This window comes from Schistocerca serialis, chromosome 11 (assembly GCF_023864345.2).
Source record: "Schistocerca serialis cubense isolate TAMUIC-IGC-003099 chromosome 11, iqSchSeri2.2, whole genome shotgun sequence".
Taxonomy (NCBI): Eukaryota; Metazoa; Arthropoda; class Insecta; order Orthoptera; family Acrididae; genus Schistocerca; species Schistocerca serialis.
In genome coordinates this window covers 148,150,588-148,692,535 of record NC_064648.1, presented here as the reverse complement: position 1 = coordinate 148,692,535, position 541,948 = coordinate 148,150,588, and the positions used below count along the sequence as shown (strand labels likewise).

At 42.2% G+C, this 541,948-nt stretch overlaps 3 protein-coding genes and 1 non-coding gene across 9 annotated transcripts; 2 read left to right on the top strand and 2 right to left on the bottom strand.

Moving 5' to 3' along the window:
- Positions 1-30,300: 30,300 nt before the first annotated feature.
- Positions 30,301-130,708, bottom strand: LOC126426788 (ATP-binding cassette sub-family F member 2). Of its 2 annotated transcripts, none has more exons than XM_050088784.1 (12): positions 130,597-130,708; positions 127,204-127,445; positions 123,706-123,912; positions 123,456-123,580; positions 107,645-107,976; positions 100,202-100,304; positions 94,583-94,678; positions 84,891-85,070; positions 74,551-74,691; positions 65,151-65,342; positions 45,437-45,640; positions 30,301-32,363 (listed from the first exon to the last, which is right to left on the bottom strand). In XM_050088784.1, exons 2-12 carry the CDS (start codon positions 127,406-127,408, stop codon positions 32,232-32,234), a joined length of 1,917 nt encoding a protein of 638 aa, XP_049944741.1. In that variant the 5' UTR covers positions 127,409-127,445; positions 130,597-130,708; the 3' UTR covers positions 30,301-32,231. The 2 variants fall into 2 exon arrangements, with proteins under 2 accessions (XP_049944741.1, XP_049944740.1); XM_050088783.1 differs by lacking the exon at positions 130,597-130,708 and adding an exon at positions 130,353-130,371.
- Positions 130,709-231,709: 101,001 nt separating this feature from the next.
- On the bottom strand, positions 231,710-308,013 carry LOC126427392 (transmembrane protein 98-like). 4 transcript variants are annotated; one of them, XM_050089743.1, is made up of 6 exons: positions 307,919-308,013; positions 307,572-307,822; positions 300,697-300,870; positions 272,689-272,992; positions 248,917-249,180; positions 231,710-240,877 (listed from the first exon to the last, which is right to left on the bottom strand). In XM_050089743.1, the coding sequence occupies exons 2-6, from the start codon at positions 307,595-307,597 to the stop codon at positions 240,779-240,781; spliced, it is 867 nt and encodes a 288-aa protein (XP_049945700.1). In that variant the 5' UTR covers positions 307,598-307,822; positions 307,919-308,013; the 3' UTR covers positions 231,710-240,778. The 4 variants fall into 4 exon arrangements, with proteins under 4 accessions (XP_049945700.1, XP_049945701.1, XP_049945702.1 ...); XM_050089744.1 differs by having other exon boundaries at positions 307,572-307,720; positions 307,919-307,990; XM_050089745.1 differs by having other exon boundaries at positions 307,572-307,638; positions 307,919-307,979.
- A 79-nt stretch (positions 308,014-308,092) lies between these two features.
- Positions 308,093-495,390, top strand: LOC126427003 (exosome component 10). 2 transcript variants are annotated; one of them, XM_050089155.1, is made up of 18 exons: positions 308,093-308,301; positions 329,477-329,610; positions 347,684-347,795; positions 358,774-358,887; positions 369,552-369,748; positions 376,771-376,960; positions 380,011-380,154; positions 390,567-390,757; positions 400,478-400,634; positions 410,773-410,921; positions 414,247-414,409; positions 425,516-425,746; positions 427,829-427,999; positions 451,688-451,861; positions 455,352-455,529; positions 471,804-471,979; positions 483,826-484,110; positions 495,192-495,390. In XM_050089155.1, exons 1-18 carry the CDS (start codon positions 308,158-308,160, stop codon positions 495,264-495,266), a joined length of 2,985 nt encoding a protein of 994 aa, XP_049945112.1. In that variant the 5' UTR covers positions 308,093-308,157; the 3' UTR covers positions 495,267-495,390. The 2 variants fall into 2 exon arrangements, with proteins under 2 accessions (XP_049945112.1, XP_049945111.1); XM_050089154.1 differs by having other exon boundaries at positions 471,801-471,979.
- Trnat-ugu (transfer RNA threonine (anticodon UGU)) lies at positions 494,454-494,528 on the top strand. Its single transcript has one exon. It is a non-coding gene; the product is annotated as a tRNA-Thr (tRNA).
- Positions 495,391-541,948: the final 46,558 nt, after the last annotated feature.

Sequence of the window (541,948 nt, the reverse complement as noted above, 5' to 3'; positions counted from 1 at the left end):
ATATTTGCGGTAAGGCAACTGCAGGAAAGGCACTATGAGTATGGGAAGGACTTAATCATGGCCTTTTTAGATATTGAGAAGGCGTATGACAGTATCTATAGGGACAATCTCTGGGATGTGCTGAATGCAAAAGGGATAGATGAAGAGATAACACGAAAAGTCAGAAAAATGTATGAGGGAAGTGAGAGTTGTGTAAAAGTGGGGAGGGAACGTACTGCATGGTTCAAGCTGGAAAATGGGCTGCGACAGGGAAGTGCACTTTCGCCTTTATTGTTTATTATTGTTATGGATGAAATCTACAGCAAGTATCAGATGCAATTGGAGATCATAAAATGAAAGCAGTGATTTTTGCCGATGACCTGATGTTATGGGGAAATTGCGAGAAGGAGGTGCAAGAGCAGTTAGATGTATGGGAGGCAATGGCAGCACAATATGGAATGCATTTCTCTGCAAAGAAAAGTGAAATAATTGTCACAACAAGGAAGAAGAATAGGCCAAATGTGGATATAACTTGTGGAGGGGAAAAACTACAAGTGGTAGAGAACTTCAAGTACCTGGGAAGTATGATTGAAAGTAAGGGGGGAAACGCAATTGAAATAAATGAAAGGTGCAGAAAAGCAGGGCAGTTCTTCAAATGCATTAGGGGGCTTATTTGGAGCAAGGAGGTGCCACAGAAATCCAAGGGAATTATATACCGAACCTACTTTGTCCCCATATTGGTATACGGAAGTGAGACATGGGTAATGCACAAAAGCGACAAAAGTAGAATACAAGCTAGTGAAATGAAGTTCCAGAGGAGCAGGTTGAGTGTAACAAGACGAGACAGATTGCGAAATGTGTATGTGAGGGAGAGACTAAAGGAGGAACCAGTACAGGACAGGATAGAAAAATCAAGACTGCAGTGGTATGGACACATGAAGAGAATGGATGAGGGAAGAATTCCAAAGAGGATGTTTGATCTGCAACTGGAGGGGAAGAGGCCCAGGGGAAGACCAAGAGATAGATGGGTGAAGGGAGTGAAGGAATGTGTGACGAGAAGAGGAGAGAACTGGACAAAGGTGGAAGAGGGGGAATGGTGGAAAGACAGAACACGATGGAGAGGCTTGTGTTCCCGACAGACCCAGCCAGTGGCTGGAAACTGTCCAAGATGATGATGAATGAAGTTACACACAGTAACTCAAAATTATGCTGCCAATCCCTTCAGTTTACTGCTGTGTTATCAAAGCACGTTCAGAGAATGTCTTTGAAGAAACTCTTTATATTTATTGCCAAGAATTTGATGTTAGTTTGAAGCATCTTACTTCCAGCATCACACACACACACACACACACACACACACACACACACACACAGCACACACACACACACACACACATTTCTCTCTCTCTCTCTCTCTCTCTCTCTCTCTCTCTCTCTCTCTCTCTCACACACACACACACACACACACACACACTTTTCTCCACGCCCCCTTTCCTGGTGCTACACATTCAGAAATTCTTCCATGCCATAGGATTAGCTATGAAGCAGACAGGATTGCAGATTGTGTTTGAAGTTACTTTTGTTATCCACTAAATTCTTTGCATCACTTGGTATTTTTGTGGCAGAATACCTCACTCCTTTTTTGTGCCATGTTAAAGCTGAATGATGAATAGTGTGTCATTTCTTCTAGCATTATACAGTATTTTTGATTGTTGCTGTTGGTTCCAAAGTGTGATGGGATGTTGGTAACAAATTTCACAAAGCAATAAATGCACTAGGAGGCAGTTGCTGTTTGAACATCTGCTTACCCAGGTTTCTAGAGCAGATACCTCAAACTCTCCCTATAACACACTTCTGTGCAACAAACACTTCTTTGCTCAGTGACAAGTTACACCAGAATACAAAGCTGTAGGATATATGTTTTGACATTTTCACCTCCAAAATTTGGTATTATCTGTTACTTCTGCACAGTAGTCACTCTAATCTTGTAACTGATTATCTCCTACATACTTATGGAATGTATAGGCCAACTATATAATTTTATTTATATGTTGTTTAAAAGTTTTCTGTGGGAGACATGTCACGATGTATGTAGAGCCCTCTATTGGTTAAGTTCTTACGATCGGTGTGCGCCTACATAACGTCCTGGCGGCCGACCCAACAGAAGGTGCTGATCATTGATCTGTCATTTTTCAGCTGTCATATAGACATTTTATCTTTCATAAGTAATTTATAGGTTGCCACAGGAAATGTATTATGCTATATTAATTGTTGACCGTAAATGCACCATAAAAAAAGGGTCGGACCTACACTCTTCATATATTTTCTTTTAATAATTTTACATGGGTAACTGCATTCATCTTTTAATGTATCACAATTGGTTTCTATGATAGTCATCAATTTTAATAAGTCTTCTACATGCATTTTATGTAATGTGCTTTTATCAGATTATGTTTTTGCCTAAATTATCACTACATATAAGCAAGCCCACAGTAGCGACATCTAGGGAGGGTGTAGGCAAACAGGTTTCTGGATGCTACTGTACCTCAGTAGCTAGTTGGCAATAATCACTATGTGGACGATGTTGCCTATTCTACACCAAAGTTTAAATCTATGTGACGATGCTATGCTGATTATATTTATATGTTTTGACGATGCCATTACGGCCGTATCACTTTAGGACATGATGTAAAAAAGGTACGTTATACCATATTTTATCTGAACATGTCCCTGGTGTATGACAGTATATTGTGATACATATTGCTGTTTTATTAAAAGATGCACTGCTCACTAGATGTATATATTTATATATTTTAGATCTGAAGATGGTCATTACAGACTGACACCATGCAATAGTTGCATATTGTTCATGTGTGCTATTAAGTGATTGCTAAAGTGTTGCCCGCATCTCGTGGTCGTGCGGTAGCGTTCTCGCTTCCCACGCCCGGGTTCCCGGGTTCGATTCCCGGCGGGGTCAGGGATTTTCTCTGCCTCGTGATGGCTGGGTGTTGTGTGCTGTCCTTAGGTTAGTTAGGTTTAAGTAGTTCTAAGTTCTAGGGGACTTATGACCACAGCAGTTGAGTCCCATAGTGCTCAGAGCCATTTTTGCTAAAGTGTTCATTTCTATCTCCACTTGGATGCGAACTTGACCCTAATGTAAATACAATTTTTGACATTTACTTTCTTTAGAATATTTCAGAAAGATTGCCTCATCATCAGTTCCTTACCCCATAAAGCTTAAATGTATTAAAATTCACCACATACAAAGATACATATCAAAAGATATTAACAAGAAAAATCTCCCAGTAATTAAACTGTATAGTAATGACATTTAAAGGCACTAACACATTCATTTTCATTGGATTTAAAACATAAAACAATATGTCAAACTTATTATGAAATGTCAGTTTTCAACTGTAACTTTTTTATGTAATGGTCCCAAGAATGATTTGTAAATATTTGAATGTTAATAATGAACCATGGACCTTGCTGTCGGTGCAGAGGCTTGCGTGCCTCAGCGATACAGATGGCCGTACCGTAGGTGCAACCACAACGGAGGGGTATCTGTTGAGAGGCCAGACAAACATGTGGTTCCTGAAGAGGGGCAGCAGCCTTTTCAGTAGTTGCAGGGGCAACAGTCTGGATGATTGACTGATCTGGCCTCGTAACATTAACCAAAACGGCCTTGCTGTGATGGTACTGCGAACGGCTGAAGGCAAGGGGAAACTACAGCCGTAATTTTTCCCGAGGACATGCAGCTTTACTGTATGATTAAATGATGATGGTGTCCTCTTGGGTAAAATATTCCGGAGGTAAAATAGTCCCCCATTCGGATCTCCGGGCGGGGACTACTCAAGGGAACGTCATTATCAGGAGAAAGAAAACTGACATTCTACGGATCGGAGCATGGAATGTCAGATCCCTTAATCGGGCAGGTAGGTTAGAAAATTTAAAAAGGGAAATGGATAGGTTAAAGTTAGATATAGTGGGGATTAGTGAAGTTCAGTGGCGGGAGGAACAAGACTTTAGGTCAGGTGATTACAGGGTTGTAAATACAAAATCAAATAGGGGTAATGCAGGAGTAGGTTTAATAATGAATAAAAAATAGGAGTGCGGGTTAGCTACTACAAACAGCATAGTGAACGCATTATTGTGGCCAAAATAGACACAAAGCCCATGCCTACTACAGTAGTACAAGTTTATATGCCAACTAGCTCTGCAGATGATGAAGAAATTGAATAAATGTATGACGAGATAAAAGAAATTATTCAGGTACTGAAGGGAGATGAAAATTTAATAGTCATGGGTGACTGGAATTCGTCAGTCGGAAAAGGGAGAGAAGGAAACATAGTAGGTGAATATGGATTGGGGGGAAGAAATGAAAAAGGAAGCCGCCTTGTAGAATTTTGCACAGAGCATAACTTAATCATAGCTAACACTTGGTTCAAGAATCATAAAAGAAGGTTGTATACCTGGAAGAATCCTGGAGATACTAAAAGGTATCAGATAGATTATATGTTGGTAAGACAGAGATTTAGGAACCAGGTTTTAAATTGTAAGACATTTCCAGGGGCAGATGTGGATTCTGACCACAATCTATTGGTTATGAACTGCAGATTGAAACTGAAGAAACTGCAAAAAGGTGGGAATTTAAGGAGATGGGACCTGGATAAACTGAAAGAACCAGAGGTTGTAGAGAGTTTCAGTGAGAGCATAAGGGAACAATTGACAGGAATGGGGGAAAGAAATACAGTAGAAGAAGAATGGGTAGCTCTGAGGGATGAAGTAGTGAAGGCAGCAGACGATCAAGTAGGTAAAAAGGCGAGGGCTAATAGAAATCCTTGGGTAACAGAAGAAATATTGAATTTAATTGATGAAAGGAGAAAATATAAAAATGCAGTGAATGAAGCAGGCAAAAAGGAATACAAACGTCTCAAAAATGAGATCAACAGGAAGTGCAAAATGGCTAAGCAGGGATGGCCAGAGGACAAATGTAAGGATATAGAGGCTTGTCTCACTAGGGGTAAGATAGATACTGCCTACAGGAAAATTAAAGAGACCTTTGGAGAGAAGAGAACCACTTGTATGAATATCAAGAGCTCAGATGGCAACCCAGTTCTAAGCAAAGAAGGGAAGGCAGAAAGGTGGAAGGAGTATATAGAGGGTTTATACAAGGGCGATGTACTTGAGGACAATATTATGGAAATGGAAGAGGATGTAGACGAAGACAAAATGGGAGATAAGATACTGCGTGAAGAGTTTGACTGAGCACTGAAAGACCTGAGTCGAAACAAGGCCCCGGGAGTAGACAACATTCCATTAGACTACTGATGGCCTTGGGAGAGCCAGTCATGACAAAACTCTACCATCTGGTGAGCAAGATGTATGAGACAGGCAAAATACCCTCAGACTTCAAGAAGAATATAATAATTCCAATCCCAAAGAAAGCAGGTGTTGACAGATGTGAAAATTACCGAACTATCAGTTTAATAAGTCACAGCTGCAAAATACTAACGCGAATTCTTTACAGATGAATGGAAAAACTGGTAGAAGCGGACATTGGGGAAGATCAGTTTGGATTCCGTAGAAATGTTGGAACACGTGAGGCAATACTAACCTTACGACTTATCTTAGAAGAAAGATTAAGAAAAGGCAAACCTACGTTTCTAGCATTTGTAGACTTAGAGAAAGCTTTTGACAATGTTAACTGGAATACTCTCTTTCAAATTCTGAAGGTGGTAGGGGTAAAATACCGGGAGCGAAAGGCTATTTACAATTTGTACAGAAACCAGATGGCAGTTATAAGAGTCGAGGGGCATGAAAGGGAAGCAGTAGTTGGGAAAGGAGTGAGACAGTGTTGTAGCCTCTCCCCGATGTTATTCAATCTGTATATTGAGCAAGCAGTAAAGGAAACAAAAGAAAAATCCGGAGTAGGTATTAAAATTCATGGAGAAGAAGTAAAAATTTTGAGGTTTGCCAAATGAGACACTTAAAGTAGTAAAGGAGTTTTGCTATTTAGGGAGTAAAATAACTGATGACGGTCGAAGTAGAGAGGATATAAAATGTAGACTGGCAATGGCAAGTAAATCGTTTCTGAAGAAGAGAAATTTGTTAACATCGAGTATAGATTTAAGTGTCAGCAAGTCGTTTCTGAAAGTATTTGTATGGAGTGTAGCCATGTATGGAAGTGAAACATGGACGATAACTAGTTTGGACAAGAAGAGAATAGAGGCTTTCGAAATGTGGTGCTACAGAAGAATGCTGAAGATAAGGTGGGTAGACCACATAACTAATGAGGAGGTATTGAATAGGATTGGGGAGAAGAGAAGTTTGTGGCACAAATTGACTAGAAGAAGGGATCGGTTGGTAGGACATGTTTTGAGGCATCGAGGGATCACAAATTTAGCATTGGAGGGCAGCGTGGAGGGTAAAAATAGTAGAGGGAGACCAAGAGATGCATACACTAAGCAGATTCAGAAGGATGTAGGCTGCAGTAGGTACTGGGAGATGAAGAAGATTGCACAGGATAGAGTAGCATGGAGAGCTGCATCAAAGCAGTCTCAGGACTGAAGACCACAACAACAATAAGTTACAAAGAGTGCCATGCCAGAGAGCATACAGATTCAGTTAAGCTGAGAGCAGTCTTGGTAGGAAGTGTTTAGCTAGTCTTCTGAGAGTTCATTTTGGGTTTTGGGCAATTTTGTTTAAAAATTAATAATGTAGGGAAGATAGATTGCTACTTACCATAAAGATACCACACTAAGCTGCAGACAGGCTCAATTAAAAGGCTACAGCCTTTGTTGGATACGGAGAAACGCACACCATTCATTCACACAAGCAACCATGTCTCACGCACGCATGATTACCAACTCCAGCAACTAAACATGCCGGGCTGTTTCCTCACCCGGGGCACCACATGTAATGTGCTGGAACATGTCCTTATTAATTAGTGCCACTTAAAGTTCACGTCAAAACCAGATGTACCGGTATTAAAACACTTCCTCACCCAGTAGATAGTGCGCAGTGTTCTCGACCTACCTTGCTTTGTTTATTCAATATTGTCTTCCCGGTAGCTGCGTCCATCTCACCTAAATCACACTGAAATTAAGAAGTCAGGATCCTAGGTGAAGTTTCCCAAAATCAAAAGTCAAGATCGTATTCATTGTTGAACATTTATGCCAACCACAGTGCGATTTATTTGTTATCACTCGCACACACAATATTCATGTGACCAGGCCTCTTACACTTAATCGTCACAATAGGTAGGTCAAAAACTTCCAGTCTTTAACAAACTTCACAATTACAATTACCGAAAAATTAACAAACTTGCCGCACTTTTGCTCCAAGAGAATCTGACCGAGAACTAACTAGAGCTGCACCAGCTCGGACCTTATATAGACGAGCGCTTGAATATTTGACTATTTCTGTTAATACAATATAGTTTATAATTTCCCAGGATTAAAATGATCCTTTCTAACTGGTTTTGAAGTTAACTATTGGGTTTTATTATTTAAATAACATGAGTGAGCTGAATCAATTTAAATACGCAGAACTAACTTGTGCATCTGCCGTGGAAATTCCTGACTTATAACCATGGCAGCCCTTTTGAACAATAATTTTTACATATTCAAATTTACTTAATTCTTAATTAATGCACTTAACAAAGTTGAGACTGGAGTCATTTTACGTAGAAAAATAAAGGTAGCAAAAGTATCAAAACAGATCTCGGAATTATTTAGCAGTTTGGTCACAATTGGCACTGAAAGTCATACAGGCTACAGATTTTAAGTCTTAATATCTATTTAACGAACAGACTTTAGGTTAATTTAAACACTTTGCTGGAATCAGTAAAATTTAGGCTTTCTTTTGGATGCAGTCTTATAGCTGAATTTGATCTATTAGCTCACTCGAATTTTACTTAATATGTATTGCACAATATACGTCATTGTCCATAACTGTTAATAGTATGCATTTCCAATAAAACTGATTAGCTCATTACTTTCAGAATAGATATTAGAATGTACTGAAATAATAGATTTTACCAGGGGAATTTTATTTAAACTATTTCTGAATTCTGTACTATGAGGCTGAAGGCCACAGAATCTGTAGTCGGAATCTGAGTAGTGAAACCTCAGAAGATGTTCTCCGCAGTTGAGAACGAAACGTCAGGGAGAAGAAATTCTACAGATCGACCACGGCAACTTAGCCCGGAAGAGTTTACTGATAAAGACGCCGGCCGTGAAAGCCTACATGGAATGAGTAAAATAAAAGTTCATTGCTTAGCTAAGTTACTGAAGGACTGTAAAACCAAAACTGGATAGCAGTGGGCAACCCTGCTTCGTTACACAGCTCAGACCAGAATGCAGCTATCACATGGAATGGTAGCAGAAAACTATAGGGGGTGAGGAAGGAGAATGGGAAGAAGGGATAGCAATGTATGGGAGGGCCAAGAAAGGATTGCTCTCTGGCAGAATTGCAGGGACTAGATTGCCAACAGGTGCAGCTTAGGAGGCTGTGCGAGGTGGAGAAAATGGAGCAAAATACAAGAGAAACAGGGAAAGATGGGCAGTTGTATTGGCAGAGATTGGCACACAAAGAGTCTAGGAGAGGGGATGAGGTGATAGGACAGAGGGAAATGTTGGCAGAGTGTGTGTGGACAGTATGTTACCTTGTGTTGAGTCCAAGGTAATTATGGCAGCGGAGTAAGTGTTCTAAGGACAACTCCCATCTGCATAGTTCAGAAAAGCTGGTGGTGGAGGATCCAGGTGGCTCGGGTATCAAAACAGTGACTGAAACCAAGGATGTCGTGTTCCGCTTCATGTTGTGCCACAGGATGGTGTACTTTGATCTCAGTCGCAGTTTTGCAGTAGCTGTTCATCCTGGTGGACAGCTAATTGGTCGTCAGATCAATATAAAAAGATGTGCAACAATTGTAGCAGAGCTGGTAAATGACATGGCTGCTTTCAAAGGTGGCCCAGCCCCTGATAAGTTAGGATAAACCTGTGGCAGGACTGGAATATGAAGTGCTGAGTGGGTGGACTGTGCAAGTCTTGCACCTGGGTCTTCTGTAGGGATGTGATCTTTGTGACAAGCGGTTGGGATTGGGAATGGCATAGGGATGGACTAGGATGTTATGGATGTTGGATGGGTGATGGAACACCACTTTAGGAGGGGCATTCCAGACAGTACCTCCATAAGTTATCCAACCTGCTGGCATCCTACTGGCTTGGGGCACCACTTTACAATCCCTATCCTATCCAGCGTGTTCCTCCTTATCCACCCCTCATAGCATCTAAACCCTGCCTAGCTGACATTTTCAACTTGCCACATCCCTCAAAACTCCCTACCAACTCTACACCAAATGCAGAGCCAAAACATTCCCATAACACTGCTGTTAATCTTTCCACCAAAACCCTCAGCTCCACAGAAGTTTCAATCCTGTTCAAAGTCCCCACCTTTAGACCCACACCCAAATTTAACCATGCTCTACCTGTCAAAGACCTACTCTTCTTCTCCTGATCTGTGCAATGGAAACTGCCATCGCTGCAAATCCCTCCAACCGAGACCAACCTAATTCCAACATTGAATTCTACCTCTCGCAGTTCATACCACCATCCGACCATGATCCTGCCCCACCCCTCCCACCTTACCAACTACTGACCACCTTCCAGGAATTCCTCACCTCCAACTTAGCCTCACCATCCTTCTGCAAGTCCCTTCCTCAGAACACCAACCTTTCAGCAGAAGAAAGAATAGCCATACACAATCTCAAAACTAATCCTGACCTAATCATCCTATCTGCATACAACAGTTCCACCAAGTTGAAATAAATCACAGTGACTACTTTGTGTCGGACTTCCACCAAGTATCTGATTCCCCCAAATGTAAAAACTGTCAAAATGATCCCATTCCAGAAGTACAACACAGTTTCCAGTCCCTGCTTAAAGCCTTAGGCCCTTCCCAGAAACTCTCCCTGAATCCATTCCCTCCTCACCCAAATGACACCATGCATACCCTCCTTCTACATGCTCTCCAACAGCTAAAAGCCTACAATTCTGAATGCCCCATTGTGGCTGGATATTGTGGACCCTGAAAGAATTTCAGCTCTCAGCGACCAACACTTCCATCGACTTGCCCATAATCTAGTCTCCCATGTCAAAGATACCAACCAACCACTTCCTTCACCAACTCTCCACCATCCCCACTCCTTACCTCCAAGATCTTACTCATCACTATTGACACCACCTCCCTATACACCAATATCCCTCATACCCATGGTCTTACCGCTATTGAACACTAACTTTCCCAATGTCCTTCAGACTCTAAATCCACTACCGCACACACCTCACTGACTTTACCCTTACTAACAACTACTTCTCCTTTGAAGGGAAGGTATACGAACAATCTGTGGCACAGCCAAGAACACCTGCACGGTACCCTCCCATGCCAACCTGTTTATGGGCCATCTAGAGGAGACCTTCCTAGGCTTCCAAAACACCAAACATCTGACCTGGTTTGGGTTCATTGATGATATCTTCGTGATCTGGACTCAGGGCAGTGATACCCTATCCTTATTCCTTCACAACCTTAACACCTTTCCCCCATATGCTTCACCTGGTTCTCCTCAACCCAACATGCCACCTTCCTAGACATTGACCTCCTCCTCTCTGAAGGCTCCATCCACATCTCTTTAAACCCACCAACAATACCTGCATTCCTTTCACACCAAAATATCCCTCCTGTACAGCCTGGCTACCTGGGGATGGCATATCTGCAGTGACAAGAACTCCATTGCCCAGTATGCTGAGGGTCTCACCAAGGCCTTTGAAGACAGGCACTATCCCCCGATCCAGTCTGATCTCCTGTGCCATTTCCCCTCACATCCCCAATCCTCCCACCATCCCAAAGAACCAGCCACTATGGAGTGGCCCTTTTGTCACCCAAAACCACCTTGTACTGGAACAATTGAACCACATCCTGTGGATGGCTTTCATTACCTACAATTGTGCCCTGAAATGAGGGACATCCTCCCCCAGATCGTTCACATCCTTTCTAAAGTGGTGTTTCATGCCCAGCCAACCTCCACAACATCCCAGTCCATCGCTATGCTACTCTCAATCCCAATCCCTTGCCACAAGGATCATATCACTGTGGAGGACCCAGATGCAAGACCTGCACAGTTCACTAACCCAGGATTTCCTATTCCAGTCCTATCAGACATTTATCCTACCCCATCATGGGCCAGGGCACCTGTGAAAGTAGCCATGCCGTTTACCAGTTCCGTTGAAATCACTGTACAGCTTTTTATATTTGTATGACTACCAACTAGCTGTCCACCAGGATGAACGGACAACACCAAACTCTGGCTGAGAGCAAAGTAGACTGCCCTGTGGCAAAACATGCAGTTGAACATAATATCCTTGATTACAATGGCTGCCTCACTACCGGAGCCTTTTGGATCCCCCTCCCCTCCACCAGCAGATTCTCTGATCTGAGAGATTGGAGTAACCCTTACAACACATTCTCCACTCCCATGACTATCCTGGCCTCAGGCTATGGTAACATACTGTCCCTAAACCTGCCACCCAGCAGTTTCCTCCTCCCCATTCCCCTCTTCTACACTCTTTGTTTGCCACCACTGCCAACACAACCACCCATCTTCCCCCTGTCCTCTCCTTTTTCCCTTGGTGTTCCCCACCTCCCTAGCCCACAAACTGACGCTGCACGCGTTGGCATTCTACTCCATGCAAATTCTGCCAGACAGTACTCATCTCTTCCCCTTTCCTTGTCCTTCTCCTTATGACATGATAGATGCATTCTGGCTTGAGCTGCCAGAATCAATGGTCATATGTGTGTGAAGTGAGCTTGCTTTTGTGAATGAATGGTGTGTGTGTGTTTTTCTCTTTTTTCCAATGAAGGCTGTAACTGAAAGTTTATGTGTAAGTATCTTTTGTCTGTATCTTAGTGTTTTACCTGAATGGTAAATAGAAACGTATTTTTTTCTGTCTTGTTGATATTCCTACCTGGAGTTTCCTTTGTTTAAAAACTGGAATATATAAATCAATGAAGTCAGTGTAACATGTAACAGAAAATTGTCATCAAGATTCTCCATTTATTTGGAGTAATAAACAAAATGAGCAATGAAATCAGGTGTTAGATTATTGTATTCAAAAATGAATCTTGGAAACAGTAAAATGGTCAGGCAATTTGCAGTACTGACACTAATGTATTGTGTTTTAACTGAACTCTGCAACAGTCCATCTGCACAGAACCAGTTAGTAGTAATTTTCAATTCTCTTTGCAGACTTTGAGGACATGTTCCTAACATTAAAACAAGAAATAAAAAATCCTCATAAACATGGGCTCTATGGTGCACGTCTTAAGAGCCATGAGCACTTGGTCATCTTCATTACCGTGAAACGCATCCCTTATATTGAGCAAGTGCTCATCGTTCTTAGGATATGCATTTTGGAGCCCATTTTTACTGGATTTCTTTTTTCTTATTTTGCTCTATACTACTTCCACCCAAAATATGGAAAGCAAAGAGCTTCCAGTAGAATAGACGTGTTTCACACCATTGAAAATGAACAAGTGCTTATAGCAATTAAGGTATGCATTTTGGAACTCATGTTTACCAACATTTTCTTCTTGTTTTGGTGTAAGGAACTTGTCCTCAAAGTTGGTAAAGTGAATTTAGTTACTCCCTGTCTGTAGCAAGAGCAACTGTAGACCCAATATTGAGCCCTGTGGTACACCTTTGGTGACTGTTCCCACTCTTAAGATGGCATTTGTTTGCACATACTCGGCGAGTTTGTTAATAATTATCAGTAGTGTTTTCTCATAATCCTCAGTTCTGCTATTCCAAATGACCCTAAGATATTACAAATCTAGTTTCAAATCATTGTTTCAATTATTTTAGTACAGTTATAGTTATTATTATTTACACAGACTGACCAAAACGATTTAAGACCAGTTTTATTCCTGGTGTACAAGTGACATCAGCACCATATTATGCTGGCAACTTGCAATAATAACTGAAAACAACAGATGTGCATTTAGCCAGCCAGTTGCAAGCATGCTGTGTTACAACGTGGATTCAGGCTGTAGTGTGTCAATATTGTTATGTAACAAATTACAATGGAACAACATATCTCAACTGAGTGTTCAAAACATCCACCAGAAGATATTGAAGAGGAGAAAAGTGCATGCAAAGATTGCCCCACGCACCTCAAGCTCTGAAAAAAAACAAGACATGGACACTTGCTGTGATGTGACTAAAAAGCAAAAAGGGGCACAATTTTTTTTCTAGAAAATATCATCACATATATCAAGATTTGGTATTATCAATATGAATCTACCACAAAATGATAAAGTGCAGAAATTCACACAAAGGGTCAACGCTTTTGCAATATAAGCCATTCAAGCTGGTGTGACGAAAAGTTTGTTCAACGTTCCAAAAGGAGGACTTCTCTGACTGTTTCGCATGGTAGTATGATAATTCTATGCCCTGTTGTCTAGTGGGAGGTAACTATGTAAACACCTGAAGCATTCAAACCACCTTAACTTTTCTCAATCACATATATTATTTCTCAATCCCTATTTTCCAATATAATGGAAGGAAACATTCCACGTGGGAAAAATTATATATAAAAACAAAGATGAGGTGACTTACCGAACAAAAGCGCTGGCAGGTCGATAGACACACAAACAAACACAAACATACACACAAAATTCAAGCTTTCGCAACAAACTGTTGCCTCATCAGGAAAGAGGGAAGGAGAGGGGAAGACGAAAGGAAGTGGGTTTTAAGGGAGAGGGTAAGGAGTCATTCCAATCCCGGGAGCGGAAAGACTTACCTTAGGGGGAAAAAAGGACAGGTATACACTCGCACACACGCACATATCCATTCACACATACAGACACAAGCAGACATATATGTCCCGGGATTGGAATGACTCCTTACCCTCTCCCTTAAAACCCACTTCCTTTCGTCTTCCCCTCTCCTTCCCTCTTTCCTGATGAGGCAACAGTTTGTTGCGAAAGCTTGAATTTTGTGTGTATGTTTGTGTTTGTTTGTGTGTCTATCGACCTGCCAGCCCTTTATCCCTATTTTCCAACACGTACCAATCATAGTGGGACGAATCAGATATTGTTAGAAAGGTTTTTTTAACCAGCTTCTGACATTGCACACTGATTTTGTGGCAAAACTTACTTTTTGCAGAAAATTTTAAAATAAAAAAAAGACTTAATTCTCATAGGCAAAAGGGCGTCAAGGATGCCCAGCTTCACATGTGTACAGGGGGAATATTAATAAAACTGACAAACTACAGGGGCGTATTCCTTACTAGAAGTGGACAAAAAAAAAAAGGTCCTATGAACATGTGTTAGAATGGATGGTGTATGTGCGTGCAACTACACACATCAAAAAAAAATTTTGCGTCACCTCGGTTCCGAGACTTCTGGAACCTGTATAGAAAACTGGATTAGAGATCAACATAAACATCATTTCTGCCATTTTTATTGGTCATGAAAACCATACATTCCTTGTTGTACCACCATACAGCCAGACGTTCAGAGGTGGTGGTCCAGATTGCTGTGTACACACCGGTACCTCTAATGCCCAGTAGCATGTCCTCCCTACATTGATGCATGCCTGTATTCGTCATGGCATACTATCCACAAATTCATCAAGGCACTGATGGTCCAGATTTTCCCACTCCCCAATGGCGATTCGGCTTAGATCTCTCAGAAGGGTTGGTGGGTCACATCATCCATAAACAGCCCTTTTCAATCTATCCCACGCATGTTCAAGAGGGTTCATGTCTGGATAACATGCTGGCCACTCTAGTCGAACAGTGTCATTATTCTGAAGAAAGTCATTCAGAAGATGTGCACGATGAGGGCGTAAATTGTCTGTCGTCCATGAAGACGAATGCCTCGCCAATATGCTGCTGATACGGTTGCATTATCGGTTGGCATTCTCGTATTGTACAGCCGTTACGGCGCCTTCCGTGACCACCAGCAGCATACGTCAGCCCCACATAATACCACCCCAAAACAGCGAGGAACCTCCACCTTGCCGCACTTGCTGGACAGTGTGTCTAAGGCATTCAGTCTGACCGGGTTGCCTCCAAACGTGTCTCCAACAATTGTCTGGTTGACGGCATATGCAACACTCATCAGAGAAGAGAAAGTGATGCCAATCCTAAGTGGTCCATTCGGCATGTTCCCGGGCCTATCTGTACCACCTTGCATGGTGTCGTGGTTGCAAAGATGGACCTCGCCATGTACGTCGGGAGTGAAGTTGTGCATCACGCAGCCTACTGCGCACAGTTTGAGTCATAACAGTGTGTGCTGTGGCTGCACGAAAAGCGTTATTCAACATGTTGGCATTGCTATCAGGATTCCTCCAAGCCATAATCCGTAGGTAGCTGTTATCCACTGCAGTAGTAGCCTTGGGTGGCTGAGCGAAGCATGTCATCGACAGTTCCCGTCTCTCTGTATCTCCTCCACGTCCGGACAACATCGCTTTGGTTCACTCTGAGACACCTGGACACTTCCCTCGTTGAGAGCCTTTCCTAGTACAAAGTAACAATGTGGACGCGATCAAACCGCGGTATTGATTGTCTAGGCATGGATGAACTACAGACAACACGAGCCGTGTACCTCCTTCCTGGTGGAATGACTGGAACTGATTGGCTGTAGGACCCCCTCTGTCTAATAGGCGCTGCTGATGCATGATTGTTTACATCTTTGGGTGGGTTCAATGACATCTGTGAACAGTAAAAGGGACTGTGTCTGTGATACAATATGCACAGTCAACATCTATCTTCACGAGTTCTGGGAATCGGGCTGACGCAAAACATTTTTTGATGTGTGTATAACAAATTATCCAGGAATACAGTGCAGAGCTGGATCATATCCATATCAGGACAGATGATCATTATGCAGTTTGATGGTGCCATTTCTGATGACAGAAATCCCATTATTGTGATGGTCCTGTGCAAAAAAACTCTGATAAAATCCTTCCCATAGAGGGAAATCCACTGCTGATAATCCTTGTACTCATTGCAGATTATAGGAAGAGTAGCAGTTGTCATGCAGGATACACATAATCATACTTTGGTTTACATCATGTTGGCGGGCCACTTGCCTGGAGCTTGTACTAGGGTCCGTCTCAATATCCTGTACAACCCAGTTCTCCAAATCTGGTGTATGCAGTCCACTGCCTCCCTGCACATTCGTCTGTCTGGTAGCACCCCTGATCACACAAATACCCAAAAAGGTCTCGAAATGACGTTTGTCTGTGAGAGTACACGCTTTTGGTTTAGCTGTGCTGCATCTTGACCATTTCCATCTGCTTGGCCGTACACATACATCATCTCAGCTTGTTCCTGACACAAATGCCAGACCATTCTACTGCTTCTATTACACTGCATAACTCACACAGCCAGCAACATGAGGAGCACACGGAACGTGCCCAGAGAACTTTCGTCAGCGCCGCCTCCCGTGGCAACGATGCAGCTCTGGACACATGTTCATGCGACCTTTAATCCTCCATTTCCAGTCAGGAATCTGTCACCGCAGTTTGTCAGTTTTATTGATGTTTACCGTGTTTTTTATGAAGCTAACCTATTAATTACAAATAAGAGACTACTTTTTCATATTATCTTCTTACAAATACCATTTGATTTGTGTTTTAAAGTACTAATTAACTGGATAATTTGTATACAGCAATGTCATAGATAATTATCTCTACCTGTCATACAAGTTCACTTTTCTAAATGAATATACTCTCCAAAACAATGTACTTGTTGTCATTGTTGCCTTGAGTTGCGATTTACCTGTTGCTACTATGGTCTAATGTGCTTACTGAAACTGAAAATGTTTGTTTAGTGAAAGTTATAGGTTCTGAGACCCTACGGACAGTCCCTGATGTCTGCCTGTCGTACAAGCTGGGACAAATATTCCGAATGCAAAACATTTTTTAGACACTTGGAAATGTATTAACAAGGATGTGTCATAAATTCATGATTATTCTTTCACATCATTTGTTTCATTTTTAAAGGTGTTCTATCTTCATTTGCACAACTGCCCTTATCCGATTGACTACACTTATTCCAAATACTGTCATTATTTAAAACTATAAAACTGCAAAAGTTTTGTATGGGTCCCCTGGTTTTTTATTAATCCAGCCTTGAAACTTTTTGGACTGATGGGGTATAATTATGTTAAGTAAAACATAACACAAAAGTTCTGTTACATTTAAATCACTGCTCTAATGAAGAGAGGTCCTGAATGCCGATCTGATCTGATCGGCTTAAATATACTTCGAACTTTCCATGAAGAATTTAAGGAAAGACTCAAATATCTCACATTGTGAGAAAGGCCTCAGGCTCCCCCCCCCCCCCCCCCCCCCCTCCCCAAATTTCTGTGGCTCAGCCCTCCATCATCCAGAATCTGTAGATCCCTTGTTCTCTGTTGCTAGCAGTATAGAATACTGGGACCTGTTATCGACCACCACACGTTTCACATGTCGCCCTTTCAATGGGCTAAGCGTCATCTCTGCACCCACAGCCTCCTGTCTTCATCTCCATGTATGAAGAACATCCCAGCTCATTGATCATATCTCCAAAAAGGGTGTCCTCAGTAATCCATTTTCGTACCTACAAACTTGCCATCAGAAATGTTTTGTAAAAGACTATTGTGTCTAAGTGCTCGACAATTTTTGCTTTTCACTGACCCGTAACTTTCAGTAGTTCTTTCTTCTCTCCTATTTCTTGTAGAAACATCTCATTTGCTTTTCTGCGAGTTTATTTTAATTCGCCTCCAGAGCCGTGTTTCCACAGCTTTGAGGCGAGCTTTCTTCTGCTTTTCTAATGCCCAGGTTTCACGTCCATATGTCAGGACACTATACTCTTCAGCCATCTTTTCTTGGTATGGAAGCCCTTATGCTTGTTAATCAGAAGGTTCTTATTTTTGAAGGTGCTCTCACGTACTGCTAGTCTTCTCTCAGTTTCCTCAAGATTCCTATTGTTTTCCTCTACATTGCTACTGAGATACCAGAATTCAGCTATTCCCTAGTTTCTCACTGCCTATTCTTAGTCTTACCTTCACCACCTTTCTTGTCTGTAAACATGACTTTTGTAATTTTTTTTTTTATTTAGTTTTTTTTTTTCTGGGTCCGCCACTACTGTAATGTCATCAGTAAATCAGTGTACAGGTTGTTTCTGAAAGAATATATGTATTTCTAACACAAGATATTTATTAAAGTGCGAGACATACAGCTATGAAACTTTGTACACACACTTAAGAATCCGTCAAGTTCATATTATAGACGTTCAATATGTCCTCCACCAGTGACACAAGCAGTATTGTATCAATAATCGGACTGAACCATGGCACAGTGATTGATAGCTTTGACAACATAATACTACGTAAGATGTATAACTATTCTGTTTGGAAGGCCCTGTATCTGAATACCATTAAATTTAATTCCAGCTGGTTTTTACTTTTTTGTTGTTATTGCCTCCATGATGAACACGTTAAGTAAGGCATGCCAATCTTCCACGCCCTTCTGATTTTTTACTTTTCTTTTCCTAATATCCAGTTCAGTAGTTTGAATTTTGTATCTTCTCAAAATTCAGTCACCTGTCCTTTCGCTCAGGTCATACTTTGAATTGCTTTAAATAACAACTTCCAATAAAACATAGCAATTGCCTTTTCTGGATCAATAAGTGATATATATGTTTTTCTGTTTAGTTGTAATCTTTCCAAAATTTGATGTAGAACCAATACTGCATACCTGGTTCCTTTTCCTGTAATGAAACCAAATTGATCATTTTCATTTTAATCCTCCCTATCGATTGATGGTAATATTCTTGCTGTGTGAGGCAGGAGGATTAGTATCCTATAATTTGTACAGTCTTATGAATTTGCCATCTTCTAGTTGGGATGGCATGGCTCGAGACTACCAAGAGCATTTCTTGTGAAGCTTAACCTGTGAGACATGGGAATGTATGTTCTGTCTCAACGTCATGATTCTGTGGCACACTTGTGGGGAATGGGTCAAAAATTAAGTTTGGGCTTCTCTTCACAGAGCATGGCATACGAACAATCTGGTAAGCCTGCAACGCAAGACATACAAGAAAAATTTACTCATTTCATTTGAGATGTAGCATTAGGGATTGGTGTCAGTAGAAGAGACCTGTACTAAAGTCAATACTTGTAGTGCACATTAATAGCTGTGAACAGGGAATTGTGGGCCTAAGAATATTTCATGTGTGTCACAGAAAATAAACTGCAACATCACGTTTGTTCCTGGCATTTTAGTTTTGAAAGCCAAAAGACAATGGACTCTATTTGCTGTTTGAAGAACTACGAAATATTTTCTGGCAGTCCAGTATTTAGTAGTAGTAGTAGTTACTGGTCTGAGAAAGAGCAGTAGCAGTAATATTTCACTCACTTTATAGGGATGAAAGATTTTTTTATAGTTAGTCACAATAGTGGCTGTACAAAAGGATTTAAACAGTACATCTGTTATCTTAGTAGTAGCCTTAAGTAGTTAGCTCCTTACTTACCTCTGCTCTGTCTTTGTCTACACTTTGTAAAAATTTTATTCAGGCAGCACATATTCCATGTTTGGAATTTTTTCGGTGACAAATAGCTATATATTTTCTCAGTAATTGTAGTATGAACTTCAGAATAAAATTCAATCAATTACATTTATATTTTTATTTGGGTTTAGTGGTTTCAACCGATTAATGTCACCTTCAGAAGCTTCATATTACTGGCTTGAAAAAATTAATCTGTGACCGTAAGCTTAGTATATGTTTAACAGATGTCGTTATCTTCTTCACAGAAGCTTAATGCCATGATAAGTCAAAAAATGTATATCACATACATGTATATTTTTGGCCATGTCATGGCATTATACTTCTATGAAGAAGATAATGACATTTGATAAAAAAAAACTAAGGTCATGATCACAGATTAATCTGTTGAAACCAGTAAAATTAAAAAAATCTGATTAATGAATTTTACTCTGTAACAAATATCAATGTTGATAACAGAATAGGTCACAGATCAAATGGCTCTAAGCACTATGGGAATTAACATCTGAGGTCATCAGTCCCCTAGACTTGGAACTACTTAAACCTAACCAACTTAAGGACATCACACACATCCGTGCCCAAGGCAGGATGCGAATCTCCGACCGTAGCAGCAGTGCAGTTCCAGACTGAAGCGCCTAGAACCGCTCGGCCACAGCGGCCGGCAGGTCACAGATCATATAGATGCTGTAACATTTACACTGATCAGCCAGAACATTACAACCACCAACTTGCAATTGGTATAAACCTGTCCATGCAATAGCAGTGTCACCTGGCAAGGAATTATACAAGTACACTACTGGCCATTAAAATTTCTACACATGAAGATGACGTGCTACAGATGTGAAATTTAACCGACAGGAAGAAGATTCTGTGATATGCAAATGATTAGCTTTTCAGAGTGTTCACACAAGGTTGGCTCCAGTGGCGACACCTACAACTTGCTGACATGAGGAAAGTTTCCAACCGATGTCTCATACACAAACAGCAGTGGACCGGTGTTGCCTGGTGAAACGTTGTTTTGATGCCTCGTGTAAGGAGGAGAAATGCATACCTTCACATTTCCGACTTTGATAAAGGCAGGATTATAGCCTATCAAGATTGCGGTTTATCGTATCGCGACACTGCTGCTCGCGTTGGTCGAGATCCAATGACTGTTAGCAGAATATGGAATCGGTGGGTTCAGGAGGGTAATACGGAACGCCGCGCTGGATCCCAACGGCCTCGTATCACTAGCAGTCGAGATGACAGGCATCTCATCCGCACTGCTGTAACGGATCGTGCAGCCACGTCTTGATCCCTGAGTCAACAGATGGGGATGTTTGCAAGACAGCAACCATCTGCACGAAGAGTTCGACGACATTTGCAGCAGCATGAACCATCAGCTCAAAGACCGTGGCTGCGGTTACCCTTGACGCTGCATCACAGACAGGAGTGCCTGCGATAGTGTACTCGACGACGAACCTGGGTGCACGAATGGCAAAACGTCACTTTTTCGGATGAATCCAGGTTCTGTTTACAGCAGCATGATGGTCGCATCCATGTTTGGCGACATCGCGATGAACGCACATTGGAAGCGTCTATTCGTCATCGCCATACTGGCGTATCACCTGGCGTGATGGTATGGGGCGCTATTGGTTACACGCCTCCATCACCTCTTGTTCGCATTGATGGCACTTTGAATAGTGGACGTTACATTTCAAATGTGTTACAACCCGTGGCTCTACCCTTCATTCGATCCCTGCGAAACCCTACATTTCAGCAGAATAATGCACAACCGCATATTGCAGATCCTGTACGGACCTTTCTGGATACAGAAAATGTTCGACTGCTGCCCTGGCCAGCACATTCTCCATATCTCTCACCAATTGAAAACGTGTGGTCAATGGTGGCCGAGCAACTGGCTTGTCACAATACGCCAGTCACTACTCTTGATGAACTGTGGTATCATGTTGAAGCTGCATGAGCAGCTGTATCTGTACACGCCATCCAAGCTCTGACTCAATGCCCAGGCATATCAAGGCCGTTATTACGGCCAGAGGTGGTTGTTCTGGGTACGGATTTCTCAGGATCTATCCACCAAAATTGCGTGAAAATGTAATCACTTGTCAGTTCTAGAATAATATATTTGTTTAATGAATACCTGTTTATGATCTGCATTTCTTCTTGGTGTAGCAACTTTAACGGCCAGTAGTGTAGCTAGCGACACACACACACACACACACACACACACACACACACACACACACACACAGCGCGTGTAGTATCACTGAGCATGCTGTCCATAAGCAGAATGGGGAAGCCGCATGATCTGAGCTTGACCAAGAGCAGCCTGTGATGGACCAACTTGGCACGAGCATTTCAGAAATTGCAAGATGTTTGGGTGTTGGAGGAGTGCTGTGGTATCTTCAGTGAAACCAAGGCGAAACCTAGTAAAGACATTGCAGGATTGGGCGGCCACTCCTCATTACAGGTGCTGGACGGCATACACTGGGCAGACTGGTAACAACAGGACAGGGGCAGACTGTGGCGGAACTTACATTAGTCTTTTATGCTGGGCAGAGTACAATTGTGTCTGAACAGATAGTGCACTGAACACTTCTAATAATGGGCATCCGCAGCCAATGACCCTCGCACGTGCCAATGTTAACACCACAACATTGGCAGCTACGACTGAAATAGGCACATAACCATCGGCACAGCATTGTGTGGTCTGACGAATCCTGATACCGTCATACCAATGGGAGGGCACGAATTCTTTGTCTTCCAGAGCAACAGCTCCTCAATAATTGTACTGCAGGATGGAGACAAGCCAGCAGCAGCACCATTATGCTCCCGGGAAAATTCATGTGGGCACCAGTTGGTCCAGTGGGGCTCATGCAGAGGCATCATGATGGGCAAGTATTGTACATTGTTTGCTCACCACATATACCCATTCACGACTATCACGTTTCCCAATGGCAGTGGTATTTTTCAACAAGATAACGGGCCGTGTCACATGGCTAGGAACATGATCACGTCCGTCAACAGAGTGAGTCAAGGAGCACAGTAGCAAGTTCCAGTTGATGTGCTGGTGCTCCAACTTGCCTGATTTCAACTCAATCGAACCCATGTGGGATGCGATTGAATGTGGCATCAGAGCTCATCCCCCCTCCTAGGATTTACAGGAATTAGGTGACTCGTGCATGCAGATGTGGTGTCAGTTCCCTCCAGTAACATACCAAGGCCTCATTGCTTCCATGCCACGATGCATCGCCACTTATCTGTGCCGAAGGTGGACATAACGGCTACCTTACAAGTGGTTATAATGTTCTGGCTAATCAGTATATTTTCATGTGAAAATGAAACACTCCATCAAATGAAATATAGCTTTATGCCATCATCCATTTTAGGAGTGCAGGAAATATTCAGACACTTAACATTTCTTTCAGTAGCACGTTGTCAAATTCTCCAGGTAACATCAATTGGAGGTATCTGGAAACTTAAAAAGAGTTCTGTGAGAAAGGAAAGCCAATATCAACAGCTGTGCAAGGATGAATTACTGTGACAGTGTAAACACACAAAGTAATTTGAAAATTCAAACCAACTTTACAGAACACGGACAAAAACACAGTGTAGCATTCACTGTGTCACGCTGATTACCATCTTAAAGTGCGTATTTTTTCTTCTTTGCAGAAGTTGTTTTGGAGCATCTATTATTGATTACATCAGTTTCAATGTCTCCACTGCCAATATTTTGCCCAGTCTTCTTGAAATGGCTAGATCATGTGTGCATGCTTTCAGCGCAGCATTCTGAAATGTCCCAGAAGTTTTCAACGAGTGTAAATCGGGAGATTTAACAGTGCAGACTGGACCATCCTCTTGTTCTTATAGCTCTTCTGACCATTTTATAATTATTTTTTTTATTTACTGGATGTAGTAGTAGTAGTAGTAGTAGTATGAATATCACATGTACGATTGTTACACAGATGAACTATTTTCTTTCTCAAGTGGAGAATCTTTAAGTTTTATAGGTCACAGTATCATTTTGCAAGTACTGATCCTTATTACCCAATTGGTTTACCATGAAATATTTTTAGTAAGTAAATCTCAATTTAAGTATCTGTAGAAACAGGTGGATACAGAATTTGGAGCAAGCTAATAAGCAGTTCTGACAAACATATTTCATCTACCCATCGTGCCTCTCTTCTCAGCAAGCATCTTGCTTTCTGCTAGAACTTTCTATTTCAAATGTAATTTGTAATCAAATGTTTTATCATACAGAATGTTCCACACTTACCTGGTCCCCATTTCCAACATTGTTTTGCAGTCCAATTTTTTCTTATAAAAATGCCCACTTTCAGTGCAAAATCTCAGTAAATTTGATTTAGAGAATTTCATGTTTTAGCCAATTTTGTCACGACCTGGTAATCACTGTTTTTGGTTGCATAGTACAGGGTGTGCCACATAAATCAGTACAACTCTCACACAACATTCAGGTGACAATGAACTACCTCAAAAGAACATACAATAGTGACATCACAAAAATGTGCGCGCTTATAAGAGATGCTGGAAGTGGTGGCCATGGACATTTTGAGACAGTTACCACTTCAAAAGCAATATGACCATAAGTGATAGCTGGTGGTCGAGAGGTAGTATTTTTACTCTTATCTGGGAAACCATGTATTTATAGCTTAGTACTTAATTATATCATTCCTTTTCCTTTCCTGTCCTTACACCAGATTGCTCCTTGGGTCAGTAATTTTGTGTCCACTAATTTTGCTAACTTTCCTGTTATGAAATAAAATTAACCAAGGATTCCGAATTTTTCTTGTACACATTTTTATAAGTGGTCATGCTAAACAATACTTCACTCCAAGGTCTGAATTTATTTTGTTGACACCTACAATCAACTTACCTGTGCAACTATTCATCCGACAGTCCTGCATCACTTACCAACTTGTTAAAATCTAAGTGTAATGTTATTTGATATTCCTTTGAGTCAATTAGGATTAAGTAATGACCTGTTAGGGATGTTTGAAAAGAAACAAGGTGCATGCTGGAAAATGAAACCGCTGAGGTGATTGTAATGCTGGCATCTGTGGAAGATGGGCTGGCCAATACAAGAACACTGAGGCCTCAAAGCTGCGCTAGACAGAGACAGGTGCGCACATCCCCGTAACAAGAGTGAGCACGTGCACACGTATATCGCCCATAGCACTCGGCAGTGCTGAAAATGAAAAATGGAAGCTTCAAAAGAAGAGGACACAGGTTTAGTGCATTCCTTCTCAGCAGAATGACTGCAGGGAACACAAATTCATCGAACAATGACGATTGTATGGAGAGCACCACAGGCTTGTTGCAGTCCTGGCGCTCAATCCGATGTTGGGCCTAGGGCTGCCACTGTAACTCAGTCTTCAATTACTGTATTTACTCGAATCTAAGCCGCACCTGAAAAATGAGACTCAAAACCAAGGAAAAAAAACTTTCCCGAATCTAAGCCGCACCTGAAATATGAGACTCGAAATTCAAGGGGAGAGAAAAGATTTAGGCCACATCTTCAAATCAAAACAAAGTTGGTCCAATGTAATATGAGACAATTTAGGTCGAATGAATGACGATACAGCTACAGTAGTTTGCTTTGAGTTGTAACCTTAGCAGTTAAGCTTTACCAGGTAGCCATTGCTGTGCGTCAGGCGCTCCGTCCGTATTTATATGGGTACCCTTCCTTTTTCACGTGCTTCGTCTTGTTTGACTTGATTGCTTATTTTTCTTTGATCTGATAAGTGCCGTTTTCTTTGTTATAGGTGTTTTTACGTCACTCTAAGCAGGAAATGCGTTACTGTACTGTGTCATGCATTGTTTGTCGCATTCTGATAGTGCGTGTTTACGGCCTGTCGCCACTCGCTAACGCCGCTTACAATTAAAAAAAATAAATAAAACAGAGAGAGAGAGAGAGAGAGAGAGAGAGAGAGAGAGAGAGAGAGAGAGAGAGAGAGGAAGGGAGGGAGGAATTGTCTCATTAGCGAAACAATGGCAAGAGACTGCTATTTGTTGTTACGTACACTGCTGCTTTCTTTGATAATGATCAACAAGAACCAAATAATACACTGTGTATGATCGAAGATGTTCTGAACGAGAGTTAAGCGAAAATTTTTCTTCGTTTGAAAACCTTTGCAGGCACCTCTTTACATTCTGCACAGAAATTAGAGTGATCTTAGATTTCAAAATCTAGTCAATTGCTGTGCTTCATTTCTGACTGTATCACTTTTAGGCACAAGAGTAATACGAATATAAACATGACACGATATGTATATTCTTCCGCGTTTGCTGTTGTCTCTCTAGTTTCGTAGTTTATTAGGCAGACAGGATTTAAATGAGATAGCAGCAAACACGAAACAATACCTGACAAAATGTTTATATTCGTATTATTCTTATGGTGAAGAGAATACTGCATGTGACTCATAATTCATAGAAGTTCCTATTAGCAACCATCTCTTCTCACAGGTAGGAAAAAATTCAGAACGTAGAGTTGGCCATATGGACAAACATCCCAAACAGTCTTGGCAGTCTGATTTTCGTAGTACATTGCCGTGTGGCTAGGGCCTCCCGTCGGGTAGACCGTTCGCCTGGTGCAAGTCTTTCGAGTTGACGCCACTTCAGCGACTTGCATGTCGATGGGGATGAAATGATGATGAAAGACACACAACACCCAGTCATCACGAAGCAGAGAAAATCCCTGGCCCTGCCAGGAATCGAACCCGGGACCCCGTGCGCGGGAAGCGAGAACACTACTGCAAGACCACGGGCTGCGGACCGTAGTACATTGAAATGCTGCTACATTCGAAGATGAACAATGCGGAATTTGTACTCACTTTGTTGGATAATGTATGAAAATTCAGTGGTCGAAACTCGGGGCGCAGAAAAAAAAGCTCATCTTCCACTTTTTTTTTTTAAATTTATTTACTGAGGCAGAGGATTTGCAGCCAGTAGTTATCTTTGTGCCTACAAAGCATGCCGGTGTAGCGCTACATATATTCGACGGCATAAATTAGTTGTGGCGGCACCCACCAACATTTTTCAGAACTTCCGCTTGCTTTGCACTCAATTCTAAGCCGCAAGAGGTTTTTTGGATTACAAAAACCTGAAAAAAGCGCGGCTTAGATTCGAGTAAATACGGTAGAGCATCCAGCTGTTGGACAATGATACAGGTAGTGCCGTGTGGTACTCCAGATCGTGCATCACCCGTCACTGACGTCCATCATCCCTAGACGCACTCTAGCCATTCATGGGCGCACTCTGTACATCCTTTCCATTCTTCAAAAAAATTTCCATGCCCTGGAACCCTTCTCCTTTCAGGAAATGCACTACACCCCTTTGCTCTTCTTCTGAAGCCTCTGTTCCACTGTGCAGTGCTCACTGACATCACGTGGGTGTAAACCAGTGCTCTGTAGCAGTGAGTTTGAGGCCTCAGCACTCCTATAGGGAGTACACCTCTTTCTGTGGGCAACGGCATTAAGATTTCTTCAGTGGGTTTCATTTTACAGCCTCCAGATAATTTCTTTTTTAATTACTCCGATAATTAACCCACCTCTGTGGCCGAGGTGGTTAACGCCTGCTTGTGCAGGGGCACTCGACCCGAGCGTAAGCTGGTTCGAATCCTGGTGGTGGAAAAAAATTTCGCTGCCAGTATTTGGCTGGCAAGGGAAGGAGAAGTGGTGGCATAAAGTTCCTGATTACCAAACTCTGTACCAATGCTCTGGTTTAAATATCAAACCTCTTTACAGTGAGTCATGAAGGGAGGGCATGCGAGACTTGATGGCGATCAGTCTGGCCGATGGGGACTTTAAGCTTGGCAGCCTCGTTGTTGCTATTCATGACAAATAGGCTGTATGCCAGCACTGGCACTGGATTGCACCCCCTCCTTTCTCCCATCATCGTCACCCAACACAAACACTACATTTACCCCCCCCCCCCCCCACACACACACACACACACACACACACACACACACACACACACACAGAGAGAGAGAGAGAGAGAGAGAGAGAGAGAGAGAGAGAGAGAGAGAGAGAGAGAGAGTTATTACAAACAGTGTGTAATGGAGCATGTGTAAAAAAATATATATATATATATTATCATTATCTTACAATCGCATCCATAATGAAATGTATCATCAGTCAGCTAAATGATTCCCAACAAACGTCCTATTACGATGCAATTAACTTTGCGATTAATTACGAATGTGCATGCTGGCATATAAATTTTATATATTGGAGCAACTATGGTACTAAGTTTGAAGATGAAATTGTTCAGGAAATATGTTGGCACTATTAAGATGTATGAATTTTAAACACTGACCTGTGATGTGTAACTTTACAAATTCATTAGTGAAACCTGTTTGTCATCTTTTTGAGAGCAATAAATGTGAAAATATTTCAAGTTAACCTGCACAGTGTTGTGTCCATCATTCAAAAACCTGGTCACTAAACAGACAGTTTCAGGAAGAGTGACAATAAGAGCAGCTACAGAAGCCCAGAAAAAACATGTCAGTGCTCTCTTAACTGAAGTCCCCTCAGCTGTTTTTGGAGTATTGTACAGGAAGCATATTGTAGAATTCTTTAAACACGAGGAGTACACAGCAAGTGCATAATCTGATTTCTCAGGTACTTCATTCTGTGGAAGAAGAGTCAAAATAAGGGAATACATGTCTGCTTATCTGTAGTCAACAGTTTCCGAGAGGGGGAAGAAGAAGAAGAAGAAGAAGAAGAAGAAAATTCAAAGTTTTCAACATAATTTAGATGCCTTTTAGCACACAATAATCTTAGCCAAAATGGTTGCACTGTGACTAGGGTCACAGTCCCTCACTTCTGCACCCCATATTTGAAACCCAATTGCTTTCATTTATTTTATCTTATGTTTTCATTTATGTACTCACGTCTCTAGGAGGCTACTACACAAATATTCCTTTTCAAGTTCTGGGATATAACGGCATTACGTTAAAAGTAAAATTACAGCCGAGTTTCACAATGTCATACATTTACTATATGTGTGCATGGTATTTTCAGGGGTTACAATATTTTTAAATTTTCTTATTCTTACATTTCTTTCATATACCGATTACATTAATTCTTATATTTTATTCTTCGGGAATATTAGGTGCATTCCCTCAGATGAAACCAATCATAGAAAAAGTGGAAAGATAGAAATGCTGAACATCACAAGCATTGCACGAAAGCAGGCTTTCAACAGTGACATTTGTTTGTGCAAATCCCACTTGGAAAAGAACTGTCATTAACACTGCTGATCAGTTTACACAATAATTTCACGGTAGACCATGCATAATGAACACTTTTTTGAAGAAGTGCACACTACACGAATTTCACTGAAAACAGACAGTCAGCAGATAAAAAAAGGACAAAATTATTTCAGCATACAATGGACAATGTTCATGTAGTAATGTCCTACAGATATGAGTAGATAAATAAATTACAAAAGAAAAAATAATAATCAGGTTTCAAACACGGGGCTTTAAAGTCCGAAGCCACAATGCTAGCCACAGTGCTTCGACTTCAGTTCTACTATTTACTTGCTAAAAGCCACTTAAAGTACATAGAAAACTGTACAGATATTTTCTCTGAAACAGTCAAGTATCTACGGATAAGCCAAGACACATTTTGACCCCTCTTCCATTGATCAGTTTTTCTGGGAAGTTGGGTTCCGGTACTTGTCATGTTTTCCTCGTGCGCACGCTACCTTGTGTTGTGAGGTAAAGGGTACTTCATATGCCACCGTTTCCAACCCAAACAAAGGTTTTTCACATTCATTTATGTTTGCCTTTGACGTATAAATATGCCATGTTGACCACTTTGCCTTCAACGAAACGTGAGTCTCCGTTTCCGTAATGAATTATATTATTTTTTACTGACCATAAAATACAGACTTGGTAAAGCACAGCTCTCAAGTCATTTCCCTCTGGCAAGTGCTGCCCCCTCTGATTCAACATCTGTCGCACCGTCCCACCCTTGCCGCAGCCTATTACTCACTTGTTTGCACTGCATGAAGATTTCTTTGCTTCAATTCTGTTGTTCAGAATAAAAAGATTCAATATTTTTTTTATAAAAAATGTACCGAGAGAATTGGTGTCTTTCAAAAACAATGGGCAGTTTTTACTGATAATTCACCACCCACAGCCTGCGGGAAAAATGGCTGCAGTGGTCAAATAAGAAAAAAATGAAGTTAACTGTTTAACTTTATGGTGAATCAGTAAGTATGTGTGTGTCAGACATGCCAGGATGATGTTCACAATGAAAGCTATTGCAGAAGTTGTCAAGGACAAGTTAAATAAATCTGCCTGTATATTTAAATATTTCATTAATTATGTAATAGTTTTACACATGTAATGAAGCCAAAAATTAAAATTTCAATAGTTTAGGTTTTGAGACTTCCACATATAAGGAGTATGTAGGCTCACAACCCAATATGACTGACAAGTCATCTCTACAATTGACTGGCGTGGCTATGGTGCTAACATGACGGCATCACACAAGTTGGGTCGGGGGGCAAAGCACTGACCTGAGAAGAATAGCTCATGAATTTTTATTTTCCATACCTAATACGATAGAAACTTCATATTTCACACAAGCTCTTTCTCTCCCTCCATTTAGTAGAAGCTACCAGAGTGATAAAAAGGTGAGCTAAAAGTGTGTATCAGGAAAAAACAAGACTCTAGCAATGTCCAGATTTTTATTACATTCAGCCAATGTCATGTGGGACGAGTACAAATGTGTTTCCACAAAAATCGGTAACAACTTTTAACAACCAGGAACAGAAACCAAACACACTTCATCAGATACACGGGCTCAAAGTAACAGAGCTTTTTCCAAAAAGACGGCACATGCAATTAACTTCACTAATTTTAACAATAATGTGTGCCGGTAACCTTATTTCCTACCCAGAGCCAGTGTGTCGTGTGTCAGCTATATCACAGGACTGCCGCAGCAGCTAGTTAAGCCTAAATTACAGCTATTTCCAAAAATTAAAACAAAAAAAAGAACACAAGTACCTACTGCACAGGTGACAATTCAAAAGTCCCACAAATTACAAAAAGTTCTAAAAATAGCTTCAATTCTTCACAGACATTTCCGAAACATACGGTTCGTGCACGATTAACATACGTATTGCCGCCGATTATTTTCATTGCTAAAATTTGACGATAATATTCCTAGAGAGAACGAGAAATAGTGAATAAATAATACCTTAGAAAATTTATAATACCCTAGACAGTTTGTAATAAGATACCTACGAGATTTATACTTTTTTTTTCCCTTTACAATGATGGGCACCCCGACAGCATAGGAAAAATTCTTATTTCTCTCTGGCCCGCAGTTCAATATGCCGACAGCTGTAGTGGGTGAAGAACTCTAAACTTATTTCACATTTCCTTCTGCAGCAATCCATCAGCCAAGTCTGATGCTTTGTACCAATTTTCAAATATGCAATGTGCATCGTTACAGTAATTTCTCCGATACACAACTCTAGTACGATACTATCGGTGAAGATAAGAACAACTGTGCGACACGTCGGTCCTCTTAACAGTTGACACCCAACTAACCTACCCAGTATTCCTCTCGGCTAACACCTCAAAATAAACACACTGTCCCTCACACCTAAAAATCAGTTTGCATCTATTCTCAACTGTTTGTCCACATCCTGTCACTTGTTTGAGGGGATGGCTGAAAATTAGAACACGTCAAATTAGGCAGTTGTACAAGACTGAAATTAGACTGAGGCAGATACAAAATGCGTCAGTACTTCTTAGCTGACAACACGTGTCTCTTCCCTTGCTTTCTTCTAACACCTTGTAGAATAGCAACGGAAAGAGGGAGCTGGTGTCGCCAATTTCCAGTGGTCGTTATCAGAAGTGACGTGCCACTTGCTTTCTGCATTTTCAAGATGGAAGTAGCCATTCACATATATGCCACGAGGTGCAAAACAATAACCGCAACACCGGCATAACTGTTATTCAACTGTCCCCCCACTGTCCTTTGATTTTACTTTGCACATACCTGCTTTCTTATGACAACCAAATTTTTTGTCAGGAAGCATCACTCTCACACCTCAAAAATAATCTCAAATGATATCAGCAGCAGGCACACTGCACTTTACTAGAAGGTGTCAGTTAGCAGCACATGTGGGCGAGTAGACACGAGGTGCCCGTCATATCCCAACCATCTATTCCTTGAAAAGAGTCACCTCCACATTTGAAACTGACCCGAAATTACAGTTAGTAAACCAGTGAATGTGAAGGGAGTGAAAGATGGAGGGAGAGAATACCGACAGCAAGTACTTCGCTAAGAACAGGTCAAACCGAACCCTACAAAACGATCCTGCATACACCGAACGATCGTCACTGTTTGTAGCAGTGTGGCACATTCACTGCAACAGTTGCTCCTATAACCCAAGTTCTTTCTTACTGCTCGGAAAGTGAAAATAAAAACTAGAGATTACGACAAGTATTTTGTCGAAATCGAGAGAGAAAGAAAATGAACGACCTCGACACACGAGAGAGGAGGCCGAGAGAGAGATATAGTGGAGTATGTGTGTCGGTCGAATTTTCCTGCAGTGTCGTCAATTCATCGTCCCGCCTAGCGTGCCCGCTCATCACTTGAAGAGCTTCTTGTTGTTGGCCTTGTCTTTGAGAATCTTCGCCTTGAGGTGCTCCTTGTAAGTGTGGATGCCTCCCTGCCATTTTGTCACCGTGCCATTCTCACACACCCAGATCTCCTCCGCCACCTGAAACATAGGACATCATTATGATAACCTGTGAAAACTCTAATTGACTTGCACACGCACACCAAAGCAAAGCAAGCATACAAGAAGCAAAAGAGGCAGCAAGCTGCAACATTTCTGAGAAAAGAATGACAACCCACCAGAAGACCGAGGGAATAAATTATTAGTGCTACTGAGTGTTTATATAGACCTGTGCTTCCCCAATCTAGATTTAAGCAAGGTACAGCTGTGTGCTGAATGAAATTTCATGGACATAATGAAGATGGACACAATAACATACAACCAGGAAGATGGTAAAAGATGGAGCAGACAGAGTCAGCAAGCCTTAACCCAATGACTGTTCTGGACATACTAACAGATGTCGCTGCTACTGTCCCCGGGTGCCCTGCACATGTTTATGCACACCTTCGAGCCTTCCATCAGGTGCTCTAAATGCACGTACATGCCCTCCCTCGCCAACGTGTTTCTGCTTCCGACATGTTAATGCAGCCAGCCACTCTGGTCTCTGCGTGCTCTGAATGAGTTAATACCTGAGGCACTTAAGTCAGGTACAACGTCCTAGTAGCCACATTTCTGCCCCGAGTGCTCTGCACCTTTCAGTCATTTGGCCTGTGGCATCTGATGCTGTGATCTTATTTGTGTTGCCATTTTCATCCTCAATTTTGACAGCGAAAATGGCATGCTCTTTTGGTTGTATGCAGGAAGGAATCATTAAGACAGTGACAGGCAATTATAGTTGGATAAAACGAACTATACTACTGTAACAACAAAAACAATCTATTATTGACAAAATTATTTAATTGTATGAATATAATAGAAAGAAACATTCCACGCAAGAAAAATTATCTAAAAACAATGATGATGTGACTTACCATACGAAAGCACTGGCAGGTCGATAGACACACAAACAAACACAATCATACACACAAAATTCTAGCTTTCGCAACCAACGGTTGCTTCATCAGGAAAGAGGGAAGGAGAGGGAAAGACGAAAGGATGTGGGTTTTAAGGGAGAGGGTAAGGAGTCATTCCAATCCCGGGAGCGGAAAGACTTACCTTAGGGGGAAAAAAGGACAGGTATACACTTGCGCGCACACACACACCCATATCCAACCACACATACACAGACACGGTTGGATATGGGTGTTTTTTTTTTTTTTTTTTTTTTTTTTTGTTTGTGGTTTTAGGGCGCAAAACTTCTATGGTCATTAGCGCCCAGCCCGTGACATAGAAAACAGGAAATAAACGAAATTTAAAATCAGCAGCAATGGGAACAAAGTCATAAAATATGAGAAACTAAAGGCAGAAGGAATGCTTAAAAATCCACTATAGAAAGGGGTTGGTTGTCCCCCAAAAAAAAGCTTCAAATGACTGACGTCATTTCACTGTCACTAATAAACTGTAGAACGCGGTCAGCGGAGCGCGTGTCATCTGCTAAAATCGACGATAGATCAGGCGATAGCTGTAGACGGGAGCGTAACGGATTAAAATAGGGGCAGTCAATTAAAAGGTGTCTGACCGTCCACAGCTGAGAGCAGTGGGGACAGAGTGGGGGAGGATCACCGCTTAAAAGATGTCGATGACTAAAAAGACAGTGCCCTATCCGGAGTCGAGCTAAAATTACCTCCTCCCGACGACGCGTTCGGGAGGAAGAGGTCCAAGCGCAAGGAACGGCTTTCACTTCCCGCAATTTATTGTGGGGAAGTGTTGACCAATGCGCATGCCATAAATGAGCAGCTTGGCGACATAAAACGCTCCGTAGATCGGTAAACGGAAGAGACTGAATAGCTGGCCGAGGAAGAGAGACTGCAGCCTTGGCCGCTATATCGGCCGCCTCATTTCCACAGATACCAGCGTGTCCCGGGAGCCAGAGGAACGCCACTGAGACGCCCCCCAGGTGGAGCAAGCGCAGACAGTCCTGAATCCGGTGGACCAGAGGGTGCACAGGGTAAAGAGCTTGGAGACTTAGGAGAGAGCTGAGAGAATCTGAGCAGATTACGTACTGTATCCGCTGATGGCGGCGGATGTAGTGGACAGCCTGGAGAACAGCGTAAAGCTCCGCAGTATAAACCGAACACTGGTCGGGAAGCCGAAAGTGATTTGGGGTGTCGCCAACAATATAGGCACTCCCTACACCTAACGATGTTTTCGAGCCGTCGGTGTAAATAAATGTGGCTTCCGTCATTTGTGCACATAGAGCAGCAAATGCCCGACGGTAAACAAGTGTAGGGGTACCATCCTTGGGAAATTGACATAGGTCTCTGAGCAAGTTGATCCGGGGACGGAGCCAAGGCGGTGCTGTACCCCAAGTTGTCAAGAAGGTTTTAGGAAAGCGGAAGGAAAGAGAATGGAGCAGTTGACGGAAGCGGACTCCCGGGGGTAGTAGGGAGGAGGAGCGGCCTGCATACCCGACATCAAAGGAGGCGTCGAAAAAAAGGTCATGCGCTGGATTAGCAGGCATGGAAGACAGATGGCTAGCATAACGACTCAGAAGGACTGCCCGCCGATTGGACAGCGGAGGTTCAGCAGTCTCAGCATAAAGGCTTTCCACAGGGCTGGTGTAAAAAGCTCCAGATACTAAACGTAATCCACGGTGGTGGATAGAGTCGAGACGCCGAAGAATAGACGGCCGAGCAGAGGAGTAGACTATGCTTCCATAATCCAATTTCGAGCGCACTAAGGCGCGATAGAGGCGGAGAAGGACCACTCGGTCCGCTCCCCAAGAGGTACCATTCAGGACACGGAGGGCGTTAAGCGAACGCAGACAGCGAGCCGAAAGATAGGAAACGTGGGAGGACCAGCACAGTTTTCTGTCAAACATAAGACCCAAGAATTTAGCGACGTCGGAAAACGGAAGGTTGACAGGACCTAGATGTAAGGAGGGCGGAAGAAACTCCTTACGTCGCCAAAAATTTATACAAACGGTCTTACTGGGTGAGAAACGGAAGCCGGTTTCGATGCTCCACGAGTGGAGGCGATCGAGACATCCTTGAAGACGTCTTTCAAGAAGGCTGGTCCGTTGAGAGCTGTAGTAGATCGCAAAATCGTCCACAAAGAGGGAGCCCGAGACATCAGGAAGGAGACAATCCATAATTGGATTAATGGCGATGGCAAACAGTACAACACTCAGCACGGAGCCCTGGGGTACCCCGTTTTCTTGGGAGAAAGTACGGGAGAGAGTAGTGTTCACCCGCACCCTAAATGTGCGCTCTGCCATAAATTCGCGAAGAAAAAGGGGCAGCCGGCCTCTAAAGCCCCAAGAGAACAGTGTGCGGAGGATGCCTGTCCTCCAACAGGTATCGTACGCTCTCTCCAGATCAAAAAATATTGCTACCGTTTGGCGTTTCCGGAGAAAATTGTTCATGATATAAGTGGAGAGAGCAACAAGATGGTCAACAGCAGAACGATGCTTTCGGAATCCGCATTGGGCTGGTGTTAAAAGACTGCGGGACTCCAGCCACCAAGCTAAACGGTAATTCACCATACGCTCCAAAACCTTACAGACACTACTCGTGAGAGAAATGGGGCGATAGCTAGAGGGGAGATGTTTGTCCTTTCCAGGTTTCGGAACGGGAACGACAATAGCTTCCCGCCATCGCCTGGGAAAGGTACTGTCGGTCCAAATTCGATTATAAAGGCGAAGGAGGTAACGCAGGCTATGGGTTGATAAATGCAGCAACATTTGGACATGGATACCATCCGGTCCTGGGGCGGAGGAGCGAGAAGAAGAGAGTGCATGTTGGAGTTCGCGCATGGAGAAAACAGTATTGTAGCTTTCGCGATTGTGAGAGGAGAAAGCAAGATGTCGCACTTCCGCTGCACGTTTCTTCGGGAGAAACGCTGGCGGGTAATTTGAAGAGCTCGAAATCTCAGCAAAGTGCTGACCCAATGAGTTAGAAATTGCGACGGGGTCCACTAAGGTATCATGCGCGACAGTGAGCCCAGAGACCGGGGAGAAACTAGGCGCGCCTGAGAACCGTCGAAGCCGACTCCAAACTTCCGAGGAGGGAGTGAAGGTGTTAAATGAGCTAATAAAGTATTTCCAGCTTGCCTTCTTGCTATCGCGGATGACGCGACGGCATCGCGCACGGAGCTGCTTATATCGGATACAGTTGGCCAAAGTTGGATGGTGACGGAAAATGCGAAGAGCACGTCGCCGCTCACGTATTGCGTCACGGCATGCCTCGTTCCACCAAGGAACTGGAGGGCGCCGGGGCAATTCGGAGGTGCGTGGTATTGAACGTTCCGCAGCTGTGAGAATAACGTCGGTAAAATGTGTGACCTCATCGTCGACGCTGGGAAAGCGACGGTCATCGAATGTCGCTAGAGACGAAAAAAGTGTCCAATCGGCTTGGGCAAACTTCCAGCGTCGCGGGCGCATATATGGCAGTTGAGGCTGCAGTCGAAGAACACATGGAAAGTGGTCACTCGAGTGTGTATCATCAAGGGCGAACCATTCGAAGCGCCGAGCTAGCTGAACAGTACCGACCGCAAGGTCCAAATGAGATAAATTTGCCGTGGAGGCAGACAAAAATGTGGGGACCCCAGTGTTGAGGCAGACTAGATCCGCTTGGTGGAAGACGTCTAGCAATAGTGAGCCACGTGGACAAGGATGTGGAGATCCCCAAAGCGGGTGGTGGGCATTGAAGTCCCCAACCAGCAAATAGGGGGGTGGAAGCTGATCAAGAAGATGAAGGAGATCAGCTCGTGCCATTGGTGTAGACGATGGAATGTATACCGTACAAAGAGAGAACGTGTATCCAGAAAGGGAAAGACGGACGGCGACAGCTTGGAAGGAAGTGTTTAAGGGGATTGGGTGATAATGGAGAGTATCATGGAGCAGAATCATGAGTCCTCCATGGGCTGGAGTGCCTTCAACAGAGGGGAGGTCATATCGGACGGACTGAAAATGAGGGAGAACAAAGCGGTCATGGGGACGCAGCTTTGTTTCCTGAAGACAGAAGATGACCGGCGAGTAGGATCGTAAGAGGATCGACAATTCCTCCCGATTGGCGCGAATGCCGCGGATATTCCAGTGGATAATGGACATAGGGTGAACAGAAAATGGAGGAACGTGACCAAGGGTGCTGTCAACTCAACGACTGCTCAGAGCTTGCGACCGACAGCATGGAATTGCATTCAGTCGAAGGCAGAAGATCCTGATCCATAGGTTGGTCAGGAGCAGCTCCTGCCACCAACGATCGGCCAGTTGACCGGCCACCAGCAGTGCGCCTCGGCGACACAGAAGATGGCCGAGGGCGATTTCCGCCAGGTGGTGCTGTAGATGGGACACGCCTTGGCGGAGAAGGAGAGGAACTGTGTTTCTTCGTAGCCTTCTTAGAAGTATGATGTTTAGATGAAGGAGGAACCGATGGTTGTGAAGTTGCGGTACGTAAAAACTCTTCACGAGAATGCTCCTTTTTCGAAGACTTGGCGTCTGACTTTTGGGCTCGAGATTTAACAGAACCCGACGAAGGGTGAGCCATAGAGTGGGCAGGCGAAAGGGGTGAGGTTGAACGGGCGATCTTTGCGCTGGCCGATCTGACGACCGTGGTACTAAAGGTGAAGTCGCAAGTCTGCGTGGCCGCCTCCTTTGTTGGTCGAGGAGAAGCAAGGACAGCGCTGTATTTACCTTTCTGAGGCACGGTGGGCTGTCGACTGGCGAGTAACTTTCGAGCAGCAAAGGTCGACACCTTTTCCTTCACTCTTATTTCCTGGATGAGCTTTTCATCCTTAAAAACGGGGCAATCTCGAGAAGAGGCAGCGTGGTCACCCATACAGTTGATGCAGCGAGGGGATGGAGGTGGACAAGCACCCTCATGGGCATCCTTGCCACAAGTAACACATTTGGCCGGATTGGAACAGGACTGGCTGGTATGATTGAACCGCTGACATCGATAGCAACGCGTAGGGTTTGGGACATAAGGGCGAACGGAAATTATCTCATAGCCTGCTTTGATTTTTGATGGGAGTTGAACTTTGTCAAATGTCAAGAAGACAGTGCGGGTTGGAATGATGTTCGAATCAACCCTTTTCATAACCCGATGAACAGCTGTGACGCCCTGGTCAGACAGGTAATGCTGAATTTCTTCGTCAGACAATCCATCGAGGGAGCGCGTATAAACGACTCCACGCGAGGAATTTAAGGTACGGTGCGGTTCCACCCGGACAGGGAAGGTGTGGAGCAGAGAAGTACGCAGCAATTTTTGAGCCTGGAGGGCACTGTGTGTTTCTAACAACAGGGTGCCGTTCCGTAATCTGGAACAAGACTTTACAGGACCCGCAATTGCGTCGACACCTTTCTGTATAATGAAAGGGTTGACCGTGGAAAAGTCGTGACCTTCGTCAGACCGAGAAACAACAAGGAACTGTGGCAACGATGGAAGAACAGTCTGTGGCTGAGACTCAGTGAACTTACGTTTGTGAGCAGACATAGTGGAAGGTGAGGAAACCATTGCGGAAGAATCCCCCATGATTACCGGCGTCTCCGATGGCGCGCTCCTCCCTTGTGGGGGCCCTCACCGAGGGCACACCCGCCTTAGGTGATTGTTCACACCTCAGGTCACACCTCCCGACAAACGGACGGAGGGACCAATCGGCACTTTCGGAAGGTATCAGCTCGGGTAATCACCCCTCCCTGGGCCTGGCCGTTACCAGGGGGTACGTACGTGTCCTACCTGTCTACCCGGGGCGGGGAATTACGCGTTACCCCGTCACCGGCTACGCATGGAAGTGCGTGGGTCGGCCTTCAGACACGCACAGGGAGGAAGAAAGAGAAAGGGAAAGGAAAGAAGAGGGGGTCTCAAACGCCGCAGCGGAGAAAAGGGTAAAGAGAAGAGGTAAGGAAAGGAGAAGGACAAAGGAAGGAAGAAGACATACAAGCAAGGAAGAAGAAGAATGCGGTACATTGACAAGCGTCCGTCTCCGGACGTAGGCGCAAACCATACTCCCAGAGGGGGAGAAAGTGAAGGAAAGAGCCAGAGGTGAGGGGGGGGGTGAAGACAGGGGATGGGGAAGGACGCGGAAAGGGAAGGTATGCAGCCCGGAAAGGAAGGAAGGGCACATTAGCTCGGGGCCCCGTGCTCGCTACGCACGTATCCACAAAAGAGTTGTGGATCCCCTGGGGGGGGGATATGGGTGTGTGCGCGAGTGTATACCTTTCCTTTTTTCCTCCTAAGGTTAGTCTTTCCACTCCCGGGACTGGAATGACTCCTTACCCTCTCCCTTAAAACCCACATCCTTTCGTCTTTCCCTGTCCTTCCCTCTTTCCTGATGAAGCAACCGTTGGTTGCGAAAGCTAGAATTTTGTGTGTATGATTGTGTTTGTTTGTGTGTCTATCGACCTGCCAGCGCTTTCATATGGTAAGTCACATCATCTCTGTTTTTAGATATAAATTATTTAATTGGATACATAAAAAATCTACTCATCAAACAGTGGCAAAAAGACTGTTGTAACTGGCAAACTTGCGGAGCCAGTGGCTCCTCCTTCAGGCAGAAGGGTTGAAGGGGAAGGAAGAAGGGTGAAGGAAAAGGACTGGAAATGTCTAGGAAAAGGGGTAGATTTCGGGAAAGTCACCCAGAACCACAGGTCAAGGGAAACTTACTGTACAGGATGAGAAGGAAAGACAATCAGTCTTTCCTTCTCATCCCATATGGCGAGTCTCCGTTGTCCCGTGGTTCCTGGTAACTTTCCCGAAATCTACCCCTTTCCCTAGACCTCTCCAGTTGTCCTCGTAAAGACCATTGCCATAGTGTTGCTGGAAAGCTAATTGGCAAGCTGGTATCATTACATGTAGCAATAATGAAATCTAAAGGTTCTAAATAAACGCAAGATCTCAATACGACCTGAAATAATTAAAACATTTAATTACTTAGCAATTGCATTGTGTGACACAACAAACAAACAAATTTCAACTAAAGCCGAGTACATCACATAGACTACCATAAATATTACTGTCTTCAATGCCATAGGATTCTTTTTTAACAAGGTACTAAATGCTATTAAAAGATGTATAGCAGATTCTCACTAATCCGGCCATTCCTTGCACATAATGGGTGCGAAATTATTGAGAATATCTGAAATTTAGTTTAAAAACATATGGACTACAATTTACTGAATTTAAAGGTACAGTTACTTTCATAGAAAACTTAAGCCTCTGAACATGTACATATGCAATAGGTTCACTCATTATGAAAAATATCACAATTACTTAGTTGTTGCAATGATGATACCCGACAGCAGCATGCTTATCACGCGTCTGTTTTACAAACTTTACATTGGTGCTATATCTGGCTCTACATGACTACTCCGCAAATCACACTTAAGTGCCTGAAGAAGGGCTCATTGAACCAACTTAACACAAATTCTCTATTGTTTCATTCTCTAACAGCGGAAGAAACAAACATCTTTCCGTGCAAGATCTTATTTTATCATGTCTATCATTTCTCCATATGTAGGTCAGCATCAACAAAATATTTTCACATTCGGAGGAGAAAGTTGGTGACTATTATTCCATGAGAAGATCCCATCACAATGAAAAATGACTGTTTTAATGATGTATACTGCAACTCTCTTATGTCCGTGACATACTCTCCCCTATTTCTTGATACTACAAAACATGCTGCCCTTCTTTGACCTTTGTCAATGTACTATATTAATCCTATTTGATAAGGATCCCACAGCAGTAACAAAAGAAAAAGAAAGAAAAATGACAGACAAGCCTAGGGTAGGCAGTCACTTGGGTACACCTGTTGCATTGTGTCAATTCTTTCCCTTGCCTCCATCTGTAGCAGCAGATAACGCTTTGCACAGACCGGAAGCCAGCCCCACAACACCCTTGATGGTCACTTCAGCTGGGGGGAAAACTTAAAGACAGCCTCGTCGTCGTCGTCGTCGTCGTCTTGTGGCAGCCCATTTAGTAAGAGGAGTGCTACTGCATTGTTACCCAAGCTGCAGCATTGAGGTGATTCTATAGACTATAGGAGTACAAAGGCAGTTGCCAGATGCCCAGTTCGTCCTCTGGTATCAGCAATTTGGATACAGGGGAAGTGCAGTTTGTGCCAGGACTACCAGGCTGATTTATTACTATTCTACCCCTGGGCATTTTGAAACTCCTTCGCCACCAAGCACACCATTGGAGCAGTTTTTGCACGCTGCCAAACAAAGGTTGTAAGCCACCCACAGTCCACCTCGTCCAAACCCTCCTCGATTAAGAGGTATTAGATCATTGCTTCAGCATCTTCTAATGCTCTGCCAATAAAATGCAGTCTGATTCACCATCCCCACATTTTCTATCTATTCTTTCCAATTTACATTTTTCACAATAGTAATTCCTAGGTATTTGGCTGAATTTACAGCTATTGGACATTATTGATTTATTGTATAACAGAAGTTTAATGGATTGCTCTTAGTGCTTATGTAGATGACCTCACACTTCATTATTTAAGGCAAATTGCCAATTTTCGCACCATACAGATATCCTATTGTTTTGCAATTTGTTTTGATCTTCTGATGACTTTACTGTTGACAAATGTCAGCATCATCTGCATAAACAACTTAAGATGGCTGCTCACATTGTCTCCTAAATCGTTTATCTAGATAAGGAACAGCAGGGAACCTATAATACTACACTGGGGAAAGCCAGAAATCACTTCTGTTCTACTCGATGACTTTCCGTCATGTATCTGATAGCTACATAATTCTCTCCAGGAAGACTGCAGCTTCAGCACCTTCAACCTGAGAAGGCTCCATTCTCTTTCTTCCTATGTCCTCTTCTTCATTGCTTTCACCATTACTTTACTGCATGCTTTTGATTATTTCTTCACCTGTTAAAAGTTTGCTCTCTCTCACGGTGTTCCTTATTCAGACAGTTACCAACATCATCCTCATCAATTTCTCCTCCTGGAAGATTCTGAAGATGTCAATGTACTAACTGGCAGCAATTTATTTCGAATTGACTGGCTCATCATTACTGATCAGTACTGACTACAGCTCTTCAACAATGTATGGCCACACTTTTCTCCAGCTCCTTTTCATGGTACCGTTCTCCCCTTTATCTCAATCTTCTGCTATTTGGAAAATGTCACTTAACTGCTTTCCACACCTTCAACATAGCACCAATACAACCTTTTTCACATTCATTCACCAAGGAGACACGTTCACATCAATAATAACATTTAATTGATTCCAAAATTCCCTGATTTATGGGCCAAGTCACAGTTTTCACACTGAGTGGAAGAAAGAATACTTTCATAACAACGGACTTTAGATCACATCAAAAGAATGATTCGGAGCAATATTAATTACAATGACAGCTTTCAGTTGAAGCTTTTTCTTCTTTAATTCCTTTCAGAGTGGGTCCAAATATCTCACAGAGCCACGAAGAGGATATTTCTCTGCCGATTCTCACTTTCTTCTGAGCACAATATTGCAATGATAGTGTATTTATGTTTCTGTGTTGAAAACAATGAGGATGTTGGTATTTCCCATTAACCATGAGCAGCAGTTTATTACTCCCATTTGCATTACAACATGCCATTAATATCACGTGTTTCTGTTGTTTTCCTTCTCATTCTTGGCAGCTAATATTTTTGAAAGAAGCATCTTTTACAAGAGTCAGACTTCATCAGCATTGTACAAAGCATCATCGTCCTCCATTACCTCTTATCTTCTTTACAAACTAACAATGTGGGAAATGATAGATTGCTATTTACCGTAAAGATGACACATTAAGCCGCAGAAAGGAACAATTAAAAGGCACTTACACAAAGCTCTCAGTCACACCTTTGTAAGGAAGAGAGAAACTCACACCTTTCATTCACACAGGGAAGCACACATCACAAACACGACAATTCCAGTGTGAGCATGAGGTGTGCTTGCTTGTGTGAATGAATGGTGTGTGTGTGTGTGTGTGTGTGTGTGTGTGTGTTCTTTCTTCTGATTACAGTTGTGGCCAGAAGCTTTATGCACGTGTCTTAATTGTGTCATCTTTACTGAATGTAGCAATCTATCTTTTCCTTCAGTGGAGATATTCCAACCTCGCGTTTCCCTCCTTTACAAGCTCTTCTGCATCTTTCAGCATTATCTTCTGACAAGTGTCTGCAGTCAAATGCTGTGTCTTTTTCCAGTGCGATAGCCAACCCTCATGTGCTGCAAGCAAGTTACTCTTGCCAAGATGCTTATTAAATGCAACTGCGTTTTGTTTAATTATTGGACCACTGACTGCAATTCCTTTACTGTGTTGTATGAGCCTCATATAAACAGACAGATTCAGTTCTTCATTCTCACTTTCACATGACCTTCCATTTTCCCCCAACTCATTTCCTGCACAGTCGATCATCGTCCTTTTTTTTATGTCATAAATAATAGTTAGTCAGCAACAATGGCTTTCTGTGAAGGTCAGTTCAATTTATTCAAAATTTTGGGTTTCTGCTTTACATCTTGCATAATGGGTTTCCTTTTGGAGGCCATGATACTGAACTGTATAGAGAAAGCCACAATTTCAAATAGTTGCAGCATTGTTTAACAACGTAATTAACTAATGCAACATCTCTAAGTCGAAGTATTCAATACATTCTCCAGAACATTTTGACGAATGGAGAAGTGTGTGGAAAATTTGTCTGGCGCACCTTGACTACCAAATAAAAACAGTGGTGCAGTTAGACTAAAATGCAGGAAAAAAAACGGACAATTCGTTTCTTGGGGGGCGGGGGTGCAAAATCATCGCAGGTGATGAGACTTACCAGTATGATGCTAAAAAAGGAGGGAGGGGGGGAAGCACAGTGCAGAAATATGCACAAAGGGGCAAAATGCTTTGATGACAATTGATATTCCAGCCAAAGTGACAAGCGAGTTGATCATCATCCCAAAGAAAAACTTTTCTGAATGTCTGACATGGCTGCATTAATGTTCTGTGCATTTTACTGAAGTGGGGCAGACTATGCAGAACACATGAAGCATTAAAACAAACATCTCAGTGTTTCTCCTCTTCTTTTTCCTGTGTCTTTGTCCTGCAGTGGCACAGCGTTGCCACGGTTATGAATGGATTTGGCATGGTTAATTTAAGGTGTGGGCAGATGTTCTGCCTACTCGCCCATTGGCTTAAACAGCCGGCTCACAGACAGAAGTTTCAGGTTTGTTATTACACTGCCGGCTGTGTGATGGGCTGAGCAGTCTTAGTTTCTTCTTAATATTTCTTCTCTGTTAACAGATGGCATGACATGTTATATGGAAATGAAGTCCCATACTTCTTGACAGAGCGTAGGGGAATGATGCGGGAGATGCACACCGCCTTACTAGACAAGGTCTTAATGGAGGTGGTTTGCTGTTGCCTTCCTCTGACCATAATGGGGATGAATGATGATGGAAACGCCACCACAACACCCAGTCATCTCGGGGGATGTGGAAAGCCCTGACGCCGCCGGAACTCAAACCCAGGACCCCATGCTCGGCAAGCGAGAACGCTACTGTTAGACCACGAGCGGCAGAGGACATGTTCTATACCATTGGAAAAATAAGACACCTATCTATTTAGTGGTGCATAACACACTATTTCTTTCGATATTTTGTGAGTTAGTAAGCAACTGTTTTCAGGATTTGTTAGGTTTATCCTCCCAACCCCATCAAGAAAACACCCTCCAGAAATTGTGAAGTGTGCAAAGCGGAGGAGGAGAAAAGCAATATACAGTTTGAGTGTGAGAAATGTCTACTGGTGTTCCACATGCCTGTATTTTTCAAGTATGCCACACCATCCAAAACTTCTAAAACAGTATTGTCTTCTCTACTTATGACAGATTTATGAAGAATTCCTATCAAAAAATTATGCAATTTTGAGAAAAAGTGTAAGACAAAATACACTGATTTTCATAAATTTAAATAGTAAATACAGAGTTACTATGGGGGAAAATTATTAGTAAGTGTGTTGCACAATACCACTCTCAAATGTACAGTACACATTAATATCAGAAAGGATAATAGCATTTTACAGTTTAACAACATTAACAACCCACAGCATATTTTTACACATTCAGGTGACAAGCAGGACAGATAGGATGGTGGAAGTGGGGCAAGAACTGACCTGCGAGATGAGTCTGAAGTCGTGGCTGACCAGCACCATGCCGCCCTCGAAATCGTTGATGGCATCCGCGAGTGCGTCGATGGTCTCCATGTCGAGGTGGTTCGTCGGCTCATCCAGTAGAAGCAGGTGCGGCGCCTGCCATGCCAGGAATGCGAACACCACACGGCACCGCTGCCCGTCTGACAGCTGCCGGATGGGGCACACCTGCCGACAGACACCCCACCAGTGATAGCCTCTACTACACTGCAGAGCCCAAAGCACATACTACTGGCTACAGCACTCTGAAAAAGTTGTATACTCTTAACAGTGTAAAGGAGGAAACGGCATTATGTCTCACGCTATTTGTCATCGTCAATGTGCACCCCTGTATTTTAGTCATTTTTAATACCTTTTGTTTCATTTCATATTCCACTTTTTGTACCCAATCTTTTTGTACAACCACCGGCTAAACGAGTCCCACACTGGCAGACCGTAGTCCGATGGTAGTATGAATTCTGTACATGGATGCAGCACAGTCCAGCATTCCTTCACTGACCGATTGGGAGGTGCAGGAGGAGGACCGCATGACTACTCTCCCATCTGTTGGCAAACTGCAGCTTCTAACTGAGGTCAGTGAAGCAAAGCAAACACTTTAACTCCACTTTCTAATGCTCTTTTACTAAGATAAACCGAGTAGAACTGCCCCAATTTAATACTCGTACCACTGAAAACATGAATGAAATACAGTATAACCCCGCTTTTAAATTACCGGAATTAATGTTTTCCCACCGTTTAAGACTTTTGTCGGTCCCGTCAAATTCCCTATGCCCACAATGTTATTGTACACCTGATTTTGCGTCAACATACTTATAATTTTCCCACGATTTACACATTACGAAAAAATGTTTGTGGAGAAAATATGATGCTGGCGTAATGTTGGCTGTCCAGTAGTGTTTACAAATATTAAGTGAAGTTTTTTGACACCAAGGCACTCTATTCAATGGATTTGAATGGCTAAACGAGTAAAAGTTTTAACAATTGCTGCCGTATCTCCCGTTGCCACCTAGCTCTATGTGGCATGGTGGCCAATGGGAGTAACTAGGTTCGTTCGAATGGAGATATCATGACCAATCATAACCATTTCCATACTGTCTCTACTGCGCAAATGCAGTTTTGTGATTGTTCTGATCATCTTGACATCTTTGTCGAACCATATTTCGCGTGTCTCGGCGTATGGCCACGTGGAGCGCTAGTTGACACAGTCGTTCACTTTGTGTTGCTCAATGTTTTTAGTGTAAACACAGTGCCTGTTTCGTACTGTACTAATGCTGAGCAAAATGTGTTTCGAGAATTTGTTGTCAAGTGCAGTATTTATGTATGTATTTTTTGTGATGTCACACAAACAAACGAAATACTTATTTTCATAGTTGCACTTGACAACCAGAAAAATTTCTCAAAAGCGTCTGCTAAGCATGAAAAAATACGTAACTAGTGCAGTATTTCATTATTTAAATAATGAATGACAGATACAGGCTTTCCAAAAACATCGATTATGACGTTTGAAAGTAAGTCAGAACATTTCCACTTCCCAGACAGTTATAAATTCCAGTTACATCAGTGGTTTTTATTAGATAGATAGTAAACCTTTATTAGATAATAAAGTCCCGGACAGGTTTTGATGCCTGTTATGTAGATACATCATACATAAAGTGCAACGGGATTTCCTGAACTTAACTTTTACAGCTGAAAACTGTATTTCCCACATTTTACATTTTCGCACGTTTTACACCATTATTTTATTTTTTTTTAAGTCCCTTGAAAAGGTGTAAAAGCAGGGTTTCACTGTAAGTATTAGTGTCAATGAAATTGAGAAACATCTGAAATTGTTAAAACTGAACAAAGCTCCAGGGTCTGATGGAATCTGTCAGATTCTATACTGAATATGCGACTGGGTTATCCCCTCTTCTAACTGTAATCTATCATAGATCCATAAAAAAAATAAATGCCCAATTCTTGAAAAAACACACAGCTCACACCCATCTACAAGAAGGGGAGTACAAGTGATCCACAAAACTACCATCAAATATCTCTGACACTGATTTGTTGTATAATATTATAACATATTGCGACCTCAAACGTAATGAGTTATCTTTAACAAAATGCGCTCTTCAGCACCCCTGTCAGCATGGATTCTGAAAAACATCAAGCACGTGAAACGCAACTCGCACTTTTCTCACATGGCATACTGAAAGCCTTAGATCAGGACCGGCCAAACGCTGCACAGTGTGCAGACGTGTGGAAGTGGTGCACATGTGCACACGTGTGCGACAGCGACATCTGTTATTAGACACGTGTCCTAAATGAACGGCGGCGGCTCCACTTCCATGTTTATGTGGTACAAGCAAGAGCGCAACATACCCAGTCTCGTTTACCCATGGTAACCGAAACCTTAACAGAAGTACTGAGAAAAGGCAGGTACTGTGGAAAAGCAAAGGACGGGAGATCTATGTTCTCAGTCGTTTAAAAATTACTGGGAACTGCAATTCTTTTTTGTAGCCATTGGTGAAAACTCACAGTGTTTGCTATGCCGCCGAATAATAGGCGGCCAGTGTAAGTTTTCAATTGAAAGACACTACAATACATATCACAAAGACGAGTGTAGTGTACTCAACAGTGAAGAACGGCAAGCAAAATTAAATGTCCGTAAGAAAATGGGTGAGACACATCAACTCGATTATCATTTCTCATGACCAATGAGAAACGTGTTTCGATTTATTCCTTTCATAATTAAAAGTTATTGTTTACTAACTGTGCATTATTGCCTCATTCTGCTCCATGTTACATTATTACACTCCTGGAAATTGAAATAAGAACACCGTGAATTCATTGTCCCAGGAAGGGGAAACTTTATTGACACATTCCTGGGGTCAGATACATCACATGATCACACTGACAGAACCACAGGCACATAGACACAGGCAACAGAGCATGCACAATGTCGGCACTAGTACAGTGTATATCCACCTTTCGCAGCAATGCAGGCTGCTATTCTCCCATGGAGACGATCGTAGAGATGCTGGATGTAGTCCTGTGGAACGGCTTGCCACGCCATTTCCACCTGGCGCCTCAGTTGGACCAGCGTTCGTGCTGGACGTGCAGACCGCGTGAGACGACGCTTCATCCAGTCCCAAACATGCTCAATGGGGGACAGATCCGGAGATCTTGCTGGCCAGGGTAGTTGACTTACACCTTCTAGAGCACGTTAGGTGGCACGGGATACATGCGGACGTGCATTGTCCTGTTGGAACAGCAAGTTCCCTTGCCGGTCTAGGAATGGTAGAACGATGGGTTCGATGACGGTTTGGATGTACCGTGCACTATTCAGTGTCCCCTCGACGATCACCAGTGGTGTACGGCCAGTGTAGGAGATCGCTCCCCACACCATGATGCCGGTTGTTGGCCCTGTGTGCCTCGGTCGTATGCAGTCCTGATTGTGGCGCTCACCTGCACGGCGCCAAACACGCATACGACCATCATTGGCACCAAGGCAGAAGCGACTCTCATCGCTGAAGACGACACGTCTCCATTCGTCCCTCCATTCACGCCTGTCGCGACACCACTGGAGGCGGGCTGCACGATGTTGGGGCGTGAGCGGAAGACGGCCTAACGGTGTGCGCGACCGTAGCCCAGCTTCATGGAGACGGTTGCGAATGGTCCTCGCCGATACCCCAGGAGCAACAGTGTCCCTAATTTGCTGGGAAGTGGCGGTGCGGTCCCCTACGGCACTGCGTAGGATCCTACGGTCTTGGCGTGCATCCGTGCGTCGCTGCGGTCCGGTCCCAGGTCGACGGGCACGTGCACCTTCCGCCGACCACTGGCGACAACATCGATGTACTGTGGAGACCTCACGCCCCACGTGTTGAGCAATTCGGCGGTACGTTCACCCGGCCTCCCGCATGCCCACTATACGCCCTCGCTCAAAGTCCGTCAACTGCACATACGGTTCACGTCCACGCTGTCGCGGCATGCTACCAGTGTTAAAGACTGCGATGGAGCTCCGTATGCCACGGCAAACTGGCTGACACTGTCGGCGGCGGTGCACAAATGCTGCGCAGCTAGCGCCATTCGACGGCCAACACAGCGGTTCCTGGTGTGTCCGCTGTGCCGTGCGTGTGATCATTGCTTGTACAGCCCTCTCGCAGTGTCCGGAGCAAGTATGGTGGGTCTGACACACCGGTGTCAATGTGTTCTTTTTTCCATTTCCAGGAGTGTATCAGGAAAGTTGGTCATTAAACCGATTGTTCCAATGTATACTTACATTTAGGGTTCTTTTTTTAATGTGTGAAGGGGTACGCTCAGCTGAAGTCGATAAAACATAACATTCATCTAATTGTCGGTTATTATGGAGATTTCAGGCGGAACTGATGAAAGATATAGCAGTAATGGTATTGAAATAACAGGTGATCATCGAGAGGTCTGCGGTTACCATTCTGTTCAGAGGTCAGTGAGACAGAAATTGTGTGGGTGCAACTGAGGGCACCGAGAATTAGTTATAGGAAACCTTGCATTAGTTTAATGTTATTTGAAATCATGAATAAGGCTCGTTGGAAGTCGCTGACTGCTCCCTTTCTTAAATACTAGATCAGAAACATTACGCGTATGCACGTGCCGTCAGTCAAGCTGCCTTAATAAAAACCCACGGTTGTTAACTGTGTTACTTGTCTTACTGGATTAAACTGGTAACTTAAAAGTAGACGTCTCAATGAATAGACTATGACAGTATTTTAAATGTTTTAATACGCGAAATACCTTCCCACGGTTGGCTTGCAAGCTGTGGAAAGAGCACTAGAATGTGCCGGTACAGAGTATCCCAGCAAGTGGATAAAGCGACATCTGTGCGTAGAAACATGCACTACATGAACGCCGACGGCACCGGCGTGCAGGCTGTGACCCGGAAGTTGCATATGTGCAGGAGCACCGCACGCGTGCAGAATTTATGGCCGGTCCTGCCTTAGATCGAAGCAGTAAGGTAGACATAGTATTTCTCCACTTCTGAAAAGCATCTGACTCAGTACCACACCTACACTTATTGTCAAAAATAATATTATACAGGGTATCAAGTAAAATTTGTGACTGGACTGAGGATGTTTGGTGGCGAGGACACAATAAGTTGTCTCAGATGGAGGGTCATTGGCAGATGTAGAAGTAGCTTCGGATGTGCCCCATGGAAATATGGTGGGACCCTTGCTGTTCGTGTTGTATATTAATGACCTTGTATACAATAGTAACCTCAGGTATTTTGCAGATAGTGCAGTTACCTATAATGAAGTACTATCTGAAAGAAGAAGCATAAATATTCAGTCAGATCTTGGTAAGATTTTAAAGTGGTGCACAGACTAAACTTGCTTTAAATTTTCAACAATGTAAATTTGTGCACTTCACAAAATGAAAAAAAAACTTAGTGGCCTATGACTGTAGTATCAATGAGTCACTATTGGAATCAGCCATCTCTTACAAATACCTGGATGTAACATTGTAGGGATAAGAAATGGAAGCTCACGAAGGTTCAGTCACTGGTAAAGTGGGTGGTAGACTTCAGTTTATTGGTATAATACTGGGGACGTGCACACAGTCTACAAAAAAGATTGCTTACAAAACACTCACGCAATCAGTTCTAGAATGGGGAACTCGCATCAAGTAGGACTAATTGGAGATATTGAACGCATACAGAGAAGGGCAGCTCGAATGGTCGCGGGTTTGTTTGATCTGTGGGGAAAGTGTTAGAGGTGCTGAAGGAACTGAACTGGCAAACTCTACTAAGGTAAACGTAAAATATCCCAAGCAAATCAGCTAACAAATTTTCAAGATCCTGCTTTACATGATGACTCTGGGAACATACAATACCCTATGTATCGCTCATATAGAGGATATGAAGATAAGATTAGAATAATTACAGCATGCACAGAGGCATTCAATCATTCTTAATGCGCTCCATACCTAAATGGAATGGGAAGAAACCCCAATAACTAGTACAATGTGGTGTACCTCTGCCATGCACTTCATGTTTGTTTCCAGAGTACAGATATAGATGTGGAAGTAGGCCCCCCCCCCCCACACCCCCCCACACCCCCCACACACACCCACACACACCCACACACACACACACACACACACACACACACACACACACACACACATTGCTTCTACTCTATGCCAGGCAGCTTCAGGCCTTCTGCTTTCAATTATTCCGATTAGCCTGAAACATCGCTGTTCCTTTTGAGTAGCTTAATGTTCACCATAAGATCCCATTTCCTAGGATAGTGACACTCACTGTAACTCTTATCTCCCTGGAGGCTTCCCAACAATCGGTATGTGGAATAAAGGCAGAATTTTGTGCACCGTATTTACAAATTCCAATCATTTTGGTGCGACAACCAACTCCAACCTGTCCACAACTCACTGACCATGCCATACAGCATACCATTGCTTGAAAGGTAGCACCGAACACAATTTTTTCCGTACTCTAGCAGCAGATGTACCTCGTGCCATGCAGATCCAACTGTGTCCGGTTGGGACTCAAACCCAGAATCTTTCAGCGAAAGCTTAAAGTTGTTTAGGCATCACCAGTGGATTGTGTAATTCCAGCTTGAGTCCCAGTCAGCCACACAGCTGTGGTATGCCAGGAAAATTAACGAACTTCCGATACTGCACGCTCTATCAAAGATGAGATTTTCTGTGGAACATTCGACACTGAGGTCATTAGAGAGAGCACAAGCTCAGATTGCATGAGGGATAGGGAAGAAAATTGGTCGTGCCATTTCAAAAAAACCATCCTGGCATCTGCCAGCAGCAATTTAGAAAAATCATGGGAAACATAAATCTGGATGGCTGGACGCAGGTTTGAACCGTCTTCATCCTAAATTCTCTGTTCCGAGTGCATGCAGCCGATGAGAGGGGCGTGCCGACATCCGTGCAGCAGAAGTGGGCAGGCAAATGGTCAAACCTCAGACACACGCATCTGTAGTGCTTATTGCATCTCGGCAGATTGTGTGCACTACAAAACACAGTGTATGGTATCTCTCACTTCTGACAGTGTGAAGCAGTAGAAATTTTACAGATGAGGCATAATTTGGGAACAAAACACTCTACAGACCTCATATGTTTGCTCAGAATACAGAGTTTGAGAAGGTCCGTAAACAAGTAGGAAAGCAGTCGTATGCAGATTAAGAGTATAGGACAGAATGTCTGCAATACTGGTGATCTTATTAGAGACAACAAAAGTGTGACAGTATCTGGAATTCCTTCTCAGAAAGAAGCTGCAACAACCATTCAGCCACGTCGCAGAACAACTTTATCACCGCCAAGAGCACTCTGGGTGGGTCGTCAAATTTTGCCTGAACATAGAGGTCCAAATATCTGCAGCTAAAGTGGATGCATTTTTTGAATCTCGTGACCTGTGACAGAACTATATATACATATATACACCTGAATCTAAATGAGTCAGCAAAGTGTGGAAAAGTAAGAGTGACAACACCAGTGAAAATTGATGCTCAATTGCCAGCTGATTAGGTGCTCGAAAGAATCACGTTACCGATGAGGCGTTTCTCAGATTCAGTTTTTTTGAACGAGAGTCACACCGTTGACTTTAGACTCACTCATTGCAGCACATGACTGAATCAAAAATTATGACAAGGGCCCTTTCCCCATACTGCACCCCCTCTCTATGTAGAAATTTGAAGAACTGAGGGAGGCACCTACAACAGTGTAGCTGTAGGGAACCAAAGTAAATTATTTGTTTTTATTATTTTATTTAAAATGCTTAGTTATTAGCACCACTGTTCCTAATAACTGCTTGTGTTTCTCGAAAAGGAAGGAGTTTCATTGAACATACCTTTGTTATAAATACCTGTACCACACTTGAGAATGAACTATTGATAGTGGATAGGCTGGTGTAAGTGCCTGACATTATTGTGTAACTGTTTGTGCTTTTTGCAAGTTGTGATACTGCTAAAAAATAACAAGTTAATGGGATTAATATGAACAGTAAGAGGACAAACATTAGAAGAACTTTCAGTAGTATCACAACTTTCAGAAAGCCACAAACAGTTACGAGACAGTGTCACGAACTTAACAAACTGTGAATAGTGGATAGGCTTGTTTTTATCAAGTATGGTGCAAGCCCTTGTAACAAAGTTAACTTACTCATGAAACTCCTTACTCTTAGAGTGACAAAGAAATACGTCTGTGCGCACTGAAATTGATCTACTCTTGACCTCATGATCCCTATTATTTAAAGCTGGTTCTCTTAACTTTGTAAACAGGCTGTAAGTGTATTGCCATATCGCTGGCTTAGTTGTGGAGTTTCTCTGTCTAGTCGATCGCTGGACACGGAACTGTTATGTTGTGTAGTGTGTAGCTCTGCATATGAGAGGCATTGTTAGTACGGAAGTTGAAGTGTTTCTACAAGTGCTATTACAGTAAAGTGATAAAATAAGTATATGATTCAGAGGGAAGTGCATCAAGAAGTAGTTTAAAAATGAGCAGTGCTGCTGATAACGTATTTGTGTATCCTCTCGTTGCGTGTAGTACCGTACTGTATCAATCATCTGCGGTCTCCCAGAATGAACTGATGTGAATCAGTAAAAATTAGTTACCATAAAAGAGTGCAGTCAATTGCCAGTGTCTTGTAGCAAGCGTGAGAACGTGCGTTTGGTCATCGCTTTCCGCATTATCAACAATCACCCGTGCCGCAACGGTTACGTGCACCCTCATACAAGTGAGAACTGAAAAATTAACTTTACGAACAGAGCTATATCATTACTAGTGTAAAGGAGGACTGGCACCAAATATCTGTGTACGCGTGACGAGCGTAAGAACTTTCGTGCACTCATTCGGCTTTCGCATCATCAACAATCATCTGCACCATCATCAACAATCATCTGCGCCGTGTTCGGTTACACGTATGCTCGTCCGAATGATATTGTGGACTGTTAATCATCCATTAATTGGGATAACACTTCTGAATTAGAATGTAAACAGGGAAACCTGTGATTGTCTTTAATAGTCTCAGAAAATAGTTGTTCATACCAGACGTAGAACAGTGTCGTGTTTTGATGTTGAATGGCTCCCCTAACTCACTTGCGTATTTCGATAGATAATTTTAGGCAAGCCAGCAGCAGTGTGGAGCAGAACAATACGACCACCGCAGGATTACCAGTTATGTGGTGTGGACAGGGAGCACAGTCGAAACAACGAACAGTTTAAAGGTACCACCCCACCCATCTGTACTCTAGGGCATGTTACAAGGCCTTCTCCAGAAAGCTCAGGTGGCTGCCAGTTAAAGTTTCCTCAGAATCTTTGTGACACATTCCCTAGCTTCATACAAACCCATGACCATTCGTGCTGCTCTTCTCTGTATATGTTCAATATCCCCTATTAGCTCTATGTGGTATGGATCCCCTGCACACTAGCAATATTCTAGGGCAGCTCACATGAGAGATTTGTAAGCATTTTCATTTATAGATTGACTATATTTTGATACTATCCCACCAATGAACTGAAATCCACTTTTTTCCCCACCTATGACTCAGCCTACATGGTCATTTCAGATTTCTGCGAATCATTACACGAGTATTTGTACAAGTTGTCCGATTGCATTTGTGACTTACTGGGAGGCCATAGCAAGGAACAAAAACAAGTAAAAAATGTCATGTAAAGATGGACTCTAAAATGGTTACCTTAAAAGCCATGAGCACTTGTTCAGTAGAAGATGCACAGTTTATAGCCCACATTCATATGCCTCTGTTCAAATGTTCATTCGTCTCATATCCCCGAATACTGACCATTCCTCCTAGGACACCCTGCCTATATGATGTGTGTTCAAAAAGTTCTCAGCCTCACTCAGAATCACAGCACTATTCATGTACTTTTTTACGGCTTACATCGGTATACGTGTTAGTAAATGGCGTGTGCAACTGCAAGTCATTTCAGGCCGAAGTTGACTAGGCAGTCTTTCCAAGGAATTGTGTGCACGGTGTTGAAAATTGAAGAACTCTAGTGTCATGCAATATTTAAATTCATAAACGAAGGATTAACACCAACAGAAATTCATTTGTGGCTCATAAATGTGTATGGCACCTCTTCACCTTCAATTTGCACCCTGAAGAAATGGGCTACCGAGTTTAAACTTGGCCGTGAAAGTATACGAGATAGTCCAGCAAACGACGTCCAAAAATTGCACATTGGAAATCATCGACAAAGCACACAATGCGATTTTAGAAGATCGGTGTATAAAGGTGCACGAAATTGCTATTGCTCTAAAGACATCAAAGGAAGATATCACACCTTGCACTGGGAACTGAGCACATGAAAGGTTTGTGCAAGATGGGTCCTGCATGTGCTCACTGCAAATAAACTGCATTCACACAATAATTGCAAAGAAATGCTTAGTGCTTTTTTTTCAAAAAAAAAAAAAAAAAGACAGAAGTGACTTTTTATGTTGATACACGACAGCAGATTAAACTTGGATTCATCCCACACACCTGAATCTGAAGAGCAGTCTACACAGTAGTTAGAAGGCAGTCCTTCAGCTCCAAAGAAGACAAGAACAGTGGCATCAGCTGGAAAGATCACCGTGTCGGTGTTTCGGGATGCAAAAGGGATTTTGTTGTCTTATTATATTGAAGAAGTTAGAACCACAATTGGAGAATACTACTCTCAACTTCTAATGAAACTGGATGCAAGTTTAAGCTTTATAATGAGTAACATTTGCAGATTCCGGAACGTGATCCGCTATTCATATGCAGGCAAGTTCTTAGTTTTCTCTATTACTGTACATGCTACAATACCTTTAACACAAGGCCAGACTTGGCATTAGGATTCCTGGGATTTACAAAATCTCATGTGATTGCAAAAGCACTTACATTAGTCAGTCCATCTGCACTGTTTCAGATTGCTGTGCAGAATACCAGTGGCACATTAAAAAAATAAATAAATAAATAAATAAATAAAAATCAAGAATTTGAGGAATCTACAGTTGCTGAGCACAGCCTCACAAACAAATGTACAATATTGAAGAGTCTGTAGAAATAAAACTGTGTGAGAAAATGTTCAACAATGATGGCAGAAATGATCTTAGCAGTGTGTGAAAGCGAGTTCTCAAGGCAGGAAAGAGCCAGAGACAAATGTCTCAATGTTTACCGTATTTACTCGAATCTAAGCTGCACTTTTTATCCGGTTTTTGTAATCCAAAAATCCACCTGCAGCTTAGAATCGAGTGCAAAGTAAGCGGAAGTTCTGAAAAATGTTGGTAGGTGCCGCCACAACTAAGTTCTGCCGTCGAATATAAGTAGCGCTATACAGGCTTGCTTTGCATGCACAAAGATAAATACTGGCACCAAAACCTCTGCGTCAGTAAATAAATTAAAAAAAAAAGATGGAAGATGAGCTTTTTTCTCCGCCCCGAGTTTCAACCACTGCGTTTTCATACATCATCCGACGAAGTAAATACAAATTCCGTATTTTTCATCTTCGAATGTAGCAGCATTTCAATGTACTACGAAAATCCGACTGGCAGGACTGTTTGGGACGTTTGTCAATATGGTCAACTCTACGTTCTGAATTTTTTCCCACCTGTGAGAAGAGATGGTTGCTAATAGGAACTTTTATGTATTGTGAATCACATGCAGTATTCTCTTCACCATAAGAATAATACGAATATAAACCTTTTGCCAAGTATTCTTTCGTGTTTGCTGCTATCTCTTTTAGATCCTGCCTGCCTAATAAACTACGAAACTTTAGTGAGACAACAGCAAACGCGGAAGAATATACATATCATGTCATGTTTATATTCGTATTATTCTTATGCCTAATAGTGGTACAGACAGAAATGAAGCACGGCAATTGACTAGATTTTTAAATCTAAGATGACTAATTTCTGTGCAGAATGTAATGTACTAAAGAGGCGCCTGCAAAGATTTTCAAACGGAGAAAAATTTTTGCTAAACTCTCGTTCAGAACATCATCTATCATATGCAGTCTATTATTTGGTTCTTGTTGATCATTATCGAAGAAAGCAGCAGTGTAAGTAACAACAAATAGCTGTCTCTTGCCATTGTTTCGCTAATGAGACGATTCCTTTCTTTTGTTTTTTAATTGTAAGCGGCGGTAGCGTGCACAAAAGCAAGCCATGCCGTGAGCGGCGACAGGTCGTAAACACAAAAAAATGGTTCAAATGGCTCAGAGCACTATGGGACTGAACATCTGAGGTCATCAGTCCCCTAGACCTACTTAAATCTAACTAACCTAAGGACATCACACACATCCATGCCCGAGGCAAGATTCGAACCTGCGGCCGGTGCGGTCGCGCGGTTCCGGACTGAAGCGCCTAGAACCGCTAGGCCACACCGTCCGGCTTGTAAAAACGCATTATCAGAATGCGACAAACAATGCACGACACAGTACAGTAATGCATTTTCAGCTTAGAGTGACGTAAACACCTAAAACAAAGAGAATGGCACTTATCAGATCAAAGAAAAATAAGCAATCAATTCAAACCAGACAAAGCACGTGAAAAAGGAAGGGTATCCGTATAAACACGGACGGAGCGGCTGACGCATAGCAATGGCTACCTGGTGAAGCTTAACTGCTAAGCTTACGACTCGAACCGAACTACTGTAGCTGTATTTTAATTCATTCGACCTAAATTGTCTTTCATATTACAATGGACCAACTTTGTTTCGATTTGGAGGTGCGGCCTAAAACTTTTCTCTCCCCTTTAATTTCGAGTCTGAAATTTCAGGTGCGGCTTAGATTCGGGAAAATTTTTTTTCCTTGATTTCGAGTCTCATTTTTCAGGTGCGTCTTAGATTCGAGTAAATACGGTAAGCTATGGCAGGAGCGGTGGCACCTCCAGCGCAGACTCCGACACTACCTGCAACAGCATGACATAACTACTGACCAATCAGAAGCCACCTTTGGGTTATATAAGGCCACAACAGCAGCAGATTCAACAGTCAGTTGCTCCTGACGGAGACAATAAGATAATCATTGAAAGCTCAAGGATTTGCCCTGAACTGACATAGCAAGAAGTCAGAGAATGTCTTATATACTATGTCAGGGCTTCCCAACCTGTGGTCCGCGAACCCCTTAGGGGTCCGCCGGCTCTTTCTACGGGGGTCCGTGGCCACCTTTCACCAAATAGTGTAAAATAATGAGTAAAATTATTGAATAAAAATGTGATTATCAAATTCATCACTAATTTTTTTTCGTGTAAAAAGCATGTGTACTTCTACTTCAGGTTGTATCCCCCAAGCAGCCTTTGTGGTTCGTAAGTGAGAACGTATACACAGTTTAGTGCCGGAGAATGCGGCTTCTCTGATCGACTGTTTAGCAACAATACGGGGGTCGTTTGTGCTCTGGCTCACGGCGCTAGATGCGCTGAAACCTTTTACGCATGCGCGGAGCGAGCTTTGTCGACCAATCGCAGCGCTTGCTGGCACGTATGTGGCCCCAGGCAACATTAAATGTTAAACTTGCCTTGTCAGTGCACTACCTGTTTCATAAGCCGATTTTTGACCAGTTTATTACTTCTGACAAGGATCGGTGGCTGAAGTCAGGGTCATTGAAGAAGGCTGCAGTTTCTCCAACGCCTTCACAACAAGGGAAGTTTCCAGTTGAAATGAATGAGGAGGCAGGACGACCAAAGGAAGACTTTATGTACATTTGAACATTTTTCTTCGGATTTCACGAAAAACCACACACACACACACACACACACACACACACACACACACACACACACACACACACAGACACGCCTGTTACGAAATATGCATGCTCCTTACATAACAGTAGCCAAATAGTGGAAGTGAACAGACCGTAAGTGACAGCTTGTCAACAGCGAAGAGTTTGGACATGACGTTGATTGCTCTTGGAAGAAGACAGCTCGATCGTGTGAAATTTCAATTACGAAGTAATTTTAATCAGGCTATAGTGTGTTGAATAAAGGGAGTAAATCCACTAGTAAGTGTCTGGATACAGTGAGAATTCCAATTGGATCGTTAATTTCAAGTTGTTTTCATTCATCGCTAAACCAAAAACTATTGATACTCCTCGGGGCAGGGGGGGTATTGGTCGTCATTGGGAACATGGCACTTGCATTAAGAAGCTTTCAGTTCCCATGGGCTTCGCTCTGAAATTTGAAGTTACTGTGCTTTTGACTGACTAGGGGTCCGCCAGCTGAAAAGGTTGGGAAGCCCTGCACTATGTGATCAAAAGTATCCGGACATCTGGCTGAAAACGACTTACAAGTTCATGGCGCCCTCCATAGGTATTGCTGGAATTCAGTATGGCATTGACCCACCCATAGCCTTTATGACAGCTTCCACTCTCGCAGACATACATTCAATCAGGTGCTGGAAGGTTTCTTGGAGAATGGCAGCCCATTCTTCATGGAGAGCTACACTGAGGAGAGGTATCTATGTCCGTTGGTGAGACCTGGCACGAATTCGGCATTCCAAAACATATAAAGGTTTTCTACAGGATTCAGGTCAGGACTCTGTGCAGGCCACTCCATTACAGGGATATTACTGTCATGTAACCACTCTGCCACAGCCGTGCATTATGAACTGGTGTTCGATCGTGTTGAAAGATGAAATCGCCATCCCCGAATTGGTCTTCAACAGTGGGAAGCAAGAAGATGCTTAAAGCACCAGTGTAGGTCTTTCATGTGATAGTGCCATGAAAAACACAACCACACCATCACACCACCGCCTCCGAATTTTACTGTTGGCACTACACACGCTGGCAGATGATGTTGACCGATCGTTCGCCATACCCACATTCTGCCATTGGATCGATACATTGTGTACTGTGATTCACTCTTCCACATAATACTTTCGTCCAATGTTCACACTCCTCACACCAAGCAAGGCGCCGTTTGGCATTTAACGGCACGATGTGTGGCTTATGAGCAGATGCTCGACCATGAAATCGATGTTTTCTCATCTCGGGCCTAACTGTCATAGTACTTGCAATGGATCCTGATGCAGTTTGGAATTCCTGCGTGATGGTACAGACAGATATCTGCCTATTACACATTATGACCCTCTTAAACTATCGGTGGTCACTGTCAGTCAACAGACGAGGTCGGCCTGTACGGTTTTGTGCTGTACATGTCCTTTCACCTTTCCGCTTCACTATCATATCAGTAACAGTGGACCTAGGGATGTTTAGGAGTGCAGAAATATTGTGTAAAGACATAAGACAAGTGACACCCAATCACCTGACCCTGTTCAAAGTCAGCGAGTTCTGCGGAGTGACCCATTCTCATGATGTCTAGTGACTACTGAGGTCGCTGATATGGAGTATCTGGCAGTAGGTGGAAGCACAATGTACCTAATATGAAAAACTTATGTTTATGGAGGTGTCCAGATACACGTAGTGTACAACAGTGCTGTTGTGAAAGACTGTTATCGTATTACGCATCTATTTGAAAAATGCCTAGGCTGTTACACTTTATTTACATAACATGTGGTGACAACTTTCAATTTAATCCCTTTACGTCATTCATCACATCCATCTCTCTGGTCTACAATTAGTACCAGCGCATGCACATGCACCAGTGCTACAAATATTGGTAGTAACACTGTCCGCTTCCCGTCTGAGTGATGTCATGTAAACACTGATATTTCAATCTGTTTGCTTCTAGAATTAACATAGAGTTAGCAATCTGCAACATTTATAACAGAAATTTTTTACTTGATTAAACTGCTCAATGGCACTTTATAAAGGATTTTAGTTACTTTGTAGATGGTAAAAAAATTCATTTACAGTGCCCACGACTTTTGCACAGCATGCTGCTGTTGGTAACTGTTTGTGTGATAAACTATGGGAAGTGCACACGACAATCTGATGTGTCCAAGTTGTGTAGCCTATCGTGTTGCTCATAAGTAATTTCCCAAGATTTGTACATGAAGTTAGCTAGCGTTTTGTTTCGCTCGCAGCAATTTAAACTGAACTATAAAGATGCCAGCCTAACTACAAGCCTGAAAATTTTTACATAGTTGGGTAAAAGAAAGTCAAATGTTTGTGACAACCAAGATAATAAGACTGAATGATTACGTTGGTTTGAGATACAGTTGCAACTGTTGCAACCATGTGAATGCATTCGACGTATGCATTCTCCCAGTTTCTGTAGTTTGCGACTGAGTGTAAGCTGTTTGATTTGCGGCCAATGGTCGGTTGTAACCAGTTTTTCCTGATCAGAGCAAATTCTTGTGACTGGCTCCAAAGCCTTTAATAAGCCTGCTCCAAAGATGTGCATGTGCAGAGCTGTGTGTGTTGAGTCTAATAGCATTCTAATTGAAAATATGAAGTTCTAGGTTCCTGCTAGTCTTGTAAAGAAACTGTATATCTCAAACTTGTGGAAAATTGAATACACCCTAGTGTAATTTTATTACCTTGCGGGATTTTTCTGTAGAAATATGTTGGCTATATAAAGCCTGGGGTATCAAAAGCAAAAGGATCACACTATCCTTTAATTTCACTTTGAAAATGAATAAATTTTTCTGTTGCCTACAAGGATCCGATCACAAGAGCAGATAATTGGGAGTCACATACCACACTCATTGCTATAAATGACACGTGCACACTAAAATGGCTCTCTTTAGAGGGAAGGTGGCATAAGTAGAAATAAGCATGCTATGCTATTAGACATACATTGGCGAAATTAAGCTGCATATGTATACCAGATTCTTAACCAGTGGACACATTGCAGCCACTCCCTAACAACTAAACCAATGATAAATTTTCTTCAAATTGGATAATTTCCGGTATTTTTAATGTTTGGGCACTTAACAAGCCTCTGTTTATTAACTATTGTACTAATTCTCAACAACGTATTGCCAATCAACAACAAACTTCGAGTTACCAAAACCAATGAGACAAGCTGATCAAATTTTTTCATCATACACAAGTAATCACAATGTAAAAGAAAACAATATGTGGGTGAGGAAAATGGTGTTGGGAACAATTGAGAATGTCTTCAGTTAACATGTTCAATTATTGACAACATAATGTGAATGGACAGACAAAAAATCTACTCACCACATGACAGCAGGAAAAAGGTTTTAACTTTTACAAGCTTTTGGAACCAGTGGCTCCTCCTCCCGGCAGAACAGTTGAAGGGGAAGGAGACAGGTGAAGGGAAAGGACTGGGGAGATTTAGGGAAAGGGATAAAGTTCAGAAAAGTCACCTAGAACCCAGGGTCAGGGTAGACTTACCGGACTGTGCGTCTTCCTTCACCTGGGGTTCTGGGTGACTTTTCTGAACTGTACCTGTTTCTCTCTAGTCGTTTTCCATCACCCCTTTTCCTTCCCCTTCAATTCTTCTGCCAGGACGAGGAGGAGCAGCCACTGACTCCAAAAGCTTGTAAAAGTTAAACCTTTTTGCGTTCGTGTTCTCCTGTTGCCGCTTGGTGAAGAGATTTTTTTTATCTATCCATTTATGTTATTCAGTTAACATTTTATTTAAATGGATAGATAAAAAAAATCTATTCGCCAAGCAGTGGAAGAAAACACATCTACAAGACTGTTGTAATTGGCAAGCTTTCGGAGTCAGTGGCTCCTTCAGGCAGGAGGATTGAAGAGGAAGGAAAAAGGGTGAAGGAGAAAGACTGGAGAGGTCTTACCCCTTTTCCTAGACCTCTCCAGTCTTTTTCCTTCACCCTTCTTCCTTCCTCTTCAATGCTTCTGCTTGAAGCAGCCACTGACTCTGAAAGCTTGCCAATTACAACAGTCTTATGTGTGTTTTCTGCTGGAACTTAGTGAGTAATTTTTTTATCCAGCCAATTAAATAATTTATATCTAACAACAAAGATTCTGTAACTTACCAAACGAAAGCATTGGTACATTGATAGAGACAATAAAAAACACAAACAAACACAAATTTCAAGCTTTCACAACACACGGTTGCTTCATCAGGAAAGAGGGAAGGAGAGGGAAAGACAAAAGGGAGAGGGTAAGGAGTCATTCCAATCCTGGGAGCAGAAAGACTTACCTTGGAGGGAAAAAGGGACAGGTATACACTCGCTTCTTTTACACACAATTTATAAAACAATTGAGAACATCGAATTCACAACATCTGCTGCAGACAAGAAGAAGAATACTGTGAAGAATAATGCTGCTACTGCACTTGTCGATGGACCATGTATTTTCTGTGCGCTAAGTCCCCCGCTGGCGCGCTGCCAAGATGACGTCGGGCGGCCTTATCGGCGCGGGGTGAAAGGTCAAATGCTCAGTGTGCTGATGTGACATGCTGTTACATACTCTATGCCGAAAGATATGTATGTATGTATGTCCGGTTCTCAGCTACGCTACAGATCACTATTTATGAAAATACAAAGTACAGTCTCCAACAAACTTTACATATTCACATACTCCTTTACCTTTAATCCAAATAAATACAGACTCATTTACAGATATTTTTCTCTTATTACGAGTATACAATGACAATGCAGAAGGTGACATATATACAGATTTACCAAAGTCTTTATTTGCAAGTTCTCCAATATGATAGGTACGGTAGGCTATAATGTCTCTGTCTACAAAACTTTCAAGGCCAGGCACGTTAGGAACTCCTGTACCGCCTCGTACAATTGCTACTGTAAGCCAACCATTACCATGTGTAAAAGAATTGTTAATGTCAATACTAAAATTAAGTCTACATCCACAGAAAATACATGGTCCATCGACAAGTGCAGTAGCAGCAGTATTCTTCTTCTTGTCTGCAGCAGATGTTGTGAATTCGATGTTCTCAATTGTTTTATAAATTGAGTGTCTGGAACGACGTCGATATCTTCTGTATGGCATCGACAAATGCAGCACACTGAGCATTTGACCTTTGACCCCGCGCCGATAAGGCCGCCCGACGTCATCTTGGCAGCGCGCCAGCTGGGGACTTAGCGCACAGCTTCTATAAAAGCGAGCGAGCACCGCGCACCGGATCACTCGCGCTGCTGCTGCTGCACAGGCAACTGCATTGAACGCTGCCAAGATGCCATACAGAAGATATCGTCGTCGTTCCAGACACACAATTTACAAAACAATTGAGAACATCGAATTCACTACATCTGCTGCAGACAAGAAGAAGAATACTGTGAAGAACACTGCTGCTACTGCACTTGTCGATTGACCATGTGTTTTCTGTGGTTGTAGACTTAACTTCAGCATTGACATTAACGATTCTTTTACACATGGTAATGGTTGGCTTACAGTAGCTATTGTACGAGGTGGTACTGGAGTTCCTAACGTGCCTGGCCTTGAAAGTTTTGTAGACAGAGACATTATAGCCTACCGTACCTATCATATTGGAGAACTTGCTAATAAAGACTTTGGTAAATCTGTCTATCTGTCCCTTTCCCCATTGTCATTGTATACGCACACACACACACACACACACACACACACACACACACACACACACATCCGCACATATACAGACACAAGCAGACACATGGGATGTTGTTGGTAGTCACATAACGCAGATCACGTATGTGGTAACTAATAGAATATACCATTTTTTTTTCAACAATAGTACGTTAAGTTATTCAATGAAAATGGTGTAGCAGTTCTGGAATTTAAGACAGTTAAAACAAGGTCTGAAGTCGTCTGAGAGAACAGACACTCTAGAGTAAATAAGGTCGTTATCACAGCACAGTGCCACGTTAGCACCTACCTGCTGGCGGCCGGTGAGGCCGTAGCGGCCAATGATCTTGCGCATCTCTTCCTTCTCCTTTACCTCGGGGAAGGAGCGCATCATGTACTCGAGTGGAGACAGGTCCAGGTCCAGCAGCTCGTGCAAGTGCTGGTGGTAGCGTGCGATGCGCAGGTGAGAGTTCTTGCGGATCATGCCCTCCGTTGGGATCAGCTGCAACACGCACCTTCAATTAATACTACCACCGTAATAAGACGCAGAACATACGACAGGAAATATAGCCAAATGTCCAAACTTATGGAAGGTTAGTAATACTCTAACTACAAGAAGAATGAAGTTCACAGTGTAACGTTTTCTCGCACACTGGCTGCTGCGCAGACTAAGCTGTAGGGAATGTCACAAGCAGTTAACAACAAGCAAAGGGCAGTCGAATGAAAAATCTGCGAGGTCAAGAAAGGGGTGGAGGGTCGGAGTGTAAGACAAACGGCTTAAATATGGAAAATTGTGTGAATGAAAGATACAGTTATGCCCATCCGTTCTTTGAATGTGCCGTTCAGGATGTCTGGAGAGGGCAAGAGATTGCAGGATGTGCAAAAGGCAGACAGGAAGAGCTGACCGAGAACAAGGACGATGGACGGCATGTCTGATAACCCTGCCAAAATGGGGATGTGAAGATGAAAGAGAAAAGCAAGGGAGGCGGATGTACGGAGGCAGACTGTAGAGGAGGCAATGCTGCAAATGCTGAAAAAGAAGAACAAGTAGAAAATGGAAAGACCACTCTCCAGCTACAATACGAAAGGATACCTTTCTGTGTTGAGACACTTTAACAGCGTAAATGATAAATGAAACCGTCCGCTGCCGACAGGTGGTGTTGACATACCTTGATGGGGACAGCTGAAAATGTGTGCCCCGACTCTGACTAATCCCGGAACTCCTGCTTACATGGCAGATGCTTCTATTCATCTCGGCCACTGAGGACACAGATGAATAGTGCAACTGCAGGGACTTATCCCTTGCACGCTTCCTGTGAGACCCACATTCCCAACTGTCCACAATCTACAAACGTAATGTTCCTAATAGATACTTTGCCCATCCACTCATTACTTGCACCCACTTGCGTAAGAGTTCGGGGAAAGCAATATCTTAATCATTTTAGGGGCGACTTTTGTTCTGCTGCTACCTGTGTTTGTTGATATGTACCTTATTTTCATCCAAGGGGCCAGAGTGCAACCTGCACTGCACACTGTTCAGCCAATTTACCTCCTTAGGAAGGAACTGTGCAGAACACTTACTTAGTGTGCTTTGGTGCAACGCATTACTTTGATAAAATCATGTTTTTTTAGTGTCTACCTAATTGACACACAAGGGTCACAACAGCTGAAAGTATTTTTTTAAGTACTAAAATAGTTTAAAATTGCTAACTATTTGGATGTACAGTAGAGCGTCGATTATCCGAACGTCGGTCAACCGAACAACCGCTTAACCGAACCGTGTACTCGCTCGCACCTGTTACTCTCCCACCCTACCGTCCATCATCCCCCTCACTCCCAAACCATGTTTCCCACAGTAGTCGCCGCACTGGGCCACCGCTGGTGGAACATTGCTTCTAATGGGGCCTTCACAAGGCGCTGCTGACCGGCCAAGCCGCCAGTCGCTGTGTTTCAACAATCAGCACACTTCTGTCGGCTTGGCTCTGGCAGTAGAAGTAGCGCCAGTATCAAAGCTGTTCACAGCAACAGCTGCGCCAGCTTCGCGCACTTTGAAGGATTGTGCACCCCCAAGAAGAGCTTCTCACGGTGCAGACAGTCACCTTCTGTTTACTGTTACGACCACTTGTGTGCTGCTGCGTGAAGAAGTGAAATTGACGATACACAATGCTTAAACGTAAACATGTTGTCCTTTCTATGAGGGACAAGTACGAGATTATTACTATATATTCCTACTGAAGTTGCCTTTGTATGTTACTTTGTAATACTAAAAGAGATGCCTGTTTTTATGACTAAATTTACTGTACAGTACTTCTTTTTGGCAAATAAACATGTACAGTTCGATTATCCGAACAAACCAGTTTTCCGAACACCCATGTTCCCCAATTACTTCGGATAATCGACGCTCTACTGTATGCACAAAAATTTCTCTGTTCACTTGCCGCATCACATTCGGATAAAATTCCAAGTTTTTGAAGATATTCGCCATTATCTTCGTCGGTGCCTGAAACTGACTTATGAGCTGGCAAGGTTACCTGTTTTATAACCTCAGAATGGCATCCAATTTGCTGGATAACGTCAATGTCATGATGGTGCGAACAGAGGTCCCGCTCTCTACATCCGCAGATTTTCCTTGCACTCTTCATCTAGTGCATCTTGTAGTGACACCCATCACATCAGGCAATCAACTGCAGGAAGTATTCCTCCGTGTTTCTCTGTCGAGTGCACGCTTCCATGTATTGCCAAGTGTATAGCCTGTGTCTCTCTTGAAGTTGTTTTCACACAATTTCAACACAGCTTCTCTGATCACAGAGTCCCAATAGTTTGAAGCGTGAACTATTATTTTCATTTGTTCAAAAAATGATCTTTTGCTGTCTTCTGCCACTGCTAATTTATCTGAATATTTGTATTTAAGGTGATGATGTTCAATGCAACAATCGGCAACTGTCCCTATAAACTGGTCCACGTAACTCTTGCCACACTCACAAGCAATGTTATCAATTCACGGCACTCTCAGGTTGAGATTATCTTTAATGGTTTGCAACATTTCTTTACTTTTTCTGAGTGCCCAGATGACTGGTCCGATTCCTTGCCTGTTTAGGACTCTTCCTATCTGGCTAGTTGTTATACCGCAGAATGGAAGCTGCGCTGTGTTGGTCATCTGCTTGTTTGAATGGAGTCGTGTCTTCTCAACAGTGTTTATCTAAGCTCAGGAAAGAATACCCATTTCTTCTGTACACCATCTTCAGATGCTGTATCTCAGAACCTACGTGGTCCACATCCAAAATAGTTCTGCTCTGTGTACTAAGCTGTACAGCATAGCTCTCTTCTGAGCTGGCTAGTGAAAGCTATGCCCATTGAGATACAGATCTGTATATGTCTGTTTTCCGTATACAGATTTCCGTTCGACCAAGACACCTAAGAAGGGTAACTCCCATTCTTCCCCATATTCACTGTAAATCTTATATTGGGATATATACTATTCAAATGGCCAACGAAGTGCTGCAGAGCCTCATTGTCATGCAACCAGATTAAAAATGTATCATCAAAATATCTAAAGACGCAAGATGGCTGGAAGGGAGCACTCTTCAACAGTCGTCCTTCAAAATATTCGGTGAGAAAGTTAGGTATGGCTGGTGACAATGACGAACTCATGATTGCACCATCAGTCATTTCATAACAATTTCCACCAAACAATAAGTACATGGGCATCAAAGTGTGGCAAAATAATTTCAGAATTTCTGGGGAGAAATGAATGCCCAACAGTTTTCACGCATCTGCCACCGGTACCTTTGTAAACAGGGAGACCACGTCCAAGGCTAACCATGACTTCACCTGAACTATTGGGACTCAGATCACAAAAGCTGTTTAAATTAGACTGTAAAAACAACTTCATTAGAGACACTGGCTCTGCACTTAGCAATGCATAGAAGCATGCACTTGACAGGAAAAAACATAGGGGAATGCTGCTCGCAGTTCACCACCTCACGTGATGGGTGGTGCTGCAAGCAACGCTAGATAGAGAATGCAAGCAAATTCTACAGATGAAGAGCACACCACCGCTGTACGTGCCATTACGACGATGACATAATCCAGCCAATCAGATGCTGTTCTGGACGTATAAGAGAGGGTACCTTGCCAGCTCACGACAGTCAGTTTTAGTCCCCAACAAATATTATGATGGTGGATATCATCTAAACATTGAAATTTTATCAAAATTTGACACAGCAAGTGAATAATGAAATTTTTATGCAAAGACTCTGCCGTGAAAAACTCTGTAGCCATATTTGGAAGTACGAGGGCAGGTCAATAAGTAATGCAACATTTTTTTTCTCGGCCAATTTTGGTTGAAAAAACCGGAAATTTCTTGTGGAATATTTTCAAATATTCCCGCTTCGTCTCGTATAGTTTCATTGACTTCCGACAGGTGGCAGCGCTGTACGGAGCTGTTGAAATGGCGTCTGTAATGGATGTGCATTGCAAACAACGGGCAGTGATCGAGTTTCTTTTGGCGGAAAACCAGGGCATCTCAGATATTCATAGGCGCTTGCAGAATGTCTACGGTGATCTGGCAGTGGACAAAAGCACGGTGAGTCGTTGGGCAAAGCGTGTGTCATCATCGCCGCAAGGTCAAGCAAGACTGTCTGATCTCCCGCGTGCGGGCCGGCCGTGCACAGCTGTGACTCCTGCAATGGAGGAGCGTGCGAACACACTCGTTCGAGATGATCGATGGATCACCATCAAACAACTCAGTGCTCAACTTGACATCTCTGTCGGTGGTGCTGTCACAATTGTTCACCAGTTGGGATATTCAGAGGTTTGTTCCCGCTGGGTCCCTCCTTGTCTAACCGAACACCATAAAGAGCAAAGGAGAACCATCTGTGCGGAATTGCTTGCTCGTCATGTGGCTGAGGGTGACAATTTCTTCTCAAAGATTGTTACAGGCGATGAAACATGGGTTCATCACTTCGAACCTGAAACAAAACGGCAATCAATGGAGTGGCGCCACACCCACTCCCCTACCGAGAAAAAGTTTAAAGCCATACCCTCAGCCGGTAAAGTCATGGTTACAGTCTTCTGGGATGCTGAAGGGGTTATTCTGTTCGATGTCCTTCCCCACGGTCAAACGATCAACTCTGAAGTGTATTGTGCTACTCTTCAGAAATTGAAGAAACGACTTCAGCGTGTTCGTAGGCACAAAAATCTGAACGAACTTCTCCTTCTTCATGACAACGCAAGACCTCACACAAGTCTTCGCAACCGAGAGGAGCTCACAAAACTTCAGTGGACTGTTCTTCCTCATGCACCCTACAGCCCCGATCTCGCACCGTCGGATTTCCATATGTTTGGCCCAATGAAGGACGCAATCCGTGGGAGGCACTACGCGGATAATGAAGTTATTAATGCAGTACGACGTTGACTCCGACATCGACCAGTGGAATGGTACCGTGCAGGCATACAGGCCCTCATTTCAAGGTGGCATAAGGCCGTAGCATTGAATGGAGATTACGTTGAAAAATAGTGTTGTGTAGCTAAAAGATTGGGGAATAACCTGGTGTATTTCAATGCTGAATAAAACAACCCCTGTTTCAGAAAAAAAATGTGTTGCATTACTCATTGAACTGCCCTCGTACTATTACTGTTTGTGCAAACGAACTGGTACAGACGAATGCCACATGTCTTTGAGGTGGAACAATAGCAGCAGCTTTACTGCAGTTCATGGGACCTGCCAGCTCAGCAGTTATCCTGTGCTGCACCAAATGTGCCATCGAATAGAAGGGCACGCCATGATAATGGAGCTGATGTCACGGAACACAGACTGTGCTTAGTTAGCCGTCATATTAATTGCTAATGTAAAAAAAACTAATGTAATACCACAATGAATGTACGACGACAAACAGTACGTGAAGTGTTACCTTTCTGTAACAAAAGGACCAATATAATGGTGTTTCAGAAGAACTGTTTTCTAATATTTAGTAGAAAGTTGAAAATATATCAAAGTTTACAGATTGCTGCAGTGGTGAAGAAGTCCACACTATTGCAAACTACAGGGCTTGTTTGAACAGTGTTTATAGATGTAGCAGCTCGAAAGTTAAGGATAACAGCACTCCAAATCTGAACATCAGCATTCCCCGAGCTAGATTAACACTACAGTGCACATTTTTTAGGTGATACACTACGTTACCCTGAAATTTCAAGTTGCTAGGCCTAAAAAAGTGTGTAAAACTTAAGGACGAAAGTAACTTTAGCATGATGTGTTACTGCCAAGTAAACTTTAACCATACCAACAAAGAATTGCTACACTACAGGTGGTGACAAAGAAGCACACAACAAGAAAAACTGAAATGATACTAATTTGAAGCCAATAATTGCACTGACTGCAATTTATGATGGTTCCTTGGACATAAGGAGAGGTGGGACATGATTCTTAATAGGCTGTGTGATCAACATGATGGGCAATGCACACTCTGCAAGGTACTCCCAGTCTGAGCAGAAGGCCGGTAAGGAGTTCCATTCCTCCGCGAGCATGATTGATAACTGCTGGATGGTCACTTGTACAGGTGGATATGCTGCAATACATCTCCCCAACACACCTCACATGTGCGCGATGGGATTTCAGTTTGGGGAACAGGCACACCAGGCTATTCGCCGAATATCCTCTCGTTCCGTGAGCTCTCCCCAACCTGCACCATTCCACGCGGTCGCACATTGTCACCCCTAAAAATAAACTCCGGACTGAAGCTTCCCAGAAAAGACGCACATGGGGAAGGAGTACTGTTTCACACGAACACAGACCAGTGGTTGTACCATCTTCGGAGTTTTGGAGGTCAGTACACCCACACTACATTATGCCTCCCAGCAACCTAACACCAAGACCTCCAAAACGATTGTGTTCGACTGTGTTCCTGGGAGCATTACGAACCCTCATACAGAGCACGGTGGTTCCACAAAACACACCTGGGAACACCGTCAAACAGGACAGTTTTGGTGTTCCGTTTGTTGTGATGTGGCGGGACATAATGTTGCGTTGGCATACTGGGCTCCAAAACTTTGAACACTGTACGGTCCATTCACCAGATAACATAACTGTGACACTGAACTCTTTCCCTACAAATCTCTTTTTGGGGGCACATCCGGACCCTACTTCATTTTTATGGGGGGAACTGTGCAGGTGGAGCAGCTCTCTGAACGAGAGGATATTCCGTGAATGAACTGGCCCGCCCATTCCCTCCAATTCCAATCGCATGAAGCACATGTGAGATATGTTGAGATGTTGGGGAGACAAATTGCAATACCTCCACTTCCACCAACGACCACACACCAGTTAACAGCGCAGGTCGAGGAATGAAATGCCCTAACGCCCTACCACATGAACTTCTTACTAACTTTGTGGCCAGCGTGGGAGCATGTTGCAGAGCACACACTGCCCACCACGATGATCACACATACCACTGAGAACCGTGCCCCACATTTTATTATGTACAGGGGAACATCATAAATCGTGGTGACTTCAATGACATTATTCTCTGAATTAAAGTGTCATTTCTGCTTGTCTCCCTTCATATTCCTTTCTGTTACCTTCTGTACTATTCTGTAGCAGTTCTTTCTATGTACAGTCCATGTTTCATTGAGCTGTGTTTATTCACAGACACCATAAGGAAGTTACTTTCATCCTTAAGTTTTGTTCACCAGTGTATTTTACATTTGGGAATGATACACAATGTGTTGCTCGTTAACATTTTGAAACTCCTTCCTAACAAGGGAACCTCCCCATCGCACCGCCCTCACATTTAGTTATAACTTGGCACAGTGGATAGGCCTTGAAAAACTGAACACAGATAAATCGAGAAAACAGGAAGAAGTGTAGTGGAGTGTAGCCATGTATGGAAGTGAAACCTGGACGATAAATAGTTTGGACAAGAAGAGAATAGAAGCTTTCGAAATGTGGTGCTACAGAAGAATGCTGAACATTAGATGGGTAGATCACATAACTAATGAGGAAGTATTGAATAGGATTGGGGAGAAGAGAAGTTTGTGGCACAACTTGACCAGAAGAAGGGATCAGTTGGTAGGACATGTTCTGAGGCATCAAGGGATCACCAATTTAGTATTGGAGGGCAGCGTGGAGGGTAAAAACCGTAGGGGGAGACCACGAGATGAATACACTAAGCAGATTGGATGTGGGTTGCAGTAGGTACTGGGAGATGATGAAGCTTGTACAGGATAGAGTAGCATGGAGAGCTGCATCAAACCAGTCTCAGGACTGAACAACAACAACAACAACAACAACAACAACAGGAAGAAGTTGTCTGGAACTATGAAAAAAATAAGCAAAATATACAAACTGAGTAGTCTGTGCACAAGATAGGCAACATCAAGGATAGTGTGAGCTCAGGAACACCGTGGTCCCGTGGTTGGCGTGAGCAGCTGCGAAACGAGAGGTCCTTGGTTCAAGTCTTCCCTCGAGTGAAAAGTTTAATTTTTTATTTTCAGACAATTATCAAAGTTCAGGCACTCACACATAATCAACTTCGCTCTCCAAAATTCCAGGACATGTTCAGATTTGTTTGGACATATGCAGGATTTGACAGTCTACACGCGGAAAAATTTGAAAACGTTAAAAACATATGTTTTGACAGAGCACAGGGAAAACTGTGCGACTGAAACTGTTCCATTCATTTGTTGCAGTTTGTGTGACAAACTCTTATGTTTTCATCACTTTTTGGGAGTGATTATCACATCCACAAGAAAACCTAAATCGCGCAAGGTAGAAGAATCTTTTTACCCATTCGCCAAGTGTGCAAGTTAGGTGGGTCGACAACATATTCCTGTCATGTGACGCACATGCCGTCACCAGTGTCGTAAAGAATATATCAGACGTGTTTTCCTGTGGAGGAATCGGTTGACCTATGACCTTGCGATCAAATGTTTTCGGTTCCCATTGGAGAGGCACGTCCTTTCGTCTACTAATTGCACGGTATTGCGGTGCGGTCACAAAACACAGACACTAAACTTATTACAGTGAACAGAGACTTCAATGAACGAACGGACAGATCATAACTTTGTGAAAATAAAGAAAGTAAACTTTTCACTAAGGGAAGACTTGAACCAATGACCTCTCGTTCCGCAGCTGCTCACGCTAACCACGGGACCATGGCACTGCTGAGCTCACACTCACCTTGATGTTGCCTATCTTGTGCACAGACTACTCAGTTTGTATATTTTGCTTATTTTTTCATAGTTCCACACAACTTCTTCCTGTTTTCTCGATTGATCTGTGTTCAGTTTTTCAAGGCCTATCCACTGTGCCAACTTATAACTAAATCTGAGGGGGGGTGCGATGGGGAGGTTCCCTTGTAAGCAAGCACGTTTGTTACACAATGTGTTCCTCTAAATTCTGTACGTCTAGACCCAAGTGTTTTGCCCAGATGCAGATTTGGAAAAAACTGATTCTCCCTATCACCCCCTTAGGGATTAAACTTAAAACAGCTTTTTTCCTAGCAGATGCCTGCATCACACAAAGTACGTTAATGTTTTTGTTTCTGAGATTAGTAGTTTAGTCGTCATGTTACGTCAATCAGTTTCTTATATACACTGGAAAGTGATCAACATATCCAAAAGAGCTTTCCAGCACAGCCCTTAAACTGCAACAAACCCCCCCCCCCCCCTCTCTCTCTCTCTCTCTCTCTCTCTCTCTCTCACCAGCTACTCACATCCCCATACAGCAGCTTCAGCAGTGTACTCTTGCCGGCTCCATTGGGGCCCACCAGGGCCAGCCTCGTGTCCAGGTCGATTCCAAACTCCAAGTTCTTGTAGATCCAAGGCCCCGTGTCCGTATACCGGAAGCTCACATTCTAGAATTGTGAAGAAAGCAGTGCATTAAAAAAAATGTGTGGCACAAAGTAATTTAACTGGTAATGTGCTCTGGTGACACTTCAAACTCAAATATGGAGTTATTTACACAAATGTACAATCAAAAGAGTCACCAACTGCATGCTGTTGTGTTACAAATAGTGTTGGAAACACTGTTGCTTTTCCAGCCGAGGGACGTCAGCAGGGTGTCTAAAGATTTTCAGAGGGTCAAATCGATGGCCTTTTCGTGACTTTTTTACTACCTCAAGTTATGTTCATGACTTCTCGAAAATGTGTGTGGTACAATGACAAAAACACTTATGAACCTGAAAGACTGAAATTAAAGTTGGCTGTAAAACTTCTTATATCACAAACTGTATGTCAGCATGAGTAATTTAACGTTGTATGACTTGCAGTATACCATTCATCAAATGCTATAAAAACAAACTCTCACATAGGATAGGGTATGAATACTTTCAGATATCTTTATCATCACATCAATTAAAATACAAACTGTTTTAACATTGTAAATGTGACAAAAATTTACAACTATCCTTAAGACAATATTACAATTTTAAATGTACAAAATTTATGTCAAATGTTATTAAGTTGTTTAGCTGAACTCGAAATTTCAACATCTATAACTTCAGGTGCTGCTTCTGCCTTTTCTATGATCACTCTTTTTTTATTTTTGAGCTCTTATTTCTTCAACTGTTTCTTTTACGATTGGGCCCTTCATTTCCATACTTTCCTTTTTTAAGGATTCTAGTATTCTTGATGAAGCATTCTTCACAGCTAGTATTAATGATTTTGTGTGTCAACATCAGTTGTTTCTCACTATTAAGTAAATTGAGTAAGTTTTATTGCATTGTAAGCATTTCTTTCTGCAAGAGCTGTATCTTCTTGTAAGATTTCACTGAAACTTTACTGTTAACAGAAAAGCCTCTTTCAACTGTGGCATTTCCAACTTCTGCACGAACTTTAAGTTATGGTTTGCACTTTCCAGTAAATTCATCAGAAAGTGATCAAGTTTGTCCTTAGGATTGAATTGTTTCAGCTGATAAGTTTACTACATAATCAGGAAGGAAATAATTACAATCTATGAAGCATTTTATGTAAATTAAAATAATACATTTTTGAAAATATAATATAATTGGACAGACAAAGAAACTACTCATCAAGAGGTGGCAACCCCCCCCCCCCCCCCAACTATCCACAAAAGAGTCCACTCTGCTCTTATTAGCTCGTGTACAATGTTTAGTCAGTAACTCTGTTTTGTATATTACCCTATCTACCACCTTTAAGCTCACAGGTTTTCAAATCTCATCTGCTGTAATGCCAAACAAATCAATCTTTTCTTCTCATCACTCCCTATAAGCTCCCCTAACCAGGGGGGTTCCGGGCAACTTTTGCAAATTTCCTAAACCTCGCCAGTCCTTTTTATTAACCTCTTTTCATTCCTATTCAATCCTCCTGCTAGAAGGTGCCACTGGTTCTGAAAGCTTGTGAATTTCAGTATCTTTATGTGTGTGTTCTGCCATCACTTGGTGAGTAGATTTTTTTATGTATCCAATTGCACTATATGAAACATTTTGGTACCATACAATTAGCGAACTGTATACAGTACTTTTTCCAATTTTTGTAGTTGTTATTCTTATAAAACATCACACTGTAAAATGTCTATTTCCGTAATACTTTAGTAACTTCCTGTAACTCCATAATTAAGGTGATAAGGCTATAACAATTACGGACAATCTGTAATAGTTGACAGCCATGGTGCTCTACTGTAATAATGAAATACATCGGGATGTAAAATCACTGTAATCAAACTTCGAGTTGAGGAACTGGTTCAGTTCTCACCTGACTTTCTAAAAGGACTACTGTATGTCACAGCATAGAGTCATTGCATCAGCTCTGGTTTAGGAAACATTCTGCATACAGAGTGATTTTACTCAATGGGCACTACTGAAGGAAACGATCACAGACGATTTAAGAAGAAAAGGACATATGAACAGATCACAATTTGTTAATGATGAAGAGTATGCTGAAGTTTAACAGAATAATCAGGAAGAATCAATGCACAAAGAAGTGGGATACAGATGTATTAAGGAAGTTCTCTGAGGCAACGGATACTGTGCTAATGAAAAACTCAGTAGGCAGTTCAGTTGAAGAGGAATGGACATTTCCATGAAGTGCAATCACAGAACTTCGAAAGTAAAATATTGGTACAAGGTAGGTAACTGCAAAGAAACCATGGATAACTGAAAAATATTTAATGCTGGAAGTATAAAAATGTGCAAGGATATTCAGGAAAACAGAAATACAAGTCACTTAGGAACAAAATATATATGAAGTGCAGGTAAGCTATGGCAAAATGGCTATATGAAAAATGTGAGGAAGTCAAAATAGAAATGATTTTCAGAAGGACTGAGTCAGTATATTAAAGTCTGTGAAATTAAAAGCAAGGGCGGTAACATTAGGATTGCGATTAGAATTCTTCTGTTAAATGCAGAGGGGAGAGTGGATACATGGCAAGAGAACACTGAGGGCCTCTGAGTGGAAGCGCTTGTCTGATGACATGACAGAAGAATAAACAGAAGATGATCTAGAAGAGACAGGGGATCCAACATTAGAATCAGAATTTAGAAAAGCTTTGGAAGACTTAAAATTAAATAAGAAGGGATAGATAACATTACTTCAGAATTTCTAAAATCATTGGGGAAGTGGCAACAAAACTATTATCCAGATTGAATGTTATGAGACTGGCTATACATTGCCAGACTTTCAGAAGAACATCATCCACCCAACTCCCAAGGTTGCAAGAGGTGACAAGTGTGGCAATTACCACACCTTCAGTTTAACAACGCACATCCAAGTTACTGACAAGAATAATATGTACAGAAGAATGGAAAGATAACTGACCTCTTTTAGATGAGAATCAGTTTGATTTTAGGAAAAGTAAATACACCAGAGAGGCAGTTCTGATGTAGCAGTTGATAATGGAAGCAAGATTGAAGAAAAATCAAGACACATTCATAGGATTTGCTGACTTGGAAAAGGCATTTGACAATGTAAAACAGTGCAAGCTGTTTGAAATCATGAGAGGAGTAAGGGTAAGTTATAGGAAAAGATGGGTAATATACAATATGCTCAAGAACCAAGAAAGAACAGTAAGACTGGAAGATCAAGAACAAAGCGCACAGATTAAAAAGGGTGTAAGACAGGGATGGAATCTTTCGTGGCTTCTGTTCAGTCCGTACACTGGAGAAGCAATGATGGAAATAAAAGAAAGGTGAAGAGTGGAATCAAAATTCTACACACATAAAAAAAAAAGTTTTTCATCACACCAGTTCCCACAACTCCTTAAGATAGATGTTGACTGTGGATATTGTATCACAGACACGATCCATTTGACTGTTCAGAGGGGTCACTAAACCCACCCAAAGATGTAAACAACAATGCATGAGCAGCGCCTATTAGACAGAGGTGGTCCGACAACCTATCAGTTCCACTCATCCCACCAGGAAGGAGGTACATGGCTCATGTTGTCTGTAGATCAACCATGCCTAGACAGTCAATACCACAGTTTGATTGCGTCTGCATAGTTACTCTGTGCCAGAAAGGACTCAACAATAGAAGTGTCCAGGCATCTCAGAGTGAACCAAAGTAGTGATGTTCGGACATGGAGGAGATAGAGAGAGACAGGAACAGACGACGACATGCCTCGCTCAGGCCGCCCCAGGGCCACTACTGCAGTGGATGGCCGCTATCTGTGGAATATGGCTCGGAGGAACCTTGACAGCAATGCCACCATGTTGAATAATGCTTTTCATGCAGCCACAGGATGTCGTGTTATGACTCAAACTGTGCGCAACAGGCTGCATGATGCACAACTTCACTCCTGACGTCCACAGCAAGGCCCATCTTTACAACCACAACACCATGCAGCGCGGCACAGATGGACTAAACAACATGCTGAGTGGACTGCTCAGGATTGGCATAATGTTCTCTTCACACATGAGTGTTGCACATGCCTTCAACCAGACAATCGTTGGAGACGTGTTTGGAGGCAACCCAGTCAGGCTGAACATCTTAGACACTGTCCAGCGAGTGCAGCAGGGTGAAGGTTTCCTGCTGTTTGGAGGTGGCATTATGTGGGGCCAACATACACCACTGGTGGCCACAGAAGGCATTCTAACGGCTGTACGATACGTGAATGCCATCCTCCAACCGATAGTGCAACCCTAATCGGCAGCATATTGGCAAGGCATTCGTCTTCGTGGACAACAATTCACACCCCCATCATGCACATCTTGTGAATGACTTCTTTCAGGATAACGACATCGCTCGACTACAGTGGCCAGCATGTTCTCCAGACATGAACCCTATCAAACATGGCTGGGCCAGACTGAAAAGGGCTGTTTATGGGCGATGTGACCCACCAACCACCCTGAGGGATCTACGCCAAATTGCCATTGAGGAGTGGGACCAACAGTGCCTTGATGAACTTGTGGATAGTATGCCACGACGAATACAGGCATGCATCAATGCAAGAGGACATGCTACTGGGTATAAGAGGTACCGATGTGTACAGCAATCTGGACCACCACCTCTGACGGTAATACAACATTAAATGTGTGGTTGTCATGAGCAATAAGTTTGGAACTAATGTTTATACTGATCTCTCTTACAGTTTTCTATACCTGTTCTGGAACTCTCAGAACTGAGGTGATGCAAAACTTTTGATGTGTGTAGATGCAAGGGTATCAATAATGATTATTCACTGATGACATTGGTATCTTCAGTGAAAGTGAAGAAAAATTACAGGTTCTGCTGAATGGAATAAACAGTCCAATGAGAACAGAATAGAGAATAAACTGAAGAAAGACTAAAGTAATGAGAAGTAGCAGAATTGAGAACAATGAGAAACTTAACATTAGGACTGGTGATCACGAAGTAGATGAATTTATGTAATTATGCTACCTAGACAGCAAATTAACCTGTAACAGAGCAAGGATGACATAAAAAGCAGCGTAGCGCTAGCAAAAAGGGGCTTCCTGGCCACGAGAAGTCTACTAGTATCCAAATTATGTCTTAATCTGGAGGAGGAAATTTCTGTGAATGTATGTATGGAAAACTGCATTGCATAACAGTGAGACATGGGGCATGGGAAAACCAGACCAGAAGAGAATCTAAGTATATTAGATGTGATGCTACAGAATGTTGAAAATTAGGTGGAATGATAAGGAAAGGAATATATGGAAAATACTGGCAAGGAGAAGGGAAACGACTATAGGGCATTTGTTAACACATCAGGGAATATCTTCCATGGTACTAGAGGGATCTGCAGAGGGTAAAGACTGTGGAGGAAAACAGAATGGAATACATCCAGCAAATAATTGAGGACATACGTTGCAATTGCTGATGCGAGATGAAAAGGTTGGCACAGGTTAGGAATTTGTGGCAGGTCTGTCAGAAGACTGAATGACTTTAAACAGAAGAAGAAGAAAATTCAGAGGTAGTACATCCACTTAAAGGCGAAGATAAAGGCTCTGTGACAGTAGCTTTCAATTATCAAAAGCACATATGAGAAGGGATCGGTTGGTAGGACATGTTCTGAGGCATCATCATCAAGGGATCACCAATTTAGTATTGGAGGGCAGCGTGGATAGTAAAACTCGTAGAGGGAGACCAAGAGATGAACACACTAAATGGATTCAGAAGGATGTAGGTTGCAGTAGGTACTGGGAGATGAAGAAGCTTGCACAGGATAGAGTAGCACGGAGAGCTGCATCAAACCAGTCTCAGGACTGAAGACGACGACAACAACAACAACATATGAGAACAGAGCAGGCAGATAGGAAAGTTTTGCCTGTACTAGTGTTTCAGCTAGACACTGAAGCTCCATCCATATGTACTGCCAAAGGCTCATCTTGCAACTGTGGAGGCAGGGTCACCTATAGGGAGGACAGATGAGCCTCACCAGAGAGACATTGTTGAAGGGTTACCAGTCCCATGAGGCAGTTGGCAAATTTCCTTGCCCACACAAAGAGAACAAACTGTTGCCAATGCTTGCAGTTAACCATAGTGTAGGGATTCTCCGTAGCGCAAAAATAGATGTCTTGGAGGTGAGCAGTACCACCTCTCATAAAGACAGCCTCATCTGCGAGCGGGACGGGCGATGTATCCCAGCACAGTGACTGCCCGGGTGATGAACCCACGACCAAAGATTCACTGTGGAGACGAGTCTGGACGTACTGAGGTCAGTAAGCATTATGATATAGATAGTGACAGTTGTCTCAGAGGATGTTTCACACAGTTGTCTGGGCTACCTTGCACTGGCACCTACTTGGTGCCGATTCGAGGATCACTGCCAAAGATCTTTTACCTCCTCTTTGAAGTGGGTGTACCTCCCTAAGAACACATTTCCAGCCATATTAGCCCAATCAACGAGACCAAAAAAATTTGGAGGGGGAGGAAAAAATCATGCAGTTGCAAATTTTCATACAGCAGTACGAGGAATTGTCATGAACAACATACTAAAAATTCTGAGCAATGGAGTGTGTGTTGCTGCAGGGTGGTGGTGGTGTTTGAAGGTGACTGTGTTTTTATCCAGTAACTCAAACTGGAACTTCCACCAACAATGCTTCCCAGTAATAAATTAAACTACATTAACTTTACAACAAGAAAGAAGCGATTCATTATTCTCTAGAGGACTAAGTTAACAATTTGAAAGGAATGGAAAATAACAGATGATTAAAAATATTATTTTAACTGTATAAAATTAGCATTTATTTTTAAATGAAGTGGGTTAAAAACAGATACTAATGTGTGAACCGTGTCAGACTGCAGTAGAGCCATATTAACACCCACTGGCTTATAAAGCTGGCTCACAGCAGGTTGCCAGTTTTAAGTTTATTATTATATTGCTGGCTGTGAGACAGGCCAAGCAGCTATACCTTTTTCTTCATGTTTCTTTTTCTCTATTAGGTGATAGCATGAAATTTACATACCATTGGAAATCTAAGAAATCAATCTGTTTAGTGGTGTATAAGACAACATTTCTTTCAATATTTCGTGAGTTAGAAGCAATCATTCTCAGGTTTTGTTAGATTTATCCCCCCCCCCCCCCCCCCCAAATTCCATTAAGAAAGCACCCTCCATAAATTATGTAGTGTGCAAAGCCAGGAATAAGAGAAGTGATACACAGTAAGAGTGTGAGAAATGTCAAGTGGCACTGCATATGGCTGTATTTTTTCAGGTATTCCATGCCAATAAAAACTTCTGAAACAGTTATCTTCATTCCTCATCACTTCAACAAATAGAAAGGTGTTGCAGGGTGCTCTCTCGCTATCCATTAAACAATCAGTCCACCTACATGGATAGGTTTCAGGTTATCTGCCCTTTCACTCTGCAATTTTAGATACTCGTTTAGCCAACAAAAGCAGCATTAATAAAAGTTCGACTGAATACCTGCCATGCAAAGGCCACCTAACTCCAGCCCAGGGGCACTAGCTGGAAGTTAGTTAAACTATTGAGTGCTCAGGATTCTTGCACGACTCATTGGGGGTGGGGTGGGGTGGGGGGGGGGGGGGGGGGGGAACGGCTACCAAGTCTGTATTTAATATCCCAACATCTATTATGAAATGTTACCGACTGCCTGTAACAAGTTCACACCCAAAAGATACTTAGTCTGACTCAATATTTTGAACATCCTAGACAGTCACTGACTCGCAACCACTTGCAAGTTAAAACATTTAGTCGTTCAGTAGGCGTCTTGAGAAGTGCTCACCATAATGTCTCATTATCTGCACAAAACGTGCCACACAGAGTTTATGGATGACATGAAATTTTCACACGTGAATATCGCCTAAAAATAAATCACTGACAAGGCTACATTCTCACAAAATACTGAATACTGTACTCTCTCTTCATCAACCACGAGACCTGATCTAACGCCTGAATTTCTTCATTTTGGTACAAATTTGATCAGAACGATTTAACATGTTTACCAAAAGACTGCTTCTGAGCAACTAGAAGTCAATATAGATCTGAGGCACAAAGCCCTACTCAAACATGTGGGAAATGCTGAATTCCTACTGGATAGTATGTTAAGCAGCTTATCAGATCATCTCTAGCACTTCTATACCCGCAATATTTCTAATGTCAGCCAATATGATAACCACAAGCAATACAAACTAGAAATTTCGTAATTCCAAAACTAAATAAAATTTAATGAGAACAAAATACGATTCCTTTCCACAAAATAAATTACTGACAGATTTAATTGAAGCCTCTTCTGCTGCCTTTTACAAAATCAAACTCACTCTGACATAGGTCACAAATTCCCTTATGGAACAACACCACTCTCACGCATACATTTACATAGTTTTAATACAATATTACATTCTCACTTTAAGTATGTCCTCTATTCGCCCTGTCAATCCCTCCAAAATACTCACACAACCAAAACATGAAACGTCCTGGCAGATTAAAACTGTGTGCGGGACCAAGACTCGAACTCGGGACCTTTGCCTTTCGTGGGCAAGTGCCGTTGCCAGAGAAAGGCAAAGGTCCCGAGTTCGAGTCTCGGTCCGACACACAGTTTTAATCCGCCAGGACGTTTCATATCAGCGCACACTCCACTGCAGAGTGAAAATCTCATTCTGGGAACCAAAATAGTAATGTTCCATTAATTACATCAGAAAACTGTGGTAATGAGACTAAAGAAAATACCAGAAAATTAGATTATATGAACCTACCCTCTTGGTTGTAGTTTGAATTGATACTATAGATGAATAATTTACATTCTCTACCTCAGTTTTACAATGCCAGCACAGTTGTGTGTTTTAGGAAAAAATTTGTATCTCAGGAAGTATTGAAATTGCTGATTTGAAATGTTATCACTATGAGTTATCCATAGAAATTGGTATACTAAGTATGAAAGAGATTGATTAATACTTAATAGCACTTCTTCAGATTCATGGAGTGTTAAGTGTAACATATTGCACGTAGCATTCACCAAGTACATGGCTCACTCAGTCCAGCAGCCAGCACCAGCTGTCCCAGCACGAGAACCAAAATCTCCTCTCCTCCCGTATTCACAGCAAGCTACGCTTTCAGTGTAAGGTAACAATTCACAATATTTTGCTACGCTACAATAGTAAGGATGGATTTACAAAGAATTCTCCCTCCTAGCATTGTACAAAAATTAAACAATGGAAACTCCAGATGCATATAAAAATGTAGGAAAATATACATTGCTACTTAGTGTAAAGATAACACATTAAGTCACAGATGGGCACAAGTAAAAGGCATTTACACACAAACTTTCAGTCACAGCCTTTATCAGAAAGAGAAATGCACACCATGCATACACACAAGCAAACCCACCCCATGAACACGAACACCCACTGCAGCAGCTTGGGCCAGAATACACTTGCTTGTGCGAATGAATGGTGTGTGTTGTTCTGTCAGATGAAAGCTGTGACTGAAAGCTTATGTGTGTCTCTTACTTGTGCCCATCTGCAACATAATGTGTTCTCTTTACAGTTAATAGCCATCTTTTCCTACATTGTTGATACAGCACAAACATTTCTGACTACACAATTTTCTTCCCTCAATTTTCCTTCGCTGACTGGACTGCGTCCATAAGACAGTTTTTGCTCCCTATTTTCCCAGTGATTGCTTCCTGGCCTTTGCCTCGACTTAGCAAAATCATCCTGTACACATACGTACTGTCACTTAAATAAACAGCAGATCTATATTGAATATTTTAAAAAGATATCTGAGACAACTATTTAGTCATTAATAAATAACTACACTTTACTTTGATGTAAAATAAAATGTTGGAATTTTTAAGACTAACGCAAAAGTAATCAGCATAAAACATACTCTAAGTTACATGTCCAGAGAACATAACCTGCAAATGTCATCACTGAAAAAAGTAAACAAGTGGCATCTTCTCAGAGTTGCTAAAAAACCCATTTTATTTTTGGGTAAAGCAATATAAACATTCTAAAAGTCATTCATATTCGGCATTGCCATGTAAAAAATCTACTATATAGATAAACTTGCTGTACAGGGTACGTACCTACAAAGCCTGATGCCGTTGCAATCATCTAACTGTTGAAGGTCTGTTTGAACGTTTGTACAAAGTAACATCACAGTAGGGAGGCATCACGACCCCACACTCACTCACCTGTACCATGATGACCGGTGGCGGGATGCTGCCGCAGGACGGAAAGTAGAAGTGCACCGTCTTATCAGTCGTGACACGCTCCGTCAGCCCCTGTGCCACCATCTTGGCCAGCGTCTTCTCCTTCGACTGCGCCTGCCGGGCCAGCTTGGCACTGCCGTGACCGAACCTCGCGATGTAGTTCTGAAAATAGCGTCGTGCACTCTGTCACACCAGATGACTGCAAAAGCGAATCACTGTACTGGCAGTGCCACCAATAATCCAGTCTGAACTCTCCCAGTTTTATTTAGTACTAGTGAACCCGGAAATGCTTCGAAACTGCTAAATATGCATGGAAACTGCATATACATCCTGAATTTCTAGCGCCCTCTCTCTGCCCGCATTCTCGTCCACACCCCCACTCCCTCTCCCCTATATGTTTCCTCCTCCACCTATTCTTTGTGCATAACCAATCCTCCCATCCACCTCTTCCTACCCCCTCTCTATGGCCGTTTCCATCTGACCGTATAGTACAGTACTGTGTAAAAATGTGAAGTAAATCAATGAAGATCTTTTCAAGATTTTTGATAACGTTATTTCTCTTTCATATATTACATAAAGGCCTTTACATATGTCTGCCTGCGGATGGATTTGTGCGGATGGATTTGTGTGTATTCCTGTCCTTTTTTCCCCCTAAAGTAAGTCTTTCCGCTCCCGGGATTGGAATGACTCCTTACCCTCTCCCTTAAAACCCATATCCTTTCGTCTTTCCCTCTCCTTCCCTCTTTCCTGATGAAGCAACCGTGGGTTGCGAAAGCTTGAAATTTTGTGTGTGTGTGTGTGTGTGTGTGTGTGTGTGTGTGTGTGTGTGTGTCTAGAGGCTGAAAGCTTACTTTCGGACACACACACACACACACACACACACACACACACAGAGACAGAGAGAGAGAGAGAGAGAGAGAGAGAGAGAGAGAGAGACTGGCTGCTGACACCAGACTGCAAACAGGACCGCATGCTGGGAGAAGCAATGGAGTGGTGAGGGCAAGGGAGGAGGCTGGGGCACAGAAGGGGATGGTTGGGAGGGTAAGAGTGGGGAATGGTAAAGTGCAGCTGCAGGAAGTGTACAGGGATGAGGTGGAAAGAGGGTAGGGCAACTAGGTGTAGTCAGGAGGTTAGATGGATGGCAGGGGGGAGACGGGGGGGGGGGGGGGGGGGGTTATGGAAAAAGGAGAGAAGTAGAAAGACTGGGTGCAATGGTGGATTACAGAGATGTGTAGTGCTGGAATGGGAAAAGGGAAGGGGGTGGATTGGTAAAAGCAAAGACTAACGACAGTTGAGACCACGAGGGCACAGGCCATTTAGATCCTTTCCACCAACACCAGCTTTTCTGAAGTGCACTGGTGGGAAATCTCCCTGCAATATAGCCTTCGTTCCTGTAATCCTTCTGACCTCAACATATGAAATATTGACAAACTCTTGTAAAATTACAGCGAGAACTTTCAGAGATGATATTAAACAGTTCCACAAGAGCTCTATGCCCAGATAAGTTTACAGTGCAGGAGCCTTAGGAAAGACCAATGTCTTCTCAAAACCTCCACATATCTCGTATACAAATTATCTGGTTGTCAAGTGCAGTAGCACAATGCAAGAGATGCAGAATAACACATATTCAACACCACACAAAATACTTTGTACACTTTTGCACTTGACAATGAGTAGAATTTCTCAAAACGCATCATGCTAACCATGAACAAATATGTAACTAGTGCAGTATTTCAATATTTAAATAATGAATTACAGCTGCAGGCTTTCAAAAACATCGATTATGATGTATGAAATTGTGTCAAACATTCCTACTGCCCAGAGAGTTATCAGTTCCAGTTACATCAGCAGTTTTTATTACATAATAAACCTTTATTAGATAAACAAGTACCTGACAAGTATTTTGATGTCTGTTATGTAAATGTATCATACATAAAAGGCGAGAATACAAGGGGGTATCCTATACGCAACTTTTACAGCTTAAAATGTTATTTTGCACATTTTACATTTTCCTGTGTTTTACACCATTTTTCTGAAGTGCCTTGAAAAGTGTAAAAACACAGTTTCACTGTATTATTATTATTATTTCTTTCTTCTCTCAGACATTATGTCTGGTCAGAAATGGAAAGTGACGTGGACCTTGATCAAGCGTGACTTCCTTTTAACTGTACGGTATATGTTATATTGCATTTAGGAACTTTCGGGTAATTGAACACTGTATATATTGCCTTTTCTTAGCCATGTGTTGGATGCGTCTTGATCGATGTGTGGCTGTGTTAGATGATACGGGTGCTTGCCATGAAGTGTTTTCTTTTTCCAATTTACTTTCTTTGTATATGTTGATGTTATGTGATCTAAAGGGTTGTAGAAGTGGTTAAGAAATTGCAGTGGTGTAGCTGATGTATTTATACAAGTGATTGCTTTGTGTATTTTGCTAGTTTCTGCGCGTTCTAGAAAGAATTTTCTTAAATTGTCTACCCGTCCATAATGTAGGTTTTTTATGTCGATAAATCCCCTTCCTCCTCCCTTTCTGCCTAATGGGAATCTTTCTGTTGCTGAATGTATGTTTTGTATTCTATATTTGTGGCATTATGATCGTGTAAGTGTATTGAGTGCTTCTAGGTCTGTGTTACTCCATTTCACTACTCCAAATGAGTAGGTCAATATTGGTATAGCGTAAGTATTTATAGCTTTTGTCTTGTTTCTTGCTGTCAATTCTGTTTTCAGTATTTTTGTTAGTCTTTGTCTATAATTTTCTTTTAGTTCTTTTTTAATATTTGTATTATCTATTACTATTTTTTGTCTGTATCCTAGATATTTATAGGCATCTGTTTTTTTCCATCGCTTCTATGCAGTCGCTGTGGTTATCCAATATGTAATCTTCCTGTTTAGTGTGTTTTCCCTTGCCTATGCTATTTTTCTTACATTTGTCTGTTCCAAAAGCCATATTTATAACATTGCTGAATACTTCTGTTATCTTTAGTAATTGGTTGAGTTGTTGATTTGTTGCTGCCAGTAGTTTTAGATCATCCATGTATAGCAAATGTGTGATTTTGTGTGGGTATGTTCCAGTAATATTGTATCCATAATTTGTATTATTTAGCATGTTGGATAGTGGGTTCAGAGCAAGGCAGAACCAGAAAGGACTTAATGAGTCTCCTTGGTATATTCCACGCTTAATCTGTATTGGCTGTGATGTGATATTATTTGAATGTGTTTGGATATTAAGGGTGGTTTTCCAATTTTTCATTACTATGTTTAGGAAATGTTTCAATTTAGGATCTACTTTGTATATTTCCAATATTTGTAGTAACCATGAGTGGGGTACACTATCAAAAGCTTTTTGGTAATCAATCTATGCGTAGTGTAGGGACGTTTGTTTACTTTTAGCTTGATATGTCCCCCTGCATCTATTATCAGTTGCTCTTTATATCCTCGCGCTCCTTTGCAACAGCCTTTTTGTTCTTCATTTATTATTTTGTTCTGTGTTGTATGTGCCATTAATTTCTGTGTAATGACTGAAGTAAATATTTTGTATATTGTTGGTAGGCATGTTATGGGGCGATATTTTGCTGGGTTTGCTTTGTCTGTTTGATCTTTAGGTTTCAGATAAGTTATTCCATGTGTAAGTGTATCAGGGAATGTGTATGGGTCTGCAATGTAACTGTTAAATAATAATAATAATAATAATAATAATTCTTTCTTTTCTCAGACGTTATGTCTGGTCAAAAATGGAAAGTGACGCGGACCTTGATCAAGCGTGACTTCCTTTGAATTTTTTATTATTATTATAATTATTATTATTACTATTATCCTGAGGGAGGGGAACAAGAAAAAGAGACCACGAGGGTAGCCTTTCTAACATATGCAGGACCTATATTTGCTAAGATCAGCAGAATACTGAAAAAGCTCAATATCAAGAGAGTGTTCTGCCACCAAACAAGATCAGGGCACTTCTTGGAACGATTAAGGATGATCTGGGATTGAGAAAACCTGGTATCTACCACATACCACGTGAATGCAGTACGTCTTACATTGGCCAGACCACCAGGACCTTGGACATAAGATGTAAAGAGCATCAAAGGCGTACCAGGCTACAACAAGCCACTAAATCGGCAATAGCAGAACACTGCTTGGAACTTGAGCACACCATGAATTATGATAAAACCAGGATCTTATCTCAGACCGCCAAATTTTGGGATAGCGTCATCATCACTGAATCGTTCAAAATCCAGATGACAGAGAACTTGATAAACAGGGAAGCTGGATACTAACCCAGCACGGCGTGGAACTCGGCTTTGGACCTATTACAACAACACCAACAACAGAAGAAAACAAGACCAGGAGAATGGCAGGGGCACCGGAGAAAGTCTGAACGGTCACCAACAGCAGACGCAGCCTGTCGATGGTGCGAGGAAAGCATATGGCGGGCACCAACCTAGTAGGGAATGCCATAAAATGGCCACCACCGGGGAAAACAGCGGATGCGGGCACAGATGGAAGGCAGAACATCAGGTGACGAACTGACACGTTCACAGCGGGAGCGGACGGCGTAGGAAACGCCGGACACCATCCAAACATAAATACAGGACACAGTCAGCCTGTCGTTCAGTCACAGGAAGCACCTGATGAAGACACCAAGGTACGACGTTGAAATACTGTGTTAGAAAAACGCAACCACTGGCAGTACACCCTATTCAACGAGATGTCACAAAACTGCCAGGAAAGTCTAAGAAATTACATTGCAAGACTCTATGGGGAGGAAATGTGCAAGAAGATGAAGTTACTGGAAAAGTTATGACAGCACAAAGAGAGGATGGTGAGCGCACTCATTTTCCTATTTAGGTGCATAGAAGACGTGACACTGTTTTTGCCAAAATTAAACACCATATAACATGTAAGGCTGCTAACAGAATTGAGCATCACGCCAGTATGGCCATGGTAAGGGAAAGGATCCGTGATATGTGGCATAGAGTGGATGTCACCTCCAGGGATCTGCTTTGACTACACTTGGACTTGGCAAACAACTTAGCACCAGAGGACTGGAACAGGGTGGACAGTACGTCATGGTCGCTGGCGGCATGCATTATACACAATGCTACAGCTCGACAACTGGCAAAATTTGAGCGTAGGAATAAAAAAGTGCAACAGGCACATGATACTCTCAAGGTGGTAAATTTGCATGGTCGCTCATTAGAAGATTCCACCTTAAAAGTACTCAGAAGGGGCCTCAACTTTGCAGTCACTATTAGAGACTTGCCAATTTCCAGTTAGAGACTTGCCAATTTCCAGTTTCATTAGCTCTGTGGAGCAAGTGGTCAACACACTACCATCGAGCGTTCCAAAAGAGATTCGGAGAGAGACGTGCAGGGCGCTCACCAAAGCCAGACCACCCAAAAGAAACATTTCAAGACATGAGAGGATGGCCTCAAGAGTTTGCAGGAAGATGACAGAGTAGTGGTGTTACCGGCAGACAAGGTGAATTCTACTGTTGTACTGTTGAAGACTGACTATGACCAGAAGATCAGCCAACTTTTAGAGGACCCTGCTTACAGTCCACTAGAGAACGACCCCATCGATAGAGTGGACAGGAAAACCAGAGCTCTGCTCAAGGAAACAGGATGGTCTGAGAAGGTTGTCGAGCAACTAAAAGCTAAGACAACGCTACCACTTAGATTACATGGATTGTCCAAGGTCCATAAAGAGGGTATACCGTTGCGTCCTATTGTGAGCAATATTGGTGCAGCCACCTATCCTACAGCCACCCACCTTAAGATGATGATAGCACCGTATATGGGAAAGTGTGTCCACCACATCCGCAACTCATCAGACTTCGTAGAACGTCTCAAAAACAAAGACATCATGGTCAGCTTCGATGTTGTGTCTCCATTCACTAGGATACAACTTCAGGAGACACTTGATTTAATCAGTGAAAAATCTGGTGGAGCTGTGTTGGACCTTTTCAAGCGTATCTTAACATCGACCTACTTCCTATGTGGAGACCAATTTTATGAACAGACTGAAGGAGTGGTGATGGGTAGTCCATTATCTCCGGTAGTGGCAAATCTGTTTATGAAGAGATTCGAGGATGAGGCACTTACGACCGCTGCCTACAAGCCGACCTCTTTCTTTAGGTACATTGATGACACATTTGTCATCTGGCCACATGGTGGGGAAAAACTGTGAGAGTTTCTTGACCATCTGAACTCTAGACACCCCAGCATTAAGTTCACAATGTAGCTAGAAAATAATAGTCAACTTCCTTTCCTGGATGTTCTGATGAAAATGAAGACAGATGGTACATTAGGCTATAGTGTGTATAGAAAACCTACACACACCGACTCATAACTACAAGCAGACAGCTGCCATCATCCGGAACAGAAGAATGGGGTTCCGAGAACTCTTGTTCACCGAGCCAAAACACTGTTCGAATCAGACAGCTTGGCTGCAGAGTTAGAACACCTACAGCAAGTGTTCACAGGCAATGGATACTCATCAGGGGACATCCACAAGGTGCTACATCCTCCAGACAACCTGATACTGAGGGAGGGGAACAAGAAGGAGATGCCAGGAGGGTAGCTTTATACCATATGCAAGGCCTATATCTGCTAAGATCAGCAGAATACTGAAAAAACACAATATCAAGAGTGTGTTCAGCCCACCAAACAAGATCAGGGCACTTCTTGGAACAGTTAAGCATGACCTGGGGGTTGAGAAAACCTGGTATCTACCACATACATGTGAATGCGGTATGTCTTACATTGGCCAGGACCTTGGACATAAGATGTAAAGAGCACCAAAGGCATACCAGGCTACAACAAGCCACTAAATCGGCAATAGCAGAACACTGCTTGGAACTTGAGCACACCATGAATTATGATAAAACCAGGATCTTATCTCAGACCCCCAAATTTTGGTATAGTGTCATCACTGAATCGATCGAAAGCAAGATGACAGAACTTGATAAACCGTGAAGCTGGGTACCACCTCAGCACGGCATGGAACCCAGCTTCGGACCTCTTACAAAAAGAATGGAAGAAAATACATGACCAGGAGAATGACAGGGGCACTGGAGAAAGTCAGAACAGTCTCCAACAGCAAACGCAGCCTGTCGACAGTGCGAGGAACGTGTCTGACAGGGGCCAACCTAATATGGAATGCCATGAAACAGTCGCCACCGGGGAAACAGCAGAAGCAGGCACGGATGGAAGACAGAACAGCTGGTGACAAACCAATACGGTCACGCTGGAGAAAGTCGGAATGGTCACCAACAGCAAACAGCCTGTCGACAGTGCTAGGAACGCACCTGGTGGGCGGAACATCCGGCGACCAACCAACATTGTAGTGGTGTGAGCGGATGGCGTAGGGAATGCCAGACACCATCCAGACAAATACAGGAGACAGTCAGCCTGTCATTCAGTCACAGGAAGCACCTGATGAAGACGCCGAAGTACGGCGTCGAAATATTTTGTTAGAAAAATGTAGACCACCAGCAGTCCATCCAATTCAACGAGATGGCACGCTGATTTTTATCCACAACAACAACAACAACAACAACAACAACAACAACTTGGCATGAGGTCAATGTAAAATGAATACATTTTAATTTTGGGAAATGTATCACGATGTTCAGAACCCGACTGGTGAGTGAGTCATCAATGATTTCGTACATATTTATGGTTTTAGGAATTTGTGTTTGCAAGTAAAATAGTGTTACTGCATTGGCTGGGCGTTAACGTTAGCATAGTTTTCAGTCAGGGTTGATACAGAGGAAAGAGACAAGAACAGTAATCCGAGAGTAGTGGGATCGAGTCCATATCTGGAAACATTTCTTTTTCTTATTTTCGATTTTTATGTTGCTTTGGAATTAGTGTCCACAGAGAAGAAATAAAAACTCTGAGGTTTGCCCATATCATCATCATCATCATCATCATCATCATCATCATCATCATAGAGACAGCAAAGGGCTTGAAAGAGCAGTTGAATGGAATGGACATTGTTATGAAAGGAGCATATAAGATGAACATCAACAAAAGCGAAGAAAGTATTATGGAATGTACCAGAATTAAATCGGGTGATGCTGGGGAATAAGATTACAAAACAAAACACTAAGTTGTAGATGAGTTTTGGGCAACAAAATAAATGAAAATAGTCAAAGTGGAAAGGATATAAAATGCAGACTGGCAAGAGCAAGAAAGGCGTTTCTGAAGAAGAGCAATTTGTTAAAATCAAGTGCAGATGTAAGTGTCAGGAAGTCTTTTCAGCAATGTATAGAAGTGAAACATGGACGATACAGAGTTTAGACAAGAAGACAGTAGAAGCTTTTGAAATGTAATGCTACAGAAAAGTGCTAAAGATTAGATGGGTAGATCACATAACTAATGGGGTAGTGCTGATCAGTATTGGGAAGACAAGAAATCTGTGGAACAACTTGGTCAAAAGAAGGGATCTGTTGATAAGACACATTCTGAGAGCATTAAATGATCAATTTATTACTCAAGGAGGGTGGGTGAGGTAAAAATCTTAGACAGAGAAGAAGAGATTTATACAGTGAGCAGGTTCAGATTTATATAGGCTGCAGTAGTTATTTGGGTGTGATGAGGCTTGCACAGGATACATTAGCATGAAGAGCTGCATCAAACAGCCTTTGGACTAAAGACCACAAGACCACAACAACCAGGTTCCTTACACAGCAGAAAACCAAAATAATGCTCAATATATAGTATTTATTAATATTTTCATAAAAGGCTTGAAAACTAAAGAGCAACAAAACTTTGGAATTGCAAATAAATTTCCAGGGAGGGATTGTAAGGCATACATGAGAACTTACATAAAATTACAGACTTATTATTTTGTAGTTTTTAGTAGTGCTGGTGTGATATTCACTATAAAAAGTAAGGCAAAGTCTTCTTGGCAACTTTCACACTTCATATAACACTGCATTTTTACAATTACTTGGTGGTTTTACAGTTTCTATAGAAAATCAAATTGTTTACATTCATCAGAGATTCTCCATCGCACAGTGCTGCAGCAAATCATGTGCAACACATTTCTTCCAATGGCAATGGAATGGAATGTATTTTGAAGCAGTCTTCTCGGGGTGTGATATATATATATCTCTCTCTCTCTCTCTCTCTCTCTCTCTCTCTCTCTCACACGCACACGCACGTCAAATTATTGAATGAAACTGTTTTGAAGTGTCCCAGATTCTGATGAAGTAACATTCCTACATTTTGCCCAGTACTCGCCCACCAACTTTTTGTTTGCTTTTTGTTTTTACACCTTTTATGGCAATATTAATAATAGTGAGCATTATTTTGGTTTATTTACAATGTACGTAACACATTAATGTAAAAATTGAAAATAAAGTTTCTGCATAAGGTCCCAATCCCACACTCTTCAGCTTACCATTCTGTCCTCTCTCCACGGTGACAACCATTGCCTTGAAACCATGTTATCACAAAAAACTCCCGCATCACCCACCCTGCGACAAAACAATATTTTTCCCAACTGGTTGGCCATAGAACTTCCACTTCTGTCCGAGCCCTATGTAAACCATAAATCTGGACGCTACTGGTGACGGGTAGGTGAGGTCCCATGACTAGTAGAGACTACTACGGGACACACCAGAATGTTGCCAATGGCACCTGTCGTACAATTTTCTGGGGACATACCTTCATGTGGGCGATCTGGTCCTGCTCCCAGTTGTACTGCTTCATCTGGTTCTCCAACAGCTCCAGCCTCGTCCGCACAAACGCGTCGTAGTTCCCCTGAAAACAGAGAGGAACAACAGGATTGGTCCAAGAAACTGCAGAGCCACTGCACCAACTACCAGTCTCACGGCTGTCTACACTATTGTGCTGTCCTCCGGCCCACCGCTACACCTGCAGTCCAACACAACCTCTTTGCCTTTACATACGATTGCCTGTGTCTGTATATGTGCGGATGGATATGTGTGTGTGTGTGTGTGTGTGTGTGTGTGTGTGTGTGTGTGTGTGTGTGTGTGTGTCACTATCAACATACCAACGCTTTCGTTTGGTAAGTTACATCACCCTTGTTTTTAGATGTATTTTTCCCACGTGAAATCTACATCTACATCTACATCTATACTCCGCGAGCCACCTTACAGTGTGTGGCGGAGGGTACTTATTGTACCACTATCTGATCCCCCCTTCCCTGTTCCATTCACGAATTGTGCGTGGGAAGAACGACTGCTTGTAAGTCTCCGTATTTGCTCTAATTTCTCGGATCTTTTCGTTGTGATCATTACGCGAGATATATGTGGGCGGTAGTAATATGTTGCCCATCTCTTCCCGGAATGTGCTCAATCGTAATTTCGATAATAAACCTCTCCGTATTGCGTAACGCCTTTCTTGAAGTGTCCGCCACTGGAGCTTGTTCAGCATCTCCGTTACGCTCTCGCGCTGACTAAATGTCCCCATGACGAATCGCGCTGCTTTTCGCTGGATCATGTCTATCTCTTCTATTAATCCAACCTGGTAAGGGTCCCATACTGATGAGCAATACTCAAGAATCGGACGAACAAGCGTTTTGTAAGCTACTTCTTTCGTCGATGAGTCACATTTTCTTAGAATTCTTCCTATGAATCTCAACCTGGCGCCTGCTTTTCCCACTATTTGTTTTATGTGATCATTCCACTTCAGATCGCTCCGGATAGTAACTCCTAAGTATTTTACGGTCGTTACCGCTTCCAATGATTTACCACCTATGGCATAATCGTACTGGAATGGATTTCTGCCCCTATGTATGCGCATTATATTACATTTATCTACGTTTAGGGAAAGCTGCCAGCTGTCGCACCATGCAGTAATCCTCTGCAGGTCCTCCTGGAGTACGTACGAGTCTTCTGATGTTGCTACTTTCTTGCAGACAACCGTGTCATCTGCAAATAGCCTCACGGAGCTACCGACGTTGTCAACTAAGTCATTTATGTATATTGTAAACAATAAAGGTCCTATCACGCTTCCCTGCGGTACTCCCGAAATTACCTCTACATCTGCAGATTTTGAACCGTTAAGAATGACATGTTGTGTTCTTTCTTCTAGGAAATCCTGAATCCAATCACAAACCTGGTCCGATATTCCGTAAGCTCGTATTTTTTTCACTAAACGTAAGTGCGGAACCGTATCAAATGCCTTCCTGAAGTCCAGGAATACGGCATCAATCTGCTCGCCAGTGTCTACGGCACTGTGAATTTCTTGGGCAAATAGGGCGAGCTGAGTTTCACATGATCTCTGTTTGCGGAATCCATGTTGGTTATGATGAAGGAGATTTGTATTATCTAAGAACGTCATAATACGAGAACACAAAACATGTTCCATTATTCTACAACAGATTGACGTAAGCGAAATAGGCCTATAATTATTCGCATCTGATTTATGACCCTTCTTGAAAATGGGAACGACCTGCGCTTTCTTCCAGTCGCTAGGTACTTTACGTTCTTCCAGCGATCTACGATAAATTGCTGATAGAAAGGGGGCAAGTTCTTTAGCATAATCACTGTAGAATCTTAAGGGTATCTCGTCTGGTCCGGATGCTTTTCCGCTACTAAGTGATAGCAGTTGTTTTTCAATTCCGATATCGTTTATTTCAATATTTTCCATTTTGGCGTCCGTGCGACGGCTGAAGTCAGGGACCGTGTTACGATTTTCCGCAGTGAAACAGTTTCGGAACACTGAATTCAGTATTTCTGCCTTTCTTCGGTCGTCCTCTGTTTCGGTGCCATCGTGGTCAACGAGTGACTGAATAGGGGATTTAGATCCGCTTACCGATTTTACATATGACCAAAACTTTTTAGGGTTCTTGTTTAGATTGTTTGCCAATGTTTTATGTTCGAATTCGTTGAATGCTTCTCTCATTGCTCTCTTTACGCTCTTTTTCGCTTCGTTCAGCTTTTCCTTATCAGCTATGATTCGACTACTCTTAAACCTATGATGAAGCTTTCTTTGTTTCCGTAGTACCTTTCGTACATGATTGTTATACCACGGTGGATCTTTCCCCTCGCTTTGGACCTTAGTCGGTACGAACTTATCTAAGGCGTACTGGACGATGTTTCTGAATTTTTTCCATTTTTGTTCCACATCCTCTTCCTCAGAAATGAACGTTTGATGGTGGTCACTCAGATATTCTGCGATTTGTGCCCTATCACTCTTGTTACGCAAATATATTTTCCTTCCTTTCTTGGCATTTCTTATTACACTTGTAGTCATTGATGCAACCACTGACTTATGATCACTGATACCCTCTTCTACATTCACGGAGTCGAAAAGTTCCGGTCTATTTGTTGCTATGAGGTCTAAAACGTTAGCTTCACGAGTTGGTTCTCTAACTATCTGCTCGAAGTAATTCTCGGACAAGGCAGTCAGGATAATGTCACAAGAGTCTCTGTCCCTGGCTCCAGTTCTGATTGTGTGACTATCCCATTCTATACCTGGTAGATTGAAGTCTCCCCCTATTACAATAGTATGATCACGAAACTTCTTCACGACGTTCTGCAGGTTCTCTTTGAGGCGCTCAACTACTACGGTTGCTGATGCAGGTGGTCTATAGAAGCATCCGACTGTATCTGACCCACCTTTGATACTTAACTTAACCCAGATTATTTCACATTCACATTCGCTAATAACTTCACTGGATATTATTGAATTCTTTACTGCTATAAATACTCCTCCACCATTGGCGTTTATCCTATCCTTGCGGTATATATTCCATTCTGTGTCTAGGATTTCGTTACTGTTCACTTCCGGTTTTAACCAACTTTCCGTTCCTAATACTATATGCGCACTATTTCCTTCAATAAGAGATACTAATTCAGGAACCTTGCCCTGGATACTCCTGCAGTTTACCAATATTACGTTGACTTTTCCTGTTTTTGGTCTCTGAGGACGGACGTTCTTTATCAACGATGATAATGTCCTCTCCGGTAAGCCGTCAGGTATTTTATCGTTTCGCCCAAGGGGGGGTCCCTCTAACCTAAAAAACCCCCGTGTGCACGCCACACGTACTCTGCTACCCTAGTAGCTGCTTCCGGTGTGTAGTGCACGCCTGACCTGTCTAGGGCGGCCCTACAGTTCTCCACCCAATAACGGAGGTCGATGAATTTGCAACCATTATAGTCGCAGAGTCGTCTGAGCCTCTGGTTTAGACCCTCCACACGGCTCCAAACCAGAGGACCGCGATCGACTCTGGGCACTATGCTGCAGATATTAAGCTCAGCTTGCACTCCGCGTGCGATGCTGGTTGTCTTCACCAAATCAGCCAGCCGCCGGAAGGAACCAAGGATGGCCTCAGAACCCAAGCGGCAGACGTCATTCGTTCCGACATGTGCTACTATCTGCAGCCGGTCACACCCAGTGCGTTCAATAGCTGCCGGAAGGGCCTCCTACACATTACGGACGAGACCCCCCGGCAAGCACACCGAGTTCACACTGGCATTCTTCCCCAACCTACCCGCTATTTTCCTAAGGGGCTCCATAAGCCGCCTAACGTTGGAGCTCCCTATAACTAATAGGCCCGCCCTCTGTGACTGTCGGGACCTTGCCGGAGAATCGGCCACTGGCCCAACAGGCGAGGCATCCTGTGGTGGCTCGGAAACGATGTCATCACCACTAGGAAGCACCCCGTACCTGTTGGAAAGGGGTAAGGCAGCTGCCACGCGGCCAGATCCCACCTTCGCCTTTCGGCCAGGCACGCGCGAGCCCACCACTGTCCGCCATTCACCCTGGAGTGATGGCTGACCGGTAAGATGCTCACTGCCGGAAGACGCAGCGACATCAGGGGTTCCATGTGATTCCAAGGCCACCGAAGTAGGCATACGTCTCACCACAGTTGCCCCAACGCCACTACGAGCCGACGCCTGCGCCTCGAGCTCGATGAGCCTAACAGACAAAGCCTCCACCTGCCCCCGAAGAGTGGCCAATTCTCCTTGCGTCCGCTCACAACAACCACAGTCCCTACACATGACTATGTTTACCCTACTCTATACGGTGACAAATTCCCAAGATAATCTTCTGATGAGCTACTCTGATAATCAAGAAACACTCACTGAAATACGAGACGCGAAAACTACGCTAGGTTTTCCCAGAAAAACTATTTAAAAGCTAAGCGCAGCAAATAAGTACAAAAACGCTTTATACAAACAGTACTCGCTGCTGCTGGTGCTCTCGCTCTGGCTGTCACAAGACAACTGCTGATTCAAGTGACTAGTGGCTAACGGCCGCGAAACAAACAAAAGACGGTTTTAGGGCGCTTTCTGTTCTAAACGATCAAGAAAACACTAAGAAATCTAACACGAAAACTACGTAAAGTTTTATCAAGAACTGTTAGTTACTATGCAGAGCAAATAAACACAAATAGAATCCCTTCCTTAGTGGAAGGTCGTAAACAAAATGCAAAATAAACGCTTTATACAAACAGTACTCGCTGCTGCTGGTGCTCTCGCTCTGGCTGTCACAATATATATTAGTCCCTCCATCACTAAACAACCTACACCATTTTTGCACATTTCCATCATTCATTATTCCTGCACCATGAACCTGAACCAGTGAATTTCAGCAGGATGATCTAGTTTCGCATTTAAGAACCTAATTACTGAGTGTGCTTCACAATCGGCAGGACTGCTGATCGACACAGCGACAAATGAAGTAGTATAACCAACACCGGCAGAGATGTGAAATGTAATGGTGGTGTAGTTAGAGACTGGCCAAGAGTGGCCGACCGTGGATGGACATCACCTGACAGGACACACTGTTTTTGCATTAAAAATGATCCTCTTATTTAGAATGTAACTAAGCTTAACGACAATGAAATCCACAACAGAAACATTTTTCTTTACTTATTTTATCAGTGGTACTGAAGAGGTTAAAGTAGTTCTGTCCAGATACACTACACCTTTTCTCTACCTCCAGTGCGAGCTCAGGAGACAATGAAGATTGTGAGACCACTCACAATCCACTTTCCACTCACAAATCAGCCCCGAGAGCTCTGCGTTAAGATTAACAGATCACAGACAGAGAAGAACGTCTGCAACTCATCATAAGTGACTGGTAAAGGAGACATCCACAATCTGCCCTCACCCCATCTGAGAGTCCCGACACGTCAGCAGCAGTCAGTATCCGAATGGTACAGCGAACACTCTAAACAGTATCCATCCTGCGAGTGCCTGGAGGAGTACATCCAGTACGGCACATATTCGGACATACTTGTGTCTCGGGCCCCACTACAGTGAGTCAAATGAGTCTGAATACATGCAGTGAAAAAAGAAAACTACTCACCGTGTAATACTTTAATTTCTTCTTGTCTAAGTGGATGATGTTGGTACACACACCATTCAGGAAGTCTTGAGAGTGCGAGATTATCACCAGGATTCGCTTGTACCTGTAAAAAGTGATACACACATACATCAGGACTTTCAGTTACACATCTCTCATTAACATTTGTAAAAAAAATTAACTTTAATAAAGAAGGAAGGAGGGTGGAGCACAAGGCATAGATGGACCCGACAGGGCACGGTGCAACACCTGCTACAGTTGGCGGGATGAGAACGTCCACGCAGTCTTAAGACCAACCACTGTGGCATTCACTTCAATCTACACTCCTGGAAATGGAAAAAAGAACACATTGACACCGGTGTGTCAGACCCACCATACTTGCTCCGGACACTGCGAGAGGGCTGTACAAGGAATGATCACATGCACGGCACAGCGGACACACCAGGAACCGTGGTGTTGGCCGTCGAATGGCGCTAGCTGCGCAGCATTTGTGAACTGCCGCCGTCAGTGTCAGCCAGTTTGCCGTGGCATACGGAGCTCCATCGCAGTCTTTAACACTGGTAGCATGCCGCGACAGCGTGGACGTGAACCGTATGTGCAGTTGACGGACTTTGAGCGAGGGCGTATAGTGGGCATGCGGGAGGCCGGGTGGACGTACCGCCGAATTGCTCAACACGTGGGGCGTGAGGTCTCCACAGTACATCGATGTTGTCGCCAATGGTCGGCGGAAGGTGCACGTGCCCGTCGACCTGGGACCGGACCGCAGCGACGCACGGATGCACGCCAAGACCGTAGGATCCTACGCAGTGCCGTAGGGGACCGCACCGCCACTTCCCAGCAAATTAGGGACACTGTTGCTCCTGGGGTATCGGCGAGGACCATTCGCAAACGTCTCCATGAAGCTGGACTACGGTCCCGCACACCGTTAGGCCGTCTTCCGCTCACGCCCCAACATCGTGCAGCCCGCCTCCAGTGGTGTCGCGACAGGCGTGAATGGAGGGACGAATGGAGACGTGTCGTCTTCAGCGATGAGAGTCGCTTCTGCCTTGGTGCCAATGATGGTCGTATGCGTGTTTGGCGCCGTGCAGGTGAGCGCCACAATCAGGACTGCATACGACCGAGGCACACAGGGCCAACACCCGGCATCATGGTGTGGGGAGCGATCTCCTACACTGGCCGTACACCACTGGTGATCGTCGAGGGGGCACTGAATAGTGCACGGTACATCCAAACCGTCATCGAACCCATCGTTCTACCATTCCTAGACCGGCAAGGGAACTTGCTGTTCCAACAGGACAATGCACGTCCGCATGTATCCCGTGCCACCCAACGTGCTCTAGAAGGTGTAAGTCAACTACCCTGGCCAGCAAGATCTCCGGATCTGTTCCCCATTGAGCATGTTTGGGACTGGATGAAGCGTCGTCTCACGCGGTCTGCACGTCCAGCACGAACGCTGGTCCAACTAAGGCGCCAGGTGGAAATGGCATGGCAAGCCGTTCCACAGGACTACATCCAGCATCTCTACGATCGTCTCCATGGGAGAATAGCAGCCTGCATTGCTGCGAAAGGTGGATATACACTGTACTAGTGCCGACATTGTGCATGCTCTGTTGCCTGTGTCTATGTGCCTGTGGTTCTGTCAGTGTGATCATGTGATGTATCTGACCCCAGGAATTGTCAATAAAGTTTCCACTTCCTGGGACAATGAATTCACGGTGTTCTTATTTCAATTTCCAGGAGTGTATTTGGGGAAACCTACAAACATATTACTGTGAATTGTACAAAAATTGTGTAAATGACGGTGCCAAGGCAGGGGTTTGGATTCCAGTTGTTCCAATGGAAACCACTGTCTTAACCAATTTACCACATTCCTCAGTAAATACGAGTTCCGTGGAAGAAGTGAGGGAAAGTCACATTGAAATAAACCTCACCACTAAATGTAAATGGTAGCATGTTACAACTTGTCTGGCAGAGACATAAATTTAAGCCAACCACATAAGCTGGAGTCTGCCCACAGATTTTGAGGAATATAAACATTTACACAACAAAAATGACTCTGTATTTTATTCGACAATACCTACAATTTACACTGGTATTGTGACCTTCAGTGCACACACTGGTTGATACATCTCCCCATACTAGTCTACCTGCACAGGCCCCTATATCTCTTAGCATATGTGCTGCAGCTCACACCCACCTGAACCTGCTTACTGTGATCAAACATTGGGCTCCCTCTACAATTTTTACACCTCACTTCCCTCCACTACCGAACTAACTTTTCCTTATGTTTCTTTTATCCCCAGTTTCAATCAGTACCTCCTCATTGGTTACATCAGCAGTCTCTTGTAGTATCACATTTCAAAGAATTCTACTCTCTCTTTATGTCACAACCGTTTACCATCCACACTTCACTTCTGTAGAAGGCTACATGTGGGTGTCAGTACTGCCTCTCTTTGGAACCCGAATCCAGCTTCCCAGACGTTAGCTTGTTACAGTTTTCCCTTTCTTCTGAAAACAATTTCAGTCAGTATTTTTGTAGCTATAATTTCTTAAAGTCATGCTTCCCTATTACATCTGTCTGCATCTTTCTTTGGAAGTGGAATTATTATTTTCTTTTTGAAGTTCAATAGTATTTCCCTCATATCACGTATCTTGCAAACTGCGTGAAGTAGTTTTGTCATAGTAAGCTCTTGAATGATGTCAGTAATTACTCCAAGGGCCTAATTTTCACTTTCACCTTTCAGGGCTCTGTCAAATTTTTGTAGTATCAAATCTCCCCTCTCATCTTCATCAACCTACATAATATTGAAATTACAATGAAATCCAGACCTTTAGCTGCTTACAGGCATTGTTAAAAATCAATGGGGACAACTGAAAATGTGTGCCCTGACCGGGACTCTAACCTAGGATCTCCTGCTTACATGGAGGACACACTATCTGACTGAGCCAGCAAGGACACAGAGGATACTGCGACTGCAGGGACTTACCTCTGGCATGCTCCCCCTGAGACCCACACTTCCAACTTACTATCCACACACTACATTAGTAGTGCCCCTGCCCACAATACTTATTACCCACGGCAGTCAATCTACTGATTCCCATAGGAGTTAGGGCAATATGAGTGCACCTGCACCGAAAAAGATCATTGGCCAGTAAGCCAGACGTGTCCGAAAGGACAGATACCATCTTCATATTTACATAACATTGGATTCATGTATGTTTCCTTTTTACAGGCCCTCCATACAGTCCCTCCAGCTTTCAGTTTTCACTTCTTCACTCAGTACTACACTGTGATCCAAGCTCTCGATATTCGTACAGCTCCTTTTCTTTTCTCCAAAGTTCTCTCTAATTTTCCTACACGAGTCACTGAGGCGAAACTAGTGCTGTACCTTTGTAAGAGGTATGGAGGTAAGCGATGTGCCCAGTTCACTATTATCAGTGCCATGTCGTCATAACGTGCCTGTGCTTAACACGCACAGGATTGCACCATAATTGAAGAGTGGAATCAAAAATTCATCAGTGTATGCTTAAGTACATTAATGTTAATGTTGCAAAGTCTCAGGATGATCAAATGAATAAGTTAAGTAAAAGGCAAACCTACGTTTCTAGCATTTGTAGACTTAGAGAAAGCTTTTGACAATGTTGACTGGAATACTCTCTTTCAAATTCTAAAGGTGGCAGGGGTAAAACACAGGGAGTGAAAGGCTATTTACAATTTGTACAGAAACCAGATGGCAGTTATAAGAGTCGAGGGACATGAAAGGGAAGCAGTGGTTGGGAAGAGAGTAAGACAGGGTTGTAGCCTCTCCCCGATGTTGTTCAATCTGTATATTGAGCAAGCAGTAAAGGAAACAAAAGAAAAATTCGGAGTAGGTATTAAAATTCAGGGAGAAGAAATAAAAACTTTGAGGTTCGCCGATGACATTGTAATTCTGTCAGAGACAGCAAAGGACTTGGAAGAGCAGCTGAATGGAATGGACAGTGTCTTGAAAGGAGGATATAAGATGAACATCGACAAAAGCAAAACAAGGATAATGGAATGTAGTCTAATTAAGTCGGGTGATGCTGAGGGAATTAGATTAGGAAATGAGGCACTTAAAGTAGTAAAGGAGTTTTGCTATTTGGGGAGCAAAATAACTGATGATGGTCGAAGTAGAGAGGATATAAAATGTAGGCTGGCAATGGCAAGGAAAGCGTTTCTGAAGAAGAGAAATTTGTTAACATCGAGTATAGATTTAAGTGTCAGGAAGTCGTTTCTAAAAGTATTTGTATGGAGTGTAGCCATGTATGGAAGTGAAACGTGGACGGTAAATAGTTTGGACAAGAAGAGAATAGAAGCTTTTGAAATGTGGTGCTACAGAAGAATGCTGAAGATTAGATGGGTAGATCACATAACTAATGAGGAAGTATTGAATAGGATTGGGGAGAAGAGAAGTTTGTGGCACAACTTGACCAGAAGAAGGGATCGGTTGGTAGGACATGTTCTGAGGCATCAAGGGATCACCAATTTAGTATTGGAGGGCAGCACGGAGGGTAAAAATCGTAGAGGGAGACCAAGAGATGAATACACTAAGCAGATTCAGAAGGATGTAGGTTGCAGTAGGTACTGGGAGATGAAAAAGCTTGCAGAGGATAGAGTAGCATGGAGAGCTGCATCAAACCAGTCTCAGGACTGAAGACCACAACAACAACAAGCAAAATATGAGTTTAAGAAAAATATAATGGTGCTGAATAATTAAACTACAAAGCTAAAAACTGATCAGAACACAGGGTGTATACATGGACAAGGAAAAAAAAAAAATCCCAGATTTTTCTCAGATGTCCCAGTTAAAAAACACACTTTTTCCCAGGTGAAAATACACTTTTTCCGTGTTAGGGGGTGACAGAATACTTTCTCTCTGAACCATAAAATTTAGAAACCCTTCGAATGGTTCAGATTTTATACACCTGTGTAGAACTTCCCGGCACTTCAGGGAACGAACTCTGCGCATGCACGAATCTGGCAGCTTGGACTCGCCAGAAGAATTTTTCCAGCTGTGTGTGACTGCTTGTTGATACTGCCGATACAGCTAACAGCCGTACTTCAAATAGCCATAAGCAGGAGCAGGTTCTGCTCATACGCGAATCAACTGTCAACGCACACGAGCCCGCTGGCAACTGCTCAAACGAATCTAGTGCAAACCGCTGTGACCTCACAGTAAACGGAAGCAGTTTTTTGTTATTAAATATTGCATAGTCTTCGTCCTAAAGCCTTCGACACATTTTGGTGTTGGCAGGCGCTTCGTGTGCACTGTCGTTTGTTGTTGGAAACGGCGCATTTCCTTTGCAACTTAAGTTTATTTTAGTTTTCTTTCCCTTGTTCATGTTTTATTGCTGCAGTATTATTCTGCAGTAGTGGGCCAAAGTAAAATTATTTGTTAGAGCATCATTTCTTACCAGTCAGAACTACAAAATTTTTAACTGAAAACTAAAACAATGAAAACTTCCCAGAATACTAAAAAAAAACCCAAGTTCTTCCCGGTTTTCTCCCGGATGAAAAAATTCCCGGGATTTTCCCAGATCTCCTGCTTGTCCCGGGTCGTATACATCCTGGAATATGAAATTGTACGTCACAAAAGTTACAAGCCCTAACTTGTTCAGAGCAGTATTTTGGTTAAAATCTGCATTTTTCAAAAAAATGCAAGCTGCTAAATATTTGACTCAGAAAGCTGAAAATTCTTAAGAAGCACCAGTAAAAACATTAAATGTGTGACATCCACCAGGGTGAACTGTTGGAGGGTATGATTCCATGGAGCTTAACATACATCGTAATACAGATTATTTCACGAAGTCGATCTCACAGCTACGGACCTCTCCTCGTCAGTGCTGCTCAATTGTTACTTCAGGTTTTCAACATAATTTAATTTCTGCATAACATATCTAATAGTAATTCATAATCAGAGACAGACTGGCACTACTGTAACACATTCTTCACTGGAGGGAAACCACAATTTGTCATTTCCCCACAGTTTGTAAATGTCTTGGAAGGTCTAAAGCCCAAATACATAGGTGGAAGGCGAATATCATTCTTGAAACACAAAATACTACTAGGCCTCTTCCCTGAGGTGAATGTGAAACCAGAATCTGAACATAAAATTACATACTTTACTACTGTCAAAAATACTATAGTCACTAGCCTATATATCAAAATTTTGTGAGTTAACTTTAATAACAATGGTCCTAAATATTAAAATTTCATAATATAAAGTGGATACATTAGTTTTTCATAGGAAATATATAATTTTGAGACTATTTAAAACAAGTCAACCATATGATATTTGTGGTCTCCCTATAACTTCTATTTTCGCAAACATCTACTTTTCTCAGAATTTTGTGTCTGTGCTTTACGTGCTTACAGTTGTCAGTGACTTTATATTTTTCCAAGTGTTAATTACAATTTTTAATAGCACATCCTCAGTGTTATGGATGCAGCAGCATCCATAATGGTATGATGATATGCCGGAAACCAGCTAAAAACAGTAACACTTGCAAAAACATCTACGAATAACCGAGGTGGAAAAGGAAGACTACCTAAAACAATGAGCATGCCAGTCTGGCATATATATGTGCTTCTTAGAAGGAAATCTCAATATTCAGGGATGTGACAATCATTTTAAGCAAAAAAATTCATATGGCCTATGTCCTACTCCCAATCGCTTCTGAAATACAATATGCGTGCTGGTAGTAAACTACGTTGCATAATTTCCAGAATGTGTTGCTGTTCCTGCACAGGTTGTTGAACTAAAGTTTCAGAAGAAAAATGGGAACTTGGAGGAAGAACTGTCACAGAATGTGCTGAAAACTCTAGTAAATACTTTATAACCAGGATTTCGATGTGTCGGAAAGTGCAGCTGACAATTCCACAGCAGTAGGAGCACTAATGTCGCAAACTTACATGCATATTCTTTGTTAGCGTAGATGTGTGGCACTTTAGTGAACACATGTACAAATACAGTTAACTGACGCTTCTCTCTAGTACAATCCCAATCCCTAGAGCACAACGTGACTTGCAACTCACCATAGACAACTGTGTATTGAACAGGCTAGTTTAATAACAGAAAGGCAGTCCACGCAAAGAGCTTTACAGCAACTATCTAGGTTGGGCTACAATATATCATCAAAGAGGTTGGGTGGGTACGGCGCGTTATCTACACACCACTAGGCCAAAAACAAATGTAGATTACTGTCCTAGTTTTGAACACCATTTGGAATAGGGTGCAAGTCCAAAGGAAGTTTTTTCCTTCTCATGAGTGTTCTCATATCTCTGAATACTGACCATTCCTCCTGGGGCACACAGGTATAATACGAAAAGCACAACTGAGAGGAAACAACTTGAGAACCGGCTCATAATAAACGAACAGTCTCGTCTGCTTCTAGTGACAGAGCCCACACCCCCGCACTACTCACGACTTGAGTTCCTCCTCGAGCCAGACGCAGGCGTCCAAGTCAAGGTGGTTGGTCGGCTCGTCCAGCAGTAGCAGGTGCGGCGTCACGTACAGAGCGCGGGCCAGTGCGATGCGCATGCGCCAGCCTCCACTGAAGTCGCGCGTGCGCTTCCGCTGCATGTCGGGCGAGAAGCCGAGACCGTGCAGGATCCAGGCAGCACGCGCCTCCGCCGTGTCAGCCGACAGGTCGTCCAGCCGCTCGTACACGTCCAGCAGCTGTTCCTGCGACTCGTCGTCCTCGCACGACACCAGTGACTCTGCCAGCTTCTCCAGGCGGATGCGCTCCTCGTCCACCTGCCGGCGGCAGACAGTTTGATGCCTGTGCTTGCTGGCAGTGTCAGACAGTGAGGTGCAATACTTACACTTGCTACAGTCAAACTCCTACCATAAATACTTTCTTTTTCTTTTCTCTGTTCCTTATGTAATACATACATTGTGTATATGGGATGTTAAAAATGTGTTCCACATTTTGAGAGGTGGTAGTCTGGACCAAAACAAGATGAAAATGTCTGGAAACATGGGCCGTGAAATGGGTACCTTAGAAGTACAAGCACATTTTCATCTTTGCTACTGTGAAACTCATCTTTTTTCTATTAGGTTGTTGCACAAGTTCATAGCATCTTTGTTTTGCACATTGGTATTCGAGTTGCTTTGAGTTTGTTTACTGAAAGACATAATTTTCATTTGTAGTTCACTGTTGCTATTTGATTTTACATACTGCCACCTGGAAAAAAAAGCAAGTGGCATTATGGACACCAGAAAGTGGAGTGCCAAGCGGAGGAATCAAAATAATTCTGACTTATTTTTCTGAACGAGTTCAACAAATGGGTGACAGAGGCAGCCTGGAACATTTGGACCACGTATGGAGTCAAACATTTTTTGTGTCTGCGAGAAGAACGAAGGATGTTAGACAGAACATCTACCCCAGAATGCCCACTTAATTACAAACCCCATGAAGAGAGTCACAATGTTCAAATTTACGCAGTTAAACGAGTCGCGACTTGACCCTGTCTGAATTGGATGACACAGAAGCAGTAATGCCCAGGAGAAATGGGGCTATTGAAATGCTGTCCAATGCAATGAGTGAAGTCGCCAGCAGTCAGTCTCCTCCTCATCACATCCAGTAAGTCTCCACTGAGCCAATGTTCTGGGCTACTTTTCTGTCTCTCTCCCCATTTTCTAAGCCATGCCTAACAAAATATTATATCAATATCTCTAACAAAATGTCATTTTTTGTAATGCTAGTGCCCAAACAGTGTAAAGGAAATTCTCTCTCTCTCTCTCTCTCTCTCTCTCTCTCTCTCTCTCTCTCTCTCTCTCCCCCCCCCCCCACCCCCACCCCCCCCCCCCAAAAAAAAAAAAAAAAAAAAAAAAAAAAAAAAAAATCAAAATTTTCACTACAGCACTGAGTAACACAGCCAATGTCTCAAATAATCTGTATATTGGGAACCTAAATTTGGACTGATCTTCACCAAAAATCTCAGAAATTACTCTCCTTCCTGGCTTAAAAGACAGTTAATGGTCCCTTTACCACCATAGTTCTCTCTTCTTTGACATGCATATCTTCCGCAGTTCACTTTAGTCACAACCCCCCTGCACCAGCGCCTTCCTCCCCCCACACCTTCCCCATCTACAAAGACCACCTCTCCTCCACACCTCCCCCACCTACACATACCTCTAAACCATCTGATCTTTCTGAACCAATGAAACTATTTGGTTCCAGATGGCTTTTCAAGTCTCAAACGCGATGATGCATGCAGGCAAACTGCAGCTACAAATGAAAATGTATTCAAATCCCAGCCTTTTACAAATTTTAATTCATTGCTTCAGTTTGCATATATACGTAACAGATGTCCGAGATTTGAGAACGTCTCTGGAACCAAATAGCTTCATTTGGTCAAAGCACCTACGCCTGCATTTCAGGCAGGATTATCCATTTCATATGATGCCAAGATGCTATTCCAACATAGTTGGAGAGCCTCTACAAAGCTGTTCGAGTTTAAGGGGAAAACCAAGTGCACTGAGGAGTGAAAGGGAATTTGGCTTGAAGATGGAGGTGTGCTAGGGTAGTCTGTGCAGTTGTGCAAAGCTACTGTGCCAGGGTGGTGTACTGGTTAGCACATCTGAAAATTGGAAATTTGTGGTAAGGTCTTATGGGACCAAACTGCTCAGTCACTAAGCCTACACACTACTTAATCTACCTTTAACTAACTTACACTATGGACAACACACACACAACCCGTGTCCAAGGGAGGACTCGAACCTCTGACAGAGGGGAGCCACACAGACTGTGACAAGGCACCTCAGACCGTGTGGCTACCCCGCCCGGCAGCACATCTGCCAACTGTACAGGACACCCAGGTTCGAATCTTGGCTTTGGTACAAATTTTCATTCTTCACTTGAGTCTTCATATAAACTTATTTCTGAACAGTTACTCTGTCACTCCCATCTTCTGTCATTATCCATTCTGTTTCTAATGGCATTAAACACAGCTTCAAAAGTGCTAAACCAATTTAATTTCACTATTATTACCAATGTTTGTTTTTAAACAATGGAGACTCATGGAGGTAATATCAACAATGTAGGAAAAGACAGATTGCTACTTACTGTAAAGACACATCAAGTTGCAGACAGGAACAATTAAAAGACACTTACATAAAACTTTCAGCCACAACCTTCATCAGTAAACACACACACACACACACACACACACACACACACACACACACACACACACACACAGCAGCATCTTTGGCCGGAAATGCTGGAGGTGTGTGTGTGTGTGTGTGTGTGTGTGTGTGTGTGTGTGTGTGTGTGTGTCAGTCTGACAATACCCAAGCATTTATGACTGCATGCTGTAGCTGCAGGTATTTCTGCAGATCTCAGTAAATTTCCTTTTTTGTAGTTGTCAGATGTATATTTTATTAATATCATTGATCTTCAAAAGCCCACCAAGATCTCCTGAACTACTGCATATGCTACAAACCACTGGGACTTCTTTCTCTGGTTTACACCACAGTTGCTGTAGTTGTATTTTCATAAAGTACAAATACCTGCCAAGTTGTACTAGCTATTTCTCACCAATTCTGCAATCAGCTGGAACAGCAATGTCAATCATTTACTGTTCACCCTTCTCCACAGCTGTGATGCCTGGTGTAATGTGTTCCAGCATTCAATCTGTCCAAAGTTTTGATTATCACAATAATTTGGAAAATTCATTTTCTAAAACTTTCCCTGGCTCTTTGTACCACTAATTTCTTGCCAGCAGCAGATGGTAATTGTGGCCTAGTTCCACTGTATCATTTGTGGCACATCAGTGTGCTGTACTTCTAAATTGGTCTGAGGAATCCTTTTGGAACAGCAGAAGACATGATAAATTATTTCATCAGCTTCTTCACACTTCGGATCTTTTGCCAATTTTTTGATTATTCTGGATTTGATGGCATTCATTCCGATAGCTTGGTCTTCTGCACAGAAAGAATCATTCCAGTTTTCTTCTTCAGTGTTCCACTGGTCAGCCAAGATTGGGTCTTTTCCTTACTATTTTTTGCCTCCGATCTTCTCCTGCAACGCTTTATTGCACAAGCTGACAGTCCAGCACTGAACTACAGCTTTCTGGCATTGATTCATAATTTGCTGTACCTTCAGAAGCTTTCTGTTGTTGGCTTCAATCAGGGCTAATTCTTTGCCATTATTATTATTATTATTATTATTATTTCTTTACTTTCTCAGACGTTAAGTCAGGTTAAAAATGGAAAGTGACGCAGACCTTGATCAAGCGTCACTTCCTTTTAACTGTACGGTATGTGTTATATTGCATTTAGGAACTTTCAGGTAATTGAACATGTATCAATAATTACAGATTTCTGTAGTTTTATATATAAGTTTGGATGTAGCTGTATTGCATTGATGTACTGGTGGATATTGTGTGGTATGACTCCTGTATTTGATAGTATAATTGGTATAATGTCAACTTTATCCTGATGCCACATGTCCTTGACTTCCTCAGCCAGTTTGATGTATTTTTCAATTTTTTCTCCTGTTTTCTTTTGTATATTTGTTGTATTGGGCATGGATATTTAGATTAGTTGTGTTAATTTCTTCTTTTTATTGGTGAGTATGATGTCAGGTTTGTTATGTGGTGTTGTTTTATCTGTTATAATGGTTCTGTTCCAGTATAATTTCTATTCATCATTCTCCAGTACATTTTGTGGTGCATACTTGTATGTGAGAACGTGCTGTTTTATAAGTTTATGTTGTACGGCAAGCTGTTGACATATTATTTTTGCTACAATGTCATGTCTTCTGGGGTATTCTGTATTTGCTAGTATGTACATCCGCTTGTGATGTGCTCTACTGTTTCTATTTGTTGTTTGCAAAGTCTGCATTTATCTGTTGTGGTATTGTAATATCTGGTGTTTATTGTTTGACCCTGTATTGCAATCATGAATCTTTCCGTCTCACTGTATATATTACCTTTTCTTAGCCATGTGTTGGATGCGTCTTGATCGATGTGTGGCTGTGTTAGATGATACGGGTGCTTGCCATGTTTAGGAACTGTATCAATTTAGGATCTACTTTGTATATTTCCAATATTTGTAGTAACCATGAGTGGGGTACACTATCAAAAGCTTTTTGGTAATCAATGTATGCGTAGTGTAGCGACCTTTGTTTAGTTTTAGCTTGGCATGTCACCTCTGCATCTATTATCAGTTGCTCTTTACATCCTCGTGCTCCTTTGCAACAGCCTTTTTGTTCTTCATTTATAATTTTGTTCTATGTTGTATGTGTCACTAATTTCTGTGTAATAGTAAAGTCAATATTTTGTATATTATTATTATTATTATTTCCTTCACTTTCTCAGGCGTTAAGTCCGGTTAAAAATGGAGTGACACGGACCTTGATCAAGCGTCACTTCCTTTTAACTGTACGGTATGTGTTATATTGCATTTAGGAACTTTCGGGTAATTGAACATGTATCAATAATTACGGATTTCTGTAGCTGTATATATATGTTTGGATGTAGCTGTATTGCATTGATGTACTGGTGGATATTGTGTGGTATGACTCCTGTAGTTGAAAGTATAATTGGTATAATGTCAACTTTATCCTGATGCCACATGTCCTTGACTTCCTCAGCCAGTTGGATGTATTTTTCAATTTTTTCTCCTGTTTTCTTCTGTATATTTGCTGTATTGGGTATGGATATTTCAATTAGTTGTGTTAATTTCTTCTTTTTATTGGTGAGTATGATGTCAGGTTTGTTATGTGGCGTTGTTTTATCTGTTATAATGGTTCTGTTCCAGTATAATTTGTATTCATCATTCTCCAGTACATTTTGTGGTGTATACTTGTATGTAGGAACGTGTTGTTTTAAAAGTTTATGTTGTAAGGCAAGCTGTTGATGTATTATTTTTGCGACTTTGTCATGTCTTCTGGGGTATTCTGTATTTGCTAGTATTGTACATCCGCTTGTGATGTGATCTACTGTTTCTATTTGTTGTTTGCAAAGTCTGCATTTATCTGTTGTGGTATTGGTATCTTTAATAATATGCTTGCTGTAATATCTGGTGTTTATTGTTTGATCCTGTATTGCAATCATGAATCCTTCTGTCTCACTGTATATATTGCCTCTTCTTAGCCATGTGTTGGATGCGTCTTGATCGATGTGTGGCTGTGTTAGATGATACGGGGTGCTTGCCATGTAGTGTTTTCTTTTTCCAATTTACTTTCTTTGTATCTGTTGATGTTATGTGATCTAAAGGGTTGTAGAGGTGGTTATGAAATTGTAGTGGTGTAGCCGATGTATTTATGTGGGTGATTGCTTTGTGTATTTTGCTAGTTTCTGCTCGTTCTAGAAAGAATTTTCTTAAATTGTCTACCTGTCCATAATGTAGGTTTTTTATGTCGATAAATCCCCTTCCTCCCTCCTTTCTGCTTAATGTGAATCTTTCTGTTGCTGAATGTATGTGATGTATTCTATATTTGTGGCATTGTGATCGTGTAAGTGTATTGAGTGCTTCTAGGTCTGTGTTACTCCATTTCACTGCTCCAAATGAGTAGGTCAATATTGGTATAGCATAGGTATTTATAGCTTTTGTCTTGTTTCTTGCTGTCAATTCTGTTTTCAGTATTTTTGTTAGTCTTTGTCTATATTTTTCTTTTAGCTCTTCCTTAATATTTCTATCATCTATTCCTATTTTTTGTCTGTATCCTAGATATTTATAGGCATCTGTTTTTTCCATAGCTTCTATGCAGTCGCTGTGGTTATCCAATATGTAATCTTCTTGTTTAGTGTGTTTTCTCTTGACTATGCTATTTTTCTTACATTTGTCTGTTCCAGAAGCCATATTTATATCATTGCTAAATACTTCTGTTATCTTTAGTAATTGGTTGAGTTGTTGATTTGTTGCTGCCAGTAGTTTTAGATCATCCATGTATAGCAAATGTGTGATTTTGTGTGGGTATGTTCCAGTAATATTGTAACCATAATTTGTATTATTTAGCATGTTGGATAGTGGGTTCAGAGCAAGGCAGAACCAGAAAGGACTTAATGAATCTCCTTGGTATATTCCACGCTTAATCTGTATTGGCTGTGATGTGATATTATTTGAATTTGTTTGGATATTAAGTGTAGTTTTCCAGTTTTTCATTACTATGTTTAGGAACTGTATCAATTTAGGATCTACTTTATATATTTCCAATATTTGTAGTAACCATGAGTGGGGTACACTATCAAAAGCTTTTTGGTAATCAATGTATGCGTAGTGTAGCGACCTTTGTTTAGTTTTAGCTTGATATGTCACCTCTGCATCTATTATCAGTTGCTCTTTACATCCTCGTGCTCCTTTGCAACAGCCTTTTTGTTCTTCATTTATAATTTTGTTCTGTGTTGTATGTGTCACTAGTTTCTGTTTAATGACTGAAGTTAATATTTTGTATATTGTTGGTAGGCATGTTATGGGGCGATATTTAGCTGGGTTCGCTGTGTCTGCTTGATCTTTAGGTTTCAGATAAGTTATTCCATGTGTAAGTGTATCAGGGAATGTGTATGGGTCTGCAATGTAACTGTTAAATAATTTAGTTAGATGTGAATGTGTTGAGGTGAACTTCTTTAACCAGAAATTTGCTATTTTATCATTTCCAGGGGCTTTCCAATTGTGAGTAGAATTAATTGCTTGGGTGACTTCATGTTGCAAAATTGTCACTTCAGGCATTTGTGGTATCATCTTTTATGTGTCTGTTTCCGCTTGTATCCACCGTGCATGCCTGTTATGTTGTACCGGGTTTGACCATATGTTGCTCCAGAAGTGTTCCATGTCTGTTATGTTTGGTGGATTGTTTATTTCAATGTGTGTGTTATCTATTGTCTGGTAAAATTTCTTTTGGTTTGTGTTGAATGTTTGGTTTTGTTTCCTTCTATTTTCACTTTTTTTGTATCTTCTGAGTCGTTTGGCGAATGCTTGTAATTTCTGCTTCTTTTCGTCTAATTGCTCTGTCGCTTCTTGTTGTGAGATTTTACCTAACCTTTTTCGTTTTTTTCCCGAGATTTCATTTCTTATAAATTGTGTTAGCTGTCCGATGTCTTTCTCAGTTTTTCTATTTTGATCTGTAGCCTGTGTTGCCATGTTGGTTTTGTGGGTTTCTTCTGTGTGTTGGTTTGTTCTGATCTCTGCCTAGTGTGTATATTTAGTGTAGTGAGTGCTCCTATATATACCAGTAGTTTTAACTCTTCCATAGTTGTGTTTTCATTTATTTTGTTGTGTATGATTGTGTTGATAGTTTTTATTGTTGTTTCGACTTGTGGGTTATTTGGTGGTCTATGCAAGAATGGTCTAATGTCTGTATTTGTGTCTTTGTATTCTATATATGTTAGCTGAAATTTTTCTTCTATATCTAATATCTGTGTCACTTTGAGTTCTATTTGTGCTTGTTCTGGTGGCTGCCTTAAGATTTCGTTTTCCTCTGATTGTTTAATTGGTGCGTGTTGTTCTTTGTTTGTTTGCTCTGGGATGTTTGAGTCCATTACTGTATTTTCTTCTACTTCTGATTGCACATTATTTTGTTCCAGTATTTGTTGTACTTGTTGTTTGATGTTATCTAATTCTGACTGGGGTATCCTGTTATTTTTTATTATTACACGGATCTGATCAGCTAGTCGTTGTTCTGTTAAAAATTTTAATTCTGGGTATCTGGTAATAAATGTTGTGTATACTTGTGATCTGTATCCAGTTGTGTTGGTTCCTAGGTTTGTTGCTTGGTAATAACAGAACATGAGGTGTCGATTAACTTCATCTGACCATCTCATCCTCTGTCTTTGTTTCCTTCTAGGGTGGTTGCAGGAAGCATATCCTGCAAAACACCTCTATTCAGATTTAAATCATTTTCCAGTTGGCTAGCAGTGTCGTTACCATTGTGGGCGGGCATAGGGTTCAAGCGTCGTCCCCGACCATGACGGCGCTTGTCCGAGGCTTCTTTAGTTCTGTCCTGAACCAAGTAATCACACTAAAAGGGGGGTTAGCCCTATTAGTGGTTTGTTCTTTTCGTCGCCTTTTACGACTGGCAGAACATACCGGAGGCCTATTCTTTTCCCGGGCCTCCACGGGGTTTATTATTATTATTATTATTAGCATTAGTGAATTTTTATCACCACCACAATATCTCAGATCTACATAACTGAACCACAAGTACATGTAGAAACTGAGAACTTTTTAAAATCCCAATTTTTTAAAGAACTGAACTTCCATGTACAAAACAGCTTCAAATATCTGATTACTTTACAAATGATTTAACGTGTTTAATACTTGACATTAAGCATGAAAGCGAGAAACAGCTTAGTAAATGTTTTGAATTGAGATGCTGAAAAAGTGTTATCATTATGTAACACTGGATGAATATGAACTGGTTAATTTGTGCTATATTTTACGCCTAGCTAGTTTTTCATGCATCTTAATGTTTATCATGTCCCATCTCCTGAACTGTGTCTTACAATGGCACATTCAGTGATATATGAAGATACTGTCTGGAAAGTGTGGTGCCAATGAAGTTACTAGTAAGGGAGGAATAAATTAAAATATTATGCCTGATGCTCAAGTTTTATTGCACTAACAGTTAAAATGTACTGAACAATAAACTTTTTTCCTTCCAACATTTTGTAGGGTGTGTCAGACAAAGATTTGCGAAGGTTTGAAAATACAAATAAAGTTTGTCAGAAGTTGCTAAGTGCTCTCATTCTAAAATATTGGATGAATACTGTTCAAGTTATTCGCATACCACGAGTTACACTGCCACAAGACAATTACACCATTTCTAACAGTAATACTTGTCTTATTGTGTTAAACTTTTAACATAAATCATCTCCTCTCTTCACAATTAGATTACAACTGAATATTTAATTTTTAAATTAGATCAACAATTACACAAAATATCAAAATTCGAAACTGTTGTTTCGCATAGCCCCAGGACCAACCTGAATAAGGTCTGAAGGCCCTAATCTGATCGGGCTGAATAAAACAGTTAATTAAAACTGTGAAATGAATTGACTATACCTGTACTTTCTTGCAGCCTCAGATTGTCCGTGTACCTACAGACACTACTGGAATACTTACAAGAAAAAAGAAGAACTTCAATTTACAATCTATTACAATGTGGATCGTTACGTCATTTGTCAGAACCAAAAAATGCCAACAGAGCTGTAAATTTCCAAATATATTGCACGAGTGTCCAAAATCAAATGCACACCAAACAAACACAAGGCTACTGACAAAGGAGCTACACCAACTAGGAAACACACCACTAACGTCAGTCATCATGCCCCACTTTGCAGAAACCGTCCAAGTCCTCTGGCTGGGCACCATAACAGCTTGTCATTCACTTCCACAAAAGTATGCAGGACCGGGAATCTGTCCGCACTCTCCTTCCTCCACCCCTCTGCCACATTCTCGAGACACTGACCGGTAAAAACAGCTGCTGACCCATCTGCCTAAGGTATCTGGGCCCTCTGACACTGCACAGTGTCCTCTCGTCGTATACACAACTCGATAAACAGATCGGAGTGGTCCTGGTCCATCATTCGACTGACTGCCTGTCAGGCCTCCGACTCCATCTAGCTGACTGTGAATACCAACAAACAGCTGCTGGTGCACGTAATAGCACGTGCACAACCGTTGTCCGAGATCTGCCGACATGCGAACTCCGTACAGTTTACAGTTTCTGGGTCGGGCCAGCTGTCCCAACAAATCTCAGCACGTATGATCTGAACTGAATTTAGCTTAAAACAAGTTCAAATTCTTTTGGTGGGACACGTGTACTGTACAAACCTCAGCAAGTAACACAATTTAGTTCCAGTTCCTCTACAACAATTTCTTAAATAGAACACTACAATGGTCAGTGTAAAAAAAGTGAGCAGACAGCAGAATTATTTTGTGTAACTCTCTCTTCTTCTGTATTATTTAGTATGCAAATTTCAGTGTGACGTTGCCTTGGCACAATATCTGCTGTTTCACACGAGAAAGGGGTGCCGGGGAGAGAGAACGAACTCCGTGCTCTGTACTCAGCCTGTCCTTCCTCTCCCACTTCTTATGAGTCACCAGAGAAGAAAGCTGCACTCCATGATAACATTGACAGGATGTGGAAATGCTTGCAGAGCCAAGTGAGGAAAAGGGTAATAGAATAGATTGCTACCATTTAGTGGGGATTTTGAATCATAGACAGGCAACAAAAAAAGACTGCTAACCAAGTACACTTTTGGCCACAAAGGCCAGACTGCAAGCAATAGCAAATGATGTGACAAGCAATCTGGGTGGTGGTAGGTGAGGAGGAGGCTGAGGTGGTGAGGGTGAAGGGATAGCAGGTTAGGTGTGGAGGATGGTATTGGACAGATAGTAAGACAGCTAGATGCAGTCAGGAAAATGGGGGGGGGGGGGTAAAAAGGCTGTGGGTGCACTGGTGGAATATATGGCTGTGTAGTACTGGAGTGGGAGTACGGAAGAGGATATGTGAGTGAAGGACAGGGAGAGCCCAAGGTTGAGGCAAGGAGGGCAACGGGAAAAAAAAGATATACTGCAGAGAGAGTACCTACCTGCACAAGTCAAAAAAGCTGGTATCTGTAGGAGGGATCCAGGTGGCACTAGGCTGTGAAGTACTCAGTAAAACGAAGGTTCTATTGGGCAGCGTGCTCGGCAACTGAGTGGTCCCGCTGTTTCTCAGCCACAGTTTGTCAGTAATTGTGCACACAAAGAATGCAACACAGTGGTTGCAGCTTAGGTTGTAGATAACTCTACTGCTTTCACAGGTAACCCTGCCTTGATGGGAATGCAATGTTTGTGGTAAGATGTACGGGACAGGTCATGCATCTCGGTTCACTACAGGGATATGAGCCATGAGGCAAGGGGATGGGAACACGTGTCGAGTAGAGATGGAGTAGGGATGGAAGAGGGTACTGTGTAGGTTTGGCGGGCAGCAGAATACCGCAGTGGGAGGCCCGGAAAGGATAGTGGGTAGGTCATTCTTCATTTCACAGCACAATGAGGTGTAGTCAACACCCTGTCATAGAATGTGATTCAGTTGCTCCAGTCCAGGATAGTATCGAGTCATGGGGGGAATGTTCCTCTGTAGTCGGACGGCGAGGCTTTGGGAGGCGGTGGGTGACTGGAGAAAGAAAACACAAGAGATCTGTTTGCATATAAGGTTGGGAGGATAATTTCCGACTGTGAAAGCCTCAGTGAGATTTTCGGTATATTTTGAGTGGAACTGCTCAACACCACAGATGCGACAGCCACAGGTGGCTATGTTGTACAGGAGAGCTTCTCGGTACGGAATAGGTGGCAGCTGTCGAAGTGGAGGTATTGCTGGTGGTTGGTAGGTTTGATTCGGACAGAGATACTGATGTAGCCTTCTTTGAGGTGTAGGTAAACATTGAGGAAGGTGGATTGTTGGGGTAAAGATAACCAGGTCATGTGAACGGGCGATCAGGTGCGGATGTTCTAGAGGAATGTGGATAGGGTGTCCTCACCCTCAATCCAGATCACGAACATGCTATCAATGAATCTGAACCAGATGGGGGGTTTGGGATTCTGGGTGGTTATGAAGAATTCCTCTAGATTGCCACAAATATGTTGGCACAGGATGGTGACATGCGGGTGCCCACTGCTGCACCACAGATTTGTTTGTAGGCGATGCCTTCAAATATGAAGTAGCTGTGGGTGAAGATATAGCTGATCACCATGAACAGGAAGGAGGCTGTGGGTTTGGAATTCATTGGGCACCGGAAAACTTAGTGTTACATAGCAGCAAGGCTATGGGCATTGGGGTGTCAGTGTAAAGGGAGGTGGCATCAATAGTGGCAAGCAGGCATTGTGTGGTAAAGGAACCAATCCTGGATTTTCTGTCGTCTGAAAAAGGGCTATAGTGCAGACACCAAAAGGAATAACTACTGTTGTTGACAGGTACAGACATAGGGACCTCAAAATATTTTCATGAATAACAAATTTGTCAGTCACTTACCTTCTACCCCTGGGAAGAATGTTAGTGCTTTAATTTAAACAATTTAGCTGTCAATGAATACTTTCAAAATGTAACACCACTCTGGTAACTGAGGGCGTCTGACTGAAATTGTGGTTTGTGGATACTGTACTCTACAGATATTACTTTTTAGTTTTGCGAAATGAACAATTTTACATTTCTGAACATTTAAAGCAAGATGCCAATCATTGTACTACTTTGAAATGTCATTAGATCCAACATACTGGTGCATCTTTTTTCAGATAGAACTTTGTTATATACAACCACATTAGCTGCAGAAAGTGTGATATCAATATTAATATTATCTGAGAGGGCACTAAGGAACGCTGTAAACAAACAAACAAACAAACAAACAAACTTTTTATGGAATTTGCTATTTGCTTTCCACTGGTTTGTCAAACAAGCGTGCAGATATTCAACCCAAGTCTGGCAAGTTTAACCTGACTTTTGAAACAGCTCTCACGCTGTGCATATCATGAGGGTAAAATTTTGAGACTAGTCAGAATGGCTATCAATGTAGGCTTCTTGCACTAACTTTAGCACTGTATATAGAGAAGAAAAGGTAAACAACAGGTTGGTGCAGGGAATAAATGACATTGAGATATAAATATATCCACCAAATTCTGTCAACAGAATGTTACATTCAGAACCAGGTGATTAGACTAACTGGCACCAAATTATGTTCCTAGAATGAAATTTTCACTCTACAGCGGAGTATGCACTGATATGAAACCTCCTGCAGATTAAAACTGTGTGCCGGACCGAGACTCGAACTCGGGACCTTTGCCTTTCGCGCGCAAGTGCTCTACCAACTAAGCTACCCAAGCACGACTCACGCCCCGTCCTCACAGCTTTACTTCTGCCAGCACCTCGTCTCCTACCTTCCAAACTTTACAGAAGCTCTCCTGCGAACCTTGCACAACTAGCACTCCTGAAAGAGGAGAGCTTCTGTAAAGTTTGGAAGGTAGGAGACGAGGTGCTGGCAGAAGTAAAGCTGTGAGGACAGGGCGCGAGTCGTGCTTGGGTAGCTCAGTCGGTAGAGCACTTGCCCGCGAAAGGCAAAGGCCCCGAGTTCGAGTCTCGATCCGGCACACAGTTTTAATCTGCCAGGAAGTTTCACCAAATTATGTTGATCAGAACTTGTTTGCAAAATATTTTACCACTCAGATTTGCACAACTATTTTTTGACGTTAATGTACCATTTCATTCTGTCACCTATGACATCAGTGATCAAAGAGTTTCCATTTGAAGGCCATACAGTCCAGAATCAGTATGCCAATTGGGCAAAATCGCCGTGAGCATTGAAGTAATCATCCCACTGACACCAGGTTGAAGATACTCTTAGCAAAACACCATGTCCTACTCCATGAAGAAGTCAACTGCCTGATGCACATTCTCGTTTGACAACATCACCGACCCTTCAATGCCTTTTTTTAAGGGACCAAATGTGTGATAATCACAAAGGGATACAGGACTGTAGGGTCAGTGCTTGAATGTCCTCTACTCAACATTTTTTTTGGATATTTGTTGTAAGTTCCTATAGGACCAAACTGCTGAGGTCACTGGCCCCTAGGCTTCACACTACTTAATCTAACGTAAACTAACTTACGCTAAGGACAACATACACAGCCATGCCCAAAGGATGACGTGACCCTCCGACGGGAGCAGCTGCGTGAACTGTGGCAAGGGGCCTCAGACCGGGGAGCGTAGCCATGCGGCCCCCTACTCGAGTTGGTGTAACTCATGCATTTCAAAATTTGCAATATGGGATTGTGAGTTATCAGGAAGCAGCAGCAAGCAAGCTGCCCTATACACATTCTTCATACTTCAACAAATGCCTATCAGTGTTTCTCCTTTGGCAGCCACGGATAGGACAACAGCGCAGAGGTCCTGTTTGAATGCATTTGGTAGTAAACGTCTTTGCATTTACCGCACCCACGTAAGAGACACTATTGTCTCACTAATCCCTTACCTACGTGTCAGTGCTTCTGAGTGACACTACTTTGCATACATGCTGTAGCATCGTCAAACAGAAAATTTTTGATTGTTCATTACATTGTATGCTTTAATACATATTTCAATGCAATGTTCCAATTAATTTAACAAATGAAGAAATCAATGATACTGTCATGCAAAGAATATTCATTTTCTTCTCAATATCTTCCCGTATAATACATGGCTGCGAAAGATGCAACCCACTACCACTGCGGAAATTGCCAGTAATCTTGGTTTTATCCACGTAATCTTTTGATTGTACTTTCCACAATTGCAGAAACTGTTGATCAGTGAGACACAGTGTAATGAAAACTCACTTTATGTGCAGCGAGATTTAACAGAATTTCTGAGAAAGTCTTATCCCCCACACCTCTGTCCCAACTGACAAAGAAGAGTCAGGACTTCTAAGTGATATTATTAATAGTCGAGAGGTCACTATCAAGCTGAATGTCGTGTGGGAAGTTTCTGTACTCTTGTGACTGACATGAGCAGGGCTGGACACACTGCGCTCGCAACATGGGACAATGGACGGACGGTCAACTTCCCGTTGCGACACTTGCCATTTAGACAATTGTTCCGTTCCGTTAAGGAGATACATTGTGGACCCTAGATCCTTGCAGCTCATGACAATCCCACTGTCACAACAGAAAATGCAGTTCTGTTTGGCTAACAGACAGCTACCAGATGAGATAGACAAAACTATTGAGAACAATGGTAATATCTGATTCTAAGTTGGATGTAACAAGCAATGAACAGTAATAATGGAAGTACTATACATGTGTGTTGTAGGAGGAGATGCACTGAGTTCACTGAACAGTAGTTGGCATTCATACCTGGTACAACCAACTTCAAGGATAGAGTCAGACCGAATATCCCATTTAAGGTCCTCCGAGCTGTGGTTGCAAACCAAGCAGTCTCCATGTACTGACAATGGCAACTGCAAGACATTTCTTCCTAACATACCCGTTTACAACATAGTAATGTAATACTGCCTATGAAACACTGCATTCCGACATCGACACAAACCATTTCGCACATTGTGTCAATCTGGACGTCAATCGAAATTTCTCTCAATCAGATTAGTGTTCCACAAATACAATTATTCCCACAAATACAATTACATACTGCAGAGCTGGAGAAGTTTGGCAAGCTGTATGATCCTTTACAGCACCTTAATGGGCAACAACTGCAAGGGCCCTGACATACCTAAAGCTAAAGCCCTACAGCAAGTGCAGCCAATGTAGGCCATACATACCTCCATGACACATTGCAGAGCTGTCTTGTCCGACGCCGGCATCTCACGTGTTAGGTGGAAGATGTCTATGTGTTCTGGAATGGGCACCTCCCGATTCCCCAGCACGGACAATAGTGTCGACTTCCCTGAAACCCAATACCAGACATGGTCTAGCATCTACACCATACTTTTTGCCTCACATTCCCTCCATCCACTGACTCATAATCCTGTCCATGCATACAACACACAGACAGAGCCTCTAGGCACTCACCACAGCCATTAAGCCCCAGCAGACCGTAGCGGCGTCCACAGTTCAACTCCAGTACAGAGTCTTGCAGCAGCTCGTGGCCATGGAACGAGATGGACAGGTTGTCAATCTTGATGTCACGTGACCGAGGATGCACCGCCAGACTGCCCGTGCACGCCCGCGCCTCCGCATTCAGCCGCGCATCTGCCTCCAGCTTCATGCACAGTGCCTCTGCGATGAGATGTTTGTTCAGTTTGCTTTTAATATTTTTTCCATCAAACTCTGACATTTATTTACATATTTACTGTCATTTGGAAAATACTGTATGGTCAGATATTCACCCCCCCACCCCCCCCCCCCCACACACACACACAGTGTGAACCAGAAGTACATTAACATTTGAAAATTCAGTACTCGCCAAAAAGTGTAAGTAGAGAGGTAAAAATTGACACACTTGCTTGAAATGACTCGGGGATTTTATTGAAACCAAAAGAAAGTACACAAATGTCCAATGCTTCATGTAATACGAAATCAATAATTAGCACAGCAACTTATTTTTAGCAAAGATGATGATCTTTATAATACATGTTCACCGTATAGGCCATCACTCATCAACAGAACCTGTAGTTCAGGTACAGTGTTGTCAACAGCACTGTACAGCATATCTGTAGGTACGTTGAGAAATTGGCATCAGATCCCTAATGAGGTCAGACAATCACAGTTGACTTGACTTCAGGTAACACCACAACCAATAACCATAAGGACTGAGGTCTGGGGAACTGGGAGGCCAACCATGACAGAAGTTGCAGCTCAGCACACAATCCTCACCAAACCAATGTGTGCAAGAGATGTTTCACATGTGTACCAATATGGGATAGAGCATCATGCATAAAAGTCGTACCTTCCAGCAGGTTTCTATCAGCCAGGCAAAGGATATTGTAACTATTAGCAGCATACCTCACAACACTCACGCTGGCAGTTCGAAAAACAGCACCCTGCACTTCCTCTACGTAAAAGTGTCCGACCACAACTGATGTGATTAATCCACACCACAGCATGACGGTCTCTTCACGCAATGGGGTTACCATGACAGTTCTAGAATTTTTGGTAGCCCAAATTCTGCTGACACATCCTTCGAGTGTAACATGGTCTTCATCAGTCCACAAGAATTGGTCAAATGTGTGGGATCTGTATGAAATACAACTGACAGGGGATACTTAACATATACAGAGAAGCGCAGCATGAATGGTCATGGGTTTGTTTGATCTGTGGCAGAATGTCACAGAGAGAATGAAGAAATTGAACTGGTAGACTCTTTAAGATGGACATAAACTATCCTAAGAAAGTCAATTAATGAAGTTTCAAGAACCAGCTTTAAATGATTAAACTAGGAATATATTACAATCCCATACGTATCGCTCACATAGAGATCATGAGGATAAGGACAATCATTCTTCCTGCACTTCATACCTGAATGTAACAGAAAGAAAACATAATTGGTACAATGGGACAGAATTGTTGCCCTGGTGGCAACACATTAGGGGGTTAAACTCATGGCTGCATACCACAATCAAACTAACTTGGTAAATATTTAAGACATTTAACATTAAATTTAGTTCAGTAATAGACGCAGTCACTGAGAAAAACAGAAGTCATTTCTGGTGTTCTCCGAGGAAATGTTAGAGGCCTTACGCTGTTCCTTCTGTATATAAACAGATTTAGGAGGGAATCTGAGCAGCCATCCTAGGTTGTTTGCAGATGATGCTGTCTTATCTACTAAAGTCATCAAAACCATTTGAAAAACAATTTAGATATCTGTGTGGTATGGAAATTGGCAACTGTCCCTAAATAATGAAAAGTGTGAGGTCAAACACGTGGCTAAAAAATCCATTAAAACTTCAGTCACACAATAAATCAAACCTAAAGACCATAAATTCAACTAAGTAGCTAGGAATTACAATTATGAACATCTTAAATTGGAAAGAACACACACAATGTTGTGCAGGAGGCAAACCAAAGACTTGTTTTATTGGCATAACACTTAGAAGCTGCAACAGATCTACTAAACCAACTGCCTACACTACACTTACCTATCCAGTTTTGGAATACGGCTGTGTGATGTGGGACCCATACAGGTAAGATGAACACAGTAAATTGATAAGTTCAAAAAAGGGCAGTATGTTTTTGTATTATCAAGAAAGAGGGGGGGGGGATACAGACCTGATACAGGATTTGAGGTGGACATAATTGAAACAAAGGTGTATCTCAGTATCTCATTGCAGCGGGATCTTCTCATTAAATTTCAATCACCAGCTTTTTCCTCCAAATGTGAAAATATTTTGTTGATGACAACCTACGTAGGGTGGAACGACCATCATAATAAAATAATGGAAATATATACGTGTGTTTTTCCACACGTTGTTAAAGAGTGGACTAACAGAATTGTTGTGAAGGCGGTTCGACGAACACACTGCCAGGCACTTAAGTGTGATTTGCAGAATAGCCATGTAGATACAGGTGAGCCCACTCTGTGTTGACAGGAAGACTGCTGCCAATGTTAGAATGCAAGCTCCACCTTAACCAACGTCGAAATGAAAGACTTTTGTCGCCTCTCTTATGTGATGTACAAAAATAGTAGACTACACATTTCCACCCCCATATGATAAATCACATAATGGAGATTCCTTCAATCCCATTCAGAATGGGTGGGCTGGTTTGCTACAATTTTAGTGCTGGTGCCTTACAGTCATGATGAACTGCCTGTTTCAATAACAAGTATTTGAACTGTGTACATAATGTTACTTTAGTTCGCAACCGCCAGCGATGTGCCCCTTTTCAGATCTCAGCCCAGTCCAACTGTGCCTGCTAACTGTTTCTTGATTTTTCACAGATTAAGCTTACCATTTTTAGAGGACATCAGTTATTTGGGATTTCACCTATGCTAGGACGTCCATATCAATTTTATTAAAAATAAGTTTAGGAAAAATCCTGGGACAATTAAGAAAAAAATTGTATTGACAAAATTAAATTTACACTGACATTTACATTTGGGTCATGCACTCAGATGATCCCAAGTGACTTTAAAATTAGTCTGCTGCACTGTCACCATACTTTTCACAATGATGCATTTTATCAAGGAGTGTATTTTACTTCGAACTTAGTGCGATGTATTTTGTTTTAACAAAATGCATAATGTCAGACCACCAAATTGCAAGGTTTCATTACACAATGTGCACTCAACAGTTTCTCCACTGCCAGTGATAAAAGTGAACTCAGTTTTTTGTATTCCTCTCAAAATTACACTTTTGTTTTGGCATAATGAAACAATGAAAATTTGTACTACCAACCAGCAGAACATTACCAATAAATAAAGACTGTACAGTAAGTGGTTCAAATGGCATTTTCCAGCATATATATTCACGCAATTCACAGTATGTTTCACCTAAGGTGTACAAAATATTTTAGCCAAATGGAATCACAAAAATCTACGAAAATCAGAAACAGCTCCAGCCATCCACTCACCTTCTGCACTTATCTCCCGGTCACCATTCTCAGTGGCGATGCCATTGGCCTCTGCGGGCGGAGTAGTTTCCTTGTCCTTGTCGCCAGCTGCCGCACCGTTCTCCACGGCCTGCGCCTTGCTCTGCTGCGGCTTGCGGCCTGACTGCCGTGCCTTGGCCGCCTCCTTCTTTCGCTGCTGCTCTCTCTTCTTTGCGTCAGATGGCATGTTGGTGGCTGTGTTGACTGCTGGACGCTACTGTTACCTGCCAGGAGAGCAGGATGTCAGGCAGCGGTTATAGCAATGGCTGCACCCACAGCTAAAGTGCATCTCAGCTAATTCTTGTATTGTGTGCTGACACTGGATGTATCCAATTGGGTGTCAATATGGCAACTGACAAGAATTGCTGTACCTAATGTTTTATTTTGGTGGAAAATACAAATTCATTACATCCGTTATCGATACGGAGAACACCAGAATAAGTTTTGTTGATCTGATTATTGTTGTATTTATTATGTTAAGGGCTAGACGAGATGACATACCGATCTGCAGCAAAGCCAGGTCTAGGTTTGGTTAGGTGGACTGTGACACCTTGCTTTTAAGTTAGCAGAGCCAATGATCTCAACACATAAAGAGGATTGTTTTAATGGACTGCGTTTAGCATAGCCTAAAATATATGACTGTCATTGCAATAACTTATTTGTATTTTCTATTTCCCATTTTGTCAGTAATGCCGATGCATTTAAATTCTCACGTAGTAAGACAAAACACTACCTAAATTTGTTTCTAAACCCCAGAAAATTACAGAAAAGCATACTCAATGGCTACCGATTCATGATTCGTCGTATCCAGATTATATCATTCATCCACAAGTTATCAACATCAACATGCAACACAACAGCAACAGGCACCATAACTGCACTATTACCACTTGTAGTGACTGACAATAATTTAGCTGATTTCTTGTAACACTTTTTGTCGAAACACCATTTGCGTGTCTTTTAACAGCAAAAATTACTGCTATAAAAAATAAAAGCTGTGTTAGCATGTTAGGAAATACTAAATCTTCCTACATTTGTCTACTTTGAGATGTGAAGCCATCATAATGGCAAACATGAATGACTTGCTGAAAACCAATAGTCATAAAATAGGCAACATAGCAAGAATTGCAGGACCTATCATGACATCGCATTTGATGGCTTTGTTAACTTAATTGAGTTATTACCTTCCAGCCCAATTAGGCTTTGGGCTACAATACAGAACAGCTTGTCAGCACAACCTGCTTTCCAAATGTTACATGGAACAAAATTAATATTGTCATCAGATTTCTGCTTAGCTATTTGCACACAGATGATATAACATGCCCATCAACATTACATTATGGGTCAAAGTAGAAGTTAGGTGTAGGTACTGCAAATCCAATTTTGAATCAGACCATTAAGTTAACCTCTTCAGTACATAACTCTGAATGCTGATTTACAAATTAACAGTTAATGAGTCTGGTTGAAAGCAATAGTCGGCCTAATGGATGTCAGGTTGACCCCTGATGGGATATATGACAACATATGTGCATATACACAGACAGAAAAGAATACTGCACAATATTTATCTGCTTCTATTCCAATTCCCCCCCCCCCCCCCCCCCCCAACAGTTGTTGTGACAAACCAACCGCAGGGCCTGATATCTTGTTTGGGTTGGAAAGAGACTGCTCCGTTGAGAACTGGCGAATGCAAAGAATGTGATGTATTGAGAGTAAGTGTACTTCTCAATGGAGCACACTGGATGCCAAAACATTGTTTATCTCTGCTATTTTAATCATGTCATAGGTGAAACTACATCTGGTGTTGCTAGATTCAGTATTTGCCACACCACAGTTGGTGAATACGTGTAGTGTGTTTCATTGTAAGTTGTCCTCGCCCCCAAAGTCACACTAGACCTACTTCAATGTAGTATTGAGGGTAAAAATTAAGCAAATGTCTGAATACTGCAATCAAATACTCAGCACAGGGTCAGCTGTAACATTTTTAGTATTAAAACTATTTTAGCAAATCCAAACAATGGTTTTAACTTGTGTTGCTCTTAACAGGCATGATGAAAATAGATGGTGGTTGAGGAGAGAGTGCCTCTTCACAGCTCATCTGACACACCAAACCATCTGTCACTATTAGTTACAAAGTCTAATTCCTCAAAAAAGACAAAAATGTGTTTTGAAATGATAAATTAGGTTGGGTAACTAAATGAACAAGTGTGGGAAAAAAATAGCATTATTACACAATGCTCCTTGAACCTCCAAAACAAAAATACTATCAAAATACTGAGTGGAGTTTAGTATAAATACAGAAAGCTACCATAAAACAATAATAAAAATGATTATTTATAGCTAATGGAATAGTACAGTATTTGGAAATAAATACATTGGTATGTTAAAAAAATCATTATCACAAGCTTCATGCATTTTACGCAAGTAAACAAAGCATCTTTGAGTTTACTAATGTGACCAACCAATGTACGACCAAGTGGCACATAGTTAACAGGACTTGATAAGAGTCTGACTTATACAGAAATAAAGGCAACATTTAAATGAAGGCTCTGTCATGCCTTCTTTTAATTTATAGCTTACATCTAAATTACACTATCTGATCGATAAAAAGAAGTAACGAGAAGAACCATTTATAAAATTTCCGAGAACTGCAGTAAACTGAAAAACAAGACTTGACATTGTGGCTAATTAAAAAAAAAAATAATAATCTGCATCTCTCCAAAAGTAAGTTTATACTTTTCTTTATGGAGATGACATACTACTTTCTCATTCTCAGTGACGAAACGGTACCGATAAAAGCAAGCCATTCTTCAATGCCTTCAAATTCCGTGTAGTATGCATTATCTCGTCTAGCTCCGAAAAGACTGCCAACAGCGCCAAAAAAACTATCAGTTTAACGGTACTCCAACCAGCAAGTCAAGCGTATTTCAAAGCAGGAGTCGCGTTAGAGTAAAAGCAATAAGAACCATTCCTACGATTCTAGATACGTTTCTTAAAACCAAACACACGTCACGCCAAAACTTCGGAGAATTTCAACGTCAGAATACAAATTTCGTTTTCTGAGATGAAACGACAGCCACTGCGAGGCGTAAGAAAACGGTAGTATTGACGGGAAACAATGATGCACTCACAAGGTATCGCAACAAATCTTCCAGCAATACATTCAGGTCATCAACTGCTCTACTGCTTCATTTCCACAAACCTCGTTCCACGGAAATTCACGATGACAAACTCGAGCCACGACAAAAGCGTAACAAAAGCCAGCAACCCAGACGTCAAAGCTCTTTTGGATTAATTTTGCACCACACTGCACACATGCAGAATTACCTCAGTTCATCATATCCTTTCATGCATACAATATAACTGATAGCTTACTCGATAGATCTTCACTAGCAATATTCTTCACGTGCACGAAACCATAAAACAAATTTGGACAACACTTTTACCGAAAGAGGACTCTGGCAGCTTCCGTGCGCCGGCAGTGCAAATACATCTATGGAATTAATACCAACCTTAAATACTCAATACAAGTGATCTATCACGTTCTAAAAAAGAACGAGGAACATCTATTTCTACAATTTTCCTCATGCACAGCGAATGTGAGGATGGTCGCATAGCATTTGACACCTGGAAAAAAATTATTCAATTCGGGAGAGTGTCAGTTAGAGCCGACTTGAGTTGACGGCAGTGGGTGTATCGAATTCGAAACCAAACCTGATATCCAATTATCCATAGTCGAGTATGTTCGTGACTCGTGGGCCTAGAAAAGTAGGAATGTAGGAAAGAGGTGGCGTCTTTTCCAGTTTTGCGTAGTGATTGTGGTGGTTTTCTTGCTCCTTGCCACAGAAACGTGAAAAAGCTGTATCTACATTCTACAAACGTCCAAGGCGAACTAAAGAGTAGTCCATTTTCACAAACTTAAGCATTCATATAACTTGGTTATGCACGTTACTACTCATACATTTAGGACTAAGGACTCCAGTAACTTTCACTCTCTCCTCAGTCGTTTACAACACAAACAATAGTCTCATCGAATTTCCTGTTGACATCAGCTTAGGAGGAAAATTATAAATTTTAAGAACGTAAAAGTGGAAGTCGAACACCGCCCTTGAACAGATTGTAGAGTAGAACGAAATCTAAAAATATTTGTAATTTGTAAATGCTGGACCGTAATGCAAGACCTGCCTTCGGGTTCTAGTGCATAACTTTTTGTTGCAGCTGTATTAATTTGATACCGCAGCGTGTTAAATAACATTGTCGTTGGTTACTTTCACAGAGTAGATTTTCGATAATTTTGAGATTTTTGTAAATACCGAAGTTTTGTAGTACAGTTATTGCCGTTGGAGACTGACATTGCATTTGTGTGCAACACATTAAGTAGCTACACTACCATTCTTCTTCTTCTTTGTTAAAAATATTACATGAAGGAACATTTAAAAAGATCTTATGAGGAAACAATGTAGCAGTTTGTAAGTTCTTTTAGGTACGCATACTGGTGAAAACTTAAAACTGGAAAAACCATATAGTGGACCTGCGAATACATGAAGGTTCAGCTACTTTTTGCCATAAGAATAACTGCCAACTTTGAGATTATAGAAGTCAGTACATTAACATATTTTGCATATTTGCATCCACTGATACCTTATGGAATAATATTCCAGAGTAAGTCTTCACTTAGACAAAAGTATTCATTGAACAGACAACAGTAATTGGAATTATGTATGAAGTTTACTTGTGTGCATCTTACAGGTATCCTTTTAGCAGCTGGCAGTATTAACCACAGCCTCACACTACATTTATTTACATTTAAAATTTATCAACAGTCCATCTGAGTATGAGAGTAGGGGAGATATTCACAAGTTCAGCACTAGAAACAAAACTGATCTGCATTATCACTTTGGCACAGAATGGGGTGAAATTGGAGCTATAAAACTCTTTGTCGGTTACTCAGTTAAATGACCAACAGATAGCATCTATGTTTTCAAATACAGATTAAAGATATTTCTACAAAACAAGTCATATAGGACAGAGGGATTATTGAACGGAAATAATTGGTCATTTATACTGAAAATAACCCTGTAAATGGCTGTCTCTTAGCCATACAATATTTTTTTTTTTATAAATATATGTCCTATGTTTGTTAATTTGACACACTTCAGATCATAACATTTATTGTATGAAGTGCACAACAAACTAACTACTTCAAATAAAAAATGTGCCGACAAAGATTTTCATCAGCTTGAAAGTCCGATGAATCCTTGCAAACCCACATTTTGGAGGAATCGATGTCAGGGTGGAAAACATGATCCAAGAATTGAATTCATGCAGAAGTGTATAAATTTCAAACCTGAATGTTTTATTTTGTGTGTGTGTGGGGGGGGGGGGGGGGGGGGGGGGGAAATAAAGTGAGTTGTACAACAACATATTTATTGCACATTTTTTGTAAAATTGTAAAAGACGTACTTCGTGCTTATGTCTATTTCAGAAACTTCACATTTCTGTCTCTGCTACTGCTGTGTTCTGAAACCCTTTACCCAGAAAGCAACATACTGCATCTAGTGTGCCTCTAAAGTGTCCAGTTCATGACACTCAGCAGCCAAATTTACTTTCCCCCTTGTGGGCTCCTTGTATTTGAAAAGCTGTTACTTATGTACAAACCCTACTTGTAAAGCTTCACACAGGACAGGAGCAGACTCAGTTGTAGTCAACTGTCACAACACATCCAGCCTGTCCACAGTTTCTCCTTTATCACCTATCTTATCTCTCTGGCATTAACTGAAATGCCTTTTAATCCCTTTGTCTTTTCTCACTACTGTTATCTGATGGTGACATTTCCACAGCTCCTTTACTATTTAGAATCTTCCCTATGCTCAAGATGAACTGTACATCGCCACATCACTGCCTGCACTTCAGATAACCACATGCCTTACATAGGCCATGTTATCACTCCCCACTGTATTTAAGTCTCAAAATATATTAGTGATTCATAATAGAAGCAAAAACTACATTGTCACGAACTGAGATTGATTAATCATGAAATACTTCTAGATAAGTTCAAATACTGTGGTATGAATGGGACAGTGTTCAGGTGGTTTAAATGATACCTAACTGGAAGGGTGCAGAAAGTTGAAATAAGCAGTTCACATAATATGCAAAAAACTGGTGATTTCTCAAACTGAGGATCAACCAAGAATGGGGTGCCGGAAGGTTCGTTCTTGGGTCCTCTGCTGTTCTTAATATATATCAATGACTTGCCATTCTATATTCACGAAGATGCAAAGCTGGTACTTTTTGCCGATGATACAAGTGTAGCTATCACACCCAACAGACAAGAATTACCTAGTGAAATTGTAAACAATGTTTTTCAGAAAATCATTAAGTGATTCTCTGCAAATGGGCTCTCATTAATCTTTGACAAAACACAGTATATACAGTTCCACACAGTAAATGGAATGATACAATTAATAAATATAGACTTTGATCAGAAATTGGTAGCTAAGGTAGAATAGTCAAAATTTATAGGTGCATGCATTGATGAGGGGTTGAACTGGAAAAAACACACTGAGGATCTGCTGAAACTTTTGAGTTCAGCTACTTATGCTATTAGGGTCATTGCAAATTTTGGCAATATACATCTCAGTAAATTTGCTTACCATGCCTATTTTCATTCTCTGCTTTCGTATGGCATATTCTGGGGTAACTCATCATTGAGTAAAAGAGTGTTCTTTGCACAAAAGCATGTAATCAGAATAATTGCTGGAGCTCATCTGAGATCATCCTGCAGACACTTATTTAAAGAGCTAGAGATCTTCACTGTAGCCTCACAATATATATACTCACTTATGAAATTTGTTATTAACAATCCGAATGAATTCAAAAGTAATAGCAGTGTACATGGCTACAACACTGGGAGAAAGGATGAATTTCACTACTCAAGGTTAAATCTAACTTTGGGGCAGAAGGGGGTAAATTATGCTGCCACAAAAGTCTTTGGTCACTTACCTAATAGCATCAAAAGCCTGACAGATAACTCCTTCTACTCATTAGATGAATTTTTGGATATAGTATGTGGGTAATTTCCTCAACCCCCACAAAAAAATAAAATAAAATTATTAAGTGTCATGTAATATTTTGTGTAATGCAATATCTTGTATAGACAACTTTTATTAACCTGACACGTTCCACATCAGTACAAAGTGTCGTATTCATGTTCTATGGAACAAGTACTAATCTAAACATACCCAGAACACCCCTCTCCACCTACAATGATGGGAAGGAAGTGTATTTTTGTTTGGTACCTGGGCACACAGATACTAAGAGAAACAAAATGGCAGATGTAGCAGTCAAAGATGTGTGTCACAATGATTAGACAGTTCAATGTGCCATCCCCCTACATGCCGTGGTGGAGGAGGAGGAGAAGAAGAAGATTAACGTCCCATCGAAAACAAAGTCATTAGAGACAGAGCACAAGCTCAGGTTGGGGAAGGAAATTGGCCGTGCCCTTTGAGAAAAACTATCCCAGCATTTGCCTGAAGTGACTTAGAAAACCTAAATCAGGATGGCTAGATTTGGGTGTGAATGGTCATCATCTTGAATGTGAGTCCAGTGTGCTAACCACTGCACCACCTCGCTCAGGTGTCCTACGTGCTGTCACCTCGCTGTTGACGTACAGAGTTATGCGCAGATGGGAAGAAGAGTACGAGGTGCATTCAAGTTCTAAGGCCTCCGATTTTTTTTCTAATTAACTACTCACCCGAAATTGATGAAACTGGCGTTACTTCTCGACATAATCGCCCTGCAGACATACACATTTTTCACAACGCTGACGCCATGATTCCATGGCAGCGGCGAAGGCTTCTTTAGGAGTCTGTTTTGACCACTGGAAAATCGCTGAGGCAATAGCAGCACGGCTCGTGAATGTGCGGCCACGGAGAGTGTCTTTCATTGTTGGAAAAAGCCAAACGGCACTAGGAGCCAGGTCAGGTGAGTAGGGAGCTTGGGGAATCACTTCAAAGTTGTTATCACGAAGAAAGTGATACGTAACGTTAGCTCGATGTGCGGGTGCGTTGTCTTGGTGAAACAGCACACGTGCAGCCCTTCCCGGACGTTTTTGTTGCAGTGCAGGAAGGAATTTGTTCTTTAAAACATTTTCGTAGGATGCACCTGTTACCGTAGTGCCCTTTGGAACGCAATGGGTAAGGATTACGCCCTCGCCGTCCCAGAACATGGACACCATTTTTTCAGCACTGGCAGTTACCCGAAATTTTTTTGGTGGTGGTGAATCTGTGTGCTTCCATTGAGCTGACTGGCGCTTTGTTTCTGGATTGAAAAATGACATCCAAGTCACATCCATTGTCACAACCGATGAAAAGAAAGTCCCACTCATGCTGTCGTTGTGCGTCAACATTGCTCGGCAAAGTGCCACACGGGCAGCCATGTGGTCGTCCGTCTGCATTCGTGGCACCCACCTGGATGACACTTTTCGAATTTTCAGGTCGTCATGCAGGATTGTGTTCACAGAACCCACAGAAATGCCAACTCTGGAGGCGATCTGTTCAACAGTCATTCGGCGATCCCCCAAAACAATTCTCTCCACTTTCTCGATCGTGTCGTCAGACCGGCTTGTGCGAGCCCGAGGTTGTTTCGGTTTGTTGTCACACGATGTTCTGCCTTTGTTAAACTGTCGCACCCACGAACGCACTTTCGACACATCCATAACTCCATCACCACATGTCTCCTTCAACTGTCGATGAATTTCAATTGGTTTCACACCACGCAAATTCAGAAAACGAATGATTGCACGCTGTTCGAGTAAGGAAAACGTCGCCATTTTAAATATTTAAAAGAGTTCTCATTCTCGCCGCTGGCGGTAAAATTCCATCTGCCGTACAGTGCTGCCATCTCTGGGACGTATTGACAATGAACGCGGCCTCATTTTAAAACAATGCGCGTGTTTCTATCTCTTTCCAGTCCGGAGAAAAAAAATCGGAGGCCTTAGAACATGAATGCACCTCGTAGTGTGATGTTACTATAGACTAGTTCCTAATATTCTAACCACTATGCAACATAATATCTATTTCTTACAGTTCAAATGATATAAACATGCTTATATTTTATGCTCAATGAAATATGAACAGTCCAAATGGGTGGTGCATCTCAGGATATTTAACCTGATATATGGTCATTGTACTGGAGTTCATACTGAGAACGGGATAAATATTTTAGGTCCATTCAGCTTACTATGTGGATTAGGGAACAGATACATCTTTATATTTTGCATTACATTTTGACTACACGAAGTGGCATAGATGGTGCATGACAAAATCTCTGATTAACAATGATGCCCAGTGGACCAGCCCTCATTTTTATATACCCTTTTAGACAATTCTTACACTAATAACAAAAAGAGGGTCAGTGTTGGAAGTAGAAATCTCTGTTTCTGTTGCAAATCAATTTCAATCATTGTGTGACCATCATCAGTGCTAGTATTAAAGCCAAGTGGACTCATAAATACAGTTGCAATATCTGGCAATATCAGTGAAGCATACTTGTCAGGCCAAAGCTGCAAATGCAGATGGGCTAGCTGCTTCCAAGCTGTAAGGCAGTCTTGGTGCAGATAACTCATGATGGAGTCCCCATTTTTTATTTTTTATATATATATATATATATATATATATATATATATATATATATATATATATATATATATATAAAAATATATATATATAAAAAGTACATTTTTAAATTTACATTTTTTTAAATATTACAATTAAAGGTTACTACATCAAATCGATTTAACATAGTCACAAAGTAGTTTCAAATACACTTATCAGTTTTAGACATGCAATTCAGCCAAATTACAATGTTACTACAGAAATTTACATCAATATATAAAATAAATAATGAATTTATTAGTTTCCTTCATTACATAAAGACAAAATTAGATTCAATGTTCTACAAAGGAAATTAGATCTTTCTGTTAGCATAAACAGAAGTTCTTGTCTTCAGACTGAAAGTACTTTTTGATAATTTTGTTGACATGTTTTAGGCTGCATTATTCAACAAACTATTTTAATTACTTATAAAATTAAAGACTTAACATTATGTACATTTATTTTAGAGATTAACAGCAGCAGTTCAGATGTTATCTCAGGTATTTTTGACTAATACACAAAAATGAGTGATATTGTATCATTTCATTACATGTTAATTACAACAGAATACTTTAATTTCTGACATTCTTACCAGCTGACCAAATTCTGTAAATTAGATGTGCTGATGTTCCATAGATATTTATATTTTATATCGTCCACAAGGTAGAGAGTACTGGTTTCAACATTGTCCTGACATTATAATTAGCCTGTTAATTGAAATCTGGTGTTTACTTGTCCTAAATGAACTATCAATCAGTGCAATGTGTTTCGAAAACTGGTTGGTTATGTATCGGTGGCTGCTAGCGACAGTCAAGAAACTACACCCATGCAGATAGGATGAGATCCTTCTAACTTGTCTTCACACAGGACACAGCTCTGTGATGTACAGCTTCTTGTTCCAGCAATAGGGCCCTCAATGTGTGTGGTGTACAGGTCTCAGTGCACCACATTTTAGTAGAATGTATTTTACACACACAAAAAAAGTGTTGTGTCACCTTGGTTCTGTAACTTATACAGAAAATTTGAATAGAGATCAACATAAACATCATTTCCGCCCTAATTACTGCTCATGAAATCGACACATTGCATGTTTTACCACCATACAGCAAGACCTTCAGAGGTGGTGGTCCAAATTGCTGTACACACCAGTACCCCTAATACCCAGTAGCATGTCTTCTTGCATTGATGCATGCTTGTATTCATTGTGGCATACTATCCACAAGTTCATCAAGGCATTTCGTCCAGATTGTTCAACTCCTCAATGGCGATTCGGCGTAGATTGGTCTGGGTGGTTGGTGGGTCACGTCGTCCATAAACAGCCCTTTTCAATCTATGCCAGGCATGTTCGATAGGGTTCATGTCTGGTAAACAAGCTGGCCTCTCTAGTCGAGCGATGTCGTTGTCCTGAAAGAAGTCATTCACAAGATGTGCACAATGCGGACATGAATTGTCATCCGTGAAGACAAATACCTCGCCAATTTGCTGCCGATATGTTTGCACTATTGGTCGGAGGATGGCATTCGAGTAATGTACATCCGTTACGGTGCCTTCCATGACCACCAGCGGCATATGTCGGCCCCACATAATGCCACCCCAAAACAGTGGGGAATCTCCACCTTGCTGCACTCGCTGGACGGTGTGTGTAAGGCATTCAGCCTGACTGGGTTGCCTCCAAACACGTCTCCGACGATTGTCTGGTTGAAGGTATATGTGATGCTTGTCAGTGAAGAGAACGTGATGCCTATCCTGAGCGATCCGTTCTGCATGTTGGTGGGCCCATCTGTACTGCACTGCGTGGTGTCGTGGTTGCAAAGATGGATCTCGCCATGGAGTGAATTTGCGCATCATGCAGCCTAATGCGCACAGTTTGAATCATAACACGACATCCGGTGGCTGCATGAGAAGTATTATTCAACATGGTGGTGTTGCTGTCAGTGTTCTTCCGAGCCGAGCCATAATCTGTAGGTAGCAGTCATGCACTGCGATAGTAGCCCTTGGGCGGGCTGAGAGAGGCATGTCATCGACAGTTCCTGTCTCTCTGTATCTCCTCCATGTCAGAACATCACTTTTGTTCACTCCGAGATGCCTGGACATTTCCCTTGTTGAGAGCCCTTTCTGGCACGAAGTAACAATGCAGATGCGATCAAACTGCGGTATTGACTGTCTAGGCATTTTGAACTACAGACAACATGAGCCGTGTAGCTCCTTCCTGGTGGAATGACTGGAACTGATTAGCTGTTGGACCCACATTGTGTAATAGGTGCTGCTCATCCATGGGTGTTTACGTCTTTGGGCGGGTTTAGTGACATCTCTGAACAGTCAAAGGGACTGTGTCTGTGATACAGTATCCACAGTCAATGCCTACTTTCAGGAGTTCTGATGTAGCGGGACTTTGAATTTCGCCGTACTACACTCGTTCCCTCAGATATGAATTACACCGTCGCAGCGGTATTGACGCTCGACGGCAGAGAAAATACTAAAATTGTAACTCTTTTTTTTGTTTTTCTATCCATCTATTGTCTCTCAAGAGTGGAAGCTTAATTCAGACGTAAAAAACTTATTAGCTAGTCTTGATCTGATTAAGACGGAAAAACTTATTAATGTGTAGACATATTGTGGAAGTTGTTATGAAATTCGGAGGATGGAAGTAGCAACGTAAAATAAATTGCATTCAGTATCAAGATGATTTTAATTTGTATAAATTAGTGCTTCCTGGACAATTGCAAGATTTCGGAGCAGACTTTTCACGCAGAAATGAAGTAGGAGATTTTTGAAGACCTGGACGCCGCACGAAAGAAGACATGTTAACATGGTAAAGGATGAACTCTTATCTACGCCATTTCCCCCTGTCAGCTACATTTTGTTATTCTCTGTTCTTTTTCAATAATTTTTGTAGTGGAAATTGGTTTAACTTTTGCTCAGAAACGCCACAAGGACCACCCCAACCATAGCTTTTCTGTAATACGAAGTCCGATTTGCATTTCATTCTTTCCCTTTTTCATGGTCATTAATGATTTTAAAACCCCTTTTTTATTCGCCATTTCTTCCCATATTTTCAACCTTTTCTTTTCTTCTCTTTTTCTTTTTTATTAACCGCTATACTGCGAACCAGGGTGATGCAAAACGTTTTGCGTGTATTTTCAACAAGAGGGCAACAGCTAGTTTACTTTAACATTTGCACTGTATTTGAACTGACAATGACACAATTGTGGAATGAGTTTTCACGGTTGTGTGAAATGTCCGATCCGTTCCCTAGAATTGTGGGCAGAACTTTTTAATGTGTTGTTCAGGGTATCTGGCCCCTCGCTGTGTTTTATAAGTGACCAGCCAGCCAGATATACCCGTGTAATTACTTTAGCCTCCCCCTTCTACTACTTTTGTTTTAATGGAAAATCCATGTAGGAATATCAGGAATATAGGAAAAGATTAATTACTACTTATCATAAAGAAGACATGTTAAGTTGCAGGCAGGTATAATGAAAAGATACTTACACACAGCTTTTGGCCACATCCTTCATCAGCAAAAGAGGAACAGAGAAACACACACTATTCATAAACAAAAGCAAGCACATCTCGTGCACACATGACCGCCAGCTCCAGCAGCTCGGGCCAGAATGCATCTGTCACATGAGATGGCAGTAGGAGTCTGGAGGGGGCACAGAAGCGGATGGTATAGTAATGTGTGGGGGGACAGGAACACTATCTGGCAGAGTGTACACGGACTAGAATGTCAACAGGTGCGACATCAGGAGGTTGTGGGGCAGGGAGGTGGTGATAAAGGAGAGGAGCAGGGGAAGATGGACAGGTGCGTGAACAGAGGGCAGCAAACAAAGAGGCTGGGAGACAAGAACAGGGAGGAGACGATAGGACATAGAGGATGGAAACTGTCGGATGGAGGGTGTGGGGACAGTATGTAGATCGACCACAGGATGATTACAGGAGTAGAGAAAGTGTTGTAAGGATAACTGCCATCTGTGCACTTCAGAAAAGGTGGTGGTGGATGGAAGGATCCAGATGACTCGGGTAGAGAAGCAGCCATTGAAATCGAGCACGTTATGCTCAGCTGCATGTTGTACCGCAGTGTGGTCGACTTTTCTCTCGGCCACAGTTCGGTAGTGGCCACTCGTGCAGGTGGACGGTTGGTTGGTAGTCATATCAATATAGAAAGCTATGCAATGGTTGCAGCAGAGCTGGTAAATGACATGGCTGCTTTCACAAGTGGCTTGGCCCCTGATGTGGTAGGATGAACCTGTGACAGGCCTGGAGTAGGAAGTGCTATGTGGGTGGATTGAGCAGGTCTTGCACCTGAGTCTTCCACATGGATATGATCCTTGTGGAAAGGGGTTTGGATTGGGAGTAGCATAGGGATGGACGAGCAGGTTGTATGGATGACAGAACACCACTTTGTGAGGGGTGGGAAGGATCTCGGGTAGGATGTCCTTCATTTCAGGGCACAGCGATAGGTAATCAAAGCCCTGGCAAAGGATGTGGTTCAGTTCTTCCAGTCTGGGTTGGTAGTGTGTGATGAGGGGGGCACTCTTTTGTGGCTGGTTCTTGGGGGTGGTGTGAGGATGTGAGGTGTAAGGAGAAATGGCAAGGGAGATCTGTTTGCAGACTAGTCTGGGGGTGGTGCCTGTCTGCGAAGGCCTCGATGAGACTGGGCAGGGGAGTTCCTGTCACTGCAGATACGCCATCCATTGGTGGCCAGGCTGGACAGGAGGGATTTTTTGGTGGGAAAGGAATGACGGCTGTTGAAATGCAGGTAGCATTGGTTGGTTTATTGTGGGCAGAGGTGCAGGTGGAGGTATCAGAGGCGAGGAGCTCAACACCTAGGAAGGTGGCGCGCTGGGTTGTGGAGGACTGGGTGAAGTGAATGGAAGAGAAGCTGTTGAGATTGTGAGGGAATGAAGATAGTGTGTTGTGGCGCTGAGTCCATATCGTGAAGATATCATCAATGAACCTGAACCAGACTAAGGGTATGGTGTTTTGGGAGGCTAGGAAGGTCTGGGCCAGATGGCCCATGAACATGTTGGCATAGGAAATATTCAACATATCTCTTACTCTTTCTTTAAGCCTAATGCTAGCTAAGCCAAATGCAGTAGGCCTACGTATGATGAAAATATTTATTTCTATAACATTCAACTTCTAGGTTCCACTTAAATGATAAATGTTATTGCACACAGTTCGTTACTCAATAAAAACAGGGACAGTTATATGTCCTGAATGATTGTCTTGGGACACCAGGACATTATGTGAAAACTGGGACTGTCCCATCAAAACTGGGACGTCTGTTCATCCTAACCCTGTCAAACTCATGTGCACAGTCTTATGAGATGTTTCCTATGTTGAAAAGTCTTCTAGAGAAAAAGTTGTTGTATATTTATGGAACAATATGCGAAGGCTGTTGTAGAAGAAAATCTTCTTATTCATTTACCAGAGCTTCATATCATTTTGAAGATTCTGATTCCAGCAAGACTCAAGATTGCAACAGCGGTGTAGCCTGACAGATCTGCACCATCGTTGGCAAAACACAAATTCAGAACTATGAAAGTTGACAAATTCAACCAGAAGTCAAATAAGGAACATTACAAAGGATGATTAGAACCTCACTGTTGAATTCCTGTAAATCAGTCTCTCTCTCTCTCTCTCTCTCTCTCTCTGATTAAGGGGAGGTTTACTATCTTTGGCCAGAAAAAAAGCATGTTCTTTGGGAATTTTTTTCTCGGGATGTGTTATAGATATCAATGTCAAATTTGGTCAAAATGTTTGTTGATATTTCCTCTACAAATTCGAATTTTTTTGACCGTAAATGAAGAGCAAAGGCGGAAGTGCCATCGAAACGAAACAAAATTTCGATGTAGACCACGCGCGGTATGTCACAGGTCAGCCGGCTTGTCTGAAATCGAAACTGAGTCGACGTTAGCGAAGTATATAAGATTCTTTAGGAGTTGTACCTCTCTGAAGTTATTTGGACCATAGGAAACAAAATGGCGGCCATTTGAAAAAAAAAAAAGATTTTTTTCACTGGTTTTTCGACTTTGTCGGCCAAGTAAAAATATTTATAGTTGATGGATCGGAATGAAAGTGGTACAACTCCTAGACAATGTAGTTAGCATCATCAGAAACAAAGAATCATGCCAATTGGTTCAGTAGATTTGAAGTTGCCATACCACGCGATAAAAACAAATCATTTTGAGAAAAAAGCATTTGAAGTTTTGACTACATATAAATGCAATATTATGCAACTTACATTCAATCTGCTATTCCGGGTCCATAAACTAGTCCTTCCTCTTCCTCACAGAGGGCATTATGCTCAATCTGGCCCATCCTGCACTGCTCCAGAACCGCTCGAATGGCTGGTGAAAAGCAGTTTTTGGCCTCTTGAATCCGGTGGTCATCCGAATGCTTGGTAAAACTGCATCAAATAGAGTCCCAGGGTGAGGTCCTTCGTTTTCATGGTCTTCAGAATTGATGAATACCCTTCATTGAAGCTGCTCACTGCTAGGAAAGTCACATCTCCACAGTCTTCACACCAGAATGCAAATGCTTGGGGGATAACTTCCAAACACACGCGTTCAAACTTTCATTTGAATTTTGTGTGTTTCCTCAATTTTTTGAACCAACAGATAGTAAACCTCCCATTTACATAACCCGTTAACATAGCCACAATTTGATACCCAAAAGTAATATCCATGCAGCCTCTTCCTTCTTGCGGAGATCTGTGGTCTTGTTCAGAGTTTTTTTTTTTTTTTTAAAGAAGCTGCTTGAAGGTATAAGCACCGGTACAAGAACTCGTCCTCTGGAAGGGCCTCATAGATCGTATGAATCACTTTTTGAACTTCTTTGGAGAGCTGCTGGTCATGTTGATATTTGTCCAGATGTCCAGTAGCCTCTGCAATGCGCCACTTGCACCAACTAGTTTCCCCAGCCGGACAATTTTGGTGTTGTGGGTGGTCATCCGTCGAACATTTGTGGAAATACGTTGCCCAAATTGCCTTCTTCATCTGTTCCACCTAATTGGAATGCTCTCAGATTGCCAAGCCGTAGGACGTCGTAATCTCCTTGATCACTTTATCAGTTTTAGTCATGGGCAAGCACATAGAATAATTTTTCATGGCTACAGAGCCAAAATTCCCGAAAAAAACTGGTGCGTGGAAAAGGCCGATTTCAGGCAGGTGCATTTTTTTGTTCAACCACGAATAACAAACATTTCCGTTCCGTATTCAGAAAAACCGTTTCAGGGGTGGATTCTAAACACTTTTATGGACCCAAAAATGCAGTTAAAAAAAAAAAAAAAGATTTTTTGAACCAAAAGATAGTAAACCTCCACTTAACATAGCCACAATTTGAGTCCCAGAAGTAATATCCAAGCAGGCTCTTCCTTCTTGTGGAGATCTGTAGTCTGGTTCAGAGTTTTTTTACGAAGCTGCCTGAAGGTATAAGATAAGAAACTGGGAAACCTTGAAAACCAAAACTAATCGAAGCAAGAAGGTGACTAATCACTGCACACTCAAGATGTCAAGAGATCAAAAAGTTTGTAAATGAGACAAATTGTGGGTAATCTTCTGGGAGTATACTTTCTTGGAACTATGTTGGTTTGGGGGAATATATATGTAGGTATGTACTGTGAATGCCATAAGGCACCTACAATTCTTGCATTATTTGTCTACCACAAAGGGTTTCACTGTATTCTATTAAAAGAAAATTGAGAATGTGGTTGTAGAAAATCCCTTGCCAATGGGTGGGCTACCTGGCCAGTCCAGGGGGTGTTGGTATTGTTAATTTTAAAATATTTTTATTTCAAATTTTGTTTTCAGTAATCCAGTACCGACTCTTGTGGCCCAATGCCAAGTAGAATCTTAGGACATCTTCTGAGCTCAAACATAATGAGATACCTTGAAAATAATGATCTCCTCAATGCCAAGCAGCATTAATTCCAAAAACATTGATCACGTGAAACCCAACTTGAGTACTGAAAGCTTTGGATCAAGGGAGTCAGGTAGATGCAGTATTTCTTGACTTTCTAAAAACATTTGACTCGGTACCACATCTAAATGTATTGTCAAAAGTATGATCAAATGGGGTTTCAAGTGAAATTTGTGTCTGGATTGAGGACTTTTTACAAGGGGGATGCAGCATGTTATCTGGGCTGGAGGCTCATCATCAGACATAGGAGTAACTTTGAGTGTGCTCCAGGGAAATGTTTCGGGATCTCTGTTGTTCACATTGTATATTAATGACTGTGCAGATGATATTAATACTAACCTCAGCCTTTTCATAGATGATGCAGTGATCTACGAGGGCTATCCACAAAGTACATTACGTTTTGGAATTAAAAATAAATAAAGTATTGGAAATTTTTTTTGTTATATACAGATGAAAGCCACACTTAAGTACTACTTTTCTACATAGTTGCCATTTAAATTAAGGCACTTATCGTAGCGATGGACGAGCTCGGAAATTCCTTTGTCATAAAATTCGGCCCCCTGCGCCTTCAACCACGTGGCTACCTCTTCTGGAAGCTGTGCGTCGTCATCAAAACGCTGCACAGCCAACCACTTCTTCATTGCTGGGAATAAGTGTAAGTCGCTCGGTGCCAGGTCGGGACTGTACGGCGGATGAGGAAACAACTCCCATTTAAAAGATTCGAGAACTTCCAGAGTGGCATTTGCCTTGTGGGCCCGGGCGTTGTCGTGAATCAGCAAGATCTTTGAGCCCAACTTCCCCTGTGCTTGTTTTGTATTGCTCTTCTGAGGTTGTGCAGAGTTTGGCAATACCTTTGAGAGTTTATTGTAGTGCCTCTTTCCAGGAAATCCACAAAAATCACACCTTTTCTGTCCCAAAAGACAGTCATTACGTGGTTGAAGGCGCAGGCGGCCGAATTTTACGACGAAGGAATTTCCAAGCTCGTCCATCGCTATGATAAGTGCCTTAATTTAAATGGCAACTATGTAGAAAAGTAGTATTTAAGTGTGGCTTTCATCTGTATATAATAAAAAAAAATCCAATACTTTATTAATTTTTAATTCCAAAACGTAATGTACTTTGTGGATAGCCCTCGTATAATGATGTACTGTGTGAAAGCAGCTGCATAAATACCCAGTCAGATCATGCTAAGATTTCCAAGTGCTGCAAAGATTGGGAACTTGCTTTAAATGTTCAGTACTCTAAAATTGTGCACTTCACAAAACAAACAAAAATGTAGTATCCTTTGACTATAATATCAATGAGTCACTGTTGGAATCAGCCAACTCTACTAACACCTGGGTGTAACACTTTGCAGGGATATAACATGGAACGATCACAAAGGCTCAGTTGTGGGTAAAGCAGGTGGTAGACTCCATTTCATTGGTGAAATACTGGGGAAGTGCAATCTCAAGTAAATCCATAAAAATCTTCAAGATTTTTGGTAACATTTCCCCTTTATATGTTACATATATATTCATATATGTAATACATGTATAGCCTATGTGTATCTGAATGTTCATTAGAGTATTGTGTAAAAATTGGAAGTAAATTAGTCAAGAATTTTTCGAGATTTGTGGTAACAATGCTTCCCCCTTTATATATTGCGTATATATGTATGTATGACAAAAATCAATCAAAAGAATCAATACGCAAAGAAGTGGGATACGGAAGTACTAAGGAATGACGAGATATGCTTGAAGTTCTCAAAGGCTATAGATACAGCAATAAAGAATAGCTCAGTAGGCAGTATAGTTGAAGAGGAATGGACATCTCTAAAAAGGGCAATCACAAAAGTTGGAAAGAAAAACATAGATCCAAAGAAGGTAACAGAAGAAGTACTTCAGTTGATTGACGAAAGAAGAAAGTACAAAAATGTTTGGGGAAATTCAGGAATACAGAAATACGAGTCACTGAACAATGAAATAAAAAGGAAGTGCAGGAATGCTAAGATGAAATGGCTGCATGAAAAATGTGAAGAATTTGAAAAAGAAATTATTGTCGGAAGGACTAACTCAGCATTTAGGGAAGTCAAAACAACCTCTGGTGAAATTAAAAGCAAGTGTGGTAACATTAAGAGTGCAACAGAAGTTCTGAGGAGACAGTGGATAGGTTGAAAGATACATTGAAGGCCTCTATGAGGGGGAAGATTTGTCTGATGTGATAGAAGAAGAAACAGGAGTCAATTTAGAATAGACAGGGAATCCAGTATTAGAATCAGAATTTAAGAGAGGTGTGGGGGACTTAAAATCAAATCAGTCAGAAGGGATAGATAACATTCCACAAGCATTTCTGAAATCATTGGAGAAGTGGCAACAAAATGACTACTCACGATGGTATGTAGGATGTATGAGTCTGGTGACATATATCAGACTTTCTGAAAAATATCATCCAAACAATTCCAAAGACTGCAAGGGCTGACAAGTGTGAGAATTATCGCACAACCAGCTTAACAGCTCATGCATCAAAGTTACTTACAAGAATAATATACAGGAAAATTGAGAGGAAAACTGAGGCTGTGTTAGGTGATGAACAGTTTAGCTTTGTTGTTGTTGTTGTTGTGGTCTTCAGTCCTGAGACTGGTTTGATGCAGCTCTCCATGCTACTCTATCCTGTGCAAACTTCTTCATCTCCCAGTACCTACTGCAACCTACATCCTTCTGAATCTGCTTAGTGTATTCATATCTTGGTCTCCCTCTACGATTTTTACCCTCCACGCTGCCCTCCAATGCTAAATTTGTGATCCCTTGATGCCTCAAAACATGTCCTACAAACCGATCCCTTCTTCTAGTCAAGTTGTGCCACAAACTTCTCCTCTCCCCAATCCTATTCAATACCTCCTCATTAGTTACGTGATCTACCCACCTTATCTTCAGCATTCTTCTGTGGCACCACATTTCGAAAGCTTCTATTCTCTTCTTGTCCAAACTGGTTATCGTCCATGTTTCACTTCCATACATGGCTACACTCCATACAAATACTTTCAGAAATGACTTCCTGACACTTAAATCTATACTCGATGTTAACAAATTTCTCTTCTTGAGAAACGCTTTCCTTGCCATTGCCAGTCTACATTTTATATCCTCTCTACTTCGACCATCATAAGTTATTTTACTCCCTAAATAGCAAAACTCCTTTACTACTTTAAGTGTCTCATTTCCTAATCTAATCCCCTCAGCATCACCCGATTTAATTTGACTACATTCCATTATCCTCGTTTTGCTTTTGTTGATGTTCATCTTATATCCTCCTTTCAAGACACTATCCATTCCGTTCAACTGCTCTTCCAAGTCCTTTGCTGTCTCTGACAGAATTACAATGTCATCGGCGAACCTCAAAGTTTTTACTTCTTCTCCTTGAATTTTAATACCTACTCCGAATTTTTCTTTTGTTACCTTTACTGCTTGCTCAATATACAGATTGAATAACATCGGGGAGAGGCTACAACCCTGTCTCACTCCTTTCCCAACCACTGCTTCCCTTTCATGCCCCTCGACTCTTATAACTGCCATCTGGTTTCTGTACAAATTGTAAATAGCCTTTCGCTCCCTGTATTTTACCCCTGCCACCTTCAGAATTTGAAAGAGAGTATTCCAGTTAACGTTGTCAAAAGCTTTCTCTAAGTCTACAAATGCTAGAAACGTAGGTTTGCCTTTCCTTAATCTTTCTTCTAAGATAAGTCGTAAGGTTAGTATTGCCTCACGTGTTCCAACATTTCTACGGAATCCAAACTGATCTTCCCCGAGGTCCGCTTCTACCAGTTTTTCCATTTGTCTGTAAAGAATTCGCGTTAGTATTTTGCAGCTGTGACTTATTAAACTGATAGTTCGGTAATTTTCACATCTGTCAACACCTGCTTTCTTTGGGATTGGAATTATTATATTCTTCTTAAAGTCTGTGGGTATTTCGCCTGTCTCATACATCTTGCTCACCAGATGGTAGAGTTTTGTCATGACTGGCTCTCTCAAGGCCATCAGTAGTTCTAATGGAATGTTGTCTACTCCCGGGGCCTTGTTTCGACTCAGGTCTTTCAGTGCTCTGTCAAACTCTTCACGCAGTATCTTATCTCCCATTTCATCTTCATCTACTTCCTCTTCCATTTCCATAATATTGTCCTCAAGTATATCGCCCTTGTATAAACCCTCTATATACTCCTTCCACCTTTCTGCCTTCCCTTCTTTGCTTAGAACTGGGTTGCCATCTGAGCTCTTGATATTCATACAAGTGGTTCTCTTTAATTTTTCTGTAGGCAATATCTATCCTACCCCTAGTGAGACAAGCCTCTACATCCTTACATTTGTCCTCTAGCCATCCCTGCTTAGCCATTTTGCACTTCCTGTCGATCTCATTTTTGAGATGTTTGTATTCCTTTTTGCCTGCTTCACTTACTACATTTTTGTATTTTCTCCTTTTATCAATTAAATTCAGTATCTCTTCTGTTACCCAAGGATTCCTAGTAGCCCTCGTCTTTTTACTTCTTGATCCTCTGCTGCCTTCACTACTTCATCCTTCAGAGCTACCCATTCTTCTTCTACTGTATTTCTTTCCCCCATTCCTGTCAATTGTTCCCTTATGCTCTCCCTGAAACTCTCTACAACCTCTGGTTCTTTAAGTTTATCCAGGTCCCATCTACTTAAATTCCCACCTTTTTGCAGTTTGGCTTTAGGAGAGGTAATAACACCAGAGGAGCAATTCTGAAGCTGTGATTTATAATGGAAGCAAGACTATAGAAAAATCAAGAAAGGTCCATAGGATTTGTTGACATGGAAAAAGCATTTGACAATGTAAAATGGTGCAAGATGTTCGACAGGGATGTAGTCTTTCACCCCTACTGTTCAGTCTATACATTGGAAGAAGCAATGATGGAAATAAAAGAAAAGTTCAGCAGTGGAATTACAATTCAAGGTGAAAGGATATCAATGGTACAATTCATTGATGACATTGTTATCCTGAGTGAAAGTGAAGAAGAATTACAGGATCTCCTGAATGGAATTAACAGTCTAATGATTACAGAATATGGACTGAGAGTAAATTGAAGGAAGACAGAAGTAATGAGAAGTCGCAGAAATGAGAATGAGAAAGTTAACATTGGGACTGATGGTCACGAGGTAGATGAAGTTAAGGAATTCTACTACCTGGGCAGCAAAATAACCAATGTCAGATGGAGCAAGGACATCAGAGGCAGACTAGCACTGGCAAAAAGGGCATTCTGGACTGAGAGAAGTCTATTAGTATCAAACACGGGCCTTAATTTGAGGAAGAAATTTCTGAGGATGTACATTTGGAGCACAGCATTGTATGGTAGTGAAACATGGACTGTGGGAAACCCGGAACAGAAGAGAATCGAAGTATTTTAGATGTGGTGCTACAGGTGAATGCTGAAAATTGGGTGGACTGATAAGGTAAGAAATATGTGGAAAACACTGACAAGAAGAAGGAGCGGGATGATTGCACATCTCTTATGACATCAGGCAATGACTTCCATGGTACTAGAGGGAGATGTAGAGATCAAAAACTGTACAGAGATTGGATATCTCCACCAAATAATTGAGGACATAGGTTGCAAGTGCTACTCTGATATACACCTACAACATGCTGACATAGGAAAGTTTCCAACTGATTTCTCGTACACTTCCATGGTACTAGAGGGAGTTGTAGACATCAAAAACTGTACAGAGATTGGATATCTCCACCAAATAATTGAGGACATAGGTTGTAAGTGCTACTTTGATATACACCTACAACGTGCTGACATAGGAAAGTTTCCAACTGATTTCTTGTACACAAACAGCAGTTGACCGGCGTTGCATCGTGAAACGTTGTTGTAATGCCTCGTGTAAGGAGGAGAAATGCGTACCATCACGTTTCCGACTTTGATAAAGGTCGGATTGTAGCGTATTTCGATTACGGTTTATCATATCGCGACATTGCTGCTCACATTGGTCGAGATCCAATGACTGTTAGCAGAATGTGGAATCGGTGGGTTTCAGGAGGGTAATAAGGAACTCCGTGCTGGGTCCCAATGGCCTCGTATCACTAGCAGTCGAAATGACAGGCATCTTATCTGCATGGCTGTAACAGATTGTACAGCCACATCTTGAACCCTGAGTCAACAGATGGGGACGTTTGCAAGACAACAACCATCTGCACAAACAGTTCGATGACGTTTGCAGCAGCATGGACTACACGTCTCAATCACCCCTTGTTCGCATTGACGGCACTTTGAACAGTGGACGTTACATTTCAGATGTGTTACGACCCGTGGCTCTATCTTCATTTGATCCCTGCGAAACCCTACATTTCAGCAGGATAATGCACGACGGCATGTTGCAGGTCCTGTACGGGCCTTTCTGGATACAGAAAATGTTCCACTGCTGCCCTGGCCAGCACATTCTCCAGATCTCTCACCAATTGAAAACATCTGGTCAATGGTGGCTGAGCAAATGGCTCGTCACAATATACCAGTCACTACTGGTGATGAACTGTGGTATCGTGTTGAAGCTGCATGGGCAGCTGTACCTGCAATCCAAGCTCTGTTTGACTCAATGCCCAGGCGTATCAAGGCCGTTATTACAGCCAGAGGTGGTTGTTCTGGGTACTGATTTCTCAGGATCTATGCACCCAAATTGTGTGAAAATGTAATCACATGTCAGTTCTAGTATAATATATTTGTCCAATGAATGCCCGTTTATCATCTGCATTTCTTCTTGGTGTAGCAATTTTAATGGCCAGTGGTGTGTGTCTCTCTCTGCTTACATCTGCCTGAACGCTTGTTAGAGTATCATATAAAAATTTGAAGTAAATTAGTCAATAAATTTTTGAGATATGTGGTGACTATACGTCCCTTTATTTTTTTTTATAACTCCCAAACTGATTTTTTGTTATGAAAAGATTTTTTTTTATTTCATTTCTTTTTCAAAGCAAAAATACCATTACTGTGCACAATTACAAACACAATTAAAAAAAGCAAATCAATCGTCATTTTCTCAAGTAATGATCTTTAACAATTCATTTTAATTTCCAACTTTTTTTGGTGGATTTTCCAAAAATTTTCTTACATACAAATCTTGACCTGATAATTAGAAATATAACAAAGACAAGAATTAGCCAAATCTGTCGACCCATTCCTAATTGATGATATTTCATACATGTGGCAACTGATGTTAATTTCTGACTTTTCTGTTGGATTTATCTAAAAATTTTCTTCCGTACAAACTTTGTCCTAACACAAACAAAACAAGCAACAAAACTGGGCAAGCCATTCTCAGGTGATGATATTTCATACTAATGGCAGTTGACTTTATTTCTAATTATTTGTCTTGGATAGCCACACTCTTGAATTTATTACTCTACACCTCTACAGCAGAATATAAATAATGGAAGGAGAAAAGTTAACAACTCTTCAACATCTACAGTCATACTCTGCAAACCACTGTGGATCACATGGCGGAGGGTATGTACTGTTGTACCAGTTACTAGGGTCTCTTTGCTTTCCCATATGGAGCGTGGGAAGAATGACTCCTTAAACACTATTATGGGAGAAGGATGTTATGTCCTAAAATAATTACTCATGGAATCGATTGATTGAGTTTACAATGCAAGGTCAAATTTATTTATCAAAGTGCAGATTAGTGACCTCAAGTATAAATAGAATACTTAGTACAAAGTAATGACTGCAGGTTAAAATAAGAATGACTAATGGGGTAAAGCCACCAAAAATTGAATTGCTGCAGCAAAATCTCATGAAAAAACAGTCCTCAGCCTTTAATTTCCATGATATAGCTTCTGGTAATGAAAGACAACAGGATGTTAAGACAAGAATCTTTAAAAACAACAAATACAAAATCGAAAATTATTACTTTTATAGAACTATAATACAGTCATCTCGATTTATCCACTTTATCAAGCAAACCGTTATTGTGAAACCCACTGGTGTTATGATCCAGGTTAGAAGCCCGTAAAAGAATACCCTTCGTTCAAATCTATAATGAGTACAAAATGCTGCTTCCCTTCTGTTGCAGCATGCCAAAACCACTGCCACTATCCTGTCCAGTTATTCAGCTGCATAGAATGTGTATATAGCGCATTTTCCTTTTACAGAAGCAGCATTACATGGAGTTCATCGGCACAGACCATGCCTTTATATACATAGGACTTAGACAGTGGTTTCATTAACCTGTAACAGATGTATGTTATGCACTGGAAACAACATCATTTCATCAGTTTAACAAATAATATACAAGCACCTGTAATGAGATAAATAGTGTCAGACTGCTACCAAAACTATTAAAGAAACACCACTCTGTTACTTCGGTTCCCTACAAGGATGCCTTTGGGATTCCTTTTAAAACACTATTGACACATTGCGATGGACTGACCGCTATTAAATTTAGCACCTTGTCTCTGAAGCACAAATTGTACGTGACAGTTTACAAGAGATAGGCCGTGACAACAGCAGTGAACAGTTCTAATAGGCTACTTCAGTAAACTCTCACCAGAGCCACAGTACAATCATACTTCAATTCAAACGCCCGCTTCCTACGCACTTACATTGGAACAAAATGAAGCTATTACATTTTCTGATCAATCATTGATACCTATGCAGTAACACCCTCGGCCCACCAGCCACAGTGTGCCTGCCACACTTCTAGCTTGCCACACTCCGGACAACCACCACTGTGAAATAACGCCTCCTGTGACCCGGTAGAAATAATTAAAATGACTCCTTACCCTCTCCCTTAAAACCCACTTCCTTTTGTCTTTCCCTCTCCTTCCCTCTTTCCTGATGAGGCAACAGTTTGTTGCGAAAGCTTGAATTTTGTGTGTATGTACAGGGTGTTTCAAAAATGACCGGTATATTTGAAACGGCAATAAAAACTAAACGAGCAGCGATAGAAATACACCGTTTGTTGCAATATGCTTGGGACAACAGTACATTTTCAGGCAGACAAACTTTCGAAATTACAGTAGTTACAATTTTCAACAACAGATGGCGCTGCGGTCTGGGAAACTCTATAGTACGATATTTTCCACATATCCACCATGCGTAGCAATAATATGGCATAGTCTCTGAATGAAATTACCCGAAACCTTTGACAACGTGTCTGGCGGAATGGCTTCACATGCAGATGAGATGTACTGCTTCAGCTGTTCAATTGTTTCTGGATTCTGGCGGTCCAACTGGTCTTTCAAGTGTCCCCACAGAAAGAAGTCACAGGGGTTCATGTCTGGCGAATAGGGAGGCCAATCCACGGCGCCTCCTGTATGTTTCGGATAGCCCAAAGCAATCACACGATCATCAAAATATTCATTCAGGAAATTAAAGACGTTGGCCGTGCGATGCGGCCGGGCACCATCTTGCATAAACCATGAGGTGTTCGCAGTGTCGTCTAAGGCAGTTTGTACCACCACAAATTCACGAAGGATGTCCAGATAGCGTGATGCAGTAATCGTTTCGGATCTGAAAAATGGACCAATGATTCCTTTGGAAGAAATCGTGGCCCAGACCAGTACTTTTTGAGGATGCAGGGACGATGGGACTGCAACATGGGGCTTTTCGGTTCCCCATATGCGCCAGTTCTGTTTATTGACGAAGCCGTCCAGGTAAAAATAAGCTTCGTCAGTAAACCAAATGCTGCCTACATGCATATCGCCGTCATCAATCCTGTGCACTATATCGTTAGCGAATGTCCCTCGTGCAGCAATGGTAGCGGCGCTGAGGGGTTGCCGCATTTGAATTTTGTACCGATAGAGGTGTAAACTCTGGCGCATGAGACGATACGTGGACGTTGGCGTCATTTGGACCGCAGCTGCAACACGGCGAACGGAAACCCGAGTCCGCTGTTGGATCACCTGCTGCACTAGCTGCGCGTTGCCCTCTGTGGTTGCCATACGCGGTCGCCCTACCTTTCCAGCACGTTCATCCGTCACGTTCTCAGTCCGTTGAAATTTTTCAAACAGATCCTTTATTGTATCGCTTTTCGGTCCTTTGGTTACATTAAACCTCCATTGAAAACGTCGTCTTGTGGCAACAACACTGTGTTCTAGGCGGTGGAATTCCAACACCAGAAAAATCCTCTGTTCTAAGGAATAAACCACGTTGTCTACAGCACACTTGCACGTTGTGAACAGCACACGCTTACAGCAGAAAGACGACATACAGAATGGCGCACCCACAGACTGCGTTGTCTTCTATATCTTTCACATCACTTGCAGCGCCATCTGTTGTTGAAAATTGTAACTACTGTAATTTCGAAAGTTTGTCTGCCTGAAAATGTACTGTTGTCCCAAGCATATTGCAACAAACGGTGTATTTCTATCGCTGCTCATTTAGTTTTTATTGCCGTTTCAAATATACCGGTCATTTTTTAAACACCCTGTATGTGTCTGTTTGTGTTTCTATCGACCTGCCAGCGCTTTCATATGGTAAGTCACATCATCTTTGTTTTTAAATATGGAAGATATATTTTGTGTTAACTGCAGTGATCATGTAATGCTGATTGTCTGAGTGTTAATGCAAAGCTTACTGTGATCGGCACAGCATTAACATCTCTGTTACTACTGTAAATTATGATGCATGACCGATTTTGTGCTCCCTATTGTTCTAGCGCCTTTCTGTTAGTCTCTCGGACTATCAGATTCTATCTTGTCAGACATTTTAGTTCTAGTGAGTTCTATTTCTTAATATTGTAATTACTCCTTGTGTCTTATGACATATCATGCATCACGATTACTGTGATATTATTATTTTCCACGATGATTTCCTCTGCTGATGAGCATTCTAATTTCTAAACAGGACTAAACTTTGCAAACGATAACTAATTTTCACGTAAGTTGGCATATGCCATTGTGTTTTCCTTGCAAAAGATGTCTGCCATGAAACATGTAAATGTACAAAACAATTTTGTAAATAATAATCTGAATTATTGTAAAATAAAAATGGGATGGTTTTCACAAAATTATTTATTAGTTAGATTTCCAGAGTCTCAGATATTCTATATTTCATCGTTAGTCAACCCCACTTCTGGTCACTAATAAGAAAAGATATTTTTCTTAGCAAAGTTTTTATCCTGCTCTTTAAAAGCTAGCCGGTATACCAGCCCAAAAAAAAAAGGCCATTGAATGACTTCTTCCAGAACTTCTCTACAGAAATTACAAAAGGTAAATTTCATGTTACTAACTTAACTTATAAAAGTTACTATTTACTGTCAATAGAAGTCATCTCAATTATAAAATATTCTCTCTATTTAACATTCTTTCAAGTAAAATATAAATAGTAAGTTATATTTTACCACCCCCCTCTCAGCTGACCACCGTGCCAGAGAGCCTGCCAGAACTTCCCAGCCTACAAGATAGGTCATTGCCCCTCGATGTGACTATCGACAAGTACCAACATGGCACAACACCTCCGTGTGTGCTGCGATTAGTCCGATTTTATCTTTGTGGTCCCTGCAGGTACAATACATAGGTAACTGTAGTATATTCCTAGAGTCCTCACTTAAAGCTGGTTCTCGAAACTTTGTAAGAAGGCTTTCTCAGGATAGTTTATGTCTATCTCCAAGTATCTGCCAGTTCAGTTTCTTCACCATCTATGTTGACTCTCCCACAGGCCAAACAAACCCACAGACATATACATTCAGTATCTCCTGTTAGTCATATCTGGCACCCGCCAAGACACCTGCGTATGTTAATGCACCTCTTCTCAGACTCAGGAAGACGAATCTGTCCCGGATCGAGTCTGACTAGCCGGATAACGAGGAGGGGTGGTGAGGTGGCCAGTCTGGATGTGGTTTTTAGGTGGTTTCATATATCCGACTTTGTAAATACTGTATCAGTGTTCAAGTCCCACTTCAGATGAACTCTACAGAAACGTGTAGAAAATATTTTCATACTTTCACATGAGATTTACTCTGTACACAGATTCCATCCTGGGAGGGTGAATAAGAGACTGATGACCATAGGTATTTAGCTTAAACCTGTAATTATCATTATCAACATCCAATTTGATATGGGTCCCACACTTTTGAGTCATATTCTGGTGTGGGTTGCATGAGTGTTTTGTAAGCAGTCGCCTCTTTCACTGACTGCACTTACCGGTAACCTATTAATGAACTAAAGCTATCAATGAACCAAAGTTTGCCACCTACTTTACCTACAACTAGGCCCTTGTGATCACTCCATTTCATATCCCCACAAATTACTAGGGTCACTCCAAAAGAAATGCACACTACTTTTTTTAAAATCCATCTTTTATTCTACATGTTTGAAAGTTTTACAGTGTGTAGACACATCCTTTAGGAACAATATTTTCATTTTTCCACATAATTTCCATCCCTCTCAACTGCCTTACGCCATCTTGGAACCAGTGCCTGATTACGCGTACGGTAAAATTCTGGACCAATCTGTTGGAGCCACTGTTTGGTGCACAAGGGAGTCATCTTCTTCAAACATTGTTCCATGAAGAGTCTCTTTCAGTTTCCCAAGGAGATGATAGTCACATGGAGCCTGGTCAGGACTGTAAGGCAGGTGTTTCAGTGTTGTCCATCCGAGTTTTGTGATCGCTTCCATGGTTTTTTGACTGACATGTGACTGTGCATTGTCGTGCAACAGCAAAACATCCTGCTTTTGCCGATGTGGTCAAACATGACTCAGTCTAGCTTGAAGTTTCTTCAGTGTTGCCACATATGCATCAGAATTTATGGTGGTTCCGCTTGGCATGAGGTCCACAAGCAAGAGTCCTTTGGAATCAAAAAACACCGTAGCCATAACTTTTCCAGCAGGAGGTGTGGTTTTGAATCTTTTTCTCTGGGGTGAATTTGCATGATGCCACTCCATTGATTGCCTCTTCATCTCTGGTGAAAAATGATGGAGCCATGTTTCATGACCCGTCACAATTCTTCCAAGAAATTCATCTCCACCATTCTCGTACTGTTCCAAAAGTTCACTGCATACTGTTTTTCTTGTTTCTTTGTGAGCCACTGTCAAAATCCTGGGAACCCACTTGGCACAAACCTTTTTTAACGCCAACACTTTCAGTATTCTGCAAACACTTCCTTCCCCTATCCCAACGTAGTGTGAAAATTCGTTCACTGTGATGCGTCTGTCAGCAGTCACCAATTCGTTAACTCTCTGCACATTGTCTGGAGTGTGTGCAGTACGAGGCCTGCCGCTGCGAGGACAATGCTCAATACTGCCGTGCCCGCTTTCATCATGTAACCTTCTTGCCCACCGACTAATTGTACTGCGATCGACAGCAGCATCTCCGTTCACCTTTTTCAACCTCTTGTGGATGTTTCCCACTGTCTCGGTTTCACAGCACAGGATTTCTATGACAGCACGTTGCTTCTGACGAACGTCAAGTGTAGCAGCCATCTCGAAGACATACTGTGACAGCGCCACTCACAGGAACAGGTTGACTAAGTTTGAAAACAAGTGGGAAGGATGTATCTACACACTGTAAAACTTTCAGACATGCAGTATGAAAACTGTACTTTTACAAAAATAGTGTGCATTTCTTTTGGAGTGACCCTTGTATTACACCCAGGTATTTGTGTGAGTTGATTGATTATGATTGTGACTCATTGATGCTGTATAAGGGGCAGTCTAATGAAAATGAGGCCGATGGAAAAAAGGGAGTGAACTGTTTATTATTTCAAACACAAAGGAATTGCAGATGAGAAGCATACTAGGGTAGTCTGTGCAGTTGCAATGACCACTGTGTCCACATATGGCTTAGTGGTCAGAGCATGTGCTTAGAAAGAAGGAGACCCTAGTACCAATTCTGGCCTGACACAAATTTTCAACTTTTCCCGTTGATTTAAATCAGTGCCCACTCAGAGCCAATGTCTGCAGTTCCGATGTGTCTTAATTCATAGTGGGTGCTGCATCAAAATAGTGTCTGTTCTTTTGGATATGTGTGAAAGAACAGACAGCACTTATATACAGGGTGAACATTAATAAAACCTACAAACTGCAGGGTTGGAATCCTGAGTGGAAATGTAGGATAAAAGGTCCCATGAACATGTGTCTGGATATGCATTGTTTCCGTGGTAGATAGCGCTGACGAATGGCAGTTCCTGTGACCACGTGCCATGTGTTCTTTGCATGTTACAGGCTGTGTGAGTGGTGCAGCATGCTGTAACCAGCACAATGGTCCAGTATTCATGTTGGAGAACAAGCCGAGATGGCCATTGTGTACGGCCAAGCAGGTGGAAACAGTCAAGGGGGAGCATGGCTATACCAAAACAAGTATCCTCATAGATACTAACCACATCACACAACATATCAAACTGTATTGGCCGTCTGTGTGATCACGGGTCCTTTCATACAGATGAGTAGGCAGACAGTGTGTACTCCAGAATTGGAGGACTGTGCTGCCTCTTGACCATTTTCATGTGCTTGACCACACACAAACACCATCTCAGCTTGTTCCGGACATGAGTACCAGACCATTCTACTGCTTATAGAATGCTGCATCAATCGTACAGCCTGCAAGACAAAAGGGACACACGGTACATGCTCAGAGAAGCTGTCATTCGTCAGCATCATCTACCCTGGTAACGATGCATTTCCGGACACATGTTGAAAGGACCTTTTATCCTCCATTTCCACTCAGGAATCCATCCCTGCAGTTTGTCAGTTTGATCAATGTTCTTCCTGTATAATTAAGATGTAGATGGTCAATGATCTCTTCAGTGCAGATGCACACCGGCTCAAACTAGTGGTCTACTACCAAAGAAATAGCTTGCAGATCACTCGTGCAACCCATCCTACAATATTGCTGAAGTGTGTGGAATCTCTACTAAACAGGACTGACAGGGGATACTGAATGTATAGTGAGAAGGGCAGCGCAAATGGTCACAGATTTGGTAATCCCTGAGAGAGTGTCACAGAGATACTGAAGGAACTGAATTAGAAGACTCTTGAGGATAGAAGTTAAGAATACTGAGAAAGTCTATTAACAAAGTTTCAAGAATTGACTTTAAATGATTACTCTAGGGACATACTACAACCCCTTACGTATTGCTCTCACAGGGATCATGAGGGTAAGATAAGAATAATTACGGCACGCACATAGGCATTCAAACAATCATTCCTCCTGTGCTCCATCGTGAATGGAACAGAAAGAAAAACTGGTACAATGGGACGTACACTCTACCGCGCACCTCACGGTGGTTTTCAGAGTATACATGTAGTTGTAGAATCTGAAGGGAATCTGCAAAATGCTGCGAGTAATGAGGATAATGGGCAAGGGGCACTACACTAGTAGTGTGTGGATGAGCTGCGAATTTGGGTCTGACGGGAGGCATACTAGGGTAGCCTGTTACGCTGTGAAGACCACTGCGCCCAGATGGCGTAGTGGTTGGAGCATCTTAGTAAGCAGGAGACCTGGGCTTGAATCCCAGTCTGACACAAATTTTCAACTTTCCCCAATGACTTAAATCAATGCCCACTCACAGCTAATGTCTGCAATTCCTTTATGTCTTAATTGATAGTGGCTGCTGGGTCAAAATGGCATCTGCTCATCTGGACCTTTCCAAAAGAACAGACACCACATATATATTATTTCAAAAGTACAGGGTGTTTCAAAAATGACCGGTATATTTGAAACGGCAATAAAAACTAAATGAGCGGCGATAGAAATACACCGTTTGTTGCAATATGCTTGGGACAACAGTACATTTTCAGGCAGACAAACTTTCGAAATTACAGTAGTTACAATTTTCAACAACACATGGCGCTGCGGTCTGGGAAACACTATAGTACGATATTTTCCACATATCCACCATACGTAGCAATAATATGGCGTAGTCTCTGAATGAAATTACCCGAAACCTTTGACAACGTGTCTGGCGGAATGGCTTCACATGCGGATGAGATGTACTGCTTCAGCTGTTCAATTGTTTCTGGATTCTGGCGGTACACCTGGTCTTTCAAGTGTCCCCACAGAAAGAAGTCACAGGGGTTCATGTCTGGCGAATAGGGAGGCCAATCCACGCCGCCTCCTGTATGTTTCGGATAGCCCAAAGCAATCACACGATCGTCGAAATATTCATTCAGGAAATTAAAGACGTCAGCCGTGCGATGTGGCCGGGCACCATCTTGCATAAACCACGAGGCGTTTGCAGTGTCGTCTAAGGCAGTTTGTACCGCCACAAATTCACGAAGAATGTCCAGATAGCGTGATGCAGTAATCGTTTCGGATCTGAAAAATGGGCCAATGATTCCTTTGGAAGAAATGGCGGCCCAGACCAGTACTTTTTGAGGATGCAGGGACGATGGGACTGCAACATGGGGCTTTTCGGTTCCCCATATGCGCCAGTTCTGTTTATTGACGAAGCCGTCCAGGTAAAAATAAGCTTCGTCAGTAAACCAAATGCTGCCCACATGCATATCGCCGTCATCAATCCTGTGCACTATATCATTAGCGAATGTCTCTCGTGCAGCAATGGTAGCGGCGCTGAGGGGTTGCCGCGTTTGAATTTTGTACGGATAGAGGTGTAAACTCTGGCACATGAGACGATACGTGGACGTTGGCGTCATTTGGACCGCAGCTGCAACACGGCGAACGGAAACCCGAGGCCGCTGTTGGATCACCTGCTGCACTAGCTGCGCGTTGCCCTCTGTGGTTGCCATACGCGGTCGCCCTACCTTTCCAGCATGTTCATCCGTCACATTCCCAGTCCGTTGAAATTTTTCAAACAGATCCTTTATTGTATCGCTTTTCGGTCCTTTGGTTACATTAAACCTCCGTTGAAAACTTAGGCTTGTTGCAACAACACTGTGTTCTAGGCGGTGGAATTCCAACACCAGAAAAATCCTCTGTTATAAGGAATAAACCATGTTGTCTACAGCACACTTGCACGTTGTGAACAGCACACGCTTACAGCAGAAAGACGACGTACAGAATGGCGCACCCACAGACTGCGTTGTCTTCTATATCTTTCACATCACTTGCAGCGCCATCTGTTGTTGAAAATTGTAACTGCTGTAATTTCGAAAGTTTGTCCGCCTGAAAATGTACTGTTGTCCCAAGCATATTGCAACAAACGGTGTATTTCTATCACTGCTCGTTTAGTTTTTATTGCCGTTTCAAATATACCGGTCATTTTTGAAACACCCTGTAATTGCCATAACTGTTATATTTATCCTTTTGTGAAACAAGATGGTCAATGCCTTCATGGCAAAATGTTTGCAATTGCCGACAGAACCGTGATTGTACCCGGCATATTGACGGCCACAAATGTCTTTCTTCAGGGCTCCAGAAATATGGAAATTGCACGGGGGAGAGATCGGCACTGTACAGAGAATGTGTAAGGGCTTCCCAGTGAAACTTCTGCAGTTGAAACGAGCTTGGCAACATGTCGGTGAGCGTAATCCGTCAACAGAATGATGCCATACATCGACACTCCTGGCCATTCAGAGCTGATGGCGTGCTTCAATTTTTGCACTGTGTCCACATACCACAGAGCGTTAATTGAGGTGCCGTGTTCCAGAAGTCAGTGTGCAGTGGTGCAGTGGTGCAGTGGGCCCTTGCGGTCAAAAGTCCTCATGACTTTCCTGGAGTTGGTGTGCATGGCTTTGCATATTGTATTTGGGGGGGGGGGGGGGGGGGGGGGGAATCCACCACTTCCCCTGTCAGCACCAACATTTGCTTTCTGGCTCAAAATTGTGATACCATGTTTCACACCCTACAACAGTCTACATCTACATCTACATTTATACTCCGCAAGCCACCCAACGGTGTGTGGCGGAGGGCACTTTACGTGCCACTGTCATTACCTCCCTTTCCTGTTCCAGTCGCGTATGGTTCGTGGGAAGAACGACTGTCTGAAAGCCTTTGTGCGCGCTCGAATCTCTCTAATTTTACATTTGTGATCTCCTCGGGAGGTATAAGTAGGGGGAAGCAATATATTCGATACCTCATCCAGAAACGCACCCTCTCGAAACCTGCCGAGCAAGCTACACCACGATGCAGAGCGCCTCTCTTGCAGAGTCTGCCACTTGAGTTTATTAAACATCTCCGTAACGCTATCACGCTTACCAAATAACCCTGTGACGAAACGCGCCGCTCTTCTTTGGATCTTCTCTATCTCCTCCGTCAGACCGATCTGGTACGGATCCCACACTGATGAGCAATACTCAAGTATAGGTCGAACGAGTGTTTTGTAAGCCACCTCCTTTGTTGATGGACTACATTTTCTAAGCACTCTCCCAATGAATCTCAACCTGGTACCCGCCTTACCAACAATTAATTTTATATCATCATTCCACTTCAAATCGTTCCGCACGCATACTCCCAGATATTTTACAGAAGTAACTGCTACCAGTGTTTGTTCCGCTATCATATAATCATACAATAAAGGATCCTTCTTTCTATGTATTTGCAATACATTACATTTGTCTATGTTAAGGGTCAGTTGCCACTCCCTGCACCAAGTGCCTATCCGCTGCAGATCTTCCTGCATTTCACTACAATTTTCTAATGCTGCAACTTCTCTGTATACTACAGCATCATCCGTGAAAAGCCGCATGGAACTTCCGACACTATCTACCAGGTCATTTATATATATTGTGAAAAGCAATGGTCCCAAAACACTCCCCTGTGGCACGCCAGAGGTTACTTTAACGTCTGTAGACGTCTCTCCATTGATAACAACATGCTGTGTTCTGTTTGCTCTGGCTCTGAGCACTATAGGACTTAACATCTATGGTCTGTTTGCTAAAAACTCTTCAATCCAGCCACACAGCTGGTCTGATATTCCGTAGGCTCTTACTTTGTTTATCAGGCGACAGTGCGGAACTGTATCGAACGCCTTCCGGAAGTCAATAAAAATAGCATCCACCTGGGAGCCTGTATCTAATATTTTCTGGGTCTCATGAACAAATAAAGCGAGTTGGGTCTCACACGATCGCTGTTTCTGGAATCCATGTTGATTCCTACATAGTAGATTTTGGGTTTCCAAAAATGACATGATACTCGAGCAAAAAACATGTTCTAAAATTCTACAACACATCGACGTCAGAGATATAGGTCTATAGTTTTGCGCATCTGCTCGACGACCCTTCTTGAAGACTGGGACTATCTGTGCTCTTTTCCAATCATTTGGAACCCTCCGTTCCTCTAGAGACTTGCGGTACACGGCTGTTAGAAGGGGGGCAGGACAGGAAATGATATTCTTCATCATGATACTGTTTGACGTGCTGCAGTCATGTCAAAATTCTTGTCAGCTTTTACTCCTTTGTCAGGCTGTGGGGAATCCATTGTGCACAAATTCCCTGGAACTTCAGACGCTCCATCATGATGGTGTGAGCAGCACCGTGGCTGATGCCCAACGTGAGCTGGACGTCTTACACTATCCACCATTTATCATTTGTATGGCAGCATTCACCTCAGCAGCGATAGAAGGGGTAATTACATGACAGACCTGTCGTGGCTGTGTGCTGTCTGTCAGTGACACTCAATCTTCTCGAAATCATTTATCCCAGGTGCCAAACTGTATTTGCCATAGTGGCAGACATTGAGACAGAAATTTCACTTCCTGACAAACTCATTCCACAGTCAAAAACTTTATCACACCTCATTGTTCCTCTTTGACAGCCTCCATAGTGTAGTCAGGTGCACACATAACTCGCTGATCTCGCTTTGAGCACACCTTACAGGCAAACGGCACAGCAGTCAACGACTGGATGTTCCTTCTGGATTGCCAATACAGGGCACTTCTATACACACACCTACCTGTGTTACCAATGTATGTGCCATGCTCGTGTATAGTCTGTATCATTTTCATTTTACTGATCCTTATAGTTTTATGAGCTGCACTTTTCTTCATTTATAAACATTTAAAGCAAATTGCCAATCTTTGCAACACTTTGATACATTATCAAGGCTTGACTGAATATTTATGCCCTTTTTTCAATAGTACTTCATTATACAGGGTGTCCCAGCTATCTTGTCCACCCAAAATATCTCTGGAACAATAACAGCTATTGGAAAACGACTTTCACCGGTATCAATGTAGGGCTGGGGCAACAGGATGGCAGCAGACCGTTTAATTTGTTTCGGACCTCTGAATAATTATGGAAGTGTGATTATGCATGTCAATCACATCACGATTACAGGCAGCATGGGGTTCACGCCTGAGCCTCAGGACGTGCGCTAGCAGCGCATGTCGGGTGTTTCAAGCGTCAACTTCGCGTCTTAATATCTTGGGATGTAATGGGAATATTCCGATGCAATCAACGCCATTGTGTATGTGCTTTGTCATGCTATGGATTGCTGAAGAAAAAATATAGGAGGTCCATTTAAAAAAAACATAAGTTTGTGTTAAAAAACACATATGCTTTCGTTTTAAAATGTTTCCAAATATGTACATTCATGGGCCCCAGCCCCACATTGATACTGGTGAAAGTCGTTTTCCAATAGCTGTTATTGTTCCAGAGATATTTTGGGTGGACAAGATAGCTGGGACACCCTGTATATAATTGCATCTTATGTGTAGCATCATGACTATTAATACTGTCTAAGAGATCATTAATAAACGTGAACACCCAGGTTCGCAACACACTTCTTTGAGGCACCTAAAGGCTGTTTCTACTTCTGTCCACATCCCTCCATCGAAGATAGCCTGCTGCATTCCTTCTGACAAAACCTTAGTCCATTCAAAAATTTTATCTTATGCCCCATATCATACTTACATTGATGAGAGTATATTTGAGGTGTGTAGTGGCTGACACGCTCACATATAAACCTGAAAATGTTGCTGAGCTTTCGGAGGATGCTCTTTGTCCTGGTACAGGATAAACATACACCAGTGTGACAGTATTTTCCTGGCTAACTACGCTGTAGTGGCACTGCAGCGTGACTCCAGGTTTAATTTCTGTTGATGATATTGCCCTGTATCACTGATGAAAAAGACTGCTGTTTACTTGCTTGGTGAACTAGGAGTAGAGGGGGAGAACTTTTCACGTTAGTCCCAAAAAAATCTCAGACACACTTAAGAGAAAAGAAGAAAGGTACATTTAAGAAGACCGAGGGAAACAGACTATGTACTCCCTTTGTCAGAAAAGTTCCAGGACAGAGTTTTTAAAAAATAGAAAATTGCACTTACCAAGTAATGATCCTAACTCCTGTCAAAGTAGTCCCCTTTGCTATTTATACACAGGTGCCAAAGTTTCTTGAGGTCTCGGAGGCAAGCAGGGAAATTTTCAACTGTGTGCTTGTCAGATCGTTTGTCACAGCCTGTTGGTTGTCTACAGTATCTTGATGGGGCTTTCCTTTCAATTGCCTTTTCTCTCACAGAAACAAGAAAAATTTGCAGCATGAGACAACGGGCGAATATGGTGGATGTGGGATGGCAACAACAGAATGTCTTGCCAGATACTCAGTGACAGAGAAAGCAGTATGGGGTCTTGCATTTCATGCGGTGAGAAGCAGTCCAGAGAATGCCACAAATCAAGGTGGTGATGTTGAATTGCTTGTGCAAATGTTTTGAGACTTCAATGTAAAGAGTTTGGTTTACTGTGTGACCTGAAGGAATACACTCATAGTGAACTAATAATAATAATAATAATGGCGTGTGACGAAGGCTTCCCGTCGGGTAGACCGTTCGTCGGGTGCAAATCATTCGATTTGACGCCACTTCGGTGACTTGCACGTCGATGGGGATGAAATGACGATGATTAGGACAACACAACACCCAGTCCCTGAGCGGAGAAAATCTCCGACCCAGCCGGGAATTGAACCCGGGCCCTTAGGATTGACAGTCCGTCGCACTGATCACTCAGCTACCGGGGGCTGACATAGTGAACTAATCCTTTACCATCAAAGAGCATGCTCAACATTGTCTTTGTTAGTAAAGGTTGTCGTTTGACATTTTTCGGGCTGGTGATCGAGGACTCCACCATTCAGCAGTTTGACACTTCGTATGAGGGTCATACTGGTAGCACCAACTTTCATCCTCAGCAATGATCTTTGACAGAAATGTGGGATCACATCTGGCTCTGTCCAGTAGTTCAACAGAAGTTTTTTTGTCTTTCTCCTTTCTGTTTGTCTGTTATAAGGTGAGGAATGAGTTTTGTATTCTGTTTCCCTAAATCTTCATGTAATGTCTTACGACACCCATCATGATTCAAATTGAGTTGTTCTGATCTGCCTGCACAAGTACATGATGGTCTCCTTGCAATAACTGCCTTGCACACTCCACATTTTCATTGGTACGAGCTGTAGGTGAGCGACCAGCTCTGGGATAATCTTGCACTACATCTCTGCCTCCACAAAACGTTTTTTGTCACTCGAAAACTTGACTTCTTGAAAGTGCCTTATCTGCACACGCTCACTTAATCGCTGTCCACATTTCACTAGAGATTTTGCCAAGCTTAATGCAGAACTTAATGTTCACTGTTTGCTCACAAGCAACATCCATTGTGTCGCCGTAATTAATGTGCCGAGAACCCAGACAGTGTATTGCTAAGCACAGTTCTGCCAACTAGTGAGTCTGCGTGGAAACGTAGCCCAGGTCATTTCGATGACTTACACATACCAGGTAACATAAAACAACATTTGTTTCTTTCAGTATTGCAAACTCAGAAATAAAAAGACTTTTCTGACAAAGAGATTATATCTAAAGCGAAAATGCCACTTGTGTACACCTCTGACTCTGAGTGGTCAGCGTAGCTGACTATCGTGCAGTGTTCCAGTACTTATAGGGATCTTTTGTGAGTGGATGGGCCAGAATAATGTGCCCTCAGCCTAGTGAGACCAACCGAGCTGTTACTCGACCGAGTAATAGCGGTTTCAATGTCGAGAAACCTGACAAAAGCTGGGATAGCTATGTGCTGACCACAAGGCCCTCGATACCACACCCAATGATGGCCATTGGCAGAGGATGACAATGCGGTTTAGCATATGTGTTACGTATGACAAGGAAAAATAATCCTGACAAAGTAGTAAAGTAGTATTAGGTATGGAGTAAGTCACGAAACACATATGGTACATGGGCATTTTGTTTCACATTTGTGCAGAGTCAAATGGAGATGTGTGTGGTTCAAGTAACTGCCAAGACGCAATAGTGAGTAAATGTCTTCACCTAGTGTGGGCAGGGCCTTTTGTGCTTTGATGTCATGGCTTTGCATTGTCTTGACTGTTGAGGGGCAGACACCTGCTCCGAGAAAGTAAACAGCAATGAACAAAGGAGAGTCTAAAATCAAATGTCACTTACTTCTTGTCAAGCCTTTGAGGTGGATGTTATATTTAAGTTATATTGTATTTGCTCCAAGTTATGAAGTAGCTGTGATCTGTACACCCATTGAAACAAATGATGAAATGTTGATTTAATTTCATAATTACAGTAGATACCATTTCTCCTTCCACCAATACTAGCAGCAAAGAAGAAGAGTTGGCAGTCGTTCCAGGGCTACGCACCGTTCTACAGAGATACTGCTTTTCAGGACCTTCACATTAAGAAGATAATTAACAGTGACCAAGATATATTAAAGGTAAATTAACATGATACATCAAATGGCAGATCAAATGTGAGTGTTCTCACTCAGCTCCAAACACATAAGAAGAGGGTAAAAAGCATTTAAATTGATTGTGACTGATGCCAGAATGCAGAACATTTTTTTTTTTTTTTTTTTTTTTTTTTTAATCCCAGTCACAGATTAGGCCTCAGGCCTGTTCTGCCTGGCTGACTGCTGCCGAGAAGGCAGTATGAGGAGCAACCTGTGATCGTATAATGAGTCCAGGGCTATGCACCATTCACATAAAGCACCATTCCACATAAAGACGGTGACCAAGATATATTGAAGGTAAATTAACACGTGATATATCAGATGACAGATCAAATGTGAATATTCTGACTCAGCTCCAAAGATATAAGAAGAGTGTAAAAATCATTTCAATTGATCGTGACTGATGCCAAAATGCAGAACTTCTTCTTTTTAAATACCACTCACAGATTAAGCCTCAGGACTGTTCCGACTGGCTGACTGCTGCCAAGAAAGTGGTTATTGTCTACATCTACATCTACATCTACATTTATACTCCGCAAGTCACCCAACGGTGTGTGGCGGATGGCACTTTACGTGCCGCTGTCATTACCTCCCTTTCCTGTTCGAGTCGCGTATGGTTCGTGGGAAGAACGACTGCCGGAAAGCCTCCATGTGCCCTCGAATCTCTCTAATTTTACATTCGTGATCTCCTCGGGAGGTATAAGTAGGGCTAAGCAATGTATTCGATACCTCATCCAGAAACGCACCCTCTCGAAACCTGGACAGCAAGCTACACTGCAATGGAGAGTGCCTCTCTTGCATAGTCTGCCACTTGAGTTTGCTAAACATCTCCGTAACGCTATCACGCTTACCAAATAACCCTGTGACGAAACGCGCCACTCTTCTTTGGATCTTCTCTATCTCCTCTGTCAACGCGACCTGGTACGGATCCCACACTGACGAGCAATACTCAAATATAGGTTGAATGAGTGTTTTGTAAGCCACCTCCTTTGTTGATGGACTACATTTTCTAAGGACTCTTCCAACGAATCTCAACCTGTCACCCGCCTTACCAACAATTAATTTTATATGATAATTCCACTTCAAATCGTTCCGTACGCATACTCCCAGATATGTTACAGAAGTAACTGCTACCAGTGTTTGTTCCGCTATCATATAATCATACAATAAAGGATCCTTCTTTCTATGTATTCGCAATACATTACATTTGTCTATGTTAAGGGTCAGTTGCCACTCCCTGCACCAAGTGCCTATCCGCTGCAGATCTTCCTGCATTTTGCTGGGATGTGTCATTAGCATACTGCCAATCCCTCCACCTGCTGTCGCCAGTAAATCAATCCTGGTGTTGCCGCTGCTTCTTTATTCGAGCAGCTCCTCGTTTGGCCTCATGAGGGCTGACTGTGTGCTGTACCAGTCCTCACTACCTGAGGCAAAAATCTAAGGAGGTATCAGGAATCAAATCTGGACCTTTTACATCCAACATAGCAATGACAATCATTAAAAAAAATTAACAAGATTCAAATAATTTATTTTTACTGTAGCTACATTTAGCACCTATCTTTAACCCTTGAGATGGCGCACATAGTTACAAAGTGCGCCAGCCACAAATAATGTAGTCTTGTACCATTCCATTGTTGTTTTGCAATTGTGAGCACATACCTATTCCTTAATTATTGTTTCAGCTAACACAGTTGTTAGCTGTGTTGTCATACATCCAAATGAGCAGCTGTGATATAAAATAAACAATGAGCTAAATGACAAACACTTTATGATCCGTGCAAGAAGGTGACCCAGATTGCGAGCTAGCAGTAAAATCCCACAATGAGACAGTTGTCTACAAAATAATTAGTGATTAAATAAGTAGTTGACTTGGATCTGATGTAACTGCTCTGTTTAATGCTTTGATTGGGTCATTACTGTGCAAAGTCACTTGTACACAGCAACAGAGTAATATGATGAAAGTTTATTTTTTTACTGTTTAATTAAATAATGCTTCAGCTCATGTGATGTAAGATTATCATATTGTTGAATTAAACTGAGATTAAACGGTGATTTTGCTCATGGATGTTTATCTTGGCAACATAAAGAAGCTATTGTTTACATGTTTATTATTCTTTACATGTGTGTGTGCCCACTCGAGGGTTAAATTCTCCTTAAAAGCAAAGCAATATTATAGAAAAACAATTTATCATTTGTAATGTTTTGTGTGCCTCACTGCTTTTTTTCTTTAACTAATTTGTGCCTGATTTTATTCTGAAAAGGCTCAGTAATGTATGTAAATACCGTAAATGTAAATGTGATTCAAAAAGTACTTGGAGTGAAGTGAAGCACAGCTGGACAACAAGAAACTCCTCAGCGCGCAATCCCCGCAACAATAGTATTAGAGAATCTTTCAGTGTGGACTCTAAAAAAAAAGACAATCGATTTATTAATAAAAAAAGAGGACTATTGATCTGTATCTTGTGGAAAGAGGACGTGTTGCTAGGCCGTCGCTCAGAACGTATTGTTACATTTACTGAAAATTGATATTTTAGTGATTAAACCAAGTGAAGTATGTGTAAGCGTTGCCAAAAATTTATGTATACAAATTTTCTGGAAGTGAAGAATAGAAATATCTTGTTTTTGGAAAAGGAGATAAACTTCATTGTCATTGCCGTCTATCAATCGACAGAACTGTAAGAGTACAAAGTTCACTAAAATACAGGAAAAGAAATGCATTCTCTTCAGTTTTCATTCAATAAGTAACAACCTCTCATAATTTCTTAGTTACAGTAATTGGATTATGTTATTGTACAATAGTATGGTGCTGAACTCCACAGACCAATTTTGATGTAGCAGGACGTGTAGTTTGAATGAAGTTTGTGTGCCTAGCAATCTCCTTTTCTCACAAAAAGCAGATTGCTGTTCGATCTTTCGTACTTACAACAGTGGTCCCTTAGGTATGAAAAGCCTCGAAAACTTGGGCTCAAAGCTATCCACAATATGGCCAAGTAACTAACAGAGTCATATTTTAAACCCTAAAGAACAATAACTTCCTCCAAATTGCAATACGTCAACAACTGGTGCAGAAACTGATCATTCAAGGAGGCAGCAACCAAAATCCATGTACCAGTTATGACTTAAAGTAAAAATCTCAATCAAAAATCAATCTCTCTCTCTCTCTCCAAACACATATATGAATATTCATATTATTATGAAAAAAAGGTCATTTTATACATTCACAAAAGCTCAAAGAAATGTACACTGCCTACACTGAAAAAGTTGCAACTCACACTTCAGTTTTCGTCCACTGGAACTATTTAAATGGACATTTTAACAGCTGTACACAATTTGTAAATGAATGATAATATTAATGCAACTTCTCTGACAATAACTTAAAAAGAGAAGAATGGCAACTGAAGATTAAAATCTGGCAGTGTGTGCCACATCTTTAGGTAATTACCACATGTCTTTCATATTCTTGTTGAAAACTAAGGTTTATCTTTCTCCTTCTTCTGAATAATTACTATACACAGGCAAGACAACTTGTCACAAGTCAAATCATAGTTTACTGTGTGAAGTTTCTTTTAGAAACATAAACATACACTTTTATCATCATTATTTTTAAAAATGGCATTCATTCTCTCACAGAAACCTATTAAGAGCCATTCAAAGGAAGAATATGTCTTTAAGTCATGAAAACTTTAACAAACAGACTGAGTTTATAGATGGGCCAGTCACATTAACGTGACCACTGATTGTGTTCAGTATCAACATGCAAAAGCCACTCACAGGCAGCCAGTAGCAGCACTAGCTGTGGAGGGCATACAAAGTTGGAGGGACACAGAAAACAGCGCAGTTGTCGTAATGCAGAAATGGACTAATTTATCAGTCGTTAAAAAGGGCGGATGCTTTTCCAAAATGGCTAAGTTTGTAAACTGTTCACATGCCAGCACAGTTAAAGTATGCCTCACAAGCTCCAGCTCGTGAAGTGTCCACTATCAAGTAATTTTAATCAGACTATAGCTTTAAAAGTATAGAGAATTTTATTCTCTACAAAACTCTGTAACTGAAGAATAAGCAATATCTTCAAAATAGCTCTTGTACACGGTGTACAACTCTGCTTCCACCATTTGCCGATAGGTGGCAACAGTGGTAAGTAACGGTCAAAAGAAACAGATCAGACGTCAGGCAGTTAGCTTGGACCTCGGTCAACATAACCTCATTCAAACATTAGTCGATTTGTGTCTGCATCATAAAGTTGTTCTTGATTGAAAATGTCAGTTTACGAGCCTAATTCTCGTCATTTGCGGGAGGTGTTGCTGTTTTGCTTCAGTATGAAGAAAACAGTGGCTGAGTCCCATTGAATGCTCTCAAATACCTATGGTAAGGATGCTATTCGTGAAAGAACATGTCATGAGTGGTTTCAATACTTCAAGAATGATAATTTTAACATTGTAGACTGGCATAGTGATGGAAGAGAGAATGTTTTCGAAGATGTAGCGTTGGAGACATTGCTGAGTGAAGACTCACATAAAACTCATGAAGAATTGGCACAATTAGTGGGAGTGACACAGCAAACAATTTCAAAACGTCTCAAGGCTATGGGCACGATTCAGAAAGAAGGAGCCTGGGTGCTGTGTGAGCTGAAGCCAAGAGACGTTGAACGGTGTTTGTGTGTTTGTGAACAGTTGCTTCAGAGGCAAAAATGGAAGGGATTTCTGCATTGCATTATGACCAGGGATGAAAAATGGGTTAATTATGATAACCCTAAATGCAAAAAATTATGGGGCTATCCCAGCCATGCTTCCACATCGACAGCCGAGCCGAATATTTACAGCTCCAAGATCATGCTCTGCACTCGGTGGGACCAGCTTGGCATCGTGTACTATGAGATATTAAAACCAAGTGAAACAATCACAGGTGCTCGTTACTGAACAAAATTAATGCATTTGAGCAGAGCATTAAAAGACAAACGGCCGCAATACAGCGAGAGGCACAATAAAGTGATTTTGCAGCACAATGCTCGACCACATGTTGCAAAAGAGGTCAAAACATACTTGGAAATGTTAAAATGGGAAGTCCTACCCCACCCGCCATATTCTCCAGACATTGCTCCCTCTGTCACCTGTTTAGATCAATGGCGCATGGCCTGGCTGACCAACACTTCTGATCTCATGAAGAAGTCACAAATTGGATCAATTCGTGGATCGCTTCAAAAGACGAACAATTTTTTCGACGTGAGATTCGTACACTGCCCGAAAGATGGGAGAAAGTAGTGGCGAGCAATGGAAAATCAGTTTGAATGATACATGTGTAACCAATTAGTTTCATTAAAGCCTCAAATATTGGGCAAAATGGCAGAAGCAAAGTTGTAAACTTTGTACAACACCAGGCGAACTACAGCACCAGGTTTGGATGGAATCTCAGTTCAGTTTTACCAAAATTAAGCATTGGCCTCTTATTTAGATTGCATTTATCATGAATCTCTCACCCAGCACAATGTCCCAAGCGCCTGGGAAAAAGCACAGGTGGCTACTCTATACAAGAAGGGTAAAGGAATAGACCTGCAAAATTACAGACAAATATCCATAACACTGGTTTGGTGCAGAGTACGTGAACATATGCTCAGTTCAAATATAATACATAATATATCCACAAACCAGCACAAATTTAGAAAGTACTGCTCTTGCAAAAAACAGCTTGCCCTTCACTCACATGATATCCTACAAATCATGTGTGAAGGGCAACAGGCACATTTGATATTCTCAGATTGCCAAAATGGCTTTGACACGGAGTGGTGTAACTTGGGTTATCTGTGAGAATGACCTATGTTACACTGAGGATGCTCACACTGGCAAAATATGGTCATCTCTCTTATAAACATTTTATGTAGCAGAATAAAATCCACTGTACATGTCCTGAGCTGTGATCTGTGCAGACAATATGTATGCAGTGACGTAACACAGAAGGTATAAGATGCGACATGGAGAGTGCAGTAGCACTTGCTGGATGTGGATGTTTATGCCTTGGCGATGTCTCTTGAAGGCGACAAAACAGGCATGCTGCAATGTAAATGCTCAAGACAAATGAAGAGTGTACACTAATGGCACTTAAAATTGTACACCAAGAAGAAATGCAGATGATAAACGGGTATTCATTGGACAAATATATTATACTAGAACTGACATGTGATTACATTTTCACGCAGTTTGGGTGCATAGGTCCTGAGAAATCAGTGCCCAGAACAACCACCTCTGGCCGTAATAACGGCCTTGATATGCTTGGGCACTGAGTCAAACAGAGCTTGGATGGCATGCACAGGTGCAGCTGCCCATGCAGCTTCAACACGATACCACAGTTCATCACGAGTAGTGACTGGCGTGTTGTGATGAGTCAGTTGCTCGGCCACCATTGACCAGATGTTTTCAATTGATGAGAGATTTGGAGAATGGGCTGGCCGGGGCAGCACTTAAACATTTTCTGTATCCAGAAAGGCCCGTACATGACCTGCAACATGCGGTCGTGCATTATCCTGCTGAAACGTAGGGTTTCGCAGGGATCGAATGAAGGGTAGAGTGACACGTCGTAACACATTTGAAATGTAATGTCCACTGTTCAAAGTGCCGTCAATGTGAACAAGAGGTGGCCGAGACGTGTAACCACTGGCACCCCATACCATCATGCCAGGTGATACGCCAGTATGGTGATGACAAATACACGCTTCCAATGTGCGTTCACCGCGATGTCACCAAACACTGATGCGACCATCCTGATGCTGTAAACAGAACCTGGATTCATCCGAAAAAATGACATTTTGCCATTCGTGCACCCAGGCTCGTTGTCGAGTACACCATCGCAGGCGCTCCTGTCTGTGATGCAGCATCAAGGGTAACCACAGCCATGGTTTCCGAGCTGATAGTACATGCTGCTGCAAATGTCATTGAACTGTTCGTGCAGATGGTTGTTGTCTTGCAAACGTCCCCATGTGTTGCCTCAGGGATCGAGACGTGGCTGCACAATCCGTTACAGCCGTGCGAATAAGATGCCTGTCATCTCCACTGCCAGTGATACGAGGCCGTTGGGATCCAGCATGGCATTCCGCATTACCCTCCTGAACCCACCGATTCCATATTCTACTAACAGTCATTGGATCTCAACTAACGCAAGCAGCAATGTCAAGGTACGATAAACCGCAATCGCGATAGGCTACAATCTGACCCTTATTAAAGTCGGAAACGTGATGGTACTCATTTCTCCTCCTTACATGAGGCATCACAACAACATCAGTAAACACTTCCAGGCTAAGTTGCCGTGGTCGATCTGTAGAACTTCTTCTCCCTGACATTTCGTTCTCAACTACAGAGAACATCTTCCGAGGTGAGTCGACAACTGGCTGCTAGAGCTGGGGCCGCCGCTTATATGGAGATCGTAGAGGGCGCCACCGCAACTTAGCCCGGAAGTGTTTACTGATGAAGACGCTGGCTGTGAAAGCCTACATGGGATGATTCATCACAACAACATTTCAGGAGGCAACGCCAGTCAACTGTTGTTTTTGTATGAGAAATCGGTTGGAAACTTTCCTCATGTCAGCATGTTGTAGGTGTCCCAACGGTGCCAACCTTGTGTGAATGCTCTGAAAAGCTAATCATTTGCATATCACAGCATCTTCTTCCTGTCGGTTAAATTTCGCATCTGTAGCATGTCATCTTCATAGTGTATCAATTTTAATGGTCAGTAGTGTAAAACTTAGACCTTGAGTCAAGTCTGATGTGATCATATGTATCGATCCATGTGTTTGAATTTGTAAGTTACTGTTATTTGGATCTCTCTTCATAACTGATGTAAGTACTTGAAACAATGCAGAAGATTATTGCTGAAGATGTGTTCATCATTCAGTAGCTGGGTGTAGTGAGACACACTCTTACAGCATCACCCTGCCTGGAGACGAAGTCAAGGAGAATAAGTTTGCACATAGCTGTGGTATAGAGTAGCCAGACCATGAGAACAAAACAAAAAAGGCAATAATATTGGAAGGAGGACAATCAAAGCGTCACTTCATACTGACAAATGTGCCATGCAGCATTCCTTACTCATGGTGTTACAGCCAAGCCTCAGCAAACACACATGGGAGGAAACCCCGTAAAAGTGCCCCACTGCAGATGGTCAACAAATGTAAAAGGAAACAGAGTAGGTTGCCAGAAATATGTATGACTCAAAGTCTTCTTTAGTCATACAACCAACAACTACATTGTTCTTGAGGACGAGTGTTTGCCTGAGACAAGGATATCGTCAGGAGTGCCCCAGGGAAGTGTGATAGGACCGCTATTATTTTCAATACACTTAAACAATCTGGTGGGCTGTGTGGGCAGCAATCTGCCAGTGTCTGCTGATGATGCTGTGGTGTATGGTAAGGTATCCAAGTTGTACGACTGTAGGAGGATACAATATGACTTAGACAAAATTACTAGTTGGTGTGATGAATGGCAGCTGGCTTTCAGTGTGGAAAAATGTAAGATAATGTGAATGAGTTGGAAACACAAACTTGTGATGTTCAGATACAGCATTACAGCATGTTCCACAATGAATATATGGGTTTTAAGGCTTAGCAGCATTTATTACATCCAACTTACAATTATACATAATACATCAAATGAAAGTTTTGATTACAGGTATTCAATGTGAACATTATTTTTCACACATCGAGTTGAAAGGCGAGCTCTGTCCAACACTTGATCAGTGTAAATGATAATTAATTGAAACCCTCAGCTGCCAACAGGTGTTGTTGATATAGCTCGATGGGCACAGCTGAAAATGTGTGCTCCGACCGGGACTCGAACCTGGGATTTCCTGCTTACATGGCAGATGCTCTATCCATCTGAACCACCGAGGACACAGATGAATAGTGTGACTGCAGAGACTTATCCCGTGCACACTCCCATGAGACCAACATTCCCAGCTGTCCACAATCTACATACGTAATGTTCCTAATAGATATCTGTCCATCCACTCATTACTTGTGCCCGCTAAGGTGACGATTCCCGTAACAGTTCGGGCAACCTGTCCTCATTCGCAGTGTGTCTGGAGTAATTGTTTAACAATGCTGTTTCTGAAGTCGAGTAGATCAGCTGGTAGTGGAGGCACATACACATGATCTGTTACTGCAAACTGTAAGGACAGTGTTGTAAGCATATCCTTAAAAGTCTCCACAGAGACGTCGCTGGAATTGCTAATTCATTTCTAGCCTTCCGAACTGATTCCCTGAGGTATGTGTGAAAGATTCTCACTCATAAAACTTGTTCCTTCAGTCACTCTTGCTCATTCCCTACTCTTCCCTTTGCACACAGGAATGCTAACGAAAGTATGTGAGTTGCTCTTTAGTTAGGTGTATTATTTATAACTGTAAGTTGAATGTAACAAATACTGCAAAGCCTTAAAACCTGTATATTCATTTTGGAACACCCTATAGTTGTGCCCTGCTTGACACAGTCACTTTGTTTGAATATCTAGGTATAACATTGCAGACTGATATGAAATGGAATGAGCAGTAAGGATTATGGTAAGGAAGGTGAAAGGCAGACTTCGGTTTATTAGGAAAATTTTTGAGAGTGGACCATCTGTAAAGGAGATTGCATACAGGACACTACTGTGACCCATTCTCGAGTGCTGTTCCAATGTTTGGGATCTCCACAAGGTCAGATTAAAGGAAGACACTGAAGCAACTCAGAGGTGGGCTGCTAGAGTTGTTAGTGCTAGGTTTGAACAAAATGCTTTGAGAACTCAAGTCGGAATCCCTGGAGGGAAAGTGATGTTCTTCTCAAGGAGCACTACCGAGAAAATTTAGAGGCCCGGTGTTTGAAGTTAACTGCAGAACGATTCTACTGCTTCGAACATACATTCTGCATAAGGATAACAGAGATAAGATAAGATTAGTTAGAGCTTCTATGGAGGCATAGAGATAGTCATGTCTTTCTCGCTTTACTTGCATGTGGCTCATGAAAGAAATGATGGTATAGGGTACCCTCCACCACACACCATATGTTGGTTTGCAGAGTGCACATGTAGATCTATAACACTATATGTGTTGTCACTTTATGGACCTTTAAGAGGAGATTTGACTAGTTGAAGCACACACAGAGCCATTTAAGTAGGCATTCTTCCGACATTCTGTACGAGACTGGAATGGGAAGATGTGACAACAGCATTGTGATATGATACACAGTGGCATGCAGAGTATTCATGAAAAATGATTACAAATAGATCTCAATGTGTGGACTGCCACACACGTAGTGGTGAATGTTTCACAGCTGGACCAAAGCACTGGGTGTGAGGCTTTGCTGTTGCCGCTGACAGCCTCGCGGTAGTCGATGTGTTGAGGATTGTCCCAGGTTTTAATATTCTAGTAGAAACACAATCATAGCTAGCAGAATTATTTTTACTGATATGATGAGTTCTGTAATCTCCTTAGGTATTGTATTACAAGGGAGGATCAGAAAATAGCTCACAATAATTTTCTTCTCCACTGGTATTGCAGCTGGAATGTTGAAGTTTCATGATAATATAGTTTGAAGTTTGCACTGCAGAAGGTTATTTTATTTTTGTGTGCAGGCTCTAGTGACAAGAGCCTGAACTATGAATCAAACATGGCACACACATTACTGTTGTCCACTTGTGAAGAACAGCGAAGTGTAGTTTGATATTTGTGGGCCAAAGGGCATAAACCGAGTGAAATTTACAAGGACATGTGTGGTGTGTATGGAGATGACTGTATGGAGTGTTGTATTGTCTCCAGGTGGCGTGCGTTCTTCCAAGAGGGCCATGTGAACCTTAGTGATTCCCCACGCTCTGGGTGGCTGGTAACAGCTGCAGCCCCACAGAATGTCTAAAGCGCTGAGGTAGGAATTTTGAACAGTAAGGATGTGCAGCTGCAAACCTTATCACAGCAGTTCAATATTTCCTATGGTGTGGTGAACAATATTGTTTGTGACACATTGAAATTATGGAAGTTAGTGCTCATTGGGTGCCTAAGAACCCGACAAACAATCACAATGGCCAGCGAATAATAACAAGCTCAGGTCACTTAATGCATTACATCGCAGAAGGGCACACCTTTCTGAAAGGAATCATCACTGGCGATGAGTTGCAGGTGTACCACTATACACCTGAAACTGAGCAGCCCTCTTATGGAATGGAAACATTCTTGTTCTCCAGAACAAAAAAATTTCAGTGTGACTCAGTCTTATAGGAAAGTGCTTGTGACAGTATTCTGGTATATGCATGGTGTGTTATTGGTGGACTCTGCTGAACATGGGACCACTGTGAATGCTGCAGCCTATGTTAAAACTTTGCATAAGTTTGGTCATGCCCTTCATGACAAATGCCACAACATTAATGCAGACAATGTCAAACTTCTTTGTGACAATGCTCGCCCCTATTTTGCTGCCCTGTTCATGAGAAAGTCGCCAAATTTGGATGGGAGATGCTCCAGCATCCCCCATACAGTCCGGACTTTGCACCATTTTACTTCCATCAGTTTGGTCCTCCAAGGAAATTCCTGATCGGCCAATGCTTTGCGACAGATCTGGAAGTGAAATTGACAGTTCACACACGGCAATATTCCAACTGAATGGACTTCAATGGACAAGGCATATTGGAACTGGTACCACAATGAGAAATGTGTCGAGAATATTAGTGACTGTATAGAAAAGTAGGTAAAGGATGTAAGTTCATTTGTAATTTTTTTGTTTTGTTACCTATTAAACTTTTTGACAGTAAAATTATTGTTACTTTACAATCTTCCCTTGTATTTAAATTAATGTCTATTGGTGGTGGTACATCCAATGTCTGCGCAAGTGCATCTAATGCATCTGTGTTTGGTTGTCGGTTGTTTATTGCTGGGTGCAAAGTTTGCAGTCACTGAACAAAAGTAATCAGTGAATTTGGTGGCCAATGATTTGAGTGTGTCACCATTTCTGCCAGAGTTGTTTTCTGGAAGCTGACTTTCATATGCAGACTATTTATGTTTATTTCTCATTTAATTATGTGCCAAACAGTTTTTTCTGTATTCCTTGAGTGTTTTATTTTTTGAGCTGAGTAAACGAGTTTCACTTTTTTAATGAAAGAGCGAAGGATTCTACGGTACGAGAGGTAATGGATCTACAACTCTCCGCTACTGCTCATCCTCTGAATTATGCAGAGCTCTCTCTTCCTACCATGATATAGTTTAATCCCAGCAGTTATCCCCCCTTGTTTTGCATCTTTTCAGTTCTGCCTCTGTTTGTTTTAGTGGGAAATGATTGTGGTAAGAATATGTTTAAGAAAGAATTAAATGTTTCATCAACTTTGCTTTATAAATTTCTCCTTAGACATTTATTGAATTACTGACTATGATCTTGCAGTACAATACTTCACTGCTATGGTGTATAAGTAATTAGTCAATAAATTTTATTGTGAACATTTGACGACCACAGTCAGATAAACCACCGACTATTGGTTTTAAAGCTAAATCATTGCAGACTGGTGCGTTTAAAAACAAATTGTCAGTAGCCAGTGTTTTTCTTCTGGAGAAAAACGTGCCAGTACTCACAGAGGAGGTGTTCTTCCATCAACTTCCACAATTTTAACATACCCTCTGATGTACACTCAACTCTTATAGACTGTTTCTTGCTTTTGTTATCAGCTGCAGAATGGTGGCCTTAAAGCAGCCTTGAATATACACATTTTTTAGGTTTGAACTGAGTGATAAGAGGGCCTACCATCGTCACGAACAACAGTGTAGAATTTGTCCGTACAAGTTTAGATGACCTATGTGAACTAATTGTAAGAGTCCTTTGATAGAAACACATTTCACATTTGCTTGAAGATATAGCAATTACATGCAAAGTGTGCCTATGAGGGAGTTTATTTTCTTGAAGCCGTTCACATAAACCACAAATTGCTTCTCTTTCATTTGAGTGAAATTTGCAGGCTAGCTTCATACCATGGGCTTCACCAAATCTCAGATGATTCTGAGGATCATAAGGAATAAAATTGGAAATTTCATTCATGAAGATAGAGCTATCTACTGGGATATTTACAATACATTTTGCTTTAAATAAAGCAAGGCTTTGTAAAACATAAGAAAAAAGGAGCCAAAACTGCATACTGCCAAGAACCAAGCACTGTCAATACCTATTGCACAATGTCCTTAAATCCACTTGACAATTTCTTCTGGGGAAAATAATACATAAATGAAAATCAACCACTGTAGGAAATTAGTGTTAAATTCTGCAAAACAATGATTCTTCCAGTTGAGCCAGTGTAAGCTTACTAAAGCTGTTTCTAACTGCTTTACGAATTTTAGCATACCTCCTCATTACCTGTAGGGTGCCAGTACAAGAAGCTTCTACATTTTCTGATCCACTTCTGTGGGACAGCATTCAAAAAGCTGTTCAACACATTATTCATTAACCTGAATGACTTGCTACATAAATACACTTTTTTCATATGCTGTATTGTCACTCCCCGTTTCTTTTTATTGGTTCTATGGTGGTATGATAAAAGTTGGATCTATCAAGATGAAAGCAGTCAATTTCAATTATTTCCTTACGACACTGTGATATGCACAAGAAATATGTTGCAATTCCGGGAGAAGTTCATCTTTTTTATCTGTAAGGCCTCTTATACAATAGAACCTTCATAATTCAAGGTAACTGGGATGGTGCAGAACTCATATTTGGAAACACTTGAATTACACAAAGAATAACAATTTTAGAAACCTTTTATTTAAAAGCAGATTCAGAGCAGGATGTTCACGGCATTATTACAATAAACAAAGTTATTTTATCAGTTAACATATTACTTAGAGTTTGTTTTAGAAATAATGTTCTAGTAGAAACAAAAGCGCTGGCAGGTCGATAGACACACAAACAAACACAAACATACACACAAAATTCAAGCTTTCGCAACAAACTGTTGCCTCATCAGGAAAGAGGGAAGGAGAGGGGAAGACGAAAGGAAGTGGGTTTTAAGGGAGAGGGTAAGGAGTCATTCCAATCCCGGGAGCGGAAAATGTGCGTGTGTATACCTGTCCGTTTTTTCCCCCTAAGGTAAGTCTTTCTGCTCCCGGGATTGGAATGACTCCTTACCCTCTCCCTTAAAACCCACTTCCTTTCGTCTTCCCCTCTCCTTCCCTCTTTCCTGATGAGGCAACAGTTTGTTGCGAAAGCTTGAATTTTGTGTGTATGTTTGTGTTTGTTTGTGTGTCTATCGACCTGCCAGCGCTTTTGTTCGGTAAGTCACCTCATCTTTGTTTTTATTTATAATTTTTCCCACGTGGAATGTTTCCTTCCATTATATTGTTCTAGTAGAAACTTAAACAAGGTGGTTTAAACACATACACTGACCAGCCACACCATTATGACCACCTATGTAATAGCCAATATGTCCACCTTTAGCAAGGATAACAGTGGCAAACCATTGTGGCATGGAACAATGAGACCTTGGTAGGTTGCTGGAGGTATTTGGCACTGCATATGCTCACACATCACATAATTCCTGTAAATTCCTGCAAGAGGAGTGATGAGCTCTGACACCACAGTCAATCACATTGTGGTGTGGTGGGTCGTTAATAATAATAATAATAAATCATCAGTAATAGGAAATATTAGAATATTGCTTGCTGTCTTTTACAAGAGCATGGAAACTATTTCTGTGGTCAGCCAGAAAGCAATGGAGAACATAATGACCATAGTTCCTAGTCTGTAACTCCACATTCTTGTCCAATCCACTGAAAGAAATGTTTCTGTTCTCTATTTACTCTACGGGGTCAGGAACTATGATTATAAATGAAGATTCTGAGTGCTGTTTAATAGACATATTTGATAACTTTTCACATGCACATCATCATAGTATTTGTGATGTTAATACTAATAATAAATCTCTCTAAGCTACACAGCACTATGAGCAGTTTAGAGGTGACCTCTATGGCAAGTTCCCATTAGATGCTCTTTCTCCCTGACATCTGATAATCAAAATAATTTCTCACCACCAAAAATAAGTATCACCACTTGTCATGTGAATTTGTTAACATTACAGGTGACACACTAACAGTTACTTTTGCAAAATCTAAGTGATCCAGGACAGTGTACAGTCCTTGCGAGTTCACTTTCTGGTATTACTGATAATAAGCATTCTGTAACAGCCAGCCTCTGACATCATCCGAGGCAGTGTGTACTCCGGTGTTTGACTGACGTAGATTGTATGGTAGCTGGGTGTGAAGTCAAGTCTTGCCTCTCGGGCCGTATCTATATACAGGCGCAGTGGACGGCCAAGGGAACACCTGCTGTCATCCGCTCTATGCTCCTGGTAGTAGCCTCTAAACGGCTGCTTTCTTGGACGCATAATATTTTATAACACTGTTGTGTATTAATTCAGAACCTTCTTAATTTTTGAATGAATGTAATTAAGATGGCTATAGTCACAGAAAAAGATTTAGCTCATCTATGTATAAACTTTGCCATCTAGAATTTTTAGAACAGAACCGACAGTAGAACATGACCTCTCAACTACAACTTTAAGAGACCTTGTATTGTTTTTTATTAACATCAATGTCTTGAAACTTGTTATAACTCTATTATTTAATATGTTTCATCATGTGCTGTAATCAGAACTTTCTAGCATTGTATTGTATTGGATGTTAACCGGGGACCCAGAAACGATGGAGAGGCTCCGACCCCGCCGCAGCTGCAGTGGTCCACAACCCCACGACGACTACCGCAGCTCACTTCACCCCTCCACCACCCCACATCGAACCCAGGGTTATTGTGCGGTTCGGCCCCTGGTGGACCCTCCCAGGGAATGTCTCACACCAGATGAGTGTAACCCCTATGTTTGCGTGGTAGAGTAATGGTGGTGTACGCGTTCGTGGAGAACTTGTTTGTGCAGCAGTCGCCGACATAGTGTAACTGATGTGGAATAAGGGGAACCAGCCTGCATTCGCCGAAGGCAGATGGAAAACCACCTAAAAACCACCCACAGACTAGCCAGTTCACTGGACCTCCACACAAATCCACCAGGTGGATTTGTGCTGGGGACCAGGCACTCCTTCCCGCCCGGAAAGCCGTGCGTTAGACCACACGGCCAACCGGGCGGGCTTCTAGCATTAATATAACAGATACGTAACTTAATATACTATAAATAAGGACGTTTTGTTCCAAATTTAGTTTTCAGTGAATTACTCGAAAACTATTGGAGGTAGCTCGTTGGGGTCAGGTAATTACTATTTTTATGTTGAACTGAAGCTTCATACAAATTTTCTTTTTTATAAGTCTAATATTTAGTGCCTTCAGTTTTTCTTAAAAACGTGGATTCTGACCAAAATATTGCTTTAATCACGTCGAGACTTGTACAAGTTAATTTTGACATACATCTGCACATTATGACCAATTTTTGGGTTCATAGCTTTATTATTTAGTGCCACTTATTTTTTTCTTAAAACGATGTATTTAGGGAAAGACATTCATCTGATAAATCTGAGATTTGACAGTTTAAACATTAATACACTGAAGCATATATTGGCAAAGTTTGGAAAACCAACCTTAATTTTTAATTTCATTCATAAATTATGGTGCAATACTTGTGTGCTACACACAGACCCATTGTGGTGATGTGATGCTACTAGCAGTGACCTGGGTTAAGTCCCGGCACACTCGCTCACCTCTGTATCTCTCAAATTATACAGCACTTGTTTCGCCATGTCCCCAGTGTGTTCAATCTGGTTGAGATCTGGCGAGCTGGGGGGAGAGTACATCAATTGGAATTTTCCACTGTGTTCCTTGAACTGCTGCCTCCCTGGTCTGGTGACACGGTGCATTATCTTGTTGAAAAAGTCCTTGCCATCGGGAAACGTGATCGTTATGAAGGGTGTATGTGCTCTGCAACCACTGTACAATACTCCTTGGCTGTCATGCCTTGCATGAGCTCTAATGGACCCTTTGATGCCCATGTGAATGTTCCCCAAAACATAATGGAGTTGCCACTAGCTTGTCTCCATCCCGCAGTACAAGTGTCAAGGAGCTGTTCCCGTGGAAGCCGAAGGATCCACACCCTCCCATCGGCATATCATTGAATTCTCTGCTGCTGTGCCAATATTCTGTACACATGGTCACATGCCCATTTCAGTTGTAGTTGCCGATGTCACGGTGTTAACACTGGTACACGCAGGGCTATCAGCTGTCGGCTGTCAGCTGCAGTGGCTCATCGTTAGGAGTGTTCAGTGCACTGCGTGTTCAGACACACTCGTACTCTGGTCAGCATTAGTCTGATGTTAGTTCTGCCACAGTTTGCTGCTTGTCCTATTTTACCAGTCTTCCCAACCCCCAATGTCTGACATCTGATATGAGGGGTGGCTGCCCAACCCCATGATGTCTGGGTGTGGTTTCACCTCGGTTTCCCCACATGTTGAAGACACTGGCCACAGCATTCCTTGAACAGCCAACAAGTCGTGCAGTTTCTGAAATGCTCATGCTGAGCTTCCAGGCCGCTCTTGGACAAAGTCAGATAGATTGCGTGCCTTCCCCCCTTCTACACCGGGACAGTCACTCACTGATACTGCGTGCACCGTGCATGTATCTGACTAGCAGTCATTCCTCACCAGGTGACACTGCTGTCACCTGGATGGGTTTATATTGACAGTATGTCCGTGGGCATAGTGTCTGGTTGACCAGTGTATGAACTGCATAAACTACTGTGAACTATTCCTACTGTACATATTTTAGTTTTGGAAAAAATAATCAATAGTTTTTTTGCTTGTGTGAATTACATGTGTTATTAACAGTTTAGGAATTAAGAAAAGTGGCAATTTACGATCTTCAGATTCATTGCTGGAATCTAGGATCATTACTCCATCTTTTGATTTCTTATAACCTGGAGCAGAAGCTTCATTTCTACCTGCTGTCATTTTAGCTGGAATCATTCTATAATTTAGTCCTACTTCATCACAATTATAAACTTGTCCTAGTGACAGATTTTCCTGATTTACTACATTTTTTAATTTATATAAATTAAAAAATGTAGTAAATCAGGATATATATATATATATATATATATATATATATAAAAAGAAAGATGATGAAACTTACCAAACAAAAGCGCTGGCAGGTCGATAGACACACAAACAAACACAAACATACACACAAAATTCAAGCTTTCGCAACAAACTGTTGCCTCATCAGGAAAGAGGGAAGGAGAAGGAAAGACAAAAGGATATGGGTTTTAAGGGAGAGGGTAAGGAGTCATTCCAATCCCGGGAGCGGAAAGACTTACCTTAGGGGGAAAAAAGGACAGGTATACACTCGCACACACACACATATCCATCCACACATACACAGACACAAGCAGACATTTGTAAAGGCAAAGAGTTTGGGCAGAGATCACGTGGAATGTTTCCCTCTATTATATATATATATATATATATATATATATATATATATATATATATATATATATATATATATATATGGATCACTTTGACAGTTTTGCTGTCATTACAGATTTTGAGCTGCTGCATCCCGTATCTTCTCTTCCATGTATCGAGCCTGCCAGAAGAACTCTCTCCTTTTTCTAATTCTCTTTGAAATAAAAGTGTCTTCTCCTGAATCATAAGACCACTTGTTGGACTTCCCTTACCTCACTGTTGAATAAACCGGTCTTTTCATGATCTAATGTTTTTCACAGTTTTATGATCAGTGAACTCTGAAGTCTTTTTAGAAAAAGAACAAGATGTTTTGCTAGAATACCACTGCTCTAGCTTGGTTCTGTTTCACCACCAGACATCTACTGTTACTTTTCCTGCACTCAACACTGCTGTTAATTTTTTATAGTCTCCCAACTGTCCAGTCTTTACTTCTGTCTGCAGACAAACAAATTTTCGCTTCTGTTTCAAAGAGTCAGCACTCATATTGGCAAATTGTGGCAGAAGCAATAATAAATACATAACATCACACGATTAAACATACACAACACACTGAGCTTGAGCAGACACTGGCTGACTGGTGGTGGGTGAAACGATAATAGCGGACGTGACTGTATGTGCTAATCGTGCCCCATTCCTACGAATTTTTAATGTTGTCTGTGATCTGCATAATTCAACTAAATGCTTATGGATTACAATTATGAAAAACTTAAAATGGAAAGAACACATAGAAAATGTGAGAAAGGCGAACCAAAGACTGTGTTTTATTGGCATAACCCTTAGAAAATGAAACCGAGCAACTAAAGAGACTGCCTACACCATGCTTGTCTGTCCTGCTTTGGAGTCTTGCTAAGCAGTGTGTGACCCTTACCAGATAGGGTTAATGGAGTACATTGAGAAAGTTCAAAGGAGGGCAGGATATTTTTTATTGTCGAAAAATAGGGGAGAGAGTATCATGGACATGTTATAGGATTTGGGGTGGACATTATTAACCCTTGATCAGGTGCACCATTTTTCGTAACAGGATTGGGCATGTGGCACACTTCGTATATGTGTAAAGAATAGCTGTCTTTATGTTACCAAGGTAAACACTTACGAAGAAGATTACAGTTTAACCTTAGTTTGATTAAACAATTATAAAATAAACTAACCTTATATGAGCTAAATCACTGTTTATTTAAACAATAAAAAAATAAACCTTTCATCGTCTCACTGTGTTGCTGTGCACAAGTATTACCCCACAGTAATGACCCACTCAAAGCCTTAAATAGCACAGCTGCATCAGATCACTGCCAACTGCTTATTTGATTACTAATTATCTAGTAGATAACTGCTTCATTATGGGACCATGCCACTAGCTCAGAATCTGGGTCATTTTCTTGAACAGACTGTAAATTGTTTCTCATCTAGACTGCTCTTTATTTTATATTACTGCTGCTCACTTGGACATATGACGACTTAACTTATTTCAGCATTAGCTGAAACAATAATGAAGTGATAAGTATGATCACGCAAGTGTCAAACAACAATGAGATGGTACAAAGCAATGTTGTTTGTGATTGGTGCACTTTATACACAGGTGTGCCCGCTTGAAGGTTAAAACAAAGGCGTTTCTTGTTGTGGCAGGATCTTCTCATGAAATTTAAATCACCATCCTTCCCCTCCAAATGTGAAAATGTTGTGTTGATGCTGACCTAATAAGTAATGCAACACATTTTTTTTCTGAAACAGGGGTTGTTTTATTCAGCATTGAAATACACCAGGTTATTCCCCAATCTTTTAGCTACACAACACTATTTTTCAACATAATCTCCATTCAATGCTACGGCCTTACGCCACCTTGAAATGAGGGCCTGTATGCCTGCACGGTACCATTCCACTGGTCGATGTCGGAGCCAACGTCGTACTGCATCAATAACTTCTTCATCATCCGCGTAGTGCCTCCCACGGATTGCGTCCTTCATTGGGCCAAACATATGGAAATCCGACGGTGCAAGATTGGGGCTGTAGGGTGCATGAGGAAGAACAGTCCACTGAAGTTTTGTGAGCTCCTCTCGGGTGCGAAGACTTGTGTGAGGTCTTGCGTTGTCATGAAGAAGGAGAAGTTTGTTCAGATTTTTGTGCCTACGAACACACTGAAGTCGTTTCATCAATTTCTGAAGAGTAGCACAATACACTTCAGAGTTGATCGTTTGACCATGTGGAAGGACATCGAACAGAATAACCCCTTCAGCATCCCAGAAGACTGTAACCATGACTTCACCGGCTGAGGGTATGGCTTTAAACTTTTTCTTGGTAGAGGAGTGGGTGTGGCGCCTCTCCATTGATTGCCGTTTTGTTTCAGGTTCGAAGTGATGAACCCATGTTTCATCGCCTGTAACAATCTTTGACAAGAAATTGTCACCCTCAGCCACATGACGAGCAAGCAATTCCGCACAGATGGTTCTCCTTTGCTCTTTATGGTGTTCGGTTAGACAACGAGGGACCCAGCAGGAACAAACCTTTGAATATCCCAACCGGTGAACAATTGTGACAGCACTACCAACAGAGATGTCAAGTTGAGCACTGAGTTGTTTGATGGTGATCCGTCGATCATCTCGAACGAGTGTGTTCGCACGCTCCTCCATTGCAGGAGTCACAGCTGTGCACGGCCGGCCCGCACGCGGGAGATCAGACAGTCTCGCTTGACCTTGTGGCGATGGTGACACACGCTTTGCCCAACGACTCACCGTGCTTTTGTCCACTGCCAGATCACCGTAGACATTCTGCAAGCGCCTATGAATATCTGAGATGCCCTGGTTTTCCGCCAAAAGAAACTCGATCACTGCCCGTTGTTTGCAACGCACATCCGTTACAGACGCCATTTTAACAGCTCCGTACAGCGCGGCCACCTGTCGGAAGTCAATGAAACTATACGAGACGAAGCGGGAATGTTTGAAAATATTCCACAAGAAATTTCCGGTTTTTTCAACCAAAATTGGCCGAGGAAAGAAATGTGTTGCATTACTTATTGAACTGCCCTCGTACATAGGGAGAAATGATCATCAATATAAAATAAGATAAATCAAAGCTCGCACAGAAGGATATAGGAGTTCACTTTTTCTGTGTGCCGTTAGAGAGTAGGATAACAGAGAATTATTGTGCAGGTGGTTCAATGACCCCTCTACAAGGCACATAAGTGTGACTTGCGGAGTATTGATGTAGATGTAGATATTGATATATTTTCATTTTTTTAACATAGTAGTCATCTGCCATCCACCTCAGATTAGATGGAGGCTCAAATTACCAAGGTTTTACTTTATTCTGATTAAAGACACTAAATGAATTTTCTTTAATATGCTTGGCTTTGTTTAGATTTCAGTATTTTATTGTACCAGTAGTTGTTTTAACCGTAATTAAATTTATTCTGCAGCTGACAGTATGCAATGAATTTGCTTTAAAAAGCCTTAGTGAACACAATGCAAATCACTGAGGGGGGCTACTGCTTCAGTCAGTTTGGATGATGGTGGTAACTCACCACGTAAACAGCCTATTACCAGAATCACTCAGAGGCAAACCGCGCTGTGTGTGAAGCAACTGACAGAGGGGCCATGTATCAGACCGCTCTCTCCTAGAGACTTTCCAATCTCAACATTAAGAGGTTCCACACAATGCTTCATCCAGGGCTTATCATATCACTCAAAGAGTGACATGATCTTTACACTGGTGTGAGGAGCATTCTCAGTAACGTGCCTGATGTCATCCTCAGTTGTGTAAGAGCCCAAACTGTAAACTACATCCACTACTATTAATTAGTGCACTTTCTTCTTTTCATGATCCTTCCTTAAAGTGCCTGAGGATGCATTTATGTTACTATCTCTCTATTGCTTCTTTTTCCAAAACTGAAATATGTAGAGGAGAAACAGTTGTACACTAGTTTATGCGACACATATGTGCTAACACTACCTTATTTGAGTTTCTACTAAAACATTATTTCAAAAACAAACACTAAGTAAATCTTAACTCTTCTGGGTCCCAATTACCCCAAATTACCAAGGTTTCACTGTACCACGAGCCTCATAAATAAAAAAGCAGATTTCTTGTGAATATTGGAATGTCACATGAAAATAACTGAAACTGACTGGTTTCATCTTCATGGATCCAACTTTTACCACACTGCTGTAGAATCAGTAAAAAGGAATGGGAGTGACAATACAGTACATGCAAAAAGTGTATTTATGCCTCATGCCACTCAGGTTAAAGAATAATGTGTTGAACAGCTTTCTGACCCAGCATTGATGAAACAAGCTCACTGAGTCAGACCAGCACATTTTATTTATTTATTTAACCTGCTCTGATTACAACCATCAGGCCATCTCTTACATAGGACGAGGGTTTCACACATGTGGTTCTGTTTTTTACATCATCACAACTAGTATTTAAATGGTTTGAGTGTCTATAGTGACTATGAAGTAAGTAAATACTGACTATCAACCATACAGGAAAAGGGAGACTGCTACTTTCAGCAAAGATGACACTGTCTTCTCAGAGTGGGAAAATATTTTGCTGGCACCCACCTACATAGGGAGAAATGATGATTATAATAAATAAAATAAGAGAAATCAGAGCTCACATGGAAAGATTTCACTATTTGTTTTTGTGTGTGCTGTTCAAGAGTGAAACAGCGGAGAAGCAGCTTAAAGGTGTTTCAGTGAACCCTCTACCAGACACTTAATTGTGAACTGCAGAGTAATCATGCAGATGTAGATGTAGATCATGTGTCTGGGGAAAATTGATCACACTGAGTTAAGGTTCTGTATCCCACAACTCAGAAAGAGAGGACATATGAAACGAATCATTGGGGGAAGTGCTAACGGAACTATTGTTCATGTTGGTGTGTAGAAGCCAACTTATGAATTTTCCCTTGTGTGAGACCACCTGTACAAAACTGTATGTTGATTTAAAGTTCCCTGTTCACATATTTTACTGTTCATGAAGTTTCTTCTGCATAATCTTTCATTGACTGTATCAACACCTATTTGTATTGTGATGTATTGTGAAATTTCAAACACTCGCTAGTGCTGCAATAAACTAGTATCGTTATCATCAATGCTAGGCTTAGACTAAATTGTGCTCTTTCAAAATTTTTAAGGAGAGTAGGCCTATCCTTGTTCAAAATAATCTTTCTCTAGTTTCAAACAATGGAAAATTCAGGATGGAATGTAACAATATTATGGAATGGCAGTGTGGCTTCAGCTGCCAGAGGCTGCAGTCATATGTGTGTGTGTGTGTGTGTGTGTGTGCTTGTGTGTGTGTGTGTGAGAGACAGAGTTCCAATTCTGAAAAAAGTATCTGCAGCTCAGTTTCTCTAATTTCATTGTATAATTATGTGGGAAATAAGTTAATCTGAGAATTTTCGCACACTTACAAAACTATGTTTTCGTAAGTTCGTGGTATGAGTCTTTTGGCTACATAATTTAATTTATAGCAAATCAGCATTTGTGGTTCACATTTCAGCCTAGGTATACATCATCCCTTCAGTCACTATTTTTTCTTCACCAATGAAAGAAATTATTTTTGCATTTTTCTTGATCAAATGATTTATCTCAACATGTTTTCTGAAAAAAAAAAAGAATTGTGTCACTACCTGTACATATAAATAAAGAATTGGGTCAACAACTTCTTGGTACAGAAATGATTAGTACGTCATTCAAGTGACAAAATTTATTGCAACAGGTTATTTAACATGAAATTTTACAAAACAATTCTTATTTTTGTTCAAACAAAGTGTTACGTGACATTAGGAACACTGAACTCGGCTTTGCCAGTGCATTTTTCTAATTTGCATCTTTGCTCTCTCCCTGCAATGTAATGTGACGAGTGAGAAAACCTGTCAATATGACATCTGAAACTGGCCTCATCTCCCTCTGCGATGTTTTTACCACATCCGATGTGGGCTTTTCATCTTCAAACTCATCCTCAGTCAATCATGGACATCCTCTTTTCCTTGAAGTGCATTTGTTATCCTCCTCCATTAGCATTAAAGCTTCAGCTACCTGATTTCTGAACTTCAGCAGATCCATTTTCTCTTTACATCCTTTTCTTTTGGACACAGACCTCTCTGGTATTGTAGCCATGAGTTGCATATGAAAAATTACTTTTACAGGCCACTTCTTAGTTTTCATGAGTATTCTGTACAGGGAGATGAAAAAATCCATTTTGTCAACACTGCCCATAAATGAAAAGTATTTCTTTATGCTTGTAAGCTGCACTCCACATCTTTACTCTATCGATGATGTCTGCACCAATCAATGAGGAAGTGAGTGTGACAGCACTATTCTTGAGCTGGCAAATGACAGAGAGATCTTCTTCTGTTGTCACACAAACATCAACAGATCCTCTTCCATTCTCCTTCATTTCAGGCTTGGATGTCAGTGGGCACTTTTGTAACCGGTTAGCTCTGATGGTCCAAATGGAAAAGATCTTCTTTCTCAACAATTCACACACCAATGACATAGATGTAAAATCATTATCAAAATTTAGTTTGTGGCCACAGCCTTATGGAATGTGTTCACTCAGTCGCACCACCACCACCAAGGCTTAGGTGCTTGTGCTCACTTCAAATTTCCATACTTTTGCCGTGATATATTTCAAAATCATATACAAAAATGTCCAAGCAACATGAATGCAAGTCATCACAATGGTGTCAAATGACAACAACCAGATTTGAAGAAAATGTAGCTAACAGCGTAACAAAAAAACATTCACCAAAATAAAACACACACACAAAATAACCTTACCTTTAAGAAAATTGTAACACATATGTCTTCTATAAATCTTCCATAGGCTCAAAACAGAAAGCAAAAATGTGAAGCATGTTCCACACACTACAGCACACGTAACACAGCATGAAAAACATTTGACTGTTGACTTCCCTATTCAAAGGAGACGAAAGCACTCCATGTGGCACATGGCTCTACTAGATTGTTGTCTGTCATCCACCACCAGCGTGACGAAATGCAGACATTCTGTGTTTCCAATCTGCAGTTGGTAAAACATGATGGTGTCAGTTGGCAACACGATGAACGAAAGGAATAAATGTGCATTTTTGAGAGTTTCTGGAAGCTACCATTGTCCTTTGCATAATCTACGAGCAATTTGTAGCAAATCGAGGTTTGTGATTTAGTAACTGTAGCAGGTTTTCTAAGTAACATTTTATGTTACATCTAGTTTACCCTTCAAGAGTAGTAGTCTCATATATTACCTGCATTTATCACAAATTAAATCAGTTTTTGAGTTTTCTAAGAACTAAAATTAACATCAAAATGTTTTAGGAAACTAGTAATTTCTACCACAGGTTTTTGTGTTGCCTTAACACAAATCTCGTTTCGTGTATCTGCTTCAGTTCTTATAGGGAATTAGCAACTTTTTTGCTCAACAGATTAAAATATAATGAATGGCCTTAATTTAAAGTTTTTAAAAAATACACTGCATCAGCCTAATTGCAGTCCCACTGTGAACGCTGTTCTCCAACATGGGATGAATTGGTTGATGTTCATAGCAGCTGGAAATTGGAAATTGTCACGACTACTGTCAAACTATTAGCAGCTGCTGCAAATTGATGTGTTGGAAGAGCTCCTGATAATCGTGTACCTTTGATATCGGTATCAGAGATACCTCAAGTACTATATGCAGATGGTATCTGTTCTTTCAGACATGTCCAAAAGAACAGATACCATCGGTGACCGAGCAGCTCTCTACAATAAAATGATAATTAAATCAAGACCATAATCTGAATAAAATGATAATTAAATCAAGACTCTGAGCTGAATAAAATGATAATTAAATCAAGACCCTAAGCTGCCGAAAGGCATTGATATACATCAACGGGGACAGTTGAAAATGTGTACCCCCGACCGGGACTTGAACCCGAGATCTCCTGCTTACATGGCAGATGCTCTATCCATCTGAGCCACCGAGGGCACAGAGGATAGTGTGACTGCAGGGGTTTATCCCTTGCACGCTCCCCGTGAGACCTACATTCCCAACTTAATGTCCACACACTACATTCGTAGTCCCCTGCTTTTTACACTCATTACTCACAGCAGGCAATCTTACCGAGTCCCGTAAGAGTTCAGGCAATTCGTGTGCATCCAGTACAGAAGAAGGTCAGTGGCCGGTTAGATGGTATCTGTTCTTTCGGATGTGTCCGAAACAACAGATACCATCGGTGACCGTGCAGGTCTCTAGGATGAACTGTCGCCGTTGCTGTATATCAATGCCTGATGGCAGCTTAGGGTCTTGATTTAATTATCATTTCACCTCAACTGCTATACTCTCCTGTGGCTCCAGTCTCCTCTGCAGAACCTACACAATCTGTCATTAACCATCCTACTGACCGTGAGTGGCATGTCAGTGGTAGATCTAGGCACCCGTCCGCAGCTCGTGGTCGTGCGGTAGCGTTCTCGCTTCACGCGCCCGGGTTCCTGGGTTCGATTCCTGGCGGGGCCTCATGATGATTGGGTGTTGTGTGATGTCCTTAGGTTAGTTAGGTTTAAGTAGTTCTAAGTTCTAGGGGACTGATGACCATACGAGGTGTGGCTAGAAAAAAACCGGACTAGTACTGGTGAAACAATAAAACGAATGCAATAAGGCTGAAAGTCGCGTGGCCTGTCACGTAACTCTCGCTCCGCCTACTGCTCGAGTTTCATCTGCCTCCTGCACTCAGTCTGCCCATGGCGTCTGTTTTAAGTAGTTGACATTTTGTCTGTGCGTCGGAAAATGTTGAGTGTACAGAAAGAACAGCGTGTTAACATCAAATTTTGTTTCAAACTAGGAAAATCTGCAAGTGAAACGTTTGTAATGTTACAACAAGTGTACGGCGATGATTGTTTATCGCGAACACAAGTGTTTGAGTGGTTTAAACGATTTAAAGATGGCCGTGAAGACACCAGTGATGACAATCGCACTGGCAGACCATTGTCAGCAAAAACTGATGCAAACATTGAAAAAATCGGTAAACTTGTTCGACAAGATCGCTGTTTAACAATCAGAGCAGTGTCTGAGTTAACAGGAGTTGACAAGGAAAGTGTTAGGTAGATTCTTCATGAAAGTTTCAACATGAACAAAGTGTGTTCAAAAATGGTTCCAAAGTGTCTCACAATTGAACAGAAGGAACGCCGAAGAATGATTTGTTCTGACATCCTGGAAAACATTGAAAGTGATCCCACCTTCTTACAAAATCGATGCATTGGAAAACTCCTGGTTCTCCACGACAAAAAAAAGCACGAATGTCACAATCGAAATTCAAGGCAATGATGATTGTTTTTTTTGACATCAAAGGGATTGTGCACATTGATTGGGTACCAGAGGGACAAACAGTGAATCAGCATTACTACATTAGCGTCCTGGCTACCCTACGTGAGCGAGTACGGAGAAAACGGAACGATTTGTGGAGAAAAAAGTCATGGATCCTTCACCAAGACAATGCCCCAGCTCACAGTGCGTTGTCAGTGAAGACGTTTTTGGCAAAACACAACATTCCCATCTTAGATCATCCACCCTACTCACCTGATTTGGCCCCCTGTGACTTTTTTCTTTTCCCTAAAGTCATGTCAGCTTTGAAAGGAACTAGATTTGAGACTGTTGAAGCAGTAAAAGAAAAATCGACGGAAGTAACATATGGACTTACCGAAAATGATCTGCAGCATTGCTATGAACAGTGGAAAATTCGTATGGAGCGGTGTAGAGACCGAGGAGGAGAGTACATTGAAGGAGATAACATGAAATTGTAAATAATTGTTAATAAATGTTTTTTCCAGCATCAGTCCGGTTTTTTTCTAGCCGCACCTCGTAGATGTTAAGTCCCATAGTGCTCAGAGCCATTTGAACCATTTGAATCTAGGCATTCAGCAAAGGGTGGACAGAGACCAGAGAGGACTCAGGGTGATGTGCTGATCCCCTAACTAATAATTCTGAGGTGCTCTCTCTCGCTGAAACTGTGTCAGTGGGACTCACTTCACCTGTTTTGAGGAAACTTGTTTTGTCTGGTGTCAAGGGAAGGCAAATGCAAAAGGGTAGGGGTCTATTAACCATCGGCAGTTCTAATGAGTGGTGATTGATGGTACCCCTTAGGGAAATGGCAGCAAGGACACCGAGTGCACTCAGTGCTTTTGCCTGGGGACTCATTCAGCATGTTGAAGAGGCTGTTCCAGCAGCCATTGAGGGAACATGATGCAACCACCTGCAGATTGTGGTGCACATTGGAACAAATGATGCCTGTTGTCTGAAGTCATTCTTGGGTCATTCTAGCAACTGGCAGAGAAGGTTGAGAAGATCAGCCTCGCAGATAGAGTTTCAATGAATCTCACAAATTGTAGCATTGTGCCCAGAAACGATCATGGTCCTTTGGTTCCGAATCAAGCAGAAGGACTGAATTGGAGACTTCGAAGGTTCTGTGACAAGCTAGGCTGTGACTCCCGAGACTTGAGCCATAGGGTTGAAAACTGTAGGATCCCCCTAAATAGATCAGGCATGCACTATACTTCAGAGGCTGCTACTCAGGTAGCTGACTGTGTGTGGCGTGCACACGAGAGCTTTTTGGATTAGGTGACCCTCCATCCAATCCAGGTAATGATAACTGTAAGAAACCCAGAATTATCATTGTACGATTGAAATAAATGCCTCCCACAGATGAGAGTACTAATATACTTAGTTAGAAGCACTCATGAAAAGCAGTGAAGCTCACATAATAACCGGGTACAGAAAGCTGGTTGAAACCTGAAATTGATAGTAGTGAGATTTTTGGAGAAAATTTAAGTATATATCAAAAGGACAGGCAAATGTATTTGTTACAGTATACAAAAAACTCAAATCCACTGAGACAGAAATTGAAGTTGCATGTGAGATTGTTTGGGCTAAACTCAGTATAGTCACAAAGCTAAACAACAAAGTTAACAGTAAAATAAAAGCAGAAAGCACACAACCACAAACAACAACACAACAGAACCAAACACAAACACACAGTCCCATAACAACTACACAGGAGAGTCTGAAAAAGATGAAAGAAAACACAAGATGGTACACAAAGACATACAAACACACACTCATACATAAAATCACCAAAATTTTCAAAAGACAGGGAATAAATATAGCATACACAACAGGCAATGCTATACAAAAATAGACCCCAAAACTAACTGACAAAAAACAGAGAAATATACCAGAAAGAAGGTATATATCAACTACAGTGTAACACTTGTAAAGGCAGATACAGAGGACAAACAGATAGAACATTTGATGTCAGATACAAAGAACACATTAGAGCCTGGAAATATAGGACAAACCTCTCCACATTTGCTGAACACCTAAGCAAACATGACCACAAACCATCCACTAGGGGAGGAGACATGAAAATAATTAGAATCAACAATAAAAACACTTCCAAACTCTGCAAGAAAATTACCACATACAGGAAACCAAAGCAGAAAGGAAAACACTGTTGAATATCAAGTACATAAGCCAAACAAGTCATTGCTTACACTAAAATAGATAAAGTAATAGAATGACACTCCCAAAGAGGATTAATATAATAAACCATCCAATATAATAACAATAATAATACCACCCAACATCTTTACACTCACTATCCACGAACCTCTCCACAGAACATTGAAGCGAAAAGTCAAATCAGCTGTCACCTAAGCTTTCAACCACTCACTAACAGCTAGTGCATTCATATTCAACATCCTATAACTGAAACCACTAACCCCCCCTCCCTCCACCCCCTCCCTCTACCCCAACACACCCACCCACCCAAAAAAACACACTCTATAGCTTGCTCTCTCGCTCATAAGCACACACAATATACACAGCATGAATAGAAGTTGGTTTTGAACATATACATTGTTAGTTAGCAACAAGCAGGTAAACACACCAAAGAGGAGGAAACATGTAATGAAATTGCAATATCTAGATTGTTAAAAGCACTATGTCCAAAGAAATAGTTATATCGAGCAGCAAAAGAACAGTAGTACACCACAAAATAAGGAGAAATATGGTGAACAGCATGAAAAATGTCAGAACTCAAAATTGTGCTTATATGTCAGTAATAAGGCAGCAGTGCGACCACCAGAACAGATGAGAGGAAACACAGATCACAGCAAATCATAAGTAATTACTTTTTTACACAAAAAAATGTGATGTGAACTGTTTCATAATCTAATAATAACAAAACTGTATCATTATAGATACCACTGAAGATGTCTTAGAACAAGAAAAAGGTGAAATGAGTCTGGGAAAAAATAAATCAAGTGGCACCAGGAAAAGGCGGTTTTATTTACAAAAAAGTATAATATACAGTACGTACAAGAGTCAAGAGGGAACAATATGAGTGGAAGACCAAGAATTAAGTGCTCAGATTAAAAAGTGTGTAAGATAGGAGTGGAATCTTTCAGCTCTTCAGTTCAATCTACACATCAAAGAAGAAGTTATGGAAATAAAAAAAGAGGTTTATGAGTGGAATTATAATTCAGGGTCAAAGAATATCAGTAGCAAGATTCATAGATGACATTACTATTTTAAATGAAAGTGAACAAAAATTACATGATCTGCTGAAGAGAATGAACAGTCTAATGAGTAAACAATATAGATTGAGAGTAAATCAAAGAAAGACGAAAGTAATGAGTAGTTGCAGAAATGAGAACAGCGAGAAACTTAACACGAGGAACGGTGATCACAAAGTATGTGAAGTTATGGAATTCTGTAACCTAGGCAGCAAAAGAACCTATGACAGATGGAGCATGGAGGACATAAAATGCAGACTAGCACTGGCAAAAAGGGCATTCCTGGTCAAGAGAAGTCTACTAGTATCAAACATAGGTCTTAATTTTTGAAAATTTACATTTGGAGCACAGCATTGTATAATAGTGAAACATGGACTGTGGGAGGAAAATGGAAAAGAAGAGAATTGCAACATTGGAAATGTGGTGCTACAGAAGAATGTTGAAAATTAGGAGAACTACTAAGGTATGGAGTGAGGAAGTTCTCTGGAAAATTGGAGAGGAAATGAATATATGGGAAACACTGACAAGAAATTGTCTTGAGCAGCTAGCTCGGCAGCCCACACATAATGGAAATATCTTAGACCTTGTAGCTACAAATAGGCTGGATCTTGTCGACAATGTCAGTATAGAAACAGGGATTAGTGATCATCATGTCATTATAGCAAGTATGATTGCAAAAGTTAATAAAACATTCAAGAAGGCTAGGAGAGTGTTTCTGCTAGATAAAACAGATAAGAAGTTATTGGTGCCTCACTTAGACAGTGAACTGGCATCATTGAGTTCCAGTAAGATGGATGCAGAGGAATTATGGGCAAAGTTTAAGCAGGTTGTAAATCATGGTCTGGAGAGTTATGTGCCTAGTAAGTGGATTTGATTTAATAATGAAATTCAGCAGATGCTGAGGTAGCAGAGATGTTGGCCTCTTGGTTCAAAAGGGAACACACAAATGACAACAAGCGAAGGTTAGTAGAGATTGCTGTGTCTGTGAAAAGATCTATGTGTGAAGCATACAACAACAACCACCGCCACACCTCAGCAAAAGATCTGGCAGACAACCTGAGAAAAATCTGGTATTACGTAAAATCACTAAGTGGGTCTTCCATTCAGTCCCTTGTTGGCCAGTCTGCTGTGGCAGTTGAAGATAGCAAAATGAAAGCTGAAGTTTTAAACTGCACATAAAAGAAATCATTCATACAGGAGAATTGTACAAATATACCTTCATTTGATCATTGGATAGCCTCCCATATGGACAACACAGTAATAAGCATACCTGGCATAGAGAAACAACTGAAAGATTTGAAAGCAAATAAATCACCAGGTCTGGTTGGAACCCCAGTTCAATTTTACAAAGACTACTCTATGGCATTGGCCCCTTACCTAGCTTGCATTTATCATTAATCTCTTCCCCAGCACAAAGTCCCAAGCGACTGGAAAAAAGCACAGGTGACTCCACTATATAAGAAGGGTAAAAGAACAGACCCACAAAATTACAGACCAATATCCCTAACCTCTGTTTGCTGCAGATCCTTGAATATATTCTCAGTTTGAATATAATAAGCTGCTTTCTTGAGACTGAGAAGTTTATGTTCATGAATCAGCACTGTTTTAGAAATCATCACTCATGCGAAACTCAGTTTGCCCTTTTCTCACATTGTTGTTGTTGTTGTTGTGGTCTTCAGTCCTGAGACTGGTTTGATGCAGCTCTCCATGCTACTCTATCCTGTGCAAGCTTCTTCATCTCCCAGTACCTACTGCAACCTACATCCTTCTGAATCTGCTTAGTGTATTCATCTCTTGGTCCCCCCCCTATGATTTTTACCCTCCACGCTGCCCTCCAATACTAAATTGGTGATCCGTTGATGCCTCAGAACATGTCCTACCAACCGATCCCTTCTTCTGGTCAATTTGTGCCACAAACTTCTCTTCTCCCCAATCCTATTCAATACTTCCTCATTAGTTATGTGATCTACCCATCTAATATTCAGCATTCTTCTGTAGCACCACATTTCAAAAGCTTCTATTCTCTTCTTGTCCAAACTATTTATCATCCATGTTTCACTTCCATACATGGCTACACTCCATACAAATACTTTCAGAAACGACGTCCTGACACTTAAATCTATACTCGATGTTAACAAATTTCTCTTCTTCAGAAACGCTTTTCTTGCCATTGCCAGTCTACATTTTTACATCCTCTCTACTTCGACCATCATCAGTTATTTTGGTCCCAAAATAGCAAAACTCCTTTACTACTTTCAGTGTCTCATTTCCTAATCTAATACCCTCAACATCACCCAACTTAATTCGACTACATTCCATTATCCTCATTTTGCTTTTGTTGATGTTCATCTTATATCCTCCCTTCAAGATACCATCCATTCCGTTCAACTGCTCTTCCAAGTCCTTTGCTGTCTCTGACAGAATTACAATGTCATCAGCGAACCTCAAAGTTTTTATTTCTTCTCCGTGGATTTTAATACCTACTCCGAATTTTTCTTTTGTTTCCTTTACTGCTTGCTCAATATACAGGTTGAATAACATCGTGGAGAGGCTACAACCCTGTCTTACTCCCTTCCCAACCACTGCTTCCCTTTCATGTCCCTCCACTCTTATAACTGCCATCTGGTTTCTGTACAAATTGTAAATAGCCTTTCGCTCCCTGTATTTTACCCCTGCCACCTTTAGAATTTGAAAGAGAGTATTCCAGTCAACATTGTCAAAAGCTATCTCTAAGTCTACAAATGCTAGAAACGTAGGTTTGCCTTTCCTTAATCTTTCTTCTAAGATAAGTCGTAAGGTCAGTATTGCCTCACGTGTTCCAGTATTTCTACGGAATCCAAACTGATCTTCCCCGAGGTCGGCTTCTACAAGTTTTTCCATTCGTCTGTAAAGAATTCGTGTTAGTATTTTGCAGCTGTGGATTATTAAACTGATTGTTTGGTAATTTTCACATCTGTCAACACCTGCTTTCTTTGGGATTGGAATTATTATATTCTTCTTGAAGTCTGAGGGTATTTCGCCTGTTTCATACATCCTGCTCACCAGGTGGTAGAGTTTTGTCAGGACTGGCTCTCCCAAGGCCGTCAGTAGTTCCAATGGAATGTTGTCTACTGCGGGGGCCTTGTTTCGACTCAGGTGTTTCAGTGCTCTGTCAAACTCTTCACGCAGTATCGTATCTCCCATTTCATCTTCATCTACATCCTCTTCCATTTCCATAATATTGTCCTCAAGTACATCGCCCTTGTATAGACCCTCTATATACTCCTTCCACCTTTCTGCTTTCCCTTCTTTGCTTAGAACTGGGTTTCCATCTGAGCTCTTGATATTCATACAAGTCGTTCTCTTATCTCCAAAGGTCTCTTTAATTTTCCTGTAGGCAGTATCCATCTTACCCCTAGTGAGATAAGCCTCTACATCCTTACATTTGTCCTCTAGCCATCCCTGCTTATCCATTTTGCACTTCCTGTCGATCTCATTTTTGAGACGTTTGTATTCCTTTTTGCCTGCTTCATTTACTGCATTTTTATATTTTCTCCTTTCTCCTTTTCTCACATGATATACTGCAAACAATGGATGGAGGGCAACAGGCAGATTCCATATTTCTAGATGTCCTGAAAGTATTTGACATGGTGTCCCACTGCAGGCTGTTAACAAAGATACGAACACGTGGAATATGTTCAGAGATATGAGAGTGACTCAAAGACTTCTTAAGTAACAGAACCCAGTATTTTGTCGCTGACAGCGAATGATCATCTGAGACAAGGGTATCATCAGGAATGCCCCAGGGAAGTGTGATAGAACCACTGTTGTTCTCTGTATACATAAATGATTTGGCGGGCTGGGTGGGCAGCAATCTGCAGTTGTTTTCTGATGATGCTGTGGTGTATGGTTAGGTGTTGAAGTTGACTGTAGGAAGATACAACGTGGCATAGACAAAATTTCCAGTTGGTGTCTTGAATGGCAGCTAGCCCTAACCGTGAGAAAATGTTAGTTAATGTGTATGATTAACCCTGTAATATTCAGATTTAGCATTACTAGTGTCCTGCTTGATACAGTCAAGTCATTTAAATATCTGGGAGTAACGTTGCAAAGCAATATGAGGTGGAATGAGTGTGTGAGACCTGTGGTAGGAAACGTGAATTGTCAGCTTTGGATTATTGGGAGAATTTTAGAAAAGAATGGTTTACCTGTAAAGGATACCACATACAGGAAGCTGTTGTGACCTATTCTTGAGTACTGCTTGTGTGTTTTGGATCCATACCAGATTGGATTGAAGAAAGACATCGAAGCAATTCAGAGGCGGGCTGCTAGATTTCTTACTGGAAGGTTCAAACAATTTGTGTTATGGAGATGCTTTGGGAACTCAAATTGGTATCCCTGGAGGGAAGGGACATTTTTTTTTGAAAAACACTATTCAGAAAATTTAGAGAACTGACATTTGAAGTTGACTGCCGAACGATTCTACTGCTGCCAACGTACAATGTGAGTAAGGACCATGAAGATAAGACTGAGAAATTAGGGTTCATATGAAGGCACAGAGATAGTTGTTTTTCCCTTGCTCTATACCTTGCAACAGAAAAAATATGACAAGTATTGGTACAGGGTATCCTCCACCATGTGCCTTACATTGGCTTACGAAGTTCTATGTAGATGTAGGTGTAAGAAAAAGGGACAGGATGGTGGAACATATTTTAAGAGATAATGCAATAACATGTATAGTACTAGAGGGTGCTATAGAGGGTAAAAGCTGCAGAGGAAGACAGAAATTGATGTATATTCAGCAAATAATTGAGGACATAGTTTGCAAGTGCTACTCTGAGATGAAGAGTTTGGTACACAAGAGGAATTCATGGCAGGCCACACCAAAAAGAGCAAGTGGTGCGCACCATTTTGAATGTTTCAATGTCAGAGGCTCTGCTGACGATACTGAAAGGATAACAAAAGCAACTCGATCTGGTTACAAGTTTTACCTTGATGGCACCAATATACTGTATTGTCCTAATGAACTCTGTAACACTATTTCCTATACATACTTCAGCTGGTAAATTGATTAAACACAAACAATGTTTACTGAATACAGACAAAACTGTGTATATAAATTTTCATCCACCACATACAGTTTCATCGAGGATAAATGATATCAGATTTGAAAATGTGTTTATACACCTAGAGGCGACCAATAAATTCCTCAGTGTGTGCATGGAGGACAACACATTGGTACAACACCCTCTGGATGGGCATACAATAAAAAAGTTAGTAAACAGACTGAGCAATTTGTGCTATGTATTTACATCTATATCTACATGATTATTCCACAACTCAAATTTCAGTGTGTGGGAAAGGATTCATTGAACCACCTTCCAGCTATTTCTTTACTGATCCACTCTTGAACAGCATGCAAGAAGAATGAACACTTAAATCTTTCCATGCAAGTTCTCATTTATCTTGTTTTATTATGATGATCATTCCTCCCTATGTAGGTGGGTACCAACAGAATATTTTCACTCTCTGATGAGATAGTTAGTTGGTGATTGCAACTTCATGAAAAGATCTTGCTGCAATGAAAAATGCTTTAGTTTTAATGATTGCCACCCCGACTCATTTATCATACCTGTGATGCTCTCTCACCTATTTCGTAATACTACAAAATGAGCTTCCCTTCTTTGGACTAGCTGGGAAGACTCCCAGTATGCACAGTGGTACTCTAGCAGAGGATGAACAAGCATAATGTAGGCAGTCTCTTTGGTTGACCTGTTGCATCCTCTAAGTGTTCTGCCAATAAAACACAGTCTTTGTTTTGTGATCCCAATAATATTATCTACACGATTGCTCCAGTTTCGTTTTTTCATTATTCTAATTCCTAGGTATTTACATGAATTGATAGCCTTTAGACTTGTGTGATTCTTTCTGTAGCCAAAATTTAACAGATTTCTTTCAGTACTCATGTGGATGACTTCACACTTTTCATTACTTAAAGTCAATTGTCACTTTTTGCACCATAAAGATATCTTGTCTAAATCAGTTCACAATTTTTTTTGACTTTACGAGACAGCAAATGACAGCATCATCTGTGAGCAATCAAAGAGGGCTGCTCAGAAAGTCTCCTAAAATGTTTATGTAGATCAGGAACAGCCAAGGGCTTATAACACTTCCTTGGGGAATGCCAGATACCACTTCTGTCTTACTTGATGACTTTTTGTGAGTTACTATGAACTGTGACCTCTCTGACAAGAAACCATGAATCCAGTCATACAACTGAGACGTTACTCTGTAGGTATGCAACTTGATTAGAAGTTAGCTTGAGAGAATGGTGTCAAAAGCCTTCTGGAAATCCAAAAATATGATATCAATTTGACAACCCCTGTTGATAGGTCTCATTACTTTGTGAGAATAAAAAGATGGTTGTGTTTCACAAGAATGATATTTTTTTAAACTGTGTTTGCTGTTTGTCAATAACTCATTTTCTTCATGGTAGTTCATAATGTTTGACAACAGTGTATGTTGCAGAATCTTAGTACAAGTTGACATTAGTGATTTGGGTCTGTAATTCAGTGGATTACTCCTATTTCCCTTCTTGGGTATTGGTGTGACTTGTGCAACTTTCTAGTCTTTAAGTACGGATCTTTCTACAAGTGTGCAGTTGTGTATGACTGCTGAGTATGTAGCTATTGTATCAATATATTCTGAAAGGAATCTAATTGGTATTATACTATCTGGACCAGAAGACTTGCCTTTATTAAGCCATTTCAGCTGCTTTGCTACACCGAAGATATCTACATGTGGCAGTTGTTCTCGATTCAAATTCTGGAATATTTACTTCCTCTTCTTTGGTGAAGGAATTTGAGAAAACTACATTTAGGAACTCTCCTTTAGTGGCACTGTCATCTGTAACATCACTGTTGTTATTGTGCAGTGAAGGTATTGACTGCGTCTTGCTACTGATGTACTTTAAATATGACCAGAATCACTTTGAGTTTTCTGTCAGATTTTGAGACAGAACTTCATTGTGGAAACTATTAAAAGCATCTCACATTGAATATCATGCTGAATTTTGAGCTTCTGTAAAACTTCACTCACCTTAGGTATTTTGCATTCTTTTAAATTTGTCATGCTTGTTTTGTTGCTTCTTCAACAATGTTCTGACCTGTTTTGTACACCAGGAGGGAGCTTTACCATCTCTTACTAATTTATTTGGCATATGTCTTTCAATTTTTCATACTATTTCTTTGAATTCTAAATCACATCTGGCCTTCACTTACATAGTCAGTTCAGATGAAGTGGAGACTGCATCTTATATTAATTTGTTTAAATATGGCTACAGTGGCCAACTTATTCAGAGAAAAACAATGTTGTTACAAAGAGTTATTACACAAGTATTACTGTTACGATTTTCCAGAATTTCAGCAAATTCTAGGAGTACCAGACTGCAGACTGCCAATTATGTTCCAGCATTGACACAGCTAAATGTTGAGTCCCATGGTGCTCAGAGCCAGCCATTGACACAGCTAACATTTTTATCCTCTGTCAAAAGTATTGCTTCTTCAACAGTGTTTAGACCTGTTTCATGTAGTATGAGGGAGCTGTACCATCTCTTACTAACTTATTTGATATATGTCTCTCAATTGTTCATACTATTTCTTTGAATTCTAAACCACATCTAGTCTAGACTTACATAGTCAGATTGGAAGAAGTGAAGTCTGCATCTTCGGTAGGTGTGAAGTGCATTTTTATCCACTTTGCATTTATTTTTTGGTGCATCTCTTGGAAAAATTTTGTGCAAAATATAGGCAAACAGTGTCAAAATCATGTAAAAAACAGAAATGGGGCACAGGAATTTTATTGGAGTTGGCAAATGGATACAAGTCACATCTATACCATGACTAGACCAAAGAACACTAAAAGACAATTGTTTCTTTTGTAACATAGAGACTAGTGTCTTTATTGTGATCCTCCGGCCACAGAAGCACCAGCAGCAACAACAGCAGCAGCAACTGAACCAACAACAACAGTAGCAGCAGCAACAAAACCATCAACAACAGTTGCAGCAACACAACACTGCCTAAGGAGGAGTCAAAGACAAGGTAAATCTACATCATTAAATAAGGATTTTTTATGGCTTCAGACAAAGAAATGGAAAAGATTGTGACAAATTAGCAAGAAAATTTGCAGATAAGTCACAAATACTATGGAAAAAGCAGCACATTACCAGGTAATGACAAAAGAAAAAATACTTGCAAAACAGTCAGGATAATGAGTCAGAATATTCAATGCCTCAGAAACAAAGTACTAGATCTAGAAGTAGCTTTAAATAATCTTGCTGATGTCTCTTGTATTTGTTTATCTGAACACTGGTGCAAGGCTAGTGAATTAAGTCTCATAAATATAAGCAAGTTTAATTTAGCAACACATTATTGCCGAAGTGTTTTTAAAAATGGTGGGGTATGCATTTACTCTAGAGTAGGACTGCAGTTCAAAGTGAAAACAGAATTGGACTACCTAAATATAGAAAAACATTTTGAATCATGTGCCATAGAGTTAAAAACTGAGGAGAAGAGTGAAAAACTAGTTGTCATTACAGTATATAGATCTCCACTGGGTGACAAAAACATATTCTTCAAAAAAATAGAAGCAGCATTAAACACCTTTTATAGTAATGAAGTGAAATTATTTTTTTATGTGGAGATTTTAATATTAACCTGTTAATTGAAAGTGATGAAAAAAGACAGCTTTTGAGTATACTCAGCAGCTTCCACATGAAACCACTCTTTACAGATGCCACCAGAATAACAGAACTGTCATCTTCTCTTATAGACAATATTTTCTCAAATATGGAGAATGGTATCACTGAGCCACTAAACGTAAACTTAGGTCTTTCGGATCACAATACACTATTAACATACATAAATTACTCTATCCCCAAGGCAGTAAATTATAAGTGGGGATACAAAAGGCACTTCTATACAGAAAAAGTAAATAGTTTCATCCAGTTGTTAGCTAATGAAACCTGGGAAGATGTCTTTGCACAAACAACAACCGAGGAATCTTTCAATGCTTTTTCTAGTACATTCATGTCCCTATTTGAGATGTGTTTCCCAAAAAAGCTCACAAAGATCAAAGTCATGCCTAGGAACACAAGCCAGTGGATAACACCTGCTATTAGAGTATCTAGTCAAACACTAAAACATATCAGTCAACTCAAAAAAGATAACAAAGATGAACACTTCACAGATTATGTTAAGACATACAAGAAAATTTACAGGAAGGTGATCAAAAAAGCCAAGACAATGCACAATGACAGTGTAATTGCTCGGTCAGCAAACTAAATCAAAAGCTATATGGAATGTAGTAAAAAAAGAAATAGGCACAAGCAAAAATATTAGAAATCCAGAGGACTTTGTTTTAAAAGATGATCAAGGTGTGCTAGTCAGAAATCGTACTCTAGCAAATTACATTAATGACTACTTCATAAATAGTCCCATCAATCTGCATAAAAATTGTTCTAAGATTAGTAGAACATCAATCCCAAAAGAACAAAGTGTTAATTCATTATTGTTACCTCCCACAAACAAATTGGAAGTTAATCGAATAATAAAAACAATGAAGAATAAAATGTCCTCAGGGATTGACGAGATACCTTGCTCAGTCATGATGAGATGTGCTAGTGTTATATCAGACCCACTCTCACACATCATAAACATATCATTTTCAGAAGGTGTCTTTCCACAACGATTAAAAATTGCAAAAGTAAAACCATTGTATAAAAAGGGCAATATACATGAAGTGGGAAACTATAGACCAATAGCTTTATTATCGGTATTTTCAAAAGTAATAGAGACAGTCATGAAAAACATAATTACAAATTACCTCGAGAAATTCAATCTATTGTCTGTAAACCAACATGGCTTTCGCAGAGGAATGAGTACAGAGTCAGCCATCACCCAATTCATTGAAAATATTGTAACGGGGGTAGATAAGAACAACAGTACAATAGGAATAAATTTGGACCTCTCAAAGGCATTCGATACTGTCCAACATCATATCCTGCTAGACAAATTAGAATATGTCGGTATACGAGGAGTAGCTAAAAAGTGGTTTCAGTCATATCTCCATAATAGGAAACAGGTAGTAGAAATTGCAACAACAAACAGTAAAAACCAAAGTATTGTTTACAGATCGGATATTCAGACTGTGCCAATAGGGGTACCACAGGGGAGTGTTCTAGGACCTCTCCTATTTCTTCTTTACATAAATGATATCAAGATTCCAGTAAATGGTACTCATATAACCCTGTTTGCGGATGACACAAACATTGTAGTAACTGACATAAACCGGGTATTGCCAACATCTGCAACCAGAGTTATAGAATATTTGCAAAATTGGTTTGAAGTGAACAAATTAACCATAAATATCTCTAAAACTAATTATATCCATTACAGGAAAGCAAAGTCACACTCTGATCTAGATCTTAGAATACAAAATAAGGAAATTGTGAGAGTTGCTACCACAAAATTCTTAGGTGTACATATAGATGAAAATTTAGACTGGAAATCCCATATCCTGTATCTCTCGCATAAGTTAAGCTCTGCTTGCTTTGCTTTACGCGTTATTAGCTTTGTATGTAGTAGGGAATGTAGCAGAGCTGTTTACTTTGCTTATATACATTCTGCTATTACCTATGGCCTCATCTTCTGGGGTCATAGTAAGAAAAATCTCAAAACCATCTTCACTCTACAAAAACGAGCTGTTAGAATAATTACCAACAGTTCAAGGCTAACTCCTTCAAAGCAATTATTTAAACAGCTGAATATTCTACCTCTACCATGCCTCTATATACAGAAAAGCGTAATTAATGTAAAACGAAATATTAACAATTTCCAATCCAACTCGGATCTACATACTTACAACACAAGAAAGTGCAATGACATTCATATAAAAAGAGTTAACAAGGCTTTGGCGCAGAAACAAACAAACATACAAGGAAGCAGATTGTATAACAAACTACCGGTAAAGATAAAAGAAATAAAAAAATTGTCTTCATTTAAAGAAGCAGTATTCATATTTTTAATGACCAACTGCTATTATAGTGTAAAAGAATACCTGGAATAGCTTCATACTAACAATTATAGTGATGTACTCTGTGCCAATAGTAATTTTTATCTGACTGTTGCTATGATCTAAATAAATAATATGTACAAAAGTGCTAGAATTGTATGTGTTATATCTAAATGTCAACTGTGTATTCCATGTAAAAAGTCTTTCTCATACATCAATGTAAATAATCAAAGTTGTACATGCTATTTCAATGTGGTCTGATGTTATGTAGTCCACTATGCATATCTGTATTTTGTATAGTATTGTTCACCCTATATGTGTGTATATATATACTATGTATTTTTCGACGAAATCCATGCAATGTAAATTGTCTCTGGATGAATAAACTACTACTACTACTACTACTACTATTGTGCTTTGTCTCTTACCACTGTGAGAATTGTAATATCTGGATGGTCTTATTTGCTCAGTTGATAAAATGTCTGTACTGATGGAAATTATGTATTTGTTATCTATTAAATAAGGATGTTTGTTCAAGTGATATGTGATTTTATTTAAGTAAAAATTAACACCCTCTCTCTGAGCATTTGTGGAATTAATTTTCACACAGAGACTTTCATTGTTGCCAGCCATTACTGCATGGATTATTAATTTGTTAAAATACAGCCACAGTGGCCAGGTTATTCAGAGAAAAACTATACTGTGACAAAGAGTTATTACACAAGTACTACTGTTAAGATTTTGCAGAATTTCAGCAAATTTTAGGTGCACCAGACTGCAGATTGCCGATAATGTTCCAGCACTGACAGAGCTAACACTTTTATCTTCTATCAAAAGTATTAAATGTTCTCTTTTGGTTTAAGCAAAAGCACAGAAACATTAGGAACGTGTACCGTGACTTGTACTAGAGACAATAAACCTTTCAGTTCTACGAAGTCAGTGTCTCCTTTCAAATTCTTTTCATATCTATTAGAACTAACTGAGTGTGAAGATTTCTAATGGCAAGTGTAACGATTTTTATAGGTCATGTCCCGGTAGTCCCATTTTTAGTCTTCAGGTGGAGTACGATGCTCACTCTAAGCTGGGCACCATAAACATTGGTCCAATCACAGTGGTTATATCAACACAGCTGGTTTTTGAGAGCAACGTGGCTGAGATGGATGCGAATAACAAATTAGGCATCTTACAGTCCTCAGGTGTAACCTCTCTCAACACAGTACTGTATTGTATTGTATTGTATTTTTTATTGGTCCTGTTGTCTACATAGCAGCTTATGCATAAGACATTGGACAAGTCAAGTTATAAATATACAGGCTGAAAGTCATTACAAGGCATACATATTTAAGGTTACAATAATACACTTTACACGTAAGTATTTATATAACACATTTCATAAATTTAAATATTGTTCAATGGAGTAAAAGCAGTGATGCTGTACATATGACTTAAGAGATTTTCCAAATGTATTGCCCTCAGTGATAGCTTTTATGTTTTCAGGAAGTTTGTTATAAAGCTTAACTCCCATGTGAAAAGTACCTTTTTGGCACAGTGCTGTGCTGATTCGAGTCATATGTAAGTTTCTGTTTTGTCTGGTAAAGTGCTCATGTATATCACAGTTTTTTTGCAGTCTCTGGTCCTTGCCTATTACATTTAATTTAAAGAACAAAAGGGTTTCCATAATGTATACACACGGTAATGGAGGAACACCAGATTTCTTAAACAGGGTTTTACAAGAGTCTCTAGGCTTGCACCCAAACAAGATTCTAATGGCCCTTTTTTGTAGTTTAAAAGTGCTATTAGCTGTTTTAGAGTTCCCCCAGAAGGTGACCCCATATCTAAGACGAGAATGAAAGTATGCATGATATGCATTCAATACTGTTTTCTCACTATAGCATGATTTTAATGAACAAAGAAGGTAACATGTTTTGCTCAGTTCTGCATTGAGATATTCAATATGCTTATTCCATCTGATGTTACTCTGCAGCCAAAGTCCTAAAAATTTGGTTTCAGTATTGTTACCAACTGGTTCATCATTCATGGAGACTGATGGGATAAACATGTCCTTGTCAGGAACACTGTGGAATTTTAGAGCAATGGTTTTCTTACTGTTTATTACAAGCTGATTACTCTGTGCCCAGCTGCTAAGTTGTTTCGTGACCATGTTTACTGTCTGCTGTAACTGTTCATTGTCGTCTCCTTTTAGTAGAATGGTGGTGTCATCTGCAAATATGATTGTTTTGTGTTCATCAAGATTTAAGCTTAGATCATTTATGTACAGAAGAAACAGAAGGGGTCCCAATACTGATCCTTGGGGTTTCCCCAGAAGGTGACCCTTGGGGTACACCATATTTAATTTGTTTATAGTCAGATAAGTGATTAGATACAATTTTTAGTTCAATATTTGTGTGCTTGATACACACTGCCTGCATACGATTAGTCAGGAAGGAACTGATCCACTTGTTGGACAGACCTCGAATACCATATCTTTCTAGCTTTGATAGCAGAATTTTATGGTCCACCATGTCAAAAGCTTTTCACAAGTCAATAAAGACTCCTATTGTTTCCAGTTTTTTGTCCATCAGGTTTAGGATGGAACTGATGCACTCATAGACAGCAGTTGTCGTTGACCTCTTGTTTCTGAATCCATGTTGTTCATTACATAGGATGCTGTTTTTGTTTCTCATACATAACTTTTCCAGTACTTTAGAGATGCACGAGGAAATTGTGATGGGTCTGTAGTTATTTACATTGTCTTTGTCCCCTTTTTTATATACAGGAATAACTTTTGATGTTTTCAACACATCGGGGAAAGTGCCTGCCTGAAGTGAGCAGTCACTTCAATTAGGTTTGATGCACTCTTCTTTAACATTGTTGCAGGTATACCATCAATACCTGCCGATTTGGAATTTTTTAGTTCTTTTATTGCTTTAGCTACATTTTTCAAAAGGACAATGCTTGTCCACACACAACATGTGTCCCTATGAATTTTCTACCTTATGATGAGGTATCCTGTGGCCAGTAAGGTTCCCAGATCAGTCCTGATGGATCGTATGTTGGACCAAGTCAGACGCCATCTCCATCCCAGCACCAGCGGAACAATAGTGAGGAACAGTTACAGCAGGTGTGTACCAGCTAGCTTAAGGAGGCATTCAGTAGTGCTAAATTAATAGGTGTCAGCTCACTTGGTAGAGCATGTTTCACCAGACACGGACTGCACTTGAATAGTAGAGGGAAGTGCATGTTAGGAAAGTTGATAAGCGAAGCAATTACAAAGAAAATCCAAAAAGGCAGTCAGTGAACTGGGGTGGTATGAACTGTATCTGCTACTGAACCAACAGCAACAACCACTTCAACAGACCGTATCAGAACAGCAGATACAACCCCATCAGCTGCCAAGAGGAAGAATAGTGCTCCCACTAGTTCATCTACCAGAAACAGGGATGTGAGTATCTGCAGTGAAGATTTTTATGAACTATCATGCCCCAGCCAGTGCCTCCAAAAGTGTAAATACAGATGCATTACATTCTTTACTTCTTTCAACAAATGTGCAGGCAGCCAACCCTTCTGTGACACACTGCACAAAACAAAGTATCTCCCTGTACTCACACAGGATCAATGACCACCAAAATAATGTTCAGAGATGTACTTCAGATATAGAGACAAATACCTCCCAGAGGAAACCAGGCAGAGGCAATCTACTCACTTTTCTACAAACTAGTATATATTGCACGGATGCACGCCAAGACCGTAGGATCCTACGCTGTGCCGTAGGGGACCGCACCGCCACTTCCCAGCAAATTAGGGACACTGTTGCTCCTGGGGTATCGGCGAGGACCATTCGCAACCGTCTCCATGAAGCTGGGCTACGGTCCCGCACACCGTTAGGCCGTCTTCCGCTCACGCCCCAACATCGTGCAGCCCGCCTCCAGTGGTGTCGCGACAGGCGTGAATGGAGGGACGAATGGAGACGTGTCGTCTTCAGCGATGAGAGTCGCTTCTGCCTTGGTGCCAATGAAGGTCGTATGCGTGTTTGGCGCCGTGCAGGTGAGTGCCACAATCAGGACTGCATACGACCGAGGCACACAGGGCCAACACCCGGCATCATGGTGTGGGGAGCGATCTCCTACACTGTCCGTACACCACTGGTGATCGTCGAGGGGACACTGAATAGTGCACGGTACATCCAAACCGTCATCGAACCCATCGTTCTACCATTCCTAGACCGGCAAGGGAACGTGCTGTTCCAACAGGACAATGCACGTCCGCATGTATCCCGTGCCACCCAACGTGCTCTAGAAGGTGTAAGTCAACTACCCTGGCCAGCAAGATCTCCGGATCTGTCCCCCATTGAGCATGTTTGGGACTGGATGAAGCGTCGTCTCACGCGGTCTGCACGTCCAGCACGAACGCTGGTCCAACTGAGGCGCCAGGTGGAAATGGCATGGCAAGCCGTTCCACAGGACTACATCCAGCATCTCTACGATCGTCTCCATGGGAGAATAGCAGCCTGCATTGCTGCGAAAGGTGGATATACACTGTACTAGTGCCGACATTGTGCATGCTCTGTTGCCTGTGTCTATGTGCCTGTGGTTCTGTCAGTGTGATCATGTGATGTATCTGACCCCAGGAATGTGTCAATAAAGTTTCCCCTTCCTGGGACAATGAATTCATGGTGTTCTTATTTCAATTTCCAGGAGTGTATATCTTATCAACTATCGACCATTTGTCTTGGTGGGTCGAGGCTGTTCCTCTCCCTAACATTACTGCTGAGATGGTAGCCAAGCCTTTCATTGGCTCGTGGATAGCTTGTTTCGGGTGCCCGACCACTATCACCATTGATCAGGGTCGACAGTTCGAATCCTCCCTTTTCACCATCCTCTGCAATATCTGCGGTATTAAAAAAATAACTACCACCTATCACCCACAAAGCAATGGGTTGGTGGAGAGATGGCACCGCACCCTCAAGACGGCCCTTCGATGCCTTGATTGTCTCTGGTCGGAAGCTCTGTGGGTCCTACTTGGTCTACGCTCGACCTATAAACCTGAACTACAGAGGACTATATCCAAATTTGTTTTCGATGAGAATCCTGTCCTACCGGGGGAACTTATTCTTTCCCAGGTTAGTGAGGATCTTCCCGCTCACCAGATTTCGTTAGCCGGATGCTCACGCATTTTCAACAAACGTGTTTGCATCCGTCAATCACCGCCCGAGACTTATGTTCCCACCTCACTCTCCGACTGCTCCCACGTCATTCTGCGTGTTGATGCGGTTAGGCAGCCTCTTCCATCTCCTTATCTTGGCCCCTAAAAGGTCCTGCGGCACGGGGACACGAATTTTGATATCATGATTAAAAACTGCACACAGACAGTTTCTCTGCATTGCCTGAAACTGGCTTTCGTCGACCCTGATGGTCTCACACTGCCGCAGTCGGACTCTGCAGACGATCCACTCTTGATCGAGAACGAAGACGTGCTCCCATCAACCTCACCGCACACCTCTTCCACTGAAGACTGTTCGTCACCATTCGCTGTTTTCCTGACCTAGCCCTCTGTTTCATCCTGCGCAGGTTTCGCACCCCCACCTCCAACATCGAAGACACACACACCTACTATCGGTTTGTTCTGCAGCGTGCTGTCACACCGAGTGAACGACATTTCTATAGCGACGTTCGACGACTGAGTGCTCATTCTTTTGACTGATACTGAGGTCCCGCCATTGGACGGTCCCTTACACGTCAACATTGCACACAACCTCACACTCCCACGCGAGTGTGACCGAGCATCTCTACGTGCTTTCATTTCTACGTAAGGCTTGATCCACTTAAGGGCCACACATTCCTCCACCACGCCGTCGACCGCCCCGCCCGCTTACTCCCGTGCCAGCCGCCGTCTCATCCAGCCACGGTGGCTGACTGACTACGAAGTGGACATGCCTCTCGATGCTCCTGCCTGCACAACCCACCTCGTTCAAGATGAAAGTACCTGTGGTGTGCCTGCCTACACGCACGATTTCCACTGGTGTCGATGCCCGCACACCATCACCCTTGGACATCTGTAGTACTCCGTACTGAGGGGAGGGGGGGGGGGGCATCATAGGTGGAAACTGGAAACTTAATATCTGTGGACTCTAAGTGCTCTGTTGAGCCTCCATCTTAACTTTACTTGAGTCAGTTCTTTGTTATACTTCATTCTGTATGGACGCAATGCGAAGTGTAAATACAGGGTTATTACAAATGATTGAAGCGATTTCACAGCTCTACAATAACTTTATTATTTGAGATATTTTCACAATGCTTTGCACACACATACAAAAACTCAAAAAGTTTTTCTAGGCATTCACAAATGTTCGATATGTGCCCCTTTAGTGATTCAGCAGACATCAAGCCGATAATCAAGTTCCTCCCACACTCGCCGCAGCGTGTCCCCATCAATGAGTTCGAAAGCATCATTGATGCGAGCTCGCAGTTCTGGCACGTTTCTTGGTAGGGGAGGTTTAAACACTGAATCTTTCACATAACCCCACTGAAAGAAATTGCATGGGGTTAAGTCGGGAGAGCATGGAGGCCATGACATGAATTGCTGATCATGATCTCCACCACGACCGATCCATTGGTTTTCCAATCTCCTGTTTAAGAAATTCTGAACATCATGATGGAAGTGCGGTGGAGCACCATCCTGTTGAAAGATGAAGTCGGCGCTGTCGGTCTCCAGTTGTGGCATGAGTCAATTTTCCAGCATGTCCAGATACATGTGTCCTGTAACGTTTTTTTCGCAGAAGAAAAAGGGGCCGTAAACTTTAAACCGCGAGATTGCACAAAACAAGTTAACTTTTGGTGAATTGCGAATTTGCTGCACGAATGCGTGAGGATTCTCTACAGCCCAGATTCGGACATTGTGTCTGTTCACTTCACCATTAAGAAAAAATGTTGCTTCATCACTGAAAACAAGTTTCGCACTGAACACATCCTCTACCATGAGCTGTTGCAACCGCGCCGAAAATTCAAAGCGTTTGACTTTGTCATCGAGTGTCAGGGCTTGTAGCAATTGTAAACGGTAAGGCTTCTACTTTAGCCTTTTCCGTAAGATTTTCCAAACCGTCGGCAGTGGTACGTTTAGCTCCCTGCTTGCTTTATTCGTAGACTTCCGCGGGCTATGCGTGAAACTTGCCCGCACGCATTCAACCGTTTCTTCGCTCACTGCAGGCCGACCCATTGATTTCCCCTTACAGAGGCATCCAGAAGCTTTAAACTGCGCATACCATCGCCGAATGGAGTTAGCAGTTGGTGGATCTTTGTTGAACTTCGTCCTGAAGTGTCGTTGCACTGTTATGACTGACTGATGTGAGTGCATTTCAAGCACGACACACGCTTTCTCGGCTCCTGTCGCCATTTTGTCTCACTGCGCTCTCGAGCGCTCTGGCAGCAGAAACCTGAAGTGCGGCTTCAGCCGAACAAAACTTTGATAGTTTTTCTACGTATCTGTAGTGTGTCGTGACCATATGTCAATGAGTGGAGGTACAGTGAATTTTTGAAATCGCTTCAATCATTTGTAATAGCCCTGTATATACGAGCTACGACAGATATGGGAATTAAGTTTTCTATATCACGATTACCGATCCCATTCCCATAGCTCTATTAGAAAACATGTTAGCAAACCAGCCCTGAATTAATTCCAAAGAAATTAACTGTTTCATCAAAAGTATTGTTTGTGTAACTATATTTGTTAATATCATGATTTAAACAAATAATTCGGCCTAACCCTTGTAGTAAAAGAAACTGTTAGAAAGAATCAATATTCGATGTATTCAGTTAATCGTATGAAGTTAGTTTTCATTGTAATTTCTGTAAATTTAACTTTGAACACTGTGTAGTTTCAGTACCTATTATTGTGTGATATATAAAGGCCTGATTTTTGGTCATGAAACAGTCAGTCCACGCCAGAGTTTCAGGCGAGAAACCTGTGCTGGTTAGAACAAGAATGCTTGAACTTAACAGTGTAATAACTGTTAAACAATTAAGCCATGTGTAAAAACAATGACAGTGACTGTTCCCATATGTAGCTGATTATTCTTCAAGAACTGAACGTTGTGGTTAGGTTTTACTGTTCGTAGATGTTCAACAGTAAATTATCTTAGCAGTGTGTGGATGGTTTGCCTGCTAACTATTAATGAGGCTTATAAAAATTTAAAAAAATCATGCACTGGCCGTATAACTGTGTATTATTAGGGGTTTGTGCAAAGTGAACATTAAAGTACTGCAAAATGTAACTGTCCATCTATCGGCTATATCATTTAAAGTAGTCAGTGTTGGAAACCACAACCCAGTTTTCAGCCAGTACGTCGACACCGAGGACAACAAATGAAGAAATAAAAGCAGGAGGAACCGTCAAAACTGGTTAACCTGGGATCAAGTACAAGAACGCTGGAGCTGGAATTTTTGTCAAAGACAGAGTAAAATTTACCAGAATTGATTTATCTAAATATTGCGTAGAACTAGATGGGGAGTTTAGTTGTGTAAAAACTACAGATGGAAAACGTAATTGTATTTAGTCTGTATGGGTCTCCAGATGGAGATATACATTTCTTTATTTAAAAATGTCAGTTAATAGTTTTAAAAAATCTTGAAGAACAAGTCAAGAATTACTGTATGTGGTGATTTTGACACAGAAATGGCAAATGTAGAAGAACAATTCACAATGACATTTCCAAATAAGCTATGATCATTGGACCTACATTGTAAAAATAACTATGCGATACATACAAAAGCCTGCATAGAAAATATTATAGTGAATTTCCATGGGGAAGACTTCACAGTCAGACTTGCAGGAGAAGCACAAGCAGATAATGAGTCTTTACTTCTCACGCTATATAAGAGGCAACTAATTGAAAGTGAAGAACCTAAAGTGCTACTATTAAGAGGGCAAAAGGAAGAGTACGTAAGAGTGTTTATTAGGAGACTAGGTAGAGCAAACTGGGACTTTGTATATTATTGCCAATCGGGAAAAAGGGGAACAGAAATGGCCTTTGATAACTTTTTAAAGAAATATATAGATTGAGCAAATTTACAGGTTCCTCTCTTAAATGCAAATCTATAAGCTCTTCATTAAAAAACTGGCTGGAAATGGCCACCAATGAATGCAAGGTAGCATGGCAAATAATAAAATATGGGGACACACCAAAATGCACACAAGCATCTCTGCTAGATTCCAAGAAGTTAAATCACTATTTTTAAACTCGGTTAAAGAACTAGGAAACAATATCAATGCAACAAGTTTGCAGCAATGGACCTGTTTGGAGCCCCACTGTCACGTCACCAGGTATTTCAATGAAGAAGTATCACATCTGCTGTATCATAAAAGCTGTTTTCAAATTTTGTAAGTATGGAGTGCTATTGGTTGTTGACTTAACATCATTTAAAATATAATACAGTCAGTCTCTCCACCATTACCTTTTATTTTTAATAAATGTGTAGAATTTAGAGTATTTCCAGAATCATTCAAGGTATCAAAAGCTATTCCAGTTTATAAAAAAAGGGTACAAACAACATCTCCAAAGCTACAGAGCAGTCTTAATTGTGCCAATATTTTCAAAGATATTTGAGGCACTGCTACGCACACAAATAAGCAGCTACTTTGAAGAACACAATCTCTTATGTAACAACCAGTTTCGTTTTTGTAAGGGAAGAAACACAACAGCAGCAACAGTGGATCAGACTTTAACAGCATTTGAAGAGAAAAATGTGGTCCCACTGCTATTCTGTGACCTAAGAAAAGCATTTGATTGCAGTCCTGCTAACATACTAACAAGGAAGATGGTGTTTTATGGTGTACATGCAAGCACGTTAGCTGTGATGCATTCTTATTTAAGCGACAGAAAACAGTTTGTCTCATCCAGAAATGTAGATTCCTCCTTCACGGAAATTGCCATTCACCCTGTGGAAATGTACAGCAAAATGACTGAGATGCATTTGACTTGTGGCATGGCCAACTGCAATGGATGAGAAGCCATGTGACTGTACCATGAAAAATATCCAGGTAGGACGGTTCTGTGCCACATATTCGCCACCCTGCATCGCCGATTGTGCAAAACCAGCTCGTTACATGTGCACAAGCCGTATGCTGGCTGTTAACAAGCAACAATGATAGTTGTGCCGGAAGAAAGCGTTCTTGAAAGGATGCAATGTACACCATCAACAAGCACACAAGGCATATTGTGCGCCACTGATACACCCCAACCCTCCATCTGCTGCAGCGTACACACCAAAGGACTGCATCTGTTTCAGTTCCAATGCATCCAAGGCACTGCAACTGTGGGACCACAACAAGCACATTGAATTTGCGTCATGATTTCCGCAAGAATCCACTTCAGATGAAGATTCGCAGCTTCAACAATGAGGCTGCATTCTCACTCAAGGGCACGATGAACATTCACAAACCGCATACGTGGGCACATGTGAACCCACGTGCTACATATGCGTATGTCTCAGAATGCAAATTTACCTTTAATGAGTGGGCTGGCACCATTGGATATTATTAAGTTGGACCGTACATTCTCCCACACTAACTTGTCGGTCTCACTTATCGTGTATTCCTGCGAGAGATTGTGCCGGACATGCTGCATGCTGTGCCACCTATTAATCAACACATTCAATTAAAGCATGATGGAGCCCCCCTAAATTTCAGTAGACAAGTGAGAGCACATCTGTAGGCAGCCTTTCCCGGCTGCTGGACTGGTCACCCGATCTGTCCCCAATAGATTTTTTCCTGTGGAGGTATTTGAAGGGCCTTGTGTACAAAACACCTGCTACATCGCCAGAGGGCCTAGTCGGCAGGATTGTTGTGGCAGCAGGATGTCTTCAACATACAACAGGTATCTTTGAGAGAGTGCATACCATTCAGTGCGGTGTTATTTGGTGTGTCTCAATACACCTGGATAAAACCTTGAGCACCTCCTGTAGTGGGTGTTCATTTGTAGCATGTGACTAACTGCAACGACATTTGGTAACCCTGGATGGCCTTTGCGAGCCCCAGTTACTATGTGATTACTAATCCTTGTTGTATGCCTGATGTGTCGTGTCAGTTTGTAAACTTTTTTTAAAAACCCTGTACAGTCTTGTCTTTACTCAAGTGGATAGTTACATGTGTTAACATGCTGCTTCCAGGATTTGAACAGATCCAATCCACCTGGTGGATTAATGATGAGGGATGCCGGCCAGCCTGAATGTGTTTTATATGTGGTTTTCTACGTCCAATTAGGCCGGCCTGGTCCCCAACATTTGCCTCAGTTGCATGATTTGCAAACATTTAATAAACATTCACATACTTCACACTACGCACAGACAGATTAGGTACATACGAGGTGTGACTGAAAACTTTTAAGAATGGATCGGCTACTGCTTACTGGTTTGGTGGGCAGGTACACAGAGGATGGGGAGTGAGTCATTGTCTTGTCCTTGAATACCCTCTGACAAGAAACTGCATTTCCTTCATTCAATTCGTTGTGGCAGCTGGTTGAGAGCAGGTCTGACTCGCCGGATTCTGTCTGCATGAAAATCGACATAAAAACGAAACAATGAGTTTGTGTGAAATTTTGTTTTAAAACGGGGAAATTAGCTTCTGAGACTTATGAACTATTAAAAGCAGCTTTTGGGGATAATTGTATGAGCCAGTCAATTGTTTTCGTCTGGTTCAACAGATTTAAAAATGGCCACGAATCATTTGAAGATGAACCACGGTACGGTCGTCCTTCCACCTCAGAAATGAGTGAAAATGTTGTGGAAGTTTGGGACTTAGTGTGCTCTGATCGTAGACTTACAATTAGGGAGATTGCTGATGAACTTAATTTAAGTTTCTATGCAGTTCAGTCAGTTTTAACTGAAGATCTGAACATGCGTCAAGTGTCCGCAACATTCATTCCAAAAGTGTTGTCAAGTGACCAGAGACAATACCAACTTGAAGTGTGCCAAGAACTAATTAATCGGACTAAAAATCACCCAAATTTGTTAAATAGGGTAATTACAGTTGACAAATCGTGGGCATATTGATATGATCCTGAAACCAAAGTGCAGTCTTAGCAGTGGAAGTCTCCAGGTTCATCACGACCAAATAAAGCACAGCAAAGTCAGTCGAAGGTAAAGACAATGTTGGTGATTTTTTTTCAATTCTACTGGTATTGTGCAGACAATTAACCAGGAATACTACAAATGTGTCCTTGAGCGTTTGCACGAAAAGGTGCAGAAAAAAAGGCATGCATTGTGGAAAGACAGGAGTTGGTTGCTACACCATGACAATGCTCCGGCTCATTGTGCCTTCTCCATTGTAGACTTTTTTTACTAAATTCAAAATTCCTGTGCTTCCACAACTGCCATGTTCCACTGATTTGCCCGTGTGGACTTCTAGCTGTTTCCTAAGCTGAAATTTTCAATGAAAGGGAGGCGATTTGACTCGATTAAAGACACCCAGGCAAATATACAGTGTGTCCTTAACACACTTCAGGCAAAAAATTTCCAGGTATGTTTCCAAAAGTGGAAATACTGTTGGAGTAGGTGTGTTCAGTCAGAAGGGGACTATTTTGAAGGAGATGCATCACAGTAGCATGTAAGTACAAAGATTGTACAATTAATTGTTCCAGTCACACCTCATATATCCCCTCACAGGGAGGGGGAGGGGTGGCAACGAGGTGATGACACAGCCGACCCTTACAATTAACCCTGCCAAATCAGTTCCTAAACGTGCTGACCCCAGCACAGATGTGGGACAAAGGAAAAAGATAAGGAAGATGACAGCCTTGTCTTCATTCAATAATAATCAGCTGGCGTTTCACCAAATTATTCTGCAGTGGCTGGTGTCATTAGTAATTACTGTTATTCCTGTACTTAGTGATTATTGAGCAGGATATTTGTAAAATCGCCAAAAATTATTGGTAGCCCCTTTCTGCTACAGATTCTGAGATCATTAATAAAAATTACAAAGAGAAATGGACAGTATGTTGGCTGCTGTGGAATGCCTTGTTTGAAATTTTTTCACTGGATTATAGAGTTTCCCCATTTTGTGATTACCCCTCCTTGTTTACCACCACCACCACCACCACCTATTACTATTGTCTTGTAGATAGGAACCAAACCAGTCATTACATGTGCTCCTAATCCCATAACTTGGCATTTACTGTAGTAGCAGAATTCATGGCCTATAAGATCAAGTGCCATGGTGAGATGGATGAATATTCCTGAAGTTAGCTTCTTCATATTAATAGCAGAATATATTTAATTTAAGAATGGGTATAGGACCCCATTAATACACATTCCCCTCCTGAAACCAAATTGTTGCTGACTATACAGGGTGCACGTTAATAAAACCAATGAACTGCAGGGACAGATTCCTAACTGGAAATGAAGGAAAAAAGGCTATATTAACATGTGTCCAGAAATGGAGAGTCTGCGTGTAGTGACAACAAATTGTCCCGGAACAGTACATCACACCCACGTCACAACAGATGTTCAACCTGGCCTCCATGGGACGCAATGCACACGTTTACATGTCGCACCATGGATTGCTGCATGCTTTCACACGTTCCAGCCTCTTCTCCAAATAGCATCACAGACATTGTGAACACACTGTTGAAGTGTCTGTATGCCAGGAACTGGTTCTGCTGAACTCCCAGAAGTAAAAATCCAAGGGATTTGTGTGCTTAACTAGCATGCCATACTACAGGGCCTCCGTTTCCTATCCAGCATCCGACGAAGATGATGTTCAGGTGATGGTTAAACTGTAATGTGGAAATGGGGTGGTGCTCCGTCATGCAGAAACCACAAAACCTGTCGTACTGCCAAAGCCACATTTTGAAGTAGCCCAGGCAAAGTATTCCGCACGAAGTACAGGCACATTCTACGATTGAGGCATTGTGGAATAATAACGTTGTTGCCAAGAATCCCTATCCACACATTGACGCTGGACTGGTGTTGATGGAAGGCCTCAACCATTCCTTGAGGATTATCTGTAGCCCACAGATGACGATTATGCAAGTTAATGATGCCAGTTCTGGTAAAGAGGACTGATGTTTGGAAACCCATAATTGTGGCTGTCTGGTGCCAAAACCATTGACAAAATCCTTCCCTTAATAGGGAAAACTGCTGCTGATAATCCTTGAACTTGTTGCAGGTGACAAGGATAATAGCAGTTATCATGCAGGATATACATAATTGTACTGTGGTTTACACCATGTTGACAGGCCATTCGCCTGCTTTGGTACAGCTGTGCTACCTATCGACAGTTTCCATCTGCTTCACTATCTTGGCTTGTTCTCGACATGAAAACCTGGCCACTCTGCCGTTTTCAGTACGCTGGATCAATCACGCAGCCTGCAACACACAACACGTGGTCAGAGGAGCTTTCATTTGTCAGAGCCATCTACTGTAGCAACAACGCATTTCTGGACACATGTTCATAGGGCCTTTTTTCTTCCATTTCCTGTCAGGAATTTATCTCTGCAGTTTGTTGGTTTTATTAATGTTCACTCCGAATAGTAAGCAGATTTTTTTCAGGGAAATTTTTTCCCCAGTCACACATTTTCTCCATGACCTCTGAAGGACTTGGTATGATACAGGCCTATAATTATTTACACCCATTTTATTGCCTTTTTAAACACTGGAATAATTTTTGATATTTTGAAAGCATTACAAAATTGCACAGTTTGAAATGAAAATTTAATTATACCACACAATTGAGAAGACGTTATGTGGCAGATATGTTTTAATATGCAGTCGTATCTAACACCAAAGCCTCTTGGGTGTGAATCTGGTTTCTGCTTTGTAATACTCCCAACTTCAGCTGGGGTTGCCGCAGTCAGCAACACTCTTTTTTTTTTTTAATCCTCACTGTGATGCTGCAGGGGTGTTAACTGAGAAAGAGGACATGTCAACAATGTTTGTAAAACTAGTGTTCAACAGTCTGCATATAGTCCTGTGATTTATTATTTCAGCTTCTGCATGTTTAATATATGTTAATCATTTCTGGATTTTCTCCCAATTGTATTATTTCCTTGTTGCTTCTATATATCTTCACTATCTTAACAAAATTGTCCAGTGGCCCAGGCTAATGTTTTTTGTGATCAGGCATGTTTCCATTTGATGCATGGCATAAGGCTAGCTGGGAAACTGTGGACTGAAAGCCATCCTCAACATTGCGCAGCAGCTGTTTGGTGAGGGTTTGGGATACATTCCATGAATTGACATACCTGGACAGGCTGGTTCCAGCCTCTCCTGAAGAAATGAGATCAAATTGCCAAATAACAATATAGCAGACAGAGGTGGAACTGTCCTATTTGTTCTTGAGCTGCTCTGACATCAATACATTTTTTTCCCTTTATTTGATCCTGTGTTGTGTATAGCACTTGTAAAAATCGTAATGTGATTTAAAGGTTCTTTTTAATGTTAGCTTTAGTTTTCCTGTTGATGTTATTTGTTGTATTTTATGTCTGCATGTTGTATGGCAACAAGCTCACTGTACATTGGATCGGCAAGTGCTGAGGTTTAACTGTTGAGATTACAAGATGGGCTCTTCTGTAAATTTAAAACTTATTGTATGCAATAAAAGTGAAGGTATCTGTTGGAAGTAATCGTTACAGTACATGTTACACCTCATACAAATTGTTGTGCTGTTATGATATTGGCCTACAAGGCTCGAATAATTTGGTACATACGAGAATCTGTATATTTGTACATATTTTTGTTTCTGTATTTTTTTATGGTGGCTATAAACAGGGCCACATTTGTGTAAAGATCCTCATGTATGATGGTTCTTATACATGGTGGTCCGTTGATAGTGACCAGGCCAAACATCTCATGAAATAAGCATCAAACAAAAAAACTACAAAGATCGAAATTTGTCTAGCTAGAAGGGGGAAACCAGAGAGCGCTATGGTTGGCCCGCTAGATGGTGCTGCCATACGTCAAACAGATATCAACTGCTTTTTTTAAAACAGGAACCCCCATTTTTGTTACATATTCGTGTAGTACATAAAGCAATATGAATGTTTTAGTTGGACCACTTTTTTCGCTTTGTGATAGATGGCGCTGCAATAGTCACAAACGTTTAAGTACGTGATATCACTTAACATTCCGCCAGTGCCGACGGTATTTGCTTCGTGATACATTACCCATGTTAAAATGGACCGTTTACCAATTGCAGAAAAGATCGATATCGTGTTGATGTATGGCTATTGTGACCAAAATGCCTAACGGGCGTGTGCTATGTATGCTGCTCGGTATCCTGGATGACATCATCCAAGTGTCCGGACTGTTCGCCGGATAGTTACGTTATTTAAGGAAACAGGAAGTGTTCAGCCCCATATGAAACGTCAACCACGACCTGCAACAAATGATGATGCCCAAGTAGGCGTTTTAGCTGCTGTCGCGGCTAATCCGCACATCAGTAGCAGACAAATCGCGCGAGAATCGGGAATCTCAAAAACGTCGGTGTTGAGAATGCTACATCAACACCGATTGCACCCGTACCAGATTTCAATGCAGCAGGAATTGCATGACGACAACTCTGAAGGTTATGTACAGTTCTGCCACTGGGCACAAGAGAAATTACAGAATGATGACAGATTTTTTGCATGCTTTCTATTTAGTGATGAAGCGTCATTCACCAACATCAGTAACGTAAACCGGCATAATATGCACTATTGGGCAACGGAAAATCCACGATGGCTGCGACAAGTGGAACATCAGCGGCATTACGGGAGGAAGGATAATTGGCCCCCCATTTTATCGATGGCAATCTAAATGGTGCAATGTATGCTGATTTCCTATGTAACGTCGTACCAATGTTACTACAAGATGATTCACTGCATGACAGAATGGCGATGTACTTCCAACATGATGGATGTCCGGCACATAGATCGCATGCGGTTGAAGCGGTATTGAATAGCATATTTCATGACAGGTGGATTGGTCATAAAAGCACCATACCATGGCCCGCACGTTCACCGGATCTGAGGTCCCCGGATTTCTTTCTGTGGGGAAAGTTGAAGGATATTTGCTATCGTGATCCACCGACAACGCCTGACAATGTGCGTCAGTGCATTGTCAATGCATGTGCGAACATTACAGAAGGCGAACTACTTGCTGTTGAGAGGAATTTCATTACATGTATTTCCAAATGTATTGAGGTCGATGGACATAGTTTCAAGCTTTATTGCATTAATGTGGTATTTACAGGTAATCATGCTGTAACAGCATGCATTCCCAGAAATGATAAGTTCACAAAGGTACATGTATCACATTGGAACAACCGAAATAAAATGTTCAAATGTACCTATGTTCTGTATTTTAATTTTAAAACCCTACCAATTACCAACTGTTTGTCTAAAATTGTGAGCCATATGTTTGTGATTATTATGGCACCATCTATAACAAAGCGAAAAAAGTGGTCCAACTAAAACATTCATATTTCTTTATGTACTACAAGAATATGTAATAAAAAATGTGGGTTCCTATTTTTAAAAAATGCAGTTGATATCCGTTTGACGTATGGCAGTGCCATCTAGTGGGCCAACCATAGCGCCATCTGGTTTCCCCCTTCAAGCTAAACACGTTTCATTCTTTGTAGTTTTTTCATTTGACACTTATTTCATGAGATATTTAGCCCGGTCACGATCAATGGACTACCCTGTATATTTTAGCACTGAAGACGGTCATACAGTGACCGAAATCGAACTGTAAAATAAAGGATTTCAACATTTACGATCAATGCTACCATTTATCCAAAGTATATTGATATATGCAACAGTTACACAAAATAGCTAAATTCTTATTCAAGCAGGAATTCGTAAACCTTTATTATTCAAGATGTAATTTCTTGATTACTGATGACAACAGAAAAAGAAAGATTCACAATGAATGTGTGGAGTTGATACTTGCATTGACCAAAAAGCTGTTTGTTCATAAACCGATACAAGTAATTTAAAAGCCGCCCCCCCCCCCCCCCCTCCTCCGTTTATCCATAAACATTTTACTTTCTCCAAAAACTTCCGATTTTAAAAGTTATTTGTAGTCAAAAGTTCTCACTTTCCAGAATATTTTAATCTTAAATGATCGTTGTTTCCAAAATTCAGTACAATATTTTTGCAGCCTTTTGCTCTTTCAATCAAATAACTTGTTAGATTGGTAATTATTCAGTTTCGCAAATTTCATTTTTTTATAGTAAATTTCACTAAATATCTATAAAATAGTACTTATAATTTAGTCTTTTTCTGATAACACAGCACACATTTCAGCTTTCTATTTTGCTTATTATAATTTAATTTGGTGTCCTCTGATTTTGCTGTTTTAGATTAATTATTAATATGTAAAACTAAATTTTGATTTTTGCTCTCACATTCATCAGTAAGTAGGCATGCAAGACAATGTGTGTTTTAACCCATAGCTCGCGCTCATTTTGTCAACATCATACAACCAGATTTAAAGTCAGTCGGCAGCAGTTATCCAAAATGTGATCATCATTAGCAGTCAGCCCTTACTTAGCTGTTGAAATATAAACTTCCCAGAGAATCAGATGTACGTTCACATTGATATGCAACTGGCACTGAAGTCAGCCGGTGTCTTATAAGCACATAAAAAACTGTGTGTCCTTATTAGCCATCACCAAAAAAATTAGTCAAATATTTAATGAAATAACTTATGTCAAAGTAAGACGTAAAACAGATTTGAGAAATATTTGACATACCTCATTTTCTGCAGGATTCTAAGCACATCCAAAGGCACATTAAATGTTTCTATAGTCTATTTTATTTATTTCATTTGAACGAATAATTTCATAAAACACCGACTCCTCCAAATGGGAAATGAAAATAATAATAATAATAATAATGTCATTCCTGTAATTTGTCTGCTAAGGAGGTGCAGCTTTCTCTGGTTGAACAGACACACTGTCCCGTGCCAGGCTGGCTTTGTCTGCTCAAAGAACAGACCAAGATTGCAGTTTTCTTATAAATTGTTGCTAGCCCATAATTTTATAATGTGCAGCAGCAGAAAACAGGGGGATAAATCTGCTAATGTCACACGTTATAACCAATTTCTGCCACACTAACAGGAGTTGCAATGGATTTCGTGTTTTTGTGTCTTTCAAACATTTATTTTATTGTTGACCTTTTTTTTATGTACTGATGTCATACAAGGACTTGCGACTTTGCCTATGAAGTTTCTTCCGCGACACACATGAAGTATCTATAAGTAAAAGATTACTTAGGTTTTACAATATCTGGATAAAGAAATGCTTCCACAGAGCGTAAATGATTGATGGAAAATCTCTTTCTTGCTGAAAATTGTTTGAACAGTAAAAGTGTCAGATCTATTGAAGAAAAAAAGTTTTGGATATTCTTGGGCACTTAGAAAGGAGACAACAATAAAGTTAAAAGGTGCTTTATCCTGCATTTTAAATATATTTTTTAAAATGTTTGTATGTACATATTTTCTCAAGCTAATAAATTTTGGCGTTTTGACAAATTTTGATAATTCTCTTATGTTTTTTTTTCAGTTCTCAGCACGGTGGGGTATTAGCCACATGACCTTTGTCAAGAATAACCACTGTGAATATTGTTTCAGTTATTTATAAACTTAATATGTGAGGTTGGTTTGAAAAGTTCTTGGAATCACCACGAGAGGTCAGTGTTAGCACAATGAGTTGTTCACATGATATTCATTGGACTGTTGCCTGTAAACATGTGCCACGTCAGTGCTCTTGGAAGAAAGCTGTGGTGGTGACGTGGCTCTGTTGTTGTTCCCGTGTAGTGATTTGCGAAGATGGGGGAAAAAAAGGATTTGAGCAGCAATTAAGTACTTCGTAAAGAAAGGTATATAAGCAAAGAGCATTCATGCCAATTTCCAGAATACACTGACGGACTCTGCTCCTTCATATTCAAATGTTGCCAAGAGGACAAACGAATTTAAATTTTGCTGGGAGAGCTTAGATGATGTTCTGCGGAGTGGTCGGCCAAAACGTGTCACTGCTACAGAAATCATTGCAAAAGGGCACAAAATGGTCACAGAGGATTGCCAATTGAAAGTGTGTGAAATTGCTCACACTTGCCAGATGTCATCTGAAAGGGTTATCACATTTTAACTGAAGAATTAGAAATGAAAAAATTATCTGCGAGATGGGTGCTGTGACTCTTGATGCTGGATCAAAAATGCACAGGAATGGACATATTGGAACAATGTTTGGCCTGTTTTAGGAGAAATGAACAAGATTTTTTTGGTGCTGGTTTGTAACCACAGGTGAAACTTGTGTGCACTACTATATCCCAGAGACAAACGACAGTCAAAGCAGTGGAAACAAGCTGATTCTCTAGCACCAAAGAAAGCAAAGACAATTCCTTTGGTGGGAAAGTTCATGGCATCAGTATTCTGGGATGCAAAGGGGATTCTGTTTGTATATTATCTCCCACTCGACAAAAAATTACAAACTGCAACAAAAGATATGTGAAAAAAGGCCAGGTTTAGCAAGGAAGAAAGTCATCTACCATCAATAAAATGCGCGCCCGCACATGTGACATTGCCATGGTAAAATTACACGAACTAAGGTATTAATTGTTGCCACACCCGCCTTATTCCCCTGATATGGCTCTGTCAAGACTTCCATCTCTTCCCAAAACTGAAAATTTTTCTTGGTGGATGAATATTCACTCCAAATGAAGAATTGATAGCCAAAGTTGACAACTATTTTGCAGGCCTGGAGGAAACTCATTTTCGAAATGGGTCCAAGGCACTGGAACATCATTGAACCAAGTGCATTAATCTACTAGGAGACTACCTTGAAAAATAAAAAAAAGTTTCAGTGATGTAAGTACTTTTTTTCTATTCCATTCCGAGAACTTCTCAAACCACCCTCTTATTACGACTTTTTGTAAGGAGGAGGATTACCTTCACTGTTCAGTATAGAAAATCAGACAGCATTGAGAACATGCACAATTTTGATGTTGAAACGTAAAATGATGCGATCATTTGCGACAAGCGGGTCTCCATACACTGTGAATGCTGAAGCAGACTCACTCGATGTGAGTTGTTGAATAACAATGTGAAAATAAAGTAACTCGCAGAAAGGAGCTTTACAAGTAATGCATGCTGGCACGTATGAAAACCATGAGGCATTCAGGAATGACTTGTGCAAACTGAGCAATTGACACAGAAAGCTGACATTAGTTAACTTTTGGAGCAGCTATCAAAAGGGATGAGGTCACCTAGCCAATATGGCTCCACTTATCTATTCTTTATCAGGACAGCTGCTAAAAATAGTCTTTCATTTGAAACCAGTGTGGCGTGAGAAATAATAGCTTATACTTGGGCGACAGCTGTCTGGAGATATTTTTATTCACACAGTTTATTTAAACATCCTATTAAACAAGCAATGGCTAAGTTTCTGGTGGAGATGACATCAGTCCAAAAACCACAGTCTCCAAACTGTTTGTACAGGGGAAGTTACTTTGTACAACAGAATTATTGTTTAATGTATATGGTGGAGCTTTATTGTCTTTCATTACACTGATAGGTATCCAAGAAACCTTCTAACTTTAACACAGATCATAAACATGTTTATCTCTGAAAATAATTTCCATTTGTTGAATACATTACGTCCTATACCTTGTTACTAAGATCAATAACATATGTAAGTTGCATACAGTTACGCAACAGTAACATGAATAAAATACAGACATGTAGCCAAGGTTACATTCCAATGTCAACATCTCATCTCACTACATATATTGTGATAATATATAATATATATAATAATACTTATTATAGCAATAATAATAAGTTACAACATGTTAGTATAATACAGGTTACATATATTATAATAATAATAATAGTAACAACAACAACAACAATTATACAATGCAAATACAACAGTAATGCCAATAAATGTGCAACTCATGCAAATAAAAAAACCTGTGTACATAAACAAATTTTGTTTTGTTATTTGTTAATACTACAAATATGTAAATACATCATTTTCATTAAATGCACAGTAGTGGATTGTTCAAAATAAAAATTGAAAAGACATATTGGCCCTCTACATGCATCACACTTGTACAAGAAAGTGAGCACTGTCAACTCGACTTTAACATGCGGTGTGATAGGCAACAGAGTCGGCATAATTTCACCTCGTCGAGTGTGTGTGAAAATATTTTGGAACAATTTTACAGTCAGTCAACATACGGCGATGTTTATTGTGTGTTCGAGGAAGACCAAGGGGAAAACAGAAAGAATAAACATTACACAAAAAAGTGAGAATGGCGACATTCTATATATACTGCTTGATGCGAGTCAAAAGCAGCAACTGTGTACATCTACATGTTGCAAGAACAATGAGGGAGTATCTGCAGCACGGAGAAGCAGAGGGCAATAATAATAATAAAAATGCAATGCATACAAACTTAAAACTGGATATGTAAAAGAAACTTCCTTTTATATTTAATAATACTAATAATATTTAAGTACGTACACCATTTTCATTAAATCCACAAGGGTGGGTTTTATAAAACAAGATTTTAAAATACATGCTGCCTCCCAAATGTACCTGGACTGCCGAGCATACTATAGGGGAAGGCGGGTTTCTCACCCTGACTTTAGCATGTGGCACAACAGGCAATAGCAACGGCACAATTCTTCCAGTTTCACTTCTTTGTGTGTGTGTAAAAAATTTAGGGACAATTGTAATATCTGTGCACATATGGTGATGCGTATCATGTGTTAGTGGAAGACCAAAGGAAGACATAAAGAAACACCAGACACACAAGTGAGGCTGGTTGCATCCTACCCATATCATTCGATGTGAGTCAGAAGCTGGAACTGTATACAGCCATGTCAGAAGAGGGAAGGGGGACAACTGAAGCACGTGGAAGCAGAGGGCAAGGTCAAAGTATCCAACCTCCCTCTCCCTCTCTGCACAGCATTCAGAAGCAGAGAGAGAGAGAGAGAGAGAGAGAGAGAGAGAGAGCCCTCAATAAATGGGGGAAGACAGCACCTCCAAAATGTGGCTGTGGAGCCGAAAACAAACAACCCAATGTAAAGTGGAAGAACTTCCAGACTGAATTATGAGGGTAACTGAATTTCTTGCAGTGTCTGATGAGGCAGTGGAGTCTAGCTGTTGCTCAAGTGTTAAATTGTAACCAAGTTCAGTATGTAATAGGAAAACTATGTTAGCTTTATTGCTGTACCAATATAACAATGGCAAGCAATGAAGACCTCATGACTTCATCTGTATGTGAAAATCTTGAGATTCCAGTAACTCCACTGTCAGAGAGAGATTTGAAAGAACATGGATTTTTCTAATCTGCCAACATCCAGATTTCTACTACAGTATACAGTTACACATGTGCTAACATTGTCTGTATTACTTTATGTATTTTTTAACAAACCATTTTTCTTCCTCCAGTAAAATTTAACAAAATGGAGTTACGAGGTTTTCATTGCCTGCCATCAATGTTTTTATTAGAATGTACACCATATGACAAATTACAGACGGAAAAGTCCAAGACTTAATCTTCTGTTCTGTCAGAGGATGTTTCACGTTTTACCCCTAGCAATGGTTTGCCTTTGTGAACTGGCTAAGTAAATCATTTGAAAGGTGGAAGGAAGGCAAGGGTGTACCTGCTACAGCAGGACCGCAGCTAGGAAAGAACTACAGCGTTCAAAGCAATCTTCAACCTGATGACATTCAAGTTGATGACAGTCTCACTACACATACAAGGGACAATTAGTAATGAAAGAGAAAAACTGATTAAAAATGAAACAGTTTATGGGAGGAGTTTTGTACATTAATAATTTTAGGCTGGTATCACTACGACGAGCTAAAAACAGTTGAAGGATAAAAACTTGTTTGTTTATAACTTGTTTGTTTATAACTTCGATATTGCACGGTGTGTCTTCTTGAAGTTTTCACAGTAGTCTAACAACATTCAGTAATTGAATTTTTGCTTTCCGAAGGTGAAAATCTGGCTAAAATCTTTTCTTGGACGATTTTACAGTACAATGAATGTTGTACAAACTATGGATATACTTATAAAGTGCGGAGCAGTTAAAAAATGATTTAACCTCAATGACTGATGAGCAACATCCTGGCTGGTCAGTTGAAGTATCAACCCCCTTCACTCGAAAGTTGCATTGATGACATTATTCGAGAAGACCAAAGTATTAGAGTTGAACGTATAGCAAAGACAGTTCCAATAAGTGTTGGCACAGTTCATAACCTTGTCAGAAACAAGCTCAATTACAGCAAAACAAGCACAAGATGGCTCCAAAAAGAGTTAATCCCAAAACACGAGGAAACAAGACTTAAAGTGTGTACAGACTCGATAGAATGCTATGGAAGGGAAGGTGACTGATTTCTAAACGAGATTTTTAATGTGTGATGAAACTTGGGTTCACTCGAGGAGGCATTATGTGGAAAAAAGTTCAGCAACAACGATGTGGTCAAAACATTTGTGGAATGTGGCTCAAACAACAAGACAGACTTCTTTGCAACAGGTGCAAAAAATAACTAGTTCATTGCCGGGACTAGTGTATTAATATTGGTGGGGATTATGTTGAGAAGTACTAAAAGTCTTATTTTGTACAAACATACAGCTTCTTTTTTATAATAATATGGCTCTTTAATTATTTAATTCCCTCCTAATTGAGTTAATGCAAAACCCTTCTTTTTTTGTGGTCTTGTAGCTATGATGTGGGTAGGAATTTCTTTACAGACTGATTATGAAACGATATGTTAATTTTGTGGAAACACCTGAAATATTTGTGACCGTAGACTCATCCAGCATATACTATTGGTGAAAAGTCCTCAGGTTTCCAGGCAGATGGCAGCATTAAATTATCGCGACATTTCGAAGAATGTCATACTTGTCACCTTTGGCTCCTGGGGTTGCAAATCTTTGCAGAGAACACTGAGGAGGTGGCCCTTCAAACTACCTACCAAAAACCCGAGCACTACTTCTGATATGTTGACAATGTTTTTGTGGTGCGGGAGCATGGCAAGTTTCATTCTCTATGGAAAAAGAGGAGAATGGTTGTCTCCCTTTCTTGACATGCTAATCAACAGGAAGGCAGATGGCACACTAGGTCATGGAGCATATAAGAAGATGACCCATGCAGACCTTTACCCATACACAACAAGGTGCTACCATCCAGCATTATGGCAGATTGTACTGACCACAGTTGTACATAGAATGCAGGTCATGTGTGATAAACGAAGCTTCCCAGCCGAAGGCAGTATTTCACAAATATGGGTTCAGAGAAGCACAGATTAGTAGCGCAGTTGATAAAAGATGAAGCAAACTGGGAAGAGGAGAAAGAAGAGAAGATACTCACTTTACTTCATAACTTGGGGGCCTCTCTCGGTGCAACCTAAAAACTGTCTTATGACCACTGCGTAAGATGAAAGAGTGCTTTGGCTCTGTGGAAGACCCACTATAGCTGAATGTGGCTGGGGTATACAACATCTCTTGTGAATGTGGCCACCAATACATTGGACAAACGGTCTGTATCTCGTTTCAAAATATTAATTGGAACACCAACATCATGTAAATAGCAATTAGTTATCCAAACATTTATTATTGTGTGTTTACCAGTGTTTTAAAGAATGGTTTGTTTACTGTTTGTTTAATGTTGAGTGTACAGGTTAGTCATGATGTGGTCCAGTGATTGTCTATGGATGTAGTATGTGGCAGGAAACAGTTGCCAGGAGAAGTCCGCGATAGTACTGTCAAGAACATCCCTGCATGTTATTCTATTGAAATACTATTAATTTTGTAATTAAATAAGTAGAGTCTGTATTGAGACTATGTATCAAGATTATGATGAAGTATTAACTAACTGTACATGAAGTTTGGTTTTGGAAGTGGTCTGCAATTGTATGCTAACATGATTTCACTGACTCAAATAAATCTGCTAGAGAGAAAAAGTTATTGGAAACATTTGAATTGGAATAGTTATTTAACCTTACTGGAAACATCTGAATTGGAATACTCATTTAATCTCTTAATTTCCTGTACGGACATTAAGATATTCGAGATTTACAGTATGTGGAATTTTCGTAACGTAATGACAGTCAGTGCAATAGCATCTTTGGCAAAGGTAAATTCTGACTGGAGTGATTTCCTCTGTGATTTTGATGTTACCAGTTTTTCAAGTTACAAAAGATCTTGATATTCTCTTCCTACTGGTATAAACAAGCTGCATCAGAATAAATGTTAAGAGGAATATACATATTCAAATTATATTATGTAACAAGAGAAAGGCAAAAGACTTTTCGGTGAATTGTGGTATTGTTATTGGCGAAATGGTCATCAGCTTAAAAGAAAGCTATATATAGAGCCTCATCAATTGCAACATAACGAAAATTCACTACCCAATTTAGTGGCAACACTACAAGGCCTGTATCACTAGTTCACAAAGAAAAATCAGTGACAGCAAAGTACACCACACAGGAAGGCCACACTTTTGACTTAGCATTATAAGGGAATCCGTGGAAACAAGGATTCACAATAATCCAGGCAATAGCGACAAATGATACCAACTTAGTTTGGCACAAAATCCTGCATTAGCGACTATATGACAAGAACTTACTCAGCACACAAGACATATTCAGAATGCCAAAGAGGGCACACCGCTAGTGTAAATATTCTGACATCTGCATATCTTGACACCTCGGTATGAGATGGTGATTATGGTAATCTTTGAAATGTTGTGCTATTTTAACACTGTCTCCCGGGTGGAAACCTGAGACTTTTTCTCAAACTGAAATATTATAAGTTACAAGAAACTTAGTATCTTTCCAAGATATTCCTCTGTCTGTGAGGCAAGCAGACACGGAACTCCGAAACATGTGCCCTATGCAGAGGGAGAATCCTTCAGGGAAGTACACTGAGGAAGCAGCCAATTCTCATTTGTGAGACATTGCAGGACATACCGAGGTAAAGATGGTTTAAATCTGACAGTTTCATAAAAGAGCTATTGACAGTAAGTCTCACAGTGACGTTTGCCTTCTGTAGCAATGATCTGAGAACACCAGCAAAGTTGCTGGCAGCCGAATCTGACGTACTCTGTTCAAATACGGGCGATGAAACATTTTCATCATCAGAATTCGAACAGAAAGGAGGAAAAAGGCAGTCACATTCAGTTCCTGACCACCATATCACATGCCGCACTGCCCGAAGAGCAAGGCCATGTAACGCTGAACTACACATGCATTCGTTACACTCGCCTACACCACAGGATAAATTTGAAACAATACAAGAGATTCACATTCTGCAAGAAAACATTTCACTGTCCACGAAAAAGGAAACGCTTCCCACCCGGATGGCTGAATGACACCTCTCAGGCCTCTGTGCTGGCAATGCCTCTAGGCTTCACAGAAAAATTGGAGAGGAGCTACTTGCTACTTGCACAACTCTGCTGCGAACTACCGATTAATCTTCGAAACTATTTATCATTTCTGCCCATTTTGCTAAGGAGATTTTTCTATATGTGAAGAACAATAACACTGTATTAAGGACAGAATGTGTGAGCTCTGGTGTTGTACAATTTGACACTGCCATGCTTTCTGTGAAGCCAGCACGAGTGCTGCAATGTGGAGGCGTCGCCCGCCCGCCGAGGAGTTGTCCGTGTGCCCTGGCTAACCTGCTCTCGAATTACTGTATGTTTCCCACCCGGCAACAGGCAACGCATTCTTTTTGTAACAAAAATAATTTTGAATATATGCTCAAAACTTCAAACTGCTATATTGCTTCAGACACAGAATTGAAAAACTGTATGGGGATTGGCAGCTTCCTAGCAACAGAAGAATATTACAAATTTATACCACAGACTAATGTACTCCACAAAAATACACAGTTCTCAAACAGCATGATACACAATTCATTATTATTAGAGTATGTAAAGTAAGTGAAAAATACTCTAAAAATATACATATATTTCTACAAATATTTAATTACATCATTTACAAAATAAAGGAATGCCTCCTGCAGTCTTTTGGAGAGATTAGGAAACTGACAAGACCATTTTATTATAAACCATTGCTCATACAGGAAACCACATATAATTCCCTTCATCCTAAAGATACATCTGCTGTTTACATTAACTAATTTTCAAATTACTAGCAGAGAGATGGACAGAAAATGGGCAGAATGTGCATTTTCCTCTCCCAACAATGCAGACTGTTGCGCACATTATCTCTTGTTAATCGAGGTACTTTTTTAATACCAACTTTTGCAACACACTCAAGCAGTGAACAGTTTGTGCGTAAGTAACCAGGCACAAGCCATAAATATTAGTTACATAGATGAGGTCTTCTGTCTTTGAACAAAGCACTAAATTTTGTCTCTCTCTAAAAAAATCACACGAACACTCTAGAATTTTTGGATAGTGGTCCAACTGGCAACAGAAGGCCAGGGTATCACGTAGGGGCCTCCATAAACTCTTACTAATCTGTCTTTCCATGTTACAAACTCTTTCAGTTTGCTCTTACAATATATCCCATTTCATTTGCTATCCCTGCATTCATCATTATTGTTAATAATAATATGTGGACACTAGTGCCAAAGGACTGAAACAGAGGTGATTTAATACATTTACTTACATATGGAGCAATTTGTGTCATCAACAACCCATTTGTATAAAAAAATATGTATTGCAAAAGAGAGATCTGAGTTCTATAATAGCATGTGAAGAGTAAACAGCATCCACTGCCTTCAGAACTAATTCTAATATGAATAAAATACACATTCTGCAGGCAGTAAAAATATAATCACTGCTCGTTAGTCCTCATCCAGTCCTCGCCATGGCAAAGTCAAAGAACATTCCAAAGGTAAACTGATTGTGAACAACAGTGCACAGCTTACAGCAAAGTGTCTGTAAAAATAAAATCTGCCAAAACATGCAACCCAATCAATTAATTTTCATCAAAGATAAATGAAGACAGTTAATTGTAAACAGATATCCAACATTTGCATATCATACATTTATTAAAGAACTAAATATGCAGCAATTGTATCAATTACACGTGTGACAGCGAGAAAATGTAGTTCACATTTCAATCATCCTCCAACTAGCAGAAAATTCATTTTTGACAACACACAGACTGCCACATATTTTCTTCCTTATTCACCATTTGCACACGAAAAAATAACAAAGCTGACTACCTGACAGTAAATGTTTCAAATGTACTCTTTCCATTGAATGTTGTGCATATATATCAATATCATTCATTCACTATGTCTGTGGTCTTCTGAACCAGTATACTGCATGAGCAATCTTTTAAATCTAAATAACTATGCTAATGGAAGACGGTGGATCAATTAGTTACATAAGTACATGACACAACACCACACCTTCACCAACCCGAACACTGCCTGCTGACAGAAGAGTATGCCTGTGCCACCTGATGGCAGAACCGTGCAAAAAACCTCCATCCCACTCTCGTCACCAGGCACTGATGTACAAAACGTAACAAGGTTATTCCTACTAACTACACCAGTTTCTCACTTTTATCTCCCACATGCAGAAATAATTACATCATCTATGATGTTTTATATCAACATCTCCAACAACAACATTAAATTAGTACAAGCAATATGTATGTAGGATCACCCCCTCCCCCCTACCTTCCCAGAAACACATATGAAATGCTAAAATCTAAGAAACAGATTCTGAAAATAAGTTTATGCTTAGATATATTATCAAAAGAGTTGATATATACAAAACAGTATACATATAGCAAAAATACGACTGTTACATTGAAACAGTCATGGTGTAAGTAATATATTTAAATTTTGTTTTTGTATATAACAAAATTTAACATGTAAATGTACATCGGATTAAAAAGTAATTAATTACTGTGATTCTGGGTGTTTAGAAGTACTGTAGAGAGAAAAAAAGTCTTTGAGTCTAAACATGATTCCATATAAGAGTTTTGTGGAAGTGAAAGTAGGAAATGAAAACTTTTAAAGCACATTTCATTTCAGGAAGCCACTGTAGTCAGGATTACAGATTAAACAGAGTGTACAAAATATATAGTCACACAAATATATTGTTTATATATCAAATATGGGCAGGTTAAGTATCTATGCCTCATTTTCATTTTCTGCTACAGACGGTCTCAGAGATTCTTCACTCAAAAGGAGCTCTAAATAAATTCTGCCTCAATAAAACTGTAGAACCTCCAAAACACAGTCAGAGCTCTTCATTAGGCACTAGAGTTGTAGACATATTCAATTTTGTGCAGCAGTGAGAGACTGCACCGAGATTCTGTTTTTGGGCAAGTGTCTGGATAAAACAGCTCCCACCTTACGTGGAGTGCGCACAGGAAAAGGATATTTTGGGGAAAAGAGAGAATGCTGTAGAGGTGGTGAAGCGGCCCTACAGAGGGGTGGTGGACGGTGGTGCCGGCGGGCCCGTGCCCATCACACTCTGTATGCGAACTGCGGCCTCCTGGGACAGCGCCGCCTCGCGCAGTACCTGGAAAAAACACATGTGTGGCAGAACTTAGCGCAACAGATTACCACAGGGTCACAGCCCAGAACAGCGGAGTCACGACTGACAAGTTTTAAACTTGGCAATGAAGATAAAATAATTTGTTATTTACCCACAAAAAGCAGGATTTTGAATAAACATTTGGGAGCTTAAGTGAAATCAATTCCTGTTCAGTGCTATTTGCCTTAATAGCTTACAGTGAAAAATATATGCAGAATATACAGGGTGCATGGCAACATGACTTTCTGATATCAAAACACAATAAAATCCATTTTATGAATTGAGGGGGTAACATAACACTTTGCTTAAAACTTCTGGGCTGATAGGCCGTGGTAGAAGTATAAAACTCTCCCCTGACGTTTCATCTCCAACTGCAGCAGACATCCTTGGAGGTACAGCAGCGAACAGTTCGCTGCTGTATCTCCGAGGATGTCTCCTGCAGTCGGAGACGAAACGTCAGGGGAGAGTTTTATACTTCGACCACGGCCTATCGGCCCGGAAGTTTTAACTGAAGACAATACCGACTGTGAAAGCCTACATTTGATAACACTTTGGGTGAAGTGATGTGTTATTCCCTCCATCTCTCTAACCGACAAAAGAAAGTTGTGACTGTGAACAAGCATTTTGTTATTTTAGTAATTAAGCGTTTCTTTTGGGCCACATACTGTGCAAGAAATTTTGTTTCTTTTGTGCTTGCCAAGAGAGTGAAAATGGATACAGCATATCCGCCAGGCAGGGCTGATGGGCATCTGGATTCCTGCACACAGAGACAGCTGCTCATCACAAAAATGCCACCCCACCTCGGAGATTCACTGCAGACCACAGAACTTCGACACGCATGACAATGGTCGTGACGTCATTCATCGAGGGAGACTCTTAGGAGACAGACCGAGCTAAATGACAGAGGCAAATATGTACTGTGAGCTTCATTAAAGCTTTGCTGTCGTAAAATCTAACACGAAATGTAATAAAGTAGGTGAAATACATATGCGATAAAGAAGTTGCAGGTGAATTTATTTTGTAGTGACTACTGTACGAGCTTTTCAGCTGGGATGGACTTGGCATCTTCGAGAATGGAGTTGTTGCCTCAAGACAGAGCAACATGATCCAATCAAACAGTTAATACAGATAAGTAATGGTGATCACAAACACTCGAGTCCACTTCATACGACACCTGAACAACGGTAAGTGCATTACTTTCCAGAATCAGAAGTTTTGATTTTTTTTTAATAATACAGGTATGAATCTAATGGTTTGTTTTATAATTTTGAAAATCTATCAGGTAGGTGGTGCCCCCCATTGGCCAGGTGTGGCTACATAACTTCCTTGTTTGACACGGGCACCATTCAGGCAGTTGTAGCAGGGCGGGAGCAGTCTCATTTGACAGATGACAGGGTTGTCCTCTTGCAGGTCAGTCACCATCACACACTGGAACAGTAAGAAGTGTGCATTTGCCACCGAGGTCTATTTTTCGAATGGACAATCTGTGATCGCAAGGAAGCGCACCTTCCGAAATCACCTCAATGTAGCCCTGTTAGGCCATGTCCCAAACTGGAAATCAATTATTACACGGGTTACTACATTCGAGTACGGCAAGACAAAGAACTGCGGTCCCTCGTCTTGTCAGATCATGTGAGAACACTGAGGCAATGAGCTCCAATCTTGCAATCCTCATGGTGTTCTGCATGCAGACATCATCTGCCCCCGGACTTTCCTGTCACTCACTGAGCCGAATTCTTCACGCTGCCCTTCATTACCATCCGTACAGGTTGGCGATTATGAAGGAACTCTCCAAATGTGACTTCAGTTCTTGGAAGAATGAATGTGAGGCACTTCTCAAAAATGTTCATGAGGATGCTTCTCGTGCTGGAGTTGGCAGTCGCGTGTGTGTGTGTGTGCGTGAGCGCGCGCGCGAGAGCGCGTGCGCTGAAAGCTATAAGTGAGTGTCTTTTAATTGTGCCTGTCTGCAACTTGGTGTGGCTTCATTGCAGTAAATAGCAATGTCTTTTCCTACGTTGTTGATATTCCTACCTAAAGTTTCCACTGTTTGGTTAAATGAAGGAGAATATGTTAAGAGATGGTTCAGACTACATAAACACAATGGAAGAGGTGAAAAATGAATTCATAGTTCCACCAATTACTAGATCAAAATTTTACAATTCAAAGAACAACAAAATGACTGTAACAGATTAACATTCCCGCTGACTTACTGATGAATGCTGGAGATCAGGTGAAAGAACTATACAAATTTGTGTCTTGAAGGTTTGTAATCTTTGATGATGACTGAAAAACACATTTACATCATACTTCTATAGAATATGACCAATCCTGTCAGAAATGCTACCTGTGTATCGCAAATAGGCTGTAGACTTTGGTGGATTAAATTATTAGGTGACCTCGCATACAGAGATGGAGGTTTTTGGTTAAATTCTACAGACAATCCTGCTCCTTCCTTGGGCAACCAACAGAGGGACAGAGTTAATGTTACCTCACTCATTGGTTATTTATATTCTCAACTGATAACTTCTGACTCTGGTCGTCTCTTGTTGTGTGGAGGTACTAACACCTACTCTGTGTGTGTGTGTGTGTGTGTGTGTGTGTGTGTGTGTGGGGGGGGGGGGGGGGGGGTGCGCGCGCGCTGTCTTTTCCACATGTGATCTGCATATCAAGGCTTGCTTTAAATTTCCTTGCACAGTGTTGAAAATGACAGGGTACGCACTTGTCAAAATACTGGCGATTATTGAATTATGTTCTGTGTATCATGCGAAACTTAACACGTAACTGCACTGCTTTGCAGATGTGGAAAGCAAAGTTGAAACTTTTGTTTCCTTGCTGTCCTTGAAGTTGAACACTGTAAACTGCCTTGCAGATGGGCAGTGTTGCTTTATGAGGGTAACTGAAAAGAATCTGCCACTAAGAAGTGCTACAGAGCCCACAATGTAGCAAGATGTGTTGTTCTGTGTAACAATGTCGGTCTGATATACAATTCTTTCTTCTGATGGTAACTGTTAATCACAGCAAGTAAGAACACGCAAAAGTAAGAAAAATATTTAGCACTTGTATAGCCCTTGGAGAGTGTACAGTTCAGCTCATATTCCTGCTACTAATGTGCAATTACTACAGGAATCAATTCTGTTTGCGAATGTGCACAAGTGCAATGCTTCTATCCACACTCACACAATAACAAATCCGTGTTTCCTTCAGTATGCTTCCTTCTAGTTTCTCGTGGTAGTTAAAATGTTGTAATGGAGCCATTCTCGTATTTTGAAAATGGTCAATGTAAAGTGAGGTCTTATGAAGAATTTACAGCCCTAGAATATCTGTCTGACATTGAAGATGGGTCGGATTTTGTCAGTCTGGATGATAATCTTTTTATAACTGTAAATGATCTGACATCTGCAGAAAGTGATAGCAAGCCTGTGACTATTATGATGAGAATATGTGATTCAAATAATTATTTGGAGGATGATGAACTTCTTGTTGACATCCTGGTAGTACAAGCTTCTGAAACAGACCCAAATATACAGAAAAATTGAACAATTTGGAAAATGCAAAGTGCTTCATTTGTAAAATGAGTATTTTAGATTAAAAGGAAACACCACACTACCCCAATCAATGCTAGAGTTCTCTAAACCATATCAGTTTTTTAATTTTTTTACTGACAAATTAAAGGAAAAACTGCAGATGAAGCTAATCTTTACAGCAGATTAGATAATAAACTAAATATTAGATCATCTGGAAATACTGTTATTTGCCTTGTATGCAGAATTCCAAGAGACCAGAATTCTACAAGATCCATTTTGACAGAAATTATACCTCTATTGATCCAGTTGTATACCTATTCAAGATAAAGATTCTGTATGCAGGAATGACCCAAAGTAATGGAAGACCAAACTATAAATTTCAAAATAAACAAGAGTTGAAGAAAGAGTACTTGGGTATTCTGAGTAATACATTAATACCATTGACAAACTGGACATTTCCTCTGTTTTGAATAGAGACAACAGCATTATCTGATTTCTGTCTACTTTTGCGAGTAAGCTGCAAAAAATCTGAAGGGAAAAGATTGACTAAAAGAAGAGAGACTGCAGAATGGTACCATGTCCTATTTATTAGATAGCAACATTGGCAGATACCACGGAAATAGTAGATTCACGTGGTGGTATTTACAGTTATTTTTCCATCTGATTGGTATAATTGCAATAAGTTCATGGATTCTCAACAGAAGGATAATTACTGAGGAAAGAGCAGCAGCGTTGCTAATGAACCTGAAGAACTGAACTGACTCAAACATTCTGCCAGATTGGCCCAAGAGCAAAAAAGTGAGGTAGACCAGCTAACACAGATCAATAGAGATCAACAGGCTTACATATAAGGAATCATCATTACTTGCAAAGGATGTAAGGTCAGATGCCTTTAATGATCGAACAGTGTGGAATGAGAACAAAACAATGTGCAAATGCCCAAACTGCAAATGCTATACCACAGTGAGAAGCGTTAAGTAAACTTACGTTCAAATAAAGACAAAAACTACTTTCCTACTCTCCATAGTACACTATGTGATCAAAAGTATCCAGACACCCCCCAAAACATACATTTTCATATTAGGTGCACTGTGCTGCCACCTACTGCCAGGTACTCCATATCAGCGACCTCAGTAGTCATTAGACATCGTGAGAGAGCAGAATGGGGCGCTCCGTGGAACTCGCGGACTTCGACCGTGGTCAGGTGACTGGGTGTCACTTGCGTCATACATCTGTATGTGAGATTTCCACACTCCTAAACATCCCTAGGTCCAACATTTCTGATGTGATAGTGAAGTGGAAATGTGAAGGGACACGTACAGCACAAAAGCGTACAGACCAACCTGGTCTGTTGACTGACAGAGACTGCCGACAGTTGAAGAGGGTCGTAATGTGTAATAGGCAGACATCTATCCAGACCATCACACAGGAATTCCAAACTGCATCAGGATCCACTGCAAGTACTATGACAGTTAGGCGGGAGGTGAGAAAACTTGGATTTCATGGTCGAGCGGCTGCTCACAAGCCACACATCAAGCCAGTAAATGCCAAATGACGCCTCGCTTGGTGTAAGGAACGTAAACATTGGACAATTGAACGGTGGAAAAATGTTGTGTGGAGTGACAAATCACGGTACACAATATGGCGATCCGATGGCAGGGTGCGGGTACGGCAAATGGCTAGTGAATGTCATCTGCCAGCATGTGTAGTGCCAACAGTAAAACTCAGAGGCGGTGGTGTAATGTTGTGGTCATACTTTTCATGGAGGGGCTTGCACCCCTTGTTGTTTTGCGTGGCACTATCACAACACAGGTCTACATTGATGTTTTACACATCTTCTTGCTTCCCACTGCTGAAGAGCCATTCGGGGATGGAGATTGCATCTTTCAATGTGATTGAGCACCTGTTCATAACGCACGGCCTGTGGCGGAGTGGTTACACGACAATAGCATCCCTGTAATGGATTGGTCTGCACAGAGTCCTGACCTGAATCCTATAGAACACCTTTGGGATGTTTTGGAATGCCGCCTTTGTGCCAGGCCTCACCGAGAGACATCAATATCTCTCCTCAGTGCAGCACTCTGTGAAGAATGGGCTGCTATTCCCAAAGAAACCTTCCAGCACCTGACTGGAGCTGTCATCAAGGCTAAGGGTGGGCCAACACCATACTGAATTCCAGCATTACCGATGGAGGGTGCCACGAACTTCTACGTCATTTTCAGCCAGGTGTCTGGATAATTTTGATCACATAGTGTAGACGAATGGAAATACTAGTTGAAGCCGACCTCGGGGAAGATAAATTTTGGATTCTGTAGCAATGTTGGAACGCGTGAGACAATACTACAACTTATCTTAGAAGATAGATTAAGGAAAGGCAAACCTACGTTTCTAGCATTTGTAAACTTAGAGAAAGCTTTTGACAATGTTGACTGGAATACTCTCTTTCAAATTCTAAAAGTGTCAGTGGTCAAATACAGGGAGCAAAAGGCTATTCACAATTTTGTACAGGAACAAAATGGTAGTTATAGGTGTCGAGGGGAATGAAAGGGAATCAGTGGTTGGAAAGGGAGCGAGACAGGGTTCTTGCCTATCTCCGATGTTATTCAATCTGTATATTGAGCAAGCAGTACAGGAAACAAAAGAAAAATCCAGAGTAGGAATTAAAATCTATGAAGAACAAATAAAACCTTTGAGGTTTGCTGATGACATTGTAATTCTGTTAGAGACAGCAAAGGATCTGGAAAAGCACTTGGATGGGATGGGCAGCGTCTTGAAAGGAGGATATAAGATGAACATCAACAAAAGCAAAATGGGGATAATGGAATGTAGTCGAATTAAATTGGGTGATGCTGAGTGAATTAGATTAGGAAATGAGACGCTTAAAGTAGTAAGCAAGTTTTGCTATTTGGGGAGCAAAGTAACTGATGATGGTCAAAGTAGAGAGGATATAAAATGTAGACTGGCAATGGCAAGGAAAGCGTTTCTGAAGAAGAAAAATTTGTTAACATCGAGTATAGATTTAAGTGTCAGGAAGTCGTTTCTGAAAGTATTTGTATGGAGTAGCCACATATGGAAGTGAAACACAGACAATAAATACTTCAGGCAAGAAGAGAATAGAAGCTTTCAAAATTTGGTGCTACAGAAGAATGCTGAATATTAGATGGGTAGATCATGGAATTAATGAGGAGGTACTGAATAAAATGGGGAGAAAAGAAATTTGTGGTACAATTTGATTAAAAGAAGGGATCATTTGATAGAAACATTCTGAGGCATCAAGGGATCACTAATTTAGTACTGGAGGGCAGCGTGGAGAGTAAAAATCGTAGAGGGAGACCAAGAGATGAATACACTAAGCAGATTCAGAAGGATGCAGGTTGCAGTAGTTACTTGGAGATGAGGAAGCTTGCACAGGACAGAGCAGCATGGAGAGCTGTATCAAACCAATCTCTGGACTGAAGTCTGCCCCGTCAGCGTGGCGGAATGCCACGCCAAGGGGCCTGGGTTCGATTCCCAGCTGGGGCAGGAGATTTTGCCCGCTCAGGTACTGGGTGTTGTGTTGTCCTCATCATCATTTTATAACCATCTCCGAAGCGCAAGTCACCCAATGTGGTGTCGAATGCAGTAAGTACATGCCCTCGGTGGCCGAACTTCCCCGAATGGGGGACTCCTGGCCCACAATGCTGTACACTCATTTCCATTTCTGGACCAAAGACCACAACACAAATATTACTGATGTTTAAAACTTTACCATCACTGAGATGACAAACTGATAAAATGTTTTTACCCAATTATTAGTAAAAAACTATAAAAAGACAACCTGTATACCCCACACCAAACAAATACAAAAAATACCAGTTATTCAGAACTAAAATACAGATGTCGAGCAAATGAGTCACCTGATTTTGATGGAATGCCAATTTGATTTTACAAAGAGTGTTCTATGGCACTGCCCCCTTACTTAGTTCATATTTATCATGAATCTCTCATCCAGCACAAAGTTCCAAGTGACTGGAAAGAAAAGCAGGTGACTCCTGTATATAAGAAGAGTAAAAGAACGGACCTGCAAAATTACAGACCAGTACCCCTCCTTCAATTTCCTGCAGTATCTTTGAACATATTCTCAGTTTCAATATAATAAACTTTTTTGAGACTTCATGTGCATCAATCAGCGTGGTTTTAGAAAGCATAGCTGGTGAGGAACACAGGTTTCCCTTTACTCACATGACATACTGTGAACTATGGACGAGGGGCAGCTGTTCTTGATTCAAATTCTGGAATATTTACTTTGTCTTCTGTAGTGAAGGAATTTTGGAAGGCCGTGTTTAGTAACTCTGCTTTGGTAGCACTGTCGGCAGATAGTATTTCCATTGCTATTGCACAGAGAAGCACAGACTGTGCCCCACCACTAGCATACTAAACATATGTCCAGTCATACTGTGGCAGCCACTGCGCTCCCGCAGCTGCCCCCAGTACAGGCCTACACCTCTCCCCACTACTCACCAGGAGGTGCAGGTCGATGTCGCCCAACGCCTGCGCCAGCCAGCTGGGAGTCGCCGTCCCGCCCGTATCTACTCCGCCCCCGGCCGCCGCCTTCCTCTTGCGCCGCCCCGGCACCCCCGCACCGCCACCCGCCGTCACCAACAGCGCCAGGTGCGTTACCACGAGGGCGAGTGCAGCCGCACGTGCCTCCAGCAGGCGTGCGTCGATCGGCGGGTAAACAGCACGCACCACGTCGTCCACCCGCGGAGAGATACGACGTGCCACCTGCCAGCAGAAGCTGTGTAGTAAATGCCGGCAAATTGACAGATTAAATCGCATGCAACAGCTGAGAAATGCCACAATTACCACATCTAACAACAGAAAAACCAGGATGGATGAGGAACGTCCTATCCGCTATCCTCCCCACCCCTCACATAATGGTATTCTCCTGCCACACAAATCTATATAATGTTGTTGTTGTCTTCAGTCTTGAGACTGGTTTGATGCAGCTCTCCATGCTACTCTATCCTGTGCAAGCTCCTTCATCTCCCAGTACCTACTGCAACCTACATCCTTCTGAATCTGCTTAGCGTATTCATTTCTTGGTCTCCCTCTACAATTTTTACCCTCCACGCTGCCCTCCAGTACTAAAGTGGTGATCCCTCGATGCTTCAGAACATGTTCTACCAACCGATCCCTTCTTCTAGTCAAGTTGTGCCACAAACCTCTCTTCTCCCCAATTCTATTCAATACCTCCTCATTAGTTATGTGATCTACCCATCTAATCTTCAGCATTCTTCTGTAGCATCACATTTTGAAAGTTTCTATTCTCTTCTTGTCTAAACTATTTATCGTCCACGTTTCGCTTCCGTACATGGCTACACTCCATACGAATACTTTCAGAACGACTTCCTGACACTTAAATCTATACTCGACGTTGACAAATTTCTCTTCTTCAGAAACGCTTTCCTTGCCATTGCCAGTCTACATTTTATATCCTCTCTACTTCGACCATCATCATCCGTTATTTTGCTCCCCAAATAGCAAAACTCCTTTACTACTTTAAGTGTCTCATTTCCTAATCTAATTCCCTCAGCATCACCCGACGTAATTCGACTACATCCCATTATCCTCGTTTTGCTTTTGTTGATGTTCATCTTATGTCCTCCTTTCAAGACGCTGTCCATTCCATTCAACTACTCTTCCAAGTCCTTTGCTGTCTCTGACAGAATTACAATGTCATCGGCAAACCTCAAAGTTTTTATTTCTTCTCCATGGATTTTAATACCTACTCCGAATTTTTCTTTTGTTTCCTTTACTGCTTGCTCAATATACAGATTGAATAGCACCGGGGAGAGGCTACAACCCTGTCTCACTCCCTTCCCAAACACTGCTTCCCTTTCCTGTCCCTTAATTCTTATAACTGCCATCTGATTTCTGTACAAATTGTAAATAGTCTTTTGCTCCCTGTATTTCACCCCTGCCACCTTCAGAATTTGAAAGAGAGTACTCCAGTTAACATTGTCAAAAGCTTTCTCCAAGCCTACAAATGCTAGAAATGTAGGTTTGCCTTTCCCTAATCTTTCTTCGAAGATAAGTTGTAGGGTCAGTATTGCTTCACGTGTTCCAACATTTCTACGGAATCCAAACTGATCTTCCCCGAGGTCGGCTTCTACCAGTTTTTCCATTCGTCTGTAAAGAATTTGCGTTAGTATTTTGCAGCTATGACTTATTAAACTGATAGTTCGGTAATTTTCACATCTGTCTTCACCTGCTTTCTTTGGGATTGGAATTATTATATTCTTCTTGAAGTCTGAGGATATTTTGCCTGTCTCATATATCTTGCTCACCAGATGGTAGAGTTTTGTCAGAACTGGCTCTCCCAAGGCTGTCAGTAGTACTAATGGAATGTTGTCTACTCCCGGGGCCTTGTTTCGAATCAGGTCTTTCAGTGCTCTGTCAAACTCTTCACGCAGTATCTTATCTCCCATTTCGTCTTTGTCTACATCCTCTTCCATTTCCATAATATTGTCCTCAAGTACATGGCCCTTGTATAGACCCTCTATATACTCCTTCCACCTTTCTGCATTCCCTTCTTTGCTTAGAACTGGGTTTCCATCTGAGCTCATGATATTCATACAAGCGGTTCTCTTTTCTCCAAAGGTCTCTTTAATTTTCCTGTAGGCAGTATCTATCTTACCCCTTGTGAGATAAGCCTCTACATCCTTAGATTTGACCTCTAGCCATCCCTGCTTAGCCATTTTGCACTTCCTGTCGATCTCATTTTTGAGACGTTTGTATTCCTTTTTGCCTGCTTCATTTACTGCATTTTTATATTTTTTCCTTTCATCAATTAAGTTGAATATTTTTTCTGTTACCCAAGGATTTCTAGTAGCCCTCATCTTTTTACCTACTTCATCCTCTGCTGCGTTCACTACTTCATCTTTCAAAGCTACCCATTCTTCTTCTACTGTATTTCTTTCCCCCATTCCTGTCAATTGTTCCCTTACACTCTCCCTGGAACTCTGTACAACCTCTGGTTTAGTCAGTTTATCCAGGTCCCATCTCCTTAAATTCCCACCTTTTTGCAGTTTCTTCAGTTTTAATCTACAGTTCATAACCAATAGATTGTGGTCAGAGTCCACATGTGCCACTGGAAATGTCTTACAATTTAAAACCGGGTTCCTAAATCTCTGTCTTACCGTTATATAACATGTCTAAAACCTGTCCGTATCTCCAGGCTTCTTCCATGTATACAACCTTCTTTTATGTTTCTGGAACTAAGTGTTAGCTACGATTAAGTTGTGCTCTGTGCAAAATTCTACCAGGCGGCTTCCTCTTTCGTTTCTTCCGCCCAATCCATATGCACCTACTACATTTCCTTCTCTCCCTTTTCCTACTACCGAATTCCAGTCACCCATGACTACTAAATTTTAGTCTCCCTTCACTATCAGAATAATTTCTTTTATCTCATCATACATTTCTTCAATTTCTTCGTCATCTGCAGAGCTAGTTGGCATATAAACTTGTACTACTGTAGTAGGCATGGGCTTTGTGTCTATCTTGGTCACAATAATGTGTTCACTATGCTGTTTGTAGTAGCTTACCCGCACTCCTATTTTTTTATTCATTATTAAACCTACTCCAGCATTACCCCTATTTGATTTTGTATTTATAACCCTGTATTCACCTGACCAAAATTCTTGTTCCTCCTGCCACCGAACTTCACTAATTCCCACTATATCTAACTTCAACCTATCCATTTCCCTTTTTAAATTTTCTAACCTAACTGCCCGATTAAGGGCTCTGACATTCCACACTCCAATCCATAGAAAGCCAGTTTTTCTTTTCCTCCTGATAATGACGTCGTCCTGAGTAGTCCCCGCCCGGAGATCCGAATGGAGGACTATTTTACCTCCGGAATATTTTACCCAAGAGGACGCCATCATCATTTAACCATACAGTAAAGCCGCATGCCCTCGTGAAAAATTACGGCTGTAGTTTCCCCTTGCTTTCAGCCGTTCACAGTACCAGCACAGCAAGGTTGTTTTGGTTAGTGTTACAAGGCAAGATCAGTCAATCATCCAGACTGTCGCCCCTGCAACTACTGAAAAGGCTGCTGCCCCTCTTCTATATAATATTGCCTTCCTTTTCACTCCAGCACTGCACCAATCCCTTGCTTCATTGTTCAAGTCCTTGTAATAGACCAAGATGAATACTTGTCCCATACATCCTCCCATCACCACCACTTACTCTAGTCCGGTCACGAGCATCATGTATACCATCAAAGGCAGGGCTCCCTGTGAAAGCAGTCACGCGATCTACAAGCTACACTGCTACTACTGTGCTGCACTCTACACGGGCACCCGACAAGCTGTCTGTCTGTACGAACGGCTACCGGCAAACTGTGGTTGAGAAAAGGCTGGACCAGCCAGATGCTGAGCAGGCTACCCAACAAAATGTTCTCCATTTTAATGACTGCTTCACAGCCTGTGCCATCCGGACTCTTCCTACCAACACTAGATTTTCTGAATGCACAGGTGGGAACTCTGCCTGCAGTATATCCTACATTTCCGTAACCCTCGAGCCTTGACCCTCTTTAGTCATTGTCCTACGCCCACCTATCCCCTACCCTGTTCACTAGAGGTGGGTCAAACGGTTATTCTAGAGTAACCGTTATAACAGTTCCAGTTATTATTTGATAACCGTTATTTTTAACAGTTATTAATAACTGTCAAGTTATTTTTCGCTAGCGAATACTGAATACTCCGATGGGGCTACAGTTAAATAACGACATAGTTGGAATCCTTCAGTTCAGTTATCAGTGTAACTGCGAGTAGTGCGAAATGGCAGGAATGTCGTATGAATCGTGTCATAACCTTAGCTGATGAACTCTGGGTACATTTTAGTTGATGTCAGAACGATCATTAGTGTTTCATATCATACGTATGTAGGTTATCGGTCGCTAATAGAAATATTATCTTCGCAGCTGCAACAGAAAGTACGCGGAACTTCGTCACAGCACTGTTTAAGTAAAATGTTAACAATGTGCGTTTTTAAGTATGAAGTAATATGTAAACTGAATACTGTAGGTTAAATTCGAAGCTTAATTTCCTGTGCTGCTCACTTAATAGGATAAGTGTAGAGCCTTGTAATACAACAAAAAATATACGTAATGTGACGGATTCATTTACTCCTGTCCTGTACAAGATAGTCCTATTGGGGAAAGTGTGAGTACGCTAATCCAAGTTTTATGTGAGATTTGGAAACTGCTCGATTTCTCCAGCTACAGCATGTTTATAACTTATGACGACATGCAGATCGAAAAGGTTGACAGTGTTACATTCCTGGGACTACAACTCGATAATAAGTTCAGTTGGGAAAGGCATACCACAGAATTTATGAAGCACCTAAACGAGTCTATTTACAGTGAGAATGATGTTAGATGTAGGAGACATAAATATAGAAAAGCTTTCCGCTACACCAACAAAATCTGCAGGAATCCGACACTTCCCTTGAACAATATTGGTCAACCATATACCAAAACACCAGTACCCACAACTGAAAGTATGAAAATTGGAATCAGACATTTCCCTTGACCTACGTAGGTCAACCTCATATGATGATACCAAAACAGCAACACCTACAACTATGAAAATCGGTATCGGTCATTTCTGGTGACCTATATAGGTCCACCACAACTACTGATGCCAAAAAACAACACCTACAACTGCGAGAAATAAAACCAAAACCACAACCCCAACAATCCACAAATCAAACATCCCTACATAAATTAAAACAAATTCAATACTCCATAAATACACACACACACACACACACACACACACACACACACACACAAAACAACTCATAAACACCGTGCCGTAATGACATTCACACACCACAACATCTTTACGTCAGACAGGTGGAATCAGACGCTTCCATTGACCCCTCCTTCTACTCTTTAGATGAATATCTTAACAGAGACTGATAGACCAGCTTAGGTAAAAATTCTGCTATATTTCAATTTTGACAGCACTTGGTCGCAACAGTCATGCTCGAGTATTCTGTGAACGATAAATTTATTAAAAGTGCGTAACTGTGTTTTATTCTGTAAGAGTATCAATTCTGTAAATATTAACAGTTACTGTAATATATTCACATATTTTGACAATCTCCTGACAAATGATGAGGATAATTATTATATTCAAATGTATTATGTTATACTTTCTAACATCATTCGCGATGTCCAGCAGCTATTTCCGAAGAAGTACGAAAATATTTGTTCGCTCCAGTTGCTATCCTTTCTGGAAATAACACCGGGGTCCAAGACTGGAGTCACTGTGTCAGGAACACAGACACACAGTTATTCTGTTACCAGCTTCCATGTTACCTGTAGTGGTAGCCCGATAACTGCCTGAGAACGAGAACTATTGGGCCAATAACGATAACTGCCAGAGGAGAATACCGATCTCTGACAGTTATTTCCATAGTCGCTCGAATTCCTTATGGTAACTCTCCTTGTACTACCCGTCCAAGGTAAATTAACACATAAGGCGGTGGCTCAAGGGAACGACTGTACTTGTTAATGCCTGCACTGCAGCTCCTATCAGCCACTGCTCGGACATTAACTTTATTTAATTGTTTGTGCTAAAAGTAACGAAGGCCCACGAAATAGTACACAGTTCTTATCAACAGATGGCGCGCAGTCTCACAGTTATTCCCATGGCCTATAGAACGCCTTCCAAATGCGCAGTACGATCTTTGGTCAACAGATGACGCGAGGCACTGTTGACACTAGACAGTTATTGAATTAACTGCCAGAATCAGAGGAACGGTTATTGCAGTAACTGTTACTTCTCAGTAACCAGTTATTTCTATCAGTTAAGTTATTTTTTGCCACCTCTACTGTTCACACACCGGCACTACACAGTTCCCTATTCCACCAAGACACCCAGTCTTTTTACTTCTCTCCTTTGTGCTCCCTCCTGTCTAACATCCCAACTGCACCTAGCTGTCCTACCCTCTCCCCAACTCGTACCTGTATGTTCCCACAAGTGGCACTCGACAATCCCCCACCCCTACCCTGACATTCCTTCCCCTCCCTGCCCCAGTCTCACATCCTCCTTACCTCTACCACCCAGATTGCTTCTCCCATCACATATTGTTGCCCACAGCCTGGCCTTGGCAGTCAGAGACTGTAGTCACGTGTGTCTGTTGTCTAACTGCAATTGATGCCTTTTTGGCTGAAAGCTTACTTATTTAATAGACTTTTTGTTGTGCTTATCTGAGACCCAGCATCTCCACCATATGGTGAGTAGAACTCTACCCTTTTCACAATATTAAACAATGGGAAGTCCAGGGTGGAATGTAACAATACCAGAGAAGGAAAGTTGCTACTCACCATATAGCAGAGATGCTGAGTCACGATAGCCACAATTGTGGGAATCTTTTTACTGTGCCTATTGTGACTCAGCATCTCCGCTATATCGTGAGTAGCAACTTTTCTTCTCTGGTATTGTTACTTTTCATAATTTTGTCACAATTACCACTTCTGATCAAATATGCTTGGGTGGCGGGTCCTCTGACTTTGCCGAGTGCTTCGGTTTGCATCAAAACAGTTTCAGTAGCGTGTCGTTCTATACCAAGCCATACAATAGAATATCTTACCAGATATTTTAGCAGACAAAGTACGAGCTGTAGAAGGCAGGCAGACATTAAAACGTAAACAGTTACAACATTGGCTTTGGGTCAGAAAATGGCAAAGTCAATGGTCGTCTGCAGTAAGCACAGAATGGCGCGGGGTCTCCCATTAACAAATGACGGTGACTGGACTGATAGTGCCCAATATTCAGCCGAGCTAGAAGTATCTCCTCGTGATGGGAGGGGCAGAGGTATTTGTCTGAGCTCTCGAGAGTGTTTGATTTCTTGGAGTTTGTTCCCACAGGAGAAGACCACTATTGGTGCAAGAGTGACACAATTTCCTACTTGCGGCAACACAGAGGGACGGAATAGCTAAAAGGCCTAGGTAGTTGGTCTGCACCCTCAGCATCAGCATCTTGTGTAGGTTCTTTACATGAACTACACATATAAACAAACATTTGCACTGTCCCTGTGCATCAAAAATATCATGTTGTTGTTGTTGTTGTTGTTGTGGTCTTCAGTCCTGAGACTGGTTTGATGCAGCTCTCCATGCTACTCTATCCTGTGCAAGCTTCTTCATCTTGCAGTACCTACTGCATTCTACATCCTTCAGAATCTGCTTAGTGTATTCATCTCTTCGTCTCCCTCTACGATTTTTACCCTCCACGCGGCCCTCCAATACTACATTGGTGATCCCTTGATGCCTCAGAACATGTCCTACCAACCGATCCCGTCTTCTGGTCAAGTTGTGCCACAAACTTCTGTTCTCCTCAATCCTATTCAATACTTCCTCATTAGTTACGTGATCTACCCATCTAATCTTCAGCATTCTTCTGTAGCACCACATTTCGAAAGCTTCTATTCTCTTCTTGTCCAAACTATTTATTGTCCATGTTTCACTTCCATACATGGCTACACTCCATACAAATACTTCCAGAAATTACTTCCTGACACTTAAATCTATACTCGATGTTAACAAATTTCTCTTCTTCAGAAAAGCTTTCCTTGCCATTGCCAGTCTACATTTTATATCGTCTCTACTTCGACCATCATCAGTTATTTTGCTCCCCAAATAGCAAAACTCCTTTACTACTTTAAGTGTCTCATTTCCTAATCTAATTCCCTCAGTGTCACCCGACTTAATTCGACTACATTCCATTATCTTCGTTTTGCTTTTGTTGATGTTCATCTTATATCCTCCTTTCAAGACACTGTCCATTCCATTCAACTGCTCTTCCAAGTCTTTTGCTGTCTCTGACTGAATTACAATGTCATCAGCGAACCTCAAAGTTTTATTTCTTCTCCATGGATTTTAATACCTACTCCGAATTTTTCTTTTGTTTCCTTCACTGCTTGCTCAATATACAGATTGAATAACATCGGGGAGAGGCTACAACCCTGTCTCACTCCTTTCCCAACCACTGCTTCCCTTTCATGCCCCTCGACTCTTGTAACTGCCATCTGGTTTCTGTACAAATTGTAAATAGCCTTTTGCTCCCTGTATTTTACCCCTGACACCTTTAGAATTTGAAAGAGAGTATTCCAGTCAACACTGTCAAAAGCTTTCTCTAAGTCTACAAATGCTAGAAACGTAGGTTTGCCTTTCCTTAATCTTTCTTCTAAGGTAAGTCGTAAGGTCAGTATTGCCTCACGTGTTCCAGTGTTTCTACGGAATCCAAACTGATCTTCCCCGAGGTTGGCTTCTTCTAGTTTTTCCATTCGTCTGTAAAGAATTCATGTTAGTATTTTGCAGCTGTGGCTTATTAAACTGATAGTTCGGTAATTTTCACATCTGTCGACACCTGCTTTCTTTGGGATTGGAATTATTACATTCTTCTTGAAGTCTGAGGGTATTTCGCCTGTTTCATACATCTTGCTCACCAGATGGTAGAGTTTTGTCAGGACTGGCTCTCCCAAGGCCGTCAGTAGTTCCAATGGAATGTTGTCTACTCCGGGGGCCTTGTTTCGACTCACGTCTTTCAGCGCTCTGTCAAACTCTTCACGCAGTATCGTATCTCCCATTTCATCTTCATCTACATCCTCTTCCATTTCCATAATATTGTCCTCAAGCACATCGCCCTTGTATAGACCCTCTATATACTCCTTCCACATTTCTTCCTTCCCTTCTTTGCTTAGAACTGGGTTGCCATCTGAGCTCTTGATATTCATACAAGTCGTTCTCTTATCTCCAAAGGTCTCTTTAATTTTCCTGTAGGCAGTATCTATCTTACCCCTAGTGAGATAAGCCTCTACATCCTTACATTTGTCCTCTAGCCATCCCTGCTTAGCCATTCTGCACTTCGTGTCGATCTCATTTTTGAGACGTTTGTATTCCTTTTTGCCTGCTTCATTTACTGCATTTTTATATTTTCTCCTTTCATCAATTAAATTCAATATTTCTTCTGTTACCCAAGGATTTCTACTAGCCCTCGTCTTTTTACCTATTTGATCCTCTGCTGCCTTCACTACTTCATCCCTCAAAGCTACCCATTCTTCTTCTACTGTATTTCTTTCCCCCATTCCTGTCAATTGCTCCCTTATGCTCTCCCTGAAACTCTGTACAACCTCTGGTTCTTTCAGTTTTTCCAGGTCCCATCTCCTGAAATTCTCACCTTTTTGCAGTTTTAATCTACAGGTCATAACCAATAGATTGTGGTCACAGTCCACATCTGCCCCTGGAAATGTCTTACAATTTAAAACTTGGTTTCTAAATCTGTGTCTTACCATTATATAATCTATCTGATACCTTTTAGTATCTCCAGGGTTCTTCCATGTATACAACCTTATTTCATGATTCTTAAACCAAGTGTCAGCTATGATTATGTTGTGCTCTGTGCAAAATTCTACCAGGCAGCTTCCTCTTTCATTTCTTAGCCCCAATCCATATTCACCGACTATGTTTCCTTCTCTCCCTTTTCCTACACTCTAATTCCAGTCACCCATGACTATTAAATTTTCGTCTCCCTTCCCTATCTGAATAATTTCTTTTATTTCATCATACATTTCAATTTCTTCGTCATCTGCAGAGCTAGTTGGCATATAAACTTGTACTACTGTAGTAGGTGTGGGCTTCGTATCTATCTTGTCCACAATAATGCATTCACTGTGCTGTTTGTAGTAGCTTACCCGCATTCCTATTTTCCTATTCTTTATTAAACCTACTCCTGCATTACCCCTATTTGATTTTGTGTTTATAACCCTGTAGTCACCTGACCAAAAGTCTTGTTCCTCCTGCCACTGAACTTCACTAATTCCCACTATATCTAACTTCAACCTATCCATTTCCCTTTTTAAGTTTTCTAACCTACCTGCCCGATTAAGGGATCTGACATTCCACGCTCCGATCCGTAGAACGCCAGTTTTCTTTCTCCTGATAACGACATCCTCCTGAGTAGTCCCCGCCCGGAGATCCGAATGGGGGACTATTTTACCTTCGGAATATTTTACCCAAGAGGACGCCATCATCATTTAATCATACAGTAAAGCTGCATGCCGTCGGGAAAAATTACGGCTGTAGTTTCCCCTTGCTTTCAGCCGTTCGCAGTACCAGCACAGCAAGGTCGTTTTGGTTATTGTTACAAGGCCAGATCAGTCAATCATCCAGACTGTTGCCCTTGCAACTACTGAAAAGGCTGCTGCCCCTCTTCAGGAATCACACGTTTGTCTGGCCTCTCAACAGATACCCCTCCGTTGTGGTTGCACCTACGTACGGCTATCTGTATCGCTGAGGCACGCAAGCCTCCCCACCAACGGCAAGGTCCATGGTTCATGGGGGGAAGCAAAAATATCATAGGGAGGTATAATTACCTAAGAAAGTTTAAGGGTAAACTATCGGTTATTTTATATACCTCATTTGTTGTTTTTTTTTTCACCGATCTCAGTGTCTGTTGGTTTTTTTTGAGCTGGTATGGTAAAAGAACGTGTGTAATTGTGCTCCCCCAGTATGGTGCTAATTAAAAGTTATAATATGTGAAAGGTGCAAGTTTTCATTCTCATACCTAGCTACGTCCTATTCTTCACCTCCCGATGCAACAAGGACTTGCATTTTTAAATGGACCTTTTTGGAGAAGAAGTCAAAACAGAGAGAGAATACATTGTTGGGGAAATAATGTAAATATTAAGCCATACACCGAAATTCAAAGGAATTAACACTGAACTAATGTTCCAGAACTGCAACAACATTCCTTAACATGCCCACATCCATACCTGCGCACATTTCTGGATATACAAGTTCTAGTGTGGCTGAACAATAATTACTTCAGCTCTGAACAAGTCACATTATCTCTCTCCCAGACCATTATAAGCTTCATTCCCTGACACACTGATGTGACCAAAAACTCTCAAGAACATGACATTGGCTCCATCATCTGCGAGCAAGTGGAGGTATTATTGGATATGTTGTACTAAAGGGCTACTGTGTATAGCACACAGAAGCTCTGGAAGGCACTAAGTGAAGTGGAACATAATACACAATTGAGAAGCCTGTGTCTTCAGGTGTACTGGGTGGCCTGATAGAGGGTGGAAAGCTCGTGTAGTAACACTGTTCACGTTTACGTCGCACTTCACTTAGCGTAGACTGGGACTGTGTCCTAGGCATGCCCGATGTTAACTGACTGGGCACGGCCTGTGCTGCCGGAATTGTTGTTGTTGTTGTTGTTGTTATGCCGGCAGAGGTCACGTCCGAATTCTCGCGTGCCCTCTGGTGGATGGGACTCTACTTGCGGCAACTACCGTCCGTGACGCGCCGTGCCAATGTGCGCCTCCCGTGATCTTTCTGGTGGCTACTGCACTCCTCCTCCTTCGGGGGGTGAAGTCACTGTGATCCACTGCATCGGAAGGTGGAGCGTCGGGCAGGAGCGATGACCTCCACATCCATTGGAAGGCCGGAGTCGAGGGGATATGCCAACCCTCGAGCCGGAACCTTCGAATACGGCTGGAAGTGACCCACACGAAGGGGCCCCCGTTGTCCCACAACCGGAGCCCGGGACAGAACGGGCGACAAGCTGTCGAACTCCGGATCCTGTTCCATCTCGGGAGGGGCAAGACCCACTGGCGGGGACGATGGGGAAGGGACGACCACAGGTGAACCAGCCTCCTGAGAAACCGGGCCTGCTAGGGGGGCCGGCTCTCGCTGGGGCATCTCGAACGATGGCGATGCCGGTGCTGGAGCTACTGGAGGCTGCCAAGGCTGAGAACCATCACAGGGCGGCAGAGTCACAGCGGGGTGAGGAGGTAACGTCCCCTGCAAAACCAACACGGGTGCCGGCAATGGGGAAGCCGGTGTCCGAGAGGTCGGAGGGTGGGTGCCCGAACGTGGACGTAGCTGATTTTGGTGACGACGTACCACCCGGTCCCCCGCCTGCAAGGTATAGAGCCGGCGGCCATTTCGGCGCAGGACCACTGCCGGTATCCAACGTGGATTGTGACCAAACCCACGGGCCCAGACCGACATACCCAGTGGAAAGCCAGGTGCTCCGTTTTGTGAAGACTGGCGGGGACCAGGCCGGAGGAGGTGCAGCAGAGTCCGAGGTTGACGCCCATGGAGGAGCTCTGCAGGTCTGCGTTCTCCCATTGGTGTGGTCCGGTATGCCGTCAAGAAAAACGTCAATACTTCCTCCGCAGGAAATTCGTGCACATACTTTTTCATCTGCATCTTAAATGTGCGCACCATGCGCTCGGCTTCCCCATTCGATTGTGGATGGAAGGGGGGAGAGCAAATGTGCCGAATATCGAAGCGCCTACAAAAATCCTGGAAGGTCTGCGAAATAAACTGCGGTCCATTGTCCGAGACCAGGGTGATTGGCAGACCTTCCACAGAAAAGATTTTTGCTAGTGCCTGGATTGCAACTTCTAAAGTGGTTGAGGAGCAGCGAACCACATATGGGAATCTGGAATAAGCGTCAATGACAATGAGCCAAAAGCCATTGAGAAACGGGCCCGCAAAGTCGATGTGAACACGCTCCCATGCTTGGGTTGCCGGCGGCCATGAAGAGAACGCTGCCCTGGGAGATGCTTGTTGGCTCGCACACGGGGAACAGGTGGCCAGCAAGTGCTCAATTTCTCTGTCAATACCGGACCAGTACACATGTCTGCGAGCCAAGGTTTTAGTACGGGAAACACCCCAGTGCCCTGCATGTAATAACGTGAGGACCTCCCTTCGTAAACTTGCAGGAACAACCACGCGAGGAGCTGTATCATCGGTAGCCAGAAGGAGAACTCCTTCCAAGACTGAGAGGCGGGCTCGTAGAAGAAAATAATTACGAAGAGGGTCCGAGGCCCGGCCCGGAGGACGGGATGACCACCCCTGCTGAATGAGGCGAACTACTTGCCGGAGAACCGGGTCAGCTGCCGTTTCCCTGGCGACTCGAGAACTAGTGATCGGGAAGCCATCAACCGCTTGGCGGGACGCCACATCCAAATGAAAACACAATCTCCTCTCGATCGAACGTAGGATCCGGGCCCACCGGAAGACGGGAAAGAGCGTCGGCGTTGGCATGCTATCCTGTAGGGTGAAAATGAATGTCATAATGGTACTTAGAGAGGAACAAGGCCCAGCACTGTAGTCTGTGGGCCGCCCTATCTGGAATCTGAGAGGCGGGGCCAAATAACGATAGTAACGGCTTATGGTCAGTGATTAACTGAAACTTCGTGCCATACAAGAAAGGGTGAAACTTGGTAACAGCGTAGACAATGGCCAAAGCCTCTTTTTCCACCTGGGAGTAATGGGCCTGCGCGGGACTAAGCGTTTTAGACGCAAACACCAGTGGTTGCTCGGAACCATCTGCGTTGCGATGGGCCAGGACCGCCCCCACCCCATACTGCGAAGCATCTGTAGCCAGGACCAACAGCTTATGGGGATCAAAAGTAGCCAAACAAGGGGCCGACGCAAGGAGGCCCTTCAACGAGGTGAACGCTCGCTCGCATGCAGGTGACCAATCAAAAGGAACACCCTTGTGCAGAAGGCAGTACAGGGGGTGGGCTATGGTGGAAGCCCTGGGAATGAACCGGTGGTAATAGGCTATCTTGCCTAAAAAAGCTTGTAACTCTTTCAGCGAAGCGGGCCGAGGAAGGTCGACAATACCTTGGACCAAACTGCCTAGTGGCTGGATGCCGTGCCGAGAGATGGTGTAGCCCACATACTCAATGTACGGTTGGAAGAAGGTTGACTTATGCAGGTTGCAGGTTGCAATGCCCACAGACCTGAATTTGAGAAAGAGTGTGCGAAGGTTGTGCAAGTGTTCCTTCGTGCTGCGGCCTGTGACAATTATGTCATCCAGGTAATTAATACAATGAGGGATTGTCGATGTGACATGCTCAAGATAACACTGGAATATCGCCGGGGCACTGGATATTCCAAAGGCCAACCGCTGGTATTGGTAAAGGCCAAACGGGGTGTTGATGACCGCCAGCCGTTTGGAGTCCTCATCAAGTGGTATCTGATGATAAGTCTCCGACAGATCGATTTTCGAAAAATATTGGCCTCCCGCCACAGCGGAGAACAAATCATCAGCACGAGACAAAGGATAGGTGTCCACCACCAATTGGGAATTAATGGTGGCCTTGAAATCGCCACAAAGACGTAATTTTCCCGAGGGCTTCCTTACAATAATGAGGGGCGAAGCCTACTCACTGGATGAAATGGGAAGAACGACCCCTAGGGCTGTCAGCCGGTCTAGCTCTTCCTTTACCTGAGGGCGGAGAGCCAAGGGGATCTACCTCGCGCATAGAAAACGCGGGTGAGCCGACGCATTCAACGTTAAGTGAGCTTCAAAATCTGAAACATGCCCCAGGCCCTCCTCAAAAATATCTGGGAAGTCTGAGATCAAAGATTCCAATGATTGATAGGGAATGTCTTCGGAGACCAACTGTATGGTGTCAGCGATAGAAAAACCGAAAGCTTGAAAGGCATCCAGGCCAAAAAGGTTAGTGGAGCTCGCATCATTGACAACAATAAAAGTAATAGGCCGAGTGACTGATTTGTAAGTCACGTCGGTAGTGAATTGACCCAGTAGGGGAATGAACTGTTTACCATAACCGCGTAGACGCCGGTAAACTGGCGCCAACGGGGGCGATCCAAGGTCGGAATAAGTTTGTGCATTCAACAACGAAACTGCCGCGCCCGTATCTACTTGCAGTTGTAACCGGCAGGACCGAACCGACACCTCGATAAAGAGTTTGCATGCCGATGCGTCGGGAGCCTGGCCCGATGAAACTTCCTGAATGTCAACGTTCGTGACCTCTGTACCTGCTTCCTTCGATTCTTTTGAGGCTGAGCGGCAAACTTTAGCAATTGTACTTTTTTATTACATTTGCGACAAACGGCCCAACGCTGGGGGCACTCTGACCGATCGTGATGTATACAGCACGACGCACAGGACGGCAACAGGGGCCGGCGGCCGGAATTCTGTTTACGCGCCGTGCGGGAGCGGCCGGATTGTACCGCTCGCACGTCGTCCACCCCGGACACAGTGGACACGGCCGCGCCGCCCTGAACCGCCGCGACGTCGCACCACGCTTCCAGCTGTTGACCTGCTGCGTGAGAGACTTCATACGATTGAGCAATGGACAGGACTTCCTCGAGGGAAGGGTCTTCTAACTGCAGGGGCCGTTGCCGGACCTACCTATCAGGGGCCGAACGAAAAATGACGTCGCGTACCATAACGTGGGCATACGACTCTTGCGACTGCTCCGTGACAAAATGACACTTGCGACTAAGACCGTGCAGGGTAGCGGCCCACACCCGGTAAGACTGATGGGGCTGTTTCTCGCATTGATAGAACTCGACCCTAGCCGCCACAACATGCGTGCGGCGGCAATAATATGAAGACAGCAATGAACACAATGCGTCAAAAGACAAGGACGAGGGTTCCTGCAACGGCACTAGCTGCCGCAAAACTTGATACAGCGAGGGAGATATCCAAGACAAGAAGAGAGCACGACGTACCTCCGCATCGGCAACATGAAACGCCTGGAAATGCTGCCGAAGGCGATGTTCGTATGCGTCCCAATCCTCCGCCGTCTCGCCATATGGGGAAAAGGGAGGAGCGAACGGCGCTGGAGCAGACGGCGGGGAGAGCAACGCCGGAAGCACTTGTTTCATGGTGGCCATGAGCTCCGTCTGCTGCGCAACCAAAACCCGCACCAAATCCTCCATGCCGTGGAGAAGCTGCGAAACCGGAACAACGACGCAACACGTGAAAGAACGACCCTACTTGTCGCCAACAACACTGTTCATGTTTACGTCGAACTTATCTTAGCGTAGACCGGGACTGTGTCCTAGGCATGCTCGATGTTAACTGACTGGGCACGGCCCGTGCTGCCGGAGTTGTTGTTGTTGTTGTTGTTGTTGTTATGCCGGCAGAGGTCGCGTCCGAATTCTCGCGTGCCCTCTGGTGGACGGGACTCTACTTGCGGCAACTACCGTCCGTGACGCGCCGTGCCAATGTGCGCCTCCCGCGATCTTTCTGGTGGCTACTGCAGCTCTGCAGTAAAAATTGAGCACTATTTTAGAAGCCAGTATCTAAAAAGTTTGTTGCCAATGACAAAGGTGTAGTGCACAACTGAAATGGTTACTGTTACTGATGTGAGAAAACTGTCACTGGTATTGTGTATCTGGATATGCTTGAAAACTTTTTAATTCCACAGACCGATGAAGACGCCTGCAATGGGATGGTTTACCACCAGCAAGATGGTGCACCGTATTTCCTCACAGAAGTTTGAGGTATTCTTGGTAATTGCTTCCAAGGTCTGTGGACTGGCCGTGAAGGGCCAACTGCACGGCCATGTTGTTACCCAGACTCGACACCACTGGATTTCTTCCTCTGGGGTTTCATTAAAGAATGTGTGCATTTTCCTCCCCCATTCCGAAAAATTGAATCTCCGCTGTCACTACACAAGTTAAGCCTGATTTGCTGCAATGACTGTAGGAAGAAATTGATTACATGTGGGATGTACGCCGCACCACAAATGGTAGTCACATTGAACAAAAATGATACTCAACACTTTTTATGTGAAACACGAGATTTTTTGTTACAAAAGACACATCTACCAATTGTGTAAAGTTATCTCAATAAATTTCTATATCATAACAAAGCTGTAAAGTCATTTTGACCTGTACAGGCAGTTCAGCAACTTCCTCCTTTGGAAGTGGAATTATTACATTTTTCCTAAGTCTGAGGGTATTTTGCCTGTCTCAAACATCTTGCATATCAGATGGAATTATTTCATCATGGTTGGCTCACCCATAAATCTCGGTCATTTTGAGGGAATGTCATCTATTCCAGCGAACACATTTCGACTTAGCTCTTTCAGCGCCCTGTCAAGTTTTTCTTGCAGTATTACACACATCTTATCTTCGTGTGTCTCCTCTTCCTTCTCTGTAACAGTGCCTTTAGATTTTTTGCTCAGTATAGCCCTTCTGTATATACCTTTCAGCCTTCTTTTCTTTCGTTAGTACTGGCTTGCCAGCTGAGCTCTTCATATTATACAGTCTCTCTCTTTTCTCTAAGGGCTCTTTAATTTTTTTTAAATGTGGCATCTATTCTTCTATAGACATGGATTTTTCCTCTGACCATTCCTAGATGACCATTTCAGACTTTCTGCCAATGTAATTTTTTTGATGTATGTAGACCTTTCCCCCTCCTTTATTATATTTTTTTCTTTTGTTAATTAAATGCAATACTGTCATCTGTTATCTAATGATTTCTATGGGGCTCTGTCCTTTTACCTACTTGATCCTATGCTGACTTCCCTATTTTACCTCTCAATGTTATCCATTTGTCTTCTATTGTATTTCCTTCCCCTGTTTTGGTCAACAGTTCCTTAATGCTTCCTCTGAAACTGAAAAACTTCTGGTTCTTTTAATTCACTGGGCTCATCTGGTTAATTTCTTACCTTTTTACAATTTCTTCCTCTTTAATCTGTACTTCATAACCAATGAATTACGGACAGAACTGGAAGTATTTTCCAGTTTAAATCCTGGTATATATCTGTCTTACCATAATATAATCTGCCTGAAACATTTCAGTGCCTCCAGGTTTCTTCCATGTATCCAATCTTTGTTCATTATTCTTCAAGCACATGTTTGCAATGATTAAATTGTTCTGTGCTAAGTTCTATTCACCAGTTTCATCTTTCATTGCTTTGCCACCAGTCCACGTTGTTCTATTATTCTGAAGTCTCTTAATTCTCCTACTATGGATTAGTGTCCCCATCACAAATGAGTTCTCATTTCCCATAACAATCTGAATAAAAATAGATTGAAAATATTCTGTAATTGGATGGGCAAAAAATCTACTCACAAAATGGTGTGTACAAAGGTATTGCAGTTTGCAAGCTTTCGGAGCCAGTGGCTCCTTCTGGCAGAAGAGTTGAAGGGGGAGGAAGATGGGTGTAGGGAAAGGCTGGAGAGGCGTAGGCAATGAGGTAGAGTTACAAAGTCACCCAGAACCTTTTCAGCTGGACGAAGCAGCCATTGACTCTGAAAGCTTGCAAATTACAATACCTTTAAATATGTACTGTCCTGCCTCCGTTTGGTGAGTAGATTTCTTGCCCATCCAATTACATTATATTTTACAAATTGATTATTTTCGTTGATATAAAAATATACTGAATAATTCTCTTTTCTCAACAGACATTTGTTCAACATCTTTGTTATCTGAGGAGTTAGTAGCATGGACAACTTTACTACTGGCGTGGGTGTTGGATTTGAATACATATAGTGAGCACTGTAGTGATCAATCTATTGACAGCACAGCAATGTTATTCCGTGCGATGTTTATCCGATAGCAAAACTTTTGTTATAAGTTTCGCTGACGTGTGTTTTGTCACTAGTACATTGTCTATTCCATTAATATTTTTATTTAGGAGTAAAAGTGACCACTCAGTGAATAACGGAAGTGTTGAGCCATCGACAGGCACACACAAAAACATGAGCGCGCATGCGCACGCACACACCTGTTTTATAAAAAGAAGAAAATGCACAACAGTTGCTAAATTAATAGTCTTATACAGGATGCATGACCGGTTTCAAAACACTTGAAAGTTCAATCATGTGGTGTAAAAAATAAAATAACTTAACCATGTGAGATAATCCTAACCCCATTGTTGCCATGGATCAAAAGTTGTGTGTCAAAAGAGTAAGGGGGGACACACAAATCTATCTATGCTGAGGTCATCTCTATCTTTAGCTGCATCTGTTTTCTGCTGTTCAGCTCTTGAAAATTTTTCCTCATTCTCTCTCTCTCTCTCTCTCTCTTTCTCTTTCTCCCTTAGAGAGAGAAAGGGAGAAAGAGAGAGAGAGAGAGAGAGAGAGAGAGAGAGAGAGAGAGAGAGAAATTAAAACTTTTACTGTATAAAATGCATGTTTGACAAATAAAACAATCAGATACATTACAGCATACGGATCAGAAGTGTGGACAGTTAAATCAAAATTATTGAAAAGATTGATGGTAACTGACATGGACTTTTGGACATCGTATGCAGGGATATGCAAGTGGAAAGGGTCAGAGACGAAGTTGTTAGGAAGAAAATGAATGTCAAATGTTCAGTTACTGATTCTGTGGAAAAAAACAACTCATATGGTATGGATGCATGAATAAGATTTTGAGAGGAGAAATTGCTGTGATGCATCATGGAATGGGGACCATCAGGAAGACCATCACCCATATGGATACAAGGATTTCCAGCATTATTTAGAAGAAGAAATATTGAAGAAAATTTATGAACAGAAAGGGACAAATTGAGAATGAAAACTAAATTTGATGTATAATATTGGGTTACTAGAAAATTAAAATATATTTTGAAACTGGAACGATAACATTGTTTCTTGTGGCCACGACAAAGACCTGGCAGAAAGAGAGAGAGAGAGAGAGAGAGAGAGAGAGAGAGAGAGAGAGAATCAACTTTGTCAAGGAGAATGCGTATAGTAACAGATTTGTATGAATAAAAATCTCTCGGTGTACATGCCGCGTCAATTCAGGATAAAACTCCAAGCTTTCGACCACTACCTCCACGGTCGTCGTCAGAGCTAAAACTGACTGTCATGAACTAGCGAGGTTCCCACTTTTATATGCCAAGGGCGGCTTCTGATTGGCTGGAATACATCATAGCAACAGCGATATGGAGCGTAGTGAAGTGGTGCCCTCTACTTCCATAGATGTAGTTTCTATCCTGCGTTGCTTGCACTTTGGTGAACAGAGAAACCACGTCGAGGCTGACCATGATATCACTTGGGCCTATCTTCATCTGTTTTATGATATCAACAAACATTTTTGAATTCTTAATATGATGTGAGCAGTGACCAACTATAGGTGCCAACAATACCTGTGGATGACACATTACAACTGTTGGCTGCTCATTTTTCCTCAGAAATTTTGAAGTTATTCCGGCATACCTTGACGACCACTTACTTTTTATACAGTTGAAATTATTATGAAATGACGGATGGAACAGCCATGGGTTCGCCACTGTCACCAGCAATAGTGAATTTTTTCGTGGAGGACTTTGAAGAACGAGCGTTGAGCAGTGCTCACCTCCGCCCATCATGCTTCTACAGATACGTCGACGATACTTTTTTAATCTGGCCACACGGCAGTGACACGCTGCAGCAGTTCGTCGAACATTTAAATGGTGTACATCCAAACATAAAATTTACATTGGAGTTAGAGAAGGAAGGGAAGTTACCTTTTTTAGATGTGTTGGTAGAGCGAAAGCCGGATGGACGACTGGGCCATTCTGTGTACAGGAAGCCAATCCATACAGATTTATATCTGCATAGCCATAGCTTCCATCATCCGTCTCAGAAGAGAGCTATGCTGAATACTTTAGTACACAGAGCCAGGACTATTTCCGACAAGGACCACCTCGGTCCCGAGATTAACCATTTGACGACTGTTTTCAAGAGGAATGGTTATTCTGCAGGTGAAATCAGTATTGTCCAAGAAAGTAAGACACGATGCCAGCCATATACAAGAAGAGGGCAAACACATAGTGCGGCTTCCTTTTTGCGGTGCTACAACGAGCAAGATAGCCAGAGTCCTCAAGAGGCAAGGAATAAAACCAGTTTTCCGACCACCTAGGAAAAGTAAGGAAATGTTGAGATCAGTCAAAGATAGTCTCGGCTTAAGAGTGCCGGGAATTTATGCTATTCCTTGCGAATGCGGCAAGAATTACGTGGACCAGTCTATAAGAACTGTTGCCGACCGCTGCATCGAGCGCCAGCGCCACCTAAAATACAGGTATTTGGAAAAATCAGCGGTGGCTGAACATAGCCTGCTTAACAAGCGTAAGATTTTATTTGAAGAAACCAGAGTAATAGCCCACGCATCGAATTACTGGGACTCTGTGATCCAGGAAGCAGTCGAAATTAGACTCAGCGATAATAACTTTAACAGAGACAACGGCTATGCACTTAGCAACACTTGGGAGAGTGCACTGGATAAAGAAAAATCGCAGAGAAAAACTTCCCGCACTTTACCTCCTGATTCAAGGGATGGCGCTGCAAGCAATGCAGGATAGAAACTACATCTATGGAAGTAGAGGGCACCACTTCACTACGCTCCATATCGCTGTTGCTATGACGTATTCCAGCCAATCAGAAGCCGCCCTTCGCATATAAAAGTGGGAACCTAGCTAGTTCACGACAGTCAGTTTTAGCCCTGACGACGACCATGGAGGTAGTGGTCAAAAGCTTGGAGTTTTATCCTGAATTGACGCGGCATGTACACCGAGAGATTTTTATTCAAGAAATACGTCGCGAAAGACTTCGTAGCCATAACAGATTTGTATATTTGTAAGAAGAGAGAGCCCTTAGTTCAGTAATATTATTGGCCATATTCATTCAATGTTCAATGAGGCAGACTTAGATTAAGAGTTTCAGATCTAAAGAAACTCCACAAATAATAAAAGTAGGAAAAACATAACAGTGCATTACACATTCCAATTTTTAAGTCAAATCAAACAAAGGAAAAACACTATAAATTATGACCTTTTTTTGTCACTCATCAATGGGGGAGGTGTCAAGAAACAGGCAGGTACATTTAATGGTAGATTGTGAGTTTCTTAGTTACTGGACAAAATCCTTCATCCATCTGCTGAAATCTAACAGTCAACTATGAAATAACCCCATCTACTGCTCAATGTCTCCTCTGCTTTTACTTTAACCTTTTAACTGCTCTGGACGTGTTAAAGCGCATGCCTTTTGTACCTGTCCCTGTGTGCTCTGAATGTGTTTATGCGCACCACCAATCCTTCTACCTGGTACTCTGAATGTTTCTATGCGTGACATGTTCAGAGTACCAGGTAGAAGGACTGGTGGCATGTGTAAACATGATCAGAGCACACAGGGCAGGAACAAAGGCGCACGCGTTAACATGTTCAGAGCAGTTAAACGGTTAAAAAGTTATGTGTACTGGGATGGGATGTATGACAGTAATTATACCATACTGAATCATATTGATCTACATTCTGAATTTTTTATCTGGAAAGTACAGCATCCCATTAAAGAATGGACCTGTAGACCATGTAAAAATTTTAAACACTTTTTTGAAAGATGGCTATCAACAGCCATCACGTAATGTATAAAATGCATATTTGACCATCAGTTGCTTTTATTTTAAACCCAAATATTGACCAGTTTCAGTCATGGACAATCTTCATGGATAAAGATTAAAATCGTTTAAGCCACATTACATCTATCATTACTTAAATAATGTGTAGAGCACATCATGATATGTTCTACATATTATTTAAGTAGTGACGAATGTAATGTTGAGGCTTAAACCATTTTAACCCTTGTCTGTGAAGATGGTCCATGACTGAAACCAGTTGATATTTGGGTTTAAAATAAGAGCAACTGACGGTCAAACATGCACTTTATACAGTAAAAATTTCTAGCTGCAACTGTTTTTTTGCTGTTCAGCTCTTGAAAATTTTTCGTAATTTTCTCCCTCTCCCTCTTTCTCTTTCTCCCTCTCCCTTAGAGAGAGAGACAGAGAGAGAGAGAGAGAGAGAGGAAAAATTTTCAAGAGCTGAACAGCAGAAAACAGTTGCAGCTAGAGATGACCTCAGCATAGATAGGGAACCTCAAGTGACTTTTTCCTTACACAGCCCCCATGACTGCGTTTGCTTTCTGACAGCAGCGATCCCCTCCCTTTCCTTCCCTTTATTCTTCTTTCCCCCTTCAATTTACGTATACTGAGTGTCCCCTATGTGAGTGTTGCATCGTAGCGAGGAGGCTTCAGTCCCAGGTGACTAAGGTATGTATCGGCATGTCCTGTGCCAGTAAGGAAGGAAATGTTTGTAAATTATTGGGTACACTGTGTGCATGAGTAATTTGCTTGGTAAAATTTTGCAATAACCATGAGTAATGTGGAGATGCATCATTTTCCCCCCAAATCCCAGCTGTTCTACATGAGTTACACTTTCACCATAAATATAATGTTTTAATATTAACTAGAATTGCAGCAAGCACTAAAACTCGTGTTTTTATGTATGCCTTACATACTATTTCCAGTAAACAAAGGAGTAAATTTTTAGCGGAAGTCAGACGTCAGACACGGCCCTATTTCTTTTTGCTCGAGCATCTAACTGCCATCACAGAGTGCGGCATGACTTTTGCACTCCGCTCTGTGTCCCGACCCGGATACACACCTCCACGATGTCGTGGGCGGCCACGACACTGCCGGCCCCCTTCTTGGAGGCGCTCGTGCCGACACGGCCCTGCTCGGCGGCGAGGCGTGTGAGCCGCTCGGTGAGGGCGTGGCAGGCCTTGAGCACGGCCAACCCGTGGGCCGCCAGGTCACCCGCCCCCGCACCCACACCTGCCGCCGCCTCCCCCAAGATGCGCTCCGCGTCGGGACTCAGCACCACCTCGCCCAGTTCCACTTCCCCGATGCCGCCACTGCCCCCGCCGTCGGTGATGAGCAGGTCTACGTCTCGAAGCTTCTCTCCTTTCCTGAATACGTAAAAATGATAACGTCAACTTAAAACTGCGAGAAGAGAAAAAGATTTCTGCAATTTATACCAGTATACGGCAATAATGTAACTCTACACGAGACAGAAAGTGTCAGTAAAGTAAAGTGGCATTGTTGGTTGAGTGACTTGTAGGTTTAGGCTGAGCTGCCTGGTCAGGAAGGCTTTTCTTCTGCTGCCCACAATGGCCCCTTTCCTTGTGAGTGTGTGAGAATTGTGTATTCATTGAGTGTACGAGGGGGGACCCAAAAATAACCAGAATTTCTTTCTAGAAAGCGTATACTTTAATGTTTTCAAATACACCCTTAATCTCCTTCAAAGTACTCTCCATTAGCATTAATACACTTGTCCAAACGTTCATTCCAGTGTTCGAAGCACCTTCTAAATTTGTCATCTATGATACCTGCTAGCACTTTCCTGACACTGCGTTTTACGTCTTGCACATCCGCAAAACGCTTCCCTCTCAAGTCTCTTTTCATCCTCGGGAACAGGAACAAGTCCGAGAGTGCTAAATCCGGCGAATAGGGCGCATAGGTCAAGATAGTCATCTTCGTCGAGGCCAAAAACTGGCAAACACCGAGAGCCGAGTGCGCGGGAGCGTTGTCGTGATGCAGGAACCACATGATAGAATCCCACAAAGCCGGACGCTTTCGCGACAAACTTCTGCGAAGCTGTTTCATAACCTCCAAATAGGATTGCTGGTATACTGACTGGTTTTCCGGGACAAATTCAGAGTGTACGATCCCTTTGATGTCAAAAAAACAGATCAACATCGTTTTTCACATTCGATTTCACATATCGAGCTTTTTTTTGTCGAGGTGAGCCAGGTGACCTCCATTGTGATGACTGTTGTTTACTTTCTGGATCGTATCCATAGCACCATGACTCATCACCTGTAATGATTTTGTTGAAAAAATGTGGCTCATCTTTGAATGCATCCTTCATTTCGAGACAGGCTCAAACGCGACAATACCTTTGATCTCCGGTAAGAAGCTTTGGCACGAATTTTGCTGCCACTCTTCGCATCCCCAAATCGATGGTCAAGATGCGCTGAATTGAGCTCCAGGACAACGCGGACAAGTTCTAGAGTTGGTCGATTGTCCTGCGTCAATCTTCACTGATGAGATCGCGGATTTTGTCGATGTTGTCTTTGCTTCGAGCAGTTGAGGGTCGGCCGGAACGGGGCTAATCTTCAACCACCATTTCTCCCTTTTTAAGCCGAGAAAACCATTCGTACACTTGCGTTTTAGTAAGAGCACGGTCTTTGTAGGCTGTCTGAACCATCGCAACAGTTTCTGCTGTGTTCTTGCCGAGCAAGAAACAAAACTTCACTGCCGGACGTTGTTTGTAAGAACTAGTCATTTCCTCGTGTTAAGTCTGCACTGTACACACACTCAAAGAACTGCCAAAGAAACCACACTTCTCACTGTTGGGTGACGCCGCGTTGCAGAATGACTCAGCAGAGCTACTACTACAACCCTCTGGGAGCGCAACCTGCTACTACAAGTACACGATGCGCAACATTACGATTCCGGTTACTTTTGGGTCCCCCCCCCCCCCGTGCGTGAGTGTAATAGATGCATGTGTAGTGCGGTGTTATGTTTGTGTTGTATGATGATGATGGTGATGATGTTGATGATGATAAGAAGGTAGAATGTGAAACCAGGTGCTGACACACAGCCTAATCCTCTTGAATAGCACCGAGGAGACCACCTGTAGGGAAGCAATCACTTATCGGTTTGTCTAGTGGGGCACGTGAGGAACTTCTTCTTCTTCTTCCGTGTCCGGATGCACCAATTATATCTTCCCTTCCCAGTAATTAGCAACGTAGATTGCTTTGTCATTGACTTTCAAAATATCATCTCTAGTGCATGTCATAGACATGTCTGGGCAGATCAGTAGGTGGTCCAAGTCCTGTATTGCTCCGCATTCACACCTATCGCTACCACTGTAACCCCATTTAAACAGGTTTGATTTGCACCCAGTTACTCCAGTGCGCAGCCGGTTTAATGACCTCCAAGTTGTAAAAGGTAGTTGAAATCCTGCAGATCCCTCCTCAAGTAGTTCCATTGTGGAGTGTGGCACCATTTCTTCCCAGAGAGATAGCCGCCTTGCGACGGACTCGGTGGCGAGCTCTTCAGTAGTTTCAATGAAACTCCTGCGGGATTTCAGCCGGACACGTTGTTTTCGGTGCATATACATCGGGTGTCGAGGATCATTCTTTTGTTTTGATCTTTCGATCTCGGCGGCTACTTGTCTGCGGATAGTGGGTGGTGCTATGCCTATGATGGGGTAAATGATGTCTGTGGGAGTTGGTTTGAGGCATCCTGTGGCAATACGTACAGTTTCGTTTACGGCGACGTCAACTTGCTTAGCGTGGGCAGAGTTCCTCCAAACTGGCGCCGCATATTCCGCAGCTGAGATACTCAGCACCAGACCTGTGGTGCGCAAAACATGTGGTTGAGCTCCCCACGATGAACCTGTTAGCTTCCGCAGTATGTTGTTCCTGTCACAGACCTTTTTTTTAGTGTTGTGACAGTGCTGCTTAAAAGTAAGTGCTCTGTCCAATGTTACTCCCAGGTATTTTGGGCTGTTTGTATGTTTCAGCTCTTCCCCTTGCCACGTGAGGAACTGATTTTTCTTCATTGCTCAGCTGAGGCCAACACGGCGATGCCTGACACACGCCGTGGACAGAGCGAACAGTGAGATTGTATATTAAACTTCTGGGAAATTAAATGTTTGAATACTGTGATAAAAATTGATCATATTATGTAAAACGGAACTGTTGTCAAAGGTTTTGAACCCCAACGTGGTCCAATCATCAGTTTCTTCAAAGATCCAATTTTTTCAAATTTTTTAAAGTACGTAATATTAAACTTAGAAAGTTATACTTTTGGAATTAGGTTAAGGTGGTTACAAAAACATTGGGTAGAGCTACCTCTTTTACTTTTGAATTATTAAATAACCAATTTTTGTGCCAAAAAATGTGAAAATGCATTAGATTAACTTACTTTACTATATAAGATACAGAGCAAAAATGACAACACTGTATTTGACATATGACAGCACTATATTTGATATAAGTAATAACGAAACTTTCCCAAGCCTCACTATACTCCATTTGAAAATTTCTGAAGGTTAAATTTTAAAGTTATTGGGCTCAGAATTGTGTGTGATGTAAACAGAGCATGGATTTACTTTGAGAAAAATTGGTATCATTATAGACCTTCAACGAACGATATCAACAATTTTGTAGTTAAAAAGGATGCGAGTTGAGCAGTGCTGCCAATGCTAGAAGCAGTTTCGGAGTGAGTGTATTAAGATTGAGGTATCTGAACTATGGAGGTTACTCGATTGTCATCAGTCATAGGGAAAATATTATGCTCTGCTACAGAATGTAGCACCATTCTGTCTGTGACAGTCTGCTTAAGCCTCGGATGGTGTTAATGATGACTGACATTGGTTTTTTGAATGAATGAGATCGTGTATATCTTGTGAAAGTGTGTAACAGTGAACCTAATTGGATTAATGATTTACTGGCAAACCTGTATTTCATTTTTGATGTTCTGTTTCGGGCGGAGCCTGTTATATTATAAAAAACTGTGTGGCAAGTGTCTGGGATTATTCTTCAGTTCTACGGCGAGCAATTAACTACATTATCAACAAAGAGTAGAAATTGTCTCTGAACTGTGTCAAGTACTGAGAACCAAAGGCCATCTTTAATGAGTTTTAAAACTATTACTCCTGCATGTGAACTGTTGTCAGAATACACTGCTCAGTTAAGCGACAGTAGACTTTTATTTATCTCACGGTTCCCGATTCCTCTGCACGATTCTTCAGTTTAGGCAGGCTGTATAGTGGATCAGTGGACTGGAGATTACCGGACAGCACATTCTCCACTGATTTCTGACGGTTTGCACAAATAGTTTTCATACCCTCTTCAAAGGCTGTGGTACCCAAAAATTGAACAAGACTATCACATGTTTCAGTGTTCAAAGCCAAAGAATTGGCCACACTGTTTAAACCCATCACTCTACATGCCGAGCATAACATCACCATCTGACAGGTTGCCATCGACAGTTTCACATGCCATCACTTTATGAGACACTGTCAAGAAGTTTGGAATTTAATGCAGGTCACTAGTGACAAGAATCTTGAGTAGGGACTAATGCCATCATCACCAACACTGCTCCCCTTGCCAGCAAAATAATGGCAGTGAAAAATTCATCCACCGCTAGAATTCAAACCAGTTTACCTCCAAGATTCGTGCCACCACACAAGTGTGTGATAATGATCTCAGTTACAGAAGCGGATAGTAATGACTGTCGATGAGGTGGGTGTTGGAAGGGGTATTACACAAGGTGGCTGTTGCTGACACTGAAGTTTTTCAAAATTTATGCCGAGAGATTAACAAAGCAAATGAAAAATCAAGGATAATTTTGTTACGGCAGACGTGACAAACTTCTTGAGAGAAACATGTTTCCTGCATTTTATAAATAAAAAGTAAAAATAAAATAGAAATGAATAACACCCAATGCAAGAAAACTGTTTGTTGCAACGAAAAGTGAGAAGTATAAGAAGAGGAGGAGGAGGAGGAATAAATATAACTAAGTATGTAGCTGATCGGGCAGAGAGAAGCTTCCTGGCACACTAAAACTGTGCACAGAATCGGAACTCGAACTCAGGAGTTTTGTCTTTTGTGGGAAAGTGCTCTACCAACTGAGATACCCGAGCAAAACTCACGATCTGACCTCACAGCATTACTTCCACCAGTACCTCATCTCCTACCCTCCAAACTTGCAAACTAGAGTACTTGCCCACAAAAGACAAAGGCCCTGGGTTTGAGTCCCAGTCTGGTGCACAGTTTTAATATGTCAAGAAGTTTCATATCAGTACATACACTGATGCAGAGTTAAATTTCATTCTGGATGACAGAGAGGATTGTAAAACTGAGAAAAGCATGTAGAATGAGGAAGATATAGGGAAGACCAAAGTGATGTGACTCAGAAAACATGGAGACTCCACCAAAATATAATTTGAAGAAAAGACCCCGGAAAAAAATCGTAAGTACTTGAGAAGTTTGATTACAGAAAATGGGAGCTGTGTGCAGGAAGCAAGAAGTAGAACATTATTGGTAAAACAACTGTCACACTGGTAGCAAATGGATGAGATGTTATACGATACAATACAGAAAGCAAAGGCCATGATTTAGCAGCTTCATCCAATACTAGGAAATGACAGGGTCTCCTATGTCATTAAGAAGTGGCACTACAATTGTTTTGTCAGAGAAGTGTATCATATGGAGCAAAACACACACACACACACACACACACACACACGAGCACTACCACTGACAGCTCCGACTGGAATGCAACTGCCATGTGAATAGAAATAGCAGATTGCTATTGATGTGACAGTTGGAGCTATTGGTGGTAGAGGTCACGTTGTAGTGTTTCAAGAATTTCGGCGTACCATCTCGAACACACAATATTTTAGATGTGAGAGTGGTATGATAGAATCCTACCTACTGCACGTCGCATGTTTGTGTGCGCAGGTTTGAAGTTTGTCATGAGAAGACAGTACACACGGCGGTCGAACCGCACCGACAAGTACTTGTCGGTTGATCCACAGAAGCAGTAGTGAAACGGCAGGGAAGAACTATGCAACTTCTAGGTTATTCTGTGTTAATCTTATCAGTGACCATTGTTATACATAACACGAACATTTGAGATTCGGAATTCTGAAAAAACTCTTATCTTGGACTTGCTGGAGGCAAGACATATTTTACTATATGTTTGTAGTAGAGACATGGTTGTTAAGCCAGCTCTTTTCTAAATGGATTTAAATCTGTTTCTAATGTGAGACAATACGAGTTACTTACGAGAAGTTAAATATTTGAGTGTGAAATGTGAATTTTGTTCTTATGAAGCTCAAATATACCAATAGTCATTGAAAAGTATTCTTTGAGTACCAAATTATTTCGCAAGTGGTGAGAGAGTCTAAGGTTCCTGTAACTAGCATCATTCTTCAGAGAAGAAGTTTATAGAGATTCCAGAAGCCGGCTATCCATAGAAGAAGATCAGCTGTATACACCAAGTAAGTCGACTCTTATAAGAGAAGTGGGAAAGTTGCAATCCAACTTCACACATTCTTGTTGTCAAAAAACATTTAAACGTGTGCATGAGATGTGCTTGCTTGTGTGAATGTACAGGGTGAGTCACCTAACATTACCGCTGGATATATTTCGTAAACCACATCAAATACTGACGAATCGATTCCACAGACCGAACGTGAGGAGAGGGGCTAGTGTAAATGGTTAACACAAACCATTAGAAAATGCATGGCAGTATGTTTTTTAACACAAACCTACGTTTTTGTAAATGGAAGCCCGTTAGTTTTGTTAGCACATCTGAACATATAAACAAATACATAATCAGTGCCGTTTGTTGCATTGTAAAATGTTAGTTACATCCGGAGATATTGTAACCTAAAGTTGACGCTTGAGTACCACTCCTCCGCTGTTCGATCGTGTGTATCGGAGAGCACCGAATTACGTAGGGATCCAAAGGGAACGGTGATGGACCTTAGGTACAGAAGAGACTGGAACAGCACATTACGTCCACATGCTAACACCTTTTTATTGGTCTTTTTCACTGACGCACATGTACATTACCATGGGGGGTGAGGTACACGTACACACATGGTTTCCGTTTTCAGTTACGGAGCGGAATAGTGTGTCCCGACATGTCAGGCCAATAGATGTTCAATGTGGTGGCCATCATTTGCTGCACACAATTGCAATCTCTGGCGTAATGAATGTCGTACACGCTGCAGTACATCTGGTGTAACGTCACCGCAGGCTGCCACAATACGTTGTTTCATATCATCTGGGGTTGTAGGCACATCACGGTACACATTCTCCTTTAACGTACCCCACAGAAAGACGTCCAGAGGCGTAAGATCAGGAGAACGGGCTGGCCAATTTATGCATCCTCCACGTCCTATCAAATGCCCGTGGCCCGTGCTTGTTACAACACGCAATTGAACGTCGGAGGGTTCAAGCATCAACTTTAGGTTACAATATCTCCGGATGTAATTAACATTTTACAATGCAACAAACGGCACTGATTGCATATTTGTTTATATGTTCAGATGTGCTAACAAAACTAATGTGGTTCCATTTAAAAAAACCTAGGTTTGTGTTAAAAAACATACTTCCGTGCGTTTTTGTATGGTTTGTATTAACCAATTACACTAGCCCCTCTCCTCACGTTCGGTCTGTGGAATCGGTTCGCCAGTATTTGATGTGGTTTACAAAATATATCCAGCGGTAACGATAGGTGACTCACCCTGTATATGAAGTCTGGGAACACTTTCAATTATTTATTGCACAAGAGCTAAACATTGTACAGATGTCATACATATTGCATTTTGAAGAGAAAACTTCTAGGGTTTCTCTTCAAAATGACATATGTATATCTGTACAATGTTTGTTTCTTGTGCAATAAATAACTGAAAGTGTTCCCGGACTTTATGTGCACCATATATATATATATATATATATATATATATATATATATATATATATATATATATATATATATATATGTGTGTGTTTTTTTTTTTTTAACTGAAGGAGGCTTTGGCCAGAAGCTACAAGGTGTAACAGTCTTCTCATTGTGCCTGTCTGCAACTCAATGGGTTATCTTTACTGTTAACAGCAATATCTATCCTTTTCCTAATGTTGTTGATATTCCTACCTGGAGTATCCATTGTTTAGCAGCAACTTCACACTTCTTGCAGATGATGCAGTTGTCTATAAAGAAGTATAGGCTGAAAAAGCTGTATAAATATTCATTCAGACCTTCATAAGAGGGTGCACTGAAAAGCAGCGCCTCCGAATTTTTTATTCGGTTCTCAATATCTGATAAGGTATTACATGTCACGACTATTACTTTGCTGACATTCCCGCTTCACTGGTGCTAGTTGCAACCCACCACCACTAGTGGCCTCCGAGTGAGAAGCAAGGAAGATTGGGTTTAGTGTCCTGTCAACTTCAAGGTCACTACAGATTGAACCTCAAGCTCGGATTCCATCAAGGATGGGGAAGGAAACCACCTGGGCAATTGCCTGGAGCAATTTAGGTAAATTGTGGAAAACTTAAATCAGACCAGAGCCTCCGAATTGTAATGTGGTGGTGTGTAAAGTAACTATGTTGCTCACTGAGCAAGGAACATGTGGAAACAGGTGTAGGTAAACACACCTGGAAATCGGTACATCCAAGCACACATTTAACTCAGGAAGTAAGAGGCCCACAAATTAGAACAGAACACGTACACGAATATACAATTATTCTCATATTCACACAAGGTAAAGATCGCTATAACTTGGCCTAATCGTGATAGGTGTCGTGTAATCGAGTTTCAAAAGTAGAAAATTTGCCTCCAATTGAAATTCATATAAGGATGAAAGCTGTGTATGGTAATGACTGTATTGACATAATGTGCAACGTTGGATTGTTCGTGCTTATAATGAAAGAAATAGTGGTGCTAACATCAACGTGTGTGATGGAGTTCAGAGTGGCAACTGACGAGACTCATCAGAATCAGACTGATGAACTCATCAGAGAAAATAATTATATAATGTGGACACAGCTCTGAGGTAAGTGTGGCATATCAAGAGTGAGTGTACAGGCTATCACTGCAGAACTATGGTACAGAAAACAGTGTGCACGTGTGTCTCAAATACTCTCTCCTGACATGAAACAAAGCAGATTGGACATCTGTCAACAGTTTCTATGTGTCTACTGTTGACAAAGGCCATAGGACGAAAGCGTTACGTGTGAAAATCTTTTTGTTGTGCCTATCTGCGACTCAGCATCTCCACCATATGGTGAGTAGCAACTTTCCTTCTCATAATATTGTTACACTCCATCCTGGATTTTCCATTGTTTGATTAACAATTTCTTTCGTATTTTGAGCATGCAGGTGATGGATTCCTTACCAATATTGTGACATAATGAACGCTAGGTTCACCATTTTGATCCCAAAAACCTCTATTTCCAAAACTTAAAGAACACCGTTGAGGAACCACTTTAATAGCTTTGAAGAAGGGTAAGCAGAGGTGGTGATGTGGCTCAGTGAACTAAGTCAAACATTCTACAGTGACGGCATTAACAAACTGGTCTCTCATTGACAGAAATACGTTTGTTGCAAATGGTTCAAATGGTTCTGAGCACTATGGGACTTAACATCTGTGGTCATCAGTCCCCTATGTTTGTTGCAAGGATGACTATGTTGAAAAACAAACATGTAGACATGAAGAATAAAGTTGTATAATCTTAATGAAGCTCTTTACCTAAAAAGCCTTAGGAGTTTTCACGTAAGTTTGGAAGCATTATTTTTCAGTGCTGCCTCATAAAAGTAAAAAGTGGTGCGAAGATTGGTAACTTCCTTTCAATGTTGTGAAATGTAAAACTGTGCACTTCACCCCCCCCCCCCCCCCCCCCCCCCCCCACACACACACACACACACACACAAAATATTAAAAAAACCACACACAGTATCCAACGATTCCAATATCAATGAGTAACAACTGGAATCTGTCAACTCAAATACCTGTGTAACAATTTATAGTTGTAGTGTAACCAAATATCAACACAGTTACACAATATCTCCTAATGTTCAGTTTGCAAGTAGTAATATATTATATGTATTATAAATGTATGACATTAAATATTTACTAGGATTATTGTCAATGTTATTTGAATGGTATTACAGTTTGGATTGTGTGTTTAATTATTTTTTAATCTGTTTCATGTCAATGAAGAGTGCTGTAACAATGCTGGCATCATCTTTGGTGCTGCCATAAAGCGGAAAGCTGACCCCTGTTGTTCACCAGATGAAGGCCATCGTGTGGAAGAAGATTCTGTCACTGTATGTAATTGCCCTTTGATTTACATAAGATGTATGGGATTTCATTGTCTTAAACATTGTAAAATACGGTCAATGATGTAAATGGAAAATATAATGATGATTAGTCAATTCCTGCCTCGATCTCAGATGACTAACATTGATGTTAATGTAAAACTTATATCATATTACAATGCATCATCAGTGGAAGTGAGAAAATGTTTATTTATCCATCATGATTTTCTAGAGTCAATGCGTGTTAGAAGTGATAATTTGAATCTGAATGTGATTCCACCACGAGAAGAGTGATTTTTTTTATAATTGACTCTTGTAGAGAAATTTGGAGTTACTGAAGTTTGAAGTTAATTGGTGACTGACAGTCAAAGGCAAGAGCAGAGATAACATCCCAATTTTTAGTTTTTGGGGAGGCACAGAACTTCTATGGATCGGTGATATGTAAAATGACTGAAAATCTCTCTCTCTGTACTTCCGAGCTTGCAGAAAGTTAATTTAACCTATTCACCAAAGTTATTCTAATTCGTTGTGGCGTGCCCCTCTGGAAAGATATTCCGTAATGGTCAAGCTGAATTACTATACATACCCCGAATGAAAGTTTTCATACACTGGGTTTTGGGTTGAGTTGCTTGGGGGAAGAGACCAAACAGCGAGGTCATTGGTCTCATCAGTTTAGGGAAGGATGGGGAAGGAAGCTGGCTGTGACCTTTCAAAGGAACCACCAGGAATTTGCCTGGAGCGATTTAGGGAAATCACGGAAAACCTAAATCAGGATGGCCAGATGCAGGATTGAACCTTCATTCTCCCGAATGCGAGTCCAGTGTGCTAACCACTGCGCCACCTCGCTCGGTCATGGGTTTTGGGTACAAAATTTACTTATATTGAACGTTTAAATAACAGCACACAAAATGGTGTGGTATTTGCAATACGAAATGGATTACTCACATTGGCTCAGTCGTAAATAAGGCAGGGTGGCAGACTTCAGTTCATTGGTAATACACTGTCAGTTTACAAAGGAGACCGCTGACCAATCACTTTGTGGTTTATCATGGAAAACTGCTCATCTGTCGGTCACGTACCAAATAGAATTAACAGTGGATATTAAACGTATATGTGCGCTGTCTAGTCACATAAATGTGACCACCTGTCGAAAGACTGAAAAACCACCTTTTGCAGCATGAACTGCTGTGAGATGTGCAGGAAGAGAGTCAATGAGACTCTGGAAGGTACCGACAGGGATGTGGAACCACTCCGACTCCAGTGCCACGGCTAGCTGCACTAGGATTCTCAGTCGTGGATCCGCGGTGTGTACGGCCTGGTCGAGGTGGCCCAAAGATTCTCGGTTGGGTTTAAATGTGAGTGGTTTGGTGGCCACAGCAGTACGGTAAACTCATCCAGACGCTCTCTGAACTGTGCACGTACAATGTGAGCTGTGCGACACGCTGCATTGCCCTGCTGGCAAATGCCACTGTACCGAGGAAAAATGCATTTAGGGGTGGTCCCCATACTTGTGTTCATCCATTGTGCCTTCCAGCCAGGGAATGCCATGAAAACATTCTAGTGACTGTTGCAAGGTTTTTTGCTTTCAGACGTTTCACACTGTATATGTCCACTACAGTCTGATTTAAAGTAGTTGTCACGTGACGTGTGCGCTGCGAAATTGCGGCGTTGTCACGTCAAGCACTGGCTGGAGGCAGCCGCCTCAGCGCATCACTACCCCCGGCAATAGAAAATCGTTCTAAAGCCTGTATCTTCTACAAAAAGTAAGTAAAAAATTTCAAACCCACATATGATGTATATCTCTACAATGTCTCTCAATCTGTCATATATCTATTCTTAATTTTAATTAAGACAAGAGTTACATTAATTTGTTTGAAACCATTTAAATTCTCGATTTCACAAACAGCTTTTAACTTATCACGTCATTACTGAAAAACTATTGATGTCACAGCAAACTATTTTTTTCCATTCATTACCAAAATAATGCACTCGGCAAAGAATCCTTAAAAGTTTTCGTAGTGCATTACGTTTCCTGTATGTAAATTTCTGAAAACAGCGTTTTTAAGCAACCCTATCAGTATTGAACTCGAAACAAGTATGACGTTTGAAAACTCTATCTCCTATAAATATTATGTAAATATTTTGAAATTTACATACAGTACCGGTCTCAGTGGTATCTATAAGAATATCAAATATCTTTTCTTAATTTTAATTAGGGCCGTTGTTACATTAACTATTGAAGTGTGAGAAATTTTTGCGTCCAGAAAAGTTTTCTTCTTTAGATTGCAAATCTCGAAAACTATTACACACATTTAATAACATCTTGGTGTACATACAAAATGAAATAGAATTAAAATTCAGTCTAACTTACAGTAAGGAGATAACGAGAGCTGGCCCAACAGTATTTCTTAGTCTCACAACAAGAATAAGAATTAATCAAAATAAATTCACAAACACAATATTTAATGGCAGTAAGTACACTACACACTAATCAGACAATGTGAAAACACCACTTAATTCAGAGTCAGAGTCAGTGGAACTATCTGTGTCGCTGCTCGTATTGACAGATATAATCAAGTCTTCGACACTTGCCTTCATTGTTCCATGCGTCCTGTATCACTCCTTTCACGCGATGCACTACACCTTCTGCCAGTCTTCCGATGTCACAATTTCAATTGCCTCTTTCGAAAGGTGTTCCACTTCGGTTAAGGTGAATTTCTTACTTTCTGCAGCAGTATGCCATTTAACCTGAGCCCAAATCAGCTCTATTGCGTTGAAATGGCAATGGTAAGGAGGCAATCTGAGCACTTTATGCCTGTATTTTTTTGCTACTTCATCCACAATGTAAATTGGGTTCTTTGGCTTGTGCTGCGATACAAGTTCTAATAATTCTGCCCTTGTCAAATTACTGTCGAACTGTACCTTATGTTTCTGTAACCAGCTAACAATGTCGTTTTTCCCCGTTGCCTTTGTGGGTGCTTTATCTTGTATTACTGAGTGATAAGGAGCGCTATCCATAACAATGATAGAGCTTTTTGTTAAGTTCTGGAGCACACAGTCTTCAAACCATTTCACAAAAGTATTGTGGTTCATCTCTTCGTGGTAGTCTGAGGTCTTATTTGAACTGAATAGCAGCAGACAATTTGGAATGAAACCTTTTGAATTTCCAGCATGTGCTACAATTATCCTTTATCCTCTGCCGATCAGAGCTGCCATACTACCACTGATGGTACCGTCTGTCTAGCCTTTTTTTTTAAACTGTGTCCTGCATTCACCCATGTTTCATCAAGCCAAACGACATCGTCAAAATTTGTCCCCACTAATTCTCTAAGAAAGCGGCATCGCCGGGCTGCAATATCTTGGCGTTCCATTAGTAACTTACTGCCAGAGATGGATTTATAGCAGAATCCTAACATTTTCACGGCTCATAACAAAGACGATTTACTACACTGAAACAGTTCAGGCGCTGTGAGGGTAGCATGTAGTTTTTTGTGTTGGATACTTCTTCCTCGAATAAAATGTGTATATCTGATGATGAATGGCATCTTCCTGAAGAGTGTCAGGTTCTGTGACCCTCTTCTCTAGTCGCCTCTTTTTCCCAGGTGTCTCCAATTTAGATGACTCACTTGAGCCTACTTTCGTGAATTTCTCCTTGCAGATTCTTATTACTGATCGTTCGCTAACTTGCAGAGCAGCTGCAGTTCGCTCCACCACCTTATCCAAAGGAACGAGAGGCCCTCCTGCATCCCTCTCTCTCTCTCAAAATACTCCCTTAAGGAACACACGTATTCACGCGCCTGAATGCGTATAACGACACCATATCCGCCACTTTTTGGAGGTTTCCGAGGAGTGTGCAGCCCCGGCCTCCCTCTCTTGCTACTGCTTTCATCAGACATCGTAAACACGCGAAGCTACAAGTCACTCAAATCTCTCACCCGCACGTCTACAACGTCTCGCTGAGGACTGGCTGGAACAATGCCTCAGTCAGTTCAGCAGAGCGAAGTGGCAATGCAGTGGCAGCCGACAGCGCCGGCTGCCATTGGTTTATTGGTGGCGGGAGCCCTGCAGCCCGTTGCCTGTCAAGTGACAACTAGTTTGAATAGTAGTATATATATCATCTGAAAAGGCCACCTCAGTGGATGTTTATTTGTGGTACTGGGATGCAGATTCCAACCTTTGACACCGATGAATAGCAGTCAGTACAGGTGCAAGAACAAGGCGTCTGCTGCAGAGGACCATACACAATGACATTCGTCGTACTGTCATTGCGGAGACACTGTAGGTAGCTGCTCGATTCTTTTGGGCGGTCAGTTGCTAAACAGTTGCATGTCTCCAGAATGAGATTTTCACTCTGCAGCGGATTGTGCGCTGATATGAAACTTCCTGGCACATTAAAACTGTGTGCCAGACTGAGACTTGAACTCGGGACCTTTGCCTTTCGCGGGCAAGTGCTCTACCAACTGAGCTACCCAAGCACGACTCACGCCCCTTCCTCACAGCTTCACTTCTGCCAGTACCTCGTCTCCTACCTTCCAAACTTTACAGAAGCTCTCCTGCGCAGGAACTAGCACTCCTGAAAGAAAGGATACTGCGGAGACATGGCTTAGCCACAGCCTGGGGGATGTTTCCAGAATGAGATTTCCACTCTGCAGTGGAGTGTGCGCTGATATGAAACTTCCTGGCAGATTAAAACTGTGTGCCCGCATGTCTCTGCAGTATCCTTTCTTTCATGAGTGCTAGTTCTGCAGGTTTGCAGGAGAGCTTCTGTAAAGTTTGGAAGGTAGGAGACGAGGTACTGGCAGAAGTGAAGCTGTGAGGAAGAGGCGTGAGTCGTGCTTGGGTAGCTCAGATGGTAGAGCACTTGCCCGCGAAAGGCAAAGGTCCCGAGTTCGAGTCTCGGTCCGGCACACATTTTTAATCTGCCAGGAAGTTTCAGTTGCATGTCTATTTGCCTCTACATAGCTCTGCACCTGTCATTCATGCCTGCCATTTCTGGCCTATGCTGCACCACAGTTGTCCCTGTGCCAGCTTTGGATAGAGCTATTTTGCTGTGCACAGTATACTTTAACCACAGTGGCATGTGAACAGCGCAATGATTGTGCAATTTTGGATGTAGATAAATCACTTGGTTTCTGAATTATGAAAATGACTGCACTATTTTCTATGTCTCCCGGACATGCCATTATACCTTCCACTAGTGCTGGCACCTACCATCTGTTGTTGTTTGTAATCACATAAGGGCATGAAAGAGCTGAGGTCAGAAGTGCCCATGTCATAACTTAAAATGGCCAATTACTGAATTAATTTGAAGTTGGTAATACTCAGAGTGTAATTGACTGGAGTAGAGGGATGGCTAAAAGTAATCACTTCCTGTTTGAGAAGGTTGTTCAAATGATTGAAAATTAAATCTCTTATCATATTACTACAGCGAATAAAAAGTAAAACACGATCATGCTTTATCTGCTAAAATATCTGATAATTCAGATGGAAACAGATATTAAAATGTAGACAGTTATAATATTGGCATTGGGTCAGAAAATAGTCCATTGTCAATGGTCAGTTACAGTAAGCACCTGACGCACCAATGTTCGAGCATTTTTCCGAGGTCATTTCCGATGTGGTTCCGCCCTTGCTACCTGCAACGGTAGTTTGCTGCAGCGTGGGCCATTCTTCTTTAGGGTTTCTATTTTCCTGTTGAAGCTATTGTCATGATTGTGTATTTCTATAGATTCTCTGAACAAGAGGGTGTGATACTTGTTCTCTACAGCAAGAACTTCTGTGTCTGAATTTTACTATGTGGTCAGTTTCGCATGGCCATGGTTGATTTCTTCACCTGCCTTAACCTGTAATGCCGATTTTGTTCAGTGATCCTGGTGTTGATTAATCGTCCAGTCATTCCCATGTAGACTTTTCCACATGTACACGGGATGTGGTATATTTCTGACATTGTAAGTGGTCCCTTTCCTTCTTTGCCAATCTGAGACACTCTCTGATCATCTTTGTCAGTTTATAAACAGTCTTTACACCATGTTTGCACAATATATGGCCGGTTCTGTCTATCATTCCGGGAATTTACGCCAGAAAGGCCGTACCCGACATTTCTTTTTCCGATGTGTCACTTCGTTGAGTGTTTGATTCTAAGACACCTGAACAGTCTCCAAGCTAATATAAAATTCAACATGGAGGTAGAAAAGGATCAACAACTGCTACTCTTTCTAGACGTGCTGGTTGATAAGGATAGTGAATACCTGGGTCACAGCATATATTGAAACTTGACACACATGCACCAATTCTTGCCCAGTCTCTCAAATTACAATGTCAACACGAAAAGAGGCACAATTACTATGCTTGTAATGTGAGCAAGACAAGCATGTGAGCCACAGCACCTCAGACACGAGATGCAACACCTAAAAAGGGCTTTGAGGAGCAACGGCTACTTCACAGAATCAGACACTTGTGAAGTGACACATTGGAGAAAGAAATGTTGGGTATGGCCTTTTTGCCATACATTCTCAGCATGACAGACAGAATCAGCTGTATATTGTACAAACACAGATAAGACTATCAAAAAATGTGTCAGATCAGCAAATGACAAATAGGACACACACTTGCAATGTCTGGAATATACCATGCACCATATACATGTGGGAATATCTGTGCAGGAATGATTGGGTGACGAATCGACACCGGGATCACCAAACATAGCGGCACAGCAAGTTGGGGGAGATTGAAAAATCACACACTTTGTGACTGAGCACATAATATTTGCCTACAGGGAAGTTCTTGCTGTGGAGAAGAGGTACCACACTCGCTTGTCCATGTAGGCTACAGAAATCCGCAAACATGACAATAGCTCACACAAGAAAGACGGAAGCTTCATGGGGAGGAGATCTTGGAGTCCCATTCTGCAGCAAACAACTATTGCAGATAGCAAGAGCAGAATCACAGGAGTAATGAACATGAAAAAGCCCTCTGACAGTGGTGCACCAGGCACAAATTGCAGCTGTCAGCCTTACTCCAGTCCACCACCAGCAATGGAGGGTGAAGCTTTGACGATGCTGACCACTTGTGATGGTGAAATGTCAGAAAAAAATCATCAAACAAAAATCGGCAGAAGAACCCGAGACAGAAGCCTACAAGAAATTTGTCAATCATCAGGTTCCGAATGTAGTATGTCCTTCAACAGTTTTTCGTGTATATATATTTCTCATTTTAAACCAGTCCCTGAATCACCCATACTTTTACTCCTCCTCCTCCTCCTTTAAACACAGGACCAAAGTCAATTTTAGAAATGTTTTGTCTGCATTTGTAGTCATTCCCACTAGTGTCAAAACAAAACATCTACATCCACATCTACATTTATACTCCGCAAGCCACCCAACGGTGTGTGGCGGAGGGCACTTTACGTGCCACTGTCATTACCTCCCTTTCCTGTTCCAGTCGCGTATGGTTCGCGGGAAGAACGACTGTCTGAAAGCCTCCGTGCGCGCTCTAATCTCTCTAATTTTACATTCGTGATCTCCTCGGGAGGTATAAATAGGGGGAAGCAATATATTCGATACCTCATCCAGAAACGCACCCTCTCGAAACCTGCCGAGCAAGCTACACCGCGATGCAGAGCGCCTCTCTTGCAGAGTCTGCCACTTGAGTTTATTAAACATCTCCGTAATGCTATCACGGTTACCAAATAACCCTGTGACGAAACGCGCCGCTCTTCTTTGGATCTTCTCTATCTCCTCCGTCAGACCGATCTGGTACGGATCCCACACTGACGAGCAATACTCAAGTATAGGTCGAACGAGTGTTTTGTAAGCCACCTCCTTTGTTGATGGACTACATTTTCTAAGCACTCTCCCAATGAATCTCAACCTGGTACCCACCTTACCAACAATTAATTTTATATGATCATTCCACTTCAAATCGTTCCGCACGCATACTCCCAGATATTTTACAGAAGTAACTGCTACCAGTGTTTGTTCCGCTATCATATAGTCATACAATAAAGGACCCTTCTTTCTATAGCGTCTGCTTCAAAAGTGAGGTTAAACTGAGATACTTGTTGGATTGTGTATTGGACTGACTAACAAATCTGCAGATAGATAAGAGCAAATTTTAGATATAACTTTGACTGTGGACAGGGATCTTAAGATGTGACATGCGGCATACCTCACCCAAGATTTGGAGGGACTCAACTGTAGAGAAACTAGCCCCCTCATCCTCACAGTCAACGAGCCAACAACAGAAATCTGTGGGTAACATCTACATCGATACTCTGCAAGCCACCATACGGTGCATGGCAGATGGTACCCTGTACTATTACTTGTCATTTCCTTTCCTGTGCCACACACAAATAGGGCGAGGGAAAAACTATTGTCTATATGCCTCCGTATGAGCCCTAATTTCTCTTATCTTTTTGGTCCTTACGTGCAATGTATGTTGGCGGCGGTAGAATCAATTGGCATTCAGCTTCAAATGCCAGTTCCCTAAATTTTCTCAACAGTGTTTCTCAAAAAGAATGTCGCCTAACCTCCAGGGATTCCCATTTGATTTCCTGAAGCATTTCTGTAACACATCTTGTTTGAACCTACCGGTAACAAATCTAGCAACTTGCCCCATAACTGATTCAATACATTCCTCCAATCTGATGTGGTACGGATCCCAAACACTCAAGCAGTAGTCAAGAATAGGTCGCACCAGCCTCCAGCATACAGTCTTCTTTCCAGGTGAACCACTCTGTTCTAAAATTCACCCAATAAACCAAAGTCAACCATTCAACTTCCCTACTACTGTTCTCACATGCTCATTCCACCTCATACTGCTTTGCAACATTACTCCCAGACACTTAAACGACTGGAATCTGTCAAGCAACACAATAGTGATGCTGTATCTGAACACTACAGGTTTGATCTTCCTACTCATCCACATTAACTTTCATTTTTCCGCATTTAGGGCTATCTGTCATTCGTAAAACCAACTGGAAATTTTGTCTGAGTCACCTCGTATCTTCCTACAGTCACTCAACTTTGACACCCTACCATACACCACAGCATCATCAGCAAACAACCACAGATTGTTGCCCACCCTGTCCACCAAAATATTTATGTATACAGAGAACAACAGCGGTCGTTTCACACTTCCCTGGGGCCTGACGATACCACTATCTCTGATGAACACTCGTTGTCGAGTAACAATCTGGGTTTTATTATTTAAAGAAGTCTTCAAGCCACTCACATATCTGTGAACTTATTCCACACACTTGTACCTTTGTTAACAGCATGAAATGGGGCACCGTGTCAAATGCTTTCTGGAAACCTAGAAATATGGAATCTGCCTGTTGCTCTTTATCTATAGTTCTCAGTATATCATGTGAGAAAAGGGCACACCAAGTTTCACATGAGCGATGCTTTCTAAAACCGTGCTGATTCGTGGACAGAAGCTTCTCAGTTTCAAGAATGTTTATTATATTCGAACTGAGAATCTGTTCAAGGATTCTGCAGCAAACATATGTTAGTAATATTGGCCTGTAATTTTGTGAGTCCATTCTTTTACCTTTCTTATATAGTGGAGTCACCTGCACTTTTTCCAGTCACTTGGGACTTCATGCTGCGTGAGAGAATCACGATAAATGCAAGCCGAGTGAGGAGCCAATGCCGTAGAGTACTCTTTGTAAAATCAAACTGGGATTCCATTCGGACCTGATGATTTATTTGCTTTCAAATTTTTCAGTTGTTTCTCTATGCCAGGTATGCTTATTACTATGTCATCCATACAGGAGTCTGTCCAATAGTCAAATGATGGCATGTTTGTACAATTCTTCTGCGTGAACAATTTCTTGAACATGAAATTTAAAACTTTGGCTTTTGTTTTGTTATCTCCAACTGCCACAGTAGACTGGTCAACAAGGGACTGAATGGAAGTCTTAGACCCACTTGGCGATTTCACTTACAACCAGAATCTTTTTGGGTTCTCTGCGAGATCTTTTCACACATTCACGAATCTCTACTAGCCTCCTCTTGTCATCATCATAACTGCTTATCTGCTCTACCTAGCAGAAACACACTCCTAGACTTCTTGACTGATTTACTGTTGTTGTTGTGGTCTTCACAGTCCAGAGACTGGTTTGATGCAGCTCTCCATGCTACTCTATCCTGTGCAAGCTTCATCATCTCCCAGTACCTACTGCAAGCTATATCCTTCTGAATCTGTTTAGTGTATTCATCTCTTGGTCTCCCTCTACAATTTTTACCCTCCACACTGCCCTCCAATGCTAAATTGGTGATCCCTTGATGTCTCAGAACATGTCCTACCAACTGATCCCTTCTAGTCAAGTTGTGCCACAAACTCCTCTTCTCCCCAATTCTATTCAATACCTCCTCATTAGTTATGTGATGTACCCATCTAATCTTCAGCATTTTTCTGTAGCACCACATTTCGAAAGCTTTTATTCTCTTCTTGTCCACACTATTTGTCATCCATGTTTCACTTCCATACATGGCTACACTCCATACAAATATTTTCAGAAATGACTTCCTGACACTTAAGTTTATACTCGATGTTAACAAATTTCTCTTCTTCAGAAATACTTTCCTTGCCATTGCCAGTCTACATTTTATATCCTCTACTTCAACCTTCATGAGTTATTTTTCTCCACAAATAGCAAAACTCATCTACTACTTTAAGCGTCTCATTTCCTAATCTAATTCCCTCAGCATCACCCGACTTAATTTGACTACATTCCATTATCCTCGTTTTGCTTTTGTTGATGTTCATCTTGTATCCTCCTTTCAAGACACTGTCCATTCCGTTCAACTGCTCTTCCAAGTCCTTTGCTGTCTCTGACAGAATTACAATGTCATCGGCGAACCTCAAAGTTTTTATTTCTTCTCCAAGGATTTTAATTCCTACTCCAACTGATTTACTAACTTTTATAATTATAGTTGCTATAAAGACATTATGATCACTAATCCCTGTTTCTATACTGACGTTGTCGATAAAGTCTGGCCTATTTGTTGCTACAAGGTCTAAGATATTTCCACTGCGTGTATGCTGCTGAGCTAGCTCCTCAAGATAATCTTCAGAAAACGTGTTCAAAAGTATTTTGCATGACTGTCTGTCTGTAACCTCTCCCCCCCACCCCCATGAATCCATAGACACCTCGGTGTATATTTGGCAATTTGGCAGGAACTCCACCTCCATCCCCACCCTCTATCTGTTCCGCAAGTCGGTGACAAAAGCAAACATGTTACGGGATTGGCATGTGGCTAAGTGTCAAATAATCAGTTTTTAATTTTTTGTATCATAAAAATCCCCCTTAGTTTTCTCAACATGAAAAAGTTTCTTAGAGGAAATTGTACGCAAGGAAGCCCCAAAATGAGAGGAATTCAAAAGTGTCTGCACACATTATGACACCTGCAAGTCGCACAGATTTCTCTCACTTGTTTGGTTTTTATTACTTTTTAGTCTCTAATGTCTTAGAGACACCAAGGTTGTAGAGAAGTAATTACATTAGGATTCAAAATCCAAATGAGAGTTTTAAGAACTGTACATTGTAACAAGAAACAAAAACTGTTCTGGCGTGACTACATAGCTTGAAAATAGGAAGTTCTGTTATGTCTCAACAATGGTGTAGTGTCAAGGTTCAAGGTTACAAAATTGATTGAAGTGCCCTGTGGACTAAATATACAAAGAACTTAAATTAACACTGACCCTAGGGGACCCTTTGAAACAGAGAAATCAGTGTTGGAAGCCACCAATGAAGCACGAATAAGAATTCTGAAAAAGAAATGGGAGACAAACAACACCAGAAACTAGATTTATATGGACCTGGCATGCATTAATGTACAGAAACAAGCTTTAACTAACTTGAATTTCCCAAAAGTTCACTTTTTTGGTATTCTGGTAAACACCTGTTAAAAACTATTGAAGATAGAGGGCTGAATATTTTTTATTCTGCTTTAAAACATACTTAACCAACAGTATGCTATTCTTACAACTTAATTTTGAAGATCACACATTTTTTAGACTAAAGAAAAACTATGGGTTAATTACTGATAATTTTGATAGTCATCATTAAAAATATTTTTGAATGATAATTTATGACAGCAACATCTTTTTAGAAGTCTACTTTAAACATGATAGTGTAAAGAACTTCCAGAAAAAAATCAAGCTTCTACTTTTTAAAGACATGTGTACCTCTAGTGTAGAAAAATAATTAACATGCTTCATTTCATTTGCATCACAAAATACAACTCAGAAAAAAATGTGACCAAAAGCTGTGGTTCATGCGTAAAATTACTCCCGAAAGATCTATTAAAAGATGATAAGCATTACATGGGCTTCTAACTGTTATTCTTTAAGCTGCACTATTTAGAAAAGTTACTTTTTTTTCAACAATTCCCCTTGTGTTAACAAACCAGTTCCCATAAATAGAATGGTAACACTAGCTTTCCAGAAGGAAGGTCGAAACACAGTGGGCCCCTATTGCATTGTCAGCTAGGAACTATAGTAAGGACTGGCTGAGGCATAACCCGCACCGTCGGTCGAGTGAGTTTGGAAGGGCCTCACGGGTGTTGCGGACCTACGGGCCTGCTCCGCAAAATTCTGTATTATTTCAAGTCAGTAAACCCCCAATTCTTCAAAGAGTCAAACTCCTATCTATAAAACAGCTTCAAAAATCTTATTACTTTACAAATAAGATAATATGGTAAATATTTTATGTTAAGCATGTAAGTGAGAAAACATGTAGAAGTTTGAAGTTATGCTTAAAGTTTGCTGGAACTCACTAAGTGCTGTCATTATGAAATACTGAATGAATATACACAGGTTAACTAATTTGCACTCTATCTGAGGCAGAAGCAAGTTTTTCACACATCTTAATGTGTATGATAAGATGAATCCTGAACTAGGTGTCATACACTGATATAATTTTACAGTACATTCAGTGCTAACTGCGGATACTGTCTGCAAAAACTGTGTTGTGAAGAAAGTGGGCAGTAAAGAAGTAATAAACTGAAATTTCTGATGCTGAAAATTTACTGTGTGAACAGTGAAAATGTACTAAGTGATAAACTTCCTTTCCTTTCATTATTTTGGTGTGTGTGTGTGTGTGTGTGTGTGTGTGCGCGCGAGCTGTCAGTTGCATTGCCTCTAGACCTATACACAATTTCTAACTGTGATGTTTCACTTATTGTGCTAAAACTTTAATAGTAGAGTACACCTCTTAATGAGCAGATTATGGCACCATTTCTACTTTTTAAAGTTTATCAATAAGCGCAAAATATTGAAAACCAAATTTTTGTTGCTCCTGAAAGCTGTTCGATAGGCAACCTGCAAGTGATACCAGGTTGCTTAGTACTACAGATATCTGTCTTATTATTTGCTTGAGATACTCCATGGACAGTGTGCAGCATTTGGAGCTTATCAGCAGGTGTACCCGCATCACTGCAGGTACTGCATGGAGCTACCAATGCTGTATGGAGTCTCAGAGCACACTGTCAAGGTGAATTTTCCAAAAAACTGAAACCTCTACACCCATCACGATGGGACCATATAATGGTTACATTCAAAGGTAATCACCACACGGATTTATACAGTTATCCCACTCGGAGATGAGTCGATCAATTCTTGTTTTGTACGCGATCGCCCACACAGATTTATCTGGCATCTAAGAGGGGCAGTAAAATGAAAACTGAACACCCGCCAGAACGGGAACACGGAACGTCTCCATTCAAAAGTAATCACCACATGTATTAACACATTTATCCCACTGGGGGACAAGATGATCCACTCCTGTTTTGTAGAATGCGATCAGCCACTGATGGATCCAAAACTGCACCCGTTCTTGCACTTCCTCATCAGACAAAGTGATGTACATGTATGTCCTTCCTTAGAAAGCTGAAGATGTGAAAATCACACAGTGAAAATTACACACTGTATGGAGGATGTTGCAGTGCTTCCCAACCAAATCTCAGAAGCAAGCCTTCATCGGACTGGCAGTGTGAAGTCGCTCATTTTTGTGCCACAGGACTATTCCGTAAAACAGCAATTCGACAGCCAAAGGGAAAACGACGAAGCCAATAGTGGAAACATTCCACGTCTCCTCTGCCAAACAAATTCAAAGCCGCACACACAAGTTCCGATAAAGTCACAATTATATTCTTCCACTGCAGGGATCCTCTGCTTGTCGAGTTCCTCGAACGTGGAACCACAGTCAATGTGTAACTCTACGAAGACACTTTGCAGTAACTGCGGCGCACCATAAAGTCAAAACATCCGGGAATGACTACCACATCCCAGATAAAGCATGGACCTTTCACCATTTTCACAGCTTGGCAACCTGAAGAAAAATGCGTGGACGTCAATTTCAGTCGAAAAAGGCAGTGCAAGAGTTGGAGCAGTTGCAGATCCAACAGTGAACGATTGCAGTCTACAAAACAAGAATTGATAATCTCATATCAGAGTGAGGTAACTGTATAAATCTGTGTGGTGATTACCTTCGAATGTAACCATTACATGGTCCCATCTCGGTGGGTGTATAGTTTTCAGTTTTTTGAAACATTCTTCCAGGAAACAGTGACGTATTAGTATTGCAATTATTTCGTAAACACAGTCATAGTCACATATATAAATTGTTACTTTTCAATTGTGGATCACTGGTTTCGATCTACTAAAGAGATCATCACCAGACCTTCATTCTTCGGTGGTAGTAGGAATCCCAGATGTGGAGTAGGGCCATCTGTGCCAGTGTTGAGAACACTGCTCCACGTCAGGAATGTAAGGCTGACGATGATCTCTTTAGTAGATCAAAACCAGTCATCCAGAAATAAAAAGTAACAACTTATACGAGTCCAGTCTGTGTTTACTAAACAATTTTCAGGTTTCATCTGGCTGCCCTTTTGGTATCCACTGAATATACATGTACGTAATCAAGAATATCAGGTTTCAGATAGATTATATAATGGTAAGACTGAGATTTAGGAACCAGGTTTTAAATTGTAAGACATTTCCAGGGGCAGATGTGGACTCTGACCACAATCTATTGGTTATGAACTGTAGATTAAAACTGAAGAAACTGCAAAAAGGTGGGAATTTAAGGAGATGGGACCTGGGTAAACTGAAAGAAGCAGAGATTGTACAGAGTTTCAGGGAGAGCATAAGGGAACAATTGACAGGAATGGGGGAAAGAAATACAGTAGAAGAAGAATGGGTAGCTTTGAGGGATGAAGTAGTGAAGGCAGCAGAGGATCAAATAGGTAAAAAGACGAGGGCTAGTAGAAATGCTTGGGTAACAGAAGAAATATTGAATTTAATTGATGAAAGGAGAAAATATAAAAATGCAGTAAATGAAGCAGGCAAAAAGGAATACAAACGTCTCAAAAATGAGATCGACAGGAAGTGCAAAATGGCTAAGCAGGGATGGCTAGAGAACAAATGTAAGGATGTAGAGGCTTATCTCACAAGGGGTAAGATAGATACTGCCTACAGGAAAATTAAAGAGACCTTTGGAGATAAGAGAACGACTTGTATGAATATCAAGAGCTCAGATGGCAACCCAGTTCTAAGCAAAGAAGGGAAAGCAGAAAGGTGGAGGGAATAGAGGGTCTATACAAGGGCGATGTACTTGAGGACAATATTATGGAAATGGAAGAGGATGTAGATGAAGATGAAATGGGAGATACGATACTGCGTGAAGAGTTTGACAGAACACTGAAAGACCTGAGTCGAAACAAGGCCCCCGGAGTAGACAATATTCCATTGGAACTACTGACGGTCGTGGGAGAGCCAGTCCTGACAAAACTCTACCATCTGGTGAGCAAGATATATGAGACAGGTGAAATACCCTCAGACTTCAAGAAGAATATAATAATTCCAATCCCAAAGAAAGCAGGTGTTGACAAATGTGAAAATTACCGAACTATCAGTTTAATAAGTCACAGCTGCAAAATACTAACGCGAATTCTTTACAGATGAATGGAAAAACTAGTAGAAACCAACCTCGGCGAAGATCAGTTTGGATTCCGTAGAAATATTGGAACACGTGAGGCAATACTGACCCTACGACTTATCTTAGAAGCTAGATTAAGGAAAGGCAAACCTACATTTCTAGCATTTTTAGACTTAGAGAAACCTATTGACAATGTTCACTGGAATACTCTCTTTCAAATTCTAAAGGTGGCAGGGATAGAATACAGGGAGCGAAAGGCTATTTACAATTTGTACAGAAACCAGAGGGCAGTTATAAGAGTCGAGGGACATGAAAGGGAAGCAGTGGTTGGGAAGGGAGTGAGACAGTGTTGTAGCCTATCCCAGATGTTATTCAATCTGTATATTGAGCAAGCAGTGAAGGAAACAAAAGAAAAATTCGGAGTAGGTATTAAAATCCATGCAGAAGAAATAAAAACTTTGAGGTTCACCGATGACATTGTACTTCTGTCAGAGACAGCAAAGGACGTGGAAGAGCAGTTGAACGGAATGGACAGTGTCTTGAAAGGAGGATACAAGATGAACATCAACAAAAGCAAAACGAGGATAATGGAATGTAGTCAAATTAAGTCGGGTGATGCTGAGGGAATTAGATTAGGAAATGAGACACTTGAAGTAGTGAAGGAGTTTTGCTATTTGGGGAGCAAAATAACTGACGATGGTCGAAGTAGAGAAGATATAAAATGTAGCATGGCAATGGCAAGGAAAGCATTTCTGAAGAAGAAAAATTTGTTAGCACTGAGTATAGATTTAAATGTCAGGAAGTCATTTCTGAAAGTATTTGTATGGAGTGTAGCCATGTATGGAAGTGAAATGTGGACGATAAATAGTTTAGACAAGAAGAGAACAGAAGCTTTTGAAATGTGGTGCTACAGAAGAATGCTGAAGATTAGATGAGTAGATCACATAACTAATGAGGAGGTATTGAATAGGATTGGGGAGAAGAGAAGTCTGTGGCACAACTTGACTAGAAGAAGGAATCGGTTGGTAGGACACGTTCTGAGGTATCAAGGCAGCACCAATTTAGTATTGGAGGGCAGCGTGGAGGGTAAAAATCGTAGAGGGAGACCAAGAGATGAATACACTAAGCAGATTCAGAAGGATGTAGGTTGCAGTAGGTACTGGGAGATGAAGAAGCTTGTACAGGATAGAGTAGCATGGAGAGCTGCATCAAACCAGAATGAGATTTTCACTCTGCAGCGGAGTGTGCGCTGATATGAAACTTCCTGGCAGATTAAAACTGTGTGCCCGACCGAGACTCAAACTCGGGACCTTTGCCTTTCGCAGGCAAGTGCTCTACCATCTGAGCTACCGAAGCACGACTCACGCCCGGTACTCACAGCTTTACTTCTGCCAGTACCTCGTCTCCTACCTTCCAAACTTTCTTTCAGGAGTCTTAGTTCTGCAAGGTTCGCAGGAGAGCTTCTGTAAAGTTTGGAAGGTAGGAGACGAGGTACTGGCAGAAGTAAAGCTGTGAGTACCGGGTGTGAGTCGTGCTTCGGTAGCTCAGATGGTAGAGCACTTGCCCGCGAAAGGCAAAGGTCCCGAGTTCGAGCCTCGGTTGGGCACACAGTTTTAATCTGCCAGGAAGTTTCATATCTGCATCAAACCAGTCTCAGGACTGAAGACCACAACAACACAATCAAGAATATAATAAGACTTCATTGTTACCTGAAAGAAGCACAAAAAGTTTGTAATAGAAGACAATTATGTACGATTTTATAAAGAACCTATAGAAAGAAGTTGTGTTCCCGCCACGCAAACGCTCTCGACTGCTCACCCGGCACTGAGCTTGTCGAGGTAGCGCGTGTGGTGGCGGCGCCAGACGACGACCAACACGACGAGTGCGCCCAGGAAGACGGCGGCGAGGGCGCCGATGGCGATGGCCACTGCCGTCTCCATCCGCTCCAGGCCCACCGGCCGCGCCGGGGGCTCGTACAGGGCCTCCATCTCACTGCACGGTGTAGAATGGTCGTGTACAAATCCAAATAAACAGCACATTACGTGTATGTTTCTGTTCTACAGTTACAAGACAAATGACCTACTATGAAACAAACTATATATTGTCATCTCAGTCTTCAGGTGAACATAATTACCCCAACAGCCTAGCTCGAAAGGAGATATTCTGGGCCATCCCATTCAATACTGGTACTCCTGATCCCTCCGAAAAACAGCTCAGGTGTACACCACTTGTCACTCCGTAGTATCTTGGTCTCAAGTATATTAGTCAGGTATGAATATAATAGAAAGAAACATTCCACGACTTACCAAACGGGAAAGCGATGGTAGATCAGACATTTGCAAAGGCAAAGAGTTTGCAAAGGCAAAGAGTTTGCAAAGGCAAAGAGTTTGCAAAGGCAAAGAGTTTGCAAAGGCAAAGAGTTTGCAAAGGCAAAGAGTTTGCAAGGCAAAGAGTTTGCAAGGCAAAGAGTTTGCAAGGCAAAGAGTTTGCAAAGGCAAAGAGTTTGCAAAGGCAAAGAGTTTGTAAAGGCAAAGAGTTTGTAAAGGCAAAGAGTTTGTAAAGGCAAAGAGTTTGTCGTGCGAGTGTATACCTGTTCCCTTTTCCCCCTAAGGTAAGTCTTTCCACTCCCGGGATTGGAATGACTCATTACTCTCTCCCTTAAGACCCACATCCTTTCGTCTTTCCCTCTCCTTCCCTCTTTCCTGATGAAGCAACTGTGGGGTTGCGAAAGCTTGATATTTGTGTTTGTGTTTGTGTGTGTGTGTGTGTGTGTGTGTGTGTGTGTGTGTGTGTTTAATTGTGTCTGTCTACCAGCGCTTTCCCATTTGGTAAGTCACAGCATTTTTAATGTATTAATCAGGTAGTTAGACAAGGCAATGACTTCCTAAATTGTGCCCTGAAATGAAATCCATTCTGTCCAACATTTTGCCCACGACAGCTAGAGTTTTTCGTTGCCCTCCCAATTTCTGCAATAACCTTGTCAGACAGACCCTATGCTGCTCCTGCACTCAACTGCTTACCCTATGCCTCACACCCCTGTGTCTGTCCCCAATGTAAGACTTGCCCTATGCACCCTCCTACTGCCAACTTTACTAACCATATAACTGGCAAAACACGTGCAGTCAAAAGAAGAGCCACCTCTGAATGACATGTCATATATCAGCCATTATGTAAAACTGTATGGCCTTTTACATCGGCGTGACTACCACCAAGTCATCAGATAGGATGAATGGACACAAGCAGAGGGTATTTCTTTAATTGTATGGCTAAGGCTCCCTGTCGGGCAGGTCATTCACCGGGTGCCAGTCTTTCAGCTTGACACCACTTCGGTGACCTGCAGTCAATGAGGATGATGATGATGTCAGCACAACACGCAGTCCCTAGGCGCAGAAAATTGCTCGACCCAGCCGGGAATCGAACCTGGGCGCAGAGGATTGACTATCTGTCACGCTGACCATTCAGTTACTGCGGGCGGACAACGAGCAGATGGTGTACGCTGGTAACACACAATATCCTGTTGCAGAGCATGCTCTACAACATAACAGTCATGACCTTGGTGTCTGTTTCACCACATGTGCCATCTACATTCTTCCCCCAGACACCAGTTTCTGAGAAATCTGCAGGTGGGAACTTGCACTCCACCATTTCCTTGACCCTCGCCATCCAACTTGCCTTAATTTACCTTAATTTCTTTGGTCTACTATTCCTTCACAGAAACTATTCCTTTCTTCACTTCCTTTTAATTTTCTATACCTTTCATTTACTGACTTCTGTATTAACCTATCATCCACCTTTAGGCTCTCACGTTTTCAAATTTCATCCACTGCAGTCATCAACAATTGGTCCTTTCTTCTCATCCCATCTGGTAAGTCTTTCCTGACCTGGGCTTCTGGGTGACTTTTGCAAACGCTGTTCCTTTTCCTAAACATCAACAGTCCTTTTCCTTTCCCACATCTTCCTTCCCCTTCAATCCATCTGCCAGAAGAAGGAGCCACTGGCCCTAAAAGCTTGCAAACTTTAATACCTTTATACTTGTGTTCTCCTGCTGCCACTTGGTGAGTAGATTCTTATTTATCCAATTATATTATATTTTCAAAAATCGAATATTTCATTGATATAAAACAAGCTATCAGTTGATCTATTTTGGTCCACAATTACTCGATGTACAAAGTCTGGCAAAAAGTAACCACATTAGGGGTACGACATTAATTTTTACTTCTTCACAAATTTTACATTATCCCCTCCAAAGCATCCATGCCATGATCGTTGGACTGCTCCATGCGAGTTTTCCATTGCTCAAAGCAATTTCTGATTTCTGAAAGCATGTTCATAGCCAAATGGCACGTACGTTGTAGTTGGCTTCTCCCACCCAACACCAGTGCCTCGGAACTGCGGTGATGGGAACTTGCACTCCAACACATCCTTTCACCACACCATCCCCCTGGACTGAACCTACGTTAATCAACCTCACTCCCATTTACTATTCAGTCTTCTCCATTTTCCCTCTCCTCTTTAGCCATTCACACATCTTTTCATCCTACATAATTGTGTTTATCTTTATACTATATACCTCTTCTGTATGCATCCTCTTTGGTTTGAAGCTGGCACAGTAGTTAACAGTAGAATATCTTTGGCTTCCCTCTGACAACCATGCCTCCATCCTTGCTACCCTCCCTGTTTACCTTTCCCTCTTGCTTCATAACCTGGGTTGTGAGCAACTGAATCCACTTTCCCTTCTTCCCTTTTTTCCCCGCTCTCCTCCCTGATGAAGGAACAAAGTTCCGAAAGCTAAGAATGTAAATTTTCTGTTCTGTTTTGTGTATCTATCGGCTGTACTGAGCTAAGTACTGGCCAGCCCCTCTATCTCTTTGTTAGTATTTGTTTCACATCTTTATATGAGATTTTCCTTTAATCATTTGCATAACATTATCATTGTCATCTATTACACAGGTTGTTCATTGTAAGCGAAGACACTGAAATATTTCAAAAACTACAAATTGGATCAAAAAAATTTATAATTACAATTTGTTTGTCCCTGAGGGGAACATCGAATGATACCACACACAACACCACCCCGGTCCTCCAGACCCTGTGAATCGGAGGCAACTTTGAAATCTTTGTTGGGAACCCCCACTTTTTTATTGCAGAGTGTGATTCTACCAAAAAAACTACATGTTTCGCCTGAAGCATTTTCTCCGTTTCACTAAAGATCACGCTGCAGTTGGAGGAATAGAAATGGGTACACAATCATAATTTACGACATCTATTCAATGGTCCTTGAATATCCAATGCCACTTGGGACCACACATCCATGCTGGGAGGCTAGGACAGGCCAGTATTTCGTAACTTCTAATTGGAAAGCCCCATTCGCAACGTTGTATTCCTCCAACATATCAAACAGGGGACTACCCCCACGTGTCATCGTGGTCATGGCTCGACACGAACGAGACTCTACTTTTCCAAATCGAGTAAGTGTTTAATCGTAGCACTGCCAACTTCAATACACTTAGTGATCCACTTTTCAAATGACTGTACACGAGACAGAAGCATATCTGCAGGAATGTCAGAAGAGATGTTTCTGATGTGGTCAGTCCAGTCTTCATGGCCTGTTGGCTCCTGCTGGTACACTTTATCTTCTAAATAACCCCACAGAAAGAAATTCAGTGACCTAGCAACCTGTCGATTGACCGATCAGTGTAAACACGGTCTAATACCTCCCATGCTTCAATTGCATATGCGCTGGGTAACCATCGTGCTGAAACCAATTACACTGTTGAACATAAAATGCATCATCCTGCTGTAGTAACAATATTTCCTGTTCTAAAAATGTTCAGTATTTGCGTCCATTCAAACTGCCATCAATAAAATATGGAGCAATGAGTTTGCGCCCCATGATGACACACCATGTGTTAACCGATCAAGGACGTCGTGGTCAACTTGTCGGAACCAGTGGGGATGTTATGCCAGTCAACACTACCGTGGTTTATGAATGCAGACTCATCGGGAAATAGTACCTTGGCAAAGAACATGGGGATTGTTTGCGTTTGTTGATGAGCCTATTCACAAAACACTACTTGGTTATGGAAATCAATGCCATGAAGTTCTTGATGCAGTGAAATGGCTCTGAGCACTATGGGACTTAACATCTGAGGTCATCAGTCCCCTTGATGCAGTGACATGTGGTACGGATGATACTTATTATATGATACTTATGATGATTCTGCATTGTGACAACAGTACCCAAGGATACACAGGAATCGTGGTGTAATGTAATTGCTGGGCGCTTATTCGTGGTCTGTGGTGCACTGCAGCAAGTACAGATATTTTGTTATGTTCTGCTGTAACACATTTGCTTCGTTTACTTTTGGCAGTCTGTACACTGACATCAGACAAAGGCATTCACAACCTTGTAAAAGAACAAATGAGAGCTACCTTTCTCTGGAAAACGATCTGCATACAAGGCACTAGCACCCTCAACATTTCTCTTACATTCTTCATACAACAGGATCATTTCAAATTTTCCTTCTGTGATTGCAACATTCATTGTCTATTTACATGTCTGTTCTCCAAATGATAGGTGGGTGTGCAGGCAATTAACACTGTGCAAGTATTATTGTATTTAGAGCCACTATCCGTTCTACATCTGCATGATACATGAGCTCTGCTTGCAGCATACTGTCTGTTGTTATACATTGTGGTTCGTTACATGGCCATGGTGGTGCATCGAGTACTCTCCTGCTCAATATGTCTGAGGAATAAAATGTTGTGTATGGGATTTCCAATTAGAAGTTGCGAAATACTAGCCTGTCCTACCCTCGCAGCATGGAGATGGGCTCCCATGTGCCATTGGATACTCAAGGGCCACTGAGTAGCACGTTGTAAATTATGATTGTGTACCCATTTCTATTCCTCTGATTACAGCGCCATCTGTGGCAAAATGAAGAAAATGTTTCAGACAAATGTATGGAGATTTTGCCACAGAGTTGTAATTTGCAATAAAAACTGCGGGTTTCCAATGAAGATTCCAAAGTTACCTCCGCACCACCCATCCAGAGGTTGGGGTGGCAGGTCGAGTTCGGTATCATTGGATGTACCCTTCTGAGACAAACAAATTGGAATTATAACCTCTTATTCCATCTGATTTGTAGTTTTCGAGCCTGTATACAGCGTGTTCATCAGTGAATGGTACAGTTTTGAAAATTAATAATGTATCAACTCATTACTTCACACTGGCCAATCTTATAGCATAAGTAGCGGCAACTGCAAAAGCTTTTAATGTGCTACCTGCTGTTCACCTTTCATGTCTACGTAGGCATAGGGGCTGATGTTCAACATCCGCCTTAGTCCTACCTGGTGTGGGTCCCACACAACTGAGCAATATTCTAGGATGGGCTGCACAAGTGATATGAAAGCAGTTTTCTTTGTAGACTGACTGCATTTCCCCAGTATTCTACCTGTAGACCAAAGTCTGCATCTGCTTTACCTACAACTGTGCCTATGTGACCCCAGTATATCACAGAATTTCTTAGGATATTGTTTTGTATTCCAATGTCATAGTTTGGTTGTACCCCAAGGTAGATGTTAATGTTGAAATGTCACTGTTTTGTTGTGAGTTGGCAAAGCCAACTAATGCAACTGGCAGAAAACTGCCTCTTGTGGTGGACTGGTCTGTAGCATAGTCCGACAATCGCTTTGAAAACTTTGTGGGGTATTTTCAAAATGTCTCGATTTCCAATGATGATGTTGCACAGGAACCTACGAGTACGGTTTCAATTTTACAGAATATTTTGCTTTATAATGAAACATTCTGCACTATATGTTCCATTACGCCGCCATGTAGTTTTGAGCACATCACAACATTTATCGAACATTGTTTTCCCAGTGGTTCCACCATCTTGTCTGATCATTTTTCATATTCACTTTCCATCATGCCCCACACAAACAGTTACCAACTACAGCACACAGTTGAAAAGCCACTGACACCAAAAGTACATTTTTGCCCTAAAGTTAATTTGAATTGTAACTAGGCCTATCACCTTGATAATGATAATGGACACAGGTTACAGGTAAGTAACATTCTGCTACAAATTATATCAGTATTTTCAAACTATGGAAAATTCTGGGTGGAATACAACAATATTGTGAAAAGACAATATAGTGGAGATACTGAGTCGTATTAGTTTCAGATATCATTAAGCAAGAGTCAAATGAAAGCAGCAATACACAAAATTTAGTACTCAGACAAATTCTGCTGCACAAACAATATTTCAAACAAAGCGATGTGGTAATTACAAAAATGTTTCACCAGTGGCTGGAGCAATACAGGAAACACCCCAGTATTCTTCTGGGATATAGACCTTGCAAATGTAAGTCTGGATAAAAAGGTCATCCACAATTTGAATCTGTCGCTGTCACAATTTCATTCTAGTTTTGAGTGACTACATTGCCATTTACTCGATGTACTAGAATATTTTTCGGTTATAAAGAATGGGAAAAAGTTACCAGAATGTATAAATACTAATTTAAAATATATTCCTTGCAATTTGTTCGAACTGCATGGTATTCTCAAGGCACAAGGCAAAAATTATCATAACAACTACTGCAAACGGTGCTGGAAACATAATGAATTTTAGTTTGCTACAGGATATTTGTAAACATGTCAAATGAAAAATGACAATCTCAATGAAAATTACCTTGGCACTTGTGAGTTGTTGAACATCTATTTGTGGCATTCAGGTCCGTGCAAAATGCCGTAGTTGTCTGTAAGATCAGTACAAACACACGCACTGTAACTACTGTCACCAATGTCACACACTTGCTGGGTAGTGTCAGAAGTGGACATCTAATAACAACGACAAAGAGTCGTAAATCAGATAGGTGGGAGGTTTGCGCTAGACAATAGTCAGCCGTATATTTCAGCAAGGTACACTCCTGCAGTACAAATCTGAGGAGTTGAATTTTACAAATCAGTTACACGTTCTTCACTTAGAGTCAAACGAAATTAAAAGTAATGAAAGATATGAGTGGAAATGATAATTACCGTGTGTCCTTCGAAGAACTTTGTTTAGATTTTGTTTTGCTACGAACTTACATTTTTCTCGTTTTCCTTTCGTTTTACAGTGGTGCCAACGTAAGCTGATTGACTGGAACCTCGGCTATGCAGTGGTAAACTCGGTAGTTGGTAAACATGGTTACATTACGGCAGAGTGCAGACGGCCAGTATTTGCAGGAAGACGTGTTGAGGATTGTTGATAGTTCTTGGTGTTGTTCTTTGCTGTGATGGAAAACAAGAAGAAACGTGTGGTTGCTCCCTCCGTGAAAGAGAATGGCGTTGAAGAAATTTCCATGGAAAATGAGGTATCCACAAATACAAACGCGCCGGATATCTTGCCTGGATTTAAAACGATGGACGAGTTTTTACAGGTTAGTAATCGTATCTTCAAGAATTAATTTGCTATTCATGTCAGCCAAATTACATGATCAGTTTATTTGTATTTTAACGACAAAATTGTGTGGACAATGCCATTTAACTGAGAATTGATTTAATAAACGATGTATGTCAGTTTTGTGGCAAAGTAATTTTTGTAACGTATCTACCCAAATTTTTGCCCTTGTTGCCGTACTAGTTGTTATTGATCGATCTCTCTGTGTGCATATGGTACTACTTAATAGTAATACCGGTAATTATGGTATGCCTATTCATTGTTGATGCGGAAGCATCCCCAATGAAACTGAAAATGCGCCGGAAACCAGCATTGCAGATGGATAAATCCATCAAAAAGCATAGAGAATAAATCAGTACTAATAACGTCCAACATGAACAACAAATGTCAACGTAACGAATCTTGCTATATGATCTGCAGCAGTTATTGAATGTTTCAATTAAACTCAGATCTTGGGAAAAACAATTCTTACTGCGAGAATATTAGGAGTCATATATTATACATTCTAGTCAGTACTCATGAAGCATTTGCTCAACTACAATTTTGTATGATAGTAATTTGTTCTGATTAATGTGATAAGCTCAGATTCTCTCTGGCATTAGAAGTCGATCTGAGGAGGATCGAGGAAGTTATCTTGTTCTCGTTACAGAGGCAGTTACAGAACCAGTATCCACACCTCCATCATATGTTTTATTGTTTTTTTTTTTTTTTTTTGTCACACCTTTTATCAAAATGATACCCCATTTTCAATGTAATCTTTCATTGTCTGATAACAATAATCTAATCTCCTCAGTCAGTTTATTGTACACTTTTATTCCTTGGTAGCAAATGTTGATTTGAGTTTTATATTCTTTCTTGCAAAATATATGTTCAGTCATGATCTTGTTCCATGGTCACAGGTAGAGCACTACATACGAATATACCATACACCATGTCATGTACCGTATGTGCTACAATCATTTCTTGTCTTTTTATATTGACATGACTGCCAACCAGCTGTCTGTCGGAGTGAATGGCCACTGCGGAACTATTCCCTAGAGCAAAGTGGACCACCCAGTGGCATAACATGCAGCTGAACATAACATGGTTGATTTGAGTGGCTGCTTCACGGCCTGGACCATCTGCATCCTTCCCTCCACCATCAACTTTTCTAATCACACAAATGGGAGTTACCGTTAGAGCACATCCTCCACTCCCAAAATCATCCTGCTCTCAACCTATTATAACCTGTCAGAGGTAGAAGTAACTTTGGGTGTGCCGCAGGGAAGTGTGTTGGGACCCTCGCTGTTTATGTTGTAGAGAATATTAATAGTACTGACAGGCTTTTTGCTGATGATGAGGTTATCTATAATGAATTACCATCTGGAAGAATCTGCACAAATATTCAGTCAGATCTTAAGATTTCCGCATGGTGCAGAGATTGCCAACTTGCTCTAAATGTTCAGAAATGTAAAATTTTGCACTTAACAATACAAAAAAACTGTAGTATCCTATTACTGTAATATCAATGAGTCACTGTTGAAATTGCCCAAATACCTGGGTGTAATGCTTTGTAGGGATATGAAATGGAATGATCACATAGGTTCAGTTATGGGTAAAGCAGATGGTAGACTGGGGGGCGGGGGGGGGGTTGGACTGTTTTTGGGGGAGGTGACCAAACAGCAAGGCCATTGATCTCATCGGATTAGGGAAGGACGGGGAAGGAAGTCGGCTGTGCCCTTTCAGAGGAACCATCCCGGCATTAGCCTGGATCAGTTTAGGGACATCGGGATGGCCAGATGCGGGATTGAACTGTCGTCCTCCCGAATTCGAGTCCAGTTGGTAGACTTGGTTTTGTTGGTAGAATACTGAGGGAAATGCAGTTGGTCTGCAAAAGAGATTGCTTATAAATCACTCATGCGAACAGTTGTAGAACAGTGCTCAAGCGTGTTGTTCCCATACCAGATAAGACTAACAGGGGGTATTGAATGTATACAGAGGAGGACAGTACAAATGATCACAGGTCTGTTTAATTCATGGGAGAGTGTCACAGAGATACTGAAGGAACTGAACTGGCAGGCTCGTGAAGAGAGACGGGCCCAAGACAGTCTATTAAAAAAATTTCAAGAGCCAGTTTTAAATGATTACTGTAGGAAATGCTACAACCCTCTACGTATCACTCACACAGGCATCATGAGGATAACATTAGAATAATTACTGCACACACAAAGGCATTCAAACAGTCATTCTTCCCATGCTCCAAACGTGAATGGACCACTAAGAAATGGTAATAACTGGTACAATGGGATGTACCCTCTGCCATGAACCTCATGGTTGTTGCAAAGTACAGATGTAGATATAGATGTTATACACATGTCAACCTTATTTTTGGATCATGTGAATTTTATTTCAGTTGACATATTTATTAGCAACAAGTATAGAATTGTGTTTTGTCTTCAAATTCATTACTTGTCTAGAATAAATCGGTTCACTTTCTTTGCACTGTTTTGTAAATATCTTTTGCCAATGCAGCTATATATGTCCACTTATTTCTTCTTAGTCTGTTGATTTTCTGTCATTCTTCGCAACAATGTAATCTTCCACTTGTCGATCCTCAAAATCTTCATGCCATCTTTCCCTTTTTCCTTCTCACCAATTTTCCATGTCTGATCCCTGGGAGCCAAAATGAAGTGTTCTTGTCCCTATTCGGAAATACAAAAGTGTCTGATTCCACCCGTGTGCTTTGACCCATGATGTCACAAATATGGTGGAAACGACCATACACTACGACTCCAATATGGCGCCTATGACCTCATGACGTAAACATGACCACAAATATGAAAATACATTGAAAAACCAACACACACATGTTCCACAAGAAACCTAATGAAACTAACGGGACAAGTGCAGGAAATTGTGGACAGGGTGAATATAAACAAATTTAGACACACACCACCATACCAAACCACACAAAACAACGAAAAAAGCCGACAACACAAAACTCCCCAGATTCCACTAAACACAATATCCTCTGGAATCAGACACTTCCCTTGACCTACATAGCTCAACAGCAGCTCCCGATCCCACAAATAACACTTCCCTTGACCTATATAGCTCAACAGCAATTCCCGATACCAGAACACTCACAGCCACAACCACACGTTGGAATCAAACACTTCCCTTGACCTATATAGGTCAACAGAAACTACTGATACCAAATCATAAAACCCAAAACTACAATCACGTCCACAATCATCACTACCACAAAAAAACACAACGAACCAACAAAATTGGAATCGAACTCGACCGGTTATCCTTACGACATCTCCACATACAGCTGTTCCTGGTCTGAGACACCAGAACTTTAGTAAGCCCCATTTCTTCACGACACACTGAACACTCACGACTTCACCCAAAAATCCGAATAGTTGAAGAAATTTTATTAGAGACAACATACTGTCCCCCATCATCGCTGACAACCAAAAACTGTTGATCTTGTCAGTCATATCCATACCTACCAAAGACATAAAAAAGCAATTTACCAAAATTCACACAAGATGAACAGAAAAAACTACAATAACATTGACATAAACAAAACTAAAATCGTTAACTCACTGAAAAATATTCCGCTGAAAGCACAGTCAGTACAGATACCACACACGTGCAATGCTACCACGCAAATGAGCCCCATACGCCACGTAACACGCTACCCATAAACACACCACTAGAAAGAACCGCCAACCTCAACAATACGCCACCTGTATACATGCCACACATGCAAACTAAGCCAAAAACATCACCTAACACACAACACACAAACACACAACCAGAGAGCACCACTGATCACATCAGAACGACACCTACAAACACGCCACTCTCACAAACTAAATTCCGCACTGTCATGACGTCACACACCACAACAGCCTTACGTCATGGGTCAAAGCCGACGGGTGGGATGGTGCGCTTCGGTCGACCCTCCCTCTTCTTATATGTTCGTAGCAGAGTCAGAACACCGACATTTCATCTGTCACCCGATTTATAGTGTGTTAATTAAACTGTATTATAACTCAGTCACCATTAATTATTATTAATTATATTCTTTATGCAGAGGACCTGCAAAGCATTATCTCCATAGAACTGTACTTGGCCCTGCTTCCTTTGCAACTGTTATTGTTGGAGGGAAAAATGATATTTACTCTAATTGCGGAATGCATCATCATTTCATCATTGACTGTCTTGTATTTGTTTCAACTTCATAATTTGGAGTAGATACAACTTAGTCAAATATGACATCAGCCCAAAGACATGAGAAGAAGTAAGTGACATTTTATTTTAGAGCTTCCATTGATCATTACTGTTTTAATCCTTGGAAAGGGTGTCTGCTTCTCGACAGTCAAGACACCACCCAGCCGTGACACCAAACAAAAAAGGCCCTGCTAATAGCAGCTGACAACGTTCACTCGCCGTCACACCTTGCCAATTTCTCAAACTGCACACCTCTCTGTTCAACTCTGCATAAATGTGAAACAAAACAACTGCACACAACATGTGTTTCATGATTTAAGCACTACCTAATATTACTTTTACTCTTTTGTCATGATCATCTTTCCTTATCATAAATAGGGAGTAGGAAATGTCATTTGCCTGAACAGCATGTAACACTACACTACACACTGCTCATTTGAAACAGGTTTGCTAGGTTTAATGTATGCCACTGTTTCTATAAAGCCTCATTACTAAGTGCCATGGGCCAGGATTTTTGTAACTTGGATCCAATTTCTTGCTCATTTTCCATTATTTACCTTACCACAGATGCTGTATACTTTCGCTCAGTAAGGTAGAGGCACTAGTCTTTGGCAGTGCCCCAGTTTTTGAGACTTCTCAGTATTTGTTAAATGTTAATGAAAGTAAAACCATTGTCTTTGGTGTGGATATTGGAAAATTTTGTGCCTTACTATATGGCAACCTTGTAGATTAGCAGCAGACGTACTCAGCTGTTTCAGAGGAAAAATAAATTGTGACATGATTGTTAATGTTCTGATAGTACATCTACATCCATACTCCGCAAGCCACCTGATGGTGTGTGGCGGAGGGTACTTTGAGTACCTCTATCGGTTCTCCCTTCTATTCCAGTCTCGTATTGTTCGTGGAAAGAAAGATTGTCGGTATGCCTCTGTGTGGGCTCTAATCTCTCTGATTTTATCCTCATGGTCTTTTCACGGGATATACGTAGGAGGGAGCAATATACTGCTTGACTCCTCGGTGAAGGTATGTTCTCGAAACTTCAACAAAAGCCCGTACCGAGCTACTGAGCGTCTCTCATGCAGAGTCTTCCACTGGAGTTTTAAATCACTCCTAATACCTACTCCCAGATAATTCACAGAATTAACTGCTTCCAGTTGCTGACCTGCTATATTGTAGCTAAATGATAAAGGATCTTTCTTTCTATGTATTCGCAGCACATTACACTTGTCTACATTGAGATTCAATTGCCATTCCCTGCACCATGCGTCAATTCGTTGCAGATCCTCCTGCGTTTCAGTACAATTTTCCATTGTTACAACCTCTCGATATACCACAGCATCATCCGCAAAAAGCCTCAGTGAACTTCCGATGTTATCCACAAGGTCGTTTATGTGTATTGTGAATAGCAACGGTCCTACGACACTTCCCTGCGGCACACCTGAAATCACTCTTACTTCAGAAGACTTCTCTCCATTGAGAATGACATCCTGCATTCTGTTGTCTAGGAACTCTTCAATCCCATCACACAATTGGTCTGATAGTCTGTACGCTCTTACTTTGTTCATTAAACGACTGTGGGGAACTGTATCGAACGCCTTGTGGAAGTTGAGAAACACGGCATCTACCTGGGAACCCGTGTCTGTGGCCCTCTGAGTCTCGTGGACGAATAGCGCGAGCTGGGTTTCACACGATTATCTTTTTCGAAACCCATGCTGATCCCTACAGAGTAGATTTCTAGTCTCCAGAAAAGTCATTATACTCGAACATAATACGTGTTCCAAAATTCTACAACTGATCGACGTTAGAGATATAGGTCTATAGTTCTGCGCATTTGTTGGACGTCCTTTCTTGAAAACGGGGATGACCTGTGCCCTTTTCCAATCCTTTGGAACACTAGCTCTTCTAGAGACCTACGGTACACCACTGCAAGAAGGGGGCAAGTTCCTTCGCGTACTCTGTGTAAAATCGAACTTGTATCCCATCAGGTCCAGTGGCCTTTCCTCTTTTGAGTGATTTTAATTGTTTCTCTATCCCTGTGTCGTCTATTTCGATATCTACCATTTTGTCATCTGTGCGACAATCTAGAGAAGGAACTACAGTGCAGTCTTCCTCTGTGAAACAGCTTTGGAAAAAGACATTTAGTATTTCGGCCTTTAGCCTGTAATCCTCTGTATCAGTACCGCTTTGGTCACAGAGTGTCTGGACATTTTGTTTTGATCCACCTACCACTTTGACATATGACCAAAATTTCTTAATATTTTCTGCCAAGTCAGTACACAGAACTTTACTTTCGAATTCCCTGAACGCCTCTTGCATAGCCCTCCTCAGCTACATTTCGCTTCGCGTAATTTTTGTTTGTCTGCAAGGCTTTCGCTATGTTTATGTTTGCTGTGAAGTTCGCTTTGCTTCCGCAGCAGTTTTCTAACTAGGTTGTTGTACCACGGTGGCTCTTTTCCATCTCTTACAATCTTGCTTGGCACATACTCATCTAATGCATATTGTACGATGGTTTTGAACTTTGTCCACTGATCCTCAACACTATCTGTACTTCAGACAAAACTTTTGTGTTGAGCCGTCAAGTACTCTGAAATTTGCTTTTTGTTAAGACAGTTAGTAGAGACAAATGTTAAAGTAAAACTAGTCTTCAATGCATAATGTGCAACATTTTCGAATTAAATTTAGTAATAGTATTATGCTGGACTGGTCCATGATACTGTAGGAGGTAAAGCAGCTTGTTAAAAAAGATTAATCCCAGCTGTTAATGTTAAGGATGGGTGTACAAGACTGGTTCATTGTTTTCTGTGGCATTTCAGTCTTTAACGTTGTCTGTCAGTTACTAGTACCTTTTGTTATTTTTACGTCAGTGTAAAGAATACGAGTGATAAAAATTTCTTACTTTACGGATTCCTCTCTTGCAATTTCGTGTTTGCAAATGTTGGCTCCAGCCATTGACCTGGTGTCAGTCAGTGGAACAACTGACTGTCAATAACAGGAGCATTGAAAGATTACAATCCTGAGCAAATGACAAAAGCTTTGGAAGCTGTCCAGGCAGGCACCCTAATGGCTACGGCAACCAAAGAGCTTGGTGTGGCAAGTGTGACATTGCATTATAAAGTAAGACAGCAAACGTCCCTATTGCATAACTTTGGTCCTTCTGTTATACTTACTGAGGATTGGGTAAATATTCTATTACGCTGGCTTTTGTCAACTGCAAATGTGCACTGTCCAGTAGCAAAGGAAGTATTGCTGGACAGTGAACAGCAAATAATAAGCAAAATCAAAAGAAAAAAGCACTTTACTGAAGTAAGACAAGGCAGTACGAGCTATATATCACTTATGAAAAGGCATCCAATTCTGTGTTACAGAATGGCACAAAACTTGGGAACTATGTGCGAAAAGACCACTGAGCAACAAATATGTAACTCGTTTGTAGAAATAGAATGGCATTTGGGGGGAAAATTGGGAACAGCAAATGACACAAGTAGAGTTTCTAACTCAGATGAAACTGCACTTTTGTTTGTCACTGCCTAAAGGGGAAAAGTAGTCAGCTATAAGGGGAATGAATTTGTATACAATGCTGGCAATTCTGAGAAAGAAAATGTTACTGTACTTGTAACAACAGATTCTGCTGATAAGCTTGCTCCTCTGATATGTGTGTGTGTGTGTGTGTGTGTGTGTGTGTGTGTGTGTGTGTGTTTTTTCCTAAAATCGTGTCCTGAAATGAGGTCCATTCTATCCAGCATTGTGTTCACCACACCTAGAATAGCTTTTTGTTGCCCTCCCAATCCCCGCAATATCCTTGTCAGGCCCTATACTCCTTTTGCACTCATCTGCCTGTGCTACGACTCTTACCCTAGTGATCATCCCCACTGCAAGTCTTGCCAATTTCACCCAAGACAAGGCTGTAGCCTTTTGCCCCTACTCTTCAATCTGTACATCGAGGAAGCAATGATGGAAATAAAAGAAAGGTTCAGGAGTGGAATTAAAATACAAGGTGAAAGGATATCAACGATACGATTCGCTGATGACATTGCTATCCTGACTGAAAGTGAAGAAGAATTAAATGATCTGCTGAACGGAATGAACAGTCTAATGAGTACACAGTACGGTTAGAGAGTAAATCGGAGAAAGACGAAGGTAATGAGAAGTAGTAGAAATGAGAACAGCGAGAAACTTAACATCAGGACTGATGGTCACGAAGTCAGTGAAGTTAAGGAATTTTGCTACCTAGGCGGTAAAATAATCATGACGGACGGAGCAAGGAGGACATCAAAAGCAGACTCGCTATGGCAAAAAAGGCATTTCTGGCCAAGAGAAGTCTACTAATATCAAATACCGGCCTTAATTTGAGGAAGAAATTTCTGAGGATGTACGTCTGGAGTACAGCATTGTATGGTAGTGAAACATGGACTGTGGGAAAACCGGAACAGAAGAGAATCGAAGCATTTGAGATGTGGTGCTATAGACGAATGTTGAAAATTAGGTGGACTGATAAGGTAAGGAATGAGGAGGTTCTACGCAGAATCGGAGAGGAAAGGAATATGTGGAAAACACCGATAAGGAGAAGGGACAGGATGATAGGACATCTGCTGAGACATGAGGGAATGTTTTCCATGGTACTAGAGGGAGCTGTAGAGGGCAAAAACTGTAGAGGAAGACAGAGATTGGAATACGTCAAGCAAATAATTGAGGACGTAGGTTGCAAGTGCTACTCTGAGATGAAGAGGTTAGCATCAAACCAGTCAGTAAACTGATGGAAAAAGAAAAGAAGAAGAAGAAAAAAGAAAAACACCACCTGTACCAGCCCTATAACTGGGAAAATTTATATTGTCAAAGGGAGAGCCATCTGTGAAACAACGCATGTCATTTACCACCTGTTATGCAAACATTTTTCAGCATTTAGGATCGTCGTGACTACCACCAAGTTATCACTTAGGATGAATTGATATAGTCAGAGGGTGAATACCGGCAGCACACAATATCCTGTTACAAGGTGTGCTCTACAGTATGACTGTCACGATCTCAGTGCCTGTTTCACCACATGTGCCGTCTTGGTTCTTCCAGCACACACAAGTTTCTCATAACTCTGCAGCCACCCACCTGGCCTCGATTTACATTAATTTCTTTGCTCTCATAATTTATTGTCAATAACTACTAAGGGAAAGCAGAAAGGTGGAAGTAGTATATAGAGGGTCTATACAAGGGCCCTCCACGCTGCCCTCCAATACTAAATTGGTGATCCCTTGATGCCTCAGAACATGTCCTACCAACCGATCCCTTCTTCTGGTCAAGTTGTGCCACAAACTTCTCTTCTCCCCAATCCTATTGAATACTTCCTCATTAGTTATGTCATCTACCCGTCTAATCTTCAGCATTCTTCTGTAGCACCACATTTCAAAAGCTTCTATTCTCTTCTTGTCCAAACTATTTACTGTCCATGTTTCACTTCCATACATGGCTACACTCCATACAAATACTTTCAGAAATGACTTCCTGACACTTAAATCTATACTCGATGTTAACAAATTTCTCTTCTTCAGAAACGCTTTCCTTGCCATTGTCAGTCTACATTTTATATCCTCTCTGTAGAAGGATGTAGGTTGCAGTAGGTACTGGGAGATGAAGAAGCTTGCACAGGATAGAGTAGCATGGAGAGCTGCATCAAACCAGTCTCAGGACTGAAGACCACAACAACAACAACAACAACATACAAGGGCGATGTACTTGAGGACAATATTATGGAAATGGAAGAGGATGTAGATGAAGATGAAATGGGAGATATGATACTGCGTGAAGAGTTTGACAGAGCACTGAAAGACCCGAGTCGAAACAAGGCCCCCAGAGTAGACAACATTCCATTAGAACTACTGATAGCCTTGGGAGAGCCAGTCCTGACAAAACTCTACCATCTGGTGAGCAAGATGTACGAGACAGGCGAAATACCGTCAGACTTCAAGAAGAATGTAATAATTCCAATCCCAAAGAAAGCAAGTGTTGACAGATGTGAAAATTACCGAACTATCAGTTTAATAAGTCACGGCTGCAAAATACTAACGCGAATTCTTTACAGACGAATGGAGAAACTGATAGAAGCCAACCTCGGGGAAGATCAGTTTGGATTCCGTAGAAATGTTAGAACACGTGAGGGAATACTGACCTTACGACTTATCTTAGAAGAAAGAGTAAGGAAAGACAAACCTACGTTTCTAGCATTTGTAGACTTAGAGAAAGCTTTTGACAACGTTGATTGGAATACTCTCTTTCAAATTCTGAAGGTGGCAGGGGTAAAATACAGGGAGCGAAAGGCTATTTACAATTTGTACAGAAAGCAGGTGGCAGTTATAAGAGTCGAGGGTTATGAAAGGCAAGCAGTCATTGGGAAGGGAGTGAGACAGGGTTGTAGCCTATCCCCGATGTTATTCAATCTGTATATTGAGCAAGCAATAAAGGAAACAAAAGAAAAGTTCGGAGTAGGTATTAAAATCCATGGAGAAGAAATAAAAACTTTGAGGTTTGCCGATGACATTGTAATTCTTTCAGAGACAGCAAAGGACTTGGAAGAGCAGTTGAACGGAATGGACAGTGTCTTGAAAAGAGGGTATAAGATGATCATCAACAAAAGCAAAACGAAGATAATGGAATGTAATCGAATTAAGTCGGGTGATGCTGAGGGGATTAGATTAGGAAATGAGACACTTAAAGTAGTAAAGGAGTTTTGCTATTTGGGGAGCAAAATAACTGATGATGGTCGAAGTAGAGAGGATATAAAATGTAGCCTGGCAATGGGAAGGAAAGCGTTTCTGAAGAAGAAAAATTTGTTAACATCGAGTATAGATTTAAATGTCAGGAAGTCATTTCTGAAAGTATTTGTATGGAGTGTAGCCATGTATGGAAGTGAAACATGGACGATAAATAGTTTAGACAAGAAGAGAATAGAAGCTTCCGAAATGTGGTGCTACAGAAGAATGCTGAAGATTAGATGGGTAGATCACATAACTAATGAGGAGGTATTGAATAGAATTGGGGAGAAAAGAAGTTTGTGGCACAACTTGACCAGAAGAAGGGATCGGTTGGTAGGACATGTTCTGAGACATCGAGGGGTCACCAATTTAGTATTGGAGGGCAGCGTGGAGGGTAAAAATCGTAGAGGGAGACCAGGAGATGAATACACTAAGCAGATTCAGAAGGATGTAGGCTGCAGTAGGTACTGGGAGATGAAGAAGCTTGCACAGGATAGAGTAGCATGGAGAGCTGCATCAAACCAGTCTCAGGAGTGAAGACCACAACAACAACAACTACTCCATTCTTGACGCTAGTTTAGTTTCCTGTATCTTGTATTTTCTGACCTGTCTATTTTTCCCTCCTCCATTCTACACCACACTCAGTGCACTTAGGTATCCGCTCTTATTAACTCGTGCACGATGTTTCGGTAGTAATCTCTGTCTTGTGTATTACTGTATTTTTCACCTTTGAGCTCTCATGTTTTCAGATCTCATCCTGTCTAGTCCCCAAGAGATCAGCCTTTCCATCACATCCTGTCCAGTAAGTCTCCCCTGACTTGGCATTGTGGGTGACTTTTCCAACCTCATTCTATTTCCTAGACCTCACCATTCCTTTTCCTTCACTCCTCTTTCTTCCCCTGCAACCCTTTTGCCAGAAGGGGAGTCACTGGCTCTGTACAATTGCAGCAATGTGTGGAGTTACAAATTTAAATCACAATCATGACTGCACTAACCATTATCCCCACCATCCCCTACGTGTCCATCAATGAAAAACATGATAGACCAATGCAGCTCGTGTTCAGTTATCTGAGGCAGAAACACGTCTTCCAGGTACTCATAGAATCTGGGACAATGCATCCAACAACTTTCAGATTATCGATTCCCCAATGTTCTTAGTATGCTGTTAGTTATTACACCAGGAATTCTCTCCCTCAAGAACACGGAGAATAGGATGATAAGAAAAAGTTGTTGAATGTGTGGTCCCATTTTCTATGAGTACATGGCAAATGTGTTTCTACCTCAAATAACTGAACAAGAAATCGAATGTCCTCTCATGTTTTTCATTGATGAACATGTAGGGGAAAGGGAGGCATAATGTCATAGCAGCCATTTGAATTTGCTAGTATGTACAGTGTTGAAATTCTAATGAAATTGCATAAAGGCCCACTCAAAACCCCCTCAGTCAGTCATTTGAAGGAGCCAAGATATTTCTCGTCTTGCAGTCATGTTTTGTTTCCTTTTGAGACCTTTTATCTAAGGTAACTTCACACTCCATGTATTTATTACAAATTTACGTCACAAGTTAGGTTGTTGTAAAATAATTGTTATGAAAGAGTGGTGACAGCAACACATTCTCCTGCCAATGATTGCTTCATTGGACATCGTCACCAACTAACAACTATTTTTGTGGAATAGTGTCTAGGCAGGCACAATCCTCAGCCAGTGACTAATATACATACCCTGAATTGTTACATTTTTTCTGTCGTTTATGTGAACAAATATTAAATACTGACAATGAGAAGGTCTTTAGAGGGTTTCAGTCATTTTCACCTAAAAAACAAGAAAAATAAATTTATGACCATGTCCTGTTGTTGCACAGAATATTTTTGTGTGTGGGAGTTAAGGATTTGCGGTGCAGATCATTTCAACTGTCTGAGAGGAATAATGTTTCATATAACTTTAATAAGAAGATCAAAATTGCTACAAAGGAGTGGGTTGTGTGTAGGTACATGGTGAAAGACCCCCGTGGATATGGTAAAGTTAAAATTTATGAAACAGCAATAATGACAGAAACAAAGACCAACCGTAAGTGTCGGCAAAGACATTAATTATGAATGCGCAGTAGCGAGCAGACTAATGAACGAATATCATCATTCACTTTTCTTTGTACGTGGTTTTTGTTTCTCTCTATTGCTTGAAGTATGACTGCTACGAGTGTTTTGTGTTATAAGTGATTCTGAATAAGAGAAGACTAAGTATTTTTATTGAAGTGAAGTGGTGCTAAGTTGGGAGAATTCCCTTCATATTGAAAGGCAGTGGTGTTCTTGGAGTCAGCTGCCTGTGTCTACAATTGAAATGTATGAGAGGAAGTCCACAGTCCTATTTCGTCAGATTAACAGAAATATAAGAGCTTTTAGAAGGCGAAAATGTATAGTGATGCACACACACGCACACACACACACACACACACACACACACACACACACACACACACACACAGAGAGAGAAAAAAGAGAGAGGCGATGCAAGGTAAGTGATGAAGAATAGCACAATTTCGTACACGCAGAAGATTTACTAATAATTCAGTTGTACTATCCTTCAATTTTTTCCATTTTAATTATATCATTTTATTATTATATTATAATATTATTATTATTATTATTATTGTTATACAGTTGCTGTTTTCTGGAAAAGATTTCCAACATTGCAGTTGAGGTCAGGTGCCCAGGATATGAAGTGTGAACCCACAAATATGTTGCTGTTGACAAAGTTGAAAATGACTGTGTGAAAGCTGTGCCTAAATTTTTTTACTTTTTCTTGGTAGTAATAATGAATTTTTCATAAAAAAGTAAATAGTATCTGTATTATGTAATAATTTTTTAATTCTCTGTATGTAAATTGTACTGTAAATGAGTTCTTTTTCCCCCAGTACACTTCCTCAGAGTTAAAACTGGATTTTCTCAATTTGTTTAGACCTTTTGAGCTATCTGGCCACTATGCCCTTCCTGTTGGGCATGATGGCCACTCTGGCATTTTCCACATTTGTGCTGTTCCTGTATTTTGACACTCATTCAAGTTCTGTCCGTCAAACGGTAAAGTGCTTACTGCAGTTTTCTCTAACTGAGCACACATTTTCATACCATAGAATGATGTAGAATACTTTAAATCTCTGTTAACTTAACTGTCAATAAGTGATGTATATGAATGTCAATAGCTGATACTGGTACACATGAAAATCTGGAATCTCAAGGACTTGTGCTGCCATCTTCTTCCTGGGTGGTGCAAGCAGTCATAGGTGAAAAGTTACTCTTAGATAGCTCTTGATTATATTCTTCAGGAATGGCTTGAGAACGTTTTAGGAGAGGCATAAACTTCTTGCAATACACAATTTTGATTCTTCCCTATGTGTTCAGTCTTCAGTGTGATACATTTTCTGCAATGGTGGAGGACTTGACAGAGGCTTTGACGGAGGCCTTGGATGCAGAAATTTGCATTTTGGCTGTTTGGGAACTGTTCCACCTCAAAAATCACTCTACCGTTGTTATGGAAATGCCTGCCGCACAATGGTTTCATTGTCTGAGGAAGGAACGAGAAGTAAGTGAATCTCGTTTCAGGACAATAAGGGGGATGAGGCAGAATTAGACAGGCCAAAGCAGTAGTATGTGTGACCATGTGGTGTGCAGATTGAAATGGGGTACAGTCACGGATGAGAAGCACCCCCCTCACAGAGCTTCCTGTGATGTTTTGTCCTGACAGGCTCCTGTAACCTGGTCAGGAGTAGTACACTCTTTGTGACAGTCTCTCTCTTTCAAGCATAAAATGATAGCACCGTAATGTGGGAGACACCCACCCTGCCACCCACTTAAAAAAAATTATTGCTGACAAGGGAACCTCCCCATCGCACCCCCCTCAGATTTAGTTATAAGTTGGCGCAGTGGATAGGCCTTGAAAAACTGAACACAGATCAATCGAGAAAACAGGAAGAAGTTGCGTGGAACTATGAAAAAAGTTAGTAAAATATACAAACTGAGTAGTCCATGCGAAGATAGGCAACATCAAGGTCAATGGGAGTCGAGGAGCGCCGTGGTCCCGTGGTTAGCGAAAGTAGCTACGCAACAAGAGGTCCTAGGTTCAAGTGTTCCCTCGAGTGAAAAGTTTAATTTTTTATTTTCAGTTTATGTGACAAACTCTTATGTTTTCATCACTTTTTTGGGAGTGATTATCACATCCACAAGAAAACCTAAATCGGGCAAGGTAGAAGAATCTTTTTACCCATTCGCCAAGAGTACAAGTTAGGTGAGTCGACAACATATTCCTGTCATGTGACGCACATGCCGTCACCAGTGTCGTATAGAATATATCAGACGTGTTTTCCTGTGGAGGAATCAGTTGACCTATGACCTTGCGATCAAATGTTTTCGGTTCCGGTTGGAGAGGCACGTCCTTTTGTCTACTAATTGCACGGTTTTGCATTGCAGTCGCAAAACACAGACACTAAACTTATTACAGTGAACAGAGACGTCAATGAACGAACGGACAGATCATAACTTTGCAAAAATAAAGAAAGTAAAATTTTCAGTCGAGGGCAGACTTTAACCAAGGACCTCTCGTTCTGCAGTTACTCACGCTAACCACGGGACCATGGCGCTCCCGAGTTCACATTGTCGTTGTTGTTGCATATCTAGCGCATGGACTACTCAGTTTGTATGTTTTGCTAATTTTTTTCATAGTTCCACACAACTTCTTCCTGTTTTCTCGATTGATCTGTTTTCAGTTTTTCAAGGCCTATCCACTGTACCAACTTATAACTTAATCTGAGGGGGGTGCGATGGGGAGGTTCCCTTGTGAGTACCACCTTGACTAATGACGGTCGGGTCTTGGCCTTTTTTAGGTGATTCTATAGTGTTCACTGCTTGCTTTGCTCCTTTGTTTTGGGGCCACCGTTATACATGCAGCACTCATTCACAGTGATTGGGTGGGTTAAGAATTCATCCATAACGGGCATTCAAAAAGAAACGAGCCCAAGTGTGGAATGCGCAGACTGGTGACAGGAGAGTAATACATGGCGTGTGTAACGAGGTGTTGTTCTGACCAGAGCGTGGAAGTTCACAGCCCGTCGCTAGACGGCACGCGTGCGTGTCATGTGACTATACAGAGCTAGCTGCAGCAAGCATCAATTGTCCAATGCTGCCAGTCGCATTGCGAACAGTGACTTGGAGGCTGCAAAAGAAGAGCAAAGAGGTGTTGTTTGTTTTCTGACAGCGGAAGGAGTAGGAGGAATGGACATTCATCGACGAATGTCACAAGTGCACAGTGAACGTTGTGTGTCCCTTGCAACGGTCAAGGCATGTCACAAGCACTTCAGGGAAGGACGGGTGTCTTTAGCCGATGATGCACGGTCTGGAACACCTCACCGCATTACTGATGACATTGTCCAGCTGATGGATGCACTCATTACCCAGGACCGAGTGACAGTGAAAGCCGTAGCTGCCACGGTCGGGTTGAGTGCCAGAAGTGTTCACACCATTATGATGGACTGACTGCACTTGCGCAAAGTGTGTGCCCAGTGGATATCCCACAGTTTTCAACCACACCAGGAAGCATGTCGGATGGACCACTGTTTTGCTCATCTGCAGCACTATGCTCGGGAAGGGAATGCGTTCCTGGAACAAATGGTGGCTGAAGATGAGTCACGGTGTCATCACTTCGAACCAGAATCAAGACGATTAAGTCTCCAGTGGAAGCATCCGTGGTCACCATCACCATAAAAAGCCAAGGCCAGCCACACGAGTGCAGGAAAGGTTATGCTGACGTTCTTCTTTGACCAATATGGCCCCATTCTGATTCACTTCCTGCACCATGGGACAATAGTGAATGCCCAGCATTACTCACAAACCTTGACCACCCTCCGCCGAGTGATCAAATCAAAACGACGAGGCAATCTCACCCGTGGGGTCATTCTGCTCCACAACAATGCAAAGCCTCCTACGGCCAACACAGTCACGGCACTCCTGCATAAATTCAAATGGGAGGTTCTCGGCGACTCTCCATACAGTCCGGACCTCTCTCCTTGTGATTATGCCATTTTTGGTCCCCTTAAAAAGACTCTGAGGGGAAAACGATTCACGTCGGATGACGAAGTCCAACTGTACGTGCGGAACTGGTTAACATCGCAGCCCCGGGAATTTTATGAGACAGGCATTCACTGCCTTGCGTCGCAGTGGGACAACAGCCAGGGTCAGTACTTCTAACATACAGGCACTGGTTTATGTAATTATGCCTCCGGCTTGTTTCTGTTTGAACGCCCCTTATAGATTCTCCTTAAGTTGCAACATTTCCACTGCTGCCTTGGTACACCAGGCTTACTGACTAACTCTTAAACCATGGTTTAAGAATAAGTCCTGTAAGATTTTATAGCAGACTTCATAATTGTGCAACGAGGGCATACTCTTTGCTTCCCAGTAGCCTGCAAACAGTAGTCTGCAGCTGTGGTCTAATGCATGTGTGACTAGTGATGGGTTAACGAACATGTGCATTTACAGATTATGTTGTTTTACGATGTTTGAATATGTGTGCTGGCACTGTGGGACGACGACACAATTGTATTTAACAGGACTGACTACGACATATAAATGTGTCAGCTTACATTACATTGACATGGCTTAAAGCCATAATATGTAAGTAACATGGCTACATAGTTAAAATGGTTTGTGTAAGAGGTGTAACATTGAGATACGTAATGAATCTGTAAAATAATTTTTTAAACATTCTGTATTTTTCAGCAGCACTTGATAATGACCTAAGGCCGAAATTGCAATAGTGTGTAATAAAAACTAATAACATTCACTAGAGTAAAGATGATTTCCCTCAAAAATGCTTGAAGAACATTCTGGACAATTTGAGGAAATGATTTGGCCATCCAGATTGCCCAACATAAATTCCATCAAACATTTATGGGACGTGTTTGAGAGATTAGTTCGTACACAAAATCTACACTGGCAACGCTTTTGTTGTTACTGACGGCTGTAGGGGCAGCAAGGCTCAGTATTTCTGCTGGGGACTTCCAACAACTTGTTGTGTCTATGCTAGGCAATAGGAGGTCCAACACGATATTAGGAAGTATCCCATGACTTTTGCCACATTAATATATACTACATTTGTACACTCCCTAAAGCTGCTGCTGTTGTGGTTGTGGTCTTCAGTCCAGAAACTGGTTTGACGCGGCTCTCCATGCTACTCTATCCTGTGCATGCTTGAATATGTGTGCTGGCACTGTGGAACGACGACACAATTGTATTTAACAGGACTGACTACGACATATAAAAGTAACTACTGCAACCTACTCCGTTCGTTGACACTACGAAATTCCTGGAGCTCATGCTCGATAGGAAACTCTCTTGATCCTCCCATATCTGGCAGCCCACTGTACGTTATCCCTCACTGTCCTGTGTGTCCTCTATGGTACTTCCTGGGGTTCCGATCGAACCACCCTGCTCCGTTTGTACCGATCCCTTGTCCATTCCAAACTCGACTATGGGTGCTTTGTTTATGCATCTGCACGCCCATCCCTTTTACACTGTCTCAACACTATCCATCATCGTGGCATCCGTTTGGTCACAAGCGCCTTTTACACCAGCCCGGTTGACAGTCTGTATGCCAAAACTGCTGAACTACCACTGTCCTACCGCCATGACTTTCTCCTCAGCAGGTATGCATGCCGTTTGTCTGCCATGTGTGGCCACACGTCCTCCTTCTTTGATGATTCCTGTGATTATCAGTATGGGGGCTTGTCCTTCTTCTCTGTTACCTCCTGGAGTCTGCTTTCAGCACTGGCTATGACTGATTAACTTCACGCTACATGCAGCTTTCCCTGTGGGTGTGAACCCTTCTCCACGTTGGCTTCGTGAAGCGGCCCGTGTCAACCTTGGCATTCGTTCGCTTCCTAAGGACACTACTCCAGCCTTGGTCCATCGCCTTCAGTTTCACATCCTTTGCATGGCGTCAGGTGTGCCTTCGTCATTGGCATCCGTTTCTTTCGATATCGGCTTCCGGCACACTCCTCAATACTTACCGCTGAGCTCTTTGCCTTGTATCAGGCCATGTAGTCCATCCGGCAACACAGCCTTTTCAATTGTGTCCTCTGGTCAGACTCATTCAGTGCCCTTTAAAGTCTACGTGCACTGTACACTGCCCATCTGTTAGTGTAGTGGATCCAGGAAAACTGTCACTTGCTCACTCTTGGTGGAGCCAGTGTCCTTTTTCTGTGGGTTCTCGGTCATGTCAGTCTGCCAGGCAATGAGGCTGCTGCCAAAGCTGCAGTCCTCTCGTACTTCAGCCTGCGAGTACCTATATTCCCTCCGTTGATTCCTGTGTTGCCGTCGTGTCAGGAGGTGGTGTCCCATTGGCATCGCCAATGGTCCTCCCTTCACAGGAATAAGCTTTGACTTATTAAGCCTTGGATGTCCTCCTCTCGGCTCTCCCCCCAGGAGATCATTTTAACTCAGCTGCGTATTGAGCACTGCCTTTCTAGCCATCGTCATTCACTGAGTGGCGCTACCCCACCGTTTTGTGACCAAATTTTAAGTGTCTGCCACTCCCTGATGCCCTTTTTTTTAACCATTTACGTTCCAGCTTGGGATTTCCGTTCGATTTATCAGCTGTTTTAGTGAGTGACGAGCGGGCTATCGATCGTGTTTTACTTTTTATCTGCCAAAGCAATATGGCGCAGGCCATTAAATTTTTAATTTTGGACCTCCATTTCTGTATGGTGTCTTTTTTACCCCTTTTTACACTTTCCTGTTATTAGCCGTCTTCTGTTGTCAATTGGGACTGACTTATAATCATTTACCTCCTGTCTGTGCTGGTGTTCTGTAGCTTTTGACTTGGGCATGCATGACCCCAGTTGTTTTTTGCACCCTAAAGAAAAACAAAAACAAAAACATAACACAACACAATAACTGCAACGCACAACCTTCTGAATCTGCTTAATGTATTCACCCCTTGGTCTCCCTCTACGATTTTTACCCTCCACACTGCCCTCCAATACTAAATTAATGATGCTTTGATGCCTCAGAACATGTCCTACCAACTGATCCCTTCTTCTAGTCAAGTTGTGCCACAAATTCCTCTTCTACCCATTTCTGTTCAGTACCTCCTCATTAGCTACGTGATCTAATCTTCAGCATTCTTCTATAGCACCATATTTCAAAAGCTTCTATTCTTTTCTTGTCTAAACTATTTATCATCCATTTTTCACCTCTATACATGGCTGCACTCCATACAAATACTTTCAGAAACAACTTCCTGACACTTAAATCTATACTCGATGTTAACAAATTTCTCTTCTTCAGAAACGCTTTCCTTGCCATAGCCAGTCTACATTTTATATCTTCTCTACTTCGACCATCATCAGTTATTTTGCTTCTCAAATAGCAAAATTCATCTACTACTTTAAGCGTCTCATTTCCTAATCTAATTCCCTCAGCATCACCCAATTTAATTCGACTACATTCCATTATCCTCGTTTTGCTTTTGTTGTTGTTCATCTTACCTCCTCCTTTCAAGACACTGTCCATTCCGTTCAGCTTTTCTTCCAGGTCCTTTGCTGTCTATGACAGAGTTACATTGTCATCGGCGAACCTCAGAGTTTTTATTTCTTCTCCATGGATTTTAATACTTACTCCGAATTTTTCTTTTTTTTCCTTTACTGCTTGCTCAATATACAGATTGAATAACATCGGGGAGAGGCTACAACCCTGTCTCACTCCCTTCCCAATGACTACTTGCCTTTCATATCCCTCGACTCTTATAACTGCCATCTGGTTTCTGTACAAATTGTTAATAGCCTTTCGCTCCCTACATTTTACCTCTGCCACCTTCAGACTTTGAAAGAGATTATGCCATTCAACATTGTCAAAACCTTTCTCTGAGTCTACAAATGCTAGAAATGTAGGTTTGCCTTTCCTTAATCTATCTTCTAAGATAAGTCATAGGGTCAGTTTTGCCTCACGTGTTCCAATATTTCTACGGAATCCAAACTGATCTTCCCTGATGTCTGCTATATGTGGTTATAGCAAAAGTGAATTGGTGTAAACTGCACACTTTATTACTACAATACTAGAAGTGAAAAATTTCCATATAGATTATGCATCTCTGTCTAGGATATTTCTAGTTACTATTTTCATCTGGCCATGTTTTGTGTTTGGGCAGACGGGCTTCCGAGCTGCGATGGAGGCGACAAAGCTGGCGAACCGCCTACCGTCCGGTCACAAGTGGGACATCTACACCAGCTACCCGTCCTTCCAGAGACTCATGGATGGTGAGGCCAACCAGATGATGCAGATGTGAGTACACTGTGTTCAGGGTTCGGGGAATTGCTGTCCAGAGAATGTGTGTGTGTGTGTGTGTGTGTGTGTGTGTGTGTGTGTGTGTGTGTGTGTTATACTGTGGAGATGTATGAAACTCCATTTACACAATGTTTAAAATCATGTTTCTGTTCGCAACCCTGTTTCTGACAAAGTCCGCAACATGGTTGCAACTGTGTTGTTTCTGTTCCTTTGCACACTAGCAACAAACATTTCTTTACATTTATTTGCATGACCTGTTACACTGAAGCTGGTAGCAAATATTGCACATTGTTTACTTACCATGCGGTGGCAGGAGAAAACACACACAAAAGTTAAGGAATTGTGCAAGCTTTTTGAGCCAGTGGTTGCTTCTTCTGGCAGAAGGGTTGAAGGGAGAGAAAGAGGTATGAAGGAAAAGGACTGAGCGAGGTCCACCCCTACCGAGTGAGGTGATGCAGTGGTTAGCACACTGGACTCGCATTCGGGAAGATGGTGATCCAAACCCTTGTCCAGCCATCCAGATTTAGGTTTTCCATGATTTCCCTTAATCACTCAAGGCAAATGCCGGGATTGTTCCTTCACAAGAGCACAGCTGATTCCTTTCCCCTTTGTTGATTCAATCCAAGCTTGTGCTCCATCCCTAATGACCTCGTCGTTGGCAGGATGTTAAACCCAGTCTTCCATCTTTCTTCCTTTCCTTCATCCCTCTTCCTTGCTCTTTTAACCCTTCTGCAAGAAGAAGGAGCCTTTGACTCTGAAAGCTTGCATATTTACTTAACGTTTACGTGTGTTTTCTCCTGCTGCCACTTGGCCAGTAAATTTTTTTTACCTGTATGATTATGTTTTCAAAAATTGGTTATTTTCAATGATTTGTTTCCCATTGTTTACTTCACCATGTTCATCGAAGAGGATAGATTGGTGACATACTTCTGCATTATTATTACTCGAAAATATAAGCGTGCAAAGACACTCGTGTAAGATGAAAACATGCCGTGGTGGTGGGTACAATCATGTGCTTTGTGAACTGAATTTGGAAGATGAGACTGGTTTTTGTAACTTCTCTAGGCTGTCACAGTTTGATTTTTGAAATTATGAGGAGTATAATAGAGTCCTGTGTTTGAGAGAGAGGTGCACAAATTAAAAACAGGGGGAGGGGGCAAAAAAAGGGCAATTCCTGTGAAGAAAACACTCTATGGTAATTGACAGCAGAAAATTCCTTTCAAAGACTGCATGTTTGTTCTATATGTCAAAGTGAGCTGTCTCTCTAATAGTTCCTGGAATTTTTGAAGCATTGCTTAAAGGATTATGCAAAAGTAATTTTTTTACGTAAATAACATTGAAGTACATCTATATCTATACTTTGCAAACCATGACATGGTGTGTGGCAGGGGGTACTTACAGTATTGCTGCCGCTCTCCCACACCGCCCCCTTCTGCTCCCCTTTTTTCCTGTTCCAGTCGTGAGTGGTTTCCAGGAAGAATGGTTGCTGGTAAGCCTCCGTTTGAGCTCGAACTGCAACGAAGTGAGCTGCTCTTCTTTGGGTCTTCTCTATTTCTGCTATCATTCCTTTCTGGTGTGGATCCCAGACTGAAGAGCAATATTCATGTACTGGCTGACCAAGGGTTTTGTACACCAACTCCTTTCCAGGTGAACTACACTTCCTGTGGATTCTTCCAATGAATCTGTCTGGCATCTGCCATAGCTGTCATTAATTTTATGTGGTAATTAGACTTGAAATTGATCCTCTTGCTTATTCCTGTATATTTTATGGAAGTAACTGCTTCCAGTGATTGTTCAGCAATTGTCTAATCATACAGTCGTGGATCTTTCTCCTATTTACGTACAGTACATTAGACTTGTTTGTTGAGCATAAACTGCAAACCCTGCGCCAAGCATCCATCCTTGATAGCTCATCCTGCCTGTCACTACATATTTGTAGCTTTGTGACTTCTCTTTACACAACGATATCGTCAAGTGGGGAAAAACTCGTGGAACTTCCAACATTGTCCATTAGATCATTTATTACAGGATGTTAATAATATGTGGGAAAACTCTCTGGAATGGATAGAGTACTTAGGAAGAAGGAAAAATGTTCATGTATACATATGGTCATTGTTTTTTTTTTTATTTTCTTGGTTACTGGCACTTTTTTGTTGTTACATGTTTGCTTCCTGTTGATTCTTTTTGTTTACAAATTACCAGCTTGGTTCTTCAGGTATTTTCTCTTCTAAAATGTTGTCTTCTGATGAATGAATGAATGAAATGAAATGCTCAAAAATCTACCATCTATATTTCTAACATGATATCCCGGAACCTGGTACCAGTTGCAGCATAAAGGCAACAAAAACTTCAATATTAAAAATTTTGTGTAGTTATTGACAGAATGTAAAAATTTAAAATGCTCTTATAATCTACTCATAAAGAGGTACAGGGTGTCCGAAAAGTCTTTCCCTGATTACATAAATTGATAACTCAGGCTAGAAGTAAGATACAAATATGAAACTGGTGTCTAATTGTTTACAAACTATCAAAGTTTTTTTCACATATCAGCAAACTTCCACATGAGCACCCGTGGTAGCATGTAGCACATCTAGACGATATTCAATTTCCGTCCACACCTTAGCCAACATCACTGGAGGGATCGATTCAACGACTGTGATTATCCGTTGCTGCAGGGTTTCAAGATCTGGTACACGTGTTTGGTAGACCTCGTCCTTGACATAACCCCATAAAAAGAAGTCTAATGGGGTTATGTCAGGAGAACGTGGAGGTCAAAATCGTTGGCCCATCACGACCAACCCATCACCCAGGAAAGGTCATATCGAGATAGGCACGGACGTCCAAACCCCAATGAGGCGGTGCACTCTCTTGCTGAAACAAGACATCGGGGTGATACTCAAGCATCTGAGGAACAGCATACAGTTGCAACATGTTCAGATACACCGCAGATGTAACAGTGGCCTCAGCGAAGAAGAATGGCCCGATAATTCGATCGTGCAATAGCGTGCACCAAACATTTACCTTGGGACTGCCTCTGGTGCACTCCATGACCATGCCAGGGGGTTGTGAACCCCAAATGCACGCATTATGGCGATTCACTACTCCATTGACAAAAAAGGTCGCTTCGTCGGAAAAGGCAATTCGTCTGAGATAACCATCATCGTCCTCAATACGTGATACCATTTCGACCGCAAAGTCATATCGACGTGTACTGTCATTGGGCAACAACGCCTGAACAATTTGCATTTTGTATGCACGAAACAATAAACGTTTGTTTAAAATGTGATGGAGAGAGCTTTTTGGCATCTGTAATTCGTGTGACGCCCTGCGCACCGATTTCTTCGGACTTCGCAGAAAAGACTGCCTTAGAGCTTCCACCCTGTCTGCTGAGGTTCTCGGTCGACCAGACCTCGGAAGGTCAGCAACTGATCCTGTGTTCTTGAACTTCTCATACCAGGCTTTAATGCTCTTGACATCATGTGGATTCCTTCTGAATGTTGTCTGGAAGTGTGTCTGCACTGTGGTTGGTGATCGTGTCTCATGGTACCACAGGACACACTGTGCCCTCTCCTGATTGGTTAACATGGCTTCTTCAGCACTGCACCTCATCCACTACTTACGTACTACGAACCTAAAACAGAAAAAAAACTTTGATAGTTTGTTAACAATTAGACACCAGTTTCAAATTTGTATCGTACTTCTAGCCTGAGTTATCAATTTGTGTAATCAGGGAAAGACTTTTCAGACACCCTGTATAATCTTTTGTTAGAAGCTTAACACAATAAGACAAATATTACAGTTAGAAGCTGTGTTAAGTCTTGATACAGCATAACTGACGACTTGCAAATACACAGACTTCATTCATCCAATATTTGAGAATTACTACATTTTGGCTGTTCATTCAGTGCAATTTCATTGTCAGGCATGAGATTTTAATTTATTGCTTTTTTACCACCAACTTGATTCACTACACATTTTGCCGTCAGTGTCCACATATACCACTGAATGTACTTTCAAAGTAATATCAGTGTACTACAGATGGTTCAGGAGGTATGACATCATAAACATTAAACTGCATGAAAAACTAGCTTTTGCTTAAAATGGAGCAAAAATTACCCACTTTATATTCATCCATTGTTTCACAATGAGAGCACGTTGCAACTTCCAACAAACTTTAAGCATAATTTCAAACCTTTCCTTTACTTTATCTTGCTTAATTGCTTAAAGTCAGATGTGCAACACATTAAGTAATTGTAAAGTAATCAAACATTTGAAGCAGTTTTATACATGATAGCGTGGTTCTTTAAAAAATTGGTGGTTTAATGCGATAACAACGAAGACTGTTATTATTTTTGGATATTTATACGAGGTGAATGACGGGACTAATTTTCATGAATCTGTGGGAAAGGGCTTAAGAAGAAGCGTGATCTGAGAAGTTAATAAGAAAATATAGAAATACGCAACATTAAAAGAGAATAAGGTGCAAAAAGAGATACTTTCAGAAGAAAAGCATTAGGTTTTGAAGAATTCTAGAGCAGGACCAGAAATAAGAGTACAGGGGGAAATGGTCTGGAGAAAGATTGATGAAGAGATAGAAGAATATCAGACGAATAGAAGCGAACAAATGGTGGGGAACTGAAACTGTCATTCTGTCCCCGAGTGGCCAGATCAGGAAGAGGATAGAAATCAGATCATCTCCATTATCAACACTAATATCTATCGCCTCTTCTACAATACTGTCACAGTTGGCCTTAATGGATGTATCAGGCAAATTCACAGTTGTCAGTCCCCATGGTGTATCCACTTTCACTGACGAATCATTTACTCTCTTGACAAATTCAATTCCACCTCAGAGAGAACCTGAAGCAATTTTTCTGTGCTGTGGTAGGAAGGACAGTAGTTTCGTTTCTGTGCCCCTGCTACTGCTGTAGCAGTGGAGTCCTATATTGAATGGGATTTTTTGTAACCTGCAGTTCATACATTTCAGATGCACCCCTCTGCCTCATAGAGTGATGAGCTCAAATATCTCGTCTTGTCCATTCAGTTATTGGGCGACACAATGTACGTCACAACGCAAACAAACAGTAGCATCACACAGTGACTTTTAGAGGTAGTGGGGCTGAGACACTGTGTCACGTTTCTTCTTATGTGTTCTGATAGCACTTTCCATGTTTGGAACTTGTTGCAATTGTTAATAGTCCACCAGAAGCTGCAAACATTGTTGTCAGACATGTTTCAAACTTGGTATAAATGTAGCTTTTCATTGTAAAAGCATGTTGCAGGAACAGGTTTATAGGTACCACTGTGTACAGAGGAGATCGGGCTCCCTCCGTATTCTTGACAGAAGTGAAGTTTTTGAGGATTCAAGCTCTTTGCAAAGTGAGTTGTAACTTTCTACAAATGGAAGAATTGTACTCTGGGAGAACTAGAGTGTTAGAGTCTCGTACCTTCTATACTGACCGAAGATGCTGGGGACTTCAATTGCTAAGAACTCCACAAAGGAAAATACATATTATGTATTTATTTATCCAAACGAGGAAGGTGCGGTCCACAGAAGTAGGCTCTCCAGGGGCCTCACCATTCTTGGGCGACATCGTGCTCAGCTGTTGTCGGGCCCCAGCCTTTGCAGCATCTTTTTTCTTCCGTGCTGCAAGTCTATCCTGTGCTATTCTTTTCCCAGTCCCTTGGGGAACATATCTGGAATAGTTTTGGGAATGTGTTCTGCATTTTTAGTAGTCTGCATCAGAACAAACCCTCCACTTTTTTTTAGTTCTGTGTTTCTTTCTTCATTCCCCTTCTCCTATCCTCCCTCTACTTTGGTGTCTGAGGTTTCTTTGTGGTCCTTCCTCCCCCCTGTGTGCTCCTAACGATGGGCCCATGCGTCTGGTGTGTAACAGGTGACTGGGTAAGGCACGGTTTGCAGCTCCGGGTCGACAGGTAGAGTTCGCACATACCCCCTGGTACAAGCAAGGCCCGGGAAGGGGTGACTGCATGAGCTGTTACCTTTCCAAATTGCCAGTTAGTACCTCTGTCAGGTGTTCGGGAGATATGATCTGAGGTGTGAACAATCACCTAAATTGGGTGAGGCTCCCTCTGAGGGGCGCCCCCCAGTTGGAAGGAGTGCGGCAATCGGCAGTTGTGGGGAATTTCCTTGCAATGAGCCAAACATGTACTTCTCAGTCTATGTCTACTAAATGTAAACAGAATGAGGCTACCGATACAGAGACTCTCCCAGCTGCACCTCAGTTCCTTGTGGTTTCACGTAGTGAAGACAGTCAGTCCTTTGCTACGGTTAGTCTGTTTATCATTCAGAAAGGTGTTGATGCAATTGCTGGCCCTCTGAAATCCTGCTCATGTTTATGCAATGGCACGTACTTTTGTAGAGTACTTGTGATTCTCAAGCACAACAACTGCTTGCAGCTTCGCTCCTCCGTGGCTATCCTGTTTATGTTGAAGCCCATCGAATGCTGAATTCTTCACGTGGTGTTATTTACACTAGGCTGCTCGATGGACAGTCTGAGTCAGAAATCCAAACTTACCTCTCTGATCAAGATGTGATTGCAGTCCATCAGGTGATGAAAAAGGTAGATGCATCCGTAGTGGCCACATCCACTCTTTTTTTCTTATGTTTGATAGAGTAGTGCTTCCATCAGAGATTAAAGCAGGCTATGAAGTTATCACAGTCTGACCATACATTCCGAACCTGATACACTGCTACCAATGTCATTGTTACGACCACACTCGAATGTCCTGTCGACGCACAGACAAATGTGTAACCTGTGGTAGGGATGCTCACGTGGGTGATTGTTCGCCTCCTTCCCCTGCTGTATCAATTGCAATGGTTACCATGTAGCCTCCTCCCAAGATTGTCCCATGTATCTCGATGAGCAGTCCATGCAGGAGATCAGGCTGAAGGAAAAAGTGCCTTAGCCTGTCGCTCGCAAGTTGTTGGCTAGTTGGAAACCCAGTGTTTTACCATCTGGCACTTACAGTACCATTCTTGCTGCACGAAGGACATGACCACGCAGGTGTGCAACCTCAAATTCTCCTCCAGCTGTGCAACAGATTTACACCTCACGTGGCGAAATCACCTGCTACACAACCGGCAGGCCGGTAAGGAGAGAAGGAATACTTCCATGAGGACTTTTTACGTCTCTCTACCAAACAAACATCTGAATCGTCGTCTGCCAACCACAAACGCTCCATGAAATCAAACAAAGGCAAATGATCTTCTGCTTTGCTGACTTTCAGATCCTCTTCAGAGGTGTCGCCGTGGTGCACTGCCAACTGTTTTTCTGCTCTGGACTCCACAGACCGACCGAAGAATAATGCCGATGCCTCTGTGGATCTCTGGAGCAGGATCCTCCAGCCTCTGCACCTTGTAGCAGAGTGCCTTCGATGGCTGGCACTTGGCAGCCCCTTCATTTTTTCCCTCCTACCCTTCTCCTATCATGACTCTCCTCCAATGGAACTTTCGTGGCCATAGCTCCAACAAGGAGGAATTACGGCTGCTCTTGGAATTGCGGCGTCTACTTGTGCTCTGCCTCCAGGAAACAAAATTGTGTCCTCACGAGAGCTTTGACCTCTTGCATTTCTTTCCGATCCACTTTGACGACCCCCACCTGCCTGAACACCCGGTTGCAAGATGTTGCAGTCCGCATTTTCCTTTCTTGCATTACCATTTCCTTTTTTACTATTTACATCCTTCATCCATCATTCAGTGTCATCAGAGCAAACTTCCTTCCACTTATTGGGCAATTCCATTTCACTGCTCGGTGACTTTAATGCACACCATCCTTTTTGGGGCTCTCCCTGAACGTGTCAGAGAGGTGCCCTCTTGGCTGACCTTCTGAGTCAATTCAGCCTTAGGCAGTTGCGCGGCTTTACGTAACGTAAATAGTCGCGCGGGATGCTGCTAACACCCCAAATAAAAGTGGTTATAATGACATTGCTGTGCAGCATATCGATATGAATATGTTTACTTTATAAATGGCTATTTAGAATGTTATCTCTCAGTACTTTATCGTTTAATTTAATATTACTTTAGTATTAAATTGCGTTATTTGAAACATATGCAATAATTCCCATTTTTTTTTACAACATTTTGTTTAATTATTTATTTCTGTTATTCTTCATACTGTATTACAGGTATAAGAAATTATACGAGGGTTGTTTTTTAAGTAAGGGCCGTTTTTATTTTTAAAAAAAGATACAAATACTTTTGTAAAAAAACTTTTATTTTTTGATTCTACACACTTTTACCTATTTTTCTACATAGTTGCCTTGTTTATTTAAGCACTTGTCATACCGTACAACGAAGTTTTTAATTCCCTCTTCAAAGAATTCAACCGCCTGCTCCGACAGCCAAGAGTTCACGGCCGCTTTCACTTCATCGTCGTCATTGAAGCGCTGCCCGCCAAGATGGTGTTTCAGGTACCGGAAAAGGTGAAAATTGCTAGGAGCAAGGTCGGGGCTGTATGGTGCATGTTCCAAAACTTCCCAGCCAAAAGAATCAATCAAATCCCGAGTTTTTTGAGAGGTGTGAGGCCTAGCGTTATCGTGCGGGAGCAAAACTCATTTTGTCAGCATGCCGCGCCTTTTCTTTTGAATTGCTATGCGGAGCTTCTTTAGAGTTGCACAGAAGGCATCTGAGTTGATTGTCATTCTTCGTGGCATAAAGTCCACTAGCAAAACACCGCGCCGGTCGCAGAACACAGTTGCCATAATCTTGCGCTTTGACAGCGTCTGTTTGGCTTTGACCTTGACGGGTGAGGTTGTGTGTCGCCATTCCATCGATTGTCGGTTGCTTTCGGGAGTGATATGGGATACCCATGTTTCATCTCCAGTGACAATTTGACTCAACATGTCGTCCCCTTCTTCCTCGCAACGAATCAAAAAGTCCAATGAAGTGGCAAATGTCTTCCCTTTGTGGTCCTCTGTGAGGAGTCTGGGTACCCACCGTGAACACAGTTTCTTAAAGTTTATGTTTGCAGACACAATTTTGTACAAAACCGATCTTGAAACTTGTGGAAATTCCAAAGAAAGAGTGGAAATGTGAATCTTCTGTCCTGACGAATCTTTGTTTCGACTGCAGCCACCAAATCATCAGTGATCACAGAGGGCCGGCCTGAGCGTTCTTCGTCACGGACGTTTTGACAGCCATTTTTAAACTCTCTAACCCATTGACGCACTTTACCTTCAGTCATTGCATTCAAGCCATAAACTTCTGTTAACTGATGATGAATTTCTGCAGCTGTTAGGCTTCTCGCGGTCAAAAAACGTATCACTGACCGTATCTCACACGCGGCCGGCGATTTAATAATCGCAAACATTATAAAGTAGCACAGCGATGCGTACACGTCAGCTACAGAGCTGCAACTTGCATCAGTGTGAACGGGAAGGATGCCGGCAAGTGGCGCGGTGGCTTGTTGCGGCGTCCGCGCGAACTACGGGACTATACGCGCGAACGGCCCTTACTTAAAAAACAACCCTCGTATGTATAATCAAACATTTGTTCAGTTAACTCATACAAACATTTTATGAAATCAGTCACTATCACTAGCTGCAAGGGGCGCGTTATCGTAACACTTTTCACACACATTTCTCATGTGCTTTACACACGTAACTTTCAAACATTGAGCACAGTGCAATTTAACTTTTATATCTTTACTCTGAGGACAAACTGTGCAGTGCCTGGGCTTAAGTATTCTTTGTTCAGAAGTTGGTGCATTGTTGATGTCTGCAATTCCAGCCACTTTTGCAACATTCTGTCTAACTTGTTTAGGCAGGGAGTGAGTGGCTGCTCTCTTGCACACTATGGGATTTACTAATGACCTTCTGACATCACGTAAAAACATTCTTCAGGAAATCCTCTCATTGTTATTATTTGCATATATGATGAAGGCGTTAATGCAAGCAATGTCAATCATTTGGAAAAATAGGGCAAGTGGCCAGTGTCTAGTTTTTCTTGATGTTGAATAAGTAGCGCACATTTCATCTATTGTGTCCACACCTGTTTTGATCGTATTGTACATTTTTATAATTTCTGGTTTCTTTTCCTCTGCAGTATTGGTGTCAGTGGCACCGTCATGATGCAAAGATGAAAGAAGAATAACGTTTTTGCCCTTCTTTGGCACATATGAAACTATGGTGATATCCTTTTTGAATCCAAAAAGGCTGCTTCTAAGTTCACGACCTCTCATGCAAACAAAGTCTGAAGGGAGCTCCTTCTTATTCTTTATAAGAGTTCCTACTACTGTAAGTTTCTTTTTGAGGAGCTCTTCAACCAGTGGTATGGAACAAAACAAGTTGTCTAGTCTCACATTGTGTCCTGTGCCTTCAATAGGCCGTAGAAGACTATTTACTATCTCCTTAGGCGAGTTTGACAGTGCAAAGGGACCCTCTGGCTGTTTCCCAACACAGACTTCCATTCCCAAAGTATACCATGTTCTTGCGTCACATAAGGTGAAAATTTTCAAACCATATTTCGCCGGCTTGCTTGGTATATACTGTCAGAAACTGCATTTGCCTCTAAATGCAACCAGTTGTTCATCCATTGTAGTATATTCAGACACAGTATAATTACTGACACAAATTGACATGAATAATTCAAATACTTCTCTGAACACAGCTAGGCGTTCAAGTTCTCTACGCTGTGGTCTGTCTCGAATATCATCGAATCTCAAACAACGCAATAAGAAACAAAAGTGCTGTAAACTCATTGTTGCATGAAATATTGCAATTCCAAAACCATTTGTGTCCCATAAGTCTTCTGGTTTTGGTGTCCTGCCCTGTAATGCCCAGCCAATATCAATAGACCCAGAAGAGATTTGATTTCTTCCTCATTTGTTTGTCACCACGGTCTCTTGTGACATTTGATGCAGTGTGTTGTATGTAAATATTTGTGCACGATGTAATTGTTCTAATTATTATGTCATTTATAAATATCGAAAAAAAGTCCACAGCAGTTTCTGCAGATTTTGTGATAGCTTTCACATCAGGGAGATGAATAATGAGGTCTACACTTCTAGTTCTTACATTACGACTAGGACAACTGTTCGTCCATTTTGTAACCTTATTCTTTCCAATAAAAAAATCATGCTTGCTTTCATTATCTGCTGCGCATATTTGCAGTTCCAGTTCCAGGTTGTCTTCATCCTCCGTTTTCGTGTCACTGTGATGAGAGAGAACTTCACAACTGTCTGTTTCCTCCTCTTCCTCATCTCCTCCTTCAAAAGTTTCGTCTAAGACTTCTTCCAGAAGCTTCTGCACTCTTTCTTGTTCTATTTCCTAATGATCCATAGCTATTTTAACTGCAGAGGGCGACAAAATACAAGCAGCTGCTACGGAACGCAGCTGTGCACTTTCTCGCAGCACCACAACATTCAGAGTCGCGCAGGATGCCAACAACACCGCAAGGCACATTGTTCTGTGTTTTCTTGGAACTAGCGCTTCCATTGTAGATTCTTTTGTTACTCAAAGCTTTCATATTACGTTCTAGAAAGGTACCAAAGAACATGACGTTATACTCCTATCCATTATGTAATAATCCATCGATAGGGATGACTGGGGTGTTCTGAATACCCCGTGCGACTGCTTAAGGGTTAACAATGGAGCACCCATGTTCCTTTCAGACTGCACACACACTTACTCCCATTTGGATCTCTCGTTCTGCACTGCTCAGCTTGCCCATCGTGTCGAGTGGTCCGTTCTCTCTGACACATACTCGAGCAATCATTTCCTGTGTGCTATCTGTTTGCTGACTCCTACCCCACATACGTGTAAATCCGATTGGCAGCTTTCTGAAGGTGGAGGCTTTAATCCTCCCTGGTGACCTTAGATGAACAACTTTTCCCCACTTGTGATGGCCAGATAGAATACCTTACAAATGTTATCTTTACTACCACAGAATATTCCATTCCCCGCATTCAGTTTTACTGCACTATGTCCTAGTCCCTTGGTGGACTGAGGCGTGCTGCAACACAATTTGCAGGCAGAGATGTGCTCTGTGCGTTTTTAACCTTCATCCTACAATGGCGAACTGCATTCGTTATAAACAGTTGCATGTGCATTGTCATCGCGTTCTTCGAGATAGCAAAAAAGCTTGCTGGATTTCATTTATTAGTCCTGTAATAGTTCCACTCCTCCTTCCACCGTGTAGGCCAACATCCGGCGGCTCTCTGGGACCAAGATCCATTCCCCAATTTCCAACCTGACCGTAGCAGATTGTGTCATAGTGGCCCCATTGCTATCTCCATCACCTTGGGCTGCTATTTTTGCAGAGATTTTGAGCTTCACCCACTGTCATCCTTCCTTCCTCCAGCAGAAATGAGTGGAGGAGGCTTAGGCAATACCATTCTCTTCTCAGAATTGTGAGTGCTACAATGCCGCTTTTACCATGAGGGAGCCAGATCGTGCTCTCACTTCATCCCGATCCTCCGCCCCAGGGCTGGACGCTGTTAATATTCAGATGCTGCAGCACCTCTCTCTTGTGGGAAAGCACTTTCTCCTTCATACATGCAATCACATCGTGGAAAAGGCACGTACGCCAGATACTGGCATGAAGCCACTATTATCCCCATATCTAAGCCTGGTAAGGACAAGCACCTTCGTTCTAGCTACTGCCCCATTTTGTCACCAGCTGTGTTTGCAAGGTGATGGAACATACGATTCATGCCCAGCTGTTATGGTGGCTCGAGTCTCACAATTTACTAATCACTGTACAGTGTGGATTTCGAGTGCACCGTTCTGCAGCTGGTCATCTCATCACATTGTCAACCCATTTCATGAATGGTCTTCTGCAGAAATACCAGACTGTGACCGTGCCTTTTGATTTGGAGAAAGCCCACGATGCCAGTTGCAGGACTGGTATCCTCTGCACTCACTACACGTGGGGTTTCTGAGGCCGCCTGCCCTGTTTCCTTCAGGAATTTTTAAAACACAGAGTTTTCAAGGTACCAGTGGGCTCTGCCTTGTCGGACACCTTTATCCAGGGAAACGGTGTGCCTCAGGGTTCTGTCCTGACCGTTATCCTCTTTGCTATCACCATTGACACTATAATGGCCTGTCTCCCGCCGGGCACCTCTGGCTCCTGTTTCATTGGAAATTTTGCGATCTTCCAGGTGTACCGGTATGAAATGAGCATTTTTTTTGTGAAGATGAAACACTAATTTTGAATTGAAAAGTAAAAACATTTTATTCAAAGTACTGACCCTTGCTTTCTATACATTTTGACCACCTTTCTGGCAATTTGTGGACACCACGCCAATAGAAATGTTCGTCTTTTGAAGCAAACCCATCAGACACCCAATTTTCGACTTCTTCGTAGGAATCGAAGTGTTCCTCAGCCAATGTGTGTCCCATTGATGAAAACAAATGGTAGTCGAAAGGGGCCAAGTCTGGTGAACATGGCGGGTGGGGTAGAAGCTCCCAGCCAAGTGTTTTGATTGTATCCTGAACCAGTTTTGCTTTGTGTGCAGTTGCATTGTCGTGTAAAATAATTACTTTGCCATGTCTTCTGGCCCGTTCTGATCTTTTTTTCTATCAATGCATAGTTCAAATTGATCATTTGTTGTCTGTAGCGATTAGTATTCACAGTTTCACCAGGTTTTAGAAGCTCGTGATACACCACACCTTTTTGATCCCCCCAAACACAGAGCATTGTCTTCTTGCTGAATCGATCTGGTTTTGCAGTCGATGTTAATGGTTGTCCCGGATTAACCCATGATTTTTCCTGTTTAGGATTCTTAAAATAAATCCATTTTTCATCGCCAGTAACAATTTGATGCAAAATTGATTTTCTTTCATGTCTTTGAAGCAAAATTTGACAAATGGTTTTTCAGTTTTCCATCTGTGTTTCATTCAGTTCATGTGGAACCCATTTCCCACACTTTTGGATCTATACCATAGCTTTCAAACAGTCAGAAATTGTTTGTTGTGCAACATTTAGCATTGCTGCCATTTGCTTCTGACTTAAAGTATCATCTTCATCCAATATTGCTTGCAATTCGGCGTCTTCAAACTTTTTTGGTAGTCTTCCACGTTCTTCATTTCTTACATCAAAATCATTATTTCTGAACTGTTGAAACCATCTTTTGCATGTTGCTTATGATAGAGCATGATCACCATATGCCTCGACAAGCATTCGATGTGGCTCTGCAGCACTTTTTTTTTTCAAATGAAAACAAAAAATTAATGCTTTCCGCAAATCATCACTTTCTGGTACAAAATTCGACATTGTTAACATGATGAAAACATATGTTGTTGTTTGTTCCATGACTTGATGTATACTAAATATCTTTGACAGATGTCATACCAACCAAACAAAAAAAAATTTAAGGCTCGTTCTCAACAAATGTTCCCTATCGACACATTTGTATCTTAACGCTCATTTCATACCGGTACACCTGGTATTGCAGTTCTTCGCGGACTTGTCTCCTTGACCAAAATCTTCTGTGATGTCTGAATCGTCTTTACTCCTGGAGCTTCAACAATGGCTTTCACTTTTCCACTGACAAACTCATTCATATGAATTTCTGTCAGCGCAGTGGGTTTCTTCCACCAGCTTTACATGTTGGGCATGTTGCTCTTCCATTCAATGACACCATGAAATTTGTGAGGGTCATGTTCGATAGGAAAGTTTCTTGGTCCTCCCTTGTGTCTCACGTGGCTGCCTGTTGTACCCAGTCCGTCAGTGTCCTACATGTCCTCAGTGGTACTTCCTGGTGAGCGGATCAGACCGCCCTTCTCCATTTGTACCGAGCCCTTGTCCAGTTGAAACTAGACTATGGTTGTTTCATTTATGTATCAGCACGTCTGTCCATCTTATGCAGTCTCAATACAATCCACCATCATGGCACCTTTTACACTAGCCCGGTAGAGAGTTTGTATGCAGAAGCTGCCGAACTAGGGCTGTCGTACCGACGTGATGTTCTCCTCAGCAATTACACACGCCTTTAGTCTGACTTTGACTCTCCCGCACCATTGCCCAGGAGTAGAACATTCAAAGGTGCTCAAAGTGGTGATCCCGGACACCAATACACTGGTGCACTCATTGAAAGAATTCCAGTGTTGCCTGCTGAAGAGAATTACAAGCAAGCATGATACATTCGTGCATGTCCTCTGGAGTTGTTGGAATATCGCGATGGACGTCTTTAGTGCATCCCCAAAGAAAAAAGTCCGGAGGATTTAAATCGGGAGACCTAGCAGGCCAAGTAATTGTTCCTCCTTGACCAATCCATCTGGAAGGTTCAGAACACGATGTGCACACAAGGCATTATGTGCTGGACAACCATCGTATTGATCCCACATAAGCATTATGGTTCTTAGCGGCACTTCATGCAGAGGAGGAGGAAGAATTCGTCTGAGGAAGATGGCATATGCTGTGCCGTTTAGACTACCACTGATGAAATAAGGGCCAATAATTGTAGTACCAAGCATCCCACACCAGACGTTAACTCTCCATTGACGCCGATGTTCCACCTGTCTAAGCCATCGTGGGTTGTCACTGGACCAATAATGCATGTTCCTCGTATTTACTTGTTCTTTGTTTGAGAAGGAACATTCATTGTTAAATAGAACATTGGAGAAGAATTTCTGGTTAGCGAGGATTTGCTGCTGTGCCCACTGACAGAACTGTACATGCTTCTGGAATACATTCTTCGATTCATTGCACAATTACATAAGAAAGGTTATTTTGACAATTTTCGGACACTTATAAAACTATATTTTCACAAATTATCAGTACAAGTGATTTGGGTATGTAATTTATTTTGTAGCAAATTGGTTTTTGTAGTTCACGGTTCTGCGAAAAAATACTTCACCCCTGAACTTCACTGTGTATCAATGCAAATAAATGTGTGTTTTTTAGAATTTTTGAAACCTACCATTGTCCTTTGCATAATCTGTGAGCAATTAGTCTCCAACAAATTTTACATATTCACATGTACCTTTACCTTTAATCCATATAAATACAGTTTCATTAACAGATATCTTACGTCTATTACGTGTATACAAGGAGAAGGGTGAGGGTGACATATACGACGATTTTCCAAAGTCTTTATTTGCATTTTCACAAACATGGTATGTGCGGTAGGCTATGACGTCACGGTCGACAAAGCTTTCCAGTCCTGATACGTTAGGAACTCCAGTACCACCTCGTACAATAGCGACTGTCAACCAGCCGTTGCCATGCGAAAATGTATCGTTCAGATCAATACTGAAGTTAAGTCTACATCCACAAAAGACTGCAGGTCCATCTAGTAGAGAGTGTGCAGCGACAGATTTTATGGTATTTTTCTTCTTATCAGTGGCAGATGTTGTCATTTCGACGTCTTCAATTGTTTTATATATTGTCTGTCTTGCACGGCGACGATATCTTCTGTATGGCATCTTGGCAATTAGTAGCAAATTGGCAATTGTAATTTAATTACTGTAGCAGATTTTCTAACTAACACATTGTGTTACACCTAGTTTACCCTTAAAAAGGAGTAGCCCCATATATTATCTGAATTTATTGTAAATTAACTAACAACTATAATTGACCTCAAAATGTTTAGGAAACTAGTAGTTTTTAGCACAGGTTTCTGTATTGCTTTAATAGAAATCTTGTTTTGTGTATTTGCATCAGTTCTTATAGAAAATTAGCAACTTTTTAGCTCAACAGATTAAAAGATGACCAATGGCTTAGTTTAAAGTTAGTTGTTTGTGTCTTGTAATACGTTGTGCAAGCCAAAACGCAGCCCCACTGTGAATGCTGTTCTCGAGCATGGGATGGGTCGGTTAACATTTGTAAGCAGCTGGAAATTGGCCTGGCTACTGTCAAATGATTGGCAGCTGCTGCGAATCGGTGTGTTTGAAGAGCTCCCGAGATCTGTGAAACAGGTACCAGAGGTACATCAAGCACTATCCTCTTCTGTTTATCCTTCCTCCTCTGCAGAAAGTACACGATCTAGGCATCCCGTACTTGGTGGATGAGGACCAGGAAGGACTCAGGCTTTTATACCTATCCCCCTAGCCAACAAGTTTGAGGCGCTCTCTCTCATTGAAACTGAAACGTAGCTAGTGGGATTCACTTCATCTGTCTTGGGGAAACCTGTTTTGTCCAGTGTTAAGAGGCAGCAAATACAAAAGAGTAGGGGGTCTATTAATCATCGGAAGTTCAAACATATGGTGAATGAAAGTACCCCTTAGGACAGCAAGGGACAGAAGAGGATGCCAGGTGCATTCAGTGTGCATGTCTGAGGGCCTCATTTAACAATTTGAAGAGGCTATTCCAGCAGCCATTGAGGGAACAGGGTGTAATCAATTTGGTTAGTCACTGTCCTTCACCCACCTGTCTCCTCTAATGTTCCCATCCCAGCACTATACAGCCTTCTGTTCCACCAAAACACTCACAATCTCTTTACTTCTGTCCTTTTCTGCTATCCCCCGCCCCTCACCCTCCGTCTTACCTACTGACTGCACCTCGCTGCCTTACCCTCTCCCCACCTTGTCCCTGTATGCTCCCACAAACATCACTTGACCATCCCCACTCCTATCCTGTTATCCTTCCCCACTCTGCCCCAACTTCCTTCTTACCCCCATCACCCAGGTTGCTTCTTTCATCACGTGCAGCTGCTCACAGTCTGGCCTCAGCAACCAGAGACAGTGGTCGCATGTGTGTGTTTTTTGTCTTATTCAGAAGAAGGCCTTTTGGCCATAAGCTTACTTGTTTAGTAGTCTTTTTGTTGTGCCTGTCTATGACTCAACATCCCTCATTATCGTGAGTAGCAGTCTACCCTTTTCTTAATATTACCAATAATTTGTAGATTCTAGACATTGGCGGCATGTCACTCTGACTATCACAACTTTTTCTTTTTTTTCCAGAAAATCAGCACTCCGTGTGTGTGTGTGTGTGTGTGTGTGTGTGTGTGTGTGTGTGTGTTTATTTGTTTGTTTCACATCTGAGTGTTTTATCAGGACTTTTGTTACTCAAGCATCTAGCTGCAGCTTGCCAGATGTTTGCTTCCATCCCTTTCCTGCCACATACTGATGCGGACGTCCCTCTGTTTGCACCGCCGCTCTGTTCCAGACTGTCGATGATACTCAGGCACCAGGGGATCGGGGCAAACGTGGTGCACCGCGACGTGGAGGAGAAGTTCGACCTGGTGGTGGAGGCCAACGATGCCATCCTGGAGCGTGTGGTGAGTGAGTGGCAGCCGAGCTTGTAGTCTGGTGGTGCGCAGCATGGCTTGTAAATGCGTCACACACCGTTATCGAGTAGTCTGTAGCAGCTGCCTCCTCTGGGTCATTTAGCCCTGCTTTGGTTTTTGTCATTTGGCAAACTATCATCATGCTGCTGCTGCTGTGGATGATGATTATGATGATGATGGTGATGGACGACAATGATGATGATGATGATGATGATGATGATGATGTTGTTGTTGTCATCGTCATCGTGTACATTATGAAGACTGGTTTGTTGTAGCTCTCCATGCTACTCTATCCTATGCAAGCCTCTTCATCTCCGAGTACCTACTGCAACCTACATTCACTTGAACCTGATTCCTGCATTCTTGCCTTGGCCTCCTTACCTACTTTTGACCCATACACAGTTCCTTCCATTATGAAATTGATGTTCTCTATGTTTCGGGATGCATTCTGTCAACAGATCCCCCCTTTTAGTCAAGTTTTGTTTTCTCTCCTACGTTGGATTTGGTACCTTCTAATTGGTTATTCAGACTACCCATCTACATCATTGGCCCCTTTCTTAGCTTGCATTTATCGCAATCCTCTCGCCCGGAGCGAAGTCGCAAGGGACTAGAAAAAAGCGGAGGTGACTTCTGTTTCTAAATGGGGTAAAAGAACGGCCCCATGAAATTACAGACCAATATCCTTAACATCAATTTGCTGCAAAATCCTTGAACATATTCTCAGTTCAAATATAATAATCTTTCTTGAGGGCAAAAAGCTGTCCACAAATCAGCACCATTCTAAAAAGCGTTACTCGCGTGAAACTCAACTTGCCCTTCTTTCACATGACATCCTGAGAACTATGTTAAAAGGCAACCTGCAGGTTCCATATTTCTAGATTTCTGAAAAGAATTGACAAGATACATTGCTGCAGACTGTTAATGAAGGTACTAGTGAAAGGAATAGGCTCCCAGATATGTGAGTGCTTTGAAGAATTTTTAAGTAATAAACTCAGTACAATGTCCTGTTCATCGAGAATTTGTCACAGCCAAGGATATCGTCAGTAGCGCCCCAGGGAAGTGTGATAGGACTGCAGTTGTTCTCTATATACGTAATTGATTTGGCAGACAGGGTGGGCAGCAGTCTACAGGGTGTGGTAGACAAGTAATGAGACTGGCCGCCGCGCGGCGCCCCAGTCGCTCGCAGGGCGGTCTCCACCTGTACGTCACGTGGTGGGGGATCTGAACTAACAATAGAACGGGTTCGCAGTCGCGTCGGAGCTCTGGTGCAGTGAGGGTCGAGCTTCGCGTATTACGTTGTTTGTGTGCCCGTGACACTTGTGAAAACGCTGAAGATGGATCGCTCGATAGAACAGCGGTATGCAATCAAATTTTGCTTTCGCTTGGGCAAAACTGCTTCGGAAACTTTTGCTATGATTACGGAGGCCTACAAAGAAGACTCCCTATCGAGAGCTCAAGTGTTCCGGTGGTTTAATGGATTTAAAAACGGGAGGGAATCCGTTGAAGACATGGAACGATCTGGACGCCCTTCAACGAGTCGTGTGGATGAAACGGTGGCCAAAGTGAAAGAACTCCTGGACTCCGACCGTCGTTTAAGTCTCAAAATGATCGCCGATGAGGTCTCCGTGAATAAATTTACGGTTCACCAAATTGTCACGCAAGATTTGACGATGAGGAAAGTTTGCGCAAAATTGGTTCCCCGAGTGCTCACCGCCGAACAAAAGCAACAACGCGTGGACGTTTGCCGTGAGATGTTGAATGATTTGGAAAATAATCCACACTTTTTAGACAACGTAGTAACAGGCGACGAATCGTGGACATTCCAGTACGACCCGGAGACGAAAGCCCAGAGCTCGGAGTGGCACACACCGGCATCCCCGCGGCCGAAGAAAGCGAGAATGGCAAAGTCCCGCATCGAGACAATGCTGATTGTGTTTTTCGACAAGCGGGGGTTAATTCACAAAGAGTTAGTCCCTCACGGGAAGACTGTCAATGCCGAATTCTACAAAGATGTCCTTCAGCGATTGCACAGAGCCGTCAAACGGAAGCGACAGGACCTTGCTCAACGCTGGTGTCTCCACCACGACAACGCTCCGGCGCACACAGCGTTCCTCGTGACCTCCTACTTGACCCGAATTGGAGTTGAAGTTTTGCCACAGCCACCATACAGCCCTGACTTGAGTCCTCCTGATTTCTTCCTATTTCCGAAGGTCAAAAGATGCCTGAAGGGTCATCGTTTCGACGATATTCCGAACATCCAACGTGCTGTCACGAAGGCACTAACTGGCATAACTCAAACGGACTACAGTGGGGCCTATGAAGCTTGGAAAACGCGCTGGCAACGTTGTGTCGACGCCCAAGGCGAGTACTTTGAAGAATATTAACGTTTTGTACAAATTGGATCAATAAATTTGTTTTTCTAGACTGAGTCTCATTGCTTATCTACCACACCCTGTATGGTTGTTTGCTGACGATATTGTGGTGTACGGGAAGTTGTTGAAGTTAATTGACTGTAGGAGGATACAAGATGACTTGGACAAAATTTTTGGTTGGTGTGATGAATGACAGCTAGCTCTAAATGTACAAAAATGCAAGATAATGCCGATGACTAGGAAAAACAATCCCATAATGTTCAGATACAGCATCAGTAGTGTTCTGCTTGATATGTCGATTAAATATCTAGGTGTAACTTTGCAAAGCAGTATGAAATTGAATGAGCATGTAAGGACTTTAGTAGGGAAGGCAAATAATTATTTGACTTTGGTTTATTAGGAGAATTTTAGGAAAGTGTGGTTCATCTGTAAAGGATACTGCAAACAGAGCACTAGTGCAATCTCTTCATGAGTACTGCTAGAGTCTTTGGGACCTGTACGAGTTCGGATCAAGGAAGACATTGAAGCGATTCGGAGGTGACTCACTAGATTTGTTATCAGTAGGTTCAAACAACATGCAAGTGTTACAGGGATGCTTCAGGAATTCAGATGGGGCCTGTGACGTCGGTGGCATAAGTTATTCGTTATATAAAAAAAAAAAAAAAAAAAAAAAAAAAAAAAAAAAAAAAATTTACTATATATATATTTTATATATTTTTATTTTTAATTTATCAACATGCTTCTTTCTCTCAGGGATATTGTCTTTTCTTATCACTTTTACTTACGTGCATAAGTAAATATGAAAGCGGTTCTTCAAGGGCCTCAGTTACTCATGTACCAACTTTGGATTTTGAACGTGGTGACTAAAGTATAGTTGTCGTTAACTGAATTGAATGTAATTTTGATAATTTCTGTTTAATGACTGCAAAGCAAGGCTTGAGAGAATTTCGATTGTTGCCGTGGAGCGGCCAAGATAAAACTTACTGAACTCGTGGAATCTTTGTAGTTTAAAAACATGAACTTTAACGTAAATTAATTTTCTGTTGCAATTTAAAAAGGTTCTTATAACGAAATCTCTCCCATTTACAGTTACTGTTAACACTGAAAAATAAAGTAATACTTCGGCGCGTAATGGCCGACCAGAGGCTGCATCGGAAGATGAGCTTCTCGCAGCGCAAATTACTGAAAAAACGCTTATTAAAAATAATTAGCCACTGCGAACATTTGAGGTGACAACTATTACAAAGAAATTCATTTTGTAATAATAATAACAAGTTTATTTTAGCAATAAATACGAATAACTTACATGAAATATGTGTAGCCACTCAGTGGCTGCCTTCCGTATAGCGAAACAAAATAGTGTGTGTACCACAAAATACGTCCTTCCTCCTCGGCCGTAAAATCACGTCTCTTTCGATCCTTTTTTATTTTCATAGACATTAAGTAAAGATGCTATCGCTGCATATCAGTTGTTTCAAGAACATTAACTATATCTTTTACACTAATTATATTCATAAAATACGTAAACTATGATTTACAACCGCTAAAAATGTCAATATTTATGTGACGTACCGTCACAGGCCCCTGGTAGGAAGTTGACATTCTGTTTGCGAAACATTGAGGAAATTTAGAGAACCGGTATTTAAAGCTGGCTGCAGAATGATTCTACTGCTGGCAGTGTACATTTCGAGTAAGAACTGTGAAGATAAAATGAGAGAAATTAGGGCTCGTACGGAGGCATATAGGCAACTGTTTTTCCCCTTGCTCTATTTGTGTGTGGAACAGGAAAGGAAATGACTTGTAGTGGTATGGGGTACCCTGTGGAAGTACCACACGGTGGCTTGCAGAGTATGTATTTAGATGTAGATCAAATCTTCAGCATTCATCTGTAGCAGAAAATTCAATAGCTGCAATTCTCGTCATGTCTGAACTGTTTCACATCTGTACAAGGCTACACTCCATACAGATTCCTAACACTTTAATTTGTATTACCTATTTACAGATACTCTGTTTTAGTAATACTTTCCTAGCTATAGGCATTCTACATTTTATATCTTCTCTGTTTTGGTCATCAACTGTTGTTTTGATTCCCAAACAGCAAAAATCATCTATTTGTAGTGACTCATTCCATAATTTAATTCTTTCAGCACCTTCCAATTAAAGTTGACTAGATTCCATTACCACTATTCTACTTTTGTTGATATTCACCTTATAGTCTCTTTTTGAGGCAGTATTCATTCCTTTGAACTGTTTTTTCAAATGCTTTGCTACATGTGACAGAACTGAAATGTCATCGGTAAGCCTCAAAGTTTTCATTTCTTCTCCCTGAACTTTAATTCTGTTTCCAAATTTCTCATTGGTTTTCTCCGCAGTTTCTTCAATGTTCAGAGTGAATAACATCAAGGATTAGCTACAACACTGTCTCACTCCCTTCTCCATCAATACTTCCATTTCATATCCTTTGACTCTTATGACTGTATTCTGGGTTCTATGCAAGCTGTTGGTGATATTTTCATTTTTGTGCTACCACTATTATAACAACTCACATGGAGTATGTCTTCTTTCTGTCTCCAGTACTAAGTCACTTATGACTTGAAAATATGTGATCAGAATTTTACATTAAATGTTTTCTTCAAGTAGGTGGATTCAGACTATGGAATAATTGAAGGCAGCCACCCACTGCGTAGCCAAAGCGTACAGTGGTAGACAGGCAGATAAAGGAAACGGGTCTTGTTGCATAATGTCTGGACAATATTTTCCACTCTTGGAGTAGGTCACTTTTTGCTTTTTTCATTTCCAGTGATGATTTTTCTATGTGAGAAATTCTCACTTACACCATTGTTCTGTGTGCACATGAAACTGCAAGATTCTACATCTACATCTGTACTCTGCAAACCACCATGAAGTGCGTGGCAGATGCTACATCGCGTGGTACCAGTTGTTAGAATTTTTTACTGTTCCAGTCACATATGGAGTGCGGAAAGAATAGGTGTTTGACTGCCTCTGAGCATGCTGTAATTATTCTAATCCTGTCCTCGCGATCCCTATGTGAGCGATTCGTAAGGTGTTGTTATATATTTGTAGACTCACTATTTAAAGCCGGTTCTTGAAACTTTGTTAGTAGATGTCCTTGGCATAGTGTACTTCCGTCTTCAAGAGTCTGCCTTCTCAGTTTCTTCAGTATCTCTGTGTCACTTTCCCACAGGTCAAACTAAAACCTGTGACCATTCGTGCTGCCCTTATCTGTATATGGTCATTACCACTTGAGCAAAATTCTAGAATGGGTCACGCGAGTTATTTGTAAGCAATCTCCTTTGTAGACTGATTGCACTTACCCACTATTCAACCAATAAACCAAAATCTACCATCTGCTTTACCCACAACTGATCCAATATAATCTTTCTATTAACTATCCCTGCAAAGTGTTACACCCAGGTATATGTATTATTTGGCCAGTTCCAACTGAGAATCGTTGAAATTATAGTCATAGGACACTATTTTTCGTTTTGTGAGGTGCACAATTTTACATTTCTGAACATTCAACAACATTCTGCTATGCCACTGTGGAAAAATCTATGAAAAGATCCTGGAGAAGAGAATAAGAAGCAGTATTGAAAGTAGACTGCAAGAGGAGCAGTATGGTTTCAGACCGGGAAGATCAACAACGGACCTCATATTTGTGGTAAGGCAACTGCAGGAAAGGCACTATGAGTACGGGAAGGACTTAATCATGGCCTTTTTAGATATTGAGAAGGCGTATGACAGTATCTATAGGGACAAGCTCTGGGATGTGCTGAACGCAAAAGGGATAGATGAAGAAATAACACGAAAAGTCAGAAAAATGTATGAGGGAAGTGAGAGTTGTGTGAAAGTGGGGAGGGAACGTACTGCATGGTTCAAGCTGGAAAATGGGCTGCGACAGGGAAGTGCACTTTCGCCTTTATTGTTTATTATTGTTATGGATGAAATCCTACAGCAAGTATCAGATGCAATTGGAGATCATAAAATGAAAGCAGTGCTTTTTGCCGATGACCTGATGTTATGGGGAAATTGCGAGGAGGAGGTGCAAGAGCAGTTAGATGTATGGGAGGCAACGGCAGCACAATATGGAATGCATTTCTCTGCAAAGAAAAGTGAAATAATTGTCACAACAAGGAAGAAGAATAGGCCAAATGTGGATATAACTTGTGGAGGGGAAAAACTACAAGTGGCAGAGAACTTCAAGTACCTGGGAAGCATGATTGAAAGTAAGGCGGGAAACACAATGGAAATAAATGAAAGATGCAGAAAAGCAGGGCAGTTCTTCAAATGCATTAGGGGGCTTATTTGGAGCAAGGAGGTGCCACAGAAATCCAAGGGAATTATATACCGAACCTACTTTGTCCCCATATTGGCATACGGAAGAGAGACATGGGTAATGCACAAAAGCGACAAAAGTAGAATACAAGCTAGTGAAATGAAGTTCCAGAGGAGCAGGTTGAGTGTAACAAGACGAGACAGATTGCGAAATGTGTATGTGAGGGAAAGACTAAAGGAGGAACCAGTACAGGACAGGATAGAAAAATCAAGACTGCAGTGGTATGGACACATGAAGAGAATGGATGAGGGAAGAATTCCAAAGAGGATGTTTGATCTGCAACTGGAGGGGAAGAGGCCCAGGGGAAGACCAAGAGATAGATGGGTGAAGGGAGTGAAGGAATGTGTGATGAGAAGAGGAGAGAACTGGACGAAGGTGGAAGAGGGGGAATGGTGGAAAGACAGAACACGATGGAGAGGCTTGTGTTCCCGACAGACCCAGCCAGTGGCTGGAAACTGTCCAAGATGATGATGATGATGATGAACATTCAAAGCAAGTTGCCAATCTCTGCACCACTTTGAAATCAAGATGTGACTGAATATTTATAGATAACTGCATCATCTACAAAAAGTCTGAGCTTACTATCAAAATTGTCAGCAAGATTATTAATATATAGCATGAATAGCAAAGGGTTTCAACAAACTTCCCTGCGGCACACCAGAAGTTACTTTTACATCCTATGATGACTCTCCATCCAAGGTAACGTGCTGCATCGTCCCTACTGTTAAGTCCTCAGTCCAGTCACAAATTTTATGTGATACATCATACGATCATACTTTTGACAATAAGTGTAGATGTGCTCTGAGTCAAATGCTTTTAGGAAATCAAGAAATACCTCATTGCTTTGATCCAAAGCTTTCAGTATGGCTTCTGAGAAAAGTGGAAGTTGGGTTTTACACGATTGATGTTTTTGCAGTCTATGCTGGTTGGCATGGAAATTCCTGTAAATGATTCAAAATTTGGAGGGGAAACCAGCAGGATACTACCCACTAAAACGTGCTCTATTCAGACTGTCCAAAGGGTTTTACTGTCTCTTTCTCATAAATTTTTGATTGGAGATTTGAAGACTTCAAAACAAGAAGCGGCTAACTATTAAGAAAATCAAATTTGGCTCTTTGTTATCACTGAAGTGTAAAATGCCGTTCATGTCATGTTGGTGGTGTATTAATATTATAATTTCAACAGACTTACGTTATGTGCAGTTGTGGTAATGAATGTGTCATCATTTCCTTGAACATAATAAGTTGTAGGAAAATGAAATACCTCAACTTATTGTTAAGAATTATAAAGTAGCAACTCTTTCATGGCTCGATGTTTGTCTTCTTTGGCCGTTGTTCAGCCGAGCTGTCTGTTCCATTCTTATGCACAATATCATGATCAGTGGCCCAGTGATCTATGTAGGTTACGTTAGCTGTGTTATTATGTGTATTCACTGCCCAGACTCCTCAACTAAATGGATCATTGCCGTGTGCCGTCTCTGCGTCATCACTGTTGGTTCGGTCGATAGTAGGTAACAGCCAGGTTGCGCAGGGGCTGCTTCTCATGTATTTTGCAATTCAGAATACAGCCGAGTGAGAATTTAGATTGGAACTAAAAATGTGAAATTTATGACCTGTTTTGTTATTCTTCTGCAGTGAAAACATTTACATATGGGGAGTACTGTAAAAATGTGTAAAAATGAAAAAATAAAAAAAATTCAGAGTGCAGGATTGAAAGAACTTCCCTGTCATCTCAATTCTTTCTCAAGTCATACAAAAAGCCCATTTTCAGCTGCCCACACATACATCTTTTCGTCATCTAGGGGCCACATCACCTGAGCCGTACCTCTAAGGAGGAATCTGTGTGTGTGTGTGTGTGTGTGTGTGTGTGTGTGTGAGAGAGAGAGAGAGAGAGAGAGAGAGAGAGAGAGAGAGAGAATGAGAATTTAACACTTGCCTAACCTAATTTTAAGAATAAAGAAACACAATTGTGGATTTCTTTTTGAAAGGCATCACATTTCAAATTCAAGAAGTAACTTGAAATAAGTACAGCTGTGAGGTTGCGTGTGCGAATGTGTGTACTCACACTAGAAAAACAGCAAGAGCTCTAAAGTCGAGTGTTGACGGTTTTCTTCTGTGTGTTTGTGTGTGCTACATGCCAGTCGTCCATGGGTATGTGGTAGTCTTTCTCTTATATCTTTCCTAACATTAGTAAACTGATAGATGTAAAAGTGTGTGGTGTCAATATCGAAAAATAAAAAGAGAACTTTTCCAAAGAATTTGTTATTGTTGTTCTGGTCTTCAGTCCCGAGACTGGTTTGATGCAGCTCTCCATGCTACTCTATCCTGTACAAGCTTCTTCATCTCCCAGTACGTACTGCAGCCTACATCCTTCTGACTCTGCTTAGTGTATTCATCTCTTGGTCTCCCTCTACGACTTTTACCCTCCACGCTGCCCTCCAATACTAAATTGGTGATCCCTTGATGCCTCAGAACATGTCCTACCAACCTTCTTCTAGTCAAGTTGTGCCACAAACTCCTCTTCTCCCCAATTCTGTTCAATACCTCCTCATTAGTTATCTGATCTACCCATCTAATCTTCCGCATTCTTCTGTAGCACCACATTTCGGAAGCTTCTTACCTCCGGAATATTTTGCCCAAGAGGATGCCATCATCATTTAACCATACAGTAAAGCTGCATGCCCTCGGGAAAAATTACGGCTTTAGTTTCCCCTTGCTTTCAGCCGTTCGCAGTACCGGCACAGCAAGGCCGTTTTGGTTAGTGTTACAAGGCCAGATCAGTCAATCATCCAGACTGTTGCCCCTGCAGCTACTGAAAAGGCTGCTGCCCCTCTTCAGGAACCACATGTTTGTCTGGTCTCTCAACAGATACCCCTCCACTGTGGTTGCACATACGATACGGCTGTCTGTATCACTGAGGCACGCAAGCCTCCCCACCAACGGCAAGGTCCGTGGTTCATGGTTAAAGTTAAATAAATGTGCACAGACTAAAGACATACTATGCTGCATTATGTAGACACAGTGGCCACCTTGTGAATCAAAAGGTAAGAAAAGTGGGATGTTCCCTGCTGTACTTCATGAATGATCGGAGGGAATTTGTTCTAAAATTACTGACATGCTTATCTGGAATATCTCTCTCCTGTTGATGTATTCTTTCTTGCTTTCGTGGACTTCATCTTCTGTGCAGTTTGGCCTGTGCAGGAAATGGAGATTGTGCTTATCTATTTTCAATGAGCTTCTAAATAACAGAAGTCACTCTCTGAAGATCGAGAATGAGATTTTCACTCCGCAGTGGAGTGTGCGCTGTTATGAAACTTCCTGACAGATTAAAACTGTGTGCCGGACCAAGACTCGAACTCGAGACCTTTGCCATTCGCGGGCAAGTGCTCTACGATCTGAGCTACCCAAGCACGACTCACACCCCGACCTCACAGCTTTACCTCTGCCAGTACCTCGTCTCCTACCTTCCAAACTTTACAGAAGCTCTCATTCTGGATATTACAACCCACTACGTACTGCTCTCATAGGGATTATGAGGATAAGATTAGCATAGTTAGTCCATGTACAGAGGCATTCATTCAGTCAATCTTGCCATTCTCTATATTCAAATGGAATGGGAAGAAACGCTGGTTAATAACTGGCACAATGAGCTGTACCCTTTGCCATGCACTTCATGGTGCTTTGCAGAGCATAGACGTAGTTGTAAATGCAGATATCTCCACCGCCCTGTTGTCATATGGGCCAGTTGGGAAATTGGGACCGACTGACTGCCACGTTATCCTGTGCCTGTGACACCATCAGGATATGTTATGGGGAGATGTGGGGTCAACACACTGCTCTCCCAGCCGTCGTCGGCAATGCAGATCTCGGACCTTCTCCTGCGAATAGCTCCTCAGTCGGCACGACGAGGTGGAGAGTATCCCATTCCAGTCCACGGCAGTTCCAGGAATTGAACCTGTGTCCTTCACGCAGCCACCAAACGTCTGACCATTCAGACCAGTAGAGAAATTGACAAATACATAATCCCAACTGGAAGGTGCGATCGGCGACTGGCGGCAACTAGTCCGCTACTCACGGGTCACATCTGCTGGCGGGTCTCACCTGTGCAGCTTCTAATGTATGTCTAGCTTTCTATCACAATACGTTTTATACTGTGAATATTCTTAGAAATGTACGTGTTAAATAAGAGTAGTTAACTGTGTGGAGATGCAATTGAGAGAGGCTGCTCCTTGTTGTGACAGGGGCTGAACTTGGACGAGCTGGCGGGCATCCGCCGCAACCCAGAGCCCGTGCTGCTGGAGGCGGCCATCACGCGGCCGGTCAGCGCGCCCTGGAACAGCACCGCCGCCACTGAGGTGAGTACGAGCTGTGCGTGCGCTCGAGCTAAGTGTGTGTAGCACTGTGGGAGGGTCTGCTGCAGAAAGGAGCCGGTCGTTCTATCCGAGTCGCGGCTCCAGTCGTTAATAGTCTCATTGCTCTACGTGTGAGGCTGTCCGTCTTGTTAGTTTATTGTGAGACAGAGCTAGGTCTCATAGTTACGTCTCTATTGCACGAACTGATGGATTTTGTTTATTTACAACACTGTCGTGCAAAAGCGTTATCGACAGCAGTGTGTTTTTTCCAACAGTGTGTTGCGTTTTCAGTTCTGGTAAATGTAACAGCGCATAATAGTTACGGCTTTCGTTGCTTCTTGCTGACAAGTCATCTGAGGGCACCTGTGTCGGGTTCTTCGAACAGTGTTTATTTGATGTTGGTTCCGATGTTTTGCAAGCACGAGTGGTTGGTGTAGTCTCATATGCCGACATTTCACAGCCTCTATTTATGACGAGGAAAGATGATTGTCACCAAATAGTAAAGTAGTATTAGGTAGAGAATAAGTCACGAAACACATCCTGTGTGCGGTCATTTTGTTTCACGTTTGTACAGAGTTGAATGGAGAGGCGTGCTTTTCGAATAATTGGCAAGGCTTGACAGCGATTAAATATCTTCTCCAGTTGTGGGCAGGGACTATTGTGTTTTGACATTGCGGCTTGGCTGTGTCTCGACTGTCGAGGAGCAGGCATACTCTGCGAGAATGAAAACAGCACTGAACAAAGGAAGTTCTAAAATGAAATGCCATCTTTCAAGACAAACTTTCTGTTTACCTTATATTGTTTCAGCTCCAAGGTACAAAGTAATTCTGATATGTACGCGTATTGCAACAAATGCAAGACAGTCAGTGATGAAATGTTGACATCATTTTGTAATTACAGTAGATATCATTTTTTCCTACCACCAATAGTAGCTGCAGAGGAGAAGAGTTCAAGTCTTTCCAGGTCTACATGGGGTTTTACAGAGATACTGCTTTGCAAGACCTTCCACATAAGGAAGGTAATTAATAGCGACAGAGTTACATCCAAGATAAATTAACATGCGATACATCGATGTTCTAACTTAGCTTCTAAAACATAAGAATAGGGTCACAGACATTTCACTGGCATTGTTAAAGCTTCACACTCTGTTGCCGGTGGCAGACTGGAGTCAAACTTGCAGCCACAGATTATATGCACCTGGCACAAAAATGTCTGAGGACTTAGCCATTGTTGTTATGTTGTTACTATTACGGTTCTTCCCTTCTTACTACAGTGGTCATTTGCTGCAGTACGGGAATCCAGGACCTGCTCATCTTGAGGCTGCTGTTACATTTGCAGGTTTCTATGGCTTCCCTGGATGATGGGGGGTGTTAGCTCTTCTCCACAGCGAGAACTCCTCTGTCGGCAAATTTTATTATGTGGTCATTGTCACACAGTATGTGCTCTAGCATAACTAGTTTCTCTATCTGTTCCAATTTGCAATGCCTCTTGTGTTTGGTGATTCTGGTGTCATTCTGACGTAGATCTTTCCACATGTATGTGGTATATTCATGACATTGGAAAAGGGTCCCTTTTGTCCTTTGCTGATCTACAACCCTCTTTTATCTTCTTTGACAGTTTATAAATAGTCTTTATGCTCTGTTTATGCTGTATACAACCGGTTCTTCCCATCACCCTGGGAATGTATGGCAGAAACGCCGAAAGTATTTGATTTTGTGACACTTCTTATGTAACTTTAGAGGACCCATTGCTAATCAGAACATTTTTCAAGTGTCACATCTGGTGTCAGGTGTTGCAGCTCATATAACACATTTTCTGTGTATGTTTGTTGTTGTTGTTGTTGTTGTTGTTGTTGTTGCTGCTGTTGCTGTTATTGTGGTTTTCAGTCCAGAGACTGGTTTGATGCAGCTCTCCATGCTACTCTACCCTGTGCAAGCTTCATCTCCCAGTACCTACTGCAACCTACATCCTTCTGAATCTGCTTAGTGTATTAACCTCTTGGTCTCCCTCTACAATTTTTACCCTCCACACTGCTCTCCAATGCTAAATTGATGATCCCTTGATGCCTCCGTGAAACATGGACGATAAATAGTTTGGACAAGAAGAGAATAGAAGCTTTCGAAATGTGGTGCTACAGAAGAATGCTGAAGATTAAATGGGTAGATCACATAACTAATGAGGAGGTATTGAATAGAATTGGGTAGAAGAGAAATTTGTGGCACAACTTGGCTAGAAGAAGGGATCGGTTGTTAGGAGGGTAAAAATTGTAGAGGGAGACCAAGAGATGAATACACTAAGCAGATTCAGAAGGATGTAGGTTGCAGTAGGTACTGGGAGGTAAAGAAGCTTGCACAGGATAGAGTAGCATGGTGAGCTGCATCAAACCAGTCTCTGGACTGAAGACCATAACAACAACAACAACAACAACAACAACATGATGCCTCAGAACATGTCCTACCAACTGATCCCTTCTTCTAGTCAAGTTGTACCACAAACTCCGCTTCTCCCCAATTCTATTCAATACCTCCTCATTAGCTATGTGATCTACCCATCTAATCTTCAGCATTCTTCTGTATCACCACAGTTCGAAAGCTTCTTGTCTAAACTATTTATCGTCCATGTTTCACTTCTATACGTGGCTACACTCCATGCAAATACTTTCAGAAATGACTTCCTGACACTTAAATCTATACTCGATGTTAACAAATTTCTCTTCTTCAGGAATGCTTTCCTTGCCATTGCCAGTCTACATTTTACATCCTCTCTACTTCGACCATCACCAGTTATTTTGCTCTCCAAATAGCAAACCTCCTTTACTACTTTAAGTGTCTCATTTCCTAATCTAATTCCCTCAGCATCACCCGACTTAATTCGACTACATTCCATCATCCTTGTTTTGCTTTTGTTGATGTTCATCTTATATCCTCCTTTCAAGACACTGTCCATTCCGTTCAGCTGCTCTTCCAAGTCCTTTGCTTGTCTCTGACAGAATTACAATGTCATCGGCAAACCTCAAAAGTTTTTTTTGCTTCTGCATGGATTTTAATACCTACTCCAAATTCTTCTTTTGTTTCCTTTACTGCTTGCTCGATAACATCGGGGAGAGGCTACAACCCTGTCTCACTCCCTTCCCAATCACCGCTTCCATTTTATGCCCCTGACTCTTATAACTCAGGGTGTATTCACACTGGGACAACCGGGAGATCTGGGAAAAACACAGGAATTTTTTCATCCTTGAGAAAACTGGGATAAACTCGGGAATTTTTCTTTGTTTTAGTTTTCAGTTGTATTTTTGTGATTTTGACTGGTAAGAACCAATATTCTACCAAAGGATATTACTGTATCCCGCTTTTGCAGAATAATGCTGCAGCAACAACACATGAAGGAGAGAAAAAAAATGAAAATAAAACTTAAGTCGCAACGGAAATGCGCCATATACAACAACAAAACACAGTGCTCATAGAAGCATCTGCCAACAGCACAGTGTGTCGAAGGCTTTAGGAAGAGTATGCAATGCTTCCTAACAACAAATTGCCTCCGATGAGCGTGACGTGACAGCTGTTTACATTAGATTCGTTTGAGCAGTTGCGGGCGGGCTCTTGTGCTTGCGCAGTAGAGTTGCATATGAGTAATACCTTCTTCTGCTTCTGACTATGGATGTGTGGCTGGGCGCCACTATCTAGTATTGCCGCGGTTTGGAAATATCGTAGATCCGGGGCTGATGCACAGAGCAGTCTGAGTTGTAGTGGGGACGTGGGTGGTCTCCATGTGATTTGTTTTTATGTTTAGCAATTTTGCTGTTTCCTCTTCATTTATTGCTCTCACATTAAATGAAAACAGAACGGATTTTTCTGGTCGGGAGTTATCAAATGAATTAATCATAATTACGGAAGGCTAAAATATGTTATTAGTTTCAGGTTTTATTTCCACCTTTCTGACACTCGAGCATTAATCGACTTGCAGAACAATGAAGCTATTTTTGACGGTTTGCTAAAGAGATTTGGCTTTTATTAATCTTTTGCGCTGAGGCAGTTAATTTATTTGAAACGAAATGTTTAATTTCACACTGTTGATTAGTTTCAACTGTTCGCTGCATTTCAAGTGCACGTTTTCCAGCTTCTAGCTTGTATGGCATTATGCCATAATAAAGAACCAAACATGAGATAATACGGTTCTGGTACTCAAGAAAATTTACATCCGACTCTGGACATTCGAATTATTATTCTGTATTTTAGTATGGTTCACGAAATTCCGATGCTCTTGAAGTATCCTCTGATGTCTTGTTTCTTTTATGACACAATGCAAGATCTTTTAATGTTTTACACGTACGAACATGCGGGCTTGCTGCGTAATCATACCTGTGCAAGGGCAGTGACACCTGTGTTATAACTTCAAGTTGAACAAATATTTTTCAAGGAAGACGCAATACATGAAAGTCACAGATCAAGTAAACAGAGTAAGACGTGTGTACACTTTAACAGTCAAATCATAACTGAGTCCAAGTCTAGCGGCCGCTGGCTGGCTGGCCGCTTAGGTGGCGCTGCTGCTGCATGGCTGGCAGACAGCACCGCATGTAGAGGACGCGCGTAACTGCGCGGCAGCACTTTGAAAGATCGGCGAGTCACAACAGACTGTTATCTGGCGCGCTCTGGCAAATGCTGAAACGAACCAATTTCTAACGGGTCACGGGAAAATATTGCAAATGGTGATTTGAAAAGCATTACTTTCAAAGTAAATTTCCTTTTACGCAAGATGAACTGTGTGTGAGAATGTACGAGGAATTTCTTAAATCACAGAGCGTTTGACTCTCATTTCAAAATCAACTCTTTGAGGACAACCATCTAGACGAATTTCGAGCTCAGAAAATCAGACATTTACGTCATTATTAAAAATTTTACTGGCACATTTGTGTGATGTATCTTGAAGTGTAACACGCGCAAAAAAGATCACATTATATGTGGAAGCTTAGCTTCTCTTGCAGCTTATTTATCTTCGAGACCAATATTATACGAGGGCGATTCAGAAAGTAACCTCCTATTGGTCACAGTGCGGGTTGTGGGGGGAGTAGCGACGCCATCTGTGCGTTCACGCACTCAACAGGTCCGTTGGCATCAAGCCGTGGTCAAGTGAACGTCGTACCTGCACTAGTTTAGTTTTTGTGGCAGTTTGAAATGTGTGCTGCAATAGAAAACCCCGCCAAATGTGAAGTTCGTGCTGTCATAAGGTTTTTTACAGCCAAAGGATATTCTGCAGCAGCTATTCATCGTGAGCTTTGTGCCGTGTACGGACCAAGAGTTATGAGTGAAGGAGTTGTCCGTGAATGGGTACATTTATTTAAAAGTGGACGAGAAAATGTTCGTGATGAAGAGAGGAGTGGTAGACCATCACTGGTGACTGACGAACTCGTTCAGACAGTTGATGCAAAAGTTCGTGAAAATTGACGTTTCTCAATGTCGGAGTTGTCTACTGGTTTTCCACAGATTTCTAAGACTCTCTTGTACGAGATAGTGACAGCAAGATTGGGTTACCGTAAGTTCTGTGCACGATGGGTGCCCAAAATTCTTACCGACCACCACAAAACTCAAAGAATGGCCTCTGCATTAGACTTTCTGTCACGTTATGAGGACGAAGGAGAACCATTGTTAAACAGAATCGTGACCGGTGACGAAACCTGGATTAAGTACGTGAACCCTGAGACAAAAGAACAATCAAAGATGTGGGCACATCCAAATTCGCCTACCAAACCAAGAAAAGCCTCGCAAGATTTTTCTGCCAGAAAACTGATGGCAACGGTGTTTTGGGATGCCAAAGGGGTGTTGTCGGTTGAATTCATGGAACGTGGTACGACCATTAATCAACGCGTGTACTGTGAAACAATAAAAAAGTTACGACGGGCTATACAGAACAAACGCCGTGGTATGCTGACTTCCGGTATCGTTTTTTTGCACGATAACGCCCGTCCTCACTCTGCTCGCAGAACAACGGCACTTCTTGAGTCCTTCAAGTGGGACGTTATCAACCATCCACCTTACAGCCCAGACCTGGCGCCAAGTGATTATCACCTCTTCATGCATTTGAAGAAATGGCTCGGGTCACAGCGGTTTGATGACGACGAAGAGCTCAAAGATGCGGTCACAGGCTGGCTCCAGGCACAAGCAGGTGATTTTTATGCAGAAGGAATTTCAAAGCTTGTGAAGAGATACGATAAGTGCCTCAATCACTATGGAGACTATGTAGAAAAATAGTGCAAAGATGTAGTTGTAAGATGTATATATTAAAATATTTTTATTTAACTTGGTGTATTTTTTTAAATCAACCAGAGGTTACTTTCTGAACGGCCCTCGTATGTGAAAGTTTTGTTTTTCTAGTAGCAACATTATGTATATTAATTTAAGCCATCAACTTTTCTTATTTGTGTGTTCGTACTACTTAAGAGTGATCTTGCTGTTGGCTGACTACATCAGTGTCCTGTGCTGTCATCAGCTGGCGAGATCACGTGACATGAGCTGTGACTGGCTTACAAAAGCGCGTCGCAGTCTCGATTTCTATGCTTCGGAAAGTAACATGCGGTGTTTGGTGGAATTCGAATATATACCTTCGTAACATGAAAATATGCAGTGCACATGTTGCTGCACATCAAAGATATTTCCAAAACGTGTTTTTTCCCAAGTTTCGTTTTCTAAGGTGCCGTGAAATTCTACGTCGGTGTATAAAACCATAAACGTTCAAAGGATTGATAAGTTTTACAGTGCCGAGGAAACGTATACTGTCACTTAACACGGAAAAAGTTTATTTTCACCGGGGAGAAAGTGTATTTTCAACTGGGAAACGCGGGAAAAACCCGGGAATTTTTTTTCCTTGTCCATGTATACACCCTGTAACTGCCATCTGGTTTCTGCACAAATTGTAAATAGCCTTTTGCTCCATGTATTTGACCCCTGCCACTTTCAGAATTTGGAAGAGAGTGTTCCAGTCAACATTGTCAAAAGCTTTCTCTAAGTCTACAAATGCTAGAAACGTAGGTTTGCCTTTCCTTTATCTATCTTCTATAATCTATCTTGTGTACATTATGATCATATTCATTGTCACTACTCTGGCTAGAGTTGTGATTTGACAGTTTGTGCAGGCTGCAGACCATGGCGTAACACATGCTGTGAGAAACCGACCACACGATAAAATTTACTGACACGGAAGTTCTCATTGTGGAGAAGAGCTACCACACCCGCTTGTTCACAGAACCTATTGAAATCGACAAACATGACAATAGCTTCAACAAGTTTATCAGTTGAAGACATGAAGTCTGTAAATGAGTCCGCAATCATTTTATTTTTGGCACTTTTATTTTCACAAGTTGTCTTGATCACACAGATTTCTTTATACTTTATTACCGGTTTCGGCTTACCGCCATCTGTTGTAAATATAAATAATGTGCAAGCGAATAGGTTCAGATAGTTAAGACTAAATCTATACAGTATTAATGACGCATGAAATGTAAAAATATAAAATATTTATAGCCATGGATAGCAGCCATACATACCATCAAGTTAAACATGTTGAGTACATGGTATGTGCTGATAATACTCAGATTGCTTCAGGTATTTATACAAAAACCTAATTCCAGCAGAGGGCACTTTAGTTAGAGTACATAGTAAACCAGTGTCGCCAATATAAAGACTAAAATGCTGTATGCACTGTTTTCAGTTAAAATTTTTCTTTGGTTAAATGAGTGTCTGACAAATCCATAAAAAGCACAAATATTGTACAATACAGGCCTTAGCCTGGTTAGGTAACATACAACCTTTTATGAGTGCCAGTATAAAAAGTATAAAATAAAAAAAATCACAAAATCTTCTATTCTAAGAGAGCACTTAACAGTGAACGTAATCATAATACAATTAATAAAGTAGTGCCCCTTAATTAAAAATAGAAAATCTATATTGATATTCACTGCTCACTGCTAGCACATTGTGCACAAATTAATAAGAAAGAAAAGCTAAGTGCATTGTATGTGATAGAGGGGGATGACGAAAAATAGACAGGTCGGAAAACAAAAAAATTAGGAAACTAGTGGACTGAAGGAAGGAATAGTTACTGTGAAGAAATTAATGGCCAGGTGGGTTGTGAGAACCGAGGACACATTTTAGCGCCAGTTCACACCTGCAGAGTTCTAAGAAATCGATGTTAGGGAAGAATCCAGATGGCACGGGTTGTGGAATAGGCACCGAGGTCACAACTCTTGTGTTGTAGGCATGCATTGCAACAGGATATTGTGTGTTGCCAGGACAAACACTCTGCGTATGCCTGTTCATCCAAACTGATAACTTGGTGGTAGTCATGCAGATGCAAAAGGCCGAACAGTGTTTATATAACAGATGGTACACAACATGTGTCATTTCACAAGTAGCTCTCCCTTTGATAGTATATGTTTTGCCAATTACAGGACTGGTATAGATGGTGGTAGGAGGGTGCATAGGGCAAGTCTTGCAGCGGGGTTGGTCACAGGTTTAGGAGCCATAGTGTTGGGAGATAGGTGCAGAAGGGATATAAGGTCTTGAAATATGGTATCCCGGCTGAGACACAAAGTTGAAATATGCTCACTATTTTTTATTTACTTAAATTTGGCATATTTCGTGACAGTACCTTATCCGTTAGATGTTTACAAGGTGATATTGGTCTTGGCTTCAGTTGTCTAGTGGAAGTATGATTCCACAATGCATCTTTGTCGGCTGCAGAAATGACCTGGTTCAATGTGTTTGCCTCATTTTTGGTGCTTCAAATACCATTTCTTCGAATGTAGTTTCTTCTTATAGTTTATATAAAAAAAATAGTAACATAATTCAAAATTATTTATGACGGCGACCTGCACATTGTTCTACCGTCAACACACACCAAGAGTTAACTGCCGACTGACTATAGTCAAAGGCGACTCCAGCGTCAAAGACATTTTACACAACACACAAGCTTCCACTTGTAATCAGTCTCTTTGCTATTCTTCGACACATTTACTAATAGTAATCAATATGCTTTCACTCTCAAAAATATAAGTAAATTAGCATATAATAAGGCAAATTACAATACAAAAATTCTGACAAAAAAAAAAATAAAATAAGAAAACATTTACAATTTGGTATCGACAAATCCGGTAAAAAATAACACATCCCCCAGATCCATTACAGTCTGACAAGGGTATTGCGAAGATTGGGAGGGCGACAGAAAGCTATTCTAGGTGCGGTGGGCAAAATCTCAGACAAATAGAATGGATCACATTTCAGGGCATGATGTTAGGAAGTTACGGCGTTGTCGAAGTAGCTGATTAATACATTTGAGACCAGGATAATACTGAGTGACAAGTGGTGTACTCTTTAAGTTCTTTGTTGGAGGGATCATCAGCACCAAGATTGGATGTGATGGCCCAGCAAATCTGCTTTTGAACTAGGCTGATGGGGTAATTACGTCCAGTGAAGGCCCAGGTGAGAATAGTGGTAAACTGTTGTGAAGAGTGTGCATCTGAACAAGATGTGTTTGTCTTGAATGCCGAGGCTGTATGGGAGGGAACGTTTGACACGGAAAAGATGACGTCAGTCAAAATGTAAGTTCTGTTGTTTGTTAGTAGGTATAATGTGGACGGAAGTGTGTAACTGGCACTTGGTGAGGATGAGATCAACATCAAGGAAAGTGTCATGGGATTTAAGACCATGTGAAATTTAATTGGGAGAAGGTATTTAGAGATTGCAGGAATTTTAACAGGTCAGCCTCACCATGAATCTGTACAGCAAAGATGTCGTCGATATATCTAAACCAAACCAGGGGCTGAAGGCTTACGGATCCCAGGAAAGTCCTCTCCAAGTGACCCACGAAAAGATTTGCATAGGAAAGAGCCATTCTGGTTCCCATGGCCGTACCCTCTGATCTGTTTGTATGTCTGCTCCTCAGAGGTGAAGTTGTTGTTGGTAAGTTGAGTAAGGTGAGTAGCAAGGATGTCATATATTTGAAATCAGGTGGGCACTGATTGAGGAAATGTTCAGCTGCACACTTACCATGTATGCGGAGGATACTGGTGTAGAAGGAGGTGGTGACAAGCAAGGTGTGTGGTGGGAGTGGGACTGACACAGATTTCAGAGGATGTAGAAAATGATTGGTGCCTTTAATATAGGAAGGATGTCTTTGTACTATGGGTTACAGGTGTTGATCAACTAAGGCAGACATACATTTGGTGAGTGCTGTAAGGCAGAAGCTGTGGGACGGCCAGGACGATTGGAATTGTGGATCTTAGGAAGAAGGTAAAAGGTGGAGGTGTGTGGTTTGTGTGGGGTAAGAAGTTCTATGAACTGAGGTGTTAGTCCGTGTGAAGGGCCTGAAGTTTTAAGGAGGGACTGTAGGTCAGTTTGAATCACTGGGATGGGATCCCGATGGCAGACGCTTTATGTAGAGGTGTCAGACAGCTGGTGCAGACCTTCACTTACATACTCCCGTCGATCGAGTACCACAGTGGCAGATTCATTCCTGTCGATAAATACGGGTCGGCTGTTATTATTCCGTGCCGGATGTATCTCGACCATTGTTCGACAGAGAGGGATAATGAGAGGTGTGTGCTATCCGTGTCGTGTGCTGCGGTGCACGCGCCACCCCTGTCCACTCTCACACTCTGTCTCCTCTCTCGATTGCAGGCCAGCCCAGTGGCTACGGTGGTGGGCTCCGGGCAGACGGTGCGTCTGCTCACTGCGCGCAACATCGAGCGGCCGCAGGCCAAGTTCAAGGACAAGGTGGACAACTCGCCCGGCCCGTTTCAGCCGATCCTCAAATACAAGCCGAATGCGATAACGCCGTTCGCCATCACGCTGGAGGTCACCGACGAGGGTGAGAGGTGAGTGCGGTAGGGGCCACTCTGTGTCTCTCATATATAGGGAAACGTTCCAAGTTGGAAAAATATATCTAAAAACAACGATGATGTAACTTACCAAACGAAAGCGTTGGTATGTTGGTAGAGACACTAACAAACACAAACACACACACAAAATTCAAGCTTTTGCAACCAACAGTTGCTTCATCAGGAAAGAGAGAAGGAGAGGGAAAGACGAAAGGATGTGGGTTTTGAGGGAGAGAGTAAGGAGTCATTCCAATCCTGGGAGTGGAAAGACTTACCTTAGGGGGAAAAAAGGACAGGTATACACTCTCTGTCAAGATACCAATGCTTTCTTTTGGTAAGTTACATCATCCTTGAGGGAAACATTCCACGTGGGAAAAATATATCTCAAAAACAAAGATGATGTAACTTACCAAACGAAAGCGGTGGTATGTTGATAGACACACAAACAAACACAAACACACACACAAAATTCAAGCTTTCACAACCCACAGTTGCTTCATCAGGAAAGAGGGAAGGAGAGGGAAAGACGAAAGGATGTGGATTTTAAGGGAGAGGGTAAGGAGTCATTCCAATCCCGTGAGCAGAAAGACTTACCTTGGGGGGAAAAAAGGACAGGTATACACTCGCACACACACTCATATCCATCCACACATATACAGACACAAGCAGACATATGTAAAAGCATATGTCTGCTTGTGTCTGTGTATGTGCGGATGGATATGTGTGTGTGTGTGTGTGTGTGTGTGTGTGTGTGTGTGTGTGTGTGCGTGCGCGACATGTGTAAAAGCATATATATATATATATATATATATATATATATATATATATATATATATATATATATATATATATATATAAAAAAATAGAAGGAAACATTCCACGTGGGAAAAATTATATATAAAAACAAAGATGAGGTGACTTACCGAACAAAAGTGCTGGCAGGTCGATAGACACACAAACAAACACAAACATACACACAAAATTCAAGCTTTCGCAACAAACTGTTGCCTCATCAGGAAAGAGGGAAGGAGAGGGGAAGACGAAAGGAAGTGGGTTTTAAGGGAGAGGGTAAGGAGTCATTCCAATCCCGGGAGCGGAAAGACTTACCTTAGGGGGAAAAAAGGACAGGTATACACTCGCACACCCGCACATGTCCTGTGGTGAACTTGGGTTGGTAGACAGCGATGTGCGTGTGTGCGAGTGTATACCTGTCCTTTTTTCCCCCTAAGGTAAGTCTTTCCGCTCCCGGGATTGGAATGACTCCTTACCCTCTCCCTTAAAACCCACTTCCTTTCGTCTTCCCCTCTCCTTCCCTCTTTCCTGATGAGGCAACAGTTTGTTGCGAAAGCTTGAATTTTGTGTGTATGTTTGTGTTTGTTTGTGTGTCTATCGACCTGCCAGCGCTTTTGTTCGGTAAGTCACCTCATCTTTGTTTTTATATATATATTTATATATTTATATATCTAAAAACAAAGATGATGTGACTTACCAAATGAAAGTGCTGGCAGGTCGACAGACACACAAACATACACACAAAATTCAAGCTTTTGCAACAAACTGTTGCCTCATCAGGATTTGCAACTGGAGATCTGGTATGAAAAAAGGCGAAAAAGTGTTGGTTAAGTTGATCCTGTGGTGAACTTGGGTTGGTAGACAGCAATGTGCATAAAGGTTAGGTGGTTGTGTTGCCGCTAAAACATGTTAAAGGACGGAGAAATTCGGGAAAATTTCGAAAAAAAACGTATTAAAAGGAGTGGTGTTGTGGTGAAAGATTACGAAAATGGGGCTAACAATTGTCTGACGAAGAAATAATGACGTTAAAACCTGTGGGGAGCAGCTAAAATGATCAGTGATGTGCGAAAAACGGAAGTGGAAATAACGTGAAAGTTATTAGAACTAGCCGAAATGGTTGTTTAATACGTGAAAGCAGCTGTTATTGAACTAGAAACGGTGGATTTTATGGCAGCGGTAGTGTTAAAAGTGGAAAATAAAATATTTTGGTTATGGTTTGGAAGTGGGTTACGTATTATTGAGTATATATAGGCGGGATAAAATTGTATAGTAGATTACGGTAAAATGGGGAAGGTGAATACAAAGTGAGACTACTGGTAAAAACAGAAAGAGAAAATAAAGAGAAAAAGCAACAGTTTGTTGCGAAAGCTTGAATTTTGTGTGTATGTTTGTGTTCGTTTGTGTGTCTGTCGACCTGCCAGCACTTTCATTTGGTAAGTCACATCATCTTTGTTTTTAGATATATTTTTCCTACATGGAATGTTTCCCTCTATTATAACCACATCATATATATATATATATATATATATATATATATATATATATATATATATATATATATATATATATATATAAAAAAACAAAGATGATGTGACTTACCATACGAAAGTGCTGGCAGGTCGATAGAAACACAAACAGATACATACATACACACAAAATTCAAGCTTTCGCAACAAACTGTTGCCTCATCAGGAAAGAGGGTAAGGAGTTCGGATGGGTTGGTGTTGGTGGGAAGTATCCAGATAACCCGGACGGTGTAACACTGTGCCAAGATGTGCTGGCCGTGCACCAAGGCATGTTTAACCACAGGGTGATCCTCATTACCAACAAACACTGTCTGCCTGTGTCCATTCATGCGAATGGACAGTTTGTTGCTGGTCATTCCCACATAGAATGCATCACAGTGTAGGCAGGTCAGTTGGTAAATCATGTGGGTGCTTTCACATGTGGCTCTGCCTTTGATCGTGTACACCTTCCGGGTTACAGGACTGGAGTAGGTGGTGGTGGGAGGGTGCATGGGACAGGTTTTACACCGGGGGCGGTTACAAGGATAGGAGCCAGAGGGTAGGGAAGGTGGTCTGGGGATTTCATAGGGATGAACTAACAGGTTACGAAGGTTAGGTGGACGGCGGAAAGACACTCTTGGTGGAGTGGGGAGGATTTCATGAAGGATGGATCTCATTTCAGGGCAGGATTTGAGGACGTCGTATCCCTGCTGGAGAGCCACATTCAGGGTCTGGTCCAGTCCCAGAAAGTATCCTGTCACAAGTGGGGCACTTTTGTGGTTCTTCTGTGGGGGATTCTGGGTTTGAGGGGATGAGGAAGTGGCTCTGGTTATTTGCTTCTGTACCAGTTCGGGAGGGTAGTTGTGGATGCGAAAGCTGTTGTCAGGTTGTTGGTGTAATGGTTCAGGGATTCCGGACTGGAGCAGATTCGTTTGCCATGAAGACCTAGGCTGTAGGGAAGGGACAGTTTGATGTGGAATGGGTGGCAGCTGTCATAATGGAGGTACTGTTGCTTGTTACACACCAACAAGCAAATGAAAATTTTGTGTTACCTGTCCTTTTTTCCCCCAAGGTAAGTCTTTCCGCTCCCGGGATTGGGATGACTCCTTACCCTCTCCCTTAAAACCCACATCCTTTCATCTTTCCTTCTCCTTCCCTCTTTCCTGACGAAGCAACCGTTGGTTGCGAAAGCTAGAATTTTGTGTGTATGTTTGTGTTTGTTTGTGTGTCTATCAACATACCACCGCTTTCGTTTGGTAAGTTACATCATTCCACATAGGAAAAATATATCTAAAAACAAAGATGATGTGACTTACCAAATGAAAGTGTTGGCAGGTCGACAGACACACAAACAAACACAAACACACACACAAAATTCAAGCTTTCACAACAAACTGTTGCTTCATCAGGAAAGAGGGAAGGAGAGGGAGAGACGAAAGGATGTGGGTTTTAAGGGAGAGGGTAAGGAGTCATTCCAATCCCGGGAGCGGAAAGACTTACCTTAGGGGGAAAAAGGACAGGTATACACTCGCGCGCACACACACACACACATATCCATCCGCACATACACAGCAGTTACCAAACAGTTGTCACACAACTGCCATCGATATCTGTGCTGTTGCTCCGTCATATTGAAACCAACTGTCGGCAGAAAAATGGGGCAGTTGGTGCTCAACAAAACTTTCCATCATGGCAACATACTGAACAGATGAGTTGTTCCCATGTCACTGTTCACCCATCATCATTTTCAATAAAGTAGGTGCCTGTAACGCCACTCGATGACATGACTCACTGTACAGTAACCTTGCTGTTGTGCAATTGATGCTCTTGTAGCTGACATGGATTTTTCTGTGACCAACAACGAAAATTCTGTCTACTGACAAAACCACTCAGGTGAAAGTGAGCTTCATCTGACATCCACTTGTCGTTAGTGAAATTGTGAATTATACTTTCGCTAACAAATGTGTAGCATATTGTCTTCGCATTAGCAGATTGTTAAGTTGAAGTTGCTGAATGATCTGTGGCTTGTACAGATGGAACTTTAAGGGGGGTAGGATGTCAAACGGGCCGACATGGAGCAGGAGAGGCACCACAGGACATTTTAATTTCCACTGTTTATACTTTTACAAGTAAATTTATAAAACTTTGTGAGCATGACCAGGAAGGATTGAGGATTCGCACTCGTAGCAGCCGAAGTTCAAAAACATAACAAAATAATTTTTTTTACATGTGAAATTTCATAATTTTTTCACTTACTATTGGCTGCATTTGTTGCTATAGGTACACTTTTCTTCATAAGTAAGAGAGACTGTTCGATGAATTTTGCACAGCATACAAACCATACTTACAGGTGTCTTAAACTCTAGAATCTATTTAATTTATGAAAATATGAATGAACTGTTACGTTCTAAACTTTATGTTTAGAAAAAAAATCAAATTTTGTAGTTAATTATCTCAATTTTTACCACAGTTTTTTATAGATTTGGAAAATTCTAGAGTTTCATACATCTGTAAGTATGGTTTGTATGCTGTGCAAAATTCAGCAAAGAATCTCTCTTACTTGTGAAGAAAAAGGTACCTATAGCAACAAATGCAGCCGACAGTAAGTGAAAAAATGATTAAATTTCATATCTAAAAAAAAATTATTTTGTTATGTTTTCGCACTTCCACTGGTGTGAGTTTGAATTCTGAATCCTTCCTGGTCATGCTGACAAAGTTTTATGAATTTATTTGTAAAAGTATAGACAGTAGAAAATAAAATGTCCTGTGGTGCCTCTCCTGCTCCAAGTCGGCCCGTTTGACGTCCTACCACCCTTAAATCCAATTTCAGTACTCATCAAACTCTCAAGCGATACAACTGACGAACAGAACGCTGTGGGGTTTGTAGTTAAACAGTTCACATACCCCCGTACAAGTAGTTTGGATTCTCTCTGCACATTGCTTCTTCAGTACTGAACACATCACTTCAAAATTGCAGGGTCAGGCATCAGTTGCATGTGCTCAGGGAACACGACCGTTCCGTCCAGCATCGAAATGACGCCGAAATTGTCGATTTGCGTCCTCTACACTTCCATTCTTGTTATAGGCTTTTACCACAAAGACAGTCTGCATGCCATTCTGTTGCCCCACATTTAGTGTTTACTAAATGGCTAGATAGTGTGAGCAGCATTCTATATCTCATTCAGCACCACGTATCTCGATTGTTGCCACTACATGTTCCAAAATTTTCTGTGCTTTTGAGTCAACCCATCTTTATTTATCATGTCTGAAGGAAGTTACATACGGATACACAAGTTAACTGAGAACAACACACAAGTGTTACAAATATTAAACAACTACTTAACAGACATCAGCAGCATCGAGTACACTGATGACAGCTTTTGCAGAGCCTTCACGGTGCAGTAGGCCGGGTGTCAGCAGCTCTGCTGAGATATGTACTGCAGCAGAGTGGAGGATTTGTCCTGGGAAAAGTCCCCTACACTGTGACAGAGCCACTTCTGTGGAGTATACTTTCTTCCAGGAGTGCTCATCTGGCTACGTACATCAGAGAGCTACTGTTGAGTTTGGAAAGTAGGAGGTGAGGTACTGCTCTGTAGGCAGGTCGGACGGGTCATGCCCTCGTATGTCGGTTGGTAAGAGGCGACGATTGGGGTCTGCGTTCTGACCCCACACATAGTTTCATATCTGTTATTGTTTGTTGTTGTTGTGGTCTTCAGTCCTCAGACTGGTTTGATGCAGCTCTCCATGCTACTGTATCCTGTGCAAGCTTCTTCATCTCCCAGTACGTACTGCAGCCTACATCCTTCTGAATCTGCTTAGTGTATTCATCTCTTGGTCTCCCTCTACGACTTTTACCCTCCACGCTGCCCTCCAATGCTAAATTTGTGATCCCTTGATGCCTCAGAACATGTCCTACCAACCTGTCCCTTCTTCTTGTCAAGTTGTGCCACAAACTCCTCTTCTCCCCAATTCTATTCAATACCTCCTCATTAGTTATGTGATCTACCCATCTAATCTTCAGCATTCTTCTGTAGCACCACATTTCGAAAGCTTCTATTCTATTCTTGTCTAAACTATTTATCGTCCACGTTTCACTTCCATACATGGCTACACTCCATACAAATACTTTCAGAAACGACTTCCTGACGCTTAAATCTATACTCGATGTTAACAAATTTCTCTTCTTCAGAAACGTTTTCCTTGCCATTGCCAGTCTACATTTTATATCCTCTCTACTTCGACCATCATCAGTTATTTTTCTCCCCAAATAGCAAAACTCCTTTACTACTTTAAGTGTATCATATCCTAATCTAATTCCCTCAGCATCACCCGATTTAATTCGACTACATTCCATTATCCTCGTTTTGCTTTTGTTGATGTTCATCTTACATCCTCCTTTCAAGACACTGTCCATTCCGTTCAACTGCTCTTCCAAGTCCTTTGCTGTCTCTGACAGAATTACAATGTCATCGACGAACCTCAAAGGTTTTATTTCTTCTCCATGGATTTTAATACCTATTCCGAAATTTTCTTTTGTTTCCTTTACTGCTTGCTCAATATACAGATTGAATAGCATCGGGAAGAGGTTACAACCCTGTCTCACTCCCTTGCCAACCACTGCTTCCCTTTCATGCCCCTTGACTCATATTTGGCAGGCAGTTTGTAAGTCTTTGGCATTCAGTGCTTTCACGCAATAATTGGTGGCGGTGACTCGTGCCACAGATTCTGTCACCCGTACGAGTACGAGCTGGACCGCCTGCGTGTGCCGCCCCAGCAGCTGGAGCGTGTCCCCGCCCCCCAGAAGCCCCTCCCCGTGGACGAGACGCCGCTCGTCGTGGTGGAGCGCCCGGAGGATGTGCACATCATGCTCGAGGACCTGCGCCGCTACACCGAAGTCGCCGTTGACCTTGAGGTACAGTAAGCTTTTTGTAAAAAATAGTCTGCATGTTAGAAAACTGAATATATAGATTTTAGAAACTTTCTCCTCATGTAACTTGTACTTTAGGTGTCATATTAAAGTAATTGCTCATAAATGAATCGAGAAGTAAACATATTAAACAGTTCAGGATTGTGTAATTAATAATAGAAATTGTAAATGTGCAAATATTTTGTAATTTAAAATGTTTATAAAAAAATAATTTTAATCAGATCGTTTGATGCAACAACAATGAAAATTTTACAATGATATGAACACCCTTAGCTGCTTACAGGCGTTGACATACGTCAGTGGGGACAGATGAAAATGTGTGCCTCGACCGGGACTCGAACCAGGGATCTCCTGCTTACATGGCAGACGCTCTATCCATCTGAGCCACAGAGGATAGCACGACTGCAGGGATTTATCTCTGGCATGCCTCTCGCAAAACCCACATTCTCAGCATATTGTCCCGCACTACATTTGTAGTGCCCCCACTCATTATACTCGTTACTCGCGCCGCGTTGCCGATTCCCGTAAGAGTTCGGGCACTGTTTGTGTCTCTGCACAGAAGAAGAAGATGGTCAAGTGGCCGGTAAGCCTTAACTATATATATACCAAGATATACCAGATACCATCTTGGTATATATAATGAAAATTTTGTCTGATGTAGTTGGGAGCTTGAGGACGTAGCATGATTTTTTGTTTTTGAACTGTGTATCTACCATAAAATTGACGAGAGGTAGGAATGGACTGTGCAGCGGTCTCGGGTACTGTAGCTGTTGAAGACCGAAGATCAAGATCGAAAATTTACGCAGCAAAAACCCTACAGAAATTGACACTGTATCATGTGAAGTTTGTGGCTGAGTTTACAGTAAACTATAGTATAGTTTCATACTAGGAGAAATCATTTTTGTGATGGTCTTATGAGCATAGATGATGACCTGAGACGCAGAAGGCCAAAAATGTCAACAGATGAATTGAGTGTGAAACTTGGGGCAGATGCTCTTGAAGAAGATCACAGAGCAACTTTTGAGGAACTCTCTCAAGCCATGGGAATTCTCCCCAACAGCAGTATCCCATATACTGACAGATGATTTGAAGAAAAGAAAAATTTCTGCAAGATGGGCCGCGCACTGTCTAACTGCTAAAGAGAAGCGGAACTACCTGCACACTGCGACCTTGTTCAAACAATGATTTGACTGTGAAGGTCAGTGATTCTTGTGTCGAATTGTCACTATTGATGAAACATGGATTAGAGACTTGAACTGGAGTTGAAATCACAGTTCAATGAGCAGAGAGCTTCAGATTTTCCTCTCCAAAAACATTTTGACGTTCTCAATTGAAATTCAAGCAAATAATGATTTTTTTTGCTCATGATCACCAAGGAATCATCATGACCGATAGAGTGAAAGAAGTGACACAGTGGTGTATTATCATAAATTTGTGTAAAACCTGCACAGAAAAATGCACGAAGCCTGACTTCAATTGCTCGAGGCTGGGCCACTCATTTTCAGTGACAATGTCTGCCCACATATCGGCAATGGCACAGTGCAAGCACTGCGCGAATACGGATTGGAAGCGCTGCAGCATTTGCCGTACAGCCCAGACGTGAGTCCACCAGACTTCAACTTGTCCACAAAGTTAAAAACATATATGCATGGATGTCGTTATCATTCAAACCATGCCACAGATGAACAGAAGCGGTGTCCTGAATGGAATAATAGAGCTGAGATGTTGGGATTCAGTCATAAGAAGCAGGGAAACTATATTGAAGGAATGTAAAGAGATTTTTAAAAATGTGAGAACTATTTATGAAATGTCCCTCAAATAAAATATGACATTTATGTACAAATAGTGTGAATGGTAATATTGTCTTACATGTGAAATTATTGATACTCACAGGTATCTGAGGATTCATAATGTGTGTATTAGGATTCATACACCACAGTGCTCTTCGCATTGCACTGCTAATTAGGGATTCTTCCTGCTCCTTTCACATCTGAAGAGCAAGAAAAACGACAGCTTTATCACCTCTCTGTGTGCTATAATTAGTCTACTGTAGTCCTCACAGTCCCTACAGGAGCGATACGTCGAGATCTAGTCCTAGATTTGTCAATTAAAGGCACTTCTCGAAACTTTGCAATAACTACAATGAGATTTTCACTCTGCAGCGGAGTGTGCGCTGATATGAAACTTCCTGGCAGATTAAAACTGTGTGCCCGACCGAGACTCGAACTCGGGACCTTTGCAAGTTTGGAAGGTAGGAGACGAGATACTGGCAGAAGTAAAGCTGTGAGTACCGTGCGTGAATCGTGCTTCGGTAGCTCAGATGGTAGAGCTCTTACCCGCGAAATGCAAAGATCCCGAGTTTGTAATAACTAGTTTTTTCCGCTACAGCTTGCATATGTGTTCAAGTGTCTACCAGTTAAGTTTCTTTAGTATCTCTGTGACACTCTCCCATGGGTCAAAAAATGTAAGACCATGAAATCCTCACTCTACAGCAGATTAAAACTGTCTGCCGGGCTGACTTGAACTCGAGACCTTTGCCTTTTGCCGGAAAATGCTCTGCCAATGAGCTACCGGAGCACGACTCACGGCCTGCGAAAGGCAAAGGTTCCGAGTTCGAGGCCCAGTCCCAGTCTGGCACACAATTTCAATCTGCCATTCTCTGTATACATCCTATTTGGTATGGGTCCCACACGTTTGAGCAGTATTATAGAGTGGGTGCCACGAGTGTTTAGTAAGCAGACTGGCTGCATTTCATAGTATTCTGCTGCTGAAACCAAGTTTGCCACCTGCTTTGTGTACATCTGAGCATATGTTAATATTCCATTTCATATCCCCACGTGTTGTTACACGTAGATATGTGTACGAGTTGACTGATTCCAGCTGTGTAATATTATGGTGATTGGGTGATATATTTTTCATTTTTAACAGTGCACAGATTTAAATTTCTTAACATTAAAGCAAGTTGACAATCTCTGCACCAGTTTGAAACATTAACAAGCTGTGATTTAATATCTTTCTCTCTGTCCTTCCCACAGCACCACTCGTACCGCAGCTACCAGGGCCTGACGTGCCTGATGCAGCTGTCGACACGCGACACGGACTACATTGTCGACACTCTCGCCCTGCGCTCTGACCTGCAGTGCCTCAATGACGTCTTCACTGACCCCAAAGTCGTCAAGGTGAGTGCGGCCGGCACCGTCGTTGCCATCTTACTGTGCAGTAGAGTCTGAGGTAGTGGCACAATTGTACATAGCCTTTTGTGTGGATTGGGGGCTTGACCAACATTCTAAAGAACCTCAATGTCTGGTGGGCCATTTGTGCTTCTAACTTTATACTTTAAAGGTGTCACATAGAATATGTAATAATTTTGCATCTCTCTCCCTCTCCCTCTCCCTCTCCCTCTCCCTCTCCCTCTCCCCTGCCCCCCTTCCCACTCCCCCTTTCATCTCTCTCTGTGACCGTCTGTATGGCCAGGCTAGTCTCAGAAACTGCTGTAGGATGCACAGATTCGGGATGAAAGTTTTTGTACAGGGTTATTACAAATGATTGAAGCGATTTCACACCTCTACAATAACTTTATTATTTGAGATATTTTCACAATGCTTTGCACACACATACAAAAACTCAAAAAGTTTTTTTAGGCATTCACAAATGTTCGATATGTGCCCCTTTAGTGATTCGGCAGACATCAAGCCGATAATCAAGTTCCTCCCACACTCGGCGCAGCATGTCCCCATCGATGAGTTCGAAAGCATCGTTGATGTGAGCTCGCAGTTCTGGCATGTTTTTGGTAGAGGAGGTTTAAACACTGAATCTTTCACATAACCCCACAGAAAGAAATCACACGGGGTTAAGTCGGGAGAGCGTGGAGGCCGTGACATGAATTGCTGATCGTGATCTCCACCACGACCGATCCATCGGTTTTCCAATCTCCTGTTTAAGAAATGCCGAACATTGTGATGGAAGTGCGGTGGAGCACCATCCTGTTGAAAGCTGAAGTCGGCGCTGTCGGTCTCCAGTTGTGGCATGAGCCAATTTTCCAGCATGTCCAGATACACGTGTCCTGTAACATTTTTTTCGCAGAAGAAAAAGGGGCCGTAAACTTTAAACCGTGAGATTGCACAAAACACGTTAACTTTTGGTGAATTGCGAATTTGCTGCATGAATGCGTGAGGATTATCTACCGCCCAGATTCGCACATTGTGCCTGTTCACTTCACCATTAAGAAAAAATTTTGCTTCATCACTGAAAACAAGTTTCGCACTGAACACATCCTCTTCCACGAGCTGTTGCAACCGCGCCGAAAATTCAAAGCGTTTGACTTTGTCATCGGGTGTCAGGGCTTCTAGCAATTGTAAATGGTAAGGCTTCTGATTTAGCCTTTTCCGTAAGATTTTCCAAACCGTCGGCTGTGGTACGTTTAGCTCCCTGCTTGCTTTATTCGTCGATTTCCGCGGGCTACGCGTGAAACTTACCCGCACGCGTTCAACCGTTTCTTCGCTCACTGCAGGCCGACCAGTTGATTTCCCCTCACAGAGGCATCCAGAAGCTTTAAACTGCGCATACCATCGCCAAATGGAGTTAGCAGTTGGTGGATCTTTGTTGAACTTCGTCCTGAAGTGTTGTTGCACTGTTATGACTGACTGATGTGAGTGCATTTCAAGCACGACATACGCTTTCTCGGCTCCTGTTGCCATTTTGTCTCACTGCGCTCTCGAATGCTCTGGCGGCAGAAACCTGAAGTGCGGCTTCAGCCGAACAAAACTTTATGAGTTTTTCTACATATCTGTAGTGCGTCGTGACCATATGTCAATGAATGGAGCTACAGTGAATTTATGAAATCGCTTCAATCATTTGTAATAGCCCTGTATATAATTTATGAATATTTTGTACAAATTGTCTGAATTGTGATCAATTAAAGTTAAATTGTGAAAATGATTCCATTAGCACCTAGTGAGCAGCTGGCATAACTTGAGAGAGCATGAAGCCCAACCAAATGTGTGTAATGCATAGTGATCAAGCAGTAGAGCGTCTGGCTAGAACATTTAAGGTTGTGGGACTGAAACCAAGCAGGGTCACCTTTTTTCACTTTGTCTCTTAACCTAGCATTCACCTCTCAACAAAGTGAAGATTCACCAGAAATGAAATGTGGCTCGAACTCCACATTAAACCGTGGCACTCCTTTTCTTGGTCGGATAACTGGTTAGGGATATGCAGGTCGCCTAAGTGACATCCAGTTGATTGCAGTTGTTTTGGAACAACCGCACAGTTAAAAAACATGCGAATCCAGAACCTGCGGTTTTCAATTCTTCATGCATGAAGTAAAACACAGCATGTGATGCAGCTTTGCTTCATTTGTATAAGGCGATAGATGTTTTGTTTGGACATACTCAAATTGTATAGAAGGCTGGTAAACAAACCTCCACTCGACAGAAAGAGATTTAGGCTTCTGAAAGATCAGAAATATATGGGCATGATGATCTTGAATGGAATTCAGAAACTTCTTGTGGATGAATACACAAGATTATCAAATTCTTCTACAAATGGTTCAGGGACCCACTTTGAAATATCACAGTTTCAGACTGCCAATTTCTGCTTTGAACAAGGGGCTGTGAGTTACTTAACTTTGAAGTGTTGTAAGAAACATGAGCAGTAACAAAATGATAACCACCACATCATGTGATGTGAGACTTGCAATTTGAAATACATATTTTTAAACATCAGTTTCCCTAAAATCGTTTCAGAACAACTGCATAATGAAAAAAATGTGATTCCATAATATGAGATGTTTTATTTTTATGCTAAAGTAAAATGTTTCCGAAAAACTGTTGCTGCAACTTTGTTTTGTTTGCATACAGTACATTTTTTTCAGCAGCACAGTAGATAACGCAACTTTTAGCTTACTGCCTCCCTTGAATCAGACCTGCTTGTGGACACAAGTCTTTGCATGGCACGGTGAATAAGTCTGCCATAAAGTGTCTACGACAAAGAATTGTGGCAATGAGTCTCAACAGTGCGTACTAAGCTTCACAAGAGGAGTGCTATAAGATGTGCATCATGCATGTTTTTTCCTTATTTTTTTATTTATTTGTGTCACTTTCGCTGTGCTCTCATACATATTGAATGATTGAAACGTGCATTGGCCACTATTGAAGCTGCCAGTGGCACAGAAAGGAGTTCAGTATTCAGCAACATAAATTTTTGAACATGAACTCAATAACATAAAGTTGCTGACAAGCAAAGAAGCCAGTGTTAAATCTAACCGAAAATCATTTTTCATTGACAACTCCTTCAATATGTCCAGTACTGGCTGGGTAAGTCTTTCTCCTCTCGTTGGCACATACATGGATACCTTTCTGTTTCTAAAATAAAGCGTGTCTACACAATCATTACTCTGCTGTGAAGTAGACTACAGTACCAGTGTATCTGAACCACTAGTTGTGTGGAGTACCTATCCAAACATAAACAATGCAAGATTCAGCGAAACTGATGCTTTGAAGAGTGAAGATGGATACGATCATGCGTACTGTGATGGCAGCTGTCATATTCAAATGAAATTTAAGATAAGGAACTTGCAGTTGTAACAGCCAGACTTTATCTATTCTTCAAGGCCTTCAGTACAGTGAGAACCACTCAGGTTCAGAGTTTTATCATTTCTGGTTCCAGATCAGTGCTGAAATTGTTACGAAATGTACACAGTAGGAGATCCGGCCGTGCAATAGCAAATGACATGATGAACCTGATGTGACATATCGCAAGTAGGAATCAGGAAATTACATTGTGCTGGATGAAACCAAGGTTACTAAATAATAAGGTTGGGCAGTAAGCGCTCTGCTCTACCATTGGCTGGCCTAGTGACGTCAGCGTGGAAGCAAGCGCTCACAAGCAGACGACACGGCATGCGCGTTTATGTCAAGTTTTTGGCGGAAGATTTTGTTTATACCAGAATTGAGATGTCTAAACTGCTTTTCTGCTGCTAAAATATTACAGTTAAAACTGATGAGTTATATTCTTTCGCAGCTTATGCCTCACACATCGGTAAAATATCAGATCACAACCACACTGACACACGCATGAAATTCGAAACCTCAGCTCAAATAAATCAGAAACTATTCATTTAATCGCATTGAAATGAATTTACTCAAGAGCTCGAAGTTGGACACACTTGTTTGTAAGAACAGCATTCCTTCTTTCTAAAGCCGCTATAGTATTCATCAAAGTAACTTTATCTGTTTCTCAAAAAAAAAAAAAAAAAAACAAAAAAAAAAACAACTGTCATCTGTACATGTGCTCTTATTATGATGTTTCTTATTTGGTGACAGCTTTTCCAGTGTTTCCAGAGATCTCTTATGTAGTTCTCGTTTCTTATACCGTTTGGTTCTGTCTTCTGTTGCGGTTGACACATTGACAGTCGCACTACTGCACGGCAAAGTGCACGAAGGAACTGCATCTGGCTTGAGCATTCTTTTTCGGGGCAAATTAAGCAATTCAGACTGTAACTCCCTTAAGCAATCTGTTTCTGCGAAATGGCGAGAACATATTCGTGCATGTGCAACATTTACACTGTCTTTCCTACAACATTTCGACCACCATAGTTTTTGTAATGTTTCATTAGGCGGGAAACTGTGAAACATTACGTCAGTTCCCTTTGTGCTCCAGTTGTAGGAAAAACAGCCCGTAACAGCACAGCCTGGAATTTAAATTTAATTTTCTCACTCACTTGTAGATTCTCCAATAAGAATTTCACATGACGAACCATAAATTATAGAGCTGGCGAACACAATGTTGATCCCACTGTCCACTATCACTAACTATTTCAGTTCCGAATCAAATATCAATTACAGCAAAAACCGTTAACACTCCCGAATTCCGAATGTTTCCGCTGTTGACTGAGTCCCTCAGAAGAAAGAACTCAATCAAAATACCCCTTCAAGCACAAAACAACGCAAGAAAAACACACAATTCGAACTGTGTACTGTTTGGCAAAGCTGCTTCCACCGTGACGTCATGCGCACAGCTGAGAAAACACGTTGCTTTCTGCGCATAGCTTTCTGCGCCCCCCTGGATGAAACCACACTGTGGTGTACATGTGTAGTGTAACAGGACGTTGTGCGTCAAGCCCTGTTCCTCTGTATGAAGATTTGTCCCACCAGCTGACGATGCTCGCAACGTTTAAGCTAAGTAGGGGGCTCAAATATCAACAGATTTACAGTGTGTACCGTATGTGTTCCTACACAGAGGACATACAAGATAAGATGTAGCTGCAGTGTATGGAAGCCGGGAGAATGCTGACTACTTGCTGGCCATCTAGTATGCCGTCGATGGACCCGGAAACTGTGTATAGAATAATCAGGATTAGGACATTATTATAGAATCTCTTTGGAGAAAAACATATGATGGTTTTTAATGTAATACAAGAAAGCTTTTGTATTAATGTTAGATTGGGTGCACTCTCGTTTGAGTTCTCATGAAGGAAGGATGTATTAGTGTCATGTTAATGAACTGAATTGTAAATGCAGATATATTAAATAAACATCCGGAACTGGATGGTTGAAAGTGAAAATATGTGTTCAGCCATCATTTGGTAACTTGGTATAAGTTGTTAGTTGGAAAGCTTCAGCAATTTCCTGCAGCAGAGAAGCCGCTTCAGAGAAGTCTGCATGGGAGTGGCCCAACGTAGCTGGTCCACAAAATTCTACATGGCAACTGGAATTATGTGCAAGACAGAGTCCTTAAAAAAAGGTAATCCTGTAACAAAACATTGTGAAGCACGGTACCAGATGCAAGTGAAATAGCACCGTGTGATACCCAACTAAACTAAACCAACTAACATGACCAAAGCCCAAATGAATATTTTTTTGCCGTACGAGGCAGTGAAATAGTACACTAGTTAACCAAAGCAGCCATCTATGACAGAGCGAGGGGACACGTGGAATTACCAGTTACACATCTTCTAAATGTTACTAAGTCAACAATCAAGACTGTGGAATGCAGTATGACAAGATGACCTCCAAATATAAATGTAAAGATTATGCCAAAGTGAACACATTGTTGATTCCTAACTTCTGGCATGATGACTCATGAACTCATTGAGGACCCTCACATTTGACCACAGCCTTTACAGAAAGCATCTGTATCGTATGAGTGTGGTCATGATCCAGTTGTACGAGGGCAGTTCAATAAGTAATGCAACACATTTTTTTTCTGAAACAGGGGTTGTTTTATTCAGTATTGAAATACACCAGGTTATTCCCCAGTCTTTTAGCTACACAACACTATTTTTCAACGTAATCTCCATTCAATGCTACGGCCTTACACCACCTTGAAATGAGGGCCTGTATGCCTGCACGGTACCGTTCTACTGGTCGATGTCGGAGCCAACGTCGTACTGCATCAATAACTTCTTCGTCATCCGCATAGTGCCTCCCACGGATTGCGTCCTTCATTGGGCCAAACATAAGGAAATCTGACGGTGCGAGATCGGGGCTGTAGGGTGCATGAGGAAGAACAGTCCACTGAAGTTTTGTGAGCTCCTCTCGGGTGCGAAGACTTGTGTGAGGTCTTGCGTTGTCATGAAGAATGAGAAGTTCGTTCAGATTTTTGTGCCTACGAACACGCTGAAGTCGTTTCTTCAATTTCTGAAGAGTAGCACAATACACTTCAGAGTTGATCGTTTGACCATGGGGAAGGACATCGAACAGAATAACCCCTTCAGTGTCCCAGAAGACTGTAACCATGACTTTACCGGCTGAGGGTATGGTTTTAAACGTTTTCTGGGTAGGGGAGTGGGTGTGGCGCCACTCCATTGATTGCCGTTTTGTTTCAGGTTCGAAGTGATGAACCCATCTTTCATCGCCTGTGACAATCTTTGACAAGAAATTGTCACCCTCAGCCACATGACGAGCAAGCAATTCCGCACAGATGGTTCTCCTTTGCTCTTTATGGTGTTCGGTTAGACAACGAGGGACCCAGCGGGAACAAACCTTTGAATATCGCAACTGGTGAACAATTGTGACAGCACTACCAACAGAGATGTCAAGTTGAGCACTGAGTTGTTTGATGGTGATCCGTCGATCATCTCGAACGAGTGTGTTCGCACGCTCCGCCATTGCGGGAGTCACAGCTGTGCACGCCCGGCCCGCACGCGGGAGATCAGACAGTCTTGCTTGACCTTGCGGCGATGATGACACATGCTTTGCCCAACGACTCACCGTGCTTTTGTCCACTGCCAGATCACCGTAGACATTCTGCAAGCGCCTATGAATATCTGAGATGCCCTGGTTTTCCGCCAAAAGAAACTCGATCACTGCCCGTTGTTTGCAACGCACATCCGTTACAGACGCCATTTTAACAGCTCCGTACAGCGCTGCCACCTGTCGGAAGTCAATGAAACTATATGAGACGAAGCGGGAATGTTTGAAAATATTCCACAAGAAATTTCCGGTTTTTTCAACCAAAATTGGCCGAGAAAAAAATTTGTGTTGCATTACTTATTGAACTGCCCTCGTACATGTGGTAAAGAAGAGCATGTCAGTCACATCTTTTTTAGGTATACAACAAACAAGTACAATGCTACAAGCCACCTCCTACAATGTTGACATCAATTGCCCTTTGCAGACGTGTATCACTCTCACTGTACTGCTCTGCTTGGAAGATTTTTCAGGAAGAACAGGTCAGCCTCTAATGTGATTTTACTGTAATTTTATGTTTATTATTTTTTTTTCTTTGGGGGGGGGGGGGGAGAGGGTGGGAGGGGGGGGGGGGTAGCTAACTAACGTGACGCCTTTCATTTTGTTCAATATTGTCATATGGCTCTACTACATCAAGTGCCATTTGTCACAGTCACTTGGAGACAATGGTTGTAATGTAACGTGACAACAGTGATATATTTTTGCCATTTGCATCATTTGTGTGTGCGATGAGTGTATATTACATGGCACAGTGTACTAAACTCTTGCAAAACTGCACAGAAAAGTGATAAGACCATTACTACCAAAGCAAGCAAACCCAAACAGGCAATTTGTAAATGTGCCCAGAAGGGATTACTACTGCAGCCCTACAGTGTATGCAGACAGATGTGAAGCAACCCCCTCCCCTTCTCCACTCACACCCATCCCCGGTGCTCGACTGTCGGTCACTTTATTTTGATTGAGATATGCACAACTACAAGTCCTGACTGACTGTGTTCTCAGTGGGTAGGTGGCTGGGTGCAGTAAGGGGACAAGATAGGATAACAGGGTGTATATGAACCGGGAAATCCGGGAGAAAACCGGGAAAAACCCGGGAATTTTTCAGAATTCCGGGAATTTTTCATTGTTTTAGCTTTGAAGTAAATTTTTGTAATTTTGACTGCAGAATTGATTCTCTAGCAAAGAATGTTATTGTATCCTGCTACTGGAGAATGATACTGCAGCAATAAAATATAAACGAGAGGGAAAAAAATAAGACTTTAATGGCAAAGGAAATGTGCAATTTACAACAACAAACAACCGTGCACGCACAAGCGTCTGCAAATAGCAAAAATATGTCAAAGGCCGCAGGGCGCAGAATGTAATTATTCATAACAATAAACTGCTTGCTATGAGCATGACGTCACAACTGTTCACGTTCGGTTCGTTTGACCAATTGCCAGCGATCTGTTGCGCATGCGCATTTGACTCGCGTATAAGCAGTACGTTCTCCCGCTACTTGAAGTTTGGCTGTTAGCTGTATTGGTAGTAGCAGCAAGCAGACAGATGCAAACAAGAAATTTTTTTCTCACACGGGCTAGCTGCCAGATTCACACTTGCACAGAGTTGTCTGAGTTGTAGTGGGGAGGGGGTTAACCTCCACATGACCCGTGTTTACATAAAGTGAATTCACTGCTTCTCTTCGTGTACTGCTCCCACGTCAAATGAAAACAAAACGGATTTCTGTGGCTGGGAGCTATCAAGTGAATTAAAATACATTCACATAATTACGGAGGGCAAAAATATATTATTGATTTCAGTTTTCTGATTTTATTTTATTTACAAGTTAGTAGCGGTCAAGCATTAATCGTCTTGCAGAACAGTGAAGTTATTTTTGCAAGTTTGCTAAAGAAATTTGGCTTTATTAATCTTTTCGCCGAGGCGATCATTTTACAGTATTGGCTACTTCCAACTGTTCGCTGAATTTCAAGTGCACTTATCATCTTCTGCCATATATGGCATTATGCCATAATAAAGAACCAAAAATGAGATCGTAGAGTACTGGTACTCCAAGAAAATTTACATCCCTAAAACCACACTGAAAAGCTTAATATCAGATGGGACCTACTTCATTGTGAATCTGGAAAAAGCCAATTTGCACATCAAGCCGAATTATGTATTTTAGTATGGTTTACGAAATTCCGATGCTCTTGGAGTATCCTGTGATGCACTATTTCTTTTATGGTATAATGTAAGCTATCTTAGTGCTTTATACACACGAACATACGGGCTTCCTACACCACTGCAGTTGCACACGCACAATTATGCCTGTTTTCTGGTGCTCTCTGGCAACTGGTAAATCGAACCTATTTCTAACAGTCTCCGAATAGTATTGCGAACGGTGGTTAGAAAAGCGTTACTTTCAAAGTAAATTTCTTTTTACGCAAGATGAATTATGTTACGTGTGAGAAGTGGGATGGATATCTAAATCACAGAGCGTTCGAAACAGAACAGTTTGAGGACCAGCCACTTACAAGAATTTCGAGCCGAGACATTTATGTCACAATTTTAAATTTACTGGCACATTTGTGTGATGTGTCTTAAAGTATAACACACGCAAAAAAATATCAACATTACATGTGAAAGCTTAGCTTCTGTTGTAGCATGTTAATCTTAGAGACTAACATTATATGTGAAAGCTTAGCTTTTCTAGTAGATATACGGTGCGGCATACATTAATGTAAACCGTTAACTTTTCCTCTTGCGTGTTCGCGCTATGTGACCAGTGATCTTGCTATTGGCTGACTATAACACGTGTCGTATGTTCAGAATAGCCGCTGTCATCGGCTGACGAGATCTCGTGGCTTGAGATACGACTCGCTTACAAAAGGACATCGGTCGGAACCTCGGTTTCAACGCTCCGGAAACTAACGCACTGTGTTTGGTGCAATTCGAATTTATACTTTTGTAATACGAAAATATGCAGCGTATATGTTGCTGCAAATCAAAGGTCTTTCCAAAATTTCTCTCCCTTCTTTTTTTTAATTAAAGGTCTCTCCAAAACCTTCTTTGCCCCGTCTTTTCTTTTTTTTTGCCGGGAAGTTCTATGCGATTGTATAAAACGTTAACCATTCAAAGGATTCATAAGTTTTACAGTTCCGAGGGAAAATCTACGGAAAACCTACTGTCACTTAGCACATAAAAAGTGTATTTTCGCCCGGGAAATATGATATTTTTTAAATGGGGTATCCGGGAGAAATCCGGGAATAATCTGGGAATTTTTTTTCCTCGTCCCCGTATACACCCTGGATAAGGTGTGTGTGTGTGTGTGTGTGTGTGTGTGTGTGTGTGTGTGTGTCCTTCGCACTCTGCGCATCGCTCTCCTGCAGACTGTGGGTTTATATTTGTGATTTTTGCTGCAGGTGCTGCACGGGGCGGACAGCGACGTGGAGTGGCTGCAGCGTGACCTGGGCCTCTACCTGGTGAACCTGTTCGACACGCACCAGGCGGCCCGTGTGCTGGGGCTGGCCCACCTGTCGCTCGCCTTCGTGCTCAAGCACTACTGCCACGTCACCGCCGACAAGCACTACCAGCTGGCCGACTGGAGGATCCGGTAAAGCGAGCGCACGGTACCTGGCAGTACCTTAGGTGCTACTGACACTTGAATCCGGCTGTGGGAGAGGCAGCTGCTAGACTGCCATTTGTAACCAGATTATGCCCATAACGTGTATTGTAACAGCTGGGACATCGTAACATCAGGGGCACACGTCGGTGTCGGGCACAGTGGGGAATTGTCGGACCGTTTGTGTGAAGGTGACTTGTGTGAAATAGGCACTTACATTAAGCCACAGAATGTTCTGTGTTGAGGATTTATGAATAGCTCACATCTGTGAGCATTCTTCATCTATGTCTTCAGCCACACATTGCAAACCACTGTGAAATGTGGTGCAAAGTGCACGTCTCATTGTACCAGTTATTAAGGTATCTTCCTGTTCCATTCACGTACGGAGCGTCAGGAAAATGAGTGCATCAGTGCTTCTGTATAGAGATGGGTCGAACTCGTTCATTCCCGTGAACTACTTCATTCATTTCACTCTTTGCCGTGAAGCGTTCAAATGAAGTTGTTCGTTCTTGAAGTACGGAAGCCTGGCGAAGTTGCCCAGTTCGCCGCTCAGCTGCGGCTACGCACGCTTCGCCTCGCTCGTACAATAAAGCTTCGTAATACTTCCTAATTTTCCCAACAGATGGCCGAACTATGCAGTAACGTGCACGCAACGTTTTACGCTTTTACAGCGTCTGAGCTAACTTAAATAGAGCATGGTCGAAAGGGACAAGGGAAAGATAAACAGAGAAGCCTGTCACATATAAAGAAGGTATTACATTTAATCTTGCTCGACGCTTTCTCACGAAGTGCCCAAAAATGTCTTTATCTGCCAAGTGAAACATTATTTGTTGTATTCATGGACTGAAAACTAGGGCTACCAACGAAATGCAGTCCAATTTTATGTTCCTTTTAAAATTTAATCCAAAATAGAATGAGTATGTTTACCACTGTCACAAAGTCTATATATCTACGTTAAGTAATTATTCAGAAGTTTTCCTGTAGATTTTATTTTTGTTGAGAATAATAACCCTCCAGATTCAAAATGTAAACTGTCACCTGTAGTCATTGGCACGATTTCAGGTAAAATCCCTCTTTCAGTGTTATTAACAAACCTTTTATTTTCATGTTGGCTGTGCGTGCTCACACAGCCAGCCTCTTCGTTTGTATCTTAAATATTCATTTGTCCGCAAGCGCTGCCAACGGTAAGCTACCGGTAGAGTCATCATATATGGCCGGTTCTTGAAACTTTCTAATTAAGCTTTCAAGGAACAGTTTATGTCTTCAAGTATCTGCCTGGTCCCTGTATACGTTCAATATCCCCTGTTATTCCTATTTGGTATGGGAGTGACACACTTGAGCAGCATTCTAGGATGTAGACGTAGACTAATTGCGTTTCCATAGTATTCTAACAATAAATAGAAGTCTGCCACCAACTGTAGCTGCAACTGAGCCCGTGTGAGCATTTAGTTTTGTGTGCCTACAAGGTTTAACACCCTGGTACTTGAATAATTTAATCAGTTCCATCTGTGACCCATTGAAATTGGTGTCATAAGATGCTGTGTTTTATCGTTTTTTGTAATGCAAAATTTAACATTTCTGAATGTATCAAGCAAGTTGCCAATCCGTCTATCACTTTAAATTCTTGTCAGATTCTGACTAAATATTTGTGCAACTTTTTTTCAGACAGTACTTCATTACAGGCAACTGCATCATCTGTAAAAAGTCTGACATTATTGTCTGCAAGGCCGTTAAAATTCAACAAGATCAGCAGGGGTCCTGATACACTTCCCTAGGGTACACCCAATATCATTTCTACATGTGTTGACGTTTCTCCATCAAAGATAAAATTTTGTGTCCTTTGTAACAAAAAACCTTCAATACAGTCACAAATTTTGCCTAATCACCCATATGACAGTGTTAGTAATAATTTTTCAGCCATTCAACTAATTGTTCCATAATGAATGGAAAAATATGAAACTACTCACTGTGATGCAAATTGCCAATGCAACTGAGTCAGAAAAATAAATAAAGAAATAATAAAATTGAACACAGTTACAGATGCTTTTTCTGCCACAATGTTGAAATTCCAGTACAGAGTTAATTTCACTGTAATGACGAGATTTACAGATATTCAGCTCCCCTCGAGTTCGCACTGGCTAGAGAAGTGTTGTGTAAGTAGATAAGTATCGGTTCGCAAATAACTTTGGTTGTACTGTGAAGTCACTGCATGAGATCTTTGTTTAGCCCGTGTTTCTTCACCAGTTATTTTTTACAGCAGGAAGGAGAGTCTGGAACTCATTGAATAGCCTGAATCACTTACAACATCCAGATAATGCAGAATGCAAGTCTACTCACCCATAGAGGGAGGACAGTGCCAAGGGTTCAACCGTGTGGGGCACGACTTCGAAACACTCGAGGGTACAGATCAGCTGCCACACCGAGTGAAGTGTTGCAATGCCATTTTTGGACTCTGCTCGGTTGGATTCTGAGTCAAAACCCAGACATTCCAAGAAAGATTCAGGAAAGTACTGAGAATTATAATTTTCTGTGTCTGGGAAATGGACACAGAATTCCTCCCTCTCAGACCTCTGCCTTTCTGAGAACAGAGGCCTCTTCTGTGCATTCATTCTCGAATTGCTATAGTGAGCCTGTGCACGTGTCTTGAATATGAAATTCTACAGATTTCCTCCTGTAAAAATAACACCACTTTCACACCGTGACACAGCTAATCTTGGTCAGATCGAGGTTCTGTAGGTGGTATATGACAGTGGTTTCCCACTGCCCAGTTCTCCTTTGTGTGGTGTGGCATCTGGAACTGGTGTCGGTCATCTCCACAGAACTGCCCCACTTCACTCATGAATCTCCTCTTTCATTATTTGAGGCAGGGCCTTATTTCTGTACATTTTGGGGCCTTTTCCTTGTATATGTGTCACTGCTGTCCCAACCACAATATTTCGGGCAGCCGGAGGATGGATTTTTTGTACCAGTGTCGGCGTCATGCTGAAATCACGTTGTGTACTGACTCGTCAAAAAATGTGATGTTCTTCTCGGAACTGGCAGATGCTCGACAAACTGGAGCCGTGAAGGGAAGTGCAAAAGCCATTGAGCGTGATGCATTTGCCTTCTTTGCAGGTGCCTTTCTGGAGTCTTGTTTTTCTTCTGAAGAGGACACGGCTGTTTTCTTCTCCTCCTTTATCCTTCTCCTCTGCTCCAGAGTGCCTCATCATTGATGGTTCATTAAAGCCTACTCTTCATTTAGGCTGGAGATTTGCTCGGAAAGTTCACTTCTTTGTGACTGCAGTACCTGTGAGTCTGTGCTGTATAGAACAGTCAACTGTAAGGGGTAGTTGAGTTGCACACTGAGACATTGGCTGTAGTGGTCTTAGCAGCTGTCAGATTTTCAGGCTGCCAGAGTTCACACTTGCATCTCTCAATTTTGAGTGTGTTTTGTGTGTTGCAGGTTATTGGCTCGATATGACTTCATCTTTCCATAGGTGAAGTTGATGTACGCCTACTAAATCGTGGGTATCAGAAACCAGAGAAGCTCCATTTTATTTGGTGAGCTGCTGTTTGTCTGGTAGTGGTGGTGATTTCTCAAGCTGACAGAGTGATTATTTAAGAAACTTTAGACTCATCACACCCCACGGCTCATACCTACCTCTTCTGGTGCCAAAGAAAGCTACCGGACACTTCTCTCTGAGCGAGATTTCAAATGTGCCACTAGTTCTTGTCTCAATGTAGCTAGACTTTATAAATACCCTGACAGTCCAAAAACTTTAACGACTGGATTAATAAAAAATATGGAAAGTTAAGATGACGGTTTTAATGCTTGAGGTGTTCTACGAGGTGCACTCAAGTTCTAAGGCCTCTGATATTTTTTCTCCGGACTGGAAAGAGATAGAAACATGCGCATTGTTTTAAAATGAGGCCGCATTCATTGTCAGTACGTCCCAGAGATGGCAGCACCGTACGGCAGATGGAATTTTACCGCCAGTGGCGAGAATGAGAACTGTTCTAAATACTTACAATGACGACGTTTTCCTTACTTGAACAGCGTGCAATCATTCGTTTTCTGAATTTGCGTGGTGTGAAACCAATTGAAATTCATCGACAGTTGAAGGAGACATGTGGTGATGGAGTTATGGATGTGTCGAAAGTGCGTTCGTGGGTGCGACAGTTTAATGAAGGCAGAACATCGTGTGACAACAAACCGAAACAACCTCGGGCTCGCACAAGCCGGTCTGACGACACGATCGAGAAAGTGGAGAGAATTGTTTTGGGGGATCGCCGAATGACTGTCGAACAGATCACCTCCAGAGTTGGCATTTCTGTGGGTTCTGTGCACACAATCCTGCATAACGACCTGAAAATGCGAAAAGTGTCATCCAGGTGGGTGCCACGAATGCTGATGGGCGACCACACGGCTGCCCGTGTGGCACGTTGCCGAACAATGTTGACGCGCAACGACAGCACGAATGGGACTTTCTTTTCGCCGGTTGTGACAATGGATGAGACGTGGATGCCATTTTTCAATCCAGAAACAAAGCGCCAGTCAGCTCAATGGAAGCACACAGATTCACCACCACCAAAAAAATTTCGGGTAACCGCCAGTGCTGAAAAATGATGGTGTCCATGTTCTGGGGCAGCGAGGGCGTAATCCTTACCCATTGCGTTCCAAAGGGCACTACGGTAACAGGTGCATCCTACAAAAATGTTTTGAAGAACAAATTCCTTCCTGCACTGCAACAAAAACATCCGGGAAGGGCTGCGCGTGTACTGTTTCACCGAGACAATGCACCCGCACATCGAGCTAACGTTACGCAACAGTTTCTTCGTGATAACAACTTTGAAATGATTCCTCATGCTCCCTACTCACATGACCTGGCTCCTAGTGACTTTTGGCTTTTTCCAACAATGAAAGACACTCTCCGTGGCCGCACATTCACCAGCCGTGCTGCTATTTCCTCAGCGTTTTTCCAGTGGTCAAAACAGACTCCTAATGAAGCCTTCGCCGCTGCCATGGAATCATGGAGTCAGCGTTGTGAAAAATGTGTACGTCTGCAGGGCGATTACGTCAAGAAGTAACGCCAGTTTCATCGATTTCAGGTGAGTAGTTAATTAGAAAAAAAATTGGAGGCCTTAGAACTTGAATGCACCTCGTATGTGCAACCCCTCCTCTGTAGTACAATGCACAGGACATTTGTACAATTGTGTGAAAATGCCAGAGAACACCTTCCTAGGTATTTTGTTCCACTTGGCCCTTATATTGGCTCATATGTCAATTATATTGTCAAAGCATTGATACTTCTTTTAAAATTCTGCATTTTCTCTTTTTGTGATAGATTTGTATGATAACTCCAAATCTTGTCACCTGTGATGATTTTTTTCAGAAAAGAATTGTCCTCATTTTTAATTTTGGTTGTGGTGTGGAAGTTCACCACTTGTCGTTATTGCTCAGGATTCAGAGTGTGTGGAACAAACTTTACACACACTTTTCTCCCCTTCAGAATATTCTGGCGAATGTCTTGTTCACTCAGTTTTGATATGTGGCTCCATTGCAATGTGTGACACAACAGTGTTGGCACACTATGGCCTAACGGCCACTGCTTAACACTTCCTGTTCAAAACCAGCTCTTAGAAAGCATATCTGTTATTTACAGTTCTCAGGTGAAGCTGCTACCATATTTGGTGCCCCAATGTCCTTGTACTCCAGGAATGAAATAAGTTTTGGAACTTTTAGAACATATGGTTACATACATTGTAGCTAAATGACCATACAGATATTTATAGGAAATATAACAAAATTATGTACCTCATCCGCCACAGAAAAGAAAGTAATTTATGAAACACTGCTTAATTGTACCACGACAATTTCTGAAAGTCACACTTCACTTTTCAAGATATACGAGTGAATTTAGAAAAATACGACTTGTTGCAGTATCAAAACAGTGATATTCTGGCAGTTGCGTATCATTCCTGCATCTCCAACCTTTCCCTGGCTGCCCCCGCTGTGCTGTGCAACCTGTCAGCTGCTGCCTCGTTTACCGCCCCCCCCCCCCCCCCCACTCTGCTTCTGGAATTTCGTAAGCTTTGTCCTCCGTGTGTTGTGCCACATTGTGCAAATCTGTAACAAAGAAATACCCGAAGCCACTCTCTCTGTGGCTGACTGGTGTTTTTTTTTTTTTTTTTTTTTTTCCCTGGAGAATTGGAAAATGCCACCTCATTTGTCCGAAATGGCATTTGGTTACAACACACTTCTTTGTGACAGGTGTGTTGTAAGCTGCTTATTCTGCAGCTGCAGGCTTCTTGTGAGGAGTTGTAAATGATGAGGCGAATGCGTAATGACCCCATTTGTGTGGAGGCGCACACTTTTCGCAGCCACAGCTCGGCACATGTTAGCATTTCTCTGTATCCTCAAATTGTGTGGTGAACTGGACTCGTTTACAGTAACACTTGTTGACCCTTCCGGTACATTTGAGTGCCTTGAATGTTAAGGCTGGCAACTCCTCTTCAGTTTGTCTATGTAACCACATACGGATGCTGTTTACCATATTTAGTCGAATCTGAGCCGCACCTGAAAAATGACTCTAAATCAAGGAAAAAAAATTTTCCCGAATCTAAGCCGCGCCAGAAATTTGAGACTCGAAATTCAAGGTGAGAGGAAAGTTTTAGGCCACACCTCCAAATCGAAACAAAGTTGGCCCATTATAATATGAGACATAATTTAGGTCGAATGAATGACGATACAGCTACAGTAGTTTGGTTCGAGTCGTAAGCTTAGCAGTTAAGCTTTACCAGGTAGCCATTGCTATGCGTCAGACGCTCCATCCGTATTTATACGGGTACCCTTCCTTTTTCACATGCTTCGTCTGGTTTGAATCGATTGCTTATTTTTCTTTGATCTGATAAGTTCGGTTTTCTTTGTTATAGGTGTTTACGTTACTCTAAGCTGAAAATGCATTATTGTACTGTGTCATGCCTGTTTTGTCGCATTCTGACAATGTGTGTTTACGACTTGCCCTCGCTTGCGGCATGGCTTGCTTTTGTGCGCGCTACCGCCGCTTACAATAAAAAAAAAAGAGAGAGAGAGATAGAGGAATCGTCTCATTAGCGAAACAATGGCAAGAGCCTGCTATTTGTTGTTACTTACACTGCTGCTTTCTTTGATAGTGATCAACAACAACCAAGTAATAGACTGCGTATGATAGAAGATGTTCTGAATGAGAGTTTAGCTAAAGTTTTCTCCGTTTGAAAATCTTTGCAGACGCCTCTTTTGTACATAACATTCGGCACAGAGATTAGAGTCATCTTAGATTTAAAAATCTAGTTAATTGCCGTGCTTCATTTCTGACTGTATCACTATTATGCATAAGAATAATATGAATATAAACATGACATGATATGTATATTCTTCCACGTTTGCTGTTGTCTCGCACTAGTTTTGTAGTTTATTAGGCAGACAGAATTTAAATGAGATAGCAGCAAACATGAAAGAATACATGGCAAAATGTTTATATTCATATTATTCTTATGGTGAAGAGAATACTGCATGTGATTCACAATTCATTAAAGTTCCTATTAGCAACCATCTCTTCTCACAGGTAGGAAAAAATTCAGAACGTAGAGTTGGCCATATTGACAAACATCCGAAACAGTCTTGCCAGTCGGACCATTGAAATGCTGCTACATTTGAAGATGAACAATACGGAATTTGTATTTACTTCGTTGGATAACGTATGAAAATGCAGTCATCGAAACTTGGGGCGGAGAAAAAAGCTCTTCTTCCACCTTTAAAAATTTATTTACTGACGCAGAGGTTTTGGCGCCAGTATTTATATTTGTGCCTGCAAAGCATGCCTGTGTAGTGCTACATTATTTGATGGCTGAAGTTAGTTGTGGCGGCACCTACCAACATTCTTCAGAATTTCCGCTTACTTTGCACTTGATTCTAAGACGCAGGTGGTTTTTTGGATTACAAAAACTGGAAGTAAAGTGGGGCTTAGATTCGAGTAAATATGGTAAGTTATCACATGTGTACAATCAACAGCAGTGATAATGTAACTGAAAAAAATCAGAAGTGTACGAGTAGGGCTAACATGCCAGTGGTTATTATTTGTATAATTTCACATTTGCTACTGTAATTTTGAATACCCCTTTTGTCATTACCGGTAAGATTTGACAGAAGTCTCCAGAGAAGAAAACAGCACAGGTGGCCACAAGACCATTGGTGTTACACAGATGTCTAACTGCTCTGCGGAACTTTGTGACGCACATTTTATGGGATATCGTAAGCTTGTCATAAACTATGGAAAATCAATCCTGCATCAGTTACCAGTATTACTTTGCTCTGAAACATTACAGATGCTGTACGTTCATAGATGTAGGCTGTCGGTGCATTAGTTGGACAGCCTTAAGCCTATCATTGCTAGATGGGAAAGGCATCATTTTAATTTCATTTCAGTTCAACCAATTAACATAACATATGTAAATTGTGTACATAAACCTTACATGTGAATCACTGTGCCTATTACTGAAAACTAGATCAAGATCCCTACAGTAATTCCAGAGATTTTTGACAGATCGTGAATGCTGTGTATGTTCATAATAGAAGAGGAATATTTTTATGTGATATAATTACAGTTTAACAATGTTCGAAAATTTATCTTTACTTGTGTCGTGAAACCTTGCTTCTTATCAAATTTTGTGATTCTAGGTAAATGGGAAGTACCCTATAGGTTTTGATAAGTGAGTTAGCAAGTATAAAAGTGTCTGATATAAATGGCCACATATTTTCATTGAATTGATGTTGAAGCTTAAATTTTTATGCCGCCAAGGAACCATAGACATTGGTATGTGACATAAATTTAAACTTGATATGAGTGCCTGTTCCTGAGAAAAACTGTTCGTAACAGTCGGATGGACAGATAACAAAATGACCCCACACTGATTTCATTTTTGCCAGATTAGGTACAGAACCCTAAACACAGTTGAGTTTTCTGTATTTATTTATTTATTTTGTTTACTTATTTATTCTGCTAACCAGTTTTAGTCCAAGTGTTCATCTTCGAAGCAAAAGCTTCATGGAGCTGCTGTGAGTACCAACAGATACAAGTCACCACTGCTCTGAAGGTGGTCACTGAGACCAAAACCAGGATAAATAAATAAACAAATACTGTGGACTTCACTGTTGCTCTGCAGTGACATAAAACATTATTTGCCACAGTAATGTCAGGGAACATACACCTTTCTCAATTCTCAGTCTCAGTAGTTTAAGGAATGATTTTAGTTCCAGAAAATTTTATCCGGTCTGACTCCTGCAAGTGTTCTTTCAACTTGGGGAAATAAGTGGTAGCCAGTGAGCGCGAAGTCTGCACTACAGGGTGGGTGGATGGCAATGTCTCATCCAAACTGTTGCAGAAGGTCTACAGCTTGATGGACAATGTAAGGATGGGCATTGTAGAGGAGAAGGCAAACAGTTTCCTTACAGCTCCAGCACTTTGGAGCCCTTAATTTGTGGGATTACACTCGTGAAAACAGTACGGGCAATGATGACCCAGGTGTAGTGTGCCCTAAACGCACACCCAAACCCGTCTGTCAGGCTGGTCCCCATGCTCTCCTCCCTTTCCCCAACACCCCTCATCCCCCTCCCATTCCCACTGATGATACATAGAGCTCTGGGAGCTGGAGACAACCCCACTGTTACCAGTGTCCACCGTCTGCTGTCCGCAGGCCCCTGCCGGAGGAGCTGGTGAAGTACGCACGCGAGGACACGCACTACCTGCTGTACGTGTACGACCTGATGAAGAATGAGCTGCTGGAGCGCGCCAATGGCAACACCAACCTGCTGCTCTCCGTCATCCAGCGCTCCACCGAGATCTGCAAGAAGGTACGTGCCGGGAGGAGGTCGGACATCTAAAAAATTTTCCCGGGAGCTGACGAATTAGAGGAGGTGCCGACAAGAGAGGTGTTGGAGAACTGTCAGTTTGGAAAGATTCTACAGGGTCTTCAGCAGGTGGTTTCCGTCATGATAATACAGACTGAAAACAGACAAATACTCACATCAAAAAAAGTTTTGCATCACCAAAGTTCCCAGAACTCCTGAAGATAGACGTTCACTGTGGATATTGTATCACAGACACAGTCCCTTTGACTGTTCAGAAATATCACTAAACCCACCCAAAGATGTAAACAACCATGCATGAGTAGCGCCTTTTAGACGGAGGTGGTCCGACAGCCGATTGGTTCCAGACATTCCACCAGGAAGGAGGTACACAGTTCGTGTTGTCTGTAGTTCAACCGTGCCTAGATAGTCAATACTGCAGTTCGATCGTGTCCACATTGTTACTTTGTGCCAGGAAGGGCTCTCAACAAGGGAAGTGTCCAGACGTCTCGGAGTGAACCAAAGCGATGTTATTCGGACACGGAGGAGATACAGAGAGACAGGAACTGTCGATGACATACCTCGCTCAGGCCATCCGAGAGCTACTACTGCAGTGGATGACTGCTGCCTTTGGATTATGGCTCTGAAGAACCCTGACAGCAATGCCACTGTGTTGAATAATGCTTTTTGTGCAGCCACAGGACGTCGTGTTACGACACAAATTGTGTGCAATAGGCTGCATGATGCGCAACTTCTCTCCTTACGTCCATGGCGAGGTCCATCTTTGCAATTATGACACCAAGCAGTGCGGTACAGATGGGCCGATTGGACCGCTCAAGATTGGCATCACGTTTTCTTCAGCGATGAGTGTCGCATATGCCTTCAGCCAGATGGTTGTCGGAGACATGTTTGGAGGCAACCCGGTCAGGGTGAATGCCTTAGACACACTGTCCAGTGAGTGCAGCTAGGTGGAGATTCTCCGCTGTTTTGGGGTGGCATTATGTGGGGCCAATTTTTGCCGCTGGTGGTCACGGAAGGCGCCGTAACTGCTGTACGATACTTGAATGCCATCCACCGACCGATAGTGCAACCGTATCGGCAGCATATTGGTGAGGCATTCATCTTTGTGGATGACAATTTGCACCCCCATTGTGGACATCTTGTGAATGACTTCTTTCAGGATAACAACATCGCTTGACTAGAGTGACCAGTATGTTCTCCAGACATGATCCCTATTGAACATGCCGTGGATAGATTGAAAAAGGCTGTTTATGGGCAATGTGACCCACCAACCACTCTGAGGGATCTACGCCGAATCGCTGTTGAGGAGTGGGACAATCTGGACCAACAGTGCTTTGATGAACTCCTTGACAGTATGCCACGATGAATGCAGGTGTGCATCAGTGCAAGAGAACATGCTACTGGGCATTAGAGGTATCGATGGGTGCAGCAATCTGGACCACCACCTCTGAAGGTCTCGCTGTATGGTGGTACAACATGCAATGTGTGGTTTTCATGAGCAATAAAAATGGCGGAAATGATGTTTATGTTGATCTCTGTTCCAATTTTTTCTGTATAGGTTCCGAATCTATAGGAACTGAGGTGATGCAAAACTTTTTTTATTTTCTGAGGGTATTTGTGTGGAGGGGTAGCCTTGTAGAGAAATGAAATGTGGATAGTGGACAGTTTAGAGAAGAAGAGAATCTAAGTTTTGAAATGTGGTGCCGAATAACTAACGATGAGGTACTTTATTGAATTGGGGGGGGGGGGGGGGGGAAAGAAATTTGTGGCACAACCTCAGTTAAAGAAGCGATTACTTGATAGGACACATCCTGAAGCTTGAAGGAATCATCAGTTTGCCAATGGAGGGAAGTGTGGGGGGTAAAAATTGTTTGGGGGGGGGGGGGGCAAGACTTGACTACAGTGAGCGGGTTCAAGTGGGTGGAGGCTGCAGTAGTTACGCAGAGGTGAGGAGGCTTGCACAAGACAGAGTTGTGTAGAAAGCTGCAGCAGACCAGTTGTCAGACTGATGCTGCTGATGCTGCTGCTGCTGATGATGATGATGACAGAAACAATAACTACAACTGCCTAATATGAGTAATTATATCTTGCTGTCTTTACCAGCAAATCGAGATGTTCTGTGGGAGATTGAAGAAGAAGTTAATGCTTAATAGTGTGCAACAATTTGTTCATCAGGAGCATCGATGAAAATAACGGATAAAATTACTAGAAAACATTGCAGAATCAAACAGTGAAAAATCCAGGATGGAATAATGACAGTATTATGAAATGCATAGATTGCTACCCACCATAAAGTGGAGATGTCGAGTTGCAGATAGGCGAACAAAAAAACTGCTGTACTTTATAATACAGCCTGTATAACAGTGTTTTTGCGGTTTCTGTCTGCAACTCAGTGTCTCCCTCTATACGGTGAGTAGCGATCTATCCTTTCCGAGAAACATTGCTCCGTTCTTCGTCGTGACTGTGTTAGGTGTTTCACTGCATGTTGAGCAGTTTCATTATTTGATGGAGAAAAATAGGGAATTAAGGTGTACGGTGGACTCAGCGTGACAGTTGCAGTGCACTGAGCGTCACAGCTTTGTGCACCTACCGAAATCGGTACCACAGTGTGATTTTGTGAACATCTCTGTTGTAGCGCATCAGTGTTGTCACAGCTTTATAGTCGGTTACTGTTTTTGCTTGTGGCCATTAGTGCATCACAATTGAAACCTGGCAACAGACCTATGAGCTGTCAGCAATCTTCTTATGCCATGATGACTACATTTGTCTTGTTTTTTGTCATTTGAAGAAGCTGTCATATCCTCCTGTGACATCTCTTTTGAGGCACAAACATCATACTGAAAAGAATGTGTCCAGAAATGGTTTGAATGCATTCAGAAGTATACAGATTATATAAGTGAGTATTTTGTGAAGTGGTAAAACAATTTATACAAAGAAATTGTAATGTGGTCCTCCTGTACAAATACTTGTACTAAACAGGCATTGTGGATATAGCAAATATCTCTCAATTCAAAGGGGAGGTATAACTCGCTTTGTTTGGGTGTAAAAAATTGTCAGCAGAAACCTGTAAATTCAGGAAAAAGTTTTGTGGGATTTAATTGCAAAATTGCAGCTGGCCGAGGGCACTGCATATTTGTAGAGACTCACATGTATGTGGCAATTTAAGTAAATCTGCAAATAATTTGTGATGGTGAAGATTGTGCGTTACATGGTTCGCGGGAGGGGGGGAACGCTACAGATTGTTACTGAAGCCTGCTGTGAAATGGTGTATTGTGTAGCTGAACATAAGACAAATCCACATTTATAGGACTTGTGAATTTACAAGAAACCTTTGACAGTAAAGTGGAATACACTCTGTGTAACTGTGAAGTTAACAGGAATAAAATACAAAGAGCAAAATGTTATCTACTACTTGTACAGAAACTATACTGCAGTTGTAAGGAAGTGAGACAGGGTTGTAGTCTATCCCCCAAGTTACTCATTCCACGAAGTGAGTAAGGAAAATGAGGAGAAATTTGGAAAATGATAGCAAAGTACTTCACCAACAGTTAAATAAATTTTGTAGATAGGAAAATTCTTTGGAGAGAACCATAAAACATCCAGCCATCACTGACCATCAGGAGAAATGTCAGTACTGTAAACATTCTTGACACTAGCTTAACTTTCAAAACTAATACACTGTCCTATAAAAGTATCCAGACAGCTGTTAGTGAACATCAGTATAGGGTGTTTCCACCCTTTGCCTTTGTGACAGCTCAAGCTTCGTGGATGACATTTTTAAGCAGGTGTCTAAATGTCTACAGAGAAATGGCAGCTAATTCTTCCTCAAAAGCCAAACCAAAGGAGGTAGTGATTGTTGCACACTGGAATCTGGAGCCAAGTCAACATTCTAACACATCCTGAAGGTGTTCCATGTGTTCAGGTTGGGACTTGTGTTAGTTCTGTTAGTCGATTTTGGAATAACCGTGCTGGGAGGTAGCACAATAGCTAAAACAGAGTAGGAACCGGAATGAAATTTATGTAATGAGGGATAATTACTACTTGAAGTACTGGATTTAAAGCATGAATTCTTGTAGAAACTAAATTTGATTCCATGAACAGTCTTCCTCGCAACATAAGAAAAATGCAATGCAATGTACCGATACTGAAGTCACATGAACGGTATTTTGCAGCAACTTGATGCTTAACAAAAAGTCAATTGTCCAGATTAAAGTCATTATTAAGTTACGCTGACATACCTCTACCTTTCTGTGGTTGCCGATCATACAGTCCATCCATTAAATCTTGACGATTTGTGTGTGTGTGTGTGTGTGTGTGTGTGTGTGTGTGTGTGTACATATACAGGGTGTTTATAAATGAATATCGGGGTTTTAACGCTTTATAATATTTATTACATTAAACTTACAGCTATAAATGATATGTCAAATGAAGGAGCAACTCAGACAGTTGTGTTTGGCGTAGCGAAGTAAGCGATTGGTTAAACTTCACTGTACCCAAGCACTGGATAGGCCGCAAGGGGCCCAATGACAGGGCTTGCTTTGCACGACCTCCATGTTCACCCGACCTAACGCCGTGCGATTTTTCCCTTTGGGGCTTCATCAGGAATCACGTGTCCGTGCCTCCGCTACCAGCAGACCTCCCTGAATTAAGAAACCGGACTGAAGCAGCTGTTGCTATAATTACTGAAGGCACACTTATCAACGTTAGGCAACAACTCAGCTATAGATTTGATGTGTGCCGTGTGACAAATGGTGCTCACATTGAACATTTATAAGGTTCTTGGTAAAACTGAGTTGCTCTTTCATTTGACATATCATTTATAGCTATAAGTTTAATATTTTAAATATTATAAAGTGTTAAAACCCAAGTATTCATTTATAAACACCCTGTATATAAGATGTCTTGCAGGATGTAAGAAATTACTGCCTCCTGTTATGATTGCAGGTGAAAGTCATGATTTTTTATATATATATATATATATATATATATATATATATATATATATATATATATATATATATATATATATATATTTTAGATGGAAACATTCGACGTGGGAAAAATATATCTAAAAACAAAGATGATGAGACTTACCAAACGAAAGTGCTGGCAGGTTGATAGACACACAAAGAAACACAAACATACACACAAAATTCAATCTTTCGCAACCAACAGATGCTTCATCAGGAAAGAGGGAAGGAGAGGGAAAGACGAAAGAATGGGGGTTTTAAAGGAGAGGGTAAGGAGTCATTCCAATCCCGGGAGCGGAAAGACTTACCTTAGGGGGAAAAAGGACAGGAATACACTCGCGCACACACACACCTATCCATCCGCACATACACACACCCAAGCAGACAAATGTTATGAATTAATTTAGAATCATCTTAATTTTTACATATATTCAGGTAAGTTGGTTGAAAACACAGAAAAAGTTTCAGCTTGCTTGATTATAAACTTTGCCTTCTAGAATTTTTATAGTGGAACTAATGGTAGATTGTTACCTCTGGACTATAGCTTTAATAGATCTCCTATTATGTGTTATTAATACTACAATTCTGAAATTTGTTATAGCTCTATTATGTGGTAGGTTTTATTATCTGCTGTAACCAAAATTTTCTATCATTAAAATTACAGGTACTTAATTACTACAAATGGGTATATTTTAGTTAAAAATTTGATTTTCATTAAATTACTCAAAAACTGTATTTTTAAATTGAACTCTAGCATAAAACAAATTTTTATGTTTCTACGTTTAATATTTAGCGCCTTCAATTTTTCTTAAAAATGTGGATTCCGGTTGTAATTTTCATTCTTTTACTTTGAAACTTGGACAACTTATTTATGACCTCCATTGGCACATTCTGACCAAATTCTGGCTTTCTATCTTCATTATTTAGTGCCACTTATTTTTTTCTTAAAACTGTATTTTTACGAAAATATTGTTTATTTAATTACCTTAAGACTTGATATTTAAAGCATAATTACAATAAAATATATGTTGACAAAGTTCGAATATAAAATTTTGACTTTAGTTTTATACTTAATTATGGTGCAATACTTGTGCGTTACATGCAGACGTGTTAATGTGACGTGGCACTACTAACAGTGAACTGGGGTAAGACCCGGCACACTCGCTCGCCTCTGTATCTCACATACGATACAGCACTTGTTTCGCTTCAGGCTACTTACTTTGGCGACACACATGATGGCAGGTAACATTCTCCATGCATTTGGCAAACTCAAACCCTTCCATCGAATTGCCACAGGGTATATTGTGATTCATCTTTCAAAACCACTCATTTGCAGTCATCCACTGTCCAGTGGCATCGCACGTTACTTAACCTCAGGCACCGCTTAGAACCGACTACAGAAATCGTGGCTTACGAGGAGCGGCTCGATCATTGTACCCCCAGTCTCTTTAATTCCCTATGCCTCATTGTTCTGGCTTAACTGCTAGCAGCACTTTGGAATTCACGAGTGATTCTTTTTGCTGATTTTAAGCATTTTTTTTCAGCCACCGTCCGCAGTTATCTGCTTGGTGTCGATTTAGCTGCGGTTGTGTCCTTCCCATTCCAACGTCACAGTGACATCACCAGCAGTCAACTAGGCCAGTTTCAGAAGCTTTGAAATGTCACTGACAGATTTGTTACTCACGTGACATCCAATGCCGGCCCTCTCGTGGCCGATACTTTCTGCCTACTGCTTCTCTCCTCACAACACAGTACTCCCCACCTCCTTTTATATGGGTGGGTCTGCCTCTTGTGACATCTTATCGGTCAGTTCTGCATTGCGTGGGCATGTCCCAATACTTTGATCCGGTAGTGTAGTTCCTTGTTCAGGGAGGAGAGAGTGCTGGGTTAGGGAAGATTAGAAAGGAAAGTCCAGTCAGTCAGACCACTGGATGAGACCAACCTACCTGTAGTGATAGTAGGGAAAGGTAGGGAGACACCGTGCAAAATGGAAAAGTGTGGTAGAGGAGGATATGGATTGAAATTTGAAAGAAAAATTATGTAAGGACTGAGAGGCTTGGGTACGAGCTTACAAAATATAGCCTCATGAACTCAAAAGAACTCGCATATACAGGGTGATTCACGAAGATATGCAAATATTTTAATATCAAACAATGGAAAATCAGGATGGAATGTAACAATACGAGAGAAAGAAAGTTTCTACTCACCATATAGCGGAGATGATGAGTCGCGATAGGCACAATAAAAAGATTCACACAATCAAAGATTTCGGCCATTAAGGCCTTTGTCAGCAGTACACACACACACACACACACACACACACACACACACACACACACGCACACACACACACATCTTGCACACACGTGAGTGTGTGTGTGTGTGTGTGTGTGTGTGTGTGTGTGTGTGTGTGTCTACTGCTGACAAGGGCCTTAATGGCCGAAAGCTTTAATTGTGTGAATCTTTTTATTGTGCCTATCGCGACTCAGCATCTGCACTATATGGTGAGTAGCAACTTTCCTTCTCTCATATTGTTACGAATATTTTAATATGTTATTCTACAAGTAAAACTAAAGAAAAAAAGTTTATATAAACATAGGTCCGGAAATGTTTGGTTACGATGTTACGGCTAATAAAAGATTTTGCCTGAAATGTAGCAATTTCGCTAATATGAAGCCATCTGGGGAATCTAATAAAACATGTCTCAGACGTGAATCTGCAGTAGTTTTCCGGAACATCCAGAGAAGCAAAGAGGCATTACTTTCTCGCATTGTGAATGCAATAGACGAAATTAAGAGCAACCTTTTGAAATTGAAACGAGCAACAAAATCTGTTCATACACGTGCAGCTAAATGCATTGAACTCGGTGGAGACATTTTTGAACATTTATTATAAATGGATTGTGAAATTGTATGTACACTGTACAACTTCCTTAACACTGAGCTTTGTTTTTTCTGGTTTAACATGAATTCTCATGTGCTGTGGTATTAATAAAAGCAGATTATCTGACACATTCATACAGTTTCAGTTAACATTATTACCATCATTTTTCCAAAATTAAGTTCTCTACAACTTCTGTTGAAAACTTTGTGCAATTGTCTGGAACTTAAAAAACAAATCGGGCCAAGTAGATAATAAACTAAAAATTTTACGAAATTACATCATTGCTTCTCTGGATGTTCTGGGAAACTACTGCAGATACATGTCTGGGACATGTTTTATTAGATTCAGCAGATCACTAACAACAAAATTAATGGAAATTGTGCTTTACTTTAACCTCGTACAGTTTTGCGATGGCTTCATATTAGCAAAGTTATTAAATTTCAGGAAAAATCTTTTACTAGCCGTAACTCCGTGACTAAACATTCGCAGACTTATGTTTATATGAACTTTTTTCTTTAGTTACACTTGTAGAATAACATATTAAAATATTTCCATATCTTCGTGAATCACCCTGTACACACACACACACACACACACACACACACACACACACACACACACACACACACACACACACAGGCGATCCCATGATGATGATCGTGATACAAACTTTCAGGGATGACAGAGAACAATAAATGTTATCAGTTTGAGTTAAGGGCCCTGGTCTGGAACCAACAAGAGCTGAAACTTGTAAGTGAAAATGATTGTGACATTTCCAACAGAGTTCTTTAGAGCTCATGAGGCTTTATTTTACAAACTCATACTCAAGTCTCCTTGTATAAATTTTCTTTCAAATTTCAATGCATATCCTCCTCTACTACATTTTTCCATTTTCCATGGGGTCTCCCTTCCTTTCCCTAGTATCTCTACAGGTAGGTCCGTCTCATCCTGTGGTCTGACTGACTGTACTTTCCTTTCTAATCTTCCCCAACCTGTCACTCTCTCCTCCCAGAACAAGGAGCTACACTATCTGATCAAAGTATCTGGACATGCCTGTGCAATGCAGAATTGACTGATGAAATGTCACAGTCCTGCTTCTTCGGCCACTGGTGCACTGACTTTTTCACAGTGTCTGCGTCTTTGAAGTGACACCCCCGACAAGCTGCTTTTAGTGGGCCACAGAGACAGAAGACTAGCATTGCAAGTTTGAGGCTGTATGGCCAATGGGGCGAGACTTCAGCAGGGAAGTGACTGCTGTGTAGTCTTGCATTGTCATGCAAGAAAAGAACATGTGCCTCAACTTTTGATGGGTGGACTTACTGAAGAAGTGCTTTTGACTTCTTGAGGATTTCACATATCTGGTAGAATTTGTTGTGTACCATTTCTCCAAAAAAAGAACCAGAATCACACCCTCTGTATCCCAAAACATTGTTGCTGTAACTTTCCTAGCAGAATGCAGTGTTTAAAAGTTTTTTTCCTTGTCACTGTGTCTGGCAGTGCAATTCTGTCAGCTGACCATCAGACTTGTGTTGAAAAAAATGAACCGAGTGTCATCTCCAGCCACAGTTTTCGCCAAAAACACCTCCCATCCATACTGAAGCCCTGCTACAGATTCACTGCAGATGTTTTCCTTGCCTTTGTGCTGTGTTCGGGCTATGTTTTAGGTACCCAGTGTTCACAAGTCTAGTAGTAGCCCATGTTTTCTGTTGTGGTCACCACACTATCTTTACTGACAAAAACCTGCCAACACAGTTAGTCTGCAGTTACCGAGCAGTCATCGCGAACAATTTGGTCGATACCCTGAATGTCGTGTGAAGTCATTGCAGTCGCTGACTAGCCACTCCACGTCGCAACGACTGACAATGTTTACGCTCCAGCTTTTCTACGGTGATGAACCCATTACTGGACGACAGAGTCGTGCACCCTTTCGTACACTTTCTTCAGCCTTTCACGAATGCGATTGTGTGTTTCACATTGTACAGGAAGGAATTTTATTACTAATTTCTGCCTTATAAATAAGACAGTGTTGGCCATTTTCTAAGCTTATCCAGTGGTACTATCTATCATCGTAGGGTGCTGTCACTAGAGGAGGCTGTAGGAGAAGCTTTTGGTAAGTGTGCCAAATATGTGATTACTAGACTACTGACTTGATAAAGGAGAAAAATAATACAAAGCATTAAAATCTGTACAATATGTAGGAATCTATAGCGCACATCCTTTAAATATGTTGTAGATTTGTTAATAATTATACTGTGCCGTACACTTTGCAGCGGTACGAGAAGCCGGTGGTGACGGAGCACAGCCACATGGAGCTGTTCCAGCGCCACAAGAAGCTGCTGGACAACCGACAGCAGTACGCGCTGCGTGAGCTCTTCCGCTGGAGGGACAAGATGGCGCGCCAGGAGGATGAGAGCATCGGGTGAGTGCAGCGAGTGGTTAAAACGTCAAAAATAATGACTGCTAAAATATTGCACTTGACCTCTCCTGATCTCTTTCACGTTCACTCACATTATTACTGCACATCCTTTTAAGTTACTGTAAATTTGGTAAAATATTCTATAATATTGTATTAAAATGCAAAATCAATAATGACAAAGGGCTTTGTGGCTGTCACCTACAAAAATTGATCCTGTAGTTCCGCCTTGTGTAAATGGAGTGGGGCTGCGGCTGGACAAAGACTTGAAGAAAATAAATACTGACAGCCATAATTTTACTAGTGATCCTGGCAATACTCCACAATTGTTAAATATGTATGAGAGTTGCATACACATCCTAAATCCCTTGGCAGCCCCTTCCATCCCCTCCTGCCCATCTTCTCATTAGGGTATCACGCAAAAATTGGAAGAAAATGCTAGCGGCAGACTTAAACATTTGTCAGTTGTGTGCTAGCTCACGTGGGACTTTCACATGGGTGTTGCTCATATGCTTTCAGAGTATGGCCTATCACAGACTCATTACATATTTCTGCTAATGTGCCTGCCCCACACAGAGTGATGACTTTGGGGTGGGTTTGGCCATACAATGCCTGGCATATGAATATTTTAGTATTTCGGAAACTACATAGTGGCTTGAAAAACTGTGAGGTTAGATGTGACTAATTGGACTGAGTTCTATGTTTGAGTGATAAATTAGTTCACAAAGTGGATAGGTAATTAACAAAGTGAAGAAGATGACAGAACTATTTAGTATGCTTATACTGTCAATTCCCCAAGCCATATGTACACTTATAATCATTTATATTAATTTTGGCAAATTGTTAATTAATGGCTTAATTAATTAATGGAGGATGTCATTCAGACAGGAAAATTAGAACACTGAAAGTGTAGTGTTAGAAGTTGGAATCTAATAAGCACAGTGGCATAAATGACCACAGGAGTTGTGTGTGTTTCCAAATGTTACTACCAGTTACCTTTTAAGTTAGACATAGGAAAATTAGAACATTATTGTAAGACCTGGATTGTTAAATTTCTACTAGGAGGTGTCAGTGTGTCCAGTAAGACAGATTAGCTCATTCATAATCATTGTAATAGGTTCAGTTACTCATTAGTTTTAATTAATAAAGTTTTCAGTAAAACTGATTATAATATTACAACCAGTAGATCAGAAATTGTCATAGGAACATTCCATTAGCAGGAAATATAGTGCGAACAATATTTGGAAATATTTCAGTGTGTTTTATAAGGCACAGCCAAATGAAAATGAGACAGATGGGAAAAAACAAGTAAACTGTTTTCAAAAATAATGAGCATAACTGTTAATACGTTTATTCTACTGTGAAAGAAGATGCTTTCATGGAAAACCATGAATGTACCCAGGTGTGCAGCCCTTCATCTGAAGCAAATTGGTGGCCAGAAATGTCTTTTCAGGGCTCTGAAAACTGGAAATCACCTTGGGTGAGATTGAAATTGTATGGAGTGTGTATAAGGGCTTTTCAACAAAATTTCTGCAGTGAACTCGAAACCACCTTTCCAACACGGGGTTGGGCATTACCCTGGAATGCCGTCTCAACTATGCTGCAGAAGTTTTGCTGGCAAGCCCTTACACATCCTCCATACAGTCTTGATATCTCCCCATATGATTTCCACATTTTTGGAGTCCCGAAGAAAGACATTCATGGTGGTCAATTTGTTTGGACGAAGAGGTGCACACCTAGTACAATCATGATTACACTGGCAATTGTGCACATTTTTCCATGAAGGCATTGATCATATTGTCTCACTGTGGGATAAATGAATTAAGTTAGGAAAGAATCTTATTATTACCAGGAGTTTAAGGATAACAGATGCAAAGGTTTGAGCTTACTGTGTTATGAGGCAGGATCGGAAAGTAATGCACGTTAATTTTTTTTACCCTGGTATTGCAGCTGGTATGTTGAAATTTCACGACAATATAGTTTGAAGTTCCGCACTGCAGAGAGTATTCTGTCTTCATGTGCAGCTCTGGCAGAAGCTGCCTGAACTACGAAACAGACATGGTGAGCATGTTGTTACTGTCATCAGCTTGTGAAGAGCAGCAAAGTGTAGTTTGATATTTGTGAACCAAAGAGGATAAACTGGATGAAATACACAAGATTATGTGTGGTGTGTATGGGGACTACTGTATATACCATAGCAGTGCCTCAAGGCAGTGTGCATTCTTCCCAGAGGGCTGTATGAAACTTAGTGATTTGCCACACTCTGGGTGGTGAGTAACAGCTCCAAACCCACAGAATGCCAGAGCCATTGAGGCAGCAATCTTGAACGACTGGTGTGTACAACTGCGAACCTTATCACAGCAGTTCAACATTTCCTACGGTGAGGTGTATGATATTAATCGTGATATGGTGAAATTTCATAAAGTTAGTGCTCATTGGGAGCCAAAGTACCTGAAAGACAACCACAAGGGCCAGCTCAGATCACTTAACACATTACACCACAGAAGGGCATGACTTTCTGAAAGCAGTCAGCACTGGTGATGAATCATGGGCATACCACTAGATGCCCGAAATCGAGCAGGCCACTGTGAAGTGGAAACCTGCTGGTTCCCCAGTACAAAAAAATATTGAGAGTGAGTCAGTCTGCTAGGAAAATGACTGAGACAGTGTTCTGGGATATGCACGGTGTGTTATTGGTGGACTCTGCTGAACATGGGAGCATTGTGAATGCCAAACCCTACAATACAACTTTAAGTTATGTTGTGCCCTTTGTGACAAACTCCTCAACATTAATGCTGACGGTGTCAAACTTCTTCGTGACAATCCTCGTCCCCACGTTGCTGCTCCTGCTCACAAGAAAAATCGCCAGATTTGGGAGGGAGGTGCTCCGGCATCCACCGTACAATCTGGACCTTGCACCATCAGACATTCATCATTTCAGCGTCATGTAGAAATTTGTGGCCGGCCAGTGATTTGCGACAGATGCGGAAGTGAAATCGGCAGTCTGCAGATGGCTATACTCTTAACTAAACGAACTTCTATGGACAGTGCATACTGAAAATGTCATCGTGATGGGAGAAATGTGTTGAGAACGTGGGTGGCTGTGTGGGAAAGTAGGTAAGAGGTTTAAGTTCATTTGTTTTTTAGTTCCTATTAAACTTTTTGGCAGCAAAATTATCATGTGTTACTTTCCAATCTTCCCTCATGTAAGTGGTTATGTTAGGTGCACATTGTTTTGCGTGGTCATCAATACACAGTTCCTCATCACTGCTGACTGTACTCTGAGCCCCTGCTATTGTAGTGTCAGTGTGACGTGTGTGTGTGTCAACAGGTACGTGCTGCCGAACCACATGCTGCTGCAGATCTCGGAGGTGCTGCCACGCGAAATGCAGGGCATCCTCGCCTGCTGCAACCCCATCCCGCCGCTGGTCCGCCAGCATCTTAACGCCCTCCACCAGATCGTCCTCAAAGCACGAGACCAGCCCCTCGTCCGGGTGAGTTTCTGGACTGGAGGATGAATTGTCTTTATTTTTGGCTCGTTATAGATGTCAGTTTTTTTTGTATTTAAATGTTTGCATGTAGGACAATCTGCCACAGCAGTTGCTACAATTGATTCGTATTGGTTTTCCATCTTAACCCTTTGCGGCCCACTGGCTACAATTGTGTACATTAAATTTTACTTTCTCTTAGTTGGAACAGAAATGTTTTTCGCCAGACCTCATGTACACGTTTATTAATGTTCACCGTTTTTACTCGAATCTAAGCCGCACCTGAAAAATGAGACTCGAAATCAAGGGAAAAAAAATTTCCCGAATCTAAGCCGCACCTGCAATTTGAGACTCGGAATTCAAGGGGAGAGAAAAGTTTAGGGCCGGACCTCCAAATCAAAACAACGTTGGTCCATTGTAATATGAGACACAATTTAGGTCGAATGAATGACGATACAGCTACAGTAGTTTGTTCAAGTCGTAAGCTTAGCAGTTAAGCTTTACCAGGTAGCCATTGCTATGCGTCAGACGCTCCATCCGTATTTATACGGGTACCCTTCCTTTTTCACATGCTTCGTCTGGTTTGAATCGATTGCTTATTTTTCTTTGATCTGATAAGTTCGGGTTTCTTTGTTATAGGTGTTTACGTTACTCTAAGCTGAAAATGCATTATTGTACTGTGTCATGCCTGTTTTGTCGCATTCTGACAATGTGTGTTTACGACTTGCCCTCGCTTGCGGCATGGCTTGCTTTTGTGCGCGCTACCGCCGCTTACAATAAAAAAAAAAAAAAATAAAAAAATAAAAATAAAAAAAAAAAAGAAGAGAGAGAGAGAGAGAGAGAGAGAGAGAGAGAGAGGAATCGTCTCATTAGCGAAACAATGGCAAGAGCCTGCTATTTGTTGTTACTTACACTGCTGCTTTCTTTGATAGTGATCAACAACAACCAAGTAATAGACTGCGTATGATAGAAGATGTTCTGAATGAGAGTTTAGCTAAAGTTTTCTCCGTTTGAAAATCTTTGCAGACGCCTCTTTTGTACATTACATTCTGCACAGAGATTAGAGCCATCTTAGATTTAAAAATCTAGTTAATTGCTGTGCTTCATTTCTGACTGTATCACTATTAGGCATAAGAATAATATGAATATAAACATGACATGATATGTATATTCTTCCACGTTTGCTGTTGTCTCACACTAGTTTCGTAGTTTATTAGGCAGACAGAATTTAAATGAGATAGCAGCAAACATGAAAGAATACATGGCAAAATGTTTGTATTCATATTATTCTTATGGTGAAGAGAATACTGCATGTGATTCACAATTCATAAAAGTTCCTATTAGCAACCATCTCTTCTCACAGGTAGGAAAAAATTCAGAACGTAGAGTTGGCCATATTGACAAACATCCGAAACAGTCTTGCCAGTCGGACCATTGAAATGCTGCTACATTTGAAGATGAACAATACGGAATTTGTATTTACTTCGTTGGATAACGTATGAAAATGCAGTCATCGAAACTTGGGGCGGAGAAAAAAGCTCTTCTTCCACCTTTAAAAATTTATTTACTGACGCAGAGGTTTTGGCGCCAGTATTTATATTTGTGCCTGCAAAGCATGCCTGTGTAGTGCTACGTTATTTGATGGCTGAAGTTAGTTGTGGCGGCACCTACCAACATTCTTCAGAATTTCCGCTTACTTTGCACTTGATTCTAAGACGCAGGTGGTTTTTTGGATTACAAAAACCGGAAAAAAGTGCGGCTTAGATTCGAGTAAATACGGTAATCTCTGTATAATGTACATCTGCTGCCAGGTGTTGGGTTTCACTATAAAAATATCAACAAGTCAGTGTAGCTGTGCATAGTAGCTTTTGACCATCAGAATACACAGAAATGGTTGGCTAGTCATAGTCCACTGTATAATTCAGTATTATTATTGTTATATTGCATGGTAGTTATAGAATGATCAGTTTATTTGTTAGAACAGTGAATATTTCAAAATTAGTTATTTTAGTCCATAAAAAGAAGCAAAGTGTACAGAGTATATTTTGAAAATGGGTACATATTTTTGTATACATTTTGGATCTAAAATCATTAAAAGGTCACCTATGAGCATTACAGCATAAAGAAAAATTTTCCTTTCTCCAGAAAGTGTTAAGCGTACTGCAAATAGGGAGTATGTTTCACCAGATACTTCTCACTTTTGTGTATAAAGCAGTTTCTCTGGTCATTCTGGAAATATCAGACACACAATTGGTACCAAATTGTAAAGAGAGATGGGGAGGGGGGGACAAAAATATAGAAACATAACACATTACTGTGCCTAATACGGTGTAAGAAAACTGTTGGCATTCATAACAGATTCCTGTCATCTTAGTAGATAAATAAAAGTCCTGTATTGCTTTTAAGGGCATCTTATACCATTCTTCTTGCAAATTAGTAGCAAGTCCAGGTAATGATGATGGAGATGGACAATGATCAAGCACCCTTGTCTGTGAAATAGACAGCAAACTGCCATCAACTCTTCGAATGAAGCACTACTGTAATGATTGAATTCAGTACATCCAGTGATTTATGGCTATATATGAACTGTACGTCTGGAGTACAGCTTTGTATGGTAGTGAAACATGGACAGTGGGAAAACCAGAATAGAAGAGAATCAAAGCATTTGAGATGTGGTGCTACAGATGAATGTTGAAACTTAGGTGGACTGATAAGGTACGGAATGAGGAGGGTCTGTGCAGAATCTGAGAGGAAAAGAACATGTGGAAAACACTGATAAGGAGAAGGGACAGGATGATAGGAGATCTGTTAAGACATGAGGGAATGGCTTCCGTGGTACTAGAGGGAGCTGTAGAGGGCAAAAACTGTAGAGGAAGACGGAGATTGGAATGCATCCAGCAAATAATTGAGGACGTAGGTCGCAAGTGCTACTATGAGATGAAGAAGTTAGCACAAGAGAGGAATTCGTGGTGGGCCACATCAAACCAGTCAGAAGACTGATGGAAAAGAAAGACATGTTTGTTTATTTGGAGAGATGCATATGGAACCTGAAGATAGCATAATGAAATGCTGAAACTGGTAGCCTTCAAAATAAAATAAAAACTGCTGTTGGTGAATTTCATTGGCACTGACAATTATGTAACCAGCCAATGTCCCATGTCCGTGATGCACCAACAGAGACAACTTATCATCATGTCCATGCAACCACTCCTGGACGACAGCGGCCCTGTCATGTTGGAACACAGCACCACCATTGGGGAACAAACATTGTACCGTGGAATGGACCTGATCAGCCAAAATGGTCACATGATGCTTGGCAGTAATGCGACTTTTGCAGAGTAACTGCGGGACCCACGGCATACCACGATATGTCTGCCCGAATCATCACCAAACACCCTGCTATGTTTCACTCTTTGCAGCAGGCAGTCTGCATCATAGGCGTGGGGCAGTGTACGCCAGTTGTAAACTCGCCAGACATTGGAAGCAGTGTGGAACAAGACTGATCCACCCAAACGACTTTCATCCATTGCTCCGCAGTTCAGGTATTATGGCTTCAGCACCAAGTTTTCTGAGAAAGTGGTTTCTTCATGCTGTTTTGTTGCTGTCAGAGTTTGCAAGTGTGACATTCAGTTCTGCAGTAACTTTGCTATCTGTTGTCCTCATAATTTTTGTCACAGTCCTCTTCAGTGACCTTCTGTCACAGTCACTCGACGTGCACACTCTTTTGTGTGCTTTGTGACTTAGATTTGATGTTTCTGTGCTTTTCCTAAGTGCACTATAAATCCTTGGTACGGTGCCTCTTGGAACATAAGACACGTAAGCTACCTTGATTACGGAGGCACCCATCGTACAGGCACTAACAATTTGCCCACATTTGAATTCACTTAGCACACACATGTTGTTGTTGTTGTTGTTGTTGTTGTTGTTGTGGTCTTCAGTCCTGAGACTGGTTTGATGCAGCTCTCCATGCTACTCTATCCTGTGCAAGCTTCTTCATCTCCCAGTACCTGCTGCAACCTACATCCTTCTGAATCTGCTTAGTGTATTCATCTCTTGGTCTCCCTCTACAATTTTTACCCTCCACACTGCCCTCCAATGCTAAATTTGTGATCCCTTGATGCCTCAGAACGTGTCATACCAACCGGTCCCTTCTTCTTGTCAAGTTGTGCCACAAACTCCTCTTCTCCCCTATTCTATTCAATACCTCCTCATTAGTTATGTGATCTACCCATCTAATCTTCTGCATTCTTCTGTAGCACCACATTTCGAAAGCTTCTATTCTCTTCTTGTCCAAACTGGTTATCGTCCATGTTTCACTTCCATACATGGCTACACTCCATACAAATACTTTCAGAAACGACTTCCTGACACTTAAATCTATACTCGATGTTAACAAATATCTCTTCTTCAGAAACGATTTCCTTGCCATTGCCAGTCTACATTATATATCCTCTCTACTTTGACCGTCATCAGTTATTTTGCTCCCCAAATAGCAAAACTCCTTTACAACTTTAAGTGTCTCATTTCCTAATCTAATTCCCTCAGCATCACCCGACTTAATTCGACCACATTCCATTATCCTCGTTTTGCTTTTGTTGATGTTCATCTTATATCCTCCTTTCAAGACACTGTCTATTCCGTTCAACTGCTCTTCCAAGTCCTTTGCTGTCTCTGACAGAATTACAATGTCATCGGCGAACCTCAAAGTTTTTATTTCTTCTCCATGGATTTTAATACCTACTCCAAATTTTTCTTTTTTTTTCCTTTACTGCTTGCTCAATATACAGATTGAATAGCATCGGGGAGAGGCTACATCCCTGTCTCATTCCCTTCCCAACCACTGCTTCCCTTTCATGTCTCTTGATTCTTATAAATGCCATCTGGTTTCTGTACAAATTGTAAATAGCCTTTCGCTCCCTGTATTTTACCCCTGCCACCATCAGAATTTGAAAGAGAGTATTCCAGTCAACATTGTCAAAAGCTTTCTCTAAGTCCACAAATGCTAGAAACATAGGTTTGCCTTTCCTTAATCATTCTTCTAAGATAAGGCGTAAGGTCAGTATTGCCTCACGTGTTCCAATATTTCTACGGAATCCAAACTGATCTTCCCCGAGGTCGGCTTCTACTAGTTTTTCCATTCGTCTGTAAAGAATTCGCATTAGTATTTTGCAGCCGTGACTTGTTAAACTGGTAGTTCGGTAATTTTCACATCTGTCAACACCTGCTTTCTTTGGAATTGGAAGTATTATATTCTTCTTGAAGTCTGAGGGTATTTCGCTTGTCTCATACATCTTGCTCACCAGATGGTAGAGTTTTGTCAGGACTGGCTCTCCCAAGGCCGTCAGTAGTTCTAATGGAATGTTGTCTACTCCCAGGGCCTTGTTTCGACTCAGGTCTTTCAGTGCTCTGTCAAACTCTTCACGCAGTATCGTATCTCCCATTTCATCTTCATCTACATCCTCTTCCATTTCCATAATATTGTCCTCAAGTACATCACACTTGTATAGACCCTCTTTATACTCCTTCCAACTTTCTGCCATCCCTTCTTTGCTTAGAACTGGGTTTCCACCTGAGCTCTTGATGTTCATACAAGTGGTTCTCTTTTCTTCAAAGGTCTCTTTAATTTTCCTGTAGGCAGTATCTATCTTACCCCTAGTGAGACATAACGTACTCACAACTATGTAGAACACAGTTCTCACGATGACTGACACTTGCAACATATTGGAGACATTGTGCAGGCGTGGTTCGTGGTCAAATACGACAGTGCAACATGCAGGCTTGGCTGGCATCTGAGTTTATGTTCAAGCACGCATTTCTCACAGCATAGCCATATATTTTTGTACATTATGTATCTATATTTGCAGAATAAGCACAGAAGTTGCGCTCTGTAAATCAAACAAAAATGCATACGGTGAAGAATACAGTTTTATTTTCAGTAAACTTAAGACGGAAAAATTGTCAATGTTAATCCTTCTGATTGTTTGCCATCCTGTACTCAGTCAGTCTGCATCCTGACTGTTTAATGCCACCTGCTCCCTAAGCAGTGTTCTTCAGTTGTAAATGAGTGCACTTTCTTGAAAGTACCTTTTTAAATTATGTACTTGGTCCAAACAGTTGTGCTTAGATTGCCACCTTCAAGGAATTTACACTTTCCTCCATAGTGCACTGGGCTGACGTCGGTCCCACTCTGAGCTGATCGGTCCGACTTTGATATGCACGTATAACAGAAAAAGCTGACATCGAGCCAGAGGGTCGAAAATATGGGAGCCTTGTGTAACACGACAAGAAACAGTATTTGTACTAGCTTTTGAGCTCTTGCCTTTTTCCTGATGAAGATACACACATGACCACCCAGACATCCAAACATACACTCCCACAATAGTAGTCAGAGGGATGCCACTATTACAGGTGTGTTCTCTCTCTCTCTCTCTCTCTCTCTCTCTCTCTCTCTCTCTCTCTGTGTGTGTGTGTGTGTGTGTGTGTGTGTGTGTGTGTGTGTGTGTACTTTGAGTAGGAGAAGAACAAGAGCTCAATAGCTAGTGTAAATATTGTTCTCTGTTGCATGTTTTTATGTGGTACAGTCCCTTGTGCGCGAGTGGTTGCCTTTCCCATTATTACTTACCTGATTTTTTTCCATCCCGGAATTTCCATTATTGTTGTGAAATTACAACTTTGCTAGCTTTCAGATAGTTTTCTCTGAATGGTCTCCTTTACTACTAAACTATTTACATTCTGTGTGTACTTTCCTTACCATATTAGCAAAATTACATGTGTTAATAATGTGTACATGGGTTTTGCCTAGCACAGCAGCTGTTAGAATTGTATCAGACCAGTATAGCCTCTGTATACTGCTAAACAGTTTTGGTAGAATGCAGTTAACAAGATGATCTAACCTGCACTAAAATGTAGGACTCCATAAATCTGTTACAACATATGAATTACCAAGTATAGGATATTTTTCTTTTATTTTTTCTTCGTCTCCTCTTTTAAATAACAACTCTCTCTCCAACTAAAATTTGAATGTACGTTATTCTCATACACACTTTTGGAGAAAAATAAACCTTGACAGGAATTTTTTAGAGCAAAAGGTATAAAACCTCGCTTGTTCTGAAGAAAAGCTAGTGTGTTACCATGTTCTAGTTGTTTTTGTATATGCATGGCTACTGCTCAATCATGTGGTAGGTGGTGTGTGACTATGATTGTACATCACATTGCTTCTGTTTGTGTTATGTTTAATTACTATGTTTGCCTTTTGTTAATGGTAGCATTTAGCTCAGACACTTTGAAGGAGAATGCTTCAGACATGGCCAGATGATGTGACTCGTATTTGGCAGGTCGCTTGTGTACAACCTAAAATTAAAGTCACTTAAGATATTTTGGTTTAAACACACCGTCCCTTCCCCCCACTGCTTTTGAGAAAACTGTCCCCTGAGGTCCTGACGTGACATTCAGTCGATTACGAATTGTCTGTTACAACAGATAACAGGAAACTAAGCACTTCTCATCATGCAAGGGGTTCTTAAATGCGTAATTTGCTAGAAATTGTGGAAAGAACTTTTTGCTGCTTATGTACCCATAAGGTAAGTGCTGTTCAATGAAAGCAACCCTGGTGTAGCAACCATCTCTCTTTCTCTTTTCTTCAATCCCCCTCACCTAAAAAAATGGAATATGAGGGTTAAAAATGGAAATAAATCAAAACTGTATAATAAGCTATGCAGATAAATTTCTCAAACAACTTGGATGAATAGATAGTTAAAGTTTTGTTCCTTGTTGCATGAAAACAATTCTGAGAGGAGAGCTATGAAGATGAGCATTTGACGCATGTTATGCATAAGGTAGAGGAATGAACTCTTGCCCCAGTTGTAATATATGTTAAATAACACATTCATAAGTGATGCTGTGTTCCATTAAGACACCTGTAAACCTGAAGTTTTCTTATGCTTATTACAGACTAATGTTTAATTTGCTCCTCAGGGCATAGAAGAGTTCAGTCATTTAACCGACTCACTAGGGAATATTTATGTCACTTGCTCCAAATTTAGTAAACTGACAAAATGAGGTTAGTATGATATTGGTTCCTTGGTGTAGACAAACGAATGCTGTCATGTATGACAGAATGTTTACAGATGACAAGGGTCAAGCGACTCGCACGGTAGAGGTAATACTAATGAGATAAAAACTTTATTTCGAGGCTTCAAAATTTTGATCTGATTCTGGAGCCCCAATGTGAATTGCACACGTGTGTATGCAATAACAATTGCCAGCATAATTCCTGATAAATTTTCAACACCGATTTTTCAGGAAATGTTATCAGGTATGTAGGATGCATCAAAATTAATTCCCAAAAAAGAAATATTTTGAAATAAAAACAGTCATTTTCAGCTGAATGTGTGGAAGGAACAATGTAACTTTGTGAAGATTGAGTTTGTTACATGTTCTCGGTGCTGTGAGTGTATTTGCTTCAAATATTTATATGACAAATACCATACGTGTAGCTGTTGTAAACAAATGGAAGGCATGTAACAGAGTTCAGTGAAAGAGCCGTTGTAAAGCGTCCAGGTACTTGACTATTCAAAATAGTGTTAGAAAGTTATTTACTTACCTTGTTGTTATGCTTTATTGATTTACTTATCATATCCCTACCAATTTTGAAACTGGGAAAAAATGAAGAATGCACTTGAGAATCGAAAACGAGTCCTCTGCTCCCCAACCTGATGCCTCGGTCACTGCACCAGTGGCACTTCTTTTGCATAGTGTGTGCCTTGCAGGTGCACGAGCATCAACCAAAAAAGTTTTTCCTCAATTTCTAGTAAAATAGGCACTTGTAGACCCCATATGATGATAAAAAATGCCCAGTTTTCAATTTGATGCCAATCCCGTCAATTCTGCATCAATTGTGCCTCATGAATTTTAGGGGTGGTTGAGTGTTGAGCTGAAATATCTTATTGTCTTTGTGTCTTTCATTTTAGGTTGTACTTCCCCCTCCCCCCACTTCCCCCTCCCCCCAAATTACCCTCCCCCCCCACTTTCCGCTCCCCCCCCCCACTTTCCCCTCCCCCCACTTTCCCCTTCCCCCCCACTTCCCCTCATACTTTCCCCTCCCCCCACTTACCATTCCCCCCACTTACCACTCCGCCCCCACTTACCCCTCCAGCCCCACTTACCCCTCCCCCCGCTTACCGTACTTACTCAAATCTAAGCCGTACTTGTTTTCTGGTTTTTGTAATCCATAAAAACCGGCTGTGGCTTAGAATCGAGTGCAAAGTAAGCGGAAGTTCTGAAAAATGTTGATAGGTGCCGCCACAACTAACTTCTGCCGTCGAATATTATGTAGCACTACACAGGCATGCTTTGCAGGTACAAAGAAAAATACTGGCGCCAAAACCTATGCGTCAATAAATAAATTAAAAGAAAAGCTGGAAGAATGTAAACATTATGCCATGTATTCTTTCGTGTTTGCTGCTATCTCATTTAAATACTGTCTGCCTAATAAACTACGAAACTATAGAGTCAGACAACAGCAAACGTGGAAGAATATACATATGTCATGTTTATATTCGTATTATTCTTATGCTGAATAGTGATACAGTCAGAAATGAAGCATGGCAACCGACTAGATTTTAAAATCTAAGATGACTCTAATTTCTGTGCAGAATGTAATGTACTAAAGAGGCGTCTGCAAAGATTTTCAAACGGAGAAAAATTTTCGCTAAACTCTCGTTCAGAACATCTTCTATCGTATGCAGCCTATTATTTGGTTCTTGTTGATCATTATCAAAGAAAGCAGCAGTGTAAGTAACAACAAATAGCAGTCTGTTGCCATTGTTTCGCTAATGAGACAGTTCCTCTCTTTTTTTTATTGTAAGCGGCGGTAGCGCGCACAAAAGCAAGCCGTGCTACGAGTGGTGACTGGTCTTAAACACTCATTATCAGAATGCGACAAACAATGCATGACACAGTAAAATAATACATTTTCAGCTTAGAGTGACGTAAACACCTATAACAAAGAAAACGCCACTTATCAGATCATAGCAAAATAAGCAATCGATTCAAACCAGACGAAGCACGCGAAAAAGGAAGGGTACCAGTGTAAATACGGATGGAGCGCCTGGCACATAGCAATGGCTACTTGGTAAAGGGCTTAACTGTTAAGCTTACGACTCGAACCAAACTACAGTAGCTTTATCTTCATCCATTCAACCTCAATTGTGATTCACGTTACAATGGACCAACTTTGTTTCGATTTGGAGGGACGGTCTAAAACTTTTCTCTCACCCTGAATTTCGAGACCCAAATTTCAGGAGCAGGCTACATTCGGGAAACTTTTTTTTTCTGTGATTTCGAGTCTCATTTTTCAGCTGCAGCTTAGATTTGAGTAAATACGGTATCCCTCACCCCCCCCCCCCACTTACCCCTCACCCCCTCGCTTACCCCTCACCCCCTCGCTTACCCCTGACCCCCCACTTACCCCTCACCCTCCTGCTTACTCCTCACCCCCCCCTTACCCCTCACCCCCCTCCACCACCCCACTTACCCCTCACCCCCCCGGCTTACCCCTCCCCCACCCCACTTACCCCTCACCCCCCCGGCTTACCCCTCCCCACTGCTTACCCCTCACCTGCTTACCCCCCACCCCCCCCCCCCCCCCACTTATCCCTCACCCCCCTCTTACCACTCGCCCCCGCTTACCTCTCCCCCCACATACCCCTCATCCCGCGCTTACCCCTCACCCCCCCGCCCCCTTACCACACCCCCCCGCTTACCTCTCCCCCCACGTACCCCCCCCCCCTCCACTTCGCCCTTACCCCTGCTCTTCTCCTACCCAGTCCTCTATATTATTAATTGTCATATTTCAACCTAGCTTAAACCTCAGGCTACACTACAGGTCAGTCTGTCACCACAGCAAAATTGATCGACTTATGTCCTCCCACTCATTTCTCCCTCACCTCCACCACCACCTGTACCCCTGCCTACACCTACCACCTCTACCCTACCTACCCCCATCACTGAGTACTAGCTGCAGTCCCCCGGCTCCCAGTCACTGTCTGTTGTGCTTTGCTCTGCGCTGCTGTATTCTATTCTATTTTCTTCTGTCACGGCCCGTTTGCTCAGCCGGTGCTGGAGGAAGAGCGACTGGCACGGCCCGCCGCCCAGACGCAGTTCCTCAAGGCGAACCTGGAGGGCCCGCTGCTGTGCCCGCACGACCTGAGCCACGCGCCCGACTTCCGCGACGACCTGCCCTGCCTACTGGGAGCGGAGGCCGAGGGGCCGCAGCAGGACCAGCCTCTCTCGGCCGCCGCACCCGCCGTCACCGTGTTTGACGATGCTGACGCGTGGGCCGATGTGAGTTTACTTTTTTGTGTCGTCTGTGAGCTGCCGGAAGCTGTGTCACAGAATATTTGATATTTTTCCAAATTGTAGCAGAGGTGGTACAGCAACCAGTAATATTTCACGAAACAGATAATCTCAGTTGCAGGGTTGTAATTATTATTTATTTACCCATGATGCATTTTGCCTGATTTGGGCATTTTCAGATTGACTGACATTAGATGGTGTTAGGCACATGGGATACTGACCAATGGTGTATCTAGTCCAAACACGAGCGAGTGCAGCTCTGACATGTTTACATTGTGACTGATGTATGTAGGCCTGATTCTGTTTGCATTCATTGGACTACATCACGTGCCTCAACAATGACGCTGTACACTGTTTCTAAATATTTGACTAGGGCTGTTTTCTGCTTGGACTTTTGCATGCTTACAAGGAAACCTCCCCATCGCACCCCCCTCAGATTTAGTTATAAGTTGGCACAGTGGATAGGCCTTGAAAAACTGAACACAGATCAATCGAGAATACAGGAAGAAGTTGTGTGGAACTATGAAAAAAAATAAGCAACTTTGTTTGACTTTCCCTTTCCGTCAAAATAATAAAAAAATAAAAATCTCCCACCAAATCAAAGTGCCGATACGTTATTTTGAATTAAGACTGATATCTCATCACGGCACTCTACAGAAGTTAAAGGGAAGATAAATAATTCAGTTTCCTATTCAACATCTATAGTTACCATTATTGATAAATATGAGAAGGTCCAGAGTTTGCAGTTACGTAACATGGCATTAATTACTAATTCTTTTGGTTGCCATATGTTATTCATGGCTGTAATTTTTGGAAAAACATGAAGTCATCAATTTCAAATATATAGGACACTTAACCATTCCAACAAATTAATTTGTCAAAACCGGTGAAGCACAATTAAAATAAATTTGCAACAGATGACTGAACTTTACTCTGAAACAATAATTTCTGTGGTATCAGTGCACTCTGCATGCCTTCAAGAAGTGGAAAGGGGGGGGGGGGGGGGGGGTAGTGCAGTGGTTAGCACACTGGACTCGCAATTGGGATAACGAGGGTTCAAACCCGCATCCGACCATCCTGATTTAGGTTTTCCGTAATTTCCCTAAGTCGCTTAAGCCAAATGCAGGGATGGTTCTGTAGAAAGGGCACAGACACCTTCCTTCTCCATACTTCCCTAATTTGAGCTTGTGCTCCATCTCTAATGACCTCATTTTGAACAGGATGTTAAACTCTTATCTCCTCCTCCACATACCTCTGAGTCGCGATAACAGAGTGAGTGGCAGACAGAAACTGACACACTGAGACCTAGCTGTCTACACTGCCTATTGTTTTACAAATTTATAATCATTTTGTTTTAAAAATCAGTCACAATTAGCACTATCACATAGGAGTAATTTTTGGAAGTTTTCTTACAGTCATTGAGTATTTCTATTCAGAAACAACAATAATATTGTAGTAATGACTTTCATTTTCTTTGGATACAGATGTGTAGTTTTTTCATCAGTTTTGTAGTACATTCATTTTAGAGAGACTTCTATTTACATTGCACTGTAACATTCGTCCACATTTGTGTATTACTTATTAAATAAATTTTCTCTGAGAATAATTCCCTCTTTCCTAATATGTAATTTGGCATTTATTAAATTATATAATAATCAGTGAATATACAATGCTAATACATTACTATTTTAACTGCATATTTTTTGAAGTTTGAGTAAGCGTATAATCTTGCAGTTACTCCCCAGGATGTCACACTTGTACCAGTCAGCACACTAAAATACAACACTAAGTCTGTACTCCTGAAAAAGTCAGTTATAGGTGCTTTGATAAAGCTCCCACAGTGGCCACATCTCACAGTTGTGCCTCTTCTTCAACTAAACCTACACCCTGTGAACCACTGTGAACTGCATGGCAGAGAGTGCACCACACAGTACTATTTCTCATTCTGCGGAGCATGAGAAAAATAATTTTTTAATATGTCTGTGTGCACACTGTAATTAATATAATCTGTCTGCCGATTTGCCGAGTGCCGGACTGACTGCGGCCGATCGTCTTCTGTCCTTGCGGTAGGAAGCGGAGGAGGAACTGCCGGCGCGCGTAAAGCAGGTGCGCTTCGTCAGCCCGTACGCGCGCTACCTGCGCGTGCGGCCGTATACGCAGGAGCTGGAGGCGGAGGCGGCGGCGGCAGCTGCAACCGCGGCAGAGGTGACGGCGCCGGAGACGGCGGTGGCAGACGGGACGGTAAGGAGGCGGCGGCCGGGCGCGTCGCTCGCCAGGCTGCTGCGGCTGTTGGCGTGAGGGCCGCCTACGCCCACCCCGTCCACGCTGTCCCCGAATAAAGTGCCTGCTCTCTGCTCCACTCTGTGTTTCACTTTTGTGCCGTTCTGGCATTTACAGGGTTATAGAAACAGGGTGCCGAATCGGTCGGCCTTATTTACTCTTTGCTGCACACGATATTTACTGCACGAGATCTGTACAGACTTTCTCAGGTGGTGCCATTTTATTTATTGACACTGAAACTCTTTCCCGGATAAACCTGCCGTCAACAGGAGATATGAGAAATTGTGAAGTAATTACTCCGTGCACGAGCACGTGTCAGACTCGGAGCACTTCATAACAGCCAGTCACTCAAGAACCCAGCAATTCAGAGAGTCTTCGACAGCATTAGAAGTGGACTAAAATCGAAACTGCATTTCACATAAAGCCACTTGTCTGTCAGTACACTCCAGAGCAAACTTACGGCAACGTATAATTCACAAAATGGAGAAAGTAATTACTCCGTGCACGAGCACGTGTCAGACACAGAGCACTTCATAACAGCCAGTCACTGAAGAACCCGGCAATTCACAGAGTCTTCGACAGCATTAGAAGTGGACTAAAATCGAAACTGCATTTCACATAAAGCCACTTGTCTGTCAGTACACTCCAGAGCAAACTTACGGCAACGTATAATTCACAAAATGGAGAAAGTAATTACTCAGTGCACGAGCACGTGTCAAACTCAGAGCACTTCATAACAGCCAGTCACTGAAGAACCCGGCAATTCACAGAGTCTTCGACAGCATTAGAAGTGGACTAAAATCGAAACTGCATTTCACATAAAGCCACTTGTCTGTCAGTACACTCCAGAGCAAACTTACGGCAACGTATAATTCACAAAATGGAGAAAGTAATTACTCAGTGCACGAGCACGTGTCAAACTCAGAGCACTTCATAACAGCCAGTCACTGAAGAACCCGGCAATTCACAGAGTCTTCGACAGCATTACAAGTGGACTAAAATCGAAACTGCATTTCACATAAAGCCACTTGTCTGTCAGTACACTCCAGAGCAAACTTACGGCAACGTATAATTCACAAAATGGAGAAATTTCGAAACAATGGACACTCCATTGCATTAACAGAAGTCCTTGTGGTTTGCATCCTTCCTCGTTGTGCAAAGTGCAGTCAGTTTCGAGCAACCTGTCTCGTGTCGTGCAGCCAGGTATGGTGGCTGTCTGTTTTTTGGACCCTTGTGCTCCGCAGAGATGACACAAAATTGCCGAGCACTGAAACGGTAGGAATTCTGCCATCACAAAGGGATCCGCACCTCAGAGTAGGCGACAGTTCGGTCTTCCCTTGTTGCCACTTTTTCTCGTGGGATGTACGGTTTCAGAAGATGTGGCACAGTATCAGTTCAGAGACATTTTACATGTGCTGGACCCACACTTTTGACCTACTTTTGAGTCCCATTGCTCGGCTCGAATATCGTCCACCTCTTTCCAGGTGTCTGGTGGCCGTGATTCGGAGTGACTCGTTGCCTACTCAGAGATACTTGCTAAACTGCAGTCGTCAGTGTCTCTTCACGCACGCTATTATGGGGACATCTGACTCTGCAGATAACTTTGAACAAATAATAGCTTGTGTTGGAAGATCTGCTGCCAGTGTTGCTTCTGGTGGTAAGAATGTAAACAGCACCTGTAGGCACAAAACATGCAGTTATGTTACTTTCAGAAATCAATTGTATTTGGGACACAATTTTTATTATGAGATAAAAGTTGCATATCAGACTGGAACTCGAACCTGGGATGCTTGTCTTTCGTGTGCCTCAGGGATTGGCAGAATACTAGCCACTTGTTCCCGTGTATTTACTGTATATGAAAGTCATCTGTTGGGAGTATACCATTATGTGTCACATATGCCATTTCGTAAAGGATAAATCGGTGTTGCCTTTGCACCATTTTTTCTATAACCCTGTATTTGAAGGACTGTGTGAAGATGGAAGTATGAAAGTCGGTGGTTTTTGTGGAATCTTTGCAAAGAGTATGCTGTTGTGGAATGGTGAGCAAGATCAGAAATTAAGCAGGAAATTCATTGTTTACATCGCAAGAAATAATGAGAACATTCTATGTGACACAGTTCACTCTTGTGCTGTGGCACATTCTCATGCTGAGAAGTGTTTTGTGGCATGCGAAGTGGTTTTTGATTTTGAGAAAGTGAGTAAGGAAAAAATGAGTGCTTCACATACCGTGACTGAAATCTGTATTACTAAACACCAAAACTGGCTCGCAGGTAATGGTGCATGCTTGTAGTTGCAGGTTGTCAATCTGCCAGCTTCTAGGGGCAATGAAAATTTGATTTTCAGTAGTTCGCAGATTTGTTAACTGTGTTTAAAAATTTAAAATACTGTCACTAGGTGCTCATTAAGAGGTATAATCTTATAAAACTTTGAGACAATGAGACAAGTATTACAGTTAGGACCTGTGTGTTTGTCACGAGGCAACATAACTAACGGTGCACAAATACACGGACTCCATTCTTCCAGTGTTTGAGAATTCAAGCACTTGGTGACTTCAACAAAATTTACAGATAATTTCAAACCACCTCGAACGTTTTTCTCGCTGACAATGTCTACAAGACAATGAAAGGAAAACGGTTCACCTCTCACAACACTTTTTCTGTTTGTGTAGTTGAACTGCAGCATCAAGCATAAAAGTTTAATTTATTACTCCTTTGCTACTGTATTCACAACACATTTTGCAGACAGTATTTACCCCCTACGGTGTCGGGGGCGAGGATTGCCCTGCGACCCTTCCTTGCATGTCATAAGAGGTGTCAAATAGGCCTATCTTCTTATTGGGTCAGGTTTTTTACCTTGATCTTGTGACTGTTTTCAGACATTCAAATGTTTTTTCTTTTTTCTTTTTATTTATTTATTATGATTATTATTTTTAATGCATTTTCCGTAACATTTTGTGGCTTTTTAAATTCTGGTCCCCATTTTACGTTTGACCTCCACTTTCCAAATTTTACGAAAGTGAGGCCCATTTGGGGAAAGACTCAATACTGTGGTGCACTCTCTCTCCTCAGTGCGCTGTTACCTTTTGTGCCCAGCAGTCAAGTGGATCTACCTCTGCACCCAAAATCCAGTGTGGTAGCCAGTCAGTCATGGTCGGGTTGTCATGTACCCCCTCTGTGGTAGCACCCTGACAATGCAGGAATCATACTGCCGATACCTGAGCTACGAGATCCCCGTGTCAGCCAAGGAGTAAGTACCTGGCATTTCGGGGTACTGGGACTCTGGGCAACGGTTACTGTGCCAGGTGGCCTTTGCCTTGGCGGTGTTGTGCCCAGTGGGAAAGCCTCCGATCAGAGTGAGTGGCATTGCAATGAAACTGATCGTTGAGGAACAGTGATTTTAATGTAGAAATTTACCACGGTATTTCAGTCATTGACCGTGCCTCAAGATGAGAGCCACACAAGGAGAAATGGAAGTGGACAGTTTGCCAAGTTCTCGGTTTGTTCCCGCACCGATGGCGGCTCATTCGCTTCAATGAAGCCAGTGTTTTTCGCCCGGCTCTTTGCTGATGAAAACATTACACGCCAACCAATCACGGGTACTTCAGACTTGTGTCGAGTAGGCTGACATACCAGTCACCATTTCTCCTCATAACAAGCTCAGTAGAATTCAAAGTGTTATCTTCCATTGGGACCTTGTGGATGACATCGGAAGTTCACTGAGGCTTTTTGCAGATGATGCTGTGATGTATCGAGAGGTTGTAACAATGGAAAATTGTACTGAAATGCAGGAGGATCTGCAGCGAATTGACGCATGGTGCAGGGAATGGCAATTGAATCTCAATGTAGACAAGTGTAATGTGCTGCGAATACACAGAAAGATAGCTCCTTTATCATTTAGCTACAAAATAGCAGGTCAGCAACTGGAAGCAGTTAATACCATAAATTATCTGGGAGTACGCATTAGGAGTGATTTAAAATGGAATGATCATATAATGTTGATCATCGGTAAAGCAGATGCCAGACTGAGATTCATTGGAAGAATCCTAAGGAAATGCAATCTGAAAACAAAGGAAGTGGGTTACAGTACGCTTGTTTGCCCACTGCTTGAATACTGCTCAGCAGTGTGGGATCCGTACCAGATAGGGTTGGTAGAAGAGATAGAGAAGATCCAACGGAGAGCAGCGCGCTTCGTTACAGGATCATTTAGTAATCGCGAAAGCGTTACAGGGATGATAGATAAACTCCAGTGGAAGACTTTGCAGGAGAGACGCTCAGTAGCTCGGTACGGGGTTTTGTTAAAGTTTCGAGAACACACCTTCACCGAAGAGTCAAGCAGTATATTGCTCCCTCCTACGTATATCTCCGAAGAGACCGTGAGGATAAAATCAGAGAGATTAGAGCCCACACAGAAGCATACAGACAATCCTTCTTTCCACGTACAATACGAGACTGGAATAGAAGGGAGAACCGATAGAGGTACTCAGGGTACCCTCCGCCACACACCGTCAGGTGGCTTGCGGAGTATGGATGCAGATGTAGATGTAGATCACCTGAAGATGAGGGCAAGGTACGCTGTTGAAATATCTTGTTATGAAAACGACTGCACCTGGTGGGACACCGTACAACAGTAAAAATAGCTGATTCGCCACAAAAGCCAAAGTTCACACAACATGTATATCTACTTATTGCAAACGTCTTCCTCCCACAGCTAAGTACAGTCTTCCTTCTCTGCTGGCATTTGATAATGTTCCTCCCACTATAGAGCATGAACCTCGAATATGGAACTCCAATTTCTTTAATAATGAAAATGGGGCAGAGGGACCACGGCGATATGCTGAGACCATGATGACACTGAAACACGCGGCTGGTGGAAGTACAGTGTGTGAACTTTTAGATGGCAGACCTCTCCCTAGTCCTGAATCAGTAGAAGTCGTAAACGTCGGGAGGCTTCGGTAAGCACGCAGTTTCGACTGCTGCCAACATTACGTAGCTGACTGTGTTGTACGAGGTAGCCACTGTCGTCTGCTTCGTTATTGTTTTTGCGCTGTACTGTTCTGCGTATTTTTGTTGTGCAGTTGTGCTAAACATTATCAAAATTAGTGAAGAGGCAGTTGCTGGCCCATCTCGGGAGTCGCCAACAACCCCTCTACCGGCAGGCCTACCGTTAGAAGGAAACCAGTATTATGTAGCGATACTCGCAAAATTATATTGCGTGTGATTGAATGCTGCGAAAGGGAAAGGGAGCAGAAAAAATTGCTTCACCCCATTTACAAATCTTCAGTGACAGCTGCTACATACACAGGACAAAGCATGTGTAGCATTGGAAGATTCAAACAGTTTTCCAAGAATCATCATGGCGTATCACCACAAACACCTGGCAAGAAAAGGTGAGTTTCCATTTCAGACATTTTGTTCGCGATCACATTGAAGGAGCCCCCTATTTCGTCCTAATTACCTTATATTTCATTTTTCCTTGCTACCGTATTGCTTTGTATGGAAACACATGCTCTCTTTCTCAAATAGTGGATGCATAAATCTGGGTATTTTACCGCGGTGGCATCTCATTGTTTATGGCGTCATATCTCCTCAAGAATGTGTCTTATCTCCTTTTTTTTTCCGGCTAGGAACCTTCGTGGGCGTACGGAGAACAAATCACCAAAATTTCACCGCAATCGGATGAATGGTTTGGGAATGCACAGAGGGCAGACATACATACATCCATTTTTATATATAGAGATTGACAGTTACGTTATACTATATGACCTGTTTAAGTATATTTAAATTTTATAATTAATAGTTTAACATTGCGGGGAATGAAATAAAATGGGAAAAATAAAAAAAAAAAATGCGAGCAGTAGGAATCGAACCCAGGTTTGCTGCATGACAAGCCTGTACCTTATCATTTGCGCTACGCATGCTACAGTGCTTTAACTGTTGAAACATTGTCTATTACTCTTTCCTTGGCGTTCAGAGAACAATTCACCAAAGTTTCATTGCAATCAGATGAATGGTTTGTGAGTGCATAGTAGACAAACATACATACATTCATTTTTATATATATAGATTTTAATGTACATGACAATTTCAGTTTTGTTTACAATCAACATTCAAAGTGAGTTTTACTTCCAAGCCTTTCGTCTGCATTCGTGTAAGCATGACGTGCAATACTTCTTGCTCTAAGCCAAAATCACTAAAATCGGCGGGTGGCCACATGTGCATTTCTGCTTGCTTGTTGCCAGCTGGCTCATGAACAACACTGACTGTTCCTATCCCTTATCGTTACTGGTGATGAGAAATGGTGTCTTTATGCTAACATAAGGAAAAGAAAGAAATGGTTAAGACCAAACAAAGCAGCAACTTTCTGTACAAAGAGCAGTGTGCATCACAAAAGCTAATGTTGTGCATCTGGTGGAACAGTGGTAGTGTGGTGTACTATGAATTGCTTCCCTGATGTGTACCATCATGGCGAATGTTTATTGTCAGCAACTGAGATGTCTTCCAGACACAGTCCAAGAACAGCAACCGTTAAGACTCCGTGAAGTGACGCTACTCCACGATAATGCCTGCCTGCATTCTGCTACACTGACAAAAGGGACTATACAGGAGTAGGGTTGGGAAGTCATTATGCATCAACGTTATTCACCCGATCAGGTTTTCACCTTTTCTGCTCTCTACCAAAAAACTTTCAAGGAACTTCCTTTCCAGATTAAAATGCATTCCAAACATGGCTCGACGAGTTCTTCGCCTCAAAACAAATGATTTCTGCACTTGAAAGCTAACCCATTGTTGGCTGACTGTTGTAAATAGCAAAGGGGACTATGTTATTACTAAAGTTTCTGTTATGTGAGTGTTTATTAAACTTACGCAAAAATGCTGTGAACTTAATTCACCACTCTAATACTAGGTGTAATGTTTTTAAACTATACCTCATGCTCGTCAATCCGACATTCCATTAGTCCTTTCCCACTCTTCATTTGGACATGAGAATTTGGAGAAAAATTTTCTCTCAAATTGGTAATTAATTTTTTATCCATTACCCTGATTATTTTTTGAAAAACTAGACGTCACACTGGTCAGTGTGATACTCTCTTTGTCTATTTCCCACTCTGTGTTTATCTATGAAAATTCAATGATAATCCCACTGGGTATTTTTTACAGGAAAGGAAAATGGATATGCTGATGTTCCTTCCATGGATCCTGTGAGAAATAGTTCTCAAGGCATGTAGAATGAGCAAAAAAATCTGAAACCTATTTTAATTTAAGAAATGCAGTGCATGAGGCTGCTCGACAGTGGTAGTTGCCAGTCGAGAACGGCTGTGACTACTTAGTCAGAAAGTCGTGGGATTTTAGCAGTTCGATGTCGTCGGAAGCTGGAGGATGTTACATCATACGTGTATATCACTCCCTCACCAGTGTGGTGCACCGTGTGTGAGAAGTACTGTCAAAATAGTCAAAGAAGAGATTGATGAACAGCAGTGAGAAAACTGGGAGAGACAATTGGGAAAACCAGCTATAATGGAGCACTACAGTGAGGTATAATTGTGGAACGACACACGACAGGACCAGCATTGGGGTCTACTAAAATAAGAATATTGGGAAGCTGCTTAAATGGAGATGAATGTTTCAATTTGAATTAGGCTTATAATCTGGTGCCAGACTTCCTGAGGTCTCAGAACTTGACAGTGGGATTCAAACTCAGATCTTTGCCTCTGTGGGCGCTTATCTCGCTGTCCAGCACCTGGAGCCACACTTTTGCCGTCTTGAGTGCCACCCTACTACGTTGAGGTCTTCCCATTCGTCCCCTCTTTAAAGTGTGGAGGCAGAGTGGGTGTGCAATTTGGGGTTGATGGAATGTTCAGAGGAAATTGGATGTAAGCCGAAAGGGCTGTAGGGAGGTGCATGGAACTGGAGCTGTCCTATGTATTGCAGTTAGGGGGCAGCACACATGTCGCCAGCACTAACCGAAACCCTGTATTATCAAGCTTGGAGTGTGATTATCTCTGTAGCCTTTGTTGTCACAGTTATAAGAAAAATCAACAAAAATGATGATGTACTTGTAAAATACAAGTAACATCTGTGTTTCAGTAGGTGTGATATGGGCAGATGAAGCTGGCCTCATGAGTAGGGTACTAAAACTTTTGCGTGTAAGCCTCATTGCTGCCAGCGGTGTAGGTAAAAATGACCGCAATGCTACTGTGTGACCGAAACTGGGTCTTCATCTCGCATTAAAAGAGATGCCGTATGAGTTTTGGAGCAGAGTTTGATTAGAATGCCTCCTCATGAAACGAACTGCTCCTGTACACCCTGTTGCCGTAGAAGTTCACACAATGGGAACAGTAAGGAATTAATGTAATGAAGCTCCAGGCTCTAGCAACAGAGATATGGTGAGGAGTCCATATATACAATGAAAGGAAAGTGTGGAATCTAGTTATGAAATTAAATTCGGTGCCCAAGATATTACAGTTTCAACATTTGGAGATTCTCCTCAACTTTACATAAGTTCAGGCAAATGTAAGTTATAAAAAAAATGCACAATAAAAAAAAAGGCATGAAGAGCAAAATTAATGATGATGATAACATTTGATTGAATGGGAAGCAAGACTAAACTGAAAAGCGTAAGGAAAATAATTTTGTCATATTGCCCACAAAAGTAAGTTAAAAGTTCCACTGATTGTGATCATGAGCAACTACAAAATCACAAGTGAAGTAAGAAACGTATCCCAAAGCCCAAGAGTCTATGGTAGTAAGCTGTCGTGAGTCTCACAAACACGTATACCCACCATCTAACAATCCCACATTAACTAAACTGTAGATCAGCCACAATTAAACTTCATTATAGACTCTATGCATAGTGCTGCAGATTTATCTTACTGTTGCTCAACTGGTGACTATGGCAGCAAAGGAAATGTCCCTGTTGCTGAAGACGAGCCAGCACCAGTCACGAGATAGTCAGATGTATATCGTTGGCTGCCTTTGCGAATGATTGGAGTGAAAAGTACCGCGATTAGTGCACAAGCCAAGTTGGACACTGCTTGCTACCAAATAGACTGATGTCTATGTGACCCTGTCATTGACCGAATAGCCCTACAGTCCGCTCATTTCTCTCCTCCCTAGTTCTGTGCAGCACTTCCCGACAACCTCCAGAGCCTGTCAAAGTGCCAGCTCATAAGTTTCTACTGATGCAAAGATTTTATAGCATTTCGAGTCCTACCTACTGAATATTTAAGGAAATGCCAATTGGAAACTTTCCTGTGAATAGCGAAAGTGCACCCAAAATCTGTTCCCAGGCTGTCCACCTAGGTAAGCTTTCCGCTCCCACGAGCAGAGCAAAAACACGTAGACTTGAGTGCTGGTTGCTTTTAGGACATGTTGGAAAGATGTTGTCTTTTCAAAACAGTCCTCCAGTCACATTCTGGACAGCGACCTTTCTTTAGCGACAGAATGCTGATTGTACCCCCCTCTCGCCATAGAGTCCTCTAAAAAGACATTGTACTGTCTGGCTGAGTCCCTCGCACTGTCTACACAGGGTGTATACGACCCAGGACAACCGGGAGATCTGGGAAAAACCCGGTAATTGTTTAGAATTCCGGGAATTTTTCATTGTTTTAGTTTTCAGTTAAATTTTTGTGATTTTGACTGGTAAGAACAATACTCTAACAAAGGATATTATTGTATCCTGCTACTGCAGAATGATACTGCAGCAACAAAACATGAACGGCAGAAAAAAAAAAGAAAATAAAACGTTAAGTTGCAAAGGAAATGCGCCATATACAACAACAAAACAGTGCTCATACAAGAGTCTGCCAACAGTAAAGTGTGTCAAAGGCTTTAGGAACACTATGCAGTGCTTTATAACAACAAATTGCCTCTGATGAGCGTGACGTGACAACTGTTCAAATTAGATTCATTTGAGCAGTTGCGGGCGGGCTCTTGTGCGTGCGCAGTTGAGTCGCATATGAGTAATACCTTCTCTCGCTTCTGGTTACGGAAGTGTGGCTCGGCGCCACTACTTAATATTGCCCCTGTTCGGAAATATTGTATATATGGGGCTGATGCACAGAGCAGTCAGAGTTGTGGTGGGGAGGTGGGTCGTCTCCACGTGACCTGTGCTTACGTTCAGTGATTTTCTTTCCTCTTTGTTTATTGCTATCACGTTAAGTGATAACAAAACGGATTTTGGTGGCCAGGAGCTATCAAATGAATTAAAATACGTTCGCATAGTTACGGCAGGCTAAAATATGTTAACAGTTTCAGGTTTTATTTCCACCTTTGACAGTCAAGCATTAATCGCCTTACAGAACAATTAAGTTATTTTTGCTGGTTTGCTAAAGAGATTTGGCTTTTATTAATCCTTTCTACTGAGGCAGTCAATTTATTTGAAACCAAGTGTTTAATTTTACACTATTGGCTAGTTTCAACTGTTCGCTGCATTTCAAGTGCACATACGGTATTATGCTATAATAAAGAACCAAACATGAGTACTGGTACTCCAAGAAAATTTACATACGGATGTGCATTTTAAGCCAAATTATGCACTTTAATATGGTTCATGAAATCCCGATACTAGTGTTTTACACGTACGAACATATGGGATTCCTGCTTCACCGTAGCTGCGCAAGCGCGGTGACGCCAGTTACCTGGCGCTTTCTTGCAACTGCTGAAATGAACCTTCTTGTGAATGGTGGTTTGAAAAGCGTTACATTCAAAGCAGATTTCCTTTTACGCAAGATGAATTATGTGCGAGAATGTATGATGAATTGCTTAAATCACAAAGCGTTTGACTCTCATTTAAAAATCAACTCTTTGAGGACGACCATTTAGAAGTATTTCAAACCCAGAAGAAGAGACATTTGCGTCGTTATTAAAAATTTTACTGGCACATTTGTGTGTGTATCTTAAAGTGCAACGTGCGCAAAAAAGATCAACATTATATGTGGAAGCATAGCTTCTCTTCCAACTTATTAATCTTTGAGACCAATATTATATGTGAATGCTATGTATATTAATTTAAGCCATTAACTTTTCTTATTTGTGTGTTCACGTGATCTTGCTATTGGCTGACTACATCACGTGTCCTATTGCTGTCATCAGCTGGCGAGATCACGTGAATGAGCTATGACGCTTACAAAAACGCGTCGAAATCTCAATTTCAATGCTTCAGAGAGTGTCATGCGTTATTTGGTGGAATTCAAATTTATACCTTTGTAATACGAAAATATGCAGCGTACATGTTGCTGCACATCAAAGGTATTTCAAAACGTGTTTTTCCACCTGAATTTCGTTTTCTAAAGTGCCGGGAAATTCTACGTCGGTATATAAAACCATCAACATTCGAAGGATTGATGACTTTTACAGTGCCGAGGAAGAGTATACTGTCACTTAACAAGGGAAAAAGTGTATTTTCATTCGGGAGAAAGTGTATTTTTAACCGAAAAATGCGGGAATTTTTTTTCCTTGTCCACGTATACACCCTGCTACAATCATATTTCTGGAGCAAACCTCTGTCCTGTAGTCGGCAACTCTCTCGTTTCACTAGCAGGATCACCACTGACTTTTATGTCCCGGTCTCAGTCACTTGAGAGTTTGGGCCTGACTCTTCAACTGTGCCCTCTCCCTGGCTTCCATCAGAACTGGCCGTAATGACACGTAGACTATGGCTGTAAATACCTTCTCATTCCATGAACACTGGTACCCATACGCAGCTTCCCAGAAAAATCATGCACAGGCAAAGCGAAATAAGTAGAGAAAGTAGACTGTAGAACCAACTATCTTGCAGTCACTTGTTACCGCCATGAAATCAAACATCTATGTGTACACCTACATTTACACTCTGCAAATCACTGTGAAGTGCATGGCACAGGGTATGTCCCATTATATCAATTATTACAGTTTCTTCCCATTCCATTAGTGCATGGAGTGCAGAATGAATGATGGTTGAAATCCATCTGCGAGTGCTGTAATTATTCTAGTCTTTCCTTCACGATCTGTATGCGAGTGACAGGTAGGGAGTTGATGTATATTCCTAGATTGATCAATCAAAACTGGCTGAAACTTCTTAAGAAGACTTTCTCAGGACAATTTATGCCTATCTTCGAGACTCTTCCAGTTCAGTTTCTTCAGCATCCAGCATCTCTATAATTCTCTCCCACCAGTGAAACAAACCTGTGACCATTCCTGCTGCCTTTCTCTGTATACGTTCAATATTCCAGTTAGTCCTGTTTGGTACCGAGTGAGGTGGTGCCGTGATTAGCACACTGGACTCACATTTGGAACGACGGCGGTTCAAATGCGTGTCTGACCGTCTCGATTTAAGTTTTCTGTGATATCCCTAAATCACTTCAAGCAAATGTTGGTATTGTTCTTTTGAAAAGGCACTGCCGACTTTCTTCTCCACCCTTTCCGAAACCAATGGGACTGATGACCGTGCAGTTTTGTCTCCTCATCCAAATCAACCAACCAATCCAGTTTGGATCAGGTCCCATACACTTGAGCAGTATCCAAGAATAGGCTACACTCTTGAATTGTAAGCAATCTCCTTATCAGACTGATTGCAGTTCCCCAGTATTCTACCAATAAATTGAAGTCTACCACTTGCACTGAGCCTGTGCGATCATTCCATTTCGTATCCGTACAAAGTGACACCCTGGGATCTGTATGAGTTGGTTGATTCCAGCTGTGAGTCACCCTTATTATATTCATAGAAGATTAATTTTTTTTTTTTGTTTAGTCAAGTGCAGAAATTTACAGTTTTGAACACTTAAAGCAGGTTTCCAATCAGTGCAGTGCTGTGGAGTCTTATCAAGATCTGACTGAATATTTATGCAGATTCTTTCAGACAATACTTCATTATAAATAAATGAATCACATGCAAAAAAAAATCTGGAGGTTACTATTAGTATTGTTTGCAAGGTCATTATATAAGACACGAACAGCAATGTTCCCAACACACTTCCCTGGGACAGTCCTGAAGTTACTAGTACATCTGACGATAACTGTCGATCCAAACCAACCTACTTCATACTCCCTACAAAAAAATCCACCATCCAGTCACAATCACAGTCACTCCTGTTAATAAAAATGATCAGAGCTCAAAATAGAATTAAATAAATAAATGAGAGGAGGAAGCCCAGCCTCTGGTTGATGGCTCTCAAGCTAATATGTGTGTACTGCCATGTTCAGGTGGCAAAATGACATCGGTGCAGCACATCTGATGCGTAATTCACTAACAATCTCATGAAGTTTGAGCTAGCACCATATAACCTTCACTGTGTTGTGCAAGGTACTGCTCAGTTAAGTGTGGAGACTGACTGACTTTTAATACAGTGCGTCTCTGTGACGACACAGCACTTTTACAGGAGGTGGAGCGGAGGGATGTCAGCCCGAGCTAAGGAACACCAGTCCAGATATGGCAGACCCAAAAGCTGTAAGCGGAACTGAGAGATTCTCTCACGTGCCACCAGTCTGACGGCTGCGAGTAAAGTTCTTGTTGGTACACTTACGTATTAACTGTGCTAGCTCGTGCCGAGTGCTCCGTTTCTGACAGTTGTCGGGAGTGTTGTGCTACGAATCGTGTGCAGACACAGTACTGCTGCACGACTATTACGTCACACTTGTTTGAACAGCCCAGTTTTCAGATTCTGCCAATGGTTGGAAGGATCCTTATTGGGAGACTCGTCCTGTCTCGTTCGGGAGACTGTTCCCCGTGTCGCAACAGTAGGAAAGTGGGTGGAGTGCTGGCCTTCTTTCTTCCTATTGGTCACAGAGTGCCTGACATTCTCACTGGCCAGGCAGGTGTGTGAAGTCAGCTGCTGTTCCACATGTCCACCTGGGGAGGTCCTCCTATGGCATTGAGAATACGATGTATGGTGGCATAGTTAGGTGCAGAGGAAGCTCGTACAAGTCCCTATTTCACATCTCAGCTGCAGCCGTGCATTCAGTGCAAATCTCTGTGGGCAGCTCGGAACGCAAAAGAGTGATAAATTATCTCGTATCATAACTCTTATTTTCTCTTCACTGTAGTTTCAGAAAGACACATTCATTTTATTATTACTGGATTATACGGTGTGTCTGTATGCTCTGTAAGAGGTTGGCCATACTGACGTCTATAGTACTAACGTGCTGCCTCCTGTTCCCTCTGTGACGGATCCGAATGCGTCGCTGACCTTTACACCGAGATCCGTGGACTCTTTTAACTATAATCTATCATAGATCCATTGAACAATAAACCATGCCTACTTCTTGGAAAAAAGCAGAGGTCGCAGCCGTCTACAAGAAGGGCAGTAGAAGTGATCCAATATCCTTGACATCAATTTGTTGTAGAACATGTTCTGAGTTCAAACATAATTACGTATCTTGAATAGAATGACCTCCTCAATGCCAACTAGCACCGATTCCTGAAACATCGATCATGTGAAACACAACTCACACTTTTCTCATATGACATACTGAAAGTTTTGGTTTAAGGCAGCCAGGTAGATGCAGTATTTCTTAATTTCCAAAAAGCATTTAACTCAGTACTACACCTACACTTATTGTCAAAAGGAGGGTCATAGTCATACAGGATATCAAGTGAAATTTGTGACGGAATTGAGGTCTTTTTGGGAGAGAGGACACAGCATGTTATCTTGGATGGAGAGTCATTGTCAAATGTTGAAGTAACTTCGAGTGTGCCCAGGGAAGTGTGTGACCCTTACTGTTCATGTTGTATATTAATGACCTTGCGGGCAATATTAATAGTAAAATGAGGCTTTTTGCTGATGATACAGTTATCTACGAGATGCATCCAGAAAGTAAGTTTCCATATTTTTTTTTAAAACAAAGACAACATAGTTACATGAAAAACTTAATTGGCGACAGGTACAGCAGTCTTCAAGCTATTTTTTGACACAGTCACCAAAGTAATTGAAACGCGTCATGTCGTGGCATCAACTTTCGTATTCGTGTGTCGTAGAAGTCTGTCACAGTCGTCTTCAGCTCATCGTTGTTGTCAAAATGCTGTTCTCATTTGTACTACTTTTCATTACCTTCACCTTTCTTCGATTTACTCTCAGTCCATACTTTGTACTCATTAGACTGTTCTTTCTGTTCAGTAAATCATGTAATTCTTCTTCACTATCTATCACTCAGGATAGTCGTACCATTGATATTGTTTCACCTTGAATTTTAATTCCACTCCTGAACCCTTCTTTTATTTCCATCATTGCTTCCTTGATATACAGATTGAACTGTACGGGCGAAAGACTACACCTTGTCTTACACCCTTTTTAATACGAGCACTTCGTTCTTGGTTGTCCACTCTTATTATTCCCTCTTGGCTGTTGTACATATTGTATATGACCCGTCTCTCCCTATAGCTTACCCCCACTTTTTTCAGAATCTTGAACATCTTGCACCATTTTACATTGTCGAACGCTTTTTCCAGATTGACAAATCCTATGAACGTGTCTTGATTTTTCTTTAGTCGTGCTTCCATTATTAACCGCAACGTGAGAATTCTCTCTCTCGTGCCTTTAGCTTTCCTAAAACCAAACTGATCGTCATGTAGTGCATCCTCAATTTTCTTTTCCATTCTTCTGCATATTATTCTTGTCAGCAACATGGATGCATGAGCTGTTAAGCTGATTGTGCGATAATTCTCGCACTTGTCAGCTCTTGCCATCTCTTGCCATCTTCGGAATTGTGCGGTATATCACCAGACTCGTACATTCTACACACCAATGCGAATAGTTGTTTCGTTGCCACTTCCCCCAGTGACTTTAGAAATTCTGATGGAATGTTATCAACCCTTCTGCCTTATTTAATCTTAAGTCTATCAGAGCTTTATTAATCCTGATTCTAATACTGGATCCCCTATCTCTTCTAAATAAAATCCTCTTTCTTTTTCTATCATATCGGACAAATCTTCCCACCTATAGAGGCTTTCAATGTATTCTTTCTACCTATCCACACTCTCCACCACGTTTAACAGTAGAGTCCCTGTTGCATTCTTTAATGTTATCATCCTTGCTTATAATGTCACCGAAGGTTGATTTGACTTTCCTGTATGCTGAGTCTGTCCTTCCAACAATCTTTTCTTTTTCAGTGTCTTCACATTTTTCCTGCAGCCATTTCATCTTAGCTTCCCTGCACTTCCTATTTATTTCATTCCTCAGTGACTTTCATTTCTGTATTCCTGAGTTTTCTGGAACATTTTTGTACTTCCTCCTTTCATCGATCAATTGAAGTATTTCTTCTGTTTCCCATAGTTTCATCGCAGTTACCTTCTTTGTACTTACGTTTTCCTTCCCAACTTCTGTGATGGCCCTTTTTAGAGATTTCCATTCCCCTTCAAGTGTACTGCCTACTGAGCTATTCCTTAGTACTTCTGTATCCTACTTCTTTGTGTATTGATTATTCCTGACGAATATCTCAAACTTAAGCCTACTCTTCATCAACTACTATATTGTGATCTGAGTCCATATCTGCTCCTGGGAACACCTTACAATCCAGTATCCGATTTCAGAATCTGTCTGACCATGATGTAATCTAATTGAAATCTTCCTTATCACCCGGCATTTTCCAAATATACCTCATCCTCTTGTGATTTTCGACCAGAGTATTTGCTATTACTAGCTGAAACTTGTTATAGGGCTCAGTTAGTCTTTCTCCTCTCTCATTCCTTGTCTCAAGCCCATATTCTCCTGTAACTTTTTCTTCTAATCATTCCCCTTCAACTGCAGTCCAGTCTCCCAAGACTATTAGATTTTAATCCCTTTTTACATATTGTTTTATCCTTTCAATATCCTCATACACTTTGTCTGTCTTTTCATCTACAGCATGTATACCTGAACTATCGTTGTTGTTGTTGGTTTGCTGTCGATTCTGATAAGAACAACCGTGTCACTGAACTGTTCACAGTAACACACACTCTGCCCTATCTTCCTATTCATAACAAATCCTACTCCCGTTATACCATTTTCTGTTGCTGTTGATATTACCCTACACTCATCTGACCAGAAATCCTTTTCTTCTTTCCACTTCACTTCACTGACCCCTACTATATCTAAACTGATACTTTGTATTTCCCTCTTCAGATTTTCTAGTGTCCCTACCACGTTCAAGCTTCTGACATTCCACACCCCGACTCGTAGAACGTTATCCTTTCGTTGATTATTCAATCTTTTTCTCATGGTAACCTCCCACTTGGCAGTCCGCTTCCGGAAATCCGAACAGGGGACTTTTCCGGAATCTTTTGCCAATGGAGAGATCATCATGACACTTCTTCAATTACAGGCCACATGTCCTGTGTATACACGTTGTGTGTCCTTAATGCAGTGCTTTCCATTATCTTCTGCATCCTCATGCCGTTGATCATTGCTGATTCTTCCACCTTTTAGGGGCAGTTTCCCACCCCTAGGGCAAGAGAGTGCCCTGAATCTCTGTCCACTCCTTCGCCCTCTTTGACAAGGCCATTGGCAGAATGAGGGTGAACTACTTATGCTGGAAGTCTGAGCCGCCAATGCAGATCATTAATCAAAATTTAAGCAGCGGCAGGATTCGAACCCGGGACCGAAGAAGTTTTGATTATAATCAGAGACGCTATCCCTAGACCACAGGTCATAGCTTTTGTTTATTGGCAGAATACTGTAGAAGTGGAATCAGTCTACAAAGGAGATTGCTTACAAATCACTCGTGTGACTGGTTGTAGAATATTGCTCAAGTGTGTGGGACCCATACCAAATAGTACTAACAGGGTATATTAAACCTGCACACAGAAGGGCAGCAAGAATTGTCACAGGTTTGTTTGATCTGTGGGAGAGTGTCAGAGAGATACTGAAATAACTGAACTAAAAGACTCTTGAAGACAGACACAAACTTTCCCAAGTAAGTTTCTAGAATGAAATTTTCATTCTACCGCGGAGTGTGCGCTGATATGAAACTTCCTGGCAGATTAAAACTGTGTGCCGGGCCGAGACTCGAACTGTGAAGTTTGGAAGGAAGGAGACGAGGTACTGGCGGAATTAAAGCTGTAAGGACGGAGAGTGAGTCATCTGGGGTAGCTCAGTTGGTAGAGCACTTTTCCGCGAAAGGCAAAAGTCCCGAGTTCGAGTCTCAGTCCAGCACACAGTTTTAATCTGCCAGGAAGTTTCATATCAGCGCACACTCCGCTGCAGAGTGAAAATCTCATTTTGGAAATATCACAAGTAAGTTTATCAACAAAGTTTCAAGGACCAGCTTTAACTGATGACTCTAGGAAAATACAACAACTTCTATGTATCGCTCACACAGGCAGCCTGTGGATAAGATTACAATAATTATTACACGCACAGAGGCATTCAAACAATGATTCTTCTCGTGCTCCATGCATGAATGGAAGTGGGGGAAATGCTAATAACTGGTACAACAGGATGCACCCTCTTCCATGCACTTCAGTGATTTGTGGAGTATATATATCTAGATGTAGATGTAGACTCTCCCTCACTTTTCATTATTCACTTATCAGACCAAGCTCCGTTCTCTTTCCTTAGGCTCATCTGCTGGGCTTCCTCATCTCTAGACCGTGCTTTTGTGAGATACTGTTAACTAAACAGTTCAGAGTAAAGGAATCCTCTTTTATTCTAATTATACTATAAAAAATTTTGCTCCCAGAAACTCCGCCTAGCAGTGACTGTTATTCCTCGAAGTAGGGGACATCCCGACAGGCCACGTTATCCAGTGTCCGCGCCTTATTAGGCGAGATTACACACTTCTCCATCCTCACCAAATTCCTTCATACTTAAGGATTAAAGGCCATTGACAGACATGAATTCCCTAAAGTGATACAACAAAATTCCTAAAAAGAATTTAGAATGATCAACTTTGAAGATCAGATTTCCGAGCACCGGTAATACAGAACATTTCGAGCATTTTAAACTTATCACCTGTAAGACACAAAGGAGCTACTGATAATGGCTGCGAGTGGGCTTTAATTGAAATCAGTGGGGAAAGTTGAAAAATTATGGCAGAACGGGATTCGAACTCCTGCGTAGTAGGCAGGTGCTCTGATCACTGAACCATCCTGACACAGTGGTCATGCAGCTGCACGGAATACCCTAACAATCCTCCTGCCACATGCAAATTCTCAACTTATCTGCACACTACTAACGTAGCACCTCCTGCCCATTATCCTCATTGCTCGTGGCATGTCACCGATTCCTACAAGAGTTCAAGCTGGTGTGCACGCGCACTGAAGACGTCGTCGGCCGTCTCTGGCAGCGAGCAGACATTGGTGGAAATCAAAGGAGAAAGTCTGTGCAGCTTCGACGAGCAATGTGTGTGCGTGGCTTAGTGGTCAGAACATTTGCTTAGTAAGCGGGAGACCCAGGTTCAAATCCCGGTGCAGCAGAAATTTTCCATCTGCATAGATTCTTTCTAAACTCTCTTTTTCCCATTATACACAGCGAGGCAGCTAAGACGGGCCACAAAAAATATGTCCTTAATGACTAAATTTATGAAGTGCAGTTGTTGCCAAGTTATCATGGACAGTATGGCATTTTTCCTGACATTCACAAGTAATTTTTATCATTTATAGTTGCAGAATTATGACACTGGAACACCCCCCCCCCCCCCCCCCTCTCTCTCTCTCTCTCTCTCTCTCTCTCTCTCTCTCTCTCTCTCTCCCTCTCCCTCTCTCCCTCTCTCCCCCTCTCTCTTTCTTTCATTTAACGCAACTTTCCCTTCTACAATAACAAATGAAATCTTCCCTTTGAAATTTATTCTCTTTCTCAATCTTTGCATACAAATTTAATTGCTGCTTATTAAAAGTGATTTTCTGATTATTTCGATGAAACATCGAATATGTCGTCGTGGCCCTGTTACTGGATCGCCACCTGTGTTTAGTTGTTATCTCCTTCATTATACTCCTCTTCCCTATCTCTACAATGCTCCATGGAATTTTTCCATTGATGGAAACAGTGCCGGAAGTCTTCCTCAGTGAGCTCCTAGATAATGTGTGCCACTCTTTCTTTCACTGATTCAGCAGGCTGAAATCTTGTTCCTTTTATTGCAGATTTGACCTTGGGGAATAGATAAAACTCACACGGTGCTGGGTCAGGCGAATAAGGGGCTGGTCTAACACTGGGATGCTGTCCTTTGCTAGAAACCTCTTCACAATCAATGCAGTATGAGCCGGGGATTGTCTTGATGAAGAACCCATGACGTGTTCTTTCTCAATTCAGCTCTTTTTTGTAGAAGCCAGTGAAGATACACAATTCTACGAATATTGAAAAAAGGTACGGGAGACCATTGCTTTGAATCTTGACTTGCTCATTCAAGCTTTTCTCACTATCGATGAAAGTGGCTCCTTTCAACCTGTGGACTGGCACTTAGTTTCTGGATCATAAGTGAAAAACCAAGATTTGCCGCATGTTATCTCTCTTTCCAACGAATTAGGATCTTTTCTGAGGTATTTGAAGTGTCGGTGCAAACATTTTCAAGAGCTTCTTTTTGTTCGATCACGAGAATTTACGACACGAGTTTTGCCCAGGCTTTTGTCATGTTAAATTGGTTACGTAAAATATGCCTTAAACATTCTTTGTCCATTCCTAGAGTTGCAGCAATTGATTTAATACTCAGCTGATACTCTTACCAAATAAGATTACCTACTTTTCAACATTTTCATCCGTTTTTGATCTGGAAGGGTGCCCCAGGTGTGTGTCATTGCACAAGAACAGTCATCATACAGAAATGGTTCATACACTTAAATGATGTAACATTTACCGTGAATTTAATTGTCAACACGCTTTCTCATTCATAGACAACTTACAAACCAGGCATTGACCGGCCATGCATTTTGCAATTTTGTATTAGAAACAAAAACAAAAGATGAACTGTGGTTGTAGTGAAGTACCGAAAAAATTCCATTTCCATGTATTCGTGAGAAGAGCTTTGAAGTTATGAAACAGTCATACAAAGAAATATGCATAACATACAAATGTACAAGTACAGCATCTGAATTAAGAAACGCGATCTAGGACAGCATCTGTGCGCTGGGCTACAACAAGATTTTGTAAACATCTCTGTGGTGATGCCTCTTCATAGCTTTATAATGGGAGCTGTTTTTGCCTACAGCCGTTTCTGCTTCACAGTTGAAAGCTGTCAAAAGTGCTGCCAGGCGTCAGGGATTTCTTTAATTTGAATCGACCATCAGAGTGTCTTAGCAGTAAAGAATAAATATCTTAAAAATTTGTGCATGATGCGACATATTTTGACACATCTCGGTATTTATCATGTCATATCTTTTGAACTATGTGTCGTACAATAATATATTTGCGTAAATACATTCAGCGGCATATGTAGGTACTGTCAGTGAAATATGTTGGGAAAAGCCAAGAAGTAATAAATTTAAACACCGTGCACAATGCCGCTGTCTTTCCTGCATCTGTGGTGTATGACGTCATATTTCCTGAACTGTGTGTGGTACTTTGATAGACTTTTGCAAGTGCATTTAGCAAAATATGTGAATACTGCCTGTGAAATCAAAATATGTGAATACTGCCTGTGAAATTTATTGTGAATGCAGTTAGTAGCACAGAAGTAATAGATTTAAACATGAAAAATGATGTGGCTGTTTTTTGTGCATCTCATTTGTTTGTGATTTCATTGTCTCCTGAACTGTGATATGTAGGTGGTTGTTACCCCCGCAGGGATTGTTGCCCAACAGTGAGGGACATGTGAACTAAGTTTGGTTGAAATCAGTCCAATGGTTCAGGACGACGTATGGAAAACACACACACATACACACACACTTTTCATAATATCTATGGATGTGTATACAGAACACCTTATGAGAAAAATTTCGAATTTAATTCAACAAAAATTCTATATCCTCACAACACACACAAATGCTCAAATGACTGTTATGGCAGCTGTGGAGTGCATTGTGTGTGTGCGCGCGCGCAATAAGAGTTAATAACTTAACATCAGTCCTGATCTTTAAATACAGGGTGTTACAAAAAGGTACGGCCAAACTTTCAGGAAACATTCCTCACACACAAATAACGAAAAGATGTTATGTGGACATGTGTCCGGAAACACTTAATTTACATGTTAGAGCTCATTTTAGTTTCTTCAGTGTGTACTGTACTTCCTCAATTCACTGCTAGTTGGCCCAATTGAAGGAAGGTAATGTTGACTTCGGTGCTTGTGTTGACATGCGACTCATTGCTCTACAGTACTAGCATCAAGCACATCAGTACGTAGCATCAACAGGTTAGTGTTCATCACAAACGTGGTTTTGCAGTCAGTGCAATGTTTACAAATGCGGAGTTGGCAGATGCCCATTTGATGTATGGATTAGCACGGGGAAATAGCCGTGGCGCAGTACGTTTGTATCGAGACAGATTTCCAGAACGAAGGTGTCCCGACAGGAAGACGTTCGAAGCAATTGATCGGCGTCTTAGGGAGCACGGAACATTCCAGCTTACGACTCGCAACTGGGGAAGACCTAGAACGACGACGACACCTGCAATGGACGAGGCAATTCTTCGTGCAGTTGACGATAACCCTAATGTCAGTGTCAGAGAAGTTGCTGCTGTACAAGGTAGCATTGACCACGCCACTGTATGGAGAGTGCTACGGGAGAACCAGTTTTTTCCGTACCATGTACAGTGTGTGCAGGCACTATCAGCAGCTGATTGGCCTCCACGGTTACACTTCTGCGAATGGTTCATCCAACAATGTGTCAATCCTCATTTCAGTGCAGATGTTCTATTTACGGATGAGGCTTCATTCCAACGTGATCAAATTGTAAATTTTCACAATCGACGTGTGTGGGCTGACGAGAATCTGCACACAATTGTGCAATCACGTCATCAACACAGATTTTCTGTGAACGTTTGGGCAGGCATTGTTGGTGATGTCTCGATTGGGCCCCATGTTCTTCCACCTACGCTCAATGGAGCACGTTATCACGATTTCATACGAGATACTCTACCTGTGCTGCTAGAACATGTGCCTTTACAAGTACGACACAACATGTGGTTCATGCACGATGGAGCTCCTGCACATTTCAGTCGAAGTGTTCATACGCTTCTCAACAGCAGATTCGGTGACCGACGGATTGGTAGAGGCGGACCAATTCCGTGACCTCCACGCTCTCCTGACCTCAACCCTCTTGACTTTCATTTATGGGGACATTTGAAAGCTCTTGTCTACGCGACCCCGGTACCAAATGTAGAGACTCTTCGTGCTCGTATTGTGGACGGCTGTGATACAATCCCCCATTCTCCAGGGCTGCATCAGCGCATCACGGATTCCGTGCGACGGAGGGTGGATGCATGTATCCTCGCCAACGGAGGACATTTTGAACATTTCCTGTAACAAAGTGTTTGAAGTCACGCTGGTACGTTCTGTTGCTGTGTGTTTCCATTCCGTGATTAATGTGATTTGAAGAGAAGTAATAAAATGAGCCCTTACATGGAAAGTAAGTGTTTCTGGACACATGTCCACATAACATATTTTCTTTCTCTGTGTGTGAGGAATGTTTCCTGAAAGTTTGGCCGTACCTTTTTGTAACACCCTGTATACCTATCCAGCACCTGAGAGTCTTGTCTCGTTATTGTTGGGTTCTGTTCATAATGTCTATAGCCACAGTATTTTTGCTACAAGCTTCAGGCAGTTTTCTTGCTCCCAGGTCACCTCTACTCCCACAAAGAGGGAGGTCATCAAAGACGAGGTGGACACCTCCACGGGCCCACCGACGCTCGACTCCCCAAATGTGAGCGGTGCCTCCGGGGCGCCAGTTTCGTCACCAGAGGGTCCTCCATCGCTCAAGAGGGAGAGGAAGCGTTCTCCCGACACGGAAGCGGTGAGTGGCATTTGCTGTCATTGCGGTGACCTGCCGGCACGGTGTTCCCTTACAGTCGTACTTTTGAGTAAACATTGGTCTGATTTTATAATTTTCCCATAGTAGTAGGCATTTTTTCTGGTATCTCTTCTTTCATTGATGTGGGTAACCTTAAGAAACTTGTATGGATTGACCAAAACTGCTTGTCTTGAGCACTGCTATGCATTAATGTGAACTTTTTGAAACAGCCTGCTGCCACTATACAAAAGATCCACATTTCTGAATGTTATATACTTGTCATTTCCTCCTCCTGACGGGAGAAGGTGGGCTGGATGAGAGCTCACGAGCTCTTTTCAGCTGTGGAACTAATTTTAAGCAAGTACTTAATTTTCGTAGTGATGCATATGTAGGGTCAATTTTCTCTATGTGGGCAAAAGGAAAAAGGGAACAGAACAAACCGATGAAAACGGTTAAGGTTTGGAGTACTTGACAGTTTGTGTTGGGTTATTGTTCAACAAAAATGAAATATGGTAGGTACAATAGATACAATTAATACAGAATACAAAATAATACAGCAGGAAAAATACTGTAGGAAGCAAAAAATACTTAACACAAGGTAGTACAGAGTACAGAATAAATAGGCTACAGAGTAGATACAAAATACAGAAAAATACTGTAGGAAGCAAAAAATACTTAACACAAGGTAGTACAGAGTACAGAATAAATAGGCTACAGAGTAGATACAAAATACAGAAAAGTAGAATGTTCAGTTGGTACAATATATAGTTCACTATTGTGACAAGTGTTTGCAAATGGTGAGAAGCTGTCAGTTATCTTTCTCGAAAATCCTTTTCTTCAAGTGAGGTGGAATGTCTGTGTTAAAGTAGTGAGTTCCTCCGTGACGCCTTTGTACGTAGATGTGTGTGACTACTGTCAGGAGGGGGGTTAAGTGTACGAGGGTGGTCCTATAAGTACCCGGCCTGATTGAGAGCTGTCAGTCATTGTTGAAAAATGTCTCTGGATTAGAAAGTATACGATCTGTGAAGCATGTGTTTCAAGTTTGATGGTGCCACATTGTTTAGTATCTGTTTGGCAGCCATCAGAACTGAACGTTGTAAGCAAGCTTGTGAAAATGAAGAAAATTGGTCATCATTATCTGATACAATTGTTTTTTTGAGAGGCCTCAGCGCAACCAATATGAAAGCTGAGCTGGATTATACTTTGGGAGAGTCTGCTCTTTTGTTGACAACAGTAAAATATTCGGTAGCTGAGTTTAAACGAGGCCATACGAGCTGCCAAGACGAGCATCGCAGTGGTTGACCAAATGAGGTGATGACTCCAGAAATGGTGAAGAAAATCCACAAAGCGGTACTGAATGATTGTCAACTGAAAGTGCGCGAGCTAGCAGACATAGTAGCCATTTCAAAAAGTGCGTTACGTGCATATTGTCTGAAAATTTGGGCGTGAGAAAACTGTGTGCAAGGTTTGTGCCGCGTTTACTCACACTTGAGTAAAAACAATGTCGTGAAGATATTTTGATTGCGTGTTTAGCAAAGTTTCGCAGCAACAAAGCTGATTTTTCATGCCGTTTCATAAACATGGATGAAATATGGGTCCACCACTTCACTCCTGAGACGAAAGAACAATCAAAACAATGGACACAAATTGGAGAACCGACTCCAAATAAGGTAAAGACCGTTCCATCTGCAGGCATGGTCGTGGTATCGGTTTTTTGGGATGCGCATGGGATAAATTTCATTGACTACCTTGAATAAACAAAATTATCAACAGAGAGTATTATGCGAATTTATTGCAACATTTGGGTGAAGAAATCGACCAAAAATGGCCACATTTGGCCAAGAAGAAAGTGTTGTTTCTTCAGGACAATGCACCAGCTCACAAGCCCCTTATTGCAATGGCCAAAATTAATGAATTAAAGTTTTAATTACCACCTCATGCACACTGTTTGTAGATTTAGCCCCCCTCGGATTATTTTTAGTTCCTAAAATTGAAAAAAATGGCTTGGTGGTCGAAGATTTTCAACAGATGAACATATAATGTTGACAGTTAATGGCTATTTTGGGGAGTTACAATTGTCATTATAAAAAGGGTATCAAACTTATTCAATATTGTTGGGAAAAGTGTACAGAGCTGAAAGGAGAATATGTTGAAAAATAAATATATTTCCTTCCAAAATTTTTGTGTTTTCTTTGTTGGGTCGGGCACTTACGGTACCACCCTCGTATTTACATATGTGTTTTGTTGTGTGTCTTGGTGTTGTGGTTAGGAAGTTTTGCATGTCGTGTTTGTTTTTCACTATGTGGTATCCGTATTGGGAGCGTAGTTATGTGAGTCTGGTCTGTCTGATGGTGCTTCTGAGTAGTCTTCTTTCGGAGGCTAAGAGACGTTGTACTTTGAATTTTGTTATTCCGGCTAATAGAGCAGCTCTGTATTCCATGGCAGCTCTTATATATGTTTTGTATGTGTTAAGTGTGGTGTTGTTGCTGCGGCTGTGGAAGAGTCCTTATAGGAGTCTTAATAATCTTTTGTCTTCTTGTTACGTTGTCGAGGGTGTACATGATGTGGTGGTTCTAGATTAGATATTTATAAACACAAATTTTGAGGTATTTTGTGTTGTCGGTTAGAGGTAATTGTACGCCTCAGAGCTGGAGTTGAAGGTGCCTTTATCCACATTTGACTTATGGGAAATATTTCTGTGTCTGAACAGTACAGGCGATGTCATGTTTGGATTGGGTTTAATTCTCCAGCATATCACCCAATTTAGTAGCAGGGATAAGTATTGACTTGTCTGATGTCAGATGGAGTTTGTAGCACTGTAGGCAATGTCGTCTGCGTACATTTTTACCCTTTCATTGAAGTGTTGTGTCTTGGGGACATCTATGGTGTGTAAGGTGTATAGTAATGTGGATAATATGCCCCCTTGTGCAATGCCTGCTTGTAGAGTGAATTTGAAAGATGTGGCTTCATTGAGACGGACTTCGCACTAAGTCGGGATAGCGAGGTCTGTCAGTTTATATAATAGTCCATCGTGCCAGGTCTCACCAAAGGCTCTTTCAGTGTCATGAAAGATGGTCAGAAGGCAGTGGCCTGCGTTTATAGCATTTGTGACGTCTGTTGTGAGATGTAATAGTGGCTCTAGGGTCAATCTTTCTTTTTGGAAACAGGCTCTCCCAGTATATACTATTGGTGGGAAGCTCTTGGGCTTCCAGCCCGGTGGCAGTGTTAGCATACTGTCACATTTTGAAGAGTGTCATACTTGTGGTGAAGATGAGTATTACAAGACTCGTCAAAACATTGCAGTATTTTAACACTGCCACCTGGTCAGAAACTTGAGTTTTTCACTGAGATTCGTGTTACTTTCCTGTTTCATAATGTTGTAATTTGTATTATTTTTGAAATGTTTTTGTCACAAATAGTGTGTCGCATTTTGTCTGCCTCTCCCTCAGAGAATACACGAAGTGAATAAAAACTTTGTCGTCTCGTTTGTCAGGACTCTGGTCAGAGGAGACCGAAGTACCAGCCGATGCCAGATCAGATAACGATCGAGAGTGCTGACAATGACAGCCTGCTGCCTAGCGGCAAGAACAAGAAGAGGAGGAAGAAGAAGAAAGGGAAGGCAAATGCGGCGGCCACACCGGCTGCAGCTGATGCAATGGGTGCGGGAAACGGTGAGTGCAGTGCCAGATAATGAGGTGGAGGTTCAGCAAGTCAAAGATAGAGAAAGAGAGAGAGAGAGAGAGAGAGAGAGAGAGAGAGAAAGGGGGAGGGGATTTATGTGTGTATGGTAAATTCCTTCCCTTTTAAAATTTCCCTCCTTCGAACCACCACTGTGTCACCACAGATGACATGTCACGGATCTAATTTTTACCAAGGTTGCAGTACACGTGGGGTGCTTAGTTGCTTCCACTGCCGTGAGTGGCATAGTTCTGCATAATGTTCACCAACATGCAGTCTTCTGTAGTTGTTGTTCCCTTGTGCTGGAAACAGCATGTACATCATGAAACTGTTGTCTTGAGGCTGTAATTAACTGTTAGCTAGGAACTGGTATTGTAAAAATAACTAAATTTTGAATCGGTATGGTTAAACAGGATGACACTCACTTTTTATTAGCATATTAAGAGAAACTGCACAATTATAGTCCACTTTATGAGTCATAAAGTAATGAACGTCTTGTTTGTGTAATTATTATGAAACTATTTGCCAGTTACCCATCCAAAAAACCAGAGATTGCTAATTAAGTTCTTAACCAATACCAACCGTGGCAGACAACATGTCTGTCCTCCAGGACTACAGATAGAGGTCTCATGTTTACAAACCAGAGCTTCCCAATTAAGTCGTAACTGATGCTGACTGCAGCAGACAAGATGTCTGTCCTCTGAGACTGCCAATAGAGCTCTGACCTTACTGCCAAATCACCTCGCCCGCCATTCAAGTTATACGCAATTTGAAGATCTTCGAAGTCCTTTTCATTTAGCAATTGTTTATTATTCTGCTGGTTACCACCACTTCTGAAGTATTGGAATTATAGCCTGCTGTTGTGGATGCCTTTATTTACAATGCAAGTAAATCCATTCTTTAGTTTCCCTAGTATTAATGGCAAAAGTTCATCATTTTGGCGTGCTATTTCCGAACACAGCAGCCAATCACGGAGAAGGACCGACAATTTAAGTGGTCTTTCTCACAGCACGTGTACAATAAAACAAGGGTGTATATGACCCGGGACAACCGGGAGATCCGGGGAAAACCTGGGAATTTTTCATCTGGGAGAAAAGCAGGAAAAACCCGGGAATTTTTGGAATTCTGGGAATTTTTCAAAAATTGTTCAAATGGCTCTGAGCACTATGGGACTTAACATCTGAAGTCATCAGTCCCCTAGAACTACTTAAACCTAACTAACCTAAGGACATCACACACATTCATGCCCGAGACAGGATTCGAACCTGCAACCGTAGCAGTCGCGCAGTTCCAGACTGAAGCACATAGAACCGCTCGGCTACAAGGCTGGCAGGAATTTTTCATTGTTTTAGTTTTCAGTTAAATTTTTGTAACTTTGACTGGTATGAACTAATACTCTAACAAAGAATATTACCGTATCTTGCTACTGCAGAATAATACTGCAGCAATAAAAAGCGAACGAGAGGAAAAAATACGAAAATAAAACTTAAGTTGCAAATTAAATACACCATATACAACAACAAAACACAGTGCTCATACAAGCATCTGCCAACAGCACAATGTGTCAAAGGCTTTAGGAAGACTGTGATGTATCTTAAAGTGTAACATGCGCAAAATAGATCAACATTAAAGCTTAGATTCTCTTGCAGCTTATTAATATTAGAGACCAATGTTGTACGTAAAAGCTTTTCTTTTCTTGTAGCAACACTATGTATATTAATTTAAACCATTACCTTTTCCTATTTGTGTGTTCGTCCTACTTAACAGTGATGTTGCTATTGGCTGACTACATCACGTGTCGTATGCTCTCAATATCTGCTGTCATCGTCTGGTGAGATTGCTTGACATGAGCTATGACTGGCTTACAAAAGCGCATCGCTGTCTCGATTTCAATCCTTCAGAAAGTAACATGCGATGTTTGGTAGAATTTGAATTTATACTTTCGTAATACGAAAATACGCAGTGAACACGTTGCTGCACATTGGACATCTTTCCAAAATGTGTTTTTTCCCCTGATTTTCATTTTCTGAAGTGAAGTGCTGGGAAATTCTATGGCGGTGTATAAAACCGTAACCATTGAAAGGATTGATAAATTTTACGGTTCCGAGGAAAAGTATACTGTTACTTAACACGGAAAAAGTGTATTTTCATCCGGGAGAAAGTGTATTTTTAACCGGGAAATCCGGGAATATTTTTTCCTCGGCCACGTATAAACCCTGAAAACATCTGTCATTGTTGCCTCACATTACATTATATCGTCTTTCCACTGCTGCCTCCTCAATTGGTTTAAGAAGAGCTTGTAGGTGAATATGATGGCTGTAAAGCCAGAAATATTACCGGAGTTGCAGCTGTGGCTCTTGTGGTCTTCTCTTCAGTTTGGGGACTGGCTCATTGATTTCCTATCTTCACTATGCTGCGCCTTTATCAGTTCTGTGTAGTGTGCACAGTGTCGGTCTCTCCTTCACTATATTTGGTGTGCATCATCCTCTGTCCTGCTCTCACACTCTGGCCACCTGTAGAGCCATCTAGTGTGACTCTTAATTCACTCCCGATCTTAGATATGGGTAGCCTTATCTCTGTAACATATCACAGGTGAGCATTTTCATTTGTACAGGCAATGTAGAAAGTAACTTACCGTGTCGGCATTGCAGGAATAAATGTGTGGCGACTACTGCTGCGTGCCGGCGTGACTTTTGAGAGAGCTGTCTCGTGTGAACTTTAGCTGACTGTTGTCGCACAATGGGTTTAATGTTAGAATCCCTCTCTGCAGCATGCACCACATACATATTTGTAGGAAAGTTGCTTTTCTCATAATCAGTTTTCTAGTGGCACATCATATAGTATTATGCGATTAAAAAGAATTAATAAAAATCACAGGCCTTCTTTTATTAATCAACTGATGAGTCCTCAGACTTCCAGTGATACGTGCTACAAATTGTGTTGCTGTGGCACCCTCTGAATGGGGTCTACGTATTTGGAAGGAGTAGGGGTTCCTACGCTGTGTCGAAGTACTGTGTCTTGTTAGTCACATAGGCCTGGTAGGCTTGTACGTACACACACACACACACACACACACACACACACACACACACACACACACCATTGCAGAGGAACCATATGGTTAGTAACCTGTCGGAGCACCTGAAGCACCATTTCTCTTCTGTGTTTCCCCTCGCATGGATACGGAAACTTGACGACCAGGCAGTTGGCGGCAGCTTCCCGTGCCTCAGAGCCTCTACTTTTCTCCCAAACAGCTAAGCACTTCGGCGTGTGAGCCCGAGTGCATACCATTCTGGTCCTCTTGTTGAAGCAAGATTTCGGACAGTACCGGGAGCTGAACCCGAGTCCTCCGCAGTTCTGAGCTGCTCTCTGCCCGGGGCCACCTCGGCCATTTGGAGGTCCGAATCTCCTTGCTGTGAGTGCCTTGCTTCTCTTTTCCATTGAAACCTTCCCGTCTCCTCTCTCTCTCTCTCTCTCTCTCTCTCTCTCTCTCTCTTTCTTTTAACGCAACTTTCCCTGCTACAATAACAAATGAAATCTTCCCTTTGAAATTTATTCTCTTTCTCAATCTTTGCATACAAATTTAATTGCTGCTTATTAAAAGTGATTTTCTGATTATTTCGATGAAACATCGAATATGTCGTCGTGGCCCTGTTACTGGATCGCCATCTGACTGCAACATTAAACTGCGACATGAATATACTTACTCTGGTTTACTATACTCTATTAGCCGCTGGTGGGCTGCCATAATAAGTGCCTTTATTTATTACCAAAGCTGACGTTATTCTTTATAGCAAATCTGACGTTATTCTTTAATTAATTTGACTGAAGTTAAGTAATTCATAGTTACACTTTTTCTTGACAACTATAAAATTTTTGCAAAGTTTTACATTGATGGTTTTTGAGATGGATTATAATCAGTAATGCAACATTGCTGGCAAAAATTAATTATATTCTGAAAACGTTTCTTCAAATATTTACTGCTGGTAACGAAATGATTTTACAAACGTTCAAATTAGACTTACTTTTTACAATAATGTTACAACTAGCCTCGCGCAAACATACCTTCAGTAGTCTTGAGTTTCACAAAGAAAGTAATTCAATAATATTAGTTCCTCTTATGATAATAGTTAACTGATGTCCCTGTACATCCGTTTATAATCTCTTGTAAATCATAGCTGGTGGCTGGCAGGCACACCGCTCCTCTCAACCTCTCGCTTCAGACCTGCTACCGACTCGCTTCACATCTCGCTTACTACTGACTTCCTACAAACACTAAAGTGCGGTCTCTCCTGCCAACAATGCTTTCTGGTGCAGACAATCCCTGCTACCATTACAAAATGTATCAATGCGTGGTCTTTCCCGCTCTTTTCTTAAAATGTATCTATACACGTTCTCTATCGCCCTTTTTAAAATTATATCAATTTGCGGTCTCTCTTGCCAACAATACTTTGGTGCAGACATTCCCCGCTATAACAATTATTTCCAACATGACAAATATTAATTATTCCTACTTAATCCTATTAATAAAATATAAACATCTTTCATAAATTGTGGTTTGACAGTAGACAATAGAAATATACACGTCTTACATCGTTTGTTTTAGGGCCACATTGACAGTAAAAATGTGCTGTAGTACTTGGCACACACACATTAACTCTTAGGGTGCTGTTACCTGCTGTGACGCCACATTCAACTGCATCCTAAATGTGTTCGATCAAGTTAGATCTGGGGAGTTGTGGGGGCCAGCACATCAAGTGGAACTTGCCACTGTGTTCCTTAAACCACTCCACCACACTCACGGCCTTGTGACACAGCACATTATCTTGTTAAAAAATGACACCGTTGTGAGGAAACAGGATCGGCATGAAGGGATGTATGTGATCTACAAGCAGTGTCTGAAACCAGTACAGGTATCAAGGAGCTGTTCCTCTGGAAGATGACAGACTGACGCCTTCCCATTGACACTGTGAAGAAAGTGTCAGGATCCGCCAGACCGTGCAATGCTCTGCTACCGCGCCAACATCCAGTGCCAACGGTCACGTGCCCATTTTGGTCACAGTTGCCGATATCGTGGTGCTGACATTGGCACGTGCACGAGTTGTCACCTGTGGAGGCCCGTCGTTAAGAGTATTCAGTGCACTGTGTGTTCAGACACACTTGTACTCTGTCCGCCATTAAAGTGTGATGTTAGTTCCACCACAGTTTGCCACCTGTCCTGTTTTACCAGTCCGCCCAGCCTACAACTTCTGACATTTGTAATGAGGGGTAGCCGCCCAACCCCACAATGTTTGGACACAGTTTCACCACGTGCTGAAGACACTCGCCACAGCTCTCTTACAACACTTTAAAGTAGTGCAGTTTCGGAAATGCACTTGCTGAGTCTGTGGGCCATCACAGTCAGCCCTCAGTCAAACTCAGATAGATTGTGCACCTTCCCCATTCTGCGCGTGGACAGCACAGTTAAAACGTGTCCCCGCCCCTTTTGCGTGTGTGCGCACGTGCCCACACACACACACACACACACACACACACACACACACACACACACACACACACACAATATAAAGGGGAAGGCATTGTTAGCAGAAATCTTGGACAGTTCTTGGCCAATTTTACTTCAAATTTTTACACGATATTCTAATAAATGTTTGGACAAACATAGGCTGTATGGATTTCAAAATATGTGATATTATCATCATCATCATCATCCATCATCATCATACACAACCAATTTTCATGATGTTTTTTTTTCTGTCTGTTCTTTTTTTTTCCCAAAAACTCATGCGTTGACTGCTTTCCTGTTTCATTTCTATGGGCGTTTCCTGAAATTTCTATTTTCTGATTTTTTTCTCTCCATTTTTGCTTCTCTGTCTTGTCTTCTGAGGAAATGTTCAGTTTGTTGAGGTCTTCTATGGTTCCCTTTACCCAGTTGGTTTTCACTATGTTAAAATTTTGTCTATCAGCCTATTTTCATTCATCCTATGTATGTTTAAATAGAACTTTTCCCTTCATTTCCTTATGTTGTTTTAATCGTCTCTGTCTGTTTGGACAGTTCATTTGTCAGTCTCTTTATCCAAATCCCTTCTTTTGAAGCACCCTATATATCTTTCTCAGTATTTTCCTCTCCTATCTTTCCATCTTCTTGATTTTTTGTCTTCCCTTGGTTACTATAGTGTCTTAATTTGGCATTGATGGAAATACTTCTTTTGTTGTAATGGTTGCATGTAAGTCTGTATGCTTTTTGTAATTTTGTGATCTTTTCTTCATTCGCTGTCAAGTTCAGTCTTGTTTTCTGTATAATCTCTCCCAGATTTTTGAAACCTTGTGCTTGTGCTATCTTTCCATGCTTTGCTACCAGTGGATGTCTGCCCGTGGATTTTGTGTCCATGTACTGTATTTTTTTTTCATTAGAGGTTTGCAGTATTATTTCAGCAGAGATTTTGTATTCTGCCTCTAGAGCTTCTTTGGCTTTTATTCTGTTGTTTGTTACAGTGACTGTACTATTAGCAAAGGCCAAACATTTTATAGTGACAGTTCTATCCTTGTGTCTCCCCATCTTTAACCCCAATGACTCCTTCGTCTTGTGTCATGATTATTTTCTCCAAAACACAGTTAAATAGAATGGGTGGAAGGCCATCTCCATTGTCTTGATTTCAAATGTTTCTGAGACATTTAATGTTTCCTGGATTAGCTTTTTGGTCTTGTTGTCAACCTTCATTTTTTTCAGTGTGTTGAAGAGTGATGCTCTATCTATAGAGTCGTGGGCCTTCTTGGAAGTTGACAAATGTGGTGTTACTGGATTTCTTGTTGTTAATATTGTTCTCAGGCACCAGATCTGCATGAACTTCCCTTTCTGAACCCTCCTTATTATTCTCCTATTTATGGATCTGTGTCTGTCCTTACACAATCCCTGCTCCCAATCCCTTACCTCATTACTCATACCCCTGTAATAGACCTAGATGCAAGATTTGTCCCATACATCCTCCCACCACCATCACCACCTACTCCAGTCTGGTCACTAACAACACCTGTCCCATCAAAGACAGGGCTACCTGTGAAACCAGTCATGTGGTCTACAAGCTAAGCTGCAACCACTGTGCTGTATTCTATGTAGGCATGACAACCAGCAAGCTGTTTGTCCACACGAATGGCCACCGAGAAACTGTGGCCAAGAAACAAGTGGACCACCCTGTTGCTGAGCACGCTGCCAAATATGATGTCCTTCATTTCAATGACTGCTTCACAGCCTGTGCCATCTGGATCTTTCCCACCAACACCAGCTCTTCTGAATTGTGCAGATGGGAACTTTCCCTGCAATACATCCTACATTCTTGTAACCCTCCTGGCCTCAACCTTCATTAGCCTCTGTTGTCACCCATCCAGCCCCTCCCCTGCTCCCATTCCAGCACTACACAGCCATGATTCCACCACCACACCTAGTCCTTTTATTTATTTATTTTATTTATTTTCTCTCTATTTCTCTCCTTTCCGCTACTTTCCCCTCCCCTGCTCTCCCCTGCCCACTGCCCAACCTGCAGCACTTCACTGTCTGCCACTCCCACCATACTATCCCTCACCTCCCCTCCCCACCCCAACCTCCTCCTTTCCCCCCACACAGTCGCCACTCCCGTCGTACACTGCTGCTTGCAGTGCGGTTTCAATTGTCTGAGACTGCAGCCGTGTGTGTGAGTTGCGTTTGTGAGAGTATGTGTGTGCGTGAGTATGTGTGTGCGTATGTTTGTCTATTGTTGACAAAGGCCATTGGCCAAAAGCTTTAAGTGTGAAAATCTTTTTGTTGAGCCTATCTGCGACTCAGTATCTCAGCTGTATGGTGAGTAGCAAATTTTCTTCTCATTATATTGTTACTTCTGTACAGTGATTAGTTCTTGTGCAATAAATAATTGAAAGTGTTCCCAGACTTTATGTACACCCTGTATTTTCCACGTGGTAAATCATCTCGAGGGACGACGTTTGTCTTTGAGGTGGGACGACAGTCGGACTGAGTGCCTGCAAAGGCGTTTGTGCGTATTCCAAGGATTGCTGGTCGAGGTCGGAGTAGTGCATCAGCCCTGCAGAAAGAGCAACAGTCGAACAATACTGAAAAGTGACTCCAGAAACAAGTGAACACTTTTGTGTCTACACTGTGACTGCGCTTACGAAGTAGGTTCATTTTTCAACCATACAGATTGCCCCACTGCACAGCATGTATTCCTTGTAAAGTATTTAGGAATTGCAAAGCATTGCTGGCTTTGCTAGTAAGCGTATAAATCTCAGCTTAGCAGTTTGAAATTCCGAAGAGAATGAATGCATGTAAATGTGTTCATTTGTTTCTGGAGTCACTTTTCAGTATTGTTAGACTGTGGCTCTCCCTCCAGGGCTGATGCACTGGTCCAACCTGGACCAGCAATCCTCGGAGCATGCACAAATGCCCTTGCAGGTACTTAGTTAGTGCGATCGTCGTCCCACCTCAAAGACAAATGTCGTCCCTCGAAATGATTTACCACGTGCAAAATACATGACACGATCGCACAAAACTTGCATTGTCCTAAATATTACATTATTTGAAACAATGAAAACCCCAGGTGGGAATATCAACAGTGCAGGAAAATATAGATTGCTACTTACCATCAAGGTGACACATTAAGTTGCAGACAAACACTATTAAAAGACACTTACACAAAGCATTCGGCCACATCGTGTGACAACAAACCAAAACAACCTCGGGCTCGCACAAGCCGGTCTGACGACACGATCGAGAAAATGGAGAGAATTGTTTTGGGGGATCGCCGAATGACTGTCGAACAGATCGCCTCCAGAGTTGGAATTTCTGTGGGTTCTGTGCACACAATCCTGCATGACGACCTGAAAATGCTAAAAGTGTCATCCAGGTGGGTGCCACGAATGCTGATGGACAACTACACGGGTACCCGTGTGGCATGTTGCCAAGCAATGTTGATGCGCAACGACAGCACGAATGGGACTTTCTTTTCGTCGATTGTGACAGTGGATGAGACGTGGATGCCATTTTTCAATCCAGAAACAAAGCGCCAGTCAGCTCAATGGAAGCACACAGATTCACCGCCACCAAACAAATTTCGGGTAACCGCCAGTGCTGAAAAAATGATGGTGTCCATGTTCTGGGACAGCGAGGGCGTAATCCTTACCCATTGCGTTCCAAAGGGCACTACGGTAACAGGTGCATCCTACGAAAATGTTTTGAAGAACAAATTCCTTCCTGCACTGCAACAAAAACGTCGGAGAAGGGCTGCGCGTGTGCTGTTTCACCGAGACAACGCACCCGCACATCGAGCTAATGTTACGCATCAGTTTCTTCGTGATAACAACTTTGAAGTGATTCCTCATGCTCCCTACTCACCTGACCTGGCCCCTAGTGACTTTTGGCTTTTTCCAACAATGAAAGACACTCTCCGTGGCTGCACATTCACCAGCCGTGCTGCTATTGCCTCAGCGATTTTCCAGTGGTCAAAGCAGACTCCTAACGAAGCCTTCGCTGCTGCCATGGAATCATGGCGTCAGCGTTGTGAAAAAACGTGTACGTCTGCAGGGTGATTACGTCGAGAAGTAACGCCAGTTTCATCGATTTCGGGTGAGTAGTTAATTAGAAAAAAAATTGGAGGCCTTAGAACTTGAATGCACGTCGTACAGCTGATACCAGAAAGAAATATGCAATGAGAGAAACAGAAATGATACTTTTTTTGCAAAGGACAATATTTACACTGAAGTCATTGTGATGTATGATGGTCCCCTGGACATTACAAAGCACGGGATGAAGTTCTTGATAAGGAACGAAATTAGAATTACATTAATATCGTCAGCTGTGCACGGTCGTTGATATAGATCAACGGGGACAGGTGAAAATGTGTGCCCCGACCGGGACTTAAACCTCGGATCTCCTGCTTACATGACACATGCTCTACTCATCTGAGCCACCGAGGGCACAAATGACAGTGCCAACTACAGGGACTATCTTGCGCACGCCTCCCGTGAGACTCACATTCTCACCTTGTATGTCTACACACTACATTCATAGTGTCCCACCCCAACACACTCATTACTTGTGGAAGACATTCTTCCGAGTCCCGTAAGAGTTCGGGGAATATGTGTGCACAGAAGAAGGAGGTCATGGCCGGTATCACCAGAATTACATATTTATATGGAATGGTGTCTCTTGTTTTGGACATATCCGAAGGAACAGACACCATATCCATATAAATATGATGTTCTTAATAAGGGGTGCGATCACTACGAAGAGTGTGCACACTCTCAAATGTGCTGCCATGCTGGCCGCAAGTTCGGTAAGGAGTCCTTGTGGTTGGGCTTTCCATTCTTCCGGCAGTGCAGTTGACAGCTACTTGATAGCCATCAGTGCATGTGGATGTGCTGTGATACGTCTCTGTAGTGCATCCCACCTGTGCTCGGTAGAATGGGCAGGTCAGTCCATTAGCCAAATATCCTCTCATTCTGAGACTGCTCTGCCTGCGCTGTTCGGTGTGGTCGTGCATTGTCATCCATAAAACGAAGTCCAGGCCAATTGCATCCCAGAAAAGATGCATGTGGGGAAGGAGTACAATGTCATTATTGTCAGGTGATTGTACTGTGTTCAAAGATTTGGAGGTCAGTTTGCCCATGCAACGTTATACCTCCCCACACTGTAACAAGTGGACCACCCAAACGATTATCTTCGACAAAGTTACTGGGTGCTTTCGATGTGTGGGTGTGAACGGGATACAATGGTCCGGTCATCTGGCAGAGAGACCACCCACGTGGAGTTGCTGTCCACTGAGGAGTGTCAGATTGCACACCTTGCAGTTCTGTTAAATGTGGTTGCATTTACACCTGCTGTGCAACGTGGGACACATCTTGCCTGTTGCATAATGTAGTGGTCACCTGCTACCGTATTTGGCTGTGGTCGACAATCTCCACTCCTTCGGACAGCCGTGCCTGTGGTTCAGGACGTTTTCTGTGCGTGTGAAGCAGTGCTGTGACCAGTGCCAAACTCCCGGGTTACACTCATCACACTTCGTCCTTCTTCCATTTTCCTGACGATTCTTCACCATGTGACGTCATCTACGTGCCATCTCCTGTCAATGTTTTAACCATGTGACGTCATCTACGTGCCATCTCCTGTCGATGTTTTAATGAAGAACACCACCCCGATGTACCATTACTGCACAGTGATTGACACAGACTGTCTTTTAGCACACCTCTTGTTGCAGCGCCAGCCCCAACTGGCACTGTAGTCACGCTGACCTTAATGCCGTGTAATGTGCAGCTTTCAGTGTGTGACTGGGAGACATCTGACAACATGTTTCGACACTTTCATTCATTTCCAATGAGGAATTTGTTATCTAACTCATCTTTGAGTTTTGGACAGCAGTGTACATAGAAATGATGATAAAACTGGGAACGCGGCATGGCTTCACAATTGCTAAATGTATATGGAAATTTGTTATACATCCTCATCTCCTTATCCCCCCTCTCTACTCCTTTCCTCCTCCCCCCTCCCTTCGTCCATCTCCTCCTCCTCCCCCCTCCCTTCGTCCATCTCCTCCTCTCCCCCCTCCCTTCGTCCATCTCCTCCTCTCCCCCCTCCCTCCGTCCATCTCCTCCTCTCCCCCCTCCCTCCGTCCATCTCCCCCTCCTCCCCCTCCCTTCGTCCATCTCCTCCTCTCCCCCCTCCCTTCGTCCATATCCCCCTCCCTTTGTCCATCTCCTCCTCCTCCTCCTCCTCCTCCTCCTCCTCCCCCCCTCCCTTCGTCCATCTCCTCCTTTCCCTCTCTACCCTTCTCCTTCTCTCCCTCCCTCCATCCATCTCCACCTTCTCCCCCCTTCGTCCATCTCCTCCTCCTCCCCCCCCCCCCCTCCCTACGCCCATGTCGTCCTCCTGCCCCCTCCCTTCGCACATCTCGTCCTCCTGCCCCCTCCCTTCGTCCATCTCCTCCTCCTCCTCCTCCTCCTCCTCCTCCTCTCCCTTCCCTTTGTCCATCTCCTCCTCCTCCCCCTTATCTCTGTCCATCGAGTTTTCCCTGCTCCCTCTCCATCTTGAAGGAGCAACTTATGTTCCCCTCTATACAGCTGAGGTGCGCACATGCCTAAGTGATGTGCTAGTGTAGAAAATAGCAATACATGACAGTTCATGTCGGAAGAGCCACATGGTCTGGTCCTGACATATTAATCCAAAAGCTAATGACTACTGTAACATTTGAAATGAGGTAATACCTCTAAATAGAGAAGGTTCTGGATTGGGCTGACCACGGGTGGCTTACATCCTTTGTTTGGCGTTATCTGGCGTTGTGGGAACACTGCTTCAATGGCGTGTTTGGCAGCTAAGGGGTGCCAAAATAACGGGGGATAGAACAGTAATAACTCTACCTGGTAGTCCTGGCATGCACTGCACTTCACTGCACTATTTGCACTACAGTGCACGCAATAGGCCAATTGCCGATACCAGGTGGACGAACTGGGCGTTCGGCATCAGGATTTGTACTCCTGTAGTCAGTAGAATTGCCTCGAGAAGACGCAGCTCGAGATGGCGGCGTGGAGAAAACGTGGTAGCACTCCTCTTATTAAATGGACCGCAACAAGATGACGATAGCGGACATGGGATAAGAATTTTTTGGTTCACAAATATCCCGGCAAAATACGGCAGACGGTGACGCAGGTCACGTGGCGTCGCACGGTCGAGATGCCGAGAGCACGGCGGGGGATGCATCGTCGGAGTGGAACGGTAGACTGGTCGAGTGGTGGTTCTGGGTACCCAGTCTCGGAAAACGTGGCCATCTAAGTTCTCTCTCGGGTTGAAGTGACCAGCGGAGGGTGCTGGGAGGCTGGTTTCTGGTCTACGCAGCCTGTCTTCTGCTGCTACAGATGGATGTGAGTGAAGGAGTCGCCACAATCTCTTACCTGCACACTCTACATCTACATCTACATTTATACGCCGCAAGCCACCAAACGGTGTGTGGCGGAGGGCACTTCATGTGCAACTGTCATTACCTCTATTTCCTGTTCCAGTCACGTGTGGTTCGCGGGAAGAACGACTGCGAGAAAGCCTCCGTACGCGCTCGAATATCTCTAATTTTACATTCGTGATCTCCTCGGGAGGTATAAGTAGGAGGGCGCAATATATTCGATACCTCATCCAGAAACGCACCCTCTCGAAACCTGGACAGCAAGCTACACCGCGATGCAGAGTGCCTCTCTTGCAGAGTCTGCCACTCGAGTGTGCTAAACATCTCCATAAAGCTATCACGCTTACCAAATAACCCTGTGACAAAACGCGCCGCTCTTCTTTGGATCTTCTCTATCTCCTCCGTCAACCCGACCTGGTACGGATCCCACACTGATGAGCAATACTCAAGTATAGGTCGAACGAGTGTTTTGTAAGCCACCTCCTTTGTTGATGGACTACATTTTCTAAGGACTCTCTCAATGAATCTCAACCTGGCACCCGCGTTACGAACAATTATAAAGGTCATTCCACATCAAATCATTCCGTACACATACTCCCAGTTATTTTACGGAAGTAACTGCTACCAGTCCATATCCTCCTCCTCTTTTTTTATATCCAATTTCTCCCACCTTCTTTGTCCATCTCCTTGTCCCCCTCTCTCTGACCTTATTTGTTATTCCAAACAAAATCTTCACTGGAAATAGAAGTAAAAAGGAATGACAAAATCTGTTGGCATCATTAGTACGCGGGACATGAGAGACCTTTCCACCTGCTGGGTCTGTGAACAGAGTGTACACGCTCCATGACAGCCGGGAAATCTGGGGAAAATCCTGGAACTTTTTCATCTGGGAGAAAACCAGGAAAACCCCGGAAATTTTTTAGGATTCTGGGAATTTTTCATTGTTTTAGTTTTCAGTTAAATTTTTGTGCTTTTGACTGGTAAGAACTGATACACTAACAAAGAATTTTACTGCATCTCACTACTGCAGTATTAAAACATGAATGAGATGGAAAAACCAAAATAAACAAAAGTTGCAAAGGAAATGTGCCATTTACATAAAAACACAGTGCACTTACGTCTGCCAACAGCAAAACGTGTCAAAGGTGCTAGGATGAAAACTATGCAGTACTTCATAACAACAAACTGCTTGCGATGAGCATGAAGTCGAGGTCCGGATCTTTTAATGCTATATATGTACAAACATATGGGCTTCATACATCATTGTAGCTACACACGCACGGTAACGTCTCTTTTCTGGCGGTCTCTGGCAACTGCTATTTCTGACAGGTTGCAGGAAAATATTGCAAATGTTGTTTGAAAAACTTTACTTTCAAAGTAAATTTCCTTTTACGCAAGATGAATTATGTTGCGTGTGAGATGGGCGGTTAATTTCTTAAATCAGAGCATTTGACTCTCATTTAAAACTTAACACTTTGAGGACCAGCCTCTTAGAAGAATTTTGTGCCCAGAAAAAGACCCATTTACGTCATTAGTTAAACTTTTACTGTAACATTTGTGTGATGCGTCTTAAAGTGTAACGCACACAAAAAGACCAATATTATATGTGAAATCTTAGCTTTTATTGTAGCTTAATAATCTTAAAGTTCAATATTATGTGTTAAAGTTTAGCTCTACTTGTAGCTAGACTATGTATGTTAATTTAAGTCTTTTTTTCTGTTTTTTTGTTCGCGCTACTTAACAGTGATGTTGCTATTGGCTGACTACATCACGTGTCCTATGCTCTAAATATCTACTGTCATTGGCTGGCGAGATCATGTGACATGAACTGTGACTGGCTTACAAAAGCTCATCACAATCTCAATTTCAATGCTTCGGTAACTAATATGCTATATGTGGTGGAATTCAAATTTATACTTTTGTAATACATAAATATATGGTATACATGTTGCTGCACATCAAAGATCTTTTCAAAACGTGCTTTTTTGTGGATTTCATTTTTTAAAGTGCCTGAAAGAAGTTCTACGCCGGCATACAAAACTTTAACCATTCAAAGGATTGATAAGTTTGACAGTTCTGAGGGAAAGTATACTATCACTGAACTCAGAAAAAGTGTATGTTCACCCAGGGTAGAGTGTATTTTTAACCAGAATATCTGGAAAAAATCCAGGAATTTTTTTTCTTTGTCCGCATATACATCCTGTGTGAGGATTGCAGCTTTAATCACAGTATTTCACATGGTAGCGTTATGAAGTTAGCCATTAACACAGCTTTCCTGTTTCCTGTTAATAATGACTGTGAAAAGGGAATGACAAAGGCACATTTTTGCAGCACAGCTTAACATGTTTTTCTCGCAGCCCATTCAACAGAAAGCTTTATTGTATAATTCTTATTGGATTTGCCTCCAAAAGCTGCCTACGCTCTTCATCAGTCACACCAACTTGATGATCGTGTAGTTGGCTTGCATCATATGTACACCAACCAATATTTCAACAACTCACTGGTGGCATTTTTTCGAAAGAAATAAACCACAAACTGAAATCAGTTGAATGTTTTGTGATGCACCAAATTGCTACATACTGACATCAGTTTAATCTTGACAACACACCAAAGATATGATCACCACCAATAACACACTGAAATAGCACTTTCAATTGTTATTCTTTTTCACAAAATATCAATATTCAATGCAGAATATTTTTTTTTTTTTTTTTTTTTTTTTTTTTTTTTTTTTTTTTTTTATGAAAATGTGCGACAGCAGAATGGTCAAACTGAACGTCACTTATAGATCATATCATCACATTTCTTTTATTGAGATTTTCATACAAAAATATCATCCAGATTTCTGACTTTTCCAGGAATTTACCAAATATTTTCTTTCACATTAACCTTGTCCTGACAATTACGAACACACACACACACACACACACACACACACACACACACACACACACCACACACAACATCCAAATTGGTCGAGCCGTTCTCAAGTGGTGGCATTTCATACATGTGGCCATTGATTTGTGTTTATATACATTAGTTGTAGCCAGTTCTACTCATTTATAGGTGATGATGGTACAGAAAATTTTGCACCTCTAATGCTTATGGGAAAATACCCGAATTCAGTCAGGTTCTGTACCCCGACAGCAGAAAGACTGACCAGCTGCAGAACGCGAACGAGCACCTGCAAATGCGTGCCAAGCACGGGCGTGTACCGTTAGCACTCGCCCGCTGTTCACGCTGAAGAAAGTGCTGCTCCAGTCGTGTCTGCTGCTGTGTTGGCCTGCCATTACAGAGACGCAGTTATCTCACGGGAGATCACATCGTTTCAGTAGAGAAGCAGACGGTCGTTGTGGACGGAGGCGGTGGAGGTGACCCGGAGCTGACGGGGCGGAGGCAGAGGAGTGTCGCCGGTCCGAAGCACCCGAGGGATGGTGGAGGTGACAGAAGAAGTGGAGGCGGAGGTCCACTGGAGGAAGAGCTGCAGCCGACGCCACCGAAACAGAGAAAGGTGAGAGGGTGTGTGTGTGTGTGTGTGTGTGTGTGTGTGTGTGTGTGTGTGTGGCTGGCAATCTTGTTGTAGCTGTAAAAATCCTATTTGGAATGAACATATTTTCACTTTTGAAGATGATATAAACAATGTGCAACACTCCTCCACTGGATTTTCATCACATGACATTATTACTCAGTGAATTCCCAGAATGTAAAACTATATCTGCACTGAGTCATCTGTCTTCTGACTGGTTTGGTGCCTCCCGCCATGTATTCCTCTCCTGTGCCAAACCCCACCTCAAAGAAGCACTTGCAACCTACGTCCTCAGTTATTTGGTGGATGTATTTCAGCCTCTGTCGTCTTCTACAGTTTTTATCTTCTACAGCTCCCCTGAATACCGTGGAAGTTACACTACTGGTCATTAAAATTGCTACACGATGAAGATGCCCCCCTGCGGGTTCGGGGGTAAGAATAGTCCCGCGGTATTCCTGCCTGTCGTAAGAGGCGACTAAAAGGAGTCTCAAACGTTTCGGCCTAATGCAATGGTCCCCTGTCGGGTTTGACCTCCATATCTAAAAATTTTTCCGAAGAGCGAGCCGATTGGGGAAGGGCGCCTTACTTGGTGCCTTGTGTCCATGTTGTGTTGAGAACTTTCGCCATCTTATCCGTCGTTGCATTGCAGTCCTGCCCGCTCTCCATCACTTGGGCATGGATACGCTCCTGCGTGCACTTTCTGCCAAGCAATGTGCAGGGCCCTTTTCTGCACTGACGGCGACCATGGACCACATGTCACCTAACATCCAGCATGGTAGCCAGTCCGTTGTGGTGAGGCCTCCATGTACCCTGTTGGTTGTAGCCCCCTGACAACACAGGGATCCCTCTACTGATGCCTGCGCTGTTAACTCCCCACGTATGCCAAGGAGTAGATGCCCATCTCCCTGGGGCATCGGGACTCCCGGCAATGGCCGTCCTGCCAGGTGGCCTTGCTGCGGCTGGGTGGCGCCCGTGGGGAGGGCCCTTGGTCGGAGTAGGTGGCATCAGGGTGGATGACACGCAATGAAGCGTGGCACATCTTCTCTTGCTGGTGGCCAGCTACCAGCAGTCTCTAAGCGTTCGAGGGCCCATTTTAAAGGTAACATTTATGACTCCAAATCGTTCCCCTCCCTCGCCACACCATGGGAGGAACAAAAGGCATTGAATGAAAGTGAGACGTATTTGCCCAGATATCTTGTCTGTACCAGAGCTGATGGGGAATCTTTTATATCGGTGAAGCCACAGTTCTTTGTAGAGCATTTAGAGGACAAGTTTGGGGAGGTGGAGGGCTTGTCCAAGATGCGGTCCCGATCGGTGTTGATAAAAACAGCATCCTCCGCCCAGTCGCGGGCCTTGCTCGCTTGTACTAAGCTGGGGGATGTCTCCGTCACTGTCACGCCCCATAAAAGTCTGAATATGGTCCAGGGCATTATCTTCCACAGGGATCTCCTTTTACAGTCCGATGACGAGCTGCGCGCCAACTTGGAGCGCCGAGGTGTCCATTTCGTCCGGCGCGTCCACCGGGGTCCGAGGGATCGTCAAGTTGCCACCGGTGCCTTCATCTTGGCCTTCGAGTGTGACACGTTACCTGAGAAGGTCAAGGTGATGGTGTACCGTTGTGATGTCAAGCCATATATCCCTCCCCCGATGCGGTGCTTCAAGTGTTGGAAGTTCGGCCATATGTCTTCCCGCTGTGCTTCCGACCTCGTCTGTCGCGATTGCGGTCGACCATCCCATCCTGATCATCCCTGTGCCCCGCCTCCAATCTGTGTGAACTGTGGTGCGCACCATCCGCCTTGCTCGCCAGACTGTCCGATTCTGCAGAAGGAGCGGAAGATCATGGATATCAAGACTCTCGACCGCCTGACGTACACTGAGGCGAAGCGGAAATACGATCGGCTTCATCCAGTGCGCATGACAGCTTCTTATGCCGCAACTGTCACTCCTGCTACAGTTCCGTCCGCTCCAGTCAGCTCTCAGAGTCGAAGTCCCACACCTGCCCCCTTGATGGTGGGGGGCACTAAACCCACTGTTGCTCCTGCTCCATCTACTTCGGGAGCAACACCCCCCCAACCATCGGGGACATCAGTTCCCCCTTCCCAGCCGGAGAAGCGTAAGACTTCTCCGGCTACTCTCGCAAGGAAGGGGTCCCTTGGTGACCTCCATTCACAAGATCCGACCAGCGGCACAGTCGACACCCGCAAGTATCTGAAACAACCCACCGGTCGCTAGTCGTAGGGCGTCGCGGTCGTCTTCAGTCCCTGAGACTGACCCGGTGTTGCCCTCCCAGCCAGAACCACCTAAGGCACAGCGCGCAAAGCAGACCAAGAAAAAGGCTCCCAAGCATACTGACATTGCGGTGGCATCTGTCCCACCGCAACCTTCTCACTCTGCGTCCGAAGATGAGGTGGAGATTCTGGCGTCCGCAGAGGACCTGAATCTCGCCAGTCCCTCGGACGCAATGGATGGCTGTTGTACAGGTGGTGACTCAGTAGCAGCAGGGGCCCCGGAGGCGTAATCTGCCTCCCCAGTCCCTTCACGCCTTTCCCATCCATGGCCAATACCATCCTCCAGTGGAACTGCAGCGGTTTCTTCCACCATCTAGCTGAGCTCCGCCAACTTATCAGCCTTCATCCTTTCCTATGCATTGCTCTGCAGGAAACTTGGTTTCCAGCAATGCGAACCCCCGCCCTCCGTGGCTATCGGGGTTATTATAGGAACCGAGCAGCTTATGAAAGGGTGTCTGGTGGCGTCTGCCTCTATGTTCTTAACTCTCTTCACAGCGAGTCTGTCCCTCTACAAACAGCTTTAGAGGCTGTCGCTGTTAGGGTGTGGACGCCGCGGGCTATTACCGTCTGCAGTCTTTACCTTCCACCGGATGGTGATGTCGCGCTGCCTGTCCTGGCTGCACTGATAACCCAATTGCCGCCACCTTTCTTGTTGCTGGGCGATTTCAATGCCCACAACCCTCTATGGGGTGGGACTGTCTCTGATGACCGCGGTCGTACCGTGGAGCATTTGTTGGCTCAGCTCGACCTTAGCCTCTTGAACACTGGTGCTCCCACGCATTACAGTGTGGCCCACGGCTCGAGGCTGCCATCCCCTGCTCTTCTGGACTGCCTCGGAGGAAGGCTGTCCCCTGGTGGTCGCCGGAGATTGCTGAGGCTATTCGCGACCGTAGGCGGGCTCTCCAGCGTCATAGGCGGCACCCGTCTCTAGAGACCCTCATCGCCTTTAAGAGGCTCCGTGCCTTGGCCCGTCGCCTTATTACACGGCGTAAGCAGGAGTGCTGGGAGAAGTATGTCTCCTCCTTGGGCTCCCGTGTCTCCCCCTCGCTCGTGTGGTCCTGGATCCGGCGGATTTACGGATACCAGACCCCTATGGGTGTCCCTGGGATCTCCTTGGACGGCGCTGTCTGAATGGACGCAGCCCCCATTGCTGAACACCTTGCTGCGCACTTTGCTAAGAGCTCTGCGACTGCAACTTATCCCCCGCCTTTCGCTCTCTCAAGGAGCGAGCCGAGCAGACGTCGTCATCATTCCACACGCGTCGTTCTGAAAAATACAATGCTCCTTTCAGCGAGAGGGAATTCCTCGCTGCCCTCGCCGATTGCCCTGATACAGCACCAGGACCAGACTGCATCCACGCACAGATGCTGAAGCATCTCTCCAGGGGCTGCCAGAGACACATCCTCACCATCTTTAACCGCATTTGGAGTGAGGGCGTGTTCCCGTCGCAATGGCGAGAGGGTGTTATTGTCCCCATCTTGAAGCCCGGTGCGGACCCACTGGCGGTGGACAGCTATCGTCCCGTTACCCTCACCAACGTTTTGTGCAAATTGCTCGAACGTGTGGTGGGGCGGCGTTTGTGTTGGGTCCTTGAGTCGCGCGGTCTCCTCGCTCCATCCCAGGGTGTCTTCCGTCGGGGTCGGTCTGCAGCGGACAATTTGGTGCGGCTGGAATCTGCTATCCGTACGGCCTTTGCCCGACCACCAATGTGTGGCGCTCCTCCCTGCGGGCTTCTTGCAGGGACTCTGTCATCCTGTGTCGGCTGCGCATAGGCCATACCTACGTGATGCACGGTCATCTTTTGCGTCAGGAGGATCCCCCCCTGTGTCGGTGTGGGTTCCGGCTGACGGTCGCCCACATTTTGCTGGAGTGTCCCCGACTGCGCACCCTCCGGCAGTCTTTTAATCTCCCGGGCACTTTGCCTTTGATTTTATGCGACAATGCCTCCATGGCTGATGACGTTTTAACTTTTATCCGTGGTAGTCCTTTTTATGGTTCTATTTAGGGAGGTCCTGCACCTTTCCCTTTCTGTGTCTTTTGTCCTTGCGTGTCTCAATGTTTGTTGCTGTTTTGGTGTGTCGTCAGATGGTTGACTCTTTCCCTTTTTTTGTTCTCGTGGTCAGTCAACCAGTCTCCGGCCATCTCCTTTTCTTCTGTTTCCTTCTGTCTGGTGTTCCTCTATACTCGTCTTGTCTGTTGTGTTTGTTGCTGCCTTTGTGTTCTTTTAGCGCCTGGGTGGGCGTCTCCTCCCCCCTTTGGTTTTTACCTGCTCCGCCGATTTTCGGTTCGCCTGTTTTTGGACTGTGGGACTGATGACCTTCGCTGTTTAGTCCCCCTTAAACATCCCAACAACCACCACCACCACCGATGAAGATGACTTGCTACAGACGCGAAACTTAACCGACAGGAAGAAGATGCTGTGATATGCAAATGATTAGCTTTTCAGAGCATTCACACGAGTTTGGCACCGGTGGCGACACCTATAACGTGCTGACATGACGAAAGATTCCAACCGATTTCTCATACACAAACAGCAGTTGACCGGCGTTGCCCGGTGAAACGTTGTTGTGATGCCTCGTGTGAGGAGGAGAAATGCGTACGATCACGTTTCCGACTTTGATAAAGGTCGGGTTGTAGCCTGTCGCGATTGCGGTTTATCGTATCGCGACATTGCTGCTCGCGTTGGTCGAGATCCGATGACTGTTAGCGGAATATGGAATCAGTGGGTTCAGGAGGGTAATACGGAACACCGTGCTGGATCCCAATGGCCTCGTATCACTAGCAGTCGAGATGACAGGCATCTTATCCGCACGGCTGTAACGGATCGTGCAGCCACGTCTCGATCCCTGAGTCAACAGGTGGGGACGTTTGCAAGACAACAACAATCTGCACGAACAGTTTGACAATGTTTGCAGCAGCGTGGACTATTAGCTCGGAGACTGTGGCTGCGGTTACCCTTGACGCTGCATCACAGACAGGAGCACCGGGGATGGTGTACTCTACGACGAACCTGGGTGCAGAAATGGCAAAGCGTCATTTTTTCAGATGAATCCAGGTTCTGTTTACAGCATCATGATGGTCGCATCCGTCTTTGGCAACATCGCGGTGAACACACATTGGAAGCGTGTATTTGTCATTGCCATACTGACATATCACCCAGCATGATGGTTTGGGATGCCATTGGTTACACGTCTCGGTCACCTCTTGTTCGCATTGACGGCACTTTGAACAGTGGACATTACATTTCGGATCTGTTACGACCCGTGGCTCTACCTTTCATTTGATCCCTGCAAGACCCTACATTTCAGCAGGGTAATGCATGACTGCATGTTGCAGGTCCTGTATGGGCCATTCTGGATACAGAAAATGTTCAACTGCTGCCCTGGATAGCACATTCTCCTGATCTCTCACCAATTGAAAACGTTTGGTCAGTGGTGGCCGAGCAACTGTCTTGTCTCAATACGCCAGTCACTACTCTTGATGAACTGTGGTATCCTGTTGAAGCTTCATGGGCAGCTGTACCTGTACACGCCATCCGAGCTCTGTTTGACTCGATGCCCAGGCGTATCAAAGCCGTTATTAAGGCCAGAGGTGGTTGTTCTGGGTACTGATTTCTGAGGATCTATGCGCCCAAATTGCGGGAAAATGTAATCACATGTCAGTTATAGTATTATATATTTGTCCAATGAATACCCGTTTATCATCTGCATTTCTTGTTGGTGTAGTGATTTTAATGGCCCGTAGTGTATTCCCTGATGTCTTAATTGATCTCATACCATCTTTCGCCTTCTTCTTGTCAGTGTTTTCCACATAGTCTTTTCGTCGCCGACTCTACGGAGCAGCTCCTCATTTCTTACCTTATCAGTCCGCCTTATTTTCAACATTCTTCTGTAGCACATCTCAAGTGCTTAGATGCTCTTCGGTTCCGGGTTCCTCACAGTCCATCTCACTGCCATACAATACTGTGCTCCATACATACATTCCCAGAAATTTCTTCCTCAAAATAAGACCTATGTATGATTCTGTGAGACGTCTCTTGGCAAGAATTCCCATTTTTGCCAGTGCTAGTCTGCTTTCTATGGCCTCCTTGCTCTGCCTGTCATGGGTTATTTGACTCCCTAGGTAGCACACTTCCTTTAACTTCATCACCACCAATCCTGATGTTAAGTTTCTCATTTGCACTACTTCTCATTACTTTCATCTTTCTTCGATTTAGTCTCAGTCGATATTCTGTACTCATTAGGCTACTGTAATTATTCTTCACTTACACTGAGGATAGCAGTGTCATCAGCGAATCTTATACTCTATTCCTTCAAACGTAGTTCCACTCTTGAACTTTAGGAAGTGTAAGAAGTGTGGCTAAGCTAGAAGAAAAAAGGCGTTCCACTAGGATACAGTTAACACTCTTCAGAATTGTGAACTTAGTTTTGCTTAAGACACATTAAAAATATAAACTAATGCCTGCTGAGTGAAACAGTCTTTGATGTACACATAGGGCCATTTGAAATCTGGGTAAATTCACAACCAAATGGATGCAAGTTAGTTTATCGTAATTCAAGGAAATTGTTTGCATCAAGAAACTTTACAGTGTTATATCTGGAACACAAAATATACACACATAAAAAAAAAGTTTTGCATAACCCCGGTTCCCAGAACTCCTGAAGATAGACGTTGACTGTGGATATTGTATGACAGACACAGTCCATTTGTGACTGTTCAGAGATGTCACTAAACCCACCCAAAGATGTGAACAACCATGCATGAGTTGTGCCTATTAGATGGAGTGGATCCGACAGCCAGTCAGTTCCAGTCATCCCACCAGGAAGGAGGTACACAGCTTGTGTTGTGTGCAGTTCAACCATGCCTAGATGGTCAGTACTGTGGTTCGATCACGTCCGCATTGTTACTTGGTGCCAGGAACGGCTCTCAACAGGCGTCTCTAAGTGAACCAAAGTAGTGATGTTCGGACATGGAAGAGATACAGAGAGACAGGAACAGTCGATGAGATGCCTTGTTCAGGCTGCCCAAGGGCCACTGCTGCAGTGGATGACCGCTACCTATGGATTATGGCTCGGAGAAACTCTGACAGCAGTGCCACCACATTGAATAATGCTTTTCGTGCAGCCACAAGGCTTCGTGTTTCATCTCAAACTCTACGCAATAGGCTGCATGATGCGCAACTTCACTCCCGATGTCCATGACGAGTTCCATCTTTGCAACCACGACACCGTGCAGCGCAGTACAGATGGACAAAACAACATGCCAAATGGACTGCTCAGAATTGGCATCATCTTCTCTTCACCAATGAGTGTCGCATATGCCTTCAACCATACGTATTTGGAGGCAGCGTGGTCAGGCTGAACACATTAGACACACTGTCCAGCGAGTGCAGCAAGGTGGAGGTTCCCTGCTGTTTTGGGGTGGCATTATGTTGGGCCGACGTACGCCACTGGTGGTCATGGAAGGCGCCGTAACGGCTGTACAATATGTGAATGCCATCCTCTGACCGATAGTGCAACCATATTGGCAGCGTATTGGGGAGACATTCGTCTTCAAGTACGACAATTGGTGGCTCCATCGTGCACATCTTGCGAATGACTTCCTTCAGGATAAAAACATCGCTCAACTAGAGTGGTCTGTCGAACATGCCTGGGATAGATTGAAAAGGGCTGTTTATGGACGACGTGACCCACCAAACACTCTGAGGGATCTCTGCTGAATCGTTATTGAGGAGTGGGACAATCTGGACCGACAGTGCTTTGATGAACTTGTGGATAGTATGCCACGACGAATACAAGCATGCATCAATGCAAGAGAACGTTCTTCTGGATATTAGAAGTACCGGTGTGTACAGCAATCTGGACCACCACCTCTGAAGGTCCCGCTGTTTGGTGGTACAACATGCAATGTGTGGTTTTCATGAGCAATAAAAAGGGTGGAAATGATGTTTGTGTTGATCTCTGTTCCAGTTTTCTGTACAGGTTCCGGAACTTTTGGAACTGAGGTGATGGAAAACTTTTTTTGATGTGTGTATATAAATGTGTGATAGGGCTTGCAACATTGTATTCATTTCTTTTTTGAAGCCTGCGACTATTACGATGTCATCAGCAAATCTGATACAATGTATTCTTTGACCATTAGCTTTTATTTCCTTTACCTTCTCATTCATGGTCAGCATAGCTTCCTCAGTGAATACATTAAATAAATACAGAGATGAGGGAAGTGCTTGTAGAAAAACTTTTCTAACCCTTATCTCTTCTTCTTTCTTACTGATGTTCATCATTAACGCTTTGGCTTATATAGCTGGCTCACGGCGGCCACAAGTTTCAAGTCTGTTATTAAATGGCCAGCTTTGAGACAAGCTGAGTAGCTGTATCTTCTTCTTAGTCTTTATTCACCTCTGTTGAGAGATGGCACGACGTGCTGTATACAGTTGGGAATCTAAGAAATCAGTCTGTGTAGTGGTGTAGAACATACTTGATTTCTTTCGATATTTTGCGAATTATAAGCAACATTTTCAGATTTTATTAGCTTTAACCCCCCCCCCCCCCCCCCCACCTGGTGCCCCATTTCCATCTTGAAAACACCCTCCAGAAATGGTGTAGTGTGTGCAAAGCAAAAAAGAAGAAGTGATTCACTGTATGAATTGAGAATTGTCTAGCGGCGTAGCACATGGTTGTGTTTCTTCGGGTATACCACACCGACAAAAACTTCTAAAGCAGTATTATTTTCACTCGTCATCACTTCAATATATAGTAAGTATGATTTATAAAGAATTCCTATCAGAAAAATTGTATAATTTTGAGAAAAGTGTGTAAGACAAAATTTGCTGATTTCTATAGTCTTAAATGGTAAATATAGGCGTGACTGGGGGGGGGGGGGGGGGGGAGGGATATTAGCAAGCCAGTGGGCTAATTTCAACTACCACAGTTGCATTCTATGTGGATTATCCATAAGATCTTGAACAGAGTGATTTTCCATTGCCTTTTCCATTCTATACTGCCGACTGTGATGCATCACTTCATTCATATTTAGCTGCAATTTCTCACCCCAGTGACAAAAGAGTACTCTGTCCTCAGTTTACTTATCCACATTGAGAAGAGGCTGTTGGCAATCTTTAGAATACGAGAACTAAGCAGTGGGGGCAGGTATTCACCTTTACCCCAAATTAGGTATACCGTGAGTTGTAAGAATGGAAAAGGCAGTTAAATCTGTGAAATGAACATGGAGCGTGCAGTGAATTTTTTCAAGAAATCTGAACTAATAAGTTTGTTGCATTATGACTTGATGAAGACATTACTGGGTTTGAAGAACTACGTCAGTGTCTACAGTGTGTGGAGAAGCACAGCCAGGTTTTTCCATCAAATTAAGCGAAAGGTAGAGCACATCAGATGCAAGAACCTTAAGGTCTTGCTGTGTTTAGCCTGCCAATCTTGCATCCATTCAACACAAAACTGCAACACATAGAAGAGAGCTGTACCGGCCGCAACAGCTGACGGTAGTGCCGGCGAGCAGGGATGTTATGGGAAACTGTGTGTGGTTTTAGAATCCAAACGAGTCAGAAGGGTAGCTGATTCCCTGGTGTAAAGTTTTGTGTTTGTTCTCCGATTTTTATAATAGTATGGAAGAATCCTGTACTTACTTACGCCACATTTCCCCAATATAGAATACAGAAACTGGGGGAGATGAGTGCAACAGCGTATTCAGGAGTCCCTAAATGTGGAATGAGTGGTACGTATACTGTGGGTTCCAGTCTTTGGTGATATTGGAACAACTTTATCACGTGCCAGATTACTGTATTTACTCGAATCTAAGCCGCACTTTTTTTCTGGTTTTTGTAATCCAAAAAACAGCCTGCGGCCTATAATTGAGTGCAAAGCAAGCGGAAGTTCTGAAAAATGTTGGTGGGTGCCACCACAACTAACTTCTGCCGTTGAATATATGTAGCGCTACACAGGCGTGCTTTGCAGGCACAAAGATAAATACTGGCGCCAAACCTCTGCGTCAGTAAATAAATTAAAAAAAAAAAGGTGGAAGACGAGCTTTTTTCTCTGCCCCAAGTTTCGACCATTGCATTTTCATATATTATCCAATGAAGTAAATAGAAATTCCGTATTGTTCATCTTCGAATGTAGCAGCATTTCAATGTACTATGAAAAACCGACTGGCAAGACTGTTTGGGATGTTTGTCAATATGGCCATCTCTAAGTTCTGAATTTTTTCCTACCAGTGAGAAGGGATGGTTGCTAATAGGAACTTTTATGAATTGTGAATCACATGCAGTATTCTCTTCACCATAAGAATAGTACGAATATAAACATTTTGCCATGTATTGTTTCATGTTTGCTGCTATCTCATTTAAATCCTGTCTGCCTAATAAACTACAAAACTAGTGAGACAACAGCAAACGCGGAAGAATATACATACCATGTCATGTTTATATTCGTATTATTCTTATGCCTAATAGTTATACAGTCAGAAATGAAGCACGGCAATTGACTAGATTTTTAAATCTAAGATGACTCTAATTTCTGTGCAGAATGTAATGCACTAAAGAGGCACCTGCAAAGATTTTCAAACAGAGAAAATTTTTCGCTAAACTCTCGTTCAGAACATCTTCTATCATACGCAGTCTATTATTTGGTTCTTGTTGATCATTATCAAAGAAAGCAGCAGTATAAGTAACAACAAATAGCAGTGTCTTGCCATTGTTTTGCTAATGAGATGATTCCTCTCTTTTTTTTAATTGTAAGCGACGGTAGCACGCATAAAAGCAAGCCATGCCGCGAGTGGTGACAGGCCTTAAACACGTACTATCAGAATGCGACAGACAATGCATGACACAGTACAGTAATGCGTTTTCAGCTTAGAGTGATGTAAACACCTATAACAAAGAAAATGGCGCTTATCAGATCAAAGAAAAATATGCAATTAATTCAAACCAGACGAAGCAAGTGAAAAAGGAAGGGTACCCGTATAAATACGGATGGAGCACCTGACGCATAGCAATGGCTACCTGGTAAAGCTTAACTGCTAAGCTCTTATGACTCGAACCAAACTACTGTAGATGTATCGTCATTCGTTCGACCTAAATTGTGTCTCATATTACAATGGACCAACTTTGTTTCGATTTGGAGATGTGCCTAAAACTTTTCTCTCCCCTTGAATTCCGAGTCTCAAATTTCAGGTGCGGCTTAGATTTGGGAAATTTTTTTTTCCTTTATTTCGAGTCTCATTTTTCAGGTGTGGCTTAGATTCGACTAAATACGGTATATTTATCCAGAGAGCAGTGTTACTTTCATAGCTTTGCACTTGGTTTTCTCTAAACATCTGTGATTCAGGTACACAGCCCTGAGGAAGATACTAATTTGCCACATTATCAGTATTATTATTATTATTATTATTATTATTATTATTATTACAGTGACTTATTTTATGAAGCATAATGTTGCACTGCTTATATTAATCTGCACTGATTTGGCACAGGAGGCAGCTCCCAGAGGCCACATTCAAAGCTCGCCATTCTCTTGCTGTTTTCAACAGTTGCAGCACCAGCAGCAGCCACAGCCGATTCGCAGCCAGCGGGGTGACACGGCAGAATCTGCGGGTCCGGTTGGCAGCAGAGGCCGTGGCCAGAGCCGAGGCCGCGGAAGTGGCAGGGGGCGGGGAGGCGGGCGCGGCTCGGGGGCTCCCGGCCCTTCCGAGGTCAGGAGTGGGGCGGAATTCCGACCCTTCGACTACAGCCAGGTGGACTACCAGAGCCGCTTCAAGGGTGGCAGCAAGAGTGCAGGTGTCGCGAAGGACGGGGCCAACTCGAAGAGAGCCAAGGTGAGTGTGCCGTCCTTTCTGGCTGCCGAGTGGGGATGTTGAAGTACGGAGGTCGGGGTCGCACTCTTACTGTCTGCCTCCACTGCTCCAGTTAGGGTAGCCAGCTCCTAATCCAAATCTGCACTGTGCAAGTCACATTATGGTGTGTGGTGGAGGGCTGTTTCTACACCACTGTCACTTCCCCCCTTTCCTCTTCCATTTGCGAATGGTGCACTTCCATTTATGAATGGTACACTGGAAAAACAACTGTCAGTAAGCCCCTGTATGAGCTGAGATCTTGCTCATTTTAACTCCCTGGTATCTTTGCAATATGTACTTACAAGGGAACCTCCCCATCGCACCCCCCTCAGATGTAGTTATAAGTTGGCATAGTGGATAGGCCTCGAAAAACTGAACACAGATCAATCGAGAAAACAGGAAGAAGTTGTGTAGAAATATGAAAAAAAAAAAGCAAAATATACAAACTGAGTAATCCATGCGCAAGATAGGCAACATCAAGGAGAGTGTGAGCTCAGGAGTGTCGTGGTCCCGTGGTTAGCGAGAGCAGCTGCGGAACGAGACGTCCTTGGTTTCCCTAGAGTGAAAAGTTTACTTTCTTTATTTTCACAAAGTTATGATCTGTCCGTTCGTTCATTGATGTCTCTGTTCACTGTAATAAGTTTAGTGTCTGTGTTTTGTGACCGCACCGCAAAACCGTGCGATAAACATTTGATCGCAAGGTCATAGGTCAACCGATTCCTCCACAGGAAAACACGTCTGATATATTCTATACGACACTGGTGACGGCATGTGCGTCACATGACAGGAATATGTTGTCGACCCACTTAACTTGTACACTTGGCGAATGGGTAAAAAGATTCTTCTACCTTGCCCGATTTAGGTTTTCATGTGGATGTGATAATCACTCCCAAAAAAGTGATGAAAACGTAAGAGTTTGTCACATAAACTGCAACAAATGAATGCAACAGTTTCACAGTCACACGGTTTTCCCTGTGCTCTGTCAAAACATGTGTTTTTAACGTTTTCAAATTTTTCCGTGTGTAGACCGTCAAATCAATGCATATGTCCAAGCAAATCTGAACATGTCCTGGAATTTTGGAGAGCCAAGTTGATTATGTGTGAGTGCCTAAACTTTGATCATTGTCTGAAGATAAAAAATTAAACTTTTCACTCGAGGGAAGACTTGAACCAATGACCTCTCGTTCCGCAGCTGTTCACGCTAAACACGGGACCACGGCGCTCCTGAGCTCAGACTATCCTTGATTTTGCTTATCTTGCGCATGGACTACTCAGTTTGTATATTTTGCTTATTTTTTTCATAGTTCCACACAACTTCTTCCTGTTTTCTCGATTAATCTTTGTTCAGTTTTTCAAGGCCTATTCACTGTGCCAAATTATAACTAAATCTGAGGGGGGTGCGATGGGGAGGTTCCCTTGTTAGGAGGAAGCGACAATCGGTTGACTCTTCCAGGAATGTATGCTCTCAGCATTGTAACAGTAAACCACACTGTGTTGGATGAGCAGACCTCTCACACTTTCTTGCTTACTAAACGAACCTGTGAAAACATGCACTGCTCTTCTTTGTATTTATTTCCACATTCGATCCTGTCGGGTACAGATCCCTGACTGACTAGCAGTGTTCGATTGTTGATCAAACTGGGATTTTCTTAGCTAACTCCTTCACTGGTGGACTATGTCTCCTGATGCTTCTTCAAATAAATCTCAGTCTGGCATCTGTCTTACTGCAATTACTGTTATGTAATCATTCGACTTTATATCAGTCCAAACACACAATCTTAGATACGAGGTGTCCCGGAAATGTTGCAACATACTTCTAGAGCAAGTGGGGCACTTCATAAAGCTTGAGAATTGTGCAGGAACTCATGGCCGCAAACATCATCACCTGCCACTGGGCAGTGCTGTGCCATGAGAGTACTGAGCAAAACACGAGAGTTTCCTCATTCGAGCGCTAGCCAGAATATGAGGAGTGTGATATGTTATACAAATGGAGAGCTTGCAGATGTGTACCTGACGTATGGAATAGCTGAGTGCAATGTTTGAGCTACTGGATGCATGTATTGAGGATGCTCCACAGGCCAGCATCAACCACACCGTAGTTTGTTTGCACGCGTGCATGAAAATTTGCACAACTGCAGCTCATTGAGAAGTGACAGGGGTAGTGGAGGCAGGCCACAATCGGCGTGTTCGGTTGCTACAGAAGAAACTCCATCTGGTTGACCAAGTCAAACAACTCTCGTGGCCACCAAATGCTGCTTTGTCGGCTCACTGCTGTGCAAGTGCTGCAGTACCTCCCGTCACTTATTCAGAATGCATCTGTGTCATAGTTTTGACATTTGGTCTCTCATGTTTAGAATCCTAGTTGGAAGAAAATCCAAAGAAATTTTGGGCTTATGTCAAAGCGGTAGGTGGGTCAAAACAAAATGTCCAGACACTCTGTGACCAAAATGGTACTGAAACAGAGGATGACACAATAAAGGGCGAAATACTAAATGTCTTTTTCCAAAGCTGTTCACAGAGGAAGACTGCACTGTAGTTCCCTCTCTAGATTGTCGCGCAGATGACAAAATGGCAGATATCGAAATAGACGACGGAGGGATAGAGAAACAATTAAAATCACTCAAAAGAGGAAAGGCCGCTGGACCTGATGGGGTACCAGTTCGATTTTACACAGGGTACGCGAAGGAACTTGCCCCCATTCTTGCAGCGGTGTACCGTAGGTCTCTAGAAGAGCGTAGCGTTCCAAAGGATTGGAAAAGGGCACAGGTCATCCCCATTTTCAGGAAGGGACGTCGAACAGATGTGCAGAACTATAGATCTATATCTCTAACGTCGATCAGTTGTAGAGTTTTGGAACACGTATTATGTTCGAGTATAATGACTTTTCTGGAGACTAGAAATCTACTCTGTAGGAATCAGCATGGGTTTCGAAAAAGACGATCGTGTGAAACCCAGCAAGCGCTATTCGTCCACGAGACTCAGAGGGCCATAGACACGGGTTCCCAGGTAGATGCCGTGTTTCTCGACTTCCGCAAGGCGTTCGATACAGTTCTCCACAGTCGTTTAATGAACACAGTAAGAGCATATGGACTATCAGACCAATTGTGTGATTGGGTTGAAGAGTTCCTAGATAACAGAACACAGCATGTCATTCTCAATGGAGAGAAGTCTTCTGAACTAAGAGTGATTTCAGGTGTGCCGCAGGGGAGTGTCGTAAGACCGTTGCTATTCACAATATACATAAATGACCTTGTGGGTAACATTGGAAGTTCACTGAGGCTTTTTGCGGATGATGCTGTAGTATATTGAGAGGTTGTAACAATGGAAAATTGTACTTAAAAGTAGGAGGATCTGCAGCGAATTGACGCCTGGTGCAGGGAATGGAAATTGAGTCTCAATGTAGACAAGTGTAATGTGCTGCGAATACACAGAAAGAAAGATGCCTTATCATTTAGCTACAAAATAGAAGGTCAGCAACTAGAAGCAGTTAATTCCATAAATTATCTGGGAGTACACATTAGGACTGATTTAAAGTAGAATGAACATATAAAGTTGATTGTCGGTAAAGCAGATGCCAGACTGAGATTTGTTGGAAGAATCCTAAGGAAATGCAATCCGAAAACAAAGGAAGTAGGTTACAGTACGCTTGTTTGCCCATTGCTCGAATACTGCTCAGCAGTGCGGGATCCGTACCAGATAGGGTTGATAGAAGAGAGAGAGAAGATCCAATGGAGAGCAGTGCACTTCGTTACAGGATCATTTAGTAATCGCGAAAGCGTTACGGAGATGATAGATAAACTCCAGTGGAAGACTCTCAGTAGCTTGGTACAGGCTTTTGTTGAAGTTTCGAGAACATACCTTCACGGAGGAGTCAAGCAGTATATTGCTCCCTCCTACGTATATCTCGCGAAGAGACCATGAGGATAAAATCAGAGAGATTAGAGCCCACACAGAGGCATACCGACAATCCTTCTTTCCACAAACAATAAGAGACTGGAATAGAAGTGAGAACCGATACAGGTACTCAAGGTACCCTCTGCCACACACCGTCAGGTGGCTTGCGGAGTATGGATGTAGATGTAGATGTAGATGTAGATGTGGGTGTACCCACCCGTAAAAGAGAAACGATCGTGAATTACTCCTCTGGCACTGCCACCCGCTTCTGGAATGAGCTGCCCTGCAGTCTGCACACAATTTGGTGTCCTACCTGTTTTGTGTAATGTGAAGCTGAAGCACTTCCTCCTGTCATCCTCAGGGTGTTCCACCTCAAAAAAACCACAGTTTTAGTACGAATTTCAAGTCGTCACATTAGGTTTTGACGAAACTCTGCAGAGATGTAGCCTACAAATAGATAAGAAAAAATACTCAATTTTCTTAAAATATGATGACCCATCTTGAAAATATGTCAATCTGAAGTTGTCAGAAATCACCAAAAATGGTTCACTGCCTTAATTTCAAATTCTTCTAGCAACTCTCCTAATAAGCTAAAATAATGGGGGATGTTCCATATTGCAGCATTTTCCATAAGCTTTCCTATGGTGTACAATACAATATGGATTGAGGAGAAGTTTATTTAAAAAAAAAAATTATATCCAACTGTTCACATTATTGCTAACTAATTCCCTAAATGTAAAATTGTTGTTGTCCTCCTCAGTCTGAAGACTGGTTTGATGCAGCATTCCTTGCTACCCTATCCTGTGTGAGCCTCTTCATCTCTGAATAATTGATGCAACCTACATCCTTCTGAATCTGCTTAGTGTATTCATCTGTTGGTCTCCCTCTACGATTTTTACCTCCCACACTTCCCCTCAATACTAAGTGGGTGAGCCCTTGATGTCTCAGAATGTCTCTCTTCCTTTGTTCAAGTTTTGCCATAATTTCCTTGTCTCCCCAACTCTATTCAGTACCTCCTCATTAGTTACATGATCGACCAATCTGTTATTCACTATTATTCTGTAGCACCACATTTCGAAAGCTTCTATTCTCTTTTTGTTGAAACTTTTTATCATCCATATTTCACTTCCATACATGGCTACACTCTAAATAAACATCTTCAGAAAAGACTTCCTAACATTTAAATCTATATTAATGTTAACAAATCTCTAATCTTCAGAAATGCTTTCCTTGCCTTGCCATCTACGTTTTATATCCTCTTTATATCTAAAAACAAAGATGATGAGACTTACCAAACAAAAGCGCTGGCAGGTCGATAGACACACAAACAAACACAAACATACACACAAAATTCTAGCTTTCGCAACCAACGGCTGCTTCGTCAGGAAAGAGGGAAGGAGAGGGAAAGACGAAAGGATGTGGGTTTTAAGGGAGAGGGTAAGGAGTCATTCCAATCCTGGGAGCGGAAAGACTTACCTTAGGGGGAAAAAAGGACGGGTATACACTCACACACACACACACACACACACACACACACACACACACACATATCCATCCACACATATACAGACGCAAGCAGCTGCATCCTACGTGGAATGTTTCCCTCTATTATATTCATATCATTAATTTATATCCTCTTTACTTTGACCATCATCAGCTACTTTGCTGCGCAAATAGTAGAACTCATCGGCTGTTTTAAGTGTCTCATCTCCTAATCTAATCCCGTCAGCATCACCTGATTTAGTTTGACTACAATCCATTATCCTAATTGTGCTTTTGTTGACGTTCCTCTTATATTCTGCATTCAAGACACTGTCCATTTCGTTCAGCTGCTCTTCCAAGTCCTGTACTGCCTCTGACAGAATTACGATGGCATTGCAAACCTCCAAGTTTTTATTTCTTCTCCCTGGACTTTAATTCCTACTCCAAAATTTTCTTTTGTTTCCTTCATTGCTTGCTCAATGTACAGATTAAATAACATCGGGGATAGGCTACAGTCCTGGCTCATTCCCTCCTTAACCACTGCTTCCCTTTCATGCCCGTCAACTCTTATCACTGCTGTCCGGTTTCTGTACAAGTTGTAAATAGCCTTTCGCTCCCTGTGTTTTACCCATGCTACCTTCAGAACTTCAGAGAGACTATTTCAGTCAACATTGTCAAAAGCTTTTTGTAAGTCCACAAATGGTATAAATGTAGGTTTACCCTTCCTCAACCTCTCTCCTAAGATAAGTCGTAGGGTCAGTATTGCCTCGCATGTTCCTACATTTCTTCGGAATCCAATCTGATCTTCCCCAAGGTTGGCTTTTACCAGTTTTTACATTCTTCTTAAAGAATTCATGTTAATATTTTGCAGCCGTGACTTATTAAACTGATACTTTTGTAATTTTCACTTCTGTCAACACCTGGTTTCTTTGATTTTTGAGTTACTACATTGTTCTTGAAGTTTGAGGGTATTTCACCTCTCTCGTACATCTTGCCAGATGGAAGAATTTTGTCACGGCTGGCTCTCCCAAGGCTCTCAAGGGTTTACAGCTTTATAAAATTTCAAAAATATATAAAAAGTGAGATTTTTGTAAAATTTATAAACTAAATTGGAAATATGCACAACTTACCCATAAATAAATATATATCCACCTTTTCATAAATTTTTGTTTAATGTTTGGAATGTAACTAGTGACTAAGATAGGTCATTTTATTGGAACTACTTAAATATATATATATTTTTTTAATAATCTTATAGGCATAATTATTAAAAGTTAGGAGTATATATAAAAAGTATGAATTGGGATGAAAAATCTGATTTTTTTAATTCTAACTATTCATGATAGATATTGCTAAACTTGGTATGTTACCCAAAGGAGACTTGGACTTTTACAAACACTCTTTAGCAAAAGTGCTGTGCAATCCAGAATCGATACACTATATGATGAGAAACTAGTTCTTGCCCAGGAAGCAACCAAATATAAAGTGCACTTCAAAATGCATTTGATGATAATATGGTTGAAAATAACACTTTTTGACAGTGGGTTTCAGTAGATAGATGTAACTTAAAACTATGCAGAGGACCTCATCGGAGTTTGTTGAGTTATTTTCGGAAAAATTGACCACATTGATACTCCGTGATTTTCTTGCTGGGCAGCAAAGCTCTTTTGTAAATCAAGTGAAAGAAAACTTGAATGAGGATGAGTATGTTGTTACATCTTACTTATGTGAGAATTACACTTTTGTCATTTTAGATGAGGTCCAGAGTTGTCATGTGACACAGCAGTATTCCCCTTTGTAGTGTATTACAAAGGGGAGAAAGAAACAAAGCATATGAGCCATGTCATGATGTCTGACTGTCTAGAACATGACACCATAGCAATTTACTGTTTTCAAAAAAAGCTAATTCAATTTTTAAAAACAGAATTTCAAACTGATATACAGAAGATATACTACCTTTGGGATGGCAGTGCAGTGCAGTACACAAGTAAAAAGAATTTTGTAAGCTTATGTTTCCACAAAAAAGATTTTGGCACCAAAACAAAATGGCCTTTTTGCCTCTACTAATGGAAAATGACCTTGCGATCATGTTGGCTGCACTGTTACGAGATTAGCAACAAAACGAAGTCTGCAGAATTCGTATGAACCAAATTCTTATTCCACAGCTACTTTTTGATTGGGCAGTTTCAGCACAAGAAGAGTATATTGAAACTGAAAGATTTTTAGAAGAGCTCATAAGTCTGTCTGTTACCATCAAAGGGACAAGGAGACTCCACACCTCTGTATGTGTAGCGTGGAGTACATCAAAAATATTCTTCAGATACAACATAATATACTGTTTAAAGTCAAAATCTCCAGAAAAACTGTCCCGGAGAGATGTTTGTGGATACATTGCTACCGTCTATGACAAGAAATGTTGGCTAGGTAACAATTTAATAAAAGAGGGAAGTCTTGATAAAATTAAAGCTACTTACCTTCACCGAGCTAGCCCATCACACTCTTATGCGTATCCTACACACCAAGCGTGGTGGCACAGTGATTAGCACACTGGACTCGCGTTCGGGAGGACGACGGTTCAATCCCGCATCTAGCCATCCTGATTTAGGTTTTCTGTGATTCCCTAGATCACTTCAGGCAAATGCCGGGTTGGTTCCTTTGAAAGGTCTTGGCCGATTTCATTCCTCCTTCCCTAGTCCGAGCTTGTGCTCCGTCTCTAATGACCTCGTTGTCGACAGGACGTTAAACACCAATCTCCTCCTCCTCCTCCATATCCTACAAAACCTGATACTCAATGGCTATCTGTAAATGATGTTCTTTGTAAAGTAAATACAATGACACAAGCAGGAAGAATATGTCAAAATCCTGGGGATAATACTGTAAAAACAAATGAAGTTTTTAAAAAGATGTGAAGTCTTAATACACGCACTGTTTGTACTGTGTTTCACAAGTGATGTTGGAAATAATATACAACGATAAATTTGAATGTGTGCATACATATATATTAAGCATAAGATTATGATTATTTCCACTTAAATCTATAAATTTTACAGAAGTCTCAAATTTTGTACTTTGAAATTTTATAAAGATGTGAACCTGTGGCAGTCCCATTTTCATACTCAGAGAATCAGTTAGAAATAATATAAAGTATCTTAAACATAATTTTTTGAAAAATTTTGATGATTTGCTTTTTGATAAATTAAAAATTTAAATTTGAAGAACAATTTTCAGTTCAAAACCATGTTGTGTTGTGTATCATATGAAAGCCTATGGAAAATGCTTCCTTTCATTTTAGATTAATTAGGAGAGTTCCTACAACAGTTTGAAATTATGGGAGTGGGGTATTTTTTGGTGATTTTTTTTTTGCAACTTCACATTGCCATATTTTCATAATGGATCAACATATTTTAATAAAATTGGGTACTTCTCTCAATCTGTATGTAGACAACATATCCGCCAAGTTTTATCAAAATCTCAGATGGAGAGCGAAATCACTGTGTTGGTATGACATGCAATGACTCCCTCATAACTTTTCCCTAAAACACTTGACATGTCAGACAGTGAAGCAAATCCTCCCAGTCACAGCCCCATCTCATTGCTTGTCTTTGGTCACTTCCCCCTTTTGTTCCCCTTCTCTCATGTCCATAGCTGCCAATGCCCCCAATATAAATGTAGCGGATTGTGATCTTTGTCGCTCTGTTTGTGATACTCTGTTATAAAGTATGTTTTTCTTACAATACATATAATACTGTTTACAATATTTATTTCATAATGCTTTCCAGTCATTTGATACCATATTAGATGTAAAAAAAAGAAAAAAAACCCTTCTATATTTATTTCATAATGCTTTCCAATCATTTGATACCATATTAGATGTAAGAAAAGAAAAAAAAAAACCTTCTATATTTGCGTTGTAATGAAAGTGATATGAATTATTAACCACCTGTTGTATTTTTATTTGTTTTAATAACATATAACCTATGTATTAATTATTTATTATTTAAGTGGTGTCTGGGATTTGCTTGTAGACAGGAATGTGATAGAAAATATAATGAAATAACCCACATTGTTACAGTCACAGTTGTCTTGTCAAATAATAAATTACAACCGTGTGAAGCACCTCTATTTTTGCACTTATGTTTTTGAATATTAATTTATGTATTATTAGTGCGTGTTAGGTGGTTAAGTATAACATTTTTTAACTATATATGATGGTAGTATCTGTTACCAAAAGAACAGTTACCGTGGATGACCATGCAGCTATGCTAGAAATGAAATGATAATTAAATGGACACCCTAGCTGCAAACAGGCGTTGATGTACTTCATTGGGGACATGTTGAAAATGTGTGCCCCGACCAGGACTCGAACCCGGGCTCTCCTGCTTACATGGCAGACGCTCTATCCATCTGAGCCACCGAAGACACAGAGGACAGTGCGTCTGCAGGGACTTATCCCTTGCACGCTCCCCATGAGATCCACATTCCCAACATGTCCACACCACTACATGTGTAGTGCGCCTAATAGATGTTTACCCATCATACTCATTACTCGTGGCAGATTAATCTACCAAGTCCCTTACGAGTTCGGGCATAGCGTGTGCGTTCGCACAAGAAGGTCAATGGCCGGGAAGCTAGCTAGGGTGTCCATTTAATTATCATTTCATTTCTAGCAAAGTTGCATGGTCATCCACGGTAACTGTTCTTTCGGGAACAGATACTACCGTCATGTATAGTTAAAATATGGCGTCCCGGCCATTGACCTTCTTGTGCGAACGCACACGCAATGCCCGAACTCGTACGGGACTTGGTAGGTTAATCTGCCACGAGTAATGAGTATGATGGGCAAACATCTATCAGGCGCACTACGAATGTAGTGGTGTGGACATGTTGGGAATGTGGATCTCACGGGGAGCGTGCAAGGGATAAGTCCCTGCAGACGCGCTATCCTCTGTGCCCGCGGTGGCTCAGATGGATAGAGCGTCTGCCATGTAAGCAGGAGATCCCGGGTTCAAGTCCCGGTCGGGGCACACATTTTCAACATGTCCCCAATGAAGTACATCAACGCCTGTTTGCAGCTAGGGTGTCCATTTAACTATCATTTCATTTATAACATTTTTCTTTTCTTTTTTAATTTTTAATTTTCTGTGTATTTTGTTTTGGTTTCCCCCTCACAAAAGAATACTGACAGGTGCTAGGCAGTATTCATGAATGCTATTTAGTTACGATTAGTCTCATAGTAAAGAATACTTATCTTTATTATTTCCTTTTACAGTCTGATATGACTACTGCGAATATAAGCATCCAAATTTGTTTATTACAAGTGTTGCCCAATAAGTTAGTTTCCCTTGTTTTATTTCTCTGTAAAACGAACTGTACACGTCTTGTGAGTGCTGGTGAGTTTGACCAGTATACGTTGAAAACATACACATTGGCTTACAATGCGTACCACAGTACCTTGTCAGTGTGCTGCCAGTTAGCATGAAGTTTTTATAAAATAGGGAAAACTTACTTATTGAACATCCCTCATATATCTTCTGTCAGATTACTGTTCAAGAGCTACTCCCAAATGCAAGTCATGTAGTAAATAATTTGTATGTTGTTTAAAGATGTTGTTACTAAAAAATATCATTTACAGAGCACGTGGAAACTGAATAGCATTGTGAATACAAAATGCGGTGTTTACATTGCAGGGCAAGAAAGGGAAAGCCATGTTTGCCGGCAAGATGAACCAGAAGAGCATCACATTCGCCAAGAAGCTGCTCTGAGTCTGGGGCGACTGACGTGTGCAACTCTGTACAGACTGTAACGAGGAAGCATTTATCCATTGTTGTATTGATGTGTTTTTTAATAAAAGTTTGGAGGAAAATTAACTTTTCCTCTCAAAAGTGAGTGCTCTGTGAACTTCTTTAATCACTGGTTCAAATGTGACATGGAACACAGTGCTGAAAATTCCTGGGGGGAACCTATGGTAAACAGATGTAGTGGCGACGGCGACGGTGGTGGTGGTGGTGGTCGTGGTGGTGGTGGTGGTGGTAGTAGTAGTAGTAGTAGTAGTAGTAGTAACTGCTGCTGTTGTTGTTTTTGTTCATATGGAGGTCAATTTTGTGAGGATAGTGGACATGTCATGGTAATTCATATATTCAGACATTTACATACTTACAGCTCTACTTTGACAAGGATGGGACAGGTAGTTGGTTGCGTCTTCATTGTGGAAACCGCTGTGAAGTAGTTTGAGGAAGTCACAGAAAATGTTAATCAAGATGGCCAGGTAGAGCCTGGAGCCTCCACACTTCCCTGTACGAGGCCAGCCTGTTCAACAACAGCACTACTTACTTTAGTTTATCTGTGTGTACAATACGAGTTTTGTTTAGATTCTTGTAGAGAAGTTGCTTTGTAACATAAGAAGCCAGTGCCACAGTGTTGATTCATTTCTAGACATGTATCACTGCACGCACTATCAACTGACACCGGGACTGTGACGATTACTTTGAGTTTCCACAAAGATGTGTAGCATAACCATATTTACCTCTGCTAATATACCTCTGGTAGCTGCACCTCTGTTGTATCTGGAGGAAAAGTGACTGTCTAAAGTGTGCTATTTTAATTGATGTGGTCCACAGCAGGTTTACACTTCAAACACTTTAACTCTTTCTTTGGTAGTATTGCTGTCAAGAAACATCAAAATTGCACACTTTTTTCTGCAACCTGTTTCAAATTTTGTCCTACAATGAGTAATGGTGCTTGCAAGTAACGTTTAAGCTGTCATATACAATGATATTCTGTTGTCTCTGTGACAAGTTTCTGAATAGTGTGCACCGTAAGCAGAAGTTGTGCAAATTTATGTGAACATCGGTTATCAGTGGAGCAGTTTCTTTTGATTTTGAGGTGCTGCTGTTATTGTGCAATGAAAACTGCTTGTAAATGGAAAGAGGAAGTATTGAAGGTGAGTTGTTAAGCAAATGTGTAAGCAAAATCTTACCTATGTTACTTACCTTTTCTGGAAAGAGGAAGCCTGGATATTAGTATAGGATGGACAACAAGACCAGAAGAAATACTAAACAGATGCTTCTGTGCCAGGGAATAATATATGACATGACAGTTTTGGTCACTGGCCAGAATATGGGCCAAAAGGGAAGCTGTAGACTTTGCCCTCAGGGCTAGTCGACTGTAAAATGAGGAATTCTTACACTTTATTCGTGGAAAACCTTTGACTATATTACTTTAGAATGAGTTTCTGCTCATTACTGGTAATTAAACCATGTTGAAGTACAATAGTGTAAAGTTTCAGTGGCAGCATGTGAAATCAAGATGTGGACTTACTTTGCTTATCTCCATTCACAAATGTTTCATGGCATCACATTCCAGGATAACTTGTCTTGGAGAAGGAAAGTGTCACATAGAAATTATACCTCCTTGAAAATTGCTACTAATTTGTAGAACAATTTATGCATATGCAATAAAATGAATACTTAAGCTGTAAACAGCGTTAAATAGACACTCTATGAGAAACAGAATAATTGCATCTAAACATGGTACAGGGTGTGCTTTATTCACATTAGTTTATGGCTCCATGATAAACCAAGAAATGGTAGCCCTGTCTGTAATTTCAGATTCACACTTCTGTCAGGATGTGTGCATATAAAGAGTGGTAAGTGCCAAAAACGTGGCTGCCAGTAGTAGTAACTTGTGCAGAGTTTGTGCCTGAAAAATGTTTTTCAGGGATGATTTATACAAATTTGAGGATGATATGGACACCTACAACTCAATTCTGAAGATGTTTCTGAATGCAAATTCACTTCAAAAGTTGTTGCTAATCAGGTAAATGGGAATAATTCTTAAGCAGGCAAACAATGTTAAGTCTTGTAATTCTTCATGCTTTCCTGGCGATCTGTTGACATCTTGGATATTTGGGAGTCCAGCTGGATATTTGCATCGTTCTCGCACGATATTTCAACAGCGTGCCTCGCTGTCTTCTTCATGTGCTACCTGAGACTGATCCTTGGGTCGATCGAGTCCAGTATTTATGCCTGGAAGGAGCTGGCGTCCCGTATTCAGTCCGCGTGGAGTCGAGTGTACCCTCATGGTCTGCGCCTGCCAGACTTGGCTTTAAAGGACCCCTCCAATTGCGGATGTTCTGACTGCCGTCTGTGCCCGTTTTGGTCGTCCCCAACAGTTGTAGACGTCATCTGAGGTGCGTCAGACCCGATCTGAGATGTTGGGTACTCTGTCTCATGCCTGTCACTATGATTTCCACTTCTGTTTCATGCTGGGCGCTCCGTAATCGGTCCACGCTGTGTCGTGTGTTCCGTCTGCGGTCCGCGCAAGCCAGACACAGCTACATTGGCTCTCTCTGGTCGCCAGCGTTCCGACCGCCGTCTGCGCCCGGCCTGGCCGTCTCCTGAAGTCGAGTTCATGATCTGGGGTGTGTCAAATCTGGTCTCTAATGCATGACACCTTCTCTCACGGCTGTTCTCTTGGTCTCCGCTTCTATTTCTTGTAGAATCCCGGAGTGTCCTGCGTTGAGTTTTCACAAGCTCAAGTGCTGGATTCCAGGCAGTGCTGATTTGGTATCCCGAGTCACGGTTGATTAGATTATCTGTGACCTTAATCTCAATGGCTTCTTTAATGACACTGTCCCAAAATCTTGAGGTCTGTGTCACAATCATGGTGTCATTCTAATCCATTGAGTGACTAAGTTCCAGACAATGCTCTGCTATGGCTGATTTAGTTGCCTTAGCCCCAGGTCATCTTTTACATTCCCCATCATAGCCCCAATTTTGGTGGGTGGGCAAAATGTGCATATTGGGGCTATGCTGGGGAATGTAAAAGATGACCTGGGGCTACACAAGCCAGGTATTTACAACATACCATGCCAGTGTGTGATGTCATACATTGGCCAGAACACCAGAACTGTGGACATCAGGTGGAAAGAACACCAAAGACACATCAGACTCAGACAGGCAACTAAATCAGCCATAGCAGGGCATTGTCTGGAACTTGGTCACTCAATGGATTATCAGTAATGACTGATCATATTAATGGCCTACAGAGTATGGTTTTGTCAAAGTATCCAAAGGCTGTCTATATTCACCACTATGCCCATGTATTAAATTTGGTTTTGCAACAAAGCATCTGCAATATAAGAAAATGTAAAATGTTTTTCCATAGTGTGAGCGGTCTCTATTTTCTTTTTTTTTTCCAAATCTTCGAAAAGAACTTACGCATATTTGTTCAAAGGAGGTTACCATCACCTGCCCCAACTAGGTGGAACTTCTTATTAAGATTAGTCTACATACTTAACACAGAGAAGAACTGTTACAAACCAGGGTATCTGCCCTGGGCGACAATTTCAGGAGGCACCAAATTCATATTCTTGAAGAAAAGAAAAAAAAAACTTGTTTCACAAACCACCTAGCATCCAGCACACATTTGTCTATTGATTATTCATAAGATTTTGAAACATGTCCCAGTTGGTTTTTGAACACATTCTAAGTTGGTTTCTGAATTAATCGTAAGTTGATTTTTGAATGCGGGCAAAGTGTACATGATGTCTCTGCTAGGGGACTCCCCATCACATCAAGAAACACAAAACTTGCCCACAGACCAAAGGAGACGGGGCTATACGAGTTGAGCCAAATAAACTCAACAACTGAATACCAACAGCTGTTTGTGGTTGACTGAGTGTGTGAATGATAAGTGTTGTTATAATTATTAGTGAAATCCAGAGGTTCAGATTACCAGAGTCGAAATAAACAATTAACAGGTAAGAAAGATTACATATTTATTTCTCAGTGTATCCAAGAAAATGAAATTTTGACAGAAATTTTTGCCCGATTGCTACACTATTAAGGGAGAGTTGTGCAGTCTCCAATTAGAAGCCACTTAAGTTCTATTCTCGGAATAGTGCAGAAAATGCATTGTACAAACACATAATAATGCCTAACTGGAGAATAAATGCGGAATAACTAAACTGGTGATTCTGGCAGAGTTAGTGAAGTTAATTGGAGAATAAGTTTGACAATGGCAGGAATAATTACAGAATTAGTGATGACAAGATTTCTTATTAGAATGAGGAAGGAGAAGAAACGAGGACATCATAAAAATTATATGGAAGCATATGACAATTCGAAATTTTTAAAAAATTTCGTACGTCGATACTCCTACTTTTTGATCTTGTGCTTGAAAAAATGAAGCATGTGAATGAAACAATTATATTCAGTTATGTTATTCATGTAAATGACCATTTCCGCCAAAACAGTCTTGCTTAATTGGAATGTGTTACAATTGCTGCAATATTAGAAAGACCTGTTTCGTTTTATCTAGCAGACAGTGACAAAATAGATGTAATCAAACCGAGAAACCATCCACTCTTGGGTACTATTCATATTAACAGCCTTTTCTATATTACATGACATTATTTCGATTATTCATGTAGTAAAACATTTGATGAACTTCGATGAGATAATACATTCTTTTGTAGAAAGGAAAACATTGTGTAAAGCTGTAGCAAGATTAGAGAGAGAGAGAGAGAGGAATACTGGGACCTAACAACTTGAAGAAATGTGTACTGGGTCTATGTTTCCTATATTTAATTTGATGTCACAGAAAAGAGAGTTATCTAATGGTCAATAAACAGTGCAAATTTCCTGAAGAGTTCTGATTCTCCTGGTCACAAATAACCCTACCCAGTAGCAATTGTAAGTTTTTTTAAGGTGGTGTGGAGTAGGATGTCAAACTGGCAGAATGGGAAGAGGAGAGGCACCACAGGACATTTTAATTAGAACTGTCCCGAACATAGGTTTGATGACTTCCATTACAAAATATACAAGTTTAAATTCCACAGACCAAAACAAGAGACGTGAGATAGAAGTATGCTGTGTGAAGAGGCATGGCTCTGCACTGCACTTTGGCAAACTTAAGTCAAAATAATATGCCTTACATTTCCTCAAACAGATATGTTTTATATAGCAAACTCTTCAGAATGATGGGTACTACAAAATGAACATACTGTTGGAAATATCGATTTTTTAAATTTTTGACATCCTATCTCAAACATTCGAATGGGAGGGAGGCGACACTATCAAGTTTTTGCCCCGGTTTGGAAATATTGTAGATCCGGCGCTGAATAGGGACCAGGTTTCAAGGGTGCCCATATTTACAGGCAAGAGGAGCCAGCCCCACCCCCCATCCCCCTTACCCGGCTCTATCTCGTGCAAAGGAAAAAGAAACATAATGTATTCAGCTGATTTTCGTTCAAGAAAATGATTTAAGACAGTATTAAGCAGGTTTTCAACATGGTTGGAATTGAAATTTTCTTAACGTTAAAAATACTTCATACCCTGCCCCCCCCCCCCCCCCCCCCCCCCCCCCCCCCCATGAACCAAGGACCTTGCCGTTGGTGGGGAGGCTTGCGTGCCTCAACGATACAGATAGCCGTACTGTAGGTGCAACCACAACGGAGGGGTATCTGTTGAGAGGCCAGACAAACGTGTGGTTCCTGAAGAGGGGCAGCAGCCTTTTCAGTAGTTGCAGGGGGAAACAGTCTGGATGGTTGACTGATCCAAAACAGCCTTGCTGTGCTGGTGCTGCGAACGGGTGAAAGCAAGGGGAAACTACAGCTGTAATTTTTCCCGAGGGCACGCAGCTTTACTGTATGATTAAATGCTGATGGCGTCCTCTTGGGTAAAATATTCCGGAGGTAAAATAGTCCCCCATTCGGATCTCCGGGCGGGGACTACTCAAGAGGACGTCGTTATCAAGAGAAAGAAAACTGGCATTCTATGGATCGGAATGTGGAATGTCAGATCCCTTAATCGGGCAGGTAGGTTAGAAAATTTAAAAAGGGAAATGGATAGGGTAAAGTTAGATATAGTGGAAATTAGTGAAGTTCGGTGGCAGGAGGAACAAGACTTTTGGTCAGGTGATTACAGGGTTATAAATACAAAATCAAATAGGGGTAATGCAGGAGTAGGTTCAATACTGAATAAAAAAAAACAGGAGTGCGGGTAAGCTACTACAAACAGCATAGTGAACGCATTATTGTGGCCAAGATACACACAAAGCCCATGCCTACTACAGTAGTACAAGTTTATATGCCAACTAGCTCTGCAGATGATGAAGAAATTGATGAAATGTATAATGAGATAAAAGAAATTATTCAGGTAGTGAAGGGAGACGAAAATTTAATAGTCATGGGTAACTGGAATTCGACAGTAGGAAAAGGAAGAGAAGGAAACGTAGTAGGTGAATATGGATTGGGGGGCAGAAATGAAAGAGGAAGCCGCCTGGTAGAATTTTGCACAGAGCACAATTTAATCATAGCTAACACTTGGTTCAAGAATCATGAAAGAAGGTTGTATACATGGAGGAACCCTGGAGATACTAAAAGGTTACAGATAGATTATATAACGGTAAGACAGAGACTTAGGAAACAGATTTTAAATTGTAAGACATTTCCAGGGGCAGATGTGGACTCTGACCACAATCTATTGGTTATGAACTGTAGATTAAAACTGAAGAAATTGCAAAAAGGTGGGAATTTAAGGAGATGGGACCTGGATAAACTGAAAGAACCAGAGGTTGTACAGAGTTTCAGGGAGAGCATAAGGGAACAATTGACAGGAATGGGGGGATAGAAATACAGTAGAAGATGAATGGGTAGATTTGAGGAATGAAATACTGAAGGCAGCAGAGGATCAAGTAGGTAAAAAGACGAGGGCTAGTAGAAATCCTTGGGTAACAGAAGAGATACTGAATTTAATTGATAAAAGGAGGAAATACAAAAATGCAGTAAATGAAGAAGGCAAAAAGGAATACAAATGTCTCAAAAATGAGATCGACAGGAAGTGCAAAATGGCTAAGCAGGGATGGCTGGAGGACAAATGTAAGGATGTAGAGGCTTATCTCACAAGGGGTAAGATAGATACTGCCTACAGGAAAATTAAAGAGACGTTCGGAGAAAAGAGAACCACTTGTATGAATATCATGAGCTCAGATGGAAACCCAGTTCTAAGCAAAGAAGGGAAAGCAGAAAGGTGGAAGGAGTATATAGAGGGTCTATACAAGGACGATGTACTTGAGGACAATATTATGGAAATGGAAGAGGATGTAGATGAAGATGAAATGGGAGATACAATACTGCGTGAAGAGTTTGACAGAGCACTGAAAGACCTGAGTCGAAACAAGGCTCCGGGAGTAGACAACATTCCATTAGAACTACTGACAGCCTTGGTAGAGCCAGGCCTAACAAAACTCCACCATCTGGTGAGCAAGATGTATGAGACAGGTGAAATTTCCTCAGACTTCAAGAAGAATATAGTAATTCCAATCCCAAAGAAAGCAGGTGTTGACAGATGTGAAAACTACCGAACTATCAGTTTAATAACTCACACCTGCAAAATACTAACGCGGATTCTTTACAGACGAATGGAAAAACTGGTAAAAGCTGACCTCGGGGTAGATCAGTTTGGATTCCGTAGAAATGTTGGAACACGTGAGGCAATACTGACCCTACGACTTATCTTAGAAAATAGATTAAGGAAAGGCAAACCTTCGTTTCTAGCATCTGTAGACTTAGAGAAAGCTTTTGACAATGTTGACTGGAATACTCTTTTTCAAATTCTGAAGGTGGCAGGGGTAAAATACAGGGAGCAAAAGGCTATTATAATTTGTACAGAAACCAGATGGCAGTTATAAGAGTCGAGGGGCATGAAAGGGAAGCAGTGGTTGGGAAGGGAGTGAGACAGGGTTGTAGCCTCTCCCTGATGCTATTCAATCTGTATATTGAGTAAGCAGTAAAGGAAACAAAAGAAAAGTTCGGAGTAGGTATTAAAATCCATGGAGAAGAAATAAAAACTTTGAGGTTTGCCGATGACATTGTAATTCTGTCAGAGACAGCAAAGGACGTGGAAGAGCAGTTGAACGGAATGGACAGTGTCTTGAAAGGAGGGTATAAGATGAACATCAACAAAAGCAAAACAAGGATAATGGAATGTAGTTGAATTAAATCGGGTGACGCTGAGGGAATTAGATTAGGAAATGAGACACTAAAAGTGGTAAAGGAGTTTTGCTATTTGGGGAGCAAAATAACTGATGATGGTCGAAGTAGAGAGGATATAAAATGTAGACTGGCAATGGCAAGGAAAACGTTTCTGAAGAAGAGAAATTTGTTAACATCGAGTATAGATTTAAGCGTCAGGAAGTCGTTTCTGAAAGTATTTGTATGGAGTGTAGCCATGTATGGAAGTGAAACATGGACGATGAATAGTTTAGACAAGAATAGAATAGAAGCTTTCGAAATGTGGTGCTACAGAAGAATGCTGAAGATTAGATGGGTAGATCACATAACTAATGAGGAGGTATTGAATAGAATTGGGGAGAAGAGGAGTTTGTGGCACAACTTGACTAGAAGAACGGATCGGTTGGTAGGACATGTTCTGAGGCATCAAGGGATCACCAATTTGGTACTGGAGGGCAGCGTGGAGGGTGAAAATCGTAGAGGGAGACCAAGAGATGAATACACTAAGCAGATTCAGAAGGATGTAGGCTGCAGTAGGTACTGGGAGATGAAGAAGCTTGCACAGGATACAGTAGCATGGAGAGCTGCATCAAACCAGTCTCAGGACTGAAGACCACAACAACAACAACCCCATGCCCTCTACAAACTATCATATGGGTACCCTTGGCATGTTGAAATGCTTCTTAAAAACCAAAAAGCAGTGTAAACAGATTCATTGTCTGAAACATTGATCATTGAGTGAGTCACATTTTTACAATTTGTTCTGCATTATAGGAGGTGATCATTGAATGAAGCTTGATCAAACTTCCATGTGACATTTTTTACCATAGCAGACAGCCCTTCTGCTGGAACTGCTTGGCTCATCAGCATTGCCTTTCCTGCAGTGACCCCCCTCCCCCCTCCCCACTTCCACTCTTCAGTTTGATGATAAAGAGAACTTGCATGCCCACCAGATTTGTTCACGAGACGCCACTGTTGTATGGCGGCCTGCTGATCTTTGTTGCTGTTCTTGTGTTTAATACATTGTGATGGCAGAGAGGTTGTCATAAATGTAACGGATTGCTGAGATGAGGGAACAGTAGGCTTAACTTTATTTCATATTCATTGGTATAAATAAATACCACATATGAAGGAGAACTTACATGTGTGTACGTCCTTTCACAAAATCTGCTGTTACACCAAGATTTTGAACTGCAAACCAGTGTGCGATTTGCAGGGAGGGATGGGGGGGGGGGGGGGGGGATTTCACCCCCTCTGCATCAGACCATCCCCTCCTCTGGTTTTAGTTTATGCATCCCAGCCTGGGGTGTTTATTTCCCACACACTGGAGTAAAACTTTACATATAATTTAAATTTGTGGAGCCGAACACTGAAAGTTTACTATTAATATGTTTACTTATTAATTTTGAAAAAGTGTTATGTAGTAGTTATTTCAAAACATTTAGAACTAAATGACAAGACGACACACACCACATTTCCATAGCATGCCACAATGTTGCAAGACGCCGCCCCAGCGTAAATGAGGCTTTAGAGCCAGATCTGTATTGTATGGTGGATGTGATGTGTTGCGTGCGAAACTAAAACCTGCAATCAGATCCAAACATCGTGGAAAACTGTGAAGAGGTGTCATCCTGCAGCAAGATAACGCTCGCCCACATTCTGCCAAACGGACAGCCGACGCAATAAAGGAGTTCAGGTTCAAAGTTCTGGAACATCCACCATACAGTCCAGACCTGGCTCCAAGTGATTTTCCCATCTTTCAACCGTTAACGGAAGCACTACAGGGAAGAAGATTTGAAAGTGACGAAGATGTCATTGCTGCGGTGCAAAATTGGTTACAGATGCAACCGATAAACGTATTGTCTGATGAAATAAAAAAACTCGTAAAACATTGGGAAAACTGCATTGAAGTCCGATAGGTCACGTAGAAAAATAACGCATGTTTCAGTTTTCTATCATCAGAATAAATACAGCTTTTCACAAATGTGCCTTTACTTTTTTAATTCCCCTCGTATACCTGTATGTAGATGATTTTGTAAATAAGCTTTACCTATAACGTACTTTTAAAGATACAACAAGGGATGGTTTTCTGATCGTGCATACGCGTGAATAGTGAGTTTTGGCATTAAAATCTATTTATAAATAACTATTTGACCATGAGTAACGCCACGGTCCACGCTAGTAACATATATAATTATACTAACCCCCTAAGACATCCCCCCACTGGTAAAACCACAAATCGCACACTGCTGCAAACACTGCACATTGTCAATACTGCGAAAGCTTCCACTTTGGCTATTCGGCAGAATGAACGAGGAAAAGTTCACAAGCAATACACTAGAGGTCATTGCATTTGGAACACCAGAGTATGCTACACTGCCATTGGCTAAAGAAAGGAAACACACACACACCGCCACACATGTTAGATTTCAACACCTTTCACCGTACTTCAGTTTTTCGTTTGGTTCACCATGTTCATCAATTTTTGCTTTCGTCTGGGTGCCAACTACTTCTGGTTTTACTCATATTTTGGAGTTTTAACATTTTCCTTGACTGTATGTTTTTGTCAATTTTGCATTTTTTAAGTCTGGACCACACAAAATGTAAAATAGGGGTTTCACTATATACATTTTTTATAGTACTGTATTGGAAAGGTCTGGAACCTCAAAACCGTACTACGTGTCAAATGATGTTGGAACACTATGGTCACATTTGTGGATTTCAAAAAAGGTTATTATTCTGTTGACAGACAAATGCTGTGTAATTGTGTAGAAGGATTGGAAGTCAATAGAAAAATCAGAGCAACCATCATCCGGGAGACATTATCAGAAACCACCTCGAAAGTGAATTTCATTTCAATTTCACGCAGGAGTCTGGTAAGGAGATGGTTTATCACCTCTCTTGTTTAACATTGCACTAGAAAAATATAATCAGACAATAGGAAAAGCGTGTCAAAAGTGTCCAAATTGACAAAGAGAAAGGGGAAAAAGTCACTGTGAAATGCCTGGTCTTTGCTGATGATCGAGCTATATTGACAAACAGTAAAGATGAAGCCAAACAAGTGCTAGATAAACTACATGAAATCTCCTGTAAAACCAAACTCTAAACAACGAAAAACGTGCACTGAAAACATAGTATGGAACAAAATCACAGGTCACTCACTTCAAGAACTTGGGGAAACCATCCCTTTTGTCTCGTGTTCTGTCTCACACCAACTGCTGGTACTTCGAAGTTTAATTAGCATTTGCTGTACCTGTCTAAAGTCGATACAAACATGGGAGCCCTTCATACTTTTGTATAACCGTAATGTCTTTCAGCAGCCTGCCTGTAGAGGCTTCACCGTACGTGATCACACACCTGGCCCCACTGGCTTTGTTGCCACTGTATCACTGGAGTGCCTTTCCACCAGGCTCCTTTACCGTGCCCAGGTGCTGCAGAACCCAGATCCTGCATGTTAAAACTCAACCTCGGGATTCTTATTAATGTATGGGCTCAACTAGACAGCATGTGTGCACATCACTTGTCACTAATGGGTGGGCATTTTCAGTTTTGCAGCACAGTCAGCTACCTAGCTTTGTAGTGATGTGTGTCAACATTTTTATTGTTTTTATTGGTGGAACATAAAACTTTGCAACCACCTTCAGTCTTACAGAAGAGTGAAAATCTCATTCTGGAAACCTCCCCCAGGCTGTGGCTAAGCCACGTCTCCGCTATATCCTTTCTTTCAGGAGTGCTAGTTCTACAAGGTTCGCAGGAGAGCTTCTGTAAAGTTTGGAAGGTAGGAGACGAGGTACTGGCAGAAGTAAAGCTATGAGTACCGGGCGTGAGTCGTGCTTCGGTAGCTCAGATGGTAGAGCACTTGCCCGCGAAAGGCAAAGGTCCCGAGTTCGAGTCTCGGTCGGGCACACAGTTTTAATCTGCCAGGAAGTTTCATATCAGCACACACTCCGCTGCAGAGTGAAAATCTCATTCTGGAAACATTTAAATATTTAAGTAATGTTGGACTACTTGCTATTTCTGCTCTCTCATTCCAAATACTCGTGTGATAACAATGTTTTGTTATGCTTATTATGTTATTGTACAATGTCTGCGTTATAATTCACATTACACTATATTCCTTCAGACATGCATTCATTTTGGGTGCCCATTTCAGGCTTCATTGGTGCGGTAGAACAAGTTGCAGCCCTATTTCCATCCAAAGTGGCAGAGGAAGTCCGCTGAGAGACTTGCAGGGCACTCACCAACTCCAGGCCTCCAAAATGCAATATCACATCCGGGGAGAGGCTTGCACTGAAGAAGCTCCGGGAAGACAACGGTATTGTACAAGGTGCATTCAAGTTCTAAGGCCTCCGATTTTTTTTCTCCGGACTGGAAAGAGATAGAAACATGCGCATTGTTTTAAAATGAGGCCGCGTTCATTGTCAATATGTGTCAGAGATGGCAGCACCGTACGGCAGATGGAATTTTACCGCCAGCGGCGAGAATGAGAACTGTTTTAAATACTTAAAATGGCGACGTTTTCCTTACTTAACAGCGTGCAATCATTCGTTTTCTGAATTTTCGTGGTGTGAAACCAATTGAAATTCATCGACAGTTGAAGGAGACATGTGGTGATGGAGTTATGAATGTGTCGAAAGTGCGTTCGTGGGTGCGACAGTTTAATGAAAGCAATACATCATGCGACAACAAACCGAAACAACCTCGGCCTAGCACAAGCCGGTCTGATGACACGATCGAGAAAGTGGAGAGAAGTGTTTTGGGAGATCGCCGAATGACTGTCGAACAGATCGCCTCCAGAGTTGGCATTTCTGTGGGTTCTGTGCACACAATCCTGCACGACGACCTGAAAATGCGAAAAGTGTCATCCAGGTGGGTGCCACGAATGCTGACGGACGACCACACGGCTGCCCGTGTGGCATGTTGCCGAGCAATGTTGACACGCAATGTCAGCGTGAATGGGACTTTCTTTTCGTCGGTTGTGACAATGGATGAGACGTGGATGCCATTTTTCAATCCAGAAACAAAGCGTCAGTCAGCTCAATGGATCCACCGCCACCAAAAAAATTTCGGGTAACCGCCAGTGCTGAAAAAGTGATGGTGTCCATGTTCTGGGACAGCGAGGGCGTAATCCTTACCCATTGCGTTCCAAAGGGCACTACGGTAACAGGTGCATCCTACGAAAATGTTTTGAAGAACAAATTCCTTCCTGCACTGCAACAAAAACGTCCGGAAAGGGCTGCGCGTGTGCTGTTTCACCAATACAATGCACCCGCACATCGAGCTAACGTTACACAACAGTTTCTTCGTGATAACAACTTTGAAGTGATTCCTCATGCTCCCTACTCACCTGACCTAGCTCCTAGTGACTTTTGGCTTTTTCCAACAATGAAAGACACTCTCCGTGGCAGCACATTCACCAGCTGTGCTGCTATGTCCTCAGCGATTTTCCAGTGGTCAAAACGGACTCCTAAGGAAGCCTTCGCCGCTGCCATGGAATCATGGCGTCAGCATTGTGAAAAATGTGTACGTCTGCAGGGCGATTACATCGAGAAGTAACGCCAGTTTCATCGATTTCGGGTGAGTAGTTAATTAGAAAAAAAATCGGAGGCCTTAGAACTTGAATGCACCTCGTAGTACTGCCAGCAGACAAAGGGAACTCTACAGCCATCATACAGCAGGTGGATTATGACGAGAAAGCACGTCAACCTCTGGAGGACGCAGCATGTAGAACTTTGGAGTGTGACCCCACTGACAAGGTGGACAAGACGACCAGCGCTCTCCTGAAGGAGACAGGGATGCCTCCGAAGATCATCAGACAACTTTGGGCTAAAGCACTGTATGGTCTGCCTAAAATACACAAGGAGAGCGTGCCTCTATGCCCTATTGTCAGTAATATTGGGGCACCTACATATGCAACAGCCAAGTATTTCAAAAATCTGCTGTCTCTGTATGTGTTCACCACATCCGAAACTCAGAAGACTTCCTGCAACACCTCAGGCAGCTACGCATCACAGATTTGGACATCATGGTTAGTTTTGATGTGGTATCACTTTTCACTAGGGTCCCACTGAGAGACTCACTAGAACTGACTGCAAAAAAAATGTGACAGTGCTCTGCTGGACCTGTTCAGGCATACACTGGCATCCACGTATTTCCTGTACAGGAACCAGTATTACGAGCAAACTGAAGGTGTAGCTATGGATAGCCCACTGTCTCCTGTGGTTGCCAACACATTCGTGGAGAGATTTGAGGCGAGGGCATTAGAGACAGCCAGATATAAACCCACATGCTTCTTCAGGTATGTGGATGACACCTTCGTTATCTGGCCTAATGGGAAGGACAGGTTCAATGAGTTTCTGGAACATGTGCCACCCGAATATCAAGTTCCCCATAGAACAGGAGAAGAATGGCCAGCTGCCATTTGTGGATTTACTAGTAAAAAGGAAAGCAGATGGATCAATTGGCCCACACACACACTGATTTATATCTGCAAGCCAGCAGCTGTCACCACCCCGTACAGAAGAACGGTGTTCTTAAGACGTTGGTCCACAGAGCACGTGCCCTGTCAGACCAAGAAAGTCTACCAACAGAAATAGAGCATCTCAAAACAGTGTTCTGCAAAAATGGATACACACCGAAACAAATTGAAATGGCACTCCAACCAACTTCACCACAAGTTCCAGAAGCGGAGGAAGATGAAGCAAAGAAGGTGGCGTATTTTCCCTATGCTGGTTCTGCTTCTGCCAGAATTAGTAGGATCCTCTGTAAACACAACATCAAGTGCGTTTTCTGTCCATCCTGCAAGATCGGGGGAATGGTGGGAAATGTTAAGGACGACCTGGGTTTACGGAAACGAGGGATTTATAATATACCTTGCCAAAGTGGCATGTCCTACATTGGCCAGACGACAAGAACAATAGATATCTGGTGCAATGAACATCAGAGGCACACCCGATTAAGACAGGTAACAAAATCAGCCATTGCTGAACACTGTCTAGAACTAGATCATGCCATGAATTATGAAGAAACCAAGCTTCTAGCACAGACAGCCAGATTTTGGGACAGTGTTATAAGGAAGTCAATGAGATAAAAGTGACTGATAATCTCGTGAACCATGACACGGGGTACCAGCTAAGTAGAGCCTGGGATCCTGCTCTGGAATTGTTGAAGAGGCAATGGGGACAGCTGCAGCACTCCACAAATAGAAGAACTGAAGGTGTGGACATGGGAAACGGTCCCCATACAGAGTTCCAGGCGCACCAGACCGAAGATGGAACGCCCAGGGTCGGGTCTGATAGAGGTGGACCATATAGGGAACATCTAGGACCGCAGAAAACCGAAAATGGAACGGCAACGCTCCAGCAGACCACAGTTAGCGGGAGAGGACCACAGAGCGAATGTTACGCTACGCTACACAAATGCACGGAGCTTCGTACTCCGGAGTGGTGTAGGGTGAGAGGATCACTCCTTTCCTACTTCTGCCTGGGGGAGTTTGTAGCAGTGTGCGATTTTTGCTTTTACCAGTGGGGGGATGTCTTAGGGGGTTAGTATAATTACATACACTCCTGGAAATGGAAAAAAGAACACATTGACACCGGTGTGTCAGACGCACCATACTTGCTCCGGACACTGCGAGAGGGCTGTACAAGCAATGATCACACGCACGGCACAGCGGACACACCAGGAACCGCGGTGTTGGCCGTCGAATGGCGCTAGCTGCGCAGCATTTGTGCACCGCTGCCGTCAGTGTCAGCCAGTTTGCCGTGGCATACGGAGCTCCATCGCAGTCTTTAACACTGGTAGCATGCCGCGACAGCGTGGACGTGAACCGTATGTGCAGTTGACGGACTTTGAGCGAGGGCGTATAGTGGGCATGCGGGAGGCCAGGTGGACGTACCGCCGAATTGCTCAACACATGGGGCGTGAGGTCTCCACAGTACATCGATGTTGTCGCCAGTGGTCGGTGGAAGGTGCACGTGCCCGTCGACCTGGGACCGGACCGCAGCGACGCACGGATGCACGCCAAGACCGTAGGATCCTACGCAGTGCCGTAGGGGACCGCACCGCCACTTCCCAGCAAATTAGGGACACTGTTGCTCCTGGGGTATCGGCGAGGACCATTCGCAACCGTCTCCATGAAGCTGGGCTACGGTCCCGCACACCGTTAGGCCGTCTTCCGCTCACGCCCCAACATCGTGCAGCCCGCCTCCAGTGGTGTCGTGACAGGCGTGAATGGAGGGACGAATGGAGACGTGTCATCTTCAGCGATGAGAGTCGCTTCTGCCTTGCTGCCAATGATGGTCGTATGCGTGTTTGGCGCCATGCAGGTGAGCGCCACAATCAGGACTGCATACGACCGAGGCACACAGGGCCAACACCCGGCATCATGGTGTGGGGAGCGATCTCCTACACTGCCGTACACCACTGGTGATCGTCGAGGGGACACTGAATAGTGCACGGTACATCCAAACCGTCATCGAACCCATCGTTCTACCATTCCTAGACCGGCAAGGGAACTTGCTGTTCCAACAGGACAATGCACGTCCGCATGTATCCCGTGCCACCCAACATGCTCTAGAAGGTCAACTACCCTGGCCAGCAAGATCTCCGGATCTGTCCCCCATTGAGCATGTTTGGGACTGGATGAAGCGTCGTCTCACGCGGTCTGCACGTCCAGCACGAACGCTGGTCCAACTGAGGCGCCAGGTGGAAATGGCATGGCAAGCCGTTGCACAGGACTACATCCAGCATCTCTACGATCGTCTCCATGGGAGAATAGCAGCCTGCATTGCTGCGAAAGGTGGATATACACTGTACTAGTGCCGACATTGTGCATGCTCTGTTGCCTGTGTCTATGTGCCTGTGGTTCTGTCAGTGTGATCATGTGATGTATCTGACCCCAGGAATGTGTCAATAAAGTTTCCCCTTCCTGGGACAATGAATTCACGGTGTTCTTATTTCAATTTCCAGGAGTGTATGTTACTAGCTTGGACCGTGGTGTTACCCATGGTTAAATATTTACTTATAAATAGATATTAATGCCGAAGCTCACTATTCACTGGTATGCACTATCAGAAAAGCCATCCTTTGTTATATCTTTAAAAGTACATTGTAAGTAAAGCTTATTTACAAAATCATCTACATACAGGTATACAACGGGAATTCAAAAAGTACAGGCACATTTGTGAAAAGCTGTACTTATTCTGATGATAGAAAACTGAAACATGCGTTATTTTTCTACGTAACCTCCCTGGACTTCATTGCAGTTTTCACGTTTTACGAGTTTTTTTTTTTTTTAATTTCATCAGAAAATACGTTTTTCGGTTGCAAAAAAAAAATGGCTCTGAGCACTATGGGACTCAACTGCTGTGGTCATAAGTCCCCTAGAACTTAGAACTACTTAAACCTAACTAACCTAAGGACAGCACACAACACCCAGCCATCATGAGGCAGAGAAAATCCCTGACCCCGCCGGGAATCGAACCCGGGAACCCGGGCGTGGGAAGCGAGAACGCTACCGCACGACCACGAGATGCGGGCTTTTCGGTTGCATCTGTAACCAATTTTGCACCGCAGCAATGACGCCTTCATTACTTTCCAATCTTCTTCCCTGTAGTGCTTCCGTTAAGGGTCCAAACATGTGAAAATCGCTTGGAGCCAGGTCTGGACTGTATGGTGGATGCTCCAGCACCTCGAATCTCAACTCCTTTATTGCGTCGGGCAGAATGTGGGCGAGCGTTATCTTGCTGCAGGATGACACATCTTCACAGTTTTCCACGACGTTTGGATCTGATTTCAGGTTTTAGTTTCGTACGCAACACATCACATCCACCATACAATACAGTCGTGACTTAGAAAGCCTCGTTTACGCTGGGGCGACGTCTTCCAACATTGTGGCATGCTACGGAAATGTGGCGTACGTTGCTTGCGGCAGGTTAATTTATACCAAAGCAACAGAATTTGTGCCACACGTGTGTCGGGCCTGCAGTATAAACGATGATAAAGTATCGCAGCGGCGGCCTACTTGGTACTTGCACATGCAGCTAACAACGGAAATGAAAACCAAAGGAAAAGAAAACGATGGTGGAAGAGAAGAGTATTTAAAGAAGGTCCAAGAAATAGTATCCTAGGAACTAGAAGCAGACGATGGTGCGTTATTTAGTAATGTGTGCTTTCGTCCCAGGCGCGTTAGTCCGTGCCATACCGTTGCCAAAAGGCGGCCTAACGGTGAATGTTCGCACAGGTAGCGGGCCGGTCGCCACCCTGTGTCAGGGCCCGGGGTGGGAACTTCAGCCCCCAGCTCACCCAACTCTGCGGTACGGCTGCTGCGGTATGACTGACACACTACTTCCCTCGCAAGTAAACGGATGACGCACCTTCGACGAAAGCAACAATGACAACGTGAGAATGATGATTTAGTTCTAAATGTTTTGAAATGCTTAACTACTACATAACACTTTTTCAAAATTAACAAGCAAACAAATTAATAGTATTAATAGTAAGACTGTATTAAAAACTTTCAGTGTTCGGCTCCACAAATTTAAATTATATTTAAAGTTTTACTCCAGTGCGTGGGATATAAACATCCCAGGTTGGTATGCATAAACTAAAGCCAGAGGAGGGGATGGTCTGATGCAGAGGGGAAGAAATCCCTCCCATCCCTCCCTGCAAATCGCACACTGCTTTATCCCGTACAATGGCGCACTATCGGGGAAAGTCGGCCGTATATTAAAGAAACACCGAGTTAAAGCCGTCTTTTGCCCGCCCAATAAAACACGGGCATTACTGGGAAGTGTGAAAGATGACCTCGGTTTGAGGAAGGCCGACGTATACCAAATTCCCTGTGAGTGTGGGAAGATTTATATCGGACAAACAGTACGCACCGTCGAAGATCATTGTCGAGAACATCAAAGGCACACTCGACTGAAATATCCAAATAAGTCGGCGGTAGCAGAGCTCTGTTTGTCCGAGAAACACGAGATGGATTATGAGCGTACCAATATCCCAGCTCAGACCTCTAAATATTGGGACAGCGTTATAAGGGATGCTATCGAAATTCTCACCAGGGAAGATCTTATCAACCGAGATTGAGGCTACAATCTCAGCAAGGCTTGGGACCCAGCACTGAATGTAATTAAGAAGACTCTCAGCAAGAAGTACGAACTGGCGACCAGGGCGGACGTAGCAAGCACATCGACGCCACGACAGATTCCGACGCCCACGTCTTCGCGACCGCCGGCGCGCGGGCGCGGACGACGAAGAGAGCGGCCCGCGCGGGGAGGCGATTTAAATCGGCCGGCCACCCTCAGGAGCTCATTCTCCCCACTAAACCTCTCCCTACCTCCCTTCTCCCCCCCCCCTCCTCTGCCTACCCCACTCCCTGTCGCATCTGCCCAGCGCCCCCCCCACCCCTCTTATGGGTCCTCATCCTCCATCAGCTCCTTTCCCGGCTCCCCCCCTTCGCTTTTACTCTCCTTTCCCCCCTTTTTTATTTTCCCATCATCTGTCCAGTTTCCCCCCACCTGCTCTCGGCTGTGGTATGTCACATTTGCCAACTTTTTAGTGCAGTGTTCCAGTGACTATCCAGTGTTGTTCGTCTTTCTCGTGTTGCGAACAGAAACCATGCTGTCGCTAGGTGTGAATTTTATGTCTTTTGCGAACAGAAACCAGACTGTCGCCGTGTTTTTTAATTGTCTGTCTGTTGTTTTACCTGTCTGCTTCGTATGTATTTTATTAGCATCAACATCCCTCTGTTCTTTGTTTTAAGTTCCACGATTTCTTTTCGCCATGTTACTCTTTAAGTCTCCGATTTTATCGCCTGTTTTTATTATTTATTCTCTTCATCTTTCTGACAAAGTCTGTAGGCTGAAGAGCGGCATACTAAGCTGCTGCCAGCCCGCCCCCTTCGGGGGGAATTGAAATTCAATAAAGAAAAAAAAAAAAGTCAGGAGCTCAGTTCGTCAGCGCACCTGACGATGGCGACATGTCTGATCGCCGAAATATTGTGCCCGTTGGACTCTATGAACCGGCAGTACACCCGTGGACTGTTCGAGCAACAAATACGCCAGGAGAAACTGAAGAATCACAACGAATTCAATGTTACTTCGAGCCAGGATTCTGCCGATTTTGTTCAATACTTTGTTGGTGTTTAGCAGATACGCCACTGTTTTGTCCTCCTTGTCGTTTTCTGAGTTCTCGTCGTTTTCTGTCTTCTGGGATTGTATTTTCTTCCTGCAAGCACGTCGACTCAACATTAAATGAGTTTCCCACCACCTCCGAGAACGCATGCCCTATCATGTACGGTGAAAGATGACTTGAAGCTCTGCAAATTAGGTGTTCACCGTATTCCATGTAAATACAGTAAGGCTTATCTCGGGGAGACTGTATGGACGATAGAAGACAGTTTCAAGGAGCAGAGAAGACACATCGAACTCAAGCAACCAACAAAATCTGCAATTGTGGAACACAACGTGGCCACTGGGGGCTCCATGAAGTATGAAGAAACGGAGGTGATAAGATAGACCTCGTCGTTCTGGAATTGTGTTCCGAAAGAGGCAACTGAAATACGAGTGGCTTAAGGGCTGATCAACAGAGACACAGTTCAGTCTCACAAATCTTGGGACCCAGCACTCAGCCAAGTAAAATCACAGCATTGGGCCGGAGAGACTTCAGCGCCTGATGCAGGCCACTGGAGTACTGAGGGAATAGAATTCACGCTCAGCTTCTGGCGGCTTGTCTCTGTGCCCATACCCCACCACTCCACCTATCACAGTGCACGGTCAGCAGTGGATCAAATGGCTCTGAGCACTATGGGACTTACCTTCTGAGGTCATCAGTCCCCTAGAACTTAGAACTACTTAAACCTAACTAACCTAAGGACATCACACACATCCATGCCGCCCGCATCTCGTGGTTGTGCGGTAGCGTTCTCGCTTCCCACGCCCGGGTTCCCGCGTTCGATTCCCGGCAGGGTCAGGGATTTTCTCTGCCTCATGATGGCTGGGTGTTGTGTGCTGTCCTTAGGTTAGTTAGGTTTAAGTAGTTCTAAGTTCTAGGGGACTGGTCACCATAGATGTTAAGTCCCATAGCGCTCAGAGCCATTTGAACCATTTGAACCATCCATGCCCGAGGCAGGATTCGAATTTGCGACCGTAGCGGTCGCGCGGTTGCAGACTGTAGCGCCTACAGCCGCTCGGCCACGTCGGCCGGCGTCAGCAGTGGAGGAGGTGGTGGGGGAGCGATAAGAATACGAGGTGCATATAAGTTCTAAGGCCTCCGATTCTTTTTCTAATTAACTACTCACCCGAAATCGATGAAACTGGCGTTACTTCTCGACGTAATCGCCCTGCAGACGTACACAATTTTCACAATGCTGACGCCATGATTCCATGGCAGCGGCGAAGTCTTCTTTAGGAGTCTGTTTTGACCAGTAGAAAATCGCTGAGGCAATAGCAGCACGGCTGGTGAATGTGCGGCCACAGAGAGTGTCTTTCATTGTTGGAAAAAGCCAAAAGTCAGTAGGAGCCAGGTCAGGTGAGTAGGGAGCATGAGGAATCACTTCAAAGTTGTTATCACGAAGAAACTGTTGCGTAACGTTAGCTCGATGTGCGGGTGCATTGTCTCGGTGAAACAGCACACGCGCATCCCTTCCCGGACGTTTTTGTTGCAGTGCAGGAAGGAATTTGTTCTTCAAAACATTTTCGTAGGATGCACCTGTTACCGTAGTGCCTTTTGGAACGCAATGAGTAAGGATTACGCCCTCGCTGTCCCAGAAGACGGACACCACCATTTTTTCAGCACTGGCGGTTACCCGAAATTTTTTTGGTGGCGGTGAATCTGTGTGCTTCCATTGAGCTGACTGGCGCTTTGTTTCTGGATTGAAAAATGGCATCCACGTCTCATCCATTGTCACAACCGACGAAAAGAAAGTCCCATTCACGCTGTCATTGCGTGTCAACATTGCTCGGCAACGTGCCACACGGCAGCCATGTGGTCATCCGTCAGCATTCGTGGCACCCACCTGGATGGCACTTTTCGCATTTTCGGGTCGTCATGCAGGATTGTGTGCACAGAACCCACAGAAATGCCAACTCTGGAGGTGATCTGTTCAACAGTCATTCGGCGATCCCCCAAAACAATTCTCTCCACTTTCTCGATCGTCAGACTGGCTTGTGCGAGCCCAAGGTTGTTTCGGTTTGTTGTCACACGATGTTCTGCCTTCATTAAACTGTCGCACCCAAAAACGCACTTTCAACACATCCTTAACTCCATCACCACATGTCTCCTTCAACTGTCGATGAATTTCAATTGGTTTCACACCACACAAATTCAGAAAACGAATGATTGCACGCTGTTCGAGTAAGGAAAACGTCACCATTTTAAGTATTTAAAGCAGTTCTTATTCTCGCCGCTGGCGGTAAAATTCGATCTGCCGTACGGTGCTGCCATCTCTGGGACGTATTGACAATTAACGCGGCCTCATTTTAAAACAATGCACATGTTTCTATCTCTTTCCAGTCTGGAGAAAAAAAATCGGAGGCCTTAGAACTTGAATGCACCTCGTATAAAGGAGGCAGGATGTAGCAAAGGCGCTCATTCTAAAATTATCACCTGAAGATGACGGCAAGGTACGCTGTTGAAATATCTTGTTATGAAAACGACTGCACCTGGTGGGACACCGTACAACAGTACAAATAGCTGATTCGCCACAAAAGTCAAAGATCACACAACATACATATCTACTTATTGCAAACGTCTTCCTCCCACTGCTAAGTACAGTCTTCAGTCTCTGCTGGCATTTGATAATGTTCCTCCCACTATAGAGCATGAACCTCGAATACGGAACTCCAATTTGCTTAATAATGAAAATGGGGCAGGGGGACCACAGCGATATACTGAGACCATGATGACACTGAAACACGCGACTGGTGGAGGGCAATGTAGGGGGCCCAGCTGGTAATGCCTGAGGGGATGATGATACTGACACATGCCTGCATGCACTCTTCTCCCTTACTGACTCATTTATGTTAGTGGCATCTCTGTGGCACTTTCTCATCTTGGCACACAGGACAATAAATTTTCACTTCCCTCATTAATACATTACCACTGCAGTTATAACAAACCATCTGCTCTTTCTGATAGTACACTGTCATACTGCTGCCTTCCAAGCACACGCATATCGCCTCATTTCCAGCCAGCCACAGACTGCTACTACCCTACTACTACTACTACTGCTGCTGCTACTACTGCTACTACTACTGTTGTTACTAATACTCGACACATTTTACAGATACATCTGCATCTACATAAATACTCTCAACCCACGTATGGTGCATGGTGGAGGACACCCTGTACCACTACTATTCATTTCCTTTGTTCCACCTGCAAATATGGCGAGGTGAAAACGATTATTTGCGTGCCTCCATACATGCTCTAATCTCTCTAGCCTTATTTTCGTGGTTCTTAGCCGAAACATACGCCGTCGGCAGTAGAATCGTTCTGCAGTCAGCCTCAAATGCCGCTTCTCTAAATGTTCTCAATAGTGCTGCCCGAAAAAAAAAAACAAATTGGTTTCCCTACAGTGATGCCCATTTGGACTCCTAAAGCATCTCTGGAGCTCTCGCTCGTTCTTCGAGGCTACCGGTAACAAATCTAACAGGCTGCCTCTGAATTGCTTCCATGTCTTCATTTAATCCTAGCTGGTGTGGATCCCAAACTTTCGAATAGTACTCAAGAATAGGTCGCACCGGCATCCTATATGCGTTCCAGATGGCCTACACTTTTCTGAAAGTCTCCCAATAAACTGAAGTGGACCATTCGTCTTTCCTAGTACGATCCTTACCTGCTCATTGCATTTCATATCACTACGTAGCGTTATGCCTAGACATTTAATCAACGTTATGGTGTCAAGGGGAGCATTACTACTGCTGTATTTGAACATCGTGGATTTATTTTTTCTACTCATGTACAATAAGTTACATTTTTCTACATTGAGAGGTAGCTGCAATTCATTATAGCAACTAGAAATTTTGTCTAAGTCACCTTGTATCCTCCTACAGTCACTCAACGACGACATCTTACTGTACACGATGGCACAACCAGCAAACAGCTGCACATTGCTGCTCACCCTGTACACCAGATCACTTAGGTATAGACAGAAGAACAGCGGTCCTGTCACACTTCCCTAGGGCACTTCTGTCGAGACACTTGTCTCGAATGAAAACTCGCCCTCAACGACAACATACTGGGTTCTGCTACTTCAGAAGTCTTTGAGCCACTCACGTATCTGGGAACCTATTCTGAATATACAGAGTCTTTGCGTAACCAGTGAAGTTATCTTACAGACGTAATAAGATTTTTTAGATAGTTATGTCTGTCTCTCAAGCTTTCTACTGTTTCTGCACTTTTGTAAGAACTTCCCTACCTTGCTAACAGGAGGCACTATCTGTTATATTTACAACACCTAAGCGTATAGATAGGGTGGCACATGTAGAAGTAGCTCCTGTAAGTACAAAGGATTTGCAGTGAAATTACAAAAATGGTTCAAATGGCTCTGAGCACTATGGGACTCAACATCTGAGGTCATCAGTCGCCTAGAACTTACAACTACTTAAACCTAACTAACCTAAGGACATCACACACATCCATGCCCGAGGCAGGATACGAACCTGCGACCGTAGCGGTCACGCGTTTCCAGACTGAAGCGCCTAGAACCACTTGGCCATTCCGGCCGGCGTGAAATTAAAGAAACGGAGAGCTGAAATGGACTTACCATTTATTTACAATGAAAAATACAGTAAAATATACATTTGTAGACAATATAGACAGCAACCTCCTGCAACATCAGTGCAGAGCTGAGCAGATCTAAGCATATTCAGATACGCCTGGCCTAAAGTCCAGATATCGACGGGGGCAACTTCACGGATAATGTTGTCTTTCAGTTCCTGTGTTGTGTGTAGTTTTGTTTCATAGGCCCCAGACGAAATATTCACATGTTGTTAGATCCGGCGAATGTGATAGCCATAACTATCTGCTGTTATAGTTCAATTCTTTTATCTTGGCGGCTCGCTCATGCCTGCCCAGAGGCGGGAGATTGCTGCGTTGCCAGTTGCATACGAAGCACGCGCCAAGAGAAGCAGCGCCATAGTATAGTTCGCAAACTTACGTTTAGGGGGGAGCGCGCAGTTTATGAATTAAATCCACCACGGCCGCCTTAACCCTTTCGCTGCTACAGAGACGTGCTCCCCCCGACATTCCGCGCTGTGCGCGATTTTGTCATCACTGCACTGCTCGCCTGTGCAGACACATGGTGTTCCCACTGCTTTGACACACTTTATCATTCGATTTCACAAAAACTATTTGGCCCAAAAATTTGATTTTTACACATCTTCTTCACTGATACCTTCCCCCATAAATGATTTAATTTTGTTTCGATGTTCAACGCAGTTATTGTGCAGCATTAAATGTAGTAAACCATTGCACGAAATTTTGAAGCGTTTGCAGAGTTAAAAGTCCATAGCGTATACTTTCCGTATGGTCAATTTTAGTTGCCACTAGAAATTTCAAAAAATTACATTCAAACAAATAAAATTCATGAAGTAAGACACTTCGATATTGTTTTTAAATAAAGAAAATATTAAGCACCAAATATGGTTTGAACTCAGAACCTTTTGCTTAGCAGCCAAACACCTTAACCATTACACTAACGCAGCTCATCATTCAGTGGATACCCCGGAGGACTTTAAAGAATCACGCAAAATGCCGACAAACACTGTTGGTATGACTATGAATTACTCACGTTTTGTCGAACTACAATAGGTAAATAAACAATTAACGCTGTTCTTTAGTGCGAAAAAGCGGTTAGTGAGAATGAATTTCCTTGCTATCGCCTGAATTAGGAGGCTTATTGCTTGTTTGGTTTAATTGATTAATAGAATATGAAGCAATTGGTATAAAGAATGCTTTTGCAAACCCTCTTTTATAGAAAGTCTGCTATCAAGACATTGCTTTTGTTCAGTTACTTTATTTGTGACTGAACGTTTCTAAAACTGAAGACACTCGTCCGTGCTCTGCACTGCAGCCGAGCTCTGGCAACGTCGTTCTCTGTTCATTGGCTGACTGTGTTTTGTGACGTCAGATGCGCAGAACGAACCTAAACTCGGCCGCCGTCGTAAATTACGCGCACTTTAGTTCGTTCCTCAGTGAAGATATCATGGACTCATTCCAGAGATACTTCAGACTGTGGCATGCCACCACACTTTGCTGGAAGAAGCAGTATTGTCTCCCATATTCAGTGAACCGAGCACAAAATGTATCAAAAATTTCCATGTATGCAACAGTGTTGAAGGTTAGTGTCAAAAAATATCACTCCAATGATGCGCGTTGTCGTTACACCGCACGAAACGCCGATTTTTTCGTCATGGAGTGGTTACTGACACACAATGTTAGGGTTCTCCGTTGTCCGGTACCTCGTGTTCTGTGAATTCACATGACTGGAAAGGTGAAACTATGCATCATCACTCATCATTTTATGGAACGGTTCTAACAAACGAAGGTTGATGTTATTCAAAAGCCACGTGCAGTAATCTTCACGTTGCTGACTGTCATCCTTCCGTAACTGCCGCACAACCGTTACACGCTATGGCTTCAGATTAAGACTTTTCAATATCCGCTGGCAACTCCTGCTTACATGTGCCTGCTGGTTCAATTTACGTGTAGACTTCTTTGGGCTCTGAATAATTCTTTAGTTAATGTCTGCAATAACTTCTGGTGTGAGAACAGAAGGAATTCTTTGTCGTTTTACATTTTATGCAGATCCGTAGGTGCGCCAGTTTTTGTGCATACTCTTTATTGCTCTTTTTGCTGATAGTTCTCAGTCCGTATACTTATCCCCGAAAATTTCTCGAGTTTCCTGAATTGAACATGTCCTCACATATGCTGCCACAATTTCAATTCTTTCGTCTATGGAGAAAATCATTTTGCGGACAGTAAAGGGGAACGTCTAACTTCACTGATGAAATAAAATGAAATGCTGGCAGAAGAATGCTAACAATCGATTACTGAGTAAAACTGTCCATTGTTGTTGCTGTTCACGGAAATCCAAATATTGTACTGGCATTCAAACCGGAGGCAGGCTAGATGTAACTACACTGGGGTGACCAAATTATTTTCGATGAAAACCGGGACACATTCACCTGGGTGCCAATGGACACCTCATTCCACATGTACCCAGGTTTCTTAATTTTAAATATTAATGTTTCGTTGATACCTTTTGTTAACCCGATTATTATAACTAATAAGAGGATACAAAAGATTGATATAATCTAGATTATCTGTATAATTAATGACATTTAATAAACGTATACAGTAGTACAGAAATGTATTATGATTTTACAAAATTTTACAGCCATTCAACTTTTAATCAATTAACATGAGCTTTAATATTACTGAGCACTTGTAGATGGAATTGACTGTACGAGAAAAGTGTGTTTTTCACTGCCTCCAGTCTTCTGGGTCACGTCTTTGTTCTTTGAGACACAGTGATAAAACTCGGCACAATCCATTTTGTAGTTGTACAGGATCTGCAGGATTGCTTCAAGAGAGTCCACCTCCGTTCTGTTTCTTTCATCAGTCCACTGGATATTGATGAACGAAAATATTCTTTCCACATTGGCATTATGGGCTGGGATTGCAAATAAATACCTTGCAATTATTACCATCTCAGGGTAATGCTGAAGACAGTCACAGCTTTAAAAAAACTCACCCACTTCTCATGACATTCCAACGGTGTTTTTTTTTTTTTCATCATTCCACTTGTGAAGACTTTCTTCAACAAAATTTGTCAGTATGCCGAACTGATCAAAGAGAATGGAATCATCGATTTCAATCTCTTTACTCTTCAAATAAGAAACTGCCTCTTCAACACTTTCCCATTTTGGCACTCTCTTCAGTAACATTCAATCAAACACCGGCGATGAGGATAAATATGAGACGCTCCATTTGCGGAGATATTCTACACAAGTGTCATAAAACTTGTTAACTTCTTATCTAAAAATCCTTTCCGCTGCTTCTGATACTTCTGCTCTTTTAAGGACAGATTTAACATTAAAAGAAATGAACTGCTGTCCTCTCCTCTTAGTAACACTTTCCAGAGTATTTTTCAGAACATCATTTACCTCTATTACACTTTTTGTGCTTCCCTCAATTTCCTTTATCCCACGCTGCAAAGTGCTAAGCTGATTGTGAATGAACCATAAGTAGGCCTCACTTAAAGGGTTACTGAAAAACTGAACCAATATTTTGGGGGCTTTGTCTTCATTTAGGAAAATATCTTTTAACGGTTCAAACAGGCGGATTACTCTTTGAACTGCTGGAAACAGTGATAACCAGCGAGTTTTCGAGTGACACATTACATTCATATATTCAGTTCCCACACAATCCCAGAACTCCTTAAGCCTCTCTGTTCTAACAGTATATATGTCAAAGTGTGGGTATACCTGCATGACGATAGTTTCAACATCACAGCTTAAACTGTCAGCAGATGTCTGCACGCTGTTGTGTAAAACATATGCAGGGCACCCTATGCCTTCAATGTTTTCATGCAATGTTGCCTTTAATTTGGTACATACGTTGCATTTGCCTTGTCTTTTTAAACCACCAAAGTTTGTGTTGGTGTTGTCTCCACAAAATGCCACACTTTTATTTTTCTCAAGATCAAACATTTCGATAGTATTCATACAAAATCTTGAAATTTCGTCGTTTCATTAGTTAGGGAACTCACCTTCAAAAGTTTGGTCTGAATTCCCTGATTAATATCGAAAAACTGAACAACAAACGGAAATATTTTAGTGGCCTTTATCATTGCTGGCATCAGTGGATATCCCGTAGAAAGAAGACTTTTTGGTGTATTCAAGGCTTTCCTTTACACTCTGGCGAGCCTTTCACTAAGGCTAACACTTTAGTTCTTGCTGAACTAAACTTTTTTTGCAATGGAAGAATCATCAACCATAATGCTGTTAAGCTTATTAGTACAATCACTAGATCTACAAGTTTGGTGATGTTTTACCGTGTGGTAGGCTAGAGTAAGCTCGGCTGCTCGAACTTTCGTCTCTTCACTTGACTGATGTTTCACAAAATAATTTTGTAGAGTTTTACTGCAGCTCGGTGCACTGTATATGTTAAAGTGTTTCTTTGACCTGATGTGATCAACTATGTCGGAACGTCCACAATGACTTATACTAATAAAACTGTTACATACGGAACACTCTGCTTCGTAATCAAAACGACCTTTCTTAATGCAATTTCATTCCTTGGAATAACAGTCACTAAACTTGCAGGCACGTTTCGGCATTGCGTTTCACAGTACTGGAGCAATAATGCCACTAATATGAGAAAAAACTATTGCAGTTTGTCTGACAAAGCATCAACTACTACACTGTTCAGACAAAGAGTGTGTGAGTAAGTGGCGCGACAGTCGGACGGTTTCATAGCTCTGTTACAATAATACAACCTACTACTTGTTGGCCAAAGTACCGCTCAAAGTAAATTATTGCCTGAGTGTATCAATACCGAGACTGTGATTACTAGTATGGGACGATGGAGGTTTTAGGCAAATAAGCTAAAATATATTAATTTCTTGTGTTGTGTTTCCTTTAATATAGCAAAATCCCAAAAATTTGAGAAAGTTTCACGAAATGTAATTAAAAACTGAATTCCGGGGCTTTTGAGCGTCCCGAAACAAATTTTCGGGACACCGGAACATAGGGATTAAAACCAGGACAATCCCGGTTTTCCGGGACGTTTGGTCACCCTAAACTACACCATTATACAGGGTGATTCAAAAAGAATACCACAACTTTAGGAATTTAAAACTCTGCAACGACAAACGGCAGAGCTAAGCACTATCTGTCGGCGAATTAAGGGAGCTATAAAGTTTGATTTAGTTGTATATTTGTTCGCTTGAGGCGCTGTTGACTAGGCGTCAGCGTCAGTTGATGCTAAGATGGCGACCGCTCAACAGAAAGCTTTTTGTGTTATTGAGTACGGCAGAAGTGAATCGACGACAGTTGTTCAGCGTGCATTTCGAACGAAGTATGGTGTTAAACCTCCTGATAGATGGTGTATTAAACGTTGGTATAAACAGTTTACAGAGAATGGGTGTTTGTGCAAAGGGAAAAGTTCTGGACGGCTGAGAACGAGTGATGAAAATGTAGCACGCATCCAGCAAGCATTTGTTCGCAGCCCAGGAAAATCGACTCGCAGAGCTAGCAGAGAGCAGCAAATTCCACAATCAACTGTGTGGAGAGTCCTACGAAAAAGGTTAGTTACGAAACCTTATCGTCAGAAATTGGTTCAAGCACTGTCTGCAGCTGATAAGATTAAAAGAATCGATTTCTGTGATTTTATCCTTGCTCAAATGAAAACAGATGAATCTTTCGTTTCAAAGATTGTGTTTAGTGATGAAGCAACTTTCCACACTAACGGGAAAGTCAACCGTCACAATGTCTGTATATGGGGCACTGAGAATCCGCGGGAAACAACTCAGTATGAACGTGACTCGCCTAAGGTGAACGTTTTCTGTGCCATTTCAGCCAGTAAAGTTTTTGGTCCCTTTTTCTTCGAAGGTGCTACTGTAACTGTACTGTACTGTAACTGGACTACACATTGGCACTTATCTGTCCGTAACTACCTGAACGTCAACTACCCGAGGCGATGGATCGGCCGCCAGGCAGCCCGTGACTGAGCACTTCATCACTGGCCTCCAAGAAGCCCTGATCTTACCCCCTGCGATTTTTTCTTATGGGGGTATGTTAAGGATATGGTGTTTCGGCCACCTCTCCCAGCCACCATTGATGATTTGAAACGAGAAATAACAGCAGCTATCCAATCTGTTACGCCTGATATGCTACAGAGAGTGTGGAACGAGTTGGAGTATCGGGTTGATATTGCTCGAGTGTCTGGAGGGGGCCATATTGAACATCTCTGAACTTGTTTTTGAGTGAAAAAAAACCTTTTTAAATACTCTTTGTAATGATGTATAACAGAAGGTTATATTATGTTTCTTTCATTAAATACACATTTTTAAAGTTGTGGTATTCTTTTTGAATCACCCTGTATATTTCAGTGTATACACTTCAGAAAATCTATTTAAAATGTGGGAGGTGAAAGGGGAAATTTGTGTGTGTAGTGCAGGGTAGGATTTACCATCTCGTTACAAGTGTCGCTAATGTTGCGTGCGCGCTGTGAAATGCTCTAAACCACCCACGCCAAAACTTACCCTCAGGCCTGTCCTATCTCACGCGACAATCGCCGCTGCGAGTATGCCAGCGCCCGGAGAGAGAGGCAGCCCGTGTTTGATGGCGTCGGACGGCGCAGCACGCCTCTTCACTTTCCGCTGCTCGGCAGTTCGCCATTGGATTCCACGTTAGCACAGGCGCCCTGCATAGCTGCCCTCATGAAGATCGGAGTAAGTAAGGCACAGCTTCTATACATATCAGAAGACAGCTTAAAATATTTAAAAAATGCATTTCCGCAAAAGTTTGACAAACTTCAACTATATCCTACCTCACCGACAGAGATTTCTAATACTATTAGCTCTCTCAAAAACAAATCTTCCAGTGGTTATGAAGAAATCAGCGCTACCATAACTAAATGTTGCTCCTCAGAACTTTGTGACATACTGAGTTACGCTACTGGCCATTAAAATTGCTACACCAAGAAGAGCTGCAGATGATAAACGGGTATTCATTGGACAAATATATTATACTAGAACTGACATGTGATAACATCTTCACGCAGTTTGGGTGCATAGATCCTCAGAAATCAGTACCCAGAACAACCACCTCTGGCCGTAATAACGACCTCGATACGTCTGGGCATTGAGTCGAACAGAACTTGGATGGCGTGTACAGGTACAGCTGCCCATGCAGCTTCAACACAATATCACAGTTCATCAGGAGTAGTGACTGGCGTATTGTGACGAGCCAGTTGCTCGGCCACCATTGACCAGACGTTTTCAATTGGTGAGAGATCTGGAGAATGTGCTGGCCAGGGCAGCGGTCGAACAATTTCTGTATCCAGAAAGGCCCGTACAGGGCCTGCAACATCCGGGCGTGCATTATCCTGCTGAAATGTAGGGTTTTTCCAGGGATCGAATGAAGGGTAGAGCCGCGGGTCGTAACACATCTGAAATGTAACGTCCACTGTTCAAAGTGCCGTCAATACGAACAAGAGGCGACCGAGAAGTGTAACCAATGGCGCCCCATACCGTCACGCCGCGTGATACGCCAGTATGGCGGTGACGAATACACGCTTGCAATGTGCGTTCACCGCGATGTCGCCAAACAAGGATGCGACCATCATGACGCTGTAAACACAACCTGGATTCATCGGAAAAAATGACGTTTTGCGATTCGTGCACCTTGCTTCGTCGTTGAGTACACCGTCGCAGGCGCTCCTGTCTGTGATGCAGCGTCATGGGAAACCGCAGCCACGGTCTCCGAGCTGTAGTCCATGGTGCTGCAAACGTCGTCGAACTGTTCGCGCACACGTCTGTTGTCTTGCAAACGTCCCCATCTGTTGACTCAGGAATGTAGATGTGGCTGTACGATCCGTTACAGCCATGCGGACAAGATGCCTGTCATCTCGACTGCTAGTGATACGAGGCCGTTGGAATCCAGCACGGCGTTCCGTATTACCCTCCTGAACCCACCGATTCCATATTCTGCTAACAGTCATTGGATTTCGACCAACGCGAGCAGCAGTCGCAGCAGACCGTATTATTCGTTTCGGACCTCTTGATAAGTATGGAAGTGTGATTACGCATGTCAATCACATCGCGATTACGGGCAGCCTGGGGTTCACGCCTGAGCCTCAGGGCGTGCGCTAGCAGTGGACGTCGGGTGTTTCAAGCGTCAACTTCGCGTCTCAATATCTCGGGATGTAATGGGAATATTGCGATGTAATCAACGGCATTCTGTATGTCCTTTGTCATGCTATGGATTGCTGAAGAAAAAATATAGGAGGTCCATTTAAAAAAACATAAGTTTGTGTTAAAAACACATATGCTTTCGTTTTAGAATGTTTCCAAATATGTACATTCATCGGCCCCAGCCCTACATTGATACCGGTCAAAGTCGTTTTCCAATAGCTGTTATTGTTCCAGAGATGTTTTGGGTGGACAAGATACCTGGGACACCCTATATATGTACCGAGAAGTAGTAATTAGAATACCAAGTTTCTTAAAGAGGTCTCTGCTAGATCATCATGCAGAGACTTGGTATTCTAATTACAACTTCTCAGTACATATACTTACTGGTGTCCTTTGTCATTTCCAACATGTCTCTTTTTACACAAAATAGTGTAAAACATGATTATAATACCAGAACCAAAAACAATCTGTATAAGGACCATAAAAGCTTAACATTACTACAAAAAGGAGTCAAATACATGGGTACTCATGTATTCAATAACTTACCTGAGCATGTCAAAGGCCGGGTTCGATTCCCGGCGGGGTCAGGGATTTTCTCTGCCTCGTGATGACTGGGTGTTGTGTGCTGTCCTTAGGTTAGTTAGGTTTAAGTAGTTCTAAGTTATAGGGGACTGATGACCATAGCTGTTAAGTCCCATAGTGCTCAGAGCCATTTGAACCGCGTCAAAGGTCTTGTAAGTGATAAGATCGGTTTCAGAGTGAATTAAAGAACTTCCTGCTCGCCAACTCCTTCTACTTCATCGATGAATATCTTCACAAGGATTATTGCTCCTAACTCTGTCTGTACTAGAATTGTACGATATTCATGTATCTGAGTAAAAAAAAAAAAAAAAACTTTGACTCTTTCCACATTACAGAGACTCCTCTCCAAGGGATCCATGGAAAACGATAAATGTAATGTAATGATAAGATTCATCTCTTGGGACTCGATAAGAGCTGACCACTTTTGTATCTCATTGCTATTAGCGGGTTGTAAAGAACGTCTCTACCGTATCTCATAATCGTCAGTGCACGTCAAAGTACGCTCCCGACCATTCAAAAAAGGTTCAAATGGCTCTGAGCACTATGGGACTTAACATCTGTGGTCATCAGTCCCCTAGAACTTAGAACTACTAAAACCTAACTAACCTGAGGACATCACACACACCTATGCCCGAGGCAGCATTCGAACCTGCGACCGTAGCGGTCACGCGGTTTCAGACTGTAGCGCCTAGAACCGCACGGCCACACCGGCCGGCTCCCGTCCATTATATTTGCAACACTAATAAGGCTTGCAAATAACGAGCATCTATTCGTTGTGTGTATACAGCAGCGGGAGGGGGGGGGGGGGGTTCCTACGTCATACACTCTCCACACTTTAACCTGTAACGAGCCTTGTAATGGAAGTTTCATGCACTGAAGAGGCAAAGAAACTGATACACCTGCCTAATATTGTGTAGGGACCCCAAGAGCACGCATCAGCGCCGCAACACGATGTGGCATGGACTCGACTAATGTCTCAATAAGTGCCGGAGGGAGGTAACACCATGAATCCTGCAGGGCTGTCCATAAATCCGGAAGAGTACGAGGAGGTGGAGATCTCTTCTGAACTGCACGTTGGAAGGCGTCCCAGATATGCTCAATAATGATCATTTGTGGGGAATTTAGTAGCCAGCAGAATTGTTTAAACTCAGAAGAGCGTTCCTGGAGACACTCTGTAGCAATTCTCGACGTGTGGGGTGTCGCATTGTCCTGCTGGAATCGCCGAAGTCCGTCGGAAAGCACTACGGACATGAATGGATGGAAGTGGTCAGACAGGATGCTTACGCAAGTGTCACCTGTCAGAGTCGTATTTAGACGTATCAGGGGTCCCAGATGACTCCAACTGCACACGCCCCACACCATTGCAGAGCGTCCACCAGCTTGAACAGTCCCCAGTTGACATGCAGGGTCCATGGATTCATGAGGTTGTCTCCATTCCCGTACACGTCCATCCGCTCGATACAATTTGAAACGAGAGTGGTCCGACAAGGCAACATGTTTCCAGTGATCAACAGTCCAATGTCCATGTTGAGAGGCCCAGGCCAGGAGTAAAACTTTGTGTCGTGCAGTCATCAAGGGTATACGAGTGGGTTCAAATGGTTCAAATGGCTCTGAGCACTATGGGACTCAATTGCTGTGGTCGTAAGTCCCCTAGAACTTAGAACTACTTAAACCTAACTAACCTAAGGACATCACACACATCCATGCCCGAGGCAGGATTCGAAGCTGCGACCGTAGCGGTCGTGCGGTTCCAAACAGTAGCGCCTTTAACCGCTGCATTGAGCGACTCTGTTCGGTGGTCGCTGGTCCCGTTCTTGCAGGATCTTTTTCCGGCCGCAGCGATGTCGGAGATTTGAAGTTTTTCCGGATTCCTGATATTCACGGTACACTCGTGACACGGTCGTACGGGAAAATCCCCACTTCATTGCTATCTCGGAGATGTTGTGTCCTATCGCTGGTGCGTCGATTCTAAGACCACGTTCAAACACACTTAAAATTTTGATAACCGCCATTGTAGCAGCAGTAACCGTTCTAACAACTGCAACAGACCCTTGTTGTCTCATATCGGCGATGCCGACCGCAGCGCCGTATTCTGTCTGTTTATATATCTCTATATTTAAGTAAGCATGCCTATACCTGTTTCTTTGGCGCTTCAGTGTATATTGCCATATTTCATTTTTAAATGATGGCATTCAGTTTTTATGTGTTATAGTCTTTTTCTGGAGTTACAAAAAATACCCAGGAAAATTAAGGTTTGCCGGCCGCGGTGGTCTAGCGGTTCTGGCGCTGCAGTCCGGAACCGCGGGACTGCTACGGTCGCAGGTTCGAATCCTGCCTCGGGCATGGGTGTGTGTGATGTCCTTAGGTTAGTTAGGTTTAAGTAGTTCTAAGTTCTAGGGGACTTATGACCTAAGATGTTGAGTCCCATAGTGCTCAGAGCCATTTTTTTTGAAAATTAAGGTTTGGTAAATGTGTAAACATGTTCGAAGGTACAAAATAGGCATGTACCAAGGAAAAAGCATCCTGTTGAAATTTAAAAGCGTTGCAATCGAGAAAATCTATTTCGTACTGTATTTGATAGTCTGTCTCTTAACAGTATTACTCTACTACGCACTAATAGTCAGTAGGTGGAATCAGAATTAGATTAAGCAGGAGAAGTATTCTCAAAAACCAGTTACAAATTAAATATCTTTTTAAATAGAACCTTTTGGGAACTAAAACAAATTTTCCATTTCCTAAACAGGTAAATTTGTTAGGACATTATAGAAACTCAGTTTACTTGCAGGTATTACAGGTTCCACAGTAAGAGGCCTTCTTCTATTACAAGGTACAATACGGTGCACGACTAACGAAGTGTGGCTTAACTGTCCATATGTTGTATAAATAGTTCTAAAAATAAGTAGCATTTTACTGACCATAAAATTCTTTAACAGAAGAATTAGCAATATCCTTCAAACAGCTGTAATACGAGGGGTGCTCAGTGAGTAATGCAGCACATATTTTTCTGAAAGCAGGTTCGTTTTATTCAGAATTCGAATGCACCATATTATTCCCCACTCTTTTGGCTGCAAAACCAAATCTTTCTACATAACCTTCGTTCAATGCGGCGATCTTAGGCCACCTTACTGGCAGGGCCTGTATGCCTGCATGGTACCACTCTACTGGTAGACAGGAGCCAACGTCTTGCTGCGTCAGTAACCTCCATATCATCAATGTACTGTTTCCTGCAGAGTGAATCCTTCATTGGGCCAAACATATGGAAGCCAGAAGGTGCGAGACCTGGGCTGTAGGGTGGGCGAGGACGAACAGTTCAGTGTAGTTTTGTGAGTTTCTCTCGGTTGTGCAGGCTTGTGTGAAGCCTAGTGTGGTCACGAAGAAGAGGAAGTTCGTTTCCATGTTTGTGGCGACGAACTTGCTGCAGTCGTTTCCTGATGGAAGCACAATACACTTCTGAGTTTATCAGTGGACGATGAGGTAGGGGTATCAAACAGAACAACCTCTTCAGAGTCCCAGACGACCGTCGCCATGACTTCAGCGGGTCGGAGTGCAGCTTTGAACTTCATGGTCTTCTCTTAGGCGGCGAGGAATCCGAGCCTTTGAAGAACCCAACTAGTGTTGGAGTGTGTCAGCACTGACAACAGAGACGTGCAGTTTTGCAGAGAGGTGTTTCATTGTGATGTGTCAATCACGTGGAATGAGAGTGTCCGCACGTTCCGACATTGCAGGAGTCACACCTGTGTGGGGCCGGCCAGCACGTTGGACTGCGGGCAGGTTTGCTCGACCTTGTTGTGATGACAACAGACGTCTCGCTCAACGACTCACCGTGCTTTTGTTCACTGCCAGGCCTCTGTAGACATTCTGCAAGTGCCTGTGAATATCTGCAATGCTCTGGTTTCCTGCCAAAATAAACTCATTGACAGCTCTCTGCTTCGAACGCATCTCCGTTACAGACGACACTCTGAGGGCTACGTATACTGCAGCCACCTATCGGAACTTCACGAAACTATAGGGGCTTAAGTGGGAACATCACACGATGTCCTGGAACAATCTGCGCATGTTTTCAACCGAAATTGGCTGTGAAAAAAGTGTAGCATTACTTACTTAACTCCCCTCCGCCAGTTAAATGTGTAGCATGTGAAATATGCAAATGTTTTACTATGTTATTCTACAAGTAAAACTGAGGAAAGAAGTTCATATAAATATAGGTCCACAAATGTTTAGTCACTCCACCTTGCCTTCCGTATCCGCCTTCCTTCCCCCACAAGGCTCCTGTATGGCGTCATCCCCTTCCACCCCCCCCCCCCCCCGGTTTCCTCCTTCCTCTCCATACCCCCACCCATTGCCGCGCCTCTATCGCTGTATCCCTCACTCTCTCCATCTCCACATCCTCCATCTCCTTCATCAGGGCAATTTCCAGCACCTCCTTTCCCAGATGTTGAACTTCACTGTGACATCTACCCATCCTTCCAACTGTGACCTGGCCTTGTCCCCCCCCCCCTCCCTAGGGCCCCCTTTTTTCTCTCCCCTCCTTCTCCCAGAGCGGATTTTTCTCTTCCCCTCCCTGAGTCCGTGCTCCCCCTTCTCAACTGCTTCTCTCCCATGTCCTTCCCTCCCTGGCCCTCTTCGACGCGTCACCCGCCCGTCTCCCCCCTCTCCCCCTCCCTTCCTTCTTCCCTTCCTCCCCCTTCTCCTCCTCTCCATCCTCCCCCTCTCCTCCCCTCCCTCCCTTCTTCCCTCCTCCCTTGTCTGTATGCCCCTGGCAGATCCTCTCTGTTTGCTCATCACCATGCACTACATCAGTGTTGTGTTTAGTGCTGTTCTCCTTTGCATCCGGAGCTGTGATGTTAGTTGTGTGCTGAATTTGTACACAGTGTTATTGTCAGTGATTGTTATGTGCTACCCCATATGTCTATACTTTTATCATCCAGTGTGTGGTTTTGTTTTGTGTGTGCTAATTTTTTTTACAGTTTATATCTGCATTTTACAGTCGCCCCCTTTTGTCTGTTCTCTTCAGTACTGTTCCCCCTTTTTTAGGTCTATGTACACCATATTTTCTCCTTTCTGTTTTTTCAAATGTCTTCCTTACTATAATTCATGTCTTTCGGCTGAAGAGCAGCGCATGTGCAGCTGCCAGCCCGCCAGATACAATAAAGGGGAAAAAAATGTTTAGTTACGACTAATAAAAGATTTTGGCTGAAATTTAGAAACTTCGCAAATATGAAGTCATAGCAAAACTGTACGAGTTTAAATTAAAGCACGATTTCCATTTATTTTGTTGTTATTGGTCTCTTGCATCTGTGCATCTAATAAAACATTTCCCAGACGTGCATCTGGAGTAGTTTTCCAGAACATCCAGAGAAGAAAAGACGTAATTTCGTAAAAATTTTGATTCCTTAACTACTTGGCCCAATTTGTTTTTTAAATTCCAGACAATTGAACAAAGTTTTCAACAGAAGTTGTAGAGAATTTAATTTTGGAAAAATGATGGTAATAACGTTAGCTGAAACTCTACGAATGTGTCAGATATCTGCTTTTATTAATACCATAGCACACGTGAATTCATGTTAAACCGGAAAAACAAAGCTCAGTCTTAAGGAAGTTGTACAGCGTACATACAATTCGCAATACATTCGCAATAAATGTTCAAAAATGTCTCCACCCAGTTCAATGCAGTTAGGAGCACGTGTATGAACAGATATTGTTGCTCGTTTCAGTTTCACATGGTTGTTCTTAATTTCATCTGTTGCATTCCTGAATGCTCTGGAAAACTACTGCAGATACACGTCTGGGACATGTTTTACTATATTTACCAGACCAATAACAACAAAATAAATGGAAATCGTGCTTTAATTTAATCTCCTACAGTTTTGTGATGGCTTCATATTAGCGAAGTTGCTAAATTTCGGCAATATCTTTTACTAGCCGTGAACTCCGTAACTAAACATTTGCGGACCTATATTTACATGAACTTTTTTCCTTAGTGTTACTCGTAGAATAACGTATAAAAACATCTGCATATCTTCGTGATTAGACCTGTACTTGGCGTGCTAGACATTTAACTGGCGGAGGGACGTTCCATAAGCAATGCAATACCCATTTCGCAGTCAGTTTCGGTTTAAAACAAGCGCAGATCGCTGGGGGACATCGTGGGATAATCCCATTTCAGCCCCTATAGTTTCATGAAGTTCCGACAGGTGGCTGCGATGTAGGTAGCCTTCAAAATGTCGTCTGTAATAGAGGTTGTCAGGCCACTGAGATCCTGCAGTGTTGAGTATGGCCCACCTGAACCTGATACTCGCATATTCTGGGGTAACTCATCATTGAGTAAAAGAGTGTTCATTCCACAAAAGCGTATAATCAGAATAATTGCTGGAGCTCATCCAAGTTCATCCTGCAGAAACTTATTTAAAGAACTAGAGATCTTCACTGTACCGAACTCAATGCCCCTATCACTACACAGGATCTCATTGTTACACTCCGCACAAAACGCAACACCGCTCCTGATCACGATCGTGTCACCTACAGTCACCTTCGTGAACCTCTGTCTCTTTTCTCTCCACCCTGGCCAGGCTCCACAATGTAGTCCTGTCCACCGGTTACTACCCCGACCTGTGGAAAACCTCCCGTATCCTGATGTTCCTTAAACCTGTCAAACCGCCGTCCGCCGTCTCCTCCTACCGTCCCATAAGCCTTACCTCGGTCTTCAGCAAGGTCCTGGAATCCATCCTCACCCGACGCATCCACCAGCATCTCCGCCAGCACCGCCTCCTTCCCATTACCCAGTGTGGCTTTCGGCCGTCCTTCTCTTCTGACGACCTTCTCCTTCACCTCACTCATCTCCTTTCCGACCAGCTTAATTCCCGTCGCTCCACAATCTTCCTCTCCCTGGACCTCGAACGTGCTTATGACCGCGTATGGCATTCCGGTCTACTCTTCAAGCTCCAAACTTTCGCCCTTCCCATTAACTACGTCCGTCTGATCGGCTCCTTTCTCTCCTGCCATCCTTCCTATGTCACCATCCATAACACAGATTCCTACACCTTTTCCCCTCCGCCGGTGTGTGCCAAGGCTCCGTCCTCTCCCCCCTTCTGTACCTTTTGTACACGGCGGACATGCCGCCGCCGTCAGCCCCCGTCCACCTTCTCCAGTTTGCCGATGACACCGCCTTCCTTGCCCTTGTCCCCACCCTACAGCGCTCCCAACACCTTCTCCAATCCCATCGACCGGTTCACTGCTTGGTGCAACCAATGGCTGCTCAAGGTCATTCCCTCCAAAACCCAGGCGATCATTGTAGGCAAAACCACCCCTTCCTTCCGCCTCCTTGATTTCTATATCACCATCCTATCGCCCTAACTCCCACCCTTAAGTACCTTGGCGTCACCCTCGACCGTCGCCTCTCCTGGACTCCCCACCTCCGGACAATCCAAGCCAAGGCACGCTCCCGACTCCATCTCCTCAAGCTCCTCTCCGGCCGTACGTGGGGTCTGGACCCCTCCACCATCCTCCACACCTATAAATCCCTCATCCGCCCTATCCTTTGTTATGCCCATCCGGCTTGGATCTCCGCCCCCCCTACTTTTTACAAATCCAAATCCTTGAACTCCATGCTCTCCGCCTCGCCTATCGCATCCGTCTCCCCTCCCCTACGCGGCTCCTGTACGATCTCATCCCCTTCCCCCACCTCCTCCTTTTCCTTGAAAGGATACGGATCCTGTACACCTCCCGTAAACTCGATCCTCCTCACCCGCTCGTCTCCCCGATCCTCTCCCACCCCCGCCCGCTGCCGCGCCTGTATTCCCACGTCCCACCCAGTCTCCATCTCTCCACCCTCCTTACCCTCTCCCAAGGTGGCTTCCACCAGCTCCCCCTCCCTGATGATGTCCTCCTCCCCTCCATCTACCCCTCCTACCAACTTTGATCCTCCCTCCCTCTTCCTGTATTTGTTCCTTTGGGCACCCTCCATCCCTCCTCCCCTTCTCCCCACTCCTCCCCCCCCCCCTGTCCTTCTACTCCTCCTCCCATCTCCTCAGCCATTGGCATCTCTGTTCTCCCCTCTCCACCCTCCCTCACCCTTCTTCCCCTCTTGGCAGGTCCCCGGACTCGCACATGCTACGTGGACTTTCGGGTGCCGGAGATCATCGCCATCTGTGTCTCGTGTGTGTGACGTCGTTTTGTGTTTTTAGTGTCCGCCGTCACGCTTCTACGTTCACTTGTGCCGTCGGATTCATCAGTGTTATGTGCGCTGTTCACTGTGTTTTCAGTGTCGTTATCGTCACGTGTGAAAGGCTCCATGTTTTTTGTGTCTCTGTGACCACTATTTTTTGCCCATCACTCTATTCATTTTAATTCTCCGTTCTTGTACTGTTATTGTCACCACTATGGCTGAAGAGCGGCGTAGCATGCCACTGTCAGCCTACCTGGTTGTTCAGGTGTTAAAATAACAATAAAGTAAAAAAAACTCCCGGATGACGAACTTCGCCGTGACATCTACCCTTCCTTCCAACTATAACCTGGCCTTGTTCTTCCTCCCCCCCCCCTCCCCAGGGCTCCCTTTTTTCCTCTTCCCTCCTTCTCCCAGAGCGGATTTTCTCCTTCCCCCCTCCCCCTCCCCTGAGACCCTGCACCCCATACTTGCCTCTGTCCTTCCCACATCCCTCCCTACCTGGCCCTCTTCAGCGCGCCCCCCGCTCATCTCCCCCACCTCTTCCCCTCCCTCCCTTCTTCCAGTCTCCCTCATCTCCTTGCACCTGGCAGATCCTCCGTGTTGATCATCATCAGTGTGCCACATCAGTGTTGTGTTTCGTGCTGTTTCTCGTGTGCGTCAAGAGGTGTGATTTTAATTGTGTACTGCCTTGAGGTTCGCCGTCAGTGTTTGTTATGTGCTAAACCATCCGTCGATACCTTTTATGCTCCAGTCATACTGTGCCTTGTGTTCTTTTCATTGTTGCAGTGTGTGGCTTTTTGTGTGTGCTACTTTTAAACAGTTTTAACAGTTTTTTTATCTCCATTTTACGGTCACCCCGTTTTTTGTCTATTGCCTTCCATGATGTTCCCCCTTTTTTATATCTATGTTCACCATATTCTCTCCTTTGTTCTTTTTAACTGTCTTCTATCGTTCGTTCTGTGTCTTTCGGCTGAAGAGCAGCGCATATGCTTCTGCCAGCCCACCCCGATTGGGAATTCAAATACAATAAGGAAAAAAAAAAAAAAAAAGAATTCACTGTACCCTCAAAACACATATATTCACTTAAGAAATTTGTTATTAACAATCCGAACGAATTCAAACGTAATAGCAGTGTACATGGCTACAACACTAGGAGAAAGGATGATCTTCACTACTCAAGATTAAATCTAACTTTGGCTCAGAAGGGGGTAAATTATGCTGCTACAAAAATCTTTGGTCACTTACCTAATAGCATCAAAAGTCTGACAGATAGCCATATGGCATTTAAAAGGAAATTAAAAGAATTTCTTAATGGCAACTCTTTCTACTCATTAGATGAATTTTTGGATATAGTAAGTGGGTAATGTCCCCAACCCCCACAAAAAAATTAAAAATATTAAGTGTAATGTAATATTTTGTGTAATGTAATATCTTGTATAGACGCCTCTTATTAACCTGACAAGTGCCACATCGTTACGAAGTGTCGTATTCATGATCTATGGAACAAGTACTAAGATTAATCTAATCTAATAACACCCTTGGAATCCTGACCAACGTGAGCAGCAATATGGCGGAATGACAAAGCACAGTCTAGGTAGGCGACAATCATGCCGCTGCCTTGTTCTGACATCTACCAGAAGAGATTTCTTCTCCCTACACGAGGCATACCTGGCTTTTCTCACAAACAACCCACATTCATATGCACTATTTGAATTAGAAACCTGTTCTGCAGTCATGCATTCCACACACAAAAAGTGACCTGGGCTAGCTCCATACAGGTAGTATTAAGTATCTATGACCAGACGATTTGATTGCCATAGCATGTCCGCAGCTCGTGGTCGTGCGGTAGCGTTCTCGCTTCCCACGCTCGGGTTCCCGGGTTCGATTCCCGGCGGGGTCAGGGATTTTCTCTGCCTCGTGATGACTGGGTGTTGTGTGCTGACGTTACTTAGTTGACTTGCATATCGCAAAGCAGTAATTCAGCAGGGAAAAGCGGAGCTACAGTGTAACATGGAGTCCAAGCTATGTTTGGTTTCTGGTGACTCTCGACCTCATTAAGAGATAAGCGCTAGGTTAAAAGGCAGAGTGCAAAAGATGAAGCCAACCAGGACTCGATTCGACAACCTCTCAGTTGCCAGCCCCACACTTTACCGCTAGACCACCACATCAGACGCAAATTGTATCACATATTGGGCGTTCTCGCGACAATGTTGCTCTGTCGCGTTATGGCAGGTGTTTGCTACGTAACAATGGCACCGTTTTCATAACTTAACTTTAATTTGTCATAATTCAGAGAATTTGTTCGAAATATTTACAAGTCATATACAGTAACCTTCCTCGGGAATCAGTGTATGTATTAGTCAAAACCAGATCAAAATCCTGCAGTTAGTCTGCATATACAGACAGACGCTTAGGCGCTCTGCAACTTCTATGTACCTATTTTATTTGTCTGACAAACCCTGTTTTCAGGGCTATATTTTATATAATTAATGTAACTATGCAGATGTTTGCCTAAACGATAAGGACATATCACTTCATGTTGTTATAATATTGCCGTCTTCTGAAGAAGATAGATTTATACACTCCTGGAAATTGAAATAAGAACACCGTGAATTCATTGTCCCAGGAAGGGGAAACTTTATTGACACATTCCTGGGGTCAGATACATCACATGATCACACTGACAGAACCACAGGCACATAGACACAGGCAACAGAGCATGCACGATGTCGGCACTAGTACAGTGTATATCCACCTTTCGCAGCAATGCAGGCTGCTATTCTCCCATGGAGACGATCGTAGAGATGCTGGATGTAGTCCTGTGGAACGGCTTGCCATGCCATTTCCACCTGGCGCCTCAGTTGGACCAGCGTTCGTGCTGGACGTGCAGACCGCGTGAGACGACGCTTCATCCAGTCCCAAACATGCTCAATGGGGGACAGATCCAGAGATCTTGCTGGCCAGGGTAGTTGACTTACACCTTCTAGAGCACGTTGGGTGGCACGGGATACATGCGGACGTGCATTGTCCTGTTGGAACAGCAAGTTCCCTTGCCGGTCTAGGAATGGTAGAACGATGGGTTCGATGACGGTTTGGATGTACCGTGCACTATTCAGTGTCCCCTCGACGATCACCAGTGGTGTACGGCCAGTGTAGGAGATCGGTCCCCACACCATGATGCCGGGTGTTGGCCCTGTGTGCCTCGGTCGTATGCAGTCCTGATTGTGGCGCTCACCTGCACGGCGCCAAACACGCATACGACCATCATTGGCACCAAGGCAGAAGCGACTCTCATCGCTGAAGACGACACGTCTCCATTCGTCCCTCCATTCACGCCTGTCGCGACACCACTGGAGGCGGGCTGCACGATGTTGGGGCGTGAGCGGAAGACGGCCTAACGGTGTGCGGGACCGTAGCCCAGCTTCATGGAGACGGTTGCGAATGGTCCTCGCCGATACCCCAGGAGCAACAGTGTCCCTAATTTGCTGGGAAGTGGCGGTGCGGTCCCCTACGGCACTGCTAGGATCCTACGGTCTTGGCGTGCATCCGTGCGTCGCTGCGGTCCGGTCCCAGGTCGACGGGCACGTGCACCTTCCGCCGACCACTGGCGACAACATCGATGTACTGTGGAGACCTCACGCCCCACGTGTTGAGCAATTCGGCGGTACGTCCACCCGGCCTCCCGCATGCCCACTATACGCCCTCGCTCAAAGTCCGTCAACTGCACATACGGTTCACGTCCACGCTGTCGCGGCATGCTACCAGTGTTAAAGACTGCGATGGAGCTCCGTATGCCACGGCAAACTGGCTGACACTGACGGCGGCGGTGCACAAATGCTGCGCAGCTAGCGCCATTCGACGGCCAACACCGCGGTTCCTGGTGTGTCCGCTGTGCCGTGCGTGTGATCATTGGTCTGACACACCGGTGTCAATGTGTTCTTTTTTCCATTTCGAGGAGTGTATCTATTGAAACCTAGGTAAAGATTACTTTATCCTTTGCAACTGGTCGGCTGCTCTTAGTCTGATTTTTTTTTTTTTTTTTTAATTTCGGCTGCTCTTAGTCTGATTTACGTGGAACCGTTGCTGTGGCGCAGCTATGTTTAAAGTACAAACAAGCGACTTCAATTTATGTAGTGAGAGAAGATATACTTGGGGCCACCTTATGCGGCAGCCCTGTAATGCTAATAATTTGCATATCCGAAGACATGGTACGCTTTATGCCAGTTTGACGTTTGTCGCATGCCGGCTTCACGATGGTGTTGTTTTTTTGACCAACAAAGCATATCACATGGTCAGCTGTTCAAGCGTTGGCACCTGCACAGAAATCCCGAGATGCTATTTTGGGCGAGGTAGTTTGGACTCGTAGGCAGGAGCAGACTTCAGATTTCCTTCTGATCAACCAGATTCGGCTTTTCCATTGTTTCCCTTAGTCCTTTTTTCTGTTCAAATTTGCGCATGCTATTACTTTTCGAACACTGCAAGCACGCATGCCACTTTGTGTACGGTTGATTTGCTGGAACTGGAATTGCCCAGATGCATAGTGCGTTGCTACCAGCCAAACACGTTTCCGTGTGTGTTAAATGCTAATCAGCTACCAGCAGGCTACCATCATGATGCATTAAGACAGTGACTCCAAGAAGGTAAATATACAGGGTGGTCCATTGATGGTGACCGGGCCAAATATCTCACGAAATAAGCAACAAACGAAAACACTACAAAGGACGAAACTCGTCTAGCCTCAAGGGGGGAACCAGAT

Coding starts and splice junctions, on each gene's coding strand:
- LOC126427003 (XM_050089154.1), top strand. CDS start 308,158: ATGGAAAACAAGAAGAAACGTGTGGTTGCTCCCTCCGTGAAAGAGAAT. Junction 376,961..380,010: donor AAGTCGCCGTTGACCTTGAG/GTACAGTAAGCT, acceptor TCCTTCCCACAG/CACCACTCGTACCGCAGCTA. Junction 455,530..471,800: donor TGCAATGGGTGCGGGAAACG/GTGAGTGCAGTG, acceptor ACATCGTTTCAG/TAGAGAAGCAGACGGTCGTT.
- LOC126426788 (XM_050088784.1), bottom strand. CDS start 127,408: ATGCCATCTGACGCAAAGAAGAGAGAGCAGCAGCGAAAGAAGGAGGCG. Junction 100,305..107,644: donor CTCGAGGAGGAACTCAAGTC/GTGAGTAGTGCG, acceptor CACTTTTTACAG/GTACAAGCGAATCCTGGTGA. Junction 65,343..74,550: donor TGAAGCTGCTGTATGGGGAT/GTGAGTAGCTGG, acceptor TGCGTGTTGCAG/CTGATCCCAACGGAGGGCAT.
- LOC126427392 (XM_050089743.1), bottom strand. CDS start 307,597: ATGTTCAACAACTCACAAGTGCCAAG. Junction 300,871..307,571: donor AACAACTCACAAGTGCCAAG/GTAATTTTCATT, acceptor TACACCGTGCAG/TGAGATGGAGGCCCTGTACG. Junction 249,181..272,688: donor CCGCCCACGACATCGTGGAG/GTGTGTATCCGG, acceptor TTCTGCTGGCAG/GTGGCACGTCGTATCTCTCC.